The 551,364-nt window shown below is 42.4% G+C and overlaps 7 protein-coding genes, 2 long non-coding RNA genes, 1 other non-coding gene and 3 pseudogenes across 16 annotated transcripts; 2 read left to right on the top strand and 11 right to left on the bottom strand.

Moving 5' to 3' along the window:
* Positions 1-8,779: 8,779 nt before the first annotated feature.
* Positions 8,780-35,058, bottom strand: AGGF1 (angiogenic factor with G-patch and FHA domains 1). Of its 2 annotated transcripts, XM_036020442.1 has the most exons (15): positions 34,482-35,058; positions 31,749-31,851; positions 30,547-30,749; positions 29,538-29,702; positions 26,644-26,832; positions 22,647-22,749; positions 22,419-22,547; positions 21,494-21,605; positions 20,617-20,668; positions 16,611-16,712; positions 15,771-15,936; positions 14,586-14,668; positions 11,254-11,381; positions 11,020-11,119; positions 8,780-9,816 (listed from the first exon to the last, which is right to left on the bottom strand). In XM_036020442.1, the coding sequence occupies exons 1-15, from the start codon at positions 34,689-34,691 to the stop codon at positions 9,616-9,618; spliced, it is 2,046 nt and encodes a 681-aa protein (XP_035876335.1). In that variant the 5' UTR covers positions 34,692-35,058; the 3' UTR covers positions 8,780-9,615. The 2 variants fall into 2 exon arrangements, with proteins under 2 accessions (XP_035876335.1, XP_028368551.1); XM_028512750.2 differs by having other exon boundaries at positions 22,419-22,749.
* Positions 35,059-72,859: 37,801 nt separating this feature from the next.
* On the bottom strand, positions 72,860-84,632 carry LOC114509796 (corticotropin releasing hormone binding protein). The gene is made up of 7 exons (XM_028528331.2): positions 84,254-84,632; positions 83,837-83,930; positions 83,310-83,467; positions 81,710-81,920; positions 79,877-80,025; positions 76,216-76,333; positions 72,860-73,601 (listed from the first exon to the last, which is right to left on the bottom strand). The coding sequence occupies exons 1-7, from the start codon at positions 84,329-84,331 to the stop codon at positions 73,444-73,446; spliced, it is 966 nt and encodes a 321-aa protein (XP_028384132.1). The 5' UTR covers positions 84,332-84,632; the 3' UTR covers positions 72,860-73,443.
* Positions 84,633-113,093: 28,461 nt separating this feature from the next.
* Positions 113,094-116,217, bottom strand: S100Z (S100 calcium binding protein Z). 4 transcript variants are annotated; one of them, XM_028531700.2, is made up of 3 exons: positions 115,962-116,217; positions 115,635-115,859; positions 113,094-113,461 (listed from the first exon to the last, which is right to left on the bottom strand). In XM_028531700.2, the coding sequence occupies exons 2-3, from the start codon at positions 115,773-115,775 to the stop codon at positions 113,303-113,305; spliced, it is 300 nt and encodes a 99-aa protein (XP_028387501.1). In that variant the 5' UTR covers positions 115,776-115,859; positions 115,962-116,217; the 3' UTR covers positions 113,094-113,302. The 4 variants fall into 4 exon arrangements, with proteins under 4 accessions (XP_028387501.1, XP_035875919.1, XP_035875920.1 ...); XM_036020026.1 differs by having other exon boundaries at positions 115,635-115,824; XM_036020027.1 differs by having other exon boundaries at positions 115,972-116,217.
* A 21,172-nt stretch (positions 116,218-137,389) lies between these two features.
* F2RL1 (F2R like trypsin receptor 1) lies at positions 137,390-150,847 on the bottom strand. The gene is made up of 2 exons (XM_028515785.2): positions 150,551-150,847; positions 137,390-139,814 (listed from the first exon to the last, which is right to left on the bottom strand). The coding sequence occupies exons 1-2, from the start codon at positions 150,630-150,632 to the stop codon at positions 138,700-138,702; spliced, it is 1,197 nt and encodes a 398-aa protein (XP_028371586.1). The 5' UTR covers positions 150,633-150,847; the 3' UTR covers positions 137,390-138,699.
* Positions 142,035-142,708, bottom strand: LOC114501509 (annotated as a pseudogene).
* A 3,493-nt stretch (positions 150,848-154,340) lies between the features above and the next one.
* LOC114492430 lies at positions 154,341-155,337 on the bottom strand (annotated as a pseudogene).
* A 60,404-nt stretch (positions 155,338-215,741) lies between these two features.
* Positions 215,742-232,469, bottom strand: F2R (coagulation factor II thrombin receptor). Of its 2 annotated transcripts, none has more exons than XM_028513615.2 (2): positions 232,017-232,469; positions 215,742-218,901 (listed from the first exon to the last, which is right to left on the bottom strand). In XM_028513615.2, exons 1-2 carry the CDS (start codon positions 232,102-232,104, stop codon positions 217,706-217,708), a joined length of 1,284 nt encoding a protein of 427 aa, XP_028369416.1. In that variant the 5' UTR covers positions 232,105-232,469; the 3' UTR covers positions 215,742-217,705. The 2 variants fall into 2 exon arrangements, with proteins under 2 accessions (XP_028369416.1, XP_035876334.1); XM_036020441.1 differs by lacking the exon at positions 232,017-232,469 and adding an exon at positions 219,186-219,207 and having other exon boundaries at positions 215,742-218,899.
* Positions 232,470-242,358: 9,889 nt separating this feature from the next.
* IQGAP2 (IQ motif containing GTPase activating protein 2) lies at positions 242,359-509,599 on the bottom strand. The gene is made up of 36 exons (XM_036020440.1): positions 509,326-509,599; positions 465,418-465,517; positions 373,245-373,401; positions 365,802-365,879; positions 361,498-361,574; positions 348,725-348,792; positions 348,189-348,302; positions 347,130-347,308; positions 345,167-345,254; positions 340,973-341,136; positions 338,115-338,275; positions 331,121-331,245; positions 322,724-322,887; positions 304,745-304,835; positions 299,524-299,691; positions 295,279-295,421; positions 293,301-293,471; positions 290,794-290,877; positions 289,519-289,590; positions 288,736-288,805; positions 284,875-285,083; positions 279,515-279,664; positions 276,308-276,471; positions 274,210-274,434; positions 272,557-272,697; positions 272,116-272,200; positions 271,520-271,752; positions 269,112-269,244; positions 262,074-262,176; positions 261,389-261,530; positions 254,260-254,347; positions 252,232-252,444; positions 250,114-250,274; positions 248,424-248,561; positions 247,004-247,112; positions 242,359-242,587 (listed from the first exon to the last, which is right to left on the bottom strand). The coding sequence occupies exons 1-36, from the start codon at positions 509,369-509,371 to the stop codon at positions 242,474-242,476; spliced, it is 4,728 nt and encodes a 1,575-aa protein (XP_035876333.1). The 5' UTR covers positions 509,372-509,599; the 3' UTR covers positions 242,359-242,473.
* On the top strand, positions 308,378-314,191 carry F2RL2 (coagulation factor II thrombin receptor like 2). The gene is made up of 2 exons (XM_028532314.2): positions 308,378-309,004; positions 312,983-314,191. The coding sequence occupies exons 1-2, from the start codon at positions 308,941-308,943 to the stop codon at positions 314,044-314,046; spliced, it is 1,128 nt and encodes a 375-aa protein (XP_028388115.1). The 5' UTR covers positions 308,378-308,940; the 3' UTR covers positions 314,047-314,191.
* Positions 330,754-330,880, bottom strand: LOC114514636. Its single transcript, XR_003686090.1, has one exon. It is a non-coding gene; the product is annotated as a small nucleolar RNA SNORA11 (small nucleolar RNA).
* LOC114501401 lies at positions 334,216-337,626 on the bottom strand (annotated as a pseudogene).
* Positions 352,524-354,898, top strand: LOC118499469. The gene is made up of 2 exons (XR_004901955.1): positions 352,524-352,888; positions 353,913-354,898. It is a non-coding gene; the product is annotated as an uncharacterized LOC118499469 (long non-coding RNA).
* Positions 509,600-515,162: 5,563 nt separating the features above from the next.
* Positions 515,163-523,518, bottom strand: LOC118499468. Of its 2 annotated transcripts, XR_004901954.1 has the most exons (4): positions 522,795-523,518; positions 519,813-520,974; positions 518,812-518,934; positions 515,163-516,977 (listed from the first exon to the last, which is right to left on the bottom strand). It is a non-coding gene; the product is annotated as an uncharacterized LOC118499468 (long non-coding RNA). The 2 variants fall into 2 exon arrangements; XR_004901953.1 differs by lacking the exon at positions 515,163-516,977 and having other exon boundaries at positions 518,619-518,934.
* Between the last annotated feature and the right edge of the window lie 27,846 nt (positions 523,519-551,364).

Below are 551,364 nucleotides of genomic sequence, written 5' to 3'. Positions count from 1 at the left end.
GCAATACTGCCCTCTATAAGTTTCCTATTGCTGCTGTAACAAATTACCACAAATTTTGTGGCTCAAAAACAACATAAATTTATCTTTGAGTCTGCAAGTCAGGAAATGGATCTCAAAGTGTTGGCTCTTTCTTAAGGCTCTGAGAGAATCTGTTTTTTGCCTCTTTTTAGCTTCTAAAGCATGAGGTTTCCCACATGCATTGGCTGTGGCCCCTTTCATCTTCAAGGCCAGCGAGGCCCAGTCCTTCTCACATCACATCACTCGGTCTCCCTCTTCAGCATTAAAAGAACACTCTCCTAACCTTACGGTTAGGGTTAATATGTTAATTCTCCCCTGCCAGGTAACACATGGAAAGCTTCTGGGGATTAGGACACAGATATGGAGAGAGGGCGGGAACTGTGCTTACCGCAGCATCAGACTGCCTGGCACAGGTCTGGGAAAGGTGTGAGAGGTGCTTACGGGCCCCTTTCCCAGAAATCAGTACTTCAGTGGGGATCCTAATCTTTCCCCCTTTACATCTCACGTGCAGGGACCACTGGGACTTTTCTGAGACAGATACCTGGCAGGTGAGTGTGACACAGGCCTCGGGGGGGGAAATCAGAGGCCTCCACTGTTCTGAGAATGCTGGTGAATTTCTGCACTAACAAGGATCCTGTTCACCAGGAAGGCCAGGTGGTGATGTCTGAGGAGGTGACCAAGCTTTTGGAGTCGGATGTGAATTAAAATAAAAGTTTCCAACTACACATGTGAAGTGTCACCATGGCAACCACTTTAAGCTCTCTGAAATCCCATTTCCTCCTCAGGACAATGAGGACAATACATACCTTAAAAGGGTTGTTATGAGGATTAAGCACGATATTATGCTGACATATAGTTTAAACCCAGTCTCTATGACTTCTAGTTATCTAAATGCTTAGTGGACACATGGTCCTGTGCAAAATGCCCATGGAGACATTCGGTCCATGCCCAAAGGTCCAGTCAGAACTGTCCATGAGCATATTTGGTCCCTGCTACATGGTCCTTGTTTTGATCCTGTCAAAACGTCCATGTTTAGCAAACACTCCCAGGTTCAAATAGCCCATAATGCTTACTTATACATTTGGTTTACAGGATTCATACATTTTTTTACTGGCCCGATAATTCTGCAGTAGCTCTATTGCCAATAACCCATCTTGCCTCGGTAACCTAGCCAACCATACATTGCTCCTGGGGTTAAGTAGATGGGTTGGTGTGAACCAAATGTCTCCATGGATGTTCTGGTACAGGACCAAATATCAAGGACATTTTGGCAGGGACCAAACGTTGCCATGGACATTTTGGATGGAACCAACTGTCCTGCAAGGATCCGACTGGGAGTTTAAAACCAATCCAAAGAATCTGAGAGAGAGCAGTTTCCCTGGGGTGATTCTTGAGAACAGATGCACACAAATCACAAAGGTTTGCCAGGCCATTTCCCTTCATGATAGAGTCATTTTTCCATCAAAACATAATTTCCAACCTGATTTGCCAAATGAGCTAATGTGGTCACAGCTCAAAATAACTTGTGACTACAAAGTAACCTTACCAGTCTCACAAGTAGCTATGTCAATACCTTCCCATCTAAGTACTTTCCCTTCACAGTAGTCACCCTGGAAGATACAGTGACTCCCCCAAATGCTTCCATGCTTAAATATTTCTGGAACTCCTCTTTAAGAGCATGCCAGCTCACAGTTGCCGCCATGCTCTTTAAAAAACATCCTTAAGCCCTGGCTGGTGTGGCTCAGTGGACTGAGTGCCAGCCTGTGAACCAAAGAGTTGCCAGTTTGATTCCCAGTCAGGGCACAGGCCTATGTATGGCTGGGCCAGGTCCTCAGTTGGGGGGGCACATGCATAAGAGGCAACCATACACTGATGTTTCTCTCCCTCCCTTCTCTCAAAAATAAATAAATAAATCAATCTTTAAAAAAATCCTTAAGTTGGCAAATACTGATTTTTCCAGGAAAAATTTTGATTTTTTTAAAAGAGCTGACAGTTATTCAGAGCCCAGTCTGGTGAATGTGGTAGATGATTAACCAAATTAATTTTTCTGGATAATACAGTATGATTATCATAAATCAATGATAACGATTTTTGTGTGGCTCATAAATTGGCCTGATAGTGTTGTATATTAAGGTTAAGGTAGCATGGTCATTGTGATGTGAATGAATTCAGAGAGCACTGGGAGTCATTACATATTGAAATAACACTGAATGTTTCTTTTTATGAAGATCTTAATTATGACATTCTCTGAGATCTGATTTCATAGTACTAACATGAAGACTAAGGAAAAGCACTAAATGCTAATGGAAGCTTTGCTATTTCAGTATATATTCTCCTGGGCCTTTGGGCACAATAAGTAATGGCCAGATGAGTGAGCTGGCAATCCTCCTGGCCTCTGAAGTCTGCTTGTGATCAGAAGCTAAGTAACACACTGCCATACATTAAAATACTTTTAATAATATTCCACCGACCTGTCCCTGTCTTTTGCTGTATGGGCAATGAAATACCATGGCATTTCTACATAGATGAAAGCAGCTAGCTTTTTGCTGGAAGAATTTCTGGAAAATCATTCTTACTCAGCAAGCAGAAGACATCGTTTGCCTCCATTCACGTGAACTTCGCCAAGTGCGTCTGCTCCTCGTTCTCTGCAAAGTTTCTGATTTACATGTTCTCCATCGGCTCCGATCCAGTGACCCGATTCATGCTGCATTTTTTTGTACTTCAACGATCTACTGGTTAGACTTCGAACCACAAAACCCAAAGGTCTGAGCAGGCAGAGTTACTGTTATTCTCAGGTAATGAGAAGAAATACCTAATAAAAGGAGCGGCTGCAGCATCAGTAAGGGCCACACTTTCAAATCCCTCAAAAACACAACTAAGATTTTTTTAGAGGCAGAGTTTGTAAGATCACCCTAAAAAGGTCTGAGGACAGATCTGAAAACATTAAACAGCAACAACAAACCAAGTTGCCTCCTCTAACTCCTCTACCCTAAGAAGTTTTGGCTTGTGAAAAACTTTTAAATGAACAAAAACTATTTTGGATTAATACTCTTTTGGGAACTATCAAGAACTTCATTGACTACATGACCTTTACATGGTCATACTACCAAATAGTATCCAAGAAATAAATGTAAGCTCCAAGAATGCAGGGAGTCTTACCCAGTTTGTGTACTACCGTATCCCCAGTGCTGAGAATCACGCCAGGCCTGCATAAAGTACCTCACGGACACCTGCTGAGTGAATGCATGCTGTCGAAATATCTTCATATAAGAGTGTCTGAAATCTAGTTCTCAGAGTTCTCCCTGCAGCTCCTTGCTCCTACAGGGAACTGAAAGCCTGCTAGGTCTCCCTGCTAGGCCTCCCGACAGCTCCTCTTCCAAAGTCATGCACAATCCACCCTTGCTTTGAGAGCTGTGAGGGTCATCTACAATAGCTTCCACCCTTTCTCATAATCAATCTCCTGCTCATTCTCCAATATTCATGAAGAGACCCAGCTCCTGCTCAGTCTTCTGGTCCACACCTTTCTCCAAGCACCACCTTGAGGAATGGAGACGGCCCACCAACTTACCTCAGCCTCCCTGGCTTCAATAACCACCATCTCCGCTCCAGGATCTACTACAGCTGTGCCCTTGGTAATGGTAGCATGGTATAATAATACTAATGATTTCTAGTATTTGAGGGCTTTCATTATGTGCTGGACATGGCTCAGTGCCACGTACACCTTATCATCTCATTTAAACTTTCCAACAACCCCATGAAGACATTAAGGTGCCCAGTTTTTAAATACATGTTTAAACAGCCCTCGGCTCAGGAGTGGTGGGTCTGGAATTTGAACCCCAGTCAGTCGGACTCTCTCTTTAACCTGTGCTCTTAACCGGTGGGGTGAAAATAATCGCCATTTAAACCCTGGCTCTGCCACTCTGTCACACGGGCTTTCTGATGCTGAGCAAAATTAAAACCTCTCTAAGCCCAGTTTTCTAATTTATAAAACTGTCAGAAATTAAGAAGATAATATGTTAAGTGCCCAGCATGGTGCCTGGCACACCACAAATGTGCTGCATCCATCCTACCAACGAGTATTTATGGAGCACCGCCTACACGTCCACCCGGGGAGGGGCTGAAGACACAGCAGCGGGTGAGACAAACCAGGTCTCTGCCTGCACAGGTCTGTGCGGCATCTCAGCAAACATTTCACAGATGAAACAAGCCTTCAAGGGGTCTGCCAGCCTCCGCTCTACCTCTCATCCATCAGCCAGTTATTCAGCTATAAAGCAATCGAATGAGGGCCTTTCCCTACTTAAATCCTTCATCGTCAAAAAAAAATAAAATCCAAATTTCTTAACACAATATGCTAGAATGGCTGTAGGTAAGTGGCCCAGTTCTTCTCCCCACCCTACTCCCCTCCACCTGCACTTCTTCAAGCAGTGAAAACCTTTCTTCATATGACATCTGTTTGGAAGCCTGAACTGAAAAACAGATCAACAGAGACCTATGCTGGTAACAGGCAATGAGAACCGGAGGCCCCAGTCTGGCATCCTAACCCCTTCTCCCCTCCCCAAGCGTGTGCGCGCACACACGGCTACAGCTCCCAAAGCAACGTCGTGGGTTCTGTCACACAGACTGAAAACCAAGCTTCCCATCGGTGTTGTTCTAACTGCAGGGCTCAGTCCATTAGTGGGTTATGAAATCAATTCAGTGTTTGGAATCCGTGATTTGGCAAACAAAAGTAAGAGTGCAGTACATGAACTAATGGCTAAGTACTGGTATGTAAAACCCATTAGATATGCACACACAGGCACTCACACACTAAACTGTGACATAAACTGTATTTCTTAGTTCATGGTCAGAACGACTCCAGAGCCCCTGTATGACATTCTCTGAGCAGCCTCAGTTCCTTCCATGTTTCCTCAGTCACGTAAAACTCCATCCACAGCAAGCCACTTGCAGTCCCCCAAACGCGTCTTGCTCTTTCACTTCCGTGCCTGTGAGTGCACACGTCAGGCCTGGTGCTAGGCGCTAGGAATGCACAGTGAGAAAAACCAAGGTCTTGCCCACATGGCATTCAACAATCTAGAGAGACATATATCCTACAAGTCACCCTGATTAATATATAACTGTGAACCAAAATAAGCAGTCTAAGTGTAACAAATATGGATTTTCAAGAACATTTATCAAAGACAGTTAGTCTAAGGGGACAAAGGAGGCATCCCTGAAAAAGAATCAATGAGCAGAATCTAAAGAATATTGCAGAGCTAACTAGGTAAGAAAGTGGAGAGCGCATTCCAGACAGAACGGAATACAAGCAACCCTGGGAGGAGAGAGGACATGGCATATCTGAGAAACTGAAGAAGACGACAGCGTGGGGGAGCCCACAGAACAAGGGGGCGAGAGATCCAAAATAACTGGAAAACCTGGCAGTGACCAGACCAGGGGGGTCTTATGGGCTAGGATTTTGTGTTCTGTCTGCAGAGTAAGGGGAAGCCATCGGGGGTATGTCAGCAGGAAATAATGAAAAAGGAGTTGTGAAACATGGTGTCTACAGTGTGGATGGGCTGAGGGGAGGAAGGAGTGGCTGCCTGGGGACCAGTTAGACCACAGAATAGTCCAGGTGAGTGGTGACAGTGAACTGATTTACTATCTTGGAAACTGGGGGAGGCAAGAGAAGGTGGTGGTGCTGAACAGAGGCTGAGTCCTAGGTTCTGGCTTGCATGGCTGGCTAGATGGTGCTGCCAGCTAAGAGTAAACTGGAAAAGACCAGGTCTGGAGAAGACTATGGATTCGACCTTGGATAAGCTGCATTTATGGTGACTTTGAGTTAGGTATGTGTCCTGAAAGAACCTGGAAGCCATGAGTATACAGACGGTGAATGGAACTGGGCATATGAGAGTGAGGAAAATGCCTGGGGTTGAGTCCTAAAGGCCTCTCCGTTTCCTGGTGTTCCATTCCTACCTGCTGTAAATGTGTATGATTACACCTAGTTAACCACACAATCACATGTACTTTAAAGCTGAAATATAGAAATAAAAAAATAAAAAGTGGAAGTCTGTTCACTCCTCGGGTAATTAAAATTAACAGCTCAATATATACCCATATATTTTTTTAAAACTGGGATTATGCTATGCACACTTTTCTATAATCTGTTTCTTTTTTAAATCAGCAATGTAGTATACTCTTCTATATCAGAGTCTATATAGTTCTATCTTACTCAGCTGAAGGGCAATGAAGTATTATTATATGGTAGGACTGTAGGGCAACAAAGTATTATTGCATGGTAGGACTGTATCACAATTTAACAAACCCCCGTGGTTGAGTCACCTGCTCATTCCACTGTCCCCCTCCTGCCTTGCTCACCAAGCCCTGATTCCGTTCCAACACAACACGGTCAGCCTCAGGTGATGGTTCATAATTGTCTTATGTCATTTAAGACCATGCTGTTGTCCACCTTTGCTTTATTTTTTTTAGGCTTTAAAATACTTTTAAAAAATGCGTGGATTTTAGAAAGAGACAGAAATACTGAGTTGGTGTTCCACTTATTTATGCATTTACTGGTTGTTTCTTATATGTGCCCTGAATGGGGATTGAGCCCACAACACTTAGTGTACTGGGATGATGCTCTAACCAAATGAGCTACCCGTCCCGGGCCTATCACCTACCTTTTCAACTTCCCTTGCAGCTTTGGGCAGTCAAGTCATCAGGTTCTGGCTAATGAACGTAAGGGGAAGTTTGTTATGACAGCTTCTGAGTAAGCTTTTGCTTTCCTAATAAAAGAGAATGAACATGAGTAGTACTCTCTCTACCCTTTCTTCCTATTTTGGACATAAATGTGATGACAGGAGGAAGCTCCACAAGTCACTCTGCAACTTCAAAGCCATAAGCCAGCACTGAGAATAGTAGAGCAGAAAGGCGGAGAGGCAGCCTGGGCTGACACGAATAGACACACACAGGAACACTGACTCATTTTAAAGAATCCAAATATATTTCCAACTTTAAAGTCTAAAAAATTAAAATAAAACATTCTAAATCAAAGATTCAAAGACGTAAGTGATGCTCTACAAAAATAAGAAGCACATTTAGAACAAGATGCTAGAGAAAATACTTCCACCTGTTCCTGAGACGCCGTCACGTGTCGGGGCCAGAAACGCCTTCCTGGCTCCCTGCAAGCACACGCCGGCGTCCTGCAGCTGGACCTTGGCACACAGCCTCCGACACCTCTCCTGCTGCACTCCGTTTGTGAGCTCTACCTCCTTTTGCCCGCAGTTTGAAAATGTACCAAATTAAGAAATAATCGTTTACATAGACAGTTGAAAGGTATTTGATTGGGTGAACCATTATTTTTCCTAAGTTTATAACTAGAATAAAAACGAAACAATCAGAAGTGAAAACTGTTTAAAAGAAAAAGAAAAAATTCCTCTCTTCTTAAAAGAAAGTGCTTCCTAGCTATTTATTCTAGAACTCCGTTATTTTGCTCTAATGTTGATGGTTTCTTCTGTTCTCAATTTTACCAGCTTCTCATGTTCTGACAAAAATATAAGATGTTAGATTTCTCAAATTCAGCAACTTATAGCTCCACTTAAAATAAACACTTAAAGGCTATTAAATTAATGTATAATGCATAATGTATTAAATTAATGTATAATGTGAATAAACTATAACTTAAAGTATTAGAAACAAATGATTTTATGTGTAATCCAAATTGTACATAATTCTTATCTATGCTTCTAAACAGAAGCTCACATTTGTATTACTTTTACAGTTTACAAAGTGCTCTTATATACATTTTCCCATTTTCTACCCTAGACAGACATGTGAGATAAATATTATTTCACAGGTGGAAATGAGACCCAGACATTGCGAGTGCTTTAACCACTATACAGTACAGCCCTGAGACTCTGATCTGCGAACGGTTTTAATAATACAAATATCACATACATTTCGATTTTTATCACCGTTTTCAAGTTTCCATTTTCTTAACAAAGAAAAACAATGAAAAAAGTTTTCTGCAATCTGATAATAAAAATGGGAAATATTAGACAATATACTAACCCAGTGAGTACGATCTACCAGAAAAAAAGTCTACTTTGGTAGTTCTATGTTGTTGCTTGTACATACAGGGCACCAGAACCAAAACCACATTTAAGTGAATAATGTTTTTCTATTTTAGAGAAAATAACGCAGGCAACTCCTGTTGCCTCTAAGCCTAACGCATGTCTACATGTATTAGGGTGTGTAGGCAGCCAGGATGGACATAGAAAAATACTTTATCCAGATCTGGAGTTCTAGGCCTCTGATTATCCCAGCTTAGGCCTAAAGGGACTTGACAATTTGGTAACATGTCTCGTCTTTAGTAATGAATTTCTTTTTATTTTCCCATTCCCTTTTCTTTCTAAGTACCCTATACCATTTAGACTAGAAATTCCAACAGGTAGCCTTTCTTTCTGAATTATCTTTTCTTCTGTACAACTGTTTTTCAGAATTTCCCCTTCCTATTCCAAATCTTGAAGACATTTCTTTATAGTAGATGAGGGACCCAGAGCTTACGCCCACTGCCAGGAGAGAGTCAGGCATGAGTTCCCCAGCACAGAGCTGAAAGGAACTCTGAACAAAGGACGGTGGTCCCTGGCAGCGCAGAGCCACCTGCACTCGGAAAGCTGCGTGCAGCTCTCCCGCATTTGAAGAGGTCCCTTTGTTACTGCTCTGACAGTTTAAGAAGGAAGATTCTGGCTGGTAGTTTAAATCCTTGGTTCAAAGAATCACTCTTTTTGATGTTATAATGTTTTTATTGCATTTGAGAACATTTTCAATAAATACTTCAGTTTGAGGCCTTGGCTAGGCACTCTGTAGTAGAAATCAGATTTCTGTGGCAAAACTCTATCGTCAGAAATGGGATTTATCAAAACTACAAATGCTAGCACACTGAATATTTCAATACTATACTCAATTGTTCATATCTAAATATTTCAGCTATGAAACAAACCAATGTAAATGCTTAATATATAGTACAAATCAACAGATTCTTCACAGAAGAAAACATGAAAGGCTAATTTTCTATGTGTCACCTGTTTGTTAGTTTTTCAATAACATTACTTACGTTATTTCAAGGATAAAACTTACACATCACTGCCCATTTTTCCTCAACATTTTTTATCTAAGTTCTAAAGGGCATAAACAAGAATGCATATAATCAGAATTGTTTTTATAAACTTTTGATTTTTTTGTTGCACATCTTACAATAATGAGTCTATGCAGACAAGGACAAATGTACATTTAAATCATTAGTGGGTACATGAATTTTACCTACATGGCTAGCTACTCATATGCATCTTATAAATGACAAGATAGAAATAACAAAGTTTGATAAGCTCATCCATGCCCTGTGAACTTTAATGCACTCATCGAATAACTTGATTAAGTCACTATTTATTAGGGTTTAAAAAAAACTACAAACCACACTTTATTACACATTTCTGAATCATGAGGGGGTAAACTGTGATACAGTACCCTCATGCCACTGGCTCTTTTGGAGGGAAAAGTTCTTCAATGAAATAAGAGTTTCCAGACTCTGTTAAAAAAGCTTGAACTGTGTTCTGTGACTGACCCTCACTCTACAGTCCCTTTGACCCAAGGCACTGTCCCTGGTGCATCTTGCTGAGGTTTAGCTTCTGGGAAGTTTTCAGCAAACCTCTCTCGTGCTTTCTCCCAGTTCTTTTTGCTCTTGTTTTGGAGAAGGTGCACATCTTCAATCGAGGATGGCGTGCCCGTCCCCAAGCCTGCATGTGTTCGCCGAAGCTGAAGCTGGATCTATTACCCAAGGTAGAGCAGAGGACTTATTTACTGTACAAGTCAAAGCACACTGAAATCTGCTCTGTCTGACTTAGTATTTTAACTATAATTCTTTGATTTAGAAAAGATTAATGCAAAAGAAAAACCTATCAAATGCAACAGATACAGACAGGAATATCTACATGATTACAAATGGAACTTTTATAAAAACTCATTTTTCTGCACTGTCTTGCTTGTCAATAAGGACAGCTGACACTGCTCCTAAAATAGCACTGAATTTCACTGAAATGCTGCAGAATCTGCCATCCCACTGTACCCAAAGGTAGAGGCAAGAGATGTATTTAAACCTACTGTCCTAGCTCACCTAAGTAAGTGAACAGGTAGATTAAACATTGTCATAAAAAGAATGTGATTGCTTAGTTTCATAAGAGAGGAATACTTCTCATTATTTTGAGAACCATTAAAAGGTACCAGTTACTGAGTGCCTGAGTGGTCAGGCACCATGCTGAGGCCTTTATCTTCACGATATCACTGAAAAACAGTTATTACCATCCCCATTTTTACATATGAAAACTGAAGTCCAAACTTGCCCTAAGTCCCACAAATATTAAGTGACACAGCACATATTCTAACCTAGGTCTGATAATAAAACAGAACCTGTCTATTTGTAAAATAACATTATACCTGCTCCTGCAATGCTTAGTATCAGGAAATCATTAAAAATAACTAAAAGATACAGGAAAACCTTTGGCTCAGGAAATAACATTTACTGTCCTAGTTCCACTGAAGAAAACTTCAATTCTAAGAGGCTTCCTAAAAACACTAAAAGAAAAACAATGGCCCTGGCTGGTATGGCTCAGTGCAATGAGTGACAGCCTGCAAATCAAAGGGTCGCTGGTTCGATTTCCAGAATCACAGCACATGCCTGAGCTGCAGGTCAGGCCCCCATTAGGGGATGCGTGAGATATTGATATTTCTCTCCCTCTCTTTTTCTCCCTCCCTTCCCCTCTCTAAAAATAAATAAATTCTTTAAAAAAAGAAAAAGGAGCAAAATAACGCACACTTATATATTTGGTAATCAAGAATGCCACAAAGGCAGTAATCATCTGTTTTTACTCGCTACCACACTAATAGCTCTTAAGGCAATTCCTGGCACGTATCAGGTACACAGTAAACATATCCACTGTAGGAATAAAGAGTGGGAGAAAATGCAAGTCTTACCGGAGTTCTCATTCCTCCACCGTCCTTCCCTAGGCCCTCTCCTTTTCTCCAGCCCATCTTCTCCAGCATTTTCCGACCTTTGTTGCTATCGGTAATTTCACTTATTAAGAAAAAAAATTAAGATGGTAGTTGATTTCCTAAAACACCATTTAGGTCATATTTATAATAATGAGTAAGTTAAAAATAACTGGTACAACCACTCTAGAAAACTACTTTGGAAAAGTTAATACTTACGAATGAACAGATGCAGGAGCATCATCCCTCTGGAAAGTTCCTTCACTTCCAATCTGCTTCCTACGCTTTCCTGCTCTGTCTTTATATTTTGGATTCTTCAATGCCTTTTCATCTTCGTAGTCTGTATTCTTTAAAAACACAAAATATTCATTGAAAAAAAACACAAAGCTGGTAAATAAAAATGTAATGTCTGTATATTTGCCTCACTTTGCAAATATGGTTCAATGTGGTCTCTATTAAATAATGAATTAGAACCATGACGTAAATAAAAACAATTATGTCATTGAATATACTATTTTTATTTTATCCCCTTTAAGATGTTTATGTTATCTGAAATTGTACTGTAACACAAATTGTATATAGAATATAAATATGTAAATTACAATTTATAATCATAAGATAATGAAATACAGTTTACTTTGACTAATGCTATGCACTCATATTCTCATATTAACTACCAGTATTCAAAAAAATAGGCAGAACCTCCAGGGTTGGAAAAAAATCTATTTCTCCTTTTCTCTAAGGACCTAAAAGTTTAATTACTGCTCCTTAGAAAGGAAAATGTATAAAGTCTCTTTAAAAATGGATAAAAAGCAAACACTCTTTTATTTTAGTAATAAAATCATATTTTATTACTAAAATAATAATAATATTTAGTAATAGCTTTTGGTTTCAATACAGCTCCATTTGTAAAATTAATCAGTCACTCAACAAATATTTATTGAATAACGAGTGTGTTAACTCCAGGCTAGGTGATGGAATGCAAAGAAATTTATAATCCTATAATACATACATAATCTTTAGTGTGATTGGTTCAACCAAAAAGAATACACAGTATGTGGCAATGGCACAAAGAGGAGATAGTCCATTCAGCTTGTGGCATCACAGAACACTTCTCTCCACACTTCCTTATTACTTGCTGATATAAATATAAAAAGTATGGCACTGCCCCGGCCAGGTGGCACAGCTTGTTGGAGAATTTCATCCCATGTAGCAAGCAGTTATGGGTTCAAATCCCAGTCAGGGCACATACCTAGGTTCAGGCTCAATTCCCAGTTGGGGTCTGTATGGGAGGCAACCGATGAATGTTTCTCTTTTACATGTATGATTCTCTCTGTCTCACCTCCCCTACTAGCTCCAAAATCAATAAATATATCCTTGTGAGAGGAGTAAAAAAAAAGAAAAAGTATGCTATTCATCCACAGAGATGGCACTTGCTCCACTCTCTGTAGGATTTCAGTCCCTTCCACCGCTTCCCCCAAGCAAACTGGGCCTTTCTGGTGCTAATTCCCATGTGTGTGGGCTTGTGCAAGTTCTTAGACCCCATGGGTCTCTCCAAGAAACTCTCCTATGAGGCTGCGAGTCTCTCCGGGCATCTCAACCCCCACAGGTGTTTTCAATCAGTTCCCTGAGGCTCTGTTTCCTAGTGCTGGGAGCCTGGGTTGTGAGGTCTGTCTTGCTCCTCAATTTTGCCTGGTTTATCTGCACTCAAATGTGGGACCGCCCAGTCAGCCTTGCACGCAGTGCCTTGCTTCACAATCGCCACCTCACTGGGCCTACCAGCCGCTGCAGTCTTGCACGCCCAGATGCCTTACACACCTGGTGCCACAGCTTTTTGTGCTACATTTTGTGCCACAACCCCTCTCCACCCAGCTGCCTAACTCCATCCTTCCTACCGGTCTGGATGAATGTGTCTATTTTAACTCCTTGGTTGTCCGACTTACATACAGTTCAATTTTGTCGGTTCTGGTTATTTTATTTCTAAATTGTTGTTGTCCTTATTTTGGTTGTGTGAGGAGACACAGTGTGTCTACCTATGCCTCCATCTTGGCCAGAAGTCTGTATATCTATTTTCTTCACCAAATTACGTAAGTTTTCTTTCATTGTTTTTTTCAAATAAGTTTTCAATTTCTTGCTCTCCCTCTTCTCCTTCTGGCAGCCCTATGATTTGGATGTTGGTATATTTAAAGTTGTCCCAGAAGCTCCTAAGCTTCTCCTCATTTTTTTGGATTTTTTTTCTTCTTGCTGTTCTGATTGAATGCTTTTTTCTTCCTTGTGTTCCAAATTGTTGATTTGATTCTCAGCTTCATCCCTTCCACTCTTGGTTTCCTACCGATTTTTCTTTCACTTAATGTAACCTTCATTTCTGCCTGGGTCTTTTTTATGCTGTTAATGTACCCAATGAGTTTTTGAGCACCCCAATAACCAGTGTTTTGAACTCTGTATCTGACAGGTTGCTTATCTCCATTTCATTTAGCTCTTTTTCTGGAGTTTTGTTATGTTCTTTCATTTGGGACATATTTCTTTGTCCCCTCAATTTAGCAGCCTCCCTGTGTTTGTTTCTGTGTATTACGTGGAGCTGCTTTGACTCCATCTTAGCTGCATAGCCTATTGTACAAAAGTGCACCTTTAAGTTGTATGTGATGGAGCCTTAGGTCATAGCCAGAGTGGGCCAACCCATGTCACCATTCTGTGGCTCTGTGTGGAGGAGGGCTTGGAGAGGGGACAACACCATCCAGATTCTAGAGTTTTGCCCAGGAGGAAGCTGTCTTCTGGCACTTGCCCTGTTGCCAGTCTCTTCAATTTCTCCCCATATGTCACTGGTACACTTCTAGCTATTGCCCTGGTGCTGAATCCCCCAGAGGGGGTAAATCTGTGTTAAGTCCTATGTCTGTTGTGGTCCCTTTAAGAGGAGTCTCCTGAGAAACCAGCAGTTTCTTCTGCCACCCCAACCCCGAGTCATCTTTACACCCAGAAGTTATAGGAACTCATCTTTCTGGCGCTGAAAACCTGGGTTGGGTGGTCTGGTCTGGGGCTAGGATCCTTCATTCCCAAGTTATCCCTTGTTCCCAAGTTACCCCTCCCAATTTTTATCCATCACAAGTGCATGTGGGACCACCCTTTCTGCATCTCTGCACCTCTCTAGGCCACTCCATATCTTAGCCCCTCACCGCATCTCTGTGCCTCTCTGCGTCTCCATCCCTCCTTCCCATATGGATGAATGTGGCTTCTTTAAATCCTTGATTGTTGGACTTCCATACAGCTGTTTTCTGACACAGCTGAGTGATATTCATTTTGTAGCCCAGCTGTACTTTTTGCTGAAGTTGTGCAAGGAGGTGAAGTGTGTCTGCCTATGCCTGCATCTTGACCTGACTTCCTGTTACTGCTTTCTACTTCAACCTCAACAGTTGTTAACAGTAAACAAATAAAAGAAACTATATAAATCTCAAAGTAATCCTAAATAATTTTACATATAAAATGGACTAAAGGCATTTTTACTCAAAACCAGGTACACAATTTTGAACACATATAGCAATATTTAATATCCTTACCCGCAAACCATATTTTACTCGTATTTTCTTTAATTCTTTTCTCCTTTCCAGCTCTTTTTCCTCCTTGCTTAGTGTTGGACCAACTAAAAGGAAAAAGTGAGTTTGCTTTAAAAAGAAAAATTCACTAAATCTGATAGATTTTATATAAAATTAATGTTTATATTTAATAATTAATAACTAATACTATCAGTAGTCCATCTGTAGATTAATCAAAAGTACAAATAAACATTAATATAAAGAAATCTTGGGTTGTGATGATGTCCTTTCAATATTTGGTAATGCAATCTACTTGGAAAGTAAACCAAAACTCAAAAGATCATAGGAATGTTCCAGTATAGATAACAAAAGAAACACCAAACATCTTAATTTTTTGATATGAGTATTATACAAGAATCCCAAATGCAGAAAATACTGTGAATTTTTCAAAAGAAACATAGGCATGTGCAAAAGAAAAGTCACAGAACCCGAGATTCATGTTATTTTGTAGTATGTCATACTTAATGTGAAAAAAACTAGTTCTTACTCATTTCAACTATATATTTAAATTTTAAAAGCCTTAGATGACTGGGTTTAAAGCAAGACAGCATCTTCCTGCAGTGTTATTTACTATAGAAAATAATGGTATATATAAAGATGATGGATCAACATAAACTGTAAGTAGGAAAGTAAACATATCAGCCAATAACTCTTAATATTTTGGCCTATTATTTTCTGTTACAATATTATATGACAGAGTTTAATGGTGGATGACTTTTTCATATCAATAAACAGATGTTAAAAGGAAATCAATTTCTATTGCAGTTATGTCACAATTACTCTTTTGAAGAACATTTAGCTACCACTGCAGTGTTGCTTCAAAAGCCAACTAAATTAGATTAGCAAAAACAGAGCTAATGATTATCTCCTGGTCAAAAAGTAACCTAATGCTATAAAAGCTAGCTAAGTTATTACATAGAAAAATCACATACAATCATAATCGACTAGCCTATGTTTCAAATTTGAAAAACATTTCATTTCTGAATCTCATTTGATAATATTCATGGAAATATAAATGATCTCAATACAATATTATACCAAAATTCCTTATATCGAGATATAAAGCTAGTAGCCAACCGATACATTTTAAGAACACTCCCGTGAATTAAAAAGGTTTCATGCCCACAGATAACAGTATGTCTCACATACCAAAAGATTCATCTTTCTTATCAAGACGAAGGTGAGCTCTGACCTGCCCTGGCTCGCAGCCATCACAGGTGTCACTGCCAGGGTGAATGTGAAAGGACAATACAGTCTCCCCAATTTTCACTTCATCTCCATGCTCAAGTATGTAAGGGTCACATTTAGTTTTAGGCTGAGGGGAAGAATCACAAAATAGAAATCCGAAAGTGTTAGATATGATTATTTTATGTCAAATGGAAGTAATGTTTCATTATAAAAAAAACATTTTTGGAGACGATTCTCAATGACACAGACACACATATGCACACACATATCCACAACCTGATGACCCATGATGCTCTACTATTGGCTAAGATAGCTGAACCGAGACACTGCTGATTTTTGTATTATCCAACACAACAATGTCCTATCTCCATCATGCCCAGTCCTACCAGAGAAATACCCGACCCAAACTGCTAAAAATCTATTACCAAAACGAATAATCACAGCAAAAAAGATGAAGTGTTAAGGGGATAAGTGTATCATTATTCTCCTTTTACCTCTTCTTTTCTCATGATAATTCAGTTTTATTTCATTTTTTATTCTTATAGGCTAAGAACAAGAGCCAAGCACTTTGCTAGCTCTAAAAACAAAGCATAGAGAGATACATAATTCGAAGTCAATAGCCAAGTATCCACTTATTATATACTTCTTCAGCCCTTTCTGAGAACTCCCTTCCATGTAACACATTTGAACCTGAACAGTGACCAAATGATATGTATAATAACTATGGACAATAGGAACTTAAAAATTTGGTTCAACTTTTTAAATAATGTGCAAGTAATTAATTAATACATATACACTCACCTGAAGAATCTGTTTTCCATTAACAACTGTACCATTTTGGCTGCCTTGATCCACAAGAACATAACTTTGTAAGTCATGGTCAAAATAAATTTCTGCATGAAACTTAAAAAAGAAGAAACTAGGTGATTATAAAGTAGCATACTTTTTTAACCATAGATAACAATTTCTCTATGATAGGATGCAAAGGACTTCACTCTCTGATTAAATTTTACTATTTATTCCTTTTTCTGAATACAAAAGCATTATAATACTTCTGGCAGAAATGTGAAGGCCACAGATGAAGAAGTCACGTATAATTCCACCTCTAACTACCATTAATAATTTACTGTGTCCTGCCTTTTCTACTTCTATAAATAGTTGGGACAATGCTATAAAAACAATTTGAAATTGTGTTTTTACCTAAGTATTAGTCCATTATCATTAAAAATTCTTAATACAAAAGGTTACTTGAAATATTCAAGGTCAACTTCTCAGAAAAGTTTTCCAATTTTTGAATACTCAGGACTAATCACTCTAACCTCGCACCTCAGCACTTTATTTATATAATACATTATATGAAGTTACTGCACTGTACTGGCACAATTACTGCTTACATTAGTTTACATTTTTGCTTACCTCTCAGTACATAAAACAGTGCTTCACATATGCAGAACATGTATTCAATACATGTCTTTTTAATTGGATAAACAGCTGCAGAAATATTTAATTAAAAATTTCATGTACAATACAATGTGGTAGATGGTGCAACTGTTTTGGCAGGGTCTGGCAGTTTCTCAAAAGGTTAAACCGAGAGCTACCATACAACCCAACCATTTTACTCCTGGGTATATATCAAGAGAAATGGAAAAAATACATCCAAACAAAAACTTGTACGCAAATGTTCATGGCAACAGTATTCTTAATAGCCAAAAAGTGGAAACAATTCAAATACCCATCAACTGATGAATCATGAAATGTAGTATATCTATACAATGAAATATTATTTGGCAATAAAAAGAAATTAAGTACTGATATATGATACAACATGGATGACCCTTGAAGACATGCTAAGTTAAAAAAAACTAATTACAAAAGACTACATGTTATATAATTCTATTTATATAAAATGTACAGACTGTGCAAATCCAGAGACAGAAAGACTGGTGGGTGCCTAGTGCTGTGGGGGTTGGAGGGAACCGAGAGGTGACCACTACTGACTTTGTTTGTTTATATGGTGATGAAAAGGTTCTAAAATTGATATGGTGAGTGCAGAACTCTGTGAATATACTAAAAGCCTTTCAATTATACACTTCTAATGGGTAAATTATATTAATATATGGTACATCAACTATATTGCAATAAGGTTGTTCTTTTAAAATTTTCATAAATATGTATTATAAAATGTTTCAAGCACACAAAAGAATATATTGAACCTATCTACCCATGAACCAGATTTAATAAATTCTGCCATACTTGCCTCAGATATTTAAAATAAGTTATCAATCGATGTGTACCTTACTCTGTCCATCCCCCACCCTTCCTTTTCAGAGGTTTGATGTTTATTTAAGCAGGATACATCTCTTTGTACTTCTACCACATATGTATGTACCCATAAATGGTATGCTTATTTTGCCTAGTTTGGAACTTGATATAAATGAGTCATAGTGTATGAATTTGTTATTGATATAATTTACATATAGAAAGTTGATGAGCCTTAGATGTATAGGTTAATGACTTCTGATAAATGTATGCTACTGTACCTATTTCTTTTGCTTCTCTGATTTGATATAAGATACACCCATCCAGTTGTTATGCACAGTTGTACCACTTTGCAGAATGGTAATCCTCTGTATAGATGTCCCATGATCTACATACTTTTCTGATCATGAACATCAGGTTTTTCCCAAGATTTTATCATTTTTAAAAATGTTTCTATGAACGTTCTTGTACACGAAACCTTCTTGTGGACAAGGCAAGTGTTTCTCTGGGGTATATACTTAGAATAAAATTGCTAAGCTACAGTATATGCGAATCTTAAACTTTATTAAATACTGCCATATTATTTTCCAAAGTGGCTGTACCAATTTATATTCCCAACAGTAGTCTATAAGAATTCTTGTTGCTCTATATAGCCTTAACTAACACTTAATATTGTCAAACTTGTTTTACAAGCATAACAGGTGTGAAATTAAATCTTATCATTGTGATTTAAATGTGCATTTCCCTGATTAGTACTGAAGCTGAAACCTTTTCTTGTATTTATTAGCCATTTGGTTTCCTGTTCAGTAAAATTTTCTCTTCATGTCCTTTGTACATTTTATTCAATTGGGTCGTTTAGAATAATAACTATATCAAAGGATTTAAATATTCTCAAGTCTTTTTGACTTAAGACCTTATTCGAAAGAGCTGTTCTAAATTACGTTCCCAACAGGAGTGATATTTAATAAATATGATGAAAGAAAACTGACATCTTGGATTGTAGTTCTTAAATTACTAGAAAGATTGAATGCTTTTCATGTTTACTATGATTTTCCTCTACTGTGAACTGTTTATGTCCTTTACTCATTTAACTATTGGTGTTATAGTGAGGTTTGAAAAACTGAATTTGTATGTTTTATTTTTTAAATATTTTATTTATTTTTTTTAGAGAGAGGAGAAGGGAGGGAGAAAGGGGGAAGAAAGATCAATGTATGGCTGCCTCTGGCACATCCCCCACTGGGGACCTGGCCTGCAACCCAGGCATGAGCCCTGACTGGGAATTGAACCGGCAACCCTTTGGTTTGCAGGCCGGCCAGGGCTGAATGTGTATGAGTTTTAAAATGTAAAGTAAATATTTTGTCATATTTGTCTGACTGTCATAGTCTGTCTTTTAAATGTGTCTTTAACATATAAAGAACTTCAAAAGTGTGGGGGGAGATGAGGGTGTATTAATTTTTTCATCTACCTGGATATGTGCAATATAATACATATTGTCAGGCTGATTTCACACAGCTAATAAATTATTGACCCCACCAGTGTACATGTTAGTTCAAAAGAAAGAAAGAAAAAGCAGAAATGCTACCAGGAAACTACCTATATTTTTAGATTGCAGTGGGGGAAGGACTTCTTTGCTACTTAAGTCACAGATCATATTTTCTTTGGGGGCAAAGGAATAAAGGGTCACAAGAAAATTAAATAGCATGATAATTTGGTTAGAGTCAAGATTATGAGGATTTACTTCTCTCTGAATGAGTCCAAACATAGTAAAAATAACTACACTTTCAAACTAACAGTGAGAAACAAATTTAATTCCACAAGACAAAAATCATATAAAATATATACTTCAGATCCATTGTATAGACCCATTAAATAGAAACAAAATGGGAATGATTAAAGGTAAAAAAAACGAAAAGCAAAAAGAGGAGGAGGAGGGCAGACAACCACATAAGGGAGGAGGAAAAACTACAGAAAATACAGTAAAAAAGATACATATAAAGTATAGACTCTCAGTAGTTAACCTTTCTTCTTTTAACTTATGATTTAACTTGCAACTCTGTCCTTATTGTTTGTTTTGAAGACTCAACTGCTCTTTTTCCTGAAAGCAACCATTAGAGACTTAACTAGGAGAAACTATAAATGAAGAGCTTTGGGTAGGGATAGATTGTTCTTGAGTTGTAAAATACTCTGGACTCAAAGGAACCATCAACTGAAAGTAGCCTGAATCCACGTCTGATTCATTTTTGAATTGTCATAATATCTAGCATATTCATTTCACTCAATAAATATCCATTAAGTGGGTATTACTTAAATACCTAAATTAATCCACTTATTTTATTCCTGCTCCTGACTGTTAAAAGTGAAACAGAAATTAGTTAATTCAAATTGTGGTGAAGAATTTTTCTTTTCGCAAGCAGAATAAACAAATCTGCATTGATTTTATTAGCATTACTACACTGACCATAAAATGGGAAAAACCCTAAGCTTTCTGCCATGATGAGTATTTATAAAATTACATCAAGGTGCTGTATTTGTAAAAGCAAGAGCTTACCTTACTGACACCAACTTCAGGAATTCGGAGAGTATGCTCCATATCTTTTTCCCTGCAGAGTTAAGAAAAACATCTTTAATAATTTTTGAAGCATATAAAAATGTAGCACTTAGAGACATGAGAAGAATTTTTAAAAGATTTTTTGTTTTAAAAGATAATGTTTTAAAAAAAAAGATGTTAAAACGCAAGTCTCTCTATCCCACTAAGTCTAGTTTCCTTAATCATACTCTAAATTTTCTACTTGAAAGGAGGTTCCAGAATTACTTTTATTCTTTGGTACTTCTATCTCAGGCTAACAAATATCCAGTGAGACAATATGACTTTGTACTAATGTCAATTATTTATTCCAGATCTGTTGACTATGTTCCCATCTCTACAACAACATATAAAAGGAGCACACTGTCCTCCAAAAATTTAAAATTAAGATACTGCATAAAATCTGAATTAAGGATACAGTATCTTTCCAGTTAAGAAAAGGAATTATCCTACTCACAATTAAAACCTGCCTCTCTAGCAAGCTGGTTTTGAGCTACAAAAAGGAAAAGAAGCAGAGAAGGAAGCCAATATTGGGTTTAGGTAAGTAATTTTACTCTGAAAAAGGCAGTACAAAAGGTAAGAAAATGACAAAATCTCTGTGAAGGGTACCACCGAGATTTTATCTCTTTACATAGGCAGTCCCCTTTTGGGACCATGAAGTTATACTCCTGACTGATTTCCAGAAGCAAGTGACATAAGTGTCAATAATGTTTTTTGAGTACCACGTATAAATGCTTGAATAACGAGTGCCACACACATTTCAAGGTAATTCTCAGGAAATGTTCACTCCACTAGAATAAGACAAACAAACATACAAATACAATGACATTAAGCATTTTACCTTCCAATTGTAGCAGGGTTTACAGCTGTAATAATAAAGAGAGATCCTGTCTGCAACACTGGCGATCTAATAACAATTACTCTGATACAAGGGGGCCAAATTTTTTCTTCATCTGCCAAGGAAACAAGTGGGTAAATGTTAATTCAAATGCTATGGAAAAAAATGAGAAATGTCTAGGGAAAGTAGTAGGCATCCATAAAATAAAAATGTATTGATCAAAAGGCTTAATTCTGTTTTAAACAACCTTAAATCCTGCTATATGCACAATCTGTAAGGCTTAACACTGTTACCAATTTAAAGTGATCAACCTAAAGGTATTCAGCAAAGTCAGCATATATCACAATCATCAAATAATCACCTCTCATTTGTAAGGTCTTAGAATTTGAAAATATCACAAACAAGCATTTTAATATTAAGTTAGAACATTTAAGTCTACCCTTTTTAAAAATATAAGAAATTCTATTAAGAACAAAATAAGCTCATATACCCTAATATGAAAGCCTGGGTTTTAAAAGTATGTCTCTATATCCTCAAGTAAAACACACACACACACACACACACACACAATTTATAATACATAGTTGAATTGGTGGACTGCACTTTTTAAAGGCAATTTGCTCTACTTCTCTCAATTACAACTTAATACGTACTTTAGGATTAGGCATAGGTAACTTGGTTTTCTGTTCTACTGAATAGACCATTCAATGCAATGAAACTTTAAGGTCCAAGTGTTAGTCATTTATTCACATTTTACTCCCTAAGAATAACCAGTTGGTAGCCCACATAACTTTTAATGATGTAATTTAAAACAATCAGTTTACTTTTTTGGCAGACACATTATACTAACATTTTAAATTGTGTTGCTCTGTTTACAATGACCAGACTGGGACATTTGTGTAAAATTAAATAATGGTTATTTACTTACCTTCATCCTCAGTATCTTCTGCAGTTACATTATCTTCACTGGTAGTGTCTTCTTCATAATCGTCCTCAGTCTGAGAGTCTGTAATTTCACCTTCTTCTGGCTCGCTATCGGTCTCTATGATTTTCTCATCTTTAAATGAAGTCGAATTATAAATGTTTTCATTAAGAGGAGATTCTATAGACTTTCCAGTCACTGGGACAGTGAATTTGGGGGAACTATTTTTGTAACCAACGTCTATTTTGGACTTCTTTCTCGCATTTGCACAATCTTCTCCCTCACTGTAGTTTATATGTTCAATACTGGATGCTTTTGGATCTTCTGAATTCAAATCCTGGGAAAAGGTGGATAGGGAGGATAATTTTAAACATGGCCATCCTATAATATTAAATGATACAGTGAATTAGTGAAGATATATGTGCAAAGAAATAACGATAGCTATTATCTTACCCCTCTTCTGCTCACGTTACCTTTCTTTGTCAAACACATCACCATCTACTTAGCATCCAAATCAAAAATCTTGTATTTGACATCCCCTTAACCACCACATGGAATTAATTACCAAGTGATATAGACTATGTTTACAATTTATCCCAATTCTCTCTTGATCTATTTTCAATGTCCTGTCCCAGTACAGGCCCTCAACACATATTGCTTGGACCAGGTGACAGTCTAGACCAATGCTGTCTAATAAAAAAACAATGCAAGCTGTATTTATAATTTAAAATTTTCTAATAGGCACATTAAAATAAGGTAAAACGAAGGAAGTGAAATTCATTTTATTTTATCTAACCTAGTATTTACAAAATATTATCATTTAATATATATTAATATTTAATCAATATAAAAACTACCAATGAAATATTTTACATGAATTTTTGGTACTGTCTTCAAAACTGAGTCCTACTTACACTTAAACACATCTGAATTATGGTCAGCTACACTCCCAGTGCTCAGTGCCTTACTGCACATTGAAGGCCTAGAGACTATCTAACCTAAATTTGTCTTGAACTTTAAACCAATTATCAAGTCAACACATAAAATACAGTACTGGCTTTCATTACAGCAGAGATGTAAAGATCCAAATGTACCTAGTGTAGTAGAACAGTAGTTTTACTAAAATTTAGCACTTTATAACTTGGCTTGATAATACACAACAGTTTAAAGTAGAGGTGAATCAATTACATCTCTTTTATTCCAAAATTCAAACATACCTGGCATAAGCCTTTTGTTACTATACAATTATATTGGGCATGCCTTTTGATATACAAGCAAATCTATTATTTTAACCATAGAAGCAGCAGAGTTATTGTCCTTTTTTTCCTTTGGTTTGTAAAACACTGAATTTTCTTTCTACCTTGCAGACACATGATACAGTGAATTCATATGTTCTTCTGTTATTTTATAAAATATAAAAGCATCTTAAATACATATGTTTACCAGCAGCATAAATTCAATTTGGAGACTGGCTACACTCAGTGTGATGAACTATATACACTTCGAACAGTATAAACTCACCAAGACAAAAACAAGGGGAAGGAGTTGAACAACTATGAACTTTAGAGGCCACCGTGAATTATAGCAATAAGTTTCCCTAGCTACGAGGCCTATCCAGAAAGTATCCAGACACACAACACACAAAATAAGGACATTTATTAAAGAAAATACAAGACACAAGGAACATTGTACACAGGACAATGACATCTCAGCACCCCCTTCAAAGTAGGCACCTTAGGAGCTAACACAGTTCTCCCAATCACCATCAGCTGTCCTGTCGTTTTTTTCCTAAATCTAATAAATGGTCTGAAATCTCTTCCCCTTCAAAGGTGATTTTAGTTTTGGGAAAAGCCAGGAGTTATAGGGCGCCAAATCTGGGCTGTAGGGGGTGGGGAGTGAGTCACCTAGGTAATCTGATGTTTCACCAAAAAACTCTGCACCAGACATAATACATGAGTGGGTGTGATGTTGTGATGAAGCTGCCAGTCACCAGCTGCCCACAGCTGCAGCCTTCTGATTCATCCCAATAGTTTCCCAGGAGAAATGTTCAAGCTTAACACAAAATCTGATGCAGATTCATTGCTCTCCTTGCTCAGTCATTTTGAATGTGATGGCCACACAGTACATATGCTCACTCAGTGGCATCTACCGCCTCTACTGCCTAGTACAGTGAAGTTGTCATTGTTCACACATGTGCATTCCAGTCCACTCTCCTTGGCTGCCAGGTTACATCCATGTCACACAAACCATTCTGGTTTTATTAACAATGGTTAGACTCTTTCCACACAGACCTCATATATATACTTTAAAGAAAGCAGTTTCTAATTTTGTGTATGTCATTATCACTACTTACAGGACAACACAAGCAAGGAAAAAAATGAATGAAATTGCCAGAGGTGCTACTTTTTTAAAACTATTTGTCACCTGGCTGGTGTCGCTCAGTGGATTGAGCTCAGGCCTGCAAACCAAAAGGCTGCAGGTTCAATTCCCAGTCAGGGCACATGCCTGGGTTGCAGGCCAGGTCCCTGGTGGGGGGGCTCATGGACAGGCAACCACACACTGATGTTTCTCTCCCTCTCTTTCTCCTTCCCTTCCCTTCTCTCTAAAAAATAAGTAAAATCTTAAAAAAAAACCTATTTGTCAGAATGTTAAATATTCATTAAGAGATAAGAAGGGGGCCTATATGTGGGGATTGAGGCATATGTGCGTATTTGTGTTTTCTACTCCATTCTCCTCAATCTGCTCTCTTCTTTCCCCATACCCTCCACCTACAAACAACGAGGCTCAAGAGTATCATTAAAAATAACAAAAAGGTGAGGATGTCTTAACTGGTCCCCCATGCTTCACAACTACCTTTTAGAATCCTCAAGGAATTCTCAAAATTCTATTAAGACTTTTTCTTAAGTCCCTGTCCTAGAGTTCATATATTTTTGAAGAACGATGGTAAAGAGAAGCAGTTATAGGAGCTAACTGAACCAAAACCTCCCTGAATGCTTTCAAACTTCACTCTCTAGCTTGTCAGGAAAGGCTTTGTGATGACCCTTTGAAGTTCTTCTCTTATTGCTTGGGAGAAATACTTTCACAGCTAGCCTATCCTCTCAAGCAGTTAGACTACCAGTAAAGGGTAGGAGTCCTTAAAACAGTTCTTGAAAACAAAAAGAAAAATAATTTTTTGAATTTTAGCCACATATTCTTCTATTTCTTGGTATTGTCAGTGAGAATACTAGAGAAATAGAAACAAGTCAAATAGAGAACAGAGAACAAACTCAACAGAATCCCAATTCCATATTTGAACTTCGGCATTATACATTTAAAATTTTTTGCCTTTGGTTAAGAAGAGAAAAACATGAGGTAAAAATTTAAGAGTGAAGTATCAAATAATTGCCACAATTTGCAGAATGCCAATACAACAAATAAGCCTTCTTTCCTGCCTATAAACCATCAACCTCATCTGTGCAGTGAGCAGAAATAAGAGCAGTAATAACTTTTTAAATGTTTTCTTCTTTCAATTTAACCTTGTGTAACTGTTTCTAAAATTCCCCTCATTTTTTAATAACTACTATTTTAAGGCATAGATAATACTTTTTCAATTAAAAGTACTATCATTTTTTTAACCAATATCATGTGGGCCATTTGAACTTTTAATTTTGTTCTGTTCTTATAAATATTGCTATATAATATACAAAGGCATTTTTCTTTCTTTAGACTTAAAAAATAAAAAATTTCCAGAAATGAGAGTTTCTAATGGAAATTTATCAACATTTTTAGTTATTGATAGAAACATCCAATCTAGTTTCCAAAAAGACATGAACTTACACTCCTAAAAGCTGTATCTACTCTATGACTGCCAGAAATGGACTTTTTAAACGTTGGCTAACCTGACAGGTAAGGAATTGCTCCACATGACTATTTTGTTTCATAGTGACCTGTGCACCAGCATCAACTTAATCAACTAAGGGTCTGAAATTTCTTCCAAATTATGAAAACAAGGGTATTTTTATCCACCCTAAATGTCCCTCCTTCAAATTTTTAAGAAATTCCTTCTACTTCCAGTGACTGAGAAACTGTTCCAGACCCATGTAAATGCTCCTTGGTTAACAGATTCTAATTCCTTATTATCTTAATGGCTATGTTTGCAATACAGAGTTACTGAATAATTTTCAATTTCATCAAAAATTTTGGCAAAATTATATTACCATTATGAAAATTTTAAAAATTGTGAAGACAATACCTTTTCCTCATTTGCTGTAGAAGAATCTGGATCCTTTCTTTTCTTCTTCAATTTTTTATCTTTACTTTGTTTTGTGCTGGAAGTCTGATAAGGTTGCAAATCTACTCGAGAATGAAATTGATAGCGACCACTTTCCACATCGCAGTAGTAATAAATTCCAGTGGAAGGATCGTAATATAATTGATTTTCCTTTTAAAAGCAAGAAAACAGTAAGTACTACTTATGTAAGATAAAATAGAAAAGTAAACAATAAAAATCTCAAACATATTCAAATATAGTAAATGTTTACTTTTTAAGAACTACAGTATTTTCTGAAAATAGTAAATAAGAGTATCAGAGTGAAAAATACTTATAATTTTTCAAAATACTTTACCATTTAATATCTGCTCTAATTTTCCTAAGGTGAAAATGAGTACATTTAAATATTAAATTGAATCATGAAATTGCCAACATTTGATCATCTTTTAACTTACAAAGACAGCAATTTTATATGGTTCAACTTAATACGTCAATGAAAAATTATAACAAGAAACCTTTTAGAAGTTATGAAAACTAAGGCAAGCATCAGAAAAAGCTGAGCACGACAGCAATTCCAGACTCATTATCCTTAAGATTACATAGTAATAATTTGGTAATATAAATTCTGAACCCTTCTTTCAATGTCATAAAACAAAGATTTGCATTTTAATGTTCATGACCGAAAGTCCTGAAGAAAAATTTGGAAATAAAATTAAGTTCATAAATATTAAAACATAACATTCCATACAAAGATACTGATTTTTAAAAAAATCATCATCTGCCCTGGCCAGTGCGGCAGGCGGCAGGAGTGGACCCTGCACCAGGAGGGCTGCAGGCCCAGGCCCCAGACGGGGCTCCCACAGTGCCGGGCCCAGGTGCACACAGGAGGCAGTCAGCTGATGTTTCTCTCTCTCTCTCTCTCTCTCGCTCTCCCATCTCTAAAAACAATGAAAAACATCTCCTCGGCTGTGGATAAAAAAAATTATCTTCACTTAATTAATTCTACAGTAAGTAACTAAAGACTTACAAGTAAAGTAGCCACCCAAAAATAAACTTTGGCAAATTATGGATAAAAACTAGAAAGATAAAATTATGTATCATCTGCATTTTTTAGATACTGGCCAGTATCTATAACCAAGATTTATCTGAAAGTCTGTATTTTCTTTTTTATCATAAATCCATGCACATCAGACCTGGAAACATCTTATGATATACTGAGATTAAACTAAAAATTCCTGGGAAAGAATAATTTATTTTTCTAACTGTTGATGCTGTTGCATTCTATTGTCTTTAATCTACTTTGAAAATCTCTTACAAAAATATTTTGAATTCTATATTTTGCTTTACTAAAAAACTGAATGGACACATTCAAATCTTTATTTCTAGTAATAACAGAACATTTATAACTCAAACTTTTTAATCTCTTAAGTCTTTCAGTCAAAAATAGACATTTTCAAAAATATTTTTACATTTTTATTTAGTTAAAAGGTGAAAACTAGCAAAACAATGGAGTCCCTAATCTAACCTGCAGACTATAACTAACCACTTGGAGAACAGGTGTCAGGAGGAAAGATACAGAAAGGAAGGTAGAATGACAGAGACTAATGTCACATACTCAGAAACTCTGTATTTTCCTAGAAACCAAGTCAGGAATAGCTACTCTCTTTAGTAATAAGAGCTTAAACAAATTTTTTTTTAATTCTCACCCAAAGACATTTTTCCATTGCTTTCAGAGGAGAAAGAGAGAGAGAAACACGGATGTGAGAGAGAAGCATAGGTTAGCTGCCTCACAGATGCACCTGCACCAAGGACTGTTCATGCCCAAACCATGGGATCAAACCCACAACCTAGGTATGTGCACTAACCGGAATTAACCCTCAACCCTTCGTTTAGGAGACAGTGCTCCAACCTACTGAACTGCACTGGCCAGGGCTAAACATTAACTTTCTGGGTATTAACCAGCATTGTCAATTAGCATACTCCTGTGAAAGAAAACCCTCTTTACAGAGGATTTACAAAGTATGTATACAAAATCCCTAAGATACTTAGCATTATCATTATGTTCCCTAGGTTACTTAACAATACTTCTAGGAACTGGAATCGTGAGTATCCGGTCCACTTTTGGGCACTACATTCTGTAATTCCTGAGGATCAGATCACATGCCTAGATCATCAAGGTTGAGATACGTGGGGATGTGAGTTCTATCCTCATTGTCGTCGAACCCTGATTAAAAATCCAATCAAGTAGCAGACTTCAACAGCCATCACACTGTATTATAAACCAAGAACTTAATTTTCTGGTTCTGTCCTAGTCAGCGGTCCACTATATTTCTGATTCCACACTCATTTCCTAGTTCTATTAACTGATTTTTAAAAAGTGAAATGCTTAAAAGCCACAGACATACAACACTAATAATAAACAATCTCCTGAGAATTCAAGAAAAAGATTCACTCTGTGGGAGTCTTACTTCACAAGTAATAGAAATGAAAAAAAATCTCACCGCAGGCCTAGATCAACAATGTTGCTTCTTTATAAATTCTAATAAAACAGTTTATATTCTCAAAATTTTTACAATGTTGTTAACTGTATGGCTTTATCAATAAAAGCTCCAACATTTTTGTATGTTCCTTTAGAAATAAAGGTTATCAGACCTCTCTAAAATATTAACTTATAATCACAGTTAATTTACTTAATTATAAACCTAGAAGTGTAATATCATAAGCTATTTTGTAATTCTTTACTCATCAAACACCTTTGCATCAAACATAATTTTTAAATGCAGCTTCTTGCTTTTCTTAGTTCAGCTTAAGGTTTAATATTCTGTATCAAGCATTGAAGTGTATAATTACTGCATTAAGAGGTCTCAGATACTTACAGAATCATAATAGAAGCCAGTGCTGTGGTCAAAATACAGTCCAGTGTTCTCATCGTAACTAAATCCAGTCTGTGACACAGCAGCTTCTGCTGCAGCTCTCAAACTTTCAGCTAAAGATGAACCTTCTAAAGATGTATCTTCTGTTGCTAAAACAGAGGCTGGCTCCTAGGTAAGATATTTACGTCAAGTAAGACAAAATGTCCTTATATCAACTTAAAAGTTAGCAAAATTTGAAACAATAACTAGACTTAAAAGCTATTTTAAATAATGACTTCAATTTCTGCAATGGAAAAAGTGGCTATCGATTACAATTTGCTCGACTTTAAAAAGTATTTACTAGTGCATCAGTTAATTCAATTTTGATTCAGTTTGGAAGACAATAGAAATTAGTGAGTGACCATTACTCACAAATAAATGCCTGCTACCACAGGGAAGTAATCCACAAAATACAGACTCTGAAGTATTCTTTAAGACAAATGATCTAGATTCTTCCATAATCACAGGTCCAAAGGGAAAAAACATTTTAAGAGATAGGGGAGAAAGCTATGGGTTATGTGAGCTTTATTACAGCATCAGCAGTTGCACTGTATGAAGCTCACTGGGATCCTCATTATACAAACTATAGAAAAAATCTGTAAAACATTCAGGGAAATTTGAACAGTGGCAGGATATATGACATAAAGGAAGCATGAAAATTTTTTTTTGTTGTGAACAAGGTTATTGTGTTGGTAGTACAAAATTTTTTGGTTGAGTCAAAATATCCTGACAAATTTTATTTTAGTTTATGTATATCCTAAGTTTTTAGAACACAACAAAGTAGGAAACAAACATATGAACAAGTCATTCTAATTTCTGATTCTCTAAAAATGTAATGTTCTGCGTAATTATACACAGAATATTTATAACCTTTGTATATGTTGTGATAGACCAAATAAGTCAATTTGCATAATAACAATAATGAAGGACAAGTTCTTCAGCATCAAGAGTATCATATTAAGCATTTTATTACCTGTGAATTTGAGGCAAAACGGTCCTCTTGTCCAGATTCAAACTTTTCCGTTACTTCAGTACCAACATAAGCATCATTTTCTATTTGTGACTGGTCTTTAGAATTGTAAGTAGAGGCTTCAATATCCTGATCTTGCTGAACTGAGAGTTCTGTCTCTTTATCTGGAAGGCTAATATCCTTATAGTATGTCTGATAATAATAATCTATAGCAAAAACAAATTGTGATATGTATTAGAATAATGTATATATATAAAAAAAGACTTCATTCTAAAAAATTGGTACTGAATACAAAACAGCACACACTGGAAACAAACCATATCTTTACAGTTGTACAATTTTAACAGATTAAAATTAACAATGCAGACAAATCTGCAGATGCTTTCATCTTTGATTCTAATGTCACTTTAAGTACCCTAGCTGTCAAGCTAAAAAAAAAAAGGTAAGCAGATTTGGATTTTCCACAGCAAGACTAAAAAAAAGAAAACAGGTAGCTAAGTTGTATTCTGTCAAAAGAAATCCTAGCAAATCTGAACAATTTCTAACCACACACTTTAAAAGCATATCAAATGGCAATGGAATAGAGACAACATGTCAAAGGTTGATGTCTGTCAAATTTCTCTCATGATGTTGACTTTTTAAAAAATATATTATCATACAGATATGTAACATTAATGCCACTGATGTGTTTAATATTTAGCTAAATTGTGTACTAAATAAAACAAGGCAAAACTTAATGGGAAAAATTGTTTCTTTGACCTTTATTAAAACTCAGTTACTAGGTTATTTTGCCTCACAACATAATGCCACAGATGAGGTCATGGTTGTGGACTCACCATTGCCACACACTGAACAGCCTGGCACTGAGCACAGTGCTAAGTGGAATCCATCAACAAGAACACACATGCCCCTGGTTTCACGGAAGACCATAGATGAGAGTAAATGGCTCACAGCATGGCAGAAGTTACTCAGTGAATGTGCCCTTGGCAACACAGTAGTAATACCACCTATTTATAGGAATGATAATACATTTCTACTTTTGCATCAGAAGAGCAATTCGATTATCTTAAAATACCTAATCACAGGGAGAGAAGACAGTTCTCACATTTATCTAGACATTTGTCTACTTTACATTTAAAGAAAACTCCATGTTGGTATGATCTGAATGTGACAGTGTTAGGCTATCTCCACTCTCAACGGAATACCTGAGATTGACCACGGAGGGTGGCTCTCCGTTTGTACTTCTACATCAGACTTCTTACTGTCTTCGTTCCTCCCACAATATAGTATCTTACTGAGCTCTTCCACCTAGAAGAAAAAAAGGCTTTAGGGAAAATAAATCATATAGCAATCTAATTATATGCACATCATTCTCCTCAAATTACAATAATTATTTTTTCTTGGTAAAAGCTTTAAAGAAACACCAATAACAGCTAGTTTCCTTTTTAGAAAAACTAAAATCCTATCGCTGAATTTCTTTCATCTTTTACATTCACAGAGGGAGAGTTTGTTCCTAATTTTTTACCTGTTGATTTCAGAGAGACATTGCTTCACCCATCCATGCACCCACTGGTTGACACCTGTGTGTGTCCCAAGCATGAATTGAACCCACAACCCATGCATATCAAGACAACACTCCAGCTAACTGAGCTACCTGCTCAGGACCAGATGTTTTTAATATTAAGTCTTATACTTTCTTGTTAAAGCCCAAAATATCCCCCTTGAAAATCAGGCTGACTAAATTAATAGGCCTTTGAACAGAATCCTTTATTTCTAAAATATAACTAGGTTTTTATACTAATATTTTATTTGGTCAGTTTTCTTTAGACAAAAACATTAATTCCCATGCATTGAATTATAAAGTTCTTTAGTGTACATTTTTCCTTTAAATAGTAGTCTAATGACTGAATGACTACAGCAGAAAAAAATGGAAGTGACTGCCTCAGAGAGGCATCTATTCTCCCTGTGCCTCACTGACTGCCAAAGCCAGAGCAACAGAGTGCAGAAATACCCATAAGCCGATGAGCAGCCTCATCAATACACCTCAGTTAGACAAAAATCTAAGAGCGACATGTCTATTACAGGCATAAAACTAAAAAACAAGCTTCTAAATATTTCTTTAATGATACAGAAAGCTTAAAAAGAGAAAGGTTATAAAACTGATTATATACAGATTATCTAGGCACTTTATAAGTTATCAGAACTGCTGATACAACCAGGGCTAAAACCAGAAAGAAGCAAGCAAGGCACCTAGGGAGCTAATTAAGGAGGCACAAAGTTTCAGCTTTCCTGCAAGTGCAGGGTCTATACCTGAGAATGCGTGCTACCTTAAATTTTTCATCCTAAACTACTGATTGTCTTGCCCTAGTCCAAGCTCTGCTACTACCACTATTGCTGTGAAGTAGATCATGTATTTAGTATTTTTAGTATTTGCTACATGCTAAAGACTGTATCTGACACTCTGGATAATGTCCTAATTCTTACAACCATGTTACAAAATAGTTTTCCTAATCCCCATTTTACACGTGAGAAATCTGGACACAAAGTAATTTGCACTAATGTTTTTTTTTAAATAGTCGTCTCCAAAACCTGTGTATATTATGTTTCCAACAATTCACCTTCAATTCTCAACCCAACTTTTTACTGCTCGAGACAAAATACTATTTAGTAATCTGGGATGACAGTTAACAACCAAACTCCACCGCCACCCAGGGAGGCTGACCAGGAAGACAGTAAGGAGTAACTCCTACCACCAATAGAGTTGAGGTTTCCATGCATTTCAATTTTTCATGTTAGACCTCTATTAAATTAACACCAAATAACCAAAATGCTGTATCTTCAAAGATCAGTAAAAATGCTTTTTTTAAAAGGATCTCTATAGCAAGCAATAATGGAACAACTGGGAATTATAAAGGGTTTTTTAAAAAAAGCTGTCATATTTTTTCCCCTTCCCCCAAGACATTTTAACAATCTAAATTTGTAACTCCTAGCACAGTCTGTATATATTGCAGGTGTTTAAGAACTAGGTGTTGAGTAAACAAACTGAAATTTTGTATTGTCATAAAGTCAACAACTCTATGCAAAAGCACAAGTCATTGCAACTCAGCCGTTATTTTCATAGATCATTTGATCATAAAGCATAACAAAGTATGATGATATTTTAGGGTTCAGACTACACATGTGGTTTTATGAAAGGTACCAATTTATTACAATGGACTAGACAACAGCTTAATTGAAATTAATAATTATGTGAAAATAACTTATCAGGACACAGTGTAACTGCCAAACGAATCAAGATGGAAAAAATGTGTTATACTGTTTCAGTTTTTTTAGAAACATTAAAATATTTGTCCTTACTGTATTTTATAAAAATGACATGAGTGCTTAGTATCTCTAACAAAGTTGTATCTTCCCTACTTCCACCAAAGAACTCAAAATGATGACCTCCCAGAAGGCCAACCTTACCCATAGTGCTCAACAGTTTGTTCACAATTAATTTGATTTAACTTGCACCTGTGTGGTACTAGCATTCTCATTTCATGGGCAATCGACGATCTCTATCAGTTGACATATCTAGTGATGGGATTCTGATTCAAGTCCAGCGCTTTAACAAACTCAAAAGTGATCTAGAATAAAATATTACAAATGTGCCTACTGCCAATAGGCAGTACCGACAAGTGAGAACGAAGACAATCTCAAAGTACAGTCCAATTTACACCAGCCATAACTTCTGCTCACCCAATTAACTACATGTAGTAACCCGAACTTAGGTTTGCTCCAAATGTACTTGGAATTATGATCGTACTGAACTTGTATTTCTTTCAGGTATTCTACAAAGTAGTCCTGAGCCTGCCAGGGGGACCTTCAAAGACTATCAGAGGCTTCCAAGGCCTCGTCTTGGGCTGGATGGGGCGCAGGGCTGGAGGCGGACCGGGCACCTGTGTGCGGAGCTCCTGGTTGTTGCTCTCGGCGCTCTGGTACAGACGCTCTGTGTGGTGCAGCAGTTTCTCGATCTCCCGCACCTGCCGCTTGCAGCTCCGCAGCTCGCGTTCCAACTTCTCCACCTTCCGCCTCAAATGGGCCAGCTCCGGCTCGGGGGAGGTGGGTGGCGAGGGTGACAATGAAGGAGACGGCGCCTCGGAGGCCATGGGGTCCGGCGCGTGGCGGCCCGTGGGCGCGGAGGGGCTGAGCTCAAACTGAGGTGGACGCCGGGGGCCCCAGAAGCCATGCGAGCGCACGGGCAGCGGAAGGCGGCCTTATACCTGCCCGGCCGCGGCGGCCCCTGGCCATGACGCCCAGAAGCTCGTAGCGTGTAGCGGAGAGCAACTGCTGGCTTCGAGCGAGAGGAAGGCGGATGGACCCAGCCCGATCCACCCGGCTTTGAAACAGGAAAACTTTATTGGTAATACCTTCCCCAGCGACCAAAACAGCCGCAGGATCATTAAAGAAGTGGGAGGCTATGAGAAACAAGAACCAAAACGACTCGGGCGGTTCCTGGGTTGAACCGGAAACGATGGTGCTCGCGCTGGGCGGGACCCGAGACAGAAAAGGGAAGCGACGGGCAGCCGGAAGGACCTCGCGGTGCACAGGCGCACTTCCCGCCGGCTGCTGGGCGTGGGGCTGGCGGTTGTGTGTGTGTATAGGACTCAGCCTTTGGTCTCAGGCTTTTGCCCCTGCGAAGCGTACTACTTGACATCTTTCACTATTTTTTGGTTATGTGATTTTTATTTTAGTTACTTGTACCTCATACTGTAATCATACTCCTTAGTTCACAGCACGTCGTCAACGCCGGCCCATGGGACTGTTGGAGGAGAGTATGTTGCACATGGGGGAAGGAGGGGTGCTTTAGCTTTTCTTTCGTTGATTATTAGGTTTGAGGTACCTGATGGGTATCCATTACAGTAGTTCAGTAAGTAATGAACACTCCAGAAGCCCATCTGAACTAAGAAGCAGAGACTAGTAGAACTAGTACTGTGTAAAACAAACACAAATAGCCCCAGGGACTAAGGAGATGAAGCGAGTGAACGCACAGAGGGGTGCACAGCCATTGCTGAGTCCTGGAGAACCGCAGAACCACGTAGGAGTGTGGACCCAGTGCCACAGAGCTTCTGATCCTTTCAAGAGAAGCCAGAAATCTGGATTTTTAAAAACAATGCTTTAAATTAGGTCGTTTCTGTGACATTGTTATTATATCCTCCTCACTGTGTATGGGTGCTTCCACACAGCTCCAGCATGCTCTCATTTTTGCCATCACTGCCTCTGCGGACTGCCCCTCTCCTCCCCTTTCTTTGTTTTCCAACTTGTCTCTTTGTTTGCCACTCTCTTTCCCTTTAATTTTTATGATTTTGTTTAAAAGTGTGTGTGTGTGTGTGTGTGTGTGTGTGACTAGTCAATAATAGAGTGGTTATTTTCTAGGCAATGAATCAACTAAATCCTACAGCTAATGTGATCTTCAGTTTTTTTTTTTTATAACTAGTAGATGCTGTGGAAATCACAAAATTGCTCCAGTATTTTATCCATCCTGTATCCATATTTTTTGCCATGTGACTTTGTGGTTCCCCTCACTACAGAGGCAGATTCTCCCCTCCACCTTTGAATCTGGCCAGTTGAGTGAAGTGATTGTCACAACAGTTGACCAGTTCCTGGCCTAGGTCTCAAGAGGTGTTAGTGTTTATGCTTGCTTTCCTGGATTCCTGACATTTCCATGAGAAAAACATACCCAGGCATGCCTGCTGGTCTCTGAAGGAGGATAAATGACACATGGAACAGCTTTATTGCAGGTAAGGCACTCCAGCTAAGCCAGCCTAGAGCAGAGGCCCCAGGAAACCCTCAGTTAGCGATCACTAACTGATAGTGGAGATCAGCCAGCCCCGCAACTTCACCCCAGGCTTGAAAGCACTAATAGATGATGTTTGTTGGAAGCCACTGAGTTGGGAGTACTTTGTATATAGCAATAACTAACTGATACCCAACCTGATCTAGAGCCATTCCAAAAGCCTATGAGTTTCAGCAGACTGGAATCCAAGTACCTGGCATATTACTATATTCCATAACAGGAATATTGTCAATTAAGTGAAACCTGATTTATATCCAATTTCTTTTAGAGTATCATCAATTCTATATTTAATGAACATTTACCTGTCATAATTTATGTTGAATACAATGGGTAGCCAACTCTCTCCTACCTGATCCTACTGTTTGATGTCACACTAGAATATCTGGGGAGCCATAGCATTTCGGTAGTTCTGATTTATTGCTCCATATTTTAGTCAATTGACCATTACCTGTTTCCTCCCTCTAGAGGCCCAAGGAAAGAATAAGTGGGTGTAACACTAAAACACCTGTGTGATGATGATAAAGGAAGAAAGCAAAAGGAAACTGGGAAGATCTGTCGTCTCTGCCCCCAGCTGAATACTTGCATTTTGCACCTTCATTTTATGATTGTATAATGAGTAATGAATAAAAAATTACTACACTATTGTAAATTTTCCCATACTCCCCACCCCCAGTGCAGTCTATCGTGAATGGTTTAGGAAGAGAAAGAACTATTATTAGAGAAGGCAAGAAGCTTATGGAAGGACAGATCTTATCTAAGACCAGGAAGAAACGAGAATGGAGGAAAGAGGAAACAGCGGGCGAGAGACTAGAATGGGAGCCAGGAAATGTTGCTCGAGCAGAGACAGCATGCCCTATACTGGAAGAGTTGGGCAGGGGGATCAGAGAAAGGACTATGATGAGAACTATTTACTCAGGGACTAAAAACTGCTTGAAAACAGAGCCATCAGAAAGTAGTTTACCCTGCTTCCATTCAAGGGAATGTCTTCATCTGTACCAGGAGGCTCTGGTAACTGCCCACCCCTGGGGTCCATGAGTACTTCCTTCCTTCAGCATCCTCCTCTACAGGTTGCCTAGAAGAAGTTACAGACCACCCCCTCTCCCCTACTTTGATGTTTGTTGGAAGCCACTGAGTTGGGAGTAATTTTGCCCAATGCATATAATAGTCCCAAGATGCCCATGAACCTGTAGGAGAGAGAGGACAGGAGCCTCCAGTGGGTAGGGATGGGGAACATCTCATATTTGTACTTGGGGTGGGGGTTAATGAATGAATCCATCTTGATGCTGGGGGAGCCTTCTTCTCTCCCTCTTATCTCTCCCCAACATAAAGCAATAGTTATTAATGATAATTCTCTTGTAATAATTAAAAATATCTAAGAATATAAGAAAGAAAATTTAAATTTACTGAAACATTAGAATGCCAGGGATACATATTTACCTTCTCATTATCTCAATAAGGGCCTGGACATGACCCTATCATTTATTTAAATATATGTCCATCTTGCCTCTTTATGATTATGAGGATTTAATGTGAGACTCTGATGAGTGAATATTTAACTAACAAAGTCATGGTATTAATTTGTTGGAACAGTATGGAAGAAAAATGACAAAATGTTTGTAAGCCTAATGACTTCTTTATTATCATTGTGTTTTATTAAACACAGTCACCCTGGCTGGTATGGCTCAGTGGATTGAGTGCCAGCCTGCAAAGCAAGGGGTCACTGGTTTGATTCTCAGTCGGGGCACCTGCCTGGGTTGCGCTAGCTGGGTCCCTGCTGTGGGGTACACAAGAGGCAACCACACATTAATGTGTCTCTCCCTCTCTGTCTCCCTCCCTTCCCCTCTAAAAGTAAATAAATAAAATCTTTAAGAAAACATACTCATGGTAATCTGTTGGGGATTAAATGTACCTATGTATAAAATAGTGAAGAACAAATTAAGATTTATCAATGTATGCCCAAAACCTAGAAAAAAAGACAAAGCTGGGTGCTTACATAGCTCATTGGGGTTACAGAGGACATCAGTTAGCATAGGATTAACTTGATAAATTAGTGAAATGGCTTAAAGGTGACCGAGATGTGTGGGGTAGTAAAATAACAACTTTTAGATGGAGACAGTTTAAATCTCAGCTCAGCTGCCTACTTAATGTCCTCACTTGACGTTATCAGTAGGTCCTTGGAAACTGCAACTTTTAATCAAAATGACATTTAGCAAAACTAATACCCTAGGATAATTGATATAAAGAAAAGTTAAGTTCTTGTGTCATATTTCTGGTCACAAAAGTATCACCAAACACCTAAATAAAGACCCAAAACATTTTTATCATTGAACATTGAAATAAATGTGAGCTATACATATATTTATGAAAGGTTAATAAAACCGGGACTTCCAGCAAGATGGAGGCATAGGTGGATATACTGTACCTCCATGCACAACCAAGATTAGAACAACAACAATTTAGAGGCAGAATAACACCCAGAACTGATAGAGAATTTCTCTGAATGGAAGTTGGACAGCCAAGAAGTTGAAGTAGACCCGTTCATCCAGACCGGTAGGAGGAGTGGAGAGGAGCAGCCGGGTGCGGGTCACGGTGTGCAGAGAACAGGGAGAACTGGGCGAATAAGGCAACCAGGAGCTCGTGGGGCATCTGGGGCACACAAGATCACAGCGGGTGGACCCTGAGTACGCAAGTGGCAGCTGGCGGACCCAGTGAGACAGCAATTGTGGAGCAGGGCAGAGAGCGAGGCCCAGAATCCCAAAGAAGGGACTGAGGTCCCAGGAGAATGGAGCTACCGCTATTGTTCCCCTCTCCCTCCCCCACATACAACGTCACAATCTAGCGACTGAGGTGCCCAGCCCCGGTGAACACCTAAGGCTCTGCCCCTCACTGTAACAGGAGCAACAAGTCTCAAACAGAAAAACAGATCAATGCCCCAGGACTCATCCTTTTGAGTGACTAAGAGATAGCCAATCTATCAGATGCACAGTTCAAAACACTGGTGATCAGGAAGTTCACAAAATTAATTGATTTTGGGTGCAAATTAGATGAAAAATGCAGGTTACCATAAAAGAGATGAAGGAAGGTGCATGGAGAACCAATAGTGATGGGAAGGAAACTGGGACTCAAAACAAGAGAGTGGACCAGAAGGAAGGAAAAAACAACCAAACAGGGAAGAATTGAGAAATAAGAATTCAAGAAAACGAGGAGAAGCTTAGGAACCTCCAGGACATCTTTAAACATTCCAACATCCCAATTATAGGGGTACCAGAAGGGGAAGAGGAAAAGCAACAGATTGAACACATATTTGAACAAATAATAAAGGAGAACTTCCCCATTCTGGCAAAGAAAATAGACTTCCTGGAAGTCCAGGAAGCTCAGAGAGCCCCAAAGAAGTTGGACCCAAGAAGAAACACACGAAGGCACATCATAATTACATTAGCCAAGGTAAAAATGAAGGAGAGAATCCTAGAAGCAGCAAGAGATAAGGGGACAGTCACCTACAAAGGAGTTCCCATCAGACTGTCAGCTGATTTCTCCAAAGAGACCTTACAGGCAAGAAGGGGCTGGAAAGAAGTATTCCAAGTCATGAAAGACAAGGACCTATATTCCAGATTACTCTATCCAGCAAAGCTTTCATTTAGAGTGGAAGGGCAGATAAAGTGCTTCTCAGATAAGGTCAAGTTAAAGAGTTCATCATCACCAAGCCCTTATTGTATGAAATGTTAAAGAGACTTATCTAAGAAAAGAAGATAAAGAAAAAACATGTATAGTAGAAGGACAGCAAACTCACAATTATGAACAACCACACCTAAAACAACACCAAAAGAAACTAAGCAAACAACTAGAACAGGAACAGAACCACAGAAATGGAGATCACATGGAGGGTTAGCAACAGGGGAGCGGGAAGAGGAGAGACGGGGAAAAGGTACAGAGAATAAGTAGCATAGATTGTAGGTTGAAAATAGATAGGGGGAGGGTAAGAATAGTATGGGAAATGTAGAAGCTAAAGAAGTTATAAGTATGACACATGGACATGACTAAAGGGGGGGATATGGATGGGAGAGTGTATACAGGGTGGAGGGGAGTGAAGGGGGAAAAATGGGACAACTGTAATAGCATAATCAATAAAATATATTTTTTAAAAAGAAAGGTTAATAAAACCAAGTGAGATAATGACTTTCTACCCTGATTATCCCAGTTCAGGGCCCAGAGCCTGTCCCGGCAGCTCAGGGCACAAGGCTGGACCCACCCTAGACAGGACACCTCTGTTTTACAGGTGAGGATTGAAGCCTAGAGAGTAAGTAACACAGCCAGTGGGAGTCAGAGCTTGGGTTCAAATTCAGACAATCTGTTTCCAGAGGTAGCACGCCTCTGGACATCTGTCCTGCACGTGTTAGCATTACCACCATCATTGTCCTCTTGACCCATAAGTGGAAGGTCATTCATGGAGCATTAATGTATATGTACTTCATTGATTAGTAAACTATTTTTTCTACATAATAGATATTTTAATAAAATGTGTATGTTGCATTTGTAAATCATTTGTAAGTATAAAAAGTTAAAAGTGAAATTGTTGATGAAAAAAGTATATGTGGGATTATTCTAAGAAGGTTAAGAGAGTAATAGGATGAAATATCTGTAAAAATAATGAAGGGTTTATGAATAATTTCCTTTCTTCTTATGGGATTGAAGTAAAAATTTTTCCACTAATCACCCCTACTCGCCTGTCAAGTCAATAGAATGACCAAATGTGAAAGCACTCTGCGAACTAATGAAAAGCCTGTAAGTTATGTCTTTTATAATTTAACATATTCAAAATAATATTCATATCAGCTACATGATATAAATAGACACATTATTTGCATGCATATCCCTGGGCAATTTCTCAAGAGTTCTATTCTATCCATGTTGATTGCCCCTTGGGAAGTGGGATTGCTGATTTGTCAGACTTTTTGAGAAGTTTCTCTCAAATCCTTTTCACTGAAACTGACAGCAGGAAGAAATACACAACACATAACACATTTTGACCAGAAGGTGGCAATAAAGCATTATTTCCCAAAGGTTCCTGGCTCAAGAGCTAACTTTTGGTAGGTGTATATCCAAGGAGACAAAAAATTGTCTAGAGGTTCCCATCATCCAGATCCTGTGGGCAACTCCTCACTCTTCCCATGTCCCTGCCCTGGAGGAGCTCGGGCTCAGACAAGAGATGATGGGGACATAGTGTGACAAGTGCTACTGTCAGAAAAGCACAGTTCTGGGAGCAGTAATTTATCTGAAAAGTGCATCCCCATCTTAGAATCCTCATTTAAATTAATTTTATTGGATAAGTGAAATGATTACTGGCATGTTATGGTCTATAACTCTTTGATGAAGTTTACACCAATTTTACTGCATCTAAGAATGGGGTTTCTTCTCTTTGTTCTTCACCTAAGAAATGGGAAATACTGGGAGAAATTGGTATACCTTTCTATTTGGTCCCCGCACAGCTTCACCCCAGGCAACCTAGGAAGAAAACCCCTGTCAAGGCTCCCTCTATTCTAGGAAGCACACATTAGTTGATGTCTAGAATAGACTGGATCCAGAGTTTGTTAAAGAAAAAATACCATTTTACGACTTGTTAACATGGTAAAGAAGACTTTATTCAGGACTATTGAGATAGGTGTCACTATCAAGACTGTTACAATGGAAGAGAGAGCTTGGACTCACTCTGAACACAATAAGAACAAGTGAGGATTTATAGCTGAGGAGCAGATAGGAGGCGGGGCGGTGTGGGGGGGAATTGCTCCAGGAGCCTGATAAAAGGAGGTAGATGGGGGTATGGTTTGCATATTACAGACATTTTTACAGGCCAGTTGTTTGCTAACTCTAAGAATTAGCCAACATTGGAAGGGACAGCACCCTCCCTGGCTCTGCAAGTTCTCGAGTTACCAAAGCATGTAAAATATAGGAAAATATTTTAAATATGGTTAATGCAAAGCCCCTTGCTTTTACCTTCTAAAATAACATTTATGACTTCCAGTCAAGATGGCAGTGTAGGCAGACATGGCTCATCTCTTCACACAACTACATCAAAATTACAACTAAACTGTAGAGAACAACCACCACTCAAAACCATCAGAAATCAAGTTGAATGGAAGTCTGACAACTACAGAATTAGAGAAACCACATCCATCTAGACTGGTAGGAGGAGCACTGACACCGAAAGGGCTGGGCCCACATCCACATGTGGTGGATAAAAATTTGGGAGGTATATCTTGGGAGTGAGGAGTCCTAGCCCCACACCATGCCCCCCAGCCCAGGGTTCCAGTGCCAGGAAGATGAGTCCCCACAACTTGTGGTTGCAAAAACCAGCAGGGATTGAGTTGATGGAAGGAATTTCTGTAGTCCCAAGCAGTTCCTCTTAAAGAACCCACACACGGACTCAACTACTCAGACTCACTCCCTCTGAGCTTCAGCACCAGGGTAGCTGCTTGAAAGGCACCAGTGGCATACTGGGAGGAACTGAAGTGTCTGGCATCAAGGTGAGCAGAGAGCATTGTTCCTTTTCTAAACCCTTCCCCCAAAGATCCACAGAGTTGGCAAGCTGGTGCCATATCTGAGACTCCATCAACCTGGTTAACACTGTTTGGCCAGCCTTGGAGATCCCCAGAGACTCCACCCCAACCAATGTAGGGGCCCACCCAAGCTGCTTTTCCATATGAATGGTGGGTCTTGGCTCATGCTGCATAGCACCCTAAATTCTCTCAAACAAGCGACAGCTGTCCTGTGAGCCCCAGGCCTGGCACTAACAGCAGACAGCTTAGATTCAGTTTGGCTTTGCCTGGGAATCTCCACGCCCCACATAAGCAGCAGCCATCTCAGATTGCTTTATAGCCCAGGCAGGGTGGCCACAGTCAAAACACAGTGGGGGCTGACCCTGGCCTCCACCACTAGGGAAACCCCAGGCCAGCGCACCCTGTGGACAGCTACAGACCACACTGGAGCACCAATGTTACCTCAATTTTAAAAATTAATTAAAAGTTAGTATAGGAATTGTGATGGGTCTGTATCAGGAAACAGTGAAATGATAACATTCCATTTTATGGGCTTCTTTCAACAACAAATTGTAAAATGTCAACATGTTTTTTTTTTTAATTGTATAACACCAGATAGGAGGTTAATAGTTACATAACTATTTTATTCATTTACCAGGAAATGTCTTAGACTGGAGTCATAAATAACAGACATGCATGTATTTTATACAACTCAGTCCTCTCTAATGACAAAGAAATTGGTAACATATTTTCAGAATTCTGATTCCATTGTGGGTAGGTGAATCGTAGCCTTTCTATGACACACCTGTTAGAAGCCTTTTCACTTCCTTTAGTCCTAATCACAGTGGCAGCGTATAGTGCTGGATCAACTGAGTCCTCACATCTGATCTCAAGATCTGTAAAATGTCAGCAACTCATGGTAACCAGAGACCCAGTACTTTTCATGTAATATTTCATGTGCTTATAGAATTTAACTCATAAAGTATGAGTCAATGGCCTCTACAGCTTTATTAGATGCTTTGTGTCATGTCCCACGTGTTCTCAATCACTTTTACCCATGGTCATTTCATTTCCTTGGTTTGGTGTGACATAGTCTTACTGGACTCTTGACATTTGGGCGTTGTAGGCAGACATACTCCAGGAGGCCTGGGTCAGACAGTGCTTTAGTGAGACGTGGGGCTGTGTCTGGATTAGGTTAATAGACAGAAAGAGGCTGTGATATGTCCTCAGGCCTGGTTGCCATAGTCTTCATTGCCTTTCCCTAAACTGTCTTTGTAGGACAGGCTTCCCCTTAACAAGAAAGGATGGTGATTCGGTGTGGGTGAGGGCTTGTTGGTAACCATCACCAGCTCTGTCCTGGCCTACCTGCCTGCCGGCAGTGGGGAAAATCAGCAGAGTTTGATATCATCAACCAATGACTAAAAATAGAGATTTTAGAATGGGCTTTAAATTTATCCATATCAAATGCTACCCTTGTTACTGACAATCATTTTTAAAGAAGGATAAAAAAGGAAAGAAAAACTAGTGTGAAACTATTAACATTTTTGAGCATTCAAATGAACTCTCATGTAACAAGATTATCTTCAGTTTTTGTTTTACTCATTTTGACTAATTTCAATTTTATCAGTGTTTCTTGACAATTAACCTGGAATTTGAAGTTACCAGGAGACTTCTATAGATAATGAATTCTACTCAAATACTAAGTGTCATAGGATGTGCTTGGTCATTTTTAAGTCTCTCATATATTCTCAAATACATTTTTCTTATCAAAAGAAAACAGAGTAGATTTAGTGAATGAGTTCATTTTTCTTTATTGTATTCCACACAATCTGGTTAAGGATACAAAAAAAGATCTTATGTAACCAGCCACCAAGTAACTCTTCTAGGTCATGATGGAGTTGAAGTTTGTCACAGCCACACTGGATATTGTGGGTCCCTTTAATGAGTGTGCCTCAAGCCAACAATGATAGCTGAGGCCAAGAAACAAGATCTCAGCTGGCTGTATAAAGTCAAAAAAGAGGAAGTAATATGAATGTAGAACTATAAAGTACATCCATTCAATGAAATGTTCTGTGGTTGTTGAAATGGTACCATATGAATGTACTGATTATATTTAAATGTGTATGGATTGCATATTTTTAGTTTAAAAAATCAGATAGCAAAACACTGTGTGTAGTGTCTCACTTCTATACAGGTTTACATAAGCATAGAAAATAGCCTGGGTAGATAAATGCCATAATATATGTGAGTGTTATATATGGTTGGGAGATATGGGTAATTTTTCTTTTCATTTTTACTTGGGTACAGTTCCTAGGTTTTAAAATTAGCTAATAGTCATTTATAAAACTGTAAAGAGCAAAATGAAAAAAGGAAACCTGGAGCAGTGGCTGGTACTATAGAAATCTGAAAGTTGACATAATTAAATGATCGTTATTCACTCAAAAAGCACTCAGCAAATGTTTACTATGTATCTACTATGTGCTCAGATCTTTGCTATGCCCTGAGGCACACTCATATGTAAGAACTTCTCTACTGTCAAGGACTTAATCTTAGAGATAGAGGCACCCACATAAACAACCAAAATTAGCCCAGAGGCAGAATGAAGACACAGGAAAAGAACAGAGAAGGTGCTGTGGAAAGATAGAAGTCTGTGGCTGCTGATGAGACACTGCAGCCCAGAATGAGAAGCCGAGCCCAGCACCTTTAGGAGACACTTTGGAGGCAGGCATTGGTGCCACACCCAGACCAAGCTGAGGGTCTCTGGTGGCAGAGCTAAGCCCTGCCTTCTGCTTCAACCAACTGCCAACTTCATGCTCAGGTTCCTGAGCAGTTTCAGGTGTAAGCTTATCAAAACAAGCAAGAGCTCTTGCTAAAGTCTGGTATTATGCATTCATCGGGAAATATATGGATGTGTTGCTGTTTAATGGATAAAATATATTTCTCATCACTTGAACCAAGGTGCCCAACTTACCATAAACAGTAGGACAATGGCCAGCAGACAAGCAGCAAAGATGTATGGAAGACTGACTTAGGGGTGATAGAGTCTGGCCACCAATTTGGGGAAGCAAAAAGAGGAACTTTTATTTTCTGGGGATTCCAGCTGGGCTGAACTGTGTAGGTGCCCCATAGACTAAGAGAAAGAGGCAGTGACAATGAGCGGCTCATGGTTATAACTGTGTATGCACCATTGACCTTCTATTAGTAGACCAGTTGTTATTTAATGGCACTCTGTATTCTCTCCTGCTTATCCAATTGTTTCATGTGGAGAGAAACATTTTGTGTTCAATTTCAGACCCTACTGCAAACTTTCCTCTTTGGAACTCAACTGCATGGTTAAAAAGAGAATTTAAGTGGAATTGTTAATCATCATTAGAGTCCAGGAGATTGTGATAATGAATGTTCTCCTAGAAATAGCTACAGGGATTAGCAGATGAGTGTATCAGAATATCAGCAATGTTATAAGTACAGCAAATATTGTCATCCTTGTCTCAGCACATGCTTGAGTCTTTGCTCATCCTGCTTTCCTTGAATGAGAAGCTCAAGAACCCTCTTTATCATTATGCCAATGCTAAATGTATGTGAGTTTCCCCACTATCTGAATGTAGAGCAAGTCTATGAAACCTTTTATAAACCAAAATTTTATAAACAGAAGCAGCAATTATCATTAATTTATATGGTAAAAAATTTTCAGTCCTGGCTGGTATGGTTCAGTGGGTTGAGTGCCAGCCTACAAACCAAAAGGTCACTGGTTCAATTCCCAGTCAGGGCATGTGCCTGGGTTTCAGGCCAGGTTCCCAGTTGGGGGCATGTGAGAAGTACCCTGTATCTCTTACACATCAGTGTTTCTCTCTCTCTTTCTCCTTCCCTCCCCATCTCAATAAACAAACAAACAAACAAACAAACAAACAATCTTACGTTTCCCAATACCCCAAGATTAATCTACCAAATAACCCATAAAACCTAAAACAACACAAACATACAGTAAAAGCAGAAATGACACAATAAATACATAGCCTGTATAAAGTAGAAATAATGCATGTACAGGATAGCTTCACTTATTAAAAAGACTGATTTCTCCTTAAATGTAAGATAACGGAACACCCTGCTTTGTAAACCTATCCATCCGCTCAAGCAGTAGACTTTCCATTTTGTCCATTACTGATGCTGACTGATAGAGACGACTTTACTACTAGCAGAACCAACAGCACCTTCAGCAGCCTTCAACAATCTTCCTCTCTGCATGTAAACATTGAAAAGAGTGGACACAGGCAAGTTCAATGCACACATAATGTCATTATTTCATTCACCACAATCAAAAAGCTTAATTACGTCCAATTTTACACTGAGCATAACATCCACTCTCTTAGGCTTATGCACTCTCTTAGGCTTTTCTGATACTTTAGAACATATTTTGCTAATAGATGCACAAAATAAATCAAGATAAAGCACAGATGTTCACAGCCACAGTTCAAAATTATGGCTTGATGCTAAGATGCTGAGTGTAGTTTCCAGAGAAGGAGCTTGGCATGCTGGGGTGCTCACTGCCTCAGTAATGCTTCTTAAAAAATGAAAGCTATTGTCAGTTTTCACCTTCCTTTGTAAAAGCAAAAATTCTTTGGGGATTTCTTTTGGTTTGTAAAAACTGGTATTTACATAGGTCTTTCATCAAACCAAGGTGGCTTAAAGCAAACTTTCAAAAAGTGGGAGATACAAATCATAGGCAAATCATAGGACTGGGATCATTATCTGATATGCATAATACTGAGTAGGGTGTCTTCTGTAGCAGTTCATTAAAGGTTCAGTTTTTCTGTTCCAAGGAATGAAATGAAATTGATGAAGGTGTGAGCAAACAAGTGGCTAAGCATTGTGAGCGCAGAATACCTAGGGTTTATCTCACAGTTTTGAATACTTTTCAATCACTAACAATAAAGCTGTCCATTCTATTTAGCAAGCAGGGCAATCTTTTCCCCAAACTGGTGAGAAGGTTTTATTGCTGTGCATCTGTAGTTAAGTAAAACTCTTTTGCAACTATAGATAGCTGATCCATTTCTATTCAGATGAACTTGCCTCCCAGCTGTAATAGATACACAGATATGCCTTTCTTGATGCAGTGGGTATTTTCTTGAAAACTTATTTGATAAATAGATTGTTTCCTCACTGAATTGTATTATAATCTCATCAACAGGTTCAAAAGTTCATTTAGGTGACAATTTGGCTAAAAAACGTTTAACTTTAAACATTTTCTAACAGCCCTGGCTGGTGCAGCTCAGTGGATTGAGCGTGGGCTGTGAACCAAAGGGTTGCTGTTTCGATTCCTAGGCAGGGCACATGCTTGGGTGCAGGCCGGGTCCCCAGTGGGGGCCACATGAAAGGCAACCACACATTGATGTTTCTGTCCCTCTCTTTCTCCCTCTCTTCCCCTCTCTCTAAAAATAGATAAGTCTTTTACAAAAATTTTTCTAACATTAAACTAATTTCTAGGGGTGGATCATATATGTATATGCAGTTTTCTTGTTACTGGGAAAAACACAAAAATGTAAAAATATAGCCCCTGTTCTCTAATTCTAAAATCTAATTGTGGAAACAAGAACAGAGACCTTAAACAACTGGTAAATAAGATAGGAAAACAGTGATTAAGTATTAAACAGATAATAGTTTGAAAGGAAGGGATTAGAGTATTCTGAAAGAAATGGATGTCCAGCTGGACTTGAATGTCAGAGAATTAAATAAATGAGAGGGAGTGGGACAGGCATGTTAGGTGGTGAACATAGCAGGAGTCGCTATTGAACCTGACTTATACAGGGGTGGGAAGACTGTCTGGCAAATAGAAATACCTTATAATGTATGCAGTGAGTTACCCTATGTGTTAGTTTTCTATTGCTGCTGTAACAAATTACCATAAATTTAATGGCTTAAAGCAACACAGGTGTCCTATCTTACAGTTCCACCAGTTAGAAGTCCAACAGGGGTCTCACTGGACTGAAATCAAAGTGTCAACGGGACTGTGTTCCTTTCTGGAGACTGAAGAGCACCATCTATTTCTTTGCCTTTTCCAGCTTCTAGAGGCCTGTCACATTCCTTGGCTTGTGGGCTCCTTCCTCCATCTTCAAGGCCAGCAACATTGCAAGAACACGCCTGTCTTTCTTGCGTCGTCACACCTCCCTCTCTCCACCACCGGGAAAGCATCTCTGTCTTTAAGCCTCTCATTGACTACATCAGACTCACTTGAACAATCCAGGGTGCTCTCCCACCTCAAAATCTGTAACCTTAATTACATCTGCCGTGTCCTTTTTTCCCTTCAAAATGAGGTACCAACTTTTTCTCTAACACCTTTCTTCCTTTCTCATTTCCGTGGTTTTAGTCTGGGTTTTTACACCCTCACTTTGGACTATAGCAGTAACCTGATAGACGACTCCTCAGAGGAGTTTCTCCCACTTCAACTAATCCTATGTGTCAATTTCATACAGAGCATCTTAAAGCACTTTTAAAAAACAAAACAACTCTGTAGATTTTAAAGATCTTATAGGCTTTATTCAATGATTCATAAATCAAGCTATATCCAATCTAGCAGATAGAAAGGAACTTCAAGGAGTTACATAAAATGAAAAACTTTTATAGGCAGAAGGCAGGAGGAAAAAAGTTGTATTAGGCAAAACGATAAAAGAAGAAAAAGAAAAGAAAAGCATGTTGGTTATTGCAGGGTGACCTCCCTTTGGGGATGGCAGACTATTACCTAACTAGTGCCCATCAGGTGATTCCTGAGCGACTGGTTTATGAGTCTGTTTCTGGGAGAGCCCACACTAAATTTTGCAGCTATTCAGATATATTCTTCACACACGTAAAACATTTCTGAAAGGATACCCAAGAAACTGTCCATGGGCTGAGTAATGGGATGCAGTCTGGGGCAGGGCAGGGGGTGGAAAGGAAACTTTAACTTCCCATTGTATGCTTTTCAGTATTCAGTTTTTACTATCTGTGTATACATTCTTTTAAAATTATTTTTAAAACTTCCAAAGTAACTTTCACTTAAAATGATACATCTTTTTTGAAGAAAATTTAGATATGTGGGAAAAACATCACTGCTAGTGCACCTTCACTCAAACACAACCACAAAGTGAGGCAAATGTTATTTAAAAAAAAAAATCGTACTTTCACTTTCCAAAAAACAGGTCTTTGAAAGTAAGAATGGTTAGGGGTGCCATGGTAACATTTCCTCTAAAGTGCTCCAAGTGCTGGACGAACGGTCCCAACTACGGGGCAGGCAGGAAGACGAATACTTTCTGGCAGCCGGAGAGAAGTGACCGAGTGACCCACTAAGTAAGTGCCCGTCCTGCCAGGAGCTGACTGGGAAGAAGGGGAAGCAAAGATGTGCAAGTCGCTCTCTCCTCCAGGGGGTAACAGTCAAACGCATGGCTTATTCTTTGAATTAAGAACATTTAACAATTGTGGGAAGAATGTAACATTTATAACCTGGCTAAAATTTAGACATTGGAGTCATAATGAATTAGCACTGTTTTCTCTTAAAAAAAGAAAAATGCAATGCGTAGATACAAATGGAGAAGAGTATTATAAGATTTGAATCAACATTTTTCTCCCAGGATCTCACTCTGGAGTCAGATAACCAGGATTTCAATCCAGGTTCTGCCCTGGCTGGCGTGGTTCAGCGGGTTGGGCATCTTCCCACAAAATGAAGGTCCCCAGTTCGATTCCCCATCAGGGCACATGCCTGGGTTGCTGGCCAGTTTCTGGTTGGAGGCGTGTGAGAGGCAACCAGTTGGGGTTTCTCCCACGCATCAATGTTTCTCTCCCTCTTTCTCCCTCCCTTCCCCCTCTCTAAAATAATAAATATTATTTAAATATTTTTTAAAATTTAAATAAATAAATCCAGGTTCTGCCATTTTCTGGATATGTGACTTTGGAGATGTTATTTGACTTTTTTTTAGTCTCAGTTATCTTATCTGTGAGGTGGAGAGAGAAAAAGTCCCTGCCTCGCGAGGAGGCTGTGGGGACTGAAGGAGACAAATAAGTGCTCTGTGTCTGGTGGAGTGAGAGCAGGGCCTCAGTTAATCTAGCTGGAGCTCCCAGAACAACAGCTGATACATAAAGATCTCATCGATGTTTGTCATCAGTCTAATGAATTAGCCTGATACAACCTAAAACAATTTTTAAAAAATTTTTCAAGAAGAAACAGATCAGCCCTGGCTGGTATGGCTCAATGGATTGAGTACTGGCCTGCAAACCAAAAGGTCATTGGTTCAATTCCCAGTCAGGGCACATGCTTGGTTTATGGGCCAGGTCCCCAGCTAGGAGTGTATAAGAGGCAACTGATCAATGTTTCTCTCCTTCCATTCCCCTCTCTCTAAAAATAAATTTTAAAAATCTTTTTTTTATTTTAAAAAAGGAAAGAAACAGATCATTACAAAAGTTTGGGAACAACCCAAATGTCCACAGGGGTATCTAAATAAACTATGGAAAGCCCATAAAAATGGAATGCCCTACAGCTGCAAAAATAACAAGAAAATCACCTAATGCTGATATGAAGAGAACTCTATGATATATTATTAAATGTGACAAGGAGAAAAGTTAAAACATATTTGTTCATAAAAATTTCTATAAGGTTGTATTAGATACTTGTCAGAACTAGATGGTCAAGTTGGATACAATTCCATAACCAGATGATGATGCTTCAGGCATTTCAGCCTATCCCCAGCCATCAGCCTGTCTGTTCGTCTCAGATTCCATTCACTTGTCTCTCTTAGATCAGACAGGAAGAGATTTCCATACCCTATGCAGGCAGTGACCATGACCCGTGTACCCAGGAAGCTGTTACAGAAGAGAAACTCCCCTCCCTCATCACAACATAATTTACTTCATACCTCCTCTTCATTATACATGCTGTGAAATAATCAGCCTTCAGCAGTTTTCTTCCAAGTTCAGCACTGCTTAAGAAGTTAGTCCACAGCTTGCTGGTCTGGAGTGCGAGACCAGAGAGACCACAGATCCCAAGAACAACATTGTAGTCTTTGACAAACAGGAACAGTTAGGAGCATCACTGTAGCAGGAGAAGTGTCCATGCATGTTGAAATTAGCCACTGTTTCTGAACAGCAGTTGCCTTCAAGTATTTCCTTTTCATTGCACCGCTGACCTCCACTCTAGCTGGGAAGTCTGGAGGGCTATTTATTCTCTGCACATTCTATTACAGTCAGCTCTGTTTAACAGAAAAAAGAAAATACATGTGCAGAAAATGGGCAAAAGGGAAAAAGATGATGCAGAAGACAGGGCAGGGCAACAATATAATGGCTCTGGGGAAGGCAGCTGGTGTGCAATCCCTTCAGGAGAAATAAACACCAAGAGGAATCTCAGCCTCCACCTGCTGAGGTGAATCAGTGTTTTGCTTTTTAACCTGGACTTAAGATATCTTATACCATTTTTTTCAAATCCCTATTTCTAGGCCACTTTGTCCTAGGAGCAAAAAAGCTCCCAATTTGAACGTGGAACCAGAGAGCCCGAGTTCAAGTCCCAGCCTTGCTACTCACTCACCTGGGAGAGTTAATAGTTTTTTGTTTCAGTTTTCCCATCTGTCCTTACCTGCATATTGGAGGCAGTAATAGCAAACGTTGTTATTTATAATTTATAAAGAATTCAGGACAGAACCTGGTACTTACCTGTTCTTAGCATATGAATGCTGTTGTTTTTTTCTCTCCAGGTCCCTTCAGGTCAAACTTTGCATACATTTGTCACTCACATCTGGACTCACATAACCCAAATCTGTTGTGCATGATTCACTGACCATGTTCAAATGTATTCTTTCTACTTTGCCCAAGAGTGGAGGAATGAGGAACACTGCAGAAAGAAAATGGTGCTGGGATGTCATATATGGTATTCCCTCAAAGGGCAGACTTTGTAGAAGTTAAATTTACAGTTTAATAACACCCTTATTTTAATCTTTTTGAAGATAATTCTAAAAATCTTGATTAAGCTCTGGCTGGTGTGGCTCAGTGGGTTCAGTGTGGGCCTGTGAACCAAAGGGTTGCTGGTTCGATTCTCAGTCAGGGCACATGCCCGGGTTGCAGGCCAGGTGCCCAATAGGGGACATGTGAGAGGCAGCCACACATTGATGTTTCTCTCCTTCTTTTTCTTTCCCCTCTCTAAAAAATAACAAGTAAATAAATAAATTTTTTTAAAGAATCCCGATTAAGTCTAGTGTTTATCATTATTACTTTCAGTTTTCCAGGGGAGTTATCTAGAGAATGTAAACATGGGGTCTCACAATACAGTTGAATAATTCAATTAAACAAATATCTGTGAAATGCATATCAAATGCAAGCAGTGTCATCCACAGAATTCAGAGGAATGTGAAGACGACAAAGAAAGTTTTCACTCCCTGGATTTAAACAATAAAGTCTACTGAATGTATCTGGTGACATTCCTATATAAAAATAGATGAGGAAGGAATCATTTATAAAACATTATCAAACTGTCATGAATTCCTTCCAAAGGCCTCTTATCTATTTTGCCTCTAACGTCCTAACATCCTAAACATCCATCTTTGAGGTTCACTTTGCTACAAATATATTTTGGTGAGCTGAGAAGTAAATTACATGATCAGAGATTATTCTGGGTGTCATCAAAAAGAAATGAAGGCTTATTTTCTGATGCAAAAATAAAGTGACAGTTCCATGAAATAGAATGTGGTCTCTTTCAGCTTACCAGGATATAGAGCTGTAAAAGGCAGAGCAATTTTGTGTTAGCTGTCTGGTGAATACCCAGTATGACTTTGTTATAAGTTTTAGTTCCTGAAATCTTTACAGGCCTATATTGTCATGTTCATTTGGGGGTTTTACAGTAGACATTAATTAGTTACTCAAAACCAAAAGTGGTAGTATATAAAACTAGGAGAAATACCTTTAAATAAAATGTCTTATGACCTATAAAGTTATAATTTTTTCACATACATCTATAGACATTTGAGCATCATTAGCATTGTATAATGCTAAGTTCTAAACGGAGCCTTCAGTGGTAGGTGGTCAGCCAGTGGTCTGGAAACTTGGGCATTCTGAGTGCGTTTTCTAGTTTGGCACTTAATTCACTATCAATCTTTCCACAAATCTTTCAATCTTGTGCTTGCCCATGTATCAAGAGTAGTTACACCCTGGCTGGTGTAGCTCAGTGGATTGAGCGCGGGCTGCAAACCAAAGCATCGCAGGTTCGATTCCCAGTCAGGGCACATGCCTGGGTTGCAGGCCACAGCCCCCAGCAACCGGACATTGATGTTTCTCTCTCTCTCTCTTTCTCTCTCCCTTCCCTCTCTAAAAATAAATAAATAAAATCTTTATAAAAAAGAGTAGTTACCTAAGTTCTTCTGACTCACAGAGTTGAGTTCTTGCACACTGTGCAGATTAAATGAAGATACAAGAAAGTCTTTTATAAAGTGTTAAAGTAATACAAGTAGTAGTAGTAATAAGTCATTGTAACTACTATTATTTTTTAAGACTGTATTTATTTTTAGAGAAAGGGGAGGAAGAGAGAGTGGGAGAGAATTATTGATTTGAGAGAAACATCAACTGGGGGCCTGGCCCACAACCCAGGCGTTTGCCTTGACTGGGAATCGAACCAGTGACCTTTCATTTCATAGGCCAACATTCAATCCACTGAGCCATACCAGACAGAGCTGTGTGTCTTTTCTGAGTACCAGTGTGTCCGTTTCTCTTATAAGGACACCAATAATTAGATTTAGAGCTCACTGTAACCAAGGGTGACCTCATCTTAACTAATTACATCTACAAAGATTCTATTTCCAAATAAGGTCCCACCCTGAAGAGACTTTATGGGGACTACTGCACTCACACAAAATTTTTTTAACTCAGTGTGGTGGGAAGTGAACGAAAGAACTAAGAGTGGCAGTGAGAGCCGCACTGCCCTCCTAACTCAGGTCTTGTCAGGTGTCCGATGGGACAGCAGTTCTCGATGTGTGGAAGACTAATTTAGGGGGAACATAGCCTGGCCACCAATTTCAGGGAAGCAGGAAGATGAATTTTTTTTCTGAGTTGTGAAGAGCGGCAGGCAGCCGAGGTCAAGAAGATGCCTTCAAGAGAGCTTGAGACAACCCACTTCCCTTCCGCTGAGTCAAGGTCTTATCCACAAGCATAAAATAGGTTGCTAGCAGGGAAGTTGTGTGCCATTCCTATTTCTCCATCTCTAGTCAAAACCCACTGAAGAAAAACAAATAATGAGAAGTTTTGAACTATTCACAATAGCCAAATGTAGAAGCTTTTGTGTGCGGCATGGGTCGGGGCTGCTGCTGAGTAGTGGTAGCTGAGAAGTGGGTTCTCCTAATCAGAGAAGGTGTATCAGATATTCGGTTATAAGTGGCCAGAAAGTGTATTTAACAAGACTGGGGTATTGATCCAGAAACCACTGTTTGCTGGAGATGGGGCAGCCTTTTCCATGGATAATACAGATGGTGTCACTTGATAGCTGCACGGGGGAGGGACCGAGGAAGCATGCTTTTCCAGAACAGTGTCATTAACCTGGTGTCATGGCAACAGGCTGGTCTTGGGTTCTCCCTCTGGAGCTTTCTTTTATTAATGTGTCTGCTGCTCACAAGTTACAACTTGCTCTTTCTGTTGTGTTGCTCCAAACGTGAGTGGCAAGATAGAAAGTGCGGTAGATTTTATTATTGAGCATAAGCCTTCAAGAAAAGCAAAAACAAATAAACCAATCAGCTCCGTCCTCCTTGCAGGTCTGTATAAGCTCTTGTTCAGCTCTTGTTCACGGATCAGTAGCATCAGCATCCCCCAGGAGCTGTTAGAAACACAGACTCTCGGTTCCCACACCAAAATCAGATGTGACCCTTGCCAAGATCCCTGGGAAATTCACATTCACATGAAAGTTTAAGAAGTACCGCCAAATATAGACCTCTGCTTAAATAATAACATTACCAGCAGCTGTGTACTAGGATTTCTCTTCTGAAGCACCACTTTTTGTCATTAGCCTTGGTGACCTAAGATTTAAAAAAATAAAGAAAGAAATGGTGGGAAGTGTCCATTGTTTTATGCACTAAGAGGAAGGCTTGGTATTTTGGCTAAGTTTATCATAAGAAAATGTTTTCGGGCTGTGGCAGGTATTTGGGGCCCCAGGCTCACCCAGTCAGTTCAGAGATTCCAGCCTATGAAGCAGGCACACGTTCTAGTATCACCAAACGGAGGAGGCTTTTGTTCTGGAAGTACCTCCTAGAAACTTTGCCAAACAAAAGCTCAAAAGCACGCTTTGTCTCGTCTAACGAGGACACAGGATTGTATCATTGCTTCCTCTCATCACAGCAACAAATTTCTTGTCTAAAGTTTGACCTAAGAATCACTAAGAAAATGTTTTGCTAGCCAAGTTTGAAAGACTTTTCTTCTTTCCTAGCAGGCATATGAAATACCACAAGCCAGGTCTTACAATGATAATAAAATAAAAAACGAGAAAAACCACCCATGATACCTATGAAAGTATTATAAAATACTTTCATAAATAGCAAATAATAAAAGTATACTCATTGAATTCTTTAGATATTTTTTCCCATACTTTGGACTTCTCTTATTTGGAAGGAGGGAAGATGGAACCAGGTAGGTCATAATGGAAGAGGAAAGTGGGAATGTAAAACAAGTAGTATAAAAGAATAATTGAAACTAGAAATGAGACCCATCATTGTTGCCATAAATTAACTTTGACAAAGGAATGTGAATTGTTTTTGTCACATTTTGTTTTGAAGGGAGAGAGAGACAGAGAGAGAGACATTGATTTGTTATTCCACTTGTTTTATGCATTCATTGGCTGTTTCTTGTACGAGCCCTGACCATAAATGGAACCCGAAACCTTGGCATATTGGGAAGATGCTCTAACCAGCTGAGCTACGTGGCCAGGGCATGAATTGTTTTCTTTAAGGATGAGTAGCTGCCCTGACCAGCATGACTCATTTGGCTTGTCTTGCAAACAAAACATTGCCAGTTCGATTCCTGGTCAGGGCACATGCCTGGGTTGCATGCCGGATCCCTGGTTGGGGCATGCACAAGAGACAATCAATCCAATGTTTCTCTCCTTCCTTCTCCCTCCCATACCCTCTTTCTAGAAATAAATAAGTAAAATCTTTTAAAAACTGAATCTTCTGAGTTACTCCCCCCCGCATAATATTCTGCTCTTATCTTATTTACATTCCCGAGGTTTCTGCTATCCTGGGTAGAACATGTTTTATCAATGACCTGAAGAAAGATGTTGTTCATTCATGCATGAGGGAATGCTTTCTAATTAAAGACATTGCTTTGAAAGGGACTTCCAAATTAGTTTCATTGAGAACAAGTTGAAGGAAAATAAAAGCCTTTCACTTGACATTTAACAACAGCCAGAAAACCTTTGTTAATCATGATGTTAAGTAATAACAATTAGCATAGATTAAAAACAGAACATTGCACCCAGGCTGGTGTGGCTCAGTAGATTGAGTACTGGACTGCAAACCAAAGGGTCTCCAATTCAATTCCCAGTCAGGGCACATGCCTGGGTTGCAGGCCAGGTCCCCAGTAGGAGGAGTGCAAGAGGCAACCACACACTGATGTTTCTCTCCCTCTCTTTCTCATTACCTTCCCCTCTCGAAAAATAAATAAATAAAATCTTAAAAAACAAAGACAAAAAAACAGAACATTGCTTGTAATTTACATAGATGTAATCTTAACTTTCTGTGTAATTATTGGCATTCTTTCTACAATCCCTCCTAAAAATGGGACAATGACATCTTACCGCCATTTTTATTTTGGACTTTCTTTCCAGAGATAGTTTCTTTAGGTGAGAGCTGAGTTTCATTTTGGCCCTTACCATCTTCAACACCTGGTTCTCAGGTAAACAGACTGAGGTGATGTGAGAAGGTGCTGATGAACCTGTCAGCATCTATTTCTTTGCCCTTTTGTGCTTCTGTATATGAATGTCAGCTTGATTGTGATTAGGAGGTCACATGGGACTATGTGGAGGAAGGAAGATATAATTGCTTCAGCCTCTCCTTTGGGGAACGGGAATTAAGCAAGAGCTCTGTGATAGCACATTATGGCTGGGCACAATAGGAAAGGTTTTCAGAAAAAAAAATTAGTAGCATTTAGTGTGTTAGTCAGGGTTCTCCAAAAACTAAAGCCGATAGCATGTTCCCTCTTCTTTGCTGGCTCTCTCTTTTTCTCTTATGACCTTCAACTGATTGGATGAAGCCCACCCACATTATGGAGAGTAATTACTTTACTCAAGGTCTATCATTGTTAATCTTGTCTAAAAAATACCTTCACAGCCACATATTGTTTGACCAAATGTCTAGTTACCATGGCCTAGACAAACTTGACACTTAAATTAACCATCATATTTGACCATTCTGTGAGTAGGGGTTGGGATTGATTTGTAATAATATGCTCAGATAAATGCCCTGAAATAATTTTAAGTGCTGTGTTTTAACAAAGGAATAAGGACCATAAAATTTTCAGTCACCGCTCTGCTGGCATAAACCCTCGGTGAAAGCAGTGCTTCGTACTTTGTGCCAGCAACAATCTCCAGCAGGCAGTGCAGTGATGAAGTGGGCAAGTGCAGATGTCAATCACTGGAGGCTGCATCCTGGCTCTAGTGCTTTCTGTATGAGTTGAGGCAACTTTTACTTTTCTCTGCTTTAGTTTCTCCATCTACGAAATTGAGATAGGTTTAAATGTTCTAACTTATGGGAAGTCTATAGAACAGCACAAGGACCATATTAAGTAGTCAGTAAATATTAGCTTTTATTGTCACCTGAATTAAGAATAAAGCTAAATATTTTCTTAATGTTTATACATCTCAGAGAAGTTTTTGGTTTGTTTTTGTTTTAATCCTGTATCCTTATAGAAAGTTACATCAGCCTCACCCCTTCCTACCTTTACCCAGGGGCTGGCATCGCAGTGTCCCTTAAGGGGCACTCAGTGTAAGCAAGTTGTTTTTGCTAGAAAGGCAAGGGGAGAGGAGAACTGTAGAGGCTCCTGTTAATAAGCTCAGACACGAGGGGTGGAAGGTTGGCTTTCACGGAGCAGGTGGCAAGGTGGAGCTATCATTTTATGAATCTTGCAGATGGGCCACCTTATTTTAATGAACTGATGAATAAATACTGTGGCATTAAGGCCAGTCTAAGAAAAGAATATATAAGAATTTGATATTACAAAAACAATCATCTATTTTATCTTTACCAAATACATTTTCATCAAAGAGCCACTTCTTATTTTCTTTAAATCACATACTTCTATACAGCACTTAAGATGAAATTACATCACCAAAGCCTGGACTGATAAACACTTTTTCCTGGAAAAGGACACATATTTGTTGTGCCTAGAATGGTGTTTGGCATCTCAAGGAGCCATCACACTAAACAGGTCAGTGGTCCTGTTTATATTTCACATGTGAGGAAGCCGATGCTCAGAGAGATGTAGTGACTTGCTCAGGACACACAGGTGCCTAGTGGTTGAATGAGAACTCACCCCCACGACTGGTTTCGAAGTCTGGCTTCCTCTCCCTCCATTGAGATGCCTGTACTCACAGGACTAGATGTAGTTTCTAAAGCTGTATCATTGGCCCTCTCTACTCTACACAGGCAGGACTGCATCCCAAGCTAGTCCTAGGCAAAACTAAGGAAGTATGCAGTTTGTCTTTGCAACTCCATAACAACTTTCTTCTTTCTCAACTCTACAAACATTTAGCCAGCTAGTGCTTTCATCAGTCAATTCCTCGCTACCTTTTCCAATGGCCTCAATGAGATGTTCATCTGAGTCTCTCTGCTTCTCAGCATCTCACACTCTCAATTTCATCCACCACACACTCCTTTAGTCAAAGCTTAGTTGACAATTATGTCACCCTTTAATGATTAGCCATACCTTACATATCATATTAATTACTGATTTGTAACTTCATTAACTTGTTACTGCTTATCATTTGATTCTTTTAAAACAATAAAGTACCCATGAATCACTTGCTTAATTAAAAATACATCTTAGAGAACAAAATAAAAAGGGTTATAAAAGTGCAAATTTTGGTTCTATTTTTAGTCAAGTGGGTCCTTTGCTGATGGTCAAATCACATCATATATGTAGCCATCTCCTTTGTGTATATGTTTGGCTGGCCCGGGTCCATCTGAACCATTAACAGCACAGAATATATCATTCACAGTTTAGGAATCTGGAGGTGGGGAGACCATCATCTTAATAGGAACCTCCAATGTCTGGTACCCATTCTAGTCACAATAGTCAGGTTCTGTCTCACTTATCCAACCATATGTCCTAGCAGTGACATTCAGTCTTTTCCTTAAAGCACAAAACATCTCCTTTTCAATTTTTTGGCTGCATAGAAATGGAGTACACTGTTATTACCAAGAGCAAAGTCCAGAGTCCAGTCTGGAGACCTTGATTTCCATAATGTTTCAAACAACCTAATTAAGCCTTCTTTTACTTGCCCATATTTTCTCTCTTGCCTCTCTGCTTCTTCTCTCTTTGAATAATTTGTCTTAATACAAGAAGAAAAAAACTTCCAAATGCAAAGAGAAAAATGGATGGTAATCATTACAAATGACCCATTAGAACTGAGGTCGCTCAATCTATTTATTTGAACATGTGAAGGTCTTTCTCTCTCCTGAAATACTCTACTGTAGAAATAAGAATGTATTCAGATGTAATTTCATGTGATTACCCTATAATAGGAGTTCCTGTCCACAAATCTCTATCAGGTGTTGTTAAGCACATAAACGAACTGCCTCTAAGTAAATTCTGTTTCTCAAATCTTTATTTTTCTTTCACAAAAATTCTACTTTGCAGGCAAAACCTGGCATGTTGCCTCTCTATTAAAATAGAAAGAAAGGGAAATTTGATGTTAGAGGAGACCCGTAGGATCTTTTTGCCACAAGAATTTGTCTTGTATCAAATGTATTTCCTCCCTGAGGAAAAACTACATAGCAGGTTGGAAAAACTAATTATAGTAAAAGGCAAAATTAAATAGTAAACTATAAAAGAAGAAACATTAAGTTGCTATTATGGACTTACTTTGCAGACAAATTAGCCAGTGGGGGAAATATATATATAAAACCTCCTTGAGATCGATTACCTCCTACATGTGGCCTGACCAGAGATCAAACTTGCAACCTAGGTATGTGCCCTGACCAGGAATCAAACCTGCAACCTTTTGGTGTACAGGATGATGCTCCAACCAACTGAGCCACCTGGTCAGAGATGAGTATTTTTAGCTAATGCTGAAGGGAAGGTAGCCAAGTTTGAGAAGATTGGTCTTAAACTTAATTTTATTAATTATTTACTCCTAGAGCAGAGATTCTGATCCTGAAACCTTAGGTGGGCTTCAAAGACCTATGAATTCTCAGAAATTTGGGGGTGTTCTTGTATATGTGGGATTTTTCTGGGAGACGATCTATAGTTTCTGTCACATTTTTGCAAGGATACAATCTAAGAATCAGTATTCTTAGAAGATTCTGTAAGGAGCACAGAAAAGTTGGATATAATGATATCAGACAAAGCCTGGTGTTCCTGAGATCAGAGACCTGCATTTGGGTTTTTTCTCTGGAACACACTCAGGCAGGCCTGTCTGCATAGTTGCAGGGAAACTAGTCAGGAAAATTAGAGAATAGCTGAGAAAAGAATTTGGGCAAGACTACTGCACAAAATTTGGTAATACTCAATGCTATGTCATCATCACCATCATCTCAGGAGCTTAACAAAATAAAAGTTCACTTCTCATTCACACTAAATCCAATTCTTGGTCAGTAGGCAGCTTTCCATGTGGTCATTTAGGGATCCAGGCTCCTGGCATCCTATGGCTCTGTCTTCTCATACGGCCTTGAAGTTCTCTGTTAGAACCTCAATATCTTGCCAGTAGATAGGGGAAGAAAGAAAAAGTATGGAGGGTTACATGAGGGTTGAGCATCATTTCTACCCGCACTCCTCCAATCAAAATTCAGTCACATTGATAGGGGGCTTAAGACTTGGAGAATTTTAGCTTAAGGTAAATAGCCATAAATCTAGCAAGTAATGTGTATGTTAAGTTTTTGTTTCAGAAACTATAGATAAGGCCCATCTGGCACCTGAGAAAAAGTGGCTGACCTTCTGGGGTGCTGGCTAGAGATTACGGCCTGGAGACATACATACCAGGTGACTACCCCTCCCCCCTTGGAGGCAACTGTTGAATTTCAAGGCTTTCGCCAACATCTTGTTTGTCCTCCTCTAACCCCCTTATAAAAGATCTGGCCAGGAAAGAAAGGGGAAGATGGTTTGTTATGGTATGAACCCGCCATCTTCTTGGATCACCGGCCACCTGAATAAAGTGCCTATAAAAGATTCAATCGCTGTCATTGCTTATTGGATTTGGTAGTGACAGGCAGCCCTAACACCGGTGTCTTTTCTGGTTACAACATGATCAAACCTAACTGTAAGGGTGGTTGAAAAAGGCAGTTTAGCTACATTCTCATGAGGTAAAAGAAATGACTTTTGGCAAACACGTAGAATTTCTGTTACTGAGCTCGCCAAAACTGTAAGTAAGCAGACTGGGGCCTGTTCACTTTGGCAAATGACCCAACGGTTAACGCTGGAAGGAGCAGATCTTTACTGACAACGTTCCAACCCTGAGGGAGCCTAGAGCACTCATGCTCTGAGCCCAGTTTTCCCACAACACCCAGCACTTCCCATGCTCCCCACTAGGCTACTAGAAACCCCAAGAATAGAAGTTCCCCATTTTCTTATTGTGAGATCAGAGCCACTGAGGAACCACAAGAAGACAGCAAGCTATTAGCAAAGCAAGGGGTTTATTGAAAGTGAGTCCCTTGGGTGCCAGGGAGGGGGAAGCAGTCATTCTGAGGGCCAGTTCCCACCTGGGTGGTTCTGAGGCAGGAGATAGTCAGGGAGGAAGCTCCAGAGGCCCTGCAGGGCTGAGGTAGAAAACATCTATACATGACAAAGGCCCCCTAAGACAGGTTGTTCCTGTTTTCTGGGATAACTCTGAATCATAGAATGCGCCTGTGTGCTACCCCTGATTCATTATAATATCATTATAATGAAATAACATTGTGGGACTCCCTTCTCCAGTAGCCAATCAAGAAAATCATGGGAAACCACACATGCGCAGTAGCTTTGAAATCCAACTCCTTGTACCTGCGCAGGAAAAGCCCGCCAAAGATTAGCAAGGGGGCTTCTGCCCTATAAGAATAGAATCCCCCAGCGCACGTGCCCTTTTCTCTGCTCAGAGCTGGCCCACTCCCGTGTCCTGTGGAGTATACTACCACTTAATAAATCTTCCCTCTTTCTTTATGCTATAAACTGTGTGTGTTCAGTTCAATTCTTTGTCCTCGATCACTAAGAACCTGGTTACCTGTGCACACCTGTGACAGTTCTGTTTAGGGTTTTTGAAGAAACTCCTGTCCCTGACCAATTACTTGGGTGCTGTCCGCCCTGTCTGTTGTTCCAATATCCTGTCTTGCTGGCTAGGGTGCCTCTATGCAAGGTCAGACCAGACTGTCGCTTACCCTTAAGCTGGCTGCACAAACAGTTCTCTAGTCCCTCTGAAGGTACCAAAGTTGCCAGCTCCATGCATCAGCTCTCTACTTCAGGATCTGGGATATGTGTTCATTAACCCTCCATATAATAGTCCAGGAAAGCATGTTCCATGTTTTTCTGGATCATGGTGAAATTCAGGAAAGGCACAGGTCTTAAACCCCAAGTAAAAGCCAAGTATGCAAGGCAGCATCTTGCAAAGAACTCCTTTGCAGCTCCACAGTCATCTGGAGCAGATATAATCACAGCAGCAGTGCATGGCCTGATCCCTTACTACAGCCTACACCAGCAGAAACCCTCCTTCTCCTTTCTAAGCCGAGAGAGGAGAGAGGAGAGAGAGGGGAGAGAGAGAGAGGAGAGAGAGGAGAGAGAGGAGAGAGGAGAGAGAGAGAGAGAGAGGGAGAGAGAGAGAGAGGGAGAGAGAAGGGAGAGAGAGAGAGGAGAGAGAGAGAACAAAATGGCTCCTGCACCTAGTTTAAATCCAGTGCCTCCCCTGTAATCCCATTTCTGACTCTTCCTACACTCGACTACATCTGCCTGTTCTCTGGTATCTTCTGCCTTTCTCCAGCTGCCAATGTTACTCCAGGTGGACATGGCTTCTGGAAGAGGAGCAAACCATTTCCAAGTACTCACAGAGGCTCTGTAACCAGGAACCAACCGCTGCCACAGCTTTTTAGCATGACTAAACACTGGCCAGCTGTTATTGAGATGCAAAGTACCTCTCAGTGGATGTCTTCTACTTCTCCCTCCCCCAGGCCAGGTTTATGGGGACGTCTAGATCAACAACCTCTTTCATTTCTGCCCTTTCCTCTTAAATGAAGCAAAAGTCCCAGGAAAAGCTTGGGTGGAGGTGAAGAAGACATGCTGCTTTAGAGACTGGAAAAGAGTCTGCTGTCTTGAAAGATCAACCTTTGCTACAGAAAATAGGTTAGAAAACAGTGGAGTAGACAGGCATATAGGAGGTAGAAAGGTGTCCAGGGTGAAGAGCACAGTAACCTAAAACATATGAGTAAAAATGCTCAGAATTCTAGGTATGGAGGCAGGAGAGATTAAGGAAGTCAGTGATCAGTGATAGAGTCAGAGTCATCTAGTTAGGATTTAGGATTTGGGGTTACAACAGGGGAATAAAAGGAGGGCCAGGCAAGAGTTAGGGAGAAATAATCAAGGGGTATGATGATTATGGAGATGGGGACTGAGCAGAGGGTAGTCAAGACAGACCATGGTGAGGTGACTCTTTTATGACCAGCATGTTGGACGAGAGCTGTTCAAATCCCTCCTCTCCAAGGTCAGGTTGGTCCTGGAGGAGTGCAGAGCCTACAGATAGGGGTCAGCTGTGAGGAGAAGCACAGGCAAAACCTGGCAGGGCCTGGAATGAGCCACCCTCAAATGTTCCCTTACTCTGCTTCTCCAGCACAGAAAACAACCCTAACTAGCCCTACCTTCCTCACAAATGTTCTGCGATGAACCAGGACAATCAATCAGTACAAACCCTTCAGAACACAAAGCACATGCTCCTCAATGGGTATGGAGGAACTGGACAGCATATTTGCTTAGGAGAAATAATAATAAAAATAAACAGTTCAGATGTGCATGACAAAGTTCTTGGGCTTTAAATATATTTAACCATTAATCTTGACCCAAAATCTTTATTTTAAGGATGTGCCTTTATTACCTCAATTTTGTAGATTGAAAATGGAGCAACAGGCGCATAAATGGCATACTCAAGAAGTGGCAGAGCTGGGGTTCAAAAAGATCTGGATCTAGAGTCAAAAACCTTCACCTCTATGGACACTGCCTTTCTTAGAAAGTCAGCAAAAGGTTCATATAATATTTTTACTTGATTATTGGAGGTGCCATTGAAGACACATCTTTAACTCTCCCCCAGATACTTTACAGCTTTCTTTCCAGAAAGCTGCCTCATCCTTTGGAATGGAGACTGAGTCATGGATCTCTGGAATATAAGCCATGAACAGTTCCCTGAAGCAGCTATCCTCTCAAAGAATGTACACTATTATGCAATAATGAGCTTTGAAATAAAATGTGTCACAAATGAATGACTGCAGAATGACACGATTAGAAGAAAATGTAGGGACCACAGTCCCACCCCTCTGGGTGCAGAGAGGCTAGTAGCTTTCAAAATGTCCCTTAGGAATAAAAGCAGGTTGTCCTAACATCCATGATAAATTACTCACCCTCCTTACCTCAGATCATTTTCTCTATGAAGCATAAAGGATTATTAGGGTTAAAAGCCAGAAACTTCTGACAATGATATAAGTGATTACATTCTTAGGTTGTTAGAGGGGCTGTGAAAAAGATAAAAGTGTTCAGCTTCATAGAGTTTGTTGTCTATGACATCAGGAATCAACATCTTACGTAGCTAACCAGGAATTACATATCCATCCATTCAGGCATTTATTCTTTATCCTAGCATCCACTCATCCATCCACCCATCCATCCAAATATCCGTTCAGGTATGTATTCATTCATTTGCTACAGTATTCACTCATTACAGAACATATACTGACCCAAAATGTGTGCTAAATCCTGGGTACTTTTAGCACTTTTGATGAATATTTTTCATTCTATCTGGTTTTCAGGTTTTGTTAACAAGCCTAATGTATGTGATTCCACTACATTTTATTATAAAATAAACTTTATATTAATATGTTTGGGAATCATATAAGGCTATTGTTTATGGCACAGTTTTCAGCTTCCATCCATTAATTCAAAGCAAAGAGACTGGGAGACCCAAGATGGTGGAGGAGTAAGTAGAAGCTACACAAGGCTCATTCCAGGACCAATCTGGAATTACAACTAAATTGTAGAGAAAGCATCCAAAATAACCAACTAAACACTAGCTGGAGACAAGCCTTCTAACCACGGGCAGATGGAATAAGCCACATCACCACAACAGGACTGGTGGGGAGTACAGAGGAAGCATGAGAAGGCTAGCTGGGCTCTCACAGATGGCAGTGGAAGTGCCAGAGGGATATATCAGCATCTAAGATATTACCCCTGAGAAGTGTATGGTCTAAATCCTAAGCTGGGCTTCCCAGCCTATAGCACCAGAGCTGGAAAAGGAACACAAAATAACATAATTATGGGTTTCTATCCACCACAGAGAGATAGCTAGAGACACAGAGAGCCTCCTAAAGGGCCAGTGCACAAAATTTCATTTGCAGCCACTTACCCTGAGCTCTGGAAGAGGGAGGGCAAAGTGGACTATAGATGATTGAGCAGAACCTGGGGCTGGTGGCTCTTGGGAGAGAACTGAAGGAACAGCTGCCAGGATCCCAGTGCTGATCATCCCCCATACTGTAGGAGCCATCTTTTTCAGGCACAGCACCCCCCTCCAAGTGGCATCAATCTGAGTAGAAACAATAGCTCCTCCCACAGGAATTACTCTGCCCCACCTTATGGATCTTAAGCCAGGCTGCTGAGTACAGCTTGAAGCTATATCATTGATTAGCTTAACAACTAAGGTGAATCTTGGGGAGCTTTGAGTCTTCAGCTGATCCTCCCCTGGGCTTGGTGCTGATTAAACCTGTCCTTCGTGTGCAGTCTGGTTCTTTCTGCACACAACCAGGCCCAGCAGAGGAAGCCAGGAGCTGTGGATTGCTGATAGTACCAAATAGATTGACCAGGGCCAGTCACAAGCAGCATCTGACAAAGGCCTACACCGGTCTTTGCAGATCTACCTAATACATAGAAACAGGTACAAAGAATCAGCCAAAAAGGGAAGACAAAGAAACAGACCCCAAATGAAAGAACAAGAGAATTCTCCAGAAGAACTAGATAAAATGGAGGCAAGCAATTTATCGGATAGAGCATGTGGAGTAATAATAATAAAGATACTCAACAACATGAAAAAACACATAGAAACCATAAAAATGAGCAGTCATAAATAAAGAATATAATATCTGAGATAAATAATACACTGGAAGGAATAAGCAGTAGGTTAGATGAAGCAGAGGAGTAAATCATTGATTTGGAAGACAAGGTAGAAAAAAACACCCAGGCAGAGCAGCAAAAAGAAAAAAATTTTAAATGAGAACTTAAGTAACATTTTGAACAACATGAAGTGTAACAATATCCATATCATGGGAATACCAGAAGGAGAACAGAGTGAGCAAGGGATTAAGGACATATTTAAAGAAATAAGGACCAAAAACTTCCCTAATCCTTTGAAGGACAAAGACATACAAGAACAGGAAGCTCAGAGAGTCCCGTAAAAGTTGGCCCCAAAGAGTCTACACTGAGACGCATTGTAATTAAATTGACAAGGCTTAGAAACAAGGGGAGAATCCTAAAGGCTGCAAGAGAAAAGCAAGTAGTTACATAAAAGGGAGCACCAATTAGACTGGCATCTGATTTTGCAAAAGAAACATTTCAGGCTAGAAGGGAGTGGTGTGAAATACTCAAGGTGATAAAAATCAGGGACCTACAATCAAGGCTACTTTACCCAGCAAGGCTGTCATTTAATATCAAAGGAGAAATAAGGAGCTTACCACACAAGAAAAAACTAAAGGAGTTTGTTAACACCAAATTAGTACTGCAACAACTGTTAAAGGGCATGAAGATGAAGGAGGAGAAGAAGAAGAAGAACAACAACAACAACAATGGCAACAACAAAGAAAAAAACAGAGGAAAATAGTCTAACAATAATATGGCACTAAATACATCTCTATCAATAATCATCTTAAATGTAACTGGCTCAAATGCTCTAACTGAAAGACCTGGGGTAGTTGAATGGATAAGAAAACAAGACCCATATATATGCTGCCTCCAAGAAACCCATCTCAGATCAAAAGACACACAATGACTAAAAGTAAAGGGATGAAGAAAGATATTTCATGTAAAGGCAAAGGAAAAAAAACCTAGGGTAGAGTACTTAGATCCAACAAAACAGAGTTTAACCAAGGCCACATTAAGAGATAAAGAAGGACATTACATAATGATAACTGGAACAATCCAACAAGAGGATATTACCCAAGTAAACATCTATGTACCCAACACAGAGGCACCTAAATATGTGAACCAAATCTTGATGGACATAAAGGGAGAGACTGACAGAAATACAGTTATAGTTGGGGAATTTAACACCCCATTGACTTCAATGGATAGATCTTCCAGACTGAAATTCAACAAGGAGACATTGGCCTTCAATGACACACCAGGTCAAATGGATTTAATCAGTATCTTCAGAGCATTTCACCCCAAAGCAGCAGAATATACATGCTTTTCAATTGCACATGGAATGTTCTTGAGGATAGACCACATGTTCAGACACAAAACAAGTCTCAATAAATTTAAGAGGCTGAAATCATATCAAACATTTTCTCTGACCACAATACTATGAAACTAGAAATAAATCACAAGAAGAACACTGAAAAATATTCAGAAACATGGAAGCTAAATAACATGTTATTAAACAAGGAATGGGTCAACAATGAGATCAAGATATAAATCAAAAGATGCCTTGAAACAAATGAAAATGAGGACACAACAATCCCAAATGTATGGGGTACTTGGAAAGCAATCGTAAGAGGGAAATTCACAGCATTGCAGGCGTATCTCAAAACTACAACAAAAAGCTCAAATAAACAATCTAACTTTAGGACTTCTTTTTCAAGTCCTTTAAGTTAGGACTTGAAAAGGAAAAACAAACTCCAAAGTGAGTACAAGAAAGAAAATAATGAAGATCAGAGCAGAAATAAATGAAATAGTCTTAAAAAATGATACAAAAGATCAATGAATCCAAGAGCAAATTCTTTCAAAAGGTAAACAAGTTTGACAAACCCTTAACCAAGACTCATCCAGAACAAAAGAGAGAGGACCCAAGTAAATAAAATCAGAAGTGAAAGAGGAGATATAACATCTGACACCAAAGAAATGAAAAGCATTATAAGAAAAATACTATGAACAATTACATGCCAACAAACTGGACCACCTGGATGAAATGGATAAAGAACTAAAACCAAAGATTCTTCCAAAACTAAATCAGAAAGAGTCAGAGAATCTGAAGACAGATAAAACCTAGTGCATTTGAAGCAGAAATCAAAATGCTCCCAACAAACAAAAGCCCTGGACCAGATGGCTTCAAAGGTGGATTTTACTAAACATTCCAAGAACTGATACCTTTCTTTCTCAAACTATTTCAGAAAATTTGAGAGAAGGGAAGGCTCCCAAATTCATTTTATGAGGCCAGCATTATCTTAATTCCAAAACCAGATAAAGACATTACAAAGGAATAAAATTATAGGCCAATACCCCTGACGAACATAGATGTTAAAATCCTCAACAAAACATTAGCAAACATAATACAGCAGTGAATCAGAAAAATCATACACCATGATCAAGTGGGATTTATTCTGGGAATGTAAGGTTGGTACAACATTTGCAAATCAATAAATATGACTCACCGCATAAAATGATGGAAAAAAAACACATGGTCATATAAATAGATACGGAAAGAAGCATTTGATAAAAACCAGCACCCATTTATGATCAAAACTCGCAATAAAGTAGGGTTAGAGGGGACATACCTAAATATAATAAAGGCCATATGTAACAAACCCACTGCCAGCATCATACTCAGTGAGCAAAAAATACAAGTGTTCCCCTTAAGATCAGGAATGAAACAGGGATGTCCACTTTCACCTCTTTTATTCAACATAGTACTGACAGTACTAGGCACAGCAACCAGACAAGAAGAAGAAATAAAAGGCATCCAAATTGGAAAGGAAGCCATAAAGCTGTCATTATTTGCAGATGACATGATACTGTACATAGAGAACCAAGGAACTACTAGAACTAATAAAGGAATTCAGAAAAGTAGCAGGATACAAAATTAATATCCATAAATAAGTTGCATTTTTATATGCCAATAATGAACTAACTGAAAAGAAAACTAAGAAAACAATCCCATTCACAATTACTTCAAAAAGAATAAAATACCTAGGAATAAACCTAACCAAGGATATAAAAGACCTATACTCAGAAAATTATAAGACACTGAAGAAAGAAACTGAAGAAGATACAAATAAGTGGAAGCACATACCATGCTCATGGATAGGAAGAATCAACATCATTATAATGTCCATACTACTTAAAGCAATCTGTAGATTCAAAGCAATTCATATTAAGATTCCAATGCCATATTTCACAGACCTGGAACAAATATTGCAAAAATTTATATGGAATCACAAAAGGCCTTGCATAGCAACAGCAATCCTGAGAAAGAAGAACAAAGTTGGAGGAATCATCCTACCCAATAACCTAAGATCAAACTACACTACAAGGCCATAGTAATCAAAACAGCATGGTACTAACATAAAAACAGACACATAGAACAAAGGATAGAGAGTTCGAAAAATAAACCCACACCTTTATAGTTGATAAATATTTGACAGAGGGAGCAAGCACATACAATGGGATCAAGATAGTTTATTCAATAAATGGTGTTGGAAAAATTGGACAGATGTGTATAGAAAAATGAAACTAGTCCACCTTTTTTCACAACACACAAGAATAAATTAAAAATGGATCAAAGACTTGAATGTTAGGCCAAAAGCATAAAAGTCATAGAAGAAAACCTAGGCAGAAAAATCTTGGACATTGCTCGTAATATTTTATCATATATATCTCCTCAGGCAAGGGAAACAAAAGAAAAAAATTTAAAATGGGACTACATCAAACGAGAAAGTTTTTGTACAGCAAAGGAAATCATCAACAAAATAAAAAGGCAACCCACAGAATTGGAGAACATACTTGCCAATACATCTGATAAGGTGTTAATATCCAAAATTTATAAAGAAGTTAAAAAACTCAACACCCAAAAACAAACAACCCATTTAAAAATTGGGCAAAGGGCCTGAGTAGACATTTCTCCAAAGAGGACATACAGATGGCCAATAGACATATGAAAAGATGTTCAACATCACTAATCATCAGAGTAATGCAAATTAAAACCACAATGAGGTATCATCTCACACCTGCCAGAATGAATATCTTCAGTAAATCAACAAACAATAAGTGCTGGTAAGGATGTGGAGAAAGAGGAACGCTTTTGCATTGTTGGTGGAAATGCAGACTGGTGCAGCCACTGTGGAAAGCACCTCAATGGAGATACCTCAAATAATTAAAAATTTTAAAATTAAAATTAAAATTGCCTTTTGACCCAGCAATTCCACTTCTGGGAATATACCCAAAAGAAACCAAAACACTAATTCAAAAGAACATAAGCACCCCTATGTTTACTGCAATATTATTTATAATAGTCAAGATTTGGAAGCAGCCCAAGTGTTTATCAGTAGATGAGTATATAAAACAACTATAGGGCATTTACACAATGCTACTACTTGGCCATAAAAAAGAAGAAAATTTTACCCTTTCAGACAGTATGGATGTGCATGGAGAACATTTTGCTAAGTGAAATAAGCCAGTCAGAGAAAGACAAACACAAATGATTTCACTCATACGTGGAATTTAATGAACAAACTGAACTAACAATGAAAACAGATACAGACTCATAGAGAGAGAAGATGAGAGCTAAGCAGGGAGAGGGGGATGTTAGAGAGTGGAGGCGTTGAGCAAAAGGAAAAAGGACCCATGGACAATAGTGTGACAATTACTGGGGGGATGAGGGAATAAGGGGACTAAATGGCAATGGAAAAATACAATTAAAAGTCTGCAAAAAAAAAAGTAGAAAAAGAAAATGGAAAAAAAAAAGGTCAAGTCCACTGTCAAAAGATATGCAGGGTGGATGGGGAGCAGGGATAACTTTTTCCTAAGGGAATTTTCATGATTTTTATTACAAGTTTATAAGGTAATAAATGCAACTTTTTTCTTCCATAAAAATATAGAATAAAATAAACCAAAACAAAAAAGTAAGGAGCTTATCACTTAGAAGTACTTCCTTTTCACTCAAGACCTCATCTTTGGCCCCAAGGGTCTTTTACAGGCCACATGCTTAGTCCCAAGACAAATGCAGACAATGCTCAGCCAACGATAAACTGCCTTTGGCACCAAAGAAGTACTCGGGTTTCTGTACACGGTGTCTACAAGTGTTGTAAGGGCCTGTTGACCTTGTTGAAAAGCACACCACCGTGACAAAGACACAGTCTCCGTTTTCTTGGAGGACAGTGGAGAAGGGATCCCTGCACCCTGCTTCCCCGTCAGGACCCACTAGTTAGTGTGGTCTTGTGCGAACACTGCAATCCATTTTCTACTTTAAATAATTCTCCTTCATGGCCAGAGCTCTACTAGCTCTAAGAGGTATAAAATAATTTTGCTCAGCATTTGGTTCTGCCCCACAAAAGAACATTATTTCTGATGGTAACGAGCAAGGAGTCTACTCAGAAAACAAAGCATGATATCAAGATGCCAACATTCCGAATATGTTTATTCATTTTGTATTTATGGATGGAAAAACTTTTCCATGCTACAAAGTTTTGTTAAAAACAAGTGGTTGCAAAACAGTAAGTCACAGCTACAACTATTTTCTATTGTAAACAGACTAAGAAGCAGAAAATAGGTAACAGAAGCAACTACTTTGATATACACAGTCAATTGTTTTCTGTTATAAAACTGATATGAATACCACCATTTTTATTTCTTTGTAGTATTTTCCCTTAAGACACATTTTTTTAACTGAACATAGCTTTGCACTTGTCTTACCAGTTCTGGCTTATAGTACACCAAAGAATTACAGAAACTGTTTTCCTACGAGGTGGGAATGGGGCTTATTTTTTGCCATGTGGTCATTTATACAAAACAAACGAAAAAGAAGCAAGGTACAAAAACATGTGTGTGTGTGTGGCTGCAGGTGCAGGCACGCACTCATGGCTGTGAATACTGACTGGAATGAACGTCTTTGAACGAGGTGGTCATCAAAATCATATACAATAGCCATTAAAAACTCACTTAGCTAGCAGCTAAGTAAATCATTGGCTTGGTTATTCAAAGACCAGACAAACAGAATTCCCGGATACTGTTTCCATTTGGGTTTTCCAGTTCATATGGTTCTAGCTGGCGGTACTCAAAAGTCACACGATTTATGTGTTTTCCGCTGGAGATCACACGCACCACCACGTTGTCGCAGCCGATTTTCATCTGGGCTGTAATTTATGGAGAAAGTAGAAGTTTCCCAGCAAGTTAGAAACCACACAGTAAAATCATTTTTGTCAACAAGATCATTTAAACACAAAGAAAGCGAGAGGACGTCTCTTCCTCTCACGTACCCAAGCCACGCCTCTGCCATTAGGGGAAACATGTTCGTTTTCATTTTGATGACAATATTTGAAGAATCGTGCAACTGAACTCCGCTTTTCTCCTCATGTGCAAGAACGCTGTTAGCCAAATAAATCTGGCTGTGGAGAGGCAAGAAGATGTCTCCTTGCACTTTTCAGAGTCTACCTGCAAGACTTTGGTGGGAAAGGCAGTGTCTCTCCACACTACACCTTGCCTCGAGTTCCCTGTCCTCCATGGAGACAGTACCGCCCTCCAGGAACAGGATGCAAGTGAGCGGGGGCCTTTTTGGTTGTCATCTAAGGGTGCAAGTGGCATGCAATGGGCAGGGCTAGAGGACAGAGTGTGCTGCTGGACATTTATATAGACCCCCAAGATCACCTGTTTATCATTTTCTGAGCTTAGATAATAATTGTTTTACATATAAACAAAACATCTTTTGGATGATTTAGATGTAGCACACTGAATATATTTGGTTTTGTTCTACTGTCCACCTACACTGCTTCTCTCTCATTTTCTCCTGGGCTTCATATGAAGAATGACTTTTGATATGCTTGCCTCTCTTAAATCCAATCTTATTCATTATTTTACGTATCACTGGGTGCAGATGTACCTGAGCAGGTATAGATTGAAACACCTTATTTTTCATTAAAAATTACTTCTATTTTCTTTCTCCAGCCTCAGGCTGGTTCCTGAGACAAGATTTATCTGACCTGCAATAATCCTTTCTGTTTTAATTTTTTTAGCCACGTCTCCCCATTGTCTCCTTAAGGCCTTCAGTCTGAGAAACACTAGCACTGTTGCGTAGCTGGTACTTTACAAACATGTGTCTGGATTTAAATGAAGTAAAACAGCCAGAGAGAGCTACGCATGGGGTTGAAGGTCAATGTGGAGACATAACAGATATAAACCCTAGAGTTATTTCAATGTAAGAACCAGAGAGTCTGTGCTCTGCTTCCACGAGGAGCCCAAATTTAATTTTCCTTAAGTGATTTGGAAGGTCATTCTTTTTCAGATATTACTCTGAACTTTAATCTACATGATATGCCCTATTTCTTTTAGTTAATGTGCATACTATTTATTTATTATTTGCTGTAATTACTAAGAAACTCCAGTTTAAAGACCAGGGTGCCTAGTGGTTCTTCACTGTTGAACAACTTAGGAAGGGCTCATGGAAACATGGTGAATGAAAGAAAAAAGTGAAAGAAAAATTCAAGCCTCTAAATTATTTTAAGACTAGTTTCAATTCTCTGGATAATTTAGGAAAAAGTGTTTATTTAGTTTTACTTTTTTGGCATTAGTCTTACCCTTATACCTAATTCAAGTAATATAGTTGAAGCACCAAAATTACTCTCACTTCAATTATCTAATATTAAGGCTCGAGTGTTTTTTGTACTTAATCTGATCCTCTTACCCGGCTCTAATTCACCTCCTCACAGGTGTTATTGCATGGAAGGGTCCAGTGCCTCAGAGAACACATGCAAAAGGCAAGAGAAGCCACTTGCACTGATAATTTCAACCAGGGCTCAAATGTAAAGTAGCATAAAATAATCCTTTGTTCTCAGCAAAGTGAGTTGTTAGAATTCTCTTGCCTTTACCTTTGTAAAAAGCCTGCACTGGTCCTGGCTGGTGTGTCTCAGTGGATCGAGCACTGGCCTGAGGACCAAAGGGTTGCTGGTTCAATTCCCAGTTAGGGTACATGCCTGGGCCGTGGGGCAGGTCCCCAGTGGGGGATTCGTGAGAGGCAACCACACATTGATGTTTCTCTCCTTCTCTTTCTCCCTCCCTCCCTTCCCATCTGTCTAAAAATAAATAAATAAAATCTGAAAGAAAGTAAGAAAGAAAGCAAGCAAGCTAGCTTGCCCTGTACCCCATCCTGCCTTCAGTCTCATCTGCCGTTCTCTCACACAGGTGTGTCTGGGTGACAGTGGAGTACTGCATGGAGGGCCTCAGCATTTACCTGTGCATATTAATTCTATTTCAGAGATGCTTTGTTTATTCAGGTCCCAGTATTAGCTCAGAGAGAGAAAATACTGGTGAGAAGACCTGGTTTTAATTAAAACAGGCAAGAGCTTATCAAAGGATGTCTGATTTGTAGCTTCATCACATAGCTGGTTAGTGATCTGGGGTTACAAGAAAGGAAAGAGGCTATAATTAGAATTCGCCAAGAGATTAAAGATTGTTGTTGTTTCTCTTCTGTTTTCGTTTTGTCTCTTTAGAGATAATCTGTGATTCTGTCCCAGTTTTACATAGGGCCAACCTTACACATGCATCTTTGTTACTTCATACCTTTCTCTCCCAATGTCAAACATTTGGGTAATGCATTCTTAATAGCGTAAATGTAAAATCTTCACATTGGCTCAATGTGCAAAATTGAAGTGTTTTTGGCAGGACTTGCCTTCTTATGTACAAACAATCTGAGGCGTTTTACCAAAGAAAATACTCTTGGTGGGCACATAAATAATGATCAAAGAAACATCTCACCAGGGCCATGGAAGGGATAGCAGAGGTCAGCTAAAGGCATCATCTTGGAAGGGTCCAATCCAGCGCCTCCCAGCAGCTCCACAAAGTCTCCCTTTCCCTCACAGCCTGTGGAGGGTTTCTGAGACACAGAGAAAGATGTTTAAACCAACTGTGGGCATTAAACCATGGGACCAATGGCAGGCTGATGAATTCACTTGATCAGCAGCCCCAGACATCCTGACAGTGCCATTTAGTTCAACATCCAGGACTATGGGAATTAAAAAACACTTACAAGAAAAAAATTATGACAATTGCCTCTCTAAATCAGTTGAGTGGTCATTTTAAAATATGTATGTGCATTTTTAAAATAAGCTCAAGGACTGGAATGATGCAATGGGAATCTGTGAACTCCATCCAAGATGAATGGAAAATGAATCTGAAAATGCTTTGCTTTTTAAACCATTTGGATAATACATACTGGAGTATTTAAATTTCTTAATGCATGCAGTCAGAGTTTTTATAAATAGGGCTTTCACATTAGTTTTCCTTCAACTCACCTCCTCTTCTTTATAAAGGACTTTTCTTCTATGGAAACAATCCTTATCATTTCTACTGATAAGGATTTAGATTAGTTATAAAAATATTAAAGAAAGATGAGAACCCTGATTTGGGTCTCAGGTTACCGAGAGTTACCACTGTCTCTCCTACCAAATGTAACAAATTTATTTCAAGCTACTCAAAATAAGAATCTAGCCTAAGACCTTGTGTGATCCACCATAACCACCTCTTTCTGCTACCCTTCATCCTTCCCACACTGTCTTGTGCACAGTGACTCCTATGTTTCACTCGCCCACATGCAGAAGCCCCAGATGCAGACCACCCATCTCCTCTGATTAAGACTGGCCCCGTGTGCATGCCACCTGTGATGCCACACAGGGCCCATGTTTAATGCTCTGCTGTCGCTATCTTGAAATTCTTAACAATTTTCAAATAAGGGCCCTGCATTTTTATTTTGTACTGTGCCCTCCAAATGATGTAGCTGGTTTTGCCTGTGGTTCTATTCTTCACGGAGGCATACTCATCAAGAGACCCAGTGGAGTGTGGAAAGGTACTCAGAAGTTAACCAGATAAACCCAACACATAAGGACTCAGAACTAAATTAGAGAACCTTAAACACACACACAAGCATACACATTCAAACACTTAGAAGACATTGAAATAAAACTGGAACTAAACAACAAATTGTAAAATATTATAACAATAACTGTTCGGTAAATGAAAGGAAGCAGGTGGGAACATATACTTTTAAAGTGCCTACTATGTGCTGGGTTCTATGCCTAAGTGCTTTACACACAATTTTGTCAAATGATGAAATAGCGGATTAATTAGCCTCATCGTGTATAGGGCCCATGTTCTTGTATGAAGAGTTAAATAAGCCATTTAGGGGTAAAGAAAAAGAAACTTAACTGCCTTTCCCTTGAGTAGAGAATGTCCAGAGGGAGCATCTCCTAAGACTAAAATTTTCCACTTGGTTCCTTAGGTTCCCAGTTTCAGCAGGAGGTAGTGAAGGGAAAAGGGCAGGCTCAGGAGAGGGAGATGGGAATAAAGATGATGAGAAGAAGTAGAAGCTAAAATGAAGGGAACACAACAAAGAAACAAGGAAGCTGGTGCCCCTATTCCTTGGTGTTCAGTGACCTTTTTCTCTTCTTCCCAAACCTCTCAGCTATTCTTGTAATCAAACTCAGAAGCTGAGTTGTATAGGGACTTCTCTGGAGTTCAGCTCCTCAAAAGTGATCCCCTAGAGTTCTTTGTTGAGGTTCTAGTTCCCTGGACTCAGGGGGCTATCATTTCTTGTCTAGGCTATGACATCAGCCCCCAACATGCATGCCTTGAACCACTCTGGCTCCAATGGTCCATTCACCACACGGACGCCAGGATGACCTCTAGGTAATCCTCTTTCTTCCCCCTTGGACATTGTTAATTAATTTGGTCATGATGTCAGCAATTCGCAGCCACCGTCACCCCACCTGTGCATAATCAAGTATGTTATGTCACTTCCTGCCTCCACCCCTGCAGCGCACTTAGAATGAACTCACACTCCTTAATGTGACCTGCTAGGCTCTGCACACCCTGGCCCTGCCCATCTCCCTGACACTGTCTCACATCACTCACCCTCTACCTTTCCTTCTTTCCATTTCTGGAACCAAGCAAGCTCATTTCTGCCTCTGGGCCTCTACACTTCTGTTCTCTCTGTTCCTGGCTTTTCCTGTACCTGCTAGCTCCCTCTAACCTATCACTAAAGTCTCACTTTAAATATCTCCTCAGAAGGTTTCTCTCCTGACCACATTGTCTCAAAGAGATCCCCATCCCTCCTTCTACTCCCTTGTCCCTGGTCACTGTCTATCGCGGCACTCCATTCTCTGTAGGGCACTCACCACTAGCTGAACTATGTACACTTTTGCCTGTCACAGGCCACTGGAAGGCAGGTTTCATGCGAGCAGGATCTGTTTTGTTCATTGCTAATTTCCAGCATCTAGAATAGTGTCTTGCACATGATGAGCACTCAAGCAAATCATTTGCAAAGAAAAAGATGCCTAGAAGAATGCAGACTTTAAGTTTTTTAAAGAGGAAAAACAAAGATTACTCCTCATAGCCAAGAATAACTGAAGCACAGATCTTCCAGTCTGGTATCACGCTTGCCATCTACTAGACTGTATATCAGGCATGACGTACAATCTCAAGCCAATAGGCTGTATCAGAGACACCCACTTATTCTTGTCTTTACCAAAGAAATATTCTACCACTGAGGTCCAAAAAAACCAAAAACGAAATTAAAAAAAATCACTGGCCCATGAATTTTGGCCTTAAAGGAAATTGGATATACTCCTTTCCTTGGTCCTGGTCCTATTTGGCTTTCCCTGAAATCTGTCTGATTAGGAACTATGACTATCTTTGATGCCAGCAAATGCATAAGCTATCTTAACCTCAACATATGATAAAGTAAAAGGAAATGAGTATGACTCAGAGGGAAGAAGCTACCAATGCAAGTAAATCTGGTCAAGCTCAGCATTAACTTTAAGATCCATACAGAAGTTCATGGGAGAACAAGTTGGTGGAGAATCTCAGCTAATATTTGTTGCAAAATGTATTGAGTTAAATGTAATGCAAAAAAAAACCCTCTTCAAAACTTTACTGTATTTTGCCATATAAAAATCCAATTTCATATTTTATGCTACACTTAGCATTTCTTTATAACACAGTCAATGAGTTATTTCCTTCATGTCAAAAGAAAATTCCAATACTCAGAAAAACAGCTGTGTAGATGACTCACACTAGGTTCTGCTAGGAGAGAATTTTTTTTAAAAGAGGCAAGTACAAGAGAGTTCAATTGTAATTATATACCACACATTTACCAATTGGAAACATTTCTTGCATCACAAGGAAAGTATTCAATGTGTGCAGGAACACCTGAGTATGCATCTTGCAGTATAATGGGAACAGAAGGGGGGTTTAGGTAAAGCAGCAAAAACACACACAGGTGAGACTTCACAGTCAGTAGTCACATTAGTAGAGGCCCTACTAATTCCAGTTCGCTAATGTTTGTGTTTACCCTGCACAATTACTTTTGCTCTGATGAGGCTGTGGCTTTAGGAAGTGATTTGAAAGCAAGTACGCAACTCACCTTTAACTGCAGGCCATTTAAGTGTCCCAGGGTGACATCAGATATTTTGATCGCCACAGGATAAATGATGGAGAAGCTGCAGTTTCGATGCTGATGTGGAACTACCAGTGTGAACCTTCCATTTGGGGTCTGGGAAATGACATTGCAGGCTTTGCAGAGAAAGAAAAATCACATTTTCACTACTTGGTATTCTGGTTTTTATAAACACTTACCCCGTCCTTATTCTAGGCTCCTATTCATGGTCTAGGGCCTTGTGGCTTGGAAGAGAGTACATTTCACAAAAGCAGTTTGGAGGGGGAGGGGCTGGGGAGTGAAAATCACCAGTGATGCATGGACACTGTCAGGAGGCTCTGGGCTGCAGGGGCTTCTAATCTTAATCTGGGGGGAGGGTATTTGTCCATAATAATCACAAGGCATAAATTCATAACCAGCCAAACAATACTGGCCGCTAGAAACTTTAGGAACACTTCAGATAATTGGGGCCCAAGTTCAAGCTGGGAGTCTAGAATAATCAAGGCTTTAAAGAGGAGGTCAGACCTCAAACCCTGTCTGAAGCCCTCGTTCATAGAACTGTAGTCATATGTTATTGTTTAAATAATAAAATAAATAAACAATAAAGCAGTCACAAAATAGGCTGAGAGAAAGTAGAAAGAAAGCAGGCTTACATTTGAATAAATATTTGCTGGGAATTTAGGGGTCAGTTGACCAAAAGACAAATTTTAATGTTTAATTTACTCCAAAGAATTTCTGAAATTTTTTGTTTTGTATATCAAGCCTAGACTTACAAATTTATTCTTCTAGCTATGAAACTAGAAAATTATAGTTTGTGCCTTCTTTTTAACAAAGTTTCTGATTGATGAGAATAGGTTAGAACTACTGCTTGCCTCCTTCCATACTTTTAATTCCACTTAATTTCAGAAAGAACTGCAGTTCCTTGATGATTCTAGAAGGTTTTTGATTTATAACCAAACAAAATAGAAGAAACACATATCATTTTTTCCCTCTAGGATTATTCTGCTCCAGAAACAGCCTCTTTTGGAGGCTTCTCTCAAAAAACTAAAAAACAAAACACAAAAAAATCTAAAGCTTAGTCAGTACATTATTCTTTGGCAGATTAGGCCCACTGTTTGACCACATGAAGTTTTAACATTATCGTATGCTACCAAAAATAAGTGTAAGTTTTCTTTCCCTGAAACTAATTATTTTTCTTTTAATGGGGGAAAAATAGGCAGATAAATGAACTCGTTTTGATTAAGATAATGTATTTTAGAGCCGGGCTATTCAGCTTTTTAGCATCTTTGTGCATAGCCACCAGCAATGAACTGTATTACAGTTCATGGTGGGGAGGGGCTCTGAATCAGAAGGCAGCTTGGAAATCCTGGGCCAACCTTCTGCCCAGGAATGAAAGCCATCTAACGTACCCCAAATATGCAGCCTTTTGGCCTTTGCCTCAACATCTAAAATTGCAACTTTGTATCCGATCCCTCAAGTTTATCCCAGATGAGTGGAATGACTTGGAGGGATTCAAGTTTTTTACTGAATGCATTGTACTTTAGGAGATCAGAATGAGACATTGAAGGAAAAAACGAATTCCATTCCCCATAAAGTAGTATTCTACCTAGCCTGGGAAACAAATTGAAAACTGTGATTTGATTTTCATAATAATAAACAGAAAATATTCTTTTGATCATTTCTAATTACAAAAGAATGTCCATTCAAATCCTTCCTCACTTCAAATTTCTTAAGTCTGTGCAATAAAACCGTCTTTGAAAAGCAGATTTGACCTCCCTCCCCCTCATGCCTTCCACCTAAGGAGACAGAGAGCCCACTTACGAAAGAGGTTGGGGTCTGTCCTGATGGTTAGTGTGAACCCATTTCCTGGTTCATGGACCCGGAAGAAGATCATGGCCACGTTCTGGGAGGATCTGATGCTCCTTCTGCTAAGACCACTCTCACAGAAGTCTATGTACCGCTCAGTGGTGGGGAGAGGATGATCCTGGGAACTGGGGAACTTCTCCCCCTTGAGAATCCAGCCATCAAAGACCTTTCCACAAATCAGACAGAGGTGAGCACTTCCAGCCACGCCTCAGGTCACAGGTGTGACTGACACCTGCACTCCTCTGCCCGTGTGCTTTCCACATGTACCTATCCCGACTGTGAGGGTGACTTGCAAGTAACATCGTTAATTAATTATTGCTTTTTTCTTTAGACACCTAACAGTTTCCAAAATAAGTGAACTTTACTACATTTCAGCCACCTTGGTAAATCAAACTACAGACAATGTACATTTTTATCCTGGTCATATTTTCCACACATCCCAACTTCAGAAGAATTTCCCAGAAGCATAATTTGGGTTTCAGTTCTTCTCTTTTTCTCATTGAAATATGAACAAAATAGCTTTTTTAAAAAGAAAAAAAAACACCCCAAAACTGAAGATGCAACTTGACCTACCTGCCCATATATGCCTGTTTTCCTCATTTTTAAATTCTTATCAGATATCAAAATATTAGGAACTGCTTCAACACTCAGCGATGGCTGGTATATCGCTTAGGACTTTCCTCCTTCACTGGTTGAAGTTCGCAGTTGGACAAAAGGTCAGAGTCTACTGACTTTACTCTTAAAATCACCACAGATCTCCAGTTTAAGGAGTTCAACCTAGTTCACATTAGTAACGCCAGTTACAAATTACTTCACCAGACCAGTCCCTTCTAAAGCGTTTGACAGGTTCAAAAATAATTCCGCTGTGGAGGTTTTAATCACGACCATTTTAATTGGACTCTAGAACTCCACCAGCCATCCCCTGCTGATCCATTTAACTTCGGAAGAATGACTGGGATAGGGGGTGTTGTGAGGTTGGGGGCTTGTCCTCCCTTCCCACGTGCCTCCGAGTAGATTCCCTGTCAGCATCCCTACCAGCAGACCGCACCCTACTGCTCCAAATTCGGGTCACCCAGGCACTGAAGGCAGCCTTTAGGACCCTGGAACACCTCCATAGGGAGAGGAAGCAGCAGGAGCAAAGCGGGCTTGGATCTTAGACTTGCGGGGCGGTCCTCCACCAGCACCCACCTGCTTGGTGGACCTGCCCCACTGGCCCAGATTGTAGTACAGCGTTTAGCAACCCGAGTTCAAGTCTTTAGAAGTGTTGGACCCCAAGAATGCACAGAGGGGATACTAAACCGGCCCTTCCCGGTGCAGGACCGCCCTTCCAGGTGTGGGACGAGGTCATGAGGTTGAGGGGAGGTTCCCGTCGCATGGGATTCCGGAACGTGCCTCTCCCACTCTCTCCCACTCGGGCACCAGCTAAGTGTCTCATTAAGAGAGTCCCCGGCTCCCCAGGCTTGGTTGCGAGAGCTGGGTGCAGCACCCCTGCCCGTTCCTCCTCCCGTGCCCCTGCCCCGCAGCGGCTGGGGCTGCTCTGCTAGGGACGCCTCACCTTCAGGAAGTCCCCTCCCTGACAGTCGATGGAGACCAGGTCGTAGTGGATGGTGATGAACTCCTCGGGCGCGCTGATGAAGAAGGCAGCGCAGTGCAGCTGCGGCCGGTCAGCAGTGAAGGTGAACTGGCCCTGGAGACTCAGCATGTCCAGGCACCCTGAGCGAGGGGAGTGGCAGTGGGGCCAGGCATCTGGGGCTGCAGCCACCGCGCAGTGCCAGGACCCCTGGCCTCCAGCGGTCCCTCTCAGCGCCCCTACTTCCAGGTTTGCAGCGCCCCAGCGCCCAGCTCCCTGCTGGACTCCCAGCCTCGGCTGCGCGCGGCTCCTGCGCCCCAGGGCGCATCACCTCATCTCACCCCTTCACTCCTCGTGGGACCTCCTTCGCAATGGAAATCATGCCCCGGACCATCCTCGCTAGCCTCTTCACAGCGAGGGCCAGGAGCCTCCTTCCTTCCGAACAGAGCCCAAACCTCCGCACACCCCCATTCCCGCTGCGCTCGAACCCAGCCCGGCAGCCCCGGACTCACGCAGAGCTCGGCGGTAGAGCTGTTCCCCCGCCAGCTCCCGCTTCAGGTCGGCGCTGAAGAGCAGGAAAGGGTCGTGGTCCCCGGTTTCCCGTAGCTGGCAAGGAAAGTGGGTCAGTTGGGTAAAGTTCAAGGGATGGGGAGAAGAGGACCAGGAGCAGGGCACCCTCTCTGCCTTACAGCAAAGAGAATTAAGTGATGGGATCCTTTCCATCAGCCTAGGGTATGCTCAGTGGGCAAAGGAAAGGTGGAAGAAGCAGGAAGGAAGACCAGTCCGCGGAAAACCGGGGGAGAAACCAGTACAAAAGATGAAGAAAGAACTAACCCCAGCAAAGGCAAGAGCCTAGGCAGCCTGCTGGACCCTCCTAGCTGGACACTCTCGCTCGGGAGGTGTGATGGGTCAGTCCTGGGATCACTCACCTCTAGGTATCTGCTCTCCCCTCTCAGAGCCACCAGGAATATCAGGATGAAGTGACATTGAAGTTTGAAAGGAGACATGCTGGGCTTGTCTCTGCAGCCGGTGTGCTCTGCTGGGAGGTCTGGAGCTTTGCTTCCACACCTTGTCCAGGCTGAGAGCTGGAAGCTGGTAGGGTCCCTTGCTGGGTCTCTTTTATAGAGCAGTGAGGAGGGAAGGCTCTCTGCTCCTTAACTGATCGGAGCTCAGTAACCATGGGTTACCCTGTCTCAGTGACACAGTGTGTGGTGATGACGAAGGTCCAGCTCCCATCCCAAATTTTCAGAGTGGTCTAGCATTATTCACCAAAAATGATTTCAGGTCTATTACAACTTTCTAAATCAAAATGTGAGAGGGAATGAGGCAGGGACAGAGAACAAAGGAGGACATTTACTTGGCCTGGCGAATGCTTAATTATTCTCTCCTGTGGGTATTCGGGGGATTTTTGGTTTTGCAAAGCAAAGTGGCAATGTTACACTCATGCATAAAATACCCAATACATACAACCTCCTCATGCAGCCTTGTCACATAAACTTGGATGGACTCATGCTGAAAATTGTCAGAAAACATAGTATTTATACAACTGTTCATGCCTCTCAGAAAGAAGCTCGAGGCATTTTTTAGCTCCAAAGGGAAGCTGAACAGAAGGTGAAATCTGATTTTGCAAAATATTGCAATAATATAATTCAGTCTTCCTTTCTGTCCCTTAGTCTTTACTTTATCTTGGTCCAGTTGCTTGTAAGCAAGTCCTTAATGGAAAGCTACATCTGGCATCTGTGGACATCTGCATTTCAGCTGAGCTCTGTCACTTAGCTTGAAAGTATGCGCATCAGACACACTCTGGGGCCAGCTACTTGCAACCATGATCACAGCATCCATCAGAACCACTGAGAGATGAAATCATTCCACTTCACACCTTCAGATACCTGGGTTAATACCCATGTAGAATGAACTGCCCCAGTGCTTAATTATAACTGCTCATCAGCCAATTTACAAGGCTAAACAAATGACTTAGAGGACCAGAAATAAGTAAAGAATAAGCTTATCTTTGCTAATTAGACATAAAGTGAATTGCTTCTCCTTTATGTCCACAATAGTAGGAAATGTGGGGTCACACCACATTTGCTTTCCCACCCTTTTTCAATCTATGTGCTTAACAAAGCAACTACAGATCCTAAACACTTCATTTTGTTTTACCACTGCCTGACAAAAAACATGGCTTTCATTGTTATGAAAATTGTTACAAATAATGATATTGAGTTCTAAATCAAGAAAATGGTCCTATTTTTAGTTTATAAGTACTCAGAATTAAGCAACAATTTACCTAGAGGTGTCAGAACTTAATATTTTCATATTTAAAACAATTCTGAGCTCTGAAAGAGCTGATCCTTAGTTGTTTAAATAAGAGGGCTTCCTGCCATAGCCCAACTTTGTCATCAGTCCTTAGACCAGAGAGCATGAGAGGGACATTTCCCCAAAGGTCATGAACACTGGCCACCATGTCTTTCTCCCCATCCTGGGGTTGTATAGATGTCTACATTTTAGAGAGGATATAAAGAAAGCAGAGAGGGTATAAAGAAAGCTGAGAGGAATAAAAGAGAAAAATAAATGGCTTAACCCCAACTTTCTTGGCCTCACACATGCCAGGCCAGCTTCAGGTACGTCTCTCACCAGTTTGCGTCTGGAGGGAGCCTCAGGCACACTCATCCCACATGCCACAGCCCAGTCTCCTTTCCCCTCAGCCTAGCCATGGCCTTGGCCTTCTCCCAGGATACTACCAAACATTCAGCTTGGAGACCCCTGTTTATCCTACTTTGGGGGTCTGGCTTTATTAGCATCACCACTGAGATACGACTCTTCTCCAGCCTCCCTCTACATACACACACACACATGCATGCAAACTCACGGACAACAATAATGTCCCTAATGTGCATTCATAATGCTTCCTCCTCAGGAACCACACACAGGAAGAGCTGGGAATGAAGCAGCACAAACATAACCACAGATGGATAACATCCTATTTTACACAACAGCCCACAGTTTATAGCAAATAGATGTACTTTATTCACACCGTATCCTATGTGGGGAAATTAATGTGTACTTTCCACTAGCTTAGCAAATATCTACTAAGCCAGTGGAAACGGCATTGTGGTTTTATATTTTGTTTTGTTTTTAAGAGTAACTAAAGGATGGAAACTAGAATCTATGGGGAAACTAAGAAGATAAACTTGGAAGACAGAGAGAAGCCAGGCAGCCATTCTCTATGAACAAAGGTATTAAAAGTGGGTGAGAATAATGGAAGAGTAATTTGGATTAGATAGAAGACAAAGGTTTCTGAATAATAAGTAGGTCTCTCTCTGAGGACTGAACATAAATTGTTTCTGTGAACTGACTTAGTCATTCAAACAACTGGGTTAATATTTGAAGGCTGTTTGTTTAATCAAATTGACTGGTCATTGTGAAACACATTGTTAGGGAACTCAGAGTCCCCAGTCTGCTGTTGGAATCTTCACCTCCATTCTCTGCACACAGATTAGTTTCTCTTTGTATTTTCAAGACAACCTCTCCAATGCTGATTTAATACAGCCCCTGATCAGTGGGGTTTTTTTTTTAGGCCTTCCACTATTGTTAGGCAAGGTTAAGACATTCTTTTTGTTAGGCAAAATGAAGACTTTTTTCCTTTCACAAAGTCCCAGAGCGAATTGTCACCTGTGTTAAACTGGAAGGTGGAGGTGGCCACACAGTATAGATCCACATTCAACCCATGAGTGTGGGGTGGGGCAGGTGTTTAAATTGTGCTGAGACTGAAGAGGCACAGACAGAGAACTTCGAAGCAGCACAGGCAGGGACTGAGTAGTCCTCCACATCACCTGTGATGTGACTGTGACAGCCAAGTGGAAGCTTATGGACTGATGTGTCAGAAGCACCAGTGAGAACTACATACTCCCAGTCTCTTTCTATTTAGGGTTGGTGCCAAGGCCCCTTCAAATGTTTCCTGTCTGTAACAGTAAATCTTTTCTTTCATTATTTTAAACAGAGAACACCACCACTCCTGGCTTTAGAAAACCTTCCTTTTCCCTTTCCCGACTGATACATTGAAATGTTGGGAAATGGGACATATGACTGAGTTCTCTAAGAAATAAATCAAGATAATTGAATAAAACTCATTGTAGTTCACTAACAACAATAACAGCTAACTTTCAATTGTTTTCAAGATAACTTGCTCTTTGAATGAATTTAGCTTCTTTTTAATGCAACCCTTTTAAACATAATTTATTTTTCACAAGAGTTTGAGATTAAGAAGGAAGAAACTAAACAAATACACTTGGGGAAACAATATGAATCAGCCTTTGAATTAAACCCTCGTATGTCATTGACTTTCAATCCAAATCCATCATATTCTTTTGCTATGGTTAAGACCACCAGCAATACTAGACATTAGGGTTTTGGGGGGTTGTAAGTGACTGATAGCAAATTTAAATGTAAGCAAAAAGGGGAATTATTAACAGGACACAGGGACTTCAGGAATACGCAGACAGGAAACAGGAAGCAGGGCCTCCAGCCCCACTTCCCAGTCCCTCTGTGTCAGGCCCCCTTTTCCACTCATCTTCAGTCTCCATGGCTGTGAGTCAGCCACAGACGATTCCTAAGCTTTCCATGTTTCCACTTGACAAATAAAAATACCCTGAACCAATGTTCTCAGAATCCCCAGTCCATGAAACTTTGTGGAGAAAGGCTCCTAGGCCAGAGCACAAGGTCTTGTCCCAACATGACTGTTTCCATGACTGCCATGTGGATGGAGAAGGGAGAAGCACTTTCCAGAAAAAGGGATGCTAGAGTCACAAAATAATGGTATCTTCAAAAGAGCAAAATATAACCATAAGCAAAAGCCCTGGTTTAGTGACCTCTTTGATTGTAAGTTTTCTCATCTGTAAAATTATTTTTATAACTGGGAATTATTGCAGGAATTAAATACTATGTACCATATTTTTTGGACTATAAGATGTGCCCCCCCCCAAAATTTGGGAGGAAAATGCAGTGACGACCCTGTTTCTGCCTCCTGTGACTCCGCTCCACTGCCACCCCCCTCACAGTGAGCCAGATAAGCTACATTCGGACTATAAGATGCACCCCCCTTGTCCTCCCAAATTTGGTATGTCCTACATAGAGAATAGCCTTAAATACAGCTATTATTAAATTATACCAATTATAGTATTTTTTTTATCATTGGGGCTTTTCTTCTAATGGTAAATTGATAAGAGGGCACACATAGCATATGCTTTTCATATTATTATTAAAATAAAATGAATGGCTATTAGAACATTAACAGAGTTTAAAAGCCATAGAAAAAGAGAAAACTAAGTTAAAATATAATTATAGAACCTCATTTTCAGAAGATTAGCTAGGAATGGGCCCCATTAAAGATTATGCGACTTAATGGACAGTGGCTTAGCTGCATAAGAGAGAAAAGCTGAAACGTAGAGAGAACAGAATCGAGAACATTGGGGAAAGGGCTAAGTCAAAGTTATAAAGCAGAAACAGAAGATAAGTAGGAACTGCCCAGAGAGAATAGTATTTTGATTCTATATCAAGGATTGTTGCATGACATCATCACTTAAGGGCTTGGGGACACTGGGAATAAGAAAGCAATGATTTGACAAGAAGGCTCCCAAACAGTGATAACAGGAAGAAAGAATAGAAATTAAAAGATCTGCCCAGATTACCACAATGAGTCAGAAACAAAGTCTAGACTAAAAAGATTCCTCTATATCCAGCCAGGTAATCAATCCTTCATCAAAGAAATTAGCCCTGGAAATTAATTCAAAAAATTATATTTTAGGATTTAAAAGCTAATCAGCTAAGAGCAAAAAGGGAGGTGGTGCTGGACAAAGCAGGGCGCGTCACAACTGCAAAGAGATGGAGTGTCATTCATGTTTGTGCAATGGCTTCCTTGACTTTGGAGTGACATTGTTATCTCAACTCCCTTCTGGCTTCCTTTAAAATATGCCATGACTAATATCTAGCCAGTAGATCATAATGAAATGCCATTTAATAATCCCTCACTGCCTGCCTCAAGGGGAAAAGGACAGCCGGGGCCAGAGCCGTTGGTGTGTTTGTCATTAGGCAGCGGTGACGTGCATCCGCACGTAACATCAGCCTCTCCTCTGACGGAAGAGAAATGAAGTGTAAAGAGTCTCATTTCTTAGTGCCTTAGAATAGATCTAGAAGAGAAAAGCCTGCCAGTTACGTGGGGTGACACGAGAAGCTCTAAATAAGGAAAGCAGCAGGAAAAACTGCAAGCTAGGCAGTGGGTAGCTATCTATGGTGCCTTCTTAGCTCACTTTCATGGGACCCCTATAAGAGGCCAGCCTGCTTTCCCCTCTGCCACTTTTTCTTTCCTTCCTTCTTTCCCCCCCTCCCTTCCTCCCTTGCTTCCTGTCTTCCACAAACTCTAAGCAATAGGTTTAGCTGTCTGTACTCACAGTATTTTATATGCATATGCCCAAATCAGAGATCAATAAACACCGCTCCCTTTTAAATGATTTTTCCATTTTGAATTATTACTACTGTGCAAACAGAACAAGATTCCTTTAAAGCATTTAAAAAGAGAAAGGCCATCTAATGCTGAATAAATTAATTTTTGGCCAATATAATAATTATAGTATAGGTCCCCTTCGTGTTTTAAAATCTTGTGGTATAAAGTCAAACTGAACACTAAGCAACTTTCCGGTTAAAAAGTAAACATCCAGAGCCAATTGAAAGAGCTTTCAGTGGCCAGAGCCAGAACAGGTTGAGTAACAAAATAAATTATTATTAAATTATAACCCAGTGTAGAAAATAAATTTCCATGAGTCCATATTCATATACATTAATGATTAAATACATTAATAAATGGGGAGAAGAGACAAATCTCCCATGCAGAACCCCAAATAGGCTGCTGTCAAGGAGGAGTGCATAATTCTCACTCCTTAAAAATGGGCTGCGCATAGTGACTTCCTTCCAAAGAGTATAGTATGGGAAGGGAGTGGAGGCAGAGTAACTTTACAGCAGGGAAACCTGACACACATTACCTCGGCCAATGCAAGGTCAACGTCAACAGTCATAATACGTTGCTAGTATGTACCCTTAATATGATGTGATGAAAATGGCACTTTGCCTCTGTGATCTTTGTTTTAAAAATCCATAACCCAGTCTAATCATGAGTAAAACATTGAATTCCAATAGAGGGCTGCCTGATTATATACCTGAGCAGTGCTCCTCAAAACTGTCAAGGTCATCATAATAAGGAGAGTGTGAGAAACTGTCCCAGCTAGGAGGAGCCAAAAGAAAAATGACAATTAAACATTGTGTGCACCTTGGATGGGATTCTGGAACAGAGAAAGAACATTAGGCAAAAACTGAGGAAATCTTAACAAACTATGAACTTTATAACAATGTATCAATATTGATTCATTAATGCACCAAAGGTACCATACTAATATAAGATGTTAATAATGAGAGAAACTATGTGGGGTATATGGGAACTTTATACTATCTATTCAGTTTTTCTTTTTTTAGGGTAATATAAAATTGGATTTCTTTTTTTATGGTTGTTCAGTTATAGTCACCCTGTTTTTTCCCCATTGATCTCCCCCTCCTGTCCCCCCACCACTCCCACACTCAGTGCCCCCCACTATCCATACATGAGTCCTCTATTCCTGTTCCTCAACTTGTCCCTTCCCCTTCTTTCCCCTGTTATCCCCCTCCTCCCTCCCCTCAGGTCACTGTCAGTTTGCTCTTTATTTCCATTTCTTTGGTTCTATTTTGCTTATTTGTTTGTTTTGTTAAGTTCTGCTTATAGGTGAGATCACATGGTATTTGTCTTTCACCACCTAGCATATTTCACCTAGCATAATGCTCTCCAGCTCCATCCATGCTGTTGTGAAGGGTATGAGTTCCTTCTTTCTTTCTACTGCATAGTATTCCATTGTATAAATGTACCACAGCTTTTTCATCTACTCATTTACTGATGGGTACTTAGGCTGTTTCCAGCACTTGGTTATTGTAAATAACACTGCTAAGAACATTGGGGTGCACAGGTTCTTTTGAGTTGGTGATTCAGGATTCATAGGGTATAATCCCAGCAGTGGGACCACTGGATAAAAAGGCAGCTCCATCTTTAATCAAAGTGTTCTTTTTAAGAATCTATTAGTAAAATAAAGTATTTTAAAAAATAAAAAATAGGCCCTGGCTGGTGTAGCTCAGTGGACTGAGCGCTGGCCTGTGAACCAAAGGGTCATTGGTTTGATTCCCATTCAGGGTACATGCCTGGGTTTCAGGCCAGGTCCCCAGTAGGGGGCACACGAGAGGCAACCACACAATGATGTTTCTCCCCTTTTCTTTCTTCCTCCCTTCCCTTCTCTATAAAAATAAAATAAAGTCTTAAAAAAAAAAAAGAAAAAACAAGCATCCATATATGGGCTTCCCAGCATCAGAGTGTATTTGATATTTGCCAGGCAAAACCCAAAGCAGTTTTGTCTCCAGAATTTCTCAGGCATTTTCTTCTGTTCCCTAAAAAATTATCTCTCAATTCTATTCATACTTAGTGGTACCTTTTTTTTCCTCAGCCTCCTTTGCTCCTCTCCCTTCCTCTTCTACCAGGCTACAGAAACACCCCTCACTTAGGTCACTCCTGATTGTCACATCTACTAATCACTTCCATTGTTTTTTGACTTCTCCATATTATTTGACAATTTTCCCTCTTTTATTTTCAGAACTTATTCCTTTGGTTTTAGGTAAACTTGATTTTTTAAGAGTCAGACATACTAAGTTTGAAAACACTGGAAAAGTGAGTTAAATACTAGTGTTATTACATCTTATTTCACCCTTGATATTACACGTATAAATTTGTGAAACCAAATTAAACAGTTGATTTTGTTTATGCTTTAAACACTGCAAGGACAGAATAAACAAACACAAGAGCTAGAAAGTTGTTTTCCTTTAAGTTTTTTTTTTCTCTAAATCTAATATATATGATTCTAAAGAAGCAAGTCATTTGTCTAGTGGATATAAAAATTTACACTTAAGTTATTGGCTATGTTTTAGGGGGGCAGGAGGATATGGGAGACAAAGATGCACATCCCAAGATTTTCCTTACAAAAATGAAATTATAGTGCATCTACTAATTTGTAATATGATTTATTTATGTCATAATCACAAACATGATTTTGTTATTAAATATACTTTCCTACCATCACTTAAATGGTTGCATGGCATTCTATTGACATACATATTTTATTTAACCAATCCTATTGAACATTTCTATTGTTTCCAATAATTTACTACTGTAAACAAACCTATGTATAATATTAAATCCCTTATTTTGATTCTATAGACTTAAAGCTAACAACTGTAATGGATTTTCACCATGGGTTCTCAAAAATAATATCTCTTTGGGTATGGGATCAAGGATAAATCAACAAACTACTGAGAAGGCAGTATTTTTATAGTACTGGAGAAGAGATCAAGTACTTTTCATAAAGTCATGAACACTCAAAATCAGAGGTCTCCCTCAATATTCGCTCATTGCTTCCTTTCAATTTAGAAGAGAGTTTGAAAGGAGTAGATGCAGACTGAGCAAAGAGGTTGCTTCATTTATGGTGGATTTTGTGTGCCTACATATGGCATTTCATAGCACACTCTTCCTGTATATAAAGACCTCTGGGTATTCTGAGACCAAGAGGGGTCAAATTAATCTCAATGATGTGTCAAATTAGTAATCATATTAATTCCATATTGTCACCTGCTCTTTGGCAGTTTTAATAAGCCACATGTTAAATTGATTATGCAAATTATCTTAGGCAAATTAAAACATCTGTTCCACATATCACCATATTTCAAGGTGAAAGTCTTCCTGAAGGTGAGTTTTCAGTCCCACTAAATGTGATATGTCTTTTGATTACATTGTGCTTTGGTTTGTAAAGCATCTAAACTCAGCATCAGTATCTTTCTTTTTTTATTCCTCACATCAGGATGCTACATTTCCAAAGCACTGACGATAAGCTAGTTGGTTTTTCATACATAATACACATTGACATGACCCATAAAAATGGGAATAAAAAATATGGCATAACTAAAAGAGATTTACCTTTTCATTTCATAGAAGGATGTCATGAGACCACAAAGATAAGGGTGGACACACTGGAAATCATTCCAGAAGAGTCCATCAGATTATGTAGGCTTTGAGAACTCCTGGAGGCTTGTTTACTCATTTCTCCCTTTTAGTGAGACCACCTACCCTTGAGTTCCTTATAATGCCTTCATTTTTTCTAGCGCCATCAGTTCTTGGTTGAACTTGCAATAAAGAAGGTTGAAATATATGCTAGCAACTTTAATTTATATAAGAATAAACTTAGGAGCTTGTCAGAAATATAAAGATTTTCACATAGTAGGACGGGGTGGAAGCCAGGAACCACTTTTAAGCATTCAAGGTTATCCTGTGGTAGTGGTCCATGATCTGTGGTGGGGGAAACGATTGTGTCTAGGACAATTAAAAGCGTGGATATTAAGAGTGCTATGTCCCAGGTTTGAATTCTTCCCTTGCCACTTACTCCCTCTGTGGCCCTGGGCAAGTTATTTCATGTAACTCTTGGCTTCATATCTATAAAATAGGAATGCTATGCTACACATTGTATACCTTAAACTTACACAATGTGGATTTGTTGGGGGTTTCAGCCAAGATGGAGTCATAGGCAGAAGCGCTTTGCTTCCTTGCACAACCAAAAGAAGGATAACAACCAATTTAAAAATAAAGAACAAGCAGAACTTCTGGAAAATCATTTGCATGGAAGTCCAACATCAAAGGAGTGAAAGAAACATTCACCCAAACTGGTAGGAGGGGTGGAGATGGGCAGCCTGGGCAGAGAGGAAATGTGGCAAGGCAAGGCAATGGACCAGGTGGTCCCACATTCACATGCAGATAAACCTGGAGGAACACAGTGGGAACAAGAAAGACTGTGCAACCCAGGGTTTCAGCATGGGAAACTAAAGACTCAAAACCCCTGGCTGGAAAAACTCTGTGGAATTGCTGCCGCAGGGAAAACTCCCAGTCTCACAGGAGAGTCTGAGAGCCAGTCAGAGAGGCCCACAAAGTCTTAAAACATACACAAACCCACCCACCTGCAAATCAGCAACTGAAAGGGCACAATCCTTTTGGGACAAGAGCTGAGTAAGCGGCATTGTTCCCTCTCTGACCCCTTCCCTACAGACAGTGCCCCAACACAACACAGAGGGTTGCCCCACCCTGGTGATGCCTAAGACTCTGCCCCTTACTGCATAAAAGATGTGCTGAGACACAGAAATATGGCCCAAATGAAAGAATAGATCAAAACTCCAGAAAAAGAACTAAGCAAAGAGGAGATAGACAGCCTGTCTGATGCAGAGTTCAAAACACTGGTAATCAGGATGCTCACACAATTGACTGAGTTCAGTCTCAAAATGAAGGAAGAAATTAAGGTTACCCAAAGTGAAATAAAGGAAAATATACAGGGAACCAACAGTGAAGGGGAGGAAACCAAGACTCAAATCAATGATTTGGAACAGAAGGAAGAAATAAACATCCAACTGTATAGAATGAAGAAACAAGAATTCAAAAAAATGAGGAGAGGCTTAAGAACCTCTGGGACAACTTTAAACATTCCAACATCTGAATCATAGGGGTGCCAGAAAGAGAAAAGGAAGAGCAAGAAATTGAAAACATATTTGGACAAATGAAGGAAAACTTCCCCAGTTGAGCAAAGGAAATAGACTTCCAGGAAGCCCAGAGAGTCCCAAAGAAATTAAATGTAAAAAGGAATATACCAAGACACATCATCATTAAGTTACCCAGGATTAAAGATAAGGAGAGAATCTTAAAAGCAGCAAGAGAAAAGGAGACAGTTACCTACAAAAGAGTGCCCTTAAGACTGTCAGTTGATTTCTCAAAAGAAACCTTACAAGGCAAGAAGAAGCTGGAAAGAAGTATTCAAAGTTATGAAAGGCAAGGACCTCCATCCAAGATGACTATATCCAGCAAAGCTATCATTTAGAATGGAAGGGCAGATAAAGTGTTGCCCAGATAAGGGCAAGTTAAAGGAGTTCATCATCACCAAGCCCTTATTATATGAAATAATAAAGGGACTTATCTAAGAAAAACAAGATGATCAAAACTATGAACAGTAAAATGACAACAGACTCACAACTATCAACAACTGAACCTAAAAAACAAAAACAAAAACAAGCTAAGCAAACAACTAGAACAGGAACAGAATCACAGAAATAGAGATCACATGGAGGGTTATTACATGGAGGATTATCACATGGAGTGGGGGAAAGAATGGGAGGAAATGGTACAGGGAATAAGAAGTATAATAGGTAAGTACAAAATAGACAGGGGGAGGGTAAGGATAGTATAGGAAATGTAGAAGCCAAAGAACTTATATGCACGACCCATAGACATGAACTAAGTGTGGGAGGGAATGCTGGAAGGAGGGTGGGTACAGGGTAGAGGGGGATGAGGAGGAGAAAAAAATGGGACAACTGTAATAGCATAATCAATAAAATATACTTAAAAATAAAAAATAAAAATAAAAAGACTTACACAATGTTATATAGCAATAATATTGCAATAAAATAATTTAAAAATAAAATGGGGATACTACAACATGGAAAGCCCTTAAACATTATGCTATGTGAAATAAACCAGACACAAAGACATCTATTATATGATTCCACTAATATAAGTTTCCTAGAATAGGCAAGTCATACAGACAGAAAGTAGAATAAAATTTAACCGGGGGCTGGGAGGGGATGGGAGTCTTTTGTTTAATGGGTAAACTGTTCCTTGACAAAGTTCTGGAAAAGGGTGGTGGTAGGTGGTCACACAACAATGTGAATGTATGTAATGCTACTGAACTGTACACTTAAAAATGGTTTACAATGGTAAATTTCATGATATGTACATTTTGCCACAATAAAAATGTATGGCCATAAAGGAATGAGAATAAATTGATAAGTTATATTGTTTCAAAATGGTGATAAAAATTCCTGCTCCCTAAGGTTGTTGTGAATTTTTGAGTGAGTTAATACAAGAATAGAGTTTACTTAACCCAGGGCCTGGCATGCAGCCAAGGTTCAGTAGATGGAAACACCTCCCAAGTGGCCGTGGACAGCTCCTTTCTGTAGGTGTCAATGTGTCACGGGCTGTGCAGAGAGGGTGAGTCATAAGCTAAGGCCCCCACACTCGCCCAGACTCCATCAGACTGGCAGCTTCCCAGTTCCCTGAGGTGCATCCGAACTGTCCAGAGAGGGATCCTCCAGACCTCCAACTACTTCTAGAAGCAGCTGTCTCACTCTTCATAGGAGTCTCCCTGCCTCACCGCTAGCGCAACATTCTCCCCTATGTGATGCCCCTTGGGAGAGGTGAGAGCTCCACCCAGCAACACAGAGACTAGGAGAGGGGAAGTCTCCTCTCCCTCCGGGGCCCAGCTGACCTCCGGCTCCTGGTTGGCTCCTCTGAGTCACCCCACCGACCACCAGGTCTGGAGCCATGCTCTGATCCCACCCCACCCTATGCCCTCGCTTCTCCCCTGTCCTTTGAATCATCTCCACTCTACACAAAACTTAGCAAACTGTTGACTCTTGACAAAATACAGCCTTCAACACTCTTTTAAAGAAACCTCCCACGGTTGCACATAACAAAAACTAAGGCTATTACACAAAATTAAATGACAAAAGCACTTCTTTGTTTTCCCTTGGATTTATTTTAACATTGGTGAAGGGAATATAATTTTGATTTCTAATTAGTTTTAGCTCCCACTGGTACTAAGCCGCTTTAAGTTTTAAATGTTACAAAGACTCATTAAAGGCTTTTTTTCTCCTGTTATTTTTTTAAATCTTCTCAAACCCCATGAGCAAAAATTAAGTCTAGCTTCATTTAATTTTTATCTTTAAAATGTTGGTGAATGAATAAATGGTTTTCCTTTGACATGGTAATAATGAAGTCACTCATCTGTGGGATAGGATGGGTGGGCGGCTCAGTGGAGCTTTGTTATCCTAATTGGACTTTTGTAAATGGTCCTCACTTCCGGCTGGTCATGGTGAGGGCATGGAAAGCTCATGCTGAAAGCCTAGGGGGAAAAGCTCAGAAAAACATTTCTTTTCCAACTTAACCATATTATATTACTGAGGTTGTGCCTATAGAATATTACAACAACTGGTCAGTCCTGCCAAAAAAACCCCAAATGAACAGCAACAACAAATCTCACATTGATTCGGTGGGGAGAAAAACAGCAATAGTTACCATTAAATGCTTGAATTTACAGCCTATTGTTTTGAAATATGCAGACACAACACAAGCGACCTTTGAAAAACAACTGACATCTTGTGAAAAGATAAACGGGGAGGATTTGGGATATAAACTATGTATATAAATAATAAATGGGCCATTTAAAAAAATAAATATTGTGATGAATGAAAAAAGATAAAACAATTCAGAATTTCACCAGCTAGAGATAACTGCAGTTACAGGGTTAGAGTCTATCCCATTCTATCACTCTGTATCTCCCTTCATACAGATTGTGTATGTGAATGGTATGTACATGCCAACACTGAATTTTACATGAGTGTAACTGGAAAAGACACCGGCGTTCGGGCTGCCTGTCACTACCAAATCCAATAATCTATGACAGTGTTTGAATCTTTTATGGGTGCTTTATTCAGATGGCTGGCGATCTGAGAAGATGGCAGGTTCATACCCTAACAAACCATCTTCCCTTCTCTTTCCTGGCCAGATCTTTTACAAGGGGGTGGGGGAGGACAAACAAGGTGAGGTGAGGGCTTTGAGATTCAGAAGCTGCAACATTCCTGTCCTGGGCAGTTAGCTGATCCCAAGGGCGAGCAGTGGTCATCTGCTCTCCCTGGAACAAAGGTTCGGATGTCCCCAGGCAGTAATCTTCTATCAGTGCCCCAGGAGGTCGACTGTTTTTCCCAGGAGCCAGGATGGGCCTTATCTGTAGTTTCTGAAAAGCTTTAACATACACATTATTTGCTAGACTCGTAACTTTTTACCTTAAGCTAAAATTTTCCAAGTCTTGAGTCCCCTATCATGAGGACTTAGGTGCACAAAAAATAAAATGAAAAGAACCTTTGTTTCTTCTCTGTAAGCAATCTCCCCTTGTTCTCCAGAATGTGCCCTGTTTCTGGTGGCTGGGCTGCCACAGTCAGCAGCCGCTTCATTGCAACACCGGTATTCTCAGGTTCCCTGCCCACCTGGTCCTCTCTGTAGCACTTCTCCACGCCTGCCAAAGTTCAACCACACCAGGGGCCGGGAGTGAGGACCCCCTGCTACAAACTGAATGTTCGTGTCTGTCAAAACCCATATGTCAAATCCCCGTCCCTACTGTGATGGTATTTGGAGGTGGGACCTTTGGGAGGTAATTAGATTTAGATAAGTTTATGAAGATGAAGCCACTACGATGAAATTAGTGTCTTTATAACAGCAGTAAGAGAGACCTGAGCGGTCCTCTCCAGCCTGGGGAGAGCAGTCACAAGACCGCTGTCTAGGAACCAGGAAGCAGGTCTGCACCTGGGGCCACCTTGGTCTTGAATCTCCCGGTCTCTAGGGCTGGGAGAAATGAATGCCTGCTGTTTAACCCACCCGGGCTGTGGTATTTGTTTATAGCAACCCATTTTCTAGCTGTGCAACTCAGGACAATTTATTCCTCTCCCTGTGCCTGGGCATAATCTGTGAATTAGTAATAATTCTACCTCCATTTCTGAGTTATTGAGAGGATTAACTGAATTAAAATGACAGAGACTTTATATCTCTAGTAGGAACAAAATAGAATACAACAAATGCTAGTTCCTGCCTCCACTCTTGGTCTGCCTAGAGAAACAGACTCAATGTAGTTAAAGATTGTGTTTTCTCTCTCAGGAGTTAATTGAATTGCCAAGGAAGAGCTGAGAGTGCTTAACTGTAAGTAAAATGAATCACTCCGTCTGAGGTCCAGGGATCAGTGCGTGCCTGGAGGGCTCTGCGGCCCCTGAAATCACTCCTTTTGAACTGCCACTGTCTCTGCAAGGTGTCAACTGCAGATTTGCTTGTCTCTGTCTTCTCACTCTTTATTTATAAGTTAACGTTAATTGAATTTTGTTAGTTTGAGGATTCTTTTATGACTCAGGATAAATGCAGAAACCATAGGTTTATACACACACACACACACACACACACACAAAGAATGAATGTCTCTACCTTGATTAACTAACACTTTAGGTAGAAAACACGTTAACAGACTGAGTCTGCAACTATTTCTCCATCACACATTGCAAATGATGAATGAGGGCACCAAAGGGCTCCTTGAAACCTACATCAGACTTCGCTTGTTTGCTCATTTGTTTTTTGTAATTTCTCTAAGCGTGCAACATCCTACTACTGCCTCCACAACTTCAGGCAAACATGCTCTTTACTTTGCAGACCCCATTCTACCTTTCCCGGGCTGCTTCGGAGGTAACTTAGGTGCCAGTTTCCACAAAGTCTGCCAGGCTGCATTTTTGAAAATGTCTCCCCAGTGGACTCCTAAACCATCTCCCAGATGGGTAGTATGCCAGGAAACTGTAGAACCACAAACGTCTTCTTTTTCTCCCTGGACCCCCCCTTTACCTGCAGTGTTCTTCAGACAACTGCTCAAAAATATCAGTGGTGAGTCAGACGCAGCAATCAATAGAACAGAGCTCTGTGGTATTAAATATAGTCATAGTCTAAAGGAAAGTTAAAGTAGCCCCAGCTGACATACTCATCAGGAATTTTCAAAGCTGGGTGGTAGTATCTTTTCTGGGGCATCAGAAACTCAGTAAAGAACTTCCTGCTGCAGATTGGACAGGAGTGGGGGTCCACACTGCCTCCTGCTCTAAGCAACCAAAGCTTCAGCTCTGGGACCCTGCCACCCACCCTGTGAGATCCACGCCTACTTACCACAGACATTCGGTTAGGCTCAGTTTTCATGTGCTACAGAGCTGAGTTCAGTTCCAGTTCAGCTGTGCCCCAAGGACCTTGGGTGTGTTACTTCCTCGGACCTCAGTGTCCTCCTTTGTAAATTTGGACTTGCACTAGTGATGTCCCCAGACCTGCCCAAGTTTGAGAACAAGCAGGGAGCTTTTTCAGGGGTGAGATTCCAGCCACTGGTCCAGAGATGCTGGCAGTATTCAGGGTGGACCTCACAGGTGACTCTGTAAACACCAGGTTTGGAGCTCGCTGGGTCTCTTCCAGATTTTTTTAACTTAAAGACAAAGAACTACTCTGGGTGAGAACAGATGTCTTTACTGTAAATGCCTTAATGTGTTCTAAGAAGAGCGGGCCAGCAGGGGATATCTGCACCATCTTAGGATGTTGATACCCAAGGTAGTGTTAGTACCATTAGCATCTTCACATCAAGGTCTACATTTGTCTCCTTTCCTTTCATCTGTTTCTGGCAGCTCCTGTTAATTGTGCCTTCTTTCTTTAGTGGAGGAGGTTTGGTACTGACAGGGGACTCAAGACTTGGAAAATTTTAGCTTAAGGTAAAAAGCTGTAAGTCTAGCAAGTAATGTATATATGTTAAAGCTTTTGTTTCAGAAACTACAGATAAGGCCCATCCTGGCTCCTGGGAAAACAGCCGGCCTCCTGGAGCAATGCTAGAGATTACCGCCTGCGGACAAGTTGGAGACATCCAGGCCTTTGTGTTCCAGGGAGAGCAGATGACCACCCTCCCCTGGGAACAGCTAACTGCCCAGAACAGGAATACTAAAGCTTCACTCATCTAATCCTACCTGAATTTTAAAGCCCTCACTGCTCCTTGTTTATCCACTCACCCCCACCTTATAAAAGATCTGGCCTGGAAAGAAAAGACAAGATGATCTGTTAGGGTATGAACCTACCATCTTTTCACATCACTGGCCATCTGAATAAAATGCCCATAAAAGATTCAATTGCTGTCATTGCTTATTGGGTTTGGTAGTGACAAGCAGCCCGAACGCCAGTGTCTTTTCTGGTTACAGTACCACTTCCCCTGAATTAGCGATAGGGTTTCCAGGTCAAGTGGACACACGTACAAGTCAAAGCCTCACTTGTGAACTTTTTTCAGCAAAGAAATACAACGAACATCTATCGTCTCCCTGCCACATAGAAATCCGGGATGGATATCTACCTCAAAGCCCAGACATTCCTGAGTGGTTTTCTATGTGTGAGGAGCATTGTTCAGTTAGGACTTCTCATTCTGCATTCAAAGGCCTGGAATTTTCTCTCTGTAGCATCCATCAGCAAGGTTAAGTTCTTTCTCTTGCAGCTCCGACTCTAACAGTGAAGATAACACAAAAGCCAGCCAAATAGTGAACTTCTAACCCAGTATCAACTTCAGGAGCTTGCACAGGATTATAGAGCCCCACCTGGATATGGAAAAAACTCTTATAAGTAACTGAACCAGGGCTACTCCTGCTTCAACTCATCTTCTATCATTCTGAAGAGGAAATGGAAGCATATGTGGTCTGACAGTTTGTTATTGTCTGCACCATAATTTGTAAAGAAAGCAGCGACTCTAAGTAGCTTCCCCCTCCTGGCTCAATCTTCTCCTATAGAGCCTCTGTTGTTACTGTGTAAAATATGTCAGGAGGAACCCAGGATTCTCTCTCCCACCGTGGAGATGCATTATCTCATTTTCAGAATGTGCTCTGAAGCCCCAGCAGAACACCACTTACATTTAATTCTGCCAAGTAAAAGATGGCTTTGGAAGCAAACAAATTTTAAAATTTCAGCATCTTTTTGCTGCTTGTACGTTCACCTCCTCTGCACTGGGGAAATTATTGATGGCCCACTTATCGTCCTTGTTACCTTTGCAAGTGGAGGCCCAAACAGCCATAATTTATAGAGGTCTCTACCGTGTAAAGATGACAGTGAATTAGACCCTTTGTTTCAAAACAGAGGAAGTAGTTGTGACTCAGGTGCATCTAAAGGATATTTGAAATCAATACAGATGGTGAAAGTGTGGGAGGTGTTCTTCAATCCAGTTCCCAACGGTCTTTTAATATCTGTGTAATGTCCACACCCCCTCTGCTTACCAACTGCCCCCTCCCACCATGTTGTTGGAGCAGAGAGGTCAGGGCTGTGAGGCAGGTCACACACACACACACACACACACACACACACACACACGCTTGGAGTCAGCCAGACCCTGGTTTGAACCCTGGCTTCACCACCCATTAAAATTCCTGAGAAATTTGCTTTACCATTTTGAAATTTAGTTTCCTTGTCTGTGAAATGGGGTTGCTAATACTTACTTCATAGGCTTATTTAAAAGACTCAGTGTCATAACATGGGTCAAATACGGGGATATGGCCTGACCTTAATAAATGTCAGTCTTTAACCCTCTAATCCCCCTTTTTCTATATCTGTCATTTCAATTGTAATTCAAATCTTTGTCTTATTTATTTCTTCTCTAAAACGATCTTTGCATTTTCTTTTATAATTTCCGAACAGTTTTTTTCAAGAGCTTAGGCTACCATAGGGAGGATCATTAGCTTCCCCAAGCCTTCCAGGTGAATGCTTCTGCAATGCAGACTGGAGGTGTGTGAGTGGGCACGGAAGCCTAACTTGTTAGCAAGAAGGGATTTAAATGGAAAGGGAATGATGAGACACCTGACTCTTTGAGACTTGAACGTCTCACCATTCACAACGCATCTCATCACTTCTGAGCATTTACTGTGTTGAGAGCATTGCTCTAGATGCTCAGGAAACAGCAGTGAACAAGGCTGCCGCAGGCCTGCTCTCCTGGAGCTCACGCTCTGGTGGGGATCAGACCCTCCTACCACAGGCTGGGTGGGTTACATGACAGACATTTGTTATCCACAGTTCTAGAAGCTGGAAGTCCGAGATCAGGGTCCCAGCATGATCGGGTTCTGGTGAGGGACCTCCTGGTTTGCAGCCAGCCAGCTGCATTCTGGCTTCGTGCTCAGATGGCAGAGAAAGAAATCCTCTTTCTCCTGCCTCCTCTTATCAGGACACTAATCCCACCCATGAGGGCTCTACCTTCGTGACCTAATTACCTCCCCAAGGCCCCACCTTAAATACCATCACCTTAGGGCTTCACCATATGAATTGGGGAGAACACAAACATTTGGCCCATAGCAGACACTAGATGATCAAACACGTGAACCAGATAATTTCTGACACCAGGAGTGTGATGGAATTGGAGTGAGGAAATAGGACCAAGACTGGGGAAGCGTCCTTTGGGAAGAGGTCAGAACAGCCTGGCACTTCTCAGCCAGGGGCAGGGAGGGATTATGCAGTGGAGGAGAGAAACCTTTTTTTGTTTTTTTAAAGAAAAATCCTAGAATATTTTCTGCTTGTTCTTAAATTACCTTCCTAAAAAAAACACGTCTTCAGTACAACCTAGTAAACAGAATGTCAGATGCATTTGTGGCCAGTGTCCATGTACTCACATGATGTGCACAATGCATTTATTTCCCAAGATAGTAAGTGTGTATGAATGTTGTGTGGAAAAAGCGCCTCTAAAATTGAGAGTGCGGAGGTGGACATCAGGGGTTTTGAAGTATTCTTGGGCCTTAACTTTCCATTGTTCTTTGATCTGTATTTCTATCATTTGGGAATGTATATAGGGATGTTTGCCAAAACCCCTTTAAAAAGATTTCTCTTTCTTGTTTATCCCTGTGGAACTCCAGGGACCAGCACACGATAATTTGCTCTCTCTCAATGAAAGGGCAGATGGCTCTGTTATTTGGTTGGCACTGTAACTGCCCAGTGGAAAGGCTTAGTAATGGCAATAATGTGAACAAAGAAAATCCTTGGCATTCTCAAAATAGGTTCATTTCAAAAAGCATGTGCTTAACTTCTCTGATTTGCTGGTGCTGTGCTAGGCCCTTGGCTCAGAAAGAAAAGTAGAACAGTGCAGAGGGGGATGTGGGTAAGAGCAAAGCATGGCTGGGAAAGTGGTTCCAGAGGAAAAGACAGTTTAGTTGGTAAGAGCGGTATAAGGGAGGAATAGACATGTAAAGCTAGAGTAGTGGAAATTCTCTAATAAAGTTAATATCTGCTTTTTTTATTATTGTTGAAACATCATAAATTAGATAAAAGTGTAATAAAAACATTAAAATGGCCTATAATGTCACCATCCATGATTACCATCTTCCTTCCAGTCTTTTTTCAAGATGCATGTACCCAGATGTCAGAATTTTGGCCTAGGCCTCAAGTGCAGAGGCGAGCTGGAGAACACAATGCAAGGCCTGTAAACGGAGGTGGTAGAAACTGAGAATGCGCCCTTAGCAGGCACTCTCCTGCAGAGGCTGATAGACATCAAAGAGGGTGGGGAGGCTGAGCAAGGGTTTGATGTTAGAAGAGGATTCTCCTGGGAGGTCACACGCCTCTGGAGACCACAAACCGCTCTCTTTCCTTGAGAGCTCAGGGGAATGACTCTTCAGCCTTAGAGGAAACCCTGGGTAATTCCCTTTCTTTTGACATTTTCCTTGGAGGCATCTCATATAATTGCCTCCATGGCTCACTCTTGAAAACAAAAGCTAGAGAGAGAAGTGGTTTCCAGGCACCTTTTGCCTTCCACCCCACCACAGGCCTTCCCTTAGCAAGGACACCCTTCTCTTCTTGATTGGGATACAGAAAACAGAAAATTGCAAGTGGAAACAAAGTCATATCTTAAACTCATAACTCATAACTCAAAGTCATAACTCATGCTGCAGCACTTTTTCTGTCCAACCAAAATGGGACTGTATCAAACATCCCATTGTTTGAAGTTAATATTATATTGTAGACACTTTCCATCAAAGTAAATGTTTAGGAAAACATGCGTTTAATGACTGCATAGCATTTTATCTCTTGAAAAGAAACTCTTTGAGAAAGCTGGAGAAGTGAAGGGGGAAAACAGCCTTTCCCTGCAATGGGAAGCTGGCAGACATCTCTGGTAGGCACCAACGTGAGGGTGTAGGTCGAATAAACCTCTTGTGTTGTAGAAACTAGGCTGGACCCGAAATGTTTCCCCTGTCACCATTACACTATTTTCATCTCCATGGTTACCACTTATGGAGCACTTACTATGTTCCGGGCACTTGCTATATTATTTTAACCATCAGAGTTCTAGTTCTGCAGCTTAAGGGTACATAATAATTACCTGGAGTGCTTGCTATCAAAGCAGATTCTCACCCACCCTCCTCCTCCACTCTGATTCATTTGGACTAGAGTGAGGCCTGGGGGTCCCAATGTTCAGTTAGTGCCCCTAGTTGAGTCATGCCAGAAAAACAAGGCTTAGAGAAGTTAAGGAATTTGCCCAAGACCTTGGACCTGTGGCAGCCTGGCAGCAATCCTTCAGAGCCTGAGGGAACATTCTTTCCTGGTGTTTCCCACTGCCCTCCCCCTCTCCCCGTCCTCTCTGTGCCCAGTGTCCTTCTGTTGTCTTACATTCTCCTGAAGGGAGTATGCCTCAGTAAAAAACATGCTGCTGGTTCTTGCTTCCAAAGCAACACCTTCATACTTTTTTCAAATCCTTTCCCCTTCATTGCTGTGTCTAGATCATTTCTCTCAGCACTGTCGGCAACACCTGGGAATTTGTTTAAAATTGCAGAATCCCAGGCCTCAGCCCAGACCTTCCAATGTGGAATCAGATCCCCAGGAGATTTAAATACACATTAAAGTTGAAATAGATGGTGTTCTAGACACTTCTCAGCCAGATGTTGATCTAATTATTTGATTAAGTGACTCACCATGAAAGCTGTAATTTTCAACCCCAGTTGCCTTTATGATGAACTAATGCTCTCTCGCTAAAGAGCATGGAAGCTGGGCCCATCCCCAGGCCACTGGATCAGAATCTTTGTGGGGGCGGAGCTTATTCATCTACATTTTTAGAAATACCTCAGGTGAGTATAATGTGAAGTTAAGGTTCAAAACAACTGTGTTAAAGATTTAAAAAATTTAGAGGGGTGTTTAGAATCATAAAACTGTTCTAAGTAAGAAGAAAAAAAATACACAAAATCCTACAGTGGTTTCTCATAACAATCAGGGTTTCAGATTTCTCACATTGGCACCCATGAAAGGCTCTCATCTGACTTTGAGTCCTGTCTCTCTCTCCAGCCCCGTCTCCTGCTCTCCCACACCCCACTCTTTGGGCTGCCCCAAACCACTGACATTTGCCCAAACACATCCTGTTGCTTCATACCTGCAGGATTTTGCCCAAGGTCTTTCTTCCTCCATTTCTTTGCCTTATCAAGGACTTGACTCCAGGCTTCTGCTGCTGGAAAGCCTTCCTTGATGCCACTATTCTTGGGGGAAATTTTTGCTTTCTAGTTATTTGTATTGTTAGCTATGTCTCAAATCCAGGGCCCCAAGCAGACCTGGGCTGCTGTCTGCCATAAGCCTTGTCTTCTAGTAACCACATGAGGAAAATGTCACACATCAGAATGTGCTAATTCAAATATGACCCTTGAATGTTGCTTAAAGTTGATTTAAACCCCAGCAAATGCAAAAGCCAATGCCTCTGGGTAGGAGAAATAAGCAGCCTTGCCCCTTACAACTCATTGGATATAGGTAATACATACAAAAAAGAAAACAAGAGCTTTTGGTACATCATGTAATTCTTACACATCTAAAATGTAATTTGACACATAAATTGCTTTTTCTCACTTTTGATCGATTTTTAGAAGTAGCATGAAATGAACATTGTTTTTCCATTTATTTCTCTATGTTGAGAATGCCCCTCCTCAAACAGAACATGAGGAAGTTTTTGGATTTACATTTCATGATTTGGTGACCCATTTTAGAATATGTAAACTTTGGATCAAATTAAATGAAAGTTTAAAGGTCTCTGAGAAATATTCAGACTTTCTCTTGCAATAAGTGCTATGACTTCTCATAAGAAAAACATCTAAATACCTCTTAAATATGTTTGATTTTTTTCTCATTTTTTTTCCAACCTTCCAAGAGACAGGAGAAAGTAATACCCAGGATACACATTTTCTTCTCTTGAATGCTCTGACCTCTGTTCTATCTGCTCAGAATTTTCTTGAGACAAAAAAATATTATTCTGTTGAGAGATAAAATTAATAGGTGGGAGGCTTTTGGCCAAGATGGCAGAGTGGGTATATGCAGTACACACGCCCTTTCACAACCACATCAAAATTACAAGTAAACTACAGAACAACCCTCATTCAAACTGCTTGAAATCTAGCTGAACAGAGTCCTATAACTAAAGATATTAAGAAGAAGCCACTTTAAGACTGGTATTAAGGATAGAGACTCAGAACAGACTAGTCCCACAGCCACATGTGACAGATTAAAATCCTGAGAGACATCTGGGCTGTGTAAGTCCCCACTGAGGATCAAGGGGGTCCCAGCCCCACACCAGTTCACCCAGCCTAGAGTTCAGTGCAAGTAAGAGAATTCTCCATAGTATCTGGCTGTGAAAACGAGCAGGAGTGTGACTGAATGAGATGGAGGAATGCTGCAGTCCCAGACATTTCTCTTAAAGGGCCTGTGCATTAACTTATTCGGGCTCACTTGCTATAAGTTCTAGCACTAGGGCAGCAGCTCAACAGACACCAGGGCCATATAGGAAGGAACTGGCACAAGGATGAGAGCTGGGGGCAGGTGGGGCAGCTTTCTCTTAGACCCAAGTGCTGGCAGAGGTCATTGTTCTTTTGCTGAGCTGACCCCCACAGACCTGGCAGGTGGGTTCCATATACAAGTCTCCATCAACCTGGCTAACACACTGTTGGCCTACCCTGTTGATTCTCTGAGACTCTGCCCCACCCAACTTTTGGGCCCACCCAAGCACTTTCCAGTGGATTTTCCATACAAATAGCCTGTCTGGGTCATACTACCAGCTTTCCTAAAAACTCAGACAAGCAACATCTGACCTTGGCATGCCCCATATCTTTTACTAAGTGGCCCCAGACTAGGAACTAGTGGTAGCTGGCCATCATTCACAGTTGGCCTCTCCCAGCACCTTCAATCTCAGCACAAGTAGTAGCTGTCTGCAGATTGCTTTGTAGCTCATGTCAGGTGGCCCTGGGCAGGGCATAGGCAGCAGCTGACCTTGGACTGCACATCATGGGAGCCCCCAGAGTCAGCACACCTGGTGGATAGCTTCAGACCACACTGAAGTTCCACCCAACCATCTTGACAATCAACAAACTCAAGGGGAGGTCTCACTGGGCACCAGAGCCCTGCTGAAGGGAATCCAGCTCTGTGGGATTGGCCCCTGCAGATCCTCCAGGGATCCTCCACTGTAGTCATTGCCTGTCCTTACAGCCAATGGGCCTGGGGGTAAATCCCTCTCTTTGAAATGCCAACAGTAATCAAGGCTCAATTACAACAGAAGAGTACACATAGCCCACAGTGGGGAGGGGGTACACTGGAAGCACCCAGCTCAGGTGACCAGAGAGGCTGTACCACTAGGCCCTACAGCACACCTACTACATAAGACCACTCTACCAAGCCTGGGAGGTGTAGCAGCTCTACCCATTACACAAAAGCAAACAGAGACAGCCAAAATGAGGAGACAAAGGAACAAGTCCCAAATGAAAGAACAGAAGAAATCTCCAGAAAAAGAACTAAACAAAATGGAGACAAGCAATCTATCAGACGCAGAGTTCAAAACACTGGTTATAAGGATGCTCAATTAACTTAGGAGAAGATTAGATGAACTTCATGAGAACTTCAACAAAGAGGAAACATAAAAATGGAAATAGAAAACGAAAAAGAACCAGGCAGAAAGAGAGGACACACTAACTGAAATGAAGAATGTGTTACAGAGAATCAGCAGTAGAGTAGATGAAGCAGAGGATCACGTCAGCAATTTGGAAGGTAAGAAAGCAGAAAGCACCCAGTCAGAACAGCAAAAGGAAAAGAGAATACAAAAAATGAGGACAGTTTGAGGAGCCTCTGGGACAACTCCAAGCATTCCAACATTCACATCATGGGAGTGCTGGAAGCAGAAGAGAGAGGGAGCAAAGAATTGAAAACCTAGGTGAAAGGATAATGACTGAAAACCTCCCTAACCTGGTGAAAGAAGTAAATATGAGTCAAAGAAGCACAAAAAGTTCCAAACAAGATTAAGCCAAAGAAGGCCACACTAAGATATATCATAATTAAAATGCCAAAGGTTAAAGACAAAGAGGAAATCTCAGCAAGAGAAAAGCAGTTAGTTACCTGCAAGGGAACTCCCATTAGACTGTCAGTAGATTTCTCAACAGGAACTTTGCAGACCAGAAGGGATTCACACAAAATATTCAAAGTGATGAATAGCAAGAATCTACAACCAAGATTACTCTACCAAGCAAAACTATCATTTAGAATTGAAGAACAGATAAAGAGCTTCCCAGACAAGGAAAAGCTAAAGGAGTTCATCACCATCAAACTAGTATTTCAAGAAATATTAAAGGGTCTTCTTTAAGAAGAAGAAAAAAGATAAAAAATATGAGTAATAAAATGGCAGTAAATGCATATCTATCAACAACTATTTTAAATGCAAATGGATTGAATGCTCTAATCAAAAGACATACGGTGGGTAGCCAAACAGAGAGCAAAACAAGACCCTTACATATGCTGTCTATAAGAGACTCACTTCGATCAAAAGGTGCACACAGACTAAAAGGGACAGAAAAAGATATTCATGAAAGTGGAGCCCTGAGTGGTGTGGCTCAGTGGATTGAGCACAGGCCTGCGAACTGAAGAGTCGCTGAAGAGTTGCCGGTTTCATTACCAGTCAGGGCACAGGCCTGGGTTGTGGGCCAGATCCCCAGTGGGGGGCGTGGAAGAGGCAACCACACATTGAAGTTTCTCTCCCTCTCTTTCTCCCTCTCTTCCCCTATCTAAAAATAAATAAATAAAATCTTTTTTAAAAAGAAAGAAATTAGAAACAAAAAAAGCTGGGTGGAAAGAAATTGGAAACAAAAAAAACCTATACTAGAAAAAATAGACTTTAAAACAAACAAGAAAGGACCCAGCAATTCCACTTCTGAGTATTTATCTGAAGAAACCCCAAACATTAAATAAAAAAGACATATGCCTTTATATGTTCACTGCAGCATTATTTACAATAGTCAAGATATGGAAGCAACCTAATTGTCCATTAATAGATGAATGGATAAAGAAGAAGTGGCGCATCTATACAATGAAATATGACTCAGCCATGAAAAAGGATGAAATCTAGCCATGTGCATGGCAACATGAATGGATGTAGAGGGTATAGTGTTGAGTGAAATAAGTCAGGCAGAGAAAGACAAATGTCATATGATTTCACTTATATGTGAAATGTAAAAAAATAAAATAAGCAAGCAAGCAAGCAGAACAGAAACAATCTCATAGATACAGAGAATATTTTGATGGTTGCCTGATGGGAGGATAGTTGGGGAGGTTTGGTGAGGGGATTAAGAAGTACAAGTTTGTAGTTACAAAACAGTCCCAGGGATGTAATGTACAGCATAGGGAATATAGTCAATGTAGTGTAACACTTATGTGTGGTGTCAGATAGGTACTAGAATCATCAGGGTGATCACTTCATAAGTTATATAAATTAATATAATATTGTACATCAACTATAATTGAAAATATAAAAATTATTAAAAACAAAAAATGAACAATTGGTAGGCACTTTCATTTGGTTACTAAACAAACATCAGTATTTATTGAGCACCTACTATCAGCCAGACAGGGAGACAGGCACTTTGTAAGCAAAACCACCCTGACCGGTGTCACTGACATTCCTGATGATTTCGATCTTGGCAAATCTAATGGTCAGTTATTTGTTCTCAACTTAGTCCCCCTCTCAGTAGATTTCACCCTCTTTCCTTCTTCAAATACTTTCTTCTCTATGCTTCTGAAGTGCCATTCTCTCCTGGTTTTCTTTTATCTTCTTGACCATGCCTCTGCCATATCATCTGCTGGCTCCTCTTTCTCTGGAAAGCTAACTGTTGGACTTCCTTTTCTATACACATTCTTATCCTAAGTGATCCCCTCTAGTCCTCTTGGTTTAGCACCACTGAGATGCTAATGACCCTAAAATCTCTATCTTTAGTCCCTTGTTTACCTTGAGCTCTGGACTAGATCCTATATCCAACTGCCTGTGTGATATCTCTACCTGAATGACCACTAGGCATCACAAATAGAGTTATTGATTTCTCCCCAAAGTCCCCAAAGTCCCCACACCAAAGCTGCCCCTCTCTAGTCTTTCCCATTTAGTAATTGATCATTTGCCCTGGTCAAGTGGCTCAGTTGGTTGGAGCATCATCCAATACACCAAAAGGTTGCCAGTTCAATCTCCGGTCAGGGCACATACCTGGGTTGCAGGTTCGATGCCCTGTTGGGGTGCATGTGGGAGGCAGCTGATTGACGTTTTTCTCTCTCTTTCCATTTCTTCCTCCTTCTCTAAAATCAATGAACATATCCTCAAAAGTGGATTTTTTAAAAAGTTGCATCATTTGCTTGACCAAATATCTAAACCTTAGACATGGTTTAAGATATTTGGAACAGAATCTAACTTAACAAGAGAGCAGTTGTGTTTTTCACATAATTAGAAGACCAGACACAGGCAGACCGGGGCTGTGTAGTGGCTCCTTGATGATAACAGTGTCCTGGGCTCCTTCTTTTTCTTCACTGTCCTGATGGTTGCAAGATGGCAGCTCTTCCTCCAGCCTCACATCCACATTCCAATGGGGAAAAAAGGGAGGAATTAACCAGGCGGAAGGCATAGAGCCTATATGGAATAGCAAATACCCCAGAAATTCCCAGCAGACTTCTGCTTTTCTCTCACTGCCTGGAACCATGTTTCAAGCCCCACCTCAGTTTCCAGGGAGGCTGGGAAATAACAGTTTTTTAGCTAGGCACATTGCTACCCCATAAATCAGGGTTCTGACATGTGGAAGACAGGTAGAATGGATGTCAGCTAGACAATAGCAGTGACTACTCTGGCACCCTGGACTTTTCTCTTTTCCTACGCTTCATTAACCACTTATCAGCAAGTGCCATCAGTCCCATCTGTCCCATGTCCAAACACTTAACAGACTCAATCACACCTCTCCATTTCTCCAAATCCTGGCTTGTTCGGCTCCTACCCAGATCACAGCAACAGCCCTCTACACTCCTTTTTTTTACACTCCTTTCTTCACACAGCAGCCGAGGTAACTGTTTTAAAGTATAAATATAAATCATACCATTCCCTTTTTAAATTCTACAGAGGATCTGCCACAGTTTGGGTTGCCCCTGAAGAAGACCCCCAGATGAGCATTTGAGTGGAGCAGGACACGTGGGTGAGGGGTATGTAGGGAGACAAGGAAGGGAAGGTAGTCCAGAGATGGCGTGATGTCAAGCCAGCTCCCCAGCGGCAACAGAAGCTTACCCCCAGGGGGGCACTGGGAAATGGTTTAAAATACCTGCCTGGGAATTACGTGCCCCAGTGGGCAGGGAAAGGTATTTACATGACAGCCCCCAAGAGTCCCTGGCTCAGCTCTTTTGGCCTGAGAGTCCTGTATCTACCCCTTCCCTGACCCAACTCACTATGAAGCCAGCATTTTCTGGTATTTATCAGCCTTTCTGCTTATAGATTCTTCCATGTGAAGCAGAATCAGAAGAGAGACAGACACTTAATTTCTTCAATAGGAAATAAGTTCAAAATATAATTTAAGGATGAGGCTATCTTAGAAGTTTGTTAAGTTCTAGTCTCATTTGAAAGTAGCTAAATTTTTCTGATGCTCTCTGACAAACAAAAAACATCTTTATAAGATAGGAAACATCTTTAATAAGATAAAAAAACATCGAGTAGGGCATATGAGATTTGGAATATTTATTTTAAATTATTATGTTAAGGTGTACATCATTTACTATAGCAATTAATTATATGTATATTATATCTATAAACAGTATCACAGTAACTATAGATTTGGAGAGTATAAATGAATAACAAGTCATTAACTTTAGATATATTTCTGCCTTTAGATTACCTTGCTACTTATCTTTACTTTCCTTTCTTCTTCAGCTGTTCTACAAAGTAATCATTGCAAGCAACTGTCAGGGCAGCCACCATGACCACAAACTCATTAAAATCGACTTCATTGTCCTTATTGGCATCCAGGTCTTGCATTATCTTATCAACCAAATGCGGGTCCTTTTGGCACTAGAAGGAAAAAGAAAATCTCTAATTCCCAGGCGTTGAGATTCATAATAACAACTAAAATCACATCTTGTCTTTATCTAGATTAAAGTTTTCATTTTCACTTTGAGCAGCTAAGGACAATTTCCAAAAGCCTATTTGCAGGCAGGTTTGGGCCAGGCACAGATTCTCAATGAGCCCAGCACTTTGCCCCAGGGCCATATAATGCTGGCTCAGACCTGCAGACAAAGAAGGTCAAACAGCAGCTCAGTGTGAGCTGCTGCTGAGACAGAGAATGCATTTACTACATGTCATCACTGGTCAGGGCCGGGACTCAGGGCCGGGACTCAGGGAGGCAGGCAGGGGATATGGAAAGAGCATTTTGAGGGCAAAAAGTGACCATGTAAGTGGTTCCACCATTTACGACTTTGAGCAAATCACTTAACATTTTTAAATGTTCTTTTATATAAAATGGGGAGATTGATATCTCCCCATAAATTTGAGGGGTACTTCAACAAACCTCTAAATGTGCTTAGCAGCAGGTTACTATATTTAGCAGATAAAAATACAGGACGCTTAGTTAAATGTGAATTTTCGATGAACAATGAATGTTTTTTTAGTGCATTGCATGGGACACATGACATTTTATCTGGCAGCCTTACTGAGCCCAACCCCTGACACAAAAAAGACGCACCCCATAAAGGCAGGCCTTACAGGAAGGGCTGCACTTACGGGGGCAAAGTGCAGCAAGGAGCCCGGGGAGGAGACCAGGGGTCAGAGGCTGCAGGACAGCGAGGCGCCTTGCTTCCTGTGACCAGCGGTTGATGAGAATGTATTCCAGAAGTGGTTCACTTCTCCACGAATTCCCCATTGCCCTTTCATTAGGTACCAACTACTAGATGGTTGGAAACTTGAATTGATTGAGATCAACTGATCAAAAACAATTACAAATTTCACTTGAATAAATCAAGGTGGCAAGTGTGACTAACTGAGCTTTTTATTCTAAATGTTATATAATACGGTAGCCAAACTGAAGTTAAAAAAAAAATCCCAGTTCCTGGGTACTCCTAAAATCACTGAAAAGGTATTGTGAAGAATTACTACATTAACAAGCAGCATGTGACTATAGTTAATAATTGTGTATTTGAGAGTTGGTAAGAGAGTAGATCTTACAAGTTCTCACAACAAGGAAGAAAAATCTTGTAACTATGTATGGTGACAGATGATACCTAAAATTATTGTGGTGATGATTTCACTGTACAAATATTGAATCATTATGTTGTATATTTAAAATTAATATAATGTTATATGTTAATTATGCCTCAATAAAAAATTATAGAAAAGTATATAAATTACCATTTGTTCTATCAATATACTAAAAATAAAATGAAATTATTTTTGGATTACAAAAATAAGTTCCTAAAATATTACTATGAAACATATTTTTACTTAAAGTTTTTCCACAGAGAGTGGGAAGAGGAGTGTTGTAATTACAATCAGTATAGTCTCAGCACAGGGTTTGCCCAGAATATGGTCATGCAAGGGTAGGATGTTGGGCCGAAGTCAATTCGATCAGCTCCATAAACATTGGAACGAGGAGCTCCTCTCAGAGGAGGCCCCAAACACTGCATGTAAGCTTCATGTTCAGACTTATTAAACTCTTGGCTATACTGGGATGTTCAACTGTTGCTACCCAACTGGCCACTGGCCAGACACACCCTTTCCATCATCAATCCTTATCAGCTTGTGCTTGGCTGACAAAGCTAAGTATTTGGCATTCATCAGAAAATTTGCTGCCACAGCATAAAATACCCCAGGCTTCTTTTCTGACCCAATAAACAATATTAACTTACAGACAGCTGGACAAAGCTCCAGGTATAACTAGCGAAACTAGCTGTAACTATAGTTACAGTGAGTGGTTAGATAGCTATCATGAGCTATACCTTTGCTGCACCAGGAGGTTGGAGAATTGATAAAAGCCTCAGGTATAATTTACAATACTTGGAAAGCCTGGCCACAGGGAATGCAGAGAGGGCACACAGGGGTGGACGTCACAGCAAAGAAAGGTTGCTTGTGTCTGCGCCCCTGTATTTTGAATCTCAGTGCAGACTCACAGGAGACTGCACACACAGAGGCTGTCTCTGGGTGTGCACTTCATCCACCCTCGGCTGAATGGGGCAGAAAAGCTGGGACTCACCGAGAGGAAGTCTGTGAGCTCTCTCTGCAGGAGCATCTTCAGTTCCCCCTTGCTGAGCTTGAATCGGTCCCCTTCCTTGCAAGTGTACCGGTGGAAGGTTCTAACCATGGTGTCCATGGCCATCTCCAGCTGCGTGGGCATGCTGGCAGCAGAACTGACGGCTCCAGGGACAGGCCACCAAGCTCAGGGACTTGTTCAAAATAAGCAGGTGGGGAAACACCGACACTTCCATTAAAACAGAATATTGCGTGTTCATAAGTTAGTATTCAGACAACACACACAATTAAATCACAGGTTAAAAACAAATGAAAAAGAGGAAGAAAATACCTAACTGTACCTCTCCAGCCAGCCCACAGCTCTGTCAACAGGTGTTTACAATGAAGGCATATGCATTTATACCGAGGGTTCCAGGTAGACACACCTGTTGCCACGAATATGAAAATTACCCATGACAAGAGATTTGCAGGGAAGTGCCTCTGTGCCTGCTAATCACCAGAGGGAACAGGTGTGAGCTGCTGCCCCAAGGGCCATCCAGGAAGAGTTGGCGCCCACTGTGTGCCTTGGATGAGAAGGCAGAGGGGGAGGGGGCAAGGCAGGTCTGGCCCTGCCTTCCTGTGATCCCTCATCACAGGGGGTGGACATGCAGTCAGTGGCTAGGAAGTTGACAAGGAGGAAGAAACTTTAAAAATAGAGGGGCAAAGAAAAAAATGCCAGTTCAAACCTGCAGGCTGCTCAGCAGAACCAATAGCAAGGCCGAGGGAATAAACTCAGAGCAGACCAGTTCAGCTAGCCCAATGCGGAGCTGCGGAGCTACAAAAAAGAATGAGGAAGCTCTCCACATGCCAATTTAGAAAGGTTCAAAGCAGAATCTTGGCTGTGTAAGAAGGAAATAAAACAAGAATATATGTGCCTATGTGCTTGGCATTTGAAAACCAAGTCACTGAACAGATGCCGGCAAAGCAGTAGCAGTGGTGGCCCTGAGCGGGGAGGGCGGAAGCAGGGAACACAGTGGTTGGCTCCTTTGCACCTTTTCAATGGATTTTAACTTTTTCAGGTATAGAAATGTATTTCCTAGTTAGAAAATTCAAATAGAAGAAAGCCCAGGGCAGCTGTGAGTGAAGGAGTTCACCGGGCAGGGATTTCCAAGGGAGGAAAACTCAACGACGAAAAAACATCACTAGAACAGCGAAGGCCAGAAACTGACCACCGTGCCTGTCCTCTCAGAACGAAAATACAATTCTATGAAAAGCAAACCAGCATCTCCTTTTTATCTCCTCTCAACAAGCCTGTGGGGACAGTGCCTTAACCAGCCCATTCCCCTCCTTCTTACCCCCTGAACACTCCACCGAATATTTCTAAGTTGGTTTTTAAAAATTATTAAAATGATAATGCATATGGCAAAGCAGTCATTATATGTGGAATACTCAAGGGTATGAAACAAAAGTGCATTTCCCCCTCCACCATGCCCCACCACTAAGCCCTTCTGGTGAGTGGCACCCGCTGCCTGGCTTCAGCTCATGCCTCTACCGCCGATGAGTCGTGTGATCCGGGGCTGGCCGTTCACCGCCCCGTGTCCCGGTTTCCCAGTCTGTACATGGGAGATAACAGTAGTACCCGCCCAGAAATGGATTAAGTTAACGTATGAACATAGTAAATGCAATGCATAATCAGCTATTATCCTTACAAAAAATATATACACGCCACAGGGGGTCTGTCCCGAAAGTATCCAGCCACATGCTAAGAAAAAGACATTTATTGAAGAAGATGCAAGATACAGAAACATTGTACACAGGACAGTGATGCCTCAGTCGCCTTCAAAGTAGGCACCTGGGACCTCACACAGTTCTCCCAATCACCATCAGCTGCCCAGTCATATTTTCCTGAATCTCACTGATGGTCTGAAATCTCTTCCCTTTCAAAGGTGATTTTAGTTTTGGAAAAGGCAGAAATCTCAGGGTGCCAAATCTGAGCTGTAGGGGAGTGAGTCACCTGGGTGACTTGATGTGTCACAAAAAAAACAGGGAGGAGTGTTCAAACCTAACGCAAAATTTGGTGTAGATTCATTGCTCTACTCCCTCAGTCATTTTGAATGTGACAGCCACACAGTACACAGGCTCACTCAATGGCATCTACCACCCCCACTGAGTAGTACAGTGACGTTGTCATTGTTCACACATGCACCTTCCAGTCCACTCTCCTTGGCTGCCAGGTCACATCCATATCACACAAACTATTCTTTTTTTTTTAAGATTTTATTATTTATTTATTTATTTATTAGAGGGGGGAAGGGAGGGTGAAAGAGAGAGAGAGTAACATGAATGCGTGGTTGCTTCTCATGTGGTCCCCACTGGGGACCTGGCCTGCAACCCAGGAATGTGCCCTGACTGGGAATCGAACCTGCGATACTTTGGTTTGCAGCCCGCACTCAATCCACTGAGCTATGCCAGCCAGGGCTACAAACTATTCTTTTTATATTTACAATGGCTGGACTTTTTCTGGACAGGCCTTATCATACATATCCTAGAATCTTGCTGCATAAGCACATATAGATCTACCCCATTCTTCATTAAAATTGCATACTGTTCCACTGGGTGAATGTACCTACGGGGTTGAGAAATGTTTATCAGGCACTTACACTATGTCAGGCCCTGGGTAAACATGACAGAAGAAACTTGCCCTTGGAGCAAGTCTCGTTGCCATTTTTATTGGGTTGTGTAAAATATATGGAATGCAGGGAACACCAACATCCTTTTTATGTTGGATCTTCCTATCCAAGAACACCCCCGTGGCTTTGTGACCACACTCTTCTGGGTCTCCTCAATTCTCAATGCACTTGCCCCTCTCCAACTCTTAAACTTTGTTCCCCCCAGAGATTACAGCTACTTCGAAAATTTCAGTCACTCCCCAAACAATATTTTGGCCTACATCTCTCTGCTAACCTCCAATACCACCTATCCAATCATCTGCTGGACCCCATAGCCACCTGAGTGTCCCACAAGCTTCTCAAACTCAATTAGGACCAAAGCAAAACCCATGTCATCCAGTTCCACCCATCACCCAGCATCTGGCACTATTTTTAAATATTGGTTGAATTCATCCACTTCTCTCCATCCTCACCACCTTCAGGACTTCATAAATTCTGGTCTCTATTACAGCTCCCTCTGCTTTCTGATCTGCATTCCCCTGTCGGGGTGGTCGGGGCATAAAACACAAACCAGCGTCCCCACTCCTAGGCATTCAAGGGTCTGGCCCTGCCTGTGCACGGTTCTCTCACTCTTCTGCCTTCCTTCTAGGCCCACTACCTGAAATGCTACTTGTGTTTACTCCTCAAGGCTCGGTTTAAATGTCTCCTCTTGGAAGTTTCCCTGCACTTCTCCAAGCTCCCCAACCTCCACCCCTGTCCTCTTTTATCCCCTGGAGCATCCCCTTGTCTTTTTTTATCATTGCGTTTATCACATATTCCTGCAATCACCTTTTTCTTCCCTGTCCATACGCTTCTGACTCTCCAGGCTTTGAATGAGTCCCTGGATGGCAGAGCTGACGTGCTTCACCTGTGCATTCCACAGCTTAACACAGGAGCAGCCATATGATGCAAATGCTCAGAAGTCTTTGCTGATGGATAGAGTGAAGAGCAAGCCTTAGAGAGGGAAACTAAGATTTCCAAAATGTTGAGTCTTTTCTGATCTAACTCTCTAAAGAATTATCTGATTGCTTTTATTCTAAATGAAAAATTTGTCTCATCAAAGAGGGAGAGAGAGAGACAGGGGGAGAAAATAGTCATTTTAAAGACTATAAAGTTTGAATTTGGAACTAAATATGATCAGGGTAAGCTGCTTAAGTTATAAATGCACTAAAATGGGTAAGTTTTACAGAGTATGTGGGTCTCAGTAGTGTTATATTTTAATCATATTCAACCATAAATTAATTTACTTGGACAATTCAGTTGGCAGGCAAAACTCTTAATAAAATAGATATTTGAAATTGTGATTCTGTAGCCCTGACTGGTATGGTCAGTGGGTTGGGCCTCATCCTGCAAAGCAAAAGGTCACAGGTTCAACTCCAGGCCAGAACACATGCCTAGGTTGTGGGTTCGGTACCAATCAAGGCACATGTGAAAGGCAATGGATCGATGTTTTTCTCCCTTTCTCCTTCCTTCCCCTCTCTCTAAAACAAACAAATAAACAAACAAACAAATAAAATCTTTAAAATTGTGATGCTGTAGACATATGTACCTTCATGGTCATTGCAGCATTATTTACAATAGTCAAGGTACGGAAGCAACCTAAGTGTCCATCAACTGATGAACAGATAAAGAAGATGCAATATTTATATATATTTAAAATGGAATATTACTCAGCCATAACAAAGAATTAAGTCTTGTCATTTATAACAATATGGGTGGACATGGAGAGCATTCTGCTAAGTGAAATAAGCCAGAGAAAGAGAAATACAATATGACTTCACTGATAAGTAGAATCTAAAAATCAAAACAAACAAACAAAACAATCCAGAAACAGATTCATGACACAGAGAACAAACTCCATTGTTGCCAAAGGGATGGGGGCGGGGGATGTGAAAGAGATGAAGGGAATTAAGAGATACAAACTTCCAGTTACAAAATAAATAAGTCACAGAGAGGTAATGAAGAGCATAGAGAATACAGTCAATAATGCTGTAATAGCTTTGGATGGTGACAGAAGATAATTAAGACTTATGGTGGTGATCACTTCATAATGTATCTTCACACCAAAGCACTATATGGTACCCCTAAAAATAATATAAGTCAATTGTACATCAATAAAAACATTGTAATGTGATAATCTCACTTGAGACTTGAGAATATGGATTCTACGTCCTTTGTTCTTGGAGTTTAAAAGCAAAGTACTGAATAGTTTTCTCTTGGTTACTGCATGGCTTTAAAAATAGAGCTATTTCCTTTGTATATGCTGCCCTCTAGTGTCAGACTGTGGGCGTGCATCTGGAAGCCTCTCATACCCAGAACATGCTTGAAACTGAGTGACCCTTCTTCAGGGCCTTACTTGTAATGTGAGCTAGCCCCAGCCTCTGCTCTTCAGGAGTTTTTCAGAAACAAAGATAATGTCAGAAGACTCTCCAGGCCTCTGTCAAGGCTATGGACCCAAATTTACAGGTGACGAAACCCTGGGCTGCCAGGGGAGGCATGGTTGTTTCGAGCATAGAAGGGCCCTCCAGTAGCACCTTACTTGGTCTATTGTTAGAGGTTTACTTTTTAACTTTTGGCATGAGATAACAATCCTTAAGGCTAAAAGGTGCAACTTAACATCTAAGACAGTGTGCAAAGAATGAGAGACATGGGTATATCAGATTTGGGGGCGTTTGAAAGTCAGGGTTGTTTTAGAGAAGAAAAAGTGAGAAGTCCACAGGTGGGAGCTGCGAGCAGAGCTGTTTGAATGTGGGGCTTTGACCACAGAGCCTGAAAGAAAGGACACGTGCAAAAAAACAGGCCATCGTACCAAGTGGAACATGACTGACGCCCCCCTCAGGCTGGGGACATGCAGGGTGCCTGAGCCTGCCGTCAACTCCCAGAAGAGTCTGCCTGCGAGGCCATGCCACATGGAAGGCCAAGTTGCCAGTTTTTATTTATGTCACCTGATTCAAATGCTCTGTCATTGCGATAGCAATGCCGCGGATGAATTTAAAATCATCACATGGGGTGGGAGGGAGGAATTACAAAGGGCAGGAGGGCACTTTGGGGTGATGGGGATGTTCACTGTCTGGCCGGTGGCGGTGGTCTCACCGGTGCACCCGAAGCGTGCCAGAATGGCCACAGGGTGGATCCTGAATTTGCGCCGTTCACTGCATGTCAATCATGATTCCACAAAGCCATTCGAAGAAATTTTCCCAGAGTCACATGACTAGATTATAGCAAAGTGAGGTTCAAACCCAAGTTTGTCTGACAAAAAAATAAAATCATGCAGCTATTTAAAAGTACAATTCTAAAGACTACAGAAATGCAAAAAAACTTTTTAGCAAATAAGTGAAAATAGCAAAATTAAAATCATATGTATGCTGTAATTGAAAAAAAAATTGTGTACATATAGAAAAGAAGAGAAATACAAATAGTTTGGATAGTTATTTAATAAAATTAGGGATCATTTTAAAATTATTTAATGCTGCTATTAAATTGCATTTTCAATTAAAACATCAACTGTAATTGCACAGCATTTAAAATTGTAATCTACCTTCATATTAGGCAATGTCTTTTAAGGCATAAAGTTGAATTCTAAAACCTGGCAAATAAAATTCTAGACTGAAAATGACCATGTGTTTATATATTCATAAGATAAAGGAAATAGGCAAAATGTTATTCGGTGTTTTTATAAGGGCAATTTTTTTATTTTGTGCTATTTTTTGGTTTATGGTAATTTTAAATCATTAACAATGGCTATATTTTACTTTTATAACAACAAAGAGTGTTTTAAAAATTATAGAATTGACAAAAAGCACTTAAACCACCCAAGTGTTGATGTGGCTATAATACCGACTTTCCTGAGGTGCTTTCCAGTTTGCAGAGCCTCTTCCTCACACACACTATTCAGCAACAAGCATTTGCCCAGTTCTGGTTACAGTCTGGAAGAGCTTATCAAGACAAATGCTCAAAACGCTACTGAAAAACATGTACAGAATATTATGAGACACTAAACCAACCATTAGGTATGTGACTGACTGCACCTCCGTTTCCACAAAAGGAAAATAACAACCTTGGGCTAAATCCCCATGAAGATCCTGCCTTTAGAATTTTTTTTTATTCCAAAATTAGTTTAAGGTTAAGTGTGGGTGTTCGCACGTGTGAGTGGACTGGGGTGCGGGCTTTTCTCCCCTGGGAAAGCGCTTCAGGTGGTGAAGGGCAGAGGTCCCTCGAGGGGCTTCACAGAGCAGTGACTGCACGCTCACCCCTCACATTTGTGGTCCAGGGCAACGGTTCTAGAAAATTTGGCACATGTTTCTACCAGGGAGGTCAGAGAGCTGTGCTCCAGGCCCTACAGAAAGGAGAGTTCCCTTCTCTTGTCCTTAAACGATGTCTCCTGTGCTGAATTAAAGGGATTTCACCTTCCCTTTTACCTGCAGACTAAAGCTGAGAGTCAGATCAAAGAGGAATTATAAAGGCAAAGAGTTTGAATGTTGATTTTCCTTTCACAGACCAGACATTTATTTCCCCGGGGCAAAATGGGAAGATTTCTGCGAAGTGCTTCAAACTCCACTTGTGTGTGGAAGGCGGGTGGGAGGGTGGGAAGTGGGCAGAGACGATATTACATCGGATTGGCCACGCGTCATTTAAGTGGCGAAGCTGGCGCTGGGTCCATGGGAGTTCTTTAGACTACTTTTCTATTTGCAATAAGTTTAAATTGTTCCTTAATAAGGAGTGTTTACACACATATACACAATCCCCATCCCTGTCAGGATGAGAAAAACTTAAAGGAAACTGGAATGGTTTCACCAGAGGAAGAGAAGTCCCTTACTGGCACTGAGTGTATTTGGGGGCTTCTGCAGAGCAGAAGCTGTCACTCACTTTTCGTCACTGCTACCATCACGTGAAAACTAACTTAAACAATAGCAAAGGCATAAAAAAGTTCTAATCATGAAAGCTGTTGAACCCTGACATAAACTACTAGCAGAAGGTAGCCAAACAACTTCTTCATCTGGAAATAGAGTGAAACTGAGTTACTTATACTGGTGGCCAAGCAGCAGAACATCAGAGCTTGTTAGTTGTCCAGATTTATTCTTGGGCCAAAGGAGGTGGGTGACTCTTGATCTAAACCTCAGCCGGTCACATCGACTAGACTGAAAATGAGCGGGTAGCATGTATTTGGGCAAGTGGCATGTGTCTATGCCACAGGCCTTAACTCACATTTATTGTCAGAACTGCTCCCAGCAAGCCCAACCACCACACTTCCATTGTCGGCTAAAACCACACCCACTTTCTGCAATGATACTGAAACTAGGCTCCAGGGGTGGCCAGCCTTCAAAACAGCCCCCAAGGATCCTTGTCTCTCCGTACTCACACCCTTGCATAGTCTCCTGTACTGAACAGAGCCGACCCGTGTTGCCAATTGGATATTATCTACAACTTGCGAGAATAGGGCATTGAGGACGTCGTGGCTTCTGCTTTGCTTCCTCCAGGACCACACACTCGGGGAAGTCAGCTGCCACGTTATGAGAACACCAAGAAGCTATGCGGAGGGATCCACAGGGCAAAGAACCGAGGCCTCTGGTCAACAGCCAGCACCAGCCCGCCAAACACGTGATGAACCCGCACAGAAGCGGATGCTCCAGCCGCCGTCAAACCTGCCGGTGACTGCATCCTGACCTTTGGGAAACTCCGAGCTGCACCCACAGCTGCACAGCTTCCAAACCCCTATCCTACAGAAACTATAAGATACTAAGTGTTGTCTCAAGCTAAATTTAGGGTAAACTGTTATGCAACACTAGAACATTTAAATAATAGAATTTGTTAGTTGAAAGTTTAGTCTTTTTTACATGACTATTGAAATGGTACAATGTAGGTAAGTGTGTTGCTTCCATTAGAATTCCTCAGTAGTGAACCTGTGAGCGAGGAAGCTCTCGCGTGCAGTCTCAGGACACACACGCCGTTGTTACAGGAGAGGGCGCTGTTTCCTACTTTCTACAGCACCTTTCTCCTCAAAGCAGGAGTGAAACGTAGGGCAGGAACAGGGCTTCTCTGCAAGTGACCTCCTTGCATATCTTCATAGAATTAATATTAGGGCTTTTATTCTTTAACCAATAATCTCGGGTTCTGCTTCTGAAAGCATCACCTCAGATCACTGCTTTGTCACTCCTTAGTGTCACCACTAAGTGACATCTGCTGTATTAGAGCTTCTGAGATCATTTCCAAAGTTCATGGAAAAGCATTAGTACTCGGTGCTCATGAGTCTGTTTTCATGATGGGCAACCCAGAATTCCCAATGCCTTCCACCAGTTCTCTCCCAGCTCCCCACAGTGAGCAGCTGAGTGGGTAACACCCACCTTAGTCTCCCGGAACAAAGGTTTCTCTTCATTCTATTCTAGTCTCCTTTAGGAAACGACAATCCTAAAAGTTTCCCGTCTCTGAGGTTGAATCTGCAGTGTGGACCACTTTACCTCCACTTCTGCCATAAACAAGGTTTGAGTTCCTGGTACAAGGCAGAACGTCTGTACTGGCTGCAGTCTCAATGGCTGCAAAGAGAAGCAACTTGAACTGTGGCCTCCGAGGCTTGGTGGGCACAGAGGGTCCGGTTTTCTCACCCAGCCAATTCTGCAGTGTGGTTTCGGACATCCCGAAGACTTGCCCTTGAGCACTGTTTTTCTGCAGCTCTCAGGAGAGTTTTGTGAGCCATTCATGCTCATTTCTGGGAATTCCTTTCTGCCTCAGCAGCTGGAGTCAGCTTCCACTGCTCACAGTTAAGAACCCTGACCCGCCTCATTCAACAGACTCTGCTAAGCTGGTCAGACCTCCAGGGAGCCCTGCCCCAGGCCCAGAAAGCAGCAGAGTCTCTCTTCACAAAGAACTGGTCTGGACAGACTGGATTGGTCAGTTGTGGGTTAAGTTACAAACTTAACCCAAGTCCCAAAGGCTCACTATGGTTGCATCTTTCCAGACCACTGGATCCCCTGGAGTTCAGTATTTGCCTCCACATGACTGAGGCTTGCAAGCAGAGCTGGGGGTCCTGGGTGTGAAGACCCTGCACTATTGGCTTTTTATTTGGGGGAGTTGGGCTTTAATACTATATAAATGCAAAAGACCTAGATTCCAGAAAAAGTATGTGCTCGTTTTCAGCATGCTAACTTCATCTTTTCCCAGCAGTTCAGACATAGATTCATGGTGGTTTTAAAAAGGGCTCAGACCTGGCTGGTGTGGCTCAGAGGATTGAGCACCAGGCTGTGAACAGAAAGGTCATTGGTTGGATTCCTGGGCAGAGCACGTGACCGGGCTGCGGGCCAGGTCCCCTGATGGGAGCGTGTGAGAGGCAACCAACTGATGTTTCTCTTGCACATTGATGTTTCTCTCCCTTTCTTTCTCCTTTCCCCTCTTACTGAAAATAAAGTCATTAAAAAATTAAAAATTACAGGGGGAGGTGGGGGGAAGGCAAGACAACTGTACTTGAATGACAATGAAAATATAAAAAATTAAAAGGGCTGAAATATCCTAATCTTAGTCAACTCTGAGTTCCAAAGTTCATATAATAACAATACATTTCTCCTATCTTGATTTGGCTCCTACTTATATGAACATCATATGCCTTAATATTTGCCTTTCTCTAGCCAAAGCAAACTATTTGATTGGAATTAAATAAGCTCTTAGACTTTTTGGTGTATCTACCAAGTTGAGACATGTCTCTTTATGGGTTACAATCTTACCAGAAGGATTGTTTCTTATGTATCATCTCTCTAAAGGAATGTGAGCTGAAAACCTCCCATGCTTACTCATTCCTAAACACCATTTGTAATTGTGAAAGGAACGTTCCGAGGATACTTCTGAAGAGTTTGTGTTTCAAACTGTGTAACAATTAGTCCCCACCCGGCTTATCATGGTGCTTGGATGGCGGACACGTTGGATCTCAGTTGGATCAGCCACTTCCCCTCACCTTCCCCTCGGCACGATGCCCCCTGAGCCAGTCTGGGCCCTGACTGGGTGGGCGAAAGCAGGCGGCAGGAGACCAAGAAGGAATGAGGGACTCTCAGTGTGTCGCTTCTCCCTAAGGTTTCACATACTTCCGCAACATCATTGTGATGGCCTTCAGAAGGTTTCCACCCTCTGGACCGATCAAAAGACAACTTGTGTCCTGACCCATGTGGCTTAGTGAGTTGGGCCTTATTCCACAATGGGAAAGGTCACCTGTTCGATGCCCGGTCAGGGCACATGCCCAGGTTGCAGGTTTGGTTCCCATTTGGGGTGCATAGGAGAGGTAATTGATCAATGTTTCCCTCTCTTTCTTTCTCCCTCCCTTCCCTCTAAAAATAAATAAATAAATTTTTTAGAAAAGATAACTGGCAACTTGAAATTGGTTCTGGTAGATACATCTTTTAGCAAACAAATGCATTATTACTTCAAATTCTGGTTAGATAAGAACTTCCAGGAAGCCGTTTTTTAAAATTGGCTGGGAAAATGGCAGGGAAAAAAACAAATAAAAAGTTCCTAGGAGCTCATGGAGTTAAATTTCATTGTATACACTTTTTGTTATTTTTAAAAATCTCAGGTAAGACGTTCCTGTGGAGCACAGGTTTGGTGATTAAAAGCAGGAATGGGATAGACCAGGGAGATTCTCATCTCCAGAATGGCATCTCTGAAGGAGAGTGCACAGAAGCCCAGATTTCGTTTGATATATGCACGTCCTTGTATTACTGGGCTGCGCTGGATGCTGCTTCTAATTCCTGCCTTCCTCAGGCTCTTGGTTTCCATGCCCTCCTGCTCTGCTGACTTCCTCCAGCCTGACCCTTCCTCCTCTGTGTTCTCACCCCAGTGGGCAACTCTGCTAATGCCTGCCCTTTAAGTACAGGCGTTCACCATTGCTCTGTGTGGTTGACCTAGGCAATGTCATCTGCTGTGATGGTTTTACCTGCAAACAGTGATTCCAGTTCCCAGATCTATCCCCTAACCCCGACATGAGACCTCAAGTTCACATCAGTACTGCAGTACTTCCGCTCACCTAGAGTACAGACCCACACCCTGTGGCACGCCACTGTTCTCCACAGCCCAGCTGTCGCCGCTTACTTTTCTCCTTACACCCCCAGGATGAGAAAGCAGATTTTTATGTGCGTGGCTTTTGTTGTTCTTTGGACTGGAATTGGTGTTGAATGGTACAACTTATGACACGTTTGTCAGCAAGAATTACAGTAACTAAATAAAAATAGTTTCGACTTAGCACAAGTGTTACACAACGGGGTCCGTTGCCTGTGTTTCGGCAGTGTCCTCAAGACCCACGAGCCTTGTCTCTTAGCCATCTGCCCTGCGCGGGCTCTCAGCCTGACTGGTCCCGACAGTCACACGCCCAGGTGTCGCATTCTTAGACCATGGACGGCAACCTTTCGGAGCCCATCAATTTCTCCAGGTAGTCTAAATTATCTAAAATTATCCACATATTGGTTCAGGGGAGAATTAGGTTATTGAACCGTATCAGATTGGCCTCCCCAAGAATCGCTTACTCAGTTGTGCTTTGGGGAGATGACACTTGGCTTTGTTGAGGGAAGCTTCTAGAATCAGCCTTAGATTTGAATCTACTGTGCAGATGGTTGCTGTTTGAATGCATTGTTCCCCCTTTGTGAAGAGTCTCGTGAGAAATCTCTGTGCGGTCTTTGTGTTAAGAAGAGTCCTGATCGGCCCAAGCAATCAATCTATGGACACTGTGGATTGCCTGGCTGATGCCGTGTCTTCTCTTTGGCTGCTAGAAGGCCTAGGGTGACGTCTGAGGACCTCCTTGGCCACGTCCATGATCCCACCACCTGTCGTAAATGCGAATGCCTACAGCAGTGCTCGTGTTCAAATGGCTTAACAGCAGGCATGACACAGGATTGATCAAAATGGGCAACAGTCATAAACAGTGAATATCAGCCTGCCTCTGTGGCCAGTGAGCTCAGGCAAACAGGAAAATAGAATGAAAATAAGAAAAAAAAATCTCAACTTAGTTTTGCTTTATTCACTTTTGTTAGAGATACAAGTTCAGAGAAATAGTCCATGATGATATATGGGACTGACATGCCACCTCAGTGCTGGGGATGCAATAGGAGGTCGAAGGGACCGTGGTAAATGGGAGAGCCATGCCCTGTTAGGAATGGCATATGTGCCCTGGTCTGTGTCACTTGGTTGGTGAGAGCATCCTCCTGTACGCCAAAGTGTTGCGGGTTTGATTCCCGATTAGGTTGCGGGTTCAACCTGCAGTTGGGGAGCATATAGGAGGCAGTCAATCAATGTTCCTCTCTGATGTTGATCGATCTCTCTCTCTCTCTCAGCAATGAAGAAGTGTCTTTGGGTAAGGATTGGAAAAAAAAAGAAATGGTATATGTTCCTCATGCCCAGTAGTTGCAGCCAGATTAGCTAGAACATGGATCAGAGTTCCTAGAACTCCCAATATTTTCTTAGAAAAAGCCAGAAACCCTAATGACATCAGTCATCCAAGGAAACGCCCCCAGCACACCTCAGCTCCCAGAATGTTCAACAAGCCCCGGTAGGGCTCCCGTATCCCCTTCCACTTTCCTCTCTCCATGCACAGGAACTCACATTAAGTGGCGTATACTCTGGCCAAGCATCGCTCTAGGCAGTTTAAATGCAGTCATTCATTTCGTCCTCAGAAATCTCGTGAGAAATTATTAGCACTATTTTACAGCTCATTAAGCCGAGGCATCTGACTCCAGAGCACTTGCTCTTCACCTCTAGGAGGCGCTGGTGGGAGAGTCTAGCTCGAGCAGTTTGTTGAGAAACTGGGTGCCTTACCCTTCCGGTTACTCAGAGATTTATGGGCTCTAAGTCATCAGGTGCAGTTCTTTCTGCTTTCCCTCCCAAGTTACCAACATGCCTGTCATGCCTCCAGTCTGCACTCGCACAGCCACAAAGCCTTCCTCAGAAGATGTGTGCGGTTCCCAGCCTGCGTGCCTCTCCAGAGAAAGATGGCTAATCTCTACCCTGAAATCAAGATAAGAGCACTTTCCTTACCTTATCTTCCCAGAAGGTCCCTGTAAGGTTTACAGTGGGTGACTGTTTCTAAATCTAGTACAGTCATGTTGAAGTTTGATGTGGGAGGGCTCTGGGCCACAGGGCAGGGGCTGGGGGGGACAAACAGGCAGAGGGTGGCTGCCATGGGGCTTCCTCTCTAAGGGTGCCCTTACACTTGGCCACAAAGGAGAGAGACAGGGACAGAGAGAGCGTGCCAACAGCCTGACCATGGCTCAGAGCCCTGGGGTTCTGATAGCTCTTGGCCCTACCACACAGTTAATTTCCTTCTCGCTCCTGTCACCATCCTGGCCTCCTGCCTGAGTTCACGTTTGAGGAATTTGAGTTCATGTTCTTGTCCAGGCAAAGGATCCAGAAGAACCTTCAAGATGAGGCCTGCCATCCATAGACATCTCAGGAGACTTAGCTTAGTTTTGCGCATGCCATGCCAGACGCCACTCTCGGGAAGGCGCAGCAGCCATTGTGTCCCTCCTCGGGGCAGCCAGCCGCAGGGCAGGCCTGGGCCGCCAGCCCTCCGCCTAACACCACTCTTGGCCTCGAGGAGTGTCTTTCGAATGGAGAGAGATGGGCAGATGCGGGTCAGGCCACACCCAATACACACAACAGCATCTTGAAAGAAGGAACTCCAGAGTAGATTCTGAAGACTGAAAAACATCTCTTCCTAAAATTACTATGTTATCCCCTAAAAATGAAAATTCAGAGGGCCTAAACTGTGTGTTACAGAATGATGGACATTCTGGAAAGATCAGAATGAATCTGCAGGAGCAGAAGGCACCCACGAAAGGTCTGCATTGTCAGTCAATGACGAATCCCGTCAGCGTGAGTCCCAGGCGCCGCCAGCCAGATCCAGATGGCGGCCTGGGTCCTGCTCTTCCACATCCCTAGGAGCTTACTGAGATCTCTGTGAGGCGACCACCACATAGCAGAGCAAAGTGATGAGAGTTTTAGTTTTTCTAATTGCTTCCCATACGTGCAAAATGATCAGATGATAATTAGAGTTCTTGGTCCACAGTGTTTTAACTTCTGTAGTGCAGTTTCTAAATTGCCAGTGGAGTGCAATTAGCAAAATCCAAAGTGTAGAAAAATCTACAAACAACCTGGTTTCTTTAACAAATAAACTGCAAAAAGAAAAAAACATGAATTAGGAGACTTAAAAACATCAATCAATGGCAATGTATGACTTGCATTTGGATTCTGATTTTTTTAAAGCTAGAGATTTTTTAAAAGCTAAAGATGAAATCAATTATGACATTTGAGATAAGTGGAAATTTGAACACTGACAGGATATAATAAGGAATTCCTTTTTTAAGGTATTATTTTAAAATTCCTTATCTTTTAGTCATTGAAACAGTTACAAGTGAAAGAGTATGATTTCTGGGATTTGCTTCAGAATGAATGGGATGGGAAGGTGGTTGGGTTAGAAATGAACAAGGGTGGATGGGTCATTGAGACTAAGTGAGAGGTATATGAGCTTCCGTGTATGACTCAGCCAACATCTGTTTATGGACAAAGTTCTCCATAATGCTTTTTTTTTTAATTCTAGTTGTAAAACTATCATTGGAATAAATACTATCATTTCCCTCCTAGCTCTGCAATGTTTTAAAACCATAAATTCTGAAAAATCAGTTATATTTTTAACAAAAAATCTCCATTTTACAAAAGTCTTTGTTTGGAAGGAAAATCTGCCACCAACAGGAACTAGACAGTCCCCTCTGAGAGCCCAGGTGGCTTCTGAAAGTGCTCAGGACACAAGGCTGGCTAAAACTGCTTTTTCAGGATTGGGAAATTAAGTCTACTCAGTGCTACCTAGAAGCTGTAATTAATTGTTTTACGAACTGAAGTCATTTATTCCAGACTACCTAGTGAAGCTGGTGTGAGAAACTCGGACCTGAACCAAGGCCTGGCAGTGCTGAGAAGTAATCCCTCATCTCCGGAGCTGCTCAGACGCCAAGCTCTTCGGCACCAGCTGTAGTAGCTAAAGCCATGCCCTCAAGTTCTCCACAGAAGAATGATAGAAAACTTTCTAGAACCAGGGGCGTTCCAAATGGTACAGAAGTTTTCTACAACCCACCCAAAAGAATAACTTAGGCTTCCTTTCAGACATAATGCAAAGAGAAATGGGGCTGCGTTTCCCCAAGGCCAGCACCTTTCAAATGTCACACCTTAGCGGTAGAGTTGCAGGAGAAAAAATATGCTCAAAATACAAAAGCAAACGTAGGAGGAAAGACACAGCTTTCTTTCTTCCAAGACACTCACAGCTCTGCATGATCACACTCAGATTTCGTGAAGTTCAGATGGGCAAGTATTTAAGACCATGAAGACTCAGTGCTTAACAGAGGTGTAGGTAAACGGACACTCACATTGTTGGCAGTTGTGTAAACTGCTTCTCTAGAGGACGGTAATCAAAACTGCACACACCCTTGAACCCAGAAATTCTACTTCCAGAAACAGTATTTCCAAAGACACACTCACCATCACTGTCTCCCTCTCTGTTGCATCATTCATCTCCATATTCTCAGGGCAGATAACAATCATCGTTTGCCTTTCTTGCCCCACAGTTCTCTACTCACTTTCACAATTATACTGCACAGGAGCATCTACCATCACTGCGTCCACTGCTTTCTCACTCTTCCTTGAACACACCCCATTGTGGCTTCCTACGCCACCACACCAGAGATTGGTGGTCTGGTCCACATCGCCAGCGTTCTCCGTGGAGTGAGGGCCCCTGGCCACTTCTCTGTTCTGTCTCACGAGTTCTCAGTGATGTTCCAAACGATCGACCACTCTCTCCTTGACACCCCGGCTTCCCTGACAGCAGTCTCTGTGCTTTCTCCCTGTCCAGTGGCCAGTCCTCCTCAATCTTTTACTGGCTCCTTTTCTACTCCAAAGGTTCTAAGTGCCAAAGGCCTCTGACCAGTTGTCTTCTCTTCACCTATATTCTCTCCCTGATGCCTCTCACCAAGTTCTTTGCTTTAAATGGTAAAATCTGCATTTCCAGCCCTATTTAAACATCCAGATTCAGATATCCAAGTGCCTTACTCAACAGTTCTGCTTCAATGTCTAACAGGCAGCTCAAACTCTAGATGCCGTGGACAAAAGAGAACTCTGGACTTTCAACCCCTGGACTTGCTCACTCCTTATTTCATCCACCAAAAAGAAACATCTATGCATGGTTTTGGATTTCTTCTCCTCATACTTTCAAACTTACCTCCAAAACACTGCCCAAATTAATGCCCTTCTCCCCATCTCTAGTATCACTCAAATTCAAGCCAACCTCATCTCTTGCTAGGATTGGTGGAATTTCCTCCTGTTCTTGCTTCTCTTGCCCTTCTATGATCCATCTATGCTTTATAGTAGCCAGTGACTTTTTTTAAATTTCAGATTTACTTTTAGAAAGAGAGGGAGGGAGGGAGGGAGGGAGAAAAACATTGATCAGTTGCCTCTCACATGCCCCCATCTGGGGAGCTGGCCTGCACCCCTGGCATGTGCCCCGACTGGGAATCAAACCAACGACTTTTAGGTTCGCAGGCCCGTGCTCAGTCCACTGAGCCACACCAGCCAGGGTGCCAGGGATTTTTTTAATTACCAGTAAAACAAACCTACGGCATCCCACCTATGACATAAGTCAAGCTACTTACCCCCTTAAGTCCTTCCGCTGCCTAGCACCGCTTCTCTCCAACCTACTTGATCCCTCTCCCCCTGACTGACTTCCATAAAGCCCTTGCTTTCCATGCTCCCAAGGCAGGTTCTTTGTCCTTTATACTGCAACTTAAATTTCATCTCCTTAGGAAGCTTCTCTGATCCCCTAATAAAAAATACTCTTGATATTTACACTTCCTTAGAATTTACTACTGGATACTTTTCTTTTCAGCCTCTTTCCCATTAGAAAGTAAACTCCAAGAGAACAGGGTTCTTGTCTGTTTTGTTGAGATGACTTGGCACACAGGGCATCATGGATGGACAGTGAGTGAACGAGTATGTAAAGACACAGGAAGACAGTCACTCAAGTATCGCTTGTGTAGCAATACAAGTATAGCAAAGAAAAAACAAGAACAAAAACAAAAACCCCAGATCCTACCTAAAAGCTAGAGGATTCCTTAAATTATATACGTGTGTGTGTATGTGTGTGTGTGTGTGTGTACAATGGATACATTTAAAATAGTGAGGACAATCAATAAATGCTGATATGGAAATAATGTCCAAGACCTGTTCATATTATTAATGTAAAAGTGAAAGAGGCCTTCAAAGTAAGAGACGCAAGCACTGATTTGAGACCAAAAGAACAGCCATTCAAGACACAGTGATTCAGGTAGGAGCCCAGAGAGTGTTCAGATGGGGAGACCAAGGCAGGGGGTATTTCTGAGAAAGGGCAGGGGAACAATTACAGCAACAGAAGGAATGCATTTCTGTTGCTGCAGATAACATAACATGGTGAAGTTAATTCTAAATAATGATTTAATTTCCAGTCTGGTATCTCAGTGGAGTCGTCACAGCATCTGCTCTATTATCTTTGCAAACACTTCTCTGCAACACAGGGTTGCTCTGAGCCAGCTGAAAGGCTACTTTGCCCTTTTTTAACATCCCAAATACTGAGGCATTAGATATGTAGGGCAGCTCCTCTAGCATGGCTCCATTTTAAAGTGGGTCCACTTATTTTTGTTTTTGACGATACATCTGTTGTGGTAGCCAGCTTCCAAAATGACCCCCAAAGATTCTCGCCTCCCAATGCTCTTACGCAGTCTCTCAAACTGAAGCTATACTGTGTAGCCAATGGCAGACGGTGGAAACGCATCGGACATCTGAGGCGAAGCTCTCGCAGGCATTACAGACTCCTCCTTATTCCCTTGGATCACTGTCTTGGGAGGAAGCCAAACTTTGTGTTATGAGGTCACTTGAGCAGCCCTGTGGAGAGGGCCACGTGGAGAGGAACTATGGCTTTCTGCCAATGGCCAGCACCAACCAGCAGGTGCACTGACTGTGGATCCTCCAGACCCAACCAGCCTTTGGGTGACTGTAGGCTCACGAGATCCCCAGGCCAGAAACATCTGCCTAAACTGCTCCTGAACTCGTGACCCATAGAAACTGTTTAAGTTAGTAAATGGTTATTGCTGTTTTTAAGCTACTACATTTTGAGGTAACTGGCTACGTATAAATATAAGTAATGCATAGTTAACTCCTGTTCTACTAAAACAGCGTACAGGGACACAAACTTGCACACGCACACTTATCTCCCCGGTCACACAGAGAGCAAAGGGTTCTGACACAGCGGGTAAAGAGGGGATACAGTCACTTACCACACGCTCTTATGTTCTCAGATTTGTAAAGATAAATCACATTTTTATAATTTTAAAATGTTTATTTTTAAAAAAGTTTAAGCCAAACAGTGGTGAGAGAGATAAGCCACAGTAGTGGCCCTTCCTCAGCTTTCCTGTCCTTTGTTTTCCTGGACTTTCTCCCATTCCCAAGACCTCACTTTGAAGTAGCTGTCCTTTGAAAGCTTTTGAGTAAGCCTAATGCTGAAGGGACTGGCTGTTTTTGTTGTTACTATTGATGCGTTTTGATAAGAACATCAACCCCACTGCTGCTCAAGCAGAAATTCTGATTTAATTATTTGCATTTAATAAGGCAATAATGTTGCAATAACTCTTTGTGGGATGAACGAATGAACCACTCACACCACTTTTGGGTGCTGCTGGTTTGCTCGGTGTTCATGATGCAGCCCACAGGCTGGGGCTGTTGTTTCTGCAGAGGGAGGTGGCCCAGAACTCTGGTTGTGCCCAGTTTCTCACCAGTAAAGACAGATACTGGGAAATAATCCACAGATGGACCAATGGATAGAGGCAAGGGCAGCTTATTCCTGAACCACAGAATTCTTCACACTCTCCCTCAATAAAGACATTTCCAGGAAAATAAAAGACATTTGCAAAGAGTGACTCCAATTATTTACATGTAAATAGAACTCAGTGAGGTTCCAAGGCTTGAATAAAATGAAGGACTAGATTCTCAGGGTTTTGTTTCCTTTATTTAATTTCAGAATTTGGAGTGGGGGGTGGACTAGACACATGCTTTTTTGACTAGTGTGGAATCAGAAACTTCTCTTTCAAGACATCCAAACTCTGCAGCACAAACCCATACCTTTAATCAATGAGATCAGGGGTCAACAGAGACAAACTGCACCTTTGATTTGCTGATACATTCATTCCCCTCCTCTCCTCAGCCTCCAAAGGCTTCAAGTTACAGGAACAAGATGCAATCACGGAACTATGCATACTGATGAGATTCTAGTTCCAGGGTTTATGGCACTGAGATAACCAGAAAACTAGTTGCGCCTGAAACTCCTGCAGCAAAGAACCATAACATACAAGGAAGTGCCCAGTAAAACAATTCCAAATAAGTCACTGTAGCATGCGTCCTGCATAGTGGGACGAAAACCCACATTCACTTTCAGATTGAGCAAACCTTCTTAGTAAATAGAGCCAGTGGAATGCAAAATATTCAAAGTGCGAGGTGGTTTAGAAAAATCAGACCACAACAAGACAGCTAACACCAGAGCGAAGACAACCACATCTAAGGCACTTCTCTGCCCAGAAACAGGGCTCCTGATACAGCCCGGGGGGCAGAGTGCAGGTAGACCAGGGTTTCGTGAGTCACTTCTCCAAGGCACAAGGAACAAATATAACCTGAAAAGGTTTTGCTTCCGCCAAAAACATTTTTGTGTTGTATTTCTCAAGTCATTTCTTTTACACTTCTTAATGTAGATGCAAAGACTTGGTAAAAATGAACCAAGAAAAGCACTTCATCCTCAATAGTGTGATGATTAAATTATGATTACCCATACACGGAATACTGCCTGGCCATTAAAAATGTGTAAGATCCATAGGAACTGTTTGAGACGTTCATATGTATAAGACATACATGTATTTATATACACATACATATTCATTCTTATTTTAGTACATTCATTCTTATTTGGAGGGTAGCAAAGAAGATATTTTATTTATATATTTTTGTTTGACTTCTTTTAGCATGTATTATGAAAATGACAATAAAGAAATGGCAAATACCCCTGGATCGCCCTGTAGAACACCTGCAGGACCTGTGAGAAACACTTGCTTCTGCTCCCTTTTATCCTACCTGTATCCACCACCTTTTGCTTTCTTACCATGGCTCAGTGGGTTGGGTGTCACAGCACAAGGTGAAGGATCGCAGGTTCAATTCCCGGTCAAGGCACAAGCCTGGGTTGTGGGCCTTGTCCCCAGCTGGGGGCGTGTGAGAGGCAACCAATTGACTCCCAGGAGCCTGCTAGGAGACTAAAAGCAGGCAAAACAAGAAGACAGGCAGGATTCTACTGGCACTGAAGTGAAAGGGGGTGGACCAGAAATGAGATCTCACTAGCAGAGAGAGAGACAATAGCAATAATGCTACGTAACACAAGAGTGCACAGATGTGCTGAACGTTTAATGCTAATAACTCAGTGAGAAAGATCTTATTATCCTCATTTTACAAATGAGGAAACTGAGGCATCTAAGTTAACCAGACAAAGAAACAATGGAGTCAGAATGCAGCCTTGTCCAGCAGCTCAGAACTTGCACTCTCAGCCACTAAGCTGTACTGCTTTAAAATAAATTAAAAGAATGAGGGTTTCTTTTTTTTCCCCAACAGATTGGTAAAGTTTAAAAAAAAATGGATACATCAAATGTAGATGAGCTTTTCAGGAAACAGTTGCAAATGCACTTTTTGGTAGAAATATAAATTACTCAAGGCAAGAGTTACCAAAATTTAAAATTTTAAGTACGTGTCTAATTTCCACCTGGCCATTCCACTTCCCAGAACTCGGCCTGCAGGAGTGCTCAGAGTGCACACAGGTGTTCAGTGCAGCCCCGTATTAATGGGGGGTGGGGAGCCACAGGAAGGGAAATGACTACATACATCCCAATATACTCAAAATATTAGACAGTCTGTATCTTTTAAAAATGAAGATCAACCTCCTGATGCAGACATGGAAAGAATTCTGAAATGTAAGTACATGAAAAACCAGTATAACAGCAGTATGTACAGCATGGCCCTACTTATGTAAAAATAAGGAGTGAGCATTACATCATTTCTTCTTAGAATAATAACATTGCTTCCTTTTTAAAAATTCCTTCCCTCAAACAGACATACATACACACACACACTCACAATTCAGAAAGACATTGTAAAAAAAGTCATATTGTTTATAAATCATGCAATAAAATAATTATTTCAAAATGTCACAAATACGAGTTGTATAGTCAGTTTGCAGTCAAGTACCTCTTAGATATTTTACTGCAAATCACATGTATTTTAGTGGTTTTTTCCAAAAAGATGTGGTTCACATCCAATAAGTTCCTATTTGATAACAGAGAAACAAAACTGACAATAAATAATTTCTTAAAATACTAAGTGGTAAATTCTATTTCTAGTTGTGAAACTCAGGCTATCTGAAGACTTCACTGAAGTCAGTAAAAAGTTACATAAAATTTGTATTTTCATGTTTAAAATCCACACTGTATTTTCCTCAGAGTGATAATGATACATATAAAAGTTCAAGATCAATAAAGAAATTGAAAGACCCAGTAAGTCAACAAACCGATTTCATTAAAAGCTGAACATAAAAGAGACACAAAACATTCTGTTTGCTTCTCTTTTTAAAACTGGTGAGCCACACCAGTGGCTCACAAACCCAGTATGCTCGAGCCTCACCCAGAGGCTCATTTTAGAAGGCAGGCTCCTGGGCCCTGTTCCCAGACTCTGAGCTCTCACCCCCGAGTCTGACGAACCTGCATTTTCAAACAAGACCTCCCGTGATTCCGATGAGTTGGCACAAGTACCCCACCGACCATTTAAATTCTGCTCTCCAATCCTGACTCGACGCCATTGGTTGAAAGCCTGACTCAGGGCAGCTCCTTCATCTCTTCTGTCCTTATCTGTCAAGTCAGTCAATTGGACTGGTCATCACTGAGGGCCCTTAAGCCCTAACAAGACTGTTATTAAGCCTAAATGTACAAGAAAGGTAGTTCCAGCTGAGAAGTTAGGCTTCAAGCTAAGACCAGTTCTTGCAAGTCACAGGGTTTCTGATTTTGGGGTTGTTTTTGTTTTTACCACCTTCTAAAAAGTCTGCTTCTTGCTTCTATAAATTCCATTTCTAGGAGCATCTGAGTAAAGGAATTAATTTGGCAGATTTTCCTCATGCAAACAGGGAAGCTTCCAGCAATCCTGAGAGGTGCTGCATATACATGGTATGTGAAAAGAGCCACTTGGTTAGGAAACAACAGAAATATCTCCATAACATCAAGCAAGCTCCAATTCTTCCTGTGAAACCCACCAGGGGATCTGCAATACTCAGTAGGAGGTTTTAATGGTGGTTGAACTTGAAGAATAAGAGCTGGATTTCCTGGAGAATTTCTTTGACGTGAGGGATACTTGCATCCGCTTTACTGTACGGACGCTTCGACAAAGAAGAGCATTCTTTGCATGATTCCTAAAGTCTTCTGATACAAAGTAATAGACGAAGGGGTCGATGCAGCTGTTGAGGGTGGACAGGCAGAGGGCTACGAGGTACAGGGCGTAGACGTGGCTCTGGCCCCAGTGTTTGATCATGAAATAATGCACCACGAGCAGAAGGTTACTAGGGGTGAAGCAGACCAGGTACATGACCAGGACAGTGACAATAAGTTTGATGGCTCTCTTCCTCTTCTTTCCCGAGTTTTCATCAATGGCCGAAGACTGAAGTGTTCTGATCATCAGCACATACGCAGAAGCCATGAGGATGGCTGGGAACAGGAAGACTCCAATGGCCAGAGAGAGGAAATAATTGAACATGTCCCCCACCAACACCTCCTTCGGTAAAACATCATGACAGGTGGTGATGTTAAGGGCTGGAATGTAAGTGGTCTGCTTCACGACATACAAGGGAATGGTAGCCAGCAGAATCAGCAGCCATATTCCCAGGGAGATACCGATGGCAATGTTTGCATTCTTCTTGGTGTGCACCATGGGGTTCACAATGACCCAGTACCTCTGCACGCTGAGGCAGGTCATGAACAGAATGGAGCAATACATGTTGCCATAGAAAAAACCAATGAGTACCTTGCAAAGAGATTCCCCATAAATCCAGTTGTTGCCATGTATGTGATAGGCAATCTTCAAAGGTAACCAGATGATAGAGAGGAGGTCGGCCAAGGCCAGACAGGCCATGTAAACCACAGCGGGGTGCCTCTTCTTTGTGCGGAAAAGAAAGACCCACAGGGCCATGCCATTACTCGGCAAACCAACCACAAACACAACCAGGTAGACGACTGGAAGAAAGACGGTGGTCAGTTTTCCAGTGAGGAGGGAGGCAGAAAACTCGTCCACAGAAAAGCTCTGCTCCACTGTAACTTCCGTCCCAGAGATATGAGATGGGCCATTGACCTTGTTACCAATGAGACTTCTTCCTTTAGTGGATCTATTGACTCCTGTACAAGAAAGGCAAGGCAGACAAGGGTCATTACTGAAACCAGTGTTCCCGCAGCAATGCTCAAAAGTCCAAGTAAAAACACTTCAGTTTAGACGAAGACAGAAGGAATACACAGAATGCTTACCCGACCGGGACTTTCCTCCGGTGATTGGATTAGTGGGATTCCTGCTGCCCCTGGTTTTTGTTTCCCTGTTTTGTTTTTCAGTAGTTTTTTTTTTCAATCAGAGGGTTGTGGAGTATGCATAGAATACAACATTGATTTCTATGAATCTCAATAAAACTGACTGTATTCAATTTATTTTTACAAAGTGTCTATACTCATTAATTCCTAATTCTTCTTACAACGGCCATCTCACTCTGGCTGAGATGGGGTCCACCCTGGCCCATCGGTTATTCCTTATCCCAAAACCCGACCCAGGGAGATCCTGGGAGATCCCCAGAAGCACAAGGGACATTCCTTCTCCAGCCACTGGGACATCCTCAGCCACAGCAGGGATGCCTCCACTTCAGTGTGGGCCTCCTGGAGACCTTCCCAAATCCGTGTTCTGACTTTCAAGTACATAAACGTGGCAAGCTTTAACAACTTACACTCTCATCCCCATTATTATGAGTTAAACTTTAGAAACCATAAATAAATGAATGGTGTATTCAGCCTACAACCTGCCCCAACCAAGTGTTCCTGGACCTGCAGAAGAAAATGAGGGATAGTTTGAGGACACTGAAGAATCTCATTTTCATTCTGGGGAAGAGCAGGCCTTCCACCATGCGGAGAAAACAGGGCAAAGTATACCACGGTACTCCAGGGAGGGTGTTAAATCTGCTCCTGAGTTTATCTGCTAGTTTTCCTGCGTAGTCTCCACTTTCCCTTGTCTAGCTCCACACCTGTGTTCAGCGGGATGCGTGGTTGGCCTGGGTGCAGGGTTAGAAGGTATGGAGACCAATACTTCACTTTTTACTTAGTGCAGAAGGTTGAAAGGTGGCCCCTAAGAGGTATGTTCATGTCCTAATCCCTGGAATTTGTGATCACTACATTATTTAGAAAGAGGGTTTTTGTAAATGTAAGGAAGGATCTTAATGAAATCACCCTGGATTATTCAGGTGGGCCCTAAATCCAACGGCAAGTGTGTCTCTGTAAAAGAAAGGCAGAGGAGAGAGGGTGTGAAAAGGGAGGCGGAGATCAAGCGATGCTGATAAATAAGCCAACAGTCGCCAGAAGCTAGAGGAGGCAAGGGATTGGCTCCTCAGAGCCTTCCGAGAGACTTCAAACTTCTGGCCCCCACAACTGCGACAGAGTCAGGTTCTGTTGTGGAAGCCACCACTTTCTGGTAGTTTGTGATAGCACAGGAACTAATCCATTTAGCACAGACCTACATCTTGTTCCTACTTCTTTTATAATTTTTAAAAGGACATAAATTATTTTAAATAAAAATAATAATCTTACATATTACAGTGCTGTTCATACACTTGACTATAACTCATAGTAAGAAACATACTGTGCATGGTGACCTAGTTCCAATACAAATATCCAAAACAGAAAGATAAGTTTCACAAAATAACAATTATGCAGGAAACACTCCGATACTTTCTATTGTGCTCTATTCCATTCTTATAAAAAGCCAGTCACCATCCTCTGCATTGATTTCATGAACCACTCACACATTTTTCAAAACCAGAGTGACTAGTTCTGATGTGCCCCAAGGGAACAGTACCAATGTATTTAACAGATGGGTGAGGTGTCTATGGAACTTGTCCCCCCAGTCCCAAAATGGTAAGGATCCCTGTATAAGGTTGTAAGCTTCTCTAATTCTAGGGCTGTGTCATAATTCCTTTATGGTCCCCACAGCCCTTGGCACAGCCCTGGATGCCGATGCTCCACACACTTGTGATGGATGGAAAGGCTCAGCCAGCCACACCAATGAAGGCAGAAGGGAGATCCGAGAGGCACAGCTCTCCACCCACTTCTCTAGGGCCCTGGCCTGGTCAAAACCACACGGACACCAGCAGGCGGTGACAGGAGCACAGCTCGACAAAATAAACTAGCTGACTACCAGTAAACACTAACTTTTTAAAAAAGATTTTATTTGTTTGTTTTTAGAGAAAGGGGGAGGGAGGAAAAAACATCAATCAGTTGCCTCTCCAGGACCAAACCTGCAACCCAGGCCCGAGAACCAGGGGGCCTTTCACTCCGCTGACCACACCCAGTGAACTGAACCCCAGTGAACTGAACCACAGTGCTCTGGGCAATGCTAACTTTTTTTTCCCAAGATTTCAGCTTTTTATTGAACTTGTTACAAAAGAGCTTTAGTTAGAAAGACCATAGCCTGTATCATCATTAGAGTCCTCAAATTCTTCTTTCTTTGTTGCCACTTTCTTCTCTATGGGGTGGAGGAGCAGTGGCAGAGTCAGACCTCCTACTGGGGCCGGTCCACCAGCCCCTGCTTTGCAGGTTAGGCTCCTAATGTTGACATTGGCCAGAGCCTTTGCAAACAAGCCTGGCCAGAAAGGCTCAACATTCACGACGGCTGTTCTAATATGACAGAAGACCATAGATCTTATCTTCTGTCACTGTCACCTCATCCTCCAGTAGGATAAGGGCCAAGTAGACGCAGGTGAGCTCTGAGGCAGGTGAGCTCTGAGGCAGAGGTCATGGTGTGGGCAAGCCCTGTGGGATGCAGGCCTAGTCGCCAGATGTAGTGAGGGCCTCGCCCAGTATGGCCTTAGCTTCTTCGGAAGGACCAAGCACCTCACTGGCAGCTGGGAAAAAGGAGAGCGCTAATGTTTAATAAGGGCTCAACTCTCATCACGTGTCCGGCATCGCTTTCAACACTTGACATGCATTAACTTATTTCACTTTCACAACCTTACAGTGTAGGGCAGGGGTGTCAAACTCATTTTCCCCGGCGGCCACATCAGCCTCAAGGTTGCTTTCAAAGGGCAACTTTGTTGCCTTTTGGATGTAATTTTGGGACTGTATAAATGTAACTACTCCTTAACTAGGGGCAAGAAGCTCTGTTTGGCCCTTTGAATGCAATTGCGAGGCTGATGTGGTCCCCAGTGAAAATGAGTTTGACCCCCCTGGTGTAGGCATTCTTAGTAGATCCTCATATTATAGATGTAGAATCTGAAGCATAAAGAAACGGAGCAACTTTCCCAAGGTGAAACAGTTGCTAGGCGGGAGAGTCAGGATTCGACCCCAGGAAATCCACTTCTAGAACCCGTGGTTCTAACCTGCACACCACACTGCCCCTCTGAGGTCCCGAGGTGAGGTCACATGATGGCGTCCATGGAGACCGGCCCAACCTGTGCTGACTCCACACGTCTTCTCAAACCAAAAATTCTAAGTGTAAAGGTTTACCAGTTAAAAACCACCCTCTTTAAGTAAGCCCCTCCCCTCCAATAACTTACATATTCATTTGTATTAATATCAACAAGTTCTAGAAGGCTCTCAGAGGTTAAGAGAATCCTGTATATTCTCCATCCATCTCCAGATCGCTTACCAGATCTCCGGAGAGGGCTGTGGCAAGGCTGGTGACTATGAGTAGTGCATTGGTGTTCTGAGAAACTTGGCACTTGAAGAGCTAGGACATCCCTAGAAACCGCCCACCAGAGACCAACTCAACGAGTTAGCCTGCATTTCTGCAGGACACAGAGCCAACAAGGTTTTAAAATTATCAAAAGGAAAACCCATTTTTCTCCCTTCAGTATGTCTATTTTAAAAGTTATACAACTTGCTTTATAAAATGAAGGAAAATCCCGGCATTGAGTGTTCAGTTACTAACGTCACAAAAAATAACAACCAGATGTGCCCCAAGGGAAGCGGCACCTGTGAAATAACCTTGCAAAAACCCAAAAACAACAAAGGCTAAATTTGATCCAGCACCTCTGTCTAACCCCATTTTAACAGAAATAAAGGGGACAATGGGACAGATGAGAGAATAACACAAGAATGTACCCAACAAAATCCAGACTGTGGAACCTGCTACAGGATAAAGGACCTGGTTTCTTCCAAACAAATTACAAGGCAAAAATAAAATAAGAGAAAGAGATGTGGAAGTAAACTTGTAGATTAAAAGATTTAAAGGAGCCCTGGCTGGTGTAGCTCAGTGGATTGAGCTTGGACTTCAAACCAAAGTGTCCCAGGTTCGATTCCCAGTCAGGGCGCATGCCTGGGTTGCAGGCCACAGCCCCCAGCAACCGCACATTGATGTTTCTCTCTCTCTCTTTCTCCCTCCCTTCCCTCTCTAAAAATAAATAAATAAATAAATAAATAAATATCTTTTAAAAAATCTTTAAAAAAAGATTTAAAGGACATATAACTTTACGTAATACATAGACCTTATTTGGATCCTGGTTCAAACAAGCTATTAAATTATGTTTATGACATTTACAGCGAACTAGAAATTTGAACATTGATTAGACATTTGACTATATTATTCTTAGTGGTTATGTTTGAAAAAGAAATCCCCATCTTTTCCGATTACACACTGACATATTTTAAGATTAAATTAGACCTGGGTTTATTTCAGAATCACACAGCGACTGGAACATGCAGGAATGTGAAACAGGACGGCTGCCGTGGAGAACATGCTGTCGGCTCCTCAGACAGTCAAACACAGACTGCCATGGAACCCAGTAACTCCCGCTCTGCGGCATGCACCCAGGACAAGTGAAAACACATGTCCACGCGAACACTTGTGCGTAACTGTTCACGGCAGCACTACTCCTAACAGCCAAAGAGGTAACAACCCAAGTGACCATCAACAAATGGGTGGAGAAACAAAATGTGGCATACGTGTAAAGTGGAGCCTTATTTTATAATAAAAGGAAGCACTGATACCTGCTACCACACAGAGGAAGCATGAAAAGATTATGAGAAGTGAAAAAAAGCCAGTTACAAAGGAACACGTATTTCATTTATATTAAATGTCCTGAATAGGCCAATACATAGGCAGAAAGTAGATTAGTGGTTGCCAGGGGGTGGGGAACGGGGCGATTAGAGGCTCTGGACGAGGGGATGGGTGTTCGGGGAGGGCAATAAGAGTGCCCTGATTATCAGTGTGGCTCAGTTGGTGTTGCCACTTCAATGCTCTGTCAAGGCACATGCCTGGGTTGCAGGTTCAGTCCTCAGTTGGGGCATGTGCACGAGACGGCCTATCAAGATTTCTCTCTCACATCGATGTTTCTCTCTCCCTCCCTTCCTCTTGCTCTAGAATCAATAAAAATGAATTTCTTTAAAAAAATGATGGTCCCATAAGATTGTAATAGAGCAGGAAATTTCCTACACCTAGTGACATCACAGTGCAAGGCATCGCTCACACGTCTGTGGTGACGCTGGTGTAAGCACACCTCCTGCACTACCAGTCATACAAAAGTACAGCACACAGAATGATGCACGCTACCTACTGCTTGATAAAGCTAATAAACGACTGTTACTAGTTTACCCATTTAATATAGTACACTTTTTGTAATTTTAGAGCATAGTCTACTTATCAAAAAGTTTGCTGTGAAACGGCATACTGTTACACCAGCAGCAGCCTTATACATTTTGTTTACTGCACCTCTTACTTGCATCATTTTCTCTTGTGCCTGATTTAATCTGGTGTTGTTTTATATAGTAATGTGCTGTACAGGCTTATAGCCTAGGAACAACAGGCTGTATCAGATAGCCTAGGTGTGTAACAGGCTAGGCCATCTAGGTTTATATAAATACCCTCTGTGATGTTTGAACAATGACATAATGGCCTAGCAACACATTTCTCAGCAAGTCACCCCATTATTAAATGGTGACTGTAGTTCAATAAATTATGACCTTTATACAGTGAATATTCCCCCACAATAAATGTACAGAGAGCCACCACTGCTGTGTTTCCTTGAGCACCTGTGTCTGGACATTTGCCCCTGCCAGTGGTGGCTGCATTGCTTTCTGGGAGAGATGTGGAATCGGCGGCTGTGGCCTCAGGGCTGGGAAGCACCGGGAAGCACCGGGCTGTCCATGGAGGTAGGGGAGCCCAGCAGAGCAAGAGCACGGCCAGTATAGCATGATCAGTTGGACTGACGTTTGCCACTGCAGGGTCTGCAGGCCATTATGTTTCGCAAGCCATGGAGCACAAGGAGCCTTGAGTCAAACAAAATCTGCCTTCAGTGGTGGCTACTACAGAGATGGGTCTGAACCCGCAGTGACAAACAGCAAGCAGCACTAACACTAGGTGTAAGCTCTACTGTCAATAAAGGAAAAATAAGAGATGCACGTCGATGAACTATGCTTTTAAATTATCTGTACAAGGGAGGATCTCCTTATAGAGCAGCCAAAATCAATGAAGCTAAAGATTTACGAGAATGTTAAGCAAAAAAAAAAAAAAAGAAGTAAATGTATGATGAAATTTAAGTTATTAGTTTATGATTATAAGCATCAGTTTTTTAAATAATAAAATGCCTCTAAGCTATAAATTTAAAAAATAATTTAGCACAAACTAAATCAAAGCCTTGACATAGGTCTCCTATTTAAATGAGATTACAGAATATTTGGAGATTCATGCTCAGTAATCATGGATAAATACATACCATTTAAATGGGAATGTTATTCATTACTCATGCAGCAAATAATTTGGTACCTACTTCAAGGCAAAGTCAACATGACAATCTCTGCTTTGGGAAACCATAACCTAATGGGAGACTGATAAATTGGTAATTAAAGTACAGTGTGATAAATATTATGTTGGAATTAGTCCAGATTCATCTCACTGGGAAGAAAGGCCATCAAGACAGAAAGCTAACTGGCTCAGTTGCTTGGAACCTTGAATTTAAAAGTGAATTTAGCTCCTGAAACACCAAAAGAACTCATGCACCCATATGTTCATAGCAGCACTATTTACAATAGCCACGTATTGGAAACAACCTAAGTGTCCATCAGTAGATGAGTGGATTATTTACACAATGGAATACTACACAGCAAGGAAAAAGGAGTTCCTACCCTTTGCAACCACAGGGATGGAAGTGAAGACTATTATGCTAAGTGAAATAAGGCAGATGGTAAAAGACAAATACCATATGATCTCACTTGTAAGAGGAATCTAATGAACAAAATAAACTGAACAAGCAAAACAGAACCAGAGCATGGAAACAGAAAGAGACTGACAGCTGCCAGAGGAAGGGGGGAGGGAAGGAGCAATAGAAAGAAGGGGAAGGTATTAGTCAAAGAACACGTATGGAAGACCCATGCTCAAGGACAATGGTGCGGGGATGGAGTGTAGGGGGGAAGGCAGGATAGAGGAGGGCAAAGGGAGAAAAATTGGGAAAACTGTAACAGAATAAACAAGAACAATAAAAACACAAAAAAATGAATTTAGCCTCCACTTTGACCTAAGAAATTGATCTAGGTATGTATATCACACTGACATAATTCAGACTTATAAATTAAAAACGTTATTTAAAAAAATTATGCACCCTGGCTGTTGTGACTCAGTGGATTGAGTGCCAGTCTGTGGACTGAAATGTTGGAGGTTTGAGTCCTTGTTAGGGTACATGTGGGCTGTGGACCAGCTCCCTAGTCGGGGGCGTGCAAGAGACACCAATCGATGTTTCTCTCGCACATCCATGTTCCTCTCCCTCTCTTTCTCTCTCCTTTCCCCTCTCTCTAAAAATACATAATTTTTTTAAAAAGCATTGACAGGTGTCTACACACTGACCACAAATAGACTTATTAGGTTAAATAAATTAAAAGACAGCATGTATATCATCTTTGTATTGTTACAAAATATGTATTTGTGCACAGAGAAGTCTGTGGAAAGAGGAGAAATTTGGGGATTTTCACTTTTTTTAACCCTTCTGATTTGTATAATTTTGAAAAATGTGTATAAAACTTAACTTTCCAAGCACTGTTTTTGGTTATTTTAAGCACTCCTCACTGAACCACGTATAAAGCAGGTACTTTATTGGTGTTAACCCTCCTCTTGCATTTTTTCCCTCTTATCTGTTTACCCCAAATCTTTTGTTTCCAAACTTCAGGAGCAGAGACTGAAAAATAAAAAGCTTGGGCTGCCGAGTACCCCTTCCTAGGTAGGTAGGTGCACTTTAGTAAATTCTTATGTGTTCTCTCAGGATGAGCTCTTTTCATCTCAACACCTGCCCAGCTAATAAAACCTTAAAAAAGTCAAACACCGACTTCACTAAAACATCACCTATCAAGGTTAATTACTAACTGCAAGGCAAGCCAAGAAATCAACACAAATTTAAAATCCCATCTTCACGTTCATTATAACATTCTCTCTTATTACAATACATTGGAAATACCCCATGTGTTTAACAACAGAGGGTCAATTTAAAAAGTATGATACAAAAATTCTCCATTTTAGAGCCCTTAAAATGTTCTATAATTACAAACATGCTACTGATGTTTATATAATCCCAGACTTGTACAAAAAGATTTTTGTGCAAGAATACAGATTAGTTGCATAGATGCATGGGAAGGGATGTGTACCAAAATGTGGGCAGTGGTTACTTGGATACTGAAGGTGATCTAATTGAATTCTTCCTTTTTTCTCCTCACTTTTACTCTACAGTGGTCACATATTACATGTATCATTAAAAATCAATAAAAAAAGAGAACAGAAGTTTCAGTCTCCAAAAGAACAAAAGAATGACTATCATAGGGGACCTCCCAGGCTTGTGATATGGCGGAGAGCAATGTGTGCCTGAAAGAAGCTGTTTTAAATGCCCACCAGCAACCAACCCGCCAGGTCACTCTGGGCAAGTCCCTTCACTTCGTTCTTCATTCACTATTTACTGAGGTCCTTTATTTAGGTAATGACTGTGCTGGACCAGGGCAATGGAGATGACCAGGGGGTCCCCGGCCTCCACGAGGTCACAATCCAGTGTAATCCAAATTAAACGTATTTACACAAATAATTATCAATTACTGTTGTGATAGGAAAGAAATCAAAGCCTGGTGGAGTGTTTTCCTTACACCCCCCCCCCCCCACCCCCGCAGCCAGTGGCCTGCATCTGTAAACAGTAACGTTGTATTCTAGGCTGAGTTTCCTGTCGTGAGGCAGTCTTTTTGGGTAAGGCCTTTGGGAGGAAAATCCAGGCTGTTATTTGTCCTGCAGCAAACTGAGGCACACGCAGAAGGGTCACCTAAAAGGGGCTGAGCAAAGGCATGGGCTGAGGGGCAGGAAAACATTGGCGATACTCTGTTTCTTAATCAAAATCAATTCGTTTTCAAGTTGGGAGGAAAGTTACCCTACACCGGAATAAAATATGCAGAGGAAAAAGGAAACACCCAAAGTGCAATATTAAATAGTTCTGGTTAACAAGTAACTTGATTTTTTTGTTCTTGTTCAACTAAGTTCACCTTATGCTCCAGAAATCCCCCAGTCCCAGCCCAGACACCTGGTAAACAAGAACAAACGGACACGCAGGCTAGCTTCCTATAGGGTGAGTCTGAATCATAAAAGCGCTGAATCACCTGCACCCACACGTTTTTCCAAAATGTTTGCACATTCTACCTTTAGCTCCTGAATTTTAAGTTTCTCGCTTTAAAAGATAAAGGTAAGTGGAGAAGTGTTCCTCATTTTCAATACTTCTGAAAATAAATAAATCGTGACCATAAAATGTGTATAGAGGTGCAGCTTTCAAACATACACCGTAATGTGCTTTTCTCTAACTCCAGAGATAAAAGGATCACCTTCCTCAATCTAATTCAAATCCAGTGATTTGTTCTTTTACAATCACTTTATGAAAAGGGTAAAAGTGAGAAACTGCCTTCTACAGCAGGTCTGCAAATTTCCCAGGGGAATAAAAACCTCCCATTGAAGGCTCCCGGGTCAGCCCGGAACAGCGGGGGTCGATTAGCCCCACACTAGCGGGTTCTCAGCATCCCCCACCCCCACATTCTCAGAGGCCTGCTCCGCCCGGGAGATTCCACCCCCAGCAGGACAACTGGAGCTGACCCAAGGCAGCACGCCCGCGGGATCCGCAGCCGCGAAAAATGTGGCACCCGAGTACCACCCCCAGTCGGCTCTCAGGCCGTTCGGTTCCTGGGGCTGGCAGCCTCCAACCCGGGTGGCAGCCAGTGTAAGCTCGGTGTGGCGTTCAAGGGCTCGCAAAGCCAAGGCCCCGAGGTCACTTGGCCGAATAAAGGCAAGGTTCAAGGAGTTTCATCCGTAAATCTGCGTGACGCCCAACTGGCTCAACAAACTTGAAGGTGAGCGGTGGTTACGCTGGGAACCCGCGGGGTCTGGCCCTGACTTCCATACCCAGAGCGGCTGCGGGCCCCAGTGGGTCTGAACGCCGATCCCAAAGAGGGAGCTCCAAAGGCTGACGGAGTTGAAGAAAAAAAAAAGTGAAGTAGAAGGTTCTAGGCCGCGGAACCCACTCACTCCACCCCGCTCTGGGCCGCTAACTCCAGGGGTCCCATGGGACCGGCCCGGAGGAAGTCGCCAGGGAGTGCGGAAAGCTCCTTAATGACTTAGTGTTTGCAAAGAAGCCAACCCAGGGGAAAGGAGACTGAGCCCTCCGGGTACCCTTGAGACTCGAGCACTCCATTCCCTTTCCTCTTCGGGTTGTCCCATTCGGCTGCTCTCGGGGCACTGGGACCCCCGGTCAAAGCCACCGAGACGAAGCTGCGGGATGTAGGGGAGGTGGTTGGCGTCACCCTTCGCGCTTCCAAAACCTGCCCACGGCGTCCCGGACCCCAGCTCCTTAGCGGCAGGAGCCCTCCTCGGCCAAGTTGCTCACCTGGGATGGTGTGATTGCAGGAGGCAGAGGCCGCCAGCAGGATGGTGCCCCCCAGCAGCCACACCGCGTTCGGCCTTCGCATCCTTCCACCAGTCCCGTCGCCCAGCGAGCGGGGAATTCGCCGCCAATGACTCGAAACTCAGACCTCCACTCGCCGCTCGGAGAGAAAGCCGCCCTCTCACCTGCCTCTAATTGTAGCCTCTGCGCTCCTCCCCAACGCTGCGCCAGTTTCAGTGAAACCTTAGCGCTCGCGGCACCTGAGGGAAGCCACGCCCCTTGGTCCCGCCCCAGCGTTCGTCCGGCGCCCGGACACCGCCTCCAACCACCTGGCTCCGCTCTTACCCCCAACCTGTTGCACCCTTTCCAGCCCCACGCCCCCGCGCGCCCAGAGCGCTCCTGGCTCCAGGTGCTCTAGCCTCGGTGCCTTGACTGCCCGAGGCGCCCGCAGACCGGGTCGAAGGAGTGAGGTGGCCTTATTGGAATGCAAATGACAGGAACCCTAGGACAGAGGGTTCCTCCAGGCCTGGGCAACGCCCAGAACTGCCTTTAACCTTTAATTACTCCTGAGGAGATCGAGTGTTCCATCTTCCTCCTCCCGTTCCCTAAATGGCAGAAAGCCCAGACCCGAGCGCACTGCAGTGGTCGTCGGTGATTGGCAGAGGCTTCCCGGAGTGGGCACTTTGGATGAGGAGTGCGTTTTTATTCTTCAGAGGCAAAAAGGACTGCTGCGGACACCAACGAAAGCGGTGGGGAGCAGAAAGGGTTTCCAGATGGTGAAGTCAGGGATCTGGGAGGAGGTTTCCGTTCTGCTACCAACTAGCTGTGACTTAAACAAACCTCGCCACCCCCTTCAAGGCCCATTTCCTTGAAGTCCTTGAATTTCCAGGAGATGGAGGGAGAGAAAACACTTGGACCAGCTACTTTAAACGCTAACAGCTAAATAAATGACTTAAATTCTGTCTCATTTAATCCCCACAACAGCCCGTACAATAACTGTGATTATTGTTCCCATTTTAAAGACGAGGAAATGGAGCTTAGGTTGGATAAGGTAGCCCGTGGTTACGCAATTTATAGAGACAGCTAGTAAATATCCACCACATTTAAAGTCCAGTCTATGCCTACCACTTTCTGCTATTAATCACTCCACTGTAAATGCTTCCACCAGTGTCTCTTTCACATGGGAATCCCACGGTCCAAATATATAAGCAGATTGAGGGAGTGGGGAGAGAAGGAGTGTAAGATTGGTGATTGGTGCACAGGACCTTCATCATATTGGTAATGTCTTACTTTTTTACTTCCTTTAAAAAATAAAGTTTATCATTATCCATTTAAACTACCAGGTAGTGGAGAGGCAGAAAAGAGAAAGGTGGAAGCCACAATGGGAGGCTGATTTTGGTTCAATGGAGAAAGATTTCCAACAAGTCCCACTGGTCCGTCCTAAGGGTTTCCTGGTGGGGTGGAGGGTCTCATCACTGCTTGGCTTGCAGCAAAGGACCAGGGCATTTGTCCAGCATGTTAGAGGACTTCCCTCCCTGGTTCAGAGACCAGATTGGGTGAGTCCAGATAGCCTCATTAGGGGCTTGAACCTTGAGAGTCCATGGTCCTCGCTAGAAAACCAAAGTTGGGTGAGGCAGTTGCCTGTGACCATCATTAATTTTTGAACAACTATTAACTAAATGGTCACAGTCTTAGGCCTGTGAGTTTGAAGAGTGAAACTTACATCTGTTAAAGGCCCTGTGTCCTGTGTGTGATCTCTTACTAAACTCACCATAGGGCCAACTAATAAAACTAAAGTGGGTTCCAGATAATTCAAGCAGACAAAATATACAAATTGTCATGTGAGCCAGTTATTTAACTGTATCCCCAATAATGCATTTCCCCAAAGTTACCTCTTCCCTCTCCCCTGACAGAAGAGCTCACAAGAGGAGGGAAAAATGAAGAGAAGCAAATGTCCTTGAACATGCCAGGAAAGTAGAATAACTGCTCCCTGAATAATGGAAATGGACAGCCTCCCAACACACACACACAGACGAGAATGGCCTGGGACAGCTGTCCAGTGAATGAGACCATTCTTTTCAGTGGCTGCCTTTCAGTAGTCCCACCACTTAGGAATCTCTCATTGCTTTATTTCAAGTGAGTTCTTGGGAATGTGGGAAGAGTTTAGCCATTTTGCCTATGGGCAAATTCTGGCTTCTTCCCTTACTAACATCTGTGGGACCTTGGAGAAATTACTTGCCTCTCTATGCTTTAGGTTCCTTACCTACAAAATGGGGTTTTGCATCAAGCTCTGCACTCTTTTCCACCCAGGGAAAGTTAACTTCTAGAAGCAGCACTGGAGACTTCCTCACCCTGTTTAGGGGAGAGTTCTCTTGGTGGGGATCAGTTTCCCCCTGAGAGTTCTGCACTGGGGGAGATAATCCCTGTGATGTCCCCTTAGTCTTTCCAACCCTCCATTTCATCACCTGTGATCTGTTACCATCACATTGAAAATCCGGGGATAGTCACAGAGCTTTTCCCATGGGGCGGCTGTGAGGATGTCCATTAATGTCCATTAATTCCTGGTATATAAGTACTCAAGAAGTGATACCTACTATAAAATGACTCCTTCAAGGGGGAATCTTCCTCTTTTCAGGGAACAATGCATCAAGACCTAGGTGTTTTGGGCTGAAATTTTCACTGGTTTTTATATGCCCCAAATCACCAAAATTCCCAAGAAAATATGTTTTTGAACAATGTTATGAGTTAATTATCTCAAGGATGACCATATTGCCCTGACCTTGACCGGTGTGGCTCAGCTGGTTGGGTATCATTCTGCAAAGCAGAAGGTCACCAGTTTGATTACCAGTCAGGAGACATACCTGGGCTGCAAGATTGGTCCATGGTCAGGGTGCATAGGAGAGGCAACTGATCAACATTTCACTCTCTCTCTCCATTGTTCCTGAATTAAGAGGTATATTTAATTACACTACATGAGGCCAAAAAGGTATTACAAAATCAGAGATCTTGCTGGGAATATTCTGTACCCTTTCTACTCATCTACCTACTTTCAGGTGTTCAGGAAAGAAAGAATCCACCCACTTACAGCAAAGACAACCTCTGCATACATAAAGAAAAACAAGGAAAAAGAATGGGCTACCATAAGGGCAGGAACGTTTGTCTATACTGTTCCCTGTTGTCTCTACAGAACCTAGAACCTTGCCCAGCACAAAGTAGTTGCTCACTAAATACTTACCAACTGAATAAATTATTCTTTGAAGAAATAATTTTGGGTAACCAAAACAGAATTATTTTCAATGTTGATGGTTTTCTTAAGGCTTGGAAGAGTTCTATTATTTTATATTTTTTCCAACTACTCTTATGAAAGAATACCTCAAAAAAGAAAGAAAAATGTATTTCTTTTACATTATAAGATTATATTGTTCTAATTGAGTCAAAAACAGATAGCCTTGGAAAAAGCTTTCTATAAAACACTGTTTCAATAAAATTTTATTAGCAGTTATTATGTCAAAATCACATTTAAAGATCCAAAGGACTATCTTAGGAAATTCAAAAGCATATGTAATTAGTTTTTAACAGTAAGATAGAACATAATTTTATTCTAGCATAGGCCTTAAAAAGTCAGGAATAATACTTGAGAACTACTTACAGTTCTATCAAACCAGAAATATATTCTGTGTGCACAGTGCCACATAAAGGAAAGTTCCATGAAAGTATAACACATTTCTATAGGTGTGAATTTCAGTGGCAACATCATTGGCTTCCAAACAACTGATGCTAAAGGAATTTTCAATCAAACCACAAGCTCAGAGACTTTCGTTAAATATAGAGCTATGACAATTCTGTAAAGAGACCCTGAATCCTTGAGTATTTGCAATATGACTTTATGCTGCAACACTAGTGCAAAACCCATCAACTCTAATGCATAGATTTGGATGCATGACGCCAGTAGGACACTAAAGATGGCCTTTACTGTCAGAAACGCTGAGTTTTCCAGGGCAGCACAGGCTGGTTGTTGCTGATCTAGTGAAATTCTACTACCTCCAGCTTCAGCAGCGTCAGAGGACTCACTAGCATTACACTTCATGTCTGACATATGGAACTGGACTGTAAATCTTCCACTGCAGTCACTGCAGAGAGTGTCTGCAGTCACATGCTGACATTCCGACAGCATAGGAGTCTGTGCGCCCTCGTCGTCCAGGTGTCTCCAGTACCCAGTTGCGTCTACAGCAGAGTGCATACGTAAAGGACACCTGTGGCTTCTTTCAACATTTCTTCATAACATGTTCTACGTAAAAATGTCCAGATGGCAGGACATGGGCAACACAAGATGTGCGGATGTCCTCCAAATATATTGGACTGTTCTGCCAAGAAACATTTTCAATGTACTTATGTTTTCCTTGGAGATTCAGAGCTAGGCATAAGTTACATTTCAAACAGTGAGAAAAATCTTCTTTTGGACCAATCCTACAAATTCCATGGTTTTCCCAAGGATGCTGCTTCTTGTCTTTGTCAAACAGATGGCATATACAGCGATAACATTCTCCAAACAGAGTGCTACAGTCTTCACAAGGCTGTTGAGCGTGTTGGATTTTTCACAGTTCATGCACAGCACTCCCTTTGCTTTAAAGCACTCCAGCTGACGGTCTTCCATGCTATCGTGACCCAATGGGCAAGTATACAGCTTGTCACAGCAAGGTGCCCTTGGAGACATCCTCTGCCATAACGCTCTGGGCCTCGGGGACCGTCTTCCTACACAAAGGCCTCCCTCTCCTCTACCTCCCCCGACATCCAAGGATGAAGACCACACCCAGGGAAGCAATGCCGCCCTAGCACACCCCCCCATGCCCAGTGTTTCTCACATCCACGTTCCCCTCCCTCTCTTCCTCTGTCCCTTTCCCTCTCTCTAAAAATAAATAAACAAAAGTTATTTTTTAAAAAAGAATGACTATAACCCAGCAGCCTATCTGATTTACATCCAGTAATTGGCAGATGTTTTCCTATGACTTTTAGACTACAAGATTTACTCTTTAGACATCGATGACTGCTTTGCCCTGAAGGGTTTGGGGTTTTTGGTGCCCCTGTCGAAGAGCACAGCAAAATCACCACAGGCAAGTAAGTCCAGATATCCTGGCTTCCAGGAACTGGGGCCTTCCTGCCGTTTCCTGTAGTCTACAATTCTAAGGAATTAAAGTAGGAACTGGGGTAGGCCAGACACTGAGGGAACAGCCATTTCATTCCATCAGTTCTACAGTCATTTATCAGACTCTTCTGGAGAAACGGCGATATGGTTCCTGCACTCTTGGTCCTGGTCAGATATCGATGGAGAAAAGGTTACATTCATTCACTCACCAATTCATTGAACAAACATTCTGGACAAGGTTAGCTGTGACCTTTACGTGCTAAATCCTTTGTTCTAATCTCAGTCTTCATGTTACTCAGTCTGACTGTGGAATTTGACACAACTGATCTCTCCTTGAATGCTGTGTTCACTCGGCTTCCAGGACCTCTCTTGTCCTGATTCTCCTCCCACCCCACTGGCAACTCAGAATGGGTTCTTTTCTGATTCCCACTCAGAGACTTCCACACTCTGGAGTGCCCCAGGTTTGTCCTTGAACTTCTTTTCAATATACATTCATCTCCTGTGGTTTTAAATAAATCTACATGCCGAGAGCTCCCAAGTTTGTATTTCTAGCCCCGATTTCTCCATTTCAGACATGTAACATCCATTCAGCCACTCAACATCTCCACTTGAACATGACTGTAATCATACCAGGCATAAGCCCAAAACTAAATTTCAGGTCACACCACTCTCCTCATAGTCTCCTCATCTCCTTAAGTAGCAACTCAGTCCTTGCAGTGGCTCAAATAAAAAACCTTGGAGTTATCCTTGACTTATATTCCACATCTGATTCATCAGCAAATCCTACCTTAGAAATGTATCCCAAATACTACCTTGGTCTAAATAACTATTATCTTTTGCCATAATTATCACAATAGATTTGTAACTTCTCTCTCTCATTTTGCCCATAACCTTTACACAACCTTCACACAACCTTCTCTCAACATAGAGGTCAGAGGGAACCTATGCATCAGATCACTTCCTTGCTTAAAATACAGAAGTAGCTCCCCACTTCCCTCTTAGTTCAAACTGAGGTCTGTTGAAGGTTTATACATCCTGTACTCCTACCCCATTCACACACACACACACACACACACGCACGCACACACACGCGCGTGCTCAACCTTCCTGACTTCATCTCCTCCACTCCCATCACTCATTCTGCTGCAGCCATGCACACCCCCTTGCCATTCTTTTGTACTTGCTGTTCTTTGCCTGGAATGTTTTTACCTCAAATATCTGGATGCCATACCAGATAAATCTCCAAGTTGCAGTGGTTCACTGAAATAGATGTTTATTCCTTACTCAAAGCCAAACAGCAAGGCTATGTTTAGTGGGAGGCTCTTCTCCACGTGAGGATAAACGAGCTGGGCTTCTCCCATCTCAGAACTCTGACATCCTCAACTCATGGCAGAAGCAAAAGACGTGAAGGAATGTTCATATAATGTGCCCACAGGTCTGGCTCAGGTCCAGTGAGCAGAAGTCAGTCACGTGGCCACAGCTCTACCGAGAGAAGAAGGGAGGCTATATGCCCAGAAGGAAGAGGAAAGGAGCTCAGTGGACAGCTAACTGGTCTCTGATATTCCAGGTACAAAAGGGTAGGGACAGACCCCGCACCCAACAGAAAGAACAGTGTGAAAGTGTGGTACATTTGGGGAACACTGTGATAGGAACGCAGACTACACGAAGGACAGCAGCTAGGGATAAAGCTAGAAAGACAGGCAGGACTTATCTGCGAAGGGCTTGAGTTTACCATGAAAGACACTTGATCCTGAGGGCACTGAAGGTTGAATCAACAATTCTGGACCCTATCTCTACATCACTGATATTGGCAGGCTGGTCTTTCTAGGACACACACACACACACATTTTAAAAGAGAGTCCTCCAGAGAGGAGTCATAGGTGGAAGACACAGAGAGAGAAAAACTGGAAGAGAAGAGAGATACACTTTCACAAGTGCTGCCTAAGTGGGTGTGTCAGCCCCACCCATCCACCCTTCCCACCTTTTTAATCACTATGTGGCATAAGGTTACTCTCCATACCTCGCTCCCATCGTGTGCTTATTGGATTAAGCAATCACTGGCACAGATGCCATCACCTGACGTTTTGTGCAGTGTGGGGTGCCAGTTCTGCTCCCCTCAACATTATCCTGTTAAGAAAGGCGAGATTGTGGCTGCACTTCCCATGAGTCATGACCAACTCCATACTCCTCCCGGTGACACAATGCCCAACCACAGTTCCAGCCCAATTTGGAAGTCCTCAAAATTCTTTTCTCAAAAACAGCTTCCTCAGTCATTTGAATGGCAGAAACAAAAAAAAAAACCCTCAAAAGTAAAATAAAACAAAACACACACACATGTGCACACAAACCAACCAAGCAACCAACCAACCAAGGATGGCAAGCCTAGACAGTGGTTGCTCACTAATGCCTGAAATCATTATTCAAAATGATTTCTTTGGGCCTAGAAAGGCTCTGGTTAGCTGAGAGACCTCCATTCCTGGTCCAGCTTTGGCTGTCATCCAGGCCCCTCTGGTCCCCTGCTGAAGAGATGATAGACACTGGGGGACTGAGACGCCCCCTCAGGGCTCCCCAAGGTTGTCTCCAGCTCTAATAAGTCAGTGCAGTAAAGGAACACCTCAGGGAGATGAGTTGAAAGCATGGAGAACAAAGCCTTCCAAGAGAGAGTCTGGTGGGTGGGGGCACCCCCAGGCTTACTGTGGGACAGGAGGGGGTGCCAGAGACAGACGTGGCCAGCTTGCTCCTCTCCAGAGCTCTCTGAGTCAGAAGGGAGTCAGAGCTCACCTAATCTAACCACTAGCCCATTTCAAAAAAGGCTAATGGTTAACTTTCCTGGTAAAATCATTCACACTGTCCTCTTTAAATAGTGCCCTCCACCCAAAAGAGGCATTGCAATCCCAGAATATAGTTCTTCTCCAGTTTGGGAGGTCATAAACTAGTTCTGTCTTCTCTGCCTCCCATCTCTGCCACACGCTCCACCTGCCACTTGCAATGGTTCCTGAATGGTGGAGTCGTAGTCTCATCTAAAGAAGAAATAGTTGTCCTTTTTGATTACAAATGCAACACATGATGATTAAGGTTATTGTAAAATTCACCCTGGCTGGTGTGGCTCGGTTGGTTGGGGCGTTGTCCCACACACCCAAGGTCAGTGATTTGATTCCCGGTCCTGGCATGTGCCTGGGTTGTAGGTTCAATCACCACTCAGGGCGTGTACAGGAGGCAGCTGATCATTGTTTCTTTTTCACATCGATGTTTCTCTCTATCTCTTTCTCTAAAATCAATAAACATATATATTTAATTTTTAATCGATTCTACTGAGAGAAGAAGGGAGGTAGAAGGAGAAGAAGAGAACCATCTATGTGAGACAGAAGCATCAATCAGTTGCCTCTTGCATGTACCCCAAACAGGGACCGAACCTGCAGCCCAGGCATGTATGTGCCCTGACCGGGAATCAAACCGGCCACCTTTAGGTTTGCAGGACGACACCCAGCTGAGCCACAGTGGCCAGGGCTAAACATCCATATTTTTTAATTTTATAAAAAGACTGGAAAATGCAAAAAAACCCCAAAAAAACAAAAAAGGAAGAAAGAAAGAAAAAGGAACAAAGGGAATGGAAGGCGGTGGGGGGAGAAAAAGGAAAGAAAGATCCGGAGATAACTACTCTTAAAGGTTTAATGTACATCTTTCCAGTTAGAGCTCTCTTTTAAAAAATAAGATTAAGATTACATTGCATAAGTGTTTTGTTACTTAGTTTTCTCCAATTAACAGCATAATGAACATTTCCTCAAATTCTAAAATATTCTGCCATAGTACCATTTTGGTATTTTTTTAAGGTTTTACTTATGTACTCATTTTTGAGAGAGAGGGGAAGGGCAGGAGAAAGAGAAAGAGAGAAACACTGATGTGAGAGGGAAACATGATCTCCCCCAAGCAGGACCTGGCCCTCAACTCAAGCATGTGCCCTGACTAGGAATCGAACCGCCAACCTTTCAGCTCACAGGCCAGTGCTCTACCCACTGAGCCACACCAGCCAGGGCCATATTTTAAAGTATGGCAGAATATTCCATGTTCTACATAGTTCTTAATTTATTTAATATGGCATAAAATATCCAGATCTTCTCAGGTTTTTATTATTGTTTTAGATAACAAAAATAAACGTATCTTGGTACATGCATTTCTTTCTATAGTCTCAAACAATTTATTTAGATAAAATATATTTAGAGAGAGCTAGATTTGCTACATCAAAAATTCTGTTTATTTTAAAAGGTTTAATGATTAGCAAATTGCTCCTCAGAAACAATGCTCTAGTTTATTTTCCCATCAGCAGTGTGTGAGTGTGTCTATCTCCCCACATCTTCGCCAGCATTGGGTGTTACTACTTGTAGAAATCTTTACTAATTTGATAATTCTGCCCAAATCTGAATATTTACTTGCTCAAGCATTGGAGGAGGGAAAGGATTTTTCATGGAGGCGAGAAGAACCAAAGAGATGGGGAGCTGTGATTCTGAAGTGAGTTAAGCACAGAGTCAGTAAATCTCTGGCATAAGGACTATGGAGATCTTTCTCAGCAGAGTGGTTTCGGCACGGTGGATGTATCGCTGGCGTAGGACACCTGCCACAGAGTCCTTCGTCCTTCTTAACCTCAGGAAAGCAAGCACATTGGGAGACCTCTCAGTGTCGGGTCTCTTGTATGTGAAATGGTCATATTACCATTCAAGCCATCAGCCCACAGGGTGGTTGTGATGGTGAAACAGGAAAATGGGCATAAACGTCCTTTGGAAAAGCAATATAGAAATGTAGGGAATTCTAATTGTTGCTGTCACTAACCACACTGAAAGGTCACATTATAACTGGTCTTAAATAGATCATATTGTTTTTAGACAAATCATCCCATCATGTCATGCCTCGTCAGCTAAAGGCGTTCCTTCTGCAACCCCGCAGTGTTAGACCATCATCCTGGGACCTGATAGACAGACTGTCTGGGCAAGAGGGAGCCCAGGTCTTACAGCTCCACAAAGCCACTCTGGGTGCATGAGACAGATGCACCTACAAAAACCACTCAGGGACATCAGAGGAGGAGCTGAGGCCAGCGTGTGCCCTCAGTGCTGTGAGTGCAGTGCCCTGCAGTTAGCTCTGGGGCACAAGCCCCACCAAGGGCTTGGGAAAGAGAGGGGCTGGGGGAGAAGCTGTGGGCCTCCAACAGAGCCACGTTTGAGGTCTCCCTCAAATAACTCCATCTCTTGGAGCCTTCGTGGACCCTTTTCTTATCTGTGTACTTGATGTTTCAAAGGCCAAAACTCAAAACTTGAGAGTTTGAAGTAAGGAATGGTTTATTGATCAGGAAGTTGCCAACCAAGAAGATGGGAGCCTTAGTGGTACCTATAATCCACCTTAGGAAAGCCCTTGCCAGGTAGCTCAGTTGGTTAGAGCATCATCCTGATATACCAAAGTTGCGGGTTTGATCCCCAGTTAGGGCACAAACAAAAAAATGACCAATAAATACACAAATAAGTGGAACAATAAATCAATATTTTTCTCTCTCTAAAAATCAATTTAAAAATCAATCAATAAATGTATAAATAAAGAGAACTACAAATCAATGCTTCTTTCTCTTTCTCTCTCTAAAAACAACAACAACAACACAGACTTCAGCCACTTTTAAGTAAAGGAAGGGAAATGGGAAGGGCAGGAGGTTACTGACCATGCAGGCAGACACCTGGGCACCAGCAGGGGTTAAGGGGGACTGTGCTAGTTGCTGTGAGCCCTGTCAGAGGTTCCTCCAAACCTTCGGTAAAGATTACATACTTTCCTCATCTCCTTAAGCCACAGCAGAATTTCTCTGATGATTAGCATGTGTATGTGCAAGTCCAAGCAGAAGCTTTAGCCTGAAGGCCACAGGAACAAAGCAGGCCCGGACGAGATGGAGTCAGACAGGCCAGCACGGCACTTCTCCAGGGCTGGGACAGGGAGTCCTACAGCCTCGCCTTAAACCTCGGCTCTGTCACTGGTTCACCCGGGTCTCTGTTGACTCATCTACAAAATGGAACAGTAAACTGACCTTACAAGAACATTGTAAGTGTTCAAAGTGCTGGAGGGTGTGGCCAGCACTGGGTAGGGGCTGGTAGGAAGCTGTTGTTTGCCTGAAGTGCCTGGTGAAACTGCAGAGAATGACGCAGGCCTGTGACAACCGGCCTGGAGAGGCAGGGTGTGTGGATTTGCTGTGAAAGGCAGTTTAGGGCTACACAGGCCAGAGAGAAGAGTTACAGCAGTGGGCCGGTCCTCAGACATTTAAATACGGACGGTGGGGATGTGGAGAAAGGAGCGTCTAGGAAATCCAGGGTAGGAAAAATAGGACAGTAATTCCCAGCTGCTCAGGGCAGCAGAAACTAGTTTGGTTCTGCTATTTAGCATTTGTGAGCTTCTCATTAGCATTTGAAGGAAGGGCCTGCAGAACACCCACAGAGCCTTTCCAGCCAAGCTGAGGGAGCCGGCGGAGGGAGCCAGGCGGGGGCGTGCTGGGCTGGGCTGCGCTGGGGCAGGCAGCGCTGGCTCTGGTATCAGCCTGATTTCCCAAATTCAGATCCACCATAACTACTGGACTCTACAAGAAGGGACTGAATCGGTTTCTACCCTACTTAAAGCCAAAATTCATTCTAAATAGAATTAATTATAAAACTTCTCAGGTTCTCAACTACCTCTATCGTTGGACCAATATAGAAGGGATAGCAATTTTGAAAGAAAAACAATGATCATAATAGCTAACATGCTGTATTATAAACTCACATAACCTGCATTGTATCTTATGAAATAGAGACAAGTGTTGTCTTCTTGTCAGACATACCATGTGCCAGAAGCAGTTTCAGAAGCAGATGCCTATCTCATAACCCTATAGTGGAAGCATTTCTAGTAACACTAACTGCTCGTGTTACCAGGTGCTTCCCTGAATTTTTTGTGCTCTAATTAGAAATGAAGGATCTATTGCTTAGGGGAAAATATAGCAGGCCAATTTTGGCTTTGGAGCTCGAGGATGGCATTAGGTGTGTCCAGGGATTCACATTTGGGTTCTTGAAGAACAGCAACCAGGCGCTGCATATAAAACTGTCTTGCCCTCCTCCTCAGAGAGGAAAAAGACGCGGTGGAGGAGTCTGGCGTTTCAAACACAAAGAAGCCCGGCTCCGTCTCTCCAGTTCTACCAGCCGCCACACACACCCACGGTTCAGCCCACTCACTCTGCAATGAAACTCACTTTAGAAATGCAAATGACTCACCGAGGAGTGAGGGACCTTGGCGTCTGGCAAACTGAAGTGCAGCTTTGAAGGCCATTTGGGAGCAGCTGTGTTCAGCCAGGAAAGCCCCCTGGGGGGTCTGCTCTTGACGCCAGAGGAGATATGCACTGGAAACAGGCTTGGCGACTTGGAAAGTAGGGAAGGAACATGGGCTGTCCAAACTTTTGGCATCTCTGGGCCACACTGGAAGAATTGTCTTGGGCTGCACATTAAATACACAAACACTAACGAGAACTGATGAGCAAAAAAGAAAGGTTGTAAGTAAATTTATGATTTTGTGTTGGGCTGAATTCATAGCCATCCTGGGCCGCATGCAGCCCGAGGGCCATGGGTTGGATGCCATGAAGTGTCAAGTTCAGAATACCTACCATGCAGCCCGTTGAACTAGCCAAGGGATAAGACAAGATTTTGCAAAGACTCTGTTCCACTGGCCAGGATAGGCATAGTCTTGGCCTAGAGTTGCTTCTAGTCTTAACATCTGACTTCTAGTCTTTCTGCACCTTCCTCCTCCCCCACCCACCACACTGACTGGGCCATCTCTCAAGTGTGCTGTGGTGGACTGAGTTTGGTCAAGGACACTGCAGCACTGTCAGAGAGAAAATAGACTGCACCCCCAAACAGCAAAGCCTGAGACGTCCAAGTAAAAAGATAAAAAAAATGCAAGTGAGGGTGAGGTGGAAGAGCCAGCGGAGGAGGGAGCTATCAAGAGCAGGATGGGAAGAGAAGCCCAAGTTTCAAGACATCACGGAAGTGCCAGATGCAAATTATGTACTGCTCAGTGCCCAGCAGGCTCCCTGAATAGCTCTCAAAACTACCACTGGCTTGTCAGATGCTAACATCCCTCCTACGATGAGTCATTTCCACTTCCAAAGGCAGTTTTATATCTGAATTACTGAGCTTGACAAAATAACTGAGAGACAGTCGTTGGTTAGGAACTAGAACTCCTAACCCTGGCTAGTGTGGCTCAGTGGATTGAACCATTGAGAGGTTGCCAGTTGATTCCCAGTCAGTGCACATGACTGGGTTGTGGGCCAGGTCCCCAACTGGGAGTGTGCAAAGGGCAACCAATTGATGTTTCTCCACCTCTCTTTCTCCCTCCCTTCCCCTTTCCCTAAAAATAGATAAATAAATAAAATCTTTTTTAAAAAAGAACTAGGGCTTTTGGGCAAAACTGCTTGGGTTTAAATCTTGAATTCACCACTTATGCACTGTGTGACCTTGGGCAAGTTAATTAACTTCTCTGTGCCTGAATTTTTCTTATCTATAAAGCAGAGGTAATAGTAATAACACCTGGTTCTTAGATTATTGTACAAACTACAAGTGCTCATCTTTGTAGAGTACTTAGAATAGGTCCTGACACATAGTTTCTTTAATGTGTGTGTATGCATGTGTGTGTGTGTATCTATAATTGTCATAATGTATCTTCCTGACTAAGAGAAGGGGCCCTGTGTTTGCTTATGATTGTACCTCCGATGCTTAGCACAGCATATGATAAACACTTGACTCTGTTTGGACAGAGGGGCCCTCCCAAACCATTCTGAGACTTGGCTGCAGGAAAGAAGGTCTGGAGCTCCAGCTCCACTCACCCAAGAGATAAAGGGCACACCAGCTGGCAAGCCACAGAGCTGAGGAAGAGCTATGCCACAACCCAGTTCCCTGGTCCTAGACCCTGTGACTTCTTGTCTTCGCCACACTGGACGTGGGGCCAAGTCAGTATCTGACTGGGGGCAAGTGCTTGGTCTCTGAGTCAGGAGTGTCTGCCCAGGTCCAGGTGTAGGCCAAGTGTTTGTTCCCTTTTCCTGGGTCCATCAGGCTTGTGGGCAGATAGCCAACCTCCCTCCCCTGCTTTCCAGGCACCTGGATCCTTCTGCAGAGGCTCGGGCTGGATGCATATGTGACAGAGAGGTAACTTCAGCTTAGAGTTTCTGAATGGAAATGTTGACATCACCCCCTCAACTCATAAGGCAAGCCACATTTTCAAGGGCTCTGCTTGGCTCTCTCCAACGGGAAACCCCAGTTGGGATCGAAGTGAAGTGACATCCCAGAGTTCACCGAATCCAAGTCACCTTGGATGCAATTGTATGCAGCATGATATTGCATGTAGCATGGAGAAAGAATAAATACTGACCAACACTGCACTGATTTTAAGGTTGACTCCAATTTCACCGATGCTGAAATGTGAAGATACATCTTAGGACTGATGAAAGTAGAGCACTGTTACTACACACAAACAGCAGGAAAAAAGAGAAGCGATCAGAAGAGAATGTTCACGTGTTCCACCAGCAAACCCACCCACTGTATCTCGGCCTTCCCTCTTCTGACAGTGGGTGAACTGCCCAGGCTCTGTCCACCCCAGTCCCTACACATGCGCACTGGGCCCTGTCCTCTCAGCAACGGAAGGACCAGTGATCCTCCCTCCTCCCCTCTGCATGGTTAGTTTTTGCCTCTGTTTCGGTTTGTTTCCATTGCCTAAAACTATGACATAATGTCTTCCTTCTTGATCCCTTTCAATTCCATTTCTGACGGCACTTTATACAAGATTTCCTAAAAGATGTCAGCCCTTACCTCTTCCTCCTCTCTTCCACATGCTTTTCCTTCTGTCCCCACAATTTCATCTAACCAGGTCTCTGTCAAGGTCCCCAATGACCCTTTTCATTGCCAAATCCCACGACTAATCCCAGTCCTTAGCTCACTCTCCTCTCAACAGCAATTGACTGTCAAGATGCCACTCTCTCCTGGTTCTCCTGCATCCTCCCTGCCTCCCCCTCCACACACTAGCATGTCCCCAGGACCAGACCTCTGCCTGCCCTCCCAGATGACCTCACCCAGTCCTGTGGCTTTAATTAGCATCTTTAATAAGTACTGTCTCCATCTCTGGCCTCTCCCCAGAACGCAAGTTTCATCTATTGTGACAGGCATCTCAGATTAATATGTACCAAAATAGACTTTTGAATTCCAACCCCAAGAAGTCTTCTCCATCTTAATAAATGGCAGTTTTTCCGGTTATTTGGGCTAAAAAGCTTGGGATCTGAATCATCCTCAATCACTCACTTTCTCTCACATCCAACCTATCAGCAAATCCTTTGGGATTTCAAAACGTCTCTAAACATGATTGTGTCTCACAATTTCCACTTGCCCCTACCCAAGCCCAAATCACCACCCACTTTAACCTGGGCTGTTGCAATAGCTTCCCAATGGCTTCCCTCCATCCGCCAGGTCTCCCACATTCTATCCCTCAAGCAGACGCCAGGCTGATCCTTAAAAAGGCACACTAGACCCTGGCACATCTCTGCCCACACTCTCCAAGGCTCCCGTCTCCTGCAGAGGAAAAGCCAAAGACCTCCTGCAGGGCCCAACCCAGGTCCCTCTGGGATCCCCTCTCCCTGCCCTCCCCTTGCTTGCTCTGCCTCCTCGCTGTTTCTTGAACACACTGCACTCTTTCGGTTCGCTCTCTACTCCCCTCAGCCTTCCATTCAGCCCCTCGCTCCCCTTCCGTCTTTGCCCCACTGTGTCTCTGTCAGAGTGGTCTTCCCTGACTGACCCCACAGAATAGCCCTCCCCAGCACCATTTTCCTCCCTCCCCCTTGCCTTCTTCTCCTTTACACGCCACTCCCTCACATATGGTAGCCCCCCTGCATCCTTGGGGCTATATTCCAAGGCCCCCAGTGGATGCCTGAGACCGCAGATAGTACCAAACCCTAAATATACCATGTTTTTTCCTATACATATACACCTGTAATAAACTTTGATTTATAAATTAGGCACAGTAAGAGACTAACAACAATAATCAATAACGAAATAGAACAATTATAACAATATGCTGTAATAAAAGTTATGTGAATGTGGTCTCTCTCAAAATGTCTATGGCACTGCCTCACCCTCCGTCCTGGGCTGATGTGAGGTGAGAGAACACCAACATGATGACACGAAGTGAGGTGAACGCACAGCGCTACGACTCAGCGCTGGGCTACCACCACTTGTCTGATGGCGGTCACATGTTAGAAGGAGGATCATTTACTTGCCATGAACGGCCTGTGCCACTCGTTTCAGGGATCCCTTGCTGAAGTCTTGGTACAGGCTCAGTGCTTTCTGGGGCAACACATCGCTGTCATCAGAACACGTTTTCTGTTCCTGTCTCCGTGAGCAGGGATATAACGCCTTTTCCATCTTGACTAAGCACTTATCATGCACTGTGGCTGTAACTTTCGCAGTTTGAGGTGTGATAGCAAAACCAGCACAAATTTCTTTTTTTCTTCTTAACACTTTCACAAATAGAAAATTCGTTCTTACTGTAGATTTTAGCAATCTCAGCATGCAACTTTCTTTTCCTTGTTAAGTCAAAACTTTCACATTTTAGCCCTGGCTGGTGTGGCTCAGTGGATTGAGTACAGGCCTGCGAACCAAAGCATCACAGGTTCGATTCCCAGTCAGGGCACATGTCTGGGTTGTAGGCCAGATCCCCAGTGGGGGTACGTGGGAGGCAACCACACACTGATGTTTCTCTCTCTCTTTCTCCCTCCCTTCCCGTCTCTAAAAATAAATAAATAAAATATACAAAAAAAAAGAGTGCTCTGAAAAAATCCATATAAAATCCTTAAAAAAAAGATTGTAAGGTTTCTGCAAAACTCATTCAGCCACAGTTAATATCTTTTAAAAAAAACTTCCACATTTTTATTAATGGAAGCACTTTATGGCTTGTCTTTGGCATATCCAAACCATCAGCGTAACTACTCTGGTGCTTGGGAGTCATTATTAAGGAAAACAAGGGTTATTGACCAGGAACACCTCACCAGTCTGTCACAGGTGGCAAACACAAGGCCCGTGGGCCGAATCCAGCCCTCCACCTTGTTTTATCCACCGGGCACCTTGTTTCTACCTAGTGGCAGTGCCGAGCTCCTTGCCCCTAGTGAAGGAACAGCTACATTTACACAATCCTAAAATCACATTTGGCCCTTGGAAGGCAACCTCAAGGCTGATGTGGCCCCCGTGAAAATGAGTTCGACGGCCCTGGAAATTGGCGGCTACGAGTGACTGACAGGCGAGCGGCACGAGCAGTGTGGACGCTCTGAGCAGAAAGATGACTCACATCCCTGGCGGGACCCAGCAGGAGGACATGAAATTTCTCCACGCTACTCAGAATGGTGTACAATTTAGCACTTCTGCATTGTTTCTTTCTGGAAATTTCCATTTAATATTTTAGGACTGTGGTTGAAACCACAGAAAGCAAAACCATGGGTAAGGGGGAACTACTTTTTTGTATATCTGGTTTTTTTTTTTACTGCGTCTGGCCCCTGCCTGCATGTAAGCTCCACGATGTCAGGGATTTTGTTCGCCGCGGTGTCTTTAGCACCTTGGATGCTGCGAGGCACATGGTGGGCACTCTATGAAGATTTATGGAAAGACTTCTGATGTCGAAGAAAACTATGCAGATATGTTAAGAGGCTGACCATTTTTCCTACTCTTTTCTATGACTAGATTTCAGGGAGTTAAAAAAGAAACACAGATGCTTAAGTGTTTTCGTAAACGCTGCTTGAACACCCAGGAAAGAGCTGCCTTGTTACTCTCTCAAAACGATCGTGTCTGAAGGCGTCTGTTCAGGCCCGAGTGAGCTTGTGCCACTGAGGAGTCCAGCCAGGCTTCACCTGAGTCACTAACATGACTCAGCCGGCCTCTTCTGTCAGGGATCTCGCTGTCCTCGCCGCCACCCCCGACCTCTTCATCTCACTGCCTCCAGGCCCCGCCCATCCCGCCCATCCTTGTTCACCCTCTCTCTCCCGTTGTTCCCCACCAGCTCTCCCTCTGTGCCCCTTGGCTCTTTCTCCAGACTCTTCTCAAGCCGTTTACAAGCCTGAGCGGCACAGGTCTGTGCCCTGTCTGTCTGTCCGTCCCTTCCCCACCAAGCCTCCCTCAAGACTGAGTCATTTGAAGGCTGGGACGTATCTTACTCATCTTCATATCCCTAACCCCTAACACAGTGCCTGGTACATTATAGATACTCAAGGAATGTTTGCTGAGTGACTGAACGAACTCTCCATTTTTGACAGGTTGGCTTTTTCACAATTTCCCCAAGACAGGCTGAGCTTATTCTTGGCAAAACATCGCTCATGCCATGTTCTCCAACCGACATTCCCTCAGTTCTACACACATGCGCACATGCCCTACCCTCGGAGAGCTAACTCTTAGTGAAGCAACATATTTCAGCTCAAAAGCATTTGTCTGCTGCCAACATTCTAGTATTATACCCACTAATTGATTTATTGGCTCAAGTTTCATCAAATACCATTTTCTTCATCAGGCTATTCTTTCTAACTCCAAGCGAGACACACCTCTCCCCTGCCCGAGAATGCAGAGCATGCGCGTGGGTTTCACAGAGAGGTGGCGAGGCGCTGCCCGCGGCTGCGACCGCCGTGTGTGAGGGCTGCAGTCACTCTTCCTGGGGCAAACCCAGGTTTTCCTCCTTACTAGCTGCCTGGCCTGGGCCAAGTTACTTCCTATCCGAGTATCTGTTCCCCCATCTAGAAAAGAGGAATAGTAATAGCCCCCTTCAGAGGGCTGCTGGGAAGATTACAGAGCATGCAGATCATAGTCAGTAACCAATAGTGATTACTATCTCACAGCTTAAGCCTTTGATATGATTTATTACTTTACGAAGTATTATATTGTATTTTCTAGTTCTGTCATGTGTAAATTAGTGCTCGAATGGCTTCAAGTTGCTGGAAGGCATGGTTCACTGAGCACCTAATAGACCTAGACCAAAGATAGAGGAATCGTGTTGTTTCAATGATATAAAAGTTAATTCATGGATTTCCTAAGGCTGCATCTTTTTTTGCTACTGGACAGGTCTTTTTATCAGACTTGTGTTAGGGATAAAGGGCAGGCATTGCACATATGGTCATATAAATTATTACATATATGTAAGTCACCAGAGCTGATGGGAGGCTGTTGTGCGGGGGAAGGTATAGGAACCTTTGGTCCAGAACTGCTGTTCCTTTTCCTAATCAGTTGGAATGATTAACAGAAAGCAATACTACATAGCTTGTAAGCCTACACAAAGCCTCCGCCCTGGTTTTTGATGCTGGTTGATGCTTTGTCTAGCTGTGTTACTTTGGATAAGTTATTTAACCTCCGTTTCCCTATTTGCAGAGTAAAGATGATCATAACAGTCCTGCCTTGTAGGGTTATTGTAAGAATTAAATGTTAAGTACCAGGAGCACAGTTAAGGGCTCAGTTTATGGTTTTACTTTTTATGAGGACTTCTTTATTCACTTGCTCCAGTTCTGGGACATGTCTTAGAGTAGGGCCACCGCTGGCTCTGTTTTAACACTTCGGGCCACAGAAGGACCATTCTGAGTGTCACGCAGGAGTTTCATTATCACAGAAGCTTGTTCCCGCCCTGCCCCAGGAGCCTCCTCTGCCCTGAGAAAGTGCCCAGACATCCCTCCATTCTCCTGCATCAGGGAATATCTGGGGCACCAGGAAGCAGCCAAACTCTTATTGTCTTTATTTTCTTTGCTTTTCTCAAATTAACCTGGCAGCAGAATCAGACTTTTAGAGCAGCAAGAGCTCTTGGGGAGTATCTCTGAGAGGTGATAATGGCACAGGCTTTGGGTCAGACGGAAGCTGGGTTGGGAGCCTGGTGCTGACCTTTACCAGCAAGACCTCGGGGCAGTGACACAAGCATTCTGGCTCCTGCTGCTCAGAGTGCGAGTTTGTTAGACGAGCAGAATCTCAGGCCCCACCCGGAGACCTACGGAACTAGCATCTGAATCTTAGCAAGATGCACAGGGGCTCCAGGCACTTAAAGCTTACAAAGCTATCATCTGACTCCTCACTGTTCCCGTCTGTAAGACCGAGTAAACAGTGAAATGAGAAATTAGTACCTTAGCACAGTGCCCGTTCAAAAGTAATCAGTCCCCTCTCTTTTTTCCAGAACACCCTTCACTTTCCCTTTTATAACAGGCATCTTTGTGTTTTATAATTGCCTGGTTAGTGTCTGTGTTGCTCATAGGAATGGGAACCGGGAGATCAGGGGCTGTATTTATGTCCACTGTTGTATACTCAGTGACAGTCATGGAGTAAGAGCCGCAGAGTGAGGGACTAACCGACTGGATGAACAAGAAAAGGAACAAGGTCCAGGACTATTGCCTACTCAGGATGGTGCATTGCTTTATGCAATATGCTCAGTGACAATAAGCCAATGTCTTTACCCAACCACCTCATTTTATAGATGGAGAAACTGATTGATAATCAAAGTGGTTTAGTAATTTGACTAAGGTATCCACATCTGTGTGTTACCCACGAGTCTCCAATGATTACATCTTTATTTTTAACATCCCGTATGCATAACAGCTATCCAGTGGCTCTGCCTGCCTTTGTTTTTTAGAACTAACATGTTTAGAACTGATCAATTTGTCAGATGGGTTACTTTCCATAGTTATGAGAGGGATTTTATTACTACTGCCTACTTATTTTTTTTATTAATGAAATTCTTTTTTTTTTGAGATTTTATTTATTTATTTTTAGAGAGTGAAGGGAGGGAGATAGAGAGAGAGAGAGAAACATCAATGTGCGGTTGCTGGGGGTTATGGCTTGCAACCCAGGCATGTACCCTGGCCGGGAATCGAACCTGCGACACTTTGGTTCGCAGCCCGCACTCAATCCACTGAGCCATGCCAGCCAGGCTATTTTTTTTAATGTATATACTCTGTCTAGTGGAATGGCATTTCTACCATTGCTGTTTCTTTTTCTTTTTTTTTTAAAATACAATCTAACAGTTTGTTTTTTTTTAAAGAGAGCATTATTTTTTTTTAAGATTTTATTTATTTATTTATTTTTTTAGAGAGGGAAGGGAGGGAGATAGAGAGCGAGAGAGAGAGAGAGAAACATCAATGTGTGGTTGCTGGGGGTTGTAGCCTGCAACCCTGGAATGTACCCTGGCTGGGAATCGAACCTGGGACACTTTGGTTCCCAGCCCACGCTCAATCCACTGAGCTACGCCAGCCAGGGCTCTTTTTCTTTTTTAAGACTTCATTTATTCACTTTTAGAGAGAGGGGAAGAGGGGGGAGAGGGGAGAGAACCATCAATGTGTGATGTACATCAATCACTTGCCTCTTGCGTGTCCCCAAGTGGGGACCTGGCCCACAACCCAGGCACGTGCCCTGCCGGGAATCAAACCAGCGACCTTTCTGTTCATAGGCCAATGCTCAGTCCACTGAAGCACACCAGCCAGGGCCCATTGTCATTTCTAAAACAGCTGAGTATCTGGCTTGTTGACTGAACTTTGCTAAGCGGCTATCATTGCTTTCTCCTAATCTATCATTAGATTACTATTATCCATTTACATTCAGGTGTGTCTTTGTAGAATGGTGTTAATCCATTTACTAACTCAAACAAGATAGAGAAAACCTGAACAACCAACAGTGCTGATGGAGAACAGTGGTTTTACCACTGTTCTCCTGACCTTGAAATGTGGTATCGGAAGAAAGCACTCCTTGTACCTGCCTGTGATACACTACGCACTTAGAAGATCTCTATTTCTGCAGTATATTATTGAATTCAGTTATCAGATGCCTTACATCATCCTAAGTCAAAAATAAATCACGCCCTGAGCAGTATGGCTCTGTTGTGGTCCTGCCAAGCGGAAGGCTGTGGGTTTGGTTCCCGGTCAGGGCACGTGCCTGGGTGGCAGGTTTTGTTCCATGTTGGGGCACATATGAGAGGCAACCAGTCAATGTTTCTATCTCATGTTGATGTTTCTCTCCCTCTCCTTCTCCCTCTAAAAATAAACAAATAAAATCTTTTAAAAAACGTAAAAAATCATGCCCTTGGCATTTTTCATTCCTTATGGGAGCCAGAGGGTGAAGGTAGAATCAGGGGAAGGGGAGGAGGAAACAGATGGGAAAGAGGAAGAAAACACGTGGGAATAAAGATGAATCTGAAAGAGGAAGTTATAAGATGAGAATAGGGAAGAGGCAATGAATGCAAAGATGTAAAAAGGTGTAAGATTATTTTTATAAAATTATTTAACCATGTGCAAAGTGGATAAAAAAGTTTGAAGAAGATGCATCAATATGACAACAATGGTTATAGTAGACTGGATTCTCGACATTCCCACCTGCTATGTGCACTTCCAGTGCTCTGGAGTGGGCCCAATGGAGCTTTCCAGCTCGCTGACATTGGACTTGGCCAGATGACTTGCTCTGGCTTATGGTATGTGGGTAGAAGTTATGGTATACTAGTTTCAAGTAAAGGCTTTAAAAGGCATCATGTTTTCTGCTCACCCTTTTGCACTCTTGTCATCTTAATAAGAAAAAATATCTCCTCGTAGCTACTGGTCTGAGGCAAATGAAAAAACACAGGCCAGTGCAGCACACGTACTCCAGCTCAGCCTGAACCCAAACACCACTGAGTACTCAGAGCCCCAGTGGATGTAGGAAGGAGAAAAATGTTGCTGTTGTGAGCTGTCCAGATGGTGGAGCTGGTTGCTATGGAGCAAAAACTGATTCACTGTGATCATCTCTGAATGATACAATAATTGATTTTTATTTTCTTCCTTATTTTTTTCTTCATTTCTCAAGTGCGTCGGAATTAGCTTGCTTTACTTTTAGGGGGAAAGAATAAAACATGAGGAAGCATGCACTTTCTATTAGGTCCTTCACTATCATGATACAAGATCAAACCTATCTGAACTGTATGCACAATCTGCCTAATTTATAAGACTCTTAAAAAGCAGCTTTAAAAACACAAGTATGCTGATTCCCATGCACTTTCTCTCATATTGCTCTCACTCCACAGTTAACAAGGAAGCTCACATCTTTGTTGCCCTACTGTGTAAGCATTTGGAAAGAGCAGCTATTTCCAAGGTTGTGTTACAGGAAGTGGTCAGGTGACACAGGCAAGCTCAGGTCCCTGGCAGAACTCACCGAGCCTGACAGAATTAACACAGAGTCAGCTCTCTGTCAAGGACTGATTCTCTAAGGACACATTCCTTCCAGTCCTCTTTAGTCAGAATAATTTTTTTTGTTCTTCTGGTTTTTCTCATTCATTATGGGACATGAGGGGATGAGAATAACATAAAGGAGGCAGGAGAGGAACCGTCCAAGGAAGGGATAAAGGAGGCAGATGGGAAAGAAGAAGAAGACACACAGGAATGAAGAAAGTAAATCAGACAGAGGAAATGGATGAGCAGGGAAGAAACGGGGAAAGAGGCTGTGGATACAGTGGGAGGGGCTGGGGCTGGAGGCAGGACTAGCCAGAGTGGCTCCAGATACTTCCTGTTACTAGTTACTCACTGTCCACACCTGCACTTGATGTCTACACCTGTAGCAAGCCAGTGCCAATAAGTGTGGAGGGCAGGACCAATATAGTGGCATTGGTCCGATCGAGATAGCAAAAGTATATAAAACAAAGTGGAGTCATTTATGTCAACTGAAATGGCTGTCAGTCAGCCATGACACTTTGGTTCAAGAGGAAAACTACCTGAGTCAGAGCAGGCACATCTGGCAAGGAGACACACCTAAGATATCTGTACATGTGGTCAGAGCAGACAGGTCTGGCAAGGAGACACACTTAAAATATCTGCCCACATGACCAGAATAACTGTGTCTGTGGAGTGGGACCACCCATAGATAGACCCCTGGGCAAATTCCACACTTGGCATTGGGATGCCCAGACATTTATCAAAAAGATCCCAAAGGGTGGAGCACACCACTTTCAAGGTATAACTGAGGCAGGTTCCAGACCACTGCCGAGACAGCCGAGCTCCACATCCCAGAGTGCCGCTCCATGACACTCTGACCTCCTTTGGCACTGGCCACTGGAGGCTGTGCCCTGCTGGACTGAGGACTTTGTCTGCCCTGCTGCTCACCTGGCTCCGGAGGTCCTTCCTTGCAAGGCACTGATGACTCCTTTGCCCACTGTGCTGTCTCCTGAACCTGCAGGTTGAGACTCTGGGGCTCGGGTTCGTTATCCCCCATTGATTGCCGTGTGTGTGTATTATGTTTCCCTTAGACTGTTAGAGTGTGAGTAGGATATTAATGTATGTTGATGTTCATTCAATAAGAGCTGAGTGAATTGCACAGTTACTATGTGTGACTCTTGTCTATTCCTTGGCTCTGGGCCGCTTTGCAGGCAGCTAGCTGAGCAGTTGCCTGGCTGACTTATAGGAAAGACTATGTCATGAACACACGCTTGGACAATAAGTCAAATTTTTCCTTACTTTTCAGCCTTCCACAGCCTGACCCACCCTCTTTCCTCCACTAATCCACCTCTCCCACCTCCACATCCCTGATCCCAACTCAGTCATTCTGTGTCTGCCTTTCCTGCCTCCTCCCAAATTCTCCCCAGTTCCTCATGCTCCTGCCAAATTCTGAGCATCCTTCAAGGACCCATGCAACCCTCTGCTGCTTCCTGTAGCACTCCCAGCCCACACTGACGTCACCCTGCTCTGCGCCCTGGACTCTGGCCCAGGTTTCTTCCCCGGGCTCCTGACTCACAAACCTGATCTCCCCATCAGTGATAGTAGTAGTATCTCACACGTATCTGACTTTCCAAACTGTACATTGTACGGTATGGTTTCCCAACCATACATCAGGATAAAAGCTCTATGAGGCAGGGAATTTGGTTTGGTTTGTGCACTGCTGTATTCCAGTACCCAGAAGAGTGCTCAGCACCAAGCTGGCACCTAATGACTAGTAGTTCAGTGAATGAATGAATAAACTCCTGTGGCAGTGACAGGCAGGAGCACACAATTTGCTTTCATTGCACTGCATACTGATGTTTCTTGGCCATCCATTTTCCCAGCTGAACTGCCAAAATCCTTCAGGATCAGGGACCCTCTGCTTTTGTATTCCTCTGGGATTTTAGCCCAAATCTCTGCCCATAGGTGATTTACTCACTGATTAAACAGCCAAGTCCCACAGCAGAATGAGCGCAGGCTACAGCCACCTTCTCAAATCCCTGGAACCACATGCTAACTCAAGGAAAGAATATGTTCATTCCTATCCACTCATTGTTAAGCACTTCAGTTTGAGTCCTGTGTTGTGCCAGTGTGATACTTTCCATGTGCTCCATCCCCATCACCCTTTAACTGGGTGTGTCTTAGCTACACATCTGGGTTGTGAGCAGGGTCTGAGTCTCATTCTCTTCCTTTTGAAACCAAGGGTCCTAAAAAGTGCCTAAATTTAGCTTTCAATCCTAGCTCTAGAAATCATCTCTCTCTATAGCCTCCTGAGACTAGCCTCTCCCCCCTATAATCAGAAACCCCTGAGGCACCAGAGGGCAGTAGCGGGACCTGACTGAAGATCACAAGGTTCGGACCTCTGCAGGCTAAAGATAACATCTTGACCTAACTTAAACCTAAGGGAGAAAAATTCCCCCGCTATTTTCCCATGAAACCAGAAAGAAGAATACAGGAACAGAGCTCAGAACTGCCCTCAAGACCAGAACAAATGATTTATGACCCTTACCTCACCTCCTTCCAGTCAGCTCCCAGCATGATCCTGAGCCCTGAACCCAAAGTGTCTTGTGATTTTGCCCTATATAATCTGTAACCTACCCACCATCAGACAGTTCAGGCTTTTGAGAATCTGCTTCCTGTTCTCCTGGATGGCAGCATTCATAATAAAATAGCCAGTATTTCTCCACTGCAGTCCTCAGTGTCTGGTGTTTGGCTCTGATAGCATCAGGTGGGTGGATTTCTGTTCAATAACACTTTCCACCCTTCAGTGGTCAACCAGCACTACCTACAAGACGATCAATCGGCCTCCAGCTCTGCATGGCCTTTATTGATTTAGCAGAAGCTCAGTCAGTTCTGTACGGGCCTGCCAGTGGCCTTCTGACTCTGCTGAAAGATCAAGGCCATGCACAGCTGGAGTTCCATTGCCTCCTGGGGCACAGCCCTTCAAGCCCTTGGAGACTGAAAGAAGAGGTTCTGATTTGCTGCCAGTGACCTCACACTTCTGGAAAACTTCCCCTCCAGATGTGCCTGCTCTTTCCCAACAGCAACAAGACACAACAGGAAGCAAATGTCTAGAGCCACCCCATCCACGGCAGTTTCAGGTTTTCTCAGGGCATCACCCTTTCACACAAGAGCGGCTCCAAGTCAGTCCTGTGCACTGCACTCCGAACTTTTTCCCACAGTTATTTTTGGGGTTGAGCAGACTTCGTGTTCTCGCTTATTGGCTTTCTGCATGGGAAGGCTATCGGGATGACTCACGCTCACATCATCGCTACATTGGGAAGCAATTATCTGAAAACAAATTCGTTTCCTGAGTCACGCACAGCCTGTGTCCCTTTCTTTCTCCTGTTAGAACCATCTCAGCAGTAAAGAAATCCGAACTTCCTACAGGACCTCCTGCTGTATTTGTCAGGGGCTTATATATCCGGTTTAGAGGGATTAACAAAGTTATTACATTTGCCTGTGTTACTCAGTCTGTCCTACTTTAATCCTGGATTTATTTTCAAAAGACAAATGGCTTTGAGAATTAATTTCTCTGCCTTCCACCCCTTTGTGTGGTAGATGACTAATATCACATTCATTAGCTTACCAACTGCGTGGCTTGGTTTCTTTCCTTTTTCTTTCTTTCTCTCTTTTCTGTCCCCCACTCTTTTCCTTCCTTCAATTTTGTTTTAAAGATACAAATACTTTCAATTTTGTTCATGTTCTGTTTGTGTTTTCTGGGGCTGCTGTAACAAATTCCCACAAACTTGGTGGCTTAGAGGAACGGAAATGCATGCTCTCAGTGTTCGGGAAGGCAGATGTCTGAAATCAGGATCGCTGGGTGGAAACGGAGGTGTCAGCAGGGAGAATCCTTCCAGCTTCTGGTGGCCACTGGCATCCCTTGATCCGTGGCCTTGTCGCTCCAGTCTCTGCCTCCATGGCCACACTGCCTTCTTCTCTTCCGTCCGAGGCTGCCTTCCCGTTGCCTCTCGTGTAAGGACACCGAGATGGCATTCAGGGCCCACTCAGATAACCCAGGGTATTTTCTCTATGGCAAGACCCTCGCCTTAACCCCATCTGCAGGGACTGTTTCTCCTTCTACAGTAACATTTACAGGTTTCAGCCAACTGCACTTTCCTTTCCCTGCTCCCTGCAATGCACAGGATATTTTGTATCTACCTGATAAAGCTGGTGGAGGATGATAAAAAAAAGAAAGCAGCCCTGGCTAAGGTGGCTCAGTGGATGGAGTGCCAGCCTGTGAACCAAAAGGTCATTGGTTTGATTCCCAGCCAGGGCACATGCCTGGGTTTTGGGCCAGTTGGGGGCATGCGAGAAGCAACTGATCAATGTATCTCTCACACATTGATGTTTCTCTCCTCTTTCTCCCTCCCTTCCACTCTCTCTGATAATAAAATCAAAGAAAGAAAGAAAGAAAGGAAGGAAGGAAGGAAGGAAGAAAGAAAGAAAGAGAAAAATCTAAAGGAAACAGAAGTTAAAAGGTCTTTCCTTGCTAATTAATTCCTTCCGACAGTATGGTGGCCCTCTTCCTGCTATCTGAGGAAGTATGGGGTGGTGGGAGATACCCCAAACTGCAAGTCACAAGGGGCACAGTTGTTTCTCTCCTTTGTCTCTTGGCAACCAGGGCACTGACTTATGACACAGACTCAGCCAATTAGACATTCTCACCCAGGAGTTTTGAATCAGGAGGTGGCACATTGATGTCTGAGAACCTGGAGATTATTGCCAGGGCAGCAGTGTCAAGGGCCAGAAACAGCACCAGCCAATGCCACTAGCAGCGGACCCCCACTCCCTCCCGCCCCTCAACACACACTCCTGCTGTTGCAGCATCAGGCTAAATTCTCTCTGCTTCTTCATCTCCCCAGGTCCACTTCTCCACCCTGGTTCTCCAGCAGTCCTGTCCATTCTCTGAGCCGCTGAATGCCCCACCAGAAGGCTCTTCTGCTGAAGTTAGCCCAGAGCGTTCTGTCTGTCACCAACACCTTCCCTGACTCAGAAGGCGCCAGCTCCACAGCTCTCCTCTATAAGCTTCGCAGCAGCCCCACTTGGGGGAGGGCCCTCACAGGAGATGCTCAGATGAGGCAGGACAGGCCGCCAAGTCCACTGCAGGGCCTCAGGGAAACACCAGAGCGTCTGTGTGATTAAAGAAAAGTGGTTTCATGTTACAAATTGCTATGGAGAACTTTAGGAGAAGGAACCTCATGTGAATCTCAGCTATCAGACCATGTACCATTTAAAAATTGTTAATGCCCTCTTTATTATCCAGAAATGAGATTAATTAACGATACTCTACCTACTTCTATGATTTTAAAAGGTCAACACAATATGAAGGAGTATTTGTGCATAAAAATGATAATATGAACTGGTAAATCACTAATTTTATGTGTCCTCCCATATGTAAATGCATACATATTGCTTCATTAGAGGACTCTGCAAGTTTATAACCCTGTACCCTGTTTGGTGTGGCTTAGTGGACTGATCACCAGGCTGCAGACTGAGATATTGCCAGTTCGATTCCCAGTCAGGACACATGCCTGGGTTGCGGGCCAGGTCTGTGGTTGGGGCAGTGAGAGAGGCAACTAATCACTGTTTCTCTCCCTCTCTTTCTCCTTCCTTTCCCCTCTCTCTAAAAATAAGTAAATAAAATCTTTAAAGAAAATTATAACCCTGTAAATTTACAACATTGAGAACTATGCCCCACTGAATGAAAAAATCAGATTACGGGACCAGCCACAGAGTTTGATTAAATACTTTATGAAAAAAGAAAGCTACAGGTTCATATATACCTTATGCCAGTAGAGGTGCCGAAAGGCCAACTAGAAGGAAGAAGTGTTGGCTGGAGTTACCTTTGACCAGGGTATTGCTGGGGGCATGGTGAGGAGGAAAGAAAGGCTTTCACATTTTGTTCTCTTTTTGCATTCTTTGTATCTTTAATAAAATTAATGTGCTACTTTTGTAATAAACAACATACAAGGAAGAAAACAAAGTGGTAGGAATGGTACTGTGTACTACAAGCTGGGTAGTGAGCAGCCAGATCAGAAAAAGTGAAGAAGGAAAGGTCAGTCCTAGCTTGGTGTTGAGACTACAGCTCTAGGGAGAAGCTATCAACTGTTTTCTGTCATTGTCATCAGAGTGAGTTTGGTAATTAGGGGCTGCAAGGTCTTGAGCAAGGTCCCCTGCCAAGAGCACTAACCTGAGGTTAACCATGCCCTTCCTTATTTATAGCATTGCTGTTGTTTGTATCATTGTTACCGCATACCTGGGTGGGAGCCCTGCTCTGTGGAGCTGGTGGCTGATACCAAACAGCCAGATACCCGAGTGGTCCTGACCGCATCTCCCAGGGCTCTCTGTAATTCACTGCACGGTGGCAGTCTGAGCTGAACACCTAGGGCACCTTTATTCTTTGGTTTATTAATGGACATTAATTGCCTACAAAACCAAATAGAATACCTCTTTGCTCACCAAAGTCCAAAAGCTTTGGAAAGAGCATTGGCTTTAAATTTCTGTTCTATAAATTAATACATATTCTAAGAGATTTCCTTTCCTTATCTATAAAATGAGGATAATAATTCATTTACCTCATAGCATCTGTGAGGACTAATATACAAGATAATGTATGTCAAGCAGAAATTTAAAGAAACTGAAAGAGGTTTCAGCTGCCTCCTAGCACGAGGAAGACAAAGTTTGGAGTAAGCTTAACCAACTTAACTGCCTGCTAAACCACAAATCAGGAATTTTTAGAGGACGATAACAGAGATCTGTAACCTTTACAAATACAGTCATAGTAGTCTGGGTTCTACAGAGAAACAGAACCAATAGCGTATATAATAAAGAAATGACTCACACAGCTACAGAGACTGAGCAGTCTTAAGATCTGCAGTCAGCAAGCTGGAGACTCAGGAGAGCCAATGGTTTAGCTCAAGCCTGGTCTGAAGGCCAGAGCACCGGGAGAGCCAGGGGTGTAAATTCTAGTCTGAGTCAGGGTCCGAAGCAGACAGAGCGCGATGCTGCAGCTTAAACACCGTCAGCCCCAGACAGAATGGCCTTCCTCTGTGTTGTGTGCAGGCCTTCCACAGGCGAGACGGGGCCTGCCTTCAGGGGAGAGAACAATCTGCTTGGCTCAGGCGCAGATTCCAATGTTATTCTCTTCCGGAAACACAGACACACCCAGAGTAATGTTTCACCAATTATCTGGCACCCTGTGAGCCAGTCAAGCTGACATATACAATTAACCATCACGGCAACATCCTTGATAAAATCCAGAATCTTAATAGCAGAAGGGGGAGGGGGAGGGATTAAAATGAGGATTTGTAGGCTCCACCTGTAACGTCCTGAATCAGAATCATTGCTCAGAGAAATCTGTGTTTGAAAAAATTTCACAGCTTTTGTTTACATTATAGTCCAACACTGCTGCTTTAGATTTGGACAAGACTTGGCAATATCGACTCAGCAGCCAATCTGAAGGGTGTTAGAATCCCAGTAATAATCATGGAGGTGGTAGGGACCTGCCTTCTGATGGCACATAGGCCATTTCCAGCTGGGAAGGCAGGAGTTTCCGTGGGACAGAAGTGTTGTTATACCACAGAGCAGAAACCACACTGAGTAAATAGCGCCCCAGGGCACACCCCCCACTCACCTCCACCTCCTAGTAATTTCACAAACTTTTGTTCAGACTCCAAATGATCAGTCCTCTTGGGTGAGTCATACTTTATTGCTTCAAAATTCCTCTTGCTCCTCAAATCTACTTCCTTCCTATCTCCTTAGGCCATTTTTGTGGTTGTTCTCCCAAGAATCGTACTCCATAAATGGGAGCCTGTTTTCTGTTTTACTACATAGATCTCTCCATACCTGCCACCTGTGTGTGTGTGTGTTTCTGAACTTGGAAAGCTTTTATGAAGTTCTATGTGATGTTATAACCTCCTATTGGCCCCCACAGTGAATCCTGGCATTAAAATACACAGAGTAATTTTTAAATGTATGAAAAATTATTCTTAATATATTACATACCTATAAAAAGTGGACATAAGTGTGCAGTGTCATAAATTTCTACAAAGTCAACCAGCACCCACATTAAGAAGCGAAATACTACAAGCTCACTAGGAGATCCTCATACTCTCTTCCCATCATTAGTCCTCGCAAGGGCAATGGGTACTCTGACTTCTCAAAGATTACATTAGGTTTGTCTGCTTTCAACATTTGAATTTTATAAAAGTGGAATCGTATTCTCTGGCTGCTTCTGCTCTTCCTTTTATCTAGGAGACTCATCCCCGGGGTTGGCTGCTGTTGTAGTTTCTTTGTTTTCATTGCTGAGCATCACTTCATTACGTGGCTATGCCACCAGTTACTTACTCCTCCAGTTTTTAATGGGTATTAGAGTTCCTGGTTTTGGGCTGTTGCAATGAATATGAAAGTTTTTATACTGAGTCTTGGTTCTAAGAGGGAGTGTTATATATTCAAGTTAAAGAGAGAGAGAGGGAGAGAGAGAGAGAGCGAGAGAGAGAGAGAGAGAGAGAGAGAGAGATTGATTGCTGTGGCAAATAATAGAAACCAAAAAACATTCTACAGATTCCTCAGCTCCCCTGAATATGGCTCCTGGGGTTGGAAGCCCCAATGGGAAGGGGGGAAAATAAAGGGAGTCCAGAGCAGACGATTTACAGCCCTGCAGCCACCACTATTTGCTTCTCCACGGTCACTCCCTGCCTGTCCTGCTCATTTGCTGAAATCAGCAGCTTTTCAAAACTACTGGATTGTACCTGCTGGGTATCTGAACTGACCCATTTAAGGGGCTCTGTGATGGATTCATTGTTATTTGGCCAACAGACTAAGGGCCCTGGTGGTCAGCCAACCCAGTTACAGCCCTACCAAGTGCTGTCCAGTGTCCTGACCTTTACTTCACGGGTCAGAAAAGATCTGCTAGCAGAGAATCAGGGCAAGTTTGAACTGGAGGGACGTACGGGTGCATGTAGCCCCACTCCTCTGTGTATAGTGCAGGAAGCTGAGAACCAGGAAGCTGGAGTGCTTGAGATCACACCTGAAGTCACGGGTTGAGCCGGAGGATGATCTGGAACCTCATCTCCAGCTTCAGGGGTTTTCTTTGTTTTGTTTGTTTGTTTGTAATAGCACCAGGCCACCTGGTGCTATTACATTATTTCTTCCTAGTTATTTCGCAGTAGGTTGCGAAATGACCAGTCAATTTACTTCCGGTGATTCCTTGCATCTGGGATAGTTTCTTTCTGGTTAAAATGTTGCTCTGCTCTTCTGTGCCTTTATCATTTGGGTTTGGTTTGTTTCCTGCTGTACGCAGCAGTGTGCAACCCACAATATTAATTAACATGGCTTGGACAGGGAGGGGGGTGCACAGGCTGGTGTGCCTAAGGAACCAGGAGTCTTCAATAGTCAAGTGAAGAATAAATGCTTTTTAAAGATGTATAATTATGAATGTGTATGATGTGTGCTCATAATATATTAAAGGCAAAATATAAAACTACGTTGTATGCAGTATTTTTGTGATGCATATTCTATGGCTATGTAAGTCATAGAAGGATCTGGAAGAAGGATAGAAACATTAATGCTTGTAGCAGGTTTATGGAGTTATGGGTAATTTTTATTTTCTGTTTTTAGAATTCCCTGATGTTTTAGAGTTAGGAAAAGAACTGACAAAGGCAACAAAAAGAAAATAACACCTTAACAATGGCGCTGTCTAAGCCAGAGGCTGATGTTAACTTCTGGAGAGCCTGAGATGCAATGCTGGAGGCCAGGCTGCAGAACAAACAAATGCGCTCATTAAAATTGCGAATCCGTTGGCGTTTGGTTCTGGCGCCTCCCGTCGTTTCTTTATGACTAAGCACCAGGTAGCACGCTGAACATGACACATCTCATCCAATTTTCAGGTTAAATTTGTTACGTGTTGGTTAGCCAATACCCACCTCTGCTTAGCCTTTAGATAGTTTTGCCCACATAGGTAGTGGGATGGTGACAAAATTATTCCAAACAGGAAGCCAGAATTTTCTGAAGCCCAGTAAGTATCCTGGTTGTAAGGAAGGTACCTAAGAAAGTTTTCTTTCCTTTTCATTTTAACATTAAGAATTTACTCTTGGCCAAACACGAGGCCAGACATAATGGCTGAGATGAAACCCACTCAAAGGGCTTGCCATCTTGAAGGAAGGACACAGGCAAGTCAACAACTAGAGTGCAGAAGACTGGGATGGATTTCTATAAAGGGCGGTGTGAGAACTCTGCACGTGGGAGAGGGTGGGCGATGGGAGGACACGCCCAGCTTGGACTAGTGGGGGAGTCAGGGAAGAGTCCCAGAGGCCATAACTGGTTGGCTTCTCGTGGGAGAAGGAATCAGGCACACCTCCTGCTCAGTCCTCTGTTTTCTCCCCTCCGCAGGCACCCACTCATCACCAAGGTTTTACGTTCTCTCCGTATTGTTCTACATACAAATCGTGTGAAGCTTCGAAGACCTGCATGGTGTGTTATAGTGTGTGCCACACCTTCTACCCTCTGTTCTCACAGTGAAGGTTACCTGCGTTACTTCCAGCTCTCACTGCCACCAGCAATAATGGGGAACATTCCTGTTTCTGTGTCCTTAGGGTTACGTGCCATCAATTCTTCAGGAAATAATACTACTGAGAAGTAGGTCTCTGTGTGCCATTTAACGGCAAGGAGGCTGGGAAATGTAGTCCTGGGCAGAGCAGCTGCTTCCCAACTACAAATCAAGTATCACAGAAGGTAAGAATGGATTTTGATGGGAAAATGGTCTTGTAGGGTTTTGGCTTTAACTCTGAATAAGAGGAGAAGCCGTGGAGAGTCAGCTGTGCATGTTATTGTTATATTTCACCCCTAAATATTTCAGTATGCATCTCCTAAAATAAGGTCATAATATAACCACACTATCATTATTAAAACATTAACGATAGCCCACACATCAAGTCCATGTTTAGATTTTCTAAATTGTTTATGTAAATCATTTTGGAAATAATTTTTAATAAACTGTGTAAATAAATGTGCATGGTAGTCCAAGTCAAATCCCATTTTTTTCTGCTATTACCTTCACAAGGTAATTGAGTGTGGAGAGCCAAGCTCAAAGTATTTCCCCACCCTTCAAAAAAATGTTCACCCTGGAATCTGGAATGCTACCAAGGATGATGTAGTTTGCCAGCAGGACAGTAGGGGTCCCCACAAGTCCATTCAGCTATTCCCCAGAGATGGTGATTTCCCTAGCTTTGAAATGGGTGCCCAGGTGTAGGGGTAATTCCCAATGTGTCACATGTGCTTCTGTGATTTCAGGGTGCACTCAGAACCCCACAATGTCAACTGTTCCCTTATGAAAAATTACAAAGACTTCAAAGCAAAATTTAATTTTATTTCATTAAAAAGCCAGCTCAAGCCACACATCACTTTTTCTGGTTGATTTTCTAAAATGTGCTGTGAAATCAAATAAGCACAAAGCTATAATTCAGAGAGCTAACTACTAAAAGGCAAGGACCATGACAATTTAAAAATATTACAAGTCAAATTGCCAGTAGGCAGCCATGATTCACACATTATATACAAATTTTTAAAATATCAAAGTACAGCCCTGGCTGGTGTGGCTCAGTGGATTGAGTGCTGGCCTGTGAACCTGAAGGTCACCAGTTTGATTCCCAGTCAGGGCACGTGCCTGGGCTGTGGGCCAGGTCCCGAGTTGGGGTCATATGAGAGGCAACTGATCGATGTACCTCTCACACATTGATGTTTCTCTCCCTCTTTCTCCCTCCCTTCCCCTCTAAAATAAATAAATAAAAATCTTTAAAAAATAAAATAAAATATCAAAGTACACATGGACATGGTTAAAAGAAAAAACCCAGCAAGTTAGACTTTTAAGGAAAAAAAACAACTGTTTTCTCTTTTCCATTTCTTCCTACTTGTCAGACACAATCACTTTTTAACAATATCTGGTCTTAGTTCTTCTGGATATCACCACCATGAAGCTTCTATTTCTATTTCTTGAATCTTAACTTTAGAAAGTATCTGTTGACTTCTACCAATGAGGTAAGAATTTTATTCACTAGCACCAAAATTCACCTTTCCTCTCCCTGGCCTCACATTTTATTGATAACTATGTGGTTACTTTACATTATTTTAACTGGCTATTTTCAAAATTCTAAATAGTGTGCTTTAATGTCTATTTCTTATGCCATCTGCTTTAGACACAATCGCCAGACTGCCCACTATGTACAGTGAAAATATTAGCATCTCCATCTTTCCTCTCATTCCTTCTATCTGCCAACCTCTGCCAGGTACCTTCGCCTAAAACAGTCAGAGCTGACAGTTGTGTAACCATCCCATTCTCTCTCTTGGGAAGAATCTAGAAGCTGAGAATCAGTAAAATGTGATTGCATTAGTGTGACAATGTAAATATCATTCACAGAAAAGCAAAATTTCTTTGCTTTGAACGATGATTATGTTTCCTTCTTTTTAGACACAATGTCCTACTTCCTATGACACTATGATAGAATATGTCTGGCATTAAGGCATAAAGATTCTCTTTTCTCGTACTTCATCAATTGCTCAAAAATTATGCTACAATTTAGCGTGCTTCATATTAGGATTATGAACTTCTTGCACAGATATTTTCCCCCTGGAGTTTCTAACTGCCTTTCTTTAGTACATGTGCTGCTGGAGCGAGCACATCTGCCTTTCTTTTTTTTCTTTTCTTTTCTTTTCTTTTCTTTTTTTTCTTTTTCTTTTCTTTTTTTTTTTTCAATTACAGTTCATAGGCAATATTATTTTGATTAGTTTCAGGTGTACAGCATAGTGGTCAGATAATCCTATACAAAGTGCCCCCCCTGATATTTCCAGAACCTACCTGGCACCATACATATTTATTACAGTTTTATTGCCTATATTCCCTGTGCTGTACTTCACATCCCTGGGACTATTTTGCAACTCCCGATTTGTACTTCTGAATCCCTTCACCTTTTTCATCCAGCCTCCCAACCCCCATCCTCTCTGGCAGTTCCCAGTCTGTTTTCAGTATCAATCTTGTTTGTTTATTTTGTTCTTTAAATTCCACATATAACTGAAATCATGTGGTGTTTCTTTTTCTCTTATTTCACTTAGTGTAATACCCTCTAGGTCCACCTATATTGTCACAAGTGAAAAGATTTCTTTAAAAAAGATTTTATTTATTTATTTTTAGAGAGAGGGGAAAGGAGGGAGAAAGAGAAAAGAAGTATTAATGTGTAGTTGCCTCTCATGCGCCCCCTACTGGGGACCTGGCTTGCAACCCAGGCAGGTGTCCTGACTGGGAATCAACTAGCAACCCTTTTGTTCACATGCTGGTGCTCAATCCACTAAGCCACACCAGACAGAGCAAGATTTCGTTTTTTTTAATGGCCAAGTAATATCTCATTGTATTTATCTACCATAGTTCTTTTTATCCACTCATCTCCTGAGGGACACATGGGTTCTTCTATATCTCGGCTATTGCAAATAACACTGTGATGAACATAGGGGTGCATATATTGTTTTGATTTAGTGTTTTGAATTTCTTCAGATATATACCCAGAAGTGGGATTGCTGGGTCATATAGGCAGATCTATTTTTCATTTTTTGAGGTATCTCCATGCTGCTTTCCACAGTGACTGTACCAGTCTGCATTCCCATCAACAGTGCAAAATGGTTCCCTTTTCTCCACATTCTCACCAGCACTTGTTCATTGATTTATTGATGACAGCCATTCTGACTGGTGTGAGGTGATATCTCATTGTGGTTTTAACTTGCATTTCTCTGCTGATTGGTCACATTGAGCATCTATCTATGTGTCTATTGACCATCTGTATGTCCTCTTTGAAGAAGTGTGTATTCAGGTCCTCTGCTCATTTTTAAATTGGATTATTTTTTTGTGATGAGTTGTATGAGTTCTTTGTGCAGTTTGAATATTAACCTCTTACTGGACGTATCATTGTCAAATATGTTCTCCCACTTGGTAGGTTGTCTTCTCATGTTCTTGATGGTATACTTTGCTGTGAAAAGATGTTTCAGCTTGATATAGAATATGCCTTTGCTACCAGCTCTCTCCCCCTTGCCCCAGTATCTTACCTATTTTATCCAATCTGTTCTTGGTGGTATTCATGTAGTCCACAGACTTTCTCTGATAATTTGCATAGCTCTCATCCTGGCTTGCTTTATCCATTGCTTGTGTCTCATATCTTTTGTTCACTGGAGTAAGTCCTCAAGTAACCTCTTATAAAAGGTATGTAGCAAGTTGACTTTTTCTGTTTTAATTTTTAACAGATGTTTTGGCTGTTATAGAATTCTAGGTCCTAAATAATGTCCTCACAGCATTTTGAAAATCTTGCCTTTTAGCATTCTGTTTACAGCCTCTTTCTCGGTTTTTCCTTTCTTGCATGCAGACTCCTGTTCAAATGCTCTCTGGGCACCTGTCCACTTGCCTGGAGCCCTTCTCCATACAACCCTGTTCTCTGCTCCCTCTGTCTACACATCCATGTCTTCTCCCATCTCCCAGAAATTTGCTGAAATTGCTCAGTTGCCAATGCCCAGCCCATTCCTCATCATCTTTGTGATTGTGGGTTTATACTTTTTAAAATTCTGTATCACTTCAATGGAGTCTTGGGAAAGGGGAGTGACAAACCTACATGCTCTGATCTCACCTTCTCGAGTCGGAGCTGCTTCATATAAATTAGCTTTTTTTTCTTGCCTTTTTGTTCATTTGTTTGTTTTTATAAGTACCAGGGCTACGTTTAACTCTATATTGTTAAATACACAGGAAGTATTGCCACAATGTTTACAGAGCGGTAGGTCCTCTGCATGTTTAGAAATTACTGGCATATTTACTGATGGTTAAGGCTAAAAAGAAGTACAGGAGGAGTGTTTGCCTCCCACAAGGTAGAGGATATAGCCCTGACTATTTCTCACAACAAGGACTTACTAATTCACAACCTTCCTCAAACTGCATTCTATATAGAAAAACCATTGTTTCATTTCCAATTAGTTTATAATTTCTGAGAGCAAAACTGTTACAACATTTATACCACCAGCTATAGGGAAATCCACTGAGAATAAATAATTCCAATTAAAAGTCATTATGATTCACATGACCCTTTCATTTGCCTTTCTAATGATTTGTTTGCTTGAGCAAAAGTCTGCCTAAATAAGATAATCATGACTACTATGAGAGAATGGCAATGTCCAGTTGGCCACACAGTGTGGGTGGGTTTTATGGATCTTACCTTTCTTGCAAGGACTGAGGATCAATCAGAATTTTCATATTGTTCAGGCTCAGAATCTTACTTGAAATCAATGATAGTTAATTTTCATATAACAGCAAAAAATATTGTAAGAACTATTATAAGAGCTATAGAATAATAGTACAGTAAGTCTCCACTTAATGTTGTGACACATTCTTGGAAACTATTTTAAGAGAAAGGATATATGATAAAACCAATTTCACCCTACACTAACTGATATAAACAAGAATAAAGTTCTTACAGCATATTTTTTGGTCACAAAATCATTGTCAAATTTCTAAATAAAGACCCTTTTACCATTAAACATTGAAATAAGTGTGAGTTACATATATATTTAAGAAATTTTAACAAAAACAAGATGATTTTCCAACCTGCTTGCTCCAGTTCATGGTTACAGGTAGCCCGAGCCTCCACCAGCAGTGCAGAGCACAAGGCACGACCCACCCTGGGCAGGACGCCCTTTCATCACAGCGCCACCCACACCCACTCAGACTGGGACAACGCAGACACACTCAGTGCACCTCACAAGCATAGTTTGTGGATGTAGAAGGAAACCAGAGTTCCTGGAGAAAACATACAGAAATGAGGAGAACCTGAAAACTCCACACAGACAGTGGCCCTGGCTGGAATTCATTGTTTTTTTTTTTTCTCACTGATCTGATAATAAAATGACATTGCACAAAACCACATTGTTTAGGGACCTATTGTACTTTGATCTCTCTAATTGTAGCAGTGGTCTACAGATAAATGGGCAGAGGTTTCCTATTTTCTGTAAGAATATCTGAATATTGTGTGTTCATGCTGATAATTATCTTTAAAAATAATACTGAGTTGGCCAAAACGTTGTGTATTTTTGGTAATATGGCTCTAGTTGCACTTAGTTGTTTTTAACTTCATTTGAAACAATTTTGTTAAATTGTATTGTGACAGTTTTTATATCAGTGTGGATCTTAAAAAACATCAAAATTGGTGAATTTTTATGTAGCCATTTTAATATTGAAAATGGAAGAAAATATGCAACATTTTCAACATATTATGCTTTATTATTTCAAGAAAGGTACAAATGCAACTAAAATACAAAACAAAACTGTGCAGTGTATGGAGAAGGTGCTGTGACTGATTAAACATGTCAAATGTGGTTTGTGAAGTTTCATGCTGGAGATTTCTCACTGGATGATGCTCCATGGTTGGGTAGGCCAGTTGAAGTTGATAGTGATCAAAAAGAGACATTAATTGAAAAAACAATCAATGTTATACTATGCAGGAGATAGCTGACATACTCAAACTATCCAAGTCAATAAAATTATTGGTGAAAATGAAAAAATATGTCTTTTATTTTATGGGAAAATCCATATGGACTCTTTGGCCAACCCAATATATGCATAATGTGAATGGTAGGAATGACCACATTTTAACTGGGTTCTTCCCAGAGACTTCTGGGCCCATATTTTCTTCTGTGTTTTGATTCCTTGGGCTCCAAGCCATATTTGGAGTAAATGAGAGAAGAGCCAAGAGGAACTTAATATATAAATGATGAGGTTAGACTTCCGGTCAAGATGGAGGCATAGGTAGACATGCTTCACCTCTTTGTATAACCACAAAAAGGATCACAACTAACCTCAAAACAAAAAACACCCAGAACTGTCAGGAAATCAAACTGTATGGGAGGCCAACAAGGAAGGGTTTAAAGAAACCACATTTATTCAGACAGGTTGGAGGGATGAAGACAGGGAACCAGGGAGGAGAGGACATGGTGTGGTGGTGGTGAGGTAGAGGCGGTGGGGCAGTGGCGGCAGACATGGCATGGATGGTCCCCCATTCATGTGTGGTGAATAAAAATCAGGAGGGATACCTGGGGAGTGAGCGATTCTAGACTCAGGCCAGACTACGCAGCCCAGGGTTCCAGCACTGGGAGATAAAGCCAATGGGGGTTGGAGTGGTGGAAGAAACTGCCAGTCTCTCAGAAGAGTCTGTTTAAAGGGCTCTCATGGTCCTAGAATGAATGCAAACCCACCCATTCTGGGAGCCACCACCAAGGCAACAGCTAGAAGGGTACCAGTCACATATGGGAAGTGGGTGAAGTGACTGGAAACAGGGCAAGTGCTGAGCAAACCACCAGCAGCCAGGCAGTGGCATTGTTCCCTCTCCAACCCCTCCCCAACATACAGAACCACAAAGCAGTGAAGCAGGTTGCCTTGCCCTGGCAAATACCTAAAGCTCTACCCCATATAACTTAACAGGTGCCCTAAGACAGGGAGCCAAAGCAGCTCTGCTTAACACACAGAAACAAACAGAGGGAGGCTGCCAAATTGAGGAGATAAAGAAATATGGCCCAAATGACAAAACAGAACAAAACCCCAGTAAAAGAACTAAATGAAACAGAGATAGCCAACCTATCAGATGCAGAGTTCAAAACACTGGTGATAAGGATGTTCAGAGAACTTACGGAGCATGCTAAAAGCACAAGGAAAGAAATGAAGGCTACACTAAGTGAAATAAAGAAAAGTCCACAGGGAACCCACAGTGAAAGGAAGGACACCAGTGTTCAAATCAATGACTCAGAACATAAGGAAGAAACAAACATACAGCCAGAACAGAATGAAAAAACACAAATTCAAAAAAATGAGGAGAATTTAAGAGGTCTCTGGGGCATCTCTAAAAAGGCCAAGACCCAAATCATAGGGATGCCAGAAGGAGAAGAGGAAGAGCAAGAAAGTGAAAACTTGAAAAAATAATGAAAGAAAACTTCCCTAATTTGGAAAAGGAAATAATCATGGAAGTACAAGAAGCACAGAGTCCCAAACAAGTTGGACCCAAAGAGGAGCACACCAAGACACATCATAATTAAAATGCCAAGTTTAAAGATAAAGAGAAAATCTAAAAGCAGCAAGAAAAAAGCAGAGACTTACCTACAAAGGAGTTCCTATAAGACTGTCAGCTTATTTCTCAAAAGAAACGTTGCAAGCAAGAGAGACTGACAAGAAGTATTCAAAGTGAGGGAATACAAGGGCTACAACCAAATTACTCTATCCAGTGAAGCTATCATTTAAAATTGAAGGGCAGCCCCCGCTGGTGTAGCTCAGTGGATAGAGCATGGGCTGTGAACCAAAGGGTTGCCAGTTCAATTCCCAGTTAGGGCACATGCCTTGGTTGCAGGTCAGGTCCCCAGGTGGGGGCCATGTGAGAGTCAACCACACATTGATGTTTCTGTCTCTCTCTTCCTCCCTTCCCCTCTCTCTAAAAGTAAAGAAATAAAATCTTAAAAAAAATGGAATACAATTGAAGGGCAGATTAAATGCTTCCCAGACAAGGTAAAGCTAAAAGAGTTCATCATCACCCAGCCCTTATTATATGAAATGTTAAACAGACTTATTTAACATCAAAACTATGAATAGTAAAATGACAATGAACTCAAAACTATCAACAACTGAATCTAAAACACAGAAACAAACTAAGCAAACAACCAAAACAGGAATGGAATCATAGATATGGAGATTATTTGGAGGGTTATCAGCTGGGAGGGGAAAAATGGCAGAAAATGTACAGGGATTAAGAAGCATAATTGGTAGGTACAAAATAGTGGATGATTAGAACAGTATAGGAAATAGAGAAGCCAAAGAACTTTTTTGTATGACCCTTGGACATGAACTGAGGTGGGAGGATTGCTGGAGGGAATGGGGGATACTGTGGTGAGATGGGCAAAGAGGGAAAAATTGGGACTACTGTAATAGCGTAATCAATAAAATATATTTAAAAAATTAAATGATGAGCTCATGCCCACTGACGCTGGTGCAAGTTGCACAAAGGAGGGCTTAGATGTGGTTGCACAGAGAAAAAAGGGTGAGCAATGGAGTCATCACAGGGCCCCCTGTGGTTCAGATACACTGAACTCAAACAGGAACCTGCACCTTGGCCGTCGATGCCTAGAACACAACAATCTGTCAAGAGCAGAGGCCCTGGCTCAGACTCCCTGGGTTCAAAGCCTGGCTCTCCCACCTCTTTGATGTGTCTCTTTAGGAAGTTATTTAATCTCTCTGGGCCCATTTGCTTTCCCAGTCATAAGGAAATAACAATCATACTTCTGTAGCTGTGGGGGTTGAATAAATGAAGTCATTTAACGTCCTTTGGCCAGGAACATAGTACTTGCTCCAAAAATGTTAGCTATTATTACACTGTTTGAATTGGATAATAGTTTCAGTTCAACATCATTTGATGTAGTACATTAATATAGTTAATTGGGATATTTAATTTAGTTTTGTTTATATTCAATTCTGCATTTGTTTTTATATTTGGACAAGCATACGGTTTATACTTACTTTTGTAAGAGGACTGTTACAATAACAATAACTCTAGTCAGTGTTTTAGGTTTATGTCTTTCTCAAGGTTTTCTGGAAACCCTGGTCTCTATAACATGTATTTTGTAGGAGAAGAGGCTTTGTTACTCCTTTCCTTTAAAAATGTTTTAGCAAGTCATTAGGCATTGTAGGGATGTTCTTAGATGGAGTGGCTTGTGAACTTGCTTGGGGAATGGGAGTGGAGGGCTGGTTCCAGGCACGGCAGGCAGCCGATGCTCAGAGCCCCATAGGCAGCATGCATACGGGGGGGGGGGGGGGGGGCATAGGTAGGGGGTGGGTAGGGAGAGCCCAGGGAAGGCAGGGCCCCCAGAAGAAAACCAGACTTTGCACTGACAGTGACTGGGGCTGACCCCTTAAGACTGAGTGGGTACCCCTGGGATTTCTGGGCCTATCCAGGAAAGGGATCTGGGGAGGAAAGAGATTTCCTCACTCCAAGTTGGGTGGGGTCACCCAGTCATAGTAATCTAAATATAAAACAAATAGAGTGAAGTAAGAGGTAAATTATGTAGCCACTACATTTTCTGTTGATTTCCTCTCTTCCTTAGAGAACTGAGTTGGAGAACGGAACTGAAGTTGTCGGGGAGTCTCACCTGGGTGACCACAGCCACCGCAGGGCCCCTGCACAAGGTGCTGGCCTCCTGGGAGCGGAGACATTGCTGGGCCAGGGTTCCGAGGTGGCAGCGCACACTCGGCCCTGCCCTGACCCGGCGAAGGGGCCACAGCAGCATCCCACTCTCTGTTGTTCTTGTCGGTCAGGCCCTTCTAACCCTTAGCTCACCCATAAATTGAGAAGAAATTGGGATTAGCACCCACAGGGAGTTGGTGGTGGGAGTGGAAAAGCATGTCACTGCTTTAGGAATGTGAACAATGCAGGGTCTAGAGAGGAAGAAAAACAGGGTTACATAATGAGGAATTCTTTGGGTTGTCTGGTGGGGAAGGCTCCTCTCTATCAGTGGAAGGTACCGGCCCTGCCAGACACTGATTACAGAAGACAGCGACCAGCTTTGCAAAACCCCGCCGGGCTCTCTCAGACTGGAAAACCAAAAGCCTGAAAGCGACCTGCCAGGTGTCAGGTTGTGACATTTTGGAATGCTGGTGTCTGCCTCCGTTTGGAGAATCCTGCTCTGCTCTGTGGAATGGGAAAGCCGTTCCTTGGGTAATCAGCCATTCTTTTATTTTGGCCATTTGTGGGATATTTGGGATACTGTTCAAGTCTAAATACTGGAACAGGTGACAATTTCTAAAGCCCACGCTCCTGACAGCAATTCTCACACAAGAATCGCCCCTCCACAAACACCCGGATGGCTCCAGGCCAGCTCTGGAAAGGTGCTTTGCATGCAGAATGAAAACTAAATACGTGAATGTAAATCTCTCCTTCACCCTAGACACACAGAATGAACAATCCCAGGTTCTGGCTAGTTGCCAATGGTTGCAAATTCAGCAGTCCAGAATCTTTTACCATGAATTTCATTTCCTGTTATTTCAACTGCTGGGGGTGGGGGTGGGGATGCAATGTGTGCTTGCACGCTGCCTGCACCCTCAATAGCTTTCAACAGCCAGAGTGTGCCCGGAGATAGAGACCCAGGGCTCTGTCACCCCGCCTGAGAGCTGACAGAGGGCTGCAAAGGTTAGACCGATACCCTGAACAATCCAAGAGTCCATGCCAGACCAGGGTCCAAGGTCAAACCACTGGCTCTCCAGGGAAGCCAGCTCATTCAAATGTTAAGCAAATGTTCCCTAAAAGAAGTTGACCCCAGACATGAGATTCTTTCCTAAATTAAGTCATCCGCAAAGTGGTTTTAAGAAAGCCAAGTGAGCTGACTTGAATGGACGACCTTTTGAATAACATGCAGTTTGTGGGGTAGAAACTCTTTGACAGTCTTGGATTGGCAGAGTTCTCTGTTTGCACTGCCTTCCCTTGGCCTGTGTCAGATGCACAGCTTGCAACACTGTCCTTATCTCACCACAAATCAGTGGAAAGTGAGTGAGAACCCAGGCGACCAGTTTCAATAATACCTAAACAATACCTGGGTGTAGGTCTTTGAGACGTCACCAAGTAGTTCTGAGCTTGGCTTCTTTGGACGCTTTGTCATTTGTTTTGCAGCCAGGAAGCTTGTGAAGCGTTAGGTGAAACTAAACCCACAGACCCCGGTAGTAACCTGTTAGGAGTTTACAGTCTCACCTATCAAGGGTTGCTATCCTCTGCCTCTTCTTCCCTCCCCCTCTCTCTTTCTTCTTCCCCCCTTTTCTTCCTTCTTTCCTCCCTTCCTTCCAAGCTGTTTTACTAAGTCTTAGTGGGAGCAGGAAGGAAGATTAAATCAATTACATCCTTTAGTGGGTGGTTCTTGATCTGTCTATGAACTTTGCCCCTGAACTGCAGTGAGTGCCTGACTTCTAGGTCATTGTGACCCCAGTCACCTCAACCTAACGACGGGCCTTCACGGAGACCCTCAGGCAGACAGCACTCCGCTTTAGTGTGCACATATGTGTGTACTGTGTGATCTCTGGTTCTACAGCCAGGGGGATAGTCCTTTTATTAATGTGGCCAAAAAAATCTAGTCATTTAGAAGTACTCTGAAAACATAAAAGCATGTAACCCCAGAATTGTTCTATTTGCTCAAATTTTTACTTTTCACTTTTTTGAAAACTGGAAAGTGTAGTTTTAAATGTCATTTTAAAAAATGGCTTTGATGGCCCTGGCTGGCATAGCTCAGTGGATTGAGCGTGGGCTGAGAACCAAAGCATTGCAGGTTCGATTCCTAGTCAGGGCACATGCCTGGGTTGCAGGCCATGGCCCCCAGCAACTGCACATTGTTTCCCTCTCTCTCTCTTTCTCTCTCTCTCTCTGTCTCTCTCTCTCTCTCCCTCCCTTCCCTCTCTAAAAATAAAAAAAATCTTTACAAAATAAAAATTAAAAATGGCTTTGAAAAAGCAATTCTGGGAGAGATTCTGCTGAGAGTAGGAAGGTGGCCTAGCTGCTTGGAGAATGGGCCCAGTTTTGTCTTTTTGTCTACAGGCCAAAGGAGGGACAGGGTGAACACCACCAGACCGAGAGCCAGCACGCCTGCCACCCCCGCCATAGGTAGGTAGCCTTGAGCATCAAACCTCCCAGGAAAAGAGGACTCTGCCTGAGACAATGGCTGAGGTGGCTCCTCACTCTCTGTCCAGTAAGTGTATGCGGCAGGATTCTGGGAGAAGCTGAGCACTGGCCATGTGGTGGACATTCCTTAATACCACTACTCTTGCGGGTGACTGTCGCAGATGGCAGACTGGAGAGGGTGAGGGTGTGATGATGGTGCTCCTTCTAGACACCCAGGAGGCTGAATCCACATTGGCCCACACTTTTCACCCTCTCTCTTTGCTTGAAATAAATGAAAACACTGGCCTATGTATTCATTCAACACAGCTCCTGTCTCTACCCTTGGGCTGTGGGTCCAAGATAGAGACATCCTTGGCCTCTTTATGCTTATTTGGAGCTATGAGGCCTGAAGACAAATGTGACTAAAGCTGGATTCAGTCTTTAAAAGATGAAAAGAGAATGTTTACATCCACATAATGCAATATCTGGAAGAAACGAGGACACGTCTTCCTTCTAAAATCCAGGAAAGTTCTTTCCCAGAAGTTTCTAGGATCCCTCCCTTTGCAGACCATTGGCCTGAATCAGGCCTCGTACCCACCCCTAAATCCCCACCGGGTCCGGGGGACTGGGTGACTTTTTTACAGACGCCAGGCCCACTCCTGGCTCTGGAGGTGGAGCCAGCCTGTCTTGAAACACACAGGCTCTGTAGGATGGACATAACTTCATAAAAGAGATAAAATCTTGAAAAAATTCAGAGAACTGTTAGGAGAAGAAAAAAGAAGGATGGAAGTTGGGCTGGTGACCAAAAATGTGTATCATGATTTTCTTAGATATCCCTTCAGAAAGTTTCATCTGGTCGTCCTTTTTCTATTGTGCACTAACAGTACCTATAATAATACTTGTATCTTAATGCCAGCCAGGTGCTGTGTTTTACAGACATCTTTCCATTTAAATCTGTAAAACAGTGTGGTGAGTGCAGGTATTATGATCCCCATTTTATCAATTAGAAATCCAAGGCTCAATGGACTTGCCTGAAGACACAGGACTAGTCACGATAGAAATGAAATGGAAAGTGTGGTTCTTGTGGGTGGGAAGGATGTTCAGCCACACCTTGGCTGCTGTGACTCAGTGGGTCGAGCACCAGCCTGTGAGACAAAAGGTCACTGGTTTGATTCCTAGTCAGGCACAGGCCTGGATTATGGGCCAGGTGCCCGGTTAGGGGTGTGAGTCAACTGATCAATGTCTCTCCCTCCCTTCCCTTTTCTCTAAAAAATACATAAAATCTTTACAAAAAAAAGAAAAGAAAAATGTCTAGCCACGACCCCATGCAGCTGTCCCTGAGTACCCAGAACTGACTGAGCCTCATGGCCCGCTGATCCTTTACCTCATCTCCCCTTCCGTGACCCACTGCTGTGCCCACAGGCCGCCCCGCCATATCCTCCAATGGTTCCACCTCTGAAACTCGGGACTCGGACTTTTGCCTTCTTTGTTCACACCTTCAGGGGTTTTGCTTTTTCCTTTCCTGCTTCCCCATCAAAGCTTCTCTTGGACCCTGCATCCCTTGTCTCCTGTCCATTATCCTGACCTTTCAACCCTCTCCTGCTTTTTTTCCTTCTCTAACCTGCTTGGACTTTGCTCTCATTCACCCCTCTGTTTCTCCACACTGGTCCCCCAGGCCTTGCTAATTCCCATCCTGGAATCCATCTGCCCTGAATTCCTGCACTGGAGTTGCTTAATGCATTGGGAGAAAAGGTATAATTACTGTTTTCAGCCCCAGCTTGGTCCTTGGGGCTCTCCACAAGCCCCGGTCTTGCACATGCCCCTTCAGGGGTGAATTTGCCACTGAGCCAGTGCCCACCCCTGCCAAGTCTAAGCAGGCAGAGGCTGGGCTTGACTGAGGAGAGGCTGGAAGACCTGTTGAGGGAGTAATGCCCACTTAGGAAGGTGGCAAACATTCTAAGGTGGAGTGAGGGGAGGATTTCCGGGAGAGATGACAAAAGTAAAGACCAGGAGAGCAACACCTGCATTAGGTCACTAACACTTGTGGCCTTTCACCATCAGGGCTTATGGTGAAAGCTGTGGCCTGGAGCCAAAGTGGGGCCCTGGGAGAGACCATAACACCAGCTCAGCCAGGAACCAGAGCACAAGTGGGGGAAGCCCAGGGGAGCTCTGGGAGCAGAGTGGGGAATTCCGGGAGCTGCGCTTGTGCAGGCGGTTTCCTGAAGGGCAGGAGCCAAGTGCAGGCAGGCAGACGCCTCCTCAGTCCATCCTGGCCCTTCCTCAGTGTTTCTCTTTCCTCCTGGTTTTCTCCCTCTTTCAATGTTCCCTCCCTTCCCAGGTCTTCATTCTCTTCTCTTCCCACAAACCTGTGCAGACCCTATTCTCATCATCTCTTCTACACGCAGAACAGCCAACTTTCAAGGAAGAGGCAGAAATGGCTTCTGAGGAGCCAGATGCCAAAAAGGCTTTTCAGAATGCCCACAGGAGAGCTCTTGGTGGTACTGCCATCTTTTCTTCTTTGTTGTTCACAGTTCCAACAAGCTTGACTACCTATTTGCTTACCTGCTCCTGGAAGTCTAGAATCCACCAGTGAGAAGGAATGCAGGTGTCAGGGGCGGGCACACTGCTCACAACCACAGGCAATGGAGGAAGAGGCGGCAGAGCTCTGACAAACAGACCTAAGAGTTCAGGAGTCTTGAGAGGCTGACAGCCCTGTTGTGGAAAGCAAACCATTCTGCCACCTCAATAGCAGTTATAACAGAGAAGGTTAAAGTGACTAATGCTCTTAATGATGCTGCTTAACCATGAAGCAAGGATTAAATGGTGTTCTGTGCACTGCGTTGAAAGCTTTCAGGGGGGCTAAAGTGCGTTTGGGGTTAATAAAATGCAGTAGACGCTGTTGGTGCTCTGTTCATGTTTCCTTGGCCCTGACTGATTCGTCTTTCTCTGGCTGACACCTAGCCGTCCGTATCAACATCAAGGTTTCATTCTGAAACCCGAGGCCACTTTCCTGAACGTGGTCCTGTTCAGAGGTCCAAAAGTGCTAGGGAAGTAGGATCCCCCATCCTGGGAGAATACTCCACCAATAACCCTCAGATGTCAGTGTAGAAATGCATCAGCTCCCTTGCTCCTGCAGGGGGACCATTTGCACAGTCTCCCTGAGTCCCCCTCACCTGCAGGCTTAAGCTCCAGTTACCCTCTGCAGTCAGTCACTGGGTTAACAGGGCAACCTTGGTGGCTGCTGTCCCAGTCTGTATCATTTCCCTGGACTTCCCAGATAAACCATTTGTACTCATATCCTGTCTCAGGATCTGCCTCTGGAAAAAATCTACACTAATATAGCAGAGGAAGCTCCAATTAGGTAAACACTCATGTAATTGAAACAAGACTTTTTCTCCAATGTTGCACAAAAATGAGGTGTTCATTAAAAAATGCTTTTCCTACTAGACACCTTTTTTCCTGGGCATGTGCTTGTTGAATGATGGTGACTTCCATGACATTCCCACTGAATGCGCCTACTTCGGCTGTGCAGAAAGCAGATGGAATTCAGGAAATGACAGTACATTGTTGTAACCAGGTGGCAACTCCAGTTGCAGCTGCTTTTCTAGGTACGTTTTGTTGTTGGAGCAAATCAACACATCCCCTGGCACATGGCACGCAGCTATTGAGCTTGTTACCTCTGGCCTCCTTCCCTCTCTCTATCTTCCAGCAATTCAGGCTCATAGATTACTTAGGGGCAAACAGGGATTTTGCTTTGAATTCTCCCAGGCCCCAGAATTGAACAGTTTTAAAGAACAGCCAAGTCCACTGTATCCAGGTGTCTTAGGGTTCAGCAAAATGGCCTACAACCCTCTAGCTCACTTTACAAGAAAGGTTGAGCAAACCTTACCAGGCAGACTTTCCTTCTGTTGGCTTTTTGGATCTTGGTTTTCAGGGGTCTGCTGGGTCCTGGATGAAGATCGGAGCCCCTGTGGCTCTGGTTGCTGAGCTGCCAGTTGTCCAGTCCCCTTGGGGAAGCTGGGCAAGAGGAAGCTGCCATGGGTAAGAACTGTTTGGGTTCACTCCTGTTGGTACTGTGGAAGCCTCTGCAGGCACACTTGTCCTGTCTCGGGACCAGCAGCTGAGTGAATACCGCAATCAATATCCCTGAGGGAGGCTGGGCATCTGCTGTGCTGAGAGCCTCTTCTCCCTCGTAGGGTGGCAGCCACAGCTACCAGCAGAGCTGGCAGAGTCTTCACGGGTTTCTCGGACTTGCCTGGTATGAGAATCACCTGGTGCACTTGCTAAGCACACAGATGCCAGCTCCGGAATTCCTGATGAGCGTCTCCAGAGAAAGGCCTGGGGACCTCTGTTTCACCAGCCGCCAGGTGATTCTCATGAGCGGGCACACAGGGAAACAATGCAATGAGGACAGAGGCAGAAGGATCTTTAAGGCAGACAGAACTCAGCTTGTCGGGTATGTTTCCTCATGAGGACACTTCTCATATCCAGGAGGAATTGAAGGGAAGTCATTCCTAGCATGGGGGCCTGCTGAGGCCTGAGAAGGCTCTGAGAACCCAAGGAACTTCTAGTCCAAATAAGACTTGTTTAAAGGGTCACTCATGGTGGGGTTATACCCTAAGAACCCCGAAACACCAATCCAAAAGAACCTATGTATCCCAATGTTCATAGCAGCACAATTTACAATAGCCAAGTGCTGGAAGCAACCTAAGTGCCCACTGGTAAATGAGTGGATCGAAAAACTGTGGTACATTTACACAAAGGAATTCTATGCAGTAGAAAGAAAGAAGGAACTCCTACCCTGCCTGACAGCATGGATGGAACTGGAGAGCATTACACTAAGTGAAATAAGTCAGGTGCTGAAAGACAAATACCGTATCATCTCATCTATAAGTGGAACCTAATCAAGAAAACAAATTGGCAAGAAAAATATAATCAGAGACAGTGAAATTAAGAACAAACTGACAGTAACCAGAGGGGAAGAGGAAGGGGATAAAAGGGGGAAAAGAGGGAGGGGTTTTCAGGAACAACTATAAAGGACACATGGACAAAACCAAAGGGAGGTAGGATCGAGGGTGGGAGGTGGGGATGGCTGGGGTGGGGGAGAGTGGTGGAGGGAAAATGGAGACAACTGCACTTGAACAACAATAAAAAAAGTAAAAAGTAAAACAAGAATAAAGGGTCCCTCATGGCCCTTTATATGTGGAACTTCTTATGTTTGTTATGTTTGTTACAGAACAATGATCCCAACTGATTAGGGAGCGGGAGAGAGGAGGAAGAAAGAGACAGCACATCAGAGACCTAAAAGGGCGGGCTGGAAAAAATACTCCTCATTAAGAATGCTTTGACTTGTTTTTAATCGAAGGTAATTTATTTTGAAATTTCTGAAGTGTTAAAAGGGTGTAAGATTTTAATGTTTCTCAAAATGGGATATAAGTTTAAAATGCTTGTGCATTGACTGGGAGAAACCAAGAACTACTAGTTAGATCGGCTGGGGCAGCTCTGGAGGAGCAGGGACTTCTTGGAGCTCACCCCCACCTCCAGCCCAGCTCCCTGCCATCTGCCCTCTTTCTACAGCTCCGATCCCATCAAACCAACACCCTGCCTGCAGTACTGACAGGGTCACTGCTGCCCGCCAGATAAAGTCAAAGGACTCTCAGTATGATCCTCAAGCTCCCTCCTTATTTGTCCCCACCCTACTTTTCTTTACTCTTTTTTTTTTAAAGTTTTATTTATATATTTATTTATATTTTTATTTTAGAGAGAGGGGATTCTAGGGAGAAAGAGAAGGAAACATCAGCTGCACTGACTGGGGACGGAACCGCAACCCAGGCATGTGCACTGACCGGGAATGAGCCAGTGACTTTTCTTTCATGGGATGACTAATTTTCCAGCTTTATCTCCTGACTTTGCTCCTCGTGTGCACTTTGTTCTTGCAGCATCAGGCTACTGGAGCACCTGGGGTACAACCCCACCTCTGAATCTCCGCTTGTGCTCTGCCTTTCCTCCACCTCCCTCTCCAGAGCCCCAGTTCATCCTTCAGATGCCTTTCCAGTAAGTCCCCCTCAACTGCCTGGCAGAATGAATGGCTCACAAAATGAGACCTGCTCACTGAACGAGAAATCAGTGTGTGGTCCTGGGGATGGGCCGTGGGGTCTGAGAGTCAGCCGTACATCAGCCCTGTTCTGCCCCAAGACAGACACAGTTAGTCTGGGCATCCTTTCCCCCGTCCCCCACCTCCTTCCCTCCCTTGCTTTCCTTTTTTCCTATTGTGGTAAAATAGACAAAACATAAATTTTACCACTTTAAATGCATAGTTCAGCGGTATTAAATACATTCTCATTGCTGTGCAAACATCACCACCATCCATCCACAGAACATTTTCATCTGGCAGAACTGAAACTCAGTGCCCATTAAACAGTAACTCCCCCGCCCCACACACACACTCCCCGCAGGCCCCTGACACCCACTGTTCTACTTTCTATTTCTACAAATTTGGCTACTCTGGGTGCCTCATGTAAGTGGAATCATGCAGTATTCATTTTTTTTGTGCCTGGCTTATTTCACTTAGCATAACATCTTCAAGGTTCATCCACGTTGCAGCATGTATCAGAATTTCATTCCTTTTTTAGGCTGAATAACATCCAATTATATGTATATGCCACATTGTGTTTATCCACTCATCCACTGATGGACATTTGGTTGTGTCTACCTTCTGGTTATTGTGAATAATGCTGCTATGAACACGAATTACGAATATTTGAGTCCCTGCTTTCAATTTTGGGGGGAATTTAAATTTCACCATGGGTGGAATGGCTGATCACACGGTAATTCTAGTTTATTTTTTTGAGGATCCACATACTGGTTCCCATAGCTGCTGTACATTCTCACCAACAATGCATGGGATTTTCAACCTCTCCACATCCTTGCACTTTTACTTTATTCTATATAACATTTGTTATGTTCTGCTTTTTTGATAATAGCTATTCTAATGGTTGTGAAGTAATATCTCACTGTAATTTTGGTTTGAATTTTCCTAACGGTTAGTGATATCTAGTCCTTCTTGGAGAACATCCCTGTAACTGAGAAACAATTTATGTACAATAGAATGCACCCATGTCAAGTGTGGTGACCACAGCTACTAGCAGAACAGGCAGAGTCTCCACGGGTCCATGCTAAGTGTACGGTTCAGCGCATTTTGACAAATGTGTACATCTAGGTAACAACTACCACAGTGGTAGTTGCATTAACCCTCTCTTTACCGTTTATGGTTCATTCTCCCTTCCACTCCCAACTCCAGGCAACCTCTAGTCTTCTTTCTACCAACAGAGATGAGTTTACATTTCCTAAAATTCCATATAAATGGAGTCATAGAATATGTACTCTTTCGTATTCTACTCACTATACTATGTTTGAGACTCATCCGTGTTGCTCCTTTAATTTGTTTGTTCCTTTTTTTGCCAAGTAGTATTCTATTGTATGGATATATCACAATTTATTTATACATTCATCTGTTTTTTAATGTATTTTATTGATTATGCTATTATAGTTGTTCCAATTTTTCCCCCTTTGCCACCCTCACCTGAGCATCCCCCATTCCCTCCAGCAATCCCCCACCTTAGTTCATGTCCAAGGGTAGTACATATAAGTTCTTTGGCTACTCCATTACCTATACTATTCCTAACTTCCCCCTGTCTATTTTGTACCCACCAATTTGTGCTTCTTAATCCCTGTACCTTTTCCCCCATTTTCCCTCTTCCCCCTCCCAAATGGTAACCCCTCAAATGATCTCCATATCTATGATTCTGTTCCTATTCTGCTTGTTTCCTCAGTTTGTTTCTTAGATCCATTGTTGACAATTATGAATTTATTGCCATTTTAATGTTCATAGTTTGATCTTTTTCTTAAATAAGTCCCTTTAACATTTCATATAATAATGCTTGGTGATGATGAACTCCTTTAGTTTTACCTTGTCTGGGAAGCACTTTATCTACCCTTCCATTCTAAATGATAGCTTTGCTAGATAGAGTAATCTAGGTTGCAGGTCCTTGCTTTTCATCACTTTGAATATTTCTTGCCAGTCCCTTCTTGCCTGCAAAGTTTCTGTTGAGAAATCAGCTGAGAGTCTTAAGGGCACTCCTTTGTAAGTAACTTTCTGCTTTTTTCTTGCTGCTTTTAAGATTCTCTGTTTATCTTTAACCTTCAGCATTTTAAGTATGATGTGGTTGGTGTGGTCCTCTTTGTGTCCATCTTGTTTGGGACTCCCCATGCTTCCTGCACTTGCATGTCTACTTCCTTGACCAAATTAGGGGAGTTTTCTTTCATTATTTCTTCAAATAAGTTTTCCATTTCTTGCACTTTCTCTTCTCTTTCGGGTACCCCTATTGTTCAAATGTTGTTATATTTGAAGTTGGCCCAGGGGTTCCTTACCCTATCCTCATTTAAAAACTTTTCTTTCTTCTTGCTGTTCTCATTAAATTTTTTTCCTTGTGATCCAAATCATTAATTTCATTCTCCACTTCATCCACTCCACTGTTGATTCCCTGTATTATTTTTTAAATTTCACTTAGTGTAACCTTTATTTCTGCCTGGGTCTTTTTTATGCTGTTGAAGTACCCAATGAGTTCCTTCATAACCAGTGTTTTGAACTCTATATCTGTATCTGATAAATTGCTTATCTCCATTTCATTTAGTTCTTTTTCTGGAGTTTTGTTCTGTTCTTTCATTTGGGCCATGTGTCTTTGTCTCCTCATTTTGGAGGGTCCCCTGTGTTTGTTTCTATGTGTTAAGTAGAGCTGCTTTGACTCCCTGTCTTAGTAGTGTGGCCTCATGTAGGAAAGTGTATGTTGGATGTGGCAGAGCCTTAAGCAGTTGCCTAGGCAGGGCAACCCAGTGAACCAGGTCGATGTAGTCTCAGATATGGGGTTGCTGTTCTGTGGCTCTGTGTGGCGGAGGGCTCAGAAAAGGGACAATGGCTGTTACCTGGCCTCTGGAGTTTTGTCTTGGGGGGGAAATGTACACTGGCACTCACCCTGATGCCAGACACTTCAGTTTCTCTCCATGTGCCACTGGTGCCCAAGCTGCTGCCCCGGCGCTGAAGCCCAGAGGGATTGAGTCTGTGTAAGTCCTAAGTCCATTCTGGGCACTTTTAGAGGAGACACCTGAGATCCTGCAGTTTCTTCCACCTCCCCAACCACCACTGGTTTTTATAGCCAGGAGTTATGGGGACTTACCTTCCTGGTGCTAAAAACTCCAGGCTGGCAGACCTGGTGTGGGGCTGGGACCCCTCAATCCTGAGATATCCCTCCCCAATTTTTTATCTGCCACATGTGGGTGTGGGACCCCCATTTCACATCTCCACATCTTTGCTTTTCCATATCTCTATGTTTTCTGTCCCTTCTACCCATCTGAATGAATGTGACTTTTAAAAAGATTTTATTTATTTATTTTAGAAAGAAGAAGGGAGGGAGAAGAAGAGGGAAACGTCAGTGTGCAGTTGCCTCTCATGCGCCCCTTACTGGGGACCTGGTGGGCAACCCAGGCATTGTTCCCTGGACTGAGAATAGAACTGGTGACCCTTTGGTTCTCAGGCTGACACTCAATCCACTGAGCCACACCATCCAGGGCTGAATGTGGCTTCTTTAATCTCTTGGTTGTCAAATCCATACAGCTTGATTTTCTGACAATTCTGGGTGATAGTCGTTTTGTAGTCTAGTTGTAGTTTTCGGTGTGGTTGTGTGAGGAGGTGAGCCATGAGCTGTGTTCACCGGCACTCCCATCTGGACTGGAAGCCTGTTTATCCATTCATCTATTGATAGACATTTGGGTTGTATCCAGTTTAAATCTGGTAGGAATACAAACTATTATAAACATTCTTTAATAAATCTTTGTGTGCAGTACATTTTTACTTTTCTTTTTTTAAAAATATTTTTTATTTATTTTTAGAGAGGGAAGGGAAGGAGAAAGAGAGAGAGAGAGAGAAACATCAATGTGCGGCTGCTGGGGGCCATGGCCCGCAATCCAGGCATGTGCCCTGACTGGGAATCGAACCTGCAATGCTTTGGTTCACAGTCCGAGCTCAATCCACTGAGCTATGCCAGCCAGGGCCATTTTTACTTTTCTTGAGTAAATACCTAGGAGTAGAATTGCAAGGACATAAGGTAAGTGTGTGTTTACCTTTATAAGAATGAACGGCAAACTTTTCCCCAAAGATGCTGTGCAATCTTACATGCAGTTGTCACCAGCAATGCAGGGGCATCGAAGCTGCTTCGCACCCTTGTGGCCCTCTTCTGCCTGGAAATCTCTCCGACTTCCTCTGGCTGAGCTCAGAGGGCCATCAAGTGATGGGTCCTGAACAATGTCCCGGGGCACCAGTGGCACATATTAAGGGAAAGGACAAAGCAGAGAGGAAAATATCACACAGCATGCTCTCACCCAGATAATGACGTTCAAGGTTTGTGCGTATCTAAGAATGCGGAGAGCACTGATTACCCTAGTCTGGTGTCAGGGAACAACATTTACAACACGAAGGGAGTATCTGTTCCATCAAGTAAGTGCTCGTGTAGATCGAAATCTCATCTCCACACCTGTAAAACAGTTTTCAATCTGTTAAGTTTATCTCTGGAGTCACTGAACTATGACCTGATTACTCAGTGTCAGCTTCCTACCTCTCTCCTTCTTCAGAGAGTTCTTACCTGTTCTAGTTGCTTCGCACCAATCAGCGGGACTATGTGTGGTTGGGTCAAGATATGCTAACTGTCTAAATAACTTCACAAGCATATAAAAGTAGTGGGAAGTTCTAGTTAAAAAGGTTACTTTAAAAAAAAACATCTGGATGAGGCTACTGATAGGATCTGAGGCAGTGTTGCCTCAAAAAACAAAGTTTATCTGTTAAAATGAGCAAAACAGCAACTGAAATGAAGTTAAATGGGAAGCAGAAGCCAGTATCACCCCTGACATTTGTTTTATAAGCTTTTCTTAAAGGTCACTTTGCGAGCATGACTATTCTTATTTTAAAAATCTACAGATTTGAATCAGTAGTGAAACACTGAATCTCAAAAAAAAAAAATTCCTGTTGACTCTGAAGGGTGTGAAAACCACCCCTCATCACACTGCTTTTCCCCAAGTGGCTTGTTAGTGCATCGGCGCCCTTGTCAGGGGAAGTCAGATAAAATGTAACAGCGAATCTTTTGTTAAGATGCCACTCTCCTTTAGGAGGGCTTGAAGCTTGATATTTCATGTCTCCTCAAGTGTTGATTGCCCTGGGGCCGTTCTCCTCTTTCCCTCCTTCCCCCGTGACAGTGGGGAGGCATGTGCTGCCCACGCTGCGTCTAGGACCCAGGCCGTGAGAGGTTTCTATGATCTTTCTGTTGACATTAAAAACTAGTTAAACAACTAAAAGAGCTTTGGAAATCATGGCCATGTGTTCTACAAATGCAATGCTTAAATGCTAAGCCATTCCTTTAAGGATCATTATTATCATGTTTTCAGACATTACGTTCAGTAGATTTCAATGATGTCCTCACCTCTTCACTCCCTGTGGCCATGCCTTTGCCATGTGACTTTGAAATTCCTTTCACCAAAGAGGCAGCGTCTATTTCTCCATCCCCTTGAATCTGGGATGGCCTTGGGTCTTGCTTTGGCCCATAGAATGTGACTGTAAAGAGGATAAGCCACTTCCAATCCTAGACCTCAGGACATCCTGCGTGTTTCCTTTCCTCTCTGGCTCCTCTGCCCTTGCCGTGAGACTGTGCCAAGATGAGGGACCTGCAGAGTGCAGCTCAGCCACCCCAGGCATCCCAGTCGAGGCCTTCCTGAATCAGTGAACAGATTCCCACATAGGCCAGCAGAACCCCAGAGCGTGAGCAGTACATGGTCATTTTATGTGCTTCTGGGGTTTTGTGTGGTTTGTTGTGTAGCAATACCTGACTGATATCTCTATGTCAACTGGAGTTTTTAACAAAGATACAATTTAAAAACAAAAGGGCCTTTTCTATGCTCTCCTTTTGCTTCCTATAAGTGATAATGGGTTTTCAGGTTATTTAAAAAAAAACAGCCAACACCATTAAAAAGCTGTTAACGAAGGTTGCCTCTGAGGAGACAGCAGGGGAGTGAGGGGAAATTTTCACTGTGCATCCTTTCATTGTTTTGAAACTTGAACTGTATGTGTGTAACCTATTAAAATACATTAAAAATCCTACATGAATACAGAGCATTGAGTTGCATCTCTAGAAAAGAATGGACCCATTTCTATACACATAAGGCAAAGTGAGAGATAACTATTTGTAAGGCTAAATCTTTCAATTGATACATTCTGATATTTAGGGCCAATATCTAGGGGGGATATCTAATAACATTGCAGAGAAATGATCATCTATAGGAAAATTCTGAAAAACTTGAGCATCTTTAATAAAATGTGGTTTCCTGCTTTCTGACCACTAAATATACTAGGTCAGAGGTTCTTTGAAACACTACGTCTATGGCTCTCCAAGTTTGATGTCTATAACAGTCAGCTGGGCCTCTTGTTTAAAATGTGGGTGGTCCAGGTGCCGTCACAGAGACTCTGACCGTAGGTGTGGGTTGGGGCCCAGAAATCTGCATTCTAATAAGCAGCTCAAATAGTTTTGTGTATTCCATTGTAAGAAACACTCAGTGTAGTCGCTACTTTGTGGTTCTTTCAAGTACTCATGTGCTTTTATTGAACAGAAATAATGGGCCATGGGACCTGACTCATTCTCATCAAGTGGATCATTTACTTTGATTATAATTTAAAAAATGGAGTAAGTTAAATTAAGGGCCCGACAATATGGGTCAAGGAAGGCAGAAGAATTAAAGAAATGAAACTCCAGTATTTTTTAAAAAAGAGCTTATGAAAGAATCAGATTATTTAAATACTAAATACTAAATAATATATGGGTTACAGACATAAATTAATTTTAAGAATAAGAAGCATAACAAGTATGGAATGAAATCAGTCATGAGAAAGTTTTGTTTTTAACCAATAATATTTGCTACTTGATGAAAAAGTATGAATTCCAGAAGAAAATAACTGAGCAGCCCTTTTGATGTAAGTGTGAAGTCTGTTAGAGGAAAAAGTCCAGCTCTGGTTATGTATGTTGAAAAAAACACGGTGTCACCTGGCTGGTGGGGCTCAGTGGATTGAGCATGGGCTGTGAACCAAAGAGTCGCTGGTTTGATTCCTAGTCAGGGCACATGCTTGGATTGTGGGCCAAATCCCCAATAGGGGGCATGCGAGAGGCAACCACACATTGATGTTTCTCTCCCTCTCTTTCTCCCTTCCTTCCCCTCTGTCTAAAATAAATAAGTAAAATCTTTTTTTAAAAAAGAAAAAACACTGTGTCAACTGTTCTGGTAGCTGTTGGGGACAAAAAGAGACAATTCTACCTTCAGGGTCTGGCTAATGACATTTTTATGTTTTCATGTTTTAGAAGACTCCAGGGTTCTGCAAGATAATTTGGGGAGAATCTTGAAGATGTCAAATGTAGGTATAGAATCAGAATTTTCTAAGACTTTTATCCCATGCTTGAACAACACATCGAGGTACGAAATGCTAACTGTGGCCAAAAGGTGCTCAAGACTGTCTGTTCAGATCACAGCAAAGGCAGCACTGTGCACCCTTATACCCTGGGAAGAGAATAAAGGTTATAAATGTTTTTTTCTTTTTTTTTCTGTTAGTTTGAGTTTTGTTTTGTTTTAACGTGGATTGCTTTTTTGTTAGAGAAGTAGTACATCCTCGGAAAAGAGATGGGAAATATGTAAACAGAAAAAAGCAGCCCCATTCTCCAAACACAAGTTTAAGTGTTTTGGTACATTTCCCATTAGCCTTTGCTAATAGATCCCACATGGATCTAATTTTTTTTCTGCCATATTGTTGCTTCCATCAGTGTGTTTTTAAAAGTTAAACATTACAAGCACTTCTCAGTGCCATTATTTATACTTAAATCACATCATATTAAATGGGTGTAATAGTCTTTGGAGAAGGAACCCTCTAGGCTTGAACCTCTATCTACAGGGTTTCCAGTCATTTGCAAATATATGAATAAGGATGCAATTAAAAATTAGAAGTCCAATGCTTTTTTTGTTATTAGTAATTACTGCTTGAGGATAGATTCCCAGAAGTCATACAAGGGGGTCCAAGGTTATAAACATTTTAAGGCTGATGACATTTTGTCAAATTGCTTTCCTAAAACATGTTCACCAGCATTCTCTTCCCCTTGCCAGTATGTATATTTTCCTTCTTTCCTTCTGTCCTAGCCAGCACTAGCTGGTTTTAAACTGCATTAAAATAGAGACAGACCTCCCTAGCTGGTGTGGCTCAGTGGATTGAGTGCTGGCCTGCAAACCAAAGGGTCACCAGTTCAATTCCCAGTTAGAGCACATGCCTGGGTTGTGGACCAGGTCCCTAGTAGGGGGGCACATGAGAAGCAACTACACATTGATGTTTCTCTCTGTCTCTTTCTCCCTCCCTTCCCCTCTCTCTAAAAATAAATAAATAAAGTCTTAAAAAAAATAGAGACAGACTCACAGAGAGCAAGATGACAGCTATGGGGTGGGGTTAGGGAGTGAAAGGATTGAGCAAAAAGGAAAAAGGACTCATGGACATGGACACATGTGGTGATTGTGGGGGGTATAATGTGGATAAATGGTAATGGAAAAATACGAAAAATAAAAAAATAAATTGCAGCTATTTAATTATTGCTGAGATGCAACTTTTTTTGTACATTTTAGTTCCTCTTTCACCATTTAGTCGTTTTTCATCAACTTGTAAGAGGGCTTCTGAAATGAAGAATTTACTTCAGGTTTTTGTACGCGCAGCTACTACACACAGTCCCAGGGAGGACTTCCTAAATCTTTCCCCTCGGCACAGTGGAGTCATGGACCACTCAGGATGACTTCTGGGCTGACTCATTTTCCAAAGCTATGGCTTTCCAAAGCCACTCATTCCAGCAGCAGCCAGACTGATGCTCCTGACACTGACTTCCACCCCCAGCATAACCCCGAGGTCACCGTTTTTCAGCTAAACCCAGAGACGAGAAACAAATCCACATCTGCTTTCTGGCAACCAGTCACTGCTGCTATCTGCCAGGCACTATCTATGCAAACTGGAGTCAAGTCACCACGCTAAGCCCCCAGCCTCTTTTGAAATGGTCTTATGTATGAGATTAGAACCTTTCAAGCTATCTTTCCCCCTAGAAAAGGACCCAAGAGGGGAGAAAATACACAGCAAAATAGATATCACCTAAAACAAAGTTTGATTAAGCACCTATACTACTGCTACATTAAATTGTCCCAATTTTACCATAATTTTAAAAACTGTCCCAGCAAATGAGTTTAAAAATATGAGAGTTGAATTTCTTCAGTGCTTGGACTTCCAATCCAGCCAAGTTTTGCTTCAGGACCATATCTTAGGGCCCAGAGTGTGACCCATGGAATGAACCGTAAGGTCAACATCGTCTGGGGATTCGTTAGACACGGAGACCCCACCCCAGACCTTCGGCATCGGTCTGCAGTTGAACAAGATCCCCAGATGATACGAAGGCATGTTGGATTTGAGGAGCATTCTCTTAAAGCGGTGGTAGGTATCAACTCTGACTTACATGTCTCCCAAGGAGCTTAGAAACAAAGTGCTCGGGCCCTGCCCCAAAGACTCCCATTCCTGTTGTTCAGAAGGGGGCCTGGGCCCTGGAATTGTTTAGAGGCCCTTGGGAGCTTCTGTGTGCAGCCAAAGACCAGAAGTAACTTACAAAGTTTCTAATACTTCCTTCTCACAAGGCAGAGTTGATAAAACTCTTAAATACAAGGTCTTCAAATTCCATGCTTAAAAAAAGATTTATTGCATTTATTTTTAGAGAGAGGGGAAGGGAAGGAGAAAGAGATGGAAACATTGATGTTGCAAGAGAAACATCCATCTGTCACCTCCCGAAAGCACCCAACCAGGGGACTGGGGCCAAACTTGTAACCTGGGAATGTGCCCTGACCCAGAATTGAACTGGCACCCTTTTGGTTCACAGGCTGGCACTAAAACCATTAAGCCACATCAGCCAGGGAAAATTCCATGCTTTAACTAAGTATTATATACTATTATTAAATCCAAAAACTGGTTAGCTCCTGCAGGCCAGGGATACATTAAAAAAATTTTTTTTACATCATGTTGGTCAGTTTCAAGAGCAGCTAGGTATATCAGGGTAAGAAACACAACCACCAAAACACACAAAAAGCAGTTGAGGACCTGCCTTAAATGGATCTTAGTACTAGCAACCCCACCTTCACTCAGGTGCTCATTTACCCAAATGGGTCCACACAGCAGCACACTAAAATGGCCCAATTTTGTGGTTATTAAGAGGGCCAAAACAGCCAGACAGGCCCTGCTACCAACCAATGTCTTCAAGCTACTATAAATATAGCTTTCAAAGCTTATCTCTTTGGGCCTTTTGAGTCATTTCCTGAAGTGCTGAACACGTTCAGCTGGGTAGAAATGTACTGTGCTATCTGCGTTCCAAGATGTTGCTGAATCTGACCTCTGGTTTTCCGTGTTTCCAGAAGAGCAGCTTGCCGTCACAACAGTCCCCAAGGCAAGACGCGTGGAGCTTGATGTCCACTCTATAGTGATGGCACTGTGGGTGGTTCACAGTAGCTGGATGGGACCAGGCCTCACAAAGAGCTTTCCAAGCTCTGGGCCACACTGGATCTGCTACCTTGAACCAGGTTCTATTGCTCCAAGTCACTAACCCCTCAACTGTGGCTGAGAGAAACCCGAGGTGGTGCCTGCAGCTGTGAGGCAACTGTTGGTTCCTTTTGTGCTCTATATTTTTAGTTTTTTGAAACCTCACCCAAGGATATATTTATTGATTTGAGACACAGAGAGAAATACTGATGTGAGGGAGAAACATTTATCAGTTGCTTCTCATATTTACCCCAGCGGGGGATCGAAACCACAACCTAGGTGCGTGTCCTGACTGGGAATTGAACCCATGACCTTTTGGGGTACTGGACGATGCTTCAACCAACTGAACCACCAGGTCAGGGCCCTTTTATGCTTTATAATTATGACCAGATTCTTTGTCTTCTTGAAGGTGATAAAGTTGGGAAATCTCACATAAGAACAGAGTTCTCAAGATTTTTAGCTCAGGACACCTTAATACACTTAAAACATTATTTAAAACCCCCCAAAGTTTTCATGTGTGTAGGTTATCCAGTGGTGTGCTGGAGTCAGTTGTACCAGCTCACAAGAATTAAATAAAATTTTCAAGCCCACTGCCAAACCATTGGAAGCTTGAAACTAGCAATAGAGGGAGTTTATACACCATGGAAATTGGCAAATGCTACAACTTAGGAGCTTTTGCTTTTTCTGGAGAACCAGTTTAACAGCAACCATAGATTATTTCCAACAATAGTTACCATATTAGATAGTAAAGAACGTTTGAAAATTTTATTTTACTTAGAAATAACAGTAAAACCCATTACACGTTAATATATTTTCTGCAAACTCATTGTTTTTCCCAAACAATGATTTACTGAGGAGGGTTGCACTGCTTCATATTTTTGCAAATCTCTTTATGGCTGGCTGACTGGAAGACAGAGTCTCCCATCTGCTTCATCGTGGACTCTGCGGCAGTATCACACATCATGTTGCCTCCGGAAAACTCAGCAGCACACTTGTGTGAGGATCAGACCGAAGGGGCAAATAAAGCCTTCCTGTTTTCAGATCGTTTTGATCTTGTGCACGTCCCGAAAGGGTCTCCAGGACTCTGACAATCACTGCGTTGGAACATTTCTCTTCTCTGATCAGGTTGCAGCTTAACTGCACCTCAGTCATGAAATGCAATTAGGCTTATGCCCAGGTCTAGGAAGTTTGAAAGGAACAGCCACACGGCTCTGTGAGTTCTGCCAGGAACTTGCTCTTGGAGACCGTTTCCCCCCTTAATTGTGACCCTGACTTCTAAACAGAGGCAAGCTGTGAGCCGAGGGCCAGGCCGCAGAATGTTAGAGAGCTTGGTGGCCGCCCTAACTTTTTCCACTTGCTCTAGGAACTCGGACTTCCTGGAAGACATGCTAATGTGCTTTTTAATTTCTTAAATTCAGAAGCATAACCTAAAATTTTCCATTTGTATATTTAACAACCAAGTATTCCATTTCCTTAAAAATCCTACTTTTGGTGGGAAAACAAACATTTCTGTGTTAAGAAAATCCAAGTGTGTTTTTTGAATTCAAACACATTTTGAAGAATAACAATAGAAGAGTTTAAAGGGCACTTTTTGGTTAGAGTGGGGGTCCTATTTCCAGCAAAGCTGGGCTGACTTCACTCCCTGTATTCCCGAAGCACCAGTAGAGAGTCCAGGCTGCAAAAACCTAAGCTTGTGTGTTAACTTAAAAATTCTGTGTTAACAGAATTCTTTAGTTGAAATAATTTCCCTGTTGACTATGAATCTAGAAATACATTATCAGCAGTTTCCATTGATTTTCAACTCTGGTTTTGCTTAAATTCCCCCTCCTCCCCTCTACCACAGAGGGTGTGAGATGGCTGAGGACTGTCACCCAAGGGCGGCACTTCCTTGGGTTTTGATACCATCTTGGCACTGACATTTAAGTTACTGCTCTCTAGGGAGGAACTGCAGACCCTTTCCTCTGTGCCTGTAACCTAGAACCCTGAACATATTCTCAATGACAGAACCTTGAATTTTCCTAAGAAGGGAAATAAAAAAGAGATCCGGAGAGCTAATCATGCCCGCTCCCCCCCCCCCCCACTGCCCCCGCTCCCCTCATCCCACCTCCAGGCTCCCAGCAGCTGGCCTTCACCACCCACGCGTACCAGGTCCTCTGGACCTCTGGGGTCTGGCTAAGACAGGAGCAATGGAAGACAGCCGTGAAAAGTCAGAGAATGGGGGTCAGCGTATTCCCTCCTCTACCCCTTTGGTCCTGGGGTGGTAACAGCTTCTCTAATTGCTAGTCCCTGAGGTGCTTCACTACCCCGTTGGTTATCTTAGCCCTGTCCACACCTCTGCAAATCACCTCTTCACTATACGCTCTTCAGCTAAACGTTTAGACTGGCCTTCCTGCCAGGGCCCTGGGAGATACAATAAAAACTTATTCCAGACAGGTACCAAGCAGACTTACAGGTTTATTACCATAGGTTACACACATTAAAAAAGGAGATAACATAAGAACAGTGATATAATATAAGTACAGATTGTTAATATAGGAATGATGGTCATATTACATCAGAGGTATTTTAATATATATACAGACCGAATAAACAATGACAGCAAATCTCCACTGAGTTGGGTAAAATGAATATAACTAAATTAATAAAAATCAATGTCAGCTTCCACTTATAATACACACCTTAATGTCATTCTAGGGTTTTTGGAAATTGTTCTTTTAAATAGGTAAGCACTTGCCTTGGAACTTTCCATGTTTTTGTTTACAATGCTAACATTTTTTTCTATGGAAAAAAGACACATTTCAACATAATTTTCCAATTATTTTGTCAAATCCCTGAGGACTTTCTGTACTTCCTACTCATCATAGGGTTAAGAAAATGCTTTTAAAATCATCTCATTAGCCATTAAGAAAAGGGAATGTAAGACATAGAATAATTTTGCTAGAACTCAAAGTCAATTTAATTTATTGTTATTTCTAATCAGACTGACATAATTAGTTCTTTTTTAAAAACCTGGTTTGGCTAATTTATTGAAAACATTTGTAAACATAGTCCAATTAATGTAGTTGGAAGGACTTATTTATAAAAATATATTTCCTGTATTGTATTGGGTTTTCATCTCGAGTCATAACCACAGGAAGCAGTAATGCAAACATTCAAAGTTCTTCAAAAGACAGGCTGCATGAAACCTGCCTGGTGGCATCTGGTTAAAAAACACTTCTTTATATAATGACGTACTTATTATACGCATATCGCATGTCACAGTCCATGCATGGCTGTCTTTTGTTCTTCCTGAGGGCAGGTGCCAGTCTTACTCAACTCTATTGCTCAGCACCGATCAGAGTGCCCGGAGCACGAAATGGGTGTTCGTGTTTGCTCCACGGGTGTTTCCACCTGACAATGGACCTTGCAAGGTAACTGCTGGAAGTGAATATGCCTTCTGTCTCTGCTCTTAAAATGAACGGGCAGAGAAGTCTTTTATATTCATTATCTCCTGGGACAGCACATCCTACTCTGCTAAGTTCCAGTAAACATGATCTGTTCACAGCCAGCCACAGAGGGGACCCCAGGAGAGAGAGCAGTGTGGTGGTCCCGATCCCTGCGTTCTCCGGGATGCTCAGCTGGGGGTCTGGGCTGCCCCTCACCACTGCCTTGTATGCACATTGTGGAGTCCCCCATCGGGGACAGGTCACTTTGAAGGCCAACCTCCTGTTGCTAGTGGCAGCTCTGCTCATTCTTGGTTTACATACAGTGTGTAAAACATCAAAAATCCTACCCACGTTTCCGTAATAAAGAATTCAAACTTTGATACGTTTAAAATGAAAAACAGCAGAACTTTTTCTATACACAGATAATATCATCTCTTAATAACTTAAAGCTGTTGAACAATTTCAAAATAAACTTATTTGCAAAAGCTGTGTAAGTACAAACTATAGAATCCCTCCCTGTTGATAGACATCTTCAGATGCCTGGGGCTAAACTCCACTGATCTAAACCTTGCATATTAAATCAGAGAATCAGAGTTTATTTTCATAATCTCCTGGTGAAAGAAGAGAGTTTCAAAGTGTCCGTTCTAGGCTGCAATGCAACTGATCCAAGTGTGTGTTTATGTACACACACACACACACACGTGTAAGTCACCTAAATACATCAGAAAGTGACATTCAGTTATTATTATAGCATTGGCAATACTGTCTTGGAATAACATAGTTTTCTACTCATGTTATCTTTTTTTGTAGCTAACAAATCTATATCCTTAATGGCTCTCCTAAAAAGGAGGCATGAAAAACACACATTTGTTGTTTAAGGTGGTAAACTAAATACTTTTGGGCAGGGACTAATAGAATCCTCAGGTTCTGCGCTGTTTTCAACCTTTCCTTTGCAACCTCCAGCAGTCCCTTTCCTAAGCCAACAGCTTTTTGTATATGCTGTTATTCAGGTTAGTAGAGCATGTATCCATTTTACTTGCCATCAACTGACCACTGCTGTTGTAACTGCTGGGATCGGAACTCTCTTTGCAGCATAAGATACTGTAGAGGTATCTCTGGCACTCAGAGGAAGCATAGTAGTAAATCAAGGGGTCAATGCAACAGCTTATGCTGCTGACACAGACACAGAGGAGGTAGGCAAAGTAGGTAGCCTCTGTGGCGGGGTTATGAAAAAGGGACGCGTAATGCAGAATCAGGAGGATGTTTGTGGGTCCAAAGCAAATGATGAAGATACAGAAAACTGCAGCGGACAAGAACAAGGCCCGGGACTTCTTGCTCTGGTTGGCGACTGTGGAGGAGCTAAGACACTGAATGATGGACACATAACAAACTGCGGAAATGATCAACGGCACAAAAAAGAAGATGGCAGAGAAGGCTGAGAAGTAATATGCGTAATAGCCTTCGAGCAGGGTTTCATTGAGCACGTCGTGGCAGGTGGTTATGTTGAGGTCCGGCACCCAGACGGTCTGTTCCTTGAGGAGAAGCGGCACCACCCCCGCGATGGCCATGGCCCAGATGACCAGACACACGAAGGACGCCCTGCCCATAGTGCGCCAGGAGAGGGACTGGATGGGATACACCACAGCCAGAAAGCGGTCAATGCTGATGGCCGTCATAAGCATGATGGAAGCATACATGTTACAGTAAAACGCGGCAGTGACAAAGCGACACATCTCAGACCCGAATTTCCAGTCACTCCCGGAGAAGTAGTAGCTGATCTTGAATGGGAGCACAGACACGAAGAGCACGTCTGCCGTGGCCAGGTGTAACATGTACACCACAGCGGGCTTCTTGATCTTCATTTTCAAGATGAACACCATGATGGCCATGATGTTCAGAGGAAGGCTGAGGATACACACGCCAGTGTAGACAGAGGGGATGAACACAGTCAGCCAGGAGCTGGTCAGATACGTGGAGGCATCTTCCGAGATGAACACAGTGGGCGATTTTTGAAGACTGCCATGACTAAAGGAGTTTACTGTGTTTCCAGGGAACCCGCTTTCATTTTTCTCCTCATAGTCCTCCCACGGGACAGGTTCAAATCCATCATTGGAATTCCTGAGAAGAAATGTCCGGGGACCTACTGTAGAATCATTTCTTGTTTGTAACTCTGAAAAAAAATTGTTTTTAAATAAAAAGGTTGTAAAAAGAGGATGAGTTACAGAGGCAAAAGAGAAAAATAGAGAACACATTTTACTTTTGCTTTTTGTTTTCTTACTAGGACAGTAGGTAGTAAAAAAAAAAAGCAGGTGATGTACAAATTGGATACAGACTTTATCAGAGAATTAGCCAATCGAAATACATTATGTTTTGACACAAGTAAACACTTTGAAAACTCTGTTCCTCAGAGGAACAGAAGTGAATGGTACACTTTTGAAGATTTGGCCTGCGGACCTCAGGATGGCGGAGTGCCCGACATGCAGGAAAAAAGCAATGATTTCTACCCTGCTCGAGCCACCGACTTCTCTCACCTCTGTTTGCCTTCTTGTGTACGTTTCCTCCATGTAGTTTGCAGCATCCCTTGAAACCCACCCCTCCCAATAGAGAACTGCATGGGAAGTTGTGGAGGCTTCTTAAAGGTCATGGAGTGACGGGCACATTCAGAGTTGGACCAAGGGCTCCGATTGCCACGACCACGATCCACGTGACATTTTCCTCTGCTATCTGTAGTTTGTCTGCACAGTAGAATATCCCAAATCTGTCACCATATTTGGGCCAAAACTGCAGGCCCCTGGGTTATCTTCTAATGTAACCACAAGGTACCCCAGTTATCATTCTGTCTCCTTCCTCGCAGGTCGGGGGAGGAGCGGACGGTCTAGGCTGACGGCCTTCCTCAGCTCAGTTCTGAATGCTGCGCGCACGGCAGCAGATGCCAGGCCAACCAGGCACTTTTGAGTATCAACCAGAAGTCAAAATAGAGGCTCAGTTGCATACTTCCTCCTTTTGTCACCTTCTCTCACCAAAATCATCCATTTGAAATGTTCATCAAAGAAACACAACACGTAGCCACTGGAGTTCAACCAGCTTTTCTTTCTAAGGACCTTTGCTAAAATTCTGCCATTAAGAAGAGTCAGACAAAGAACCTTTGTTGGCCTTGGGAAGCTGAGGAGTGGGAAGGGAAACCACAGAGGAAAAGGGAGAGGTCTCTACCTCTGGGAGTGTTCACAATGAAGACTGGATGTGCAGGTCCCTTAGAAATAATGTTACAGAATTTTAAAACTGGCTTGGAATGGGATAAATACAGTGGATTTTTACACTTTCGGTTTTATTTTTCAGTAGTGGGAACCTTCTGTATACAGAAAATTACACAGAGAGGCGTAACACTATAAAAGATAGTTCTGCTTCTAATGTGGCTCTGTAAGGTCCTGTCAGGCACAACTGTCCCTTAGAATAAAATTACAAAACCCTTTCTCCCCAAGATCAATGACCTGAAAGCATTTAGGGTCACAGGGTGAAGTTGGGAAGGGAAGGAATAAACCCTGAAAGAAAGGATGGTACCAGGTGAGTTTCTTGTTTTCAGTGGCTTTTAGCTTGAGAGAGGTCAAAGTCAGTGATGTAAAGGATGGCTAAGATGTGATGGGAAGCCCACAGTCTCTCTGGCCTGAAGAACCAAAGGGCAGAGTTCAGGGCTACCACAGACACTGCAAAGTGAACAGAGAATCCCAGAGAAGGGCAGCCCTAAACTGCAATGTAATTTCTGTCTCAGGCTTTGGGTGACTGACAGTTGAACCATGCATGTGTAGGGAAGATGCAAAGCAGCTCTGCTAAAGATAAGAGAACTCAGGTGCTATTAGAGCTTTTTGTTCATGAGAGTCTGTAGTTTGAGTCCAACCAAATTAAATGTCTGTGAAAGCAAAAACACCAACATTCTTTGGAGGAAATAAAGCAAAATACAGAGTATTTGCAGTATGACAATGTCCAGCACACAATCTGAAATCATTTGGTATAAAAAGATGAGAAAGTATGACTCAGTCTTAAGAAAACAAACATGATCAAAGCAAACTAATCCCAAGATGACCCACATACTGAAATTGGCAGATAAGGATTTTAAAGGATGCTCAATGAAATAAAGAAAAATATAGTTCACTGAAACGAATGAAGAGTAGAAAATCAGGAAAGAACCAATCAGTGAAAATTCTAGAAAGTGAAATACAATAAACTGGCATCTATTTCCAAAATGAAGAGCAAAGCTCGAGCGTTACCAGCCGAGAGGTAACTGTGCACCAGGGCCTGGAAGTGAGGCGTTGAGGCCAAACTAGCTCAGCGAGGTCATGAGTGGGGCCCTGAGGGTGCAGGGTGGCCTGAGATCTGTCACAGGAGAGGACACATGTCTCTAGTGATGAGCCTCTAAGTGTACATATGTCTAGATTATACCTCAAGGGTAAGAAACCAGTCCAGCACCCTGTACATGGTAAGCATTCCTTAAATTAGCTTTTAATCACAGTTTTGCATTCTCATATTGGCTCTTTCAGGAATCACTGAACCCTTCTGAACTCAGTCTCAGAAACATTAAAATGATTCTAACACCTGCCTGGCCTACAAATCTGAAATAGGACATATATTTACTTTGTAAATTATACAAATTGATCAACATAATTATTGATATTTTTCCCCACTCACTTCAATGTAGCTTGCTTTTACACTCAATTTTGCTCGCTCTCAATTATTTTAACTTAAAATGAAATCTAGGCTGCTCTTCTCTCCTTTTTAGCAACATTTAGTTTTTCAGTATGATGAGGGACATGAACAGGTTGTAAAGTATACAGTCCCAGTATTCAGAGCTGTAAATCAAATTTCAAATTCAGAGCCTTTTCCAGAAGTATTACTTTCTTCCCTTTGTGTTACATCTGTAACTTACTCTGTGTGCATCTTGGCCCAGTCCCATGGAAGTCGGACATTGGCACTGACAGCCCCCAGGAATGGGAGGTACTCTCAAGGTCAAAACGAGTGTGTGTGAGCTGGGAGAAAAGAATAAGTGGTTCTGGCACTATAGTACCACAAAGATATGTGCCCTTAAAAATGCAGGCCTGGAGGAACCTGAAAATAACACAGTTCTCCCCTGCAGTTCTGGGAAGCTGGGCAGACTGAGGACTTTTGCCACACGTGGAGGGTGAAAAAGCACACCCACATACACACACATGAATCAAGACACTACCTACAACGTCAAACTAAAATGTTTTTGCACAGCAAAGAAAACCATCAACAAAATGAAAAGGCAGCCCACTGAATGGGACAACATGTTCACCATACATTTCATAAGGGGTTAATATCCAAAGTTTATAAAGAACTTGTAAAACTCAACACCAATAAAAGAAAGAAAACAATGAAAATATAGTCAAAGGATTTGAATACATACTTCTCCAAATGGGACACAGAGATGGCCAATAGACATATGAAAAGATGCTCAATATCACTAATCATTAGAGAAATGCAAACTAAAACCACAATGAGGTATCACTTCATATGTGTCAGAATGGCTATCATCAATAATCGATAAACACAAGTGCTGGTGAATATGTGAAAAGGGGGGACCCTCATGCACTGTTGGTGGGCATGCAGATTGGTGCAGTCACTGTAGAAAGCAGTATGGAGTAACCTTAAAAAATAAAAAATGCAACGACTTTAACACCTAGTGATTCCAATTCTGGGGATTTATCTGAAGAAACAAGAAAGCACTAATTTGAAAGAATATATGCACCCCCATGTTCACCGCAACACAATTTACAACAGCCAAGATTTGGAAGCAGCCCAAGTGCCTATCAGTAGATGAGTGGATAAAAAGTTGTGGTACGTATACACAATGGAATACTACTCAACCATAAAAGAAGAAGAAATATTACCCTTTGTAACAGTACAGATGAACCTGGAGAACGTTAGCCTAAGTGAAATAAGTCAGTCAGAGAAAGACAAGTACTACATGAGTTTACTTATATGTGAAATCTAATGAACAAAATGAACTAACAAGCAAAACAGAGACAGACTCATAGATAGAGAGCAGACTGACAGCTGTCAGGAGATGGGTGGGGATGGAGGGATTGAACAAAAAAAAAAGAGAGAGAAAAAGACTACCTAGAGGAGTGGTAAATTTGAAAACTACTGAATACTCATAACTAAGCCTCTTAGATATTATCACTTGGTCTGAAAATAAAACTGTCACTAGGCTTTACTCTATATTTAGTACTTTGGCAATAAGTATTTGTTTTCAAAAGTTTCTTCCCTGACCAGGCCATCCCGGGCACTGTGGTGTTTATGACAGAATCATTAATGCCCGCTGACACACGACATTCTGGGCCAGAGCCCAGTCAGAATGCATAATCTGTTATTAAATATTATTGCCTGAGGTGTCACTTTTTCTTGACTCTATATAGGTTTGATATTCTCAGGGCTTTTGTGGAATTAAGAATCTCAGCAAATATTTTTGTTTAAGTATGTACCAGCATTAAAAATAAAAATACAAAAAACAAAACCAATTCCAGGTGACCAGATAGATCCAAATAGCTCAAGGCCCGCAGGCTGAAATTCAAGTGTATCTTGCTTCTCCTTCAGTCCTAGCGCAGCGTACAGGTTGAGGAGAAAGTGCCTGCCCGTGTGCCAAACGCTCTGTAACCCACCTGTGTTCCTGTTGCTACGCTATGGTTTCAATCACAAAAAAGCAGCTCAGGCCCTGAGATCGATTCTCGTATTTCTTGCTAAGTTTCACTTAATTTAGGTTTCTTTAAATGACTCTAGTTTTGTTATTGAATATGGCATATTGCTAAATAGCTTCAAGATGGACTCTCTCTAACTCTGGAGATTTGAGAAAACTAGTAGGCCAGGCAACGCCTTTTCTGACCTGGACGAGGTCTGGCCTGGAAGCAGGGTGGTGACTAGAGGCCCTTCAGGGGCTGTGGGTTTACACCAGGCTGGCCTCCCATGACACAGCGGCCTGGGTTCTGACTCAGAGCTCTCTGTGGAGGCTTTCTGGGAGTCAGCAAAGCAGAAGTTCCAGGACCTTGCCCACATTCTCACACACAGCAGGATGGCTGTACCCTGTACTTCTTCACAAGTGAATCACCACAAGCTAATGAGAAATGAAAAAAGAGGACAATGAAAAAAGTAGAAGCATATGGGCTCCTTCAGGGGAAAAGAGCAGCATTTTTTAAATGCCCCATTGCCTCAAATGCAAACAGACACCATTTTCCAATGGAAAGAACTGGTGCTCCTTAGAAATCGTTGGCTCCAAATCTGGAGTAGGAAATATGCAAGGTGAGCCTTGGCATCATCCTCAGAGAACACTAGGACCAGGTCAGAAACACTCTGGAGTCAATCTGACAGGGCTCCCCCTGGCCAAGGTGTGACAATCGATCATCAAAAGAATAACGACGAAAATGCATGGAAACATGGGAAGCGTGTCAAATGCGTTGTGATCCAGAAGTTCATGATGATACTCAAGGGAAAATAAAAACCTCTTTGGTCACCTGTGGAGGAAAGTAAAGGACCCAATCTGAAAACTGGTAAATAAAGGCAAGCTTCAAGCATTTATCCTGCCTTTTTGATCTAAACAGTATTTCAGGGAAACCAAATAGCAACTGAAAGTTCTTCTTGATGAAATAACTCCAGTTCATAAGCACAGGTACAATAACAGATTCAGAGATGCATCATTTTGAAGCTCTTAGGGAAATAACGAATGTACTTGAATCCTCACCAGTGGTTGCTAACACTGTTAGGTAAAAGGGTGATGGGGGACTTTTGGGCGGGTCAAGGTAACAATACCTGAACCCACTGAGTATGTAATGATCTCAAAGAAAGAGAGGACCTGGAGATGATGTACTAAATGTTAGGAAGCACAGAGTACCGTTGTGGAGGCAGGCTTGCATAAACCAAACCTGAGTTTGGTTGGTCTCTAAATGCTCCTACCACATTACTGAAAATGCAGAGGACATGTGAGCCTGTTGAGTGGCCCTACAAGATACAGCTGGCCAGATCCAGAATGTAGGAAAGTCTGCAAGACAAACGACCCAGTTATTTAACAAATAAACAACAATAAAAAAGGAGGAGAGGGGAAAATGGTTACAGATTAAAAGAGATTTAAGAGACATATCAACCAAATGCACTGGTGGGCGGCTTTGTTGGACCCTGATTCAAATAAACCAGCTGTAAAAAGGCATTTATGAGACAATCAATGAAATTTGAACATTGACTGAATAGTACATGATTTTAAGAAATTTTTGTTCAGTTTTTTAGGTGTTATGATAGCATTATGGTTATGTAGAAATAGGAGGTCTTATCTCTAAGAATATATACTGGTAAATTTATAGATGAAATGATATGTCTGGCATTTGTTTTAAAAATTGCCCAGTTTGTAGAGGAGAAAAGTGAGAGTATATAGATAAACCAAGATGTGGGAGATAATTATAATTCTTCATTTTTTGGTATGTTTGAAAATTTCTATAATAAAAAGTAAAAATAAAATCTAAACTTTTTTGCATATTTATTTGCCCCTAGAATCTAAGGACAAATGTTTTTGTTTTAATTTTTCTTCTGTCATAGTTTTGAAGGGGGAAAAGTTCTTGAATGTTTGTGTGAACACAGTTTTATATTTAGAAAATCTGATACCAACTCCTTAGGTTTTCTGGGATATAGGGCAATTGGCGTATGAAAAACATTTAACATTTGTTGAGCACCTACTATGTGCCAGGCACTTCACTCACCTTATCTCATGGAACTCTAACACATTTACATGTACATTATAACCCCCACTTTACGGATAACACGGAGGCACTGAGAGGCTAAGTAACTCATCCAAAGTCACACAGTTAGTCAGCGGAGAAGCCAGGGTTTTAGCGTATTTGCCTCGCTCCAAAACTCACATCCTTCACATTACCCTGTCTCTTTAAAAAACCTTGTGAGTTCAGGGCCTTCCCCTGAAGGACTACTGTTTTCTCTCAAGCATTTCACCAAACAAACGAGCCTGGACATCCTTTTAACTGTTGCAGGGAGCACATGGCCGTGCGAATGTGTAACTGAAGTTAAAGATGCCCACCACTGTTGCTTGGAAATTCAAGAGTCCTGCTGACCTTGGCTGCCCACCGATCGCATACCTCACAGAGAGGACAGATGTAGTAGAGAGAAGTTCAAGGACAAAACAGAAAAAGATATCTTTAAAATATTGTTGAAGAAAGAAGAGAAGCGAGGGAGTGGGGGGTGCTGGGTAGAGGGGGACAAAGGGGAAAAAGTGGGACAACTGTAATAGCATCATCAATGAAATATAATTAAAAACAAACAAACAAAGGAAAGAACAGAAGCAAGAGCGGACAGTGAACAAAAATCTCTGCTGAGGAAAAGCCAGAATTAAAGGCACACACGGTAAACACTGACTTGCAGAGTTGAAGAGTCCTCCGCATCAGAGGCAGCCAGCCTTCCCACCCCACATCCCACGCAGGAGAGCAAACCTGGGGGGAAGCTGGGAAGGGGAGGTTACAGGGGGTTGCAAGTGAAGACAGTGGAAAAGGGAAACGCCGGTGTGCCCAAGGCCAGAGCAGGCACACAGATGACATAAGGGAAGCGCGGGGGGGGCCCTTGCCTGGAGCCTCCTGGAGCCTCCTGAAGGCCAAGAGGTGACACGTGCAGCCAGGACACCCCCTCTGGGCCTATGGACACCAAAACATACGGCCCTGAGCTCAGGGTCCTGGGAGTGCGGCTGTCTCCTCTCCAAGACATCGGCTAAAATGAAAACTAATTCACAGTAAAGGCTGGTGGCAAGCAGCACTTCCTCCTTATACCAAGCTGTCTGCATCTCCAGCCCCGCCCAAGTCCTACCGCAGTTTGTAAACCTGAACTCAAACAAAACTGATTCTCAAACAAATGTGACAGAAACAATCATTAACAACACTTCCTGAAAAACAGAACTCTTTTCTCAAAGCAAACAAGACCTTCGATTCTGCTAACTAGGGGCAATTCTTTGTACACACTGCACTAGAGTTTAAATGATGGTAGAGACTTCACAGTGGTTACAAAATCAATGTACAGGGTTGTTATAACATTTTAAAAAGCAGAATAGTGCATAAAATACAAGAATGGATAGCATATGGTAAGGTGGAGTATTTTTTGGTAAAAGTTTTGTTTCACTTCAGTATGCACACTGTGATTGTCCACGCATGCTCACTGAACACGCACCACTACTGTGTCACGACAGAAGGTGTATTTCTTGCAGCTCTTACTGTTGGTTAGCAAAAAAGAGAAGACACTGGAAAACACACTTCTACAATGATTTAATATCTGACTTCTAATTCATCACAAACTTGGGATATAAATAGATTATATATAGTGTCCATTCTTAGAAGTATATAAATTCATTTTCAAGTGCAAATTACAGATTATCCCTGCTATTTCAAAAGGCAGATTCTTTTGAAAGCAGATATAGAAATGTATAAAGGCATGTGATGACCTTTTAAATGGTAAACTTCATCAGATGCCTTGGGGCGGAGGGAACGGAGCATAACTTCAGTGGGTTTCTCCAAGTACCATCACACGGTCAACATGAGCGGGGGGAGTATCTGGGGAGAGCAGATGCTCAAATCCAGAAATCACAATCTCAGCGGACAGAGGGAGCTATTCACTCTGACAGCCTAGGCCTAAGCAGGAAAGGGCAAAAGGCAGAATGAAAGAAACCACAAAACAGCAAAACAAATAGACAAGTCTGAACACTGAAGCTGCAGAGTCCTCAATACTAGCATCATTGCCCTAAAGAGTAGACTAGAAACCTCCTAGGAACCTACAAGGTTACTAGAGTAGACTAGGAACCTACAAGGCCGAGGTTCCTAATGAGCCCTCTAGGGAGTTTCTGTGAGTATCCATAGCAGATGGAAAGCCCAGGTACTCCAGAAACTAGCTACAGGGTAGTTCCCCAGATTAAAAGGCCACAAACTGATGATTCCATTTATATGAAACATGGAGCAGAAGGAAACCCAGAGAGATGAAAAACAAATGCTCGGTTGCTAGGGAGAGGTAAATGAGGGCCGCGAGCTTGATGGGTACCGGGTTTCCTTTCTGGCGATGAAAGTGCCCAGAACTAGACAGCGGTGGCAATTGCACAACATTGCAAATGTACTAAATACCACTAAGTCGTATAAAATGGCTAGTTTTATACTACATAAAATTTATCTCAACTTAAAAAAGGAAGAAAAAGAGAGAGAAAGAAAGTAGAGATTCAAGGGAAAAGAGGAATGTGTTTCCAAAATGAGGAGAGGGGGAAGACTAGAAACGCAGGGTCCGGGGACCCCACTGTCAGTGCAATTGCAGCTCTGGTCTCGAGTAGTTCCAGTTTGTGAGGGTGAGCAGACGGAGCTGAGCTGACTGAGTGAGGAGAGAAGGGGCAGAAGGTGCCCAGGGAAGGACACTGGCCAAAAGCACTTTGGAGAGGAGCAAATTCAGAGCTGCTGAGAAGCTGCAAGTTCACAGCACACTCCTCCTTTTAGACATAAAGAACTGAGAAATGCTGAACGAGAAAGATGGAGGAGGTAGAAAGGGGACCAGCAGAGACGACAGGAGCATTTTCCTGACAAAGGGATGAGAATGCCTCAAAAATGCCATCACACAAAGGAAGAGTGGACAAATTAGGAGAGAGTAGGAGACTACTCTCTTGATATGTCCTGTAAAAACAAAGCCAAGCCCTCTCTGTTGGCTGGAGTGCCGTCCCCTGCACCAAGGGGTTTTGGGTTCGATTCCTGATCAGGGCATATACTTGGGTTGCAGTTCAGTTCTCCCCCATCCTCCTCCTCATTTGGGTGCCTAGGGGAGGCAACAGACCATGTTTCTTTTTCACATCAATATTTCTTTCTCTCTGCCCAAATACCCCCCACCCCTGCCCAAGGATCAATGGAACATGTCCTCAGAATGAAGATTAAAAAAATACTTTAAAAAATAATAATAAAAAAATAAAGCCAAAAACCCACTAAGGAATGAATGAAAGCATGCCTGCATGCATGAGAGGGAGAAGGAAGGAAAAAAGGTGGAAGGGAAGAATTTAGATAAATGCTGGAGTAGAAAATGACTAGCTGGTTCATAAGAAATTTGACTTTCAGAGGTTTCTAGTCTAATTAAAGCAGAATCACTGTCCAGTTTTGTGTCTTTTGTTTGGGCTTAAGACAACAATCTCTCAGTAACAGCCAATTAATTAGCATATTCATGATGGGGATCTATTTATAGCCTGTTTTTCCGTCTATTTTCTAAAGCAAATGGTAGGATACCACAATCCACACATAAATCCATGCATAAATGTGCTAGGCCTGGACTACCAAGTCGATGAAGCACAGACTTTGCCTTCTTGGGGCCTGGGAGCACAGTGGAGTTATCTCTCTACTACAGCAGGGGCTGCTGGCCAGGAAGGCTCCCTCTCCAGAGGGGTGGGAGAGAAAGCCTGCACTCAGAAAAGACAGGCCTGTGCTCTAATCTCAGTTCCACACTACACTTGCGACTTAACCATTCTGGGTCTCCGTTTCTTTACCTGTAGAATGGGGATGACACTCAAAGAGTTGTTATGAGAAGAAATAAGATGGGATATGTAATGTGCCTAAGCAGGGCGTTGGCTGTAGTAGGTTCTTGATATCAGGTAGCTGTTTTCGATTAAAAGTGAACTTGTGGGGAGTGGGGAGGGCGTTCTGGCTAGAGGGAGTGGCAGGGGGACGGAAGCCAGAGAAAGCATAGCTACTGGGGGAGGAACAAGAAACAGGGGCTGGGTGAAGTGCAGGCAGTGTAATAGGGTATGTAATAGGGGAGGATCTGTAATAAGGGAGGCTAGACAGAGGCTGGGGACCCATCCTGCAAGGGGAGGGGGACCTCACTCTGGACCAAGAAACTGGGTTTGACCCTGTGGGCCAGGAGACCAGCATATGGAATCTCCCACCCAGTCCCCTCTGCTACAGTCACCATCAGTTATCCTCATTCCCTTTCGCCCTCCAGGTCCTTGTAAAACTGATGAACATCACCTCTTAGACACTGGTCCTCTTTGATGAAGGCAAGCCATCTCACTTAAATTGCCTGGACAAAGGAATGTACACTGGTTAAGGAACACAAGAATTTCTGAGTACATATCTGCTGAGCAAACATTTGTCCTAAGCTTTGTGGGGATAAATGGCGGTTTATAATCTTAGCCAGGGAGATGACTTAGGCACAAAGTGACAGCACAGGAAATGCCAAAAGGAGTGGGGACAAAAGGATGGGGCTTGCACAAGGCTTAAACTGGTGAGTGGAGCCAGCCCTGGAGGGGTCTCCTGTGGCTGGGGTCTCACAGACCCTCTAACCACAAAAGGCTGGTTATAACAGATATTGTTTAGAACTGGCAGTGTACAGTGATACTAGAAAGGAAACCTATTTTTTAATTAATTTTACTAGTGATTTCAAACTCTTTGAAGACGATGTCCCACTTCTTGCCTGCACCCAGGGCCCCGCCCCATTAGGAATTTTGGTGCACTGTCTCTGAGCCTTAGTTTCCAAACTGGCAAATGGGGATGAACACCCAACGAACAGCGTGTTTTGGGAAGGTGAAATGAGATCGTTTGAAGTAGAAATGCCTCCTGGCCCAGGGTTTGACTCCGAATATGGCACTTAACCCACGTTCCTTTTCTTCTCTCATCCTCCTTTCTTCCTTTCCTCCCAAAGTGGTTCCAGAATCTGGTGTAGATAACTTAGCCAATGTTTGCTCAATTATTTTTCTGTCTACACCAGCTCCATGCATCTGAGCACGTACCCTCTGGGTGACTGAGGAAGTAAAGAGCAGTGGCAGAAACGGCAACTGTAGTAGCTTCACTCCCTGATAACCCAACACCTTCCAGTGTGAGGAAAGGGACTAAGGTGGGTGCAACTTTTGTATAAACCTGTTCTCCATCCACCATCCAAATTTCTGTCAAAACTTTGTATTTTTAAGAGCCTGTTCCAGCTATCTGGCATCACGTATCACCATACACAGCTTTTCAGATCTCATCGTTTCCCCAAACACTCCAAGAGATCATGCTCCTGTCTGGGGCTCTTACTTTTCCTTAAAAGCATCGCCTCAAAACTACCCCGAGCAAAGACAGAGGGCAGAGAAAATGCTGCCACCTCTTAATTTTGATGTGTCTACACTATTTTCAGTGTGAAAACAATAGTACACAATCTTTCACAGATAACTAAACAAGCTAGAATTTGTTCTGCATGAAGAAAAGTGTCTGAAAGCTTATAAAGTACTATTGCTACAAAGACATTAGAACATCTTTTTCACACTTTACAACTAGTGTCTTTAGAGGCTAAATACAACTTCTCTGCCCTGCTTTTTTTTTTTTAAGCAAGGAGAGTTTGTAAAAGGAATTTATTTGGTCAAATGGCTGGATACTTAAAAATACACTATTCGTAGTAAATGTGTTCTAGTGAGCAACCTCCAGCTAGGAGCAGGTCAGAAACTGAAATACTGAAATTCCATAGTGTCAGGTTAGGGGGAGGGTTCTCTTTCCTCCACTCACTCCAGAGGCTGGATTCTAGGTACCAAACCAGCCAATTACTCCCACCTCCCTGAGGCTTTCCAGTTATCACCCAATACCCGCCGCCCCTCCTCTCCGCCGCCACGAGCTCCTCCATCGCTCAAGGCCCGTGCCAGGGGCTGCTGGTGATTATTTTCTACTAAACGTGCCAAAGCATCGAACTTTTCTCTATACCACTTTCCCTGCCTGTAAAATGAGCAAGAAAAAAATTCCAAAAAACCCCCACAAAACTTCAATGGGAGAGGGTCTCCACTTTATACTGAAGAGGCCAGAACGTTTACTGGTGTAGCTATGTGAGACTCTTTGGGGTGGTCCTGGGAGAAACAGTGATAACAAATGCAACGAGGCACCGCAGGCTTCCCCAGGAAAATCTGACCCCCCCCCCCGCCCTCCACCATAACCAACACCCTATTCGCCGTCGGCCGGTGCATCCTTCGAAACCGAGAGCAATGGGACTTCAGCTGAGCCCGCGAATCTGAGTGGGTGGATGGGCACACTCCGTCAGGATAGGACTAGGGGAGAATCTGGACTTCAGCCCAGACGCCTGTTTGGCTTCTGAAGGAAACTGAGGCAGAGTGTGAGGTCGGGGACAACCCCTTTTAGAAGAAGAAGCAACCTGCACCCACTTAGTTCCCGGCTGCGTCCCTCCTCCTCATAGCCTGCCCCAAGCAAGGAGGCCCCCAGCTGCGGGGCCCAGGGTGGGCTGGGAGAAAATACCCAGGGCAGCTCCTACCTGGATGGCGGTCTCGGGTGCGGGCCGACAGCAGCGGGCCGCACAGACTCAGTCCCGCGGCGACCAGCAGCAACTGCCGCGGTCCCATTGTCCCCAAGCTGGGCGCGCACCGCGCGGCGCTGATCCGGGAGGCTGTACCCGCCTGTGGTGAGGCTCGGGCTCCAAACTCTCTCCCTCCGCCCGTTGGGTCCGGCGCCGGGTGGTGCGAGCGGGCCAGGAGGACCCTAGCCCCGTGTGGACAGAAGGAGGAGGCTCGGCGTTGCCCCGCGAGTCCGCGTGTCTTGTGGCTCTGCTAGGGTGCGGAGGGGCGGAGCGTGCGGGCGCAGAGCTACGCGAGCGGGGAAGAGCGCCCCCCGGCGTTGAGTGTGCGCCTCGACGTGGTCGTCGGACCCCACTTCCCGCGGTCCCTCCGCGGCGGTTTAGCTGTCTTTGGGGCTGGGCGACCCTGAGCCCCTCTCGCGGGGTGCGCCTGCGCCCTGCCCCCGCGTCCTGCCCCCCGCGTCCTGCCGGGTTGTGCAGTGAGCCGGGTGTCTCTTCCCCTGGCCGCCATCCCCTCCCTCCCCAGGCTCCCGGCTACTGCCCTGCGAGGGAATCCGAACGAGACATTTTTTTCCTTTCGGCGCCTTCGACTCGCGACACGTCAGTGACTCAGTCTGGCGGGGGCCTTGGAATCCAGCCCCGCGGCCTGGGCGGCTGCCCCAGTGGTCTCTCCTCACCCTCCTGGGGAGCGAAGACGCATGCAGGGGACCTCCTTGGTATCTGGAACGCGCCCTGGGCGCCAGCCCCCGCGGCCGGCCCGGACCTCCCTGTCCCCTTGCAGAGCGCTGGACCTCAGGCCCAGAGCTGAGGCCCATTTGAAGTTCAGGATTTAGCTGAAAATTTTAAAGTCACTCGTACTTTTGTAATTTAGGGATTAGTGGATTTATACGTTTATATTGTAGTGAGAAGGATGCCCCCTTATGAGAAAGGGCCTATGTTTGGGCAGAATTCTTGACATTTCTAATTTCGAGAAGTTAGACGTTTCGTGCGTGGGGCACTTAGTTCACCGACACCGTGAGAGCGGCCTCTCCTCCGGCTGGCGCCGCAGGAACTTTGTTCGCTAATCTCCGATCTCGCCGAGCGGCTCCTCGGAATCACCTGCGCAGCTTGTTCTGGGTCGTCCTCTGCGCCCCGGGGCGGAGCTCGGTGGCGCCTGTGAGGCGGAGGCCGCGAGGGCGAAGTGCCCTTCGGGTGAGCACGTCTCTTAAACCGCAGGAGGGAGTTGGCCTCTTCCACCTGAGGATTCTAGGGAAGTCATTGCAACCCTTCTCCTTTCCAAAGTGCCTGGAGTCACCGATCAGGTTTCTAACCGTTTATAAAGGGAATTTTGCATTGTGAGTGTCATTCCCCACAAGCCCTGACACTTAGAACAGTGGAGAAAATACCGTAGAAACTGCCTCGTTCTTTCCTATGTCCCCTGCCCCGCCATCATCCTCAAAGCACAGTGCCTTGTTGTATATAGAAGTAGCTCAATAAATGACTGAATAACCTAGTTATATAACGCTGTTTCAAGATTTCCCTTATGGAATTTTTTGAGGAAATCATATCCAAGAGTAGATCTGGACCATTAAACTGGTATATTTCTCCACTCCCTATTAATGGATACTATCCTCATCATTCTTAAGACGCCCTGATTTTTAAAAGAGGGGGGAGCTATTGATTTTAAGACATCCTTTTCATTTATATACCATAAGCAAGAAAAAATGGTGCTGATTAAACTGTGACATATTGATTGTAAGTAACAACCCAATTTCAGGATTGTTTAAACATGAAAAAGGGCATCTTAGAATCAATAAAATACAGTGTAAAATATGAAAGTAATCAATACAGGTGGCAAAACATTTTTACAGCTTGAGGATATGAGATGAAAAGTCAAAAATTTCTCCACCTTCCCTTCTAAGAACCACACATACAACCCCAGGTGATCAGGGTTAGAAGTGTCTGCCCATCATTCTGGAAAGTGTAATCACATACAAGTATGCATGTTCTTAAAATAAGAATGGTATAACACTCTGTCTATAATACTTTTAAGTTTTATGTTTCATTGGTGGAAGATGTTTTAACCACTTTACAAAACTAAGGTTTAAAAGGATTTTTTTTCTTAGTTATCAGAACAGAATGTACCTCCAATGACAAAAAGGGGGCCGCTGAAATGATGAAACTCCTAACTAGATTAAAGTGTCATTTAGACGGGGGCTGAGATACAACGAGCAAGAAGGGAGAGTGGTACAGAATGAGGCATTTCTTCCTCAATTTATTGTTTTCTAAGAGATTAGAAAGCAGTGGTCTGCTCCTTGAATGGCCACCAAAAGTTAAACCTACCTTCAAAATCAGAGGCTTTAAATTTTATCGCATACAAGTGCCAATTCCTGGACCCCAACCTGGACCTATGAAATCAGATTCTACACTTTGGACAAGCACCACCCCATCCCACTGCCCCGACCCCCACCCCATGGTGCTGTCTGATGCTGGACTGAAGTTTAGAGACACATTATTCTCAGGCAGTTGTTCTCCAGCTTAAGCATGGGTCAGAATCATCTGGAAGGCTTCTTAATCCACAGTGCTCGGCCCCAATGCCAGAGTCTCCGATTCTGTAGGTGCAGGGTTGGCTCGAAAATTTGCATTTCTAACTTGTTCCCAGGTGATGCAGGTTGGTAATGTGTGAGAGGGACATGCTTTGAAAACTACTTGGAAAGGTAAAAGGAATTGAATAGGATTTCATATAGTTTGTGTGACTCTCTTTAAATTACATAATATTTCTAGTACAGAAGAGAAAAGAGCCTAATATCTCACGCAGGGGCCTACAACCCAGCACTAGCGTACAAAGACAAATATAACATACACATCTTATACCAGTTAAGCCTTTTTGTACTCCTCTCTGACTCCTTTCCTTTTATTGCCCAGAGTAACTTTCTCTCCATGTTTTGTACTTTTAGTATATTTGTGTTTCATACATATATATATATAGCTTAGTGTGCTTTAAATATTTACACAAAGAGTAACACGCTCTAGGGGTGCTTCTGCAGTTTGCATTTTTCTAGATTTACCTGTTTGTTATATGAATATTAAATTCTTTTAAATGTCTTTATAGTATTCTCTGTGTTTTATACCACAGAGGCTGTTTTATTCTTATAGCTTTTAAAGTTATCTCTCTTATCCGCAGTTTAGTCCCCATTTTTGTACCTAACATAGTGTATGTTGGCTCTTTTCCCTTGATTACTGTATTTTTCAGACTATAAGACGCACCTAGGTTTTAAAGGAGGAAAATAGGAAAAGATATTTTGAAGCAAAAAATGTGGTAAAATATTTAATAACATAAATAACATAATATTTCACCAATGTAAATGTAAACAGAACTCAACAGCAGCATTAATAACCATTATTCCTCCCAAATTTGGAGGGTGGGGGAGTACATCTTATAGTCCGAAAAATACAATAGTCTGGTCAGAGGTTGAAAAATGACCATTTTCCAACATTTATCTTTTTATTTTGTTGCTTTTATTGTTTCTTTTCAATGTCATTAATTTTCATACAGGCTTTTTGTTATTTCTCTTTCTGCTTCCTTTGGAGTTGCCCTTTATTCTGTCAACCTTTTGAACTGATAGTTTAGCTTATCAATTTTCACTCTTCCCTCAAATGGCCACTTTAGCGGCATTTCGCCAGTTTGGATGCACACGCACACATGATTCTGGTCGAAATATTTTGTTAATCTCATTATATATTCTTCAATCCATAAATTATTGACAGTTTTGACTGGCTCCTTGTGACTGATTTGTAATTTTCTGTTATGATCTCTTGGTGTTCTTTTTTTTCCTGTGTTTTCCTCAGATTCTACAGAGCTCTTACATTTGTATGCTCTGTAGAGTTTCTTGAAAAAGCTATCACTCTCTCGACTTCATTTTGTTCCATGTCACCCTCACAAAAACCTCTTTGTTGCCAGTTTTAGAGCAAATCTGTGTGGCTTCCCCAGTGCAGACAGGCTGCCTAACCCAAGATGGTTCGCCTCACATGTCGGTCGATATTCCTCAGAAACAAAATCTCAGCAATGCAGCACCTTTTGTATTGGGACCTAGTATGCAGTTTTCATTTTCTCTGTTTGAACTTGACTGGCACTAAATAATATGAATCATTAGCCACCCTCTCATAGTGTTTGTGGTATTTAGTAGTGTTTCTGAACGGATATGACATCCAAATGGTGAAAGTTTTAACTCTAAGATGATATGAAAGCAGTTTCTTTTAAACACCTAGAGGACCTACCTGTTTCAGCTAGTCCGGTCACCATTCCTCTATTCCCAATCCTGCGAAGACGACAGTATAACCCAACAACCTGCCTAGTCATTTCCTTCTGGGAGCTGGTAGTAGTGGTACCAGGGCTGAAATGAAATGGAATCAGGTTGTATTCAAAGTGGCCGTGAGATACTCCAGATTCTGTGCAGCTATCTTCACAGCTGTTTTTCCAGCCAACAGTAGTTCTGTAATGAAGTTACAAGCTACCCAGGAGGAGAATAATTTATGCCTTTTAAATATTTAAAAAATATGTTTTATTTATTGATTTTAGAGAGAGAAAGGAGAGAGAAAGAAACACCGATTTGTTGTTCCACTTATTTATGCATTCATTGGTTGCTTCTTGTATGCGTCCTGACTGGAGATTGGACCTGCAACCTCAGTGTATTGGGATGATGCTCTAGCTAAACGAGCTACTCCACCACGCCTGTTTCTGCCTTTTGCTGTTACAACACTGCATTGATATTTTGGGTTTAGAAGTAAAGTTAATCTCATAATGGGCCAACAACAGTATTCCCTCTACTTACATACTACGGCTAGAACAGCAGACTATCCGTATGGTTGGAGTGCTAAGTAAAGGTCAAATTCAAAAACTTTTGAGTTACATAGGGTGAACTTGATCTCTTTTATTTCTCATATCTGCTCATTTTCCTTTTGTATTAGTAAGGGTTCTCCAGAGAAACAGAACCAATAGGTTAGAGAGATATATATCAGGAGATTTACTACAGGAATTGGCTCACGTGGTAATGGAGGCTGAGAAGTCCCACAATGTGCTGTTTGCTGGTGGAGAACGAGAAAGCTGGTGGTGTGATTCAGTGTGAGTCCACAGCCCTGAAAACCAGGGTTGCTGATGGTGCTCCAATGTCCAGGGGCAGGAGAGGGTGATGTCCCGGCTCAAAAAGAGAGAGAATTGGCCCCCCCTGCACATTTTCATTCTGTTTGGGTTGTCAGTAGGTTAGATGATCCCTGCCCTCCTCCGTAAAGCTGATATCTCTACGCCCTCCACAGATTCAAATGCTAATCTTTTCTGGAAACATCCTCACAGACACACCCAGAAATGACGTTTTACCAGCTATCTGGGCATCCCTTAGCCTGCTCAAGTTGCCACAGAAAATTAACCACCACACCTTCCAATGGATTTTAGCAACAGACTTTGTACTCTAAGGAAAACAACAGTGAGACCACCTAAAAACCCCATATAAGCTATATCATTCGGAGATGGAGTTGAGACCATACTCATTGTTAAACTGAGATAATCAGTAACTGCCTCATTCACACCAGGGCCAACCTAAGGCAATAATAGGACTCCTGAGAGGCAGTGGGGTGGCAAGGTCTGTCTCTTCTCAACCTGCCTCAGGGACTCCAGGTCTTCGCTTTACAAGGCGCTGTTGAGGCTCCGGTCTCACTGCAGTGACTGAAACACTTTCTGTCCTCTGGGGCACAGAGGCAACTCAAGAGTGCTTTATGTTAACCTGTTGTGAAGCCCTGGTTTCAGTAACAGAGGCAATAGATTTTTCAAAGCACTGATCAGCAGGAAGACTGTCCAATGCTCACTAGAATCTCTCAAAATATAGACCACTTTCAGCAGGCAGAACTCTTTGGTTTGCTTCTTGGGATGTTTGAGGAGTACCACAAATCCCTACTTAACCACAGTCCAAGTCATACAGCTTCCATTCTAAGCACCACTAGTCAGCTCACAACCGCACATGCATACACACACACACACACACATAATTATGGTTCTGGTCTATCAGTGACACAGGAGAGAAGTGTCATGTCAGACAATGATCACACTGAGTTGGTCTCTTTCTTCACCACAAACTTCCAGAATATTCAAGTATGGACAGGTGTCCCCTCTCTTGAAAACCACTAGAGCATGTCCTTTGTGACTAGTGAGAGTGTGGTAGGCAGTTAGACAGATGTGAGCAGAGCGAGGATGATGGGCCAAGTACAGAGAGTCACCAGGGCAGAAAGCCCGGGATGCCTAGCAACAGGCAAGGCTGGGAAAACAAGGAGCTCACCCCCAGGTAACCTTGCCTTACCTAGCATTTCGATGGTTTCTGTTCAGACCCTCCCCTGACCTCTCCTCCCCTGGCCTGTTGCTTGTCATGTGGGTTAGAGCCCCTTAGAAGAGGAATGAACAAGGCGGGTGGAGAATAGAAGTTAAGCATTGAGCCCCCAGGACAGTGAGGTTCTGATGTGTATCAAAGCATCACATACGTCCAGGCCTTAGTTGTGTTTCAGCTCCAGGCCCAGAAAAGCAGCGAAATCAGACCAGCCAGGCATGGCTGGCATCAGGACCAGCTGTGTTGATTAATGTCTCCCTGCCGTGGTGCCGATCAGTCAGTAGAGACCATGACCCTGAAAAGGCACACCTGAAAGCTGATAAATATTTTATTGGGATCCTCCCCTGGGACCCACAGATAATCTCGAGACAGAGGACCCAGTGCCGCTCTCTTTATGGAGCACGCCAGTGCCTTTCCCCGCCCCCTCCCCCCAGTCGGGTTTTCCTTGTCTGCCTCTCTCTCTCTCCTAAGCCCCAAAGGCTTTTTTTTTCCCTCTGTGACTTGTTTCCTGAGCACATTTCTTCTACCACCCACTTCTTCTACCTCTGTGACTTTCTACATAAACTTTCTCTTACAGTGTGAGTCTTGGCTCTGAATTCTTCTTCAGCCAGAACTCAAGTACAGAGCACCAGACCTCGCCGGTCTGGCTCCTGCTGCCAGCTTTGCCACCAACCAGGGGAGCTGAGTTTGCTACCCCAATATGCCTTTTGGGATATTGATTATTTCAAGCTGGTTATTTTTAAGAAACAAAAGACTTGAAGAAACTTTGACTCTCCCCCTTACCTGTCTAAAGAAATTGAGATTAAAAAAACCTCTTGAAGGCAGGGAGCTATGACTTTAGCATAATGTGAACTAAGTGGTGCAGACTGGAAGAAATTAGCAATTGCTTGATAGACTCCCCCTCCATGTCCCACTGGGTGGCTTCTGGCAAGAATTTGTTTACCAAATATTTGCTCTTTTTCATCTCTGAGTCGTCTGGGACTTTCTCTTTGAAGTCCCAGGCTCCTGCCTCCCTTCTCCTTAGTGACATACCCATATAAGCCTCAGCTGCCCAACTTGCCCTGGGATCCCATATTCTAGGGGAAACCCCAAAGGAAGATTATTCTTCCTCCCTCACAGTAGCTAGAGAGCTCCTTAAGTCTGTGTTGCCTTTTTACATTCCAGGTGCTAGAAAGTGGAGTTCAGGGGAACATGGACTCTCTCAACCTTCCAGATCAAAGACCATTTTTGCAATAGTGGAAACATGATCAAACATATCAAAATACTGGAGTAAGCTATGTAAAAATCAAATTACTGTTTTAATTGCTAAGTATTTTTTTAAAACCCTTTTTTTTCTTCTTCCTCCTAAATAAGACAAGCTAAGAGCCCTGGGGAGGAAGCTGGTGAAGGATAGCAGAATGTGCCACCCCAAACGATGCCTCTTAGGAAAGTCTTATATTTTGAGCTTATTATTCTGAGAAACTGCAAATACAGGAGACGCTCTGAGAACAAAGAAGTTACCCTTTGGAAGGGAAATTTACCTTGGAAAGGGGGCCTCTCCCAGGAAGAGGTCAGAGATCACTTTTTCACCTGTGAGACCTCACTACTGCAGGGCAAACTTCATTTCTTGTTCCCACCTTCCAGCCAACTGCTCCTACTCCTTTCCCCGCAGGTAGTCGATGATAGTGCTTTAGGTGGTGCATGGGGCAGTTTCACTATTGTTCTGGGTATCGCCGATGTATACACAGGGCAGACCTGTTAACACATTTCTATTTGTTTTCCTGCTGTTAATCTTTTTTTTTTTTTAATGAGGGGTTTCAGCCTAGAACTTAGAAGGGTAGAGGGACAATTATTTTTCCTCCCCTACAATGATCAGGAGACTCAGCTCAGGGTTAGCAGGTGCAACTTTCCCCTGGGTTGGGAAGCCGTTCTGTCCTCCTGAGAGAGGCAGAGGTCTTGGCTCCAACAGTCCCTACACCCATACCTCCACTGGCCTCTTGTTCATGCTTCTTCACGTGCTTCCTTCTCTGGGTCACCCATTCGTTCCTGTCCCCTAAACATCTCAATCAAGAGCCATTGGTAATATCTTCAACAATAACCTCACTGTGTGGGCCAACAGAGAGAAAACAGTCACAGCTTTCTTTAAGCTCGCTGGCAATACTCAAAGATCTTTATTCACACAAGTGACACTCAAGCATTTCACTCTGTTGGAATAAGTCAACAAGCCTTTAGAGATGCTATGAAAGGTTAGCTTTTGCCTCCGAATAGCTTTCCCTAATTTTGGCTCTTCCCATACATGTCCACACTAAGTCTTACCTGGAGGCTGAAGAAGGAAGCTTAACCCACCTCCTACTGCCCCTGGCTCCTGACCCTCACCTAATGCTGGCTGTAGGGGTAAAGTTTATTGTCAAGGTGAAATGTAACTGTTTGATTCCTTTTACAGAAATCTGTATTAAGGTTAATGCAACAACAACAACAACAACAATCCACATCCATGAATTGTAGAGACAATGAGTCTTGTTTCCAGGCATTTACCACTTTGTCAAAAATATGTATAGCCTGAAACAGTCACTTAAGTAGCAGATTCTACTTTTTGAAGTTTGAATTTCTAAATTCTACAGGCCTAACAAGTACGTTTATGCCAAATGTGCAAAAGTTAACCCACTTTCTCAACCTGCGGTGATGATGCCAGTGAGACACAAAGCCTGTTGAATGAGTGAACAGAACACAAAGGGTCAGGGCTCCAGCCTGACCATCTGAATGACTTGTGGGCAGACTGCTGAGCCGTCCCCAGGAACCACTCTCCCTTTCTTTTAATAATAGAACCACTGCCCTCTCTGCCCCAGGCTTTAACCAGGGACATGGCTGCCTAGTTTGGGTCTGTATTTCCCAGCTGCTCTTGAAGCTAGCTGTGGCCAGTGACTAAGTTTTGTTTGGTCAATGAGATTTAAGCTGAAGTGACATGTATGACTCAAAACACTTGCCCTGGACTGCTTTCCCTCCTCCTGCTGGCCAGGAATCGGTGACACGGACAGAGCTGGATCCCTGGGTAACTTTGTGGGCCTGCTCATTTACCTGCTCAGCTAGTGAATTTGAGAAAAACTTCCATCTGTTTTAGCCACAGGGTTTTGAATCTCTTGGTCATAGCCGCCGCCTCTGTACCCTACCGGTATATTATTTCTTTCCCTGCTGAGCCTCTACCCGTAACCTTCTCTACTAAATGGTTTGGATTTATGAAAAAACTAAAAAGCCAAATTAATGTAATTCAGTAACATTTATTTTACATGAAACAATTTTCAAAGAATACATTTAAAAACCATCAAGAATACTGATTTTATTGCATTACAAAAATTGAGAGGCACAATTGAAGTATTTGAATGCATGGTGGGGGGGGGGGGGGGCCTAGGGTCGAAATGCTGGTCGCTCTTCAGTCGCTCCGAGGCTCTGGGGACGAGAGTCTTTACCGTGAGGCGCTAGTGCACTTCGCTCAGTGGGAATAAGTCACATAAAATATATACTTTTATACAGAAAGTGTTATTGTATTGTCACTTTCAATTACTTATAAAAACTTCATTTTAAATTGCACAAAAGTTCTCTTTAAAATGGATAACTCCCAGAAGGCAGGGCTTAGGACTAAGTGTCTGTCTAAATAATTCAAATAATTAGGTTTCCATTTCTCCACAGATTAAAAAAAAAATCTATGAAGAATTACATTATTCAAGTGGGACAATTAAAACTTTTTTTTCATAGGAAAATAGGTTTACACATTTGTCCCTAGTCAGCTAAATTCATTTTCTCCCTACTTTAAAACAAATCACAGAATGTTCGAAGCTTTAAATCAGAGTACCTATTCCACAGTACAATGTGGAAATGTTTACATTAATTCATTTTGTGCATCATTCTACTATAATATCAAATTATCAAAAAGGCACAATGGGTACATTCTTCGGAACAGTTTTGGTCTTTTTTTTTAAAAAAAAAATCACACGTTTATAAGCAGTGATTTCAATCATGTTTAAAACAAAAATAGGAAACAGATTCATGCCCCGATCCAGGTGTCACCGAGTCCATGAAATTTCTGCAGGCGCTTCACTTCCCATAGAACTTTTTGTTCAGCAGGTATATGAGAAGATTTACATTCACTTTAACCTTATCGAACATTTTCATTACCGCTATTCCTTCATACTGCATCTCAAGTAAATCCTGAAATTGTAAGGAACATCATTAAATCTCCAACTTGACATTTAGCACATTTAAGAAACATCCCAGAAAAACCTGTTGACAAAAATTAGATTCAAGTGACCTAATGATGTAAGTGGGGGTTCTCACACTTTAATGTGTCTCAGAATCATCCGGCTAGACACACAGGCTGGCCTGCTGGGCCCCACACCCAGCAATTTCTGGTGTTGTAGCTTGGGGTTGGCGGGGAGGGGGCCCAAATTTGCATTTTCACCAGTGCCTATATGATGATAAGATTGTCAGTGTGGGTGCCCTGCTTTGAGAATCAAATAGATTTTTTAGAATTGATAAAGACCATTGAAAGAAAACCATGGTGATTTCAGTTAATTCAGATATATAATTACAATTTTAACTCTGATTTGAAAAATTCAAAACAAGTGTCCCAGCAAGATGGGATCTATCCTTTAGAGCAACAGTGTTTTCTAAAGTGAAGTGAACAAGACAGTTTGATGTGGAGTGAGAAGAACATTAGAAGTATTTATTTCAGTTTTTTCTCACTTTTCAAACATTGACATTTTGATTCTGTTTTACAGAGTGCATTCTGGGTATAGTGATGGGCGCACGTACACTTTATAAATAAGCACGCACAGACAGGGAAGGTGGTCGTGCCCGTCCCTGATGGAGATGTGGGGCTGAAGTTTGGAGAGCCGCTGCTCAATGCAGCTACTTCTGCTCCCGGGCCGAGAACAAGCCCCATCCCGAAGTCAGACTACCATTCTGTGTTTCACTGCCACCACGTGACAGAGAAGATAAACTCACCTGCTAAAAATTCATAACTGGGTCATGCAAGCCTCATGCAGGAGACTGAACAGCAGCATTTCATGCTAACACAGGGTAGGAGCCCTTTCCCGAACAGAAGGTATTCCTGAACTGCCCTAGACTAACACCCAGGTCTCATTTTTTTGTTTACAGCTTTGGAAACTTCTTGGTTTTCTTAGTGATAATGCCTTATGTTTGTATTAAGCAAGGCCACCTGCAGAAATTGGAGTCATTTTTGAGAGAACTTGACTCTTGCTAGCTTCTTCCTCTACTTCCTCAATTACCTCCAGCTGCACTCAACTAAACCCTTACATTATTTAGATAGGCTTCTGGGGCAGAAATTCCATAGGGAATTGAAGTTCTTTCATCAAGAATGCTTTTACCTATTACAGTGTAATGGAGACTCACTTTTCCTTTGGGGAAGGCAATGTCTGTTAATCCAAGCCTCTTGGAAAAGACACCAATATCGTTAAGCTGAGAAAGAATGGTTTGTGCAGGGGAATTAGCTGGGACCCCAACGTGGGGAGCAGAGAAAATATTGGGTTGGCCAAAAAGTCTGTTTAGTTTTTGTAAAATAAAAGACATGTTTTTTATTTTCACCAATAATGTTATTGATTTGGGTATTTTGAGTATGCCCGCTGTCTCCTGCTATTGGCTTCTAGTGGGTAGAGGCCAGGGGTACCGCTAAACATCTTCCAACACGTAAGACAGGCCCACAACAAAGACTTATTTGACTAAAATGTCAATAGTGCCAGGGAACTTCGCAAACCACTTTTGACACATTTGATTGGTCACAGCACCTTCTCCCTACACTGAACAAATCTTTTGCATTTCAGTTTTTACCTTTCTTGAAATAATAAAGCATAATATGCTGAAAACGTTGCATATTTTTTCCATTTTGAATATTAAAACAGCTGCACAAAAATTTACCAATTTTGTCAAGTTTTTTGAGAATGCACACTGATATGACAGCTGTCACAATATAGTCTAACAAAATTGTTTCGAATGAAGTTAAAGACAGCTAAGCTGTATCAGAGCTATCATATAGAAAAAACTAAAGGAACCTTTAGGCGAACCCAATATAATCACATTGGTGATTGGAAGACCAGATTTCAGTCTTAGCTCATCATCTGCTATCTTGTGGTGTCTGCAATATCACATAACCTCTTTGAAGTTCTACCTCTTTGTGTGCACATTGAGGATAACACCGTTATCCCTCATAGGAATGTTACTGGGCTTATGAGAGCAGGGTGTCTGCAAACCCTTGGTAAGTCACCCTTGTCTTGTCAGGATCCACCGGAACCTGCGAGAGCAGCAGCGGAGCAGAGCAACAAAGAACACAGACTCCAGCTGTCCCTTCCATACCCAGCTCTCCAAACCTCAGTTCCTCAGCTGGGTGGGGGCGAACGCCAACCCTGCAGCCCCCAGTGAGCACGGGCCATTATTCGGATAAGCAGAACACCTTCACGTACGTCACACCCTCCTGTTATGTACAGGGCCTTCAGCTACAGGACATAATTAGGATATAATCCTTAGGAACTAAGAGAAGAATGGAAGGAAGAAGGCCTAGATGCAATGCTAGAAGGCATCTTCCTTAAACCTCTTAGAAATTCCTGTCCTGTTTCTAGTCCTTGAGTCACACGAAAGACCTGGCTGCCATGCTTCTCTGTGGTAACTCACTTGATAATGTCGTTGTCTGAATGCCATGTGTACGCACAGAAGGCTGATTTCATGTCTGACAGTGATCATGTGCCGGGCCAGCTCCTTGGGAACTCAACCTGTGCAGGGTCTCATCATCGGAAGGGCCCCACACTTAGTTTAATGCTCTGTTGTCATCATCATGAAATTCTTGATAATTTTTAATAAGGGGCTCTGCATTTTCACTTTCCATTGAGGGTTGCAAATCTTGTAGCTTGTCTGGATGATATAGTAATGATTTTAAAAATCTGGGGGCTTGTGAGCCACCTGCATACAGCTAAGGGGTAATATTTCACAATCTATCATGTGCGTAAATGAATGGTATGAATAGCTAATCCCTCTGTATACCAAATCCTTAACAAAGGAGCAAGTGAAGCTTGGTATTTGCACCAGGGTTCAGAGCAAGTGGCATGGAATTTCTGAGGCTTCTCTAAATAGGCGTCTCCCAGGCAGCTGGCAATCTGTCCAGGTGATATTGATTGGTCTTGGGTCATTTCCTTCCTGGCAATCACATGCTGTGCCTGCCACCTGGAGAAGAATTGCTAACCAAGGTGGATCACCACAAGCACATTCTTTCCTCTTCCCATATTCGGCAAAGTGTTACATATTGTAACTCAAGACTTACAGTTCAATTGGTAGATGGATACAGTTAGTGAAATTAAAATTAACTTAGAAAACAATACTGTTTAAATATACTGTCCATAATTACATAATATCTTTTTTCTCTCTATATCCTAATTTGCTCCATTATGTCAATGCTTTTTATCATGTCCATTTAGCTCTCACTTTTCATTTGAAGCCACAAGAAAAGCTAGATAGAAAAGAAGGGTTCTGGCCTCTGCTCCCAGGAGGGGAGGTAATTTTAGGGCTCTCAGCGAAGGGCGGAGTGGGGAGGGAGGCTGGAGCTCACATCACACCAGTGATTTTTCAAGATGATTCATGCAGAACACCCACCTAGGTTTGGGACCTAGGTAAATAGGTATTATTGCCATTTAAAAACTCTTACACTAAAAAGAAAAACAATCACTCCTCTGAATTGATCCTGTGCTAAGGAGTAAAATGTTGGGAGCAGATGAACTTAAACATTTGGTTGTACACTTCCTTAGCTTTTTTTTGGGCAATACACTGGGTTGCTCAGTTCCTGTTCAAATATATTTGGCTTAAATCACATGCTGGGGTATGCAGTTCTTATGAGAATCAGCAGTAATTCAGACAGGAAACACCACTCTTGCACTTGCAGTTACTGTTTGCACAATGTCTTTCATCTGTACGATCCCAAACATTTTTTTAAAGATTTTATTTATTTATTTTTAGAGAGGGAAGGGAGGGAGATAGAGACAGAGAGAGCGAGAGCGAGAGAGAAACATCAATGTGTGGTTGCTGGGGGTTCTGGCCTGCAACCCAGGAATGTACCCTGGCTGGGAATCGAACCTGGGACACTTTGGTTCCCAGCCCACGCTCAATCCACTGAGCTACGCCAGCCAGGGCTGATCCCAAACATTTAACCAACAAATGTAAGAAACTTGTTAAAAAACAATGCCAGGAAGGAGCAAGGAGGAGAAATGCAATGGGGAAAGCCTCAGTCCTGGGCATACACAGTCTTAGAAGGAACTGCGAGTTCCTAGCAAAAGGAAACTTTCCACCCTCTCCTTAAGAGCTGTGAATACTTTCATATTATTCTTTTCTCTGGGCTTCAAAATAGAAACATGACTAGGAAAAACTAACTGCTATGATTTTACCCTCTAAAACATTTAAATTCTAATAATTTGAAAAATCATAGTTTTTAAAAAAGTTTTTAATCAATGCCTCAAAAGCTAGCATTGGCAAGGCTTGCACGGCCTACTTTGTTGAACTTCAATGTCACCACGAGTCACAAATGACCGCACTGTAACTCACCCCCAGTTTGCAGAAACCCCAACTTACCTGAATATTGAGCTGCACCTTTTCCATGTCCACACCCAGAAATTTGGATTTGACATCGAAGATGCCTACGTCTTCAGTAGATATGATATCAAATGTAACATTTTTAAACCTAGTGAAGAAAGGGACATTCATTCATGTGGAACTACAAATATATCCTTAAAGCTAAAACAAACTAATGGGGTCCTATTACCATTCTTAGCAAACCGTATAACCCTAAGGAAAGTCTCCCAAGCCTCCCATCCCCTCCCTCGCCTGCTCACTATAACGCCAGGTGGTCTTTGTTGAGCTCTGGGACCCACGGAGCACTGAAGTAGGTGCTTTATTACAAAAGAAATGCAGAATATGGTGTTTGCTTCTAAAGAGCATAAAATATAGCTGGGGAAATATGAATTCACAGAATGTGATAATTAAATATTGACTTATAGCACTGACAGGCCAGTTAAGTATTTTGGATGGTACGCTCTATAGGAACTGGAAAGAGGAAGAAGGATTTTCTCTGAGTTGGTGGCGTCAGGAGGGCTGGTGGGAGAAATGGACTAGAAGCCAGGCCCTGAAGGAAGGAAGGAAGGAAGGTGGGAGGAGTCAGAGAGGAGGAGTGGACTTGGCTTTCCCCAGACCAAGGACAAGGGAGTGATGGGGCCTGGGGCTCATGGCCTCTTTATTTTCTTATTTTTAAATTAAGTTTATTGGGATGACTTTGGTTCATAAAATTATATAGGTTTCAGGTATACAATTCTATGATACATCATCTGTATACTGCATTGTGTGTCCACCACCCAAAGTCAGGTCTCCTTCTATCACCATATGTCTACCCTGCTTACCCTTTACTACCTTCCCCTCCCGTTTCCCTCTGGTAACCACCTACTGTCATCTGTGTCTGGGAGTTGTTGTCTTGTGTGTTCATTTGTTGCTCTCCGGGGCCCCTTTAAGACGGAGACCCCGATGGCACCCCGTGTGGGGCTGCAGAGGAGGGTTTTTCTCCTCTGCCTGGCAGCACACTGCTGGAGTGGCTTGGACCCAGCCATGGGCACACAGTCCGTGGCTTTGAATGAGAAAGGTACTATTTTTCTATTGTAAATGATCTCATCTATCAAGACCAAAAGGCAGCCTTTCTTCTCACTGCTATGACTCTGTTCTTTCAGAGGGAGCAGGGGGCTGGCAAATCCAGATGCACTGGACAGGCCGTGGGAAACATAATCTCTGATCAGCCCTTCACACAGCCCACGGCACCAGGTGCACGAGGCCTGATGGAAAGATGAGGGATGACAGTGCACGTACTTTCCCCATCATCTGCCATCAAGGGTAAGCCTCACCAAACGAAGCTCTCTCGAAGGCCCCAGGAAGCCAAAGAAATGTGAGTCTGACTTTATGGGGGCAAAGGGAGGGTGGGTGCTCTGTGCAGATTCCGGGTCACACTCACTGGTTTGTCTGCAGGTCGTCTATGCCCAGCAGCACGCCCTTCTCGTGCAGCTTGGCAGCCGTGTACTTCACTGGCTTTGCTCTCTTCGCCCCCTTCAGTTCTCCTTTTCCGTCCATTTTAATTGACCTCCGAGAATTTCTAGCAAAATAAGAACAAACCGTGTGTCATCCTGACGGCAAACCTGGCCATTTCTGGCCGTGCAAGGTGCACACCACGGTTCAGACCTGGGCCCGTGGCACCGAGAGGTAAGCTTCCTGTTTTGTGACAGTAGGTGATACTCTTCCCCACGCAGGAAAACCTCACTGTGAGCTGCTGAAGGGAAAGCCATTTTCAAAGTGACTGAAGTTTGAATTACAGACTAATATTTTCATTAAACTCGCACTCTCCTTTTCTAGGCATATGGAACTAAGCAGCCATATTAAGTCAATTTGCAAGCAGCTTTGGCGCAATGACACGAACTGTGTACTCCTGAGTAAAGGCATCACTTGGATGGCTTTAATTTGTGTAACAAATACTACACAGCCAGCACTGCTCCAAGTGCTTTGTACACATTGCCTCACATTTACAAACTTAACATTTCCATGGTGCTTTGGAATAAAATTTCTATCTTATCTTATGTGCGCCTTCATTCAGCTTTCATAACAGTACTTGGGAGGCTAGCACTCCTCATCTCACCTTAAAGGTGAGACGACCAAGGCTCCAGGGAAGTTCATTGGACAGGTTCAAGATCACACAATGTGAGAGAGAATCAGAACCCAAATGCAGCGCACCTGACTGCAGAGATTGTAAAACACCTTCTAGTCGTTTAGCTTGTAATTCAATCTTAAGTCTGAAATAGTCTGTGATAAATATGTAAAGAAAACTTCTAACATTTCTAAAACCTCCAATATTTCTACCCAATATATTAGCTTGACTTTTTCCTCTCAGAAATAAAGTAATTTACAGGCCACAAGCAAATGAATTAAAACTCAGAACTAGTGGGACCCATACAAATGTGATTTAAACTTGGTTACTTCCTTTAATCAAATCTTCTAAGGTTAATGCAATTGATTTTTTTTTCATACAGAACCATTTCCTACTGTCAAGCTGACAACAGCATTGCATAAAAATATATTATATATTTATAAGGGTAATTAAAATTTGATTAGTATTGACTTTAGTCTAGTGATAAGAATAATTATAAGCAAATAACACTCATTAAAGGTGACTATATTGCATATGAGAAATCTAGTATCTATGCTAATGCATAATAGAGAACTGCCAAATTTTGTCTTTTGTGTCAATAATGATTTTTTAAAACCACTAAGCAATGAGCAAATATCTGGTGTTATCGAACATTATAAACATTCAAAAATCAAGAGTAGCCTTTATTATTTTTTATAATAGTGCTTAAAAGACACCTTTGACTAAAATAGACAAAAGGAATAATGGAAGTTCTTCACTAAGTGTTGAAGTTAAGCTACTTTAATTTCAGGTATGAAGTTATGCTGATGGGGAATTACAGAATTTCTAAATTCAGTCCTGACTTTTTAGTTCATGGTGGCAAATCCTAAAATTGAGATTCTAGTTTTTGATTATAAAATAAAGCAAAAAGTAGCTTCCAAACTCAAACCAATGGCCCAGGGTTGTACATGAATTGACATCCCATATAAAACATGCCATTGCAAATGAATAGATGACTTCAACTTACTTTATTTTCAAGTTGTCCAGGCAAGTCTTTATATAAGTGTCGTAGTAATTGATTTGATCTTCATAAAACGCTGCCTTCTTGTTAAGTGCTTTCAAGGTCTGCTGCAGTTTGGCCAGCTCAGCTTTTCGAAGCTTACGGTGGATTCTTTGATTTCGAATATCCTAGAACAACAAGTAAAGACTATGAGATTTATTTATTCATTGTTGTGCAATTACAGTTGCCCCCATTTCCCCCCCATTACTCTCCCTCTGCCCTACCCATCCCTACCTCCCACATTCAATCCTCCCTCATGAGATTTAAGCAGGCATGTGCTTTACAATCTTGCCAATCTGAGACAAGAGGAATATCAAGTATTAAATCATTATTTGTGACTGTTACCTTTCTATTTATATCAGACACCTTATTTTTCATTATTATTTATTTTTAAAAAGATTTTACTTATTTATTTTTAGAGAGGGGGGAAGGGAGGGAGAAAAACATCGAGGGTGGTTGCCTCTCTCATGCCCCCAATTGGGGACTTGGCCTGCAACCCAGGCATGTGCCCTGACTGGGAATCAGACTGGTGACCCTTTGGTTTGCAGGCTTGCACTCAGCACTCAATCCACTGAGCCATTACCAACTAGGGCTCAATCTCCTTATGTTAATCTCTCACACCCTTCCCTTTTCACTTTAGAACTGGCAAGTACCCTTATTTCACTTTAAGACAGTGGCTAAGGTTTATTTTTTTCTTGATGGAAAAGCAAAGAAGCAATTTTAGAATAATGATACAATTAATTTAAGAAAAAATAGTGTCTTAAAAAAGGGCACAAGGAAGACTTAGCAGGAGACAAGCAATTTCTTCAGGATATTTCAAACATTTCATTTTGAAGAGCACTTTATCACTGCACTCATTTCAGAAAAAGTAAAAATCAATACTCTTTTAAATTTGGGAACTTTTCTCAAGATTTACAAAAACAACTGGGCACTCAAGACTGAAAGCATTCAACATTGATAACTATTTAACTGTCACTTGGATTTAAATAGAGTTCCTACAGCGTAAAGTTGTTCAAATTGCTTACTGCCTACAAAAGCTATGCTGCATTCAAACTTACAGATACGGTTTTTTTGTTAGTCTGGTTGGTAAATAATGAAAATATTTCATTTAAGAAAATGGTACCTGTTTAACGTTTTTTTTCTGTTGTGGATGAATTAAACACATTCCCCTAGGAACCCAAAGACAGACAGATGGACCGACCCTTCTTAAGTAACAATTCTTCACTAACTAGAATCTTTTGGTAGATGCCTTCATGATAGCTTTTTTGTTTTCTTTTATTTTTTTAAGGTAGAATCATCCACTCCCCTACTACATATTCCTAAAGAGAGATATTTCCCAACCCAGAGCTACAGAGAGAAATGCTACTTCCCTTGAGTCGTTTGGGCCAAGATGGGTAAGCCTAATGCTGGAACTGACCAGGACTGGCTGAGGACACTCCCCTCAGGGAAGTAAGAAAATTTATTTTTCTCTGATTACTTTTCCAAATTTTACTACTGTGTTTGGACAAAAAGAACGAAACGTCCTTTGAACCCAAATAGCGTTTGAAACAAAGTATTTCCTTATCCTTGGCAAACAGATCTCGGTCAGTTCCTGTGATGTTTCCTTGCACTAATTTGAGAGCTTTTTCTCAGGAAGTGTCTCCACTGTAAAAATGTGGGGTGAGAAAACAGAAACTACCCTGTCAGAACTGCATTTAGGGGCAAATTCTCAGCGACAATGAGTTACCGTCTCTGCGGCAGGTCCTAAGAGCAACAGGGCAATACAGCTAACCACCAGAGAAAGCACTCTCCTAGAAGTGTCATTTTTAAAACCAGTAGATATTGCTTAAAGGTATAGACAAAACCTGTGTGTTACATCTCCTGATCATTTATTTCTGGGGTGTGTAAGCTCTCACAGTGACTTGGGGGAACTGTGGTCATTCTCTATTAAGAGTCATCAACTGCTTTGAAACCTTTAACAATCTGTAATATTGGCCATGGCATATACAAGTATGAATGCCTCATGTCATCTCACAAATCGCCCAGAATGTGACCAATGAATAGCAAATGCCTGCTAAGTAGAGAAAGAATATTATCTCCAAAAACCTTGGCAATCTCATTGAGAATGTCTTGGTATTTATTTTTGGATGACACGTGTCCCATCTGTTCCAATGTCCGAAGATTCCTCTGGATTTTCCTCTTCTTCTGCTCAAGCGGCAGCTGTGCATCTTTGACCATAGACTGGTTATCCTTCATTTCTTCTGGAGTCTTGGAGTCTTTCTTGGCTCGGCTCACCATGTCTGTGTCATGGTCCACTTCCTGAAAAGGCAATATCAAGATGTTGCTTTTTCTCTGATCTCCTAATCTCACAAACTTAGACCTGCACAAAGCAAGTTAATGTCAAAATGGAAGAAGTCCTCAAACCACAGTCTAAGACCAGAATGTGTTCTTCATGGATTTTGAAGTAGGTCTTTGGGAAGGAATTATTTCATCTTCTTGAGAAATGTAGCAGTGGTGGCCAGCCTTTTGGGGGCAAATTCTAGTTGCTATCTTAGTGCTAAGGCAACAGATCACCTTAGTAATGGACACAGTACAATGGATGACTGGTACTTGTAATTCCCTGGATGGAAAGCTTTGAATTTCTGGATAGTCCAGGTGAAGAAATTTAAACTAGATTATCCGTTAACACGTGGCTATGAGAACCCTGAATACCCTGAACTCGACTACCCTCTTGCACATCAGCCATACTCATGGAGATTGTTCAGCCGAAAAGGCCGTCAGAGACCTCTGCTCTGATGAGAGAATCATTCTCAAACTACCGTCTCTGAAAAACCTGCGGGGTTTCTTTGAACCAAAGGGAATAAAAATACTTTAGCATGTGGTAAGTTCCCAAATAAATGATAAGTAGATGAATGAATGCAATTTGGATAGTTTAAAACCAAACCAAACCAAACCCCAGTAACAAAAGGTCTAGTGATCTTCCTGTGTCACTGCACTAGACAATTGGTTGACACAACAGAAGTCTGAGGATCCAAATGCGAGACACACAACAGATGGGGCAACACTATGGACACAGGAACCACTTACTGGGTCAGCAGTAAACATCAGTAGCAGCCAGTGCTACTAAGCACTTAAATGAGCCAGATACTATTTCATTGTCATTTATTAACTCATTTACTCCTGTCTATGAACTGGGTGCTATTATTATTATTCCCATTTTACAGTTGAGGAAACTGAGGTGCAGAAATATTTCTAAGTGCCTAGGGTTACTAGGCAGGTACAGCGAGGAGGTACAGAGCTATACTTGATCTTGAAGTCTGAAATATCAGTAAGGACTAAAATTCTCATATTAAATTAGTAGGATATTCTACCCACATTGTTTAAAACTATCCACACATTAACAAACATCAAATGACTTATTAAAATATTCTATATTTTTAAAATAAAAATTGTGACAATGATTTTTTGGCAACCAATTTAATTAAGAATGAGAAAAATCATATGTAGTTCCATTAAGAGGTAACTAATTAGATACTTTTGTTAACTTTTGTTTAGGGAGTGGTGGTTATTGATACTAAAGCAATAACACTGAAATTAATTCAGAATACACTCAACAATGATGGATTTTAGAAGATGCTGATAAAGAGTTTAATGGAAGATTGTTATGAAACTTTAGTTACTTACAAGATACTTCTGGAACATTTGGAAAACAGTTTGAATGTGAGATACTTCTTTGTTTCTTCAAGTCAGCAAACATGAGATATGAAAGGTATTTTTCTACATCCCGTTGACCAGAACTATCTCTTAACTGACTTTTCCACCCACTCACCGACTGATAAAATTTATGATGAACATTTAGAAGCTTTCAAAGACCCAGGACTATCTTCCTAGTCCAGGACAAAATGACATTCAGCCTAAATTCAATGCTGCATTTTCTGTTTCATTCCTATTGATACTCCATATGGATTTTATGTAAGGCTGAACTCAGGTGGCCAGAGTGTCAGATAAAGTTCCTTACTTCCAAACCATGTCAGATATAGTTGCTCCAAGCTAACAGTAAACATTTGGTGCGGAGACTAATAAAATGAACTCATAGCCGCAGTATTTACTGTTTTACACTCCAAGACCAATTACCTGTTGTGTCGTTGCTGGTGTCTCTAAGATTTCTGTCAATGTGCTTCCTGGTTGGTTCCGGATCACATCCATTATCAGTTTTTTGGTCCTTACAAAACAGAAAAAGAAGAGGCAAACTTTCAGACCACACTCCTAATGCACAAAAATCTGCTTCTCCTGAGGGAGCGTGCACACATGTACACAAAAATGAAGCTTCAAAGATAATCCCTTCAAATAACACAGTCTCACAGAAATTCACCGTGTCTGCTTTAAGGCTCCGGAAAGTTTGTGAATGCTTGATAGTCGAAGCCTGGGTATTATACCCTTAACGTAGTAGGATTACACCGTCAGTAACAGGGGCACAAATATGCCATAAGAGTCCTTATCTAAATACTTTCCCTTCTTCTTAGACTGAGACTACTTTTTTGATGAGCCAGAGGAAAAAGAGCTGCTGATTTGGCCTGCTCCAGTAGAGGGTATAGGAATGATATCTAATACCCCCCTTTCCTGACTTTAATAACTCTTAAACTCCTGAGCCTGTTTAATGTATTACAAGACTTTAGCAGCCAGACTAAGTGGTAACTTTCTTGCTCTGAGAAAGTCCTGAAACAGTGTGAAGGCCAGTGCGAGCCCACATCCAGGGGCAGCTCTGGAGGCCTTGGCTGCCGGCTGACACAGCAGCTAGGAGATGGGCGTTGAAGACCCTCAGGTGTGGTGGAGGAGCTAACAGGCTGGCTTGGGTCCTTGTCTTCAGGTGGTAGAGACAGGAAGGGCTGCTCAGGAAAAAGTTAAGATGGGGAAGACTCCTCTGGATGTAGTAAAGCCATGTATTTTTCCATATGTGTTCTTTATGGTAATCAGCCACCCCTTCCTAATTTAAGATCATGTTATGTAACTACATAAAAAGATTTTTACATAATAGTCAATTGGTCAAGTTTTCTTCCTTTTACATAAGTGGGAACAATATTACTGGATATAATTTTCCTTCCAAATAAAGGAAGCAAACAGAAGTTGCCTGAAGTTACAAACAGGTCTATTCACTGTCTCAAGTTTCACTTGTATTGCGGGCCTGTTGTTGAATTTAACCTCAGTTCTTTCAAAGGCATTGTATGGTCTCACTGGATGACGAATTCCTTCCTCAGCTATAGCAGGAAATGTTCATTCAGCATGGAAATGGGAAAACAAAGCATTTTGAAGTATCGAGGCAACTGCTTGCAAAGAGCAGAGGAAAAGTCCCAAAGTTAATTCCAAAAAGGTTACTTTTGAAAATAGGATACAATCCAATAAACCATCCGTAACATCATTTTTCTCACTTCCTACTCATTGCCAGTCTGTTGAGAAGAACGATCACAACCATTTCGTCTGGCCCATGACCCTTCACTGCTGGGGATTTATGGGCTGTCTGGGAATGCGCAGATAAACTCTCTGCCAGGAGTCGAAGGTGGGCACCCCGCTAATTATAGCCGTGTGGGAGGCGGCACTGATCCCGAGGCTGCTGTGGCTTAGCGGGCCAAGTATCGTTTCCTCCCACACGACCCCTTCCCCAATCATCATCATAAATGTATTCAACAGGAACATCGAGTTAAAAATAAAAGCTTTGGATGATGTTAAAAGCCTGAAAGCAGTGACTGTTTCTTATTTAAAATAATATTCTAGGAACTGCTAATGACATATGGTTCCAGGAAACTCCCAGCTCATCTCTTCAGAGAAGCTATCTGATGACCAAAATGACTGGGGTCACTCAAGCTTGCCCTGCCAGCCACAGCGGATGTTTATTTGTCCAGGAGCTGCTGGAAGATACCCTACCTATACAGCCTCTTGCACTGAATTCTGCTCTAGGTCAGGTCTGTGGAATCCATGGCCAAAGCTCCACCCCAGACATCTCCCACAGAAGTAACCATCCCGTTTCACGACGGGGAACCACTTCTTCCCGCTGCAGTAGGTCTGGCAGTTAAGAACACTGGGATCAGACAGATCTGAGGTCAGACTGGGGCTCCTGCTGCTGACTAGTTGTGTGCACCTATGCAAGTTACATAACTCCTGTACTTGAAATTATACAATGAGGATCTGTCTGAGAACTGGTGCAAAGATGTGGGTAAAACCTTCCACTAGGGTCTGACGTGTGGTGAGCACTCGCGTGATCACTAAGGCTGTGCTGCCCCAAATGGCAGTCACTGGCCGCAGTGGGCAACCGCACCCTTGAGCTGCGGCCGGTCCAAACTGGGGTGTGCTGTGTGAAACACCCACTGGATTTTGAAGACTCAGGATGAAGAAAGAACGTACCAGTCTTATTCATGTGATGTACACTGATTACATACTGAAATAACATTTTGGATATACTGCGTCAAGTAAAAACAGAACTTCTTTCACCAGATTCTTTCTAAAATGTAGCTTCTAGGAAATTTAAAATTACTTCCATGGCTCACATTAAATTTCTTTCGGTGAGTGCAGCATTGGAACGTTCGATTCTTAAATGGAAGCTCGCTCTGTGAGGCTGGCCACCCAGTGATGCCCACTCACAGGACCCAGTTAGTCAGACATAGGACATCAGCACTAAGGGGACACCTTTGGGAAACATTCTAATCCCTGATACGATGAGGTGACGAGGACCTAAGAGGTTCAATGGTAACCAGGGTCACTCCATTCTCTGGAGTTTCAGGAAACAAGCTGAACACCCGCTTTCCACACCCTCCGCCCTCCAGAACCTGCAGAGAGTGCCGGAGCTCTGTCTCCACCCTCTCTTCCACCACCTTTCCTTTTTTTCCAAGTGAACCCCCTCCCCCAGTTCCTTCAGTTCCTCATAACTGAGTTTAAAGAGAGCCCACAGAGCTCACATTTCAGACCTGAAGACATGTCCCCCTCCATACCCCAAGGCAAACACAATATTCTAGATAGGGCCTGACCAGCACAAATCAACTGGTTAGAGTGCTGGCCCCAGGACTTCAAACAATGTGTAAGACAGGCTGATGAAACCAAGGACTCTGCCACCCTATCTGAGTAGGGAGGTTATCTAACTCTGACGAAGAATTGGGGATGGGGGTGGGGAAGAAGGAGAAATACACCAGGAAGTTTATTCATCACAGCCAAGCTAAGTCCCACTGTCGGTAATTGAGATGCCTGGGCCCTTTGGTTTGGCCCTCTGCCGCCCTAGTCGGTCATCAGGCTCCCGCCAGCAGCATTCTGGAACCCCCTGCGGTCAGCCTTCCAGTGTGCCCCAGGGTGTTTCCAGGGTGAAAAGAAATTTGTGTTTGTGGGAGTGAAGGAATACTTTCCAGGAGTTTAAAATTCTAATAACATGATTACACATTTTAATCACCCTACATCAAATATCACTGTAGCAATTTAGTTTTCATACCAGTTTGGACCAAAAGCAAGGAAATCTTTCAGTTGGGATGATGGATGCCTAAACTGAATCACGTGATGGAAAAAATTCTGAAGAGATGGCAGCTTAAGCACCCAGGCAGCTAAGTATGATTAAAAACCATAAAAATGCCTTCTACTTAAATGTACATACTTTTGTAGAAAAGGAAGCTGAATAAAGGCCATAAGGATCACATATTTTAAGTTGAATCATAAGTAATAATGAGATTTACAATTGTATGGCTCTTTCTAATTTATGAGGTGTTAATGCATGACTTCATTTGCTCATTGTAGCCCTTCTCCCCCTCCCCCAACCCCAAGTCTGTCTGATGGATGAGGAAGCTGATAGGTGACTTGCTCTGCGTCCTATGGCTAGTAAGTGACAGATTGAAGATGTGATCCCAGCTTTTCCTAGGATTCCCCAACTAGGCTTTTCCCCCTTATTCTTTTAATATCACCATGGTTGGTAGTACTGACAAAATGGCAATCACTCAAACTGAGGCTGCCTATTCTATGGACATACAGAAGGGCAACAGAAATAAAATGTTTCTTCCTATTCCAGTTATGTGCCTTTATGTCCCTCACACCCATCAGTCATTCCTTTTCTTTGGCCCGGAAAGATGCTCCGGCATCAGGTATGAGATAACTGCTCTGCTATCATTCTGATTATTTATTCTCAGATTCCTAAGAGTATGAAGACCAATGACCTTGCCCTTGTGATTGTAAAACCTTGTGATCAAGACCCTAGAAGATTCGAGATCTTTTGAGTTTGAGTCTATGCTCCACTTATTAGCCCCACTACCTAGAAAAGGGTTTTTATCTGTTCTGGGCTTAGTTTCCTCATAGGTAAAATACAGGTAATAACCTCCACCTCATGGAGTTGTTGAGAGTATTAAATGACATAAATGTCACTATATGTTATTATATTATATATGCTATTATCTAATAGGACAGCCTCAGGCACATAATAAGCACTACATAGGTATTTGCTATCATGATCACTTTCATCCTCATCTAATTAGTAAGAATTATGAAACTAGCAAGGAATTGGATTTATAGGCATAATGATTAACAATGCCTCAAATTCTGCTACAACAGAGAACAGAGACCCCCAAGGTGAGTTACTCCTTACCGGGAAACTAGTGATTTTGTAATAAACCGTAAGGGGGCCTTTCTGTAAATTAAAAACATAACCTGCTTAAGAAGGAAGCAAAATGGTTTTTTGATAGAGGAAAGCCAGGTGTATTCATGTTCCAACTACTCCGCATCCCACGACTATCTATTTCATAGTAATTTCTGAAAGGCATTGTTAGGTTTTAGTTAAATTTGGTTCCCTAATGAAGAGTCTTAAAAACTACATTGTATGTTTGAGTTAGGAATCTGGTTTATTAGCTTGGAACAAAGTCATCCCCATAAATCAGCATTTCAAAGTGTATATTAATGGAACATCAATGATACATGATAAGGATGTAAAGCCTGTCAGTAGCTAGCTACTTGCTTCTTCTAACTTTAGACTTTAATCTCCCCACCCCTAAGGTAAAGACTCAGACTAGATGGTCTCCGAGCTCTCTGTCATTGACACATTTTATTATTATCTATCAGTAGCAAGCTTTTTAAGTGTATTCTAAAGTATAATGTGTTTGGAAATAAGGCTTGCCTCACATCTGGAACTAACTCGACTGACTCCGTGGGCAATACCCAAAGTCCACTTTCATGGACAGCTACTGGGTCTGTCTTCATTTCAAGTTGTTGTTCACATTGGTCACTCAGCTACTTAGTGAAGGGCTCTCAAAGTGTGCCCAAAGGAAGGTGCCCTAGACCCCAGAGGTCTGTGAAAGCAGTGAATTATCAGGGCTATTAAGACACTGGCCCAATAGCCTTTTTTTGTATAAACAGAAAAGTTGATGCTGTAATTCACATGGAATTGCAAGGAACCCTAAGTAGCCAAAAGAATCTTAAAGTGAAACCACTGGCTGGCTCTACTTAGTATGAAGATGAAAGGGGTGGACTATTTGTCTCCAACACACAGTGGGGGGCTGGGATGGAACAGCCCTAGGGCTGGGGCAAGCAGGACAATGCCCAGATTTCCTTGGCTAAGACACGTCACTGCCACGTGTGCCTGACTTTTCTGGTTTTGCTTTTAAAAGGTGAATTCTAAAAATTCACAGAACCATGGAAACTCACATTCAGGAATAAGCACAAATGCATGTGATATTTAAATTATTTAATATTTTACTCTACCCAAATGGTGATCTCCATTCATTAATGCAGACCTTTGAGTTGACTGCATTTAGAAAATGATGTTCAAATAACAGACAAAACCAATTATGAAAAAAATGCCTTCCCATTACTTGTAAGCACAAAGCTTATGAGATCATAGGACATCTGACCTAATTTAATTTGCATGACAGAATCACACACACAATCTGCACTTTCCGTTAGCTTTATAATTGGCATTTGTGCGGAGGAACAACTCAGGGAGGAGACTGCCCAATTTCCCCCACTTCCCTGTTGTTCTGCCCTGTGTTCTCCCTCTGCAGTCCCTTGGACTTGCCAATTGGTGGTCTAAAGGAACTCCCCTCAACTCTATGAGGCCAAGGTTGTGTACAAATCCTGCCCCTTGTTCTCTGTCCTATGGTTGAGCTGTGCTCTTCACCACCAGACCTCAGACCCCTGGAAGGCAGGAACTCGTCCTGGCTTGCTCTCTGCTGTATCCCTAGGGTCAAGCCCTGTGCCGTGGACACAGTGGGTACTCCAGTATTTGCTGTGTGTACACATAGAGCCTTAGATGATCTAAGGACAAAATAAGCAAGCCTAATGGAAACAGCACGTATTACAACATAGTACACTGTTTTGTGTGTGTGTGTGTGTGTGTGTGTGTGTGTACTTTTCTTGTTTGTTTGCTATGTTCTAAATATCTGGAAAAAAATCAACTGGAAATGAGTACGGTCTAAAGCCTGTCAATGACAGAACAGAAGCTCTTGTCACAAATGAAAGGAACCTTAAAATTCAGGATGTGTAAGCTTGCAAGTAATGTGTGAAGTATTATTTAAAGACATATTTGTTCCTTTTGTCTCTATTTCCTACTTCCATCCTCCATCTCATCCCAATACACAACTGTTCTAATGTGCAAATACACATCCTTTCGCTTATGTAAGTTGTTAAAAATTGTACTGTTGGTGAGCAAGTGTTTTTGCTTTGCAATGTTTGAATTTATGTTATTGTCATGGATCTCATTCTTTCTTACTCTGTGTGTGAAGAAATGGTATGGAATATCCATGAGTCCTTGATGGAAGGAATACTGTATTGATTAAAAACGTCAATGTTCTGTTTGAACTCTTTAGGGGTGGGAAGTAAGGCAGGCATAAGGTCAAAGCTGACAAGCATGCCCAGCCTTAGTTTAATAGGAAAGAAAGCCACTAAATCAGACAATAGTCCTACGTCTTATTATGTGTGCTTTTACATTACCATTTTATACTACCAATTAAATTTAGTTCAAAGTATTTCCTCACTAATCTTTTGACCATCCTGAAACAGATATTTCCCTTGGGTTATCTAAAGACATTTTCAGACCAACTTAATCATTTCTTAAAGGAATCACATTACCACAATCACTATTATAATATTTAGTTTCCCCTTAAATTATAAAGACTCTATTGTCTTTTGGTTAGTTGTTTGATGGGTAAACATAATGTATTTCAATGTGTAGACATTAAAAATGAATTATTAGCCATTTTCATGGTCAAAGATGCATAACTGGGGGCTTGTACCCTTTAAGCCCCAAACTTACTTTATCATGAGGCTTTGGCCATCCAAACCTTCACCATCCCCCAGGTCGTACTTGCTTGTCAAGGAAAGGGAAATCTCAGTCTTTGCAAGCTGATTTAGTGTGTTTGCCTTGTTAGGGTCATTGGGGTCGACAGCTCCTTCCCCTGTAGGAAAAAAAAATTGTCATTCCCCGATTCACCTGTTGTGATGGTGTGTGAACCATGTAAGATGAAGGCTCTAAGGGGGAGACAGGCTCCGTGGTTGGGAAGGAGACCACGGCCTTCATAGAAAGCCACATTCCAATACCCTTAATGTGGCTTTTAAAAATCTTTGATTTTAAGTTAAAATAACATGAGACATAGATATTCAACATATGAAAAGATTACTAAGAGAGAGAACTGTTAATAAACTCCTTAGAGAACATGGCAAGGAATTTCTAATTAACTTGACTCTTTCTTTATGGTATAGGTTGACAAATCCTTTTTTGGAGGTATCTAGAGCTCACCCTCAAGAGTATCAAAATGTTTTATAATCTAGGACACTATGAATTATAGAACCTTTAATGTAGTATACTTATTATGCTTTATGTAAGCTTAGGTATTACATTCCAAAAAACTTTTGATCTAGGATAGGAAAACCAACCGACTAACTAACCAAGCAAACTACTGAATACAAGCCAGAGTGTAAGGAGAAGGATAAGCTCTTACCAAGAAAAGACTCCACAGTAGGTACTTCCCCCAGTGATTCCAACAGTTCGTTCAGTAAGTCATTTTTGTCAGGCGCGATTGCATCCTGGTGTTCCAGCAGGAGCTGTATGTAGACAGCACACACACACACACACACACACACACACAAAGACAGAAGTCATTCTCAACCGATACCATATTTACATAGTTCCATTTCCCATTGTTGATGATAAATACATTCTGATATTGTTTGAATCTTAAATACAAGCCTGACATTTATTAAAATTAGAGCTCACAGAGAGACACGTTTTTTATATTGGAGGAAAATACCTACTTTTTGTCAAGAAATGGTAGCTTCATGAAAGGTGCTCATAAACCCACTTTTAGCAAGATTGTGCAAGATCCGCCCAGTGGCAGGCTGCTCCCTCCCAATGCCAGTGCTTCGCTCCGCCTTCCCAGAAAACCTCAAAGCTGCGGGAAAGACTCTAAAGTGAGTCAGGTGGGTTAACTCTTGTAGCCAACTGGAAGGGCATTTCCATATCTCTTCAGAGAAAAACTATGCAGTAATCAAATACTACAGCTATTTTAAAAAATCATCACTACTAGCTACTTGAGTCTAAATGGCACTGGACTTTCAAGGGTAGGGATGGCAGAAATGCCCATGTGGTTCCTTAGCCTGAGACCTAGAGGTGGTTTTCCCTTTTATGGTCCCCCTGAAAAGATCAAAAGTGAGTAACATTGCTGGGGTGTTGGCCAGATCTTAGAGGAAGCATTCTTAACTTTGGTGCAGCAGCAGCTTTGGAGGGAAAACTGTGAAGAACACGTCTGTATTCATTTGCATTTAGAGTTAAATTAAAACCATGTTTCCAAAGTATGGGACTTATAACCCTAGTGATAACACATATAATTTTAGTTGTTTTGCATCACTATCTTACAAAACTCAAGTAATAATGATAAAATTAATCTTTTCCATTTTCAATCTGTTTTTTCAAAAGCTGTATTTAGATATACCATATTTTGCTGTGCATAATGAGTACCCATGTTTTTGGTACAAACTTTCAGGGAAAAAATCTTTCATTTTAATCTTTTAATTAATTAATTAATTAATTAATTAATATTTAGACACTTGTTTTTTGTAAAGGAATTTTAGCATTTTTTTTAAAGATTTATTTATTTATTTATTTTTAGAGAGGGAAGGGAGGAGAAAGAGAGAGAGAGAAACATCAATGTGCGGTTGCTGGGGGTTATGGCCTGCAACCCAGGCATGTGCCCTGACTGGGAATTGAACCTGCAACACTTTGGTTCGCAGCCCGCGCTCAATCCACTGAGCTATGCCAGCCAGGGCTAGCATTTATTTTTAAACATACTGCAGTACAAGAAATTTTATGTAACAAATAATTACAAAACACAAGAACAGATACAAGGTACAAGAAATTTGGTACAGTCCTGGCTGGCGTAGCTCAGTGGATTGAGTGTGGGCTGGGAACCAAAGTGTCCCAGGTTCGATTCCCAGCCAGGGTACATTCCTAGGTTGCAGGCCACAACCCCCAGCAACCACACATTGATGTCTCTCTCTCTCTCTCTCTCTCTCTCCCCCTCCCTCCCTCCCTTCCCTCTCTAAAAAAAAAAAAAAATTTGGTACAAACAGAACTGATTATTGTATTCCAGGGTATTATTCTGCATATGGATATTGTTATTGCTTTCTAGAGTTATACTTTTAATGCATAAGCATAAATAAAAGAATTAAAAACATTTATATAGATACAGAATTAGTACTACCCATATACAATGCGCATTCTTATTTTTCCCTCAAAAATTTGGGCAAAAAAGTGCACATTATACATGGCAAAATATGGTAATTAACATACCACTAAATCCACTCATTTAAAGTGTATGATGTGGTTATTTTTAGTATATTCAAAGAATTGTGCAACCACAACCACTCTCTAATTTCAGAATATTTTCACCACTCTAAAAGGAACTGTACCCATTAGCAGTTACTCCTCATTACTTCTTCCGTGTAGACCCTAGAAACCACAAATCTAATGCTGTCTCTAGAGTTAGCTGTCCTGGATGCTGCGTATGAATGACATCATACAATTTGTAGCCTTTTGTACTGGCTTCTTTCACTGAGCATGATGATTTCAAGGTTCATCCATGTTGTAACATAAATCAGTACTTCATTCCTCTTTTTTGCCAAATAGTATTCCATTGTATGGTGATATCACACTTTATTCCTTTATCTGTTGACTGTCACTTGTTTCTACTTTTTGGCTATTATGAATAATAATGTTATGAACACTCATGTACAATTTTTTGTGTGAACATATGTTTTCATTTTTCTTGAATCAATACCTATGAGTGGAATTGCTGCATTACATGGTAACTCCATGTTTAATGTTTGGGAATTGTCTAACTAATTTCCAAAGCAGCTGTACCATTTTACATTTCCACCAGCAGTATATGAGAGTTTCAACTGTTCCACCTCCTTGCTAACATTTGTTATTACCTGACTTTTTATTCTAGCCATCCCAGTGGGTGTGAAGATGATTATCTCACTGTGGTTTTGATTCATGTTCTCCAATGACTAATGATGTTGAGCATCTTTTCATGTGCTTATTGGCCATGACTACAGGCACTCCTCAGAGATATCTTTGTTTGGTTCCAGACCACAGCAATAAAGGCAGTACTACAATAAAGTGAGCCGTAATCTTTTCTCTGGCAGAGAGTCTTGCCTTCAATTTGTAAAAAATGCAACATCTGTGAAGTGTAATGAAACAAGGTATGCCTATCTTCCTTAGAGAAATCTGTATTCAGATCATTTGCCCATTAAAGAATTTTATTTTTCATTATAGTAAAATACACATAAAATCTACCATCTTAATTATTTTTAAGTGTATGGTGCAGTAATGTTAAGTATATTCATATTGTTGTGTAACTGATCTCCGTAATGCTTTCATCTGTAAAACTGAAACTCTATACATTAAACAGCTCCCTGTTCTACCATTCTATTTTTCTCTCAGTGAATTTGACTAGTCTAGGTACCTCATATAATTGGAATCATATAATATCTGTCTCTCTGTGATGGGCTTATTTTACTTTCCATAATATGCTCATGGCTCTTCCATATTGTAGCATGTATAATAATTTTTTTCCCATTGAAGGCTGAATAATATTCCATTGTATGTATACATCATATTTTGTATACCCATTCATCCATCGATGGACACTTGGGTTGCTTCTTCTTACCTTTTGGCTACTATATAAGGCTACTGTGAACATGTGTGTGCAAACATCTCTTCAACTCTGCTTTCAATTCTTTTGAGTAAATACCCAGAGATGGAATTGCTGGATCATATGGTGATTCTATTTTATGTTTTTCAGGCACTACCATACTATTTCCCATAGCAGCTGCCCCATTTTACTACATTCCCACCAATAGTGTAAAAGGTTTCCAGTTTCTCCACATTTTTGCCAACACGAATTTTCTATTTTTTTTATAGTAGGCACCATAACAGGCATGAGGTGATATCTCACTGTGGGCTTTTTCTCCCCAAATCAAATGGTAGATTTATTGGCTGTCTCTGTTAACACAATAAGGCAACATCATTGTGGTTTTCTTTTGAATTTCCCTAGTCATTGGTGACGTTGAGCATCTTTTGTGTACTTCTCAGCCATTTGTATATTTTCTTTGGAGAAATGTCTATTCAAGTTCTTAGCTCAGCAATTTTCAATCTTTTTCATCTCATGGCACAGATAAACTAATTACTAAAATTTTGTGGCACACCAAAAAATATATTTTTTGCCATTCTGACAAAAAATAGGTCTAATTTTGATTCATTCATACTGGATGGCTATTGTTGTGTTGGCTGTTGCCATTTTTTAATTTGACAATCTAAGTTTCCCTTTGACAAGGAAAAAGCGGTAAGTGCCCCTGACTGAATAGTCAGGTATTGCATGTTTTAAAAATTCTTGTGGTTTAAAATCGCTGTCTTAGCTCAGTTTTTAATTGGGCTGGAGGTTGAGTGGTAGGTTTTCATTGAGTTGTAGGTTTTCTTTGTGTATTCTGGATATTCTGGGTGCAAGTCCTTTATCAGATATATTATTTGCAACTATTTTCTCTCATTCCCTTGGCTGTATTTTCAATTTCTTGATGGCACTGTTTATAGCATAAAAGTGTTTAATTTGATGAAGTCCAGTTTACCTATGTTTTTTTCTTTTACTGCTTATGCATTTGGTGTCATAACTAAGAAATCATTGCCTGATCCAAGGTCACAAAGATCTACTACATTTTCTTCTAAGAGTTTTATGCTTTCAGTTCTTACTTCTAGGTCTCTGATTTATTTTGAGTTCATGTGGAGTAGGGTTGGGGAAAGGGGTCCAACCTCATTCTTGGCATGTGGATTTCCAGTTGCCCCAGCACCATTTGTTGAAAAGACTATCATTTTCCCACTGAACTGTTTTGGCCCCTTGTCGAAAAAATAATTGACCATAAATTTGAAGGTTTATTTTTCAACTCTCAGTTTTATTCCACTGATTGGTATGTCTGTCCTTATGCTAGTACCACACTGCCTTGATTACATCCTTTCCCAATGTCTTTTAATCTTTAAGATTGGTGAGGAGAGAATATCTGTTTGATGCTGAGCTTTTCTTAACATTTCCTGACACTTGCTAATTGGGTTTTTAAGAAAGGGAGAGGAGGTTTCAAGATGTATTGCTTCAATGAAGCAACTGTATCGAACCCTTCAGTTTTCACTGTACTGATTTATTTTTAAAGTTTCTGTATATTGCAAGGCATGACAGTTTTTCCACTACACTTAGAGGTACTTTGTTTAAAGCAAAGATATGTACTTTTTTAAAAAATAAAAAGGTGAGTTAATTTAAAGAAAGATACATAAGTAATAGAGGTAATATAAAGACATAATGAAATCTGGAAGGGTTGTATATTGGATGTTTTGGGGGGAATGTAAGTTAGAGACAAGAACACAATGAGGAAGATGGATACATTTATGTTCTTGTTCTCTGACGAGGCAGGACAGGTGATTTGGCTGCTGTCTCTGGAAAGGGATGGCCAGCTTCTGCCCTCTATTCTGACAATAACAGAACATAAATATTGCCTGAAAATATCTCCTTAAAGAATTTATTTTGAGGTTCTACATATTCCTTAGAGAATAAGGGACAAGCATGTGGCCACAGGCTTGGTGCGTCACGCTGCTGCATGCCTGTGTGTGCACCGTGGACCTCTCCTTACTCACGCCAGACAGTAAACAGGATGATCTGTCTCTGAAATGACATTACTCCCGAGGCATTACATCTGCTTCCAACCTAACACAGGAAGGAATTCCAACCCTTGCCACAAGCTCTGTTCCCCAGGACTGGATTCTGTTTTCAATTTTTGGTCACAAAAGAAACGGGCTATTTCACCTTAAAGAGTAACAGTCTAAATTAATACAATAACACTTCCTCCCCACCGTCCTTGGGAAAGCAGCTCTGCTTCGAAAAGAGAACTCTCAACACTTTTTCTGGGTGAGGGTGCTGCCATCGGCAAGTGTGCAGACACCACATGGACACTTTCTCCGAGATGGCGCTCTCCCGTAGAAACAGACAAATGGGGCGTTGCTCAAACAGGAATAAGTCTACATGCTCATTAGAAAGTTACTTTTGCAAATGCTGTATTGCTGGACTCGGACCTGCTTTCTTTGTGATTTTGGGTGTTTGTACATAGAAAAATGAAGTAGAGCCTCTTCATTTAGTCAACCCACTCACTCCTTCAGCGGGGCATTCACACCTGCCTTTGTTTAAGGTCACTCACAATGCTTACCGAGAGCTTGTTGAAATGTGGAGGGGGCTGTTTCCCTGTTCTAATTCTGAAAGAGGGAAGAAGTATATCCAATCCAAGATTGTATCTCAAAAGTAGATCTGATCTTTCTTCCAAACCTGTAGTCAAGTTTTAGCTTCTTAGAAGAGCTTAAAAACAAAGACTGAAATTTTGAGCTGCCCATGTTGCGAATTGTTATATCTCATTTTGTGGAAGCCGGGCTAGAACCTCCAAAAAGTGTGTATTTGTTAGTTTTCCTCCTAGTTATGGGTACCATCTGAAGTCAGGTGTGTCCTTAACCAGGGCTTCTTGACCTCTAGCGTGTATCTGAACTGCCTGGGACCTTGTTAGAATGCGGGCTCTGACTTGGAAAGTCGGGTACATTTCAAATACATTTCGAGGACTGGGCTTGGGTGGTAAGGAAGGTCCAAAACTATTCTTAAAAAAGTTAGCTTTTAGGAACCTAGATTTTTCAGGAAATAAGACCCAACAGGTCTTAAAACAAAACAAAACAAAACCCCAACCCCCCACCAAACCCTCTCAATGTTTAGCCTCTCTTTTTGCTTTAAATGACTGAAAAGCCATCTAAGGCTTCTCAAGGCCAAGCAAACTGCCCTGCCCCCAGCAGGCGCTTAAAACACACTAAGGGCAGATGATGGTTTCATCTGCACAAGAACCAGATGGAGGACATTACAGTACAACACAGACAGAAACTCCCATTTCTAAGAAATGAGGGTTTTCAGAACTATAGAAGTGATTCTCCGTAGGCGGCTCTTGTTGAGTGGGGGTGTCTTCTCCTCCCTAACTCTGAACCATCTGTTTGTTTCCTCTTTATGTCCAAACATTAGAATAGAGAAAACATTCTCATTTTCCCAGGAGGTTCCTGGCAAAGCTGAAGAAATTCCTGAAAGGGAGAGAGACAGTGTATGGGCGATCAGGCAGAGTGGCCTTGGTGGGTATGGAAATACCAGGGCCTGCCCCCTCTCGGGGCTTCAGCTGCACATTCACAGTCTGATTTTACAAATAGATCATGCAAAAAGTAAACTTTTCTTGTTTGGGAGAAGGAGGTTTACCAATGCATGAGTCAGGGAATAATTAATCAAGGGTTTTTTAGAATTAAGTATGTGAGCACTGGCACATGCTTAAAAGTAAGCCCTGCAGAGAGACTAAGCATTTTTAAGAAACATACATCTGCCTGGACCATGGGTCCATTGCTGAGAACCTTTTCTATCCGCACTTACTGAGTGTGTGCTGATGATTTCTTCAATTGAAATATAAATCACTGGTTTGCTGACTGTCACCACATCTGTGTATTTATCCATATTAAACTTTTCTTCTGGCTCAGGAACATCACACGCTTCTTTGAAATACTTCCTAATAAAGAAAAAAAAGTCTTAAGATAGTCAAATTCTGTGAGTTATACAGCTTCATAACTAGTGAGGACATCTTGAATAATGGTTAGTTCTTTGTTCTCTACCCGAAACCCTGGGGAAGGTTGTCACAGCATCTTCCAGGCTGGCTCCTGACTATGGACACTGAGTCCATGTTTCTGGATATTAAACCCAGCTCCTCACAAAGGAATGGAGACAGCAGTAAGAGCCCTGTTAGTGACTCAACATAGTAAAAGTATGGGCAGGTCATTTAAAGTATATACTATTTTTAAAAATATATTTTATTTATTTATTTTTAGAGGAGAAGAGAGGAAGAGAAACATCAATGTGTGGTTGCTTCTCATGCGCCCCCTACTGGGAACCTGGCCCGCAACCCAGGCATGTGCTCTGACTGGGAATTGAACCAGCGATTCTTTGATTTGAAGGCCAGCCCTCAATCCACTGATCTATACCAGCCAGGGCAAGAATATATTATTTTTAAATGGCTCCTGAAATTTAAACAAAAATGTCAAGACTGATATTCCTCGATCTAAGATCAAGACTTTCTAGAGAAAACAATCCCCTCCACCCAATCCTGCAAAAAAAAAAATAGATTAATCAAATTTGCTACTTTAAATGGCACAGGTCCTGGGCCTTCAACAGTGTAACAACCCTTCAGAGCTTCTGTTACCAATTTGACAAAAATTTGAGTTAAGCCTGTTCTACTCTTAGTTGATCCAAACCACGGTTGTGGCTGCTGGAGATACGGTTAAGCACGGACACACAGATGTGCTCAATGCCCCACTCCTCCAGACGCCAACTCTGCAATGTCTGCTACTGTGAGCTGCAGCAAGTTTAGACAGAGAATCTGGGAAAGCCAGCTGTGCTGAGACCATGGTTTAGGAGGGATCCTTGGCCCAGGTGGAGTAGATATTCTATTCTATAAAGCTGTAAATGTTTCACATGCTCCAAACCATCCCTGGTATATCTCCTCCGGGTACCCAAGGCTTATACACAAGAAATGACCTCTACCTTCCCACCCCAAGGCTGGCAGCCATGCTGGACTGGGGTAGGAACATGTTCCCATGTGACAACTGGTCTTCTGTACTTTTTTGGCTATGATTTTTCATGGTTGCTAAGGTGCACAAAAGATAAATGTTAGTGGAAGGGGGGGGGAAGGATGAATTTAAGAGGAGGTGAAGGGAGGCTTTTGGTTCTTTTTAAATGAAGGAGGCTTGGGAACACCGATGGCTGATAGGAATAATCTGAGAAAAGGAGAGGTAAAGGGAGGCTGTAATAGCAGATAATGACGTGCAGGGAAATCGACATCACTTTCTTAGTCAGTGAGAAGACCTAAATTTAGCAGCTTGAGAAGTCAAAACTTCCTGTGGTAAGGGGATTTGTAGGATTTTTTTCAAAAGAGGCCAAAAATTCCAAATAGAGATTAATAATCACAGACTCTCTTTGTCAGTAGATAAATCACTAATCCAGAATACAACTGAAGAATGAGAAATGATCATTTTCCAAGTGAGGAGTGAAAGAGGCCACATTTATGTTATATTTCTACGACCTGCTGACTGAATGGCAGGCAAGGGAAAGAGCGAAGGCCAAGGTGAACGTGTTTCCTCAGAGAGCGCCGCGGTGAGTACAGCTTCCTGCTAGGCTGGCTCCTTTCGCGTCGCTGTGGCATAATTAGTGACATGCTTTGGAAATGCATCGAAAGTCAGTAGACTTAAGTCTTACATGATTGATTAGGAAAGTTTTAAGAATGGAACAGAACATACCACACACATATTCCTCAACAAATATAAAAGCTGGATCTTCCCAACTTTTCAAAACCAACTACTCAGTTTCCTACCTATTGTTTGATATAGAAATGCAAGTTTCTCCTGATCACATAAGTTCTAAAAAACAAACAAAACCCTTAATTTCAAAAACACAAAAATCAGCTATCTTGATATTTAATTCTAAGTATAGTAAGAATACTTAGTATACTTGGTACGCAGTGTACCATCAAGAGTGAACGCTTCATTTCGTCGACAGCAGAAATCATGCATATGGGGATGATTAAATGTAACAGGGGTTCTGGGGGTGGGGTGGGGAGCATGAGATAGGAGTGACCCAGCCCGCTTGTCCCTCTGTCCTCTTTTGCCCCCAGTGCCACTCATAGGAGAAGTGCATGCAGCCACCTGAGGTTCCTGTCCCCTAACTCCAGCTCTGAACAAGAACACACATCGGAAGAACTTACAAGTTTCTCCAAAAGTAATGACCCCTCTCACCTGAACTTCTGATATGTGTCTGATAAATAATTGTTTGTAGATGCGAGATGCTCGTTTTCTCCTTCAAACAGCTTGTTGGAGGCTGCATGCTGCAGGACCTTGGCCACCGTTCCCAAGTTCCTCCTCTGGTCAGGATTTATCTGACCGCCAGCTGTCATGTCGATGATATCAAAGCCATCGGGAGCTACGATCGCTGGGTTCATGTACCGATAGTACAGGAGGTTCCCGACAATCTGCAGTGACGTAGAAGACCAGTTTTAAGAGAGAACACTCAAGGCTTTGGGTTTTTCCTAAAGTAGTTGAAGGCAGTGAACATAAGCACACATTACTAATACAGTCACACATTACTAATATAGTTAAAACTTATTTTTTGGTGAAAAATATGCTATTGCCCCCTGCCAAATGATCTAATATAAAGAATCTCAATAATGTGTAAGGTCTCTAAATTAACCTCAGCATAATCAATAATCTTGATAGCCATTAGAAATAGATTTGTAGCTTATTATATATAGCTATAGAAGATGAAGAAAATCTTATAAAAATGGTGTTTTGGTAATTTTGGACCATAACCCATGAGATTACCCTTGAAAATCTACCTTTAATAGCTCATCTTCTGTTGCATCGGGAAACTTCTCATGGATCGAATTCTTCAGTACTTTGGCGATATACCTCAGTCCATAACTGCATGTGAAACAGGTGACAAAAGAAAGTAATGGAAAAAAGTAAAGTAAGAAAGAAGCAGACATCAATCGTTCTAGTCAACTAAAGCTGAGCATTTTCCTAAAACTTCAACAAAAAACGAGATGGTAATGGAATCACAGTACTTCCGTGGATGCTAGTAACTGGGTACTGGTTTGTATTGTTTCCCTCTTTGGAGGATAGTTATGAGTTCAAAATGCAAGCATAGGCAAATGTTTAAAATAGTACAATAAATACAATATGAGAGAAAATCCCTATCTTCACTACTGGGGTTTATTTTATGCATTTTTCAAGAACTTTCCTCCAAGAATGCTGACGTTGCTACATATAGCACTTACGGCAGTAGGTCAAGGGAGGAGATGATGGAGTTCAGGACTTTGTCTGTGACACTTCGCAGGCTCTCATTGGATGCATCCAGTTTGCTTTTCACTTCTGGGTATGTCAGAGCTTGTTCTTCAGTCACATCGTAAGGCAGATTGCTGGAAACACAACAAGGACTTTTAATTTTATGGGGCTTATGTACAGGCATGTCTATCCTTGCCATGTTGGTTCTATGGTCAGGCTTTGTGCAGTGATCTGGACTTTGCCCGCTGACTCCAGTGGCAAAATGTTTGCTAAGTGAGGGGAGGCCTCACATGTCCAGGCAATCTTCTGCCACCAGTGGAGCGAGAGGGGGGGGGTGGCGGGGTGGCTCCAGGCTCTCCCTCTGAGCTCTCCTGGCAAAGTGACAGGCAGACCCAGGTAATGCAGACCCAGCTAACTCTCTTTCTCTCCTGGCCCCTTTTAAAAAATTATAAAAAGCAGTACGTTCTTTACAGTAAAAATTGCATGTAAGCCAACAAGAGAAAAATATCGATTTACAGACAACCACTTTTCATATCTTAGTCCATAGCTTTCTGGGTTCTCCTTCTATGCATGTGTGGATGTGGGCCTCATGGGTATAATGCAGTTCACATATACACACACCCTATATAGATCCCATGTGTGAGTGTGTGTGTTTGCACAAATATTTCTTTTTAAAGAAAATGGGTAACAGTACCTCACTGCAACTGAGACTAAATTGTGACCACTTTTTTCATGCCAATAAATACATTCCTATACCAAGGTTTTACAGTTACTTACTACTCCATTATGTGCTTCACAAATATTTACTTAACAAATTCCCCAAAACTAAATATTTTGACTTTGCCCAGCTTTTGCTATTTTAGCGTTGTGACATCCATGAAGGTCTCTGTGCACATCTGAATAATTTCACAAGGCATCCTTCGACAGGAAGTAAAAAGCTGGGACTGCTCAGATCTACAAGCCACCGCCTAGAATGAGCCATCCCGCCTGGCTCACTGATGCTTATGTGTTAAAGTTACTCACTTTGGAAATCTAAAAATGTATGTATTTCCAGTGAAGAGGCAGTGTGTACCATTTCTAGGTTTAATTTAGAAACACAGAAAATAACCAAGGGGGAGAATTATAGAAGTTGTGGCTTTGGAGATCGACCGGTACTGAAATTTGACAATGTCATGCACTATCAAGATGGGCAGTGGTCCACGGATGTGACTTGCACGGTATGTTCAAGTCACTATTTTCAGCTACAAGAATATTTAAAACATGCAATGAATGCCTGACTGTTTAGGCAGGGGCATTGACCTCTTTTTCGTTTAGATGGTCAAATAAAAAAATGACAACAGCCAACACAGCAATAGCCATCTGGTGTGAGGGAACCAAAATAAACCTATTTTTTTTGGTCAGATCAGCAAAAAAATATGTTTTTGGTGTGACGAAGAATTTTAGTAATTAGTTTATGTGTGTCATGAGGTGAAAAAGGTTGAGCATCACTGTGTTAGAGGGAAGTAACATCTTGGAGTGAAGTGGAATTCATAGTACATTTTGTTCTTTTAACAGAGCCTGACAGTTTAAGGATATATATGTAAGTTACACAGGTAAAAATGATCATAAACCATGACTGAAAAGCAACGTTGTCCTGGCTTTGTTACCTGGCTTCTCCAGTCTGTGTTTCTAGTTGGTTCACCCAAGCCTTGTACACCTCCACAGGGTTCGTGTTGATGACCAGGGACTTGTCGTCGATGATCTCTCTCACCACCGGAGCCAGGAGCTGGCGCAGCGTGTTCTGTCCACGGGCCCCTCTGTTGAAGCTGACCACCATCTTGATGACTGTAGGGTTCCCCGTGACTATGTCCTGCACCTGGTCCACCTTTGATCTAAAAAGAGCCCAGAACAAAAGAAAGTGGTTTGCCTCTGTGGATAGTTTTAAACAGTGTATATTCTCTCCGGCAGGCGAGGGCTTCGTGGGGCTAATGTTTCTCCATTGAAGATCAAAGATGGTGTGATTTAAAAGGAAGCTATCATTTGTAAGATGAGTGTTTCTTATTTGAGAATTTAAGGATTTAAAAATAGGTTCTCAGGCTTAGTTTAAATCTAGAAGACAAGACTGAACTGAAAATGGACCAAGGCTAATAACGCCAGTGACACTGTGTAAGTATCATGCCCCCTCTAGTTACCGCATTTCAGAAATAACTTTCTTGGTTGAATGCACTATCACCATGTCTTCGTGTCCACTCAGATTCTCTGCAGTGCGGTTTCTGGCTGCATCACCTGGCTGGGAGAACTCTCCTTAACTTCTGATTGCCGACACCTTCTCTTTTGCCTCCCTTTCATCTCTGTGCAACCTCTCACCCTCCTCCCACTTCACCTGTCTCTCCCTTTTCTACCTGCTTTCCCTTCAGGGTCTGAGAGGGCCATTATCTTAGCTTTTGCTGTCGTTCCTTCCCACCTTTGAATTCTTTTCCATCACTTTCTACATGCTCTCTCCACAGACCTCGCTCACATGCACAGCTTCAATTTCCGTCTCTTTGGAACCTGTCCTTCGATCTCAGTGTCTAATCCCTATCTCTTTCCCAGGAGTTAGTCTTGAATTTCCAGTTTTCTGCTGGACATTCTCACCTACATGTTCTACTTAGTGTGTTAAAAATACAAACTACCTTTGTCCCTATCGTTCCCCCATTTCTCTGACCTGTGCCTCTCTAATTTGTCCTGTTTATACAGGGCCTGCAGGTCAATCTAAAAACCCAATGTCCATATACCCTCCCCCCAAACCCTCACAGCTTCCCAGGAAGGAAAAAGGAGCCTCAGCACCTGGGCCCATGCTCACTGTCTTCCATGATCTGGTTCAACCTGTTGTTCCAGCTTCGTTTCCCAGTAGTGGCTAATTCAGCCATATCCTGGCTAATCTTCTTTTTCTTGTACTTTGGCCCATGTTATTTCTTTCACCACTGGACCTTATTTCCCCTTTTCATTTGCTTTTATAAAACTATAGATATTCTTCAAGGTTTTAGGCCAACTGCCTCCTCTTCCATAAAATCTCTATCAATTGACCTAATCAGAACTTTTCTTACCATTCCTGGTAACGGTCACACTGTGCATGTCACTCATTTAGTTCTTACCTTAGTCCTCCGTACAGGACACTGTTTCTCATGAATATTCTTTGTCATGCTGGTTTACAGACACCCTGAGGGCAGAGGCGTCTGGCTAATGTGCTTCAGGGACCCATGGAAACCAGCCTAGCTTCAGGTGTCAGAAAGTAGGAAAGGCAGATAAGGTCCATCTAGTTGGCTAAGGGCATTTTTCACTTTTCCCCATTGATTATAGCTAATAAACATTTTTTTTTACATTAACTGAGTCAGAAAGCAAATGAGAAAAAATAAGCTTCAGTTCCAGTAAGAGGGGAAGACCATTTAGCAGTGATCCTTATCCTCAACCATTTATGGCATTATTGCTCACAGAATTTTGATTAAGTTAAATTTTCATATTAACTTTCAAAAATCTTTTGATTTTCATTTGTTGTACAGTTGCAAAGTCAAAACTTAATTCCACATTACAAAAGATATAATTGGGGGAAAGTTGTATCTGAGTATATCAAGAATGATGTAGAAATTTGATATATTTTTAATAGGTATAAATAACATAAGAATCATTTATGATTACTTTTAGTAAATCAGAGATAGCCACCACTAACAAAAGAATCTGGTATTCTTGGTTACTTTGGTATTTTTCCATATACGTTTCTATACATACTTTACTTCTTCCTCCAGAGCAGTTTTAAAAAGCTTGAGGAGTAGATATTCTTCTCGCTGATTGGAAGCATAATTGTATAGTGTGAAAATGACAGTGTCCATAAACTTAGTAGACTTGTTCTGTGGCATCTGAAAAATCAGCTTAGCCAGGTAGGAAGGATTGGTCTAAAACAAAAAAGGAGAGAAGGAAAAAAACACAAAAAAACTATACTTAAAATATTGTTAAATCAGAAAAGAGTACCCACTTCTTTGTCAATGACTTGATATGTAGCCAGCAAACAGAAGAGTCTATATCACAAAATAAGACTTTAAAAGGCATTAGCGCATCTTAATACTATACTATAGGAAGTTATTATATTAGAAAGTTATGACAAGATTTGAATTTCATATACTCTGTGATATATTGAAGCATAATATATTATATATACTTTACACTGTTAAACATTTTGAGCCACATATTAATGTTTATTTTTGAGACACAGAAGCAGGGGCTGGCCAATAGAATCTGGTATCTGAAGAGACTGGAAAGCATGGACCAAGGGCCCAGCAAATAGACTGGCCTAGAAGAAGTGATGAATGAAGGGAAGGAAACATATTCTGACACTGAAAAGAAAAAGAAAAGGACACGCTTACATGTGTAGGCAGGGGGATGGCTATGATGTTTTACAACGGGTGAGCACTTGGGAGTGAAGTAGGGAGGCTAAAGACAGGAGTGATGAAGGTCACAACAGACGATGGGGAAAATGCCAGAAGAAACTGACAAGAAAAAAAGACAACTTAAAAATTGACAAGAATTTTAAAAACATTGAAACAAAGCCCTGAGGGCTCAGCCGAGGATGGAGTCCACGAGGGGCAGCAGTGGTAACAGGGGTTTTCTCCAGTGGCTACACCAACAGGATGAAGGTCAGCAGAGGAAAAAAACAGTATTTAGGTTATAATGACACACTACTACTTTTTATTTTTGTTCTGATAAGAAAAGAAAATTTGCCATATGTGGAAACTAGTGTTCCTCTAATACCGAGTTGGACCTCCATATCGGTAGATTCAGCATCCATGGATTCAACTGACCCCAGATGGAAAATATTTGGGAAAAAAGTTTTTATTGCTGATGTGTAATATGTAGTTAGGTTTACAATGGCTGTATCTATTATGAACATGTACAGACTTTTTCTTTGTCATTGTTTCCTAAACATTATAGTATAACAACTACTTACATTGCATTAGGTGTTGTAAGTAATCTAGAGAGGACTTAGAGTATATGGGAGGATGTACATAGGTTATATGCAAATACTACCTCATTTTATGTAAGGACTTGGACATCTGTGTATTTCAGTATCCTTGGGGGTCCTAGAACCAAACAACTGTGGATACTAAGGGACAATAACTACTCAAGCAATTTGGTTTTAGTATTTTTAAGAAAGTCCAAATTCTAGTTTATTTTACTACTCAGATTTACTTTTAAGCCTATGATGATTGGCTGACATTTTATGAATAGGCAGCTCAGGACAAGTTTCTTTATAGCTCTGTACTGATCCTTTTCCTACACAAAAGCACATGGGATTATGAGACAGGAAACCTACTCGAAAGCGAAAGAAGCCCTCTCCTCATTGTTCTCAGATGTCCTAAAGACTCTAAGCTTGGGCTCATACTGCAGAGACAAACTCAAAGCAAAACCTATGCTAGCTGATTGGCTACTTTGGCTAAGAATTCTTGCCAAGGCACAGTCCAAAAAAATCCAGACCTTTGCTATTCTCGAGTTTCTTCATTGCTCTTGAGCTAATGTCTCCAAGGGAGAGAGAAGAAAAGGTAAAGAAAAACCTATGATTAGAAGGGACGCTTCGCTTGGTACAACTGAATGGCCGTGTCCTGGGACTATGTCCTGGGACTATCAGTTTTGATTGTTTGGGGCATACAACTTGGTGGAATTCTTCTAAACATGCTGCTCTGCCTTCTCCTTCCTATAAATGAGCCTCCACATATGTAACGGGTAAACAATGCAAGTCTTAGGCCAGTGACTAAAATTTCACTTTCCATGTGACATAAATTCTATCATAGAAGTTTAATACACTTGGAAGTTTGTGGATATCAAAAGTGAAACATGTCTAAGATTAAATTTACAACTTGTGGATAACCATTAACCTAATTTAGGCAGACCCAAACCCTTCCCTGCCTAGCTTGAGTCCCCCTTCTTTCTGGAAGGGCAGCTCATATTAAGCAGTGGACAATTCTGTTTTAACATTTTTCCTTCTCTGCTGCCACATCGTGGCTCTCTGCGGCACTACACCTCTCTTCCAATCTATTATTTCAAACGGGGAATTCTCGAATCCACCAGGATTAACATCTCTTCTCTCAATGGGCCTAGCCACACCTTATTTGTGGTTTGGCTAACATGCCCTCTGACACCTGATGTCAGTGACATCCTCGAGCACAGATTCTGGCCTCACTCTGACAGCAGCTGCCTCCCACACAGGGACACTGGACTCTCCAGAAAGAACTGCCGATGTAGCTCTTGTGGGAAAGTTCTCCTGCTGAAGGGGAGGCTTTGTTTATATCTATCGCTATTGCTTACTCGGTTTCCTTCAGGACCTTGTGGTAGTGCAGATAAGCTGAATCAATGGTCAGATAAAACAGTAACTGGTCCACCAGAACCCAGCCATAACCAGCTCAGCTTATCGGTTCTCACTCGCACTCTGGAAGCAATGGGAAATTACTGTTCATTTAGATCCCAGTAATGCCTTGAAAATAATGAAATAAAAAGGTACCCAGTTTCTTTCATCCAAGCTTTCTGGCTCTTTTCTCAAAAGAACATCATGTTGACTCTGGTAAACACCTATTGCTCACATGGTTATTTAATTTTTTTATAGTTAACAGTATCTGCTTATGTTATTATTAGATTTATTCCATTTCTGCAAATAATACAGGAATGAGGATCATGGGCTCTGAAGTCAAACTACTTGGGTCCCCACAAGCCCTTGTTGTATTATTTACTGGCTGTGCCTCAGTGTTCTGATATGGGAATAACAATGACTATTTTTTGGTGGTTTCCAGGGTTGCAGTAAGAATTAAATGAGACAAGGTACGTAAAGAACCTAGAATAGTACTTGGTACTTAGGTGCTCAAGACATATAAGTTATTTGGGATCCATTGTAAACCACAAACATGATACCTAGTGTTTATCCCAAACCCACAGTGAAATGACTGTTCTCACCTGTAGAAGATAAAACAGCTGCTGATAGGTCTCTAGTGTTTTCCTCCGCTCCTTACTCAAACTCTTGATTCCCTGGTTGTCCGTGTTATTCAGTACTTGGATTTCTCCACCCTTTTTCTTATTCAGCTTTGTTCTGTGTGAAATTACGTCCTGGGAAAAAATTTTACAGAATTACTACTTTTTTCTCGGGTACTCTTTATCTGTTCCCGGGACATCCCCAGAGACTCACATAGTTGAAAAGATTAATTTTCCACATTTCCCTCATGAAGAAAGAAAGGAATGGAGAATATTAAACAAATTAAGAAAATCCAGCTTGTAGGTTAATTTGGCTTTTGTAATATTTATTCTCCAAAGCTGCACTTATTTGATCTTAAGCTGTAATGTAGGTACCACGACAATTCAATAAGGAAAAAGTGTCTTTTCAGCAAATGATGCCGGAACAACTGGACAGCCACGTTCCAAAGAAAGGAGTCAGACCCCTAAGCTTATGCCATCAGCAAAAATGAACTCAAAGAAGATCTAATAACTAAATGAATGTAAGAGCTAAGCATTCCCTTGGGGTTTCTTTGTAGGGTGACAAAAATGTTCTAGAATTAGATAGAAGTGATAGTTGCAGAATTTTGTGATAATACTGAACGTCGCTGAATCGTGAATTATAAAAAGTGAATTATATCTTCTCAATTTATAAAAGCACTTGCAAAAATATGGTATGTAGAAATTAGAGATGAAAGTGATAAGAATCTTTTAAATATCTAATAAAATTAATCCCCCCCCCCCACCATCCTTCCTTTCTCCCCAGTCTGTTCCTTTAACCATCTTGGAGATTGTGTGGCTGAAAACATTGGTAAGTGGTTGGTTACCTTGGGGTACTGTGTTCCCTTCAGGAGCTTAAAAGGTCATGAACAAGAGTAGGTCCTTTTGATAAAGGTCTACCATTTTTACAGAGACCCACTATAAAAAACACATTTTATGTTTTGTTGGTAAACACACATATCCCTAAATAGTACTTATCCTTACTACTGAGACATACTTCAACGTTTCCGATTTGCTTTTACTCTCTTCCATTTTTAAAGACTGCCAACGTGACACACGAATTCATTTCACGACCCACTAGTGGCACTGCCTTGCGGGAGAGCCACTGCTCCAGAGTGCCTCCTCCGCCATTTCCCACACTGGTCACCACCCCGCAGAGTAGGTGGCAAGAAAGTTGTTGTTTGTCCTAAAACTTCCACCTGTTTCGCTGAGGCCTTAACCCAACTTCTGCATGAGGACGTGGCAGCCAGCGTCAGGATGCTCACCCCCTGTTCCTGCGTGGGGTGCTGCGGAGGTTTCAGGCACCGGGGAGCCGTGCTGCGCATGCACTGTTGCATTCCAGCACGTGGGCCCTGTCCGCCCAGTGCCAGCAGAGGCCCCGAGTCATTCTGACAACCAAAACTTGCCTGCCCCCATTTCCAAGTAACTCTGGGGATGAGAACCACTGTCAGCTTTTGCATACAGGACCAGCTCTGAATCAGCTTACCTCCTAGCCCCTCATTCTCCTATAGCTGGTGTCATTCCACAGGTAGGAAAAAAACCCCACTAGAACTCTGAGGAAAGATAGTTGTACATGGTTATATCCAGATCTGAGTTCATTCTCTCTCATTCTCAGCTTAGAGAAAAACCACCTTAACTTAACCATATACTTCTGGCTCCCTAATTGCTTAAATGGGGAAAGAGGGGAATTTGATTTGAATGTCCATAAAACTTTTTAAAAGACAACATCTCCTCCCTTATTTCACAAATATATAAAATCCATGCAAAGGAAGAAAGGAAGCATAGTTACCACCAGACAGAGATTAAGGGGAAGTCTAGCAGGTGGCTGCTGACATCTATCCTTATCTACTGGAAGTCTTAAAACTTCATTAGGCTGACTGGCTTATGTTTCCATTTAACCCAGGTTTGTCCTCTTCAAATAACTGGTGATGTGTAGATCATTCAATTCCCTCAAATATGTGGAAATACTGATTATTTAATTATGTATGGCAGGAAAAAACTTGGTACTTACAACCCCTCCCAGATTACTTTCAATGGAGGTAGCCCTGGAAACTGAAGACTTTCATTAGTTCTGCTCCAGACTTCATGGTTGCGGTAATGTTTTTGGACATATATGGAAGAGAAGAGAGGGCAGGGATGGTAGCAAGCTCTGGGGCAGAACTAAATTCCTTTCCATTAGAAATAGATTTGGTGAAGACAGGACAGAAAGAGTCACGGAGGAAGGGAAACAGCGGCGGCAAATGCTGAGCCCTGGAGGGGAGGGGAGTAGAGAGCTCCTGGCTGTGCAGAGGGAGCAGCGCCTGTCTGCTGGAGACCAAGCGCAGGGTGGAGGCTGCAGGCCCTTCTTCCCTCTTCCCTGGGAGGTTACGCCTTGCTTACCACTGCTCTCGCGTGAATGGAGGTTTGCTTTGGGAAGCTTGAAGAAGGGGACAAAGGCCAATCTGGACAGGGGTTACAAACAGAGGCATGTGCTTTTTATTAATAGAAATTTAATTTCCTCCATGATCAAATAATGAAAATGAGGGATATTGGTGTACAGGAGCAACAGCGTTTACCGTCTGTGTGATGCTCCCACATCGCAGTGCTGCCCTAAACGGTACCACCTTTGTCCTTTCCCTGATAACACGGTATCTGCATACAGGTCACACAAAAGTTTTGGAGAAGGTGTGGACTAGTGCAAAGGATGTGGGCTTTGGAGTCATAAAAATATGGGTATCTGCAAAGCGTAGTTAGTTCTGTGACTGCACAGGTTAGTCAGCCTCTAAGCCCCACTTTCCTAAATCTATAACATGGGCTTAATAATACCACCATCTCCCTGAGTTGTGAAGATAAAAAACAAGTTGTCTTTTTGTCGTATTTTCCATTGAAGAAAACCAGGCTCAGTGAAGTGATAAAACTAGGCAGTAAAATAAACCTCTCTCCAGGGTCTCAGGCAGCCCTGCTCTGCCAGTCTGTACCCTCACGGGAGCTTCACTGTTCTCAGTGTTTGTAGCTCCTGCCTCGGTTTTCCAGCCAGCAAGTTGGAGTCTGCGCCCTTCTCGCTCCCTATGGCCTCTAAGAATCTTCTGCTTCAGTTGCTTTGCTTCCAGCTCCATAGCATTCTTTTTGCCTAACATCAATGTTAACCACTTCACTCACCCACTGATTTTCTCAGATTTATTTCTAGGAGGACTGCAAATTTTAAGAGTTGTAAGATGCATGGTTACTAGAGAGAGCTGGAGTTGCCACAGAAGAACTAATTTACTTCCCCTTAAAACCTTTATTTCTCACTCAACACATGCCCAGTGCTAAAAAAAAAAAGATAAAGAAGTTAGGTTTGGTTCTACCACCTGAAGAAAAATTACCTAGCTTCTGTTAATATATATTTTTATATAGTATGATCAACAAAATCATACTGTTTTAGGTACTATTTTTTCCCCATTATATTTCCTTTTCCCTTAAATATTCTTCAAAAACACTACTCTTAGGGGCTGCATAGCATACATGTTGAACTGATTCTATCTGTCCTCTGTCTGTCGTCTTTGTGTCAGGTTGTTGTTCTCTTTCACCTCTGCAAACAGAGCCTTAACTGCTCCATTCTTACCATCACACTAAAAAATGCCGCCACCAGTGATAGGACTAATGGTTATACATTTAATAATCATGAGTTTAACTTCTAGTAAGTGTTTGATACTTAGTGTTTGAAAATGTAACATGAAAATTATTTTTGTTTATTAACTAGGAATACTTTTTTTAAAAAACTTAAACATTCATGAAGATCTGAAAATCTGCCATGACTGTATTCCCATAAGCTATGTACTATTTCTATTATTTACTGTTTTGCAACTAAGCCTTTATTTGAAAGACAGGGACTTTCCTGTTTAGAACTTCTTGGGAACTGGGTAGAAGAGCGGCTTAAGGCTATAAAAGGCATTCTCTCACAGACCTCTTGGATTGCATTATACTTTAAAAGTTCTCAGGCCTGTCAAACAATACAAACATTATTTTTATAAAAAGTAAGTACTGTTGTTTTTATAGCTAAAATGATGAAAATAGAGTTAAAAGAAGAACATTAAAACTGTAATTTTATTTCTTAATATTTAGGGTGAAAACGATCCCTTCCTACCTGACAACTTGCTCTAGTTTCCTTGCTTTCCCCTCAACTATTGATTTCACTGTTATCTTGGTGAGGCTTACCTCCCAGGGCTGTCTGTCCCCCAGTTTTCCAGATCCACATGTCAGTCCTGGCAGCTGGCTCTCTCCCTCTGGCCCCCTGCGACCTTCTCAGAGCTTCCAGGGGGTCAGCTTCCCCACTTGACCTACCATTCTTCTGAAAACTGATACGGCACAAAAGCAGGGACACGGAGACAGGCCTTACCCTGACAGTGCCCTTTCTTAGGTTAGAAGTAACCCTTTTACACGGTTGTAGGGAGCTCTGACATCGTCCAGTTTCACACAGATCCGAAACGACAGTGTTATCTAGTTAGAGTCTATGATCGGGCAGTTCCACTCTGTGGGGGCCACTTTGGGAATGAGTAAAAAAATGTTTTTAACATCTGAACGACTGGACAGCACTACTGGCTTCTAGTGGGTGTGGGCCAGGGACGACAGCTGCTTTGCTGTCCTGTATGAGTAATTGCCCCATATCCTGCATGTCTGGAGTTCTGGAAGTTCAGCTATTCATATAGGTAAAAATACTCTGTGTAATGAATTGAGCTTAGAATCTGTTTTACATGTAAACACGATACATGTCCTCCACTATTTTAACAAACACTTAATTTTCCAGGACCACAATTCTGCATAAACAGGGGAGGACCATATTCTGCTTATTCTGAACTTTACAAAGAGTTGGTCTGCATTTTGGAAAATGGAAGCCCCGACAGCGCCCCCACCTGCTGGGGAGACTCACCTGCAGCTCTCAGTCTGCAGTTACCCTGGGAGGAGGCCCCCACTGTCAGCAACTTTATCACATCTCCTAATGGCATAAGGCCTGTGTATTTTCATTTTAAAATATGTGTTTTAATTGTAAATTACTTTCTTTTTATTTCCCTTTTATATTTATATAAAGGCCTTAGTCTTATTGGGAAGGTACATATGAAAGTCAGTCTTATTTCACATAAATTTCATCCCAGACTGGTAAAGAAGCCTTACAAAATGTTACAAAACTGGGGGAAAGACTTTTGCAGTCTGAGAACCACTACTTTGTAGTGACAATGGTAAGTGAACTGTGGACGGCTCATTCTGGATTCTGAATGAGCTTAGCTGGACCCAAGTGTTGTGGACACACACACACACACACACACATACCTTCTCTCTTCTGGGAGCCAGCAGTGCCACCCCACACTGACCTCAAGTGTGATCCTGTTCTTCACCAGGAGCCCAATCTTGATGTCCATCAGGTTCAAGTCTTTCTCTAGCTGTTGGTTGCCCCTGATCTTGGTCACCACTTCTCCCCTTAATTGTGCAACCTCCAGCTCCTCCTGGAAATCCAAGTCACTTTGGTCTAATAGGTGCACAAATTTGCGGATTACTGATAATGGTGGGTTTTCAGAGCCAACTGCAGGGAAAGGAACAGGCAGGTTTTCATTAGGCATGCTTGGAATTACTATCAATAGGAAAGAAACCAGGTTTTAAATAAAGTATTACCAGAAAAAAATAGCAATGGGATTACTTGGTCTTTGGAATGTATCTTTCTGCTCCGTGTAAAATCTGGACAAGAAAACTGGTTATGTAAATAAGTGCCAACCACTGATAATGCCTGGCCTCACTATTGATAATAATTTATCAACCCTCATTTATCAGCCCTCTCTCACACTGTTTCCAGGACTCACGCACTGAGAAGATAGTGCCTTATTGATGAGGGACCTGGGAAAGAATGTTAGTGTTTGACCTCGGCTCTGAGAGCCTGTGGCTGGGCCAGATTACGAGATTTGTGTTCCTGCTGCAGGAAGCAGAAAGTGGGGTCTCTCAGCCCAAAAGACCTTTGGAAAGGAGCAAGAATGAGGGACAGGTGAATTAGGAAAGGTCGATGAAGGGAGAATGAACAGTAAGGCCAAAGAGGAGCCAATGGAATGACAAGTGGAATATATGTTCTGCTTGGCAGAGATAACAAGATCTTAATCATTGAAATTTGGTCTTTGTTCTTCCTGCAGGGACCAAGGAAGGATGCTCAGAGCCTGGGAGACCAGCCTCCATCACTGAGAGAGGCATCTCTCTGAGTTCTAAAGGGGCTTTTCCTTCGTGCCTTGAGCATGAATTATGCTTTAATCCTCTGGCATTTTGACTTTTGAAAAAGTGTATTTGTAAGATGTTTAGTGAGATCTACTCTGGGTAGACTGTAAGAATAAACTCTTGACCTTCAATGATGAATGATTAACTTTGAGATATAAGGATGACTCAAAAGAGCCCTGGTCCCGTTGGACGACCTCAATAACCACCCTTTGCATCTAAGGTCTTAATATATCTTCCCTTTACTTGCTGCTTAGTTCTGTGGTGTTTTGACACTTAAAACATCAAAAGGACCCTGGTTGGTGTGGCTCAGTGGATTCAGTGCCGGCCTGTGAACCAGAAGGTCGCCGGTTTGGTTCCCAGTCAGAGCACATGCCTGGGTTGCAGGCCAGGTCCCTGGCTGGGGGCATGTAGGAGGTAGCCGATTGATATATCTCTCACACGTTTATGTTGTTCTCCCTCTCTTTCTCCCTCCCTTCTCCTATCTCTAAAAATAAAAACAAATACATAAGAAAATTTAAAAAACATAAAAAGAGTTCAATCAACAACACTAACAACAGCACGAACTCAGCATGAACCACCAATTCTAGAGTCATCTGGATTACTATTTTGCCACTTTGGATGGTCTTTTTTGGAGAAGTTACCTTGGAGCACGAGACCCTTTGTTTCCTGGGCACTGAAGCATATATGAATTTATTTTCCTCTCATTTTCAGCAAAGATGCTGCTAATGCCATCTCAAAAGCAGCCTGAGCAATGCACCAGAGCTGTTTATGTAGATGAATTGAGAGAGCCTGGGCCATCCCGAGAAGTGCTCTCTCCCTGCTCCTACGGGCTATGCATCTTTTTATGTTCTAATGGGCCAGTTAGAAACAAACTAATGTTTTAGCTTTACTAATTATTATGGTTCAAATGTAATATTTCTCGTATGAACAGTAGGCTTTTTTGGCATCTTCATCCCGCCCTGTGGTATTTTAATTGTAAAAAATCACACACTTCCATTGTTGGCACCAACAGGGGCCCTCGCTACAGTTACAGCAACTCCCATGCTTAAATGCATCAGTGGCTCTCCAGAGGTGATGGGTGAGAGTGGACAATGACCAAGAAAAGTGACCTCTTTCAGATTAAAAAATAGTCTTAGTTTTTTGAAGATGCTGAATTGAGAAACGACAATTTACACTTAGGTTACCATAAAACCACCCTATTGCCAAAGTCCAGAGAAGCTTAGTTGTAACTTATTCACTAACATAGTTTCTGCCTACCTTCTATACATTAATGTAAAATCACCTAGATTTTTTTAAATTGGAATTACTTTTGCTTTTGTAATAAAAAAAGTCAGTAAATGAAAAGCACCACTGTAAGCATACACAAAAACATGTTACCTAGAATGAAATCAAAGTCAGCCTGTGTTCATTTGGGAAATTTATTCTCAAACTGTCTTTCACGTGCAAGGGCAATGACAAGCCAGTTTGAATGTGGAGGTGCTCTAAGAACAAACCCTCTACTCAGACTCCTTGTAAGAAATCTCAAAGATGTCCATCAACTGAGAGCTGAATCTCATTCACTCAAAGTGGAGAAGTGTGGCTCAGTGGACTGAGCACTGGCCTGCAAACCAAAGGGTCACTGATTCGATTCCCAGTCAGGGCATGTGCCTGGGTTGAGGGTCAGGTCCCTGATGAGGGGTGCATGAGAGGTAACCACACATTGATGTTTTTCTTCCTCTTCCTCCTTCCTCTTCTTTCTCTAAAATATAAATAAATAAAATCTAAAAAACCCCCACCACCCCAAAACCCAAAGCGGAGAGGGTTGGCATTGAAAGGGGGGCTGCCTGCCCCTACTCCGGTACATACTGACTTCTGGAGCCCAGTGGGGGTACTGCCCAGTAGGTTCCACATGCTGGAGGCAGAGCTTGGCCTCTAAAGCTTCCCGAGGCTTTTCCTGAACAAGTGCCAGGGAAGATCTTTTTTGAGTCATGAACTTCACATCCTAAATAGATATACTTTAGACAATCAAGGGTGTGGGCTAAACTACTTACTAGGCACCATGCTAGCAAAATCACTAAACAGTTTTTTACTTTTTCCAAAAAAGCAAAAATAAAAAACAAGTCAGACAACATAATGGCCAGTTTCATTACTAAGATACTCAAGCAATGATTTCTTTTCTACCCTCACAACACTATTTTTGAATGATCGAAATAAAATATTTTAAAAATTTGAGTAGTCCTCATAAATTTATCAGCAAGCTCTTGTCGACCTAATCTAGGCCATGTTCTTAATCTATCACATATTCTTGCTATAAGTAGAATGTAAAAAACTCAGCATGTAAAGAATGATCTTCACTATGTAACAAACAACAAGAGACGTATGTAGAGTTGGGACTGTAAAGAGACAGCACAAATTATGATTGCTTCTCCTGGGCAAATTTTATGTTATTTTGCTTTTTCAAACTTTCTACAAGTCCCTTATTACTACTCTAAGAAAAAATATTTTAGAAGCCATAGTTGCAAGTCCAGAACAAAGTTACAGAAAGGTGTGTGTATTACCTCTGGGAGATGAAAGCACAGGTCTCTTTCCTTGCTATTCAGATTTCTAAGATTTCTGATAGGGACATGTTCTATTCTTAAAGTGAGGGGTCAGGGAATCATAGGACAGCTAATAAACTAAACAGCTGAATTGTAAGCTTATCTTCTGGCTAATTCTTTTGCATTGCAGTCTAGATTTTAGCTTAAATTTAATACAGAAATATCAAAATTTATGCCAACCCCATTCCTATTGAAGATGAAATGATATCTACTCCACTCCCCCTTCCATTTAGACTAGGAAACCCCTTTTCGTGTTACCACATGCTCAGACTCGGGGCTGGAGACGGACACAGTGGGCACCCTCTGTTCTTGGAGCAGTCCCCAAAGTGACTAAGTTGGGAATCATTTGTCCTTGCCTGGCTTACAAGGGACCTATATTTGTTCCTGAATACTCCCACTTACCCAGTGTTTTGTAGTCATCTCTGGCTTTGCTTGCTCTCAATAGTGATTGTATTTTCACGATTTCATTTTTCTGCAAAAGAAATGAGACCGGTCGTAACCTTCCAGACTCCCACCAATCCCACTGCTCTAGAATTTAGGACTATTTAAGAATGGACACAATTTAAGAATAGACAGGGTTTAGAAATGACAGCATTTAGATGTGGTGGATTCAATGTTTACTATTTCATTTTTTTGAAGCAAGGGTAAGATAAGTTAGTTAGAAGTATAAACAAGATTGCAAGGGGACTCTTAAGAGATCAAAAAAAAAAAAAAAAGAGAATTTCACCACCAAACTTAGATAATCCGATCTATGTTCACATATCTCTTTAAAGATTCTGAAACAATTCCTCTGTGGGCTTCTATTTAAATTAGTCAGTAACCAGTAAAACTATACAGGTAACAATGGAAAATACTCCTTTAGGACCTTTCCTGGGCAACGTTCCTAGCCCACATCGGTTTGCTCTCAGCCATGTCTCCTAGCCAGTCCTGACTGGGTGAAGTCTCGCTCACGATGCACATGCATTCTCAATAGAAAATGTTAAGTCTCCAAGTGTTACCACCTTGCATTATAAGATCTATTTTTTCCTCACTATTAAATGGGGGAAAATATTATAAGCCCCACTATTTTTTTCTCCTAGTATCCATTTCCACCATTTAATAAAAATCACTCAATGCTAACATTTAACAATGCATTCATTTAGTTCATTCTCAGCCAGGATAAAAATCCACGCGTATGTCTCTTACATGATCTCTGAAATACTGCAGTCGTGAAAGGTAATTCCTTCGTGTTGTGGTCATCCGGAACCAGGACTGAATCTAAAAACGAGTTAAATAGAGAAAGAGAGGCAATTACCAAACAGCTTTATTATCTTTTTATGCAGTCTTTCTAAACATACTGTTAATATTTGATAAAAAGTAAAAATTAGCAGACTGCCAAATAATAAACATCTAGAGCCTGAGTTTCACCTCCTACCTTTTTCACTGCTTTTTCTCTTGAGGCGTTCAAAACATTTTACACCTCACGATGGGGAAGGTAATGTAGCTCTACCTTCTTTTATCACAATAAAAGAAGGGGTTATTTACTGGGATTATTTTTCTTTAATCCCAATAAGTAAAAGCCAGGAGGGCAAGGCACTATGCTGAGCATTGCAATGGGTCAGGGAATCAAAGCAAGCCCAGGGTTTCCCTCCCAACATTTCTTAAATGTATCCAATATACTTTAGATCTTCACAGAAAACCATCTACAGAGGACTCATGAGGGGCCAGCTGTGAAGAGCAGCTTCCTGAGAGGACACACGTTTGTTCCATAGTAAGCAGAGGACAGCTTTTAGGAGCCAGTGGGCAGTGGATCTGGAAGAGGTCCATCTGTGTCCTCACAGTTTAAAAGGCCTTTTAAACTAATCTCATCTGATTCCTATCCCTCCCCAGCCCCACTATGGTGACTGTCACCAGGATTTCCAAGTTGTCTATCAATTCACTTCTGCCTATATAGCCCTTTGGTTTTCAGCCCTGACAGAGGGGGTCATCACGGGCCTTTTCTTTCCTGGAGGTCAGACCAAACACCTTGGGTGCAAAGCTGGGCTGGACTAGCTCACACCCAGATTCAGATCTGACTTTAGAATTTGCCTTCTCATTAAGGTTTTGCACTGTTAAGTTTGAGCATTGTAAATATCACCAGCATATATGATAAGAGGAACGTGAAATCGTGAAATGTGGGGTTTCTGCCAGACTTGAATCAATTTGGACTTTCTAGAGAAAGAGCATCTACTGTTAAAAAACACTTTCACATTGGATTCTCACGAGCATATAAAGGACCTGCGCCAGTTACAGTGTGTAATGCACTTCTACAGTGTGTAGAAAATCAGATGAGTAAGTGGTGGAGGTGGGACTCAGACCCAAGACTTGCTTCTGGCTTCAAGGCTTGTACATACTCTTTCCATAGTCTGCTTTTCAGAAGCAAAACTAAACAGAGAAAAAAGTTTAAGTCAAGCACTTGATAAGGAAGGAAAGGATGTTTACCTTCACGATGGAGGGAATGTGATCAATGAACATTTGCTTCCTGCGGAGATATGACATCCGCTGTTTGTGTCCCTTCCAAAACGCCTGTGGAAAACAGTGAGCTACAGAGTTACTGATGTGGAACAGTTTTCCGGTTCATTTTAGAAGGCGCAAGAACAGAGGCTATCTCGAGACACTGCATTGGAATGCTGTCTGGGACCCTTCCCCCCAGATTTCATCTGGACACTGCCTCTGAAGGTGGACGTTGAGAGGAGATCGCCCGCTCACCACTGAGGCTTGCCCCGAGCTCGGGAAGCCCAGTGTCCTGTCCAAAAGCTTCATTTTACCAAGGCTGTGGGTGACCAGAAGTAATAATAAAACAGTCTCATTAAATAGGAAAAAAAAATTGATGACATCCAACCTGACAGATTAAAACTGCTGTCTCATTTTTATTTATATTTTGACCTCCAGCAAAGTGTTGGGAAGCTTACCCGCCTTCACACACCTTTCCTTTCCCCATGCATAATACAATCATCTTAAGTATTTCAAATACATTTGAAATCATACATTTCAAATCATACTCAACAGTGCTATAATTTTTTCTTCAACTGGCAAACATAATTTTAAAAATTCAAGAAGAAAAGGAAAATGTATTTCCTATATTTTCCCTCTTTTGCTTGTTCTTTTTTCCTTCTTGGTGTTCCAAAATTCCATCACTTATCGTTTCCTTTTTTGTTTAGAGAATTTTCTTAGCCATTCTCATAGAGCAACTATGCTGGTGATTAAGTTCTCTTAGTTTTCCTTTATCTGAGAATACCTTGATTTCTCCCTCATTCCCAAAGGATATTTTTGTTGAATAAAGAATTAATAGCACTTTCAGCACTTGAAAAATGTTGTGATTCTTCCTCCTTGTGCCCATACGTTGTTATAAGTAATCTGTCATGAGAACTGTTTTCCCCTACAGACAAGCTGTCACTTCTATCTCATCACTTCAAAGGCTTTTTTTTTCTTTGTCCCTTGTTTTCAGGAGGTTGACTAGGATGCATTTTTTGTGCACAGATCTTTGAGTTTATCCTATTTGGGATCTGTGCAGCTTTTGAGTACACATTCATCCCCAGTCTGCAGCTTGCCTTTAGACCCTTCCTTGTTAGAAAAAAACTGTCAGAAGAGTGGGGGAAAAGGCACGGCAGGGTGACTTCAAGTTCGATAGCTTCTCCTTCAGTCCTGCTGCCTTGGCTGAGGTGGAGGAAAAAATGATCCAAATGATTCTTTCTGTCCTTCCCCCACCCTGGGTCCTGATGGATGTTGCATGGCGGGCTCTTCAGCATCTCTTCCAACTGCCACACTGCCCTCTGCCTTGAGCATGGAGAGCGTAGGGGTGGTCCAAATTGTGTCTCATCAGCTGATGCTCTGAATTTTGTACAAAATTAGAGCCTTAGCAGCAGTGTAGGTTATTCTATTTTTATGCTTTTATTCATTTCCTGTCTGCTTTGCCTACCATTTGTTTAAAGAAGGAATAAACTGGAAAACTTACTGGAAAAAAAATCCTTGAGTATCAGGTTAATAGAAGAAATTTCTTTAAAAAATCACTTCTGCCTCCTAACATCTTAAGTTTTGACAAATTCACATATTTGAGCACCTATTGCATGCAAGACACTAGAATATGGAAGTTTTAAAAACTGCCTTTCTGCCCTGAATGATATTATAGTTAGGTGGAGGAAGAAGATAAGTATACAAATGATCACAAAAGAGAAGCTCTTCAAACTTAAAAACTTTCAATTTAGGACATTTCCTAGTTATTGGCCAAAGCAAAAACTCATCAAACTCTGCACGTCCACTATAGCATATCACTTTGGATGCGACAAAAAGGAGAAACACACGCCTTTTGGAAGCCAGCCCGGTGGCTGGCCAAGGTTGCCCGGAAATGCAGAGGAGAAACGTGTCAATCTGGCGAGGCCCTCTCCGGCCAGCCAGAAAGTCCTGACCGGTCATGCAAGCACAGGAACAACCCACAACCACGAAGTTGGACCAAGGATTTTCCTGCAGACCCAAATGAAGAATGACAGATTACACAAGGGAGAGGACACTCCTGAAGATGCTAAATCTATTTCATTAGCTCTTCTGTTCTTTCAGACACCACTTGACATCCACTAATGACTAAAAAAAAAACAACAGTTCACAAGAACCCAAGTCATAAAGTAGGCGACACAAGAAGATCCAATGTTTTAGAGAAACATGACTTTAAATCTGATCTGATGTTTTCTCTGGCTCCGACTATATTGGTGGCAGGGGACCTGTGGGAGTCACAGTGCCCCTGAATACTTTCTAGAAGACCACAGGTGAAAAATCATTCAATAGCCTTCCCATCTCATAGCCTTAATAAAGAGGACTTGAGGGTGGATTAAGGAAAAAGTCTGTAGTCAAATTTGTTTATTAGAATGCTGGTAGTTGACTGTCCTATTATCAAATAAAACATTTCTTAGGGGATATGACTGTTCACTGCAAGTAGTGGTAGGTGAGTCACATACCTGTATTTTGACCACATGCTCTTCCTGTGCATACAAAAATGATTTCCTAGCTTCATACTCTTTCCTAAGGAGGGGTCCTGCGCTTGTGGCTTGAAAGTGAAGAAGCATATCTTCAGAAGCAGACCACATCTTCTCACGAATGTAACCTGCTGTGATTTCCTCAACAATGTCCTGGCAAGAGACATTTCTCATGGTTACACTTCACACATCAGGTGAAAGATGTATACAGAACAGCTTCTGGAAATTTTATGTTTCAGAAAATGATATGAACAGCTCTTTCTGGCTTGGTTTAAAAACAGATTTGACCAGAGCCGGGGGATGAACTGGCTTGGCTTCTTTCTAGCGACATGATTTTGGAGTCCTCTAAAGGCTGTGTTGAGTTGGAATGAGAACGTGGCTGAACGATCGCGGATTTGGAGGCGGAGATGTACGGCTGATGTTGGCCCTTGCCAGGCGTGAGGCCTGAGCTCCACAAGAGTATAAAAGGGGCAAGGATGATTACAGGAGGAATATGTACCATCTCCTCTCTCCCTTGAGCTGCCAAAAAAAGACAGCAGTGCCGTGAGGTTTCTCTGCTGCCTTTCTTGCCCAGACTCCTGCAATGACTTGAAAAAAACTCAAATTTGGGGGAAAAGAAAAGACTTAGGGCAGAATAAAAGGGGGTGGGGAGGAAAGACAAGCCCTATCTTGGGCAGATAGGGAAAACGTAGACAGAGGAGAAAAAAGGACGAAGGTGATTATGAGAAGTCTTTATGCGGACTGTGAATGGGTTTTTCTTTTATGTTCTTTGAGAGACACAAGCAAAGAGTGGACTCACTTCTATGGATGGTGCCCCTTACTCAAGTGTGACTGAAATTAATGGATGGCTAATTTTTAAATATTGAAAGTGAAATGATATAAAAGATGCATGAGTGCATTTAAGAGAAGACATTTATATTCACTGAATAAAATCAGCTATTGTAGATTGTTTAGAAAAAAAGACATTTATTTTACAGTGTAGGCCCTCCACTTTTTAATAATTCTAACAGATTGATGCTCAGTTTTACAAAGTCAGACCCAGAGCGTCTCTGGATGCCACATGTGCAAGTTCGGGCTCTGAATTTTAACCCTCCAATGCTGCTCCTTCACGGTTTGATACACAGTTCCACTTACAGCATATGGTTTTTCAATATTGCCCATAATTCCATTTTTTGACAAAGTAGCACTAGTGATTCATTGCCACAATGTTATTTTCCTATATATTGTGGAACTCTGAACATTTCAAATTAGTTAATAAACTATATTCTTCACTATCTTCTTGTCAGCCAGGATTTCTGGTGGCCTCGTCAGTCCCGGGCCACAGTTTCTCCTCTGAGTTCTGGGAAACAGCACTGCCAGCTCCGCCCACAACACGCTACACTGCAATGTCTTTGACGCTGGTGACTGATCAATGATGTGAGATCTACATTTGTGAGTTTTACTTTTTTTTCCCCCGAAATGGGACTCAATAATTCTCAGTATTTTCTCTTTCAATATATCACACAATGCCTTGATCAAATAGCAATTTCACATCTTTTAGGTCCAACTTTTGGTCTCAAGTCCAAAGTAATCTTGGTGAACATTCATTCAAGATTCTTTGCCTCTGGGAAGCATTACCCACTTTTTAAGGGATCTACATATCTGTGTTGTAGGATGAGACGGGGAAAGAAGACATTTAAGTACTGAACACCAAGGAATTATCACTAATTGAGCTTTTGTGTCAAGGAACCCCTGAAGAGTGATTTCTCTCCTGTTGTTTGATGTTGTTATGCTAATATGGAAAAATTCTGAAGGTTAGGAAGCACGCAGCACAGCCAACTGCAGTCCATGAAGACTGCTCCACATCCAGCCTTCAACTAAAGCAATCAGTTCCTCCCATCACTTCCATGACTCAAAAACAGAAAAACAATCACCCTTATCTTTATCCAGTATAGTTTTTCATGAAATGCCAACCTCCTACCTCAATTTCTTTTCCCATGAGCCATGATTCTTTATGCAAGTAAGATTCCGGTGTGACCCAGGAGCTCTCTTTTGAATCAATATTGTAGTAGTAATCATATTTCTCCTGCAGGGTGAGTTTGAGCCATGGACCTTCAGCAGACACTAAAGAAAAAAGTGTGTTACATTCTAGAGCAGAACACGGAACACTTCAGCACCTTCAATGTGTAAAACAGTCTAGTGAAGATGTTTCTCACCAAGCATTTGGATAGTCTGGGTTAAAATTATTACAAACGACTCACTGAAATAGAATGAATGCTATGTATTCGCTGGCAGCTCTCTGCTAAGCCAAAGACCAAGGAGGAGAGACTGGTGTCTGGGGTTGGCTTTGGGTCCCAAGCTTCTCATGAGGATCACGGGAGTCACAAATGGCTAACAAGAAGGATAAACAAACGAGGAATGTAGGCAGAGGGGACAAGTGAGCAAGAATCCTCTTGCCTTAGAAAGCCTTTCCATGACTTTTCTCAGAAGTGACCTACAAGGACTGTAACGCATTATTTAAGCAAGGCCAAGGCTGTGCATGATACCAAAACAGAAGTGACTCAATTGTACTGACAACCTTATTCAAAGTACAAAATGCCATATGCAAACAGTAAGGTCACAAAGTAGGGAGAAGGAAAATTCTGGTTCCTCTAACTCATCTTGCTGTATGCAACCCCACAAAATGAGGGGGAAATGTGGGAAGGACTTAATGGGGGGTTGGGATGGACTGAAAATATAGCTATGGTGGTCATGGCTTAAATTGGTCAAGAAAAATGTTTCCTTTTCACTAATCCATGGGTGACTTCCTGTTTAGAAATCTGTTTATTTACTTGAACAGTCTTGTTTCCTGATCGGAGATCTAAAAACAACAAAAATAAAAATTAAAAAGCTCTGACCTAGACCAAGCTAAGACTACTGCTACCAAGTGGGCATTAGACTAATTTGACTTTATAGGTAAATCAAAGTTCATGTGAATTTTCACATATAATGTTTAAATGAATTCCATTAATTAAGGAGAGGGAACTTTAAAGCCCTTTATTATACATCAATTCCTTATTTTAAGTGGCCCTCAACTGTGGTATTTGTCAGTGCCCAGGAAGGGAGATGTATCTCTTTGCAAATGGCAATCAGAGAGCTGTTCATCTGTTTAGAACTGCTGGTGTCCTAGAAAATATATTACACAAATTAGGGTGATCACAAGTAATCATTTTTTCAACTACCAATAGTTGTCAGATTCACAAATGCTTTCAGAAGACCAAATACCCCTTTAAGGCAACTCTCTGACTGGGAATGAAAGAAGGTAAAGGGAAGTGGAAAACAACCAGATATCTTCCCTTATTTGCATAAGAATCGGGAAGCAAAAAGGTCTTGGTTGGCTTTAGAAGGCTTTGTTCAGGTGGGGATGTCAGTGGATAATAGGAAAAGAGACATGTTATCACTTTCAAGCCCTGGTTGGATTGGCTGTCAGAGGAGAGGCTGAGGAGGATGTCTTTAGCCCAGAGTCCAAGTATTTTTCTTAAAAAATATAGTTGATTTTTTACTTAGAGGAAAGACTAATTATGGGCCTTTGAGAAAACCATAAAAGAGAAAGATTTCAGTTAGTTAAGAGGTGCTAAGCATTCTAAAAGGAGGCATACTTTCTAGATGCCTTGTAGACAAAATTAAACCTCTGTATAAGAGCTAGGCTGAACTCTAGGGGTCAGTGATCCACCTAAGAGTGGATAGTTCAGTTTGGAAAAGGTTGACATCTTGGAACCAGAGGTGCGAGGGATAAGACTCATCCTACTCACTCTTCCCCCAGAACAATGTTCATAACTTTATACGCAGTTGAAAGTCAGTGTTTACTTGTTCAGAAAGTATCTCTTCTTTCTTCTAGCACAGGAATTTGCAAACTTTTTCTATAAAGGGCCAGAGAGTAAATATTTGCAGCTTTGTGTGTTTTAGGTCTCTGATATAACCACTGGGTTCTAGGTCTCTGGTACAACCAACTCAACTCTGCCACTGCAGCATGAGGGAGCCATGGACAGTGGGTAAATCAATGAGTGTGGCCGGTTCCAATGAAACTGGATTGACAGAAACAGGTGGTAGCCCAAGGAATCCACTAAAAAGCTATTAGAATAAATGAGTTCAGTGAAGTTGCGGAATACAAGATCAAAATACAGAAATCAACTGTATGAAAATGTGTCCATGCAAAAACTTGTACACAAATGTTAACAGGAACATTATTTAAAAATAGCCAAAAGTTGGAGGGGATTCAAATTTCATTAATTGATGAATGGATAAACAAAATGGGGCACATCCATACAATGGAATATTATCAGCCACAAATAGGAATGAAGAACTGATATATGTTACATGGATAAACTTTGAAAATGTTATGCTAAGTGAAAGAAACCAGACAGTATGATTCTATTTATATGAAACATCCAGAACAGGCAAAATCATAGAGACAAATTTTAAATTAGTGGTTGTCTGGGGCTGAGGGTGGAGGGTGAGGAACTACAGCTAATAGAGGTAGGGATTTTGTCTGGTATAATAAAAACATTCTGGAATTAACTAGTGGTTTTGGCTATATAAGTTTGTGAATATACTAAAAACCTCTGAATTGCACAGCTTAAAACAGTATGGAAATTATATTGCAGTTTAAAAAAATCATTGTATTTCCACATATTAGCAATAAGTAACTCCAAAATGAAATAAAACAAAATTTATAACAGCACCAAAAATAATTAAACATATAGGAATAAATTTAACAAAAGAAATGCAAGCTGTATGCACAAAAACTACAAAACAATGTTGAAAGATTTAAAGACCTAATTAAAAGGGAAGACATTGCATGTATATGGGTCAGTAGACTTAATATTGTTAAGAGGGTAATATTCCTCAAACTGATCTACAGAGTTAACACAATCCCTAACAAAGTCCCAGCTCTCCTTTAAAAAGAGCAGGGTATTTTCTGGAAAAAAAATGAATCTCAGCTACCTCTGAGGTTTTTGAACTGGATGGATACCTGGGGATATTTTGATTCCATTCAACAAAACATAGCACACAGAGGAGTAGTCAAGCTTAAGGGAAAGAAGATAAACTATTTTTGGGCCAGGATGAATTTGAAATTATGATGGGTCACCTCTAAGAACTCAATCCCTGAATTAATATTGTTTTGCATTTCTTTCCCATGAAGGATGAGGTAGGGGACACTATGGTAACTCCTAATGAAGAAATGTTAAAAAGAGGAGAGGGACTCAAAAGTGATGAGGTGCCACAAGAGAGTAGCCAAGAGTCCTACTCTTATTTCATTAACAGGAAATTTGCTAAATTGGAGGGTATAATCTCCAAGTTGGAAATACATCAAACTTTAAAAAGTAAGTGCATAAGGTACTACTGAACAGAGACCTTCAGTTGAAATAAAAACATTTTCCACTCAAGGTCCACTTCTAAGGCCATATCCTGTCCCTGCAGTTTGCTGAAGGTGAAAAGTACTCTGTACATGAGCCATAGGGTGATGCAAATGAACACCAGCCTCAGAGTCAGGAGACACCTGGATCCTTGCGACTCGAATACAAAGGGTGCTCAGGAAAAGTCTATTAGAGAAATACTAGATTAGCTTGGTCAGGAACGCATCTGCTTGGGTTTGTCATTTGCTCCTCCTGTCAAAAACGTCATGAATATGAATTTCTAAATCTGAAAAATGAGTATTAAACCTATGATCTCAAAGATACTTCTCAGAGCTAACATTTCATGACCTTCCATTGGAATGAACAGGCATAAATATTTGCCAAGGTTATTGATCTAATCCTTTAGAGACTGATTCACTGCACTTTATTCCATATTTTCAAAATTACTCTTTATCCCAGCTAAACTGTACAATCAAACATCACTTGTTTCCAAAAAGATAGAGAGAAATATGAGTGTAAAATCAGTTTGTATCACTGAAGGAATGGGTCAACAAGCAAGACCTATGTAAAACAAGGTTTCCTTAAACACGGTATTTTCTCAAGTCTATGATGCTCTACCCACCCATAGCCACCAACTTTATCACAGCTTTCTAAAACACACCCAAAAAGAGAAATAGCTAACTAATTTCTTTTGTCATAGAGGATAAAAATCATTTTAGTAGTGTTAATTTGAAAGCAATATTTGTGTTAAAATTAAGAAAATACAATACCACAGAAACTTTCATATTCAAAATGATATTTAGCTTATGCTAAGTGACAGAAATGCTTACCATTTCCAGATTTTTGCTTTTTTGCCTTTGCAAGCGCATTGTAATACTTGTCAGCACATTCAGGGATTACGTCGTTTGTATTGCAGACGTTAGACTTCAAAACAGACAAGATATCACTTGTCTCTTCTTTCTCCAAACACTGATTAACATCAATGACCAGTGTAACCCCTGGATAACAACAACAACAACAACAACAATAATAAAATGTTTCTGCTAATAGTTATCTTCTACTTACTCTGGAGGCATGTAACCTTTCAGGAAGGCTCTGGTGTCAAACCTTTCAGAGTATGTACCACATATGCTTGAGAGACAGTGACCAACTCACCTACCAGTTTAGATCATAAGAATAAGATCCTACAGGAGCCTGGTCCGTCAAAAATCACATATCCCCCAGTTACTCTTGGTGGCAGCGAGGCCCTAGTGCGGCTCACCATGTAACTGATGAAATGCGGTGCTTGCACACCAGCAATAGATGTGCAGCCCTCACATAGGGCATTAGTCAGTATTAGGGAAGTAGTTTTAGGGAGATATTTATTTATTTTAGAACAAGTAAAATGTTACTTAAGCCATGTAAATCCTGATATTTTCCTGTACAGTGCAGGTATGCTTCCAACATCGTTATTAGCAACCAAAACAAATGTCTTAGAAAGACAGCAGGCACAGCTAGTGGATATGTGCAAAGGAGTACAGAAACTTAATTCTGGAACCAATTGAGACCTATAAAGCTTTTATCCCATTTCAAATGTCTGCCTCTCCCCATAAATGAAATCACACTGAACTCTTGGTTGCCTGAAGAAAGTTTATGTGGTGAGTTTTTTACTGTCCACTTTACTTCCAGGTAAGAATATTATGGCCCAGGCAAATGGAGCTATTGTTTTCACAACCTGTACATGTACTGAGTTAGAAATGTAGAACAAAAAAAAAAGGAAAAGTAAACTAGTTCAAAATACTTTCTAGATGAAAAAAATCATCTTGATGGAAAGAGAAGGGAGAGATGGATATGTTTTATTTTAAAATACACACATGTCAAACTCTACCACACAAATGCTAAATGGTATATTGTTGTTATCAAATTGTGTTCACATGTGCACAGAAGTGTAAAGCCTGAAGGGAGAAGAAAAGTGGAGTCTGACTTGCAGAATCTGAAGGGGCACGCGAGGAATACAGAACAACAGCGGCAAACTCCAGCTGCTGCCCAGCAAAAGGCAGAGCAGTACGCTCTTGTGCCGAAGTTACTAGGAACCGGTGAGCTACCCCTTTGCCTCTTCTCCAGAAAATCTTTGAAGGACCACAAAACTGCAGTAAATGACAAAGAATTTTTACATGACTTACATCCGATAGCTTCATCTAACCTAATAATGGGAAAAATACCATTTCCTTTAAAAGATGGGTATTGAAGCCATAAATTTCTTCATATGGTAATATGCTTTATTATTATTTATGTTCAATGAGTGGGTCCACAGATTAATTTTCCAGCTGACTGAAGCTTTGCATCTTTTTTTTTAAAGATTTTATTTATTTATTTATTTAGAGAGAGGGAGGAAGAGAGGGAGAGAAACATTAATGTGTGGTTGTCTCTCACGCACCCCCTACTGGGGACTTGGCCTGCAGCCCAGGCATGTGCCCTGACAGGGAATGGAACTGGCAACCCTTTGGTTTGTGGGCAGGCACTCAATCCACACTAGCCAGGGCTGAAGCTCTGAATCTTAACAGAACCATTTTCTATGAAAACTTAAAGCCCTGAGAGAAAACCCTAATGGAATAATCTCTGTCCTGCTCATCATTTTACCTGCAGTCCCTAGTAAACGGAAGGAGCCTGATGTTTGCTGAGAGCTGCCAGAAGAGTCCTTCATGCCATTAAAATTGTACTGGAGTATAACATAGGGATACTTTCAAGGGCTATGGAGGCATTTGGGCTCCTTTGCTTCTGCACTAAATGGTCTTAAACTCCCATGCTTTTTAGTTTTTTCCCTCACTGTCACAATCAGCTGTCACTTCTTCCTGCTGTCTATGTGTCTTATGGAGGGCAGCCCAAACACTTACGTGCCTGGTAATTAATTCATAGCATCTGATGTGCTCTGAGTTGGGAAGAAAAACAACCAAACATCATAGCATTATGCCTGAGATAAAAATAAACGGGCTCCCAGTGCCTGTCCAAGAGGCCCCCATGAGCAGGGTAAATCAGCTCCAACACGCAGGCTTCTTGACATCTCTTTGGTTGCTTTCTGGCTTAGCCCTTGGGTTGTGCATTCCAGATAGCCGAGGATGTCAGATAAATGATCGCCATTAAGTCAGGTATATTTCTGCTAAGAAACAATTAAGAAACTTCCCACAAATCATCTAAGAAATCCAAAAACATGTTTGCTTTACATCTGAAGCCATGCACCAGCAGGCTTTCACTAACGCATGCAATTGGTTCTTGGGGGAATGGGGTAAAAACATCTTTTCATGTATAAAGCGCATCATCAGGTATATAATTAGATATACATCTGTGGTAGTAAAGTTACATGGTGAGGACTAATTAGAGAAAATACTTAGAAAGATTCCGTTGGGTGCAGTAATGGAAAAAGGTTGAGAAACATCGTTCTCCAGAGTCACAAGCAGAGACAAACCCACTTTAAGAAACAAGATGCTCCAGTGAAAATGAACACAGGGCCAAAATGAAGGAGACTCGAGCTCCTCTGCCCTTTTAAACCTTGCCGGTGGTCAAGTTTGTGAGCCAAAACATTTTCTTTTATCAAATTATCTGGGAGTGGGATTGATGCTTACAACACATGGCCAGAATCTGTTTCAAGTCTTCATACAAAGGATGAAAAATGCTTTTAAAAGTAAGATTAAATTCCTGTTAAAAAACTGGAAAATTCCTATCTCAGTGTCAGAAGCTACACTGCTTCATCTTCAGAGCATCTTTTGGTTGTTATAAACCATAGAAGAAACTATATTAGCTCTTCCAAGGGACAGGACAGAGGCAGAAGGCAGAGTTTTAAGTGTGCAATTTCAGAGTACAAAGTCACACATATGAGGAGACCTCTGACTTTTACAGTCAATAAATAGAATCACAAGTCTCATGTAAAAAACCAGGACCAACATTTGCAGGCCAAATGTAGGAAGAGTACAGAATAAAAGGAATAATAGAGAATCCGAATTGGTTTGGTCTCTAAGAGATAAACTGTAAGCCTTTTAGGCTACTTGAGCGTCTACATGATGATCTAATTTCTTGAAAGTTTTTCTTCAGACTACATTGCCTTCAGTTTTAGATTTAAATTCAAATCACTTATATACATATCTCAATTGTATTTTCTTTTTCTTAAGGGTTAGAACAAAAAGACTTCAAAGATCCTAAGGGTATAAAAGTTCAGGTTGGAGAAGTACACATATTTTTCCTGGCTAAGGAAATAAAAACCAGATGTTTCTCCCAGATGCTCCCAAAGTTTAAAAGCGTATGTCTGGAGCAAGAGTAAGGCATCTCAATAGCAATCTGTGACCTGATAGAACAGGATAGATTCTAGTTGTGCTATGAATGGACAACTTAATGAACTAGACTTTTAGGAATCTTATTTTAATTTATGTACGTTATTCATATATGCAGAGTGTTCATATATCAGTCTTGCTGCTATCTTACATTGCCAAGTAAATTTTCATAATACTTCTTTATGAAAACAGAGGCTTAGAATACAATTTTTTAAAAAAGTTTTTCTTTGAGCCAATGTGGGCATTCTGCCAGTTGCTGAGTGTGTCTCTTCCACGTATGCATTCTGGGCCTGGAGAACATCCCAGGGTGGGTGTGTAGAACCCCTGGGCCCACTGTGAGACAGACTTGAGCTGGAACTCCACTGACCGCCTGGCCTCTGGAAGCCACCACTCTGACTGCTTGGACCACACTGACATTCTAGGTCTCTTGGAATCCATGCCAGTTCAGAGCCAGGGTTCAGTAATCCCTGAAAACTCTGATCATGTTCTTTCTCCAGCACAGCCGCCATGATAAGAGGCCATAGGTGTCTTTGGGGGAAGCCCGGGAGAAAGATAAACAGTATAGAGTTTTGGTGGTGTAGCAGAGTCCTTTCTCAAGCAAATCCTGCCTTCCTTTTCCTCAAGGGGTCCTGGGTCTATAAACTGGCTCAAGTCTGGGAATTGATTGAGGGGCCATGACTTTGTCTTTATGATTCAAGTAACACTTCTATTCACTTGACCTAGAATTCTTCTCCACTTGTGTAAGTAAGAAGTTAGCCCTATTTGGTGTGGCTCAGTGGATTGAGTGTTGGCTTGTAAACCAAAAGGTTGCTGGTTCGATTCACAGTCAGGGCACATACCTGGGTTGTGGGCCAGGTCCCCAGTTGGGTGGATGCGAGAGGCAACAGGCTAATGTTTCTCTCTCTCCCTGTCTCCCTCCCTTCCCTCTTCTCTAAAAATAAATAAATAAAATCTTTTAAAAAAGAATTTAGTAGGCTGTCTGCTTCACGTTCAGGAACACCGTGTTCAATGAGCCAATTCACAGGCCTCTGTGAGTCAGGCTGTGCTGATCACTGCTTTGACTCCCCTGTCCGTCACAGGGTCATGTCCACTCGTGTTTTGGCGATGAAGTGCTGCCACCTGGCTTCTGCCAGGCTCCCTGTAGATTTTGGATTTGACAGCCTCTCCACAACTGCATTAGCCGATTCCTTAAAACAAATCTCCCTCTTTCTCTCTCCATATACGTATGTGTGTATAGATAGATGTATGCATACACTTTCCAGAAAAACAGATCTATCTATCTATCTACCTACCTACCTACCTACCTACCATCTTTGTAGTTCAGTTTTTTTCCAGAGAAAAATATTTATGTAGTTCTTTCTCAGGAAAACCCTAATACAGTGAAAAACATGGAAGAGAGGATGGACATATATTGAGCAGAAATGGGCTAGTTTCCTAAGGATTAAGATAAAAAAGGACTTGCTAAAACTATAAATCTGGGAGTTTAGAAGCCATTTTTGCTTCCTGGGTTTTATTCAGCCACATTTTCAGATTCTGCTGGAGACAACACCTTGTCATTGATAATAGTGCAACCAACAAAGCCTATTGTTGTATAAGTATGCATTCAAGAACTCAAATTGGTAGGAAAGTCCAAATCTCTTCAGAAATTAAAAATTACATATTAAAAAAATAATTAGTATAAAAATTCAGAAGCATAACCAGATACAAGCAAGGCGAGCTGGGTCAGCAGCAGGAGGTGGCAAGGACTTACATTGCTTTGCTCTGTCCCGGTCCGTGTTGGCCTGGCAGACTGCGTCCTGTATCTCGTCCAGCCAAAGATTTTTAGAAGCACTCTCAGGGTCCTGGGAAGATGGTCAGAGAATGAAAAAAGAACAGTACATGAGGATGAAATAGAATTAGTACTCCTTTTTAAGGAGCCATTTTATGGTAATTTCCACAAGCTCTTATTTAGCAAACACCAAGGCCCACTATACACTGTATACGCTATTAAAGAAATAGACCCCAATCCAACCACTTCTCCCTTTTCCCCAGCCACTCCTCAGCCCAGCCCCCCAGCACCACTCCCCTGAACAGCCTCGCTGGTCTCCTATTTGCCTTCTCTGCTTTCAGGTTTGCCATCTACCACAGTCGTCTACAGAGAACCAGATGATTGCTTCCAATGGACATCTTACTACAGCACTCCTTGGCTTAAACTCCTCCAAAGACTTTTCCTGGAGGTTGGGAGCCAACAAAACTCCCTTGCCATGGACTGTGGGGATCTAATGATCTGGCTTCACCTCACACTCCTCTGCTCCCTGTTCCAGACCTTTACCCCAGCCTCCATCACATCACAACATTCGACCCAGTTATTTGGCTGTGAGTCTTCCTTATCACTTTGGGCCTTAATTCAACTGCCACCTCCTCCAAAAATGACTTCTCTGGCTACCTTCACCAGATACTCGCTTCCCTTGCCCCTCTGTCACTGTGGTTCCCAGGGTGGCCCAGAGTGCCAGGGGGTACTCTAAGCTTGAGGGCAACACAATGACACTAACATTTATCAGACACAAAAACGAAAATAAAAACAAACAGAAATCAAACAAAAACATAGTGACTATGCTCAAGAGCTAACAATTTAGCAGAAGACACAGATATATAAAAAAATAATTATAATACAATGTGATTACAGCACTAGCTGTAGATATACAACATAGAAATAGCCAAGATGGGACCAACTTATGGTAAGTAGGGGTACTGAGTTACAAAGGGGGAGAAAAGACTAGTTTCAGAAAGGAAGTGATAACACCAATAAAAAGGTATTGAATTGTCTTTCCTTTCTTTAAATTTAATTCAATTTTTTTTTACCTTTGGGTTGATTCTGATGGCCTTGCTACAGGTGCAGTGCTGGAAGATAATTAACTGGGATTTCCAGACAGCAACTGGATTTTATGTAAACTTGTCCTAGATTGTGAGTAAATTATTTTATCAGTAGGGATCGAATATTCTGGGGGAGGACGAGACATTCCGTTTTTAAAAATGGGAACTTTGCCTGTGTGTAGAAATAAGTATCACATACTAAAGCCTAAAGCAAGACTGTGGTGAAGAGAAGGTAGCTCATCGGAGTCATGGAGAACCACCTTCGTCATCTCAGACTCAGGAAGGATGGGAAGCTGATAGGAGAAGTAGCATTCCCCAGCTTCCCTGCAGGCTTCAACCCGGCTTCCCTCAGACACTAACATGAGATAATGTATGTGGAAGGGGTTCTGAGAGTGAGACAAAAATGTTTTATTTCAATCCTGCAACCTCGGGGCTAATGAAGACTCCTGCGGAAAGCTGGTCACCTGCTTCCCCAATCATCTCTAGCTAGATCTGCCATAAGGGAACCTTCAGCACATACTAAGATGTTCATTTCTGGGCAGGATGAATGGGGAAGATTAAAATGGGAAGTTGAAGATTAGAGGAGGAAGGAAGAGACAGGGAGCAGTTAACTATTTTTTCTGTTTCCCACCCGAAGAATGCCCGCACTCACAAGGTACAGCCTAATACCTAAGCCGTATACACGGTCATTGATATATGTCCCAGGTTTTCTGAAGGACATTTGCCAAATTCCTTCATTCCTTATCACTGTAACAGATGTGCCATACAAACTTTTACCCAGATGAAAAGGAAGCTACAATCCTACTTCAAAGCTGATGGGATTAGTTTTAAAAGCTAAATGAAAGAGAGACTTTGCAAATCAAGTGAATTCAAGTCAATGGTTGCTAAACATAAAAAAAGAAAAATCAAGAGTAAAAACCAAATCCGAGCAATGTAATGTCCCCTCTTCAATTGCTCTCTAGAAGACTGGAAATATATTTACAGGATGGCCACAGCTCTACCTCCAGCTACACAGCCAGCTTCAACATACGAGTTATAAATGGATTAAGTGACCAGAAACTAGGCCATCTACAGATCAAGCAATAAACTCCTAGAAAATTTTATATACAAAAGTACCCTCTGTTCAATATTTTGTATTTTGGTTATTACTTCTATAATAAAATAGCATTTTATCTCAGTGTGTGTTACCATATGCTACAGAGTTGAAGTATTAAAGACTGACTTTTTGCTTGTAAACTTGGTGTGGTGCAATTTAATCAGATGTGAAAAATTTGCACAGATCAATTCATTCCTAGCTTATTCGTCAAGTCTTTGAGTCTCATGTGAAATGAGTATTTTTTTGTTCTTGCTGCATTTTATGGGTAACAGGCCCAGACAGATGGATTGTCTGGCTTAGCATTTCACCTTAAGTTTTTTTAATTATAGGAAAATCTGTTATAATACAGTATTTTTTCTACAAATTAAATCATACCCTCCATAATATTACTCAATAAAGCGTGTATGTTACACAACATGAATGCACTTAACACTACTGAGTTGTGATAATAATGTGTTAACACTTCATAATGGTTAAGATGGTAAATTTTATGTTATGTATATTTTACCACAATTAAAAAACAACTGTGACTTGCTCACCAACACTCATGGAGTAAAGGGTGTCCTCTGCATTTCAGTGTTGTGTTATGTTTTAGTTTAATCAAATACTGTTATATGACCTCCCCCTCCCCCCTCTTCATATCTGACCCTATGGAATGGCTCAGAATATGATGGGCAAAAGTTCTGCTAAGCACTGATGACAAATTCAGGCCAATGTGACCTGGATGGAAAATTTTCAGAGTGATCAAGCAATTAATTTTAACTTCATAAAAATGTTTGCTTTCCCAGTATGGAACTTCCTCAGAAAACTAAAAATGGATCTGCCTTTTGACCCAGCAATTCCGCTGCTGAGATTATTTATATCCTAAGGATCCTGAAACACCAATCCAAAAGAACCTATGCACCCCCATGTTCATAGCAGCTAGCAGCACAATTTACAATAGCTAAGTGCTGGAAGCAACCTAGGTGCCCATCAGTAAATGAATGGATCAAAAAACTATGGTACATTTACACAATGGAATTCTATGCAGCAGAAAGAAAGAAGGAACTCCTACCCTTTGCAACAGCTTGGATGGAGCTGGAAAGCATTATGCTAAGTGAAATAAGCCAGGCAGTGAAAGACAAATACCATATGATCTCACCTTTAACAGGAACCTAATCAACAAAACAAAGAAACAAGCAAAATATAGCCAAAGACACTGAAATAGAGGACAGGCTGACAGTGACCAGAGAGGAGAGAAGAGGGAGTTTCAGGGGAGAATGGGAAGGGTTTACAGGAACAAATTTAAAGGACACATGGACAAAAACTAGGGGGAGGGTGGTAATGGGAGGGAAGTGGGGAGGGTTGGGTGGGTGGGCTGGAATGGGAGTAAAAGGGAAAAAACTGTACTTGAACAATGATTAAAATAAAAAAATTTTAAAAAGTTTGCTTTCCATGATTTATTTAATTTATAATCATGTAATGAGTTTAAGAATTCAGATTTGAAATAGGTGGGAGAATAAAGAAAAGGATAATTTCTGATTGTTAATTGTTAAGTAGAAGCTAACTGTTAAGTAGAACCCCATGTTTAAATGTATAAAATGAGATGTGAGACAGAGTGAAAACTAACTGCTGGTCAGCATCTATTTTCAGCTTGCTTCTGCGAAGGACTGTACACTATCTGCATTCTTTCAATGCACAGAAGTATGTGGGAGGCATTTACAGCATCTATTCAGAAGGGACTATTCAGGGTGGGTAAGAGTTAAACGACTCTCTCCAGGGATCATGTCATGTGTACAGAGGCTCAGTCTGAGTCACGCACACCAACACACGAGCGCCATCACACCCCTTCTAGGAAGACGACCTGAGCAAGTTCTCTGCCTGCAGAGCACAGAAGCACAGTTCTACAAAGAGCACCAGGTTTCTGTCTGCTGTTAACACATGGAGTGGAAGTGAAACCGTGCTCCCTAACCTTGCACATTTGATAACATTTCGGAAGCGGTACTCAGGTCATCGGAATGAAGGCCCTCATCTTTGCAGTGGCTGGAGTCGTGCTTCTGTCACCCACTTTTTGTCAGAGTGGTAAGCGATTTCTTTTCTTACACGGTAGGAAGGAGGTGCTGGTTTGTGTCACTGAATCTAATTTGCTTTGCATTTCACACAAATTGCAACCTAAAAGGAAGAGTTTGATCTTAGATATTAAAAGGTGGCACCATGGGCATAAATAGCTATAGTTTATTCACTATTTAAACCTTGTTCAAGACTAAGTGTTCTCGATACAGTGTCAAAAAAAAAAAAAAAAAGAAAAGAAAAGCCAAAAAAAAGACTAAGTGTTCTCTACTTATATTTAAAATTTTGTGGCACAGTCAAGATTGTAGACCTCTCCAATTAATTTGAGTCAATTTTCTTTGTGAGAGGTTTTTGATTTTCTAAGCATTTCCTCTGATTCAGCAAACATAGAACTTTTAAAAAGAGATTTTAAAAATCCTATGTTTATACCTTCTGGTGATGCCAGAGGGGGAAAACAAGAGCATTGTCAGAGAGATCAAGTGGTCTGCTTTCAATAATCAACAATGCTAATTAATTACTGCTTCTTAATGGAATGCCTTTTTGACTTTCAGTGGTACCAGGGATTTAGTTCTCCCTACCCTCATATATGATTTTTAAACTTTAGAAATGAAATCTCCCAAATACTATCATTCAATTTGTAATGTGCTTCCCATTTTCCTCAACACAATGTTAGCCTGGAACTTTCTGCTTGCTCCACAATTAACCAGTTTGGGTTAGATCTGCATCTCCAGCTCTTACCGTTAGGTCACACTTCAGTCAACATTGTTGGGATCCAGGAGAGCAGGGCAGAGGAACAACGAGGAGGGGAAAAAACAAAATAGAAAACACCACCCAAACCTCTGTAAAGGAGTGTCGCTAAAACTGACAGCTGGAATCACTGAAAAGAGTGCTCAGAGAACCCGTGGACAGTAGCACGTGTGGGACTTAGGAATGGGATAGATTGAATCCTGTTTCTGGAGTGGACGAGCCCATGCAGCAGAACAGCAAAAGAAACAAGGCTTGTGGATGGAGGTGGTTCCTTCAAGACGTGGGTGGGGTCTCGAGGCAGTGACTTTGCTTTCTTCGGGAGGGTGGGGGGAGAAATGGGAAGCGGCTGAAGTCCACTTCCTTTGGACCTGAGCCTCTTTAAGGCCTTTTCCTGGGTTGGAAAACATTTTAGAATTGTTATGCTAAATGGAAACTTGTATAAAGAATTCAATAGATTTTAAAAAACATTAACAGTGAGTGCTATTCTTAAGGAAAGCCAGACTGTGGAGAATAGAAGACTTGCCCATGCTGAATCAATCAGCTGGGATTTTCACGATGAATGGATTTAAGACTTTTTCAGAGTCGGTATTTAGCATTAGCACGATTTGGGCATGATGTCTTGCTCAATCACAGGAATTTTCTGAAAACTGACAAATACTTGGTTTCAATGGATCTCTCCTCAGATCCTGAAGGGAAATAACTCATGAGCAGGGTCTTCAGCTCCCATCTTCCAGCTTCGTGCCAACCTTGGAAGGCACGTCTCTTTGGGGGATGTCAGGTACAAGAATTTTCCAAAACTCAAAAGTGAGCAAAAGGGTTTGTGTGGCTGAACTTGAATGTTACACAACATGTCTTCACATGCCTCACAGTTCACATCCAAACACAGGCACAAACCACCACCACCTCCCAGATTTTTCTGCCCTTTTCTTCAATCTATCTTCCCTTAAATAACACCTGAGCACCTCCCTGCCCCTCTCTCTTTGTTACACACTTAATTCAGTTTGTGCACTCTCAGGGTTATGAAGGAGGCTTCAGTTTCACCTGGGGTCTACTGGTAGAGATGAAAACAGGAATAGAAACTAGCTTTGAAAGAGAACCACATTACTGAACACTAACCCCAAGTATTCAGCATGTAGAAATTCAAAGGTCACATGAAAAGGAACTGGCAGAGAAATGGCATTTTAAATTGATAAGTATGAAGTTTAAATTCAGCATAAAAGTTCATCTTAACAAAAATTTGAGGGAATCTACTTTCTACTCATGTCAAAGATTAACTTACAGAAAAATTATATAATCATAAATAGGCCTAAGTATAGATGTTTGTCTTGTTTTTGAAATTGCTCTTTTAAGAATTAGGATTATTAATATCAACATGCCATGTGATGCCAAATAATTATAGTATTTATTGATTTCATCCTCTGATTTTTCTTCCTTCGTCTCCCCTCCCCTTAAAAATCTGGAATTTCCCCTAACATCTGCCTTTGGATGTTTTTCCCCCTCACATCTTTCCCTAGGCTGTTCAATCACTCCTATTAAATTAAACTACAGCCTCTATGCAGACTAAGAAATCCATACCTCTCATTTCAGCTCCTGAAAGTTTGGACTCTACACCTAAGTCTTCTAACCCTCCCTGGGACATTCTACACTCTAATACCCCACCAGCAACTCAAAAGCAGGAGTACTCAAAACTGAGATCTTAGCTTCTCTCTGTTGCTGTCCCTTGGACTACCCTCATCTTCTAAGTCATCTACACTAGAAACATCCAAGTCTGCTTTGCCTCCGGCCAGTCCCACTCCACCTACATAACCAGTCAGATACCAGGTCCCTTTGACCGTCCATCACAGTCGCATGTGTCCACCTTCACCTTTGCACCGCCTTTGCTCTCGGTCCATAACTCACCATTGTGAGTTAAAGTGATAACAACAGACTCCAAATGAGGCCCCTTTGCCTTTAGTTGAGCATCTTTCCAGTCTGTTTTCTACACCATCACCAAAGTCATCTTAAACAGAAGTCAAATAAATCATTGTTATATTGGTTTCCTACTGCTGCTATAACAAACCACCATAAATTAGTGGCTTGAATCATTTATTAATATCTTATATTTCTGGAGGTTACAAGTCCTAAAATCAAGGTGATGGTAGGGCTGTGCTCATTCTGGAGGCTCTAGAGGAGAATCTGTTTTCTTGCCTTTTTCTCCAAGCAGCTTGCATTCCTTGGTCATGGCTTCTTCCATCTTCAAAGCCAGCAGCATAACATCTTCAGGTCTCTCTCTCTCTCTCTCTCTCTCTCTCTGATTTTGACCTTCTTGCCTTCCTATTGTAAGGACTCTTATGGTTACATTGGGCCACCTGAACAATCCACGATACTCTCTACATCTCCAGATCTTTACTCACATCTGCAAAGTCCCTTTTGCCAGGTAAGGTAACACATTTGCAGGCTCCAGGCATTAGCAGAGAAAAACTTGGGAGCATCATTATGCTGTCCACCACAATGGCCATCTGCCCGCTCATAATTTTTTGTGTACAACTTCAGCATCTATCAATGGGCACATGATTTCTTAGGTTAAGGGACTTTCAGAGATTTTGCCGTAACCTAATCTTTCAACTTTATCTCTCAGATGAACTTTATTAGCATAAGACGATGCATTTTTGTGTAACTTTTCCACTTGTCTGAGAGTTGAAGACAGAGACAACTTATTTAAAAACTATATGCAATAAAATAAGCAATAAGCACTTGTTGAATTAACTTATCTGACACTCCTAGATCCCATAACAGCCCACATTACACCTCTGCCCATTCATCATCTATCAGAGCCTTGTTCCTCTATTAAATTCCATCTCTTTATGAACCTCACTCATTTTTGCTACATTCATCTTTTCCTTGACATTTTGCTCAAATACCTAAATCTGTTAACTATTGTCTGAGTGACTATACAATGTATAGTTAATGTGATGTTGGCCTATAATGGGCTGGTGTGCTATTTTGTTTCGCTCCAGCAATATTATAAATCCCTTACACGACAGGAGTTGTCATCTACTTAATGCTCCTGCATTGGCCAGCATGGTTCTGGGGCATATGATATGCCTTTGACTGCCTGATCTATAATGATTTTTTAAAAATAAAAATGACCCTACATTTTACAACTACAGAAATTGTGTAGTGTACTACATTTAGTTTTACTGACTTCCAAACAATAGATATGGCTCACCAAAATATCACGTTAATACTTCTTTTTAATGACAGGTATGGGAAATGATACATACAACTTGGGAGACCCGACATTACTTAGTAAGACCTTCCTTGGAGCTCCCCTGATTTCTTTTGAAGCGACCTCCTTTCCCACCATAGAAGACTGGGCAGAAACCACAAATGTAAAAATTAAGTGCCCTGAAGAAAGTGTTTCAAATCTCCACGTGAATAATGCTACCATGGGGTATCTGAGCAGCTCCTTAAGTACCAAACTGATACCCGCCATCTACATCCTGGTGTTCACAGTAGGTGTGCCAGCCAATGCAGCGACCTTGTGGATGCTCTTCAGGACCAGATCCATCTGCACGACCATCTTCTATATCAACCTGGCCATTGCAGACTTTCTTTTTTGTGCCACACTGCCCTTTAAAATCGCTTACCACCTCAATGGGCACAACTGGGTATTTGGAGAGGTCTTGTGCCGGGCCACCACAGTCATCTTTTACGGCAACATGTACTGCTCCATTCTGATCCTTGCCAGTATCAGCGTCAGCCGCTACCTAGCCATTGTCCATCCTTTTACTTACCGGGGGCTGCCCAAGCGTACCTATGCCTTGATAACATGTGGACTGGTTTGGGCAACAGTTTTCTTATACATGCTGCCATTTTTCATCCTGAAGCAGGAGTATTATCTTGTTCACAGGGATATCACCACCTGCCACGATGTCCACAACATATGCGTGACTTCATCTGCCTTCCAACTCTACTACTTCATCTCCTTGGCATTTTTTGGATTCTTAATTCCATTTGTGGTCATTATCTACTGCTACACAACCATCATTTGGACGCTTAATACATACGACAAGAGGTGGTTGTGGTACGTTAAGGCGAGTCTCCTCATTCTTGTGATTTTTACCATTTGCTTTGCTCCAAGCAACATCATACTTATTACTCACCATGCCAGCAACTACTATGACACCGATGGTTTATACTTTATCTATCGCATAGCTTTGTGCCTGGGTAGTCTGAATAGTTGCTTAGATCCATTCCTTTATTTTCTCATGTCAAAAGTCCCAGATCACTCCACTGCTTACCTTGCAATAGTGAAATCACCTTAGAGAACTAGGAACGCTATTTGTGAAAACATACATTCTTGGGATAACATAAGTGCAAAGAGCTCTATCCTCTAGCTCCACTTTTGATCTCCTAAGAGATAGTGCTTCAAAATAAAATATTACAAAAGCACTAGCTTTAAAAACACACTACCAGCCCTGGCTGGCATAGCTCAGTGGATTGAGCAAGGACTGCGAACCAAAGTGTCGCAGGTTTGATTTCCAGTCAGGGTATATGCTTGGGTTGCAGGCCATGACCCTCAGCAACCGCACACTGATGTTTCTTTCTCTCTCTCTCTCTCCCTTCCCTCTCTAAAAATAAATAAATAAAATCTTTGAAAAAAAAAACCACACTACCAGTATTTTAGGAAGATCAGTACAGGAGAAAAGATATTATCACTCTCTTGATGGCAACTGACACATTTGCCTGACTGGGACTTCAAACTCTTTATATCTCCATTTTCTCTACTTCTATGAGCTTTCTACTGCAGATGGAGAATGGGAAAAAAGACAATGACACACAGCATGGGGAGAAGGTAAGATCTCAGTTTTATGTACCTGGCATCATTTTTGATTCTTCTGCCTCCTTCAACTTTCATGCCGGTGGCTGCCACATCAGCTGATTTGATCTTTGAAATCTCTCTCACTAGGACTCATTGTCTTAGTCCCACCTTTGCCTCCCAACCATTCTCATCACCTCCACTTCATGGGGGCCACAGCCATACTTTTCTTCCTCAACTGTTAGTTTGAATATCTCATTCAACACCACCCCTCCCCAAGCTCATTGCAGCACTATTTACAACAGCCAAGCTATGAAAACAACCTAAGTGCCCCTCAAGAGATGAGGAGGTAAAAAAAGCTGTGGCACATATGCCCTGGCTGGTGTGGCTCGATCAGTGGACTCAATCAGTGGATTGAGTGTCAGCCTGCAAAGGGTCACATGTTTGATTCCCAGTCAGGGCACATGACTGGGTTGTGGGCCAGGTTCCCAGTAGCAGGCGTGTGAGAGGCAACCACACATGGATGTTTCTCTTCCTGACTCTCTCCTTTCTCCTCTCTCTATAAATAAAGAAATAAAACCTTTATAAAAAAAGCTGTGGAATAGTATGGAATACAACTTGTTCATCAAAAAGAAGGAAATCTTACTGTTTGCAACAGCATGGACCTAGAGGCTATTATGCTCAGTGAAATAAATTAGAGAAAGATAAATACCATATGATTTCACCTATAAGTGGAAGCTAAAGAACAAAATAAATAAACAAACAAAATGGAAACAGACTCAAAGATACAGAGAGAGGACTGGTAGTTGCCAGAGGTGAGGGGGGGCGTGGTTGGAGCACTGGGTAAAAGAGGTGAAGAGACTAAAAACCACAAGTTGGTAGCTATAGAATAGTCATGGGGATGTGAAGACAGCATAGGGATATAGCCAATAACATTGTGATAACTGCGCACGGTGCCAGCTGGTGTATTGAACAATATCAAGGGGAACACTATGTAAAGTATATGATTATCTAGTCACTAAGCTGTATACCTGAAACCAATACAAAAGATAAAATAAAAACCAATATAAAAAACCTCCATGGACTCGCCTCAGCTTTGGGATAAATAATAAATACTTAGTTTGGCATTCAGGGCTAACCTTCTAATTTTACTTTCCAATAAACCTTGCCTATGATGTAGACACAGCCAAACTTCTGGCTTTGCTGTGATGTGATTTCTCCTCTTCTTGCCCTGCCTCCAGCTGGAAAGCTATTTTAAACATGTTTGCCTTAATTCTTTCTGTCTCTTGAAGTCCTCAAAGGGCCACTCTTTCCTGATTCTCAGGTTAGAAGTTCATTTTTCTAATCTGAACTTTCAAAGCATTTCACTGTATTTTTATTTTTAATTTTCATCCTCACCCGAGGACACTTTTCCACTGCTTTTAGAAAGAGAGGAGGTGGTGAGGGGGCAGAGAAACACTGATTAGCTGCCTCCTGTAGGCTCCTAACCAGGGACCGAACCCATGACCTAGGTATGTGCCTTGACCAGGAATGGGACCCACAACATTTCGGTGCATGGGACAACACTCCAACCAACTGAGCCACACTGGTCACAAATATTGATTCTGTAAACACTTAAGTACCATATACAGTAGAAAAGGGGTTCCTTCCCTCCCTTCCTTGTGCTTTCTGTGGCAACCCCAGCCAGGCCTAAGTTTTTCAGGGTCTGTGGGGCCCAGCTTCAGTCTTCACATATGATGTGGCCAAGTGAGTGAAAGGGTAAAACCCCAAAGCCTCTTAATGACATGAAGGCCCATTCAATTCACACAGAGAAAGCAAGGTCCTGTGTATGACACAAACAGCATCATTTTTGGTTGGACATGAAAAAAACTAAGGAAGCTAAGCTATGAATATACTCAAAGCCATTTAGAAGATACACCAGTGTTTTGAACTCTGGTGTCCATTATTTTTGTTCCTTAAATATAGTTTTTATTGGAAAAATGATATTTTGTTATGAATACCCAGTATCTTCCTGTAGGTAAATGACTATCTTTCCCTTAGTTTAGGGATTAGACAGGAGGTGAAGTAGTTAAGGACATCAAAGATTGCTGACATGAATTTTCAAGTCTGTAAAATATGTTCATTGACCATTATACTCTGTAGTGACCATCAAGACAATAAAAAAAATTTTAAGTGCCATATTTCTGAATGTGCAGAGGTTCCTACTTCATGGACTCAGGTTAAAAAACAAGAACAACATGCCCACAAAGACCCTTTACAGCATGCACGTCGTTATGTGAAGAATCAAAATCAGGTAAACACTAAAGGAAACAAGAAAAACAAATCTAAAATAAATTTCAAGATAACATAAACTTCAGTGGAAAGAACTGGTTTCTGCAAATAACCAACTATATTATAGTTAACTATAGAAAATATGCAACAATATTCTCTTGTTTAAAGCACACTTCATTTTTATGTAGCACATTACCAGTAGCAAAATAGAACTTTTGACGGGGGGTATAATCCATATGCTCTCAAGGAAAGCCTTCAATTTAAAAATAGCTAAAGAGGGAGGCAGAGGTAGACATGCTTCCCCTCATTGTGCAATCATAAGAAGGAACACAACTAACTTAAAAACATAAAACAGCCAGAACTGCCAGAAAAATCACTTAGAAAAACACCCGGAACTGTACAGAAGTCTGACGACCAAGGATTTAAAGAAGCTATATTCATCCAGGTGGGTAGGAGGGGTGGAGAAGGGGAATCTGGGTGGAGAGGATGTGGTGTGGCAGTGGCGGCTGGTCGAACAAGGGTCCCACATTCGTGTGTGGTGGATAATAAGCAGGGGGATACCTTATGAGCAAGTGATGCCAGACCGAGCAGCCCAGGGTCTCAGTGCTAGAAAAAGAAAACCTCATAAAATGAGCTGTAAACCCAGTGGGGGTTGGGGTGGTGGAAGAAACTCCCAGTTTCTGAGGAGAGGCTGGAACATGTGCAAACCCACCCATTCTGGGAGCCACAACCAGGACAGCAGCTGGAGGGGTGCCAGTTGCATACAGGAAATGGGCAAAGTGACTAGAAAAGGGGCGAGTGCCAGGCAAACCCCCAGAAGTCAGCCAGCAGCAGCACTGTCCCCTCTTCGATCCCTCCCCCCCACAAAGAGCCACAAAATGTTGAAGCATGTTGTCCCACTCTGGTGAATACCCAAGGCTCTGCTCCATACAACTTAACAGGTGTGCTAAGACAGGAAATCAAAGTGGTTCTACCTAGTACACAGATACAGGGAGGATGCCAAAATGAGGAGACAGAGAAATATGGCCCAAATGAAGGAACAGAACAGAAAAACTAAGTGATGTGGAGATAGCCAACCTATCAGATGCAGAGTTCAAAACACTGGTGGAAGAATGCTCAAAGATCTCATTGAACAGGGCAAAAGCATAAGGGAAGAAATGAAGGCTGTACTAAGGGAAATAAAGAAAAATATACAGGAAACCAACAGTGAAGGGAAGGAAACCAGGATTCAAATCAACAATTTGGAAAATAAGGAAGAAATAAACATTCAATTAGAACAGAATGAAGAAATACGCATTCAAAAAAATGAGGAGAGTTTAAGATGACTCTGGGACATCTTTAAAAGGGCTAAGATCCACATCATAAGGATGCCAGAAGGAGAAGAGGAAGAGCAAGAAAATGCAAACTTATCTGAAAAAATAATGAAAGAGGACTTCCCTAATTTGGCAAAGGAAATAGATAAAAGTCCAGGAAGCACAGAGAGTCCCAAACAAGTTGGACCCAAAGAGGACCCCACCAAGACACATCATAATTAAAATGCCAAAGGTTAAAGAAAGAGAGAATCTTAAAAGCAGCAAGAGAAAAGCAGAAACTTAACTACAAAGAAGTTTCCATAAGACTCTCAGCTGATTTCCCAAAAGAAACTTTGTAGGCAAGAAAAGACTGGCAAGAAATATTCAAAGTGATGAAAAGCAAGGACCTACAACCAAGATTACTCTATCCAGCAAAGCTATAATTTAGAATTGAAAGGCAGATAGAGCGCTTCGCAGACAAGGTAAAGCTAAAGGAGTTCATCATCACCCAGCCCTTATTATGTGAAATGTTAGAGGGACTTATTAAGAGAAAGCAGATCAAAACTATGAACAGCAAAATCACAACAAACTCACAACTATCAACAACTGAATCTAAAACATAAAAACAAATTTAAGCAAACAACTAGAACAGGAATAGAACCATAGATATGGAGATCACATGGAGGGTTACCAGCTGGGAGTGGGAAGAGGGAGATTGGGGGAAAAGGCACAGGGATTTAGAAGCATCACTGGGTAGGTGTAAAATAAAACGGGGGATGTTAAGAACAGTATAGGCAATGGGGAAGCCATATAACTTATATGCATGACCCATGGACATGAACTAAGGTTGGGGGGGGAGAACCGCTGGAGCAAAGAGGGGGTACCAGGCAGAGGGGCAGCGAAATTGGGAAAACTGTAATAGCATAATCAATAAAATATACTTAAAAATTGAAATAGCTCAAAATTCACTGCCTTCAGTGAGCAGACAAGGTGTGTTCTCTGCTAAGTATACGGCAACACGCCCATTACCCAGACTTTTTCCAGGAGACAAAAGAAATTTGGTGCCTACACAAAGATTATACTTGAAATACTATTAACAAGGACTAAGAGTCCTCACCAACTTACATTACTGTCCTCAATCTTTGATAAAACTCAGCAGCCATTCTTTGAAGATGATATATATTTGAGACCTTTAACACCTTATAATTTGCTACAAGCTTTATTTTATACTGACAACACCCATAATATCATTTTCTTCTATTATTTTCCATGGCTGGACCTTGGGAAGGCAAGGCACAGAAATACCACCACAAACACAAGTGGAACTTCTGGTCATCAGAACAGCAGAGGTTAGAAAGGAAACACAGAGACGTCACCAAGTAAACAACCAGATGCGGCCTCACACCCTCCCACCAAAAGAAAGATCAGGCTGAGAAAAGAAAGTTTCAAAACTAGTGAGTGAGGGGAGGTGGGTAGGAGGGACTAAATGGTAATGGAGAAAAAATACAATAGAGATTAAATTAAAAAAAAAAACAACTAATAGACAGAGAAAGAAAACTGTTTAAAAATAGGAATTTAACCAAACCAGATTCACTGTTTGGAGTTGTTTTAAATCTGTTTAAAGCTGTTGCCAAAACAGTTCAAAACCCTAATTTTATTGATCAAAGTGTTTTAGTGCCTAAACTAGAACCCAGTTCCCCAGGCCCATATTAATGCTCTAATTACATTGTGAAAGCCACTGCTTTCCCACTTAGGAAGGATGCCAGGCAGGGAGCTGGCACCTCATGATCACTCAGGGGAGGGTCTGGGGTCCCGGAAGAGGGGCTCTGGAGTTTGGGCTTAATTTAGAACCTTACAGTGGGATGCGCTGGATAGGACCTCCACTGCCTGCCTAGGAAACATTTGTGGGGTCTGGCTCACCTCAAGGACAAAGCCCCACATGGCTGTGGGCAGAGGATCATCTTATAATCCTATAAGGTAAGTACTACTATTCTCATTTTACACATGTGAAAACTGAAACAAAGAGAATTTTGGTGACTTGACTAAAATCCCTGGCTAATTTGTGGCAAAGTCAAGATTTGAATGGCAACTTCTGTTTCCAAAGCAAGTAACTTTATTTTAATTTGTTTATTATTCAGTATATGTTTTTATTATATTTTTTCCATTACCATTTATCTCCCTTTACCCTCTTCCATCTCCACCCACACTCCCCCTCCTCCGCTATCACCACACTGTTGTCCAAGTGTGTAAATTCTTTTCCTTTTTTGCTCAACCCCTACAACCCCACCCCCAGAGCTGTCAGCCTGCTCTTTACCTATGAGTCTGTCTCTATTTTGCAAAGCAAATAACTTTTATCTTAAAATGCCAGTAAGTGTGCTGTGTGCCAGGGCCACCGCTACATCCATGGGAGCAACATGAGGCAGCCCACTCTTCCTGAGGGACAGGCTGTCCTCCCTGCCCCCTGGGGTGTGGTAACACAAGGCCTGGATTTGGGTCTCATTCTCCCACTCACTGGCCTGGCGTTCAACCCAAGTCTCAGGTTCGCTCGCATCCTGTAAGAGTACCCACAGTCGCTGAGAGGCTCAAATGAAGATCTGTGTGAGGGCACCTGTAAGGCGCAGGGGCTACGCCGGACTGTGGCCATGCTGACCGGACAGCTAAAAGCACAGAAGGCCCACCCCTTAAGGGCCCACCCCTTTAGTCATGTGTGACTGAGCAGGATTTCCATTGCTTTATTTTTTTACTTTTAGTGAATTTTTAGTTCCAATTTTTTTGTGCATAGGTAATACATGGTACAAAATTAAAAAGATTAAATATTTCTTTTTCTTCCCTAGCAACTCAATGCTCTTCCCCAGTGGCAACCACTTCTGTATGCTGGTGGAGACTACATGAGGCCGGGATATTTCTAACGGTTTGAGATGAAGTTAGTTACTCTGAAGGGGACACCGGAATCGGTGAAATTTTGTTCTAGAAACTACACTAAGTTCCTGGGGGAACTGGCCCTTTGTGAGTTGTTTCCCTTGCTTTTTGAAAGTTTAGAAACATTGAATACATAATAAAAATAAAATAAAATTTTTTCACTCTGTAAAAAAATTCAACAATTGAAGTGGTATGAAAAGAAAAAGAAGTCTCACACCTTCTATCTAGTTCACCTTCCAGACAGTGTCTTCTTTCAGAAACAGTTTATGCACATACAAGCATACCTACATATGGGTGTGGATCCCATTTTTGTATGCACGTGGAAGCATACTTGCACTTAACACACAAATTCAGTATTGTCCAAGACAGAACCATTCACTCTTCTTGATGTCTTTCACATATGGATATGTATATATTGCAATTTAACAAGCCACCTCTTGATGGACATTTCAGTTGCTTTTGGTCTTTTGCTATTATAAAAAATGATGCAATAAACATCCTTTTTCATCTGCCTTTATTGCACAATAATATATGTTTCTGAGTCACATAGACCGGGGCATGGTTGCAGAAATAATTACTTTTTGGGGTAAATTTGGACAACTCAGTTTTAGCTTCATTATCTGTAAGACAATGATAATGATAGTTCATAGAGCTGTGATGAAAATTATGTGAGAATATGCACAAAGTACCTAACACCATGTCTGGCAAAGAGCAGGTGATCATTAAATGTCTGCTCTTACTAAGGATGTATTTTCTGTCTCCTATGAGGCAGTTCCTGGGTACTAGAGACCCACACAGAGGAGATGCTCACTGCTTTTGTGTTTGGCTAGCACCTGGGGACATTAAAGCTATGACTGGCTAGGTTGCAGGTAGTATCACTCCCACTCTCAAGTGACAGGTCAGACAAGGCTCACCACTCAGCCCAGTACCCTCCCAATAACAGCCAGTATCTGTCAGACTCCTCATAATATTGGTACAAGCTATTTATCATAGCCAGATAAAACCCTCTGCTCTTTATGGGAACTCTGGCCAGATCAGTCTTCTCCTCTGCCCAGAACAAACCATGCTGGTACCCATTACCTGCCTACATCATCCTGTTTTCCACCCTCCTGGCCAACTGTTCCTTACCTTTCAGGAGCAGCTTCCTGTTCTATCTCCAATGCAACTCCTCTTGGGGCTCTAATCCACAACGATCCCAACCATCTCTGAATCACTCTGTGAACTCCTGGTTTTGATGCTTTACCACACACCTATCTCTACTGTTATTTAACTATTCTATAAGAGAATGCCTATTGCCTCAATCCATTTTTAAGCATTGAAGATAAGGACAGAGAACATTAAAACGGTGTCGTGTGTGCCTTGGACCCTCTTTTCCCCACCAGATGCTACATGCCACATTATGCACACAGTATGCACTCAGAAATATCCAGCGACTTAAACTCTGAACAAAAACCCACTCACAACTGAGTTTTTAGTAAAAGAGTAGAAGCAGTAATCAGCTCTGGAGCCGGCTTCCCCCTAATGTTTGAAGCTGGGGAAATGACAGCCCAATTACTTCCATTCTGATTCATAGGCAATTGCTGGAACAAGAAGCTAACAAGCTTCAGGAAAAAAAAAAAAAAAAGGGTATAAAACCCCTCCCTTCTGCTTTTCCGTCACCCAGTCTGTAAATTTGAAAGAAACAAACTCACTAAGACTTACCTTCAGTTTCTGTGATTTCGCATGGTATAAAACATCCTGGTAGTGCTGGGCTTCATTTGGGTCCACGTTTTCAATTTTAGCAGTAGGTAACTGCAGACCTTCTACAGTCTTTAAAGGGTTCCCTTCATCAATAGCTTCATTGATGTGCCCTACCGCCACAATTCCTAGAAAAATGAAGAAAGTTTTCCTTTTAAGTCACAATACTTTCTAAGTTCTCTAGAATCAGCAATTGCAAAGATTGAGTTAGAGATGGGTGTGACACAAGAAAACCATAAGAATTAATACAGAAGTACAGCCAAGGCTGCAAGAGATAAAATCATGTACAGGAATCAATTGCATCCCTATCCAGTTGGAGGGAAACTGTATTGTAAGGGAAAAAAATCCACTTACAATGATTCCAATTACAAATACATTATAATCACAAAAAGAATAAAGAATAAGTTAGGAATAAACTTAACAAAAGAAGCATTAAGATATGTACACTGAAAATTATGAAATATTATTTAAAAGAGTAAAGATGATCTAAATAAAAGGAAAAATCATCTCATATTCATGAATTGAAAGATTTAGTATTGTTCAGATGGAAATACCATTCAAATGGATTCAGTGTAATTCCTGCCAAAATCCCAGCTCTCTTTTTTTAATAGAAATTGCCAAGCTGATTCTAAATCTCATATAGAAATGCAAGAGATCAAGAACACAAAATCCAATATTGAGAAAAAAACAAAGTTGGAGGACTCTTCCCAATTTTGAAATTTACTACAAATCTATAGTTAATACTAGCATAAGGACAGATATACAGATCAATGGAATAGAATTTCAAATTCAGAAATAAACCCTTACAGTTGTAGTCAATTGATTTTTGACACAATTGTTAAGAAAATCCAACAGGTAAATAATAGTCTTTATAACAAATGGCGCAGAAACAACTAGATGTCCAAATGCATTAGGATGAAGCTGAATTCCCTATATCACTACCTGCACAAAAAATAACTCAAATGGACCAAAATCTAGAAGTAAAGCATGCACTATAAAACTCTTGGAAGAAAACATAAGAGTAAATCTTTGTGACCTTGGATTAGGCACTACATTTTAGTGATGCAACTGAAAACACAAACAACAAAAGAAAAAATTAAATATGTGACATGTTGTAAAAATTAAACCTTTTGTGTTTTAAAGGACATCATCAAAGAAAATGAAAGACAACTTACAGAATGGAGAAAATACTTGCAAGTCCTGTGCACTTGTACATCTTGTACGCAGATATGCCAACTATATAAGGAACTCTTACAATTCAAAAGTAAAAATGAAATTTAAAATTGGTAAAGGACTTACATAGATATTTCTTTAAAGATGGCATGAAGTGGCTAATAAGCACATGAAAGGATGCTCAATATCATTAGTTATTCGAAAAATACAAACCCAAATCCCAAAGAGATACCACGACGTCCTACCCACTAGGATGGCTATAATAAAACAGACAAACAACAACAAGTAGTGTGAGAGTGTGGTGGAATGGGGACACACGTGGCTGGTGGAAATGGAAAATGGTACAGTCAACCTTGATAAACAGGAAGTTTCTGAAAATATTAAACACCAAACTACCACATGATCCAGCAATTCCACATCTTGGTATACACTGAAGGGAACTGAAACCACATGTTCACACAAAATCTTACACACAAATGTTTATAGAAGCAGCATGTATAAGAGCTAAAAGTAGAAACACCCCAAATATCCATCAACTGGTGAACAAATAAAATATCCATGGAATACAATATTATTTGACCTAGAGAAGAAGATGAAGCCCAGCCATTGTTAACATAATAAGAATGGTTTGCATGACATCAATGTAAACCAGCAGCTAAAGAGAGTGGACTGGAATGCACATGCATGAACAATGATGACTTCAGTGTACTAGTCAGTATGGGTGGTAGGTAGACACCATTGAATGAGCATGTATACTGTGTGACCATTGCATTCAAAATGACTGAGCAAGTAGAGCAATGAATCTGCATCAAATTTTGCATTTAGCTCAAACATTCCTCCATGGAAACTATTAGGATGATTCAGAAGGCATTTGGGGATGATGCAATAAGTGCAGCACAAATAAAAGTGTGGCAGGAATGCTCCAAAGGTGGTTGAGAATCTGTTGAAAGTGATCCACATTCTGAAAGGCCTGCAATAAGCAGAACACCTGAGAATGTCGAACGTGTATGGGCTGCAATCAACAAAGATTGGTGACCGACTGTGCCAGAACTAGAAGCTGATCTGGGAATTTCAAAAACTGTGGCTGAGATTTTGATATAGGATCTTGGCATGAAATATGTGATGGCAAAATTTGTTCCATGGTGTCTGCTGCCAGAGCAGAAGGAACATTGTGCTACAATAGCTAATGACTTGATTCAAACCACTACCAATGAACCAGACTTCCTCATAACTGGAGATGAATCATGGGTCTATGGCTATGACCTAGAAATGAAGGCCCAGTTGTCCCAATAGAAGTCGCCTTTTTCTCCACACCCAAGGAAGGTAAGGTGAAGTTGCAGCAAAATCAAGACCATGTAACTATGGTTTTTGATAGGGAAGATATTGTTCATCATGACTATGTCTCTCCAGGCCAAACAATAAGGAGTACTACCTCAATGTTCTTCATCAGCTGAGAGATGCAATTTGTTGAAAATGGCCACAGCTATGGGCCACTGGTGATTGGCAGCTTCATCACAACAAAATACCCACTCATGCATCATGTCTCGTAAAGGGTTTTTTGGTGTAAAACCAAATCACCTAGGTGATTCAGCCCCCCTACAGCCCAGATTGGCACCCTGCAACTTCTGGCTTTTCCTAAAACTAAAATCACCTTTAAAAGGGAAGAGATTTCAGACTGTTGATGAGACTCAGGAAAATACAATGAGGCAGCTGATGGCAATTCCAGAAAAGGATTTTGCAAAGTGTTTTGAACAGTGGAAGAGACACTGAGGGAACTGTGTGACGTCCCAAGGTGCTACTTTGAAGGAGACTGAAGCGGCATTGTTCTATGTTCAATGTTTCTTATAACTTGAATAACCCTCAATAACTGTCTCTTATTTTTCATATTACATGGCTGGATATGTTCTGGACAGACCTTGTACACTGATAAGTAATACAACATGGATTAACTTTGAAAACATTCCGCTAAGTGAAAAAAACCAGACACAAAAGGCCACATATTATGTGATTCTATTTATATGAAGTGTCAAGAATAGGAAAATCCATAAAAACAAAGTAGATTAGTGGTTCACAGGGGATGGGAGGAGGGGAAAATAGGAGTGATCACTAAGGGGTATTAGATTTCTTTTCGGGGTGATGGAGATGTTCTAAGTTTAGGCAGTGGTGAGACGGCAAGATGGCAGTGCCGGAGGTGGAAGTTCACACTTGCCTCCTTCCAGCACCATATCAGAGTTGCAGCTAAAATATGGAAAGTCAACCTGAATAACCATCTGAAGACACCTGGACAGAAGTCTTATAACTGTTGCACAACTTTTAAATACATAAAAACTACCATGAAAGCAATAAACCTGTAAATTTTATGGTACATGGATATCTCAGTGAAGCTGCTATAAAAAAGGGGATAACTTTATATACAAATAGCAGCAGGGATGTTAATTTCTAATGCAGCCCTCACTTAGATAGTGGATGAGGGAACCACAGAATACCGGAGCTGGAAGAATTTAATGTAGAGATACACAGGGGAAAAAAGCCTGAAATGCAAAAAGGTTTAGATATACATTTTATTCTTTGGATTACTCTACTTTCTACTTATGAGAAGTAATAAGCCAAACTTATTACTTCTCATTTTGTCAGTTATTTTTCATCAAAAACAGTCACAAGTTATTTTACAAATGTGATATGCTATGGAATAGAACAAGCACTATTAATTTTTAAAAAGTATCTTCATCTTAATATTGGAATTAAGGTAAAAATATTTAGCTAAGCATGTCCCAAAATAGTATAGATGACTCCATAAATACCACCTTGCTAAAAATAAAAAGATTTATCAGGAGAAAAGAACCATCTAAAATGACTAGAAATTATTCCTGCTTATAGTACTGAAATATGTTTGAAGAAAAAGTAAAAGTACTTCTCTAACATGCAAGTTACATTATTTCAAAACATTGGAAAAATCTCAGGAAAGTCTAAGTACTATTCACACATGAGGTATTATCATTTTACCCTGGAGTATTATAAACTAGAGAGCACAAAATACTTCCTTTCATTGGGTAGATTGTTCTAAATACTTTTAAACACCCCATCCAAAAATGATCTTAACAAAACTATGAGAAATGTGTGTTCCCAATGGCTGCTCACCCAGGAATGATTGCATGCCAGCTGACTTGATTGAAATCACCTGCTTAAGTTTTGTTTGGTGTGTTTCTAAGGACACAAGCTGCTGAGGTCACAGTAAATGACCTCACAGGAGCTGAAAGACCTACCCAGAAGCCTCCTGGTGCATCTGATCACTTCCTCAGTTATAATTCAAGGGGTAATCCCATTTGAGCAAAGATTACTGAGCCTCAGCTCATGGCCCACTTCTTCAAGTCATCATGTGAGACTACACCCTTCTAGTCCATTGACAGAGTGGGCATCCTCTTAGAGGCTGTATATTTGAGACAGCAGAGGAGGCAACCTACAAAGAATGGTACCTACCAAATGTAAAAAGCAACAATTCTAATTGAAATAATTCAAAGGAAGAAAACTTCCTTGTCTAGGCTGCATGGTTAAAATAATGCTCATCTATGGCTCTACTGGGAAAAGTGAACTTTCCAGTCAGAAATCAAGAGAGCATCCAAGTCTAACAAAATGCATTTAGCATCTTCTCTATCAAATTCACCTTCCACATTTATCATTTCCCATCAGCTGCGCACCTTCTCCACATCACAAGGCACACAGAGGGTCAGAGCTGGGAGCACGTGGCAGGGGTGGGGTGGGGAGAGTAATGCACTTTCAAGATGTCCACAAAAAATTCTCAGCTCTTTCAGATGATTTAATTACTATATTGTATAATTCGTGCCTGTTCACGATAGTGTATTTAAAAATTTAGCTTTTTGCCCTGTCTGGAATAGTTCAGTGGATTGAGCGAGGGCTGCGAACCAAAGCATCGCAGGTTTGATTCCCAGTCAGGGTACATGCCTGGGTTGCAGGCCATGGCCTCCAGCAACCACACATTGATGTTTCTCTCTCTCTCTCTTTCTCCCTCCATTCCCTCTCTAAAAATAAAAATAAATAAAATATTAAAAAAATAAATAAAATCTGAGTATGTGGTCTTATAAAAAAATTATCTTTTTAAGCAATTACCTAAATATATGGTATCAAACTCAATACTTGAGGAACTTTAAACAAAAATACCTCATTTTGACCGAATAACAAACCAAACCAAAACAGAAAAATTAAATGTTCTGTATTCAATTCCCCAAAAAGTAGAAAGAAAATATGATACGGAATATCTGAAATAACTCTCCTGGATATGGCATATGCCCTTCACGACAAGATGTTGAAAAGAAATATGATAGGGGCCATGTGATACAGCTCACGGAGAATACCACAGTTACCTAGATTAATGCCATACCACCTACAAAAGATCGCTCTCTTTTTAAGTTATACAAATGTTACTTGTTTTCCTTTTTTTGGTAAAAGCAAACACTTTATTAGACAGCCTGGGACAAATATGTCACCCCCTCTCCTTTTCAATCAAAGTCAAGAATGAGAGTAAAACTACAATTTGGTCAGCACTGAGAACTAATGCACCTTCACTTGCATAACAACTATCAAAATAACCAAAGCAGACCTGGCCTGCCAGTGTTGTCAGGAAGAATTGGGAAAAAGTTATGGAATAGTGCTTGGCCGGAAAAAAGGAGAAAATCTTACCTTTTGTTACAACATGGATAGACCTGAAAAGCTTTTCTTTTCTTTTCTTTTTTTGAAAGAGGGGAAGGGTGGGAGAAAGACAGGGAGAGAAATATCAACGTGTAAGAGAGAAACATTGAGCGGTTGCCTCTCTCATGAGCCCCAGCAGGGGACAGAACCCGCAACCTAGGTATGTCCCCTGACCAGGAATCAAATCTTTGACCTTTTGGTTTGTGGGATAATGTCCAAATAGATGAGCCACACCAGTCAGGCCCCTGGAGGGTATTAATTACACTAAATGAAGTAAGCCACTCAGAGAAAGACAAACACCATATGATTTCACTTATATGTAGAGGTTAATGAATAAAATAAACAAACAAAATACAAACACACTCATACATACAGAGAAGATTAATAGAAAATTATACATACAGGGGAGGCGGGTTGGGGGGACTGAGTGAAAAAGGTGAAGGGATTAAGCAAACAAAAAAAAACCCCCACACAAACAAACTCTTAGCCACAGTCAACAGTATGGCAGTTACTAGTGGGAAAGGGAGGTGGGGGAGGTAGAAGAAGATACAGGGGGATAAATGGTAACAGAAGGAGACTTGACTTTTGGTGGTAAAGACACCATACAATACACAGATGATGTATTATAGAATTATACACTTAAAAACATATATAAATTTATTAACCAATGTCACCCCCCCAAACGTAATACATTTTTAATAAAAAAATGAATTGGGAAAAATTAGAAAACAAAGATGAGACATGATTCTTTGTTTGCCTACCCAAAGAGAGGAGTCCCACCCTTGGGTGGCAATAGCCAAAGCAGCCAAACCGTTGCTGCGGGAGATTGCAAGTGTGCAGCTGGGTGTCCCGGAGGAAGGCAGTAAGATGGAGGCCTGGGACACTAAGCTCTGTAACAGGACACAGACACCAGGATCTTTACCCCCAGCAGTCGATGCTGAACATCTGCGCAAATTAGTGCTTCTCTCTTGATTAACATCTGGCAACAACCACCAACTCCCAAGCCAACATGCTGTACAAAGAGCTAAGTGGCCCTCATATAAACCATCTGACTGCCAGGATTCCAAGAGGTCTCACTGAAAGGGAATGTGGAGAGGCAGCAGAAAGCTGTGTGGTTGCCAAAGAGGACATTTGGATTTGTACACAACTTGACAAGGACAAACAGAAGAAAGAGTCCAGTGGTCAGTGTAAGAGTGGTCCATCCATGGCACACGATGCCAAGGCAGCCCGCCTGCACCCTGCTTTCTATTGTATTTGGGGCCTAGAGTGAGAAGTTTAATAAAAAACAAAACAAAACAAAACAAAACAAAACAAACCCAGCCTGATGTTGGGCACAAGTGCTTGCAGGAAACAGTAAAAAGAGAAGGAAACTATGCAAATGCAATGAACTAACAAAGCCATTCATTTTATCTGAAGAGTAATTGTACCACCCTAAAGTTAGAGCATTGGGAAGACCAGACCTAAGACCTTCCCAAAACACTCTAGGACAAAGCAGCATAAACTTATGAGAGAAGTACCTGCCTACTCTATTAGCAAACTTAGAATAAGTGAGTTAGAAAAGTAAGTCAAAGCCGAGTGTGGAAGGGAGCTCAACAACATTAGCAATCTGAATCCAATGTTGCTGACAGATCACAGAGCTCAGAGGAAGTCAGAGATGATGGTGCTAGTTGGTTTGTTTTTATGACGGAAAAAACAGCTTAGAGCTTGAAGTTGGTAATTCATGCTGCAGAAAAGCAGTGAATATACTGATTGCTGAGTTACACAGCTCCTCATTCCTCACTGTTTTTATAGACCAGAGGCAAATGATAAGGAAGCAAGTGACATTCAAGAAAGCATGTTTCAGGGCACATCTTCCAGAGCCTGTCCACTTTCATGCTGGTAGTTCATAATTTCTACAAACACAGCGATTCGCCATGACTTCTGATTATACAGCTCCAGTTAGGTTATGTTCCAATTTCTTCCTAGGGCAGGAATATGTGTGTTTTCCTTTCAGAAACATGTCCAAATGAAAGGTCAAAATAAAGTTCAGTGCCTAAAAAACTGAGTTATGTAGAGTAGTCATCTTTGAAGTACCAATAAATAAAAATTATTAAGACCCCTATTTAGGGCTTTTTCCCACATGTAGGGCGCACTGTCACAGGAAGGTCACGGTGCCCAGCCCCCCTGAGGAGCACACCCGAGTTGCTGTTGGACGTGCTGTAAACAGGGGAGCTAGTCTCCGGCGTCCTGCTCTGATTACACCCCTATTTACATATGTTTTTATTATGTCCGTTCATGTCTTTTCATGCATGCCTCGTCGTGTTTGTGATATGTTGGTGCAGTAGCACAGGCATACAATTTATGTATACATACATACGTACATGTTAGGGGAGTGTGCTGCCACAGGGCTTCATGTGCACAAATCTGTAGCCCTAATTTAGAGAGCCAAGTTGTCCAGACACGTTGTTTCCCACTAGACTAGATAAGAAAGTGTTCCATACTTACGGTCCTTTTCTTCTTGAATCTGAATATTAACCATATCAATACAATTCTGAATTTCATTCCAGCTTAAGTTCTCTTGCCCTTGGGACAAAACTTCCAATTTCAAGGAGAGCAGTTCATGTGCATACCTGTGGGAGGGAGAACACCAGGACGCCAATCAGAGACATTCATTCTTTGTCCAGGTTCCGCATTTTCAATTTGACGCAAGGGGCCTGAGAGTAGTTGTTACAAGATTAGTCACGGAGTAAAAAGACAAAATTGTCACGTGCAGCTTTGTCAGCATACAGAAAGCTCACTTACACTAATACTGTTCTTTTTCTTAAAAACGCTTTACATACAAATGCTGCTTAATGAAAGTTTCTCAAAATCCTACTTTGTACCTAACTCACGGAAAACAAAACAAAAACACACTTAGACATTCTCAACTCTGTGAAGTTGCTTTTTCCCTAAATATTAATTTTTTTCCATTTTGCACATCTTGGAATGACCGTGGCTCTCGACCCTTCCATCATGGGTTCTTTTTATTACTTTGTTTTCCCCAAATCTGAGCTGTAAGAGACCCTTCAGCTATAACCCTAACATAGTTGAGTTACCTTGAGATCTAACAGGCCCATTGAGGAGTCAAACAAAATGCAAACGCAGTTCCAGAAACCTTGCTGAGTAACACACACCTTCACTGTAATGTTTTCTTGAAGATGTGTTGCATAAATTGAACCAGAATATCTTAGAGATTCTCCTCATCTGCTCATTCCACCTAAGGCTTCAGAGCAGCTACACAAAACCCCGTCTTATGTCCCCTCCTTGCCATAGATTCTCACACCTCCTTCCAGACCCTTGACCCTCCTCATGCTGCATAGCCCTCTGGGAAACAGAGTTCGGTCAACCACTCCAATTCTTTTTCTTGTCTGAAGAAATTTTAGAGAAAAAAACATCCATCTTGTTATATTACTAAGAAACTTTCATTTCTCAATAATCAATTTTTCTATTTAAAAATTACAGAACTAACGTTATAACCATAAGCTAACATGAGCCATTCTAGCCCAAAGTAAAGAGATTTCACAGTTTATTTTGCTTTTGCACTTCTCCAGGGAAATAAAGACCAATTGCCTATGTGCATATTGATTTACTATGTGGTTTGACTTCTGAATAGCACCTGCGGATTTCCTAAGGGAGCTGCAAAGAATTAACATCACCTTAAGTCTAAAACTGTTTTCCTGCTGTGACAGATTTTCTTAAAAGTCCTGTATCGCCCACCCCAAGGTGACACTGAGGTGTCTTCCACAGAGAGCAGCCTGAGAGAGAAAACAGCATTCAGAACAACAGGCGGCTGACAGAGGCATCACCAAATGCAGGCCTGCACCTGGTCAACTGTCACATGTGAGGTTTTCACCTTACCAAGAGTTACAGACCTAAGAAGATACTCTGAGTCACTAGTAATATACAATACTAACCACAATAACATGATGGACAAATGACAACTTGCATGGCTAGCATCCCTTATAGATGGGGCCATTCTAAAAATGAGTGCAAAATCCTTATGACCATGTCACATGCTTAACATCTAAATGATGATCCAACGGGAATAAAACGAGAAAGCTTAAGGATAAACACAGAAAGAACAACAATCACCCATCACTTCTTTAGAAATGAACAACACTAGTCTGAGGGCACAGATTTTAGGGGTAACAACAGAGCTCCACAGGCTTTTCCATATGACTATCGAAGACATCAACTTTGGAAATTGTTCTGTAGTTGACCCGAAAGGTCCATGTCCTTATTCTCCCACCTCTCTTAGAGCTCTTCTCACCAACTGCCATGGGTAGACTAGTAAGATTATGCTTCTAACAGACTGGGGATGTTGTGAAATTAAAATGCCAATTTCGTTCAGCAGGTGTTTATTAAGTATTTACTATATATAAAACAAGATGTAGCCTTTACACTTCAAGGAGCTTTCAGTCTAGTGGATAAGATGACAAAAACTCCAAAAGGGTAAAACAGCAGAGCACAGGAAAGGCCATCCCGTAGATGGTCAGTAAGAGTAGAAATAAGGAGGTTCCAAGGAAGAAAAAGCAGAAGGAAATCTTAGTGGTGGAGTGCCTTGCCTGGGACAGGCACTGGACCAAGCACTTAGTCCTCAAAACTATTCTGCTAATGCAGAGAAGATATTTCTGTGTTACTTTTGTGCTTCACAGGTGAAGAGAAAAGAGCTCTGCTAGGAGGAATCAAAATTACACTTTGGGCTCCACCACTGTGACCACATCATGCTAATTCTCAGGAGAGATGACATTAGTGGGGGTGGAGAGAAGCATGGAAACAACTTATGAAGTGTAATCTGTGCTGGGGGGGGGCGGCTGGGAAGCTCCAGTGCTGTGCCAGGCAGAAGCGGGTGGCAGGTATTACATTCCTGGAGGTGAGAGGAGCACCCTTGGGAGCAGACAGGCCAGAAAGTGCACAATGTGTTCAGATCCAGCTTGGCTGAAGGGCAAAGTACAAGGAAAAGTACAGCTGCTGCTCAGGCCAGAACAGCATGTTCAGAGTGAGGAGTCTGTTCTTAATTCAGATGAGAACTGGGAACACAAAGAGAGGGGCGTGATAAACATAGCTATGTTTTAGAACAATTAGTCTAGGAATATCATGTGCCTAGAGCCAATGTCGACTCTACATCATCTTTGTGAGGATTAGACAAAAGAACCTTCCTGGGAAAACCAGTCCCAAGGCTGGAAGCCATGATGACTAGGCACAGACTTGGTAAGAATTCATCAAGGTGGCCATGCCCACACTCTTATGCTATGAACCTGCACAACTGTAGGGACTGGCCCAGACTCAGCAGTGTTTCTTAAACTTGAAAACCTGTCACTCGGGCTTCCAAGAACCCAGGTTCAAAGCTGGCACTGGAAGTGAAATACTGAGGCCACAGAAGGTCACGTGGAGCCAATGCAACTGTCAACTCAAGAACCGAAGGGGGCCCTGAATCTATGTTGGTACTGGGTCATCCGGGTGACCCAGAAAATGCTTAAATAAATTTTTTTTTGGGGGGAAGGTTTTTTATTCAGTGTTTAGGATTAAAAAGTTAAGATTTTTGCTTGTAGTTGGTGAGTGGAGAGAAACCCCCCCCCCCCATAAATTATCATCTGATTGGCTAGTTAAAATGCTATACTCAGTGAAATTACTCAGTGACATACCAGTTACTTTGTGGGTGTAGGAGTTCTGGAGCAAAATAGCTCCAAACAAAACATCTCATCTGAGAGCACAGGCTAAGGGGTATATGAAATACTGAATAAGGAAGCTGATAAAGGAAGGTGGTGGTGGACCTTTTGATTCTTTTAGGCTTCTAGCAGTTGGTTACCATACACAAGGACTTAGGAGCGAGTTATTTTATTTCTTGACTTGTCTGAGTTAAATGACTTTAACCTACTAAGCAGGAATCAAGAGATACTTTATAGATTGGTTAGAAAACATAAAGTAGTCCCGCCTCCCCAGAAGAATTTCAGTTGAGTTAAATCACTAGAGAAACAATGGTTATTGCTCATAATGTACTTGTCACGCTAAAAACTGTTGAGTAGAATTTCCATTCCAAGTGTTGTTTTCAGCTTCACCATCACACCGAGTCCTCAATCCATATGTCTTCGCCTCCTTTTTAAAGTCTTTCCCCACTTCTCCAGCACCCTTTTTCTCATAGGTTCCCTTTTGCTAGATGATGCAAGGTGGGAGGATTCCAAAGATGCTGCCCTCACTGAGGTCTGTGCAGGAGGAGGATTACTAAATAAGAAGTTGCTAATCAATCTCCAGCTGGCAAGGAACAGGTACTGTCCCCGATGATGCCCAAGTTCTCCACTGGAAGAATGTATAAGAATGTAGTTGATCTTCCTGCTGGCAACAGTACCACTGAAGCACTCGGGGCAAGTTCCAAATCCTGTAATTTCTTTTTGTAATCTTCTTTGGTAAATTCTTTCCTGGGAAATACAGTTGCTAATGCAAAATTACCATAAGTGTTGCCAACATCTGTGCAGCAGACTGCCTTGCCTCTTCTACCGGCGTATCAGAAGGGAGCTGATTTGTCAGGAAGAACTATCAGGAAGACAGAACTGAATTCTTGCAACTGTGCTTCTTTCTCTTACAGAAGCGTCCCCCTTAACTTCCATCTTTGCTGTTTAGCCAGCAAGGCAGCAACTTAGCAGCTTCTACTTCTTCCTTTGTCTTTGCAAAATGAGCAGCTCTCCCTGCATAATCCAATGTAATCTGTTGTTTTATATGCTCTTGAGCTGCCCCACCTTCTGCCTTTTCTCTTTCTTCGTGGTTTTTGGTTAATCTTTTCACCCTGACAGGGAGGTCCTCGCAGGTCCCTGATTCGCACATCCACTGGCTCCTGAGATGGTGTGGCAGGTCCTGATCTTTCTCCTGCTGCGGAATCTGACTTTGTAAGAGAAGTGAGTGGTGTCTCACAGACCTCTCCATTTATGGACTGATAGTTTTCAGAAGTGCTGATAGGTTCAAATACGATGGATGGGATAGAGACTGAATTTTCTGACTGGCTGCCATTTGCCACTGATGTTTCACCTTTTAATGAGTGCATCTGCCAGACTTTGTGAATTCTGGTAACAAGTTCATCTGCACAAACACTTCCTGCTATTATTTCCAAGGACGTTCACTGTCTACAGTAAAGAAACTGGATGGAACACACACTACAGGATAGACTGGTGAAAACTGTAGGCAGGCTCCACTTTTGGTACCAATTTTAAGAGCAACAAAACTGTTTAAAGACGCTTCTGGTACTTTCATCTTCCGGACTTGCAGCCATCTGTGTAGACCTCTCATCACCTGCCAGGAACACCACGAAGATTGTGTACTCCCCTTGGCCGATGCCACGATGGCCAGAATGACACCTTGGAACCACAGCACCCTGCACCTGGGCCTAGGTGCTCCCTGGATGTGGTGTCGCTATAGTCCCAGAGCTGCCCCCCCACTTCAAGGTCCACTCCTATCCCCGTGGCCCCACAGCCCCAGCTGGTCCCCGCCCACCCCAACTCCCCCACCAAAGTGCAAATCCATCAGCTGCCTCCAGGGATGTGCAAGTGTGGGCAAGGAGTGCTCTGTGTCAGTGACACCACACCTCTGGACCTCACCAAGTCCCATCAATTTTTTAAAAAAATTATTAAAACACAGATTTTAAGTTTCTCATACAGAATATTTGAACTCTGAGGCTGTGTCTGCAGACCCCAGTTGAAAACCACAGGTATAAAAGTGGTTCTCAACAGGCTGACAGTGTTCAGAGGAAAGAGGGGAGGGAACTTCAGGGGAATTTCAGGGGAAAAGGGGAAGGGTTTACAGGAACAAGTATAAAGGACACATGGACAAAAACTAGGGGTGGGTGGAAATGGGAGGGAGGTGGGAGGGCTGGGTAGGTGGGCTGGGATGGGAGTAAAAGATAATTGTACTTGAACAATAATTAAAATAAAATTATTTTTAAAAAAGTGGTTCTCAAATGAGATGTGGTACCATTTCCTTCATGGGTTATTTATAAATTGGGATGGTGGGAGGAAGAGGCTTTTGATAATCAAAATGGGTGATTTGGAGGGAGGGGATACTGTCATCCAGAGGGCAGGGGCCAGGGACGCTGAGTCTGTGGGATAGTCTGGACAATTCTCTCAACAAGATTCCCCATTAGATGGTTAGCTTCCTGAGGGAGCAGCCAGCTCTGTCTTCTACTCCAGCATGGACAGCAGAGCACACCTGCTTAGCTAAGAACAAGGGCAGAAAAGAGTAGGAAGACTGATTTGGAAGTTATTATAGAAGCAAAGGTAAAACGTCTAAGTGAGGTGGTCTCTGGGAAACAATGCATTTTGCACACGTGTAATGCACACAGATAGGCTACTGACAGGGAGAGAAGTGAGCAGGCTGCTCACAGCAGACGGTGCCTGGGAAGGGCGTAGGAAAACTCAAGTCGAACTTGAGGTTTCTAAACTTGGAGTAGAGGATGGTGCCATTAACAGAAACAGTGGTGGTAGAAATAAATTACCTTGCAAAGAGACTCTGAAGCATAATATGAACCAGGCGGCCAAATTTATGTAGTACAAGAGCATCAGTTTCTCCAAAAAGACTAAAAATGAGAAAAATTCAGTCCTACTACTTTTGGGCCATTCTCTATATAGAAAAGTGGTCAAACATAGTTTTTTAAATTTCTAAGAGGTTAAACAATTTTTTCTCTGCACAACTCTACGTGACTCAGGAGAATTAATCTACCTATTTGAGGGGTTCCAGAATCAGTATCTGAAGAACTTTTAAGATCTAAGTAGACATCTCCCCCTGGTGGTCACAAAGATGGACAGTCACTGTTTGGGATTTAGGCTTTTGTTTTACTGAATCTGTCATTGGGCTACTTATTCCACCCCCTTAGTTTTCTGCCTAGATCTGCTCTACTGTTTTATAATACTATCAACTGCACTACCTAGTAGCATATGTATGGAGCACGAAATGAGGAATACTAAATTGGGATTGTTACCCACTGCCATGATCCACTGTGGTCTCAGGGTTCCTTTGGTTTAACACTCAGGAAAAGGAGGTTTTGGGGCCCAACGGCCAAACGTTGGGTCTGTAAGTCCAGATTCAGTTTCCTCATCAGCAACATAAGAGAACCAGACTGGATGACTAACATTGCTTCCAACTTTTCTACATTTTGTTGTCTCCAAAATAAGCCCAAAGGAAGGTGTGGGGAATGTATATTTTCAACACATTGTTAGCCTATCAAATAATCTTTGCTTACGACAACTTCAGTCAGCAATTGCCACAGGATGGTTGTTTTTAGACTCCGTGTTTCCCTAAAAGGAATACTGTAAAGAAAGAACTCTAATAGTAGAAAGGCTCTTAAGACAAAGCAGACTAGCTTTTAAGAAAATGAGCGAGGATATATGGATTTCTTCAGGAAGTGGCAGATCCATTATTTGTGAGATCAGCCAAACACAGATTTCTGCATTGAAAAGAGGTTTGGAAATCTTCTTACCGTTCCACACACGTCTCATCCAGATTGTTGAAGCCTATTGCTGGGCTTCTGAGATGACCCTGCACAGACACAAGGTCACTGCTGTCCAAGGCCTGGTTCAGTAAAGCCACGGCGGACAGCATCTCCACCGCAATCAAGAGCTCCTCGTGGGCCAAGTAGTTCTGTTGGGAAACATGTGGCAGGAAGTTGGTGCATCTCGTGGATGGGATGGGAGTTCGGAATGTACATTTTAAAGAACCATGATAAGGCAAAGATTTTGAGAACGCAGAAGAACAAAGGCTCGTTAATCACCTCCTTTCCTTTGGCTTCTGGGGACAGGCAAGCGGCTTCTGGGACTTTCTTAGGTGATTTTGGGGACCGGGTTCATTACAACCAACACTTATGATTCCACAAACACCTGCATTCCCATAGCTGACTCCTACTCCCAGCTCTACTGGCTGCTCATAGGCTCGGTCTTACCAAATAAGCCAAGGATTAGATAACATTGTTGCTTTCTGAGTGTGAGGTAAGATTTTAGCATAACTAATAATTCTCCATTTGAACTAAGGGTAAGGAAAAGAGGAAAGAATTTTACCTAAAACTTATAGCGCCAGAAGAGTACATAAAAATCTTTAAGCCAAGAATATTGATTCTGGTTTCAAAAAAATTTGTCACATTTTTATAATTGGGTAGAAATTTTTCAATGTACTATAAGGTGTAGATATTTGAAGAAATGTGAGGTAAATCTTTTGGTAAAGCAAGGAAGAACTTCCAGATTTATGTGATTTATAAATGTGAATTTTTAAAAAGTGTATCTTAGATTTCAGACCATCTCCCCCTTCCATGTTCTCTTCCATTTAAACCATTTTATGGTGACTTGGCTGAACTTCCAAAAGTTACTTCTTCCATATAGCGAAGGAACACAAAGGGGTCATGAAAGTGAATTAATTTTAAAAAGCTGATACATATCTTTACATCTAGGATATTAAATGTATTTAATATATACAATGTAATATATTAAAATACATTATAGATTTCTGGGTCGCCATAGAAATCTTGCAGCAAAATGATTTTAGAGTAACAAAGTGTAAGTTTCCCTTCCAAAGCAAATGGAAAGAAGAGGTTATTATAGGGAACATGTAAATAAATTTCATCCAAATATATTAACTTAAGTGCAAGTTTAACACATAAGGAAAGTATAAAATTGTAAGAGAAGAATGTAATCATCTGAGATCCACCTCTTCTGCCCCTTTCAGTGAGCTGCGCACAAGTGTCTAAGGTGGTGTGCAGCAGACATGACAAGGGAAAGTGAAGAAGAAACAGGTCTGCATCCCCGCGAGCTGACGCCTTACCAGCTGGGGATGAATGCCTGTGGGACAGTTCTAGTGGCCTTGCACTCCAAAGCCAGAGAAATGGGAGAAAATATTAATGAGGGAACCGAAATGCAATTTAGGGAAATAACAAATTTTTCTTTTTTTACAAAATCGCATCTTTCCATTCAAAACACGTAGGAAGTCTTCATGAGCAAGAATAAGAAAATAAGTCCTACCACCCCAGCACTTTAGTTTATACCCTTCTACTTATTTTTAATTCATGCAGTCATTTACAGAGGTGTTTTTAAACTGACTTGTTATTTTCTAATTACAAAAAAACCCCAAGGTAATGCTATATATTGTAATCTCATTTTTTCCACTTAATATTAGTGTGAGCAATCTGTTATGAGTTAGACATGTGGTTTGTTTCCTGCTTCTCAGTGTCAGAGACAAGGCTGGAAACATCCTCGTGGCTACAGCTTTTTGATTCGTATTCTTTTCCTAGGAGTGTAACTGTCAGGAAAATGGGAAGCGCCTTGGGTGCCCATCACTGGGGTCACCCTCCAGAGAGGCAGGCCGCTCAGCTCCCATCGGCTGTGCAGGAGAGGCCTGCTGCCCCAGGTCTGTGCCCACGCTAGGTCAGATCCCGCAAGCCTGCCAATCCGATTTCCAAAAATAATTGTATCTTGTTTAATTTACACTTACTTTTGATTCAGTGTTAACACTGTTGTGTGTGTTTGTCATTAGGAATATTAAATATTTCATGAATTGCCTTTTTATGCTTTAAACTCCCCTGACCTAATTTTTTGGTGGATCAGTGCTCTTTCTGATTTTTAAGATCCAATGTCCTTCTATTTTTCCTTAGATCTTTAATTAAAGTTTTTTTTTTACATTTAACTGTTTATATTGGAAATGTACTTTGATATATGTAGTGAGGTAATGTTTTCTTCCCCAAATGGTGAAATACTTGTTAAGGATTTCATTCCTTTGCCCACCTTTTTGAAACTCTAGCTCTCTCATATATGAAATTCTTGGCTCCACTCCAGCACTTCTCATTTTGCTCCACTGTTTGGCTCAGTTTGTAGTGCGTGCGCTCTCAATTACTCTAACCTTGTGTAAATAGTGCTGTTCAATACCATTCTCACAGTAAGGAGCATACGTTTACAAAAACTAAAGCCATGGGGCTAATGTTCTTGGTCACCGAATCTAGACATGCTGATTTAGGGCTTATTTTTCTATATCAAAAAACATATTTAAAAAAAATTCAGTATAGTTGAAAAATTATCCAGAAAGTTAAAAAAAGGTCACAGAGAACCACCACCTGTTTTCAATGTGTATCTGTCTAGAACCCGTCTGCTTCCAAACTGCACTCTCAGATTCTTTATGTGGATCAAAAGCAGGAATTAAAGAGGGAGGCAGCCATGGAGTTAGTCCAGGGAGGCCAGCGAGACCAGGGATTGGTACAAGTTAGAAATTCTACATCCCCCTGCACCTCCTAAGCAACCTTCTCGTGGCTTGGACTTATAATAATTAACATCTCCATGACCACAGTCTCCTCTGACTTACCATGGCATTCTGCTTCTGGAGGTTGGAAAGTTCGGTCTGATACATCGCAGCAGCAAAGGGATAAACGGGAGGCAGCTGGGCCTCGGGTTTCTTCAGTGCAAGCAGTGTATTCTCGGGGTCACCTTCCCGAATGACAGCATTGATGTGGTCCACTGCAGCTAGTCCTGAGGGGGGGGCATCACATTCTGTCAGGAGGCCCACTTTTCCCACTGTGGTCTGACCCAACCACCCTAGCTATCCAAGGAGACTATACCCTAAGAATCCTGAGACACCAATTCAAAAGAACCTATGCACCCCTTATGTTCATAGCAGCATTATTTACAATAACCGAGGGCTAGAAACAGCCTAAGTGCCCATCAGTAAATGAGTGGATTAAAAAACTGTGGTACGTTTACACAGTTGAATACTACACAGCAGAAAGAAAGAAGGAGCTCCTACCCTTCACAACAGCATGGATGAAACTGGAGAATATTATGCTAAGTGAAATAAGCCAGGTGGAAAAAGACAAATACCATATAATCTCACCTATAAGTGATAGCTAATGAACAAAACAGGAAAATGAGCAAAACAGAACCACAGGCATAGGAACAAGGAACAGACTGAGAGGGACCAGAGGGGAGGAGATAAGGGGGGAAAGAAGGTGTACAGCCTAGTTAAAGAACAAGTATAAATGACCCATGGACATGGACAATAGGATGGGGATTCACTGTGGGAGCAGTGGGGGCAGGGCAGGGGAGAGCAACAGGGGAAAATTGGGACAACTGTAATAGAACAACAATAAAAAAACAGAACCTAGGAAGCCGCTGTCTATGAACTCTGAAAAGCTGCAGTTGCAGGGCAGGCAAAGCCTTGGAAATGGTAGCTGAGTAGTTGGAAGTCAGTCCAATCCTTGGAGGTAGTCCCTAAAAGAACTCAGCATTGACAGAGCTGGAGATATGAGAACACTCCTGCCTAGCATGATTTCCTTACAAAACCCTTCCTTTGAGGACCAGCTCTGGTCGTCCCTCTTCCATGAAGCCTTCACATGGCTCCAGTCACTGAGGATTTCACACAGTATTCGGAGCTGGGCCACAGAGATGCCGCAGGCATTGCTCTTGAATGCTTGTCGTGTGTTAGCATTACCTCCTCAAGGAGACTGAGCTGTGGGAGGCCTGGCCCTACTGTTGTATCTGCACCCTGAGTCAGAACCATGGGAAACCCACAGGAGGCACTCGGACACACTGCTGCTTGGGCTCAACACAACTTGTTCTCAGAACATTCTCTCTCAACTCCATGTTTCTATGAATTGTGATTCTTAATACAAAGTAATCCAGGTATATTTTTAGAAATACTACAACTAAAATTCTTATGACTGAATAAGTCTCTGCTAGTATCAGTTAACCTTTTTTAAAAAAAGCCCTGACCACAGAAATGCCTTGGTTGACATGATCTGACCCAGTCATGAGCTCTGTGATGTCTTTACCAGCTGCAATGTTCAGATTACAAAGACCTGAATTTTAGTGACCACACTGGAAGTGCTTAAACCAGTGGGTTTAGCATAGTTTTCAGAAAACAGAAACGGAATTGCTGACCAACTGGAAGAATGAGTGATGAACTCTGCCACCAGGAAATAGCAAACAGAGACAACCAGTAGAATTTTGCCTTGAAAATAAGGCTTCAGGGTAGCAGAAAAAACATAGACCCACAGATCACTAGAGCTTCTCTGTCTCCCTAATACACAACTACACAGCAGCTAACACTATTCTCTTTTTAACCGACAACAATTCATCTGCTCTAACTATATTCACAAGGAGCTACCTTCAATAACCTCTCTACCAGCAGGCATCTTTCAGTAGCAGGAAGTATTTACAACTAATGCCGTCTTTCATGCCACACTCCCAGAAAATGTGCACTTATTCTAAAGGATCCGAAAAACCCAAACACATTTTTCTATTCTTAGAATTAATATGACAAATGAAAGAATTCCAGAAAGGAAGGTCAGTAGTTGGTTGTAGTGTTTGCTCTTCTGTTAAAGTTATGAGATCCTTCCACTCTGCCTCTGACTACTTTGGAAGGGACCCTGCTTCACCTTTGAAAACTCTATTACATGTTTATGCAATTCAGGGTACAATATTACCAGAAAAATCACATCCTTAAAACACTCTTAGTGCACTGTTTCTTCTAAGAAATAAAAATAAAGTAAGCTTAACCACTCTTTTATCCTGTGCATTTAACAAAATTCCTAGCCCCGAGCATCACAGAATAGGTCATGTGGTGAGTGGAATGCATGTGCCAAACCCAAAGGTTAAATAATTGTAGTTCAAACAAAGCTGAAGGCTCTGGCAACACAGCTGGTGACATTGCCATCAAAGCTGTCACTTATGCCATAACAATGGCTGTTAGGAATGTAGACACCTTAATATAATAACCTACTTGGCTGGGGAAAAGCTTGTCAAGGAGCTATATGTACACATTTTAAAGCATATAACTGTCTCCTCATCAAATCACTGATGAAAACATGCTTTTGAGGGATCTTTTTTTTTCAAGACTATGTTTGATTCTACTCGACTATAAATTTTCAGATGGGGAGAGATCAAAAACTTCAGAATAATCATGTTCTGCACCTTTAAAACCATCGAACATTGCAATGTCCTTCATAATTTCAGCTGGTTATGCATCAGTGCAAATCACCTCATGCCTTTTACTTAAAAATGGGGAAAAAAGTATAGCTGATTTGGCATTAACTTTGTCATGGAGTAAAGTATTAAAATATTTACATAAGACGTTTTACTTAACATGAAAAAGAAATCTGTTGTAGTGACTATAAACATTTCATAATAAAGGATGGCGAAGGGCTATGGAACTGTTTCCTCACTAAACTTATGGGCCTCAGATGTCTTACTGGCAACATTCATGTCTTCCTGCAATTCATTTCTGTCAGGCCTGATGAAATTCTCAGCTTTTAAACAGAACAGAAGGAGAAACTTGAACTTACACTTCATGTATCATCACCAACATGTTCAACGTTTAGTAGAAGAAAAGAATAGGAATACACATTCCAATATGTTAATATCTGTGTGTTTTTTTTAAGTTACCCTGGAGCTCTTAGCAGTGTATGTGTGAGAACATTTCTCACACCCACTCAGTTGTGAACACCTAGAGATTCACATCCAAGTTCTCTGGGCCTGCTTCATTACTGGGTGAAGCCTTTTGGATGCGTCTCTACTGTAACTTAGGAACAAACTTCCAGGTTATACCTACAGGTCTGCATGGTTTGGAAGGTGTTAAGAGTGATAAAGAACATCCAAGGCTCACAGAGGATGCTAAATCGAGGACAAGTTTAGGGCTGATGCAATTAGTGAAAACACCAAATTTACATTTGGCAGACAGTTCACATGCTTTATTAAATGGGCTAAATGGTCTTTTATGTATTCATTTTGGGGATATATATATAGGTTATTTAGACTGACCTATGGGAAATAAATGTCAAATAGAATTCCTTACTGCTTCAAGTAAAACTAAATTTTATTAGAAAGGGGAAAAAGACGAATAAAGAGATGGATGTATCTAAGCTTGCATATGCTTATTTTAGCTATCTGCTCTCCGTCCTTTGTAGTGGTGCCCCCGAAGAACTGAACTGCACAACTCCACGGAGACTCAGGGGCGCAGATCTAAACAGGTGCTGTGCGATTCCACTGGCCGGTCAGGTCTCGTTCACCTGCACTAGAGCTACATGGGCTGGAAGAAATCAGTTTGTACACACTGTAGGCTAATAACTGGGAAGTATTAAAGAGTAATGCCGTCAATAATGCCTTTTACAACTCCAATCAAATGCTATCACGTAATCATGGGCAAGGAATGAGAATGTTTAAATCATGATATTTTACTAAACAAGCATCGATATTATCCCAATAAGAGGCAGATTCAAAACATGACACATTGTACTTATGATGCAACAGGAAGGGACAGTCAAACTAACTTCAAGACACCCTGACCTACTCTGCATGGACTGGGGGCAAGATCCCCGAAAAGTGCTCCACAGGAAACTGCCAGATGAAACAGCTTAATTAACAGCAATATTCACAATTCATGGATTTTTTTTGTCACGTAAGGCAGTTTCACAAGAGTACAAATTGAGAGGTTTGCTGAGATTCTGAGAAGGAGAGTTCCTATCTTACAGAAGTACCCACATCCTGTGAAGAAGCCATTACTTACTGTTGACTTTATTGATAGTGCCTTGGATTTCCGCCTGTGTCAGCAGTTCTTCATATGCATCTCTTTCTTCCTCAGAAATACAGTTACTCTGCAAAGCAAAGGCTTCACTGACTCCTGAGGTTAAATGTTTCTGAAGCTCAATAGTCAAAAGCAAAAATGCAAGGAGCAAAAAGAACCACCCACTAGCACTCACTTGAAAGCAATGTAAGCATTTAGGATAGCCTGCCCGTGCGGGGTGCCCAGCAGGGGCCGCAGAGAGGAACAACAGGCCCTGGGGGCATCAGAAAGGCCTAATTTTCCGATGTAAACATTACACTGGGCCCCTTGATGTCACCACGGTTTGAATACCAAAACCAGTTAAATATTGGCAATTTCATTTGAGTCAGTCTAATAAAATCAAGAACACAATAATGAATATATCTAGCACAACAGAACACATTCTATAGAAGAAATACATGTTTAGTTAGAAAAAAATTTTTACAGACAGCTGAGGGCATTCCGGAGGAAAGAGCGATGTCAATGGTGGAGGTGGGAGCAGGGCGCAGATGGCAGGGTCTGGTCACAGAGGTGGGAAAGGTTGGTGGGACCAGCCACCTGCAGCATGGGATGCATGTCCAGGGCTCTGCTGAAAGCTGGGGAGGTAAGCTGGGTGCCCTGGAAGCTTTATAAGGACAAGAAAAGGACCTGACCATACCCCACTAGGCAGTAGGAAGTCAGGGGAAGTTTCTGGAGAAATGACACCAGATCTTCAGTTAAAGATAAATTTTGCAAGCTCTAGCCCTGGACAGGCTTGGAGAATGACAGGAAGTACAGTGACCCCGGGGGAAGGTACTGCAGGAGCCCTGAGGCCGGGACAGGAGGGGCAGGGCTGAGGCAAGAGTGCTGAGACTAGAGTAGGTGGGTGGATGCAAGCCTGGCAAGAAAAGGCAACAGAATACAGGGATGGATGGGCCATCGGAGACATAAAAAGAGTTCTGAAGCAATGTGGAAGTCATTCCAAAGGGAAGCCAGCAAGGGGCACACATGTGAGAAGGGCGGAATAGGAGTGAACACGTCTCTGATGTGGTGAGTGGAAGGCCTGTGGATGGAGCTGTCTGGAGGAGCGTTAGAGGTGCCTGGTATGAGGCTAAGGGTTTCTTCAACCAGTGGATAAGCTTACTTGAGGAAGAACAGAGACAGGAGTGACTCCATGTCAAAGTCAATCCTCACATTTAGAGGGAGGAGGAAGCCAAGACACTGATACAGAGGAGAACCACAGTGACACATTGGCACGTAGGTAGCGGAGCAGACCGTATCCAAGCGGGTGGCCAGCATAGGGCAAGCGTGCCAGAGGCTGGTGGAGGCCCCCAGTGGAGAAAAGGCTGTAAGATAAAGCAGGCATTTTTTGTAATGGGGCTGAAGCTGACATGGCACGAGCTTCAAGAGAAGAGAGTTGTTGAGCAAGTGGAAGCAGAGCATAGACAAGCCTTCAACAACACAGGATGGCAGGAAGTGGGGAGCGCAAAGTCAGGATCAGGGCAGGCTGCCCTGCTGAGGAGGAAAACATTGTCCTCGAATACGGGGGTGAATATTGGGAAAATACAAGGAGAGTGGGTTCAAAAACATCCCCTCTAAACTCCATCACACTGAATCATTAACCTCTACTAACAAATCTGAAGGTAGCTTGGCCAATACAAGGTCTGCTGGGGACGTTTCACCAGGAAAGATTTTTAGCTGCTACTTTTACACTTTTCAGGTAAGTAGTAAGTTTACAGAATGACCTTAAAAACCTTGCCACTTACAATATTCATCATAAAAGGGAACCCAATTTCCTTACATAGTGCAAGGTCTTCTTTTACCCTTATGCTTCACCCAAGCCAGTTGCCTATGGCTGTAGAGACCACAGGCAGCTGATTTAAAAGTATTACTTTTTTCAAACTAGCTACTCTCAACCATATTTATTACTGAGAATCTAATCAAATACCTTCAGCCTTGCATTTTCTTCTTTTCCCTTTTTGGCTTCCCAGAGTTCCTTCTGATATTCCTGTGCAAAGTTGTCATCCACTAAAGTTAAAACGGCATTTGGGTTTCTTAGTGTTACAATGGTCTGCTCTGCTATTCCTTTTTCAATAGCTTCATTAATGGCTATAACAGCAGCATGCACTGAGAAGAGAAAAAACAAGATTTTTTATTAGCAAATGATAACACAGACAGTTGCATCAACACTGCATCCACTTAAGCAGGTTTACTCTCTTCTTTGGCTCCCAGTAAGCAGACCAAACAAGGGGCTTCAGACCCATCACAGGGCATCCCTCTGACAAGCTCCGCCTGTCTGCCTATCTTGGGTCCTGTCTCAGCATCTGTTATATAGCCCCTGTTCATTTATTCAACCTGCACTGAGTGGCTAAAACGAACGAAGCACTGTGTCAACCAGCTGGGCATTGGAAGGATAGTAATGCCCACACTTTGAAAGTAGCAGGTTGTTTCTAAGAGATGCCTGTAATTTAACTTGCAACACTAGAAGAGAATGTAGCCATGTGCCCTACCACTAAAATCTAAGGACAAAGAAAGAAGAGAAATATGTGGAAGAGCAAAGATATTTCTGGAACCTCTTAATTCACACTGTACGAGTGGATGTTTAAAGTCCCAAATTAGCCCTTGGCCAATGTGGCTCAGTTGGTTGGAGCATCGTCCTATAACTGGAAGGTTGTGTGTTCAGTTCCCGGTCAGGGCACATGCCTAGGTTGTGGGTTCAATCCCTAGTCAGGGTGGGTAAAGGAGGCAACCAACCGATGTTTCTCTCTCACGTCAGTGTTTCTCTCTCTCCCTTCTTGTCTCTCTTGAGAACAAAATAAATAAAGTCCCAAATCAATCATTTGGTTATATTCAGATATGCTCAAATTAACCATGTCTAATATATGTAGTAAAAGATTTCAGAGAGGTTTAAAGTATTTTCTAAATATTGTTTGTTGTAACCATATCAACAAATAAAATATAGGTCAGTCTTACGTCAATGGCAAGTTCAGATTTTAAATAGTCTTACAGGCAGCTTCATCCACGGACAGTTCATTAGCCAGAATGCCACCTATTTTGCTGAAAGACGGCATCTGTATTCCATATTTCTCGAGCTCCTTTCTCATATTACTGATTTCCTCCTCTGAAAAAGAACAACAAATTAAAGAGAGCCAAAAAATGGAGGCAGAAATAAGTGTATTCATATCAACAAAATTTTCATCCTAGAGTCCCTTTCCCAGATACATAGGACTTATCTCTCTAAGAAAATAAAATAAAAAGTGCATGTCATTATTAAGAAGAAGAAAGAAAGTGAAAGAAAGAGTCTTTATCACGAAGGTGGGGCCATTTGTCAACAAGAACCTGAGGCACAAGTCAGCCTCAGTTTCCCATTCCCCAAAAGCAGGGAAAAGGAAGCCTGGCTGAGTACGGAATAATGTTTCCCCCTCTGACCAATCAATGGAGAGGGGAAAAAAGAAATAAAAAATATTGCAACGAAAACAAAAAGTGCTGGTCCATCATCTTAGTAATTACATTGTAAAAAACTATAAAGATAAAAAGCAGTACCTGTGAAGTCCACTTTGCCCAACAAATCCTGGATCTGGGGTGCTATGCCTAGTTTGAACAGATATAAACTGAAAAAGAAAATATAAACTTATCAGAAACTTTATTTTTATAAATCTTAGAGTTAGAAATTACCTAAGTCTTAAGGGCTTTATTTAGTTGGGAAAGATCTAAGAGATTATTCATCTAAACCGTTCATTTTGTAGGTGAGGAAACTGAGCCTCGAGGTCACACAGTCCCCAGTGGGACCGAGACTGGAAGCCCAGTTCACCCCAAAGACTGGCCTCCTGCAGTCAGCTGACTCTACCATCGAAGACCGGTCTCCATGGCGCTCCCGTAGAGTCAGCTGACTCCGCCATCCAGGTGCAGGGAAGACCAGAAACACGGCTAGTGAAAAACAGCAGGTAATAAATGAAATAAATGTTTATTTTTTTCATAACTTAAATAAACATTTCCTGGGATACTTCCTTACATGATTTCTATTTTGTTGAAAGCACAGCTCAAAATCATTATATTGTCCTTTTCAGTATTCTTCAAAGTATCATATACCCTTGAGGAAATACTTGTTTTACATTTTCTGAACCAACAGATAAAGTGGCAAGACTATTGATAGATGAGGTACGATTAAAGATAAACCATGATGTGAGCATATTACTCAGTGCAAGATGGAGAGTAACTTATACACACACACACACCTTTAAAAATCCCTTAGGAAGTAATGGTGGCACCCACTAACCTACCTACAACCTGCAAAAGAAGGTAAGGGCTGGCATCTAAATTCTACCAAAGGTGAAAATAATACAGTCATGTGGCTTTTCCCATTTAATCACTGAGCTGTAGTTCCTGTTTCAGATTTATCCTACCTTTCCCAGACCCCAAGATTAATTCTACAGACCACTAAAAAATTCTGAGTTCACTTTACTCTCACTTTTGACAGGGTTATTATTTATGAGGTTTTAATTAGAAGTTAGAAATTACACAGTAACATCTATGGGAAAATGAACCGAGAATGACTCCAATGGCTTTAATTGTTTCAAGATCATCGCTTCCCACCCGGATGGGAGACGGATCTGAGTAGGTTAAGACAGACATAGGATTCCGTTAAAGGAGTTCAAGGTCAAGCCTTCTTAATGGTATTAGAACAAATCTGACTAATCAATTAAATAGCATGCATTGTACTTCAGTTTTTAGAATAATTTCTGTAAAAACAACCATTTAGAAAAGTAATACATAGTCAAAGTTAAAAATTAGTAATGAATGATTTTTTAAAAATTACCACCCACAGTTAAATACTAAATAAATTTTGATATAAATTCTTTTAACGCTGTTTCTGGAAACATGTATTTCATAAACTCACATAGTATTCTATAATATGAACTTACAGTACTTAACCAGTTGCTGAGCATTTAGATGGTTACTAATTTTTTAGCATGTCAATGAACCTACTTACATATAGATACAGCTTTGTAGATATACCTTATTTGTTATTGTAAATCCCTAAAAACAAAACTGCTAGATTGGAAGGTATAAACACAATAAAAACTTTCAATATATAGCCAAACTGATTCTTAAAAACAGATAACGGCCCTGGCTGGTGTGGCTTAGTTGCTTGGGCATTGTCCTGTGGACTACAAGGTTGCCAGTTCAATTCTCAGTCAGGGCACATGCCTGGGTTGTGGGCTAGGTCCCCGGTTGGGGGCATGTGAGAGGCAACCGATCAATGTTTCTCTCCCTTGCTTTCTCCCTCCCTTCCCTTCTCTCTAAAAATAAAGAAATAAATTATTTTTTCTAAAGAGATTTAGCTCTTTAAATTATTGTGAGGAAAGGGTTAACCAACCCCTCTCCCTTCTGTGAGAGAATCTAACCTGGACTTAACCATCTAGCTCTGTTCCCCTAGGGGTACTGACAACCCTATTACTAAGCATCATTGCTTAGAAGAAAAATAACCTCTGATTGATAAATTGCATCTTGACTCAAAGGAATTATAAATACCTAAGAGGCACCATATTTTTAGGTGTCTATGCTCCATGACTCATAACTGGCACGCTCCCGGCAGGCAACTAGGTAGCCAGGCGGTGCAGTGGTTACACTAGATACTGGCTCCTGGGGGCCGAGGATCCACGCTGGGGAGGGTCCTGCACCCACCAATATGGGCCTCACCCAAGTTGTCACCTGGCGCACTAAAGAGAACAGCTTTCAGATGGCTGGTGGACAGCTACGTTGAGCGCAGCAAAGGCTCCCACTGAAGAGCAAAGCCTCGTGGGCTTCCTGGCCATCTCCATCCTTCTGAGCTGTGGGTGACAGCCGTGGCTGTGGGTGACAGCCATGGCTGTGGCAGTCGTCAGAGTCTGACTGCTCAGCTGAACCCATGGATGGCCGTGGCCTCCCTCTACCACCAGTACACGAGAATGTCGTTCTCTTTTCCCCACCACCATGGGACCCTACCCATGAGAACCCTGTGAGAAGCCAAAAACAATTATTTAAGTCTCCATTGCCTTCTGTTAGCTGTGAGGATAAACATTTTCTTCATATACATATTGGCCATTTCCGTTTCGTCAGGAAACACCTACTAGAGAGTTTTTGAATTTTTAAGATTGTTTTTGGGTATTTACTTTTCTATGGTTTTCCAGCTTTTCCTTCAAAACCACAACCAAATGACAAAGAACAAATGACATTTTAACAATATGGCAATTTTAGTATTACATTCCACCATGATATTTGTATCTTATATTTTTCCAACAGAGGAAAAACATATTAGACTCTGAACATTATTCAATGTAAAATAGGTATCATGTATTCAGGATTCAAACTAGAAAGACAGGATACATTCCTTAGTTTAAATTCTAGATCTTTAGAGGTTATCAGGCATATAAAACTATTTACTCAGCCTCTGAAATCTTCGCTACCCAAGGCCCATGCTAAACAAGTCACTATAATTAAAACTAGCATGCTGACAATTTCAAAAGCATAATATTTTATGAACCACTTCTCAACTCATTATTACACAGGAGAAACATTCCAGTTAAAAGGGAGCTCTTATCATGTGAAACAAGTGAAATGTCAGCCTCCTCACTTGACCCTTTCTAGTAACAGCAACTAAAAAAATGCAACAGAATTAAACAGATAAGTTTGGTAAAGCTGCAAAAGAATTCTAAGAAAATAAAATCAAGCCACACATACCTTAAGAAATGGAAATAGATTCACAAACAATCAAAAATATATTATTGTATCATTTCAAGTTCTTTTTAATACCTGATTTGCATTTTCCTCTTCTCTTTTTACAACTACATGAAAAAATACACCTGAACTCATCTACAAAGAAAATTATAAATGCAATTCAGTGGGAGAAATTTTGAAAATATGACAGTAAAATTTACATAGGAGACATCCATTAGATATCTTTTAACACAAATTATTTCAAGTAATGTGTTATATATTGTGTTACTTACACTAATATTTTGCTAATATTTTAACATATGTTAAATTTGTATTCTTGTATCAAAGCCTAAGCTAATGAATATCTATTATCCTTAATGTATTTATACTTTGACTCTCCCACTTATATGTAAGGTTGGTATAATCTAGAATTTTAGAGGCATGCTTTTATTTTTATCTTATATACCCCAAATTTAGATAACTATGTTTTATTATTTTTTTTTAATTTCATCTTTGTCCAAGTTTCCTCTTTCTTACCTTTATCTTTGGTTTTGTTGTATATAAGTGCTGAGTATTTACAAAATACATAAATTGGATGAATCACTGATTGTACATATTTTAGTCTTTTCATTTGTTCCTTGGGCATTTGTTCTGTTCCTTGAATCTAATGCCTCTTTCATAGTGTTGGTTTCCCTCAAATGTCCAGCATTTCCTGATTTGGGCTCATCTCAGAGTTCCAGATCCGCTGTTTGTCACTGCTGACCACAGGTCATCACAACAGAAGCCAGCCTCAGGGAGCTGGTGGGGCCGATGCCAGGAGGGTGCCCAGAGCCTGGCCCTCTTAGACTGGGGCTTCCTGTGTGCTCCTAGGCTCATCAGTTGTCTTGGGTACTGACATGCTCCCCTGCCATCAGCCTGTACACTTGATGCTTTAGGGAGGGTTTGGCCAATATAAGTCCCATTGCTTTTAGACTTTCCCTTTCCCACTGTCTCTGCTTGGAGCAAGCCCCAGTGTTACAGGGTGCAGCCAAGAGGGGGGACCCCAAATGGGCATTTGAAATGGGGTCCAGAACTCAAGGTGTCCAGGAGATTTTAAGATGTCTCCACCACTTCCCCCACAGGTATGAGTTGGGGGAAGGGGCACACAGAGCAAGAACATGCAGGGCAGCTTTGCAGCTAATCCATGGCATGGTCATTTAACATACCTATAGCCTTTGGCTGGTTACTTAGATATGCTAAATAGCTATGGCCATGCTCTAGGCCAGGGGGGATGGAAAGGGAACTCCCCCCAAGATGGGACTGAGGGGCAGGTCCCCCGAGTTACAGTGCCTGCGTGGGAGCTGGGAGAAGATTGGCTCCAGGACATGGGGTCACACCTGCCCAGACCCATGATGGTGACCAGAAAAGCTGGAGAAGACAGCAGATTGAGGGCAAGTGTGCCCGAGTGTAGGAGGAGTCAGAAATGGGGCTGCAGAGGAAGATTGGGGCAGAGATTTAAACCCAGACATGGCAGCCATTGAGAGGGAGAACCACGCGGCCTTGACAGAGTGGAGACTCCCGCAGCCTTGAGAGAGAGAACCATGCAGCTTTGCCAGAGTGGGGACCCCTGCAGCTTTAGAAGGGAGAACCACCACCTGGTTTTAGCAGAGATCCCGGCGACTCAGCGGGGGGTGCCAGGAACCCAGGGAGGTCTCCCAGTCGAGATGGAGTACTAACTGGGAATAGCCAGAGGACTGCTTGAGCCATGGACTTCTATTTCCTTTCCTGAGATACGGTACTCTGGACTGGGCAAAGGGGGAAGGAAGGAAGGACTGTGTCTGTTTGTGGGTGTTTTAAGGGACTTTAGGATTTTTGATAGACATTAGGTCACTACTTTAAGTTTGTATAGTATTAAATAAATGTTTCCTTTCCTTTTCACGAATCTCTGACATTGAGAGAGCTCTTTCCTCTGGCAGCGGACATGACAGACCTGGGGGCTTTTTAAAAATAATAGTATATTGTCCCAGGCCCCCCCTTGTTTGTTCTGTAACACCAGGGCAGTGCCTAGCTCAGCTGCATCCCTCAGTGGTTTGGGGGCTGTGGTCTTCTCCTGTCTTGTTTCTCAGTCAATCCAGTCCTATCTGTTTGCTTTCCTAGGGAGTTGTTTAAATTTCTGGTCAGTGAATGGCACTCTTTCTAATTGCAAATGATTATTATTTTTTTAATTATTACTTTAGCAATTTCATATCAGTTTTAGAAAGAGGATACCACAACTGTGCTCAGTGTCCTTGACAAAACTGTTTTCACTATTTCCTTTGCTTATCAAGTCATTCATTTAATTACCATTTATGGAATATCTACCATATAAAAATATTTTCTCTACCATACTGTCCCTAAAATAAAGGTATTTAGCCTCCCACAAAACACAGGTTTGGTAAAATGAACTAAAAGAATTTACCAAACAAAAGTGTTAACTTTCTCCTCTGATACTAAAGGCATTAGGGCTATTTCCAATTTTACTTTTTACTTCTCCATTGTACACTGTGATACTAACATAAATGTCATAATCAGCAAATATTCTGGTTTAATGAAAAGTTACCACTAGGTGGTGCTAAGAAGTTACCCTTTTTAGATGGAAGAATCTTCACTTTTAAATTGAAATCAGATTTGTTTAAGCTAGTGTGAATTAGGTAGCATCCTCACTTGCATGCACATACTTCTACCAAATTAAAAAAGAATGTTAACGTATATATTTTATTTGGGTTCAGTTTTCTATATTGTTCTCCAATGCTGAGGTTTAAACTATTCTTTAAAAAGACTACTTTTCACAGTGTAGGATATTTATACCAACTCTGTGTGGGAGGTGCTTTCAAGAAGATAACTCAAAAGGGTATAAGTTTGGTAGGAAACTTATCCATGATTCCCCTGCTGAAAAGCCAGTAACAGCTGCTGGCTCCTTCCCAAACATTTACATTCAAATGAGCCATTCATTACCTGAAGCATATAGGAAACCCAGTCTTAGCCTAAAAAAGAAAAAAAAAACCCATCCAATGTTAAATGAAACCCACCAACTTCTCGTAGCTCTTCAACACTGAACTTACTATGCATCTTTAGTGCCTAATAGCCACCACCAAAGGTTGTGAGTGTCCCAAAGAAAGATATGGGATTAATGTCTCCACCACTTCCTATGTTTAAGACAACGCTTACTGTGAGATAACAATTTTCTTATCACCTGACAAGGTGCATATAGCGCACTAGTGTTGCTGAGACAGCTAAAACCTCATTGGTGCAAATAAAGGAGTATAAGTCCAAGAAGCAAGAAAGTTTTAAAAAGTACTGTTAAGGTTAAGGCCCTGGCTGGTGTGGCTCAGTTGGTTGGAGCATACACCAGAAGGTCTCTGGTTCAATTCCCTGTGAGGGCAGCATCCCATCCCTGCTTTTCCATCTCTCTCTCTACTCCTTCCCCCACCCCCTTCCCCTCTCTCTAGAAAATCAATGAACATGTCCTCAAATGAGATGTTTAAGAAATTGCTACTAGGTTTTTTGTTTCTAGTACTTTCAATATATATGTTAAAAAGTTCTGTAGTAATGAAATGTAAACTTAAAAGGCAAGAGCTGAATTTGTTTCAGCTTTTCTGGATCACATCACAAACAGTTCATTTTATGCTCTAATGTGTGAGATGCACGTTTGCAAACAAACGAAAGCCTCGTCGTGGACCAGAAAGCACAAGCCTGGTATCAGAAGCCCTGCATCCTGGCCCTGGGGCTGGCGACATCTAGGTATATGACTCTCAGCAAGTCACAAAACCCAAGCTTTCACCTATGAAATGAAGGATCTGAACTAAAATAACTTCCCAAGGTCTTCCCAGTTTTCAGTTCCATGATTCTTCATGTTAAAATATCCTAAATACAACAGCTCAGAGGTCCTTGCTGAAGTTCCATCTGATGTCACTGTTCTTTTTATTTTCTCAACTGTAGAAAAACACTCCACTCCCTTCTGAAGCCAATGGCTGGCAGAGTCAGTAGCAGTGTAGGTTCCAGTCACAGTGGGGTTTGCAGGCTCGACTCTGCCATTTCCGAGCCTGTGACCTTCAGTAGCCTCTCTGCTCTTCAGCTGCCTCGGTTATAAAGTGGGACTAATAACAGTATGTACCCCACTAGGTATGCCAGAAGGATTAAGCGATATTACACCTATACGGTACTTTGAACACTGCCAGGCATATAATTAACGGCTCAGTAAGTGTTAGCCTTCGTTTTTTTTTTTATTACTATTACCCCCTGTTAAATACCCTTAATGACCTACTACAGTGGTTTGCCCACTTTCAACACTAAGAACCTTTTACTATTTCTCCTCATGGACTCCAGGTCTGAAATAATTTTATCTACTGAACCAAATTATTTTCCCATCTTAGTCACATACATCAATGTCAAAATCTAGTGTTCTCTACTCAATTTTCAGTCAAAAAACAAAGAAATCCTGAGGCAGTCTTACCATTGGGAAATCAGTTAAACCAACGGAAAAGTTAAAAATACAAATGCCAGAGGCTCTAATTTGGAGTCAGTGGTGTGTGTGCTGTGCTGGGTAGAAACAGGGTTCACAGCCTCACGGCTGAGAGGTTCGTAGGACAGACAGCCAGCCATAATACCACTTTGGGATAGGAAGGGGACAGAAGACGGTTCACAGTGTGAAGAGAAGTATGAACAAAGAGTGACCTGAAAGTCATGGGAGGTACAACCATCCTCACCTTAATCCCAAACACCGCCATCTCAGGTACCCCTCCCGAGAGTTTGGGATTACAGCGTGCCCTCTGGGGCAAGGGACTATCTCTAGGAAGCTTACATATAGATGCAAACACGTTCTCTGTGAGAGATGCAATCAATCTGGCATGAAACAACATGGGTTTCTCAATGGGAAAGGGATCCTAAGGGAAGGGAGTAAAAGACAAACGAAGTTAGCATTAGCGCCTGAGGTCACCTGGTAGTCAAGGCAGCCACCTGGCCCTGTTAGAGCTCAGACAGAGGAGCCCCCATTCACAGACCAGTTGTTCAGACCGGCTGGCCAACCAGAAGTGGGGCTGCCACGGCTGTACTCGGAAATGCAAGCCCCAAATGTGCGATTTTGGCTGCGTCACTGCGTTTGAAGACGCCACTGCTGGGACAGCAGCTCCAAAGTCTGCAGCAGGACCAGGAATCTGTACACAGAGGTGAGACTCACTCATCTTTAGCTTGTTGTTGTCAGTGTAGTAGAATCTTAATGGCCAAATAAACTTGATACAGTAAAAGGAACACAACCCAGGTTCCTAACTATTAAACTAGAAAAATCATTATGAATACATGGCTTTAAAAGGATTCCTTGGAGGGTAGTTGATTCAGTGTCATAAAGCAGGAATAATCAGGATGGGACAGGAAGAGACCCTACTTAGGCATGAAGCAAGGCTATTTTATGGAATGGCAGGGGCGGTGCTGCAAAGGCCAGGGAGCTGCTTGAGCTGAATCAGCCTGTCCCATCACAAAAGGAGAAATTCACTTTAAGTCTGTGAGAGGCCAGAGCAAAAACAACAATCAAAAGAAAATGGTACAAAATATACAAAAAGGAAGTCATAATGGAGAGAAAATAAGACATGCATAATTATTTGCATTGACTTTAATGAGTTGGAAAGTGTTATTAAAATAAGGGTATTGTTTTTTCTGTAACTGTCTATGTAGGACAGATACATACTTGTTTCTGTACTGTATGCACTACAATATGCTACAAAAAAGAAATCAGGAACTCCGAGTAAGCCAAACAGTCCTAGAAAACCACAGAAGTGCCCCAAAATAAGGAAGGACTGAGGGGCACAGGTGGCTACGAAAACAGCCAGGGGGAAAGAGAGTCCAGCCCTGACCATCACCCACAACAGTCAGGCAGAGAACAGATCCAGAAACACGACCTGAGATGACAAATCAGCCAAATGAACCAAAACAGCATTAGGTAGACTCAATTCCTCATCTCCTCGGGGAGAAACCTCTAGAAAGCCAGGCTAAATCCAAGAAAATATTCAAAAGGCACACATAAGCTTTTAATAACATTAACAGATCAGGCTGATGTACCATCATGACAAGACAATGGGTTGCATAACACTGGCCGACCGAGACATGGAAGTAAATTGCTTCTGGGAGATAGGGGTGGGGTGGGAGTGGGGACTGGATCAGAAACCAGAACCTACCTGAAAGCCATATACTGAAAGGGAGAAAAAAAAAGTCTGATTGATTTCACAAGTCAAGTTCCACCTGGTGCCTGGTCACCAGGGTAGACTCACCCCTCCCCATCCCAGGAGGTCTCAGACCCACATCATGTTCTGACTCACAGCTGACTGGCCAGAAAGTAGACCTGTGACCTGGGCAAGGTTTGTTTCTGGTGCCCATGTGGTCATGGCAACTCTGGGCTGGTATCAAAGTATTACCATCCTAGGAGGGGTCAAAATTAGTGTGTAGATGACCAGTGAGTGAAGGTTGTGCGGTGGGTATTTTAGAGTAGCTTCACGTGAGGCGAGTCTTTAATAATGTATCTGGGCATCTCACCTGTGCTTTCGGGTATCGAAAGTATTTGAAAAATCCTACTGCATTTAATTGTTTTCAAAAATTCAGTATTATAACTAGTGTTTAAACATGTAGCAGTTGTTTACTAAAGCAACAAGTAACAGTGCTTTTCCTCCAAGTATACACAGCCTCCATACACAGTTAAGAAATCGGTAAGTAGTAACTGCTTAGCAAGGCTCACAGGTGTCAAACCAGGTCCCTTTTCATGGCACAGACTTTCAAACATCCCAAATGAAGCCCTCAAAGGAACAGGTAATCCACATTGTAAGTCCAAGGAGACCTCGTCACAAATAGTGGTTTCACTTGGCATTGACACAATGGGTACTTCAGCTTTTCCTTTGATAGTCTTTCTAAATCTTCTAATTTTCCATAATGAGCATATTTTATTTTAAACAAGAAAAAAAATAAAAAGTATCTCTTTGAAGAAAGAAGGAGGCCAGCCATCACTGAGGTCTCTCTGCATTAGGCAGACGTTGAGGATTTCCTCTGGGGCTGCTGTGCTAACATCCACTGGGACCTGGACTGGGATATCAAGCGGAACTGACAGAGGGGGTGCGAGTGGCAGGCAAGGAGCCTGGGGTCGGAAGCAAAGTAAAAAGGTGAGGGGCAGGCAGATACAAACGGGAAGTTGGGCAAAACCCAGGGGATGTTAAGGAGCTGTTAAACCCTAATCCAAAAAACGGGGAAGAGAAGACAGGTTGGCAGGGCCAACTGCTAACCTTGTAGATCAAGTCAGGCTTACAGACAGGCTGGGGCAGGAGGAAGGCAGTACCTGGGTGCCTAGGGGATCTTCCTGCCTACCTGCTGACCCATAAACAGAGCGTCCTACCTGCCTGATTCCCTGTACGGTGATGACGATGCTCTATGCCAGGAATGTTGCTATGTCCACAACCAGAATATAATGGCTAAAGACGTAATTGTCCCTTCCCACCTTCACTCCTAATTACAACACGAGGGCAACACCACCATGCTGACTGACTAAAGGGCTCTGCTGCCCAGCCTCCAAGTGTGTCATTCTCAGCCTCACAGGAAAAAGTTTTGATAGAAAAAACTTTATATACACATGAGACTTCTGAGTTCCATACTAAGAAGCAGCTATGCATTGGGTTTAGAGCAGAGCAAAGTGAAGGAGATTCTCCCAGGGAATGCTGTTTATCAGGTAAATACTGCTCTAAAAGATCCTATTTAAGGTTCGATCTGGTGAATGACAGGTTCAACAGGAATCTGCTCCAGGATAAGTAACAGTGATGGACACTCCATGATCCGAAACTGAAAAGCTGAGAAAAACAGCCCTAGAAGCTATCACACCAGCGCTGGCACAGCACTGGCAACAATAAACAAGAAGTTGTTCTTGTTTTGTATACCAGACTGTTCAAGCCATTGTCAAAACTACAGCAAACACAATGTCACCCTCCGCTCGGTTCTATGTAATTTCTGTAGCACAGTGACATTGCCCGGAAGGAACTCAGCTGGGATTTCTGTGTATGCTGCTTCACTTCGGGAAGTCAGTTTAAGCGTATACAAGACATCCTGTGAGTGTGGTATGGATTTGGAAATGAGCACTATGATGCATGGATATGAGTGACATTAACTAATGGTGGCTGGCTTTGCAGGTTACAAAAACAACACTAACCATAGCGTTCAGTGATCTTGCTGAGTGCTGAGAGATATTTGACAAAAAATGTTGGACAACACATTTGAAAATATTCCTCAAAATAAGCACTTTTGCACAAAAAGCTTTTTAGAAAACCTGCTGGCATAATGATACATTAGCCACATATGAGGAGGCAGGCATAGAGGTATTTCCCCCCCAGTTCTAAATTATTAGAAAAACAAATCATAGAGAATGTAGGTACCTACATTTGGTCTCTATTTCTAGCAACTGTCATCTTCCAAAGAAATCTCAAGAGTACTGATCAGGGAAAAGTCAAATTATATGACATAATCAAAATTCTTCTCTAGCTGGCCAGAATTGCAATGAATTATTATAGAAACCTTTTCCTTTGGAGAGGAAAAGAGCCAGGAAGAAGTTAATATAAACCTCTAGGCAGAAGATTCTGCCAGGAAAATGACTTCTAGTGATATAAACACAATGCAGATGTTCTAAAAGAAATTTAAAATGTAATTAGACATGAAGTCTTCCAGCCATTACCTACCTGTGTGCACACAAGACCAGAGCCATAAACTGGATTTTTAAAATCATCTTTGCTACCATCTAAAAATCACATTTCTTCCAGGACATTAAGGTTAAAAGTGATCTGTGAACTAGCAGAATTTTAACATTTTCAAAAATTAACTTATCAAACAATTGCTTTTATTTTTTAATTATTTCGATTTAATCTTTTAAAAAATCTTTATTGTATTTTTCCAATATTATTTAATCCCCTTCCCCCCAGCAATCACTATACTGTTCTCCAAGTCCACGAGTCCTTTTTCCTTTTTGCTCAATCCCTCCACCTCCTCACTGCCCCCACTAGCTGTCAAACAATTGCTTTTAAACAATGAATGTATCTTGCTTTGACTAATTTAAAGCAATTTCTAGGTGTCTCCTTTACCCTTAGGATACAAATTCTATTGAACAAAGAAAACAAAAATTATACTGAATTTTATTAATCTACAATAAGAACTAAACCAAACTGATAATTTTTAAGAGTGTCCAAACTAAACTAATGACCATTAAAGCTGCTCATTTGATATATTTTGGTTACATTTGTAAACTTCATTGTAATCCAAGAATACTCTAGCACTCTGTGAGATTCTCTGGAAGTTTCAACTTAAATTTTCTCCATGTTATATTTACAGATCTTTTACTCATTTTAAGGCTTTCTATTTTGATTTAGGTTAAAAAGGCAGAAAAATATTTTTGAAGTTCAATAATTGTCTTTATGTGACAATTACACTAATTTTGTACCAGCAAATTCAAAATAAATCTAATAAAAAGTTCTTGAGTTATTAAAATAATTTAAGATCTCCTTTAAAATTAAAATTGTAGTTTTATTTAAATTTACTTTCTATTTTAAGATTAAATTTACTTTCTAGACTTTTAGTTATATTTTTCCCACCTCAATGCATGAATGCAATAGATCATTCTTGGTATGTTTTTCCGGTCATAGACATCTGTTGTTTCTGGATAAAATATCTGGAAAACAAAAGAAACAATGTTTCTATTATGCTTTGCTATTCACCAAATTATTGTAATTCTCCCAAATGATCTTACTGTCATTGTCCCTGATGTTCTGTATTTATTTCAAGGAACAGGGATCTCTCAGTTATTGCTTCATCTTGCTCTATAGGAGGACCAGTCACCACATCTGATCCCCTGCCTGATAGCGCGCCACCTGGTGGTTCAAGTGAGTAAGTGTGTGTGTGGGGGCGTTGGGTATGGGCGCAGTGGAGGTGGTTCCCAGATGCCTCTCCAAGAAGGCTGTGTCCACCAGGTTAGTTAGGTAGGTGGTTGTTTCATTCCACAAGGCTTGAGCCTGTGCCGACTCTGCTTTCTGGAGCGGAGTTACTCCTGTGACTGCCCAGAGGTCTGCTGGCTTGAGAAACAAACATCCTTCTTCAGGATTTTATTACATTGTTAAGAACTTGGCTACCCAGTTCTGTGAATATGTATTACATACATGCACACACATGGATATCTTTTTCTGCTTAAAGCTATAGATTTCACCAAATATAATCTGTAAAATAAATAAAGTATTAAGGAAAAATGCCTATAAACCCACCTCCAGATCACTATTAGTGTCACTATTAGTATTTTGGGATTTTTTCCAGTCTTTTTTTTCTGTATATGATTTTTAAAAATGTTTTGCATGTATGAGTTTAAAAGCAAAATTGTACATATCATAAACCTCTTTAAAACACTTACTAGAACATGACCCCTTTGTTATTCTTTAAGAGCATTATTTCTGATGGATGTATGATTACTTCCTATTTTTAACCATAATTTAACCAGTTCCCCATGGTTGAACATTTTTGCCCCCAATCCTCCCCCCCAACTATAAATCACTGCAATGAACATCCCTGCATTTTCAAAACACCTGATTACCTCTTTTGGATAAACATCTAAATCTAAAGTTACTAGATTGAAAGGTCAGGACATTAAGGCTGTACACTTCACACTATTTACACTATTTTTAAGCTCTAAGCTAAAAGGCTAGTAAGAGACATTTCAGAACAGGGTGCCAAACTTACCTGTTCCTAAGCACAAAAGAAAAAAGAATAATTTAAGATTAAGATAAGCATATTGTGCCCTGGCTGGTGTAGCTCAGTGGATTGAGCACAGGCCTGTGAACCAAGGGGCTGCTAGTTCAATTCCCAGTCAGGGTACATGCCTGGGTTGCAGGCCAGGTCCCCAGTAGGGGGCACATGAGAAGCAACCACACATTGATGTTTCTCTCCCTCTCTTTCTCCCTCCCTTCCCTTCTCTCTAAAAATAAATGGAAGGAAGGAAGGAAGGAAGGATGGGGGGGAGGAAGGAAGGAAACCTTAAAAAAAAACGATAAGCATTTTGGGTCCTGACTGGTGTGGCTCAGTTGGGTAGGTGTCATTCTGCAAAGTGAAAGGCCACTGGTTCAATTCCTGGTCAGGGCACGTGCCTGGGTTGTGGGTTTGGTCCCAGGCTGGGGCACACACAAGAGGTAACCAATCAGTGTTTCTCTCCCTTTGTCTTCCTCCCTTCCCCTCTCTGCAAAAATAAATAAATAAATTCTCTAAAAAAGATAAGCATATTGGTATTACTTGCTTTCAGTAAACATTTTATAAAATTTGACATAAAAATAAAATCATGCACCATAAGGCAGTATTTGATACTCCAGTGCAGTTTTCTGTTGGGCATTGAAAAAAGCTGAGAAAAGGGAAAAAAGCAAAGTTTCTTGGGATACAAATGTATAGTCACTGAGCACCTGAAGAAATGTCTGTTGCCTAGGAAATTGCCAAGGTCTTTCCAATCGTCTTTTAACACATTTGCTGTTAAGAGTGTCAATGAGAAGAGTAGTCCCAATTCAGGAGAGTGTGACCAGGTTTAAAGTTGTCTGTGTAAACAGAGGATAAACGCTCCTCCCTTTTCTTTAAACAGGAAACTTTTCTATTTACATTTCTCCTGGAAAATCAGTTAGCAAGGAGATGGGATCAATCTGTGCCTCCGCAGAATGTCTCGTTCAGCACTGTATCCCCAGCACCCAGCATGGGGCTGAGAACAGAGTAAGCCCTTCACACCAATGGACTGAAGATTTAATAGCAAACACACATCAGGACATTGCTGTACACTGTCGGTTTCTCATCCTGGTAATGTACCAGTGACTTCACAATTAAAATCAGTGTTAAAATAGAATCTGCTATATGGACCACTTGTTTGACTTAACATCAAGGAAAACCTGGCCTTACTTACACACAATTGGAAAGGTTTAAATCAGATCTCTCAAACGTGAAATCACCTAGTCTAAATTATGTCGCTTCGGAAAAATCCTACTGCAATTTCTTTTTTACTCTGTTTACCACCCAGCACCTAGTGTACTTGCTAAATCACAATCTAGAAATATGAATTCTATATTATAACTAGTGTCCAGAAGGGGACAGCATTTAATGTTCTGGGCCCTTGGGAGCAAGGAAAGGGCTTAAAACTGGTAGAAATAGGTCAATATTGATTCTTTTGAGATAATATAAGCTAAGCTAAAACTGATATCAGCAAAAATATTATATATATGCAAGCATAATTTACACAAAGAAATCTGTTGCTTTTGTTGTGAGGGTTGTTTTTAATTGCAAACTGGGATAACAACAACAATTAGTTAGTCAGTAGCCTACAGCCTTGCCTTCCAGCTGGACCACTCCTGCTTTGTTTCTTTAAAATAGGTGTGCATGTTAAGCAACACAAAGCAGTGAACTATAGATGCATACAAAAAGCTGATAGACCTCAAGGGCATTGTGCTTAATGAGAAAAGGCAATCACTACAGGTAACCTTATGTATGATGCCATTTCTATACTACTGTCAAAATGACAAAACAAGAGAGATGAAGAGCAGATTAGTGGTGGCCTGGGGACAGGGTGAGGGGAGGGACAGGTCCATTCCCCTGTGGTGTCTGGACCTTGACTGTGGTGCTGGCCACACACGTCTTCACAGACTTATTGGAACTCCCACCTACACACAAATGAGTGCATAGAATATGGTGAGAACTGAATAAAGTCTGTAGTCTAGGTAACAGTAACGCACCAATGTCAATTCACGATTGTATGACAGTTGGGAGATGTCACCATTGTACCCTGAAAGGCTAAATCAGGAGTCCGTGTAGATGTTCTCTTTCTGCAACTTCCTGTGATTCTATAATTATTACAAAATAAGATGTTTAAGAAATAGCTCTACAATTTCTATACAATGAAATGATTTCCTCATTTCCCCTGCTTGCCTGTCTGTCGCACAGGCTGAAGGGCCTGCGCTCTGAATTTAACAAGCTCCGAATGTTTGCTGAATGAGTTTTATTTAAAAGATCTATTTCAGGAGTAAGAACTATAACTCCCTAGCCTTTAAAATTTAAAGTGATATAATGATTTATAGTAATAATTTATAAAAAATAAATTTATAATAATAATTTATAGTGATACAATGAGATCAGGAATCTTAGGTATAAATGGCAACACAAGCCCTAACCAGGTGGCTCAGTTGGTTAGAGTGTCATCCCGATATACCAAGGTTGTGGGTTCGATCTCTGGTCAGGGCACATAGAGTCAACCGGTGAGTACATAAATAAGTGGAATGACAAATCTCTTTCTCTCTCCACTCCTGTCTCTCTTCTTCTCTCTCTGAAATCAATCAATAAAATTTTTTTAAATGCCTACAGAAAAAGGGAAGTGGCTATTTTAAATCAACTATCTATAGCTAAAGTTTGTTCTGAACTTGTTTATTTTTTTAAATTTTATTTATTTATTTTTAGAGAAGGAGGAGGGAAGGAGAAAGAGAGGGAGAGAAACATCAATGTGTGGTTGCTTCTCATGTGCCCCCTACTGGGGACCTGGCCTGCAACCCAGGCATGTACCCTGACTGGGAATTGAACTGGCAACCCCTTGGTTTGCAGGTCAGTGCTCAATCCACTGAGCCACACCATCCAGGGGAAGACCTTGTTTAACTTATATACACTTCTGCATGGTTGCTCTTGATCTGTACACATACTTCATTGTGAGTTCTTGCCATTTATTACTTTTTATGGACCTTTCTAAGTTTCTGTTGAGTCCTCACCTTTCTCATTCCTGAGGCACTAAGGCAATCTCCTGTATTAATATGCCCAGTCTGCTAAATCATTTTTATAATGATGCATTTGTAGACTACCCCTTTTGGCTTCCCAGTTCAGGTTCCCATGTTTGAAGGCTTACCTTGGGTAGACCAATAGACTCCATGGCTCTTAACCACTGGACGGTGTTATCTGTGTGTCGAAAATGAAGGCCAGACTTCTAAAGGGGGGGGGCAGAAAGCACATAAAACGTGAGTCATTTGTAATAACTTTTTTCATTAGTGGGATGCTTTTCAAATGTATGTCTCCTAGAATAAAATTATTAGAGCCCACATAAAACAACTGAAGACCAGAGTAAGGAGACTACACTATTCAGCAACACTCCAACCATTTGTAATAGATCATTCCAGTTTCCATTATTCACACATTTGACGTCGCATCTCAAAGACTATTTAATGTATAGCACATGCCTGAGGATATTTTATGAGACATATGTATGCATGTGTGCGCATATACACACATCCACACACGGTGTCAAGATTTTGGCAACCGCAGCTGAGAAGCCGAGTAACTTCAGAAAAAACAGACAGGGTTTTTCGAAGACTAAATAAAATGCTTTTCTTTGTGGTTTCTGGTTCTGCCAAATCATTTTTTTCCTGATTGTTAATGTAATATTCAGTAGAAAACTTGGAAAATATAGAAAATACAAAGATGAAAAAAGTTATCCACAACACTAAGCTAATTTTAGTAACTATTCTTTCTGTAATTTAACCCTCATCTTGGCCTGTACGATAAGTAAACCTTTAGTGGAAATGTTTTACAAGATCTTTTCTACTTATATAATAAAAATAGTCTTTCTATATCATTCATTCTTCTTCACAGTCCTAATCAGCCAGTCATTTTTTCCTTCATATTGTATAAATACGGCATACTTGCCTCTTCCCATTGAGTTGTATCAGGTAACGAACCATTGGGAGCTTAAAATGGTCTTGTATTTTTAATTAGTTAAATAAATAGCACAATGTTATCCATTTGAAAACAAAAAAATAAGAACAGTATAATAATTACATTCAGAAAGTCTGGTTCTTTTCATCTTCTGTGACTTACAACTGAATAGTTTACTTAACAAAAAGTATACTTGTTGCTTTTAGAAATTAAGAAATATAAGCAAATTAACATTTGATAAGTGTTTATACTTTTTAAATAGTGGTCACTATTTATTGAGATTGCATTGGATGGTCAAATACTTTATATAAATTATACTTAATTTTCAAAATACCCTGCAAGGTGATTATCACTCCTATGTTATAGAGATGAAGAAACGTAGGCCAAAAGGACGAAGTGATTTGTCTCAAGTCCAATAGCTGTGAAGTGGCTGAGCTAGGATTCAAGATGAGGTCTCTCCAGATCTGAAAACTTTCCCTGTATAGAGAACCCCAGAGAACACAGGTCCTAATGGCAGCTGGCTTATTTCTTGGAGGGAAGAACGAGCTGGTTACTATGAAATAACCAGAACGAGGGGGAGAAGTGAGGGGAGGGGGAGGAACCGAGCACGAGCGGCCAGGCCGCTAACAGCCAGGCTGCAGTGTCTGGGGGTTTGTAACTCAGCACAGACAACTCTGGCAGAACGCAAACAATTCTCAGACACAGTCAATCTGTGGCCATGGAGGAACATTTGGAAACAATCCACAATCTCATCAAGACATAGAAAAGACCCTTGGCACCACAAGAAAACCCAAAAACAAACAAACAAAAAAACCAACCTCCTCCTCCCAACTAAGATGAACACAACTTGCTTCTTGACTCATGTCCTAGATAAAAATTACCAAGACACCAAATTGACCCCATCTCCTGACAACACCCAATACATAACACGGGTCCTCACTTCCCTAAATCCTTATTAGCATCACCCAGCACAAGCCCAGATACACACCAAGCTTCTTGTTTCTCCTCCTAATGACTCCATGGGTATGCATTTTTCTTGCTACAGTGGGTGAAATAAAACTAATTTTGTTTGACCCCAGGTGGATTTCTGGGGTTCTCCAGCTTGTGGGCTTCAAGAATTTCAAACCATATAACAGGTACTATACCCATATAGTGGTCTTATTAGCTAGGTAACCTCAGGGAAGTTATAAATTTCTTTGAATCTTGGTTCCTCAGCCATAAAATGAAAGGATAACTTCTTTGAGTTGCAATGATTAAGTGAGAATATTCACGAAGCACCTTGTGGCAACGTATACTTAAGAATTCAATAAATGTTGGCTGTTGTAATTATTATGCTACAACACTTGGCTTGAAACTTCCCTTCCCCTGCTCCCCTGCAAGGTCATGTCAGAGGCACTGGGTGAAAGGGCGGTCATCTTGGCCGCAGCTCTACACTGAGCGTAGTAATTAGGCATCTGCCTTCATCCACCTGACACACCTGAGGACCGGTGGCTTCAGAGCCTTTGAGCCAAAGCTGCACATTTAAGAAGTAAGCTTCAGTGAGTGAACTGCATTAAACATCTTTAATCTACTAAGTTTACTTTCACTGGGACACAAATGGTCTTCTAAACAGGCTCAGAATAACCTTAGTCCATTATAACCATTTTTAGCTCATCCGTTTTCTTCACTAACCCTACATATTAATATTAGACTAGGTGGCCTATCTGTAGTCATACTTAGCCAAGGGTTGTTGTCGTCCATCCACCACACTTTTTTCAGGCATTGGACTGGGCAGTATATACTGATTTTCCACTGCCGAACTGTTACAACACAGCAAGGAAGGTTATTCTTGCCTAAACTGCGTAGGTAAGGAATTATGTTAAGTCTTCTTTGATTGGTAACTTCTTACATAGTAGAATCAAAGCATTTTAGAACCAGTAGCCTAGAAACCAATAATTATTCTAATTTGCTCATTTGGTAGATGAGCAAACCGAGGACCCAAGTATTTAAGATGCATTCAAGTGGATCTAGCTTGTTAAGCTCAGGGCCAAGGCTAGCTTGCCAGACTCCTGGCTCCAAGTCCAAATTCTGTTCAACTCACTGCGCACCGAGCCTCAGAGCCGCCGCCGCCGCCACCTCACACACTCATAGTGCGCTCGCCTCTGTCAGGCACTGTGCCGTGTGCTTCCCATGGGCGGTCACATTTGTTCCTTGCAGTGTCTCCACGAAGGCTGACACTACTATGATTATTATTCTCACTTGACAGGTGAGGAAACTGAGGCTCACAGAGGCAAACTTAGTGGTGAGGTCCAACTGAAATATTTTGATTCATGGCTTATACTACTAACCACCATGCATATGCTTCCCCTATCTGAGGCTCACCAAAATGTTCACCAACTACTTATTACAAGTGTAGAATGATCTGTGCAGAGTTGGAACACCGTTCCTCGTCTTTGAGCCTTGTCAGGCTGAGCCCTCTCCAAGGAATGCCTTCTTCCTCCTTTTCTTTCCCTTGCCCGGCTAGTCTGCTTGGGAATACTCTTCTTTCACCACAGAAACATTTCTGGCTTCTTCACTGCCCCACCCACCCCTTTTAGGACTGACCACTCTCTCTTGGGCAGTCTCCCACTGTCCACTTGGCTGTCTTCTCTTCACTGCCCTCCACCCACTTCCAATCGTTTTCCAAGATTCACCCTTTATTTTCCCTCTTGAATCCATTTACTTCTTGGCTGTGCAGGCCACTGTCACCAGGATTGAATAATCCCCCTTACTCTGCTGTGCCTCCACCCTCCTCCTCCCTCCAGTTTATTCTGAACCACACGGAGCAGCAGACAGATCCTTCTAAAGCACACACTGCACCAGGATGCCTCTGCTTAACATTTCAAAGGCTTCCTCCCTCCCCCAACCCCGCACTTGGGATGAAGTCATAGATCCTCCACGTGTGACTTCCTGATCTGTCTCTGCTTCCCTCCTGATCTATTTCTCATCACCGTCCCTCGGTGCAGCCTGGCGGACACTCAGTTCGGCCAAGCTCTATTCTTCCTTGAGGAGCTTTTCGCAAATGGGGCCCTTTCTCTGGACTGTTCTCCCCCACTCCCTCCCCCGAGCTCTGCCCATGGATGATTTTCTTCTCATCCTTCCAGCCTGAGAGAAACGGCTCCTCAGAGAAGAATCTTCTGTTGGTTGCTATCTGTCAATTTCTTCCTTCACACTCACACGATTCGCAATGTCTACTCCCTTCCAGTCTGTCTCTCCAGCTGTAAGTGCCATGAAGCCACATCCACCCTGCTCACCACGCTGTCTGGAGTGCCTGGCACACAGCAGGTGCTCATACGTATTACACGATTGCATGAGTTCTGCCTTGTGTATATTTCTATCATAGTACAACTATACCTTCTTTCCCTATAACGTTATTAAAATTTATTATATTCATGTTTATCTGCCACAGAGCAGTGGTTCTCAAACCTTAGTAGTACATAAGAAAAGAATCACCTGGGATGACTATTAAGAATGCATGTCCTGTGTCTCTGGGCAAGAGATTCTGCCTGACTCAGTAGCATGGGTTGGGGTCTAGGAGTCCATGTGTTTCTACACACCCATCAGGTGGTTCTGCAGGAGGTGTGAGCATCACACTTAAAAGAAAGGTGTCAAACTTGAAGTACCTCGATTAAGTATGGAACAAAGCATAGAAGACAAGAAAAGAAACGGAATCCTTTGGTTACTTCAAACTACTGTCATTCATTTTTCATCCAACAGCTATTTCTCCACCATAGCCAGACCCTGTGCCATTCACCAAGGATATGGCAGAGAAGACACAGAGGGTTTTTGCCTTCGTGATAAGACAGTCATCCCAGGATACCATGGTGTATCCAAGAGGGACAGTGTCAGGGGGCATGGCAAACTTGGTGTGGTCATGTAACTCGGACCCAGACTGGGGCTGGAGGTAGACAGAGAAATACTCATCACTGGAAGGTTTAACTCAAAGACCTAGGACATCCTTCTAACCCTAAATGAAAAGGGGCCTCTAAGCTGGCACATAAGCTGGCAGAGAGCATGGGGCAGCACGAAAGCTCCCATCTGCTTCACTCAAAGGCGCCAGTGCCCAAACTGAGGACGTTAGAGCTTGGGGGCAGAGCTCGTGCTGGGGGCACACTGCCTAGCAGGCGGGTCATGTTTTATGGCTGCAGTCTAGGCAGACCCTGCAGCGAGAGCCCATGCTCCCTGAACTCATGGTTTCCAGATGGCACATCAAGGGTGGGCCCGGGTTACTGAGCATTCCCTCGGGTTTCCACATCTTTGCTGCAGCCCCAGGGTTTAGTGATCCTGGGAAAAGACTATGTGATAGGTTTAGTCCTGAAGAACACAAGAACAGGGCATTAATTAAGTCTCCTGTTCACTGATAATTATTTCCTTTCATTTTTGTAAAAGAAATTAAATGGCCTTAAAATAAAAATTTTACGATTACATGGGAAATCAAGAAACGTTCCCATCCAGGGACATTAAGCACTTTCAGGAATTTCATAAAAGGGAAAAAAAACCCACCTCTTTTCTCCAGTGATTTATTAACAGAGGAGTAGTTTCCATTTGTCCTGTGTTTTCTCCCACATCACAGCTGGCATCCACCCTCTCTTTCTGCTACTTCCCTTCCTCCCACCCCTCTGCTAGCAGCTCTTCTTCTGGGCACCCCAGCCTTCCAGGGGCCTGACGGGGTGGGGAAGGGCAAAACACAGCGCTTCCCTTTCTCACCATGTTCAACGTAGGGATGACTCACCTGCCTAGGCCCCACAGGCATTTAATTTTGTAACAAAAGATCAGAAATATTTCCCATCTCTATCCCAGAGATAAGTTGTCATTTATTCGAAATAGTAGGATCTCTAAGGTCAGCAGGAAACTGTGCCTGTTTCAGTTACCAGGAGGGAATCCACAGCTGAACTGGAAAGAGACGCCTACAGTCAAGGTGCCTGATGTCCCAGGGGGAAGAAAGAGTGAGCCCACTCTCTGCTCGGGGGCTCACCTCCATTGAAGGTGTGTCCTTCCTCCCGATTCTCACCAGCCATGGCATCAACACAAAATACCCACAATTCCCTTTCAGAGTAGGCTGCAGCTTAACTCTGTCATCACATCTCCCTGGCTGTTGGTCTTGTACTAATAGGCCTAGATCTTGGTAGCAAACAATGTTTGTAGAGAAAAAAGGAAAATCACGCTCTAAAGTGTGGACATACATTAATTTATTTTGTGATGTGGATATACAAATAATTTTTTCTGTGCTTTTCTGTGCTTTAAAATTAAAAAACTAATTTTGTCTGGCTGAGTCATTGTTTCATTAAAGTCTTGTGGAAGGCTATAATGAGCTGAAAACTCTTGGGTGAGACATATGACTTCATAAGCTCAACTCATTTAACAAATGCAAACCCTTATTCATAACATTCAAGGCAGAAACTTTTGTTCAGTTACCTTTTAGACTAGACCATGAAAACAGATTTGTCATAAAAGATTTGTTAATTCTTCTTGTCTGCTGTTAGTTTACGTGATTATTCAAACATTTGCTCTGAACACACATATTTTTAAAACAAATTTCGCCTCGATAACAACTGAAGGGTGCTGTGAGTCCTGCAATACGTGGGAAAGAGTGACTTTCAACTAGATTTAACATCATCCTTGCGGCTGTAAGAGAAACAACTTTTAAGGATACTTGAAAGTCTGCAGAAGAAAAACATCCATAGAACGAACTTACTAAGAAAATAAAGAATCAAGTTTCAAAGAAGGTTTAGATACCCTGATCTGAGGCAGACAAGAGAAACATCACACATTTTAAAATTCCCTTTTGAAGACACAACCTAATGAAGGGTCAGTGTTCACTTCTTCCCTCACTGTACCATGAAAACTTTTGAGCATAACAGTGCAGACAGGACAGTGTAGCGAACCTACGCCCCCACCATCCAGCCTCAACAATTACGAACTCACGGCCAGTCTTGGATCATCTGTGCAAGCTCCTCCCAGCAAACCCTGAAGCAAACCCTGGATATATTACTTTACCTGTAAATAGTTAGACACGTTCTCTAAAATATCAGAACTTTTTAATTGATATAAGATGGGTGTTTATTTCAGTCTTGTGTCCTCCCCCACATGCCTTCTCAAATTAGCTGTGAAATAATTCTGAAAACTGGTTGCATATAAAAAGGTTAATCGTATTTTGTTTTAAATACCAAATGGAAAGGAATTCCTACCTGACTATTCAACATTACTATTCATTTTATCACACTGGCCCTAACTCTTTGGGGCTACAAGTTCAAGTCCCAGCTGGGTATTTTATTCCTTGATGAGAATAAGGGGAGTAATAAAACTGTGTGGTGGTGAGGAAAAGGGGGGCAGAGTGCCCACACACTGACATTTACTGGTGCTAATAAAAATGACCTCCACGAAGGAGTGATGGGGGAGCCGCACAAAGCGCGGGTCCCTCAGCCTCGGCCTGGAAATACAAACGCTTTGCTTTTTAAAACTGCTGCTGCCTCGGGAATGGTTATTAATGGGCTTTGAAGGCCAAGGACATACATCCCACCCCCCTCAAAATTCTTATAGACACACTAAAAGAAGGGAGAGGAAATAAAATACTGAATTTTCACTCCAAGCTGGAAGGCAAAACCAATTAGATCTCAGTTACCTTATAACGTGTTTGTTCCACATCATAGATCTTTTTCTCCGATACCATTTTGGGGGCAAAGAACTTGGCTAACTTTGCAAGGTAAACTCCGTTCCGGAGCCCTTCTTCCAGCTCAGTGGTTGGTGGCAATTCTTCCAGTAAGCAGACTTCCATCCACCTGAAGGGATTAAAAAAAAAACAAAACAGTCAAGTGACCCCAGTTGGGTGACTTTCTAGAAGTGAAGAGATGCAGCATTTCAGTACGTATGATGGAGGCAGGAACTAAGGGAGCAGGACTGGCGTCACAGACGGAAAGAGAGGACTTTCTGGGTGGGACAAAGATTCAGAACACAAGCTGAACAAGGGGCACAAGGCCAGAGGCCCTGAATTCACTACCATGCCAGAGCTTGTCAACCCTGAGCCTCTGCCAATTCTCTTTTGTACCAAAGAGGGAAAAAGCCAAACCATTTTGTATGGGTGGAGTTAGTCCTGCTGACGGGACAGAATTAAGTGATTTGGGTTTATGAGCCCTTTGCAGAGGAGATTCTTGCAGGGGCTATGCCATGGGGAGAGCACAATGCCAGGTGCAGTAAAACCTGCAAGTGCCCCAGTCCAGGAATGACTCTCAGGAAAGGCAGGAGGACATGCAAGGGAACACCAAAGTGCAGAAAGCAGACATGGTCTTCTTTAAATAATACATGTTCCTTTTTTCCAATATCAGGCACTTATCACACGTTTACTTTTTTGGGAAGGTAGAGGATTTACTGGGTTCTGAAAATATGTTCCAGAATAAGATCAGGTTAAATCTGAGGACATGGTGCCAGTATTGCACCAAGGTCATTAGTGGCTCAAGGACACACTGTGGGAGGGGAGCCAGGCCAGCTCCCACTTCACACTGGCATGCCGAGAATCTGCTGAGTTACGAGGATAACGCCATTCCCTATCCACGTTCAAGGACTACTCCCTGCTACCAGGTCCAAGAGGCAGGTGTGCGGGCTCTCCATGGGGGAGCTCCCCACCTCCCTGCAACCTATCCACAAACAAACCGTAAACTGTTAGTGTGCGCACAATACCTCCACGGCTAATACCCCCAGAGGATCATTAACACAACAGTGGCTGATCCTATCAACATTTGGCAGACACTGGAGCACTGTTCTGCAATATTAACAACTGATCCCGATCCAAGCAGCGAACACTGTAAAATGACTGAGCTGCTTGTAGCTCTGGACAGCATCCTTTAAAGCTCAAAGAGTCCCTAACAGGCAAGAAGTATTTACTGACCACTTATTAGGCACTGTAAAGCATGGAATATGTGAGAAAAACATAAACATAAGCCCTGCCTTTAAAGAGCATTAAATAATTGGGAAAGCAATGCAATTGCAAGAAAGACCTGAGATCTATATATGAGAAGCTATTATGCCCAATGCCACGTGTTAGTGCATAAGAAGAAAAAGTTGGGGAACACAGGGGGAGGGTTATCAATGCAATAAATGGGAAAACACTGAAAAGGTGGTGAGACCAGGGTTTGGTCTTGAAAAACGAGTATCTGGAAAGGCAGGAGGAACACTCGAGCCAGGGAGCTGGACAGGCCTGCAGCATAAATGACACACGACCGACTCAGGGAGAAAACCCACAGAACACCTGGGCCTTTGGGGCTCAGGAGGAGAAATGAAATGCACCTGGGCACATACAGGGGAGCTGGGCTCGGGAGGACCAAGCACAAGAGCGAAGTTTTGATATTTGCTGCCACAGGAAGCAGGGGCTCCTGAAGCTTCGAAACAGAGTGACATGCTGACAGTGGCAATTAGAGAAAATTAATCTTGTATGATGGATGTCCCGGAGACACAGCGCTCTGTCGGGCTTTTCCCGCTGTGAGAAACTGAGGGACAAGATTAAACAGGAAAAAAGGGGAAGGGAGGAAACCAGGAAACATTTCAAGGAAATGGTAACAGGACTTGGTGACATCTTAGAAAACAGGGTAGAAGGAAAGAAAAATATCAGCAGCCGGGGTTAGGGGCCTGGCGTGAAGAGAGTTCTCTGCCCCAGGGTCTCAGTCCACTGCGAGACCCCAAACGTATTCCCTCGCCTGTCTGAGCCCCAGTTTTCTCCTCTGCTAAAGCGGGGAGAGTGAGGGCGGTGGGATGACCCCTGCCCTAACATTCTAGCGGGCTGTGAGGCTGGAAAACAGGAACAGGTACAAGGAGATGGTGGACTTGGCTTTCACGTGTCCTATCCAGGGTGAGTAAGGGAGGTTCAGTTCATACGAGCCTTGTTTGAGATAAACTGAAGCATGAGTGCCACAGACTGGCCAAACTTAAAAATAATTAAGGAATCAACATTGTGGCCATTTTAATAAAAATTTGGCCAAGTTAAAAGCCATTGCAGCAGACTGAGTGTCTAGTCTAACTACAAACTATAGCATTAGTTACGCTATTTCACATTAAAATGCAATCTATTTTCAAATGATTATGTTAAAAACTTAGGAAATTCTTTCTCATGCAGCACTGTATCATTGCCTTACGACAGTCCTGTAGCTGGGGTACACGTGTGGGGGTGGGGAGAGATATACAGACTGAGGCGGAGGGGGCGGGGAGAGAAGCCATTGACCGGAGCTGGGGCCTGGAAGCTACAACACCAACCAGCGTGAAGTGTGACACATGAGACTCAGGCTTGTTAAAAAAAGGTAATCCCATTTACTTTTGTCTGTATCAGAATACATGTACACTTACTTGGCTTAAAACACTAATGACACCAAAAGCTTAGGTGAGCTACAGCCCTTTTAAAGTCCAGTCGTTGCTAATGCTTATGATGGAGCCAACTCTGCGAAGGCACCAGCCACCTCTTCTTCCTCTTTATAACCCCTTGTGCCTGCCAACATGTGTATATGTAGTGGGTACCTGGTAAATTGGTATTGAATGAAAGATTCTGCCTGCCTAAGAAAATGCTCCAAGCTTCACACTTAAAACCTTTTAGGACACGGCCAAAGACTTACAAATGTAGCATTTGTGCAACTCTAGGCATCAGTGGAGATATATTCGTTTCACTGCCTTCAAAGTCAAACATGATGCTATTCTCATCAATGATAACTAGTATTTATTAAGCACTATTTTGTGCTAGAACCTGGATTTAATATTTTGTGGGGATTATTACTTAATCCTCAAGACCACCACATATGAAAGAGGTATTGTTAGGATCACCATCTGCAGACTTCCCTGTCATCTACCCCACAAGAGAAAGTGCTCTGGCCCTGGCAGTGACCAGGTAGCTCAGTTAGGGGCATCCAATCATTTGGCGTCTCTGGGCCACACTGGAAGAAGAAGATTTTTCTTGGGTCACACGTTAAATACACAAACACTAATGAAAACTGATGGGCAAAAAAAAGGTTTTAAGTAAATTTATGATTTTGTGTTGGGCTGCACCCACAGACATCCTGGGCTGCATGCAGCCCGCAGGCTGCAGGCTGGGCACCCCTGCAGTATCGTCCCAATACACCAAGGGTGCAGATCAATCTCCAGTCAGGACGTATACAAGAAGCAACCAATGCATGCATAAATAAGTGGAACAACAATGGATTTTTTTCTCTCTCTTAAAAAAAACTAATAATAATAATAAAGAGTAAATGGCCTGGGCTCCTCTGTGGGTGCTGTCACAAGCAGCAGTTAGGTGCGGGAAGCTTACAGCCTGTCCAGATAAGGTCACCTCCGTAACAGCTCCTGCAAGCCATGGCAGGGTCTCAAAGACTCTTCCCAATAAGGTTACATGAGAAAGAGTTAAACTCTTACTGCCAACCTCAACTTCAGTAGCTTATCTCTTACACAAACGCACATTATCTGGCCAAACCAATTAAACTCTAAGTGTGACTTTTATGATCTGCTGGGATCAAACTCCCTCCAACAGTCACAACGCAGAGACAACCGGCCTGATGTTCAGCAGGTCTGGCTCTGCAATCCTAGGAGGTCCTGGCGACGGGTCGCTTGTTTGGGTCCCTGAGTCCAAAATTACAGCGGAATTCAGAGACATTGTAATTATGTAATATGATTGTTTGTTTATTAACAATTTTACTGAGAAATAAGCCACACACCATACGCTCACCCATTTAAGGTGTACAATGCAATAATTTTTTAGCCTATTGACAGGGCTGTGAGACCATCACCAATTTTAGAACATTTTCATCACTCCAAAAAGAAACCCTTTACTCACTAGTGGTCATTCCTCCTTTACCCCCAGATTCCCAGTCCACCAAATCTACTTTCTTTCTATGAATTGCCTATTTGGGATAATTTATATAAATGGAAACATTCAATATGTGGCCTTTTGTGACTAGCTCCTTTTACTTACTGCTTTCAAGGTTCATCTGTAGGATGTATCAGTACTGCATTCCTTTTTGTTGCTGAACAATATGGACACATCCCATTTTATTTATCTATTTATAGTTTATCTACATCTGGGTTTTTTCCACGTTTTGGCTAGTATGAGTGACATTGCTTAAACATTAATATAGAAGTTTGTGCATGGACATATGTTCCCATTTCTCCTGGGCATATACCCTAGAAGTAGAATATTTAATCTTTTTAGGGGCTTCCAGACTGTTTCCCAATGCAGCTGCAATATTTTATATTCCTACCAGTACTATATGAGGATTCTAATTGCCCCACCTCTTTGACACAAATGGCTGTTTGTTTGTTTTTTAGTATAGACATCCTAGTAGATGCAAAATAATATCTCACTAGGGTTTTGATTTTCGTTTCCTGATGGCTAATGATACTGAGTATCTTTTCATGTGCTTATGGCCCTTTTGAATATCTTCTGTAGAGTAATGTATATTCAAGTCCATTGCTCATGTTTTAGGTAGGTTATATTTTTATAATTGAGTTATAAGAGGTCTTTCTATACTCAGTATACAAATCCCTTATCAGATATATGATTTCAAAATATGTCTCCATTATGTGCGTTGGCTTATCAGTTTCTTGATGGCGTCTTTTGAGGCACAAAAACATTTGACAAAGTCCTACTTATCTATCCTTTTGTTGTTTGTACTCTCGGTGTCATATTAAAAAACTATAGCAAAACTGAAGGTCACAAATATTTACCCATGTTTTCTTCAAAGAGCTTTAGAGTTAAGCTCTTAAATATAAGAGGAAAGCTTATATTTAAGAGCTTAGCTCTTATATTTAAGCCTTCAATCTGTTTCCAGTTATTTTTTGTATATGGTGAGAGGTAAGAGTCAAACTTAATTTTTTGCATGTGGATATCCAGTTGTCCCAACACCATTTGTTAAAAAGACTACACTTTATCCTATTGAATTGTCTTGGCACCCTTGCTGAACAAATCAATGGACTGCAAATGTGGAAAGGCATTTCTAGACTCTCAATTCTATTCCAATGATCTATATGTCTGTGATTTCTGTATGATAACACAGAAAACATGAATACATAAAATCAAGCTAGAAAGATTTCATATTCATCTAATACCTGTCTTCAGATTTGACATGAAAATCCACAGGAATGAAAACCAGAACCAGCCATGCATCCTCCTGCTGACCTTGCACTTACTGCTTCTACCCTGTTCCTTCTATTGGTTGCTCCTACTGACCACAACACCAGTAACTGGTTGTCTCCCCCCAAAGCCAAAGTCAAAGCCATTTCTTATGAGCATCTTAAAAGGTAGAAGGGCTACTTTCCTATTAGTATTGCTTATTTTCTCCTCTCTCTGCAAGGAAAATTTGGAGCAATTACCAGATATAGAAACAAAATGGAAGTAAAAGGAATTTCCCTTTTATCATTTAAGCAGTCTCCCATCAATTTTTTTTTGAATTGAGGTAGTTTCCATAAGTAAAAGTATAGGGTCTGACCCAAGTGAGACTGGGAGAAGAAGGAGGCGGGGAGAGGATGCTGGAGGAAGAATGAAGGGGAGATAAAGGTGATATTTTTCCAATTTTAGCTTTAGGCCAAAAAGAAAAATAACTAATGCCATTTTGTCTTGCAAGAGATAAAAAAATCAAACTCATGAAAATCCTGAGACAAACGATCCATTCTGTTATGCTACTCTGTGCCTTGCAGAGCATATGAAAGTTGTTCACTGAGGCATTTGCTATCTGAGTTGTTATTCAGGAAATCACCAACTATAAATCTCGGTCTCTATCATGCAGCACTGTATGGAATAAATGTCCTGAAAGTAGAACTGTTGGCCAAAACCCAGAAAGTGTGTTTTTTCTACACAAAGTCCTGTTTCAGTGCAGTGCCCTGTTCCATGAACTTTCAAGTGTTACAAGTTACTTTCTCTCTCTAAATGTTTTGAAAATCCGCATATGAAATATTTTACACAAGCATAAAAACAAAGACCAGATATTTTCATATGCACAGTGTAACTGGCCACCTTTGGGGCCAATAGATAGTAAAACGTCAGAAGGATGAGATTAAGTGCTCACGGGAAAACGTTTTCATTCCCTGGAGGCTGCGGCAGAACTGTCCCCTTCGGCCTCATTGGCCCCGGGGAGCGGGGATGCAGGGGAGCGCGCCGCACAACTGACCTGGGAGTCTCCACTTTTTATCATGAGCACGTATCATGTTCAATAATGAAATACAGTGTATTTCTTCCCAGGAACTTTACAAAAATCGAGAGCTTGTTTGCTGATTGTTCTTCACACCGGAGCCCAGGTGGAGTCTTGCGGTGGGGGAGGGAAAAATGATGGTTTGTGACTTAATCTAGTTTGTGATGATGGTTGAAAGCAGGAGAAGGCAAAAAGAAAACACTATAAGCTTTGTTTTTTAAAGCATGTGGGTTGAGACACCTGACCAATGGGATTCCCTGTCAAGGAAAACATCGAGAAGATATGCCTTTCAGGTCCCTCTAACCACGTCAAGAGCCTGGCTTTAAGGCTTAGAAAGTAAAGGAGGACTGTTGCTGATGAACACGTACAATACGTGAAACAAAGCGAGAGCAAAGCGAGAGCAAACCTTGGATCGTCTTTGCTGCTTGCTCATAGTAAATGCAAGAGCATACAGAGAAATTGAAGAAAAGATTGTCAAGCAAAAAGGAACCATAACTTGAAGATTTGGAGAATTCTCACCCTATCAATATTGCAAAAAAAAAAAAAAAATAAGAAAGGGAGAGAACATAAAAGGTACAGCTGGACAATCAGTGCATAAAGAATGTGACTCATTGACTTAATCACCCATCTGAGCAAGAGCCAGGAACAGATACGGGGTTGTATCAGCAGAAACATACCGTATTTTGCCATGAATAATGCATACTTTTTTGCCCAAATTTTTGAGGGAAAAACAATGATGTGCATTATACATGGGCAGTACCTGAAATACCTTTTATAATTACTTGTTGTAGAAAATTTCTTGTACCATGATATGTCCAAAAATAAACACTAAACTTCCTTTATAATACAAAAATAACCCCAAGTATCTAAATATAAATAAATAAATAATTGAATTAAAAACATTAAAATGGAAGATTTGTTTCCTGAATGTTTGGACCAAACACATGGATGCACATTACACATGGGAGTGCACAATACACGGCAACGTACGGCAAATGAAAGGGGACAGAGGGAGGGTAAAAATGAAGGAGTGCCCTTAGGCTTCAGGGATTCTACGGGATGGGACAATAGAACTATCTGTCTGTGTATCAAGATAAGGGGAAAAAATGACCCCGAAGGTGACTCAGAGCTTAACAGGGCTGCCCTTCCCACCACAGGCCCATATTTCTCCTCCTCGGTTACTGTGGGCCAGGATGCAGCCCCAGTGCATCTGGAAGGCAGGCCCAGCACCCTGGTGGGCTCAAAGGACAGAGCATCTAAGAAATTACTCTCCAGCCTTAAAGTCAAATGCAATTTGCCCTGCTACGGTTTGGATTTGCTTCGATCCGTGACCCCTTTCTTCTTTCTGATTTCTTCCTTTTATGATGACAATGTCAATCAATGCCTATACAGGCTCCCAGCTGAAGAGGAATGTTTGCCTCAGGATGAATAATTCCTCAAGGCTCACCTGCACCTGCTTTAGCTGATATTTGGGTGAGATTTAGAGTTGACCCCAGAATAGGTGAAGACTTTGGGGCTTCTGGGATGTTAGATGCATTTTGTACATGAGGATGACGCACATTTTGGTGGTCTAAGGGTGGAGTGTTATGGGCAGAACTGTGCCCCTTCCAGGTTCATTTGTTGAGGTCCTAACCCCAGTATCCCAGAATTTGACTGTATTTTGAAGGAGGGTATTTCAGAGGTGACTGAGTTAAATGAGGCCATTTGGGTAGGTCCTAATCTAATGACTGGTGTATTGGAGATTGGGACAGACAGAGAGACACCAGGGCTGGACACAGAGGGAAAACCGCTGAGGACCCGGGAGAAGCAACCATCTGGCTAGTCAAGGAGAGAGGCCCCAGAAGAAACTAATCCTACCGACACTCTCATCTTGGATTCCAGCCTCCAGAACCATGAGATAATAGTTTCAACCACTTGGTCTATAGTATTTTGTGATTGCAGCCCAAGCAAGTAATACACTAACTAAAACATCAATCCCCACCACCCTCTAAAACCTCTTATCCAACTGTATTTCCTTCACATTTATTACAACCTGGCAGGTTATATTACATTTATTTGTTTGACTGACTCACCTACCGGGAGAGTCAACTCCCTGTGGGCAAGAACCCTGTCTTCAGAGGCACACAGCACATGGTTCAAAGCACGGACTCTAGAGCCAGGCATCTGAGGCTGAACCCAAGCTGTGCCACTTGCCAGCTGTGTGTCTCTGGGGCCTGGCATAACTTGTCTGTGTTTGGTTTCCTACTCTGTGAATCAGGAATGGACGATGACAGCTCCAGAGGGCTGTTGGGAGTCCATGGGAGAAAAGCAGGAGAATGGTGCCTGGCACCTAGCAAGCACCTCCCATGAGAGCTGTCACTGTCATCACCGTTCACTGCCATACCCTAGAGCCACCCTTCACCCAATCACCCACGTAATTCACTGTTTGCACCTGTCCTTCTACACTATTTGTTTAGCTGTCCCCTGCCACACAGACTTCTACAGGGCTGCAACCAGCCCAGCCCTTTACTGGGTCAAACATGCCTTCTCCTGTCCCCGCCGTCTGTAGCACCCACTCAGCTAATCCAAGCCAAGTGATACTCAGTCCTGCCACCCCACCACCCGCCGCCAACCCATACTCTCTACTGCCCCACACAAGTTATAAGCTTAACTGGTATTTAGTAGGGGTTATACTAATATTATATATGTCTGTGAGCCAGTTTTCCACTAGAGCAGGGCTCCCATGATACCGACAATGCCGACACACCATGGCAGTTCACATTTGCTTAGTACACTGCTCAGCATTGAGCAGGTACCGGGTACTTGCATGAATGAATACACTCTCACACTAACCCGATGAGATAGATGGCTATGATGCCCCTTTAATAGGGAAGGCAAGAGGCTCAGAGCATTAAGTAAGTTGCTCAAGGTTACACAGCTAGGGAGCTGAGATTTCAGCCCAGGTTGTTGCCATAGAGTGCACATATGCCCCACACCCCACTCTGCTTGGACAAGTTCTCAATTGGGAAAATTCTTCAAGATGAACGCGATAAACAGGGCTTATGCTCACTGCCCAGGAATGTTCACTTCTGAAGCAGAAACTCACAGTGAAGGCTTCTCAAAAACTAGAATGAGCCAGTTCTGACCTTCATGGACTCTGCTTTCCCACAGTGAGGCGCACCTGTGCTTTAATAGAAGATGAAGGTGAACATCCTCTCTGGGACTGGCTGAAGAGGCTGCTCTCGCTTTCAGGGGTGTCTGTGGGGTTCAGCTGAGCACTAGACTTTGGGTTCCCAAAAACCTGGGTTCGAACTTGGTTCTGTGACTTTTTAGTGGTGATTACTGTGGCATACAACCATCGACCTGGGCCACAATTTCTGCCTTTCAGAACAGTGGGTATATACCAATGACCTCACAGAAATGCCTTGAGAATTAAAACAGATACCATATGTGGAGTCACCTGGTTAAAAAGTCCCCTGCATGCAACAGGTGTTCACGAAACAACTTTTACAAAAAGGAAGCAGGCAGGGGAGCATCAGCTTAAAGAAAGAACAATGCTCCAAAGGATCCACCACAGAGCAGTGTCCCCGGGGCCGTCTTCCCTGTCTTCACTGGGCTCCCAAGCAGCACAGCCACACTGACACAAATGCATAAGGTCCAAAGTCCTCTGGGTGGAAACTTTGGGGCATAGGACACCCGCCCTGCAGGACAAGCAGCAGCCCAGAGTGCCCTGAAGACCTGCACTCAAAAGCTGGGCTCTGTCAGCCTGGCTTCCCTAGCATTTACTACAGGTGGGACAGGGCTGTGACATTCAACTGCAGTTCAAAGCACTCTCTGTTTTGCAAGATAACCAGGAGGTGGGGTGTAGAGAAGAAGTAACTAAGAATGAACCGAAAGTTGTTGGCAGCAGTTTCCTGGCAAATCAACCCTCATCTGAGGCTTCTGCATAAATTCTGGCCTAAATAACAACCAAAGACTTGATGAAGCAGGTTCTCCTTCCTGGGTTTGTCCGCATTGTGCACGTGATCTAACCATGAAATAATCACTGTTCTTGCACTTTTAAACATCTATCTGCCCCAGCATAGGCAGGGAAATGAAAACAACAAGCTTAATGAAACCATTGTAAACTTATCTAATTTGCCAGAACTCCTTCCTACCCTCGACTCTCTTTTTATAGCCCTCTTCTGCTTCCTAACCAAACATTCAATATGGAATTCTTAAATAATGGGTACTCCAAAACACCAAGAGAAGGCCATAACTAGAGCCAGGCCATATTTCAAAATATAAGAAACCTAATTGGCACACACTGCATCCAGTATGGATTTTCTTCCTTGTTTTCCTCCCCTGAAACTGCAGGTATCCTGTGCTCAAAGGTAACCCTTTCCTGGAGATGGGGAATGAGGAAGAGATATAAAGGCTGATTTTTCTGGAGTCTAAAAGATCAAAAAAAAGTAGCTCTCAGCAGGTAGTAGAGAAGTAATAGCACAAGGAGACACTGCTGAAAAGTTTAAGGGGAGGTGGGAAGGGATCATGTGGGGGAAGGGTTTTCAGGAACAACTATAAAAGACACATGGACAAAACCAAGGTGGCGGGGTGGAATCAGGGGAGGGAAGTGGGGATCCTGACAATCCTGACTACAGCTGGGGTGGAGGGGAGTTGTGGGGGGTAAGTGTAGACAACTGCATTTGGACAACAATAAAATAATTTAAAAAAAAAAGAAAAGTTTAATTGTGAGAGATGTCACTTTCAGTACCATATCAAGAGTCCCTTCCTTCTGTACCTATGTCCTTTGCCCAGTCCTTATTGATTTCCCGCACCCCCACCGCCAGCTGAACTAAGAAAGTGACAAACAGGGCCTCACTGGACGCCATCAATCATCATCACTAAGAGCAAAATGAAAAGAATCCAACATATGTTCTTGCAAATGTCTCCCACTCTCCACTCCTACTCCTCTTCACAGGCACACAGTCTTTACAAGCAGCAAGCCACTTTTTAATAGTCCTCCAGTGGAAAAGGATGATGAGCAGATAGTAGAAGCAGCGCAAGCACTTTTCTTTTCCATATGTGTGTCCACATTTACAGTTTACGGTTCTCACACGCCCTGGGCCAGACTGAAGCGGGGCTGCACATGAACTGGCTCCTGACAATCCTGACCACAGCCAGTGGAAGGATGGGTGATTAAACCCGCACTGCACTGGTGCCAGGAGGGATGCGGAACAGAAAGGATGCACAATACAGGTAGCAGATGGTACGCTCTGCATCTCACTCTGAAGACAGAGAACCTGGAGTTCCTTGTTTCTCTGCTGACCGCCATGGCACTTGATAAATCAATTCCTATGGCAACAGCTCTAAGTATATAACACTCTAAAAATAAAAGAAGGATGCTTTAAATGAAATCTGACACTTACATTCGTTTCTGGGGATATAGTAAGAGGCAACTTGCATCATAAGCCATACAATAATTTCTCTCTTTAGCTCCAAAATCTCCTAGTGCATATCTATTCTGGCTAAATAATATAAGAGAAAAAAACAACAAAAACAAAACACTATATGCATGAAGGTATTCAATCACAGTGATATTAAAAAATGAACAACTTACAAGTTGTTTCACAGAAGAGATTGTGAAGCTGCAACCATCAAAATTTATGAAGACAACTTAGCAAAATAATGTTGATGTAATAGAGTAAATAAAACAATAATACAAAAAATACATGGCTTTTTGTTATAACTATGTCAGGTGTGCCTGCCTATGAAAAAGTTAAGGAAGTTAATATGTTTGGTTGGTGGATTTCTAGGGTTTCCTAAGTTTGTTTTGAAGTGTTGTTTGTGATGAACAAAAATTAAGGTAAAAAAATTGGGGTGAAGGTCACTGCAATACTTCAACTGTTTTCAAAATCTCAGTTCTGCCACACGAGGATAAGTAGCAGCAAACTAGATGCACATTTACCTACAAAGATGGAACGTTTAGAGCCTAGTGAAAAAACTAGGAAGCAAAATGAAGTAGCTATACTCCCTTTGCATACATTGAAATTATTTACAAAACAAGATATGCAGCAAGAACACTTACGGACCTAAATGATACACTTTATACACACCTGAATGGTTGCTTGTAAGAGAGAGTAAATTAGAGATAAAAGGAAATAAGTTTTAGGGGACCCAGCTCAAACCAGTAACCACCCACCACATGACCAGTGAGACCAGGTTCCACACCCTGGGGGTGTGACTGGCTTGTCCTCTCCACCTGAGGTCCTCCAGTGGGGCCCGTCGTGGGGTTAAGATTTTGGAGGCGACTGCTGCAATGTCAGACAACGAGACATTTCCTCTGCACCACATGTCTCATGCTCCCCAGCAGTAGTTGCTTTGTACAAGGACCACTTCTGCCCAGTCCCAGGTTCTAATTTCATTATGTTTAAAAGAAGATTAAAAGAAAACAGGAAACTACTGAAAAATATGTAGTCATGTTGCCAATTGTGTACACATTTTGTATTATACAGTTGTATAGTAATGTGTGTGTGTGTACAGTTATATATGTAGTTATAGAAATATAACTATTCAGAAATAATCCTTTGAAAGCCACAAAAGAAAATTGCAAAAGTAGCTGTCTCTGGGGAGGGGGACAGGGTGGAAAGAAGAAAATTTCCACTGTGTACTTTTTAAAAAACATTATACTATGTGCATATATGACCAAATCAAAATTTTAAAGCAAGTAGCCATCCACTCTATACACATAATATTACAAAATGAGCTTGCAAAGTAAAATGTACCAATTATACCACAACCAGTAGGAATCCAAGGAGCCTTCCTCTCAAAGACATAACCCGAGTTCCCTTCGATTCCTCCCGGCGCAACCACAGGCATTCCACCAGGGGGCAGCATCTGCAGCTCTGCTCACCAGTACTTCCCTGGTTTTATTAACACATGTAGGTTAATAATTAATTAGAGCCCTGCCACCCAGAATACCTGCTCAGCACCAAAAGCAACTGGGGACTTCTGTCTCTGCCAAATGTCCCGACACTTGAGTGTCAACGTTTCTTGGCTCTGAGAAAGATAGACGCCCTTGTGTTCCCGGGATCTATCTGACAGTAGAAGCCCCTGGGTGCTTCCGAGTCCTTACACCTTAACAAAGAAGTCAGGTTAGAAAGTTTTTTTAAACTAAGGTCCTTTTCTTAGAAGTCAGTTTCTTACCTATCTGCTAGCTCTTGGGTCAGAACAGCAGCTACCTGGCGGGGAGCGGCCACTGAAGCAAAAAGGGTGGGGTGGGGGGGGGGGGGGACCACAACAGGACAGGCTGGAAAGCAGGGCCTGTGGGAGCTGCCCCCTTGGTGTGTTTGGGAACTGGGAACCTAATTGCCATCCACAGTAATTTCTCACTCAGAGAGCCTTTGAGATGCATAAGAATTTCCAGACAGATAATTAAGTCCCATTTCACTTGTCTCACAGTTTCATCATTGTTCTATACTGAAATAAACATCAGAAATAGAGAAAACTTTTTTCTGTGACAAACCCTTACAAAGGGGGAAAGTGAAAGTCCACATGAATAAAAAGCAATGTTGTCCAACTTCCATGTAGTATGAAAGTCAGAATTAAAAATCCAGACCTGAATAATATGTCCAGTTAGGAAGGAGAAGTCAGGAAAAGAGGGATGGGCACGACAAGGAACTGGCTGAAAAGCAGGAGACAAAAACCCACCGAGTCTCCCCCCGACAGGAAGCACAAATCATTGGGTCTTAGTGACTGACAACAAGGCTTCCAGCTCGGCTGCCTGGACGAACCACCAAGAGAGCATCAGAGACGAAGCCTGTTGGGGGGCACTGAGGCGAGGAGTGGAGGCGAGTTGCCTGAAGCACCCACAAGCACCAACACATCTTCTACGACCACCATCACAGTCACTTAAAAGTTTCACCTTTAGTTAAGTCATGAGCGACCACACAGAGAGAGAGACAGGCTGCAAACCACAAGGAGAGTCACACAGAGGTTTCAGGGAACAGGAGCTGGTTATAAGAGAACACTATTACACCCTGGTGTTCTTAGGTTTCAGGAAATGTGGCTTGACCGACAGTACAGCCAGCTCTGTGCAATAACAAATCATACTGCAAGGCTGTTCTGGGCTGGCTTGGGTTTCACAACGCCTCCATTTCAGGGCTGCGAGGCAGCCTCACCTAACTAACACCTTCCAGTACTGATGATCTGTAGGATACAGGATCTGAAGCTGGCCAATTACCATCTCTGCAATTGAAGTATCTACAGACGTTGCCAACTGCACTTCCGGACCATATACACATAGTTTAATAATGTTAGCACATACACAGAATTTTAAATGGAAGGGCACACAGTCACATACACAAATGAGCATATGTGAAAAGCAGATTTATTGATATGATCGCCGGTAGACGAGAATAACAAGCAAGAACTTGGAATTAGACAGCAGCACACCCAAGCACCACTAAGCTGACCCATGGCAGAGCTGGAAGAGAGTGTGTGGGGCTTCTGCACCTAGAAAAACTGGATTTTAAATAGTTCCAGCTAAGAGGAAACTCAAGTTTAAAGGGACTTTTAACCAGTAGAGACCAATCTGTTGGCAAGACCTGTCCCCAAGAGGCTTGAGGCATGCAAGAAGATTTCAGATGTTATCAGGACAGAAAGTGTCAGTGGAGGTATTAAATAGCTAGGTAGAACAGAAGTATTAGTAACTTCTAATCACCTAAATTATTAATATGAATGGGAATAAATCCAGACTAACATCAGTCTCAGAAAATTCACTGTAGCAGGGCTTGTGAACAGAGGCCTGCAGGGGTGAAGCAGATTGGACAAGGGTAAGCTGGCTGGGCCGGGGCTGGTGCTGTCTGGATCCAGCCCACCATCACCTTGTATGGACACGGGCCACTGGGGTCCGGCCTTTACCATTTCCTTACAGGTGAGAAATCCAGGGTTGTTGTTTTTTTCCGTTTTTTTTACAATCACTTCTGATTTTTAAATGCTCAGAACTAATTTAAAAATAGTTAAACACTCTGCATGTTGAATGAAACACATCTTAAACTTTTATAACATTTCAAAGGGAAGTGAAAATATGTCCCGTGAATATGTTTTCAGATGGCTAAATGTTGGCCATGAACTTACAGGGTTAGCAGCTGCTCTTTCTCAAGCACAAGCTCAAAAAGTGGAGCTTTAACAAAAAGCAAAACTGCAAAGCACCATATTTATGTAATTGTTAAGTTTATGATAACAAATGCATTAGAAAAAGATGTATAAAATAGGGACATTAGGGAAAGGCAAATAAAAAACCCCTTTATATCAATTAGCATAACTATTTAAAAAAACACACAGAAAATAACAAATGGTAGGGAAGATATAGATCAATTGAAACCCTTATGTATTACTGGTAGAAATGTAAAATGGTGTAGCCACTGTGGAAAATGGTCTGGTGGTTCCACAAAAACTAAACACAAAATCACACGTGACCCAACAATCTCACTAGTGGGCATGCACCCAAAGAACTGAAAGCAGGGACTCAGACACGTGTATACCCACGTTTACAGCAGCGTTATTCATAATAGAAAAGACAGAGACAACTCAAGTGTCCAACAGATAAAGATGGAAACAAAATACGGCATTATCCATACAACAGATTCGGCCTTAAAAACAAAGTTCTCCTATATGTCCGAACACGGATGAGCCTTGAAGTCAATATGTTAAGTGACAGAAGCTGGACATAAAAGAACACACACTGTGTGCTTCCACCTACAGGAGGCCTCTAGAATAGCCAAGTTCATAGAGACAGGAAGTAAAAAGGGTAGTTGTCAGGGGCTGGGGGGAATAAGAACGGGGCATTAGTGTTTAATGGGTATAGAGCTTCAGTTTTATAAGAAACAAAGTTCTGCAGAGGGATAGTGGTGATGGTTGTATAACATGGTAAATATATTTAATGGCAATAAACTGTACATCTAAAAATGACTAAAATAGTAAATTTTCTGTGTATACAACAATATAAAAAGGAAAAGAATAATATGGATATATGTAGAAATGGCAGTCAAAAGACAGTGCCTTTACTATGTGCTGGTGTTCTCAGGAACCGATTCAAGGACACAGACTTCCTGCCTCCCGCCCCGCCCCTCAGCTGTGACAGCCTGGCTGTGGCCCCGATGACCTGCTGTGGCTACAGGAACCATGTTCCCCTGCAGAAACCTTCCACAGTGTTCTCGGGCATGGTTGTACAGATGGCATGCGGCACAGACGCCACACCTAGGAGACAGGCCTGTGCTCTGCTGGCTGGGTGTCGTGTCTAGAGGATGGCCTTTATCTTCTTTATCTTCAAACTGGTCTTCTCTTCTAACTCCCCATTTCTGATTACGGTGCCCTCTCTTCTCATTGGTCCCAGATTGAAACTGCAATGTCCCTTTCTGTTATCATTCCGATTAGTTACTGGCTTCTATCAAATCTCCTTCTGTCCCCCATCATTCCTCTGGTCCATCCCACTGCCACACACGCCACTGAGGCCTTTTGACATCTGGTCTGAACTTTCACCTCTAATCTAGGGCTCCACACCTGCAGCACCACCTCCCAGATGATCCAGTTTGCAGGCTGCTGCCAGACTAATTTTCCCAAAGTTGGGCTCACCTTTCACTCACATACTTTCAGTGGTTTTCCCTTCCTCTCTCGTACATTGAAAAAATGAACAATGAAGTAGCTTACAACGAATCCTCAAGTCTACTATCTAAAGTGAGACTCGGTTTATTTCGATTGTCCCTTCCTCAGGTGAGTATGAAGAAACAGCAGTGCTTCAAGCACTCTTTTCAGCAGAACATACCTTTATATTTCCAAATGGCTGGCAAGGAGTCAGTAGATGGAAACTAAAGGAAACTTGGAGAACCCTGAACATCCTATCCCTATAGCTAATTCAAATGACATCTCACAGTTCTGGAGGCTGGAAATTCCAAATTCACGACTAGTCAGGGGAGAGTCCTCTTGCTGGTTCATAGCTTGCACCTTATAGCTGTGTCCTTGGATGGTGGAAGGGACTAGAGATCCCTCTGGGTGTCTTCTCTATGAATGCCAATCCCATTCCTGAGGGTTCTACCCTCATGGACTAATCATCTCCCAAATCCCTCTCCTAACACCATCACATCGGGCACTAGGACTTCAACATGTGAATTTTAAGGGGACACAAGCACTCAGCACTGTCGGTGGAGATCCCCACAGCAGCTTCCTAAAAGTGAAATATATTTTAAGCTTACAATTCAAATCCTACACAAGTCCTAATAAACATTCCCTTGGTCCTGCCCTCTGGTTCTGCAGGAAAGGATGCATGGGAAGAGCATCTGAGGCACTACAAGACAAGATCTTAAAGAAAAAGAATGTTACTACTATAAAGAAGGCATAGCAGAATGGATTTTTTTCTTATTCATAGAATTACAGACAATATTCCAGATGAGGAGAGTGGGGCCAAAGACCCCACTTGGAAAGCCATACACATGGGAGGGCCCACACTGCCCACTCCTGCTGCCAAGAGATCACAGGACCAGTCCTACTATCTGACTGCAGCCCCTGCCTCCACCCAGCCCCCAGGGGGTGAATGGTTGACGTTGGCTTTTTGTGGAGGGCAAGTGTCTAGTGTAGGTCACTACCTGCTTCCCCAACAACTGAAGTGCATGGGAATGTTTCTAAGAGAATCTTGAAGACAGACTGGGGTACCTGCAAGGAGTGAAGACAGGCATCCTATTCTTATCTGGCTGCTTGCTGAACAGCAGAACCCACAGGCCCCCACCCTGGGCTGACACTGTAGCAGGATGGTGCACCTTAGGGAGCTGGGAGAACTTGGCACCCGTAAGCTGGACTGGGGGACATCCATAAACACAGGCGCTGACGCCATTTCTGATCTAGCGATATGGAAGGTGGGAAGCCCTTGGAGGAAACCTCAGCAAGCAGAGCTTAAACAGACCCAGGTGCATGCAGTGTTCCTGGAAATAAGAGAGGAGTACTTTCTCTCCACGCCAGTTCTTTACAACCCCTAGACAGAGTGGGAAGGGATCTAGTAGTTGTGTAGTTCCTTTTGAAAGAGTGCTGAAGCAGGTGGGACAGGAGCTCTAGGACTGCTGGGCAGCAGCTGGGCTGGGCAGCAAGGCACTCGACTCTGGGGAGGAGTCGGGAACGTGAACGGGGCATGAAAACCCAGCAATGCCCAGGGGAGATACTGCTCCCTGTGATGAAGCTGACACAGCCCCAGGAGAGTCGCACACACTGTCTGGGAAGAGATCACCGGCATCAGAATGAACCAGATGGGCACACTTTCTCACCACCGACTCTGACTTGCCAAATTCAGTAACTCCTGGAACTGTGCTTCCTGTTTCCTGTCACTCCGGTAGGAATTGGAGCCCAGGGGAGAGACTAAGGGAGGTGCTTTACTTGGACGTGAGATTAGGAGTTTTGGAAATGAGCTATAGAATATACTCAGTGTCCAGTGGCTGGAATGGGGGATTTGACAGAGTACAATTGTATGTGGTACCTGGAGAAAATTATTCATGCTGTTATCCCCAATGAACTGAGTGAGGCTCCTCAAGAAATCAGACACACTAACAGTAGGGCTAAGTACACAAAAGTTACAAACTATCCCTAAATAAATTGTGTGCAGTTGAAAAACAGTACAGCGAGATTGTACTCTAACTTAAGGTATGCCAGGGTCACCTGTGGACCCTCCTGTGCCTTCCCAAGGAACAGAGAAGCAGAGGGGCAGAGGTCTGCACTTGAACTTCATCCCCTCTCCCAGGGGTTATATCAGGTAAGATAACATGTATGTAATACCCACTATGCAGCAGGCAATACACCAGTTACTCTACCTAACAGCCCTGCTAGGTAGCAGTGGAAACTCCGTACCACAGAGATTAGTTCATCTTAGCGTTACATCGACGGTCCAAAGGGTGACATTCCAACTAACCTGAACCTGAACCAAAGCCATGCTGGTTCCATCCCACTACGCTGCAGAGCAAAGGTGGGGCTGTGTGAGAAATAAGCCCAAAGGAGAGCTCATGTGTCCAAAGTGACTTTGGAATGGGCAGCTGCTCACCAGCCATTTAAAAACACACATCATTTTATTTATATTTTCATATTTATAAAATCTGATGTTGTGATAGGTGATTCTAGATATAAAAACTGAGTCAATAATATGTCCACCCCCTTCTTTAGTAACTCTCACAAAGGAGCAGCACCAGTACTGGGCAACCACAGTCTGACCTTTAGCAGGAAGACAAAAGCACTATTGAAAAAAAAAAAAAAAAACTAGTTCTGAACAGAATGCACTAGTTCTGAACAGAACTCAAACTTGCCAAGCTGTCTGCACTGTGGAATTTTGCAGTGTTTAATGTCAACGGTCCAGAACTGGCCTGTGGGTCTCTCCGACAGAATCCTTTAATATCACTGTTACTGCCCAGCTCTACGGGCAGCACTTTAGATAGTTTCAAAAGTTTCTGAAAACCGCTGCACAGCACACTACTCAGGAAGGGCCTTCATTAACTTTTCAAAAGCCTTAACCCGAAGACTTATCTTAACCAAATGATCTCAGCACCCAGTCCCTCGCTGGTTGAATCACCATGCAAATATCAGGGCTCTGAGCCACTGAAAATCGGTGACAGAAGTTTGGTTTGGTAAGCACAAGATCTTTTCCTAGAAATGTAAGCTACCCTTTGAAAGGTGTTCTCAGACTTTGCCCTCAAGCTATCTCTGGTACAGAGCTCACCAAGGAAACTTACTATGAACAAAAATGACAGCATCCAATTTCAGAATCTCTCAAACCGTTGCACTCCACAGCCACTATTCTTCCCTCTATGATGCCAGCAGGTAACCGCCCCCAACGTGCACACACACATGATGCTTTCAATTTTCAGAGTTAAAGACCTTCACATGTTTGACACCTCCTATGAAAAGCCCAGCAAGTTTTTGGATCCATTTTCTAGAGGCAAAAAATAAATAGAGAAGGGTCCTGACATTTCAAATTGAGAGGAAAAGCTGTGTCTCACCAATTCCTTAAAAAATACAAGACACAGAACTTGACAGAAAACTTCTTGCCGAAACCAATGTTCCCCCCAAACTATTCAAGAATATACTTTTAGAAAGGCAGTTAAATGAGTACATATTGGTAAAGAATAGCTCTAGGGAACAGATTGAAAGTTAACAGTATTCCCTTCTCTCAGTTATGTTTTCATCAACCCCTGCCAATAAAAACAAGAAACAATAAAACAAAGATTCATTCTTAATTTCTACCACCATCCTTATTTGTCTCACCCAGTCATATTTGTTTTCAATTGGACTTCCCAGGATCTTTGTAATTCATTGACCACCACTGGTAAGGTAAATAAGGTCTTTGAGCAAAAGAACAGCACACACTTGCTTCAGTCTTTGCCTTGCTGTTCACATCAGGGCACTCAGCAGCCTTGCTCTGGAACAGGCAGAGAGAAGTGCCTGAGGGACTGACAGACCTTAATGGCGAGCTTTATGGCAGTCACATGGACCCCACATTTGGTTTAATGCTCTGCTGTCGCCATCTTGGAATTCTTCATTTTTCAACAAGGGATCCCACATTTTCACTTTGTAGTAGGTTTTGCAAATTTTGTGACTGGTCCTGTACAGACCTGATTTCTTTTTTTCCCTCTTTTTTAAAAAATTAAATTTATGGGGGTGACATTGGTTAACAGAATCACATAGGTTTCAGGGAAACACCTCTACAATACATGAGCTATATATTGTATTGTGTGCCCACCACCCAAAGTCAAATCATCTTCTGTTATCATATATTTGGTCTCCTTTACTCTTTAATGGACATTTTTTTAATGACAAATGGGACACTACGTCAAGAAGACATAATACTTCTTAATATATTTGTGCCTAATCAGGGAACACTGAAATATATAAAGCAACTACCAATAGAACTAAAGGGAGAAACAGACAAAAACACACTCATAGTTGGAGACCTTTTATTGCTCCATTGACAGCTCTGGAAAGAGCTGTCCAGAGCTCTTTGGATGATTTTTTTTTCATCCAAAAAAAATCAATAAAGAAATATTGGCCTAAGTGACATATTAGACCAAATAGACATAATTGAAATTTACAGAACCTTTCATCCCAGAACACCAGATTACACATTCCCCTCCAGTGCACGTGGAACATTCTCAAGAACAGACCATAATTTGGGTCACAAAACCAGCCTCAACAAATGTAAGAAGATTGAAATCACACCAAGCATGTTCACTGACCACAATGCTTTGAAATTAGAAATCAACTGCCAGAAGGAAGTTAGGAAACCTTCAATGGTTTCTTAACAAACATGTGGAGATTAAAGAACACACTACTAAAAAATGACTGGGTCAAAGAAAAAATAAAAATTGAGATCAAATGATATATAGAGACAAATAAGAATGACAACATGACGTATCAAAACTTCTGGAATGCAGCAAAAGCAGTAATAAGAGGGAAGTTTATATCATTACAGGTCTATCTCAAGAAACAAGAAATCCCAGGTAAACAACCTAACATTACATTAAAAAAAAACAGAAAAAGAAGAACAAAAGCAACTTAAAGTCAACAGAAGAAAGGGAATAATAAAAATTAAAGCAGAATTGAATGAAATAGAGAATAAGACTATACAAAAAATTAATATAACAAAGAGGTGGTTCTTTGAAAAGATTAATAAAATTGACAAAACCCTGGCTGGACTCACTAAGGAAAAAAGAGAAAAGAATTATAAACAAAATCAGAAATGAAAGAGGAGAAGTTACCAGAGACATCATAGACATACAAAGGATCACACTAGAACACTATGAAAGGCTATATGTCACCAAATTCAATAACTTAGAAGAAATGGGGAAGTTTGTAGAAATATACAATCTTCCTAGAATGAATGAACCATGAAGAATTGTAAAATCTAAATAGACTGATAAACAGTGAGGAAACTGAAACAATGATCAATAATCTCCCCCAAACATAAAAGTCCAGAACCCAGATGACTTCACTAGTGAATTCTACCAAACATTCAAAGATTTGATACCTATCCTTCTCAAACTCTTCCAAAAAAATTGAAGAAGAGGCAATACTTCCTAAGACATTTTCTGAGGCCAACATAACCCTGATACCAGAGCCTGACAAGGATAACACACAAAAAAGAAAACTACAGACCAATATCTCTGATGAATACAGATGTAAAAATCTTCAACAAAATACTAGCAATACATTGAAAGAATAATACATCATGATCAAGTGGGGTTCATTTCATGGAAACAAGACTGGTTTAACACACACAAATCAATCAGTGTAATACACCACACTGACAAAACAAAGGTCAAAAATCATGTAATCTTTTCAAGAGATGCAGATCTGATTTCTAAAACAAGACATTGAGGTTTAAAAAAAAGTTTTCTTTTGTGCCAGAGTTGTAACTTACATGCGTAGTCTACTTGAAAAAACACAGGTGCCTATATTTGTATACTTTCCAATCTAATAAAGGTAACGTACTAAAACTCCTATCCCTGGATCACTGCAAAAGGTTTCTAAACTGGTTTTTTGGATCTACTTTTGCCTACTGTCAATCGGTCTTCATACAGTCAACATTTTTTGTCCAATACAAAACTGATCTTGTCGTTCTGCTTAAAATCCATCAGTGGCATCCACAGGCCCAAAGCCTTTACCTGGCCACAGGCCCCTGAGCTCCAGGCTCTGCCTGCTGCTTGGCCTCAGCCCAAACCTTGCTTCCTGTGTCCCTGCCTCACAGCTCTTCCTTCAGTTTCTAGAATGTTCTACTCACCAACCCTTCTGATAGCCTTTGCACCTGCTGTCCTCTCTGCCCTAGGGACAAATATTTCAATCTATGTATGTCCAGAGATTTAGATAAAGTCAAGGAAAAACCCTGGATTCAAACCAACAGTCCTTACTGGCTTTCACGTCACGAAGGAAACACCAGAGGGGTTTACAAAGGCTTGCACTTCTGAGTGCAGGCGTTTCTCACTCACGCCCTGCTTTGGTCTACGTGCCCAGTGATGAGGACGGTGAGCTTCAATCTAACTATGGAGCCTGGGACAGTGGCAGGAGAGCTGAAGAAGGCCCCCTTTAAAGGTTTTCAGATCAGGACATTGGTCCTTAAAGGCACAATGTTCTCAAACAGCCTGGGAGGCTTTTGGGAAAATAAACTGAGAAATATTAATGAGACCTCACCAAAGAAGATATAAAGATGACAAATAAATATGTAAAAAGATGCTCCACATCCTATGTCATCAATGAGACACAAATGAAAATGACGGGGAGCCACCATTACACACCCACTGTAGTGACCGGAATCCTGAACACTGACAATGCCGCGTTCAGTGAGGGCACAGAGCAACAGGAGCTCTCTTGGCTGGTGTGAGGGCAAAACAGCACAGCGACTCTGAGGGACAACTGGGTAGTTTCACACAAAACTGAACATACTTTTACCATACAACCCAGCAATCGTACCCTTTGTTACTTGTCAAAGGTGTTGAAAACACGTCCACACAAGAAGCAGCACATGGATGTTTATGCAGACATACCTTCTTTTATTACACTTCCCTTTACTGCATTTCACAGGTGTATGTGTGTGTGTGTGTGTGTGTGTGTGTGTGTGTTTTAACAAATTGAAGGCAAGATCCTCCACCAGCATTAAGATTATGACTCACTTTACAGCAATGGTCTGGAAGCGAACCTCCAATATCTCCGAGATATGCCTGTAGCAGATTTATCAATAACTGTCAAAACTTGCAAGCAACCATGAGGTTCTGAAGTGGGTAAATGAATAAATAAAAGTGCCGAATAATATAAGATAATGGAATATTATTCAGTACTGAAAATAAATGAGCTCCCAAGCCAGGAAAAGACATGGAAGAACCTTAAATATGTATTATTAAGTGAAAGAAGCCAATCTCAGAAGGCCACATACTGCATGATCCCAACTATGTGACAGTCTGGCAAAAGGCAAAAAACTATGGAGACAGTTTTGATCAGTGGTTGCCAGAGGCTGGGGATAGGCAGGGGGCCAGTGGGACAGGAGATACGAATAGGTGTATCAGAGAGTTTTCAAGGCAGTGAAACTACTGTGTATAATATCATAATGACTGTCCAAACCCAGAGAATGTATAGTACCAAGACTGAACCTTAATGTGAACTATAGACTTTGATGATTATAATGTGAAGTGTATTTCTTAATATAAACTGAATCATACCATATGGACTGTAGTGAAAGTTGTTGGGGTTTTTTATATAAAACATCTTGGAAAATGCTGGCGCCTTTCTCTGCCATGCTTTCCTGCGGTTGGAGGTGGGAGGATGGCAGAGGAGACAGGAAAATCTTCGTGACCAATACTGTGGTGAGACAGCCTTTGTTCCTAGGCCTGGTAGAGTGCTAAAGCTGGCTCTCTCAGGGGGTGCACTTCAGAGGCCCCCACCCCTGAGTCCTTCCCAGCCCCTGGGAGCCCAGTGTTCCCCTCCAGACCTGCGCCTGAGGTCATGGCACCCCCTCCAAATAGCGCTAGAGGTCTAGACATAAGACAAGCCCAGGACTTCTTGCCTGTGGACCACCCCCAGCCCACAAAGACCTCTCGCACTCTTGGCTCCCACAGCCCCTGAGAGGCTGAGCTCGCTTCAATGCAGCCATAGCTGTCCTTCACTCCCTGGTCACTGAGGTAGCGAGCCTCTTGCCTCTGTTCTGGATTCCCAGGGTCGGAGTCAGACACCTGCTGCTCTCTGTGTCTCCCTGACTGGGGAGACTCCTCTGAAACTCCCTGAGAGCCTCACCGAAAACCCTCTCGTGAGGCAAGAAGGTGATGTTCCCACTCTTGCCCCACAGGGCAGAGGGGCTATGTGGGGGTCTCACAGCGGCTCTCTCCAAAGAAATCCTTCCTCAGATTTTTCTCTCGCATTATGGGAGGAAGACTCAAGTCTGGTATTTTGTAATCTCCTTTTGGCAGGTTTTCCAGAGTGGACTGTTTTATGACTCACTTTGATAATCTGATATTTCTCGTGTTATAACTAGCATGATGGCCAGGATCTCCACTGTAGCATCTGCATACGTGTGTAAGTCACTAGAGGCAAACACGATGGTTAGACTGTAGGGGCTGCGTGACAGGAGACTCAAACTGTTCACCAGCAGGGTCTCTGATGAACATGCCACACACTCAGAACACTTTATAAAATTGACCTTTACATTTGTTGCCAATCTATTAAAGAAAAAGCCTTACTACTTTCATATTTTTTCTTTACCAGGCAGCTCTTTATATGTTTGTGAGGCATTTTTATTTTTTTCTGTGAATTAGCTCTGAATATCTTCTCATTTTTTTAAACAAGTCTTTATTGATTTATAGTTACTTTTTTTCCTGAATACTAATCCTTTGTCCTGTGGCAAATATTTTTTTCTCAGCCTGGCCTTGTCTTTTAACTTCGGGAAATTGGACTACATCAAAGGCATCATAAATAATTTTCCACGGTATGACTTTTTTTGTTGTGTCTGACTTAAGAAGGCCTTCTTTCTGCAAGATTATAAACATAGTCCCCCTATATATTCTTCTAATGCTCTCATAATGGACATTTTTAAATGTTTAGAGCCTCAATCCATCTGGAATAGTTTTGTGAACAGTAGGACTCTAACTTAATTTTTCCCCAAATGCAGAGCCAGGTCTCTCAACACTCTTTCGTGAAAAGCCAGCAGCATGTTCTGCACACTGGCCTAAAATTAATCAAAGAGCCAGTTGAAGAGGAAGGGTGGGGAGAAAGACAGATCCTTGGTAAACATCCCAAAGGCCAAGAGGAGGTGACATCTCAGTGCGGAAACACTCCTCTTCTGGAAAGGCACCTTGTGGTGGTGGGCACTGGAGATGCCTGACCAGGACGGTCAGGGCGCCTCAGCGGAGGGGGACTAACATCTGGGAGGTGGGCATGGGGAGCTCATGCGCAAACAGTGGCAGGTAGCTTGTTCGTAATTGTTCATTTCTTTCCCAGCAAGAACAATTTTTACTTAACCATTTTCTGTATGAATTTTTTATCAGCTCTTATAGTTAAATTTCTTCAAAGAATGTATGTGAGATATTCTTTTTTTAAGTGAGCCCTTAATTCATGCCCATTAATACCTTTTTTAAAAATAATTGAGATTTGGGGGGGCGGTTAGAGCAGTTTAAGGTTCACAGCCAAATTGAGCAGAAGACACAGATATTTCCCTTATATTCCTACCCCTACACATGCTCAGCTTCTCCCATTAGCAACAGCCCCCACCAGCATGGCACATTTGCTGCAATTTGCGAACCTATCTATGTTGGATACCTATCTACACTTCACCCTGGCCAGGTGGCTCGGTTGGTTGGAGCATTGTCTCACACACCAAAAGACTGAGTTTGATTCCTGGTCAGGGCACATACGTAGGTTGTGGGTTTGATCCTTGGTTGGAGAGTGTATGAGAGGCAACCAACGGATGTTTCTTTTTCACATTGCTGTTTCTTTCTCTCTCTCTCCCCCCGCCACTTTCTCTCTCTCCCTTCCTTTCTCTAAAAAAAATCAATAAACATATCCACACATTTAATCTCTGTACATGTTTGGTGAAGATTAATAAAAAGAAAAGAAAAACACTTCATGAATATTTATGTATATGAACATATAGAAAACAGTGTTTAGAAAGATACAAGAACCGATAAGAATGGCTACCTCTGTAAAGGGAATAGTATGGGGGGACAGTGTCAAATAGGAAACTCAATTCATGCATATTATTTTAAAAGACAGGAACATAGTCATGTATTCCATGAACCATTAAATGCATTGAAAAAAAAAAAAAGACACTGTTCCCAGGAACAGATTCCATCTATCAGTCTTAAACTACCAACCACAGATCAGCAAAAGTTCTAACTACCAGGACACGAGCCCACGTTTGGGCTGTGTTGTGTAACTGTGCGTTTGCCATTTTTTTGCTTTTCCTACAACATGTTCCCATTGAAGTAAATTCTGCCTCTGGGGCTTGGATGTCACCCATGGACCTCAGACGGGTTTCTCTCAAAGTAGACAAGATTCACAGCTGAAGTTACATTGCTTTCTTAATTTTAATAAGTCCTTTTTGTGGTTTCCTCTATCAGAGAGAGTAGGAGGAAACAGGACTTTGTCAAAAGAAAACTAAGACATCCGGAAATAAACTGGCACACGGAAAAGAGAACCACTGAGTGGTGAATAAGAAAGGAGAGTAGGAGGACTGGACATTGTTAAGGTAAAGAGCCCTCGTGTGTGTGTGTGTGTGTGTGTGTGTGTACACATATGCACACATTTGTGTACATACACAGCTCACTTTGAAGCAGGAGAAACCTAGCATTCAACCACAGCTTGTAAAATCCAGGGATAAAAACAGTACTTTGGTTACAGACCAACTATCTTTGAAGAGCTAATAATCAGTTTGAAAAAACCAGCTAAGAAAATCATGGGTTTTGAAAATGAATGGTGTAAAAACTATCGGTTGCTGAGAAAATGGTGATGTTCCCTTTCACACTATTGCAATGGGATAGCAGCCTGCATGTTGTAGCATCGCTCCCTTAAATCCATCTTATCTCTATGTCATTGACACAGGAATTGGCACACTACAGGATAGTCTTTATATTTTCAAGTGGTTGGAAAACTTAGAAAACAGTATTTTGTGACATAAAAATGCCAAGTCCATAAATCAAGTTGTATTGGAACTCTGCCACATGAATTTGTTTTTTTGTGTGTCGTCTCCGGCTGCTTTCATGCTGCAAGGGCAGAGCTGAGTAGCTGCAACAGAGAACCCTATGGCCCTGAAAAACATCTGACCCTTTACAGACGGAAAATGGGCTAGCCCCTGTTCTAGACCAAATGAACTGTCTTTACTCCCATTTGCACTAGGCCAGGGGCATCAAATTCTTTCACCGGGAGCCATGTCAGCCTCAAAGTTGCCTTCAAAAGGCCAAATATAATTTTAGGACTGTATCAATGTAACCACTCCTTAACAGGTAAGGGAGAGCTCAGCACTGCCACTAGGTAGAAACAAGGTGCTAGTCCAGATAAAACGAGGCGGAGGGTTGGATAGCTCCTTATACACATTTGAATGATACCAGCTGTTCAGAGACGGTAAACTCCTGTATCAGTCCATCTAGCACTTCTTCAACTAGACTGCCTGGGCTCAGGCCACTTAAAATAATCCTTGACACCATCCATGGGACAAAGAAGGTGCTGATAAATATGTAGCTCCAAGACTGTAAAAATACTCATCAGTGGTAAAAAGGTAATACAGAAAAGTAGGCCAGGAATTACCTCCTACACCCCCACAGCTTTTACCAGCTTAGAGTATATGAAATTTCATTATGATTCACACTAAACCATACTTTAAAAATAACCATTTTTATGCCTATACACAGTAGTCCTCCTTCTCTATGAGGGATACGTTCCAAGCCCCCGCGGATGCCTGCAACTGTGGATAGCAGCAAACCCCACAGATGCTATGTTTTTCCTGTACATACACACCTTCCCATGCACTTAAAGAAAACACCTCATGGCTGCTCTTGGACATAGCCAAATTGCCAGCATCACTACTGTTGTGCTTTGGAGCCATTATTAAGTAAAATAAAGGTTACTTGAACACAAACACTGCGATACAACAGTTGATCTGATAACCGAGATGCCTACTAAGTGATCAACAGGTGGGAGCACATACAATGTGGACACCTGGGCAAAGGGTTGAGTCACAAGCCCAGGCAGGACAGAACAGGAAGGTGCAGGGTTTAATCGCCCTGCTCAGAATGGTGTGAAATTTGAAACTTATGAATTGTTTATTCCAGAATTTCCCATTTAATATTTTTAGACCATGGTTGATAAGTGACTGAAACTGCAGAAAGTGAAACTATGGATCAAGGGGGACTACTGTATTGTTCTGTATACCCCGAAGTCCCATGTAAAATTATGAAGTTAATTGAGTTTGAAGATAACTTATTTATAACATCCTTTATTCACAAGTAAATTAGCAGCTAAATCAGCTTCAGGAAGAACAACATAAAAAACACTAACCAGACATCAGTTATACTTCCCTTTCAATATTCTGATCACCCCACAGCATCACTCAACACTCCTACCTGCCCCTTCAAAACTGTCCTCCCCCTCATACAGGTATGCAGGCATAAGTCAGAGATATTGCAGGTTTGGCTCCAGCCCACAATAGGACCGCAATAAATCGAGTCCCAATCTTTTTGTTGGTGGAAGAGCTTGCCTTCAATTTCTAGCAGCGCAATAAAGCAAAGTACAATAAAATGAGGTATGCATGTGCTCAGAATCACCCATTCTCTCAGCTCACTAATACCATTTATGCCCAATGATATCTTGAGCAGTTCTGTTCCAAGGCCTTTTGATTGTGCTTTGCACCCAACTAAATCACTTTCCCTTCGATTCTGCAGCAAAGCCAATCTGGCCTTCAGGACATCATTGAGCACGTTTTACTCCCAAGTTCATAGATTAGACCTTAAATTTGTAAAAGCAGAGTCATCTATGAGGAAATATGAAACAAAGAGCAAGAACTTGGCACTGTGTCCTGGAGTCTAGAGATCACACACTAGGATTCTGAGCTGCTTCAAATGAATCATCTTGGCCATCTATGGCTCTATGGGAACCTGCTGGACGCAATGCCAAAAGTTTGCATTGAGCAGCTGACACAGATCTTCCAGTTGTATAAAAGTTAGATTTCTCATTTTAAACAAATAGGCAATCACTAACATAAATTTTGTTTTTATGGATCAATTCCCTCAGCCTGGATCAATTCAGAAAAAGTAAGGGAAAACGGAGTTTCTGGTTTTGTAAAGGAGACGCACTGAACGCTGGCGACAACATCAAGCTCCCTCTCCTCCTGTGAAATACCTAACTCGTGGGACCTTTTACCTGCTTCCTCTGAATATTTATTGAACACTTTGTGTGCTGGTGATTTGTTAGGAACTATAATATACATGTATATAAATTCAATAGAGCTGAGTTCACTCTACTGATGAGCTTTAACTCGCCAGATAAACAAGTTACCATATTTTTTGGACTATAAGATGCACCTTTCCCCCATAAATTTGGGAGGAATAATGGTTGTTAATGCTGCTATTGAGTTCTGTTTGCATTTACATTGGTGAAATATTATGTTTTTATGTTATTAAATATTTTACCATATTTTTTGCTTCAATTTTTTTTTCCTATTTTCCTCCTCTAAAACCTAGATGTGTCTAATGGTCTGAAAAATACACAGTACATGTGAAATAACAGAAGACCAATACAAAACCAAATCTACCTAAAAAAAAACCCATAAAAATAAAAATAAATTAAAAGTAAAAATTTAAAAAAGAACAAACTAAATCTACCAAATGACAAAAATGTGGGTGAAGCACAGTGAGAAAGCGATGCCAGGGTGCTGGTGGGCAGTGTGGGCTGATGTATGACGGCTCCAGGACATGGGAAACAGTCAGAGTTGAGTCTGCAAACATGAATAGAATCCAGCTGAGATAAATCCCACAAATAAAAAGATAGGAAGGAATAAGGAGTATCTGACAGTCAATAAGCCATCTTAAGGAGCCACCATCCATACTTGTACTTGTGACCAGAGAACCAAGTGACTCCTGACTATGATAAAAGAATATCACCGGAGAGCTTGATGGCCAGGGAGTTAAGACTGGGTAGGGATGCAAAGGGGATCCACTGAAGAGGAGGATATCAAGAAAGTATATACGATCTTCCTCTTGATTGCACAAGTTGAATCAGAAGAAAGAAAACTATGAGACAAGGAAGTGAGTTAGCACGTTAATAAATGATAAGTCATGAGCTTAGATACATTGAAATTTATATGAAAGAAAAAGAAGAGAAAAAAATTGTAAATATCCAAGACATGGGCTCTGGTGAATGCAGATAAGTGGTTTCTTACCTTGCCTTGCCCTGAGTGCTAGCCATCCATATGTGGTCAGGAAACTGGTTAGTAACAATAAATGATTACAATCATGGCCAGTGCACAGGAATCTCCTGAAGTCCTATTTATACTTTTAGAGATTGATAGGACAATTACAGTCTTCACACTTGATAAATAAATTACTATATCTAGAATACAAGTAATCTATCCATAGTGTATCTGGCAATTCCCTATAAAATGCAACACCTTGTGTGGATGAAAAAGGGACTCTAGAGAAATTAACCTCGAAGAGTGATCTGATCATAAATTCCTAGCTGTACAGGTCATGGTGGGTAGTCACACCCCAGGCATGTAACTTTTTAGTAAAAGGCCTACTTTGGCCTTAAGAAAGCCCTATCCATTGTTTTTGTGCATCTATGTTAACACACCTTGAGAGAGAGAGCACATAATCTTGTTAACCATCCTGCAATCCCATCCCTACCTTGCCTTCTCCCAATTCCATGCATAAAAAAAACCCTGAAAAACTCATTCTCCAGAACATTTGAGATCTTGCTTCCCAGCATTTGTCATCTGCTCTGGCTCAAACTCTTATGAAAGTTCTTCAAGTTGACACTTGTTTTTCTAATCATACAAGGTGAGAGTTTACTATAGCTGCTCTTTATGTCCCACTCCTGCTTCTACATTCAGAAGTATCACAAAAGACTGGGAGAGGTCTGCTGTCAAGTATGGTCAGAAGTGCTGGGACGACGCAGGCATGATGGGGAAGGACTTCAGGTCCCCACGAGCTCTCCCAATTCAAACAGTCCTTGGGAGACAGCAATCGCCTCTGAAACTAGCAAGCACACACCTTTTTCAAGAGGTTTAGACACTCTCTCCATCTGTTCCCCGTAACAGCTTCCTTCTGCTGAGGCGAAAGGCTCCCATGTTATCTGGCTTGAGTTACTGCCAGTTTGTTTTCATAAAGATCACTATCTTGGCCAGACACTGGGAAATAAGTGAGACGACAAATCTGGTTTTGATGAAAAGGAGACATTAAATGGGGTGTTAGTATTACCCAGGGGACACGGAAACTCTGAAACTCCATTGCCTCACAGACTTCACACCCCTGCCAAAGGGATGGATCAAACACTACAGAATTCTGCTTTTAAAAGCCAGGACAGAAAAAAGGATTGTCCAGAACTGTTCACAGACCTACTTATGGCCAGCCAGAAAAAGAACATACCCTTGTGCCCCATAGGTACATTTGCTTAAAAAACTATGCATGCAAAACCAGGGTATCTACCCTTCTGAGTTTCCCCTAAATCAAGTAATAAAACTAGACTATAATTCACATGTTAAACCAGAAACTAATAGAGTAACCAGATTTTGAGGCACTCAACAGGTGTAGAAGGTGTGATTTCAGGTATAGAAAGTGTGATCTGAGAAGGTAGTGGTCTTGACCCTTACTGAAGCAGCCAAGACATGCTCACACCCTGCAGGCAAGTAAATCACCAGGAGGCCTACTGGACTAGTGAAAAAGGTCATGTCCAAATGGGCTGGGTAACAATGACACTCCTGCTTACTGTCAAAACCCTTATAACAGGCAAAAGTCTATTTCTTTGCAAGATAAGGCTTTGGATCTTCTGGTCAAGATGGCAGAGGAGGTTAATGCTGTGCTCACCTCCTCCCACAACCACACAAAAATTACAGTTTAACTATAGAACCACCATCATTGAGAACTGCATGAAGATTTGCTGAACAGAAGTCCTATAACCAAGGATATATAGAAGAAGCTGCTTTGAGACTGGTAGGAGTGTCGATAGCATGGAACAGGCAGGCCCCATTCCCACATGTGGCAGTTAAAAATTGGGAGAGAGATTTTGTCTGTGGAGGTTCCCCCCTGAAGAGTGAGGGGTCCCAGCCCCACACCAGGTCCCAAAGCCCAGGGTTCCAGTGCTGGGAAGAAAAGTCCCCATAACTTCTGGCTGTGAAAACTAGTGGGGATTGTGGCTGAGTGATATGAAGGGCTTCCGGAGGCTCAGGTGTTCCTCTTAAAGGGCCTGTGCATGAATTCAGTTGCTGATGAACTCACTCACTCTGAACTCCTGCACTGGGGTAGCAGCTCAAAAAGTGCCAGAGACATATAGGGAGGAACTGAATTGTCTGGCTAAAAGGCAATGGCTGTCAGGGAGGCATCAAGCCTGAGTCTCTGTCAACCTGGCTAACACCATGTGTCGTGCCTTGGTGATTCCGAGACCCCGCCCCACTGAACTTACAGGCCCATCCAACCCACCTCTAGCAGCCTTTCCATACGAATGGCCTATCTTGGCTTGGGCTATGGACTTTACTAAAATGTCTCAAAGATTCACAAACCCCAAACAAGTGGCACCTGGCCTCAGCCTGCCCCATACATCTTGCTAAGTGGGCCCAAACCTGGCACTAGTGGAAGATGGCCTTGGTTCACAGTTTAGCTTCTCCAAGTGCCTCCAAGCCCAGCACAAGCAGCAACCAGCTGCAGATCACTTTGTAGCTCACGTCGGGTGGCCCCGGCCTGGGCACAGGCAGTGGCTGACCTGGGCTTGCACCAGAGCCTCTCCCAGGAGGCCCCAGAACCAACACACAGGATGGCCAGTTTCAGACCATACCAGTGCACTACCCAACCACCTGCACAAATGACTTACCCAAAGGGCGGACTTGGCAGGCACCAGAATCTGCTAAAGTGAGTCTGGGTCCATGTGGTCAGCCCTTGCATAACAGCTGTTCCAATGTAGTCACAGCCAGTCCTCATAGCCAGTCCTCACAGCCAATCAGACCTGGAGGTTAATCCCTCCCATTGACATCCAACAGCAATCAAGGTTCAACTACAACAGGAGGGTGCACAGAACACATACAAAAGACACATCTGGAGACCTGGCTCAGGTGGCCAGGAAGACTGTGCCACTGAGCCCCACAGGATTCTTACTACCTAAGGACACTCTATCAAGACCTATGTATCAAGTTTCTAATACATAGAAACAAATGTAGGAAGGCAGCCAAAATGACAAGACAAAGAAATATACCCTGAATGGAAAAAAAAAAAACCACACAGAACAAAGCTGCAGAAAAAGAACTAAACAAAATGGAGATGAGCAATCTATCAGGTGCAGAGTTCAAAACACTGGCTACAGGGATGCTCGATGAACTTGGGGAAAGAATAGATGAACTCAGTGAGAACTTTAACAAAGAGATAGGAACATAAAAAACATAAAAAAAGGGCCAGTCAGAAATGAAGAATACAATAACTGAAGTGAAAAATACATGAAAGGGAATTAACAATAGATTAGATGAAGCAGAGGATCAAACCAGCAGTTTGGAAGACAAGGTAGAGAAAAATATCCAGTCAAAACAGCAAAAAGAAAAAAGAATCCAAAACAAAATGAGGATAGTTTAAGGGGCCTCTGGGACAACATCAATCATACCAACATTCACATCATAAAGATACCAAAGGAAGAAGAGCAAGAGCAAGGAATTGAAAATGAACTTGAAGAAATAATAACATAAAACTTCCCTTACTTGGCAAAGAAAACTGACATGCAAGTCCAGGAGGTGCAGAGAATTTCAAACAAGATGAATCCAAAAAGGCCCACACTGAGATACATCATAATTAAAATGCTGAAGGTTAAAGACAAAGAGAGAATCTTAACAGCATCAAGAGATAGGTAGTTAGTTATCTACAAAGGAACGCCCATAAGACTGTCAACTAATCTCTCAGCAGAAACTTTGCAGGCCAGAGGGATTGGCACAAAACATTCAAAGTGATGAAAAGCAAGGACCTATAACCAAGAGTACTCCACACAGTAAGACTATTATTTAGAATCAAAGGAAAGAAAACTTCCCACACAAAAATCTAAAGGAGTTTATCACCACCAAACCAGTATTAAAGGAAATGTTAAAGGGTCTTCTTTAAGAAGAAGAAAAAAATATGAATAATAAAATGGCAATAACTACATATCTGTCAATTACCTTAAATGTAAATGGATTAAATGTTCTAATTAAAAGACATAGGGCGGCTGAATGGATAAGAAAACAAGACTCATACATATGCTGCCTCCAAGAGACTCACCTCAGACTGAAAGTTACACACAGAATGAAAGTAAAGGGATGGAAAGAGATATTTCATGCAAATGGAAATGAAAAAATAGCTAGGGTAGCAATATTTATATCAGACAAAATAGACTTTAAAACAAAGGCTATAACCAGAGACAAAGAAGGATGCAACAATTGTACTTCTGGGTATTTATCAAGAAATCTAAAACACTAAATCAAAAAGACACATGCATTCCTTTGTTCATTGCAGTGTTATTTACAATAGCCAAGATATGGAAGCAACCTAAATGTCCATCAATAGACAAATGGATAAAGGAGAAGTGGTACATATATACAATGGAATATTAGTCATAAAAAACAGTGAAATCTTGCCATTTGTGACAACATGGATGGACCTAAAGGGTATTATGCCAAGTGAAGTAAATCAGTCAGAGAAAGACAAATACCATATGATTTCACTTATTTGTAGCACCTAAAATCCAAAATAAATGAACAAACAAAACAGAAACAAACTCAAAGAGACAGAGAACATTTTGATGGTTGCCAGATGGGAAGGGGGTTAGGTGGATAGGTGAAAATTGGGAGAGGATTAAGATATGCAAACTTCCACTTATAACAACAGCCATAGGGATGTAAAGTACAACACAGGGAATATAGTCAATAATAGTGCGATAACTGTGTGTGGTGCCAGGTGGGTACTAGGCTTACTGGGGTGATCAATTTGTAAGTTACATAACTGTCTAATCACTATGTTGTACACATGAAACTAATATAGTATTGCATAACAACTGGAAATAAAAATTTAAAAAAATATTGTTAAAGCTTTGGATCAACAAGGCAAGGAGGAAATTTCCTAATGGAGCCCTCTGCATAGGTTTCATGAGGCTTTCTCACCTTCATATTATCCCCTACCCCTACCTCAAGAGGTGACAACCATTAAGAAAATCTAAGGGTAAAGGGGTTTTCTGCTGTCAGTATAATCTGTGTTTTTGGCTTCCTAACTACTAGAAAGTCCCCAGCCTGTCAGCAAGTATGACGAGTGTCATTTTTGTCGTGTGACTGCTGAAGGAGAACCAGCCGGGGAACCACCTACCACGCCTAACTTGGTCTCTACACAGGAGTGAGGCTGCACATGCTATTCTTAAGCCTTTCAAGGACGCACAAAGGAGTTCGCTCACCCCTTACAGATTGAGAAAACATACCATGTGAGGTTAACTTGGCCAAGGTCATGCAGGCAGTAAATGGTCAAATTAATATTTCAGCCAAATTCCTCTAACCTGGGGTCATCGTGATCTGAGACCCATGGATTCTTGGTGTAAGGACTAGGGCAGGAAAATGATTACATTTTACTTTTCATTAACTTCTACCTGAAATGTCTCATTTTCCTTCAATTAGGAATATAGGCAACTGATCACAGTAGCTATGACAGTACCTATGATGTCACTAATAAAAATATATATTTTTTCATATCACTTTATAATTGCTGTCAATTTCAAAATATTGTCCATGTTCATCACAACTTAGAAATTGTAGTAGTTATTAGATTCACCGCTAGAAATTGTTACTCATGTATTAGGACAGAAACACAAACTACTCTCTCACCAATTTGTTTTCTTAAATATTTTGATAACTGTTTTTCAATATAATTGACTTCCTTTGTAGTCCTGTTTATTTTATTCTGTGCATTTGAAACATAATTCTGGGAGGAGTTCCATAGACTTCTCAGCCTGCTAAAGGGGCTCCTGGTATGAGAGAAATGTAAGAACCCCTGGTCAGACCCTAAACCTACATCTCTTCATTTTTCCACCCCACCCACCCCACACTCTTTTCCTCCCTGGTCCTTTCCTTTCCCAAACTATCTTAAAATGGTTCCTCAGATAGAATTTTTTTTAAAAAAGCAGCATTTATTGAAGATTCAACCACTAAATCAATGAAAGCATTACTTGCTAAGTAGTACTGATATTTGTAAATTTGCATGGCTCTATATTTTTAGTCTCAAATTATCTTTATGTGTGATGGTCAAAACCCAATTTATCAAACATCAATTCAAAAAAATATATGTACCTCTATGTTCATTGCAGGAATACTAGTAGCAGCCAGGATGTCCATGAATAGATGAATAAATAAGATGTGGTACGTGTGTAATGGAATATTACGTGCAATGGAGTATTACGCAGCTATAAAAAAGAATGAAACCTTGCCATTTGTGACAACATGAATGGACCTAGAAGGTATTATGCTATGTAAAATAAATCAGACAGAGAAAGACAAATACTGTATGACCTAACTTATACATGGAATCTAAAAAAATAAATAAATAAACAAAAAGACAAAACAAACCAGTAACAGATCCATAAGTACAGAGAACAAGCTGATGGTTGCCAAAGAGGAGGGGGCAAGGGACGGAAATGTTTAAAGAAACCCAACTCATCATTTTGCTGATGCGAAGAATGGCACGGGCACTCCATTTGCTAGAAACTCTACAAGGGCCTATTGACTGCCTGCCAGCATGAAACCATTTCCATCAGCAAACAACAGCACAACTGGTTAAAACAAAAAGGTAGGATCGTAAAACAACAGTAAACTAGTGCAGAGACGGCTGCTAAACTGCAGCCAAGATTCTCTGAGTATCGGGTAACATCTTTCTCTTATATTTGAAAATGCAAAGACACAGCTCTCCCCCCATCCAGACTTAAGGGAGGTCTCAGGGGAGAGTCCTTAAACAACATACCAGACACTCTTGCATAATGGACGGGCGTGGGTTTCCTCAGTGAAAATAGGACAATAGAAATAAAGAGAGCTTCTCTGCTGAATACGTTGGCACAAGGCACGCCTTTGTGATAGGTAATAGTGCAATTGCAGGGTGTCATTGTCCTGATGTTGCCACTGACAGGCAGAAGATTAGTAGGAAAAAAAAATTTCAGATTTTTAATAGTGAGTGTTATATTAAAAAATTTTCCCTACATCTTTAACGAGGCCATTTATGTTAACTTTCTTTTCAAATGAATCTTCCATTCAATACACACAAGAATGTGAATACTGTGGTTATAAGGCTAAAGAATTTTTCAATATAAAAATATCTTTTAATTGATTCAAATGGGCCATGATATCATTTCTTCCTTGGGCTCGTTCAACTCTGTTTTCTGGTTCTTAACAAAGAAATTCTTTGTGATTCCACGTTAAAAGCAAAGTGAGAAACTGTGGCCTCCATTATGCCCAGACGCATGGCCTGCCTGGTCAACGCTGCCTTCAGTTCTGTTTTCCCATCACCAAGGAGGTTTAGTTTGTGTGTCACTGGGTTGGAATCAGCTGATTCTCAAATATGGGCGCCTTTGGAGAACAGCCAAAACTGAAGGCCCTCAGACGATCTCTAGCTTTGTTATGAAAAGATTGTCATTAAGGAGCCTTACTGGGCTACATCCCTTAGTTCAGCTGTCATGAGTTTTGAAAAGTCCAATGTTTAGGACACCTACATGTCCTAAATAAAATATAACATAAGTAATAAAATCATAGTACACAGGACATCAGATGCAGGTTGGGAGTCATGTTTTTAGCCAAGGGACTGCATTTCATTCAACTCCAAAGGCTGTTTAATTCCCTGAATTACCAAGGCCAGAATTCTGCTGGACTTCTAGGTGAATTCGAGAGTGGGCTGGCCTGTGCCTTACAGGGGGGCCTCGGCACAGTGAGGGAGCCACCAAGGACCAGACCCACCTCAGGGAAGGTGCGTCACATTGACAGAGTCCTCGAGAGAGCTTACCGTGTGCAGATTCCTGCTTGAAAATGGTTTCTTAAATCTGTAAGTAAGAGATCTTTGGGCAGAGGTCAGGCACTTGGCTCTGTCTAATCTTGCCTGCCCCAGAACACAGGTGAATGAAGCCCAGTGTGTCCTGGGCCCAAGGTGTGAACAACCACCTGAATCAGGGTGTAACACATCTCTAAAATCTTGAATCTTAACCCCACTTTTGTTTCTTCTTAATTGTCTCAATTTAAGCAATTAAAAGACATGTGATTATTAATCAGGAACTCTTCACTACTTACTAGATAAAAACTTTCCTCTTCAAAGTATTTTAGAAAAGTGGGCTCCAGAGTAGACTGCTGATGACCCCCCATTCTATTCAGCGCTAGATGATGGAAGCTGAGCTGCGTCTGCATAGCTGACTGCACAGCGGTGAGAATCCCCCACCCCTACGTCACACTTGCAAAAGCTACATTTTCATCTGTTACTAAGCTGCATCATGTCTGCTTGACATCTGCAGACAAAAGTAAGTGTATGCTTTTTAGGAAGACATGCAAATTCCCTATTTCAATACAGGTAGCAAGAATTTGATATGGTGAGATCTTTAATGAACAGGACATAGAACATGGTTGAAATATTATTTATATTGAAATATCATTCTTTATAATGAAAATTAATACTGAAAGGAAAGTTGGGTGTTTGCTAATTACATTTTCTCTCCTTCTGATATTAGGGTTATTATGCAGTTTTTGGAAAGGCATTCAATTTATAATGGGGATGAATGATTGGGACAGAAAGAAAAGGCATAATTTACTTAGTTGGAAGTAAACAGAAATATAAAAAACATAACATTTCAAAACCAGAAAGGAACTTAAAAGATCAATTATTCCAAAAACTCTTGTTTCCTGACCAAACCACGACTCAATGACCTACCCTAGGCCACTGCACTGGTGTCCAAGGAACATAAGCTGTGTACACAGATTTCCTGCTTACTGATTGATCTTTCCACCCTACCTTACTATCTATGTTTTATCAAGACACGTAGGAGTCAACCTTTCAGTCACTGCTGAGTCACCTTGCAAATTCTTTTTGAATGCTATTGAATTTTTTGGCCTGTATCCAAGTTAAGTCTGCATTCAACCTACAAATTTTAGCATGAAATTCTTTGACTAAATGAAAGAAATAAATTCAAACATCTTGTAGTTCCCACCGGCAAGAGGACCTGTGATCTAATCTTAAGATAATACTCTGTTAAATTTCTAGGGACCTCTGCCATCCCGGTTTGGCAAAAGGAGAGGGCAGACAGCAACGAGACACAGCTTTTCGTGCCTCAGTCCCTGTTCCCAATAAACGGGGTTCCTGAGTGCAGGAGCTTCTGTTTCCATTCAACAACCCAAGATTACTAAGAATAAATCCATGCCTTCCCTTGTGAGAATGATTTCATTGTAAACATGTAAGAAATAAGGAAGATTCAATTGGCTGCATTTTTTTAAATGATCAATTCTTTTTAGTGACACAGACAGACAAACAAGAGGAATGGACCTTGGAGTGGTGTCCAAACCAGCAGCCTTGACAACTTCTGGAACTTGTTAGAAGTGTATGGTCTTGAGCCCATTCGAGACCCACTAAATCAGAAACTCAGGGGATGAGACACAACAACCTGTGTGTTGTAACAAGCTCTCCAGGTGATTCTGAAGTAAACTAAGGTTTGAGAAAAACTGAACTAGAACATTCCAAATGCTGCACTGGCTTGTGTTGGTGGACTGATAACCCTGGCACACAGACATGCGTACAATGTCTCTGGTTCCTAATGCTCTCTCTTCGGGGGTCCTGAAACTTGTGCAAATCATCAGGCTGATCCAAGTTAGATCACTTTCTGGCAACTCTTTACTTCAGACGCTGCCTAAAAATGACTCATTTTCCAAAAGTATGGAGGAGTTTTATGAAGACAGATTTTATGACTCAGTTTTCTATTGTTTAATGGACAACTGGTTCTATCCATTACAAATTAGATTTTGCTTGCTTCCCCCCAAAGACAGAAACTTTAACTTAAAACAAAGAGGAGAGAAACAGACAACGGTGACAAGAGGATCACTGTGCTCTGTCGTAACCTATGAGAAGTTGGCTTGATCAGTGGGCTTGGTACACAGGGGCAGTGCCCTGTCAAGGGGGGCATTCTATCACTAAGGGCCTGCCTCCAGCACTAAACAGATGGAAATCTGGGCAAATGATGGAATGTCCTGGTGTTCCTAATGAAAATGAAATCAGATTTTTAAAAACATTTTTGTTAAGAAGAAAGGTGAAAAATGCCAAAGGAATCAGAATTAACAAATGCTTCTACTTTAAAAATAGAGGTAACTACAAAACACTGATGAAATAACCCGAAGATAACATAGATCAATGAAGAGACCTATACAGTTCAGGGACTAGAAGACTTGCTATAGTTAAAATGTCAATTCTCAAGATGATTTATAGATTTAACACAATCTCAGTTAAGACGTCCCACCAGAGTAAAGTGCAGCACAGGGAACACAGTCACTAATACTGTAGTAACTGTGTACGGTACCAGGTGGGCACTGGAAATATGGGGGAGGAAGCTTTGTAAAGTATGATTATATAGTCACTATGCTTGACACCTGAAACTAATACAAAATAATATTAAATCTATATTTAGATATTTAATAATATTTAATCTGTAATTAAAAAATAAATTAATTTTTAAAACCCCAGCAGACTTTTTGAGCTATAGACAAGTCATATAAACTTTATATGAAAAGTCAAAACAGTTTAAATTGGTAAAGCAATTTTGATGTAAAAAGAAAGCTAAGGGACTCATACTACCCTATTTTAAGACTTGCTATAATATTGGCAAAAGGACAGACACACAGATCAATGAACTGAATAGTCTAGAAATAGAAGCAAACAAATACTATCAACTGATTTCTGACAAAAGTACAAATGCAATTGAACGGGGAAGGGTAGTCTTTTCAACAAACGATGCTGGAACTACCGGAAACCAAAAGCAAAAAAAAATGAAGCTCAGTGTATACTTTATAATTAAACAAAAATGAACTCAGAAGGTAGCATACACCCAACTGTTCCCTCTCTTCAGCTGCTTAGGAATCCCACATTCACAGAGAAGGGGGCCACTATCTTGCCTTCTGTATGTATTTATTTTTTAAAAAGCATTTACAAATGGATGCATCTTGTTTCTTTAAAAATAAAGGGCAAGAGAGATTATCAGCAGGAAAGTCAGACCAAAAGTGAGTTGCTGTTGTTTTTTAATTGGCACTGGAAACAAAATTTCAAGGTAAGACAGCCACTCTTCTTGGGAAAGCAACCAGACAACCCAAAACAACCACGTGATTTTCTTCTCTAAATGGAGCACTTCCACCTGCAAAGGAAATTCATTTGTAAAGCTCTCAGATCTAACTCACTGATGTCAAGTTGTCACTCACCATCTTCCATAGCTATCTTCTGCTCTGTTTGAAAGCACTAAGCATGCCTTGGACAATATCCCATCTCATACGCGTTCTCTCCCGTCACCTCTCAACACCTTTTCTACTATTCTCATTACATTTTGGGCTTTTTGAGCAATTAATGTTTCTATCATCCTGGGGAACTTACAAATAATTTTGATTAAAATATAATCCTGCAATTTGATGAGAGACATCAAATTTCATAAGAGACAAATATTATGAGTTGACTTTCATTTTATTAAAGCTTTGTGATTTTTTGTGAGTCAAACAACTATAAAGCCTTAAAAAGTATGTAGCCCTTACAACTCTACTAGGATATGTAACTTTTCTCAAAACATTAAAACAACCTAACATTTTAGTAGCTTATTTGGCAGCCAAATTGCACCATTGATTTATATTGAGTTTACAATCAACTAAAATCTTTAAGCCCATTTCCTACATACTATTATTAAACTTCTCCTTTTTAAAAGATTACCTCCTGTTCCTCAATGAGAACATTTATATCTATAAATCTACTTCTGTTCTAACTTTCCCGCTGATATCTCTCTTGACCTTTATTTTTAAAGAAACAAAACAAAACAAAAAATGACTATTTTTTCCGAAAGCACAGCACATTCAGTATTTGGAGTCCTGCCACTTAACATCTGGACATCTCTCAAGCTGAAATTCAACTTGGTGAAATGTGCTTTGCTTAAATAATTTTGAAAGCAAATAAGAAACAAACTTGGCTTTATAGATGCATACTTCTTTACCTCTGCCCTCGAGCTATAGTCTTTCCAGCCAATTATTTTTCCTCAAACTGAACTCTTAAATGTTGGAGGCTAATAACTGAGCTACTCTTTCTCACACCCAACTTTTACCTGAGACGAAGAAACAGACCCAGGAGCTAGATGCAATTCATTTTCATTCGGTTGAACATCTTTTCCTGGATTAAGCCTCAAAAGGTTAAAAAAAAATTCTTTCTAGAAGAAGAATCACTTGACAAAATAATCATGAGATTCCTCAATCTTCAAAGTATATAAACAGTTTTCAATGCAACTGCATCATTTATATTTCATTTTCAATCTTCTAATAGGAAATGTAGCAAAGGTACCCATTTCTGATGCAAACAAGGATTTCTTTTGGAACGGCATGTGGATAGATGTTTGACTGGCTCAAAATGTACTTGTTAAAAATTGTTAATGCTGATCTAAACTCTTAATTTAAGACCAAATTTAAGGGCAGCCAAAGTAGTGGTTACAGATCCCAAATGAATGTGCCAGCAATCAAACACCAATAAATTACAACACTCTAACGTCAGAAATATCTCAACTATTGTTCTGTGTCTCACAATGCCTGTCGCATGGGCAATGGGGTTCTCTTTCATTTCACTGAACAGCAGAGCCCTGGATAAAGAGACTGGAACATAGATACATTGAATTCAGCTGAATGCATTCTTGGAGGGCCTACTACTGTATTCAAGGCACTCCGGTGACTCGAGCACAATGGTGGAGGGAAAATACAGTCTTTACCATCAAATAACAGTCTGACTGGGTGGGGAGGGGAGAGGCAAATGCAGTGCAGCACAATGTTTAATAGAAGGCCATTAGAACAAACGTCAACAAGTGATGAGCAGTGTGCTGACAGAGATCACTTCTGATTTCAAGGAGCAACTGCTTCTAACAAGATTTCATGGAGTACAGGCCACCTGACACAAATGACAGAGAAACTGAGGTGGGAGAGGGGCACAGGCAAAGGTTTCTGGCAGGGGAGTAAGAGAGTCAAGGCTCCGTGTCAGGAGGACTGATCGGACGGCAGCGTGCAGGACAGTCTGAGAGTGGGCAGGCCGAAGGTGAGCAGCTAGCATGCTGGCAGCTGGGAAAAAGTAGATAGAGAAATGGTCATCCACAGAGACAGCACAAGATCAGGTGTGAATGAAGGACAGAGAAATTTTAAATGTTATGGACATTTTAGGATCTGGGGTCAGCAATTTTAAAAGTGAAGGAAATCCTGAAATCAGAGGGAAAGACTGGAAAATTCGTTTTTTTTAAAAAAAATATCTTTTTGGGGAGCAGTTTTAGGTTTACAGAAAAATTAAGAGGAAAGTACAGATATTTCCCGTATACTCCCCATCCCCACTTCCCAGTTTCCCTTATTATTAACTAGCATTTGGATGAGGTGGCAATGTTACAACTGATGACACTGAGGCATTATTATTAACTGAAGCCCGTAGTCTACATTAGGGCTCACTCTCGCTGCTGTGCACTCTGTGGGTTTTGTTTTGGCATAGGCACAGTGACATGTATCCACTCTCATCAGTACCATAGAGAATACTTTGACTGCCCTACAAGTCCGTGTTCCACCTATTCACGCCTCTGTCCCTCCCCCTGAGTCCCTGGCAACCACTGATCTCTTTGCTGTCGCCATAGTTTTGCCTTTTCCAAAATGTCACACAGTTGGAATATGTAGCCTGTTCAGGCTCAGCTGTCTAAGGTGCCAGCTGGCCTGACAGCTCTGACTGACTCTTTCACTGTGTCAGATCAATACTTCTGTGGCTTATTTGAAAGATGAGTCACTAGTGAACTTCAGTGCTATGAATATATTTTTACAAGGAATTCTAGCAATGTTAAACATACTCACAAACCTATTTAAGTGTTTTAATATGCAAGATTTCACCCTATAAAGAGTATTGATGGCAGACAGAACTGGTCCAAGTCCAGAGCTTTCTCTTCCTGTCCTGACCCTGAATAAGTTAATCTCTGAAAACGCAGGGTTTTTTAAAAAATTGTGTTTGGGGGAACAATACCTTATTCCTCAAAGGAGTGCTCTAAGGACTAAGATAACATAATTAAAATATTTAACAGTGCCTGGAACAGAGGAAGCACTCAGTAAGTGGTAACTATGAATTGTTTCATGGTCTCTTAAGTTTTCTATGAAAAAGAAGCATTCAAACTAGCCAAGGCTATGGTGATACAAAGATAACATTTTATAAAACTCATAGACATAGCAAATAGTTGTTAGAGGCAAAATACTGCCATTGTCAGGGAAAATATGTTTAATAAAAATTATGACATGGGTTATTGAAGACTCTAATAAGCTGAATGTCCACATCCTCACTTCAGGCTAGTAACATCTGAGAACCCTCCAGTCTCCCTGTGGTTTTCTAATTAGCTTTTCCTTTCCTAATTCAATAGATGATATCGCATCTTCGGAGCTGGTTTCTTTAGAGGCTGACACCAAGAAGCCCAAGTTATCTCTTAAAGGTTACCAATAAAGAAAGCAATTAAAAGGTTTTGATTTCACAGACTGGAAAATTAGCTACTAAAACAGAAAGGTTAGCCTCAGTCAGCTCGGCGTGGAGGAGGGACCGGGAGCACGTGCGGCACAGGGCTGCCCGGGGTCTGCTCAGGGGGCTACATTTCCCTCTAATGCTGCAGAAGACTAACCCGAAGTGTGAACTTCACACTTTGAATCCACCGCACTCCCTCGGTGTTTGGGTGTCCAGCAACTCTCTCGGGGACAGACAGGACTCAGGACCCCCTCCTGCAACAGCAAATCTTATGTTTTGGCTAATGGCCAAGTTCTACTAAAACGTCTGACTTCAAATACAATGTCTTTCTATCTCTCACAGACAATGACAATGAGGATGAGAAGAATCCATCTCTGCAGCCCCTTAGAGATGACCTGAAATGTAATGTACGTTCTTGCCCTCAAGATTCTCTGAAAGGAACCTATGCCAATCATCTCTGTACATTCACTCCAGGAAGACATTTCTTTGTTGCTGTTACCAAAGTACCCTGGAAAACTTCCTTGGAATACACTGGGTGCTCAATGAAAATTTCTTGAGTAAATAGATGGGGTCTGAAAAGATTAAGAACTAAAATGGGAGAGGGGAAAGGAGCTGAAAGTAAGCTGATGAAAAGCTACAAGCCCAGATATCAAGAATAAACCTGTGCGACTCTGGAGGGCAGACCAGCGCAGGCAGCAGTGGAAAGTGGACTTGGAATGTCAGTTAGAGGTTTGGCAGCAAAATCTGCTGATCCAGTCCTACAGTTCCCCAAGCTTATTATTTAAGGAGATTTGTTTGACTAGCAGAAACTACCCTAAGGAAACAGCACCCATACAATGCAAGTCTCTTCAAATCCTCCATCGCTCTCCTTTACGAGAAGTCCTGTACCTTTCTCTTTTTACCATCACAAATTACTAACAACACTAACAGCAGCAGCCATTTCTTGCCCAAGAAAGCCAGTGATGGGAGTAGAAAGAGCCTTTGCTTCGACCCACCTTTCTTCCTATCTCTCGTCAACACTGCCCCGGCCCAGCCCCTGTGCTCGGCAACCCACACACTTTTGACAGGAATCATCATTAGTTACAGGATGAGGTCTTGACTACACAACTGCTCAGGCTCTTAATATTTAGTTAAACGTTAATTGAACACCTTCTATGTACCAGGCACTGTACGAGGCTTGGAAGTTGGCTCACTCCCCCACCGTGCCTGGCTTCCAGAGTGGCAACCTGCTTAAGCAGTTTGAGCACTGTTCTGAGGATTAAATGAGACGATATGTGTAAACTGCGTGGCACAGTACCTGGTATCATCCATTCACTAGACAATAAGTGCCCGGGGCATCCTTGTGCTGGCCTTGGGCATACACTGCAAGCAAAGGCATGGTCCCGTTCTTATGGGATAGAGCTCTTCTGAGGGAGCCATGCAGCCTCTGTGAGCTTCACCCATGGAGACTGACCTCATCTGAGCATCATGGGAAGGCTCCTCTACGGACATGAGATTTAACATGAAATCAGAAGGATGCCGGGCAGTAGCCAGGGAGAGGGCACTTAGCAGCTGAGGACTTAGGTGAGGGCTTTAACGTAGGAAGGATCCACCTAAGAGACAGAGAGTGGCTGTGTGGCTGGGGGTTAGGCACTGGCAATGGCTGGAGATGGGTGAGTGAGGCAGGATCAGATCATGCTGAACCTTTATTTTAATCCTCATCCGAGAATATGTTTGATTTTAGAAAGGAAGAGAGGAAGAGAGAAAGAGAGAGAGATCCATGTGTTGCCTCCCATATGCACCCCAACTGAGGAGCGAACCCTCAACCCAGTATGTGCCCTGACAGGAATCAAACCTACATTCTTTTGGTATACTGGACGACACTTCAACCCACTGAGCAACCCAGACAGATCCACACTGGGCCTTTAAGGCCATATTAAGGAGAGGTTTAGGAGTCACAACTGATATAATGTGGGCTCTCTTGAATACAGAGGGTGACGGAAAGATGGTGGTGGACTCCCAGGCTATGAAATTGAGAGGATGATGGTGCATTTCACATGAAGAGGATTTGGAGAAGACCAAATCTGTGATTTTGTTGTTGGGGGAAGGGTTATAGTTATGGGGGGCGGGGGGGGGCAGTAATGTTACAAAGTCAGGAGTTTGAATGTGAGCATTTAAAGTTTGAAATAGGACCCAGACACGGAGAAGGCTGAGTGTGCAATGACACACACAGGTCTGGGGCTCAGGGGAGAGTCATCAGGAAATCTCACCTACGTCTGTCTGCAGCACAAAGAGAAAGTACAGACTGAGGAGAGGAGCAAGCTTGGGACTGAGGCTTGAGGGAGCCTCCTCTCCTTTTATTGTCCACACTCAAATGTTGTTTACACAGAGTAGCTAGCACTCATCAGGGAGAGTGGCAAGAGAATACTTGTAATGACAGGAATCAGACAGATGAAAGGGCCTTATCAGTAGATAACTGAGCAGTAGGGAGACAGAGTAACGAGTTCCCTAGCTCTTGCCCACGTAGAAGGCACTCAGCTGAGCTGTACCCAACTATTTTTGCCTGCCCCATCACCAGGATAGGAGTTGTCAAACAGAAGTCAGTGGCAGAAGGCTGATGAAACGCAAGGATAGGGAGGATTGGGTGGGAGGGAAGCACTCATAGGCCTGTTGCCTGAACATTATCCTGACATTGCTTTGATGAGGCACGCTCCTCTGTCAGCACACAATGCTCTAAAAGTCAAGGCCACTGATGAAGTCAATGTCAGCGCTGATCGTTCAAGTTCAGGGATTCAGCAGTTGTAGCAGAGCACTTGGAAAGAATCCAGCATCCTGGCCAGGTAGCTCAGTTGATACAGTGTTGTTCCATCCCAATATGCCAAGTCTACAGGTTTGATCCCTGGTCCAGTACACATACAAGGATCAACCAATGAATGCGTGGATGTGTAGAACAGTAAGCTGATGCCTGCCTTTCTGTCTCTCTCTCTCTCTCTCTCTTTCTCAAATCAATATATTTTTAAAAATGGGGGAAAAAAGAAAGAAAGAAAGAACCCGGCCATCAGATAAAATCTTACGGGATGCAAGATTTTAGGCAGACCCCTCCAAACAGCACCAACCAACAGGAAAAGGCCTGCCCAGCGTGAAAATGCCAGTGCAGCTGGAAAGGAGGGCACTGGTGAGACTTCCCTTCTGACTAAGACCGCACTCCGACACAGGGAGGCAAGGCATCTAAAGCCAATCTGTCCCCTGGTAAATGCATTTAAAATTTAATTAAATAAGAAAATGACAATGTTAACAACAGAATTAAAAAACAAGGTCAATATGAACTTCATATTAGATTTATTATATTTAGGAGTAATCTCTGATAAGACGTTCTGAAGTTCAACTTTTAAAAATAAAACAAACTATTTCATGTTTCAGACATGATGTCAGGACACAAACTGTTTTTATTATACCCATAAAGTTTTGAACCCTACTGCAATTCAAGCATGGCTAACTGAACTAAAACTGATTACAGTATTACTTAGGTTGCACACCTACAGTGTAAGAATTCAAACGTGTATACAAGTGGTGACTGTCTTCCTCCTCTCCTTTTATTGTCCACAACAAGCGGTGGTGGCTATTGGCATTTAGTGGCCATTTGAAAAAATCCTAATAGTGTTTTGTTATTCACCATCCCAGGCAGAGAATTTACACACTTCAAGAAGAAACTGTAGCAAAGCTGGAGTGATGCTTACAGAAATGAACACTAATGAGTGGAACCATGCAGCCTCTCTAAATTTAATAAGAGCTACATGGCATCACCCAAGAACTAAAAGTTGTTACAAGAGAGATACTATTTTTTTACCTAAGCAAACAGCCCTTTATTCACATTCTATTTCTATACAATTCATAGAGTTCATGGAATATAACCAAGGATGTCATGGGTGACTCTACCTGCAGACTATAATGAGCAACTGTATCTGTGCAATCGAGTCCCTGCTTTTTCCTCATAGAAGCAGCACCACTTTGGTGTCGACTTAGAGCTCAACATTGTTGCTGCCACAGCAACCATAGCAACCATTTCATTCTTCTAGACCTCCAAGGGCAATGTCTCCATGGGCAGAGGAGGAAAGCAGCTCCCTCCCAGGTTAAACGGTAATTACAGATGCGCAACTGTAGAAAACGCAGCAGGAGAGCTGCTTGGAACATAAAAGCTCAGGCTGCGCTCTACAGCATTTGGGGTGGGGGAGGACCAGACGACCCTACAAGATAGGCCCTTCAGATAAAGGCAGACCTTTTACGTGAAATGCTCTTCTGATTATCAAGAAATCATACTATACCTCTGCTCACCGCCCCAACACACACATTTCTTGTCTGGATATTTCTGGCACCAGCACCATCCAAAAACTAGAGCCTAGTCATGTGCTTTGTTTTTGCTTAGACTTCGTCATAAATGCTACTTTTAATGGCCAATTCCATAAATGTGTGTTGTGCTTTCTATGTGTAGTTTATAAAACAGCCTCTTGGGATAGAAATGGCAAGGATTTTGGAAACAGACTGATTTGGGCTCCAATCTCAGTTCTATTGCTTATTATATCACCTTGGCAATTTGAACTTTCTGAAACTCGGTCTCACAGGGTGCTGTAAATTTAAAGAAGACAAGTATCTAAGGCAGAGTATCTGGCATACATTAGGTTACCAGTAGCAATTATCATTAGGATAAGGCCCCCCCTTGGGGGGGGGATTACTTTAAGCTCCAAAGATAAGAAAGCAACTTAAGCTGATGACAATGCAGAGAAAATGATTATGATAAAGCAAGAAAAGAGAACACAATATGAAACTACATAAAGAAAACTTAAGTTGATTTTGGAAAATGAAATGAAGGAAGGGTCAGGCATGGGGCGCCCATAGATGCTGGCGGTGCTCTAGGTCTTCAGCTGGGCGATGGACATCCACATACGTAGTATTCCTTAAGCTGTGTTCTGTGCACTTCTTCAGGCATGACAGATTTCTCACGCAAAAATACTTCAAGTTGAAAAAAGAAAGAGGGGGCAAAAACACCAAAATGTTTATTATTTCTATAAGGTAAGGTTGTAAATAAAATTTATTTTTATGCACTTCTAAGCTTCCTGTAATAGAAAAAGAATTATGTTATGACAATTCTACAACAACAAGTCCTTAGCTAGTGACACAGTCTTGCTATGGGAAGGCCACTGCCTCCTCCAGGGAGCAAATGTAGCCACTCTCTAGCCAGCATCTCTGATTAATGACAACACGTCCACACTCCAGAAGTGGGGGCTTGTCACAGAGGCAACTGAAACAGGTGCTGCTGTTTTTTTTTTTCTTTTTAAAAGGAAATTAGGGAGTTCTGGCCAAGATGGAGGCACAGGTAGAAATGCTTTGCTTCCTCACACAACCAAAAGGAGGATAACAACCAATCTAAAAACAATGAACAACTGGAAGTACTAGAAAATCAAACTGCATGGAACTCTGAAAACCAAGGAGTTAAAGAAACATTCGCCCAGACCTGTAGGAGAGGTGGACATGGGAGACAGGCAGCCAAAGGGAGGGGATGTGTGGCAAGGCGGTGGATGGTGTGGGCGAGGCAGGGCTGGCTGAACGGGAAACTAATGACTCAAAACTGGCTGTAAAATACTGTGGGGACTGTGATGGTGGGAGAAACGCCCAGTCTCACAGGAGAGTTGGTTGGAAAGTGGGGCTAGAGCAGAGCAACTGAGCAGCATTGTTCCCTCTCTGGTCCCTCCTCCATACACAGCACCACAATGCAGCAAAGAGGGCTTCCCCGCCCTAGTGAGTACCCAAGGCTCTGCCACCTTACAACATAACAGGTGCACTAAGACAAAGAAATATGGCCCAAAGAACAGATTAAAACTCCAGAAAAAGAGCTAAATGATGAGGAGATAGACAACATATCTGATACAGAGTTCAAAACACTGGTAATCAGGATGCTCACAGAACTGATTCAGCTTGGTCACAAAATGAAGGAAGAAATGAAGGATACCCAAAATGAAATAAAGCAAGATGTACATACAGGGAACCAATAGTGAAGGGAAGAAAACTGGGACTTAAGTCAACGATCTGGAACAAAAGGAAGAAATAAACATCCAATTGGAACAGAATGACGAAACAAGAATTCAGAAAAATGAGAAGAGGCTGAAGAACCTATGGGACAACTTTAAACATTCCAACATCTGAACCATAGGGGTGCCAGAAGGAGAAGAGAAAGAGCAAGAAATTGAAAACGTATTTGAACAAATAATGAAGGAAATAGACTTCCAGGAAAAGTCTCAAAGAAATTGGACCCAAAGAGGAACAAACCAAGGCACATCATCATTAAATTAGCCAAGATTAAAGATAAAGAGAGAATCTTGCCCTGGCTGGCGTAGCTCAGTGGACTGTGAACCAAAGGGTCACAGGTTCGATTCCCAATCAGGTCACATGCCTGGGTTGTAGGCCAGGCCCCCAGTGGGGGCCATGTGAGAGGCAACCAAACATTGATGTTTCTCTTCCTCTCTCTTTCTCCCTCCCTTCCCCTCTCTAAAAATAAACAAATAAAATCTTTAAAAAGAGAGAGAGAGAATCCTAAAAGTAGCAAGAGGAAAGGAGAGAGTTACCTACAAAGGAGTGCCTATGAAGCTATCAGCAGATTTCTCAAAAGAAACCTTCCAGGCAAGAAGGGGCTGGAAAAAAATATTTAAGTCATGAAAGGCAAGGACCAACATCCAAGATTACTCTATCTGGCAAAGCTTTCATTTAGAATGGAAGAGCAGATAAAGTGCTTCCCAGATAAGGTAGTTAAAGGAGTTCATCACCACCAAGTCCTTATTATATGAAATGTTAAAGGGATTTATCTAAGAAATAGAAGATCAAAAATTATGAACAGTAAAATGACAATAAACTCATAACTGTCAACAACTGAACCTAAAAAACAAAAACTAAGCAAACAACTAGAACAGGAAGAGAATCAGAGAAATGGAGATCACATGGAGGGTTTTCAGTGGGGAGGGGCAGGGGGAAGGGAAGAATGGGGGAATACAGGAGATAAGAAGCATAATCAACAGGCATAAAATAGATGGGGAGAGGTTAAGGATGGTATAGGAAACAGAGAAGCCAAATAACTTATATGTACAACCCATGGACATGAACTAAGTGGCGGGGATGGAATGCTGGAAGGCGGGGTGGGGGGTATAAGGCAGAGGGGGGATAAAGGGAAGAAAAAAATTGGGAAAACTATAATAGCATAATAATTAAAATATACTTAAGAGAGGGGGAAAAAGGTAATTAACATTTGAGTATTTACTGTGGTCTCACCCTCTCAGTAACAATTCGAGCTAAGTTAGGTTAGAAAGCAGACTACTTTGTTTGTGTACCTTGATACTGCCTTACCTGAAACTGCAGCCTTTCATCAAATGCTGGTAGGCATGTGTGGATGTGTGTGATGATGTCGTGCTTCAAAAAACTACACAGATAACATGCTATGGTGTTTAAATACCATAGCAACATGTCTCAGATCTCTCGTAGGAAGGTGGAAGAATTTCTCCTCTTAGAATGTTTCATTTTTCAATGAGGAAAAGAAGTGGAGATCAGCACAATTTATTAATGAAAGGTGTCTGAGATTTTGAACAAGGAGGAGGCCTTGGCTCTATTTATGTCTCTGCTACGGGAGTGCGACACAATCCTGAACAAGTCAAGTGGTTGATCCTTAGTTTCCTCATCTGTCAAATGGATATAATACCATCTGCCTTATCTCCACATTCACCCTGTCAAGAAGAGATTCAAAATTTTCCAGAAAGTTAAGAACTATGTAAATGTGTGGCATTAAGGAAAATGGAAGCCCTGGCCAGGTAAGTGTCATCCCGATATGCCAAGGTTGCAGGTTCAATCCCCCGTTAGGGCACATACGAGAATCAACCCATGAATGCATAAATAAATGGAGACACAAATGAATCAATCTCTCTCTCTCTCTCTCTCCCCCCCCTTCCCCCTCTCTTTGTCTTTCTCTCTCTCTGTGTCTCTTTCTCTCTCTCTCTCATATCAATCAATAAAAATTAAAAAAAAATTTAAACAAAGAAAAATGGAAATGTTTGATATTTTTTGATCCAACCATGTGTTCTGGCAACCAAATGGCCCAAGAGAATGCTAAAGCATGTCTCCATTCTGCACTCTAAGAGGCTCTCTACGCACCACCAGAATGTGGATGTGAGGGACACACAGGCTCTTTGGTCAGAGAACTGGGCGGTTTGGCTTTTCCACATGCAGGACTTCCACAGTGTAAGATGACTTAACACTGCCTTGCTGAGTTTGGTCTATCAGCCAGACCTTAGGAGCTGCTGAGTGAGTGGAAATTACAAGATGTTCCAGTGCTGAATTACTAGGACCCCAACCTGCAGCCATGGGAAGTGCCATAATGTGGTGGCCAGCACATCTGTTCCCAGCAGAAAAAAAGTTCTAATATTCATCAGCGACTCTTAACTTTTGGTTTAAGGGTATGTGACCAATCACCCTTCCTTGTCTTCTGGATTACACATGTACCTCTAAAACATTATTGTTTTGCATTTCAGTATGCTGGCCTCAAATAGCAATCTCATTTGGGCTTTTATGATACCCATAAAATTGTTAGCGTGACTCATCAACATTTTCCTATACAGAGGAGAGCTGACTAATCCTAATAGCTAGTGTAAGGTACACTCTGAGCTGGTGTAAGGAGGGACAGCCTGGCAGAGAACACCAAATGCCATATTTCTTATCTAAGAATGCCAAGTTAAAAACAAATAAAACAAATGGCTTTTAAAAAAATATCTAGAGAACAAATGAAAGTTTCAAGCTTAACAATGAACCTGGGTGAGACAAAACAATGTTTGTTTTCAGTGAAGTCAATACCTATCATAAAGACTGCATAAATAATAAAAGTACCCCAATATTTAGGAAAAGGTGGAAAAATCACCTTTGGAGTGATATTTCAATTACCTATCATTTATAAAATAGGAACTCGAGTCCCCCAAACGTGCGCTGGGTTGGAAGATCTCAGATAGCCACATATTTCCAGGAAGGGAGTCACATCTTCAACCTCCCAGCTGCAGAAGGCAGCACAACTGGCCCTCAACAGTTCGTATTAAGCCAGCCCAGTGTGGCTTCATCTTGCTTTCCAATCGGTGTTATTCAGACATAAGCTAAAGCTTTCCCCAACCAAATCACTGTCTAAAATAGTGCATGTGCATCTACTGTGTTTGAAACATGGGACTGTAAATTCCACTCATAGCAAACAGACCCCTTTGACGCGATCCCACGTCCTGGTGCTTACACGTTTGCACAATCCCTTTGAATGCAGGCAGGACCTGTGATTTGCTTCTAACCAACAGAATGTGGCAAAGGTGACCGACTGTCACCCCCATGACTACACTGTGTTGTAGAAGGCTCTGTCTTGCAGGCAAATTTGTGATTGTCTTTCTCTTTCTGCCCACTTACTGGCTTTGAAGAAGCAAACTGCTACTGGCCCTACAAGCCCAGGAAGCTGAGTGATGCCAGCAACCACATGACTAGGGAAGTAGCTGCTTCTCTAGTTGCCAGAGGGGAACCCAGCCCCAGTTACCCTCTTGAGGGTGGTACCCACCCAGAGACCCTAAGTAGGGGACCCAGTTAGGCTGTGGCTGGACTTCTGACCCACAGAAACCATTAGATGATAAATGTGTGTTGTTTTAAGCTGCTAAGTTTAAGGGATAGAAAAGGACTACACCATTACAACAGTCATTCTCTGTACATTGAGTAATCACTTCCTAATTCATGGTTTTCGAGTTTGATTCTCTTAAAAAATACGCTGTACCCCTCCTGAGAGGTTTCTCCTCCTCAGAGCCACCTGTCTAGTGAGTTGCACTCCATGCTAAGTGCTTCATACATGCTACCTCACTATTCCTTCCAACAGCCCTGTAAAGATAGAGACAGTATACCCATTTCATAGATGCGAAAACTGCAGGTCCAGCGCCCAAGGGTCTCACAATTACAGCCAAGATCTAAACCCAGGACCGTCTAACTGAGAAGTCCTCACTCCTTCTGCTGTTCCTCTCTGCCTCTATTTGTTTCTCTCCTTCAATAACCTATAAAATGGTACAGTTAATTAAGGGCATTTTATCAAACTACTTTTCCTTATTTAATCACTGTAACCATTACAGCATTATAGTGATGTGTAGTCTATCAAACAAAGACCACAGACGTGTCATTAGAGGCTGAGGTCACCCACGCCCTCGTATTCCCAATTACTGTGTACAGATGCAAAAGTTGGGCAGCGAAGAAGGCTGACAGGAAACAAAAGTTGATTCATTTAAAAATATGGTAATGGAGGAAAGCTCCACGGACACCATGGACCTACAGAGGCAAAAATGATGTAAAGAAGCTGTCTTACTTCTGGCACTTGATGAGAAGGCAGGGTTCTTTGGAAAAAAACAATAGTGCTTGGAAAAATAGAAGGCAGGAGGAAAAGAGGAAGATTAAATGTGAGATGGATTGACTACCTAAAAGAAGCATGAGCCTATAGACGCTGAGCAGGGCCATTAAGGAAAGACATTGTGGGCATCACTCACTCACAGGATTGCTAGGAATCAGAGCCAACTCAACAACATGTAACATATGTGGCTAGGACGTGCTCTCATTTCCATACACTGTGCTTTGTTTTATTAATTTTTCCTGATTATGGAAGTGATTTTGGCCTATTATAAAAATCCCAGAAATTTTGAAAAATACCAGAAAGAACTATAATGTTTGCTCTAGCAAAAACTCAAATGAACACCAAGAAAAATTATACATTTTTATAAATACAAGATATACTTTAGATATTATCTTGTATGATTCTGTTTCAGCTACACAATAACATTAGACTTCACAAATTTAATTTTCAATGGCCCCAATCCATCATCTATATTTACAACACTTAATTAACCAGTTACTTATCCCCAGACGTGCCGGTTGCTTATTTCTCAGTTTTGTAAATAGTGTGGCAATAACCACCCTTGTGGAAGAATTTGCTGTGTCACAAAAATATTTGTTGCCAAATCACCCTCCCGAAAGATTTTACATATACTCCCCCACGTGAGGTATGAATGCCCGTTTCCTTAACCCTAACAGTGGCGATCATGTTTTAATCCCTGTCAATTTGGTAGGTAAAACGGGATGTTTTTTATAATTTGCCCTTCTTTGATTAACAAGTTTGAATATATTTCCCATGCTTATTTTTAATGTAAATTATCTATTAAAGTAAGCACAAAAAAAAACCCTTCCAACTGAATGTTTCCTTATTTACTCATTTGAAAGAAACTCACTATATGTTAAGGAGATTCATCTTTGCCTTACCTGTTACATTTTCCTCCTCCAAACTTCTTTTCATAATTGATATCCAGAATTTTTTAATGAAAATTTTCTTTAAAAACAACCTAATAAGTATTAAGTTGCAGAACTAAAGTATAAAATAAAGACTTTCCATAGCCTGACTAGAAATGGGTCAACTGTCCTTTAATAATGTTCAAGTTTTTGAAACTACTAATCATCTCTGCCATGCACAAGACCACTCTCAGGTCACAAAGCGGGCTGACACAGTTCTGTGCGTCAGATGCCATACTAGGTGCTGAAGAAAGGGAGGTGAAGATAATAGAGTCTCTACCCTCCAGCTTCTCACTGTCTCAGGAGAGAGACCATCAGAGCTGTAAGGGCCATCTCTAAGATACTCAAAAGTCTGAGCTAACTTTTGTCTTCCTGATGTTAAGGCATTAGGCAAGCCTTAATTGCCTAATGCTTGAACAACACTTCAAATGTTTGGTCCAAGTAGATGCTGAAGGCAACTCCAGTGGAAAATCTCTGGTGGTGACCCACGTCCAACACTCACACCCATAATGTAAGCCTCCCAGCATGCAGGTGCAGCCTCAGGCTGCCCACCTCCCCCACAGATGCTGTGCTCACAGGGATTCCTGACTACAAACCTCAGAGAAGTGGCCTCATAAAATCCCTCAGGCACAGGCAGCGGCATGCAAATCCTGTGTGGCACCTTCCTGCCCCACGGAGGCCAACACTGCAGCTGGCCCAGGGCAGCCCGTCTGCAGCGGCCAGAGATCTACCCCCGCCACGGCACTCAGCTCTGCTCAAGCATGAATGGAACTCTCCTAGGACTTTGTAACAGGAGGGGAGAGGATTGGTGTGTTAGAAGAAGGGACTAAAATAAAGGAGAAAGAATCACAAGAGATCAAAGGGAACTGCAGTAATAGCAAAGAAGTAAAGAATAAAGAACATGCTGCTTCCAGGCGAGATGACTGAATGCCGGACATTTCAAACAGCTCCCACAATCTCGTCACACTCCCACACTCTGCTGCTTCCTGCTAGTCCTTCACGCAGCCCTCCAGGACCCCAGGTCACCTGAGCCATTCTGTCCCTCCAACCAAAAAGAGCCCAGGAGACTGCCATAAGTCTGTGTCCTTAACAGACCCATGTCCTTGGGTGCGTCTCCCTTCTCAACTATCAACACAACTTTTCCCCCATGCAAAAGGACGGAAGTCCAGAACAGACCCTTCATGCTCTAGGCTGGTGCCTCCACATGTAGGTTGAACCAGGGTTGTGCAATCATATTTTTATTATTGCCCTCACCCTAGGAGTTTTTGAGACTTTTTTCCCAACTGCCTTCCCCTGAGATTTTTAGTACCATAGATATATTGTATATTTCTTCATGTACTATAGATAGATAGATAGATAGATAGATCTGTGCTTTTTGCATAAAAAGATTTTTTGTCCCACTTGGGAAGATACCATCCTCACTGAGAAATGAGCTATGCAATAAAAATAGCTCTTAGAAAAAAAAAAGAATTTTCCCCAATGAGGAAAGAAAAGAGTCTACTTTAGAACCTCTCCAGCTGGAAATTCAGAGGTCACAGCTCACTTATGGAACTTACTTTACAAGGTGACAGGCTACCTAATTACAAGTTATCTACGCAAATCTCCAACTTCTCTGTCAGGATTGTCTAAGCGTTCTTCAACGAAGTTTTTTGGTGAAGAGAGGTGAGCATGTATGAGTGTGTCAACATTCGTGTGCATGGGAGAAAAACAGGTCAGGTACTAGAGAAGAAAACACCTTGGCCAACAGGGTGGGGATAGACTGGGAGCGAGGAAGGGGGGTGGGTGGGGCAGAGGAGAGCAAAGGGGGAATGAGTGGGACAACCATAACAGAACAACAATAAAACACATATTTTTTTAAACCCTGCAAAGTCTTGTCCTTTTTTGCAATTATTCTGTTTCCATCTATTCTATTACGTGTTTATTGTTTAGTTGGGTTTTGGCGGGTGTGTGTGTTTTGTTCCAGAATTAAGGGATAATGAAGTGGTAAGGGGCATATACAATTGTCGGGTAACTGAAATCTTCCCCAAGATGATTATGGCGGAGAACTCAGCACTGTTGTCAGGAGTGACTAAAAGGCACTCGGAGAACAGCCAGAGAAGCAGAGGGCCGTATTTTCTGGCATTGCCAGATTCTCACAGTAAGTCCATTTCAGTCTCGCAGATCACAAATCCTCTGTGATATAATGTGGTTGGGCCCTTTTGCCAAGTTTCTCTTATTTGAAAAGCTGCCTTCAAATTTTCTTCTCTAGTTATTGTACATATTTCAAAAAACTTTGCTCTAAAAATCTAGAGAGAAAATAGTTCATTTGAAGAAAACAAACAACAACTGGGTAAAAATACAGAGTTCTTAGAGGTGACAGGGTCAACTATTCTTTGCCAAAACCCAATTTATAGGGAGAAAAAGTTAACTAGGTCTTTTTAATAATAGCAGATAAATCTCAATTCACAAATCAAATACTTACTGAGCTTCTATTTTGTAGAAGGCACTGCTCTGAGTATTTGTGATGCGTGCACTGACAAAGCAGACAAAGATTCTTCCCTTTAGAGAGCCTGCATATGAGGGGAAGTGGAGAGCCATGTGGGGGGGCCTGACCAGAGATGATGATGATGATGGTGACAATGTATCATGTTTGAAGACAGTTAATGTGCTGGACAAACTTGGTAGAGTGGTGTCAGAGGGATAGGGAGGGCCAAGGGTGGACTTGGGGACAGGCTGCAATTTTAAATAGATTGGTGGGTGGGATGTGAGCAGACTTTGAGAAGGTGAGAGGTTAGACTTAGAGCCATGCAGTGGCGAGGCCTCCAGGGCAAGCATCCCGGGCAGACGGGAGGGACAGAGAGGAGGCCAACGTGTGCATGGCGGTGTGGGCAGTGCAGGAGGAGAGAACAGAGAGGAAATGGAGGGGGTGCCCTGTGGACCACAGGGAGGACTCTGGCTTTTACCCAGGGTGAGATGAAGCACCTGTGAGGCTTGGGGAACAGAAGTAACACTATCTGACTTGTGACTGAAAAGGACCATCCCCGCTGCTGTGCTGAGAACAGAGTACGGTGGGGGACAAGGGAAGAAGCAGGAAGACCAGTTAAAAGCGACCGCAGCTGATAACATCAGGAGGGCTCCTGGCAGAAGCTACTGTGGTAGTTTACAGAGGCTATTATTCATTTCATTGTGAACAAAGGCCAAATCTGCAGTTCGTGATCTTAGCATCCTGCAGCCTTGCCACAGCTCACATCAGTTAACTAATAGCCAGGCACACCCATGCATTTGCCTTTAGGTGGCAATTTTCTCAGTACTGACATAACTGAGGTGGTTTTGTTTTCATAGCCCTTTCTTGTGAAGAAACCCTACTTTACTCACCCCTTTGAATCCCTATTGCCTGAAACACAGGACTCAGTTTCATTGACTGGGTAAATAGTGGACTCATGTTTTCTTGGGTTGGGATGCTTCCTGCTTAGACTATTCAAGAGCCTCATTCCCTGCCCACAGCCTCCCTCCCCTCTCATCACGAAACGGCTGTTTCTGTCACTCCACTGCTCTGAAACCTTCAAACATGCTTCTGCACCTCAGGATACCACCCAAATATTTCAGCCCAACCGTCCAGGCTTTGTAGAACCAGCTTCTCAAATATCTTGCCACCTTCCCTCCCACTACTAAGTCCCGAACAGGAAATCTCTGTTCCAACCTTTTGCCCAAATACTCTGTCCCTTCTCAATGTTAATCTTTTCCTTGTGCTCCTCCCCCTCCTCTCCCACAGCTTATAGAAACCCTGTTCATTCCCCCGTATCCACAATTTTGCTTTCCATGGTTTCAGTTCCTGTGGACGTTTGCAGTTCAAAAATATTAAGTGGAGAACTTCAGAAATAAACAATTACTAAGTTTTAAACTGCACGCTGTTCTCAGTGTCATCGTGAGGCCTCAGACCATCCTGCGTCACTCTTCTCAGGACAGGAGCTGTCTCTGTCCAGTGTCTTCCTGCTGTACAGGCTCCTGGCCTGTGAGTCACTTAGCAGGCGTCCCAGTTAGCAGGTGGACCGTCTTGGAATTAAGGTGCTTGTATTCAAGTTACCCTTAAAAATAAGGCTTAATAATGGCTCCGAAGTGTGCGAGTAGTGATGCTGGCAATTTGGATACGGCATAGAGAAGCTACGAAGTGCTTTCTCTAAGTGAAAAGGTGAAGGTTCTTTCCTTAGTAAGGAAAGAAAAGAAATCACATGCTGAGGTTGCTAAGATCTATGGTAAAAATAAATCTATCCATGAAACTGCCTAATTTACAAGTTAAACTTTATCATAGGTGTGTATGTATAGGAAAAACAAGATAGTGTATATAGGATTTGGTACTGTCCTCAATTTCAGGAATCCATTGGGGATACTGAAAGGTATGCCCTGTGGATAAGGGGGACTGCTGCATCTCTCTGGCCTCTGCCACCAAGGTGATTGCTCCCAGCCTGCCCTCTGGGGACTGGGGACAGGAGGCATGAGGCATGAACCACCCCCACACCCCGCATTCAGGTGAGAGCAAACCTGAGCACATCCACAGGTGTAGCCCCCCACCCCCGTCTCACTTTACAGTCCCTATGCCCAGCACAGCAACTTTCCTCAAGGATGAACCTTATGTCCCCGGTCCAAGTAAGAACTATTGGGTCAAATGCATCTCAAATGTCTCTGAATCCCTTTTCACAGCCTCAACAGATTCACACAGTTGGTGGTATTTATTGACTGACATGCTCCTGTGAGGTTATTTAAGGTAATGAACAGGGCTGTGTCTTGCTCCCTGGGTGTTTGAGGGGACCATGGACGTGGGGAAGGATGGCAGGTGAGCAAGTCAACTGTGACTGGCCAGTGCAGAAAGGGATAAGAAAGGTACATCGAGTGTTCGAGAAGTCTAAGAGGAAGCACAGAAGAAACGCTGTGCGTTGTGGAGGTGTGGGAGGCGGGAAGTGAAAACCAGGGTGAACTTCTGGAGGCAAAGGCCCAACTCAGCCGTCCTAAGGGACAGGTCAGAGTTAGTCATGCAAGAAGAGGAGGGACATTCAAAGCAGAGGGGACATGTTCAGAGACACACAGAGTAGGCAGAGAACCACAAGAAGCTCACTCGGCCTTAAGGTAGGAAGCGTGTGGGAGAGTAGGAAAGGGGGAAGGAACAACCGATGGCAGCTAGATACTAGTTGGGGACCGCCCAAGTGCATGTCAGGATACAAAGAACTAAGTTATGGAAACATTATAAGAAACATTATAAGATAGGATCTTCAATACCTTCACAAACATAAAAAGCCCTATAAAACTGTAACACTGTTACCAACTCAATTTAGCACAACTCAGAGACTTACCACATTAGTTTCAATTTTTTTTCGTAAAGGTAGCATGAGAAAAAAAATGCATCTTCCCGGTCTCTCCCGTTATAATCCTGGGCTCTCTCATTACATTCAACCTAACAAGACTTTTCAAGGTTTAGCAAACAATTATAGAACACATAAAGAGTCAGTGCTGACCATCAGGGAAACAGTAACGCTAACATGGGTTGTTTCCCCATGTCCCCACATACATAACCTAGAACAGTGAGGGCAGCACGCTAGAGGGAAGGCAGACTCAGCAGGAGCGGAGGAAGTGAAGCCACTTCAAAGCCCACACTAGTCACACTGCCCTCACTACTACATAAATACGTGATAACGCCATTGAGGGTTTCCAGTGGACAAACCCCAGGTCTTACAAAAATAAGGGGTAAAACTCTCAGATGTTATGCATTCTGGGCTTTTCTTCCAGGAATGCTAATAAACATACGTTTAAGCTCAAATATTTAAAGAAAAAAATGCTCAAGGCTGTTCAGCCCTTTGGTCCCAGAGCATTTTAAGTAACCTGTGTGTCTTTGATATTCTGCTTCACAGATTCAATAGTGTTTTAAAAATGCAATGGTCATGTTTGAAAGTCAGAATAGGAAAAAACAGTATTCAGTAGGAAAGTTCTAAAAGGCCCATAATACATCCGGCGCCTGCAGGCTACTGACAGCAACAGAACAGCTTTGCTCTAACAGCCTCCATTGTGTCTGAGGCCACACGTGTGGTCGCTTGAGTGGGACTTGGAGGTCTTATGCCACTGTCATTGCATCCTCCTCGTTCCCTCCACACCCACCTCATTGCTTACAAGTCCCAGTGCTCTCTAAAAGCACTCTGGACACAGGACATTCTTATTTTATTTTATTTTATTTTTAGATTTAAACACCCATTTGACATGCCTTAATGTAGTTCACAGGTGGGTGAAGGAACTGAGAAGAAAATTGGCGTTCAAGGGTGATGGTGGCATTCAATCCAGGTACAAAGTCATCTTTTCTCCCTCCAATTACTAACAACCCCATAAGGGTAAAATTCCGGTGAATATTTTCCATTGTTAGATGTACAAACCTCTATAACGGATCAGAGCTGCCCAAATGAGTCACTTGCAATCTGGTAAGGTATTTTTTTTAAAAAAGAGATGTGAGAAGAAAGTTTTTCTCTTCAAGGCTTGTAACATAAAGCCTGTTTTCTTCCTGGGAATTCTACAAGAATGAGACTGGGTATAGGCAATTTACATTTCAATGAAAGTTACCGCTCAGAGTGAATTGTGGTTTCCAACCAGCATACATTTGAAATACCAGGGTGCCAACAGAGCCCTTTTCACGCAGTATCAGAAGAGCTAAGAAATTTCCTTTGGCCAAGTTAACAAAGTCTCATTTTGAAGTGAGCTGTGGTGAAGCTGGGCGGTGTGTGTGTGTGTGTGTGTGTGTGTGTGTGTGCAGTGTCGTTTGTGGGGTGTGAATGTGTGTGTGCGGGAGGGGGGTGACAAAGGGACATGAGAAATGGGAGTCAGAAACAATCCTCATGCAAACAACAGCTTAGTTCAACCTCTGATGGGCTCAACTGAATTTTATCAAGATCAAGTATTATTTTCCAAAACTGTTTGTGGAAGAGAAAGGAGAGGAAGGTGACAGGACATCTTAGCTGGCGAAAGATGTTTTCCTACAAAAAGTTACTTCTTGGCCCAGGAAGTGGCAGAGAAGCAAGGAGCGAGGCCTGCAGACCGAACTGCACAGTTTGAAGCAGGAAGCACAGGACAAGTGTGAGGAACCGAGGGCCCTCTCTGCCCCCACCTGGCCTTCCCTCGCGGGAACAGCTGACTCCTGGGGCAAACTGCTAGAATGTGGGTTTCCTGCACTTCAGCCACTACGAGATGAAGAAGGAAGGAGGAACGCAGCAGCACGAGGCCCCAGCTGGAGTGGAGTGGGGGCCTGGCCTCACATCTGCATGTCATCTGGTCCCAGTCACAGGACCTTAAACAGTTATGAGCCCATTTTCATTGGTTTCCCAACTGAAGTCGGGAATAACTCCTACATCACAGGACTACCGTGGGAATGGATGCACCAAATGCACATGAAACGTAGCTGGGTGCTTGCCTTTCAAGGTGGGTGATATTTATTAGCTCCCGTCTGCTCTCCCCAAACCCACACACCAAAAGAATCTGGAAGCAGAGACTTTTGTCTCTCATTTTTGAAGTGAACAATGGATGGCTAATCTTACTAATACAGGCTGATGGATTCGCCTGGCATTACAAGAAAGGGTGACCTTAAGCTCTTCCTCCAAGGCAACGTGCACCTTGCACCTCCATGCCTCCTTTATTGAAGCAAAAGTTCGAACTGTTCTACAAAATGATTTTTACACAAACAGGACAGATTCTGGAAACGTGAATTATTGAACCTCAGTTTCTCTTCCCTTTTCTTAAGTTGGGATGTTTGCAGACTAGAATAATTTTATTTGTTATCCAGAACCAGAGAATATTTTATAAGGCAATTATTAAGTTAGATCCTACCCTACTACCACTACCAGTCTTTAAAGATAGGTATTCATTATAGACTGTCTCCCCCAACCCATGGTTTTCAATTGATAATTCTTAAAAAGAGAATACTTAGTCTATAAAAGAATAAAAGTTGGGCCTTAACTGTGATTAACAGGTGCAAGACAAATGCCATGGATAGTTTGACACTGAAGAGTGAAGTTGTTACCACTAACAAGAATTCCTCCTTCCTTTCACTTCACATTTATAAGAATGTAAGTGGGGACTAGGAACTGACAAACATTAGACATCGATTCCCTACAGAAGCCACGTGGAAAATGCTAGGACAGTTTTTACATCCATTGTTACTTCCAGTCCTCACAGCAGTCCTATGATGTGGCATCATTCACCTTCAGTTAGGAAACTGAAAATGAGAGGCTCGGTAATCATTCAGGGTCATGTGGCTAGAAAAAGGTGACCCCCAGGTGTGAGACCAGGCTCCCACCTCCTTGCACCTCCCCAAGGCCCTGACCTCCTTTCCAGCTAGAGCCTGATACAGCTTCCTCCTCCTCCCCATTCAGACTCCCCAGTATGGTTCTATCACTCTGGATTCTGAAAGCACTGGACACGTTCCATGTGTCTGAGTGTTGGAAAGCCTTTCCTAAGTCATTGCCTCAGTTTAGCTTTGGGGGTTTGGTTCTCGAAAGGAGCCACACCACGCAGGCTCCTCACCAGCATGGAGTGGGGAACAGACACATGGTGTCCCCAGCCCCAGCCCAGGGGTTCCCATTTCCAGCCCCCACGCACAGTGAACAACCCTGAACTTTCTGGGAGCTGACAGTCAAGAAACTGAATTCCTGAGAGGTAGAGAACTGTGATTAGCGAAGACTCTGCGACACCCCTGGCGTCCCTTCCCACGCCTGGCTGCCTTCTCCTCTGACAGGACACCTGCAAGTGTAGGTGGGGCCCACCTGCACAATCCAGGAAAACCTCCCTTCTCAAACCCTTAATTAAAATTTTTTTTAATTTAAAAATTTTTTCTGTTAGAGTTGACATTTGATCTTATTTTGTATTAGTTTCAGATGTTCAGCGTACTTTTAGACAACCACTTTACAAAGTGCTCCCCTCGGTATTTCCAGTGCCCACCTGGCACCACACACAGTTATTACAACAGACTCTAGTCCTGTGTTTACGTCCCTGTGACCGTTCTGTGACCACCAATCTGTGTGTAGCTCTGCCTTCCTCACCCAGGGCCCCTTCCCCCGCCCCTCTGGCAACCATTAATCTGCTCTCTGTATCTAGTCAAGACCCTTGATTTAATCACATCAGCAAAGATGTTTTTTTTTTCTGAATAAGGTTCCTGGGGTTAGGACCAGATATCTTTGGGAACTATAATTCAGCCTACTGCATACGCATACCAATCAATGACTTAGAACTATACAAAATACTTTTTAACAGTTGAAAGTAAAGTTTTCCCAAAAGATTCATAGTACAAATTAAGAACTGGTTTTAAAGCCATATTCTCTTATCTACCGTAACACATATTTTCCCAAAATTCTTCACTTCATCTTCCCAGCATGTCTACGAAGGCAAATTTTATGTTTACTTCACACACAGCCACATGGTAAATGTCGGAGACTCGGGGACAGCAACAGACAACTCTCATGTCTCTACATCCAGCTGACGACTATTTCCACTGACATATTTGACTGAAATATGCGAAGGCTGGATTGTTAATACTTTCACAGGCAACAAAATCAAGCATATAAATCAACGCTAGGGAGAGATGATCTCCCTTTTCTTGCAAAAACAAAAACTAACTGAAGAATCACTTGTATTATACTTCACGGGGTTCTCAGAGGACCAAAGGAGCCAGGAAGCCCTTTACCGCCAGCAGTTATTACACACAAGCGACCTGGGCTCACTGTGCTTTCCACCAAGCAGAGGTCGGCTGTGAGGGGCACTGCAGCCTGGCACGGCAGTTGGTACCAAGTACTTACCTCGCTCGCTTGTGTCCTTCCCGACCACTGACTTTTAAACCACCACCTGCAGTCAGCTTTCAAAACCACAGACTTTTTAATGAAAGCTTGCTTTTCTTGTGAGCCTTCACTCTAGTTTAGATCTCCCTCTTCTGTGCTAACTTAGCACCCTCAGCCTCCCTTCATTCAGATCACCTGGTCGACTGTTTGTTGTGAGAGCCACACGGATGGGCAGTATGTGCCATCCACAGCCCACAGCAGAACCCCGGCGCCTGACTGGCGGCGGTGGCAAAGGGGGGCTGAGGCAGAGCTGCTCACCACCCACCCGATGTCCATGGGTGCCCTTCCTCAGTAACGGAACTATACTTTTCAGATGCTCATGATGCCAGTCAGTATGAAGAGTACATCTTCTAGGCAAAATAGCTGTTAAACTTCCAGCCATCACACGTTAGTACTATGTACATCTGCGTAGTGTCCATTATTGTAAAAGTATTCTCACCACCAGGTCCTTTTAAAGGTGCTTCTTTACCTCTTGGCTTATACCTCACCAAAAATCACGAGGAGGAGGAAATCTGAATTTTCACAGTTTCCCTTCAACTAGTCAACAGTCTTATACAGGATACGGCTTAAAAACATCAGATTATTTCTGACACTACAGAAGGAAAAGACCCTGCCCTCCACTGTCCAACCCCACGCACAGAAAGTGCCCCCACATTCCGAGCTGTTTGCGGGGAGAAGGGGGAGGCGATGTGGCAGGGAAACCGCCACACGGGGTCGGCCTGCCACGCTCGCCCTGCACCAGCCAGTTCACAGCATCCTCACATTCAAACTTACATACTGGGGTATAAACAAAAACCAACCTCCCTTAATAAATCATGTTAAAAAGCTAAACTTCTGTCTTGGAGTGATACTAACTGCCCCACCTTCAAACTGAGGATACCAAATGCCGATAAATCCACACACGTCCCTTCCAGGCCACTGTATTCACGGGCCTGGAACAGCGTTTGGCAAGGAGTAAGCACTCTGGTAGGATAAAGGCTGGCGACTAAATGAAAAATAAAACACCTATATTCCAGATAGTTGCCAGGTTAAATGATTACTACTAACCCGAACCCGATAGGTGAGCAAACATGCTTAGAACAGGTATGAGAAAAAAAAAACCGATAAATAGAACAGAAGTTACCACTTATCACTGAGTTCCTAATGGTGGCGACAGTGGCAAAACAGTAACTTACTTTGGAGGAAGTTTAAATGCAGTCATCCTTTTTATAATCAAGTATATCACCAGCTTCTTTTAAATGGGTTTTTGTCACTTTTGAGGGTGGAATAACAATCATTCTCCTTAGGGAATGCCTTTTTTTTTTTAAATCACTGAATTGAAACTTTGCTGCCAAGACCAGCGAGATTTCAGACGATGGCACAATATTCATGTGGGCAACTTCTATGTAACTGAGGTGCTCAGCAACACCTAAGGACACACAGAAGCCTCTAAGGTGCTGATACTTGTGCCCCCGGGCATAAAACTGATGAGAGTTATGTTTCAGGGGGACATGTGAGTTTACTTCAACACAAAGCAGCATATGAATATAAGCCTGAAATACGACTCACATTGTAAGCTAGTCTTCAAAGCCATATGTGGGGTGCAGGGGGATGGAGAAGATAAATTGGGCAGAATTTTAAATCCATGGTTTGTAAACCTGAGCAGAATCTAAACTGATACTATTCCTGCATAGGATGAACTTACTGAAACCAAGTTAGATTTATTTTACTTAAAAGATGCCTAAAAAATTCCCATGATAAGCTACTTGAGCTATAAACCTTTTCTATTTTTCATCTTTGTCAACTTTTTCCATGGAGATTGAGCTGAATATTTTTATACCAAAGCTAATTCTTCCTCTACATTTAAATGAAATCTACTATTCAAGCATCTTGGTCTTTGCATTAGTATCCACTCATAAGTTCTCCAAAGTTACCATAGCAACTTCTGCAAATTTGGTCTTGGCTGGATTTTTTAAGGGGGAAAAATGGCAAATCTAAACATTAAGGACCAAGTTTTCATTAAAATATTATACCACCAAAGATTAAAACCAAAAAAAGTGCATGTCTTCAGGACATGCACAGAAGTCATTGACAACCCTCCTACTAGAGGCTGTAAGAAACTCAAAATTAAGACTCAAGGTCTAAAACACAATTGCAGAAGATCACACCCCTACTCCCAACCCAGAAGCCACAGAGAACAGGACATGCCTGAGGGTGCGCACGCACCTGCTCCCTCGCTGGAGCCACATCCGGGCACTGAGGAGAAGGAGCGTTTGGCCTGGCCAACCACAGGATGGTGCTCGGGGATCTGCCCAGACCTGCTCCGACACCCAACTCTGGCCGTTTCTCCTGCGACCACACAGACACCCAACTGTGAAAAACCCAGTCACTAGGACCCCTCACTTAGGGATTTAAGAACTAACCAGAGTAAATGCTAATACTAGGTAGTTTTTACTTAAAAAAAAAAAAAGACTCCAAGATTTGTTTATTCAGTATTGCAATTAAAATGTAGCATTAGAAAATTTCTTACACCGTAGAAAATCAGAACCTACAACCAGTGTAAAAACATTTCAAAGCTATTACAGATGCGCGTGCGGTTTGGTTGTCCGTGTCCATGTGCGCTGTGTGATAAATCTTTACATAACAAAAGGGCTCAAAAGCTCCACAAAAAGACATTTCACAGGAAGCATTGCCATCTGAAGAACTGGATTCTGGCCTAGGCTCTGAAAATTACTTTGGCTTCCTTGTCTCTTTGCTCATCAGCATCCTACCTTAACGTGCTAAAGAGATGAAAACAATTTTTAAAAATTAAGCCTGATGCCTTCAGCCACTGCTTCACTGAATGCCACGGAAGAGGACTCCCTCCGTATTCTGATGCTCACCAATGAGACGGAGTGAGCGCGTGGCACTCAGCGTGGGAAGAAGAGCATCAAGCAGGTGGAGATGACCTGGTTAGAGACCAGTTAGTGCTTTGGACACCCCACCCTACCTGAGGGGCTTTCCAGAGCTACCTGTCACAACCTGCCCTGCCCACATGTATAGCAGCAGCTGGATTAAATTATTTCTGTAAACCAAAGACAATGTTGGCACTGGAGTGAAACAGCCCCCACAGCCTTCATAGCACATGAAATCACATCCTCTCTTTTGGGTTCTTTGAAGTTTGAGTTTGCTTTCTCTTTGGTGCTGAACTTAAATTTAGGTTTTAAAGCCAAGGCTCATCCAATGGAACATCTGGGCCCAAGCTGGAAGTCATTTAAACCACCACACCTTTGACAGAACCTGCTGGAAAACAGACGTCCTCTACGACAACAGGAGAAGAGACTATAATCAATGAGACAGTCTCTGCCCTCAAAAAACTTGTACTCCCGACACCCAGACTCAGGCAGGCTTCTCCCCTCTGTCCACACTGCAGCCCCCTGTTACTTAAATAAAACAACAACTCCTATTTCTAGAAGGATTCGCAGGAGGATGTAAAAGCTTTTATTGTTATTACTTGGCCATCCTGTAGCTCTCCCTGTAAGGTACCTGGGGGCAGGAGGTGCTAAGAAGTTGTTATTAGGAGTCAGTTTCCCAGCCATCCCCCAACACTGCCTGACTGGTATGGGGTGGGATGGACATGGGGGTTGGGGGAGAATAAGTATCAGGACTAGCACAGAGAGAGACAATTCTAAGACTGGGTCTTGGGGAGAGCAGGGTACACCTACACTTGCCCTGAAGGGGAGTGGGGGGCTGAGGTGAGTCTAAATGAACTTGACTTCAGCACAGGTGCTGTCCTGCCTCAGTGCTCCAGGGGCCAGGAGAAGACCTGCGGCTTCATGCACCTGACTCCAAGAAGTCCAGTTTACCTGCTGCCCAAGTCACTGCTAACAGCTGGTGACTGACTTCCAGCCTTGCCCAAGGTGGCAGGTCAAAGGATCAACACGTTTAAACCGCATTTTTCTTCCTGAAGGAGATGATGATCTTTCCAGGAAGGATTATCTAAAACCTGGATTTGCTATGCCAATAATGGTCAAAATATTTCCTCAATGGATGCTCTACTATAAAAAGATATAACTAGCTAATGTGCGTATCCAAGATTTTTTCTAAAGATTTTATTTATTTATTTTTAGAGAGAGTGGAAGGGAGGGAGAAAAAGAGGGAGAGAAACATCGATCCATTGCCTCTTGGACTCTCTGACCAGGGACTGAACCCACAACCCAGTCAGGGGCCCCGACCAGGAATCAAACCTGTGCTCTTTCACTTTGTGGGATGACACCCAACCAACTGAGCCACAGTGCTCAGGGCTGTACTGGGGTTTAAAAAGCAATTTTCTCCTCTCCTTATGCTATAAAAGAGGGGCCTACCTCTGGAATGGAAAACACTGTTTACAGAAAGAAGGCTCCAGCTCCAGGTTGTTCACACACACTCTTTCTCCCAGCACAAACCCACTCCGCCTCTGTTTACGCCAGGCAGGAAGTCGATGTGCAAACAGCACCAGCACAGAGCTGCTGAAGGCACACATTCTTTGACCCTAATTAAGCTGGGATGCCTGATTCACAGCTGTTCCTACCACTGAAGATGTTTTCGTAATAAACAACTGGAGTTTAAGATGTATTTTGTTCCATGTTTCAACACTTTATAATTTACACCAATGCACTACTTGCCTCTGAGCTTGCTTTTCACACCATCGATGCCAGTGTGAAAGGTATTCCTGGACCCCCGATTGACAAATAAGGAGGCCAAGACACTGAGACTAGGCTTTGCTCAAGGTCATGCAGGTACTAACAGCCAGGACGAGGGGCAAAAATCAGCTGGGGCTCATGCTCTGAGAAGAACAAAATCAGCACGTCACCTCCACACCTAATCTTCTGGTCAGGCCAAATCATACACCGAGCCCGCTGACTTTATTTAGATAATGCTGCTCTATAACAGGCTGTATTTTCTATTGTTTCTGCAGCTGTACACAGTGAATCTTCCTGTGAATAAAATTTAGAAAATGCTTGCCTGGGTAGAAAGAGAGCATCCTTCCTGGCCTTTGCAACAGTACAGTCTTTGTTTCTCGTCCTGGGTATTAAAATGTTGATATTGGGCCCACTTCCATCTTCTCTGTGTTTGCACTACCCACCACCCTCTCCCTTCAGTGCCACCCTTGCAAAATTAAGCACTGTGGACAGGTCTTAATTTAACTCCAATGAGTCTAAAAATAAGACAGCCAATTTTGTCACTGTCCATCATTAAGTCCTTTATTAAGTAAGAGAAAAGCACAAAAGTAATATGGGTGTGCTGCCCCAAGAAAAGCCTATTCACAGAAAGGTGACATTCTGACCACCGCTTTATCAGCATTCATTCTGGCTACTTAACTTCATGGACAACGCAAGAGACCAGAGGCAGAGGATGAAGTGGCCGGCATCACCATCACTGCTCCGCAACCTCTCCCCACAAAGATGTGGTGGTATGATCCACTCACCCTGAGAGAAGGCGAGACAGGGACAGGTACAGCTAAAAACAGAAGAGGCCCCTGCCAGGTAGCCCAGGTAGTTGTTAGAGCATCATCCCTGATACACCAAGGTTGTACGTTAGATTTTTGGTCAGGGCACGTATAAGAAGCAGCCAATGAATGCATGAATAAGTTTAACAACAAATCTCTCTCTCTCTCATTCTCCCTCCTCTATCTAAAAAAAAAAATGAATAAAAAATTAAAACCAGAAGAAAAGGAGAGTGCATGGCATGCGGCTTAATATTCCCTTCAGTATCTTAGTAAGTTCATTTCTGTTCCAAATGTGAATATGGGAAGCAAATTAAGGGAGAAAAAAGTCAAGTTCAGCTCACTGATGAATTCTCCATTTTGACTCTCTTAAAGCTTTACTTCGCTTCTAATGTATGCAAAACACAACCACCTCTGCACCTCCTCATCTTTGCTGGGCACAGTCGGACGTTCCTTCAGAGGCCCCTCCGACTAAGGGATCGCAGGCCTGTCCTGTCCTGTGTGGCAGCCCTAGTCCCAGGCAACCACTGAGGGCTTGATCTGCAGCTTCTGTTGAGATCCTGTGTACCGTACTGGGGGAAAAGGCAGTGGCACACCTCATTCAAGTTTGGTGCAGTGATTATATACTGAAAAGATATTTTGGCTATACTGGGTTATATAAAATATATTAAAATTACTTTCACCTATTTTTATTTTTTAATGTTGCTACTAGAAACCAGGCCATCAATCCTGCCCTGACTGCTTCCCCGCTGTTCTCTGTCTCTATCCAGCCTGGGAGGCGCGTCGGGAACAAGAAATGGATGGCCCCCCATTTTGTCCGTCAGTGTCTCAAAACCGACACAATAGGTTACTCCATATGCATGAATTTAGCTCACCATCTGGCTTAGTTGCTGGATTTCTGACCATTCCCATTTATCCCCGAAGTTTGCTGAAACTTTGCTAATTCAGCCGTGACTCTGTCTTATTGGTATGGTTTAGATTGTAGGCCGTTCTGACCCACAGAAAGCCTATTTGGCTCTGTTTGTGCAGAATGCATTGTCGGGGTTTGGGGGGGGCGGTCTACCTGCACAGAGGTCCTGTAAAGTTGCTGTTTCACAAAGTCACGAACATGGAGAAACCACCAGGCAAACTGCCCCACTGTAACAGAAAGGCGAACAGCACCCCCACTTCTGCGATATCCAGAACCGTGAGAGGCGTGGCGCATATCCCACTGAGTATCTGTGAAATGTGGGGTCCACAGTTTTGGGACCACCATTTCCACAATGAAATGCCCAAACACTGTCGGTTGGTCTGTGCTCCCCAAAAGGACCCATGTGATTCAGAAGTGAAAATCATCAACTATCAGCAAGAGCTGTTCAAGAGAGAGAACCAGCGCTCTGCACGGGGCTCCTCTGCACGAGGCCCCGCTAGGCTGATCCCCACTGGACAAGAGACCTAAGGCAGGGCTTCTGAGATCACTACATTATTCCCTCAGGCAAACCGACCTATCCCTGCTCTGTGCCAGGCCCTGGGGGTACTGAGAGTCACTCGTCTTCCTCCAGGAGCTCCCTGGCAGCTAGGAAAGGACAACATGCCCTACCACAAACTGGATTAAGTGCAATGGAAGCAGGACAAGGACCTGGGGCAAAACCGAGAGGGTATCATTAACCCCAGGAAGACTTCCAAAGAGTAACTGTGGGCCGCAGAGCAAGGTTCAGGAGGCGCCACCTGATCCTGCCGGCCATGTGGAGCCAATAGACTTTAAGCAGCAAAGACTTGATCAAACACAACTTTCTAGCTTCTGCCTGACCATACAATAAGCCCTAAGTATGACCTAGACAGAGAAAATTAATCTTCTCTATCTGAGAGATGACCCGGAAACAGCACCCAGTGTATTAGCAAGGCAGGCTCAAGATTGTGTTAAGCACGTTTGTCCGGCTGCAGGTGGAACACTGCACGCTTCGTGAAATCAACACCATGGCTCACAACCAGCATTTTCTGCGAAAATAAATGACAACAGAGCCTTAAATGTCAGAATGCTGCACTGACATGTTGAACAGGGGAGTGCTGCTTTGTCAATCTCTGCTGTTAGACACACGTGCACACTTACCGTCACCTCATAGAGAGCTGGGAACGTGGTAAAAAACTTCCACTCTAGGTCATGAGGGCTTCAGGTGTGCGGCACAGCTAATGAATTAGTAATAAATTAGTAACAGAAGACCTCTAGCGGGTCCCTACTGCGGTGAAATAAATCTAAACTCGCTTTTGCAGTGGTGTCAGTCTCCTGCTTAACTCTGACAGAGTGCTGGGCCACAGACGCTCTGGGTGCAGTCATGTGCCTCCTCTTCTGACATCCTCCACGGCCACCAACTCTGGAACGCTTGACCTGTTGCACAAATGTAACTTTCCTATATTCTCAACTTTTTGTTTATACTTTCCTCACCTATTTGTCTTAATGGAAATCTGGCTTCTTCTTCATAATACCACCTCTCATAAACCAGGGGTGGTGGTTCCCTGAATTTCCTTAAATGACAGCTCAAAGAAGGTAGGGTCTGGACTGTTGTAGCTGAATGTTCCTTCTTCCAGTCCTATTGTCTCTGTTCCAAGACCTCGCCCCTGACCTCACTCTTTTCCTGGACGCCAGGACTCTCATTTCTTGCCACAATCACTGTGCTCCTTCCATAGCTACCTCTGCTTGGGGGCTTCGAGAATGTGGGTGACCTTGGAAACACCCACAGTGCAGCTTCAAGAATTCCTCCTCTATCTGAAAGGTCCACTACTTCAGCCACACACAAGCCCCGCCACACCTTAGACCTTCTCGCTACCCAGAAATACTCCACCCTTGAGATCTAGGCTTCTGAATCTCTGCCTGCAGCTTCTGTTTACCCACTTCTCTACTTCCTTATTCTGAGAGGTCCTGCCCTTCATCCTCATCTTGGGAGGTTCCCTGACTCTCTACCCACCGCCTTGTGCATCTCATTCCTCTGGCTTCACAGGCCTCCTTATCCAGATGAGATCTCAAAGCCATTCCATGCGAGTGATGCTCACATCGACACCCTGGGGTCCCCATCCCCATGACTTTCTCAGAGCCAACAGCCAATTGCTGAGTCTGGTTACCCCATTCACTTTTTTTCATCTTTATGGAAAAATTCATATGAGTAGGCTAACTGGCTCCTAAGGAAAATCTTCAAAATTGCCCAGGTTTGGGGGTGGAGAGAGGGGTGAAGAGGGGAAGGGGCACATAGTTGACAAGACGGAGGTAAGTTCACACTGTGACGGATGATCCCTAGAACAGCCAGGGTGACCACATTGTCAGGCATAAAACTGCCCAAGCCCCCTGTTGTACACCTGAAATAATACAACCAATGTGAGACTGTCTACCAACTCTACTTAAAAAATAAAATAAAAATGAAAACAAACAAAAGCACTGCCCAGGCTTTCAATCCAAGCCTGGCTGACACACTGTCTCTCTTGCAACACAGCTGCTTGCATTCCCCCACCCCGATCCCCTGTCCTCCTCACTTTAGCATGAGACAGTCCTCAGCACCCTTCCTCTCCCCGCTCACGTTCTTTCGCCCGACCTGGGGTGGAAAAGCCGGAGCTGCTGAGACAGCATCAGTCAGAGATGCCGGTTTCTTTCCTCTTGAGAGCATCATGCTCGAACTTCAGTGTTTACCTGGGCAATCTGTTCCAATGCGGACCCCAGGGCCCCTTCACAGAGATGGATATGGAGTGAACCCGAGAAGCCTGAGTTTGCAAACCCCTCTGTGGCCCTGATGCAGGTGGAAAATGAGTTTGAGAATCACTGCCCAGAGTCACTCTCTCACTCGGATGACGTAGCTGCCTCAATTTTTGCCCTGTGAAACACCAGAGGCAGCAGAAACAGCTGTATGTTGCAAATTATTGAAGCAAAAAACCCCAAACAGCTAAGTCAAGCAAGACCAAATGAGGAGAGCACAAAAATGACTAGACTGTTCGTGCTTGAATTCCTGCCCCAGCACCTAAAGGGATTCAAGTGTCTCGGCAAAAAAGTTGAAACGTATGTGACTACAGCAAACTCCCCCACACTATGAATTCAATATTTAACTAGAAGCAAACTTGAACTACATTTACCAAACAGCGTAAGTTTAACATTCATTTTTATTTGCCTCTATTTTCACCATTGATCTTCTTACTAATACGTTTTCAAATCAGTGCAACTTAGAATTGCTAGAGGAAAGAGCAGCTGTCAGTCAGGAGAGCTTTTCACTAACCCCAGATCCACCACTAACTGCACCGGGGGGGGGGGGGGGGGGGGGGGGGGGGGCGGGGGTTGGGGGGGTGAGCGGATGGACTCCTCCAAGCCTCGGAGCTCCCATGTACGAAACGGGGGCCTGCACTCTGTTAGAGCAGAACAAGTGTTCGGACCAAAACGGGCAACGGAAGACCATTCCACCTTCTACAAAGGCGAGGTGAAAAATCATTCTGTAATGACCTCTGCAAGCGTTTTCCCCACCAGCGGCCTTCCAGTCCCTGAACGCCTTCAATAACGACACTGTTTCGTGACTTGTGAGCATCACAGCATGAAGCAGCATCTGGTGGTGAGGTTCACACGGGAAGGAAGAGACCTCAGCAGTGTTTGCTCTTCATACCTTTTGAAGTTTCAACAAAACCAGTCACGGCAGTGGCAGAACCAAAGACAACGGATGAACTGAATGTAAAAATCAGACCTGGCCAAGAAGACGCACCAGTGGTATCTTGGGTGAGAAGAGAATAAAGTCTACATCACTGAAAAGGACAAATTCTTACTACAGTTTTGAAAACACTGATAAAAAAAAAAACAGAGAAGGAGAGAGAAGAAAGGGAGAAAGTGGAGAACACAAGGTAAATTCTTCCCAGAACAAACTACCAGCTACAGTGTCAGTTAAAACAAAACAAAAAACGAACAAGCAGGCAACAGAAAAGGGGAGGAAAAAAGGAAAAGAAAACAAAGCAAAGCAAAAAAAGGCAATAGATGATTATATTGTGCTAATTCCATCAAAACTCAGGTAGTGAGAACTGATCAAGGGCTCTAACAAAGCCAGTCCATACAGACCCTAAATACCAATTCCATCAATACTGGAGATTGGAACTTCCAATGCAGACAGGATCTAGACACATTATGAAGAGAATGAAGAGACAGTGTGTCAGTTTTGAAGCACACAGGCTTTGAAGTCAGACAGACCTGGGTTGGAATACTGTTTCAGTCACCTGTTGGCTGTGACCTTGGATACATTACTTGGGTTATTCCAGGACTTGGTTTCTCCATCTATAAAACGGGGATAGCCCTGTGCAGGTTGAACGCTCACAGTACCGTGCCTGGTGAGTGGCCAGTCATGTGATAACCCTGTAGTGAAAGACATCTGAAACCATGGAAAATTCCAACTTTCTCCCAGCTCTCCAACTTCTAAGAGCCTGAGAAACAAATATAAACTCTTTGGTTGGGGATGGTTAGTATCAATTATCTAGAAATACCAGCATTCTGAGAAGTTAAGCTTTTATCTGCCAAATCACACCTGATTGGTAACTGTGCAACAACACACACCCAAGGCTAGAATACAAAATATGCGAAACTAAAAACAAAAAATTTCCCAACTGTGTCCCAACTGCAGGCTCAGCCGGTAGAGGCCACACAATGTGTCCCACTGTGTCAAATAAACAATGCTTGGGTCTGCCCCAAAGCATCTGACCTCCTGGTGTCCTTGGTTCTCCGAATCCGGTCCCCTGCCAAGCACTACAGCTTCTCCCTTTACATCCATAATGTCTGTCCCTTCTACTCCAGTTCCATGGCACAGCTCCTGGTCACTCGCAGCTGGACCTCAACTGCAAGCACCACAGCCTGGCTGGCTGGTACCATGTCTCCTTTTGTGCCATGGAGACACCCCGTTGAAACCGCACCTCGCCCTCTCCCAGGCAACACCTGATCACTCCACGCTCCTCTCCCTTCTAGTGGAATGTGCCCGGTGGAGCGATGGGCCCTGGCCTGCCGAAATGGCCCTGGGCAAGCTCACCCAGGAGCCAAACCCGGGAAGGACCCCTGCTCTCAACTCAGCTGTAGCGCCTGCCCCACCAGCCTGCCAGCCGCTCCCCAGAACAACCCTGCACTGTATCGTGTTCCCTAGAATAGCAGAGGTGAGGCCAGGACCAGGACGAGAATGAGGAGGAAATGCAGAGCTACCATGGAAACATCAGGGCTATTTATGCTTTGAAAATGCAGTTAAGAATTCCTTAAAATTTCATTAATGTTTTGTATAGAGCAATGACATGTCTTCATGAGTTCATTCCTAAGAAAGCTGTTTTCCTCCAAATTCCAGGTTTCTATTAGCATTGCTCATGAGCTCAGCCATGCGCAGCTCACTTAGAAATAAAGACAGGGAAGTCTCAATGTGTGGAGGAAATCCAGTGGATTCTCTAAAGAATTCCCCAGTCATAAGACAGTTTTTCTTAAAGTAATCACAAATATTCAGTGTCAAGCAGATCCACACTCAGTGGGTCTCACTTGTTAAACATTTGAAGCACATCTTTCAAATCTGATCCTCAAATTCAGCCACTTAACAGCAAGGACATGTCCTGAGAAATGAGGCTGTGGGTGATTTCATTGTTGAGGGAACATCCTGAGGGCACCCACACAAACCTCGAAGGTGTAGCCTGCACTTTGGTTCTATGGGCTGTGCTTTTGTTAACGTGTCAGTGCACAAGGTTTGTTCACACCAGCCCCAGCAGCTGGCTTTTCGTTTTGTGATGCAAGCGCCTGACTTAAGTCTTGATTGGCAAGGCATCCACTTCAAGGAACACTATCTAGAATACACACATTGCCCGCCACACGCCGAGATAAAGAGGTAGGCGGTCTCCCCCCTCTGAGGTGCCTTTGTTTTAAAGACCTTGGTTGATTTTGATAACTGACCACTGGGCTAGGTTTTTTTTCTCTTCCCAGGCTTTAAGTTTCCACTGTCATGTTTTAAATTCACCAGTAAAAGCCCATGAAACTCTAGCTCCCCAACCCCAATAAAATCAGAACCCCAGGCCCCTACATTCTATATCTCTCTGCCCTTGACCTTGGCCTGTGCCCCCTGGAGTGCCTTGTAAGCTCTAGGTCCTGTTAATAGTAAACTCTTTCCTTTTTCTTCAGAGCTTCCTAATGGTTACCACGAAAAGGCTTCTTTCAATTATAATAAAAATCCCAAGAACCGGTCCAGTATTGAAAAAGGGAAGATATGTGCGGGGAATGCACAGGTGAGTGCCCCCAGGCATTTCTAGCCCAGAGAATTACCACGGATAGACTGAGACCCGCACAGAACAATGTCAAGGCTATGACGCCACTTGACACTCAGCAGTAGGAATTTCCTGGCTCCACTATGTATAATCTTCTGGGACCACCACTGAACGTGAGGCCCATCACTGACCAAAATGCTGTTATGCGGCACGTGACTACTAGGTAGGGCCAGAGCTTGAGGTCTGATCTAGTCAATGAGGTGTCCTTTTGGTATCTGAGTTTTAAGCACTGAAACAAAAAGGAATAACACCCATGTTTTGTTTCCTTTCCAGAGCACAGATGAAACTGCCCCAGACTCACTAATACAAAGAACAGCTTGGCTCACATAAAGAGCCCTTTGAAGATAATATTTCTAAACAAGCCCATCACCAAGGGAAGGCTTTTTTGCTTTGTTTATTTTCAGAGGTAGGATAGAAAAAGTAAGCAGAGCAAAAGATTTGTATGCGTTTTCTGTCCTTAAAAAAAGGAATATAATGTTTCAAGAACTTTCCTTGGGAAACACAATAGCAGCCTCATTCATAACTATTCGCTCAACTGTAATTTATAAATTCCCTCTCCACTTCTTGCCAAGACCCCTCTCCAACTCCCTGACCTTCATAATAGCTCCAGTTGGATTTCCTTCCTCAACCCAGACTTTTCCCAAAGAGAATGCTCTATCTTAAAATTACACAGTTGTCCTAAAAATCTAAAGAACGGAAGTTCATGAAATAGACTCGTTTTCATTATTCAAATATACTTTGCAGAGATTAACATGAAATCTGCTCAGCAATACTAACTGTTTTAGAAAATTTAATCCTTTAACTTAAATGGTGGGATTTCAGGCATCAGAGATGAAACTTTCAAGGCCCATATGAGTAGCAGACTTGTCGATACAGCCTTATTTCAGCAAAGTTACCACAGCAGAGAAACTATCAACTTAGCTTTCAGGAATTACCCAAAAAGAAAACTTAGAAATCCATGTAGTGTTATTTAAAATGGTAGGGGAATGAAAAGCTTAGTCTAAAAAGTTCACAATTCAAAAGCATCAGCGAATAAATAACCTAAGTACTATAATCATTTAGACCAAGACATCATTCAGTTCCTGATTTGGTATCTGACAGTAACAAAGAGGCCGTTTGCCTCTGAAGACCCCTTCTGAGGTCACACCATGTAAAAGGCAGCTTCTAATGGAGGCCCCGGTGGTCCCAGCCTTCTTGAATCCATGCCCTTGTGTAATCTCCCCTTGAGCACCGGCCAGATTTAGTCATTTGATTCTAATGAATAAAATTCAGCAAACTATGGAATGCCCCTTCTGAGAGCAGGTTACAAAAAGACTCTGGCTTCCATCTGACTTGCCCCATCTCGCTCTCTCGCTCTCTCGTTCACTCACTCGCTCACTCTGATGGGAGCAAGCTGCCATGCCGCGAGTGCCCTACAGAGAGACCCATCTGTCAAGGAACTGAGGGAAGCCTCTGGCCAACAGCAGCGAGGAACGGAGGTCCCCGGTCCAAGCGTCCATCAGGAACGGAACCCTGCCAACACCAGAAGTGAGCCTGCAAGCCCATCTGCCCTGCCTGAAGCTCATACTGATGGAGCTTTGTGGGAGACTGACAGCCAGAGGACCCACTTAAGCTAAGCCCACATTCCTGATGCTCAAAAATCATGGGATAAATGTTTGTTGCTTCAAGTTCCTAAGTTTTAGAGTAATTTGTGACACAGTCAAGGATAACTAATACATATGCCAGACATCCGCTGCCTCCCAACACAATTATGATGAGCTCTTCATGACATCAGCTAAACCCTTTCGGCTGCAGGGGGACGCATCCCTAGGGTGGAATCACTTTATAAAACAATTCTCTCTGTTTTTGGTCCTAAAGGTATGCTTTTTCCATTTTCCCTTCATTGCCATTGATATTAGTATTTTGATACTTAATTATAAAATCTACATGCACAGACTTCATAATTTTATAAACTGTGAGCAATAATTCCAGCCATAAATCATAATTATACACAGATTAATGCTTCCTGTCTTCATTCATTCATTCACTGGAAAATACTCTATGCCATTCTCTGGATATCTTCTAACACACTGTGGTATCATTAAACTATCTAGAAGTCTTGGCTTCAAAACTCACTGGGTTACATATATAGTGGGAAGAACTTGTGTCACTCAACTGCCATATAGAAATTTCCACTGAGACAAAGATCACATTTTACCTCTAGGTTGGCAGTCTAGTTAAATCATCCAGAATCCTGTCTGCCACACATCTAATGCATATCCCACTTGTTACCACCAGGAGTATCAAAACATGAGAAGTAGCGTACAATAAATCCTCATTAGTAACAATGATAATTCACTGCTGAGCGTTAAGTGATCCACTCAAGTATGTGAAGGATCTGATGCTATGACACCTTTGTAATAAGGGTATTTGACCTAGATGGGGACGACAGGGAGAGAAGGACTCCCTGAAAAGGTGAGCTGCAATCTGAACACTGAGTCGCGTCTGACTAGTTAAAGAACAGGAAAGGGTCCTGTGTGGGAGGCAACATGCAACTGAAAGGGGGTCAGTGTGGCTGGAATATAGAATAGGGGACAGGGCACAACACAAAACTGGAGAGGCTGTAAGGACTGGACTGTACAGAGCCTATGAGGCCCTACAAAGGAGCTCGGTCTTTATCCTGAGTACTGAAAAACAACTATAAGTTTTGAACAGAACTGGCTGCAACAGTTCAGGGTTTTGAAAAGATTCACCTGAATATGATAGAGGTCATGGATGAAAGGGGGCCAGAGGAATGCAAAAACCAATTAGAAACCAATGCAGCAATATAGCAAGAGATGTTAGAAGTCTTCGTAAGCTGGTGATGGGATAGAGAGGTGTACATATGAGAGAAATTAGGAAGATGATGAGCTAGATACAGGGAGATGCTCGTGTGTGCACATACAGAGAGATCAACAGAGCGAACAAAAGTGAAGGAAAGAATTTAAAACTTGTGAGTAAGCTTTAACCAAAAAGTGAGCTTTTTGAGTAGTTGCTTGATCTCCTGCTCCTAAGATAACCTTACAATGGATGCTAAAAAAACAAAACAAAACAAAACAAAAACCAGCCTGTAAAATGAAGTGTTTAGATACCACATGTATCTTAGGAGTACCTTCTATATGCATTTTATCTGCTAAATACCATTTAATCTTCTTTAACAGCTTTACTAAGGACTTCCCCAAGCCAGTCTGATCAAAGGAATTTTAATAACAGCTTAGATGAGAAAGAATTTATATACCATACAACTCACCCTTTAAAGTGAGTACACTTAGAGAGTCATGCAACCATCACTGCAATTTTAGAACATTTTTGTCCCTGCAAAAAGAAACTCATACCCATTAGCAATCACTCCCCAATCCACCTATCACCCAGCCCTAGGCAACACCTATCCACTTTTTGGACCTATCAATTTGCCTATTCTGGACATTTCATATAAATGGATTTCCTGTCCCACACATGCAGTCTCTCCCATTACCAACATCCCCCACCAGAGTGAAACATTACTTATAACCGATGAACCTACATTAACACATAATAATCCTCCAAAGTCCACAGTTTACATTACAGTTCATTCTTAGTATTATACATTATATGGGTTTGGACAAATATATTATAATAGATATCTATTTTTGTGGTATCATACAGTGTGGTATCACTGCCCTAAAAAACTTCATTTTGCCTATTCGGCTTCCTTCCCCCAACCACGGATATTTTTACTGTGTCCATATTTTTGCCTCTTTCAAAAATATTATATAGTTGAAGTCACATATTATATAGTATGTAGCCTTTTCAAGATAGGACTCTTTCACATCATAAGGTTTCTTTACCTAAGGCTTCTCCTTGGCTTTTCTTTTTGCATGGCTTAATAGCTCATTTCTTTTTTAGCGCTGAATACTATTTCACTCTCTGGGTGTACCAGAGTTTATTTATCCATTCACCTACTGAAGGATATCTTAGTTGTTTCTAAGTTTTGGCAACTATGAAAAAAGCTTCCATGAACATTCATGTGCATTTTTTTTATGTGGACATAAGCCTTCACTCTGTTGGGTAAATAGAAGAAGCACAATTGATCATATGATGAGAGTATGTTGAGTTTTGTAAGAAACTGTCAAACTGTCTTCCAAAGTGGCTGCACCACTTTGTATTTCCATGAGCAATAAGTGAGAGTTCTTGTTGCTCTACATCCTCACCAGCAGTTTGGTATTGTCACTAAGCTAGACTTTGGCTATTTTTATAGGTGTTCAGTGGTATCTTATTGTTGTATTATTTTGCATCCCTGATGACAATATGCTGTGAGCAGTTTTTCCTGTGCTTATCTGCCATCTGTGTGTCTTCTTTGATGAGGTGTTTATTAAGATCTTTGGCCCATTTTTTTAATCAGGTTGTTTGCTTTTTAAAAAAATAATATTTTATTCATTATGCTATTAAAGTTGTCCCCCGTTTTCCCCCCTCTAACCAGTACCCCCATTCACTCCCGAAATTCCATACCTTAGTTCATGTGCATGGGTCATGCATATAAGTTCTTTGGCTTCTCCATTTCTTAAGCTACTCTTAACTTACCCTTATCTATTTTGTACCTACCAATTTGTGCTTCTTCATCTCTATACTTCCCCCTTCCACCTTTCAACTGATAACCCTCCAAATGATCTCCAATTCTATAATTCTGTTCCTGTTCTAGTTGTTTACTTGGTTCACAGGTGTCAAACACAAGCCCCGCGAGCAAAATCTGGTCCCCAACTTTGTTTTATCCAGCCCGGCATCTTGTTTCTACCTGGTGGCAGTACTGAGCTCCTTGCCCCTAGTTAAGGAGCAGTTACAATTATACAGTCCTAAAGTAACATTCGACCTTTTGAAGGTGACCTCAAGGCTGATGTGGCCCCTGGTGAAAATGAGTTTGACACCCCTGGCTTAGTTTGTTATTTGGATTCAATTACTGATAGTTGTGAATTTATTGCCATTTTAATGTTCATCTTTTTGATCTTCTTTTTCTTATATAATTCCCATTAGCATTTCATATAATAATGGCTTGGCAATGATGAACTCATTTAGTTTTACCTTGCCTGGGAAGCGTTTTATCTGCTCTTCCATTCCAAATGATACTTTGCTGGATAGAGTAATCTATCTTGTAGGTTCCTGCTTTTTATCACTTTGAATATTTCTTGCCAGTCCCTTCTTGCCTGCAGTTTCTGTTGAGAAACCAGCTAAGAGTCTTATGGGAACTCCTTTGTAGATAACTTTCTGCTTTTCTCTTGCTGTTTTTAAGATTCTCTCTTTATCTTTAACCTTTGGTATTTCAATTATGATGTGTCTTGGTGTGGTCCTCTTTGGATCCATCTTGTTTGGGATTCTCTGTGCTTCCTGGGCTTGTGTGTCTATTCCTTCACCAAATTAGGGAAGTTTTCTTTCATTATTTTTTTCACATAAGTTTTCAATTTCTTGCTCTTCCTCTTTCCCTTCTGGTACCCCTATGATTCAGATGTTGGTATGTTTAAAGATGCTCCAGAGGTTCCCAAGCCTATTCTCATTCTTTTGAATTCTTTTTTCTTCCTGCTGTTCTGACTAATGATCTTCCTTTCTAATATTCCAAATTGTTGATTTGATTCTTGGCTTCATCCCTTCCACTGTTGGTTCCCTTCAAATTTTTCTTTATTTTACTTAATGCAACCTTCATTTCTGCCTGGGTTTTCTTTATGCTGTTGATGTACCCAATGAGTTTCTTGAGCATTCTTATAACCAGTGTTTTGAACTGTGCATCTGATAGGTTGCTTATCTCCATTTTTTTTAGTTCTTTTTCTGGAGTTTTGTTCTGTTCTTTCACTAGGGCCATATTTCTTTGTCTCCTCAATTTGGCAGCTTCCCTGTGTTTGTTTCTGTGTAATAGGTAAAGCTTCTTTGACTCCCTGTCTTAGCAGTGTGGCCTATTGTAGGAAAGCACACCTGTTAAGTTGTTTGGGGAGGATCCTTAGGTAATCACCAGGGCGAGGCAACCTGTGTCACTACTCTGTTGCTCTGTGTGGGGGAGGGCTTGGTGAGGGGACAATGCCTCTGCCTGGCCTCTGGAGTTTTGCCCAGAGGAAGCTGCCTCCCGGCACTTGCCCTGATGCCAGTCACTTCATTTTCTCCCTGTGTGCAACTGCTGCTCTTCCAGCTGTTTCTTTGGTGCTGAATCCCAGAGGGATGGGTCTGTGTGAGTCTTAAGTCCATTGTGGGCCCTTTAAGAGGAGTCTCTTGAGCATCCTGCAGTTTCTTCTGCTGCCCCAAACCCCACTGGTTTTTATAGCCAGAAATTATAGTGACTTATCTTCCTGGTGCTGGAACCCTGCTCTGGGTGGTCTGATCTGAGGCTGGGATCTCTCACTCATGAGGTATCCCTCCCAATTTTTAGGCATCACACATGGATATGGGACCACCCATCCCATCTCTGTGCCTGCCTGTGCCACTCCATGTCTCCACGCCCCTCTGGATGTCTCCATGTTTCCACCTCTCCTACCTGTCTGGATGAATGTGGCTTCTTTAAATTCTTGGTTGTTAGACTTCCACACAGTTTGATTTTCTGACAGGGGTGATATTTGTTTTATAGTCTAATTGTATATTTTGCTATTGTTGTACACGGAGGCAAGCCTTCGTGTTGACTCCATCTTCACTGGAAGTCCCCAGGATGTTGGGTGTTTTCTTATTTATTTATTTATTTATTTTTAGAGAGGGAAGGGAGGGAGAAAGAGAGAGAGAAACATCAATGTGCGGTTGCTGGGGGCTTTGGCCTGCAACCCAGGCATGTGCCCTGACTGGGAATTGAACCTGTGATGCTTTGGTTTGCAGCCCGCACTCAAACCACTGAGCTATGCCAGCCAGGGCTGGGTGTTTTCTTATTGTTGTGTTTTAAGCATTTACCTTTTGTAGAACAGAAAATTTTATTTTAATGAAGCCCAACTTATCAATTCTTTCTCTCAAGAAATCATGCCATTGGTGCCATCACAAAGTTCATTTATGTTTTCACTTTTATTACCTTTAAGGAGTCTCATAGTGTTGTATTTTACATATAGGTCTGATCTACTGGAGTTAATTTTTGTGAAGGGTATAACAGCAGTGTCTAGGTTCATTTTTCACATGTGGATATCCAGTTGTTCCTGCACCATTTGTTGAAAAGACCATCTTTGATCCACTGTATTGCTTTGCTCCTTTAAAAAAGATCAATTTACTGTATGTACAGGGCTCTATTTCTGGGCCTTGTATTCTGTTCCACTGATTTATTTATCTATTCTTCCACCAATGCCACACTCTTGATTACTTTAGCTTTATACTAAGCTTAAGGGCAGGTAGTGTCAGTCCTCCAATGCTATTTTCCTTCAACATTGTATTGGCTATTCTGGGTCTTTTGCTTCTCCACATAATTTGAGAATCAGGTTGTCAATACCCACAAAACAGTTTACTGGGGTTTTGATTGGGATGTGCCTATAGGTCAAGTTAGGATGAACTGAAATCTGGATAACATTGAGTCCTCCTATCCATGAACATAGCAATATCTTTTCATTTTAGTTCTTCTTTGATTTAATTCCTCAGTTTTATTGTTTTCCTCATATATATCTTATATATAATTTACTAAATTTATACGTAAGTAATTCATTTTTGAGGACTAATGTAAATGGCATTTTATTTTTAATTTCAAATCCCACGTGTTCATTGCTGCTATATAGGAAAGTGGCTGACTTTTGTATAGTAACCTTGTACCCTGCAAGCTTACTATAATTGCTTATTAGTTTCAGGAGTTGTTTTTTTTTTTTTAATTTCAGCTGTACTGCATAGTTAATTGTGTTATCTGTGAACTAAAACAGGTTTTTTTAATCTTCCTTTCCAATTTGTATACCTTTCCTTCCCTTTTCTCATTTTCGTGCATTAGCTAAAACTTGCAGCACAATGTTGGAAAAGAGTGGTGGGTAGAGACGTCTTTGCCTTGCACCTTATTTTAGTGGAAAGCTTTGAGCTTCTCACCACTAAGTATGATGTTAGCTGTAGGTGTTTTGTAGACATTCTTTTTCAAGTTGAGGATTTTCCTCTGTTTCTAGTTTAGTAAGTATTTTTTATCATAAATAGGTGTTGGATTTTCTGCATCTCTTGATATAACCATGCTATTTTTCTTATTTAACCTACTGATGTGATAGATAACATTAATTCATTTTCAAATATTGAACCGGCCTTGCATACTTGGAATAAATCTCACTTGTGATTTACATTGTTCCTACACATTGCTGAATTTGATTTGCTGCTCCCATTTTTATAGCTGAGTAATGTTTCATTGTGTGAATATACCACATTTTATTTATCCATTCACCAGTAGATGGAAATTTGAGTTATTTCCACTTTTTGCTCTTATGAACAATGCTTCAATGAGCATTTGTGTGCAGGTTTTTGTATGGACATAGACATAGATCTTCAGTTCTCTTGGGTATATACTTGGTGATGGAACTTCTGGATCATATGGTAATTCAATATTTAATCTTTTTGAGGAGCAGCTGAGCTGTCCTACAAAGTAGCTGCATCATTTTACAATCCAACCAGCAATGTATGAGAGTCCCAGTTTCTCTCCACCCTTGCAAACACTTGTTATTGTCTGTTTTTTTTATTATAGTTATCCTAGTTTGAAGTGGTATTTCATTGTAGTTTTGATTTGCATCTCCCCAATGACTAATGTTAAGCATCCTGTCCCATTCTTATTGTCCATTTGTATATCTTATTTGGAGAAATGTCTATTCAGCACTTTTAGGCCTAATTAGGCTATTCACTTTTTATTGTGAGTTGTGAGAGTTCTTTTTATATTCTGGATTCAAGTCTGTTATCAAATATGTAATTTGCAAATATTTTTTCCCATTCCATGGGTTGTCTTTTCACTTCTTTGATAGTATCCTTTAAATCAAAAGACTTATTTTTTATAATTTCTAATTTATTTTCTTCTTGTGTTCATGCTTCTGGTATCAAGTCCAGCTGTATAGCAGTGGTTCTTACATTTAGATTAACAACCCACTTTAAGATAATTTTTCTATATGGCGTGAAGTAGGAATACAAATTCAATTTTGTGCCTGTGTATATACAGTTGTCTCCATATCATTTGTTAAAAAGACTTTTCCCCCCATTGAATTGTCATTATTGATTGATTTTGGGGTTAAACTAAGCTTGAATTCCTGGGATAAATCCCACTTGGTAGTGTATAGTTCTTTTCATGTGCCACTGAACTCAGTTTGCTAGTGTTTTGTTGAGGATTTTTGTATTGTACTGATAAGGGGTATTGGTCTATAGTTTTCCTGAGGTATATTTGTCTGGTTTTAGTATCAGACACCAAAACTAGACAAAGATATTGGTATCTGGTCTCAGTAGAATGAATTGGAAAGTCTTCCCTCTTACATTTTTTGTAAGAGTGGGAAATTTTTAGATTACTAACCCAATCTTTCTACTTGTTATAAGTCTATTTAGGTTTTCTATTTCTTCTTGAGTAAGTTTTGGTAGTTTGAGTCTTTCTAGGAATTTGTCCATTTCACCTAGGTTTTATAATTTATTGGCATATAATTATTCATAGTATTTCCTCATTGTCCTTTTTATTTCTATAATGTTGGTAGGTATATCCCTCTAATGGGACTTTGTTCTATCCTCACTATCCTCACTTAAGGACATGCTTATTTATTTTAGAGAGGGGGGAAAGAAGGGAGAGAAAAAAGGAAGGAGAGAAACATCGATGTGAAAGAGAAATATCAATTGACTGTCTCTCACGCACACCCCGACTGGGGACTGAACCCACAACCCAGGCATATGTCCTGACTGGGAAATGAACCTGCAACCTTTTGGTTTATGGGATGATGCTCCAACCAACTGAGCTGAAGGAACTTTTAAATGGTGTGATATTATCACAGAATCTTGAAATCACTAAAACCAAAATTAAAGATATATTGAACTATTAAAATTCTAAATTTTTAATACATATAAACTAGAAATCCATGTAGTTCTCACTCTGGAAAGAAAGAAAAGAGGCATAAACACAGAACCAACACATCTCTAGTTAAAATGCACTTAAGTCACTTCAACTGAAGTAAGAAACAAGAAACAATTTCTGGATACATTCTTACACATTCTAAGTATGTCATTTAGTAAAAACTCAATGTTCTAAGCCAACTATACTCACATATACATGCATGCACTATAAGAAACCCAGTATGACAAATTTCTAAGGCACTAACATTGTCAGAATTCTACATACTATACTTTCTGAAATCACAGCATGTATCAATATATCTATTAAGCCATATAATGTTTACATACTCCATGACCAAAAATCAGCTTTCCTGAAAGCCACAAAAAGTGTTCAGATCTTAATAAAAGATTCATAAGTACATATATCAAAAATCTTTTTGTAAAATAAATTTATGAAAACCATCTTTAAAAAAAAACTGTATATTTTATAGACTTTACTTTCAATGAAACTATTCCTAAGGAAGCTTTCTTCAAGGAACCTGGGCTAATTGTTATGTGGATTTTTCCAAAACAAAATTCAACCATGGAATTTTGAAAATACTAAAGAAGATGGCAAGTTTTCAAGCTATATTGATACCACTTTGATACATTCAGGAGTAAACTATGCTTATGTCATTATCATACACCTGACTGGCACTACAGTTTACAGAACACGTATACTTTCTTGATGTTAGTGGGCTTTTTAGGGGGGGAAAATCCATGAAATAAGTAGGCCGGTGGTGTGGTAACATCTTTGTCATCCCATTACAGAGAGAAAAACCTGAAATTCCCACAGAGCAGATGGCCTGCCCAAGTCACACCGCTCATCAGTGCTGAGGCTGGGACTGGGCAAGTCAGCGCTGACTCCCAGTCACATACCTTCCCTGTGTGACACTGCTCCCCACTCACATAAAAGAGGAGGTGAAAACTTAAAATGCACAGTGTGTGTCAGCAGAAAGTTTCCACTAACGCTCCTTACACTTTTTCATTATAAGCATCTTGATTTTGAACATTTATGAATCCCTCTCCTCTAATTTTTTAGCAATTTGATTAAAAGCATATTTTTTAATAATCTTAGACTGAGAATGAATCTTCAGTGACCTTCAATTTACCAGTAGGCTTCAAAGACATGCTAAGTAACCTTTAAAACTTAGTTTTAGAACTTAAAGTTACAGGATACTCAAAATATGAAACAATCCAGGGAAATGCTCTTTTAACCAATTATGAGGCCAAAGTAGCACAAAGGTATCACTGAACATTCTACACAACATTCACAGAAAAACCTCATTCCAGCTCTGTAAATAGCTACTTGGTAATTAACACGGATGACCACTAACTAAATGTTTATTTCCTCTACAGAGAAGAGAGCTGGAACATACCGTCTGACAATAAAGCAAAGCCGTTGCCCCATTCCAGTACAAAGAATTCACCAGAAGCTAACTCATGAGCACTGCAGTATTCAAAGGACAAAGTTCACCTGATTCCTTTGACACAGAAGCCTGAGTGCAAATGTCTTCTCTATCTTTACTTTCTCCTTGGAGAACCCAACATTTTTTTACTTATAATCTAAAAAGTCTAAGAGTCAGCATGAGTTTAGGGACAACATATCCTAAAGGAAACACACCCATGAATTAGAAAGGAGATTGCTGTCATAAACCTACCCTCTAACTTAGTCATCAATGGACTTCAGTCCAAAATGCTGTTACCCTACTGGGCATTCATAATCATTGGGGTAGGGGTGGGGAAAAGATCTGAGGGAGCTTTGGGGAAAAAGGAAATTGATTTAAGTCTTGGCTGCTCTCCCACATACGAGTCACTGAGATAAGAAATTTGAAATAATCTGCAATTTGCTCAGACATTTTCTAGGAGACTCTGAAGAAGGTAAAGGAGTAGTTGCCTTCCTAGTGCTTTGACCTTGACTGTGGTAATAACTTTTCCTCAATTTTGCTTATTATTTACAAAAACAGGTGGTTCTTCTCCCATTACCCTCCTACCAACAAAAGTGCAAACGAGTTACTGTATTTTTTGTACCATAAGACACACCTACCTTTTAGACTAGGAAAACGGGGAAAAAAATTTGAAGCAAAAAATGTAGTAAAATATTTTATAACATAAATAACATAAAGTTCACAAATGTAAATGTAAACAGAACTCAACAGCAGCATTAACAACCATTATTCCTCCCGAATTTGGGGGTAAGGGGAGTGCATCTTGTAGTCCGAAAAATGTAATAGTTAAAGCATATGTGTAACATCGCATACCTTATCTCCAATAGAAGGTATGCAAATAGCCAAAGTCTGGATCTTACCTTTTGGCTTCCTCTAGGTGGCATAAATATTCATAAGCAATGTTCTGCCTCCTCCTTTCATCCATCTCCTCTGCAGAGAGCCGTTCATCATCCACAATAGCTGGAAACAGAGGATAACACCGTGTTACTACAAGGGCAGTGTTCACCAACTTAACACCTGAAACGATCAGCTAGAACAAACTCATGCGCAGTTCAACATGGAACACTGAGACACAGGGACACCGAAGTGCCAAGTGTAGAAAGAGATTTGCTCTGAATTTTACAATATTATATTATTTATAGCAAAAAAAAAGCAATACTCAAGTAAGGTTTGAAATGACTAGTAATAGAATGAGAACAGCAATCAGATTTCATAGATGATGCCATAGCAGTTAGCCTCAAATCGATTACAGCATGGCCAACTTGCAACGGCTTCCCTTCACAAGCTTGTGGAATTGGTCCAGTGGCTCAGCTTGGAGCATCCTGGAACTTTTGGGGTTGAACAAAGAACCTAAAAAGACATGTTCTGCTCCTACAGGGACTTCTCATCCAACCCAAACCCTATTTTTACAGATGCCAAAGTCTCTAAAATTCCTCCCTCACTTATTTCTTGGCATTTATGTGACTGATCTTCCTGGCCAACAGGTATCCAAAAGAAAAAGGGAGTGGATACAGCAAATGAACAGTCTTCAAGCCCACACTCTATTCCAGCAGAAGCCTCACTTACAAACTTGCACACTTCAGTCCTGCTTTTCTGGAGAGCACCCGGCTCCCCATTTCCCAACAGCACTTCCTCTGGCCACTGTCTCAACAGCACCCACAGTGGCCAGCTCAGCTGTCAGTTGACAGGACAACATTCCTTTCTCATAAAAAGGACCCCTTTTCCCTCTTTGACCCTGAACTTGAATTCTAATGGCTATGAAATGAATTTGGTTTCTTGTTTGTTAGATTACTCATCCAACGAAGACAAAATGTATGTATAGCAGGGACAGTCATGTGGGGCAGATATGTCAAGTGTGTGCTTTCTTGTTCCCCGGCTGCTAGCTCCAGTCACCCCTTTTCATAAACAGGACCTGGTTCCAAGCAGAAGAGATAAGAATGCAAAGGTCAACCATCTACCCCTAAGAAAGGCCAATCCTATGCCCTGCTGATGAGGAGTCTAAAATATCATCTTGGCAGTCAAAAGAAATTTAGATCAAATTTTGAACTCTTACTGGAGCAAGTACAATGCTAAACACTTAAGATCTAAAAATAATACCAAATCCTCAAAGAACTCAGATATGTACTAGATGCTTATTTGGTGAGCACTTACTCTGTTTCAAGGCCTTAGGCAACATGTTTTTTTATGCAGTTCCTCAGTTAAATCTTGTGATTCTCTGAGGCAGGTAATTTACTGAACCTTACAGTTGGACCAACAGGCTGAGAGATAATTTGCCCAAGTGAAAGGCACGAACATCAAGGCTAGACATATTTGGATGGGATAGAGAAAACTAAAAAAAGTATGGAAGAACTTCAGAAAGAGCCTCTGTTTATGGGTGAGGGGGAAAAGAAACCAGTGGAAGAAGAGAGAGGTGAGAGGTGGAAGAACACCAGGACAGGCTGGTATATGACAAAAGCAGGCCCCAGAGAGCAGGCACTTCCACACTTACCACCATCCTTTGGCCCAGTCTACCCCGCTACCATTCCCAATTGCCCATTATGCCTCCATTCCTTCAAACAGGGAGACCTCATCCCAGACCACTGATACCAATACAAAGATTTGTATTTGTCAAAAGCATCTTCTTTTTCTTAATAAACTGAATGTGATTTAATTTTAGAAGATGGCTCCCAGTTTTAGGAAAAGTACAAGGGCTCTTGAACAACCCCCCTCTGCCCGGCCCCTGCAAGGGTCCAGCCTTCTCTCACCTGAACTCTTACAACAACCCTCAAGTAGCCTTCTAGCCATGCACCCTCCTCTACCGATTCTCCTCAGGGCCACCAGAAACATCTTTCTAACACACAGTCCAACTGTGAATAACTGATGTTATTCTTCATCTCAGAACCTTCAATGGATCCCCATTCCATAGAGAACAAAGTTCTAGAACACTCTCCCTCTCCTCCCTACAGGAAGTCTACATTGCAGCCACCCCTTCTGAACAGCGCCATGTTTTGGGGCCATACCACAACCTTTTGAGTGTTTCTGCTCTCCACCTTCTCTCTGCATGGAAAGCCACTGCCCCACCTTCTACGTGTGACAGCGTTGACATCTTCTCAAGCAAAATTCAGAGTGTCTGAAAGTCAGCATCCATCCACTCCCCTCAGCACTTTGGTTTACAATTTTATTACCTCACTCATCACAGAAGCCCCGCTGTGAGTCCACCATGTCTGCCTCTGCAAAGTGGGGATTCCTTAGAGGAAAGGATTCTTTTTGATGCATCTTTACATCTCCCTCACCTCTATCACGGTTCTCTGTACACAGAGAGCACTTCAAACACTTGCTGAAAAGCTGTGTTCCAGTGAATCCTCTCTGAATGAGTTAGCCATCACCCTAGGATGACTGCAAATGGTGACTTTTCTCATCCTGGGTTTTCTCAGAAGCTAGCTGGCATGCTCACATATCTTCACCTAGTCCTCCATCTCCACCATTCCTAACAGCTAATCCCCAGGACACCCCATGACTTCCAGTTTCCCATTTTAATTTCAATCTAAAATCCGTCTCCCATTTTTACCAGGGTAGTTTCATTTTATAGCACCTTCTGACACATCACAATTTGAAAACAATGTAGACTTTCAGCGGAAATCCACGTGCTCAGGCCAGTCTCCCCAACTGTTAAGTGCGGGCAAAGGAGGCACTCTCAGCGCCACCTTCCTTCTTAGCTGCTGCTTCCTTCTAGCCTCAACCAGCCCTCCTGGGAAGAGGCAGAAGCCCCAGCAGGACTTGGTCCCTAGGCCCCTGCCTTGACTGCAAGATCCCAGAAACCTAAGTAAGATTCTACTGGTCCAGGAGAGCACTGAGGGGGGCTCTCAAACTCTTGCCTATTTACACTGAATGAAATAGGGGTGTGGTTATTGATATGGATGGAGCAAATATAGTACCATTACACAGACTTCACTCAAGTCATGTTCAATTCATAGACTCCATGGGCTAGGCATGAGTGACAGCATGACGGATAGGGCAGTGAACCAAACAAACAAAATATGTTTGCCCTCATGGGGCTTCCTTTTACCCACCCCTTCCTTCCCTTATGACCTGGCCCTTGGATCACATACCTTCAACTGCCCTTTCAACCACACACACTTCAGCCTCACCTTCTTTCATTCATGACCCATTGCCAAAGTGGAGGCCAAGGTTATGAGTTTGAGAAAGCCTTAATCATAGCAAAAGCAGATCTTTCTACACCACAGAGGTTGCCTGCAAATGTTTCTGAATTACTCAACAGTTTCTGAGGAGCAACTTCTGATATGAGCCACGGGCATGGATAATAACCATGTCATTTTAAGAGCCATCAATCAGGGAGCTGATAAAAGAATTCATTTGGGCATAACTTTAGTGTCTATAAAGCACTTTTCCATGTTATTGTGTCGTTCTCACAATCACCCTGAGAGATAGGCATTATCTCTTTCTCACAAATGAGGAAGCTGGGGTCATGCAAGGGAAAGGGACCACCTGTGGGTATCTGCTGGGTCAATGGCAGACCCAGGCTGGAATGGAGGCCCTCAGCACACTGCCCCAGCTCTTGCCCAGTGCCACGCTACAAACAGATCGGAGTGGGCGGGGAACATGCCTGTCATGGCCAAACCTGAGGGCAGATCATTAAGTGACTTCAGAATTGCTCTTAAGCAACTAAATTATCTGCAATGTCCTCTAAAGGTTCATGCTTCCTGGCTGCTTTGAATCCTAAGAAGCATGAAGACATTGTGAAGAACACAACTCCCTGAAGTATTAGCCACTTACAAAATGCCATTTGTTATGTTAGCTCATGTTGGCTAAAAGACAGTATTTTAAAGCAATCAGTTTCTATGGAAATCATGATATAGGGACTGTGCCAGGTTTAAGGAGCAGAACGAAAGTGAGTTGGTAGAAAGGTATTTAAGTAGAACTCTAAGTGAGAAGCAGAAGGAACATTAAGAAGTCCATTTCCCAAAGAACACCCACAAACTCCAGTGTAAAAATAGCCCAAGACCTACCTCATTTATTAAGGAGTTGGCATGGTTACCTGTTAGTTTCGGCTGCTCTACTCCTTCCCTTCACACACAGAGACAACAAGGCCACCAAGGTCCCTTGTATTAAAATTCATTTGTTCATTCAACAAGTATTCGGGTGGCTGCTTTGTGCAAATCTGTCCTAGAAACTGGACACCAGGTGACAAGTGTGACACACAAGGTCCCTCACGAAGTTTTTATTATAAACAATGGAAAGTTTGGCATAATTACAGGATGCTTAGATAGGTGAGGATAAACTGGGGGGAGAGCAGCGAGAATCAGAAAACCTCGCTGGGAATCTCTTGTTTCATAAAACAGTACTATTTAAGGTGCGCCCCTTTAAGGAAAAGCACATTAGGAATATAACATCAATCACCAAGTCATGAAAATATGCCACAATTTAGCATTTTATGTACACATTGTTATTTTGTGTGACTCAAAATTTCTGTAAGGAACCCTGAGTATCCTCAGGTATGTAATCCAATTCCAGCATGTATTGAACCATCTGAGAGTTGGGACCAGCTTTTACCTGGGAGAAAGTATCTCAATGAAAATATCCCCACTCTCAAAACTTAAAGAATGGCTACCAGACATGGCATGTGTACCTCAAGAAAGGCATTAGAAGGAAGAGAATTGTTTCCGAGACCCTAAACCTGAGGCAGAAGACAGCACTGGGATACAAAGACGAGAGGAGCCCAGGTCCAAAGTTCCAGTAAGCTGATCGGCTCAGGAAACTTGCCCTGGGTACACTAGCCTGGCACAGCCTTTCACAGCTACTTAATCTTAAGCTTTAGAGAACCACATGATCAGACTTCTCTAAGATGAGTTTTCTTTTGAAAAATAGGTAAACCTGAAAGGTGTTAGCAACCGGATACATATTCACAGGCACTGAAAAGAATTGGAAATGATGGAGACTGCTCCTCCATGTGTTAAAAACATAGGGAGGCTTTATCGAGTCACCAAAATTATGAGACACTCGGTACAGGGGCTCACCTCTGATCCATCTTCACATCTTTAAAAAGTGTCAGATAATAATAGTAAGTACATAACAAAGGCTGCTGAATGGCGCGTGCAGCCTTGTGTTTGAAAGGCAGAGATGTCCTCTTATGTGGGTTTAGACCTACCAAGTACAACACCCTGATGGCAACACAGCTCCACCACCCTGCTCACCAGGGAGGTGAATTTTATTTAAAGTCTGCCCTCCACACCTTTCCTGGAACTGCTCCCCCATCGCACTTTTCTAGGAATTCTCCAAAGTTATAAATCAACACAGAACTTCAGAGGAGACTCAGGTTGTGTGTGGCTGTAAGGGACTGTGGCCATCTCCTTCCACGTGACTATACTCGAGCTCTTGAGACACCATCTGTTTCTGCCAAGCCTGACAGAAAACTCAGGACACCTTTTCAGGACAGGATTTCACTGCTAAATCGCACGCATGAGAGTAAAGCTAATTTTGGTCTACTGTGCAAATCTGAAGAAGAATATCTAACTTTACTACGTATATAATCCAGGTATTCAAAGCAGACCATAAGATGTTAAGGCCACTATACAGAGGTGGCCCAGCCTACAGACTTGAGATGGGAGGAGGGATTCTGTCTAGGCCTTTGCACAATTTGGGAGGAGAATTAAAGGAATGATTCCTAGATTTGGGATATTTTAGACTAGTGTAATTTCAGAAAACACTTCCAGGATAAAACGCATTTCTTTTGCTACCAAGCAGGCATGGGAAAATTCCATGTGCTCACTGCCTGCGCCCACACACTGCTCATCCCCACACAGCCCTCCGGGAGGAAGAGTACAGTATCCAGTTTCCAAGGCCCGCTTTAAAACTTTAACTCCCAACCATTAAAACTACAGAAGGCAATGTTAAAATCTCTAGTCTAGAGGAACTTCTACTATTTTTAAAAGAAGGGAAAGGAACAACTCATCTCTACTTGGGTAAGAACTTTTTGTGCTTAAGATGGTCAGGGCAGAAGACTTCAGATTAATTAGAACCAGTCCTAATGATTTTCCCAGTTCTCTATAGATAGTGAATATTTTAAGAGAACAGATGCTTACCAAAAATATTATCAGCCCTGTGGGGATGATAATACTTTACAACTCTTAAAGAGACTTAGCAGGTCTGTTTAAATAACGACCATCCCCAAGGCTATTCTCAAAGAGTAGCGAGTCACTATGAACACTGTCCCTATCCTCCCAGAAATTACCCCAAATAACCCAGGATATCAGACAATATTTCTACAAAACTGGAGGCCACAAAAGATAATACAATAGTTGAGTCTTGGCCTAATTTTTCCTTGTCTATTAGGAGAGAAAAAAAAAAAAACCCACAATAAATTGCAAATAGTTCAAAGGTGAGTGAGAGAAAACAAAACCACCTCTTGGTTATGAGTGGGGCTTTTCGGTGTATGTGTCATGCACTGTGTTTCTCAAATCAATGTAGACTCTTGTGAAGCATGTGTGAAAAACAAACCGAGGGGATTCACACTTAACACTCACTTACTGCGTGCCAGATATTTTACATACATTATCTTTTTGTCCTGGCACCCCCTGTAAGATAAGAATTTCAATCTCCACTTCTCTGGTGGTAAACAATCTCAGAGAGGTTAGTTAATTTAGGTTTAGAGATAATTCTAAGATCATAAAGACAGTTTAAAGGGCAGAGTTGGAATAGGAAAGAACTCTGATTTCAATGTTCTGATCTTTCTACTCTACCAAAAGGCCATGGCCCCCCTGCCTGTACAGGTTGTATGACTGGCCCGGCAAGCATAAGGCTCTTCTGAGGGCACTATTAATGGTATTCCTGATGTCCCATTAGACAGCAGATAGATTTATGTGACTTTGCTTTTCCTGTGGAAACCATGTAAATTAATGCTACTATCTTGAGAAAGTATAGAAAGTAAAATCATAGGCTTGTTTCTCAGGGATGCAAAAATCTCAAATGTAGTCCAACAAAGGAAACAATATAATATTGAGTATTGCAAGTTAGATCATGTCAGGAATGCAAGAACTGTGAAAAAGACCAAAGCAGAAAACAACAAAAACTAAACAATGATGCTACTTACATGGTGTCTCATAAGCAAAGTCACACGATCAATAACTGCTGAGAACGCATTTGAGAAATTTAACATTTGTTATCTGAGTCACCCTCCTCTTTGCCCCCAAAAGGTGAATTTCTGCCTAAACTAACAAAAAGATCTGATTAAAAAGGGGTGTGACTGAGAGGAGAAGGCAGTGACTATAATTAGTGTCACCACTATGGATGATTTAGCTAGACATTCAGTTTCCTCATCTGTACAATGGGAATAATGCTACTACCCCAGGAAGCTGTTGTATGAATATTTTTTCCAAATAATATTTTAAGATTATACATAGTACTTAAAATTACTTAATAGTTCAATTAAGTCAATCATTATAAAATATAAAATTTATATATAATAAAAACAACAGATAATCAGCTAAAATTGATTATACTCAATTTTAGTGGCTTTAGCACCTATATTCCATATAATTTGCAAACTGAATGCATTTGAAGTTAAATAAACTAAAAAAGCACCACAATTTTAATTCCACATACATATACACACACTGAATATAGTCAACTATAATCCTATAAGATTATGTTATTATATGCATCATAATTTGGGGAAGGGGGAGTCTTATTTCCAAAAGGAGAGCTCCAGGTTTTTTTTCTGTAACATTTTTGATTCTCATATATGTTTCTAATACTGTATATCATGGTATATATATCAGCAGTAACTAAAGATTAAATGTTTTAATGTCAGTTACAAAAAATATTTTTTCTCCCTGGCTGGCATAGCTCAGTGGACTGAGCACGGGCTGCGAGCCAAAGTGCCGCAGGTTCGATTCCCAGCCAGGGTACATGCCTGGGTTGCAGGCTATAATCCCCAGCAACCGCACATTGATGTTTCTCTCTCTCTCTCTCTCTATCTCCCTCCCTTTCCTCTCTAAAAATAAATAAATAAAATATTTAAAAAATATATTTTTTCTCTAACTGAACATTAAAACATATATAAAGAGGAATGATCCTTAACGCCACATCCATCGCAAAAATGCCTTTATGCCCACTAACTGACCCAGGTGAATTTCTAAGAAAAGGATCATGCTCACTCAATATTTACTATGAATATTTAGACAGTTTTACTGTGTAAAAAAAATCATGGATGTTCAAAGGCAGCAGAGAGGAAGATGATTAATGCCATGACACCTTGTGGGAAGGCCTTAATGGTCTAAGTAGCTTCGGTATGATAAGCTAACGAGGGAGAACAGGTGGGGTGAGACGAAACTGAAATGGAACAAATGCAAGGAGCCTGAACTGGAGGAAGAAGAGAAGGCTGCAGCAAGCCTCCGTGACATGAAACCTTACAGGTCTGAACTGGGGAGAAGAGGGAACAACATGGTGATGCTTTGCAAGGGCAAACTTTGGCAACGGAATGAATAGGATGAAGAGCATGGTTCGGGGGAAGAAAAAGGAAGTCAACAAATAGCAGCCAACTCATTTTGTGACTTCGGATGGTGGAGGTGGAAACTGCACATGACTCAGCACCAGAAAGTTACCCCGGTATGCCAATTTCCATAAAGACAAGTTTGCATAATTAAAGAGAAAAAAAATGTGGAAGCATCCCACTGTTCTAGGGATATACTTGGGAGCTGACTTAAAACTAAACTTATATTTAGAAGAGAAGTTGAACTAATGTAACAGACTCAATTAGAAGGCTGTGGTGTAGAACAGAAGGATGTTATTAATGCAAGCATATGCTGTTTGTTAGTGTGAATTAACACATGATTCAAGGCAGTCAATTTTTAAAGTATGCCAAAAACTCAGCTCTCGAATGGATCCTGCTATGCAAATGAAGCTATGTTGACAATACAGTCATGGATCAAGAATATATTTCAACTTGATTTTGGACTAAAGCAGTTGAGGCTAGTTCTCACGAGCAAAAAAGCTTCTCTGGTTTTAAATAGGTCAGGCATCAGTTCACACATTTAGGATTTGCAAGAATTGGGACTTGTAAGAAATCGTAAAACACCCTATACAATGCCAACATCAAGCAGCAGGCCTTGAACCAAAACTGCCGTGCTCTCCTGTTTCATAGAAGTCATATACATTTATAAAGTGCTACCATGTAAATGGTCTCATATGACTATAACAGCCCCATCAGACAGATGGACAAGTATTATTACTGCTGCTTGACTAAAACTAAAATGGAATAAGCGCTTTGCTCAGGGTCCCAGAAATTCAGTACAAAGCTGGTTTGTTTTTAAAACCAGCTCTTCATGTTCAGTGTTTACTGAACTTTTGGAGGCCCCCCGTTATATTAGAGCAAATGTATTTTTATTCTTCTATGGCAAGAGTATGGGAGCGGCAGGAGGAAATGGAATAGCTGATGTGGGAACGGAGTTGAGTTGGCACGAGCGGGTGAAGCTAACATCAAGCCTGCAGGCTGGAGAGAGTGTACACAAACCACGACTTTGTAAACTGCTGGGAAAGTGTATAAAAACACCCTGGGAATAACTCTCTTGCGGAAAAGAATTTATCCCCTTTGGGTAACAAAGCTAAAAACATTTTGGTTTTGGTGTGTTGCGTACTTTTTCTTCTAACATGAAGCACCACTGTTCTTAGAAAGTGCATGGTTCCAAGCTTAGAAAAATGGATGTTCTTGTAAACACAATGAAAGACACCAAGGTTTTCAGAGAATGATTCTTTAGTCCAAAGCTCAAACTTTATACAACAGCCAGGACAGCAACTACCTTAAATATAATTCATTTTCTTCTGCTGCAGATTTAAGTTAGCAATTGATCTCCTTTAGGCATGTCTTTTTTGGCTGGGGACTGGCCCATGTTGCCGTGTGAATCCCCTTGCACCACACGTCTACCGTGGAGCAGAGGAGAGAGCCAGCTTGCGCCTCAGCCACTAGTTCCTCAGAGGGTTTGAATACAGTTGCAGAAGTAAGTCACTGTTTCTACTCCAGCCAGGAGAGCCCCGCTAGCACCTTTAGGCAGCCGATTATAAAATGTCTATGATTATAAGGCCAAGTGAGGAAGGAAATTTATTCTTATTATTGGTCCACGAGGTACAAATTGCTGGTAGAAAATTATGAAGATGCAGAGTCCTAAAATGCCTTCGAAGTGCCTTATAATTAAAGCCAATAAATACAATAACAACAGAATGTGTTTCTTTTAGTATGTGGTGAAGTCTCTAACTAATAGCTAAATAGTTACAGTGCAGGCCTGTGGGAATGAGAAGGGATGAGACGGGGTGGGAGAAACGACTCTGTGCCCTGATAGTTTACAATCTAACAGGACACACATTCAACACTGAGGAAAGGTTAGAAAGCCCCTTTAAGACAAACTAATTATAGGACAAAGAACAGAAAAGCCACAAGGAAGAAAACATTTTCTCCTTGATGGGATCAACCAGGGCCAGTTTTCTAGATTAAAAGTGTTTGAAGGAGGGCTTGAAGGAGGGGAGATGAAGTTGGGCAACACACCTAGAGAAGTAAAGACAAGGATGTCCCATCCCTCAGCCCTCAGGGTCACCTCTCCTGCCCTTCCCAACCTTCCAAAGGTCTGTGAGCTTCTTGAGAAGAAGGACAGGTGGCCCAGGACATTTCACAGCTGTTTCTCAGCAGTATAGTTAAAAGGACTGCAGGTCGTTTGCTGACAATGAGTAGGCCAGATGACAGCTCATAATCCAGAAGCTGGGCAGAGTTCCTTCTATGGCCAAAAGCTCATTCAACAAAGTTAACCTGGCACATCTAATAACACACGTAATTGCTTCAGAGCCATGCAGAGTTCATCGAGCACCAGTCATTAAATCAGTGACATAAATTACTGTAATAACTTCGTTTAAATACTCAAACCACATTGCTCATTTTGCCAGGTCACCAACATTCAGAGTTGACAAGGATGAAGATTAAACAAGCAGCCCTAGATATGCTCCTCAAAATCCTTGCTCCCCCGTCCTGGCTCTCTATCCACTGCCTTTTGATAACTCCACTCCCCACCCCAGAGCCTCTAGCAGCACACAAAATGTATTGCTTAAGGGGATTCCTCAGGAATGGTCTTAGGCCACTCCAAACCCTCCCCTAACCCAGCCTTCCCACCCTCTTAATACCGTGTTGAGAGGAAGTAGAGGTACATAGGGGGAAATGAAGAGCAGAGAGAAGAGGTCCAGAAGGAAAAGAAAGGCAGCTGTGAATTACAGCATGTAGAAGGCTCGCTATGCAAATAAGTTAGGAGAGGTGCCAGTAGAGGGGCTGGTGAGACTCCGTCTCTTCAATACACCCACGCTTCCACAGCCACAGCCTCAGAGTTTCTTCACCACACAGTTTTCTCAGTACTGGTATGACCACATTTAAGCCACAGCAGTCCTCTGACACTGGTATTATTCCCATTTTGGAGATGTGGAAACAGAGACTGGGGACAACTAAATCATTGTCCAAAATCACAGTGGACACATAAAGAGCATGGTCTTGTTAGCCCTGGCTGGGCTGTTAGTTCAGTTGGTTAGAGCATCATCCCCATACACCAAGGTTGCAGGTTCCACCCCTGCAGGGCACATACAACAGTAGGCCAATGAAACCAATGAAAGCATAAATAAGTAGAACAGCAAATTGATGTGTGTGTCTCTCTCCCTTTCTTTCTTTTTCTCTTTATCTCTCTCTCATTCCCTCTCCCCCCTTCCTCTCTCCCAAATAAGGAAGGAAGGAAGGAAGGAAGGAAGGATGGAAGGGGAAGTCAAGTCTTGCAGCCATCCTACTCCTGACAGGCACTCTGCCTTCAGGTGATGCAAACCAGCCTTTCTGAGCTTTCCATTGACCTCCACACACCTCCAGGCTTCCCAAGCTGTGCATCAGTGAGCTTTCTCATAGAAAAATCATGCAGAAGACAATAAACACACAGAAAGAATGGGGTGGGGGGTGGAGAGAAGTATCTAGATGCATAGCTCAATGCCCAATAAGCATGAAATGTCTAATTTCAGTCTCATACTTAAAAAAAATATATATCATCCAGTTTGCATTCTACTCCTCAAGTGGTCTATGGAGTTCCTACCTCCAAACTGAGTAAAACTCATTCCAAGCAGATGTCCATAGTTACCCTGCAGGCTGCATGGTCTACACACCACCAGTTTAGTGGTGTGGAGGCCTCAGGCAGTGAACACAGCCTCCTCTGTAACCAGGACCAGCCAGCTCAGCTCACACTTGGCTGCACATATGTGGACAGCTTAGAGAACCAGCTGAGAGGTGTCATTCTGGGAAGCACTCAGTGGAGGCACTCAACCCACTTATTGCAGCCCTCCAGGGCCTGGCCGTGCCCCATTCCACCCCTCTCACTGTGATCCACAGGGCTCTCTGGAACAGGGAATTGACATGACCCTCTCAAGGAAGTGGTGCCTGCAGCACCCACCGGCAGTGTTCACACAGTAGGGAGCATGTCAAAGAAGAACCAGAACTTTCTCACCCCACCTGTTTTTCCACATATTTTTTCAGGGATGGGCTGGTTTTATGTTGGATGCTCCAAGTCTGTTCATTCAAGTTGTACGAAACTCTTGGAAGGTAGGTATATTCCAATTTGCTAGATAAAAATGAGTAAATCCACTCTCAACAGACTCTAGCACATAAACCAAAAATGCTTATGCCAAGTTATGAATTGCCTTTCTCCTTAAAAGCAGAGTGTAGTGAGAATACCACAGGGGTTGCCAAGGAGTGGCTCAAAACCCAAAATAAGGGTTCTGGTACAAGTTTTGCTGGTAAACATTTGAATTAGTATTTGATCAACCAGATTTCCCAAATCTTCTCTAGACGAAGTATTTATTTCTGTCTCTCTCTCTTTAAAAAGACTAAGGCAACAGCTTAACAGACACTGAATATTAGACTATCAGCTGTTAAATCAACTCCAAAATTTTCATACATAAAAATTCTTATAATAAAAAAACAGAAAATAACAAATGTCAGTGAGGATGTGAAAAAACTGGAACCACGTGTCTTACTGGTAGAAGTGTAAAATGAGCCAGCCAAGATGGAGGCTTAGGTAGATACACTTCACCTCCTCACACAACTGAAAGAAGGACAACAACAAATTTAAAAACAAAAAACAACCAGAACTGCCAGAAGATCAAAATGTATGGAAGTCTGACAACGAAGGAGTTAAAGAAGAAACATTCATCCAGACTGGTAGGAGGAGCAGAGACAGGTAGCCGGAGCAGAAAGGACGCATGACAAGGTGGCAGCTGGCGGACTGGTTGAGGCAGTGGCTGCAGGCCCAGGCAGTCCCACATTTGTGAACAAATAAACCAGGAGAAATGAATGGGGAGCAAGACAGACTGCACAACCTAGGGCTCCAGCCTGGAAAAGAAAGCCTCAAAATCTCTGGCTGTAAAAATCTGTCAGGGGTACAGCAGCAGGAGAAACTCCCAGCCTCACAGAAGAATTCATTGGAGAGACCCACAGGGTCCTAGAAAATACACAAACCCACCCACCTGGGAATCAGCACCAGAGGGGCCCAATTTGCTTGTGGGTAGCCGGGGAAGTGACTAAAAGCCAGAGGAGAGCTGAGCAAGAAGCATTGTTCCCTCTTTGACCCAACTCCCAGATACAGTGTCACAATGCAACAAGGTGGATTGCCCCACCCTGGCAAATACATAAGACCCCACCCCTTAAAACATAACATGTGCACCAAGACAAAGAAATACGGCCCAAATGAAAGAACAGATAAAAACTTCAAAAACTGAACTAAGTAATGAAGAGGTAGCCAACCTATCAGATGCACAGTTGAAACAATGGTAATGAGGATGCTCACAGAAATGGTTGAGTATGGTCACAAAATAGAGGGAGAAGTGAAGGCTATGCAAAGTGAAATAAAGAAAAATATACTGGGAACCAACAGTGAAAGGAAGGAAACCGGGACTCAAATCAACAATTTGGAACAAAAGGAAGAAATAAACATTCAGCCAGAACAGAATGAAGAAACAAGAATTCAAAAAAAAATGAGGAGAGACTTAGGAACTTTAAGGACAACTTTAAACATTTCAACATCAGAATCACAGGGGTACCAAAAGAAGGAGATGAAGTGCAAGAAATTGAAAACATATTTGAAAACATAGTGAAGGAAATTTCCCTAATCTGACAAAGAAAATAGACTTCCAGGAAGTCCAGGAAGCTCAGAGAGTCCCAAAGAAGTTGGACCCAAGTAAACACACACCAAGGAACATCATAATTACATTATCCAAGATTAAATATAAGGAGAGAATTTTAAAAGCAGTAAGAGAAAAGGAGACAGTTACCTACAAAGGAGTTCCATAAGACTACCAGCTGATTTCTCAAAAGAAACCGTATAGGCAATAAAGGAATGGAAGAAGTATTCAAAGTCACGAAAAGCAAGGATCTCCATCCAAGATTACTCTATCCAGCAAAGCTATCATTTAGGATGAAAGAGCAGATAAAGTGCTTTCCAGATAAGGTCAAGTTCAAGGAGTTCATCATCACCAAGCCCTTATTATATGAAATGTTAAATGAACTTATCTAAGAAAAGAAGCTGATCAAAACTGAACAGTAAACTGACAACAAACTCACAACTATCAACAACTGAACCTAAACAAAAACAAATACAAACTAAGCAAACAACTAGAACAGGAACAGAACCACAGAAATGGATGTCACATGGAAGGTTATTAGTGGGGAGAGGGAGAGAGGACAATGGGGGGAAAGGTACAGGGAATAAGAAGCATAAGTGGTAGGTACAAAATAGACAGCAGGAGGTTAAGAACAGTACAGAAAATGGAGAAGCCAAAGAACTTATATGTATGACTTATGACATGAACTAAGGGGTGGGATGCTGGTGGAAGGGAGGATGCGGGATAGAGGAGAATAAAAGGGAGGAAAAAATGGGACAATGTAATAGCATAATCAATAAAATATACTTCAAAAAATAAAATTCCCACTAGCAATGTTAAAAAAAAAAAGAAATGTAAAATGATGCAACCCTGTGGAAAACTATATGATGATTCCTCAAAAAAATTAAACACAGAATCACCATATGATCCAACAATTCTACCTCTGGGTAAAAGACATCCAAAAGAAGCAAAAGCAGGGACTTGAACAGGTATTTGTACCCCCTTGTTCATAGAAGCATTATTCAAAAATAGCCAAAAGGTGGAAGTAACCCAAGTGCCCATCAACAGATAAAGGTATAAAATGTGTTACATACTGTTGACACCAATGACCATCAGTTGACAATAATACAGTGAAATATTACTCATCCTTAAAAAGGGAGGAAATTATGACACATGCTACAACATGAATGAACCTTGAGGACATTATGCTAGTGAAATGAGCCAGTCACAAAAAGACAAACACTGCATGACCCCACTGGCCTGAGGTACTCGTACTGGAGTAGTATTTCAAATTCATAGAAACATAAAATAGAATGTAGTTGCCAGAGGCTGTGGGGAGGTCTGAACAGGGAGTTAGTGTTTAACAGGTACAGAAGGTTAGTTTAAGAAGATGAAAAAGTTCTGGAGATAGACAGGGGTGATGGTTCAACAACAATGTGAATGCACTTAATCCCATAGAACTATACACTCAAAAATAATTAAAACTGTAAAATTATGTATTTTTTACAATTAAAAATTGCATACATAGCATTTTGTATATGTCAAGGACTGTTCTAACTTCATTGCAAATATTAACTCATTTAATCTTTGCAACAAGCCTATGAGACAGGTTCTATTATTATTATTGTCACCTTCATTATTACCTGTGCCCAGAGTCCACAGCTGGCACATGGGAGAGCCAAAACGCACAGGCTGGTGTTCCAGCTCCATCGCCTTGCCCTTAGTCCCCCTGTGCAGCTGCTCTCTGCAAGTGAGACAGCAGGCATGAGGGGCTCACCAATCTCACAGATCCTACTGCTCACACACCATCGGGAGGGTCCTAAAGACAGCAGACCACTCATGCCTTACCGTGATGAATTAAGGAATATCTGGAGGGCTCATCACATAGATCTTGAATGGAAGATTCAAAATTAGCCTAATTCACCAATTTCATAGAACCAAAGAGTTTCAAATGTAACATGGCATCTCTCTGGTCTAATTCTCTTTTCAAGACAAGAACTACTGCTAATCTATACCAGAGAAGGTAGGCTGGCTATCTTATGTTTTCTTAAGTTTCTAAAAAAATACATAGAATAATGGTATATGAAAGAACCCCACCCCAGAAGGCCAGAGGATGAATGTTGTAGGTCTAGGGGGGACTGCCTAGAGCAAGTCACTCATCCTCTCTGGGTCTTACTTTCCCATCGACTAAATAGGAATACTTTTAGCTCTACCTCCTCTTTAACAGTATTAATGACTCAAGATTAGCTTAATTATAGAAAAATACTTTCACGAAGTTAAAATACCAGTTTCATAATTCCATTCACTTGAAGGTTGTTAGAAAATAAAGCTCTGAATAAAATATTCCACAGACAGGTCTACATCGATCGCATTCACATCTCCAACACTGCTCTATGACCTTCATCGGCTCTTCACATATTGTTGCTCATCCGTCCAAAAGGTAATAATGAGACATTCAGAAGATGCACTGTATTTCACCGCTGCTCGAAGAAAATGCCTGTCCCTATTGTTAGCATTCTCCATGCCTCTCCCAAGGTCACACTGGGACAGGAGTAAAGCAGGCAAACAGCTAAAGACATAATGGCAAATGTGAGGCCTTCTAGTGCAAGGCTGCAATTTCTCTACTTTTTTTTTCCCCAACATATTTCATCTTTTTGTGAGCTTAAGAACAAGGGCAATCTATCACATGACCTCAGTACAATTATCCAAATCAGGAAATTTAACTTTGATACAACACTATTAACCAAGCCACAGTCCATATGCAAGTCCCAAGGCTTGTCCTGGTAACAGCCTTCGTAGCTTTCTTTTTGTCCCATGCATTTCGTTGCCATGTCTTTCTAGCCTCCTTTAATCTCAACCTGTTGCCAGCCCTTGTCTTTGCTGAGCTTATGTTTTTGAAGATTACAGACCATTAATTCTGTAGAATGTCCACCAGTTCAGATTAATCTGATGTTTCCTCATGACTGGATGCAGTTCATGCATTTTTGGCACTTAACACAAGCCGAAACTCGAGTTGTGGGCTTTTCATGGAATCCAACAGAAGGCACTAGATGTTGGTTTGTCTCAATATGTGACATTATGTAATAAGGTAGACTTTAATCACTTGGTTAGGGTGATGCATGCCAGGTTCCTCCACTCTACATTTACTATGTTTCTCTTTGTAGTAAATATTTGCAGGGAGACACTTTGAGGCTATACATGTATCTTTCCCCTCAAACTTTCATCCACTAATGTTGGCATTTATTGAGGATCTTCTAACCCCATTATTCTTTCCACAATGGGAAGAAACTCCTTTCTCTGCATTTGTTTATTTGTATTAGCCTGTGGATTTTATATTCAGTCCCATACCTGTCTCTGAGAAAATTGACATGTGAGGAAAAATGTCCCCAAGGAACTTTGAAATAGAAAAAAAATGTCAAGAAAGGGTTAAAATGACATACAAAACTAGAGTTTGCCCACAAAGGTGCTAAAACTCCAGCCACAAGGTCCACAGCTGAAGAGCTGCTCTCTGACAAACACCTTGGGTGTATTTCTGACATAAAATGCCATGTACCATAGCAACTGCCATTTGTCAATTTACTGGGCTGTGGCTGGTGGCCGGACATGTGACCGCTGATCTTCCCGACAGCCCTGCTGGACCGACAACCTGACTTACAGAGGAGGAAAGCTAGGAGAGCTGGGGACTTGCCCACGGCTGCGGGGCCTGGCAGGCCAGACTCCAGACTCGTGGGTGTGTGTCCAGAACCTGTGCTTTCCACATAGGACCCTGCCCCTTATATACATCAAACAGGGCAAAGCTGAACTTTAAAGTTTGTACATCTACCATAACCTTTGCTTCCATCCATTTTATGTGTCAGATAACTATTCCATTAAAATGTTTTACAATGAGGTGATTTAAAACTCTGGAAATTATTAACTTGAATATGTTTTCTCACTATAAATTATGGCCCTTCCATTGAATAGCTCCTTCCAGAAAAACATTTTCACCCAGAACATGGTTATTTAAGGTTCTATTGCATCTTTCTTTAGATTCAAGCAGAGTGAATTTTGTACTTATTCTGGTATTAGTATACTGTTAGACAATTTTCAACTTCAGAGAAAAGAGGAAGAATTGGGGCTATAACTGAGTGGTGACTCAGGAAAGGCGAGATGTTTACACACACTTGCATTAAACTCGTTGTCCCCGGTGAAGGTAGCACAAGTGGCCAGGTGTGTTTTCATATCCACCCTGTGGCTCTACAACTGTACAGACAGTCCTTTCAGTCTGTGAGAAAGGACCCACATTCCTCCCCCTCCCCAACGCACACCCCACCCCACCATGCACACAGCGTACCTACTCATTGCAAGAGCTATTCGGCAGGCAAAGTCAATCTATAGGCCTTAATAATGACAGACTATGCACATTATAAGCCAGTTTACCTCAATACCATTTTCATTTGGGGAAATGAGATCAGATTATGGGGAGTCAAGAAAGACTGCTTGTGATGCATATGCCACAGGGTTTTATTTTAATTGGAAGGGTGGAAAGAAGAGAATTGCAACATCCCCTATGGAAAATTTGAGAAATAGAATAAATACAGTATCAATGAGCACCTTGTACCCCAATCCCTTCTTATAGCTCCCTTAACCTTCTCCACAGGTTTTAGATGACTCTGTGTTCATGTCTCAGCTGGAGGGGCTCAGAGCATGCAGATGAGAAGACGACCACCTTATTTCCAAGTGATGCAGCCTTTGGGTCCCAGTTTTTTCTCTCCAGTCCCTTTCTTTCCTCCCAAGGCCATTCCCTCGCCACTGGGTAGTTTGTTGTTTTTTTTTTTTTTTTTCCTACTCCCCACGTGGTGGAGAAAGCAGCTCTTCATGGGCGCTGGAGCTGATGCAGAGAGAGCCAGGTACTTCACAGGCCTGAACTCCATCCCACACAAACTGGCCGGCTGTGACTCCTACTCATCACTCAGGCTTCGAATGCCCTCCTTATGGCACATGGGGACTTGTTTTCTTACGTAAAGCAAAATCTCTTTAATTTTGTTATCTTCTACAAGTCTGATGCAAGAGGGATTCTTGTCTACAATGGTTAGGTCCACCAAGTTGCCCAGAATGTAGGGAGGTAACAGGACTAATGCTTTGCAAGCTGAAGACACAGAGGCACAAAAAGGGAGTGACTGAAAGGGTACACCTGTCAAACTAACAATAGAAGCAGGCTAGACACCAGCCCGAACGTGTGGTTGAGATGCACTGGACCCCAACTACCGGCTTGGTAAAAAAAAAACAAACAGCACTCAGAGTGGTACCTTCTTTTCCCAGTGAGCTCACTTTGCCACCAGGTTCTTCATCCTTGCTTCTCTGGTTCTTTTTCTCATGTTCCATAACTTAGACACACCTCTTCAAAAGTACTAGGTGCTTGAGAAAGTTAATTTCTGTATTCTATCCAGGAAAAAAAAAATTGTTCACGGAAGTGTGACAGACAGGACCTACGGAGGAACGGCACTACCCAGGAGGAGGGAGAACCCCTGGGAGTCTCAGGCTGTGAAGATGAGTGAGGAGGGCGAACAGTGATTAGACACAAACAGGCTAACCACTACTGAGCACTCACAGTACTGGTGCTAGTCATTCTAAGTCCTTCTGAAAATTATTTTAATCCTCACAGAAACTGCATGGTACAGAGTGGCCATTTGTGGAGCCTGGATTAGAATCAACGGGTCTGGCTCGAGGACCCAGCTCTTAACCAATAGGCTATATTGCCTCCAGGACAGCTCTGCTTATAAGGCAGTAAGGGCAGCATGCCCTCGCTGCCACCTAGTTAGCCCAGGGTTCCTCTGCAGGTCAAGGGAATGAATACAGAGTCTGAACACAGTGAAATGAGATGCAGGTAACATGATTAAGTTCTGGCATTCATAAGTCAAGAGATTACACACAAAAGTAAGTATTCTATCCTTCAAAATAGCCATCTGAGAAGCTCTATATTCATTCCAACTTGGCTGACATCACTGAGCACATTTTTGGATGCCTCTTGGAATGTCTTTCCAAACAATCATGTATTGCTTTCAAATATCCTAAACCTTCAAAGATGGAGCAGATGTTTGCAAATACCCAGCAGTCAAATCGAACCCAGCCTAGAAAATAAGGTGGCAAAATGAAGGTCTCATTAGTTCAGATTATTTTTTCCTGCTTGCCTGATAAAATGATTCTGGTGTCAATTCCAAAAGAAAATAACAAAACTCTGAACTATGGGAGCTGATTTAAAGGCTATTGCTTGTTTCAGTGTATAAGAGCTAGTTTGGTATTTAGCCTCATAACTTCATAGTTACATCTACCAGGTAAGAAACTTTTCCCTCAAGTTTCTCTTCAATTTGAGGATGACAATGAGAACCGCCTTGTCACTACAGACAAATGGTAAAGCACTAGGTTTAAGAATCAGGCTTTGACATAAAGAGCCTAGATTCTAATCCCAGTTCTGTTATTCACTGATTTCTGAGCCTGAACTTCTTTATTTGCAAAATGGGATGTTATCTAATTAAGGTGCAAGTAGGAAAGAAATGGCACTCAAACAGGTCATGGAAAAGAGTTTAAGGAGAGCACTATTTACAAAGGCATGACCAAGTCCGGGGACACGAGCAAGGACTGTGGGGCACCCAGCAGGCAGCAACAGCAGGGAGCCATCACCTCCCCAGGTCTAAAGGGACAAGAGGAGGGAGTATGTGCAGCAAGAATTTAGCAGGAGAGGGCCACCAGACAGCAGCTGTAGCTTTCAGCAGAGGAACCCACATCACCTCCAACCCCCAGCCTGGGGAAAGGTGGGATGAGGAAAACAAATACCCTGACTTACCATCCAAAAGCCAGAAGGCGAGAGAGCCCATATATGTATAATGGCCTGCTGGCTGGGACAGAGAGCACAGGGGACTGGACGGGGCAAACAGAGGGCATCCGGCCTGGCATCTCACACAGGTGTGAGCTGGTCCTCTCACAATGACTTACTTGATGTCTCTGCCTATTCTACTCAAAGGTAAATGCCACGGGTAGGAAGTATCTACTTCATGCACTGCCCGACCACGCTACGGCTCAGTTGCTGACATAGGGTAAGCCGCTCTCACTAGCCTATAACTTGAAACAATGCCATTGTTTGAAAAATTATTGGTGTGCTATACAACACAGGAAATAAGCAAAGGGCTTATACCTTTAAAACACAGATTTGGATCTCCGTTCTTGCTTCTACCCTGGACTATTCAATTGAGGGGTGTGTGGGCTCAAAAAAACCCCACTGTAGAATATTAGCTTAGAAATAGACCAGGTTAAATCATATTAAAGCCATAAATCTTTTCTAATTCTGATGAATCCCCCAATTTGATTATATGAACACAGTTAATTCCATTTGGGAGATAATACAAGCTTAAAAGTTCAACTCAACATGGGTATGTCTCCTCTTAGTCAACATGGAAGTCATTATACAAGGGCCAGTCGGCGGCACCACACATTTCAGGGACGGTGCTGCCAGCCAAGGAGACTTCTCAGTGGAGCACGGAGAAGAGAGACAGAACAGAATAAATTAACAACAAGACTGGTTTTCTTACATCTCTCTGATGACTACAGTGCATGCTAAGAAGGCACTAGACTTAGTGCCTACTTATGTAAATATTACACCTACTGCAACTGTTCGTATAATAACATACAAGGAAAGTAAGGTGTCATCCCGCCCCAACTTTTAGATGTTTACCTAAAAAATTAACTTTAACATATTTTAAAAGCTAAAATTTCACATAGCAACTCATACTATAAGAGCAATATAAAAATACGTAACTCATTAAAAAATCTAAAGAGCACAAAACTATATAGAGAGTAACACGTGAACTCCCCTTAATGCCTGGCGCCCACCCAGGTCCTACTCTTGTTCCCACTAGAAACCCCCATTCACAGATTGGCATGATTCCTTCACACTGTTTGCTAAATTTTAATATATATATTTATGTTATAGTAAAATACTAATGGATCACTGAATACATGTTTTTCTATAAATAATACTGTCACTTGATACATGGATATATTCCCATGTCAATATATACAGAGCTATGTCATTCTTTTTAAAGGCTGTGTAGTATTTCTAACACACATATTACAGTGTATTTAAACCACTCCCCAATTGTTAGGCACTTAGGTCAACTTCAATTTTTCTACTCACCTTAGCTACTTTCATTAATTCTTTACAATGTAAACAGCTCATCTTTCATTTTTCCATCTACAATGAACTCATTCTTGATACAGCTTTGCTGACTTCTCACACTAACTTTCTATTGAATCAGTCCTGTGGTATCATGTGGACTAAATAGTTGGTATGTCTTTTTTTTTTTAAGTGATTACAAATTCTTCGATTCCTTCTATTAGGAGGTGGGATCTATGCCCCATCCCCATGAACCTGGGCAAACATACAATGGCTTCAACCAGTAGAAGGTGGCAGAAGTGACTTTATCTGACTTCTGAGGCTAGGTTATAAAAGTCCACGCAGTCTCCTGCGGGTCTCTTGGAAGCCAGCCCCCATGTTTCAAGGGCCACGTGGACCGTCTACACAAGGGTGCTCAGGTAAACAGCCCCAGCTGAATCCAACCTTCAGGTCATCCCAGCCCATGTGATGGGCATGTGAATGAAGTTTCCAGATGATTCCAACTCCCCAGAAGTTTGAATCTTTCCAGAACATTAATTGGTTCAATAAATGCTTAAAAGATAAGCCATCCCACTCTGTTCTGCCTGAGTTCCCAGCCCAAAGAATCTGTCTGCAAGCTCAATAAGATGGTGGTAATCACAGTCACTAACATTTGGAGCAATTTGTTATATGGCGCCGTATAAGAGAGTTGGCAGTGCACAGGGCTGCATGCCTAACTCAAGCCGCTGACATTTCTCTCATCCCAAATCTTATTACTTCCATCACTTCTTGCTCTAAAGACAAGTCCAAACACTTTGAGATTTGGATTAGGACCTCAAACAAGTCTTTAAACCATTGTAAAAGCTCCTGTCCTTACCTGTAAACTAGAGGTATCTACTTTCTCTTCTAGATGGTGTGAGAGAACTAAAAAAAAAAAAGTGCTAAAACCCTACACAAACAGAACGTGTGTGTGTGTGTGTGTGTGTGTGTGTGTGTGTAGGGGGTTCCTTTTCATTCAGCTGGAGCAAAGATATTCAAATGCAAATCACTGGAGAACTTGGGGTTTAAGATTTAGTCAGGGTCTCTGGACTTCTGGATGGAGAGCGTAAGAACTTCACTTATTTCAATTCTCCCACAAAGACTTTTCACAGATGGGCAGTCTTCTACTTTTGAAAAGTTATGAATAGTGCAAATTTACTTTAACAGTCTCATCAGGGTGACAGGAATATTAACTAATCTTAATACAGACAGACAAAAAGCAAAAGGACTGATACAGGAGGGAATAAAAACAACAAAGAAATATGCCTAAATGCTCACAATGGTTATTTGAGGGTAATGAGATAAGGGATTATTTTTTCTTAAGTAAGTTTAATAAGCAATATAAAGGCACGGGTATCTTTGCAGATTAACATGCAAACCTGACAAAACAGTGAGTGGCCTGGGCTCTGTACCTTCCTTTGCATCACCGGTTTGAGATGCTTTGCATGCTCACTTCCTACAGTGCCCAACATCACTGCCCACTCTCACTCCCTTCGCTGGTACCAGCAGCGCAGCAGACACAACGGCTTCAGGGTAACCGGAGGCCTGGCAACTGCTCTGTGTCGCCCAGTGCCCGGGAGAGCATCCCAGGCTATGGGAGCAGGTGCCTGGCTGCCTGTCATCCTGCAGAGCTGAGCAACTACAAAGTTATGCCAAGCCCTTCTTGAGGGACTGGTTCTCCTGTGCGATTCTCTGTTCAAACCAAACCCAAATTGCCAACAAACAGCTCAGAGTCTAAAGTGGTCCCATCTGCTGCTTTTCTGGAGCTGGTTTGCCCCTTCGATGCCCATTCAGGACATGCAGCCATCTGGTCTCAGGCTGTCCTGTTAAACTGCTCCTCGAGGTGCCAGGTGAGTGGCTGTCAGCATTGATCCTTCTGCTGCCTGATGGCCCGCCCACACAAAGGTCTCTGGGAGCCCCTGGCACACAGATTGCCAAAAGCCTTATGCTGCCCCCCCACTCAGGGTGTTCCATCATTCCCCTGGACATATTTGCCAATTTTTCTTTAACTGTCAAGAGTTGGTCCTTAATGGAGCCTCATTCCTCAGTGGTCTCTAGCCCAGCAGCATGGGCATCCCCTGGGGTCCCCTGCAGTTGTGCCCAGCCCAGAGCTCCAGAATCAGCAGTGTACCCCGATCCTCAGATGAGGTACAGGCACATGAAAGTGTGAGAAGCGCTGCAAGAGAAAACCCTTATTTAAAATGTAACGTTTTTGTGAGTATAACCCCTATTACGCTAGTCATGGTAGAAATTTTGAGAAAACCGTTTTCACTGGTGGGCAACAGCATAATCACTCCCAGCAGAAAAACCTAGTTATTCATGCGCTCTCCGAAGGGGGGGTGGGCAGGGCTCAGCTCACTTTATCTCAGAGCCAAAGCTGAGAGCGTGAAAACGAGGCTATTTCATTGTAAATCACCACCACTGTCTCAAACACCAACTGGTCCAGTCAATGGTATCATGAAAGCTTACGGTGGGAGCTGGGCCAGAGCAAAACCCAGCGACACAAAAAGAAACATCCAGGAAACAATTCTGTTTCTTTACCTATAGTAGCGAATTTCAGCCTGAGACACTGGGCAATGTCTAGAGACACTATGGGTTGTCACAACTGAAGGGGGTTGGCACCGTCAGGGATGCTACAGGGGTGCATCAGGGAACATCCTACAATGCACAGCCCCCCACAACCAAAAACTGTCCAGTCTGAAAATGTGACTGGTGCTGAGGTTGAGAAACCGTGACCTTGACAATTAGCTCTCGGTGTCCCCCATCACCTATTGCTTACCACGAAACCCATGCTCTGGTAAAAGGCCTGCATTCCCCTTGCTCCATGGTTTCCCACCGTTGGCTCAGAAGAGAGCCTGCCATTGAGTGTGTGACAGCCAGGGACAGAGGAGCCAGGGCCCTGTCCTTTCAGCAGGAAGGGCCCCTGCTTGTCCCCTCCTCATTATGCATGCGGCACAGGCCTTAGGTTACCTATTATAAAATCATGGGCAGGAAGGGGCCTTAGTGATCCCCTAGTCCAGCTCCCTCAGAGGCGTATTAAAGGGGCTGCATCTGGGCCTGTGGACTAAGGCCGTTCCTTTGTAACACAGAGGAAAAGGAGACAGACAGGACTCACAAGGAATGCAGAGAAAGGAACAATAGCACAAACCCCAGTGTTTGAAGTGCCCAAGCAGCTGTTGAATGGCAGTGCTCTATTTTTAGCTCAGCTTTCATGAAAGGGCACCCTGCTTTCCCTTGCCTCCAATGCCCCCGTATCCTCTCCACCAGTTTGGGCTTCCCCTCTTCCCCAAAGGTTGCTGTAAAGTTCTGTCTGGGAAAGTAAAGCTCATTTCACAGAAAACAGAAAGACCTTTCCTAATGGGCAGGGGGACCAAACATTCCAATTTGTCCAGAAATGGCCCAGCTGACATTGTTGCCTTGACATAATGAATAGAACAGCCCTTTTTCCACAAGGTGCCTAGGTTTGAACAATGGATTATACCACAGCCATTCTCGGACGTGTGATTCCCAAGGAGAACAAAGCTCCAGGCCTGGCGTGCTTCTGCCGAGCACAGTCAGCCGCAGACAGACGGGAAAGTGAAGCCCCTGTGCAATTATGTCTAATTTGGCTCTTGCTGGTGACGTGCCAGGCGACCGAAACCCTGCTCACGGAGAACGACTGGACACCCGTGAAGGGAAACCCAGCCCTGCGCGCACGTACTTTAATCTCCTGACTTGATGGTGTCGAGAGAGAGGTTATTGGCACAGGCCATGGGAAAACCTGCTCTCAGTCTGACCCGTGAAGTCACACAACAATTTCCAATTTAAATTCAGTCCATCCCCCAACTTCCAACACCAACACAGATGAGAAACTCTTACTTCTGTGTGGTATGCACACAGTGACCCTCGAGGCCTCAGCAGGCTTTACGGAGCTCAGAGGCTCAGGCAAAGGACAGCAGAAAAGCAAGGCCAGCAAGATGACTCACTGGCAACTCATTTTACTATCACACCAATAGCTTCTACCTGAGACTACATTAGCCCAGGTCAATCAAGTCCAGGCGGGGAAAGACTTGACATCCCACAATCAGCAGGAAAACTATGAAAACTAGTCAGGGTGAGTCCTCTGCACCCCCCTCCCCACTTACATATGATGACAGGGCTCTTTAGGAAAAATGAAGACTACAGAACAGGAAACATGGTTCTCTCTAAAACAACTGTTAACAATTTGATGCATTTCTTTCCAAAACTCTTTCCCCCACAGGGTTTCAGTTCTAACTTCCCCACAGCCATCCTGCCTTTTCACTTTATTATGTAAGTGTTTCTCCACATCATCAGAAATCAATCGGTTTAAGTTGTGTCTCTGGTTCTCCAATGGCAACATTAACAGCTGGCTGCTATTTAGGCTTCAACAGTTTATGTGCAAGGTAAGGTAGTAAATAAAGAGGATGGGGAGAAAAGGGAAACTAAAGCAATAAAATTTTAATGAAGAATCCTTCTCCCAAAATAGTCTTGGTCACCAGTGTTATGAGTGACCAAAGCTCCCCTTCAATCCCGATGGAATCAGTGACGAGGGCAGTCATGGTCTCCTGCCATGGCTCATGCAGGCTCCTGCCCTAACTGGGCTAGCACAAGCTCCAGGTGATACAAGCAAATGCGTACAGGGGAAGAAATCGCAAGGTAGGCAGGTGAGGTCGGTGCCTCCTCAGGGTCTCAGTATCCCTGCCCTCCTGGCAGTCATGGTCCTCCAAGTATGTGCTCCACTCTCCTCTCCTCCAGCCACCCCCATGTGCCCGTGCGCATGCTCAACTCTGGGCCTCTGTTCATGCCGGAATGCTCCCCTCTCCACTCGCTGAGCACTCACTACACACCAGGCGCTGTGTTAGTGAGTGCTTTGCATTGGCAACCCCATTTTGTTCTAACGATGCCATCCAGTAGGTACCTCTGCTCCATTACACAGGAGAGGAAACCAGGGCTGAGGGGTAGCGAGCGACAGAGCCCGGGTTTCGACCTGGGGCCGGCTCCCCTACCAGAAGGGCCGCAGGTTCAGAGGACAATGAGATCACCTCAAAGTGCTCTTTCGTGGGATAAATGCTTTATGTATCTCTCACTCCCCTCCTAAAAGTTTCTGAGCAGGTAAACAAGGATGGACATATTAGGGAAAATGTATAAATATAAAGAAATAAATGGGATAAAGGGAGATATAAAAGTAGGCAGGAACTGATGAAAGTAGAAGGGATATAAATATACCCAAATGATGTGTGAGCTCTTCAAAAATTCTATAGATAAACCTCAAATTTGGCTCTGCACTTTTTCTATCAGCTAAAGCAAAAAAAAAGTGGATATTCATAAACTTGAGTTATAGATTCATATAATAAAAGTCCTGTTGCCATAGAAATTATGTTGGAAACAATGTATGCCTCAACCATCCATCCTGATCAAAGGACTCTTAAATGAGCTTATTTTCTGCTTAACTATTGGCTAAATCTACAGGCACGGCAAAGTGAACCTGATAGAAACTGCCCTAAAAAAGGACCACGCAGAACCCAGCTCTTATCCAGAATGTGCTGAAGAGACTTGAAGTCACTGAGAGGGTCTGTGATCATCCTGAGGGGCTTGCTCCCACACGGCATGGCCACTGTCGCTCTTTCTCTGTCTGTCCATCCACCCCTCTTGCTAGGCTGCAGCCCACCAGGTGTGTCTGCTGCCTTCCGATGCCTCCACATCCTTTCTTTGACCTGCTCTGCTCCCTCCCCACTCTCCTTCCTTCCATCTGTTTTGGTGATGACGCCTCAGCCTCGGCAATGGTCAAACACGTGACTTAACGGCAGGCACCATCGACCCTGCTAACTCACTCACTCACTCACTGCTGCCTACACTCATCACTGTTCACAGTCAGGCAAAGTCACTGGGCTAAAAAGCTAGGACTTCTAAAATTCTTCCCTTTCCCAAATTTAATGGGGAATATCTCCCCAAATTCATGTGAGCCCAGAACTTCACAGTGTGAAATGAGGCCTTTCCAGATACAGTGAGTGGGCTCTAATCCAATGGCTGGTGTCTTACAAGAAGAAAAGGCACACATCTAAGGAGAACGCCCTGTAACCATGGAGGAAGAGACGGAAGTGATGCATCTGAAAGTCAAAGAACTCTAAGGATCTCTACTAACAACCAGAAGCTAGGAAGAGGTAAGGAAGGGTCCTCCAGCAGAGCCTCAGGAGGAGCACAGCCCAGCCTACACCTGGATTTTGGACCTCTAGCTGCCGGGACTCTGAGACAATAAATTGCTAGGCCCTGGCCAAGTAGTGGGTAGTTCAGCTGGTTAGAGCATCATTTAGAGCATCATCCTGATACACCAAGTTGTGGGTTTGATTCCCAGTCAGGGCACATATAAGAATAAACCAATGAATGCATAAACAAGTGGAACAACAAACTTCTCTCTCTCTCTCTCCTCTCTCTCTCTCCGTCTCTCTCTCTCTCATCAATAAATACATTTTTAAAAAAGAAAAAATAACTTTCTATTGTATTGTATTAAAGCCACACAGTTTGTGTTAATTTGCTACAAGCAGGAAACTCATACAATGGTGAAATGCTTTACCCAGAAGGCAGAGTACCAAGTACCAAAAACTGACTTTTTAACTTTTCCCCAACAGACATGGCAGGCACCAAGCCTGGAGTCGCACTGCCTGGGTTCAGATCTGTCACTTACTGGCTGTGGAATCTTGAGCAAGTTACTTAACTTCTCTGTACCTCAGTTTTCTCACCTATAAAATGGGGGTAATATTACCAACTCCAAGGGTTGTTACAAGGATTAAAACTGATGATTCATATAAAGTGCTTAGAACATATATTGGCATGTATAAGCATATTATGTATTTGTTATTATCAGCATTAGAGGTTAAAATGACAGAAAAGATAGCAACCAGTGCTATTTGCACTGGAACTATGCACACAACACCCACCTCTCATGGTCCCGCCCCCTCTTCCCAGATATGAAGTACTATGGGATGTCTCTCACGGGGCTGTACAAGGACCAGAGCCTGGCCTGAGACCAGAACAGGCTTGTCCAAGTTTCAGTACTTCCTAAGCTATTCTGCAGAGCCAACGCTTTCTCTTGTTAAATAATCCTAGAAACTCCACAAACTGTACTTAGCACACTTCCAAACTAACCATTAAGAGAGAACTACTTGGTTACATGGAGTTAGACTGTCGTAATTCTCAGCTCACTTCCAACCAGGGTGGAGGAAGAACCAGCCTTCTGAAACAGTAGGCTGCCTAGTCCTGGGCCCACCTCAGCCGGGCACAGTGAAGCCAGGATCTTCCAAACATGGTTTCTTAATCTGGACCCCATGGCCTCAGAAGTAAGGAAAACGATGTTCACCCACAGGAAATAGTTTCCCGCCACTTTCAGTCCTTGGCTGTTCTAGGGCCCTGGCTCTCAGCCCTGGCCACCGTTTGCTCTGAGTGTCGCCATTCTAGAGGCCTCAGGCTGCAGTTCACAGGACAGCCATGCAGAGATGCCAGGTCCAGTAAAACAGGCCTAACTCATTAAAAAATACCAGCATTCCCAATAATTCTTTGGGTGATAATTGGGATTAGCTAAATCAGGCATGGCAAACTCATTTTCACCAGGGGCCGTATCAACCTCACAGTTGCTTTCAAAGGGCCAAATGTAATTTCAACTCCTTAACAGTTAAGGAGTAGTTACATTTATACAGCCCTAAAATTATTTCAGCCCTTTGAAGGCAACCATGAGGCTGATGTGGCCCCTGGTGAAAATGAGTTTGACACCCCTGATCTAAGTAATACCTTTGAAATTGATGCGAAATACATGAATAGCTTGCACTGACTGAGTGCCTTCTCTGTACGAGGCACCAAGGACATTACGGAGATTCATTTGTTTGATTCTGGTTACTATCAGTACCCCCATTTTATAGTTGAACAACATGAATCGGGGAAGTTAAGACTTTGTCCAAGGTCACACAGCTAGTATTTAGAAGAGTCAAGTTTGCAACTAAAACAATATTTTTGTTTAAAAATCCTATACATCCCACAAAGGCAACCTGTTACCTCCCTTTGCACTGTTTATAGAGATAAAGGCAACTTATTGTCTATGTTTTAAAACTATTTAAATTACCAACCCAAAACTAAACTCTTTAAAAAGTTGCATGTATGCAAAAATAAAAGTTGTACCTAATGTAAATGAAATATTACATGTTAACCCTTGTGCTACATGCCACCTGAGGTTGCAGAGGGATAAATCTTGCAACAGCTAGATTTCTATACCCTTGATCTTTGTCCATCATGAAGAAGAATGGATCCACACATGCCCCTGGGCATTCAGCCTTGAAAAGGAAGGAGATTTTAACACAGGCTGCAACTTGGGTAAACTTTGAGGACACTATACTAAGTGAAATAAACCAGCCACAAAAAGACAAACACTGCATTATTTCACTTATATAAGAATCTACAGTAACCCAAATCATAGAAACAGAAAGTGGAGAGGCGGCTGCCAGGGGCTGCGGGGAGGGGGAGTGGGGAGCTGAGTTACGAGTGTCAGTTTGAGGAGGTGAAAAGTGGTGACGGCTGCACAACAACGTGAATGTACTTGAGGCCACAGAACTGTACACTGGAAACCAGTTAGAACAGTGAATTCTGTGTTGTGTATTTTATGACAATAAACATGCACACAGAGTGAGGGGTTTTGATTAATCCAATGGCATACAAACCTTGGCTGCCATTAGAATCTCCTGGGGAATTTTTAAAAAGTACTTGTTGGTCACTAGCAGTGGGGGGATGGATATGGTGGTCCCCTGATGTGCTGCCCCCAGACATAGCAGCATCACTCAGGAGGCATTCGTGTGAGGAGGTAGGCCTGGATTCCTCAGGAGGGGCAAGGTCACTGAGTGGACAGGGGACTCAGGAGTGCTGTTCCAACCTGGGGAAGACCAGAGGGGCACAGCAGCCAAAGGCAACTGGACTGGACCTTGGATCCCCCCTCAAAAAAATGGCTGTCAAGTATAGCTGGGGAAAACCTTGGTGTGGAATGGATGTTGACAGTGGACTTGAACGCGTGGTACTGAGGGTGTGGCTGTGGAGGAGAATGTCCTTGTCAGCACGTGAGGCAGGTGAGGTGTTCAGGGGTGAGTCGTCAGTGTCTGCACACGGGAAGCTGAGACAAGCTGCTAGCGTAGGTGAAGTCAAGTGAAAGAATGGATGTGCGCTTTATTGTGTTTTGAGGTGTGAGGGTTCAAAAGAATTTAAAAGAAACGCAAAGCAGTGAATACTTATGCCAGAACCCTACCCCAAAACAGACACATAGGACATCTGGGGGATGGGACCCTGGGAACCAGCAGCTCCTTTGTGAGGCTCCTCTGGAGAGTCTAATGGGCAGCCGGGTTTATAGGTGGACTAGAAGAGCTCTAAGCAAGATGTGGTGCTGTGACGGCGTGGATAAGAGTCAGAGCCATGAGGTCAACCTAGGAGGTCGGCCCTCTGCCGGTGCCCAGCAGCCCTGGGAAATCTTCTCAAGCTCCAAAATGACCCCAGCTGCTCTGCCTTCCACCCCTCTTTATTAAATAATAAGCCACAACACCTCAACTGTATAAAGAAATGAGCTCTGTCAACAGACTAGGAGACAGAGACACCTTCCGAAGCTTCATCCCCCAGACTCCCCGGGTCATGGAGTTGTTTCCTTTTTGCACCGTTCCCCTACAGCACAGTCTCAAAGCACTACTCTTGCAAAGCCTTTTCAGCTTTGGGAGTCCTATCATTCACTTGTGCTTTCAACATCTATACAACTAGTAAGCGGAATGGTCCAATAGACAAGAGAGGGCCTGGCAAAGGTTATACATTAGGATTTAGAAAACTGCTACATCAAACACATTGCCACCCAATGCCAAAAATTTGCCTTTGGGGCTGCAGGAGGAAAAGATTCTCATTTCAAACAGCATGTGTCACCAAAACCAAAGTGGCACCACCTTTGAGATAGATGATTAAATGACAAACCCCTTTCAACATGAATAAGACTCCACCAAATGGTAACTCAAATGAGTGGTGACATTACCCCACAGCCACCAACTCCCACACAGACACATGGGACCAGTTTTCAGACTGAACCCTCACACTCACACCCCTCTGGAGATAAAAATAAACCATTTTTTCAGATGTAAACAGAAGCTCAGGAAAGTCATACCCAATGTCACAAAGTAACAATCTAAGACTTCCCATGCTGGATGCTGACCTCGCCACCACAGTGCTTCATGTTTGTCATCATTGTAGGTGACAATACTTCCTCACAGCTACCTAAGTTTTATAATTCAGTGCGGGGGACAATGGAAGCTTCGGAGCAGCCAAAAAGCCCACAGACTGATCTTGTTTTGACTGTGCACTGTTCACAAATGTCTCCCTCCCAATTTGAATGGCTAAGGTACCAAATGCAGTCTCCAGTGGAGGGATACCCAAAGCTCTTCACCACATTTATAGAAGGCTCTGATCATACTGGACCCCGGAAGGCATCTGGTCTGCAAACCCTGTGCAAACTCCATCATGCACACAGCATCTAGCACCTCCTGTTGCATGAAAGCACAGTCATGAGTGCGCTGTGTCTTTACAGGCCCTCGAGGTTCTCCTTTGGGGTCCAGAGAATAATCAATAACCTCTTCTTAGATCCACAACTTTTATTTCAATGTGGACACTGCTTCTTGATTCCTTATTGCTTTTTAGAGATCAGCTTCCTACAGACTTTCCCTGCACAAATTTTAAAACCTTGAATAGCTACTGGCCCCCGGGGCTATTTCTTCTAGCAAAGTTACCATTTCTAACTTCACTATGTTGATCCTTAAGTTTTTAACCCAACCTCTCATCACTTCTACACAACAGTAGAGTCCTGGACCTCCCAACATGCCAGTCTTTCCATCTGTCTCTCAACCTCTCTCACCCATACACATGCACGTGCACTCACACACACACATGCACACACGTGCACCTGCACGCCTGGAAAATGACACCTTTCCAATAATAACAGACTTGCTGTCAGACACTAAGTTTCCCAAGGCATAATTTGTAACTAATGGCAACTTTGTATCTTGAGCAGCAAAGGGTAACTGTTGTAACTTGTCTAACTATAGAAACATTTTTAAAGCAGAAAATTTGGAGAAGAGAAAAAAAAAGTGTTTAATTCACCCATTATCTCATTATCTAGAAAGAACCACTACTGACACGTTTACCAACTTATGTACCCAACAGTGGGGATACAGCAGTGACCAAAAGATACAGTTCCAGTCCTCATGGATTTTATTGCTGCTCTATTTAATCCATGTTTTTCTGCTGCTTTTTTCCATACCATGGCTCTAGTAGTGTCTAGTTGTCTTTAATGTCATTTGAAACAATTTTGTTAGATTGTATTGTGACAGCTGTCATACCAGTGTGCATTTAAAAAAACATCAAAATTGGTGAGATTTTGTGCGGCCATTTTAATATTGAAGATGGAGGAATATACGCAGCGTTTTTTGCATATTATGCTTTATAATTTCAAGAAAGGTAAAATGCAACTGAAACAAAAAAAGGTTTGTGCAGCATATGGAGAAGGTGCTGTAACTGATCGAACATGTCAAAAGTGGTTTGCGAAGTCTCTTGGTACTATTTTGGTCAAATAATTCTTTGCTGTGGGGCTGTCTTAGCCATTAGAGATGTTTAACAGCACCCTTGGCTGCTACCCACTAGATGTCAATAGTGGGAGACAGCTGACATACTGAAAATATCCAAATTAATAAAGTTATAGGTGAAAATGAAAAAAAAATCTGTCTTTTATTTTACAGAAAAAAACATAATGGACTTTTTGGCCAACCCAATAGTACCACATTTTTCAAAACACATTTGGTTCATTTTTTGGGAGGGAAAGGGAAAAAATTTCAAATATTCCCACCCTTGCCCTCAGTCTCCCCACCCAAAGGCAACGTATGAGAAGATGTTTGCACAACCTTCTAGAGATAGTCACAGGCACACGGGCAAGTGCACCTTCCGTTTGGTTGCTAAATGCTGTTTGTCCTACTTAACAAAGATTTTCCGAGATTTCAAAACTGCTGCATAGAAGCCTATTACCAGTTTCCTTTCTTTCTCTGAGTTCACCTAATTGGATGTGAAAAGTTACAGCCAGAGCCCACGTGGTCGAGGAACAAACAAGCACGATCCTCCAGACTGTCAGCTAATGCAAACTGACAGCAGCAGACATAGCAGTCCTGGAGAGCTGGGGTGGGGGGTGGGGGGGCAGGCACTGGGGGGGGGGGGGGAGCGCTGAGGCCACTGGCATCCCGTGGGCACCCAAGCCAGGAGGGGACGAGGGGAGAGAGAGTCGTAGCTATCTATCATCTCTATCTATCTATCTATCTATCTATCTATCTATCATCTATCTACCCTTCTATCTTTTTAATGAATATTTTCTTTATATGCAAAATAAAACTCATTAGCAGACACAGGAGGAAAGTGAGAACATGTCTGTATCTGGCCATTTCTCAGATAAACTTCCTAAGAGTTCAGTATGAGTGGGACTCTGGGAAGACACCCAAATTGGACTGCACGTTGGGGGGAACAAGGCTAGGGTGGGTGAAGGGAGAACCCGTACTCTCTGATGCTCACTACATGGCCAGCGTCTTGCCAGGCCCCTTACACTAACCCCGTGAGGCCTGCTTGATCAGCCCAGGGCCAGGCAGAGAACTGCAAAGGGCAGGTGTCCCCAAGGGCTCAGGTCAAACCCAGCCCAATCTGGCTGATCTCAGTGCTCCATTTTGGGGGAAGTGAGGAGCAGAGAGGTAGGCAGAGAACATTTATACAAACTTGCCAAAATCAACAACAACAGCAACAAACGTGGTACAAAGGGGAGGGGGCAGAACCAATGAGCACCTGGAAGTGGGCAAGTCAAAAGCAGCCCGGATCCTCTGTTTCTAATGGTTCTAGCATTCCAGCTAGTTCTGTAAGTTCTGCCTCATGAGGCCCATGAGCCTGAAACTTTGCTCACTTTCTAGAGGCAGTAATGCCTGAGGAGTGTCTGATGACCTCTACACCTCTTCCTTCTCACCTCCCTTCTACGCCCCCACAGCACCCTGTTGGCCAGGTGCTGACTCTGTAGCCAAGTCAAACTCTATAATCTGAACCAGGCAAAGATGAACCCTCATGCATGTAGCTCCTTCCCATCCCGGTAGCCATCATGAACCCTTGGGCTTTCAACGCAGCTGTGGTGGCAATGATCTACCTAACCCTAATGGAGGCACCAGGGTGCTTAGTGACCGCAGAGTAACAATTCCTCACTCAGGTAGTAACATTTCTAAGATGACAAAAAAAAAAAAGCACCGCAGAAACTCAAACTCCAACTTTATTTAGAACCAGTCAGCAAAAGCCACGTTAGGGTTTTTTTTGTTTTGTTTTTCTTTTTTTTAGAGAGGGGGAGAGAGAGAGAGAGAGAGAGAGGGAGAGAGAGGGAGAGAAACATCAGTGTGCAGTTACTGGGGGTTATGGCCTGCAACCCAGGCATGTGCCCTTGGCTGGGAATCGAACCTACGACACTTTGGTTCACAAGCCCTCGCTCAATCCACTGAGCTATGCCAGCCAGGGATGTTAGGGTTTTTTAAAGTATATATAAACAAGAATTAATTTGATCTCCACCCAAATTGATATGGCTTCCATTTCCATACAGATAAAGAAGTTTCCCCATCTGTGAGGAAGCGGGGAGGAGGTGGGGAGCCAGGGGAGGGGCTGTGTGGTGAGGCTGACATGGCTGCCACCACCCGCACCATTGAAGCACTGACCCTACGGGGGCACGTTCTGAGCAGTAATCAGTGATGTCCCTCCCCGCCCCCCCCCCCCCCCCCGTGCTGTACATGGCATCCCCGGGACTGTTTCTGTAACATGCAATTTGCACATCTTAATGTTTTCACGCATCGAGTCATTTAACCCTCGAGCACATCCTTTCCCACATGCATGCCACAGGTAAAAAACAAAAAACAAAAAACTGAGGCACAGAGAAATATAACTCGCACAGGTTCCCCAGAGAGTGAAAGTAAACTAAACCAGGCAACATTAAATATTTGCCTGGCACTTGCAAGGTACTGAGATTACCTTTAATTTGAAAGATAATAGAAACCAGTTCCTATTTCAACAAGCAGTACAGTACAGACATTTTAAGGAAAACCTGTAATAGGAAATATTTATTAAACCTCTTCTAGGTGCCACAGTACAAGGCTACCAGCTACTTATGGAACATAAATATTACCTGAGTATTTGAAATATATGTTGCTTCCATCACATTCAAATCAGGTCTTTTTATATGGAGATGACCATGGAAATGCATTAACATTACTTAAGATTGAATTCATATTGGCAGTAAAATATAAAAACTGAAACAAAATTACCAGGAACTAATCTATCTTAGTTTTTTAAATGATATAAAAATAATGTCCCCCTTCAGAGATTTAGTAGTAATGGAGAAAGGAGAATAATTAAATCTTCTTTGGGGATCCTAAGCAAAATCATCATAGGAATATCCTTCTATCTTTAATCAATAGCAAAATAAACAGCAAGGTGGGGATAGCCCAGGGCACCTACACCTGTCACATAATATTTCTGCTAACATAGTCAACGGCTCTAAAGGCTGAGCAAGGGAATGACTGAAACACACTTTATGTTGTCCTGGAGAAAAAGATGGAAGAAGAGGACGTGATTCAATCCCTCCTGCCCAGGCACCCGGAACCGCCAGGTTGGGGTCTCCCTTCTCCACAAAATGTCTCTCCAGCCCCCCAGCCTTCCCAGTGGCTCCTGGGAGCCCCAACCCCACCTAGAAATCCTTGGGGAGCTGACCTCACTTAATCCTTTAGTCAGGGGAGATGCTGGACTTTTTCTTCCAAATAACAATTGTTTCCTGGAAGGGAGAAAAGCAACCTTAAAGCCATACCAAAATAAATCCTATAAAAGAAACATAAGGCTGCATAGAAATCAATGTCTGGGTTTGTATGTGGTACATGTGTATCCCTCACATCAAAGCCACAAGGAATACACTAAATACACAGGCAGTCACACGCCCGTGGGCTTACCCTTACTTTACAAAAATCTGCAAGCACAGTGAAGAGGTCGTCCCATAGAAGTGCCTTTTCGTCCCTGAGGTAGAGCAGGGTCCCACCCCCAGAGATTCTGTTCGGAAGGCCTGGGTGGGGCCTGGGAATTCACCTTCCCAGCAAGTCCCCAGGTGATGTGTTGCTGCTGCAGGGCCAGCTCCCCTGGGCTGGGGAAGCAGCTGCCAGTGCACTTTAGGCACATTGGGGGAAGGGCCACACACAGCCCGTGACTGTAAAACCAAAGGACAGTGCGGTGAGAGTACAGCCAAATCCAAGGGTTTGCTGATGAACTAGAAGCACGGCCTCAGCCATTTTTTAACAAAACTGGAATGTTGGTCACTTGAGGGCACTGAATTTCCAGTGAAATCTGAGTCGTACAAATTGCCACAAGTAATGGAGAGAATGAGGAAAAAAGAGGAGAGAGAAACTCTACCTAGGTAACTTACTCGTCGAGATCCTTGCCCTGCTATAACTACCCCTTTTTCACTTACCTGTTCTCAGAGGATTTACCTGCTGGGATAGTTGAGAGTTAGTTGTCTGTCTCCCTGGCTGGAGTCTGTGAGGCTCCAGCGAGGGTCCGCCCCTACCTCTCTTTGTATCATTGAATGCCAATAGTTCCAAAAGCATAATCGTTATTCAGTAACTTCTGGTCTATCCTGAGCAAAACTATCTGACAAGCCAGCCCACCCAGAAGAATTCTTGACCCCAGCAGCACCGGGAAGGACCTTGGAGCAGGCGCAGTGGAGAGAGAGGGCAGCAAAGGCCAACACAACGCCGAGTCTCACCCACCCTCCAGCCATTCCCAGGACCAAACCCTCCAGCCACACCTACCCTGCCTGCCATTCCCCACTTCTCTGGGCCACTCGTCCATGGAATTCTCATGACAAGTTTAAAAAGAAATAAAAAAGAACAATTTCCTTCAGTGAGAGACTGCATCAAGCTACTCTTCTCAAGATAGCTACTTGCCCTTAGTTGCCTACAAATACAGGATTCTACAAGAAATCCCATTCCACCTACAGCTCTCTTCCACAGCACTATCTACACCCACTAAGCTCCAATCCCACCAAACTACCCACACAACAAATACTCTGAGATGCCTTTCCCGCTGACCTTCCTTCAAGGTCACGTTCAAACTCACAACCTCCGTGGCCCCTTCCCACTGCACCATCCAAATCCTTATGTCTTTACTGGCACAGAACTTGGAAGCGTACTGGTGGAAGGATGAGCACTATTCTCTACCTTGCAGATTTTCTTTTTTTTTTTTAAAGATTTTATTTATTTATTTTTAGAGAGGGAAGGGAGGGAGAGAGAGAGAGAGAGAGAGAGAGAGAGAGAGAGAGAGAGAAAGAGAGAGAAACATCAATGTGCGGTTGCTGGGGGTTATGGCCTGCAACCCAGGCATGTACCCTGGCTGGGAATCGAACCTGAGACACTTTGGTTCCCAGCCTGCGCTCAATCCACTGAGCTACGCCAGCCAGGGCCCTGCAGATTTTCTTATAAGCTGTAACCACCTTAAGTCATTTTTCCTTCGTTCACAATATGTTGTACATATTAGATGCTCGATTAATTGAAATAACTACAACGTGTTCACACTGTGCCAGAAACCATGTCAGCCACCCATTACAGGAATATAAAACACCACCTTTCAAAGTACAGGACAAACCCCTGAGGCTACAGGAGCAGTCAGTGGGCAAGTCCAAACTCAAACCCTCATCTACTCATTTCATGAATACCATTACACCTTTCAAGGGAGAAAGGGAGAAAATAAAATTGAACAGCAAGGTGAAAAAGTATCAGTCTGTCAGTTCACTATAAGCTTCTGCCTGACTCCTCATCAACCCCAGACTTTAAAGTGTGTTTTACAAATCGTCCTATTTGGAGTCACCGGAGCATGCCACTACGTTATGGAGAAGCCTTTCTTTGACTTCAGTGCCCCACAGTGAGATGGGACGTCTCTACACACACACCCAATCTTTCACGAAGCCTGGATGTACTCTGTAAACAGCCCGCATACTCTATACTTTTCCTTGGGGGAGCAGGGAACAATTTAAGAGAAGACCATGCATTTCCTTTTAAGAACACACTATCCAACTGGCTACAATTCTCTGCATTTTGATGAAATCATGACAAACCCCTGAAACAGAAAGATGAAACACCTACAATCCATTCCGGGGAGGTGACCTGGCACTAGCCCGTGAGAAAAGGCGTCAGGTTCTGACGGCACTGGCTTTCAAGTTCCCACTGGCACCTGCTAGCTGGGTGGCCTTGAGACAACGTCACGGGAGTCAGCTTCTCTGTGAGCTGGGAAGCCAGTGGCCCTCTCAGAGAGAACAGTGAGCGGCTGAGAGCAACGGTGCAGGAAGAGCACCGGCTCTCAGGAAGCTCGCGCCCCATGCTGACCTGCCTACCTACCCTGTAGGACTTACTCTGATGACCAAATCAGAAGTTGAGTGTCCTTTGTTTCTCTTTTGGTTACCATGAGGACTTGGCGCATTACATTTGTGTGGATACCGACCTTTTAAATAAAATGAGCTGTCAAAAGCTTGTGGAGTAGGAGGGTGAGGGATAGCAGCAAAGGGGTTAGCTAACAGCCTGCAAAACCCTAAATTCTAAAACAAACTCTGTATTACAAGCTTAAACTCTCCCAAACAAGTCATTCTGGCTAACGACACGTGTAATTACAGTTAAAAGCACACTAAAACAACACTTTAGCCGTTGACCTTAAAGCTCCTTGTGCAATGCTCAACCAAAACATTAGCACATCAAGGAGTGACTTGACTTTCTGTCTACCAAGACGGGATCACATGGAAACACTGCACACATCTCAAACCTTGTGTGGTTTGAACGAAAGCGCCAGCCGCATGCTAGAGCCATGCCGCACTGAACACGGATGGAGCGGGTCCTGTTTCCAACACTCGAGTTTGACTAACTCGGATCTTAAATTTCTTCATCTCAGGCTGATATGGAGAAAAAGGTAAGAAGTTCAGTTATGTTGCTCCCTCCGATATTCCAATTACTAGGTGATTTAGAAATCCCCCCATTCAGAAAAGAGCATTATTCAAAAGCCAGAATCTGGCTCTGCAACACACACACACACACACACACACACACACGGCTTATGTTGCACCTGTTAAAAGAAACAGTGAAATATTGATCACTATTAGTTTTACAATGTTTCTCATGAGAGGAATGAAGTTCAAAGGGTAAATAATCACAGCTCTTGCTGCATGAACTTGATTACAGACCCACAATAGGCACTTAAGTATTGATTGAGTTATCAGTGATAAGTCTAGTCACAAAGTCCCTCTATTGCTCTTAGTGGCTTTTAAACTCTCAGTTAACTGGAACAAAACTTTTGACAGATCGTGGTGGCAATGTGCTTTTAGAATTACTTTGAAAAATATATCATAATGCATTACAACAGAACAAAAGTTATTTCTGAATCATATATACCTAAGTATGGGTGTCATTTAAATTTGGTTTGAGTGTAGAAGGAGATTTTGGTTATGATATACTATTCCGATTATGTCTACATTAGTATAGCAGTTTCCCCCTTTTCCTCTTTCCATTTCTTCTGTGCAGAACTGCAATTAGTCAGAAGTTGATATTTTAATTTTGTTCTGGAGTAAGGTAACGCAAAGCAACTTCACAGGTTGCAGGAAGATGTGGCCAACATGAAAACAGCAGGGATTGAACAGAAAGTGGTGTATTTAATTTTAATTCCCTGCTCCAAAGTGCAAATCAGAAAGACTTCTGCAATCTCTCATGTCAAGCAAGAAAGAAAAGAAAAGAAATGAAAAGAAAAGAAAAAATGAAAGAAAGAGAAAGCAATCTGAGAAGGGAGACTTCATGGAGAACTCATTGAGAAATCTCTCAAGTGCTGCTTACTCTGCTATTTTACAGACACTCAGCCTGGTGGAGAGGAAAGATACTATAACAGCACTGAGCTGAGCTTGTTTATTCTGTACAAGAATTACGAAATTAAGTGACATTTCAAGGGGAGAAGGAGAGATGGCAAACAGAAGACCAGACCTAAAACAAGTGTAATGACCTAATTCAAACTAGCAAAACACTGTTTTTAAAGACCAATCTCAAGTACATTTTCCTCACAATGTCCAGCACTGGAACTGAAATTACAACAGTGTATAGAGAGTGTACTGGTGCTTTACCTATTTCTTAATGTTGGGGCTAAAGCCTGTTTGGTGTAGTTCAAGGTTTTATTGAACCTGTACTTACCAAACCCACAAAAATAAAAAACAGCCTTGTCGTGCAACACAGCAAGGACAAGCCTGTACTATCCTCATGTTGACAGAAGCCCAGAAAGCCAAAACACCCAGAAATTATACATATTCTACTGTATCACATCATTCCCCCTTGGCATGGATCGTCAATGTTAGGTAGTACTTATTAACACTAAGCTGTATGCCACTAGATATCATTTTAAAATAAATTACAAACATACGCCATTCATGCTCCTGGTATCAAAATGATAGAAATGTTCATTTTAGGACATAACAGGCTGTTGTATTAAAGCCTTAACATTTCTGAGTGGCCATATAGTCCAGAAACTGGCAAATGTTTTCCATTTATCATTACATTAAGTGGCCAAAGAATGCCAGCACTTCATGACCTGGGGGAAGGTAAACAGGAGTGATTCCAATGAGATGGCACATTAGACAAGAATCGTGAGAAAAGCTGGACAGTGATTCCCAAAGAAAGCGGCTGTGTGACGTGCTCTTCACGCATGTGGGACCTGAACCTCCTCGAATGCTGTTTCTGAGTGGTGTCGCTACTGAAGCAGCATCACAGACACACAGGCAGAGACACAGATGGAAACGCTGCATTAATGCACTGCACTTGCTGCTACTGTGCACGGCACAGGGAACTCATGGAGGGTGACACAACGAACAGGTCATGGTTTCAAACATGACATCAGAAACTATCTTTTGTATGTATCCACCTAGTTTCCAGGCACAGGAATGTCACTACATGTTCTGGGAGCTTGTCACACTATAAAGCACTTCCACCGACTTGCATGGGCACGGCCCGCTCCCTTGCACCCAGTAAGCTCAGCTGTCTGTCTGTGTGGTTTACCAAAGTGCAAACTCAGGCTTCAAAGGGCTGGTTCTTGGTTAACTGCTGAATGCATTTCTCTACAGTTCAGAGGCTTCAGCTGACTCCTGAGGTCTCCTCCTCACTCACTGCCTGACACCACCAGGGTCACGTCAGAAAACTGGCTTCCCATCTCTGACACTCCATTTCAAGACTGAGAGAGAGGAAGGGGAGGGTGAACATACACAGGTTGACTACTCCCCCTTTTATACTAGGCAACTCGGTGGCCCTCCCAGCCCGCCAGAACCACAAAAACACCACCTTGCGACAGGTTTCACCACCTTAACCAAAACCTGGTGCCTTTGCCACCAAGGCCAGCCTCCGCAAAAGATTAACCTGTGGTCCTTGGCCATGGCCGAGTGAGCCATGGCTCACTAACAGGGCCAACCCTGGAGTGAGAGAGGGCGCCAACTTTCTGTTTGTTTTAGGGGAAATACTTCCTGGCACTTGCTTAGTAAAAACTGAACTCTGCGCACGGAGCCACGTGGTTCATGCTAATCTGGCTCCATCCACCCACAACCCGCCTTTAAAGCAACCTCTTTCCGAGGGCAGTCCCTGGGGTAATGGACACCATCTCCTTACATCCCCCCCGGGCTCCTCTCCCTGCGGCAGTCGTCCCGCGTGCACCGCACTTTCCTGCAGGGTTAGAGGGGAGCGGGGAGGAGAGGCTGGGGCCAGAGGTGTTCCTTTCGGCAGCAGCAGGAAAGGATTCACATCTGTGGGGCCCAAACTGGCTCTTTCGGTTCAAGTGAAGTCCGCGGGAGCCGGGTGGGAGGAAATGCCCGTCCCTCCAGGAAATCCGACTTTGCCACTAACGGAGAGCGCGGGCACACAACTTGGGGCGCCCACCTGTAGACAGCAAACAAACTTTCCTTTTGACTTGAAAGAATCCAGTCCCTTACGCCACCCCCTGGCCCAAGCCGGCAGCGGCCTGTAGCTCTGCTGGCTCCTCACCTGATACCCCTAAAGTCCTAACCTGGTCGATCCCAGCGCGCAGACCCAGCGTGGCCGGCGCGCCCCGGTGGGGTTTACGGGGTAGAGAGTAAGGTTTGACAGCTGGGGATCATGAATTTATGGGGAGCAGAAGGACGCCGCTCACTACCCTTTGTAACTCCAGCTCCCAACTTTGCAGCCACACAGCCGCTGCCCTCCTGTTTTCTCCTAGGCGCGCACCCGGCTCCCTCGGCTGTTCCAATGCGTTTCTAGGGAGAGGGCTCCCCAAAGGCGGTGGAAGCCCCGCACTCCGGCGCACTTACAGCCATAGCGGGGTCTCTGCAAGGTCGGCAGCTCCTCGTGGGGCATCCTGCGCGGCTCGGGGGGCCCGCCCCGGGCGCGCCCCCCGCGGCTTCCCTCGCTGGCCAGGCTTGCCCGTTCCGCGCCCGCCGGCGCGCTAGTATCCGGCTTCTCCCTGCCCTGCCCTGGCCGCCCCGGGATGGGCGACCGGTTCCCTCGGCGCTCCCTCGCCGGCGCCCGCTGCAGCCGCGACGCGCGGACACCCGAGCCAAACTGAACTCTCCTCCCTCACTCCCTCCCCGCCGCTGCCGCCGCCGCCTCCCTGGGCAGGTTTCCTTTCTCCTCCCGCCCGGCCCCGTTATCCAACGTGCTAGCCGCGCGCCACGGCGCAGCGACCCCTACCGCGTGCGAGGCGCAGCGCCCGGGCAGCGTGGGCCCGCCCCTAGCAGACTCTGTACTAGGAGAAAGAGGCTGAGTGGGTCCCGGGCCGGGATCCCCTGCAGCTGGGGCCCCCGCGCAAAGCTGGCGCCCTGGGGTCTGCGGCCGCCCCGCCTGATGTTTCTCACTTCTGGAGCGTTGAAAGGGTGGAAGTGAAGCTACTCGGGCAAGAGCAAGAAAAACCGCAGAAGACACAGGCAGCCCCATTCGCCCAGGGTGTTGCTCAGTTACAGAAGAACAAACAACCAGTTCTTCCTCTGGGGAGACTGAGCGCTGGTCGCATGTCTATCTTTTTTCCCCCTTTGAAAATTGCTATTGTGCCTCCTGGTCTACAAAATACAGAGTTCCTCTTTCATGACAAGAAATGAGAGTGTGTGCCTGCATTTGCTGGAGGGGCGAAATATGCAAGACTTAAGCAACCATTCAAAACACAAGGGCGAGTCACCCTCCGCTCACCTTCGGTCCGCCCTCCTTCCCTCCCTCCCTCCAGGGCGCTAAAAACCTCGCCCAGCCCAGCTGGGGTAGCACACACAAAAACCTTTTCCGGCTAAGCTTTTAAGGAAATTAAACCACATGTGGACGGTTTAAGAGAGGGGTTTTTCATCTTTGTGACTCAGAGTGATACGGTCTGGAGGAATGTGGGACTCCTCTATACCTATGCACTCAGCTGCTTGTCAAATGTGGAGTGCGTGAATGACCCGACGGATGGCAAAATAAAATAACTGAGGCAGAAGAAAAGGTGACTTGGTGACACCGTGGTTAAGCCTGCAAAGATACGGAAGGGGCCCAGCTGTTTTCCATTTCATATGGGAGATGTAGTCCTTCTCAAACTTGTTGAAACTCAGATTCCTGGGCCCCGCGCTCAGAGTTCCCACTTCAGTCGGTCTGGGGACCTTGGATTTGCATCTTTAACAAGATGTCCGGTGATGCTGACATTGGAGATCTGCAGACCAAACTTAGGGTAGTTATTTAAAAACAGGCACAAGGGATTTCAGCAGGACTCGGGGAAATCTCATTCAGATGGAGAGTGAGAGGATACTCACTGCCCCGCCCCTCTCCCAGGCCTTGGATTGTCACCTGGTTGGAATGGGAAGAGTGGGGTTTTTCTTCCTTAAAAAGCAGTTGTCTCTACTTTTAAGAGCAAATCAAAGGTGAAGGCCACATGTTGAAGCACAGCACCCAGCTGGCCAGTGTTCACCCAAAGCGGGAGAATTTCCTGTGTTTCAAAAGATGCTGAACTGACTTGAATGTCTAAGGTTCATGGCACCTCTCTAACTCGATTCTATGTATAAAATATTAACAGTTAAGCCCGTACTTGCACATAACCAATTTTCAGTATGAATGTGTGCTTTAAGGCCCCAACCAACAGGTAGTCTAGGTCTTTTAGAGGTGGTGGGAAGTCACTGTGAACTATAATGGTCAAAGAAGGATAGAATTTGCAAGTGTGGCCTGAGGTGGACCTTGAAAAATGGATGAGTTGGAGGAAGCATGGCCACTCTTGGAAGACACGCAAGGACAAGGGACAACTGGGTGGAGCATCAGGGTGGGGGAGGGTGGAAGCTTTGACACCGGATATGAGCATAGGAGCATTTGAGAGTTCTTAAAGGTTTGGGGCATGGATGCTGCATGATGCAAGGGAGTTAGGGAAGGGGAGTCTTGCAGGAGGCTTATAGGATGGATTCGAGGGGGGACTTGGAGGTGCAGACACCTGATGAAGGGGCTGTGGCAGAGACAGAGGTAAAGGAGGTTTCAGTTAGTTGACCCCAGTAAGAGTGATGGAGGGGAGTTTTAATACAAATAAGTCAATGCCATCAACACTTATATAAATATCACAGATTGCAATAGAGTAAATATCTGTTCATGGTAGAAAATGAAGGTTAAAGCATAAAGAAGCGATCTGCAGGAGAGTAGTTCTAAGTTCATGTTCTAGCGGGTCAGTTCTTCACTGAAGGGTCTGGGGAGGTTTCAAGGTTCTGTCATGACTAATGTTTCTATGGAGAAATTAACACTAAGAAGAAATTAAAAGTAAAAGCAAATGCTCCTGATCTTTTTGCAAATGCTGAAATTAATCCTTTGGAATTCAGTCTGTATCCACTAGGTAACAGTACTTCTCCACACAATCTCAAAAAAGAAGTTTGTCTGCAGAATTCTGGGCTATTGTCTCTTCAGGTTCAACATTGGAGGGTGATTCAAATACATACAAGGCAATGTGCCAGCTTATTGTGCCAGCTTACTGTGCTTGCAAGAATATTAAAAACAAAAACTGAGGCCATCTAGTAAAAATGTTTTTTAAAAGAAAGCAAAAAGTTTTTTCTTTAATGTAAAATAAAAGATGACATTGGAAAACTAGATACAGTAAACTAGATACAGTAAAACTAGATACAGTAATATTTTTAGAGAAATATTGTTTTAAAAAATGATTGTTTTCTAAGGCCCGTCACTCTCCTTTCAATAAGGTGAAATGAACATGAAGGTGTTTGGGGGAAAAAAAGGCTACTTTGTTTTTATAATAATAGCAGATTATTTATGTCAAGAGGTTCAATCAGGATTAACAAAGGTACGCTTGAGCAAAAATCTTGGCACGCAACTTGAACATTCCATTCATCTTTGAAAGGACTTGGTGATTTTCCAATAATATCATGTTATTGATCATTTTCACATATTTACCAAAATGGTGACCGATGTGCTGTCAAAGCATTGCCAGGAGTGAAATGGCAGGAAAGAAATGAATCAAGATTTTTTCAAAATCCTGGGAGCGCTTGGGTTGTGTAGGTTTTCTCTTTCCCTGTCCTAGTAGCAGAGACATTGAGCAGGAACTGCACGGTGTTGCAAAGGAGACACCTATCTCTAAATAGGAAATCGTTACAGTCCAACATCATTTTTTTAAAGGAATCAGAACAGAAATGTACGCAACAGTCAGTGTTTCAGTCCTCAAAACCAGAAGTGGGCGTAGCAGTGTCTGGGAGACGAAAACTAGAACTGAGAGTCTCTTAGCATCCCTTGGGGGGCAGGAAAACAGAGAAGCACAGAGCCTGGGGTACCCTCCAAGCCTCCAGAGAATCTCTCCCCACCGTTTCTTTGATTGTACACATTTTTGTTTATATATATATATATATATATATATATATATATATATATATATATATACACACACACATATATTTTTCCAGTAAGGCCCTTTTTCACTTTACTACAGTATATAATTTTTGACAGCTCTCAAATATTTTGTCAATGTTAAATCAGCAAGCAATCTTCCCTTTTTCTCAGCTTTCATTTCTAAACAAATCAAAGTTTGGAAAGACCGTTTAAACTTTCATTTTAGCACACAAATAAGTAAAACCATGCACAATTCTGTTATTATTTTTCCCATTTCCCAGCTTAAGAAAGAACTCCTGTGACTCAGAAGATGAGCTCCAGGGCCACCTGGGAATGAGTGGGAGAAGGTAGCATGGACTCTAGGTGGCCACCTCCATCTTTTACCTCCTTTACCCTGCTTTTTTCCAATTGCATTTGTCACCTGACATGCCATATAGTGGTTTATTTGTTTATTGTTTGTCAGCTCCTTCTAGAGGGTGAACTTCTTGACCACTGGGACTTGGTCTAATTCTTCACTGCTGTGTGCCCAGGACTTGCTGCAATGCCTGGAATGTAGTAGCTGCTCAATTATTTTATTACAATTATAAATTGGCTAACTACTAAATATACCAGACACTCTACTAAAAATAGTTGTTACTTTCAATCCTGTAACAGCTCTGTGAAGAAGATACCATTATCTTCATTTAACAGTCAAAAAACAGACTCAGAATCTCACAGGTAGTAAATGCAAATACTGGTTTATCTGAGTCCAAACATCACCCACCACCCCCCAGAAGCCAATATTTTGTTCGGGCAACTGATGAAATTAACTACAAATTTCAACATGTTCACCTTCTATTAAGTACATGTTCTCTTCTCCCAGGTGAATGTTAAAGGACCAGCGACAAATGTCCCCAAGTTACCATCATTTATTTGCCATCACAAAACTCTAGGGACAGGTCCATTCTGTGTTCAGGCCCTACCTCTGACTACAGTTTCACTGCCAATGCCTTGCAGTTCCTTATTGGTCTCATATGAATTAATGCGATAAGATCCAAAAGGCACTCGATAAAGAGCTCTACCACATACCTGTAAAGTTGTTCCGAATCAATTTTTTATGATCATTCCTTCTTTCCCATCGACTTTAACGTCAAGTATGCTTTATCTTCATCTCACATTGATCTCTCTTTGGCAGGAGCCCTTAGTCCTAGCTGACTTTTCTCTGCCTGACTCTTGCACAGCCCTTCTGAAACACTCTGTCCTCGTGGATGGGAGGCAAACAGACTTCTGGCTGACCCAGGAAAGCTCAGATATTTTGAAAGGAACTGCATTGTTTATCAGGGAATGAAAACTAAAACACCCATTATATTGACAAAAACATTAAATGTTTATCCCTAACTGCTGTGGCTCTGGGTTGAATGTCGGCCCATAAACTGAAAGGTCGCTGGTTCTACTCCCAGTTACAGCACATGCTTTGGCTGCCGGCCAGGTCCTCGAGAGGCAGCCAATTGATGTTTTTCTCTGCCTCTTTTTCTCTCTCCCTTCCCCTCTCTCTAAAAATAAATAAAATCTTTTTTTTAAAGATTTTTTTTAAAGATTTTATTTTTAGAGAGGGAAGGGAGGGAGAAAGAGAGAGAAAGAGAAACATCAATGTGCGGTTGCTGGGGGCCATGGCCTGAAACCTAGGCATGTGCCCTGACTGGGAATCGAACCTGCTATGCCTGGTTCGCAGCCTGCACTCAATCCATGGAGCTACGCCAGCCAGGGCAAAATAAATAAAATCTTTAAAAAATAAACATTTAACAAGTATGGGCAGTCAAGAGCTCTTATACATTGTCAGGAGGTGATTATTTTGAGGATTCTTTTGGGGGGAATAAGTTGGCAATCTCTAGTTAGGGTACACATTTCCTGAAACCTGCAATTCCACATCTATGAACGTCCTCTAGAAAAGCGCCCACATACAGAAACACATGTACAAATGTTAACAGTGGATGGCACCAAATGTTAGACCTCAGTCCTTGAGTTTTGGCTAAGAAAGAATCTAGAGCCAAGACTCAAATACAAGCAAAATATTATTTAGACAGTCACAGAGGTTGAAGTGACCCATGGAAGAAGTGAGCCAGCAGGGCGCTGTGGGCTCGAGAGACAAGTTACAGAGGCAACAACAGAAGCACCCTTGAAGCTGAGGAGAGAGAAGGCGATACCGTGAGGGAAGAAAGGGGGAAGGAAAGGCACAGGTGTGCTCTGGAGAGAGAGAGTGTGTGTTGGGTCCTTCGTCTTGAGGGTTTTTATCTGGAGGTATGAGGAGAGGATCTCAACAGAATATTCATCAGCTTTCCGGATGTATTCCCTCAGGGTCATGGTCTCTACTGACTGGTCAGCGCCAGGGCAGGGGGTCATTAGTCATCACAGGGGGTCCTGGTGTCAGCCATGACATCGCCTACCCGGCCTTGCTGCTTTATGGGGCCTGGAGCTGAAACGCAACTGAGGCCTAGATGTCATCTCTAGAGTGTAATGCTTAAGGGAGTGGTCGTGCCAGGGAGTCTTATGAGGCTGTTCTCTGGCCCCCTTGTTCCTTCTCTAAGGGGGTCTACCATATGACTAATGACACGGCAGGAGAGGATAGGTCAGGGGGGATCCGTACTGCATGACCAGTGATATGAAAGGTCAGGGGTCTAAACCACATGACCAGCAATATGTTAGTGGAGGAAAGATAACCCTAGAGGTGAGGTCCCACCTTACAATTGTGTATTACGAGGCACCCAGGGCTTTTTGCCCTGGTGAACTTCTGTACCCGGCTTATCATTCCTACTCTGTTCATGTCTGTCTAACTGCCAACATCTCACAAGGACATTCATCCCAGAGAAAACTGGGAACAAATGTCCTTCAGTGGCAGAATGGATAAACACATTGTGATATATAAAAATAGGATAAAAATAAGATGGAGAATGGCCAATACAATGCAATTTCATTTATGTACAATTACAAACATACAGAATAATATTACAGGATACATATTGGGACATATGTGTGTAGTAAACATGCATGGGAAAAACATATCAATTTCAGAATAGCAGTAACCTCTGAGAAACTAGGGAACGGAACAGCAGCTGAGATGGCAGACAAGGAACATCAGATACATCTTTAACATTTCATTTCCTTTTAAAAACTGAAGCAAATATGGCATTTTTTGTTTCCAGGTTATATATATATACATAACATGTGTGTGATATTTTATCTTCTCTAACAGTCTCTATGTTTGGGATGCTTTTCAAATATTTTTAATAAGAAACATGCATTCTGTTAATATAGTCAAAATAGAAGTAATGTCTTAGGTTGTTGGTTCCCAGTTTTTAAAGTTCAGATTCATGTAATTTTCTTGATTAAGGAAAATCTACATTATTTCAAAACAAAGCCTCATGGAAAACATTTATCGATGGTAGCAATTTGGATATGCAAACATACATATCTTTCTAGGAAGGTACTTATTGTCTGATGAAGGAACTGTACTTCCACCCCAAAACCCAGCTGCTCCCTACGGCCTGCTGGGACCCACTTCCTGGTCATTGGCTTCTCCATTTGGGGGTTTTCTAGTGACTCCTGGCTCTCCTAGCTCTTCACTGAAGGAATGGGTAGGGGGCTGACTATAGGACAGGTCTGCTCCCTAAGTAGAAATTGCTACCCTTTCACAAAGTACTGCCTAAACATTTTGGTGGGGACCCCCTTTATTTTAAAGCCTCTCCTTTTCTTTTCCTTTTTGTAGCAAACCAGCTGCTTAAGTTCAGTTACTCAGTCAAGAGTTAACTTCACATCTGGATCTGCTCTGCCCGAGTGTAAAAGCCTCCAGTGCACGAAGGAATGCCACCACAAGGACGGCGGGTATCACCGATGCCTGGCTTCCGTCACACTGTAAACACAACTGCCACCTCAACTTCAACAGATAAAAATGTCAGACCATCCAGTTCCACATTCACCCCAATCTCCCAGTGGATCTTTCCTCCGATTGTCATATACTGCAAATACATACACTCCTGACTCTAAGGAGACAGGAATCTTTGGGATTCCTCCAGGTTCATGCCTTAGCATCCAGTCAGTCACAACAATTGGTGGTTCTTTGAATATCTCTCTCATTTGTTAATGTCTCTTCTTTGCTCTTGTCAACCTGAAAATACAAGGCCAAAGTGAGAAGAAACAAGAGATTGAGGTTGTTGTTATTTGTTTTTTTTTTTTTTTTAATAGCTATTTGAGAAGCACTGATTCAGGTAGAGACCCAAGTGGAGCTCTGATTAAGATGACAGCAATTACATGAATAGAAGGAATTTCTATGGGTGTTAAACTAAGGAAGGAATTTCTGTAGGTGCAAATAAGTTAATGTAGTGATGCTAATTCTAAAGAATGTTTTTAATTTTCAGTAGGTAGTCATGATATCTGTTTTCCTAATAGCTTTGCAAACAATGTTGCTTTAGACCCAGTCTAAAGATTATTTTTCACATTTTAACATTCCAAAGAATTAAGGAGTAAGATGTGCAAGGCATTTCCTCCAGGATGGAAGTTCTGATCCATTCTGAAGTGGCTCCATTTATGTTATTCTTCACACTCTCACCACCACCACTACTTTGGTTCAAGCTCTTACCTGGCTTGTTCCAACAGCTATTCCCGTATTGGTTTTTTTTTTCCTTTTTGCAATTTAACTTGATTATTTCCTCCATTGAATTTCTGTATCAAATACCTTTGTTATACTTAGCTAATTATTAATAAGAAAGAAGGCAAAGGGAATTGGACATTCTTGAGCATGATCAACAATGGAGCATAAGCCTGTTCGCCTCACAGGGAAGCTGCAGTTTCACACGTTCCAGGGGTCAAGGATTAACAGCCCCACCCACCCCCCCAGTACCAGATTGTTGGGGGGAGCGGGAGGAGGTAAGCCTATGCATGAAAAAGTCAAAATGGCGCAGGGGGAGGTGCTTGGCCATAGAGGCCTGCCAGTCTAACTAGGACTAACATTTAATATGACACAGAAGCTCTGGACACTGGCCTTCATTTTGACTTTGCTGAATACACAATTGGACTGTTTCTATGGTGGGAAGGACAGAGATGGAACACAGGGGCAGCCTTCCATCTGAATACATCTTGCCACACCATAGTCTCCCATTGCATGGGTCCATGAAATGCTTCTCTCTCAATCCCGTGAAACAACCCCACTTCCACCGGCAACAGCTTTATTGGTACTCTCCTTTGAGACTTTAGAAGATGCTAATGTAGTTGCTATTTATGTTGTACTCTTAATGTTTAAAAAAAAGTGAGCACTTGGAGCACCCGGATTACTTCCCAAATGGGAAACCAAAGAAGTAACCCCAGAGGGTCCAACACAGCAGTGTAGGAAGTCACAGCTGTTGGAATGCTGATGATCTTCCATGTGTAAAATTCTAAGCTAGGATTTTCTTCCTAGAGACTTTTGAGACTAAAAATTGAGAGCCTTCATGCAGTTTGAATTTTACCTTTGCCCAGAATAAGTGGGTGTTCAATAAAGATGTGATAATCACAGTAGAGATCTATTCGGGCAAGAAATGACATTAACAAATGGAGTCCAGCCCTGGCTGGTGTGGCTCAGTGGATTGAGCACTGAGCTATGAACCAAAAGGTTGTGGGTTCAATTTCTGACCAATGCCTGGGTTGTGGGCTAGGTCCCTAGTTGGGGGCATGTGAGAGGCAACTGACTCATGTGTTTCTCCCTCTCTTTCACCCACCCTCCCCCTCTCTAAAAATCAAATGAATAAAGTCTTTTTTAAAGTTAGAAAACAAAAACAACAACAAAAAACACAAATAGGGTCTGCCTACTACATATAAAAATTTGTCATTTGCTCTCTACAGTTTCTAAGCCAGGTCAGTAAAACCATCTGGTTTGTGATGGCTTCTTTCTCAGCCAGCTCTGCATGCTATAACAAAATGCCATAGACCAGACAGGGTAGCTTAAACAATAGGCATTTGTTTCTCACAATTCTAAAGGCTAGGGAGTCCACGATCATGGTTGCAGCTGACTGGGTTCCTGATGAGGGTCCTCTTCTTGATTCGCACTTGGCCCTCTTCTCATTGGGTCCTCACAGGGACTGTCTGTGATGCTTGCATGCACACAGGGAGGGAAGCAGAGGGAGATCCTGTGTCTTTCATTTTAGCAAATCATTAATCCCATCATGAGAGCCCCACCCTCAGGGCCTCATTTAACCCAGTTTCCTCCCAAAAGCCCCACTTCCGAATACCATCACATTGGGAATTTGGGCTGCGACATACAAATTTGGGAGAGAAAGGTGAAGTTGTAAGGGAAAACACACTTAGTCCATAGCAACTTCTTTTCATTTTCCTAAAACTTCTGTACTCTAAGCATGTTGGAGTGTCATGGTTATTTTACCAGATTACATGTTCTATGTTTTTTTTTAATATTTTATTTATTTATTTTTAGAGAGGGAAGGGAGGGAGAAAGAGAGAGAGAAACATCAATGTGCGGTTGCTGGGGGCCTTGGCCTGCAACCCAGGCATGTACCCTGACTGGGAATCGAACCTGTGATGCTTTGGTTTGCAGCCCATGCTCAATCCATTGAGCTATGCCAGCCAGGTACAAGTTCTATGTTTTTATGAGACTTTGCTATGGACAGAGACCACGTATGCAGAGCAAGAACAGTGTTGTTGAAGTGGAAGGCAGGAACCGTCTGCTGATCAGCCACAGGTCGAGTGGGGGAGGGGAGGCACAGCAGCCACCAGAAAACCACTGCTTAATGCTCTGTGACGGTGAACCCTCAGTGTTTATCGTTAGAGCTCACAAACCCTCAGCTCTTCTTCCCATTCCAAATGGTGCGTGTTGTCTAATAGTGTTCATTTAAATTATTTTAAAAGGAATTTTAAAATGTTTTCATTTTGACAGTGACTTCTACAATCTCTTGAAATAATCGAAGACATTCCAGGAGGTAAAATTAAACAAACTAGGAAAAAATTAGGAATTTACCTTTTGTACACTATCATGTTAACTTGAAGCACCCTTTAAAATGTGGTGAGTGAAGCTCTTTTCAATATCTGGAGTTTAGAGCTTCTCAGAAAGTCTGCTAATTAGCATAAACAGGAGCCTTAAAATAATGCTTCCTTGAAATTGTATGTGGTGCTTTAAAAAAAAGTGTGAAAGAAAACTTCTAGCTGGGAATGCTATTGAGACAAGTCCTTTTAAGCAAGCCATAAAACTTATGATCAAAATTTTGAAAATATGGCCCAATGCACATGCAATTTCTTTTCAAAATTACAGAGGATATAGCTAGGATCCTAAATCCCCCATGGGCCACACGATCTGAGCTCATTTTTAGTTTACTTCTGATCTCTATGCTAATCTGTTTATGAACAAATCTACAAATAACACTTTTAAATCTTAAATGACTTCTTCATTCTTCATTCTATTTTAGCATTAAGAATTTTTTTTAGTTCCTCTACTTAAGTTAGAGCATCTCTATGATAATACAAAATTTAATAGAATTCAGTTAACACATGGTATCCACTCTGTGATCAGTTTTATGGTACTTGAACTAAAAAATGAGGTCTTAATATTCCACTCCTGTTGACTTTTCTTGATATAGCTGCTTAGTACCTTAAAAACAAAACAAAACAAAATAAACAAACAGACAAAAAACAGGATCTAGTGGCCAGGGTCCACAAAGGGAAGGGGACACACTTTCCTGTCCCTCCCCCTCTGAAGTCTTATGCCTGGCCAGCATGGGCTCTCCTCCTGGGATGTGTCTGTCAGGCTCCACTGATGCTTCTGGTGAAAGAATATTCTTTTAAAACATTTAAAAAAGAAGAAAGGAAGAAAAGGAACGAGAAGAGTTGATGTACAAAATTTCTATTTCCAGATAATTCTTATATTGGTTCTCCATGACTTGGAGCTGTTAGTAAATCATCTGTTGTTCTAGTTTAACCACTCTCCAGTTTTAGTCTTTGCTTATATAACCTGGGCATCACTCATAGCAGCAACCCAGTGAGTATCTGTCATACCAATGAATGATTAACTTCAAATTTCTCTCCAAAATCAATTTCACGGTACATCCTCTATTACTTGCCTTCTTCAAACTGTGGTCCTGAAATCAATTTCTCGCCTCTCCTTGGGTCTCTGATGCCAACAAGCCCTGTGTGAAGAAGCTCAGTTAAATCTCATATTTGATAAATGACCATGCAAAGAGCATCTGGTTGCAGCAGAGAGCTAAACCTTAGCAGATGACCTGTATGTAAATTAACAAGTACCTGCATTATAATATCTCCCACCGAGAAAAGAACAGAGCAGCAACACAGCACAATTACATATATGTAATATTAGCATGGAGTTTGGAGAGAGAGAAAGGCAACTTTGATATCGCCAAGAAGGAAAAACACTCTGGAGTCTCTTGGAAAGTTACGTGCTTTCAGTGCAAGGTCATTCATTCCAACCGGCCAAGCAGTTCAACATCCTGAAACAGTCTCACGAAACACGGATTTGTCTTTTCTAGGAGCTGCCCATTGTGGACAGGACCATGCAGCGAGAAAGCATCCAGCTAGAGAGAAACCCTGTAGTAACAGCGGGTCATACTGGCTCCAGCTGCAGGAACAACAGCAGCGGATAAAAGTTACATCGACATGTTCTCATTGCTCCACTGTCTAGGGACCAGGGCAAAAAAGAGGGGTCAAAGCCAGGTTGCATAAATAAAGGTAGACAAATGATGGGTTACACCTAAGAATAGAAAAAGAAAAAACCTAGGGGACATGGGAAGCTTTGAGCACCCACAAAACACTGTCTGGGGCATTGTGACGTTGGTTTCCATCATGACTTAGAAGAGAGCAGGAGTGGAATTCCCTCTGCCATGTCCTCCTCCACCAGCAACCCCTAAGTGATGAATGCAAGGCTGTAGGTATTATATTAGGGGAGAATCTGGAGGGATGTGATCAATGATTACCTACTTGGGGGACAAGAAGTGCTTAAAGATAATTATTCAGCTTCTGAGAGAAGGGATGAGTTGGGAACCATGGTGGAACTGTGCCCTGAAAAGAGTGTGTTTGTGAAAGGAGCTACAATACAACAAGTGAAGTTGGGTGAGATACAGGAGGGACTTGCTGCGCCCTCTGCCCTGAATGGGAATAGCCTTTCAGCCTGCCAGCTGTTGGATCCTAATTCTCACGCATCGTGCCCTAAGCATTTGCTGGACTTCTATCTGTTCAGTTCTTCTGCAGATTCAACAACTTCTCTGACACCTCCTCTAGGAGGACCTCACGTAAATGTCAAGGAGGGGTAGAAAGAAAGGAATATAAACCATGTGCTATGCTGTGTAGTAGCTTACAGTTCCATTTTGTTCTTGCCCTAAATTTTTTGTGTGTGTGTGCAGATCTGTTATTACAAAAATCCAGCTGGGTCCATATAACCTAGACAAAGTAGTAAGAGTGGTATGGGGCAAGTTATTCTGCTCACCTAGGTCATATTGTGATATTCGAAAAAAACATTGTTTACGTGTTTAGTTCCATTCAAGAGCGGTTCAAAACTAAATAACTGAATGGAAAAAAGGGCTCATTTTTATCATTTAACTATATTATCTATATTAGCTAAAATTCGTGTCCTTTATAATGTCAATCTCTTATACAGTTATAATTGTTTAGTTAAAATAGTGTAGGAGCTTTAAAAACAAATATTTTTTTCTCCTACCTTCTAACTTCTAGCTGGGCTAATAATCAAAGTAACAGAGACTGATTAATAGGAGAAAAATCGAATTTGCAATATATGCATGGGGGAATTCCTATAAGCATGAAAACTCCAAAGACGGAGGCAACATTGGGTATACACGATGTTTTGGACAAAGGAGAACATGGGGGGTTTCAGAAGTGAGGATGGGTGATGTCCTGGCAGTCGAGGAAGCAAGCGTGGGGCACACACGGTGGCGGGCACATTCTCGGACGACTCTGAAGTCATGGGATGAGGGGTTACCTCACAGACAGGCCACTTCTGAAGTCTTCCTACTTCCATACTTCATTCAAAGTGGGCCGTGGTGAGCATTCCAAGACTGCCTTCCTGAAGCGGGTGTTTCCATCTGAATCTCCTGGGCAGACAAGGGGAGAGGGTCAAAGGTTCTTTCTGAGTCTTTAGTTTCTTAATGAACAGCTTAAAGTCTATATCCCAAAAGGCAGCTTCAGGAAAGCAAAACTTTGGCCCCCTTCAATAGCGAGGTGGTGTTCAGAGCAGAGAAATATGTCTCATTGTCCTAAAAGTTGTCTGTCCAGTCATGCTGCTTTTAAGAGTTGCAGAGGATCACACTCTGTGAGTTCAAATACTTCCTTTTATGTTGAATAAATAAACCTGCTTCCAAGTCAGGATGAGCAGATAGTCCCAGACACTGAACACTGACTGGCCGCCTGCAGCAAAGGCCTGGGTGTGATCTCCAACATCAGTCGTTAGTACATTGTGAACCTTTTTATAAAAGGAGCACAAAGTCATTATGTAGTTTTGTACAAGTGATATTCGTATGTACATAATATTCTCTTTATACACATGTAACATATACCTTGCCTTATCATTTAGCACAATAACCAGGATTTTTATTCAATCAGGTGTCCCTGGGGCCTCAGGGGTTCATCCAGGGCACCAGGTAACAGGAGGTGGGATAAAGCCCAAACAATTCAAACATCACCCACTTCGTAGTACCTTTGCCAGGGGGCATTCCCAAGTTCTCCAGAGGGGTGTGCTCTGGGCGGAAGGCTGTTAGAGACAGACCCTCGGCCTTAGTGGGCCTTAGCCCTGTTCCATTAGGGTTTTTTTGTTTTTTTTGAGGGGGGGTTTGCAGGAGAAAGCTGGGGAACAAGGGGTCTAAATGATGAAAATCAGACACTCTTGGTTTTGTGTTTTCCCCCACTACTATAGTGTTTCTTGGTAAGAGAAAGAAGGAAGTAGGAAAGGCTAAGTTGCCCAAGGTCATTCAGGGCTTTTGTCCAAGTTCAAAACATAGTTGGCTTGAGGATCCACCTGGAACATTCCTGACTAATGACCTAGAAGCAAAGTTCTCCTCTACAATTAGGTGCTGCCACTCCAGAAAAATTTTCCTGGGAAAGCTTTGCGGTTTTAGTTTTGGGTTTGTTGGGGGTGTTTTAAAAGATTTTATTTACTTACTTTTAGAGAGAGAAGGAAGGGAGAAAGAGAGGGAGAGAAACATCATAGTGTGGTTGCCTCTCAAGCACCCCATACTGGGAACCTGGCCAGCAACCCAGGTGTGCGCCCTGACTGGGAACTGAACCAGTGACCCTTTGGTTTGCAGTCTGGCACTCAATCCACTGAGCCACACCAGTCAGGGGAGTAGTTTTAGTTTTTTTGAGCTACAAAAAGAGGACGGGAGAAAAGAATGGATAGAATTGTTTTCAGGGTCAAGCTATGGATGCGAGGTATAAAGAGGCTGACAACATTACACTTGGCTCTTGACTTGATTGCTCGTTAAGAAGGGGCTCCTGCTGTTTAAATAATTTCATGTTGTGTTAGAGCGGGGAAAGGTGGTGTTTTAGCTGCTCCTGGAAGCAGACAGGCGCTTGGGTAGACTCATTCTCCCCTGTTCCCTAGTAATCAAGTGGGGCCCGTGGATATTTCACTTAGCTTGTACTCTGCAGGACCACACAGTGTTTAGTTAAATTAGTTGCCAACATATAAACAGCTACTTGGTTTCTTCCTTCTCCTAGAAAAAAAAAACTTCAAAAAAAGACAACAACCTGGCAGGTGGGGCCCACATTCCCATGCAGCAACAATGGGCTGGGGCAGGGGGGCGGTGGTCAGAGACTGCCTCTTTACCTGGGACACAATCCCCCAGTTGGCCGGAGCCCACAGGCCCTGTTGCCTTGGGTTACGTGCTCTTGGTCTGCCTCTGCCTCCCAAACTTGCCCTCCCCCACTGCCTCACTATCTAGGGAGCACCTGGTGCTGCAGGTTCTGCTGACCCACCTGCCTGCGCAATCAGACTTACCCGGCTGAGTCCCGCTGCCTTCTAGGGGGCAGCCACGCACTGGCCTGTCTTACAGACTTAAATCTTACCCTCTCGGAGGACACTTGTTCCTCCCCACAGGGGTTTTCTGGACTGGAAAGAGTATGGGGTTTGAATTCCATACCAGGTAGTGGGAGAGGTGGACAGAGACTTTGGTACAGGTGAACTGCTGGTTGTGCCAGCCTCGGGGTGGGGGGTGGGGCAGCTGCCCTTCCTGAGAGTTGGAACCAACCCAAGATTTGAGCACTGTAATTAGGTGGTAGGATGGTGGAGCAGTTACGCCTCTCCTGAGGGCCATCCTGGAAAAGGCCTGAAGGCCTTTCCATCCCCGAATTCACCCCCAGAGGTTCCCTCCAAGGAACTGCTCCCAGGGCCTCCTTCTGGGGCCCAGCCAGTCTTGACCAGGAATCAAGTGCCTGAGGAGCCCTTCAGAGCCACCTGTGATGCCAGTGGGGTGCTGGGCCTCCTGGCCAGGTACCAGGCACTGCTTAGGGAAACACACGGCTCCTCCCTTGCCCTGCAGGTACTGCTCCAAGGTCACATCAGGCTGGAGGACGGCCAAGATGGGTATGGCTCCCGCAGCCCAGGGATAAAGGGAGCTGTTTTACTCACCATTTCACCTCTGCCTTTCCCTGTCCCCATATCTGACCCTGTATTGGTTCTGTACTATGATTATCTGACTGAGGGTGGTTTAGTTCCTACAGTTTCTCCTCGTCCTTCTCTAAACCTCTAGCTTTAGGAAGTTTTTAACAACTTGTGGGTTTAAACAAGAAGACGGCAAAGGCCCAGGAACCTTAAGCAACGATAGGCAGAAGGCAATGATCTCCTTCATCGTCCCTTAGCTTTTGTGCAGAGCCCAGAAGGGACTGTATGAATGTGGAAAAATCCCACTGTGATCTGAGAGACTGCCAGAGAAAGAAAGGGGTGGGGCATGGGCACACAGAGTTTGGAAACCAGTTATTAAAGCTAATGTGTCTCTGAAAAACATTTCTAATTTCCCTGGGTTTGCAGGAACAGGAGAATTAAAGGGCTTAGTTTCAAGTTATCTTATGTATTGTCACTGCACATATAAACTCACAGCCTGGATTTAGATCCAAGAGAAAAAAAGTGATAGGAAAACTGAGAGCATGCAACTCAATGCTTAAAAACGGAATTGATGATTTGCTGAAGTGTGAACATTTTGATTCAATAGGGAAAAAAAGGAAATCACTGGTATGAGAAATGATTTGCAGAGCACACTTATCGAGGGGCTGGTAAGTGCAGAACCTCTGCTCTCAAGAAGTTCACGGTCTACATGGATGAAGGAGGCATGGGAAGGATTAAGAACAAAATCAGCGTTTGCCAATCAAAGTCAGAAGGCCATAGGAGTAAAAACATCTTAGAAGTAAAAACCAGTGTTATGGGATTTTAGGACAAAGTAAAAGTTAGATCCATTAGGGAAGATTTTGCTGAATTTGGCATTTACAATGTTTAGCCTTTTACACAAGGACAGCCCATCATTTGGTCAGCAAGAACCATGTCTTATTTCTAGCATCTAGAACATGTTGGCATAGTGTGTGTGATCTTATTTAATGAGTGAATGAATGAATGAATGAATGAGTGAGTGACCTCAGGTTAGGAAAGCAGGCAGGTTCCTCTGTTTTCAGCATTTCTTTTAGGTGCACTTCCCAGCAGAAGCTGATGATTATCAGAGTCACAAGCCCTCCCCGTATTCGCCAAGACATCAGTCTTGGTGAGGCTTCTTTGCCAGGACGAATCCACAGTAGCAGTTACACTGCTTACAGCCACTCGACTCTGGGCAAGTCCCTGCATCTCTCAAGCCATTGTGCCGTCACGTGAAGCACACCTGCTTCACGGGCTGTGGGAATGCCAAAGGAGACAATGGAGGCAAAGCTGTTCACCAAGTGCTGAATGGAACTTGCTTTTGTACAACTCATTCCAATTTGCATAGAAGAAAATTATACATTTACCTGCCCTACAAGGCTTTTTTTAATTAAAAAAAAGAACACCTCTATTTGGTCTTTCTGTTTCTAACTTAAAAAAAACAGTTTGTTCACAAATAAAGGGGGTTTTCTGGGGAAATGTGCACTAGCATGGGGAGCCAGCAGAACCATTGCAGAAGGTCTGTGGCTTCTTTCCAAGCAGGGGCTCTTGCCCCTCTGAGCACGCCAAGTGCTCTGCCCCCAGTCTCTGCAGCGACACCAGGGCAGACGGGGTTAAACCGTGTGGTGAATGGTGAACAGAATTTCTCTGGCATCTGCCCCAGGAGCCACAGCACCCTGCAAGCTGCAGCTCTCCCCCACCTTCTGCTCCGCTGGAAGCAGGCCATTCAGGCGGCTCATTGCAGTGTCTGAGCTTATCAGGAAAGAGAGATTTAAGTGGAGAGGCTCCAAATGGGACTGTACAAAGTCCAGGTAGTTGGTCACACACACGTCTCTCTCCTCCGCGAACTCCACCACCACCAAGCCTGTTTGCTCCCCCATGAAGCTGGGGGACCTAGAAATTCTGCAGCAACAAAAGAGACTATGTTCCTTTGAGGGGACCAGGAGAGTTTCATTTCCAGGGAGCTCTGCCAGCTGCAGCTCCAGGCTGCCCTTGGCCTTGCAGATGCAGACAGGAAGCCTCAAGGTGTCTGGTGGGCAGGCAGACTTGAGGGGGTCTATCTGAGGTAGTCTGAGGGATACAGTCACCGCCCCCATCCCCAACCCCTCTTCTGGAAGCTCCTGGGCAACACAGAACCTGATGGTGAAAAAAATAAAAATAAAAACAAAGACCAAAACAAAACTCTACTTAAAAATCCAAATACCCAATCAAGTGAACCAGCATCCTTCAGTTATTTGGGGTGGAGAGGAAACAAAACACTTTTTATTGGGCTAGAAAAGCATCCATCAGTGAGGCACTCAGTGGAGAGATAGTGAGGGTGGTAGATAAAATCCAGCTTGTGGTTCCACCTTTACTATCTGTCAGTGATGCCAGTCTTAAGCATCTGCTCACAGTACCCGCTCATATGGTCGGCCGTGTTGAGGGTGGAATGAGAGAATGTGTGGCAAAGCCTTGGCAGGGGGGTGGCACACGGTAAACAGCCGAGATGATTAGTAATACTGAATCTTATAAAATCCTGCAAGGCAAATGTATCATTTTGCTGTTCCCTGAGAAACAGAACCAGTAGGATGCCGTGTTTCACACACACTCTTCCCCAGAAGGGGAAGTTTCCCAGGCAGTGCAGAGAACACGGAAGCCTCAGGCAGGTGAGGCTGGAGGCTGCAAGGCCAGGGAGTCTGCCTAGAGGCTCGGCAGCTTGGGCAGATCTTTAGATTTCCTTCTATAGGAGATGGGACGCCATGGGGGAGTTCTAAGCGAGGAATGATGTTATCTGGTGGCTCAGTTTCTCGGGGCCTGGGAGGTCAGACCCTTTCAATTTCACTACTCTGCCCTTGAATCAAAAATGGTCTCTTAACAAATGAATACTTGAAAAGTGATTAAATTTAATATCTAAATATTAAATGAGGACAGCTCTTCCCACCCCAATGGAACATGCTTCTGCTTCCTGCTTCCTGCTGGCTCCTGAAGGCCCCTGTGGGACACAGGGCCTGGAGCTTCCAGAACACCCTCCATCCTTGACCGCCCACCCTCCACGGGCAGGGGCTGGGCAGTGTGCCACAGTGGCCTATAGGGACGCTGGCCTAGAGCAAATGACACAGGCACAGGACAGCAGTGGCCGGACCTTCTGCTGAGGGAGAACCTGAGAGCTAAAATCGATGCAATTTAAAAACAGAAATAAACATGAATGAAGAGGGCTCTGTGCCTGGGGAGTACAAACCTACAGGTCAGGCTGATTTAACCAACCATCGGTCACTCCACTGATACCCCTGACATTGAAGTCAGGCTGCAGAAATACAAGGTGGATGTGCGTGAAGGAGAAATAGAGGCAACCCCAGAGTTTAAGAGTTCACTGGGGGCAGAGCAGAATCCTTCAATACCTGTAAGAAGGCATTGCATTCAGCCCTTCAAACCCAGGATTATCGTGATGAAAAGATTCAACACCAAAATGAGAACATATTGGAGAATGATAGGATTCAAGTTCAAAGAGGCTATCATGTACTGTGGAAATGAATTTGCAAATGAGCAGAAAAATGAAAATAGGAATTTAATGGACAGTTGAAACAGGAGTTCCGGCTTTGGAAGAGGGTGCAAAACAGGAAGGCTGCTCTGACTGGAAAGAGCCCCCGGAGCACCCCAGGTGAACGCGGCATCTGTGGGCGCACACCTGCAGGGTGGGGGACTGGCTAACGGTGCAGACACCGTCCTGCGTGCTGGGCACTATTCTGAGCACATTCATGCATGTTTTTGCTGAATCCACATAACCACTTTTGAGGTTGTCTGTCTCCAATGTACAGATGAGAAACCTGAAGTACAGATCATCACCGGTCCAAGGCCCACTGTTTGTTCAAGGTGGCCTCACTAAGTGGAAAGACTAACTGACCAGTGGCCGAGGGTCAACTGCACGGATCAGAGACCAACAGGTGAGGGGGAGGCCAGGATTCCTGGAACAAGAAAGACCTGAGGTGCTTGCACATGTGTGGCTGCCTCCTTCCTTCTGTCCCAAGAGCCAGGATGGCTTCACTGCTGTCATCCCCCCCACTGTGCTTTGGGTCACCTGCCCTTCAGTGTCTTCCAGAGCTATCCTGTCCCTGATTATTGACTCCTTTTCTTCTCCATCCTTAACATCTTCTTTGGTTGGTTCTCTCTCAGTAATCTGTGACGGGGTCAGGTGTCCCCCACCTTCAACAATTCTTCCCCCAGCCTTCCGTGCCCTGTCTCTCCTGAAACTGGTGTCACCCCTCCGCCCGCCCCAAGTCTGCCCCTTCCCTCCTTGTTCTCCGTCTCAGTCAATGATATCAGTATCCACCTCAGTGGCCAGGCCAGAAACTTCATCATTCTTCATCCCTTCCTCTCTGCCACTTTGTCATCCAGTTCATTGCTGAGTCTTGTAGACGGGATCCTGTACACATCTCTCAAACTCCCCCACTTCCCTCCGCTGTCACCACTTTCAGCTGTCATCATTCTGGGCCAGTGAATGCTGTCTGGACTACTCTCCCTTCTTCTAGTTTTGCCAGCCTCCCTGACCTGCCATTCATCCGTTCTCTGCACAGCAGCAGGAGTGGTCCTTACAGATACAATGCTGACCCTGCCACTCCCCTGCTTACAACCCTGTTGTGTTTCTGCACTGCTCCCAAGTTAAAGACTAAACTCCATATTGTGGGAGATAGACCTTTGGTCAGAGGTGACCTCATGATCCTGGTCACCTCTCCAGACTCAGTGTTCTCCCCTCCCAGAATTCTTTTCCCTGTCACCATCCACCCAGGGCAGTCCTTCTCACCCTTACAAAATCGACTTGGCCCAGAAAGTTTCCTCTGATGTCTGCTGTAGTGCTTAGTTAGACCCAGTGCTTTCCCCTGGTGACACTTACCCCACCTTATTTAGTTGTTGACTTGTCTGTATCCCTAACGGAAGCATTGCTCCTGTTCCTTGAGGACAGGAACTGTGTCTAAACTGTCTGTACTTACTCCTTTAACCCTATCGGCATTCAGTAAAAGCTCAATAAACATGGGCTGAATGAATGAGTGACCAGCAAGGACATAAGGACATAGGAGTAACCAGAAGCGCCTTAGGAGGACTTGAGAGTTCAGAGTTCAAAATGTCTTTCTCGTTAGGAGCCGGGTTGGCAGCAGAGAGGGACTGAAAGGGTCCAGAAGGAGCCCCTGAGAGCTAGCACTAGCTGAATACCTGCTGTGCTAGGTACTTGCTGGTAACTGTTTTCTGTTAATTTTCGTAGCAATCCTATAAGGATGTCCTCATTTTACAGATGAGGCTCAGAGATGTAAAATAATTTGGTGAAAGTCACACAGTGGTGGTGCTAAGATTCAAACCCTTACCCTAGGCACTTTTCTCTGTGTTACACTTTCGTTCCACCATTTCCTTCTGCAGGTACCACGATCACTCAGCTCACCCAGAATCTTTAGGGAGTTGCCTATGACTCCAGCTGCAGAGATAAAACTAAGAAACAATTTGTAAGAAAAGCAAGTTTCTTACCATACCTGGCAGTCTTATGCTCGAAGTCTGGGTCTCTTCGCCTAGCATCTGGATGAACTTAGATTCTATAATCTTGGAATCTGAGCGCTGGACAGGACCTTAGAAATCATGTAGTCTGGTTCCCTCCCTTGACACATGAAGGAACCAGTGACTTTGCCAAGGCCACTCAGCCAAGGCAGAGGCAGGGTCGAAACACTGGGTGTCCTGAGCCTCCAACCAACCCATGCGTGCACTGCCATTCCGGGGCTTGGTTTGGCTCATTTGAGCCTCAGTAAAATAGCCCTTTCAAAATGTCAAACTGCATATCGCCTTGTCAGAGAAAGAATCTCAGCTTCCTTGATGGCTAGATGTTGTTACAACAGTGGGCCCGGGCCTGCTCGAACCAGGAAGTTCATGGGATCCCGTGAGCTCGGGCTGAGACAGGGTTTAGATGGCAAGAGAGGCCTGGAGAGGAGCTGGTTGGACCTCTTGCCCAGCAGGGCCTTCCTCTCAAAAACGTCAGGGAAAACATGAAGAGTCTCAGTTTCATTTAACACACACCAGCCCTGGCTGGTGTGGCTTAGTGAACCAAAGGGTCGCCAGTTCAATTCCCAATCAGGGCACTTGCCTGGGTCGTGGACTAGGTCTCCAGTAGGGGGCATGTGAAAGGCAACCACATATTGATGTTTCTCTCCCTTCTCCTCTCTCTAAGAAAATAAATAAACAAAATCTTTAAAAGAAAACACATACCAGACAACAAGAACTAGAGAAATTGTCCTCAAGGGCTGATAATCCAGAGAGGCAGCTTGCCTTGGAGAGTCAGTGCAGGTTTCTGGAGGAACTGGCTGCCCGCTGGACTTTGAGTGGAAAGTGGCAGAGGAAGCAGGGCATCTCAGAGAGAGGTCCAAGCCCGGGCCGGGTGGGAGAGGCTGGGACTAATGAGAGTGTGGGTGAGGGCAGAGCTTCTCAGAGTGCGGTTTGTGGATGAGCATCACCTGGGGTGAGCATGTCTGGATGAGATGCCAGACATACTGAATCAGAACTGCTGCGGGAGGGCCCTGCAACTGCTTTAACCAGACCCCCTGGTGAATCTGATGCACCCTAAAGCCACTGAATGAGATCATTCCTAACTGGAAGCTCACAGCGCCCTTGCCCCCACGGTAACACTCAGGGACAACAGGGACAGGTGCAGACACAGAGTGGGTACCTGCACTCTGGTTCCCTTCCGAAATGCCTCCTGGGCCCTGGTCCTTCTTGACTTCATCGAGCATCATATACGGCACATGCCAGCCATGCCGGAGCCCTGCCAGCATTCCTTCTGGGCCTTCTCACCTTCATCAGCCCCCAGTGACACAGATGTCACTCTCTCCTATGGACCTTCCTGACCACCTTGTTTGAAATTGTCATACCCCTGCTCCAGGTGCTCCCTCTACACCAACCTGGCTTTGCTCCTCTCCATCACATTAATCACCTGTCCTGTGTTTTCCTTTTTAGTTTGCTTCTTGTCCGTCCTCTCAGACTCCAACAGAAGGCACAGTTCATGGGGCAGAGGCTCGTGTTGTGTTTATTTCGCTGTTGTGTTCCCCATGTTTGGACAGAGCCCTGCACAGGAGGTGTCCTATTTGTCCAGTGAGTGAGTGGTTCATACCATGTGACTCTGCACACGTGGCTTCAGCTACAATCCATTCAGCCAGGAATTGGCCCCTAATCCCTTGGCAGCCTCCCATTGCTTGGGCAATGGCCTACAAGGGGGTCTGACACGAGAGCTTTATCATGGTCACAGGCTGAAGCCACTGGGCCCATTGTTGAGGAGGCTGTGAGACACAGAGAGGGGCACTGACAGTAGGGTGGGATAAAAGAAAGAGGCCACAGAGAAGAGGCAGCAAAAGCTGGAGGCAGAGAGGAAGGTAGCAGAGAGGACGAGTCAGCAGGAAAAGAAGTAAAGGAAGTGGAGATAGAGAAAAGCCGAGTCATCGTTTTGGAAGAGAAACTCCAGCCTGATGATAATCCCGGAGAATGAGCGGACACTGCGGCTGGAATACGGGAGCTGCTGGGCGGCCTCCAGAGCTGCTCTTCTCTCTCCAACCACGTTGCAGTTACCCAGGAGGCCCTGCTCTGTGGCCAAGTCCTGCCTCCTTAGTTCTTTGCACATCTTAGCTTGCCATCAGCCAAGATAACAGGGAGGGTGCTCTGGCCCCTTCAACAAAGGTGCAAGACAACAAGAGCCTGAGTGGCAGCCTAGCCCCTTGCTGCTGTAGGGCCCCCAGGGACTGGCCTGGGCTGGCTCTTTCCCCTGTGGGGAAGGTGCCTGTGCTGGGGGAAAAATGCTAAGGGTGGCGCTGGGGTAGACGTCCTCACCCTTCCAGGCAGTGATGGTCAGGTAAGGTGTTCCCTTTGAAGTATGGCAATACTTACGGGAAGCAGCTGCAATTCCACTTTAAACGCACCCTTCCCCTTTATTACTGTGTGGGGAAAAGGTCAGAGAGAGCCTTGTTGCTTAGTCAAGTCAGCAAACAAAATCCCATGTTTGCTGTTCCAGGGCGGCCCTGGAGCCGCTCCTCTGAGGTGTGCTGGGGGCAAGGTGGAAAGTCAGAGGTGGGTGGTGCGCAGGTGGAGGCCCGCCACCCTGCCCCCTCCCCTGGCTTGTTACTTGATCCACCGCAGGCCCTGGCCCCTCCCGGCCTGCCGGCCAGCCAGCCATGGACTATCCTGTGTTCTTTCCCAAGGCCAGACCTGGACAGCATCCCACTGGTCCAGATAGATCAGTTTTTCTAGAGTGTTGCAACTGTAAACCATTTTATTTTCATTTTGCTCCACGTTAAGATTGCTGGGTGCCTACAGTTTTCTTAAATGAAAAACCATTCTGTCCAGATAGCATGATAACAAAAGTTCACCCATTCCATGAATAATCATGTTCCACTAAACATCAACAGCTAGACCAGATATTGAGGGAAAAGCAGTGACAAGAAAAATTCGTGCCCTCACTCGGTTTCAGTCAACAGGAAAGACAGATACTAGACACGTGACCATAAATTACTGTGAAAGAAGAAGCCCAAGGCACTACTGGAGCTCAGAACAGGGAAACTAGGCTGGGAGTCGGAGAAAACATCTCCAAGGAACGTGGGAGGGATTTCAGCTGGTTGGGAAGGTGTGGAGAGTGTTTCATGCAGAGGAAACTACGTATTTGTCAGTCCAGGGAGAAACGGAGAGGGAGTGGGGTGGGATGGGAGAGACAGCACGGTGTTTGAAGAAAATACCAAAGTCTAGTGTGGCTGAACTGAGGCGAGGCATACAGAACCACCGAGAGATATCCAATACATTGTGGGGGAAAATAAAATAGGTTTTGCTTTTCACACCCTCCAAAATCTGTCATTTTATAAATGACATTTTCTTTCCCTAGCTCTGCATGACAAATGTTTTTACCAGTTCATAAGCAAATAGATAAGCAATCATACTGTGAGTGTCTTTCATATCCACGGCCTGTGTGTAAGTTGGTCACACAGCTTGTCACTCTGGCCAAGTCGACGGGTCCAGGGGCATCTGCTCTCTGAGGAGCCAGTCTACAGGCTACGAAATGACCTGCTACAAAAGCCTTGTGAAACAGGGGCAGCCTATGCCACTCGGTGATGGGTGAATCGAAAAGAATGTCTCCCTTGGGGCATTTGAACATGAGGCATCAAAGTCAGTTAGTAGCAGCAGGAACAGGGGAAACGGGCAGAGAGTCGCCCAGACAGTGTAATGATGAAGTGCAAAGCCCTTAAGTGCGAAGCCCCAAAAGCCTGTTGCTGAGGGTCTTTCATTCCCCAGAGCACAGCTCCATCTCTCGGAGGCCTGGGTGTGGGGTCGAGAGCCCTGCCTTCTTATCTCTCCATGAACCCCCACAACAAACCTCACTCACCTACTGGACTCTTCTTCTTACCATTGGAAAGCCAGACTCCACAGAGTGAGCCGCATTACATACGTGAAACGTCTGGCTCCCTTTTCACTTTTCCACCGGTTGTTTGAACCACAGCCTTAAATTGTTTTTTTCTGGCTTTGCTCATTTACTACTAGTTTTTTTTAATTACTTATGGTTTTAGTATTGAAAATAAACAATTCAATAGCAAAAAACAAATCTGATTAAAAAACAAGCAGAGGGTCTTAATAGACATTTTTCCAAAGAAGATACAGGTACATGAAAACCACTGTTCATCAGGGAAATGCAACTGACAACCACAATGAGGTGTCACCTCACATCTGTCAGAATGGCTACAGTCAAAAAGATAAGAACAAGTGTCAGTAAGGACGTGGAGAAAAGGGAAGTGCACTATTGGTGGGGATGTAAGTTGGTACAGCCATTAGGGAGAACAGCACATAGTTTCCTCAAAAAGTGTTAAATAGTACTACCATATTATCTGGCAATTCCACCCCTAGGTGTTTATCCACAAGAAACTAAAACATTAACTCAAAAAACAAATTCTCCGCACTCCCATGTCCACTGCAGCGTTGTTTACAACAGCCGAGGCATGAAAACCACCTAGAACCAAGTGTCCTTTGATAGGTGAATGGATAAAGAAAACACACATGTACACAAGTATTATTCAGCCATCAAAAGAAGGAAACCTTGCCATTCTCAACAGCATGGATGCACCTTGTGGGTATTGTGCTAAGTGCAAAAAGTCAGACAGAGAAAATCATATACTATATGATCTCAATTATATGTAGAATCTAAAGCAAAAAAAAGTGAATTCACAGGTACAGAGAACAGATTGGTGGTTGCCAGAGGCAGGGGGTGGGGCTTGTGCAAAATGGGTGAAGGAGGTTAATGATAAAATAAACAGGTCATGGAGATGTAATGTACAGCATGGTGACTGTACTTAGTAATACTGGATTGCATAGTGGACAGTTGCTAAGAGAGGAGGTATTATAAGTTCTCGTCATGAGAAAAACATTGGAAACTGTGTGGTGATGGATGTTAACCAGATTTATTGTGATGATTATTTCACAATATGGACATAGATCAAATCATGTTGTGCACCTGAAACTAATATAATGTTATATGTCAGTTACATTTCAATGTTTAAAAAGTGGAATAGTACCATGAGAAAAAACAACTCAGTGGTTAAACAGATATAATGTGTTCAATAATGATAAAAATGCTGTGTTTGAAAGATTCCAGCGAGTGTGTTCACTCCTCGTTTCTTTGAGACGCAGAATCTCCTGGGCCTGGCTTTGGTGCCTTATCAGCATTCCTCACTGCTGAGAGAGGAAGGTCAGCCCGATGGTTATCTGCAAATGGGGCCTTGCTGTTTCATGTGAGTGCCAGCTCTGTGCCCTCTCGTAACGTTCAGTACCAGATGGAGGGAGGAAGGATCCTTACACCGCTTAGTCCTCACTGTGTGCAGGTGAAATATCACTTGTCCTTAGGACACCCCTACGAGGGAAATATGATTGCCCTCTTTTTACAGCTGGTAGAAGACAGAATCAGCATCTAAACCAGGCCTATCTCTCACTACCCTGATCATCTTTGCTGTCCTCTACTGCCTCATTCATTCGTTTAAATACATATTGTATGATACCGAACATGTGGGGGTATGTGATTTTAAAGTTGGCATTGTTCTTATGAGGCTTGCAGCTGAGGGGGAGGCATCAGACCAGCACATTAGTGGTGACAAAATTAAGTGACTAGTGTTATTCCAGGGATGTGTAAGAACTCCAAGAAGGGGCAGCTAAATCAGATTTCAGGGACTGCCTGGTGGTGGCCAAGGACAATTTCTTAGGAAAGATTACCCTTGACCTGAGTTTGAAGGACTACTTGGAATTAAGCAGATAAAGGAGCAGAGGAAGGACTTTTTAGGCCAAGGCAACAACAGAACAGCGTCAGGCTGAGATGGCATTCTCGGGCCAGGGAATCGAAAATGTGCTTTTTTCACTAGGACTGAAGTAACCATGAGCGTTGCGTGGGGTTGGGTAGAAACACAGGATACCCAGTTATTTGAATTTCAGATAAACAATAAGTAATTTTTGAGAGTAAGTATCTGCAAATTTAAATGGTGTCTATATTTTTATTTGCTAACTCTAGCAACCCTAATGTAGGGAGTAGCAAAAAAAATACAATACGGCCGAGGAGGTAGGCAGAGGCCAGCCACAGAGAGCCTGTGCTCTCAGCAAAGGACTTCAACTTTACCCTGAGGCCATCATGTACCATTCGGGTGCTTAAAACAGAGCTGTGCAATGAGCAGACTCATGTTTTAGAAAAACACAGAGAACAAATTGGAATGGACCAAGTAGGAGGAGGAAAACCCGCTGGAAGGTGGGAAACTTGTTAATTCCTCCCTTAACTCCTTTTCTTCTTCTTCTTCCCTAGTAAGGAAGTTCTAGCTAGGTTCCAGCTTCCCAGCTCAACAGTTAACTGCTTACTTATCAAAAATGGCCTTCAGTCTTCCTGACCAACTTTTTATGGCTTTAACTAGCATTGGACTCAGCTGAAAAGGACAGAAAACTCCACCATCAGTTGGAAGTCAAACTCTCTCCATCCTCCTGCTCTGCCGTTCCCAGGCTGGCTGTCATCCCGCAGTCTGAAATGACCGCTCGAGGTCCGGCTATGATGTACACATTCCAGGCAGCCTGACCTTTCTGAGAGTTATACACGACACTTCTACTTACATCCCCTTGTCTAGAAGTTAGACATATGGTTATTTCTGTCTACAAGGGAAGTTGGGAAATGTGGTATTTATTCTATGGCTATGTATCTAGCTAAAAACAGGGTGTCTATTGCTAAAAAAAAGAAGAAAACAGAAACAGGGTCCTCTAGAAGCAGCAGTTAGTATCCTCAGGGGTTAGATGGTATAAATATAGGAGGAAATGCTTTCTAAAATTATGCCATAATAATGATAATGACTTTCCTGAAAAGGTCAAACGGGCCTCATTTATCCCTCTGGGGTACAACCATGCCCCTGGTCAGAATGAGAGCAACTTCCCAAGGAGAGGCAACGCTTAGCTGGAGACAGAGGGGATGGATTTTCAGAGCAGAGTTGGGGCCGGTGTCGAGCCTGGTTAGCATCAGTGATCAGACAGGAGAAACACCGTCTCCTCTGGTGCAGTTCCCAGCACCAGCGGCTCAGGTCACCTGCTTCTTATCTCATGGAATCAGGACAAATCATGAGTTTTGATGACTTGAAACCTGAGCTGTGGGGAATTTAAAGGAGCCTGCATTTAAAATCAAATGGGCATGTTTGGGTCACGAAGCATATCTGTGCCCCAAGAGGACGGAGTGGTTAATCCCCGCTCAGTGCGCTGTGCCCTGCTTCACGTGGTGAGCTAAAGCTGTGTGTTTCACAGGGCACAGCTGACTCCACTGAAAGTAAAGATAAGTGGTCAGAAATAAAATTATGCCTTCAGTTATTAGTGAAAAGTGGCTTTTCAATGAATCTTACTTTTCCCCAGATTAAACTATAATTTGAAAACTGATTCATTCATTTGTTTTTCATTCACTAGGTCAAGCATTGCTTGGATGTCTCTGAGCACTCGGCGGCATGTGTACAGAGATAACTCCGGAAAGCTTGCTCAGTTCTGATAGGTTTGTGGGTGTCCGTGGTCTCTGGTGACACTCTAAGTTCCTTGGCTTTTTATTCAGCTGGGAAGGCGTGTGGAAGGAAGAGCACCGAGCTAGGGGAGCTGAGTTCAAGTCAGCCCCCATGTAATCTTCCTCAGGTCTCTTAGCCCTTTCAGGGCCCAGCTCCCTTAACTGTATGCTTTATGGCTGAGTTAGATAAGGGGTCTCAAGTCAAATTCCTCAGGTGGCCAGGCATGTGACATAAAGAGATGTAGTAGACCCCGCTCAAGAAAAATAGAGGCAGAAGTCCATGGCTTCTCTCTTAACTCGGGTTTAAGAAAAATAACAGTGTGAGCCCACTGATTGCTGGTCACCAGCACTCAGCTTCTCGTCCAGAGAAGCCCCAGGGAACAGTGGGGACTGGGGTAACCCTGAAGAGCACAGGCCCCTTCCAGGCGGGGCTGCTGTTGCTTATCTTCAGCTACGAATGTGGGCTAAGTGCTGCCAGGTCTTCTGAACTTTCAAGGGAACTGAGAGATGTGGGTTGTTTTTCTTAAGGGAAGTGTTCTTTCTGATTTTGTATAAGCTGAACCAAAGCAAGTCCGGTGTCCAGGGCCACCCATTTGCGGTCTGTGGCTTCCACTGCAGCTCCTGCAGCAGGGGCTCTGAAGTGGAGATCTCTGGGCCCACCAAGATCTTCAGCTGGTACAAGCCCCCAGAAATCACATGCTACATTTTGTGAGTATATGTTTGGGGTGAGAGGACTCAGGTTTCACGAGGGTAAAGAACCCATGGCCAGCAGACTTTTAGGATCACCAGTTAGCCGAGCACAGGATTCCAGCACCCACTTTTCAGGATGGCAGCCCACGAACGGTGGCATCACCAGACACCTGGCGTTCACTCGTTTGTTGAACGGTAGTTACTGAACACTTGCTACATCTGAGGTGCCGGGAATAGAGAAGCTAATAAAGGAGACAAAGTACTTGGTTTCATGAAATGCACATTATGGTGGAGGGACACAGGTAATATCTATAAAAGAAAACAGGTACATGTGGTGTCAGGTGGCGAGGAGGACAATGTGAGTCAGGAGGAAAAAGAGTGACAGGTGGGGTGGAGGGGCAATTTAGGTAGGGGGGAGGGAAAAGGCCTCTGTTAACATTTTCCCTGTGCAGAGGCTAAGGTAAGGAAGAGAGCCATGCGATCATCTGCAATGAGCATCTCCCAGGAGGGTGAAGTCAAGACAAAGGCCTGAGGCAGGTGCATAAAATGGTCTGTTTGTGGGGCAGCAGGGTTAAGGTTAAGGTCACGTACCTACCAGTGGGGTTAAAGAAAGGTTCTGAGACTTTTTTTTTACAAGGCAAAGAATTCTTCCAAGTTATTTGCAATGACTTTATCTTTTTATATGGATTTTCCCCACTTAGAAGCAGATCTAAGGAAAGGGGCACACACGCACTGCTGACTGGTGTCATAACCCGGCTCCGTCTTTCCTGAGAGCTGTCTAGCTAACTTAACAAGAGCTGTAAACTGCTCACACCCGCTGATGTGGTCGCTTCACTTTGTGGGTAATTTCTGCAAGGCAAAAGGGGGAAAAAATCAGAACCATTACCAAAATGCTTTTAGCAAGGTCTTGTAGCTTTGCACAATACATGTGAAAATTTTTAAACAATCCTAATCCTTAAATTGGTGTGAAAATAATTTTAAAAATGCTATTTTAACGTGCATAGATTCTTAACCACTGTTAAAATGACCCATGGGACAATAGCAGTGAGGGGAAATGTAGCATATGAAAAATTTTGAAAAACAACAAGACCCAGGCCTGTGTGTTCATGCTGATCAGAATTATAGAAAAGGTATTGCTGAACATTAACAAAGCCTAAAAGAGAGTTTCAAGGGATCCAAAAAAAAAGAAAAAAAACTCTCCAGTCAACTCTCTTTTTGGGTGGAGTTCCTTATGTTCATAATGGATTTTTAATTTTTTTCCCCGTTGTTGAGTTACACGTCAGATTTTTAAAAAACAATTTTATTAAATTTATTCAGGTGGCATTTTTGTTAATTGCATAGGTTTCAAGTGTACATCTCACTATGACACACTATTTGTATACGGCATTGTGTTTATCACCCGAAGTCCAATCTCCATCTGTGCCCATGTATTTGACCCTCTTTACCTTTTTCTGCCTTCCCCCGCCCCCTCTGGTACCCAGCACACTATTGTCTGTGCCTGTCAGTTTTTGTTTGCCTTGCTTGTCCATGTGCTACTTTCAGTCTTATGTTCCTCATGTGAGTGAAATCATACAGTTCTTGGTACGCCAGATTCTTCAAAGCCGCGGCTCACCACCTGTGAGGTACCACTCCTCGATGACATCACTGAGTGGGACAGAGCTCTCCTGCAGACACTAAGGTCACCGTGCAACAGCAAGAAACATGCCAGTGGAGTCCCCAGGGGCGTGATCTGGCTGCCCCCCCGAGCCATGAAACAGCAAGATGTCCTTTGTCATGGTTTTAGTGCCTGCACTACAGACAGATTCTCTGGCTGGGACGACGCTAACAGCAGCTCAAGTGAGGGCAGCTGGAGCTGTGAGCTGCCTGTGGTTTCAACTGTGGCAGGGTGGGACACTTCCCACACCCTTCCTGATGCAGCCCCACCTAATTTTGTTGTTGTCCCTTTAAGAGAAGAGGGGGTGCCCTAGCTTATGCATTTCACAGCAAAACACTATCTAACCCAGACTGAGCTTTGAGACATAGTCTTGTCATTCAAGTCAATGGTCATCTCTTCAGAGAGGGCTTCCCTGGCCCTGAAATCTAAAGTAGCTCCTACAGTGCTACTTTGCCTTCTGCATTGTCCTTCAGACCATCCTACAGAGTCTTGTGAATTTGTTTACTTGTTGATTGTCTGTCTTTCCCCATTATGAGTGTGGGAACTACTGTGTTTGTCTTATTTCCTATTGGTGTCTACAATGACTTCTGGTGCACAGTAGTTCCTCGGTATTTATTTATTTTTAGTGAATTAATTAACAAACTTGCAACAATCAACAATTCAGGGGCTCTGGACCTCCAGGGCTCATCTGGATGTGAATGAAGGATTTCACACTGGAGAATGAAACAGCAGAGGTGGCTGCTGGGTTCATTAGGATCTCAACAGGGGTGGCTCACGCCCCAGAGAAAGGGTTGCTCTGGGGAAGGAGCGGAGCCTGCTTCACTTCCCTTCTGGTGGAATTCCCATCTTCCCACATCCCTACTCTTCCTTCTCCCTAAGGCTAGGCGTCAGGTAAGCCACATTGGACGGGCAGAAAACCTCTCCGTTTATTTTTCCCCAGCAGCTGCAGGGCCCTTAGAGAGGAAAACTGGGATGGGGGAAGTGGCCACTCAGGACATGCAGATTTGTGGTTGTTTAGTTCTTGCATCATTTTACACAAACAGCTCACAAAATAGCTCAAGACAAAGAAGATAACACGTCCTTCCTTCATTCCCTGGAACCGGAGTTCAGCATCTGAATGTCAATGGGAAGTGACACTGTTATCAACTGGAAAGCAGATTTCTGATGGGCGTGTGTGGAAAGGTGTCTTAGGAGCATGTGCTGCAGAAGGTCTTCAGCTCACGACCTGAAGCTGCTGCTCTGGGAAGTCTGCTCTGGGAGGTCTGACACAAGGCTTCACAGTGTGTGAAGATGAAAAAATGTAGCGATTGACATGAAGGCAACAAATCCATCTTTTCCTATGTGTTTCAAGGATCTTTTTTTCTAGTCAGTAATTTTTGGATCCTTTAAACTGAACTGCTGAAAATATGCATGTCTTTGGTGGTGGTTACTCTCACCTTAATTGGACACTTACTACCGTATTTTTTAGACTATAAGACACACCCTTTCCCCCCAAATTTGGGAGGAATAATGGTTGTTAATGCTGCTGTTGAGTTCTGTTTACATTTACATTGGTGCAATATTATGTTATTTATGTTATTAAATATTTTACCACATTTTTTGCTTCAAAGTTTTTTTCCTTATTTTCCTCTAAAACCTAGGTGCATCTTATGGTCTGAAAAGTATGGTATGTACCTGGCACTGTTCTAAGTGCTTTACATTAACTCAACAATCTGAAAGGGTGTCGCTACTTTTCTATTGATGAAACAGCTGAGGCACAGAGCAGCTAAGCAACTAGTACAAGGTCACCCAGCTAGAAGTGACAGAGCTAGGAAATGGATCCAGAAAATTTGGCTCCAGCTCCATGCTCTTAACCATTACTGCTACACTGTCTGTATTTAGAGAGAGACACACCTGCAGATTTAGTTTTATTTTACAGCTACGTGCCATATAACGGCATTTTGGTCAATGATGAACCACCTGTATGATGGTGGTATACCATATAGCCTACGTGCATAGTAGGTTTGTGTGTGAGGACACTTCGTGGCCCACAACAACGACATTGCCTAACAACACATTTCCCAGAACGTATCTCTGTCGTTAAGCAGTGGATGACTGTGCAGAGTCAAATGACTAACGTGTGGCCCCCTCTGGTGCAGTTAGGCTTTAAGTTAAGTGTGTTGGGAGACATAGGTGAATAAAATACAGTTCCTCCCACTAGCTCTTAACAGTTCAGTGGAGGAGACAGGTACATGGTCACTTTTAACACAATGCATGGATGCCAGGGAAGCTCCGCCACTGAGGGGAAGGGGAGAGGTTAGGCTGCAGTTGGGTCATTTCTCACCTGTAAGAAGGGAGGAGATGCAGTGCATGCTGTGATGCAGGGCCCCAATCCCACTTCAGGAGTGAGACATTCATTACCCAGCTGCCCGAATGTTGTCTGCAGATGCCTTGCAGCTGAATCCCTCCCGGGCCTTCCCCTGGTCAAAGGAAGCTGCCTCACTCAAGGTTAATCCCCACCCTTATCCAAGAATTGGAGGTAAAAAGACCACCCCCCCTCGCCTCACCTTGGGACAATTCTGAAAGCCATCCCATAAGCAGCAGAGCCTTCTGTGGGGTCAGCTGAGACCTCTGCTGCAATTGCATCACAGTTCAGCTTCCCCTGCCCATCCTGCTTTCCTCACTCCCTCACCAACACTTCCCCCATGTGAATCCGTCTCCCAGAGTATCTTTCTGGGAAAGCCTGACCTGAGAAAGTAGGCAAGGCAGAAGGGCCTTCTAGGTTGAGGGGCCAGTATGAGCAGTCTTGGCTGTGTTTCCCAGAATACCATGTGCCAGTGCAATGTATGCACTTGGTGGGAAAAGGTGGCTGGACAGGGAGGCAAGGCCAACATGACAGAGAGCCTTGTATGTAGGCTCAGGAGTTGGATTCCACCCTCAGATTCATTCACATAAGAATTCTATGTATACCCTCGGCTGGTATGGCTCAGTGGATTCAGCACCAGCCTGTGGACCAAAACATTTCTGGTTCAATTCCCAGTCAGGGCACATGCCTGGGTTGCAGGCTGGGTCCCTAGCTGGGGGTGTACCAGAGGCAACCGATCGATATTTCTCTAGCACATCGATGTTCCTCTCCCTCTTTTTCTCCCTCCCTTCTCTTCTCTCTTAAATAAATAAATAACATTAAAAAAAAGAAATACTATGTGTAAGGCATGGTCTAAGACACTAGGGGTACAATGGCAAAAAGCGAAGACACTTATTACTCTCTTCCTGTGGGGTGAATGGGAGGGTGAAATAATAACAGCAGTGAAGCACGAGCCTCAGTGACTGCCACGGCACCAGGTGTCTAGTACTTGCTAACTTCTCTCCCTTCTCGCTCCCTGCCTAGGGGTAGCTTACCAGGGGCTGAAGGATGCAAAGGAGGCAGAGGCAGATAATTAGAGTTTAGAACCAAGTCAGAGAACCTGTGGCTATATCCAGTGGAATGCTGGAGTGTGTTGTGTGGGCTTGCAAAAGCCTATTGCTACATTTTCACAAATTTTGCAAGCTGTTGTTATGTATAGTCATTAAGAGTTAGATTACATAAACAAAATTAATTATATTAAAAACAAAGTCATAAATACTGAGAACATATCACTTCCTAATTATTTTATTGCCTTTTCCATTATCTATGCTTTTAAGATTATTTACCCCTGCTGTATCTGTATGGGAGGAATACTATGTAAGGATGAGATTGGGCCTTTATTCCCAAGTCCACATCTGGAGACATCACACTGGTAGCTGACATCAACCGCAGCGGGAGTATTTACACCATGAAAATCTGCAAAGACTACAGATCTGGAGAGATGGATGTTAAATATTTACCAAAGCACCTCTAGCTACATCCCTGTGCCTATTGTGTAAAAAATATGAGCATTGGGGCAGCTTTGGTTCTGAGCAGTGAGGTTAAGCGCCTGGTGTTTGGGGATTTCTAGATAGGCAGTTAGTGTGGTGCAGGGTGCCGGTGTGGAGCCTTCTGCCCAGGAGCCAATCCAGGCCCTTCCCTTTACCAGCTATACGACTTTGGGTGGGTGGCTAAGCTCACTGTGCTTGAGGTTCTTCTGTACATAGAAACACTCTCAGATAGGGTTTTCGTGAGGAGGAAAAAAGATAAGTATGTAGCACGAAAGCAGTGCGTGGCACTCGTTAAGTAGGCTGTAATTTTTAGCTATTATCTCTGAGTTGGCTGGCAGATGAAAGAGCACTTGGGAAGTCACCCTGGCAGCCTGGACAAGTCCTGACAGCTCAGCAGTCTCTAGGCCTTCCTCCAAGCATAAGGCCAGGCCAGGATGGCAATGCTTCTCCAGGCCCTCCTGTCAGGGCCTGGTTCTCCGCCGAAAGCTCCCATATGCCCCGAATGTCTGCTGTAATACTTCGTATCTTCTGATCCCTGCCTGTTTCCTTGCATGCCTTCCCCAGCTGGACTCTTAGCTGGGAGAGGAGGAACTGAGTCTGTCCTGCATGTCCACCCTGTATGTCCCCCGCAGCCAGCACAGTACCAGGCACAGAGCAACTGCTCAGGAAACACTGTTGAGTGAATCCTGAACTGCATGCTGACTTGCCCTTCTGGAGACTCTTCAAGGTAAAGCTCTGTGAGGGAACGGACTGTCTGTCTTCCTGAAACAACGCCGTTTGTCTGGTGCCTAGTGCAGGAACGGACACACGGAAAACACGCTTCCCCCCAATGAATGAACTCTAACACGCCAGAACGCTCACACCCTCCCTTCTCCTTTTGGAGTTTGTCCTTTTCTCTGCTGTCTGACCAACAAAAGTGAGAATATTGAGCCGTAACATGGATGCTTGGCCAGCCCTGAGTATGCAAGGACTATACATAGCCCACTCCCTAAGATTGTGGGCTTTAGCATCAGGCTGACCTAGGTTTGATTTTGCTGGCCGTTTACTAGCTGTGTGTCCTTAGCCAAGTGCCTTAACTTCCCTGAGTCTCAGTTCCTCATCTGAAGAATGAGGATAATGATACACCTATTAGGTTACAAAATACTGTTACAAAATAATTTATTAAAAATTACTTAAGATATAAGTAAAATAAATTATGAGTTAGATATAACTCATTTTTAATTAAGTAAACAAGCTATTTAAAATAGAAATATAATAAGTTATAAACTTATTTTAAAATAAGTTAATAAAAAATACTGTGTATAAAGTACTAGATCCTATACATAGGGCTCAACCAATGGTAGCCATTGTATTATGAGGATGACTTGGAAATGAGAATGTCCTGCTCCCATGGAAATTAATTTCCACCCTGGCTGGTGTGGCTCAGTGGATTGAGCACCAGCCTGCAATCCAAAGAGTTGCCAGTTTGATTCCCAGTCAGGGCACATGCCTGAGTTGTAGGCCAGGTCCCTAATCTGGGGCAGGCGAAAGGCAACCAATTCATGTTTTTCTCCCTCATCAATGTCTCACTCCCTCTTTCTCCCTTCCTTTCCCTCTCTCTAAATAAATAAAATCTTAAAAAAAGAAATTAATTTATTTGTAACCAATTAAGGGCTAGTTGCTTTTTTCTCAATTATCTTTGGTAACCTTGGCATTAACATCATATTTATTTAGAAAATTTGGGTGAAATCTACCATAGAAGGAATCATAAAAATGCTGGTAAATAGGGAGAGGTCCGAATGTACACAGGGAGTTCAGAAGGATGCGAGCGTGCCAGAAAGTGGACTGGGAGAGAGCACGATCAAGGGTAACCAATGGGTGAGTACAGGGCGATTTAGGGGAGGCGGTATTTCCCTAGCATGTGCCATGTTGGGCACTGGCTGCTACAAAGCATCCTTGCACATGTCATTGGTGCACATATGCAGACATTTCCATTGGGCATTTACCAAGGAGAGGAACTCATAGCGTGACATAAGCACACCTTCAGCTTTAGCAGGTATTTCCAGACACTTTCCCAAAGTGTCAGACCAGTGCAGCTTCCTGCCAGCAGTGGGGTTCCTTGGTGAGAGCTCCTTGCCAACGCTTGGTGATACCATGACATGGCTTTATTTGCCTTTCCCTGATGACTCATGAAGGTTGTTTTCCTATATTTAATGGCCATGTTTTTCTGGGCATCTTTTGTGAAAGTGTCCATTTAAGGCTTTGCTCCTTTTCCACTGGGTTATCTGTCTTTTTTGTGTCGATTTGTAGGAGTTCTTAATCTACCCTGGATAAAAGTCTTTTGTTGGTTACCTAAACTGCCGATGTCCTCTCCAATGCTGGCTTGCCCTTTCACTCCTTGAATGGAGTTTTCTGATAGGTACTGAAGGCACACAAAAGAGAATTCCAGCTGAATGTAGACCTGAATGTGAAATGAAAAACAATAACGCAGCTAGATGGGGAGAATGTCATCATGACCTTGAGGTAGACAAAGATTTCTTTCATATGATCCTCAAAACTTTAACCTAAAATGGAAAGGTTGATAATTAGACTATAATTAGACTACTTTAAAATCGGGAACTTCTGTGCATGAAAAGACACCATTCAGAGAGTGCACCGAGCACTTGCATCTCATTCGGTCCTTCCAAAGTGGGCCTTAGGGATCCTACAGATCCCATGGGGGTCTGAACTACAGATGGGGGACTGGGGCTCAGGGACGTTAATGGACTTGCCTTGGACCACACAGCTTACTACAGCAGAAGCTCAGGTTTGAAATAAGGTCTGACTGAATCGAGAGACCAAGCTCCTAACTCCTGGTGGTTCTGCCTCTCCTTTGTCATCTCCCAAGTGTCCCCCACGGGGCCTGGCACAGCGCTAGGCTCCAGACGTGTGTTACCATTGGCTTCCCACAGTGCCTTCCTGTGTCCAGGGATCACTGAACATGGCCCTTGTTCCTTCCTATGTTATTCATTTCTTCCACCATGGTTTTGAAAGCTTGGCCTGCTGGGAAGAATTGCTCTTTGGTTTTTTTTCTTAGTGCCATGGAAGCAAGACTCCTCTGGGTGTATTCACTACAGCTGCACGAGGCAAACACTCAGACCACCAGTCTGTGGGGTAGCTCTGATCCAGCAGGAGGAACGGTACAGGCCCAGGTAACAGAGGAAGAGGTAGCTCTTGATGGGCAGCTCCAGGTCTGCCAAGCCCTGCACCCATGGACGCGTACTCATGGGTGGCTGGAGTCAGCAAAGCCGCGGTATCCTGAGTGTGTGCCACCCCTTCTCGCTCTTCTCGCCAGCTGCCAGAGGCCCTCCTGTGGAGCTGGGCATCTGGGCGCTCGGCAGGGCACTGTGAGGCTGCCCCTGTGAGAAGTGGAACTGCAGCTGGGTTTGGGGGTTGTGGGTGAGTCACTTGGAGTTGCTGCCAGGGTCACCACAGGCCAAGGTCCCTGCTATGCATGAGGATGACAATAAAAGCTAAAGTTGCATGGTCCTGTCAGAAGTCTTGTGAGAGTTAGACAGTGCCAGGGTTCCACCCCATGTGAGGCCTCCAAGGAGATCTGGCTGCGTCTCAACATCCTCATGTGAAGGAGCAGGTTCGAGCCAGACACGCCAATCACGGTGGCTGCTGTTTGCTTAGGACTTACGGCACTTGCCTAAGACTTTCCTTTACATTGTCTCACAAACCTCAGAGAAATGCGAACTGTCATCACTTCTCATGCGTATTAGTGGAAATGGACACTCAGGAAGACCAATTTTAGCTTCCTCTGTGCCCTCACAGCTGCTAAGTGGCAGAGTCAGGATTCAAACTCACATGTCTATGACTCCGAGCTCAGAGGAGTGTTTACCACGAAATCAATGAAGCTTGAGTCAGGGGCCCCCATTTGCATGGGTCCCTCCCAACACACGGGAGGGCCCTAGCAGTGTATTCCCTTGATCTTATGTTCTTTAAAAACTTGCACACACCCCCAACCAAAAAAAAATTGCAAAATGAATAGATTGTTTCCCTAGTCAGGTAAAACTTTCTGTTCTTTCTACTCCACCTTCTTTTTCTTCCAAGTTACCCTGGTGTTGGTTGGAGTTCTGGCTAAGAGGAATTTGAGCCATGGATATGCTCAGTTTGGGAGGGACGTAATGATGTGGCTCACAACCACTGCTGTGACGGTGAACTTACAGCTGGCTGCCCTGCTGAACGAATGGCTTCCGGGACCACTGTGTGCCCAGGTGCCTACTCACCTGGCCTGGTATCTCCAATGTACAGAGTCAGAGACTGGATTGCAAATACGAATGCGGTTTGTGACTTCAGCACAGGAAGTCTGTGGGAAGTGGAGAAGAAACAAGAGACTTAAAAAAACTACTGGTAATCGAAACGAACTTTAAATTTATATCCTCTCTGTGACAATGACATCACCAAACTGCTGTCACAGGAAGAGGCAGTCAAAGGGTATGAAGCCAAAAAATATATAGGAAAAAAAATATAGAGGTGTGTCAGACAGTTCATTAATAAAAAATACTGTATTATTTTTCTGGATTTTATTATGGTCTGTGATATTTGTCAGTTTTTAAAAATTTATATATTGCAGTGGTTTCTTTTCTTATTCCAAATAGATGCATTTGTAACCTTTTTCTTAAAAAGTGCTCCTCCCCCCGCCCACACGTGGAACTGACTGCCCAGAGTCACGCTTAGCAACAGTGGCATTCTGCCCCCCGCACTGGAAGGTTCACCGGCCCTCAGTGCAGACAGAGCTCTGGAAAAAGTGCTGCAGGTGTCCACTAATGCAGAGGGGAGGCGGAGGGCGTCCTCTAAAGGAGGCAGGAGGCTGAAGAACGTGCCACATCACAGCAAAGCTCTGGGCCTGTGGTGGGGTATGTCTGATGTTTTCAAAGCCCAAAGAGGGGAGGGGGGCAACTTACAAGTTGCTTAGCCTTTTGTGGTGTGCAGCAGCTTTCCGCATAGGCCCTTCCAAAATGGAATTTGCTGAGATTTCCTCGGACATCTCAGTCCAAAGGGCATTTGGTGCATTCAATGGTCTGTTCTGCCTCCTGTTGGCTTTTGGCCAGTGGACCCAGAAACAGGACCAAGGGCAGGCGGCCACTGGTGCACTGGAGTCTGGGTTGGAGCTTACTGTCTCCTCCATGATTCCAGACCACACCGCCTGGTTCATTCCAGCCCCAGGCAGTTAAGGCAGCTGCCAGACTAGAACCTGCCTGAGCTTCAGGAACTTGTCTGTTTTGTGGCTTTCGCTTCTCCCCCTGGTGTCTGGACTGCAAATTGCAGGAGATGACGATGCATCTGTTCTCCCCACTCAACAAAGGGATGGCGGTAGTATCAGGCTAACAATGTCTACTCCCGCTCCAGGAATGGGCCTCCTCTTGGCTCTGCTCGCAGCTGACCAAGGCACAAGCTGGTCACGGTCCTGAAGGAAGCTTCACCAGGAACAGGTCCACAGAAGGGCTGTTCTGCTCAGGAGCTCTGGTGCAGAGTAGGAAACAATGCACCCTCAGCTCCAGGATTAAAGAAGATGGTTGTACAGAGGGAGTGAAGTCTCACTTGGAATTCTAATAAGCAGGGAGACTGAAGGATGCAAAGATTCACTGGTCTAAGAAGAGTCCCGCAGAGACCTCATAGCCGGGCTAGGCTGCCCTGGCGTGTCCCCCAGAGTTTTCAGTTTCTGGCTTACGAGTACAAGGCCCTGGAGTTGTTCCTCAACCCCTTTCTTTATGTGCCTCTCTAAATGAACAGCACACACAAGAAGGAACATATATTGTGGACGAAAAAGGGGCTCCGCAGTACCTCTGACAGAAAGTAACCGCACGGGGTGATCTGCCCACAGACTTCTAACTGGGTGGTCGTGGCTCCGGCAGGTGGCTTCCCTAGCAGAGGCCGCCTCTGCCTTAGCAGGCCTGTCCATTGCTTTTGTGCGCCTACATTAACGCACCTTTGAAGTGCCTTTTTCTCAGATCCTTTGGAAGTGCGACCGCCCCCATGAGAGCATATAATCTTGTTAACTATCCTGTAATTCAGTCATAGAGGTTTCACTGCCTTGCTTTCTCCCACCTTCTAGTAATCTTTCTTATGTTCCCTCCTTGATTCCAAACGTGAAGGAAAACGATGAACTGGCCTTCCCGGAAGCATTCGTCTCAGTCTGTCGGCATCTCGCTCCCAGGCGTGTCTTCTGTTTGGCTCCAGGACACCCTGATGAACCCTCATTAAAGAACACCGTCGGCCGGTGTGGACGTCCTCGCACTGACAACACGCACAGCTGTGCAGCCCTTCCCTCTGGCCACCGGTGTGTCCGATCACAGTCTGTGCACAGTGTCTATACACACAACTCACTTGGCACACAGTCCACACACACAAATAAGCAGGGATAATATTATGGGCTTCACTGTGCCCCTTTCCAACTCCGTTGTTGAACTCCTAAGTCCTAGTACCTCAGAATGTAACTGTTTTTGGTGATAGAGCCTTTAAAAAGGCAATGAATTTAAAAGAGATTTTTAGCATGGGTCTTAATCCAGTATAACTGGTGCCCTCATAAGAAGAGAAGATCAGGACACAGAGAGGCCCTGAGAGAACACCATATGACCACACAGAGAGAAGATGGCCATGTGAAGCCAAGGGAAGATGCCAGCCCTGTCTGTACCTTGATCTTGGACTTCCAGCCTCCAGAA

Source organism: Phyllostomus discolor, chromosome 3 (genome assembly GCF_004126475.2).
Source record: "Phyllostomus discolor isolate MPI-MPIP mPhyDis1 chromosome 3, mPhyDis1.pri.v3, whole genome shotgun sequence".
In the NCBI taxonomy this organism is placed as follows: domain Eukaryota; kingdom Metazoa; phylum Chordata; class Mammalia; order Chiroptera; family Phyllostomidae; genus Phyllostomus; species Phyllostomus discolor.
The sequence above is the reverse complement of the archived record's forward strand: the minus strand, read 5'-3'. Positions and strand labels throughout refer to the sequence as shown.

What these genes read in the sequence shown, in the direction of transcription:
- AGGF1 (XM_028512750.2), bottom strand. Translation starts at nt 34,691, where the DNA reads ATGGCCTCCGAGGCGCCGTCTCCTTCATTGTCACCCTCGCCACCCACC. An exon ending in GTTTTGCCTCAAATTCACAG is followed by an intron (nt 29,703 to 30,546) that starts GTAATAAAATGC and finishes TATCTTACCTAG; the next exon opens with GAGCCAGCCTCTGTTTTAGC. An exon ending in GCTCCTGCATCTGTTCATTC is followed by an intron (nt 11,120 to 11,253) that starts GTAAGTATTAAC and finishes TTTCTTAATAAG; the next exon opens with TGAAATTACCGATAGCAACA.
- LOC114509796 (XM_028528331.2), bottom strand. Translation starts at nt 84,331, where the DNA reads ATGTCTCCTTTCAAACTTCAATGTCACTTCATCCTGATATTCCTGGTG. An exon ending in GGGAGAGCAGATACCTAGAG is followed by an intron (nt 83,931 to 84,253) that starts GTGAGTGATCCC and finishes TTTCCTTGCCAG; the next exon opens with CTACGGGAAACCGGGGACCA. An exon ending in AGGGAGGGGACTTCCTGAAG is followed by an intron (nt 81,921 to 83,309) that starts GTGAGGCGTCCC and finishes ATTTGTGGAAAG; the next exon opens with GTCTTTGATGGCTGGATTCT.
- S100Z (XM_028531700.2), bottom strand. Translation starts at nt 115,775, where the DNA reads ATGCCCACGCAGCTGGAGATGGCCATGGACACCATGGTTAGAACCTTC. An exon ending in AGCTCACAGACTTCCTCTCG is followed by an intron (nt 113,462 to 115,634) that starts GTGAGTCCCAGC and finishes TTTTCCTTCTAG; the next exon opens with TGCCAAAAGGACCCGCATTT.
- F2RL1 (XM_028515785.2), bottom strand. Translation starts at nt 150,632, where the DNA reads ATGCGAAGGCCGAACGCGGTGTGGCTGCTGGGGGGCACCATCCTGCTG. An exon ending in CTGCAATCACACCATCCCAG is followed by an intron (nt 139,815 to 150,550) that starts GTGAGCAACTTG and finishes TTTCTTGTACAG; the next exon opens with GAGTCAATAGATCCACTAAA.
- F2R (XM_028513615.2), bottom strand. Translation starts at nt 232,104, where the DNA reads ATGGGACCGCGGCAGTTGCTGCTGGTCGCCGCGGGACTGAGTCTGTGC. An exon ending in CACCCGAGACCGCCATCCAG is followed by an intron (nt 218,902 to 232,016) that starts GTAGGAGCTGCC and finishes ATTTTTTTTCAG; the next exon opens with AGTTACAAACAAGAAATGAT.
- F2RL2 (XM_028532314.2), top strand. Translation starts at nt 308,941, where the DNA reads ATGAAGGCCCTCATCTTTGCAGTGGCTGGAGTCGTGCTTCTGTCACCC. An exon ending in ACCCACTTTTTGTCAGAGTG is followed by an intron (nt 309,005 to 312,982) that starts GTAAGCGATTTC and finishes TTTTAATGACAG; the next exon opens with GTATGGGAAATGATACATAC.
- IQGAP2 (XM_036020440.1), bottom strand. Translation starts at nt 509,371, where the DNA reads ATGCCCCACGAGGAGCTGCCGACCTTGCAGAGACCCCGCTATGGCT. An exon ending in TATTGCATTCATGCATTGAG is followed by an intron (nt 348,793 to 361,497) that starts GTGGGAAAAATA and finishes TTTCTTTTTCAG; the next exon opens with TTTATATCTGTTCAAACTAG. An exon ending in ACACAGACTGGAGAAGCCAG is followed by an intron (nt 272,698 to 274,209) that starts GTAACAAAGCCA and finishes TTGTGTTTCCAG; the next exon opens with CAATCTGCCTTACGATGTGA.